At 34.9% G+C, this 576,716-nt stretch overlaps 1 protein-coding gene, 2 long non-coding RNA genes, 1 other non-coding gene and 1 pseudogene across 5 annotated transcripts; 3 read left to right on the forward strand and 2 right to left on the reverse strand.

Moving 5' to 3' along the window:
* Window positions 1–23,358: 23,358 nt before the first annotated feature.
* DNAH8 (dynein axonemal heavy chain 8) lies at window positions 23,359–431,444 on the reverse strand. Its single transcript, XM_074311023.1, has 93 exons — window positions 431,342–431,444; window positions 426,191–426,795; window positions 425,952–426,086; window positions 419,157–419,241; window positions 396,387–396,535; window positions 393,039–393,228; window positions 391,866–392,029; window positions 389,197–389,373; window positions 383,469–383,582; window positions 378,749–378,856; window positions 371,869–371,970; window positions 346,407–346,553; window positions 342,764–342,961; window positions 336,686–336,762; window positions 334,813–334,912; window positions 333,583–333,702; window positions 330,650–330,785; window positions 324,893–325,080; window positions 319,734–319,814; window positions 318,148–318,264; window positions 316,282–316,401; window positions 315,403–315,538; window positions 299,657–299,763; window positions 286,912–287,018; window positions 283,937–284,012; window positions 280,692–280,830; window positions 276,501–276,697; window positions 274,554–274,680; window positions 251,844–252,079; window positions 250,517–250,621; window positions 238,290–238,403; window positions 237,013–237,075; window positions 236,035–236,135; window positions 235,015–235,152; window positions 234,345–234,585; window positions 232,975–233,174; window positions 230,170–230,323; window positions 222,585–222,748; window positions 219,015–219,117; window positions 216,507–216,611; window positions 215,939–216,100; window positions 208,379–208,603; window positions 206,960–207,132; window positions 203,459–203,637; window positions 202,329–202,516; window positions 201,552–201,638; window positions 200,664–200,771; window positions 197,472–197,606; window positions 193,809–193,970; window positions 192,312–192,558; window positions 191,735–191,976; window positions 191,501–191,641; window positions 187,183–187,420; window positions 182,759–182,901; window positions 181,120–181,254; window positions 180,626–180,748; window positions 179,462–179,675; window positions 178,775–178,884; window positions 176,304–176,467; window positions 162,753–162,945; window positions 162,146–162,268; window positions 159,232–159,362; window positions 157,477–157,630; window positions 156,416–156,580; window positions 154,374–154,600; window positions 149,230–149,348; window positions 142,432–142,535; window positions 134,928–135,104; window positions 133,985–134,152; window positions 133,000–133,215; window positions 131,074–131,211; window positions 127,804–127,931; window positions 124,752–124,923; window positions 122,223–122,378; window positions 120,721–120,876; window positions 117,368–117,550; window positions 105,862–105,967; window positions 103,340–103,592; window positions 103,018–103,208; window positions 102,497–102,618; window positions 93,874–93,992; window positions 91,629–91,831; window positions 84,614–84,687; window positions 81,675–81,827; window positions 81,028–81,183; window positions 71,493–71,609; window positions 70,976–71,077; window positions 65,807–65,967; window positions 59,876–60,032; window positions 47,342–47,494; window positions 47,070–47,259; window positions 26,537–26,658; window positions 23,359–24,069 (listed from the first exon to the last, which is right to left on the reverse strand). Exons 2-93 carry the CDS (start codon window positions 426,746–426,748, stop codon window positions 23,782–23,784), a joined length of 14,232 nt encoding a protein of 4,743 aa, XP_074167124.1. The 5' UTR covers window positions 426,749–426,795; window positions 431,342–431,444; the 3' UTR covers window positions 23,359–23,781.
* On the reverse strand, window positions 261,833–262,891 carry LOC141566909 (pre-mRNA-processing factor 39 pseudogene; annotated as a pseudogene).
* Window positions 381,147–381,251, forward strand: LOC141541994 (U6 spliceosomal RNA). The gene has a single exon (XR_012482003.1). It is a non-coding gene; the product is annotated as a U6 spliceosomal RNA (small nuclear RNA).
* Window positions 431,445–431,604: 160 nt separating the features above from the next.
* On the forward strand, window positions 431,605–435,249 carry LOC141541272 (uncharacterized). 2 transcript variants are annotated; one of them, XR_012481720.1, is made up of 3 exons: window positions 431,605–431,683; window positions 432,820–432,896; window positions 435,038–435,249. It is a non-coding gene; the product is annotated as an uncharacterized LOC141541272 (long non-coding RNA). The 2 variants fall into 2 exon arrangements; XR_012481719.1 differs by lacking the exon at window positions 431,605–431,683 and adding an exon at window positions 431,816–432,365.
* A 76,898-nt stretch (window positions 435,250–512,147) lies between these two features.
* On the forward strand, window positions 512,148–520,626 carry LOC141541273 (uncharacterized). The gene is made up of 3 exons (XR_012481721.1): window positions 512,148–512,355; window positions 514,506–514,644; window positions 520,565–520,626. It is a non-coding gene; the product is annotated as an uncharacterized LOC141541273 (long non-coding RNA).
* The last annotated feature ends 56,090 nt before the right edge of the window (window positions 520,627–576,716 follow it).

Raw genomic sequence — 576,716 nt, forward strand, 5'->3', positions numbered from 1 at the left:
TGGTCTTTGTACCTAAATGAGCCAGATGCCTGCTCGTTTCTATGTAAATCGATTTGTGGTTGCCCAGAAGGATGCTGGAAGGTGGAAACAATCAAGATCAGGTGCTGAAAAAGCTCTATTTCTACTTCTAGAAAAGAAAACAGAGAGGATAGAAGTGAGAAACCTTGGTGGAATCAAAAATATTTTGCTTTCCTTATTTAACTTTAGTAATTCCAGAGTTATGGAAGGGACCATCATATAAAAGGCTCTGGAGGTATCACTGAACCCATATGTACAACTATACACACACACACACACACACACACACACACACACACACACACACACACGGATAGATAGATAGATAGATAGATAGATACATATCTATCTATCTATCTATCTATCTATTTATCTATCTAGCAACTCTTTTTTGTAATGAGCAGGGAACTGGAAACTAAGGGATGCCCATCAAATGGAGAATGGTTGAACAAATTCTGACTTATGAATGCAATGTAATACTATTGTAATGTAAGAAATGATTAAAGTAATAGATTCAGAGAAACTTGGGAAGATTTGTATGAACTGATGAAGTGAACAAAATCAGAACAATTTATACATAGCAATAACAATATTGTAAATGCAAACAAATTCGAAAGATTTATGAACTCTAATCAATGCAAAGACCAGTCATGATTTCAGAGGACTTGATGAAGCACACTAACCCATCTTTAGACAAAGAGTTGGTGGCTCTAGTGTACAAATTGAGACATATTTTTGGCTATGGTCAATAAAGGAATTTGTTTTGCTTGATTGTGCATATTTGTTTCAAATATTTTTTTTCTTTTTGCCCCCCTGCCTCCAATGGAAAAATAGGAGTAGAATATAGAAAATACATTTTTGGTTAATTAAAAATTAATCTATTTAAAAAAGAAATATTCCAAACAATACGCCACATTTTTTCTCCTCTTTCCCTCAAGAGCTCAGCAGCTTTTCTTTCCTCTATGAATCTGGACCTCTGGAAGAATGTGGAAACATTCCAGACAAACCTTGGGAGTATTTGAGGTTGACATGTAACTGCCCTAGAGAGAGCAGCCCTGAGTGACCACCTGTTCTCAGTTGGCTTGGCTCCCAGTATGTGAGCTGTGCCACTGGATCAGTCTCTTCTCTGGAAGAGTGAGTCCATATTCTCAGAAAATAAAGGCCAGGATCTGGGAGAGAAGAATAACTAGGATAGGTATAGAAGGCAAGAGGGAGCTTAGAAAATATCCTGGGCCTCTTTGATTCCTTTGAATCTTTTTCCCAAGGTCTATTTTATTTTATTTTTAAAATTATACCTTTTTATTTACAAGATATATGCATGGGTAATTTTTCAGCATTGACAATTGCCAAACTTTTTGTTCCAACTTTTCCCCTCCTTCCCCTTACCCCCTCCCCCAGATGTCAGGTTGACCAATATATATTAAATATGTTAAAGTATAAATTAAATTATATATATATATGTATATATATATGTGTATATATATATATATATATCTCCAAACAGTTGTTTTGCTGTACAAAAAGAATAGGACTTTGAAATAGTGTACAATTAGTCTGTGAAGGAAATAAAAAATGTAGGCAGACAAAAATAGAGGGATTGGGAATTCTATGTAGTGGTTCATACTCATCTCCCAGCGTTCTTTTGCTGGGTGTAGCTGATTCAGTTCATTACTGCTCTATTGGAACTGATTTGGTTCATCTCATTGTTGAAGAGGGCCGCATCCATCAGAATTGATCATCATATAGTACTGTTGTTGAGTATATAATGATCTTCTGGTCCTGCTCATTTCACTTTGCATCAGTTCATGTAAGTCTTTCCAAGCCTCTCTGTATTCATCCTGTTGGTCATTTCTTACAGAATAATAATATTCCATAATATTCATATACCACAATTTATTCAGCCATTCTCCAATTGATGGGCATCCACTCAGTTTCCAGTTTCCAGTTTCTGGCCACTACAAAGAGGGCTGCCACAAACATTCTTGCACATACAGGTCCCTGTCCCTTCTTTAAAATCTCTTTGGGATATAAGCCCAGTAATAATGCTACTGGATCAAAGAGTATGCACAGTTTGATAATTTTTTGAGCATAGTTCCAAACTGCTCTCCAGAATGGCTGGATGTGTTCATAATTCCACCAACAATGTATCAGTGTCCCAGTTTTCCCACATCCCCTCCAACATTACACATTATCTTTCCCTGTCATTCTAGCCAATCTGACAGGTGTGTAGTGGTATCTCAGAGTTGTCTTAATTTGTATTTCTCTCATTAATAATGACTTGGAGCATCTTTTCATATGGCTAGAAATAGTTTCAATTTCTTCATATGAAAATTATCTTTTCATATCCTTTGACCATTTATAAATTAGAGAATGGCTTGATTTCTTATAAATTAGAGTTAATTCTCTATATAATTTGGAAATGAGACCTTTAGCAGAACCTTTGACTTTAAAAATGTTTTCCCAGTTTATTGCCCAAACTCTATTTTATATATAAGCTCATTTCTATGAGGAACATTGATTCACACCTGGAAAAGTGAGGAGATAAACATTTAATAAACCCCTAATATGCCAGATGCTATGCAAAGCACTTTATAAATGTATCTCATTTGAACTCCCAACAACTCTGGGACTATTGGTACCTATTAGTATTAATTATTACTATTAATGCTGTTATCATTAATACTACTTACATAGATAAAATACCACATACATGAGATAAAGAGAAATTAAGAAAATTGCTCAGAATCACATAAATACTAAGTGTTTGAGACCAGATTTGAACTCAGAACTTCCTAATTTCAGACTTAGCACTCTATTCACTATGCCACTTCTAGGTTCCTAGTGGGAATGTTAAAGATGATTTAATCTGTTTCCCTTATTATAAGATCATAGAGCTAGAGTTAGAAGAGACCTGAACAGCCACATAATGCAACCTCATTATTTTCAGATAGGATAACTGAGTTTAAATAAAGTTCAGGGATTGCTTAAGGGCACACAACTAAGATAGCAGGATCACATTTTGAGCCTGTGCTTTCTAATAGAGAAATCCAGGCTCTTTAAAAATTTTAATTTATTTACTTAAAAAAATTTCCTTCTCATGATTTGAGAGATGCCTGGAGAGACCTACATGAACTGATGCTAAGTGAAATGAGCAGAATCAGATCATTGTACATGGCAACACCAATATTATCTGATGATCAATTCTGACAGATGTGAATCTTTTCAACAATGAAATGATCTGGGCCAGTTCCAATGATCTTGTGAAGAAGAGAGTCATCTATATCCAGAGAGAGGACTGTGGGGACTGAATGTGGATCACAACATAACAATCTCACTCTTTTTGTTGTTGTTCACTTGCATTTTGTTTTCTTACTCATTTACTTTTCTTTTTGATCTGACTTTTCTTGTGCAGCAAGAGAATTGTATAAATATGTTTACACATATTGGATTTAACATATATTTTAACATGTTTAACATATATTGGATTGCTTGCCATCTAGTGGAGGGGGTGGAGGGAAGATAGGGAAAATCTGAAAGCCTATGCAAAAGCCAATGTTGAAAAATTATCTGTGCATATGTTTTGAAAATAAAAAGCTTTAAAAAATAAAAATAAAAATTTCCTCCTCTTCCTTCTTCTCTATGTTCTTCCAACAACTCTAGGGAAGGAAACTGATAAGAACACCCCTAAGCATTTCCAAAGATTTGAGAAAGCCAAGGGCATGCATGACTGAAGCAACTCATGGCTTTTGTGTCATACATGTGAAAAACTACAGAAAAACTAAATAAGCCTATTCAGCAACAGATGGAGAGCAAATCAGTTAAGGAATGATTTGTGATTAACATTCCATAAACATCAAGAGATCTTCTTTTAAAAAAATATTTCAACTTTCCCCAGTAGAGAGGATGACACATAATAGGCAAAACCTCTGATGTATGCTGTCTAAACAGCCGAGCAAGTTCTTAGGTTTAGAAAAAAGAAAAGATGGAAATGGCAAGGCATTTTCTATTACCTATTCTATTGTCTATTTTCTACTGTCTAAGTCTGCCAACTTCTTTGGGATTCTTATCATGATGGTATCCAAGTATCCTTTAAAATGGGGACAATGTGAGAGGAACAATGGAAGGGAGAGAGGGAAGAGGCAGAAGGCAGAGTATTTTTGCCACAAGAACTAAACAAGTGGAAAATCACTGAAGACAAATGGAGGAGGGCTTGATTTTTTCATCAAATAGTGAAATCCCCTAGTATGTATTGGAAAAGAACTGTGGAATCCTTGGGCAGGAACGTCTGTATACTTGTTGGCTAGAGGCAAATTCCAGGGAGACCCAAAGTTCACAGATGCAATTTCTAAGAAATTTAGAAGGTGCCAGGAAATGAGATTCTTGACCATCTAATCTTTGTCCCAGGGCAAGTTAGATTTTTTTAAAATTGGAAATGGAAAGGGACTGTATAAGAAAACACACCCTAGATAAACTAGAGTACAATGCTTCTTAAATCTTTTCCACTTGTGACCCTTTTCTCTTGAGAAATTTTTATGAGATCTTGGGCATATAATATTTAAAATAGGTATACAAATCAAACAGTTATTGATAACCACAATTTTACAACTTCTATATTCAGTTATGAGAATCCATATGGAATTGCGAACCACAGTTTAAGAAGCTAGGAGCTAAATGAAGAGGGTGTTTCTGGAGGGCAAATCAGGGCACACATCAGCTGGCAAAGAGGACTTTCTACATTTCCCTTAGGATGTCTGTTCAATGAAAATTGTTTTTAGAATGAGTGGATACATTGTTAAACTCTCACAACACATAGTCTCATAGGAAGCTGCTAACACAAGTCCCAAAGGGACCAGAGCAATTATAATTTGCTCTCTTACTCATTTCTTGGGGAAAATGGGACAGGTTCAGATAATATTTCTGTAAAACTGATAGATTTTATGAGGAATGGCTGTTGAAATAGGTGTGCACTGAGAACATGTTCATTTCTCAGACACATCATATCAGAAGGCTGCATGTAAATGAAGAATTGAGTGTTCAAGAATAAAGCTCATCACAGAGCCAGATACTAAGATACATGACTTCTCTCCATGTGTTCAAAGTACAGATGTCCCTGCTCTAAGGCAGCATAGCAAAATCCTGAAAATGATCTGAGAGAACTGATGACTCAGAGACCAGCGCCCATAGTGAATGTTTTTGTTCTTCCGTTATGTATATGTTTTCAGGCTTCTATCCTGTCCGTCCACCTTTGGACTGGGAGCTCTCCAAGGTCAAAATGTAAGTTTCCTAGGATCTCCTGAACTGGAGGGATTTCCATTTTTTTCCCATTTCCTTTTTATATTCTCCAGGCTGATCTGATAGAGAGAATGCTGGGCTTGGACTCTGGAATACCCACATTCAAATATGTTCTGGACACTCAATAACTGCTTATCATTTAATGTCTGGTACCCCAGGAAACTTCCTAGAACTTGTCATCTACTGGCCATGGACTTTGTTAGAGAACAGAATTCCTCTCTTTGGGCATTCATTATTTTCTGATCATCATTCAGAATCCATGGTTCTGGCAAATGAGGAAAAAATAGAGGCTTTTAATCTGATCAAGTCAAAAATGATGTCACTGTACTCAGGTAAGGATAAGGAATCATTTTAATTTTCTAGATGCTAAGATGGTACAGTAATTTTAAAGAGGACTCAAATAAATTCTTTAAATACTTTTAAATGGACTTTGTGTACTTTGAGGTATAAAAGTTTTTGATAAAATTCAATACCTATTCCTATTAAAATCCCTAAAGAACATAGGAATAAAGAGAGCATTCCTTAAAATGATAAGCAATATTTATCTAAAACCACCAGCAGGTGTTATCTGTAATGGGGATAAGATAGAAGCCTTCCCAATAATCTTAGGAGTGAAATAAGAATGCCCATCACCACCAGTATTACTCAGTAAAGTACTAGAAACTTTAGCATTAACAATAAAAGAAGAAAAAAAATTGAAAAATTAGAATAGGCTATGAAGAAACAAAACTATCTCTCTTTGCAAATGATATGATGTTATACTTAGAGAACCCTAGAGCATCAACTAAAATTACTTGAAATTACTAGTCTTGGGTCATTGTGTTGCTGAGAAGAACTGAGTTATTTATATATAGTTGATCCTCACACAGTGTTGCTAGTATTGTGTACAATGTTTTTGTTCTTTTCATTTCACTTTGCATTAGTTCATGCAAATTTTTTCCACATTTTTCTGAAATCTGTCTGTTCATCAGTTCTTTTTGCACAGTAGTATTCTATTACTTCTATATACCACAGCTTGTTCAACCATTTCCAAATTGATAGGCATCCCTTCAATTTCCAATGTTTTGCCAGCATCAAAAGGGCTGCTATAAATATTTTTGAGACAGACATCCTAGTAGTATTTTTGGATCAAAATGTATATATAGTTTATCACATTTTGGGAATAGTTTCAAATTGTCTCCAAATGGATCAGTTCACAATTCCAACTCCAGTACATTGATGTGCCAGTTTTTCCACATCCTTTTTAATATTTATCAATTTCCTTTTTTTTGTCATATTAGCCAATCTTATAAATATGAGGGGGCATCTCAGGGTTGTCTTATTTTGTGTTTCTTTAATCAAAAGTGATCTAGAATACATCATCATATGCCTATTTTTAGCTTCTTTGGCTATTTATTAATTGGGTAATGGCTTATATTCTTATACATTTGACTCAGTTTTTTATATATTTGAGAAAGGAGGTCTTTATCAGAGATACTTTCTGCTTTCCTTCTAATCTTGGTTGCAAAAGCTTTTAAATTTAATTTTCATCTGTTAATCTGGGTAATTTATATTTTTGTAAATATTCACTCAGATTCTCAGATTAATTGGCATATAACTGGGCAAAATATTTCCTGATGATTGTTTTAATTTCTTCTTCATTGGTGATAGTTTCACCCTTTTTGTTTTCAGTGTTGGATATTTGGTTAATTTCTCTCTTTTTAAAAAATCAAAATAACTAATGACATCTCTTACTTTTTTTTTTCCAGAAAACCAACTCTTATATTTATTAGCTCAATAGGTTTTTTTCTTTCAATATTATCTCACCTTTGATTTTTAGGATTTTCAATTTAGTGCTCAAAGATTTTTAATTTGCTCTTTTTCTAGTTTTTTTTTCTAGTTGCATGCCCAATTCATTGTTCTATTCTTTTCTATTTTCTTGATGTAAAAATTTAGAGAGATAAAATTTCTCCTAAGTTTCCCTTCTTTGGGGAACCCAAAACTCTATGGGGCATCCCAAAACTTTTGGTATGTTGGCTCATTCTTGTTGTTCTCTTTAATGAAATTGATTGTTTCTATGAGATAATCTTTTGATGAGGTGCAAGAATTGAGGGTAAGAGATCATCTCTGGTTAATGTCGTAGATTCCTTACAAAAGAAGTCAAACCTGAAGTTTGTGGCAAAAGGGGATTTATTTGCATTAAGAAGATAGCTTTCTTAGTGGGCAAAGAATCCTGATAGGATAGTTTTGCAAAGATGTCTTCACTGAGAAGAAAATATCTTCATCAGTGGGCTAAGTCCAGAAGGGCAAATAACAATGATTTGGGGTTCAGAATCACCTTTTATTAGCCTTCTGAAATTTGAGGCTGAGGAAATTAAGCGTTAATTTTTGATTCAATAAAGGGCAGAGATTATGCCCCTGGCCAAGATCTCCAATTGAATGAGATTACTTATCTAATGATAAGTAATGAGTGTGGCCCCTTCCAGAGGGTGGGAGAGTTTTGAGACCAGGAACCAGCCTTCTCCCCACAGATTAAAGGGGACAGAGTTCACATCAGTGCCTTTCTAACCCTTCCCCCCAAAAGATCTCAGTTTATATCACTTTTACCCACTTATTTTTAAGGAATAAATTATTTAGTTTTCAATTAATTTTTAATCTATCTTTCTGCTGTTCTTTTTAAATGCCATTATTATTGCATTATCTGAAAAGAATATATTCTGTCTTTCTAAATTATATATTGGAATTTTTATGCCCTTAAACATTGGCAGTTTTTGTCCAGCGGCCATATGCTGCTATATATAAAGGTATATTCCTTTCTGTTCCATTCTCAAAGTTCTGTTGTGGCTAAGTTTTTTAATATTTTGTTTACCTCCTGAGTTTCTTTTTTGTTTATATTTTGATAGAATTTATTGAGTTCTGAGAGGGAACTTATTGTTAGATTGAAGGAGTTTATTGAGAATCATTGTCAGTTAGTGATTGTAGCTTCTTGCCTTGAGAAGATGAATAGGGTGAGTGGTAGGATGCTAGTAAAGAAAGCGAGTTTAACTGTATTTTTACATAGTGTGGGGAAGTTATTGGTTTTGTGTGGGAAAAGTAAGCTATAAAGTAGGGGGAAAGTGAGTATGGCAATGGATAATAGTAATGAAGTATTTAATAGATAATTAATTACTTTTATGTGGAATTGCACCAAAATTTTTGGTTCCTAAGACCAATGAATGACTATTATTCTTTAAAAGTACTAAAATCCCCCACTAAATCTATTTCTTTCTGTATTTCAATTAACTTCTCTTTTAAAAATCTGGATACTATACTAGTTGTTTCATATATGATTAGTATTTCTATTACTTCATTGGCTATGATACCTTTTAGCAAGTTATAGTATCTTTCCCTATGTCTTTTAATAAGGTCTATTTTTTTGTCTTTACTTTGTCTGAGATCAGAAAAACCACTCTTTTTTTTTTTTTTAACTTCAGCTAAGCATAATAGGCCAATTTACTTTTTAAACAATTGTGCATTTCCCTCCCCCCAAGCTGTTGACTATATTCTCTTGTATCACTCTTCTTCCCCTCTCTTTTTTCTTTTACCTTTTTGTATGATTTTAAGTTCCTTTTTGAACTTCCATGAGTTCTTTCTAGGCTTGAGACCATTTTCCATTTTTCTTTAGGGATTTTGCCCGTAGCTATTTTGATATTGTTGTCCCCTTAAGTTTGGGTTTTGCTTTTATGGCACCATAATAACTTTCTATTAGCAGATAATATTTTTGGTTTGTTTTTGTTGTTTTTCATTTTTTTGGCCTTTACCCTTTCTTTTAAATTTGAACTCTGCTCCTAGGATGAAAGGGAGTACTAACTCAGGCTTCTTGTGTCAGGAGCTGAAGACCTTGGCTATTTAACTGATGCTGCATTTATGTTGCCCTGATGACTACTGGGGACCTTTATGCCCTGAAGAAGTAGGGTGAAGGTGGGGTGGCTGGTGCTGCTGGAGGATGGGCTCTGATAGCTTACCTAGTGCTGAACCAGAGTCCTTATAGTAGTGTCTGTCATGTGCTGAGGCCCTTGGGGATGTTTCTGTGCTTTCCCAGGGCTACATTGAAGCATATGGAAGGCTAGCTGCTGGTGGCTGCCTATTTCTTCAGGGCTATACTGAAGGACAAAGTAGCTCTTGGAGCTGGAGTCTCTTCATTCTCTTGGCTTTGCTGAGGCATGTGGGGGTCCTAGTGTTGGCTTTTTGCTTGCTCTATTGCACTGAGATTCAGGATCTCCCACTGGTTTGCTGAGATAGGAATTACAGGTGGCTTGCTAAGACATATGCTGTCCTGGACTGTTCTTTTTTACTTGAATGAGACTTATATTTCTTACTGATCTTTTAAGTTTCTTGGGGTAAAGGAGTAATTCACCCCATCTTTTTGCTGGTTATGCTGTTCTAGGATTCAGTTTAAGTCACTATTTTATGGTCGTTAGGAGATAAATATGGGAGAGTTAAAGCAATTTGCTATTTAACCACTATCTTGGCTCCCTGTAGCCATCTTTGAATTTATTCTTTCACATTTCTTATATTGAAGATGTCTCTGACTCATTTTCTCATCCTCTGTGACCTGTCTCAACTCTCTCCAAGTTGACTGAGTTGATGACTTCTAACACTGTTCTACTCATAATTTCCTTCTTCAAGAACTCTTGGATTTTTCTGGATACAGAAAGAAACGTAAGAGGTAGCTGTTATTTTTAACCTCTAGATTTCCTCTAAAAACAAGATCTTGCTGTCAATTATTGGGAGTTTTCCAGAAGAATTAGATGAATTAGTCAATGCTGAAAGAAATTTTAAATGTGCCATTTCATTTGACTTGTTTTGAAGAAGATCATGTAGCTTAACTGGAGACATTCTAGTATCAGGAACATGGAGGGAAAATCGGTGGCACCAAGCCAAGGATATATGGGCTATTGTATGACAAATTTATTTGATATAGAATATGCTTAAAGGTATATAACTGAACATTATATTCAAGAATAAGTTCCAATGATTTTCTATAAGAAAAAAACTCAACAAATTGCTTTCCAAACCATCATGCCTATTTGTATTTGATACTGATTCCACCTTTTATGCATTTCCCCCCAGAAAATGAAATCACCAAATTAATAAATGAAAAGTCGTAGAAATATTTGTTTCTAAGCACAAATTTGAATTTGAATTAATCATTGAATTATGCCCTTTTAATAAAATATGCCATATTTATATTGTAGAAAAAATATTTTAAAAGATCATGAGCATTACACAATGATAGGCCTGCTGATGACTGGAATTCTTTCCAGAAATTTAGATAACATTTAAAAACTTCATAAGCATAGAGACAGTAATTCCAACCTTTGCTAGATGAGAATTAGTAAAAAATATGTCTTTTGAAGGACATCTTGTGAGCAAAATTATGAAGTAGACAGCTATTAAAGATTTAAGCTACTATAAAAGCTTCAAAAATCAGATTTATGCATGATGATTCCCAAATTTTTATCTACATTCCTGCCCTTTCTCCAAATTGCTATCCTACATTTTCCACTATCTGTTGGCCATCTTTTTTATCAACATATCTAAAACATATTTAGGCAACATATCTAAAACCAAAAGTATTATTTTCCCCTCCAGACCAGACTGAGAAAGTCCATTATTTCTGAGGATGATATAACCATTCTCTTAATCTTAATAATCATTCTCTTAACAACCTCACTCATTTATGGTGGAAAGGTCACAAATTGGTAGGGGGAATCTGCTGGATTGAAGACTGGATCTACTACTTACTACTACCTTTGTGACACTGGGCAAATATGTCACTTAATCTCTTGACCTTGGTTTCCTCATTTATAAAAGAAAATGCATTGGATTAAATGATCTCTAATTACCACTAACCATTATGTCAACATTTCTATACTATGCTTTCCCATATCTCTGTCTTTGCTTATACCCATCCCTGTATCTCATTCTGTCAATCAATAAACATTAAGTCCCTATTGTATCCTAAGATACTGTCACACAAGAGCTAGAAGAATGCCAAAGTCCCTCAATTTATAGGTCAGGAAAGCCAGGCTGAGACAGACTGACTTTCCTATGGCCACAAAGGAAGAAAGAAGTCAGGATACAAACTTAGGATGTCTTGACTGGGTGATAAAACATAGAAGAAGCACTGAGGTGACATCTCTCAGATGACATTGTCTCCATCTTTTTCCCACATTGCTCTTTGAAGTCCGGATGAGGGGTTAGGGCTGGGGAAGATAGAAAGGAAGCTTCAGAACCAGGTTCCTGGGACAGTGACATAGAAAGGCAGACGACTACCAATAAGTCAGCAAGCACTTATTGAGCTCCTCCAATTGTGCCAAGCTCAAAGAAAAGTAAAGAAAGGTTCTTGTTCTCAAGAGGCTTACATTTTAATGGGGGAAATAGCACATAAATATCTAGATACATATAGAAAAGATGAGAAGGAATATGAGAGTAAGGAGGTAGGGGAAAGACTAGAACAGGCCCTTTGCAGAAGGTAGGACTTAAGTGGTGTCTTGAAGGCAAAGCCTATGGACTCCTCAGAATAAGATTTTTTATTTATTTATTTATTTATTTAATAATTATAATTTTTTGACAGTACATATGCATGAGTAATTTTTTATAACATTATCCATTGTATTCATTTTAGAATAAGATTTTTAAATTCATAAATTGCATGAGATAACAAAGAGAGATGAATTTGGAGTCAGGAAGATCTGAGGTCAGATCTTGCATTTGACACTTACTAGCTGTATGACTCTGGGCAAGCCATTTAACCCTGTTAACCTGAGACTGTTGAAGACCTTAGCTTCTTAAAAAGGCCAAAGTCTCCCACTGCATCTAGGGTCATCTCCATTCACCCTGATCTATATCTTGCCACTGGACCCAAATGGCTCTGGAGGGGAACTGATGACCTTGCACAGCCTCCCTCCCTTAAATCCAATTCATTTGTATGTCATGGTATCACATGCCTGATGTCATTGTCCTCTTCTAGAATGAAGAATAAACAACTGCATCCTAACAACTGCATCACTGGGGATTAAAAAAAAAAAAGGGCAAAGGACAGTCCCCCAAGGACAATGGAGAAGACAACAAGCAAACAAGGATGTACATTCAAGCTACATACAGGATGAATAGGATACAACCGAGAAGGAATGTTTTAGAATTAAGAAGGATTAGGAAAACTTTACTCTAGAAGATGAAATGCCCTCTTTGCTAAATTTGCCTCTTGAAAGCTCACCATTCCTTTCATTACTTTTACATAAATTGCCTCACCCTTCTTGGAAAGATCTCCTAAATTCCCTATTCAGAAGTGACCTTTCTCTATTTCTGAACTCTTTTATCATTTTGGCTGGTACTTTTCGTATAAAGTGTCATATTTGAGGTTTGCATAAGCACATAACAGTTTACAAAGTGATTTCCTTCAAAAAATCCTGAGGTTAGTGGTATAATTATTTCTATTTTTTATATGTGGGAACATTGGCTTGCCTAAGTGAAATCCATTTTCCCAAGGAAACCTAATTGAGATTAGAATTAGGCTTCTAGTTTATCCCCTAATTCCTAATGTAGGATTTTCCATATTCAATCCAGGTATTTTTATGTGTGTTTTATCTTTCCTTTTAGATTATAAGCTAAGTGAAGACCATGAACCCTATTATATTTATGTATTGCTTAGATTTCCTCTTGCATTTACATTACTTTTATTCATATTGTCTATATAATTGTTAAACAGAGATATTTTGGATACCCAGAATGTGGCATAACACTTTACATAAATTAATGTTTGTTTAATTGGGAGACAATATGGCACAGGGGAAGGAACATTAGCTCTGGAACATCAAAGAACCTGGTTTCAAGTCCTGCTTATGTGATTTGAGGTAATTCACATAAATCTATGGGATCTCAGTTTCCTTATCATCAAAATGAGAGGGTTGGATTAATTTCCTTTGTTGTTTTATATATTATATAATTGAAATTCTACATATATAGAATTATGTAATTGAATAAAGAATTTAAAGAATTACAATTTAAAATTCCAAAGGAATTCCAGTTCAAAAAGCCATCTGAGAAAACTGGTCAATTTTTTTAAGGATGTGATAAAAGGGGTTTTTCTTTTGGTCACATTTTCATAACGTTCAAACTAAAGTCATATCTTAAAATTAAGGATTAGGTAAATTTTACCACACATTGAAGTAAGACTGAGATATATCTACATAAAAGGTTTCCAGAGATGAGAAAATTCCACCCATATCTTTCTATCTCATCTCCAAAAGATTTTACTAAAATGTTCCTAGTCTTCTGCTTGTTGCCTTCATTATTTTTCTTTTTTAAACATGGCTAATCATGCCATTTGTAAAACATCAACAATTTTGTGGAGAAAATGTATTTATAGAAGTTAAATGGGTCAAGATTATATAAGGCTAATTATTCAATGTCAATTAGGTGGTATATGAAGTACTGACCTTAGTCTGGAAGACCTGAATGCCAATCCTGCTTATTACTTATTGGCTGTGTGACACTGGGAAAGTGCCCTGATTTGTTTCCCTATTTGTAGGAATGACAGATAATAGCATTGCTTCAAAGGGTTGGGAGGCTTAAACAAGATAATATATGTCAAACATTTTGCAAACTTTTAGCTGTTATATAAATATGAGCATTTGCTGCTTCTGCTGGTGGTTTTTCATTTTTGAAGAGGACCAGTGATTTCATGCATAATATTTTAACATGTGAGTGAATTGGATTTAAGTGAGACAGAGTTGCATAAACTCATCAGACCCACTCTATCTTCAATAGTCATCAAAGTCCCATGACAAGACTGAAGTCAAAAGAGTGGGTAATGTCCCAAGATGCAATGGCATCTTCAACTGTGAGGTTATTCAGGCCAGTTCCAATGGTTTTGTCCCCCCAGAGAGCAGGCTGTGGGGACTGAATGTGGATCACAATGTGATATTTCACTCATTTTGTTATTTTTTGCTTCTTTGTCTTTTTTTCTAATTCTTTTTTCCTTTTTGATCTAATTTTTCTTGTGCAATGGGTTAACACTTAACATATATTGGATTATTTGACATCTAGGCACTTTAAAATTTTTTTTATTTTATTATAGCTGTTTATTTACAAAACATATGCATGGGTATTTTTCTTTTTAAAAAAATTATTATAGCTTTTTTTTTTACAAGATATATGCATGGGTAATTTTACAACACTCACAATTGCCAAGCCTTTTGTTCCAATTTTTCCCCTCTTTCCCCCCACTCTCCTCCCCCAGATGGCAGGATGACCAATACATGTTACATAGGTTAAAATATAAATTAAATACAATATATGTATACACGTCCAAACAGTTATTTTGCTGTACAAAAAGAATCAGACTTTGAAATAGTGTACAATTAGTCTATGAAGGAAATCAAAAACGCAGGCGGACAAATATAGACATATTGGGAATTCAATGTAGTGGTTCATAGTCATCTCCCAGAGTTCTTTCGCTGGGCATAACTGGTTCAGTTCATTACTGCTCTATTGGAATTGATTTGGTTCATCTCATCGTTGAAGATGGCCATGTCCATCAGAATTGATCATCATATAGTTTTGTTGTTCAAGCATATAATGATCTCCTGGTCCTGCTCATTTCACTCAGCATTAGTTCATGTAAGTCTTTCTAGGCCTCTCTGAAATCATCCTTTTGGTCATTTCTTACAGAACAATAATATTCCATAACATACCACAATTTACCCAACCATTCTCCAATGGATGGGCATCCACTCAGTTTCCAGTTTCTGGCCACTACAAAAAGGGCTGCAAACATTTTGGCACATACAGGTCCCTTTCCCTTTTTTAATATTTTTTTGGGAAATAAGCCCAGTAGTAACACTGCTGGATCAAAGGGTATGCACAGCTTAATAACTTTTTGAGCATAATTCCAAATTGCTCTCCAGAATGGCTAGATCCATTCACAACTCCACCAACAATGCATAAGTGTCCCAGTTTTCCTGCATCCCCTCCAATATTCGTCACTATCTTTTCCTGTCATCTTAGCCAATTTGACAGGTGTGTAGTGATATTTCAGAGTTGTCTTAATTTGCGTTTCTATGACCAGTAGTGATTTGGAACACCCTTTCATATGAGTAGAAATAGTTTCAATTTCATCATCTGAAAATTGTTCATATTCTTTGACCATTTATCAATTGGAGAATGGCTTGATTTCTTATAAAATTGAGTCAATTCTTTATATATTTTGGAAATAAGGCCTTTATCAGAACCTTTAACTATAAAAATGTTTTCCCAGTGTATTGCTTCCCTCCTAATCTTGTTTGCATTAGTTTTGTTTGTACAAAGCTTTTTTAATTTGATATAATCAAATTTTAATTTTGTGATCAATATTGATCTCTAGTTCTTCTTTGGTCACAAATTCCTTCCTCCTCCACAAGTCTGAGAGGTAAACTATCCTATGTTCCTCTAATTTATTTATAATCTCGTTTTTTTATGCCTAAATCATGAACCCATTTTGATCTTACCTTGGTGTACGATGTATGGTGTGGGTCTATGTTTAGTTTCTGTCATACTAATTTCCAGTTTTCCCAGCAGTTTTTGTCAAATAATGAATTCTTATCCCAAAAGTTGGGATCTTTGGGTTTGTCAAACACTAGATTGCTATAATTATTGACTATTTTGTCTTGTTAACCTAACCTATTCCACTGATAAACTAGTCTATTTCTTAGCCAATACAAAATGGTTTTAGTTACTTCTGCTTTATAATATAGTTTTAGATCATGTATAGCTAGGCCACCTTTGTTTGATTTTTTTTTATTAGTCCTGACTTTCCTTTGGTAGATGGATTCCCAAATATTTTGTTATTGACAATTATTTTGAATAGAATTTCTCTTTGTATCTGTTGCTATTGGATTTTGTTGGTATTGTATAAAAATGCTGAGGATTTATATGGATTTATTTTGTATTCTGCAACTTTGCTAAAGTTGTGAATTATTTCTAATACCTTTTTATAGAATCTCTGGGGTTGTCTAAGTATAACATCATATCATCTGCAAAGAGTGATAATTTGGTTTCCTCATTACCTACTCTAATTCCTTTAATCTCTTTCTCAATTCTTACTGCTAAAGCTAGCATTTCTAAAACAATACTGAATAGTATTCATAGTGGGCAACATTGTTTCACTCCTGATCTTACTGGGAATGATTCCATTTTATCCCTTACATAGGATGCTTATTGATGGTTTTAAATAAATACTCCTAACTATTTTAAGGAAAAGTCCATTTATTCCTATACTCTCAAGTGTTTTTATTAGAAATGGATATTGGATTTTATCAAATGCTTTTTCTGCATCTATTGAGATGATCACATAGTTTTTGTTAATTTGGTTATTGATATAGTCAATTATGCTAATAGTTTTCCTAATATTGAACCAGCCCTGCCTTCCTGGTATGAATCCTATTTGATCATGATGTATTATCCTGGAGATGATTTTCTTTAATCTTTGTGCTAATATCTTATTTAAGATTTTAGCATCAATATTCATTAGGGAGATTGATCTATAGTTTTCTTTCTCTGTTTTCAACCTATTTGGTTTAGGTATCAGTACCATGTCTGTGTCATAAAAGGAATTTGGTAGGACTCCTTCAATTCCTGTTTTTTCAAATAGTTTATATAGCATTGGAGTTAATTGTTCTTTAAATGTTTGCTAGAATTCACACGTCAATCCATCTGGGTCCTGGGGGTTTTTTCTTAGGGAGTTGGTTAATAGCTTGTTCTATTTCTTTTTCTAAAATGGGACTGTTTGATGATGAAATTGAAAGTATTTTCACTCATATGAAAGAGTGTTCCAAATCACTACTGATCAGAGAAATGCAAATTAAGACAACTCTGAGATACCACTACACACCTGTCAGATTGGCTAAGATGACAAGAAAAAATAATGATGAATGTTGAAGAGGATGTGGGACAACTGGGACACTGATACATAGTTGGTGGAATTGTGAATACATCCAGCCATTCTGGAGAGCAATTTGGAACTATGCTCAAAAAGTTATCAAACTGTGCATACCCTTTGATCCAGTAGCATTACTACTGGGCTTATAACCCAAAGAGATTTTAAAGGAGGGAAAGGGACCAGTATGTGCCAAAATGTTTGTGGCAGCCCTTTTTGTAGTGGCTAGAAACTGGACATTGAAGGGATGCCCATGAATTGGAGAATGGTTGGGTAAATTGTGGTATATGAATGTTATGGAATATTATTGTTCTGTAAGAAATGGCCAGCAGGATGAATACAGAGAGAGACTTGGAGAGATTTACATGAAGGAGATCATTATACACTTCAACAACAATACTGTATGAGGATGTATTCTGATGGAAGTGGATATCTTCGACAAAGAGAAGATCTAATTCATTTTCAATTGATCAGCTATACCCAGAAAGGAACACTGGGAAATGAATGTAAACTGTTTCCATTTTTGTTTTTCTTCCCAGGTTATTTTTACCTTCTGAATCCAATTCTCTCTGTGCAACAAGAGAACTGTTCGGTTCTGCACATATATATTGTATCTAGGATATACTATAACATATTTAACATGTATAAGATTGGTTTTCATCTAGGGGTGGGGGTGGAGGGAGGGAAGGGAAAAGTCAGAACAGAAGTGAGTGCAAAATATAATGTATAAAAAATTACCTAGGCATATGTTCTGTTAATAAAAAGTTGTAATAAAAAAAAATAAGACTCTTTAACCAATTTACTTCTTCCTCTGTTAATCTGGGCAAGCTATACTTTTGAAGGTATTCTTCCATTTCATTTAAGTTATCAAATTTATTGGCATAAAGTTGGACAAAGTAACTCCTAATTATTGCTGTAATTTCCTCTTAGTGGCAAGTTCTTTCTTTTCATTTTTAAGTCTAACAATTTGATTTTCCTCTTTTCAAAATCAGATTTATTAAGGGTTTATCTATTTTGGTTTTTTTCCCATAAAACCAATTTACTTTCAATTTTATTAATCGCTCCTTTTATTTTTAGAATTTCAAGTTTAGTGTTTGATTGGGTTTTTTTTTTAAATTTGCTCTTTTTTTCTAACTTTTTTAGTTGCAAGCCTAATTCATTTATTTTTTCTTTCTCTTTATTTTATGCAAGTAGGCCTCTACAGATATAAAATTTCCCCTTATTACTGTTTTGGCTACATCCCATACATTTTGGTATGACATCTCATTATTGTCATTTTCTTGGGTGAAGTTATTAATTATGTCTATGATTTACTGTTTCACCCAATCATTCTTTAGGATGAGATGATTTAATTTCCAATTATTTTTTGGTCTATTTTCCCCTGGCTTTTTATTAAATGTAATTTTCATTGCATTGTGATCTGGAAAGAACACATTTACTATTTCTGTCTTTCTGCACTTGAATTTGAAGTTTTTATGTCCTAATATATTGGTCAGTTTTTATATAGGTTCCATGAAATACTGAGAAGAAAGTGTACTCCTTTCTATCTCCCATTTAGTTTTCTCCAAAGATCTATCATACCTAACTTTTCTAGTATTCTATTTACTTCTTTGACTTATTTATTTTGTTGTCTGATTTATCTAATTCTGAGAGTACAAGGTTGAGATCTCCCACTATTATAATTTTGCTGTCTATTTCTTCTTGCAGCTCTCTTAATTTCTCTTTTAAGAATTTGGATGCTACACCACTTGGTGCATATGTTTAATATTGATATTGCTTCATTATCTATGCTACCCTTTAGCAAGATATAGTGTCCTTCCTTATTTCTTTTAATTAGGTCAATTTTTGCTTTTGTTTGATCTGAGATCAGGATGGCTAACCCCTGTTTTTTTTTACTTCACCTGAAGCATAGTAGATTCTACTCCAGCCTTTTATCTTTATTCTGTATGTATCACCCTTTTTATGGTTTGTTTCCTGTAAACAACATATTGTAGGATTCTGGCTTTTAATCCAGTCTGCTATCTGCTTCCACTTTATGGGGGAGTTTACCCCATTCACATTTATGGTTAAAATTACTAATTCTGTATTAATTGCCATCTTGTTAACCCCTGCTTATGCTTTTCTCCTTTCTTTCCCCCTTGCCCCTCTCCCCAGTATTAAACTTTTAAGCACCACTTGCCTAGCACAGCCCTCCCTTTTTAGGATCCCTTACCCCACCTTAAAGTTCCTCCCCTTTTCTTACCCCTTTTCCTCACAATTTCTCTATTCCCTTCCACTTAGCTTACACCTTCCCTTTTCATTTTTCCCATCCTACTTTTAAATGAGATGGGAAAAGTTTCTCTGTAAATCGAGTATGTCTAATATTTTTCTCTTTAAGCCAATTCTGATGAGAATAAGATACACACTATGTTCATCCCCCATCCCCTTTTTCCCTCAGATATAATAGGTTTCCTTTACCTCTTTGTGAGATGTAGTACCCCCACTTTACCCTTTTTTCTGGTATAATTTCCTTTCCACCTCTAGTTTCTTTTTTATATTATAACTTGTAAAACCAAATTATTCATGTGTTCTTTATATATATTTATAACATAAATATAGTTCCCAAGATTTCTTTTTACCTTTTTATGTTTCTCTTGAGTCCTATATTTTTCAATCAAACTTTTTGTTTAGTTCTGGTTTTTTCATCAGAAATAGATGAAATTCACCCATTTCATTTAATGTCCATCTTCTTCCCTGGGGAAAAAAATGCTCATTTTGGCTAGGTAAGTTATTCTTGGCTGCATACCAAGTTCCTTAGCCTTTCAGAATATCAAATTCCAGGCCCTTCGATTCTTTAATGTAAACACTGCTACATCCTGAGTAATCCTTATTGTGGCTACTCTATATTTGAATTTTTTAAAGCTGCTTGTAGTATTTTTTCCTTGTTCTGATTGTTCTGGAATTTAGCCACAATATTTCTTGGAGTTTTGATTTTGGGTCTCTTTCAGTAGTGATCGATGAATTCTTTCAATGTCTATTTTACCCTATCTTTCTATAACATCCGGGCAGTTCTCTTTGATAATTTCCTGGAAAATAGTGTTCAGGCTCTTTTATCATCATATTTTTCAGGAAGTCCAATAATTCTCAGATTGTCTCTCCTAGATCTAGTTGCCAAGTCTATTGTTTTCCCAAGAAGGTATTTGACATTTTTTTCCATTGTTTCATTTTTTTGGTTTTGCTTGACTGCTTCTTGGCATCTCCTCGAGTCATTCATTTCCATTCATTCAATTCTGATTTTTAATGAATTATTTTCTTCATTTACCTTTTAAATTTCTTTTTGAAATTGTTCAATTGAATTTTTAAATAAATTGTTTTGTTCTATGGAGTTTTTTTCCCCATTTTGTCGATTTTATTTTTTAGAGAGCTATTTTCTTTCCAGTTCACTAATTCTGTTTTTCAAGGATTTGATTTCTTTATCCATTCTATCTTTAAATGAGTGGGATGACTTATCCAGACCGTTTTGCCAAGCTTTCCTTTCCTTTTCCCATTTTTCTTCTTCCTCTCTTGTGAGAGCCTTTTAAATTTCTTCTATGAGTCTCTTTTGTGCTGAGGACCAGATGATATCCCCCTTTGGGGATTCATCTGGAGACAGTCTGTTTTTAGTCTCCTCGGGGTTTAAAGTCTGCTCTCTATCCACATAAAAGCTCTCTATTGTCAAAGCACGCTTTTTTTGCTCATTTTGTTAAGAATCAAAGAAAACAAAACAAAAAAGAAATATAGTCTGCTTTTTTGGGCTTGTGGTGTTACCAAGCTTCCTCTACAGACTGCAGAGGGTAGGAGTAAGGCACTAGGAGGATAGCAATGGCTGTGCTGTGTCTGCACTCTGAGACTCTGAGAGCTTGCTGAGACACTCCAGGTGGGTGTGTCCAGGTCCTGAGAGACCCTAGCATTTTGGGGTTATAGTCTTTATCCCCTGTGTTTATAGTTTCTCTGGTGACCTATTGGCTTCTGCCAGGATAAAGTAGTCACACTGTAGTAAAGTTCTCCCTGCAGATTTTCTGCTGGCTGAGATCACATCCCACCCCCTCCAGTCTGCTCAGTATGAACTGCCTTCCATGCTCTCACTGCCTGCCTGCAGTCTGCGCCTGGTTTAACTGTCCCCATCCACGAGCAAAAACAGACCTTTTCTGGTGAATTTCGAGGATATTTTCTGTTGGTAATGTACTCGTGGGTTTTTTAGTTAAGCACTAATTCCAAGGCTTGTCATGAAATAAAGTATTCTGAGGGCAAGAAAGAGCTTAGATAGATGTATGTGTCCTCTCTGCCATCTTGGCTGGAAGTCCCATTTGGGTACCTTTAATGTCTTACCAAACTCCAAGCAGACGACAGCCTTCATGAAGGCCATTGAAACAAATCTAAGTTATTACTTAAAAGGTGGTCACTAAATCTATGAAGAAGAAAAAGTACTTGGGGCTTTTGCCGCCATTTCAGCAGAGCAGTTATGAATGGAGCCAATCCAAGACAATTCAGAGTCGTTCCTGGAGGCACTGAGGAGCCTAAATCTGACAGACAGCTCAGTAGCACAGATTAGCCTCTCTAGCTGAGTATATACTCTCTTTATCTTTGTCTGTCTCTGTCCCTTTCTCTCCCTCCCTCTCTCCCTCTTCTCTGCTCCCTCTCCTTTTTCCACCACTCTCCCTCTTCTCCCTGTCTCTGCCTCTCTCTCTCTCTGTCTCTCTCTCCTTCCTAAAACTACAAGGTATTGAAGCTGGAAGCATCTAAGACCATATTTTCATGAACTGTATTAAGTTTTGACCAAAAAAAAAAAAAAAGCTGAAATGGAAAATTCCAGAGAAGCCAGTAAAAAAACCTTTATGAACTGTGAATTGATACAGTTTTTGGACATAGCTAATGGGGAAATTTATTTTGCCAGATCTGTACTGATCTGTACTGAAGTATAATGTGTGTGGGTGGATGGGGGGGATGGGAGCAAGGAACGATCAATAAAAATACTTGTTATTTTAAAAATAAAGATATGCAGAAAAATAAAAGTTGTTTTTAAAATGGCAGATCCATGTATTGACTGGCTTTTCTCAGTACTTATGTGATTTGTGACTCTCAGATTTGCTCTGGTGAGTAAGCACTGAAGATTGTTAATGATGTCTTAAGATTTAAAAAACAAACAAAACATGCTTAGAAGATCACGGATAACCACTCTGTTTTGTTTCAGGTCTCCTTGATTTGGAAAAGAATTGTATCACTTGGTCTGGTGACTCAAAACAACAACTCATAGAAGTAGCTGTAGTTTTTATATATCCTGTCCCAAAAGTCTTAGTGCAGATTTAAGCTTTAGCTGTAAATCTGGATAAAGCACCTATTGTTTGTATTTCTTAGACATAAGAATGTCTACTGTTTGAAAATATTTTAATACAAATTATTTTCCTAGGATTTTCACTGAATATTTTATAAGGCACCTGATATACTATTGTTTTAGTCTCTTAATTCTTTTTCATGAAGTAAGAGTCTGATGAATAGTAAAATGGGAGAGACAGTGATGGCAAACAAAGGTTTACTCCTTCCTTAGAAGGAGCAGTGAGTAAGGACTGTTAATGTTTCTGGTATTCAGAGGGATTCAAAATGGAAAGACAAGTATAGAAGCTTCATTGATGTATTTTTCTTTACAAAGTAGTAGCATGAATATGTGAAATAGGACATTATTGGTTTTGTTAAACTGTCACTTTCTGCAGTGAGAAACAAAAGATCACACATACTCCTGTGCTGCAGAACAAGCCTTTTAAGGCTTTTGCCTCTTGAGCATTCAGCATGTTCCCAAGTGCACTTGGTAGGAACTATAGCTATTATTGGGACATTGTGCCTGGTTATGACAATGAAGGAATCCTGAGACATTTTAGAGTTCTTGGGAATTGAAAAACATCATAGAAAAAAGGTATAATCTGCTTGTCCAACTACCTATTCCCTTCTCCTCTTACACCTCCTCCCCCACCACCTCATTAGCTTTTTCTTTGGAAGAGATGGAACTATTTTTGGGTTTTCAAACACAAGTTCATTTACAGAGCAGGAATACTAAACTAGAAACCTTCGGAAACATATATTAACAGAGACTCATATTCAGGTTAACAATACAATTTTTTTATTTGAAAAAAAATTTGCCTGGGAGAGTTATTTTTTGAAGTGAATAAGTCATTACTTGGTTTTTAGTCGTCATATTTTATAAAAATCCTCTTAGATAAAATCAGATTCATCTTTATAAAACTCATTACAATAGAATGAATGCATCCATTGATTTTTAGAAATAAAAAAAAATTCAAAGTTAGAATTTACATGTTGGATATTGTTGATGAAAAAAAAGTAGAGTATGGATGTCAACCAGTTACTTTGGTATTTCAAAATTGCAATGAGGAAATCATAGGAGAAAATAAGCTTATTGTCATAATTTAAAGTAAAATTCTCTAAGGAAAATCAACATAATTGGGGAGTTATATGATTTAGTACCATCAGCAGAGATGAATACTTTGCTGTGGCTGGGACAGAATTTACTTGATGTCACACAAGAGGGCCACTCCTCTCAAAATCCAGTGGTCTGGGGACACGATAGTCCTTAAATATACCACTGTGATGAAAGTTAGATCTGTCCTCCGCGGTTTCTTGTAGATAGGACACACGTAGAGTTTGGGGTCCTTGGGTGCTATGGAGTTGATCGCAAATATATGTAGCACTGGAAGCTGTGTGAAGAGGACCTTTGGGGTTGATTCAGTGAGTTTCCCATTTCTCCTGTCCCAGGCAGCTCCATCTAAATACAGTCCATATATATAGACTCCTTCCTGAGAGAACAAAATACAAGGGAATCTTTCACCTAAAAATATGTAAGCATTAGGAAATTATCACCTATGAAGAGCCTTCAAAATTGGAGAAAGGAAATAGCTAGAATATAACCACTAAATTTAGGGTATTAATTTCAGAAGTATAATGAAGTGTTCTCATGCCCAGAGTAAATTTGAATTGGGGGAATGGAAAAGTATGACTATACTAGGAGAGAGGTACCTCATCTTTTTGTGAGCAGGACTTGGGAAGAAGGTAAGAGTTGCCAAGCAATTAGAGACCTGGAAATTCTTTTAACCATAGCAGTATGGTCTGGCAGGGGATGACTGTGGTCATTATAGGGAAGAAGCCTGTCTCCTTTCCCCCACCATGACAGCAAGTTGGGGCCAAGATCTGGTCACCTCATGTTAATCACAGCTCTTATTGGACTAGATTTTTTTAATGTTCATGTTATTTTAAATCCTATGATAAAATCTATAAATAATATGCAAAACATGGGAGTATAATAAAATGCTGAGCTGAATTCTCCATAGCTTATAGAAGAGTGAGGGCACAACCTATCCTGAGGGAAAATAACCACATTATAAAAATATTTATACCCATTTTTTTTGCATTTAAGGTGGGAGACTTACTCTCTTATTCTTAGTACAAAGTCACTGAATAGCACAAACTTGAAAAAGTGGATGAGTCTATTGAGAATGAATCTCCAATTTAGCCCTTCTGCAAACCACAGTTGTGGTTCTTATGTTGGGAAATGCCGAGTCTGAAGTGGACCAAATTCTTCTGGACAATAAGGAGGAATATTGCTAATAGCTTCTGGTAGGGACAGAAGAACTTGAGTCCAGGAAATGGTGCTTAAGGTAACTAGTAAGTTATGATATATAAACAAAGGGCATGCCATTTTATTTTGAAAAATTATAAGGGATTCTACTCTGTTTTTTTTTTCTTTTTTGTGTTTAGTTCAATAAAAAGGTAATAAAAGATAAAATAACTGAAGAAAAAAATCTAGGGAGGCAGCATAGTATACTGTCACTCTTCCTGGGGCCTCAGTTTCCTCATTTGATCATTTTGAACTAATGGTTTTGAAGATTACTTGCAAACTGAAATTCCAATTCAATAGTTCTCCAGCACAAGCATCATTACCCATTTCTGAAGAACAATGAAAAAGATCTTGGTAAACTTCAGTAGAGTAGATTGAAGAGAATGTGATTAAGTTTCAAAGTGATAAATGTAAAATACTCTACTGGAATGTAAAACTACAATACATAAAGGAAGCAAGGTTGGCTTCCCTGGGAGTCAGCTGCCCAGTGTAATAAACCAAGAAGTTAGTATCATTCTATGCTACCATAATAGAGATGTAATGTCCACAGTTATGGAAGCTTTCATTTACTCCTCTCAGACCATAAATTGTTAAATGATGTAAAGAATCAATAGAAAAGTCAAAAGTGCATAATAAATTATTAAATGAATTATCTCTAGATAAGTGATTGAGGTTGGGAGAGATTACTATAGACTGTAGTAGTCTGGGAATACTTCATGAAAGAGGTAAGATGACAACTTGAGTCTTAAAGAATGAGAAGCAATTGGATGAGGAAAGCATAAGGGAGAGAGAGCTTTCTTATCAGGGAGAAAAGTGTGAAGAAAGGTACAGAGGCAGGAAATCACAAGGGGATATAGTTGGGGAACAATAAGAAGATCATTTTATCTATTTCAGAGAGTTTATATTAGTCAGTAAGGGGAGAGAAGATTCAAAAAGTTGACTGAGACTAGATCACAAAGGACTTGGAATATCAGGTTAAGAATTGCAGATTTCATTTTGTAGGCACTCAGCATCTACTGAGAATTCTTGAATAGATTTATAAGAAAAGGAAGCTAACACAATAGGGAGCAAGGGAAAGACTGCCCTTCTCAGTTCAGAAAGGGTTATTCTATGGATTATGATTCATGGAATTCCACCAAAGACTAAAAACGAGGAATGGATTTAAGTTTATATCAGGAGAGACTGAGATTAAATGAAATTAAATGCAAAGATTAGATTTCTTGATTCAGTCCCTTAGTGTTAATAATAGAGATGATATTCCCCTTTCAGACTAACCAGACAAGAAGGTTTAAATAATAGACTGTACTGGATTGAAGCACTTCTGAGCTCCTTTCAAATTCATACATCTATGATTTTGCAATTTTACCACAACGGTTGGGGTCTGCATAATTATTTTTGTCAACCCAAGGTTTGTATTTATAAGGGACTTCTCTGAAGAAGCTCCAAGTGCTAGATCTCCCTTTTCAAGAATCCTGCAGAATGAGGGGAAAGGTGGTGGCAAGCAAAAGATTTCTTGGTTATAGAAGAAGGAAAAATTCATAAGGAGATTCATGGTTCTCCAAAGTTATTCAAAACAGAACTAGAAATTAGAGCCTCGCTTTCTGTATCATATTCCTAGCAATTACCAAATGTGTCTCTATGGTACATACTATAGGTGGCACTGTGATCTCTTCTTTAGTTTGTCTCAGCACATCATTGTGGATTGTCACTGTATCCAATGCCCAGCCTTTGTGGGCTCGAGTCACTTCTTGCCTCATTGCTGTGAGGAATCCTGAAAAAGAAAGAGTCAAGTTGTTTGGGGGGGAGTTTATTTCATAAAAATAAGAAGAGTATCCCTGCTCAGTTACCCAACTATCAATCCCCAAACTGAAATCTGTATCTAAGAGGTGCCTTTCTTCTACAAGATTGACCTTCCCAAAGAGAGCACCAATATTTTCTTCTTTGAGAGGTTATTCACCAAAGTAGCACCTTTCTTGCTAATGAATTATTGATAGTGACTCCCATGTCACTGGAGATCTGTTAACAGAATTTCTGCCAGGAATAAAATTTGTCACACTGCCTAGATAAAGCAAAGTCTTGTTTGGCATCCCAAGCAGGAAAAACAATTGCTTAAAATCTATAGGCATTCCTGTAGCACACCATGGCAGAGAATTCGTTTAGCCCCAAGCAGGGTCCTGTACAATAAACTTTCCTGGGTATTTCAACTGTAAACACGCTAGAGATCACACAAGATAGTGATTTGGGACCTGAGAGATTCCCTTAGACTGTGCTTGTGAATGGCCTCCATCTGAAAAATGAAGACTTGGGAAATAAGTCAGATATATTCTAATCACAGCATTCCAATTAATGCTAGAATTAAGCTATAGACAAAGCACATTACTCCATTTGCTGTAGATCAAATTATTATTTGGGATAATGGAAAAATTTACGGAATTTGAAAGATATGCCACAAACATTTTTTATCATTACATGTAAAGAGTACAACAACCTAATACAAATATTATAATTATTTTAGGATATTTTCTAGTATGCTATATTTTGCCATACCAAGAATTTGCAAAAGTTCACTATATAATGATTCTTTTTTAAAAGAGACTACTAAGGAGACCATGTAGAAGCAATTAAAAAAAAACAACTAGAGTGGCATTTGAAAAGTTATATCCCAAACTTCAATGAATTCTCAAAAAATTTAAAGGACTTTAGAGCCTCCTTATCAAATTTCAAAATAATATTGTGAATCAGTGAATAAAGCATTGAACTGGGGATCAGGAAAACGTTAAGTTATAATCCTCCCTTAGACATTTAATTGTTTTTATTTTATTTTATTAATTTTTATTGAAGCTTTTTATTTACAAAACATATGCATAGATAATTTTTCAACACTGACCCTTGCAAAGCCTTCTGTTCCAAATTAGCCCCTGTCCTCCTCCCTCCTCCCTTAGATGGCAGATAATCCAACACATATTAAATATGTTAAAATATGTCAAATCCAATATATGTATACATAGTTATACAATTATCTTGCTGCACAAGAGAAATCAGATCAAGAAGGGAAAAAACTGGGAAAGAAAACAAAATGCAAGCAAACAACAACAAAAAGAGTGAAAATGCTATGTTGTTTTCCATAATAAGTTCCCAGAGTCCTCTCTCTGGGTGTAGATGGCTCTCTTAATCACAAGATCATTGGAACTAATCTGAATCATTTCATTGTTGAAGAGATCCATGTCCATCAGAATTGATCATCGTATAATCTTGTTGTTGCCGTGTATAATGATCTCCTGGTTCTGTTCACTTAGTATCAGTTCATGTAAGTCTCTCCAGGTCCCTCTGAAATTATCCTGCTGGTTGTTTCTTAGAGAACAATACTATTCCATAACATTCATATGACTTAATTTATTCAGGCATTCTCCAATTGATGGGCATCCACTCAGTTTGCCATTACAAAAAGGTTTGCCACAAACATTTTTGCAAATACAAGTTCCTTTCCCTCCTTTATGATTTCTTTGGGATATAAGGCCAGTAGAAACACTGCTGGGTCAAAGGGTATGCACAGTTTGATAATTTTTTGAGCACAGTTCCAAATCCTTCTCCAGAATGGCTGGATGTATTCACAAATCCACCAGTAATGTATCAGTGTTACAGTTTTCCCACATCCCCTCCAACATTTGTCATTATCTTTTCCTATCATTTTAGCCAATCTGAGGTGTGTGTAGTGGTATCTCAGAGTTGTCTTAATTTGATCAAAAGTGATTTGGAGTATCTTTTCATGTGACTACAAATAGTTCAGTTTCTTCATTTGAAAATTGCCTGTTCATATCCTTTGACTATTTATTAATTAGAGAAAGACATTTAATTGTTGTAAGACTTTTAGCCTCAATTTGCTTGCTATCTGTGAAATGAGAGATATGGGTTCTATGCTCCCTTCTAGCTCTGAAGCGACAAACCTTTCATTAAACAGATAGGATTCGTGATGACCTCAGACATTTACTAGCTGTGTGATTCCAAATCACTTAACCCTATTTGCCTTAATTTCATCATCTCTAAAATGAGCTGGAAAAGGAAATGGCAAACCACTCCAGTATCTAGTATCAAAAGTCCAAAAGGAGTATTGAAAAGTTGGATTCAACAACAACCACAATAATAACAACCACAATAATAGTGCAAAATTGGGGCTAAGAAGAATTCCCTATATACTATATCATTGTACAAAATTATTCTACCAGAATGTATTTTATTGTCAAATCTTGGAAGGTGTCTGGCAATTGACCCTTAGAGGCATGGGATGGAAAAAGAAGAAAAAGCCAGTCTCTTCCTCTTAGTACTGAAAGAGAAATAGTAAAGTCCTAAATGTCACTTCCTGCAATATTGAATCACATTTCCCAAAAGTACAAGTTCCTTTATGGTATTAAGTTAGGTTACTCAAGGGACAACATTACATTTCTTAATTTGTTGAGGTAGGATTTAGCATACTGCAAGAGAAAACCCAATTCCAGAAGACAAATATTAACTATTTAATCTGAACAAATATTTGTTGCAGGCAAAAACTTATATAAGTGAAACAAAGGTTCATGCAGCAGAGCCCATTTTAAAAAAGAAAGCATTTAAAGTCCCCAATATAAGGTCTAGCAAATGTGATAGCAGTCATTGAGCCTCAAGTGCATTTTTGGGATAAATGCAGTCCTTATGTAATCTATGACATCAATTTAGGCATAGTAGGTCCAAGTGGATTTTAAGCTACATTATATCACAGAATCCTTCATCTGTGAAGAGGGTTTGTTCCATGTGCTTGGGAGATCATATTTACTGGGCATGAAGCCTGATTCCAACCATCTATCTATTCAAGTATAATGATTGAAGTCTCCTTTGGAATTCTAAGTTTCTCCTACATTGTAAATTCCTATAAGGCAGAACTAATCACATTCACTTAATATTGCTCTTGGCCCAGAATCAGGTGCCTTCAGTAGATGATTGAGACTGGTTCTCCCCCTTATAATGCAGCTACTACATGGGAAATTTTATAGCATTAACTTAAGTCTTCTTCATAATGGTACCATTTTTTAATTTATTACCACTACTAGTAAATGCAAATGTGAATAACATGGCCAGGAATGGTCATGCCAGTACTTTAGAGATACTTGTGTGCCATATTAGACTATTCTTTTTACCTACAAATAGTAGTAGCACACACAGACACACACACACACACACACACACACACACACACACACACACCCCAGATATGTAACATATACAGAGAAGATATATAATATCTGTGTAGTATTAATCTTTCTATTGATGATTAGAAAAAATTATAAAGTACTAAAGACTGTATACATGGAAGAGGAATGGAAGGAGTAGGTCTGGTATTCTGGGCTATTCTCAAACTGAGCACATGGAGAAGAGACTTTCTGTTCTCATTACAAGCCTTGTCTGTTTTCTTTTGATTTTCTAAGAATGTGGTGATATGGGCCTCAAAAAGATTTTGTTTTTGAATTGTTTGTAATTGAATTTTTGAAATGAATATACATATTTCTGGTAGAATGAAATCACCTCTAATGGAGTCAAAAGATGTATTTTCTGTAGCCTGCATAACCTCAAAGACTATTGATATATTTTACTTTACAGAAGCCTGAAGAGCAAAATTTTTATTATGGGATCATTCATAATTCATATACCAAATAATATTACTTTAGATGTAGAAATTTGAGTCATCTGTCCATATCTATTACTTTAAGATAAGTGAGGCACAAATAAATGAAAGGAGGTTATTAAAATATTCACATTTATTCTTTGTAAAATAACCGACATACAAAAAACTGATGGTCATCAGAAGGTTCTGCCACTTGGATGTTATATGGTCTAAATAAACATTTCCCTTTTCTTTTACATTAAATGTTATTTCAGACTTACAATACATTAGAATTTTTTAAACAACTATTCAATTTAACCCAGAGAAAGCACTGCTCCCCTCTACCCCCCTCCTTCCCACTTCTCCCTACCACTGTTAGGCTAAGATTATGATGGAAAATTTTTGACAAAAGAGAACTTTGTCAATAATTAATCTCTGTTAGGTTAGTATTCTGAAATTTCAGCATCCTGATTAAAGTTGTTTGACTTATAGCATTGGTTTAACTGGTAAAAATAAACAAACAAACAAAAAACAAGCAGTATTCTTTCCTTTATGTATCATTTTATCCAACTAGGTTTTGGAGTCAAGTAAACAAATGCTTATTAAGCACGTACATTGTATTAGACACTGACTCAGTGCTGGGAATGTAAAAAAAGGCAAAGGACAATTCCTGCTCTCACAGTGTTCACAGGGAGAGATAACATACAAACAAGATATGTACAAACAGCATATATGCCGAGACAATCACCAGAGGGAAGGCATAAACATTATTGGGGAATTAGGAAAAGGAAATTCGAAAGAAGGTGGATGGTGTTATTCATGGACTAAGTTTAGGTAAAGTTTCTTTACCAAAGATCAGCACCTTCTTCATTCAAATCATTATAGAAAGAACTAATTACTGGATGGCTAGATATATTTCTCTTCAGTTTTTTACTCTTGATAACGTTTTGGGATAGACACAGGAAGCTTGTCTCCCTGATTCCCACTCCCATAGGTTTATAACAGCATATTCTCTCCCATCTTCCAATATCAGAACAAAAGAACCTCTTTTAACAGCTGAAATGACCATAAAACAAAAGTGGAGCTCAAAAAAGAAAAGAGCTGATAAAGGTAGTAAAAATTCCTTTTGAAGTAAAGTAGGTTTCTTTTTCTTTTTGTCCCCAGACAACCTAACTGATCCTTACTGATCCAGAGTCAGGGCTGTTTTGAAACTAGAAGAGTCATAAGTCATAGCAACCCAATCCAATAGTCATTTAGTAAGCATCTATTACACACATGTGTCCTATTATATGAGCTAGATACTGGGATAAAGACAGAATGAAAATTAGTTCCTGCCCACAAAAAAACTTATGTTCTAAAGAGGACAGGGGAATACGTATGTAAATAATAATTTGAAGAGGCTGAAAATATTAATTTGTAGGAGAGTCAGAACAGGCTTCCTGGAGAGGTAGTGCAAGAACTGAGTCTTAAAAGAATCAGAAATCCCAAGAGGTGGAGGTGAGGAAAGGGTATATTCCAGATCCAGATTGATTGTTGTGTTTCATTCTTGAAGAGGACCAAAATGACATCACTATGTTAAGAGTCAAGTTACAGGGTATCTGACTCTGGTTGTTCAGACCAATTTGAATCCAGAAAGCTCTGCCACAGGATGGGCACAAATAGCCCATGTGAATTCTCTAAATGAGCACATCTCATGTTTCTTTTGAGCTATTTCAATCTTGCTTTTCTCATAGGGTACAGCACCTTTTCTGATGAGGGCATACCATGACCATCCCAACAGAGCTGCCCTCTCTGCAGTAGAATCTGAATGTTTGACAGTTTCATTTGAATAGGACCTCAATCTGGTATCTTATCCTGGTATCTTCAGAATCTTCCTAAGACAATTCAGATGGAAGTGATTCAGTTTCTTGGCATGGTGTTAGCAAACTGTCCACGTTTCATAGGCACACAACAATGAGGTTGGCACAAAGGTTCTGTAGACCTCTACTTTGGCAGTCAGTCTGACACCACAATCCAGGCATATAAGACAGCCTATGTAAAGACAGACAGGAAATTGACCTCATAGTTTGAAGTCTTAAGGAAGCCAATTTGGCTGAAATCTTCAGTGTTTAAAGAGTGGTAATGTAAAATAAAACTGGCAGGGATATTAGAGTTGAATTATGAAGGACTTGAAATGTAAAGTTGAGGAGTTTGCATTTTATTCCAGAAATAAAAGGGAGTCACCTAAGCTTCATGAGAAGGGGAGTAAAAAGATAAGATCTTTGCTTTAGGAAGATAAGAATTCTACTTTGTTTATACTGAACACATGATGAGGCTTTGGGCATATTAATTAAATACCAGGTAGAGCTGTGGAGGTTGGAGCTTAGAAACATCTTCAGAGAGATGAAAATTGGATGTTTTGGAGCTGATGAGGTTACTTAGATACAGAATTTTCACAATCATTCCAAGGTTAGTCTAAGTGAATACTCTTGGTACATCATACTTATATGTTAGGGAATTATGGTTAGGACCACCATAATGCTGGGTTTCAGCTTTAATGTCTATAATCTTCTATTTTACTAATCTCACTTGATACAAAACAATTAGCTTACATGTATTCTCAAAATCCCTTACGATCCTAACTTTCCACTGGTTTTTCTGTAGCTCTACCACAGCAAGAAATTGGAAACTGAGTATTTTTAAAACAATAGATGTTAGGTTCTTACTAAGTGCTAATGAGATAATGAGATATTAGGTTTTTACTAAGTGCTAAGTCGGTACTTAACAATTTTCTAGTTCCGGGCCTTTCCTGGGAGTTTGACTTGTGAATTCCTGGGGAAGAGCTTGCATGCTTAGGAGGAGCAAGTTCATTGGTTGAAGTGGTTCTTCCCAGAAGCCCTTACATTATCCCACACCCATTCTCTGGGAGGACTAAAGAGGGCAGCTCTGGAGGAAAAAAGTAAGTCTCTGTTCTAGACCAGGCTTGACGTGGCTCTCTGCAGGAAGGGAAGTCACTTCTCTGGACAAGAGTTAATGGCAACTGTCTGGAGACAACGGTTCTCTACAGGAAGAAGAATCTGTCTGAGAGATTTGAGTGGACACAGCAGATCTCCTCCCAGAGAGTGATCAGCAGCTTCTGGAGACAACAGCACATTATAATTGGCATCCACAACGTGGGGCAAGGACTTTTGCTTATCCTGACAAGGACTTATTCTGAGCCCTTCAGAGGAGCTAGACTGGACCATTGCAATTTGGTGCCTGAACAGAGACAGACACGATCCTGATTCCAGTGGAAAAGCCTCTGATCCAGATCTCAGTCCCTCTGACCCAGAACCGTGAATAACAAGGAAACTTTGTTAAAGATTAAGTGAGCGTGCTAATAGATAAATAAGGAACATAACTTGTTAAGGGCTAAACCAGCAATCTCTTATAGTGAAATGGGGCAAATGCCTTCTGTTCAAGGAAAATGTTTGGAGAGCATTATCAAGGTTATGAAAAGCCAAGGATTGATTATAATTTTGGAGGAGATTACTGAACTTTTAAAAACTGTGAAGGTGCTCTTAGTGTATTCCCCATCACCTGACCCTTCTTCCTCAATTCTGCCTTTGTGGGCAGAGGGAGCAGGAGAAGTGGAAGGGGCACCATCAGCACTACCTATGAAGCAGCTTTGTCCACCCTATGAGAAGATTACAAAAGGCATTAGTTAAAGCTAAAGAGGAAGGACAGGGCATATCTGATTTGAGAATAGAAACATATCCTGTGATTGAAGAGTTTGACCCTTTAGATCAAGCCAGGAGAAGATACACTCCTTTTAATCTGGAAATTATCAAAGATCTGAAAAAGGCTTGCACTCTTTATGGGGCTATATCATCTTATGTTAAGATGGTATTAGAGAATTTGGCTTTTGAAAGTTAATCCCTAATGATTGAAAATCTATAGCAAAGACATATTTAGAACCTGGACAAATTTTGTTGTGCCTTTCTGAGTATAGTGAACTCTGTAGAATGCAAGCCCAAAGAAATAGGCAACCTGGAGTTAATATACTAGTCACTTTTGACCAGCTAGCAGATATAGGCCTTAAGCAGACACTTTAGCACAGATTAATTACCCTGTAGCAGTATATGAGCAAATTGCATCTGCTGCTATTAAAGCATGGGGCACCCTCTCAGGAAGGCAAGATAGAGGGAAATCCTTCACAAAAATGCAAGGTCCAAATGAACCCTTTGCTGATTTTGTGGGATGTCTGCAGACAGCTGTCATACGAACTACTGGTGAAAATATAGCAACAGAAATTATGATAACTTGCTAAGGAAAATGTTAATGAGGTTTGTAGAAGAATTATATTAGGATTACACAAGGATGCTCCTTTAGAGGAGATCATAAGATGCTGTGCCTCAGTGGGCACAAATGCCTTTTATATCCAGGCTATGATGCAGAACATGAGAAGACAGGATCCCTTTTGGCAAGGGACTCCCCGAGAGACTCATAAATGCTTTCAATGTGGCAAAGTAGGGAATCTGAAAGCTCAATGTTGGCATAAAGATAAAGTGAAAAAACATGGTGGGAGAACAAAACCCCAAACCCCATGTCCAAAATGCAATAAAGGCTTCAATTGGACATCAGAATGTAGATTGACTCAGGGAAACAGGAAGTGGAGCTTGACTCCAAAATCCCAGGCAAAAAACACTTGGGACAAGATGGCAGCCAATGTTACATCCAGAGAGTCTTTAGAAGTTCAGTATTCCAACATGATCAATCAGCTGAAAAGCAACCTGATGGGGCAAAGAAATTACACTTGGGAAAAATAGAGTTGTATGCAGCTGGGACTACTGAGATATCCCCTAGAGAGATGAAATCTGTCCCTGTCCAGCCTATAGATCCCTTGCCTCCACACACAGTACACTTGACCATTTCACCTCCTGAGAATGCTTACAAAATACTTTTCATCTATACACTAATTTGGGAAACTGGGGAATGTGTAGCTAATATCTCAGTCACTAATACAGGTAGACAATGTGTGACTTATCACCCAGGAGAAGCAGTAGTATCAGCTTTATTGATACACACTCCTGATAGGCAATCTGGTGATATTTATCCAGATTTTGATCACCAACAACAGAATCCAGGAATATTTTTGACTGTAGCTGTTACAGCTGACCATCCTATGATCACTATCTATGTAAATGGCATATCATTGAAAGGGTTAGTAGACATGGGTGCAGATCGTACAGTCATTACAGGTGCCACCTGGCCGAGTCATTGGCCAAAGATTACAGCAGACACCCACATGTCTGGCATAGGAGGATCAATAGCAGTTGAAATTAGTGCTACCCCTTTAAGATGGATATTTGAAGGTGAAACAGGAGTTTTTACTCCTTTTGTAGTAAATTAATTTCCTACCAATCTGTGGGGAAGAGATATCCTACAACAGTTAGGATTACAATTGAATACTTCTGCTTTTTAGGCAGGGCTGCTGTTAAAGACCTGCCAACACTCTCACCTGTTCCTATTAAATGGAAAATTTATATAGCAGTGTGGGTGGAACAGTGGCCCTTAACAAGTGAAAAAATTCAAGCCTTATTAGATATAGATATTAGATATAGATATAGCAACTTGACCAAGGACACTTATAGCCTTCTCTAAGGTCTTGGAATTCCCCTGTATTTGTTGCAAAAAAGAAATTTGGAAAACGGAGGATGTTGACTGATTTAAGAAAAGTAAATGAACAGATGGAAACGATGGGAACTCTTCAGCCTGAACTTCCATCTCCTACTCAATTGCCTAGAGAATGGCCTCTTTGGATTATAGACATTAAGGATTGTTTCTATTCTATCCCTCTAGGTAAGGAGGATATGAAAAGATTTGCCTTTTCAGTGCCCAGTGATAATTTAACTGAGCCTTATAAAAGATATGAATGGACAGTTTTGTCACAGGGAATGAAAAATAGCCCTACTAAATGCCAAATGTATGATGCTGCTGTTCTTACTTCAGTAAGAAAAGCATTTCCAAAAATTATGTTATAAAATTACATGTTCGATATTTTGGGGTGTGCACCTGAGGAGCAAATGTTAGAAGCATGTCTACAAAAGACCATAGAAACACTTAGGAACTACAAATTGCACATAGCTCCAGAAAAAATTCAAAGGTATGCTCCTTTTCAATATTTAGGATATAACATATATCCTTACAGTATAAAAACTTTCTTTAACAACAGAGAAGTTGAACATCTTAAATGACTTTCAGAAATTGATAGGAGATATCCAATGGATGGGTCCAGTGTTAGGCTTAACTACCTATCAATTGAAACCATTATATGACATTTTAAGGAGAGACAGTGCTTTAAACTCACCAGCTTACAAAAGAAGCTTAAGAGGCTTTGAGAGAAGTTAAACTGGCTTTATCCAATGTTGATTGAAAGAGTCAGTAAAAAGCCCTTGGAAATATCAGTTTTTGCTACAAAAGAGGCACTCACAGCAGTTCTTCATCAAGGACACAGTGTGATAGAGTGGGTGAACCTCCCAGCACAACCAGATCAAAAACTTACTTCTTACCCAGTGCTTGTGGCTAGAATTTTATTAAAGGCCATTAAGTGAGCAGTACAATTATCTGGGATAAGACCTGACAAGATATATACTTTTATACCAATGCACAAGTTAACGTATGTTGTGAAATCATCGCAGAGTAGCAAATTTTATTGGCCACAACTCCAAATTTTACACATGGGTCTCCATTAAAGATAACCCGGTTATTACATAATTGGTGATGGATTTTTGGAGAAAATGTTTTTAAGGTTCCTCTTAAAGGACCAACTAACTTTATAGATGCATCTAAACATAACATTTGTGCTGTATACTCTTATGACTTAACTATAAAGGGAGTAGTCAGAACTTTTCAGTTCACTCAGCAGAATGAATTGTATGTAATCATGCTAGCTCTTATTATCCAGGAGATGTAAATATAACATCTGATTCAGCCTATTAAGTAGGTGTGGCACACAGAATTGCAACCTACAACCCAAATAAAAATTTATTTATTTATTATTTATTTATTTTTATTAATTTTATAATTATAACATTTTTGACAGTACATATGCATAAGTAATTTTTACAACATTATCCCTTGTACTCCCTTCTGTTCCTAATTTTTCCCCTCCTTCCCTACACTCCCTCCCGTAGATGGCAGGCATTCCCATACATATTAAATATATTATAGTATATCCTAAGTACAATATATATGTGCAGAATGGAATTTTGTTGTTGTTGCAAAGGAAGAATTGGATTTGAAAGATAAAAATGACATTGGGAGAAAAACAAAAAATGCTAACAGTTTATACTCATTTCCCAGTGTTCCTTTTCTAGATGTAGCTGATTCTGTCCATCATTGATCAATTGGAATTGGATTAGCTCTTCTCTATGTTGAAGATATCCACTTCCATCAGAATACATCTTCATACAGTATCATTGTTGAAGTGTATAATGATCTCCTAGTTCTGCTCATTTCACTCAGCATCAGTTGATATAAGTCTCTCCAAGCCTCTCTGTATTCCTCCTGTTGGTCATTTCTTACAGAACAATAATATTCCCTAACATTCATATACCATAGTTTACCCAACCATTTTCTAATTGATGGGCATCCATTCATTTTCCAGTTTCTAGCCACTACAAAAAGGGCTGCCACAAACATTTTGGCACATACAGATCCCTTTTCCTTCTGTAGTATTTCCTTAAGATATAAGCCCAGTAGTAGCACTGCTGGATCAAAGGGTATGCACAGTTTGATAACTTTTTGGGCATAATTCCAAATTGCTCTCCAGAATGGCTGGATCTGTTCACAACTCCACCAACAATGCTTCAGTGTTGCAGTTTTCCCACATCCCCTCCAACATTCATCATCTTAGCCAATCTGACAGGAGTGTTGTGGTATCTCAGAGTTGTCTTAATTTGCATTTCTCTGATCAGTAGTGATTTGGAACACTCTTTCATATGAGTGGAAATAGTTTCAATTTCATCATCTGAAAATTGTCTGTTCATATCCTTTGACCATTTATCCATTAGAGAATGGGTTGATTTCTTATAAATTACAGTCAATTCTCTGTATATTTTGGAGATGAGGCTTTTATCAGAACCTTTAACTGTAAAAATGTTTTCCCAATTTGTTACTTCCCTTCTAATCTTGTTTGCATTAGTATTGTTTGTACAAAAGCCTTTTAATTTGATGTAATCAAAATCTTCTATTTTGTGATCAATAATGATCTCTAGTTCTACTTTGGTCACAAATTCCTTCTTCCTCCACAAGTCTGAGAAGTAAACTTGGACCCATTTTGATCTTATCTTAGTATGTGGTGTTAAGTAAGTGTTAAGAAACTAAGCCTAGTTTCTGCCATACTAATTTCCAGTTTTCCCAGCAGTTTTTGTCAAATAATGAATTCTTATCCCAAAAGTTGGGATTTTTTGGTTTGTCAAACACTGGATTGCTATTTTTATTCACAATCTTGCCCTGTGAACCTAACCTATTCCACTGATCAACAAGTCTATTTCTTAACCAATACCAAATGGTTTTGGTGACTGCTGCTTTATAATATAGTTCTAGATCAGGTACCTTCATTTGATTTTTTTTTTTATTACTTCCCTTGAAATTCTTGACCTTTTGTTCTTCCATATGAATTTTGTTGTTATTTTTTCTAGGTCATTAAAATAGTTTCTTGGGAGTCTGATTGGTATAGCACTAAATAAATAGATTAGTTTAGGGAGTATTGTCATGTTTATTATATTCCCTCGGCCTATCCAAGAGCCTTTCCAATTATTTAAATCTGACTTTATTTTTGTGGCAAGTGTTTTGTAATTTTGCTCATATAATTCCTGACTTTTCTTTGGTAGATATATTCCCAAATATTTTATATTATCGACCATTATTTTGAATGGAATTTCTCTTTGTATCTCTTGCTGTTGGATTGTGTTGGTAATGTATAAAAATGCTGAGGATTTATGTGGATTTATTTTGTATCCTGCAACTTTGCTAAAGTTCTGAATCATTTCTAATAGCTTTTTAGCAGAGTCTTTGGGGTTCTCTAAGTATACCATGATGTCATCTGCAAAAAGTGATCGTTTGATTTCCTCATTACTTACTCTAATTCCTTGAATCTCTTTCTCGGCTGTATTGCTAAGACTAGCGTTTCTAGTACAATATTGAATAGTAATGGTGATAGTGGGCAACGTTGTTTCACTCCTGACCTTACTGGGAAAGGCTCCAGTTTATTGCCATTACATATGATATTTACTGACGGTTTTAAATATATGTTCATTATTTTAAGGAATAGTCCATTTATTTCTATACTCTCAAGTGTTTTTAGTAGGAATTGATGTTGGATTTTATCAAATGCTTTTTCTGCATCTATTGAGATGATCATATGGTTTTTGTTAAGTTGGTTATTGATATAGTCGATTATGCTAATAGTTTTCCTAATATTGAACCAGCCCTGCATTTCTGGTATAAATCCAACTTGGTCATAGTGTATTATCCTGGGAATGATTTTCTGTAGTCTTTTTTCTAATATCTTATTTAAGATTTTAGCATCAATATTCATTAGGGAGATTAGTCTATAATTTTCTTTCTCTGTTTTCAGCCTACCTGGTTTAGGTATCAGTACCATGTCTGTGTCATAAAAGGAATTTGGTAGGACTCCTTCAATCCCTATTTTTTCAAATAGTTTATATAGCATTGGAGTTAGTTGTTCTTTAAATGTTTGGTAGAATTCACATGTAAATCCATCTGGTCCTGGGGATTTTTTCTTAGGGAGTTGGTTAATAGCTTGTTCTATTTTTTTTCTGAAATGGGACTATTTAGACTATTTACTTCTTCCTCTGTTAATCTGGGCAAGGTATATTTTTGAAGGTATTCTTCCATTTCATTTACGTTATCGAATTTATTGGCATAAAGTTGAGCAAAGTAGCTCCTAACTATTGTTCTAATTTCCTCTTCATTAGTGGTGAGTTCTCCCTTTTCATTTTAAGACTAACGATTTGATTTTCCTCTTTCGTTTTTTTAATCAGATTTACTAAGGATTTGTCTATTTTGTTGGTTTTTTCATAGAACCAACTCTTACTTTTATTAATTCAATAGTTTTTTACTTTAAATTTTATTAATCTCACATTTTATTTTTAGAATTTCAAGTTTCATGTTTGTCTGGGGGTTTTTAATTTGTTCCTTTTCTAGCATTTTTAGTTGTAAACCCAATTCGTTGACCTTCTCTTTCTCTATTTTATGCAAGTAGGCCTCTAGAGATATAAAACTTCCCCTTAATCCTGCTTCAGCTGTATCCCACATATTTTGGTATGATGCTTCATTATTGTCATTTTCTTGGGTAAAGTTATTAATTATGTCTATGATTTGCTGTTTCACCCAATCATTCTTTAGTATGAGATTATTTAGTTTCTAATTAGTTTTTGGTCTATTTTCCTCTAGTTTTTTATTGAATGTAATTTTCATTGCATTGTGATCTGAAAAGGATGCATTTACTATTTCTGCCTTACTGCATTTGACTTTGAGGTTTTTATATCCTAGTATATGATCAATTTTTGTATAGGTTCCATGAACTGCTGAGAAGAAAGTGTACGCCTCTCTGTCTCCATTTAGCTTTCGCCAAAGATCTATCATCAAACTTTTCTAGTATTCTATTTACTTCTTTGACTTCTTTCTTATTTTGTGGTTTATCTAATTCTGAAAGTGCAAGGTTGAGATCTCCCACTATTATAGTTTTGCTGTCTATTTCTTTTTGTAGCTCTCTTAATTTCTCTTTTAAGAATTTAGATGCTGCACCACTTGGTGCATATGTTTAATATTGATACTGCTTCATTATCTATGCTACCCTTTAGCAAGATATAATGCCCTTCCTTATCTCTTTTAATTAGATCAATTTTTGTTTTTGCTTGATCTGAGATGAGGATGGCTACCCCTGCTTTTTTGGCTTCACCTGAAGAATAGTAGATTCTGCTCCACCCTTTTACTTTTATTCTGAAAGTATCACCCTATTTCAAGTGTGTTTCCTGTAAACAACATATAGTGGGATTCTGGCTTTTAATCCAGTCTGCTAACAGCTTCCTCTTTATGGGGGAGTTTACCCCATTCACATTTATGGTTAGAATGACTAATTATATATTTCTTGCCATCCTGTTAATCCTTGCTTATGATTTTCTCCTTTCCTTCCCTCTTACCCCCCTCCTCCCCAGTATTAAACTTGTGAGCACTACTTGTTTTTCACAGCCCTCCCTTTTTAGTATCCCTCCCCCACCTTAAAGTTCCTCCACCTATTTTACTCCTTTTCCTCACAATTTTTGTATTCCCTTCCCCTTAGCTTACTCCTTCCCTCCCACTTTTCAATGAAGTGGAAGAAGTTTCACCATAAATCGAATATGTCAATTGATACACGCTATGTTCATCCCCCTCCTTTCTTTCTCTCAGATATTAATAGGTTATCTTTGCCTCTTCATGAGATGTAGTACCACCACTTTACTCTTTTTTATGATATAATTTCCTTTCCACCTCTAGTTTCTAGGACAAATTATACATTTGTTCTTTACATCTCTTTATGGCAGAAATATAGTTCTCAAGATTTCTTTTTTACTTTTTTAGAAATCTCTTGAATTCTGTATTTGAAGATCAAACATTTTGTGTAGATCTCTTTTTTTCATCAAGAATAGATGGAATTCATTTATTTCGTTAAATGTCCATCTTCTTCCCTGGAAAAGGATGCTCATTTTTGCTGGGTAAGTTATTCTTGGCTACATACCAAGTTCCTTAGCCTTTTCGGAGTATCATATCCCAGGCCCTTTGTTTCTTTAATGTGGATGCTGCTAGATCCTGGGTTAACCTTATTGTAGCTCCTCCATATCTGAATTGCTTTTTTCTACAGCTTCCAATATTTTTTCCTTTGTCTGATGGTTCTTGAACTTGGCCAGTATATTTCTTGGCATTTTGATTTTAGCGTCCCTTTCAGTAGGTGATTGATGAATTTTTTCAATGACTATTTTACCCTCTGTTTCCAAAATGTCTGGGCAGATCTCTTTGATAATTTCCTGGAAAATAGGGTATAGGCTCTTTTTTTCCTCACATTTTTCAGGGAGTCCGATTATTCTCAAATTGTCTCTCCTGGATCTGTTTTCCAGGTCTGTTGTCTTTCCAATAAGGTACTTGACATTCTTTTCAATTGTTTCGTTTTTCTGGTTTTGCTTGACTACTTCTTGGTTTCTCCTTGAGTCATTCAATTCTACTTGTTCGATTCTAATTTTCAATGATGTATTTTCTTCACTCACTTTTTTTATATCTTTTTGTAATTGGCCAATTGAGTTTTTATCTTCAATGGATTTTTTTCCCATTTCATCAATTTTATTTTTTAGAGAGCTGTTTTCTTTTTCCAACTAACTAATTTTATTTCTCAATAATTTGATCTCTTTATCCACTCTGGATGTCTTCTCCAGACTCTCTTGCCAAGCTTCCCTTTCCTTTTCCCATTTCTCTTCTATCTCTCTTGATTTTTTTTTTTTTTTTGATTTCCTCTATGAGAGTTTTGTGTATTGAGAAGGAGATCATATCCCCCTTAGGGGATTCCTCTGGAGACAGTCTGCTTTTAGTCTCCTCAGGGTTTGAAGTCTGCTCTCTATCCATACAGAAGCTGTCAATGGGTTAGAGACCTTTTAAATTTTTTGTTCATTTTGTCAGAGCGAGAATTGAAGAAAACAAATTGACAAGAGAAACAATTGGTCTGTTTCTGGAGGGGATGGGGCTGGATAGTGTTCCTGGACTTCCTCTACAGACTGTGGGAGACAGTAGGAGGCCCTAACAGGACAGTGATGGCTGCACTGTGTCTGCACTCTGAGGCTCTAAGAATGCGCTGAGTCACTCCAGGTGGGAGTGGGGCTGGCCAGGTCCCGAGAGACACTAGCTTTCTGGGGGTTTTATTCTTTACCTCCAGTATTTACACCTTCTCTGCTGCTCCTGGCTTGCTGCCAAGATGGAATATCCACACTAGGTTAAAGGTCGTTTCACAGAAATGGAAGAGATCGCACCCCTCCCCCCTTGGGTCTGAGCAGTGTGAGCTGCCTGGCTCACTCTCGCTCCTCTCCTCAGCCTGTGCCCAATCTGTTCATGCCCTCCCCCGAGCAAACACAGACCTTTTCTGGCGAATTTCAAGGATGTCTTTTGTTGGTAATTATTTGTGGGTTTTTTTCTGGTCAAGCATTAATTCCGAGACTTGTCATGAAGTAAATTCTGAGAGAAAACGCAGAGCTCAAGAAGCTGTATGCCTCCTCTCTGCCATCTTGGCCCAGAAATCCCCAAATAAAATTTGTAACCTCTAATACATGTCAGCTCTTTAAGGAACTTCAAGAGCAAGTGAGAAAGCATTAAGGTGAAATGGAAGGACACCCCTCTGGACCGTGAAAAACATAATCTTGAAACTTTGTAGTTAGAAGCTTGTTACTAAATCTCCACACCCTAATATAGATGGTATTTTTACACCCCAGATGTGCTGCCCTAAAACCCTAAGTTCTTGCAACTTGATAAACAAAGAAATACTGTCTTACTGCCTGTCTGGGAATGGCACCCTTAGTGTGATAATCTTTGCCTCCTGTCTAGGATGAAATTCCTTTAGTTTGACAAATGTATTAGGGAAATTTTATGTCTCTTTCTATACATATGTGTCTCTGAAATCGCTTGATACTGATTCCCTTGTTCTGGTGGGGTTCAGTCACTAGCTAGCAATAAACACTCTTAAATTTTCATTATTTTGGCTGTCCTGTATTTTCTCTCTTCTGGGCACTTCATTTGGAGGCCCCAGCAAGATAGCCTTTGGATCTGTTTGATAGCCAGTCCCTTTCCCTGGAGGGCGAAAGAGGTTACCTTCTCTAGGAGGTGGCCACTAAGATGGCCTTGGCCTTGGACTTCAGTAACCCAGCCTGTCCACTCTCAAAGTGGACTTCCAGGTCCTATTTTTTAATAGAAATTCAAAGGCAGATAGGCTTCTAACCATGTTAGCCAATACTCCTTTATTTCAGGCAGCCCAAGATCTCATTCTAAATATCATCAGATTATTTTATGTTTGCAATTTGGGATAGCAAAAGAGGAATCCAGGAGCATAGTAAAAACTTGTACAGCTTGCCTCTCTTTCTATGCTCCTACACTCCCTCCAGGGAAGAACTCTCGTAGTTTGAGACCCAATGAAATTTGGCAAATGGATGTGACTCATTATAAATCTTTTGGTCGTTTTCTTTTATCCATGTTGTAGTAGACACCTTTTCAGGATTTACTTTTGCAAGACCATCAACAAAAGAGAATGCCTGAGTGGTCACTTAATTTCTTATACAAGCATTTGCAATCAGGGGGTACCATAAGCAATATAAACAGATAATGGACCTGCATGTACTTCTAAACATTTTGCACACTTTTGTGCACAGTAAAAAATTTTACACACTACTAGCATACCTTTCAAGTACAGGCAATAGTAGAGAGAAGAAACAGAGATATTAAGATACTCCTCCAAAAACAAAAGAAAGCGGGAGCCACAGATAACCCTAGAGAACTTCTAAATTTAGTTCTTTATACTATTAATTTTTTGATTTTTGATAAAGATGCATTGGCTCCAGCAGACAGGTTTTATAATCCACTGGAAAGGCAGTGTCCAGTGAGAACAGCTCCATTATCTTTAGATAATCATCAGGTAATGTGGAGAGATCCAGAAAGTGGTGAATGGAAAGGACAGATAGGTTAACTACTTAGGGGAGAGGGTTTGCTTTTATCTCTACAAATGGAGAAGGAATCAGATGGGTGCCAAAGAGCAGTATTTACCTTGTCCATTTGAGAGAGCTGGAGAAGACCCTTGAAATGAAGGAGAAGATCCAAGAAATATCAGATGGTTCCATCTCTGACAACATATGCCATCAATTTAAGAGCTTGGCAGTTAACCCAATGTGTATGGCAATTGACTCATGAACATCAAAAATTGTCAATGAGACTGCTACAGGACTTCAAAATCTGCAGGAATCATTGGATTCCCTGAGACATGAAGTAATGGAAAATAGATTGGTTTTGGACTATCTCTTGGCTGCTGAAGGAGGTGTATGTGTGATTGTTATTTATATATTCTCCTTCTAGGACTTATGGACATGTATAATTCCTCATGTTGATTCATGTTGTTTGTTACATCACTATTAGCTTGTGTTATACTACTATGTGCTTGTGCAATACCTCCCATGTTGATGGATTTATGTATACCTGTTTCAATTAAGATCCTTCAGCCCAGAGGAAACCTACTAACGATACCTGATTTGGCTCCCCATTCCCCTTGGTGCCCATGTTTCTTCCTGAGAAGTAAGAGAGGGTGTGACTACCTGTGTTCTAAAACAAAAGAAAACGGAAGATGTAGAGGACTGCATATAGCAGGGAACTCTGGGAAAGATATACTTGAAGCAAGGATACTTACAGCGGGGTGTTTACTCAGTGTGATTGATGAGATAATAGTTTTCTAATTCACAAATACTTAGTGTAATGTAATAATGTAATCATTCTAGTTGGAATATATTTAGTATGATATGGCAATGTAATGGTTCTACAGTTAGCACATGCTCAGTGTGCTGTAGTGAAGTAATTGTACTAAGGTATTTAAGGGCTGAGAGGGCTTGAAATAAACAGACTCCATACTCCATCTTTGATCAGCCTTGTGGTGACTCTCCTGCCTTCATCACTTCTCCACCTAAGACCAAGGCTCATCTAGAGATCCTCCAGAAAGCTAGTCGGAACACTACACAAGGCTACTAGATTGGCCGAGTGTTTTTAAGCCTAGCAACGGGGCAGTTATCAGGAACAGGGAATTGTTCAAAGTTATTTAAAGTCAAAGTCAGGAGAGGGAAGAATGATGTGACTCCTTCAGTGGAAGGAATCAAGAGAAATTGATGAATCTCACACTCCTGGAATTGTACCTTGCTGCTCTGTTTTGCCAACAAATGAACTCTTTTGTTCTCTCTGTAAGTCTATATAAGCCAGTGTAAACATTCTGCAGAGGGACTTCTCTCCCTGTCAGACAACTAAGAGGAGCAATGGATGGAGTGCTGGACCTAGAATCAGGATGATCTGAATTCAATCAAGTCTCAGATGCTAGCTGTGTGAACTTTGGCAACCTCTATTTGCCTCAATTTCTTCATCTCTCTAAAAGTAAAGACAAAAATAGTGCCCACCTTCTGGTGGTGGTGTGAAAATGAAATGACAGTATTTATAAAGTGCTTTGTAAACCTTCAAGTACTGTAGAAATGTGCCTGAAGACAGCCTAAGAAAGAGAGAAGAGCTCCTTATTCACAAGACCAATGGTGGCAGATACTGCCTTCCTGTCCTTGCAGATCAAATGCCTTGGCTTTCTGAAGATAGTAACAAAATATGCATAAGTGCATACTTCTATACACTTTGATATTTTGATGAATGTTCACATATGTACATACAACTACTTTTTTTTTTATCAACAATGCTACATAAAATACTTGTTAGAAAGTTACAAATATTTTTAGATACATGTATTCCTTGTGAGCACTTACCTTGGGGATTAAAGAAGCCAGTCATCCAAAATACATTTGGCCTTCCTTCAAATATCCAAACAGAAAATTGAGAATTCCTTTCTAGAAGTTCAGTAAACCAGAACCCAAGTGTTGAAGAATCCCAAGATATTCTTTTCCATAATGCAGGGATACGGGCATCATACATGTTATCAAGAGCATCTCTCAAATTCTGTTAAGTCATGATTTAAAAAAAATTGAATTAAATGAATTAACAAAATGGCAATGACTCTTTAGGACTTTTAGGGACTTACCTCACTCATGATGATAGTCCCTTCAATGGCTAATTTTAAATCACTCAGGCTTAGTCTTAGCCTTGTGATGACTCTTTGCATCCTGTCAATTTCTTGTCTAAGGAATATGTTCATAGAATTAAGATGTCCCATCTTTATTAGGCGAGCTTTCACCTAAAATAGAGAGCATACAATTCTATGAAGTTGACTTTTAAAAAATTGCTTCATGTGCCAAAATCTTCACAATGTCTGTTATGGAACCAAATATAACAATTAATTCTCTATTCTCTTGTTAGAAGGCAGATATTTGAATTCACTTTCCTACTGATTGTACTCAACCATTCATTGGAAAGTACTTTGAGAAAATGAAAAATTGCACTTTTCCTTTCAAATGGTAACTGAATTGTTAAATATCAGTTTTTTCCATGTAATATTCCCAAGAATGCAATTCTGATTACTTATTTTCACAATCCTAATAGAGTTATAATTAGAAATTTCACAGAAAAGTGAAATATATAAAATCTTTATAGAATGAGTGACAAAGCAATTCTTAATAGAATGCAGCTTTAAAATTGACTTTGAGGGGAAAAATCAGGTACCTGTTATTTGTTCTTTTTGGTAGTTTGATTTTGAATTTTGAAGGCTTTTAATAAAAAAAACCTCTGGGCACATAAGCATTAAAATACAAATATTGAAAAGATTTAATAAATGACTGTGGTCCTGAATATATCCAACACAAAGTTTTTTTTTTAAAATAAAAATCCTGACTTGGCACCATGTCCTTACATTTAACAGATAAGTTTTCTGCTGCTTAATGACTATGGAAATAATTTTGTTATTAAAGAAATCCTGAAAAAATAGTCCAGTCCAGTGAGTCACTCAGATTTAAAGCCTCAATTCTAGTGAAAATAGTTCCTATTTCTTTGATTTGGAATGGGTTGTAGAACACAGAGGGAAGGGAAAGCCACTTTGACTCAGTGTCTTCACATATGAAATAGACAAGTTTTAATAACCCTCTTTGTGTAGCTGCTTATCTCACCTGTCTCTTCTTCTCATCTCCAACACAGAATGTTTGAATCCTGACATGATATTTTCATAGACTAATTATCTTGACACCTCAAACTGATTATGTCCAAAATAGGGCATCTTTTTATCTCAAATGTGTTCCTCATTTTGACACTCCTATTTCTGTTAGTGATTCTCCTTGTTATCTAGGGTTTGTTTCAATCTTCATCTCTTTTCTCTTCCAAACTCATTATTTGTGAAATACTGTTGATTTTATTCAGACTATAATTTTCAACGCAGTTATGAGTGCAGTGGATAGAATGCTGGGTCTGAGGTCATAAAGGCTGAGTTCAAATGTAGTTTCAAGAGATTTACTAGCTTTGGATCCTTGGAAAAGTCATCTAGCCTCTGTTTGCTTTCCTTGGAGATGTGAGGAACAAATGAACTAATATTTGTAAAAAAACACTTCACATAGTGCCTGACACACAGAAATACTCTATAAATGCTCATAATGCTTCTCTTCCTTTTTATTTCCATTGTCAGCACCCTCATATAGGTCCTTCCTTGTGTAGAATGTAAGAACCTCCTAACAAATACTCATCCCTCTACTTTTTTTGGTGTTCTGTGGTCTTTTATTTTTTTTTGGGGGGGGTGGCAAACAGTGTTAAATGGTTAACTGTCTGAAGCCATCTGGCTTCATACTCTCTCCACAGTGCCATCTAGCTGCCCCTCTACTTTTTCTCTTCCAGTTCATCCTTCTCAGGCTTCCAATGCTGCCCAGGGTAAATTGCAATACAATCTGGTACTTAAGAGATGACCCAGCACAGATGAATATAAACACCAACACCGAAGGAAAGCCATTGAGGTACTAGGTATCTAAGGCTGCATTTTCTAGGAGAGTGGGTGGAGGTTTGAACCTGTAATTTCATTGCTTTAGACCTTGGGAAAGATATTCCTTCTACCGATACAACTGTTGGAAACTTGTGGTACTAGAGAATTGCTTAGAGAGCTAAAAGGCAAATGATTTTATACAGACTCAAACAATTAGTGTGTGTCAGAGGCAAGATTTGAATCTTGGTCTTCTTGACCCTGAGGTCTTTTCTTTCTCTAGTATACTCAAGTGTCTCACATCTGAGAAGAGCTGCACTGCTCCGCCAAAAAGAAACCGACTCTTCCCCTTTTCTAACACATAGCTCTGTTCTTTTTGCTTCAATATGCTGCCTATTGGTGGCCTTGGAGCAAGGAAGATGCAAATGTCCTCTTCAAAGCAATGCTAAAAGCTCTTTCTTTCTTGTCCCATAAACCAAATGCTTCTAAATGTGATAGCATGAGATATGACATGCAACTCTATTCTGTATTTAAGGCTTACAACACGAATTATTTTGCATTTTTGTGATGTTATTGTCAATCCAAATCTTCCACCCCCCCACCTTGAAGCTGGGGTTAAGTGACTTGCCCAGGGTCACACAGCTAGGAAGTGTTAAGTGTCTGAGATCACATTTGAACTCAGGTCCTCCTGAATTCAAAGCTGGTGCTCTAGCCACTGCATGACCTAGCTGCCCCATGATATTATTGTCAACCATTTACTAGATTAGAGTCCATGAGAGCAGAGAGTCTATGTTATCTAACCTTTGTATTTCTTCTACTACTTTTCACAGTATTCTGTACAATTTAGGAGCTTAATGTTTTTAGAAAGAATTTATGAATACATAAATGAATAAATGTTCTTTTCAAGTCTAACAACCTATGGGCCCAAGCTTCCCACTCAATGCTAGACTTCTATGAGTTAACTGTAGCTAGGTTACTAAAAGTAGTAGGTGACTGAGAAGGAAGAGAAACACAAAACTCTCCCTTCAAAAAATTCAAAAAGCAACATTGATAAAATTTTAACTAGAAATCTTATTGAGACTGAATAGTCTGAACTACATATCTTGTGGAAAGCAGAACAAATCATTAAAACCAGTCAAATAAAATAGTCCTCTTAACTAGGGTTAGGAGGAAGTTAGATAAAGTAATAGACAGAATGATGGTCTTAGAATCTGGAAGATATGAATTATAATTCAACCTCAGACACATATTAGCTATGTGACTGTGGATAAGACACTTTGTCCAGCTCATCCTCAGTTTCCTCATTTTGAAAATAGGGAGTATTGCACCTACCTCCCAGTGATGTTAAAAGGAAAAAGATAGTAAGATAACATTTGTAAAGTACTTAATACATCTTACAATATATAAATGCTAAATGTTATTATTAACCATTTCACATATATGGCTCTGCTAAAATTACAGAAAACAATCTTGTCCTTAAGTTTTTAAGCCAGAATTAGGCCAGAATCTTAACTTTTATAACTTAGTATTTGAGACATTTACTCAACACCCTGGTCTCGAATTCATCTTCAACCTACTATCAGTTGCAAATCATTTAGATTTTTTCATCAATTTGTACTTCCATATAATGAGTTTAAACTCATTCTGTTTCATTTTTAGTTGTTCCAGCTGGGAAATTTAAAGATTTTTGAGTTTATTGGGTAGGAATTGGGTAATAGGATATAAAAGTTAAGAATATTTCTATTCTGATTATGAATGGGAATGGAACCAAGATGGCAGTTATGAGGCAATCCAACTGAATATTTTCTATTTTTAAAATAGATTTTTATTTTCAAAATATATGCAAAAATAATTTTCAGCATTCACTCTTTAAAAACCTGGTGTTCCAAATTTTTCTTTCTTCCTTTCCCCATCCTCCTCTCCTAGACAGCAAATAATCTACTATAGGTTAAACATGTGCAATTCTTCTGAACATATTTATTTCCACATTTATCATGCTGCATAAGAAAAATCAGATCAAAAGGAAAAAAAATGAAAAAGAAAAAAAGCAAACAACAGCAACAACAAAAATAAAAATACTATGTTGTGATCCACATTCAGTCACCATAGTTCTCTTTCTAGATGCAGATATCTCTCTCTTTCACAAGTCTATTAGAATTGGTCTGAATCACCTCATTGTTGAAAAGTCGCAAAATCTTTTTGCTATGATACAATGTTCTTTTGGTTCTACTTACTTCACTTCAGATGAATATTTTCAATATTCCCCTCTAAATAACTTTAAAATAATGCCTCAATAAAATTTTGGAGGAACAAAGCTAACAAAAGGCTTTTTTTTTTTTTTTTTGTAAATTGTATTTTTTTCCAATTACAGGTAAAGATAATTTTCAACATTCATTTTAAAAAAGATATTGAGTTGTAAATTTTTGTCCCTCTTTCCCTTCCCTCCCTCTTTCCTAAGATAGGAAGCAATCTGATGTAGTTGGCAATATGTTTAACATGGTTGCAAACAATACACCTGACAAGATACAAACAATACACCTAAAGCACATTCCCTTGGAATTAATCTGTTTACACACATACATTCCCTTGGAGTTAAACTGTTTGCAAGTCCATCCCTATCATAAATTGGCTGCTTAAGGTATTTGTGCGATTTACCCAACAAATTAGACACACTTATATTTAGCCTATTACACACCAGTTGCAAATTATTTAGAAAAAAAATTTTCATCAATTTGTATTTGATGAATCCTGAGTTTCCTGAGTTTAAACTCATTCTGTTTCATTTTTAGTTGTTTCAGCTAGGAAATTTTTGACAACATTAGGTAGTAATTGTCTATCTTGTGATTTGAGTTTTAATTATTGTGTTTTGCTTATTTATTGTATTGTATTGTATTTGCTAAAAGTACATTTAAAAAATATTTGCTACATTCCAATATTTGGAATAATAGGCAAAGAAGAAGTCCCACTAAATTTCTTTTATGCGACAAATGTGATAATGATACCTAAATCAGAAAGAGTAAAAACAAAGAAAAGAGACCAATTTCATGAATGAATATGGATGCAAAAATACTAAATAAAATACCAGCTATAAGATTACAACATGTATTATAAAGATTATACATTATAACCAAGGAGAATTCATACCAGGAATACAGGGATAGTTTAACACAAGGAAGACTATTAATATAATTGCTTATATCAATAATAAAAGTAAAAAAAATCATATTTTTTAATGGATGCAGCAAAACCAATAAAATACAACACATTTCTATTTAAAAAACTCAAAAGTACAGGCATAAATGCACTTTTCCTTAAATTGATAAGCATTTGCCTAAAACCATCAGCAAATATTATTTGTAATGGGGATAAGCTAGAAGCCTTCCTTATAAGATTAGGTGTGAAGTAAGGATGCCCTTTGAGACCTATATTATTCAATATTGTATTGAAAATTCTAACAATAACAATAAGAGAATGAAAAGGAGAAATCTGGATAGGAAATGAAAAATAAAACTATCTCTCTTTGCATATATATACTTGGAAAATCCTAAATACTCAATTAAAAACAAATAACAATTTTAGCAGAATTAAAATAAACCCAAATAAATTATCAGCATTCCTATATATCACCAATAGTACCCTTCAGGAAGAGACAGCTAGAATTACCTCATTTAAAATAATTCTACAGACAGTATAAAATACCTGGGAATATACCTACCAAACAAATCCAGGATTTATATGATTAAAATCATGAGAAATACAGTATACAAATAAAATCAGATTTAAATAAATGTATTAATACTAATTGTCCATGGGAAGGTAAAGCCAATTTAATAAAAATAATATTTTATCAAAATCAATCTAAATATCCATTGCCATCCCAATTAAATTACAAGAAAATTATTTTACTGAGCTAGAAAAAATAAAAAATTCATTTGGAAGAACAAAAGTTCAAGAATATCAAACAAATTAGTGGAAAAAATGTAAAGGCAGAAAGTTTAATAGTAACAGATCTTAAACTATATTAAACTATATTATTAAAATCATGATACTGGTTAAGAAATAGAAAGGTAGATCAGTGGAAAAGAATAGATACATAATCTATAGCAGCAAATGAATCTATCAACTTAGTGCTTGACAAATATAAAGACTTAAATTTTGGGGATAAGTATTCATTATTTGATTAAAAAAAAAACCTGGAAAACAGTCTGGCACAAATTAGGCAAAGATTTTAAAGTCAATGATTTTAAAAAAGCATGGAGAGACCACAAAATAATGAGTGAAATGAGTAGAACCAAGAGAAAATTGTATATAGTAACAGCTATATTATTTTAAGAAGAACTTTGTGCAACTAAATCATTCTATTATAAATATCCAAATTAATTGGAAAGATCCTATGAACAAAGATACTGTTGGCATCCAGAAAAAAGAATTGAAATATACATATGTATATACAAATATAATATTGTGTATATATGTATGTATATACACACACACATACACACTCAATGTCTAACAGTAGGTATTTCAAAGTTTTGGGTGGAGAGAAGGGAAAAAAAGTTACATGATAACTTTGTTGTATATTTGAAGGGAAACAGCAAGTTGTACATAATGGATCTTTAAGTTCAGGTGCAATTCTCTGTTTTTCTATTCTACTTTATTATGGAAATGCTTGTTTTATTTATTAAGTTCAGAATAAAATAAATATATTTTTTTAAAATGAACCTCCCAGGAATTTCAGGTCATTGGTCTCACTTTTTTTTTCTGAGAAACAATTTTGTAATAATAGTTAAGTTTGGCATGAGGATATCATATTTCTTCAGCTATTATCTCATCTGTAAAACAGCTTTTTATTTACAAAACATATGCATGAGTAATTTTTCATTATTGACCCTTGCAAAACTTTCTGTTCCAAATTTTTCCCCCCTTGCTCCCATTCCTTCTCCTAGATGGCAGGTAGTCCAATACATGTTAAAATATATGTTAAATCCAATATCTATATATACATATTTATACAGTTATCTTGCTGAACAAGAAAAATCAGGTAAAGAAGGAAAAAAAAACCTGAGAAAGAAAACAAAATGCAAACAAACAACAACAGAAAGAGTGAGAATTCTATGTTGTGTTCCACACAGCCCCTCTCTTTGGGTGTAGATGTTCCTTTATCATTGAACAATTGGAATTGGTTTGACTCATCTCATTGCTAAAGAAAGCCACGTCCATCAGAATTGATCATTGTATAGTCTTGTTAATTGCTGTGTATAATGATCTTCAGGTTCTGCTCATTTCACTTAGATCAGTTCATGGAAGTCTCTCCAGGCCTCTCTGAAATCATCATGTTGGACAGAACAATAATATTCCATAATATTCATATACCATAATTTATTCAGTCATTCTCCAATTGATGGGCATCCATTCAATTTCCAGTTTCTGGCCAGCATTTATAATTGTCAGATGATATACATATATATATATATATGTGATTAAACACACAAATCTGTTCCATCTTTCACTTTTTAATTATCTAGATACTTGAAGAGGCTATCTTACAATACTAGATCCTCTCTTCTCATCATCCCAATTCCTTCAAATAATCCTTGGGTGCCATGGTGTCTAGTTTCCCCACAACCCTAGATACCTTCCAAAGGATGTTTTCCAGTTTGTAAGTGATAATCTTAATGAGACACCCAGAACTCACAATGGTGTGTGGTTCCTCAGTCACTCATAAACAAAGTGAATCTGAGCATACTGTCTAAAGGCCATCCTGGTTCTCCACAGTAGCTGGAGGAAAGGAGAAAGCAAAACATTTATCAATTCTTCCCTAAATTTAATTAGGTTTAACAAACATTTATTAATTATCTTTGCAAGACACCACGATAAGTGCTGAGAATACAAAGAGAAAAGCAAAACCGTTATTGCTGTTTTTACTGCATATTATTAAAATACCTATACAGATAGATCCAGATTCCATCTTCTGGGTTGCTCAGCTACTTAATAATATATTTCATGTTTATTTAGTACTTTAAGATTTGCAAAGTATGTTATCTCATTTGATACTCAACATAATTCTGTGAGGTAGGCACTGTTATTATCCTCACTTTACAGATGACAAAACTGAGATAGAGAGAATTCAAGAAAACAGAATCAGTGCCTGAAGCAGGATGAGAAGCAAGTCTGACTTCAAGTCTAGTTCTCTATCTAATATACCATTCTGTCTTCTATTTGGTTTCCCTCCACTCAGAGTCTTTCTGGGAAATATCAGCATTTATTTCATTTTAATTCTTCCCTAGTGATAAATTCAATCTATTCCTCTAAACAAAAGGCTAACAATAAACACATAAATAGAATATTAGAAAAAGGATACAGACTCACAGCACCTCTTAATAAATGTACTAGAAAATAGTTATAGCCAAACTTCCTGCTATCATTTTTTATATCCTCAAATCCACCATCAAGACCAGTCACCATCCCCAGAAAATTCAAACCATTTGTAGAATTCCAGGGGAATCACAGAATAATAGATTTAGAGAGAATTTAGAGGCATCTATCTAAGAAGCTTCTATTTTTCTTTTTATAGATAGGGAAATCAAGACTAAGAGACTCTAAATGATCTGTCCAAGGTCAGATAGAGAGTAAATGTAAGAAATGGGATGGTGAATCCAAGTGCTCTGACTCCATAACCAATGCTCTTTCCACTGCTTCATGCTGATTTCTTTCCTAGAGGCCTGTCAGCCACCTTCAGTGGCTGCTGCATATGGTCATCACTGGAGTTATCTGATTCCAGAATATCCCTGCCTCCATAACTGGTGCCCAAATATTCCTGTTACTCCAAATACTGTTGTCTACTCCTCCTACAATACCATAGCAATGCCATTATGGAGCTCTTTTTATCTCCAAACAAAGACCACAATGTGGCAACATTTCTTTATGCCTCTATATTGCTTTTTCCTCTTCAATATATAGCTGAATTAGATATCTATAGAGTTAAATTTGTGAAAGAAACAAAACCAGTATAGACATGATGGACTGGAAGAACAAGAGGTCATGAAGGAACTAGAGTCCACAGGAAAGATGATGAAAGGATTTAGGAGGCATGAGGCAGAGGAATGGATGGAAAAACAAGAGACTATGTTCAGAGAGGAGGATTTTAGGAATAAAAATGATAGAAATATTACAAATCGTCTGATATGACTAACCCCTTGGCAGCTAAGGTTGAATAGAGATATAGATCATGGGAGTTGAGGAGTTTGATAAACTTGCAAGTCAAAGTGTACCATAGGATTTCAACATGAATTTTGATGAAGATTGAGATTAGGGTAGAAAGGCAGATGAACCGAAGTTAGAGAAAGGAAAATGACTTAAAAGACCAGCTGATAATAGCAATCAGAATCTGGACCAAGGTCCTTACTGGGGGGCACTCCTGACTCTTTATCTAGACTTTCTTTTCTCTATAATGCTCCAGAAACCACTTTCAATCTGGAAGGAAGATCACTCCACACCTGGATTTTACTAGAATTATCCTTATGGCCTCTTCCTTCCTTCCCTTTTGTTGGGAGGATTCTTTGCCAGTAATATGCTTGCATGCCTCTCTGGACTGCACTCCTAATTCTCACTTTTTCAACAATGCTCCTATACCAGGTATGTTCATTTTCCTCTTATGCCCCATTCCATTTTCTAGCTTCCTATAAAATATTGTCTTCCCCCATCAGTGTAGAGGGCTAGAACTTTGAAAAGGTATACTTAAGACTCAGTATGATTGATGAGATAATGATTTTCTAGCTCAAGTACATACTTAGTGTGATACTTAATTGATGTAATGATGCCATGCTCTACAACTGGCACATTCTCAGTATGGTGTAATGATATAATAGTACTGAAGTATTTAAGGGCTGAGGGAGGGACACAGAGGACTCTCTCAGCCACAGCTTTTAGCCACAGACACAAGAGAAGATTCCAGATTCCAGCCTCCATCTTTGACTAGCCAGGTGGTCCTCCAGCCTCCTTCACTCCTCCACTAAGATCAAGGACTCCTTCAAATGTAATGGGTACCAGAAAGATGTATATAGTGAAGGAGGCTTCTATCACCTGGAAGCATATTTCTCTCCTCTGTCACTCTCCAGAGAGGAGTTCTACTCTGAAGTAGGACAGCAGGATTTATTGTTGATGATATTAATGCCTTTTCTCTTCAATGGCAGTAGTCCCAACCCACTTGGACTGTTGATGGTGAAAAAAAGGCTAACCGTGCTGTTAGTAGCAAGTACAACTGCAACAAATAATAGGTGAAAGGACTTTATATCTCAGAAATCTCTTTTCTTATTCTCTGAAAGGGGTCAGGCTTGTAACATCTAGGCTAGCTCTCTGGAGGGCCTCGGGACCAGCTCAAGTCCTTGGTCTTTAAGTGTACAAGTGAAGGAGGCAGGAGAGTCGTCATGTGGTTGGTCCAAAATGGAGTTTGGAGCCTGGAGCCTGATGTCTTCTCTGTGGCTTAGAGGTGCTGGTGAGAGAGCTGTGGCTGAGAGCATGTGGCTGTGACTCCTTTAAATACTCCAGTCCAATTACATCACTATCTCACACAAAGCATGCCCTGACTACACTTGAGCATACTTGTCAGGAGAGCCATTATATCACTGTATTACCTTAAGTATATGTATTTGACTAGAGTGAATACATCAATAGCTAAAGAATTATTATCTCATCAACTATACTGAGTCTACCTTCAGAGTTCCAGCCCTCTACAAGGGCTCAATCCCTACCCTTCCCACTTTCAATGATGATGGAGGACATCTGTCAACAGCGGCCTGCCTCTACCTTCACAGAGAAGAGAATTAAAAATGATCATCTTTAGAATACATCCTCATACAGGATGATGAAAGTGGATATCTTCAACATAGGGAAGAGCTAATCAAATTTCAATTGATCAATGATGGACAGAATAAGCTACATCCAGAAAAGGAACACTGGGAAAAGAGTGTAAACTGTGAGCATTATTATTGTTTTTTTTCTTCCCAGATTATTTTTACCTTTCAAATACAATTCTTCCTTTGCAACAATAACAACAACAAATAATAAATGACTGTTGATTGACTGATTCTAGTTAAGCTAGGCTGAGGTAATAATAGTTTCACAGGGTATGTATGTGAGATAGAAGAGTAAAAAGTGAGGAGGGAAAGGAAGCACAAAAAGAAAATAGGAAAATATTTGAAGGAAGGTGGAAATAGGACACAGAAAGTTATTTTAAGTTCTTTTTTCCCCTCCCCACCCCAGGAATAATCTTTCTAGTAATACTGTTATAACCATACCATTCCTTTATTCCCAAACCTTCAGTGATTCTACATTGCTTATCAAATAAAATTTAAATCTCTGAACATTCAAAACCCAAACCAAAATGGTTCCAAACTACCTGTCAGTCTTATCTCCTATTTTTTTTTTTAAAGAGTGTCTCCACAGTCATAGAGCAGCTTTAAGTTTTCAAAGCTTTTTAACCTTTAACTTTTAAGACCCCCCCCCAAATAGCTGAGACTATTGGGAGTCCCATGCATAGGATTTTCGAGACCAACTGGCCCACTCTGTCCCTGCCTTTTCCCATCTCCACCTTTGTTCATATTCCTTTTGCTTGAAATTATCCTTTTCAAGTCTTATTTTTCTTTATTTTGAAGTTATCTCCCTTCCTTGAAATAACATCTCAGAAACTGTCTCTTCCATAATTTCTTCCTTGAAAATGACTTCTCTCAAGTAAAAGTCTCTTCTACATTTGCTTTTTACATTCCTTCTTCATATAGATATAGATATATGATATAAACATATGTCTATATATATATGCATGTATGTATATTAGATTTTTTTTTCTTTATATGAAAATCATTTCTGGGAATCATCCCTTCTTCAGATTGAATCTTCCTTGGTAACGCAGAAAAACAATTATATTCTATCATAGTAGGAAGGAATTACATTCCGTGATTGGAATTCTTTAGTCCCCTTATTTTCAATTATTCAGAATTAAAGATTTCTTTTGGTGATCATTATATATTCTGTTTTTCTACTTATTTTGCTTTATATCAATTTATACAGGTCTTATTTCTCTTAATTCCTCATAGTCATAATTTCTTACTGAGTGATAATATTTCAACACAATTATCTACCATAGTTTTTTTAATCTATTCCCCATTCCACAAGCACTCTCTTTTGTTTCCTTTCTTTGTTATCATAAAGTTTGCTGATGTGAATATTTTGGCATATAATGAACTTGTATTTCTGTCTTTGGCTTTCTTTGGATAAATGCCAAGTTAGTGAGATCACTGAGTCAAAAGATATGGACAGTTTAATGTTTTTTTCGTGTATAATTCCCAAATATTCAGTTATACAAATAGATATGGTTTGGTAACAATGTATTATTAGCATATCTCCCTTCCCATCTAAATTTCTTTCAATATTTTACCTTTATACTCTTTGTTCTTAATATATTCTTTTTTATCATAATTTTTAATCATACTTTTTGGTCCACCTGTTATATTTCTTCCTCACTCATTAGGGAAAAGGCTACATGATTTCATTTCTGTATTGCTAATGTCTTGCACATAATTGGTGCTTAATAAATGTTGCATTGTATTGAACTGAAACATGTTGGTGCTGGAAACAGAAGACATACAGATAAATATCTTGGGCATGAAAGTAAGAGACACACATATGCACCAGAGAAATACAGAATTAAAGAATACCACTTCTTACCTCATGGGGTATATAATCAGGAGGTAATTTGCTGAGCATATCTTCAGCTAGTCTGTAAACTATAGCTTCCCGAGTTTCACCTGCTCCTCCTCCACTTTCTTTTGGTTGAATGTTGGTAATAGTTTCCAGAACAGCAGAAGCAGTGTTGCTTTGATATCTGACAAGAATATTAAATCCTTAAGAATATGGCAAGGCAGGGGGTGGAGATAGGAAACATCTAGAAATGATTATTATTAAAGATTAAATATGTAACTGTTAGAACTACAAAGGGGGAAAAAAGCATATAAGGCTTTTTCACAGAATCACAGAGATTAGAATATCTCCATAGATCAAGTGGAGAGCCAGGGTAACATAATGGATAAAGAGGTACTAGACCTGGAATAAAATCCCATTTCTGATAGCCTTTATAACTTGGTTATAGCCTACCTCTTCAGACCACATTACTCCCTTCCACATCCATTATAGTCTTACCATATTAATCTTCTTGTTCATCACCTAGAGTGTTTCCTTTCCTATTTGCCTTACTTTGCCCTGCCTATCATTCCCCAGTGGAATTTTTCTCACTTTACCCTCATATCTTGTAATCTCCACTTTCCTTCAAGATTCAGTTCTAGCATCACTTCCTACATGATGGTACTTAATGGCCTCCCATTCTCAGTTGATCTTATCTTCAGAATCTTTATAATTAGTCCTGCAATACTCATTCCCACAAGTCACAACAGTAAACCTTTAGGCCTCTATCTCTTCTCATCTAATTGTTTTAACTGCTCCCTGTTATGGACCAGAACTCTGAACTTGAAACAAAGGATTCTTACAAGGTACTAAATCAGTGGAGTTGATAGAGACAATAATTATCTAATTTAGCATGGTTCAGTATGATTGATTTAATCCTACAAGGAGATGTTATGGGCCAGAACTTGAAACAAGGCACTAAGTGGAATTGGGGAGACAATGGTTAAATCTACTTTAGCATTGATTTAATCCTACAACAAATAATGGTTTCCTAGTGATAAAATGATTGGTTTGTACTCAGTGTGGGGCATATAAGCAAGAAGCTCTCAGGGCCAGAAGGACAAGCACACTAGAAGCTGAGACAGATTCATTCCATCTTCATCCTTTGTTGTGGCTAGAGGCTGAAACAGAAACCCTTGGAAGTCTGGGAGAAGAAGGGAAGACCAGAAAAGTGGTGGCAGGCTGTCCTCCTTCGCTTCTCCACTGAAACCAAGATCTGGAAGGCCTCCAGAAAACTAGCCGAGTCCCAAGTGAAGGAGACAAGACTTTGAAGGAGACAATAAAGGATTTGGACTTTAATCTCTGGCTGCACTGGTGATTACTGAACTGAAACAAAGGCTGACTCCAGAAGCACCCCCAAGGAACCTGCTCCCAGAGAACATTACATTTTAGAGAGAATATTACAGTTTCCTATTTGATCTTACTACTTCTAGGAATAGAAAAATTCCTTAAAGCATTATATATCATATCATAGATCTATAACTCAGTAGATTAATCCTCTGATCACATAATTTCTCTATTCAAATTTCTTCCATGATTCTCTATTTCCTTCCAAATAAAGTATCATCTCCCGATCCTAGCATTCTATTTTCACTTGGTATACTTTTCCAGCCTTAACTAGTACCACTCTCATTCACAGATACTATGTTCCAACCAAACTGGATTATTCTGCAATTTCCCTCTTTCCCTATTGCCTCTATAGCAGATTTTTTGTAAGAACAGAAATGTGATTCTTCTTTAGTGCTCTATTTCAATATTCAAAGAATGCTTTGTTTTAGAAGACTTTTGACATTACTCTTTTCAAAGGATCAGCCAACTTTTCTTTAAAAACGGAGTCATTTGGAATTTTACTCTAACCTCTGTATTCTTATTGACATCTACAAAAATACTGTTTGACATTTTAATAGCATTCACATTAGGAAGTCTTTCTGATAATACTCAATTTTCAAGTTCTTAATATCTTCCTTTAAAACATGTTTCATAACCAGAGCTAAGACAAAATGTTTGAAAATGTTCTTTTATTAATATGAAGGAAAAGTTAAATTAAAAGACAAATATAAATGGTTTAACTATAATGTTACTGATTTCCATAAACTAAAAGAATCTCTACTTTCCTGGCTATGTTTTTATTTATATCCTTTTATAACTCATTTTTCCTTTACTGTTGTTTTTGAAACTCAGACCTATGATTTCATATGTGTGTGGAGGTCCTACCTGTGCAGATTAACAACTGTTCTTCAAATTGAGGGTATTTTGTGTTTCAGTGACTTGGCCAGGCTCATGCAGCCATTTTGTCTTAGAGATTTTACTTAAATCTTATAGTTGACTCTTCTACCTACTATCCCCTAATGCCTCTTAGATTATTTGTAGAATTATAATATTGTCATATATGATCTTTAAGTTTGGAAGATAGAATTAGTTGATGATCTATCAATTGTATAGACATTTTTAGAGCTGGTAGGAACCATGGAGATTACCTAATCTGACCTCTTTTGACAAATGAAGAAACCAAGCTCCAGAGAATGACTCAATCAATATCCACAAAGTTACTACAAAGTGTATCTACAATTTAAGGGAAAAATGGTACTCAACTCAAGGTATTCTAATTCCTAGTCCTTTTCTCTTGCTGCTATTTAACAATGCCTCTTTATTTGTTCACTGAGCAAAGTAACTGTAAAAACATCTTCCTCATGAGGATGCTCAATTTACATTACTGAAAGATGATAATTTTGCTGCCTTTATATAAGCAAAATGCATTTGTTTTAATGCAAATTAAATCTATAGACAATATTAACTGCCACATGGCCTCCTTTTCCTGGATTGATTTTTTTATATGTAGTTAAACACTATTTAGCTATCCAATCTTACTTAGGAATCCTATCAATCTGGTTTATCTTCCTTGAAGATCACATTTATTTTCACTCCTAGGTTTTTGTTTATGTTGTTCTCCATTAACCTCCAATGATTTAAAACCTAAATCCTAACCAATCTTAAGTAAGCCCTTTCTACTATGAAATCTTTTCTAACTACTTCAGCCTCTAAATTTCTAATGTGTTAGAATTAACTATTTTATTTCACATATTAATTTTGTCTTCTTAGTCAAGCTTAATAGTTTTTTGGGAGTATTTTCACTGTCTAGCATCATGTTGTATATATAGTAGGCACTTAACAATCACTTAGTGTATGTTTTTTTGGTCTTTTTTCTCTCTGTTCAGCATGTAAGCCTCTGACAATAGGATCACATGCTCCCTTGGACTGTACTATGTAAGTTTTTCAAACGCAGTTGTGATGAAGTTGCAAGGCTAGGTTTCCAAGGCACCAAGACCAAACGACTGCCACACCCATTCCAGAAATGGAAGATATGGAACCATGACACTTTGAAGATACAATTTGATAAATAAAGTTTGAATAGCTTCATTAGCTGTGGCCTTCTTTGCAGAAAAGAAAGAGAGAGAGACAGACAGACCGAAAGACAGAGATAGAGAGAGACTGAGATTGAGACCGAGACTGAAACCAAGAAAGAGAGAATAAACTCATTGGTCTATGTTTGGTTATGGCTAGTGTGAAGGAACTGCAAAGACGAAGAGGACATTTGTTGTTCAGAAGACTATTTTTCTCAGCTATGCCAGGGATGTACCAACATCTTAATTTGGATATTCCCAAGTTATTACACATCCTCAGGAAAGACATACTGAGCAACTGACTAAGGGAGTTAACTACTTTGAAATATTCCACAATATTTAAAACAGCAAATGATTGGTGAATTGACCCATCTATTGTAGAATGCTGAGGTCTCATGCACCATGGTCTTCAATTACTTTTGATTTTCACTGGATTGAATATCTTATTGGTCTAAATACTCCCTCCATCACTGGAGACTTTAACTCTTGCACGTTTTCTTACCCAAAATAATTCTTGGTTATATATTCCCACAAAGTATCCATTGAGGATTCACCTAATACCTTCTTTCACAACTACAGAGATGACTTGACCAGTGGTCCTCAAACTTTTTAAATAGGGGCCAGTTCACTGTCCCTCAGACTGTGGGAGGCCGGACTATAGTAAAAACAAAAGCTCACACTCTGTCTCCGCCCCTCAGCCCATTTGCCATAACCCAGCAGGCAGCATAAGCGGCTGCATCTGGCCCGTGGGCCGTATTTTGAGAACCCCTGAATTAGACTATCAATATACAATCACAGTTATTAATAAAGGAGAAATTTCTTTTGGTGGTGCAGTAAGTAGATGAACTTTGACCTGGGAGAGTTCATATCCAGGGTACTGCAGTTTATACAGTCCCAGATTAGTAGTAAAGATACAGTAACAAACAAGAAAAATGCAAGCTGGATGAAACAGGACAATTATTTATGAAATGGATAATTAAATATCTAATAAGTTATTAGTATCAAATGAGGAAACTAAATAGAACTTTGTTTTGATATATCTTTGTCCATGAAATATCAATGAACATAAAAAAAAAAAAAATCTAATCCTAAATAGAATGTTGGTTGCCACTGAAAGTACACATTTAAATGTTTCCTGGGAGGAAATGAATATAAAAGTTATAATGAGGCAGTTGATGAATTTACAGAATGTAAAAAGATATGCATAAACACTAAATAGTGAAAATAAGTAACTGTCTTTGGCATCAAAACATTTGAATTTGCATAATACTTACCTTATAAATCTAGATAATAAAACATGAATAAAGTATACATTTTTATGGTTCCTATCTCCAAGGTACACAATTAGTTGGGAAACAATTTACTTATTTTAAAGTATTCATTTAGTTTGAATCTTCTGTTGCACCCAAAACATATATTTATAAATAAAGATAAGAGTAAAATTGCTTTTTTTCTTCTTCCTTCCTTCTCCCTACCCCTTAAGGAAAACCAGTTATAGGTATGCAGAGAACATAAAATTCTCCACTATGGTCTTAAAAAGCAGTAGAGACTCTTAGAATGTTTTGGCTCTGAGGCTAATTAATAACTTGCCTAACTAGAACCCTAAGGCTATTTCTACCTCACAGATGACTTCTAGGTTTTCTCTGATAGCCTCTTTTCATCTCCTGATCTTTAACTATGGGTATTCTCCAAGTTCTCTTGCTAGCTTTCTGTTTTTCTTCCTATGTACATTATCTGATGAATTGGTCCACTTCTCATGGCTTTGACTATCTTCTTAATGACTTTTAAATCTTATAGTGAGCTAAAAATCTCTTCTCAAGTCCTTTATTTCCAACTATTTAGAATATCTTCATTTCAGTGTCCCAGCAATTGTGGTTGTTTGTCCTTTGTTCTTGAAGAGGCCCATGACACCTGGAAGAAGATGTCAAGGCTTGAAAGTGAATTGAATTTAAGTGAGGGAGAGGTGTGGAATTTCTGAGGTGTAAGTACTCACAATGGCTGGTTAGAGATGGCTCCAGCACAATACTGTCTATATCCTCCAAGGACCAGCTCAAGTCCACCTCTTTCATAAAGTCTTCTCATACTACTCTAATCTCTCTCTGAACTCTTATTATACTCACAGTCTGCAAAGGCCAGACTCCCTAGGTATTAGGCTGCCTCTTTTCCTGTGAGTGACTTTAGCTAATAAAATAATCCTTTGATGCAATGAGTAAAATAGATACATCCTATATGGTAGAATCATGGAGTCACAGATTTAGAGCTAAGAAACCTCCAACTCTTTTATTTCACAGATGACCAGAGAGGTTAAGTAATTGTCTAAGTCATCTAGCTAGTAGGTCAAACCTACATGCTCTGAAAGGAAGCCCACTGTCTTTCCCAACATATGATACTCCTTTCTCTTTTCCTCAGACACTAGAAATCCAGTTTATGGCCCTGATAAAGAGATACAATGAAAAGCATAGGCTGCAAGGTTAGTCTTATCAATGTGGCCTATAAATCAGAAAGTCTAAGAACTTACGTGATATCAGCATTAGGATGGAGACCAAAAACTTCAGGATTGTCCATTGAAGGGAGTAACTGTATATATTCAAAGTACTGTTCTAAATTTCTGCATACTGGTATTTTATAACCCGTATAAAAACAAAATGTTGGTTCGAACATCTTTTCACTGAACCAAACCTATGTAAAACAAAATAATAAAATATAAATATTAAGCACTTAAATATAAATATGGAGAGCAGTCATATCTCTTTACATTGGTTTTGATTAATATTATTCTCACACTGAGAGAATAAGGACAAATGAATACTAATTAAACAAATTTATAAAAGTAGGTCAAAACAGAAACACAACTGGGCTTTAGCCTCTTTTTTATATTAATAATAGCATCTAAAGTACTTTCCACATAATGACTCTTCAAGGAAAGTAGTACAAGTAGTAATATTTTTATTCTACAGATGAGAAAACTGAAATCCAGATTATGGGAAATGACTTGCCCAAGGACACATTACAAGTAAATAAAGAAGTACAGCTGAGGTCCAAGACTTTTGACTTCCCAAGTATACTTTTCACTATGTGAGACTATTTCTGGTGCTTTTCCCATATAATACTTTAAGGAACAAATATTTTCCAAAGGGGAAAAAGAGGTTTTAAACTTCTTAAAATTTTCTCCTCAATTGGATTAATCAGTTTTCACCTCACTTTATATATGGAATCTAAATGTGGTCAGAACTAAAGGAAGCAGATGCAAAAAATACAGATCAACTGATGATGTACAATGTTCCATCCAATTGCCCAAATATTTAGGAGATTATGTTACTACACAACCCACAAACAGACATCTAGAAGACATTCCATTTGAAAAATCCATTTTCTAATGATGAACTTGAAAATACTACTTCATATTCATTTTAAAATGATTTTCAAATCTGGTACAGGTCCCCATTACCTTACACCTGAACTACAATAGCCTGTTGGTGGATCTGCCTTCTTCAACTCTCCCCATTGTAATCCATCCTCTAGTTAGCTACTGAAATGATTTTCCTAAAACACACATCTAATCATATTATAGCCTTCCCCTTCCCTTCCTTTATTCAATAAATTCCAATGATTCTTTATTACTTTCAAGATCAAAGACAAAATGCTCCAATATGGCATTGAAGTCCTTCTCCTAGCTCTCTTCTATTGCCAGTTATCATCAAAGTATCTGGCACATAGATGCTTAATAAATGTTTGATTAATTAAAATGGAGTAAAAGAATAGAAACAGAGTAAAAAAGCAAACACAGTTTGCATTAATGAGCTTGTTTTAAAATCACAAATAGACCTACTTTTATGAAGTCACAAAATCAGTATCACAGAATTCAAGAGTTTCTTCCTGTAAAAGGAACCTCAGAAAGAATCCAATCCCATCTGTAGATTATCCCAAATTCCCTCAATAAAACCCCTGACAGTGACCATTGAGCTTTGGTTTGACATTCTCTTAGGACTACCTCTTTCACTTGTGGCAAGCTCTTGCTGTTAAGTTTTTGCTGCTCCTAGCTCTGCTGACCTTCTCCTTTCTTCCCCAGGACAGTTTTTTTCAAACACCTAAAAATGTTGGGAGCTGGGTAATGAGAGTGTAGAACTTTTGACTCAATGGATCTTCTACCAGGCCTATGTTCTAAGGAGGTTGTTGACAGGAAATAAGAGATCAATTTGTACTAAAAAGGAAAAAAGTTGAGTCCATCAAGTGTGAAATGATTGAAATAATTATAATATGTGAATGTAATGGAGTTTCATTATGCATATGAAATGATGATTATGAAGAATGAAAAGAAAATAAAGTGATTCAGAACAAAGGCCAGCCAAGAGAACAGCTCACATTAACTGTAACTCTGTGGCTAAAGAAAACAATAACTACAACAATTTCTTATTATAAATAAAGTAGAGAGAGTCAGAAAGGATAGAGAAAAAAGGATCTCAGAACTATTAAGTCAATATACATATCTTTGCAGTGGAGTTAATACTAGTCAATCTCTATTCAGTATAGTTATAGACATATGCACAATGATTAAAAATGTCTTTTTTTTGTTGGTTGGTTTCAAGTTTTATATTTATCATGCTGATTTTTTTCTAGTGCTTTTATTAATATATTTCAATTCTTGTATTTGTCAATATACATCAAAATGAGATTTGCTAAAACTACCTGAAGGAGGTCCCATGGCATAAGTACTCAGTCCTATTTCTGACAAAAGTTTTAGAATATAACAGAAGAATTTTCCTGGGGGGAGGTAGGGAGTAGTGAAGGAAAAAGAGGAAATAAAGAAACCAAGAGAATGGATGATTCACTCTAAGTACCAAATTGAAGAAAAGCTGGAAGATAAGACAGGTGATTCCTGAGACAAGAAGGAAACAGTTATTGCCAATAGGTCTGATAAAGACACCAGCCTCTCTCCAAGTTTGCTGGTTGATTATAAGTAGCATTAGAAACTAGAAAGTCTCTGGACTTCTGGTTTGCTATTAAGACTGTAAATATAGAGCTGAATGCTTTGGAAGGAGGAAGAGCAAGAGAGACAGGCAGGGTCTCTTTGTGGCAAAGTACCATTCTGGGGAGTTTGCTTATATGCTTTCCTTGTGTGTGCACTTTTATATCGTGTATGTCCTGAAAGAAATCTGAATTGGAGTGCTTGTTATCTTAGACCAGAATACACTACAAAGATGGACACTGTGTTACAGTTACAGGTATACACCTGTAACAAGTGTCCTTTACAGCAACTTCTAATCCCTTGCCTATTCTCTTGAACATATATGTGTATAGATCATCCTGTTTGTCATGGGTTAGGGGAGAAACCTCACAGAGGTACATCAAGAGTAAGTATGATTCTTGTCAGTAATACAATCCTAAGAGATCCATTGGAAAATTATTTTCTTTCTACTCCCCATCTTTTCAGTCAGTGTTTATTCTGAAGTACTATGTATTTTGCTGTACTTTGCTCCTGTAACTCAGCATCTCATTGGGGAATTTATTCTTTTTGGAGGCAAAGGCAAATTACAAAAAAGACAAAATTATATTAAAGACAGCTAAATACCTAATAAAAACCCTAAATTGACATCTAAAACCATTTAACTTGACATACCAAGGTGATGGAATGAGGTAGGAACCCTCTGAAAATATCCCAAATTCCCCTTCAAACAACAAGAAAACTTCCTCAAAATTGATCTAGAAGCAGGGAAGCAGCTTACCAGACTAACAGGGTGAGAGAGTAGCAGCACCAACCAGCCTCACAGCAAGGGGCCTGCAGAAAGTTTCTAAGCCTAGGACCATCTACCAGGCCCATCCTTCTGCAAAAATCAGCAACCCACTAGGCAAGTGAATGGTCTTAGCACAGAAAAGGCCTCATCCCAGCAATTCCACCATCAGCACAAGCCACCAGCAAGGCCTTAATCCCATTGCTGATCAATAATGGATCCTTGCTAGATATGAGACACACACACACACACACACACACACACACACAGACACAGAAAGAAATAGAAAGAGACACACAAAGAAAGAGAAAGAGACACACAAAGAAAGTGAAGAAGAGAGAGAGAGAGAGAGAGAGAGAGAGAGAGAGAGAGAGAGAGAGAGAGAGAGAGAGAGAGAGAAAGAAAGAGAGCACAAGCATATTTCCATAGCAACCTAGCAGTAGGGCTCCATTTCTCAGGCAAATCAATAAAATCCATCCTCCAAGGCCAGCTAGCAAAGAGGTCCTGCTTCTATAGCAACCCAGTAACATGGCCCAACCCCTGGCCAAATCAGCGACAAGATCCCTTTTCTAGCCACCAGAATGACTCTGTTACCATAGCAATCCAGTAGCAAAGTAAAATCCTTAGAGCAGGGCAACAACTAAATCCCAGGGGAGGCCAACAGGGAGGCTCAGCACCCCAATCCAAGCCAAGAAATCCATCCGCTAGAGAAAGCTTCAAGAAGCTAAGTCCTGAAGCTTAATGAAAGCATTCAGTAAGCCTAGAGCCCCATAACAAAAAAACTTCAGATAGTACAGGACCAGAATCCAACTCTCACATGAAATACAAAGTGACAAAGAAAAAAGTGAGCAGGAAAAAATGAGCAAACAACAACAACAACAACAAAAAGAATTTAACTAGAGAAAGTTACTGTGGTGATAGGGAATTTCAAGTAATAAACTTAGAAGTGGACAATAGTGACCAACTGGCTACATGTGAAGCCTCAAATTAAAAATGTAATTTGGTCTCAGGCCCCAAAAGAATTCTTGGAAGAACTTAAAAAAGATCTTAAAAAGCAAATTAGAAGAAAATTTGGGAAAGGAAATGGTAATAGTGAAAAAGAATCATGGGAATCAATAACATGGGAAACATACAAAATTTTCTTTTTAAAAGATTTTTTTATTTGCATAGGAGAAAATTTATATCTTAAATGATGTACTTGCTTATAGCAATAAAACAGAGAAAAATAAAATTGAGCATACTGCTTAAAATTAGAAAAAGAACAAATTAAAAATCCCTAATTAAATACCAAATTTGAAATCCTGAAAGTCAAAGGACAAATTAATATAGTTAAAATTAAAAGGTAGGAAAACCATTGAACTAATAAATAAAACTAAAAGTTGGTTTTTATGAAAAAACTCCAATAAATAAAAAAGCATTGCTAATTTGATTTTTAAAAAAGGGAGAAAACCAAATTACTAGCATCAAAAATGAAAGGAGTGAATTCACTACCAACGAAGAGAAAATTATGACAACTGTTAAAAGTCTTTTTGCACAATTATATGTCAATTAATTTGACATTTTAAATGAAATGGATGAAAATCTACAAAAATATAAATTACCCAGATTTATAAAAGAAATAAAATAATTAAATAATCCAATTTAAAATAAATTTAACAAGCCATCAATGAGCTTCCAAAGAAAAAATTTCCAGATTAGTCTTCTTATCTATACACACATACATATCATAGGTGCTTAACAAATATTTGCTGGTTGAATGAATTTAGAAAGTTGGATTTAATTCTATAGGCAATAGAGAGCCATTGAAGTAATTTATGATGCTCAACACTATAAATTAGGAAGACTAATCTGGCAGTAGAATATAGGATGGATTTGGAACCAATTGTACTATTAAAACCTAAATAATGACAGTAATTGTAATACAATGTATTGTTATAGTTTTTCCTAAATTGACGTACTCTAGCAAAACAATTAAGTAGACGTTTATCAAAATCGTCTGTGACTCTGCCTCCATATTGTACTTCTCCAATCATGTAGCGAACTGTAGTCCATGATACTCCCTATTTAAAAAAAAAATTAGTTAAAAACATTATCAATAAAATGAACAATTATAGCATCTTGGGACTTTGATTTCAAAAAGAGAGTTGAGTAAGGGGGGGCCAGTAATAGGATATTTGCATTTCTTGAAAATACTAAAAATAATCACATGAAAAATTAAACACAGTTCACTTTTATATTGTTAAATAGTTTACAATTTGTTTATCCAAGAAAATCCATAACTAGGAAGCACCAGTGTATATGTATCCTACAGATTATCTCAAGTAGGTCTTATGGTCAGATAGATTTTGTAGTTTTTTACCTCCTTTTCCTGATATTTTTTCAGGATAATCCAACAATCCATCCCCCAACTTGGTATGAACTATCAAGATCAGAGTTTTCTTATCAACTAAAAAGAACTGAAAAGATACTACTCACTTTCTTGATATCACATTCATCAAGGTGGTTCTGTATAAACTGAACACTTGCTGAAAAATCAGCTGAATTAAACTCATAAGGAATATTCCACCCTAAGGGACCAAACTTGCGTCGTTCCTTAAAAAAATAACCACAGAAAAACAAATGTTTAGTGGAACTTCTTTTTTTTTTTTTTTAATCTGATGTTTGTTTCTTTTTAATGGAATGAAATTTAATAAACAAGAACAGTAAGAACTACCAGAGAAGCCTAAAGAAATTGACAGTCTTAATAAATCACAGTGCATACATCAGCCAATAGAAATGTTTTTTGGTCATTCTATACCCAAACAATAATGAAGAATAGATCTTGAAACCATTTGTCTTGGAGCAAAACCAGTATCTCTGAATTTAAAAGAATCTAACTCCATTGTTGATTCATAAGAATACATTTTATTGTTGGTACATTGGGTTTTGATATATTCAAATTTAAAATGTTTGTTGGGGCCCATATTTTTTATTTTTAAAAAAACACTGCTTTTGTGACTCAAGGTCATTTAAATTCCTTTCTAGTTTCACAAGGTAATTTTATAATAGAAGAGAGAGATGGGGAGAGACACACAGAAACAGAGAGAGAATATATTGATACAAATATAATAAATCTATCAAAACTTTTATGTTATCACATGAACACCACTATATTTCCCTCAATGCCTGTCCTTTCTGTTTACTAAATAAGGCTGAAATGTTGCCATTAGGATAACTCAACAGGGAGGGCAGAGAAGATTCATGAAAGTTGAACTACTGTCATAGGACAAGGATCCTTCCATTGTTCTGATTCTCTGACATCTGAATGGTGTGTTAAGTGTTGGTACAGGTATTTCTGGGTCTCATACATATATGACAGTCATACAGATGAGCCATAATGCTACCATTCATCACCTTTTCCTGTGCTAGTGTATATCTGTGCCTATAATTGACCCCCAAGTAATTATTTCTATAAATGATTATTAGCAATAGCCACTTATTAACATTGTAGCCCCAGAACTCGAGGTGGGAGACTGTATAATGCTTTTCCAACATACTAAACATGTAGAATTTGACTACTCCTGGGTGCCCCTTTGGCCTTTCCCTTCTTGTCTCTTCTCTTTGTTACTCTAATATTCCCCCTCTCTTCCACCATCTCCTACCTTCAAGCACAAAATATGGTGAAGGCCAATTGTAGAAGAACCATGCTAGCTTTTCCCTCCACTGCTACCCAAAGTCCTGATTAAATCCTTGTTTTAGTAGCATCTCTGAATTTAGCATTTCATCTCTCAACTCTTCCCCATGCCTGAAATGCAACCAATTCCTTAAATCTACCTCTTGAGATCCCTAATTTTTTCTGAGGCACAGCTCCTCCCAAGTGCCAGGCAATTGTATTAGCAGTGGGTATCTAAAGAAACAAAATGAAAACAATTCCCATCCTTCAGCAGCTTGATTTTATTGCTCATAGACTTTTTGATCCTATCAAGCCATATCTTTTTGTAACCATTGTAAGCAGTTGTGTAACATTTAGAAAACATTTTATGAGTCTGATTTGTTTACTTAATAAATAAATGCACTTTGGTCCAACATGCACATAGGAAGGCCTATTGTCCTATTATATGTAGAAAAGATAAGCTTAAAAAGGTCATGATATGAGACACTTAGTTCACTATAAGAGGTGGTTAGCTTTGACGAGTGTCATGTATAAATGATAATTTGAAGCTTTTAAAAACACATTACTCTCTTTTATAGAAATCAAATGATTAAATGTTATAGTTCAAAAAGTGTTCACAGTGGAACCATTTTAAACTATAAAGTATTTATTTTTGAGGTGTGGTGGCCTGAAACTGTGATTTCATTGTATGGGAACTCCTTGGGTGTTAGGTTCTTACTAAGTGCTAATGAGATAATGAGATATTAGGTTCTTACTAAGTGCTAAGTCGGTACTTGACAATTTTCTAGTTCCGGCCTTTCCTGGGAGTTTGACTTGTGAATTCCTGGGGAAGAGCTTGCATGCTTAGGAGGAGCAAGTTCATTGGTTGAAGTGGTTCTTCCCAGAAGCCCTTGCATTATCCCACGCCCATTCTCTGGGAGGATAAAGAGGGCAGCTCTGGAGGAAAAAAGTAAGTCTCTGCTCTAGACCAGGCTTGACGTGGCTCTCTGCAGGAAGGGAAATCACTTCTCTGGTCAAGAGTTAATGGCAACTGTCTGGAGACAACGGTTCTCTACAGGAAGAAGAATCTGTCTGAGAGATTTGAGTGGACACAGTAGAACTCCTCCCAGAGAGCAATCGGCAGCTTCTGGAGACAACAGCACGTTACAATTGGCATCCACAACGTGGGGCAAGGATTTTTGCTTATCCTGACAAGGACTTATTCTGAGCCCTTCAGAGGAGCTAGACTGGACCATTGCAATTTGGTGCCTGAACAGAGACAGACACAATCCTGATTCCAGTAGAAAAGCCTCTGATCCAGATCTCACTCTCTCTGACCCAGAATCATGAATAACAAGGAAACTTTGTTAAAGATTAAGTGAGCGTGCTAATAGATAAATAAGGAACATAACTTGTTAAGGGCTAACCCAGCAATCTCTTATTAGTGAAATGGGGCAAATGCCTTCTGTTCAAGGAAAATGTTTGGAGAGCATTATCAAGGTTATGAAAAGCCAAGGATTGATTATAATTTTGGAGGAGATTACTGAACTTTTAAAAACTGTGAAGGTCATATGTCCCTGTTTTTCTCTGGAAAAAGAATTGGATCTAGATGAATGGGAATTAGTAGGAAAGCAATTAGGTGAACACTACAATTGCCCTTATGACATTTTGCCCTTTGGTTCCAGACTAAACTCAATTTCCAAAGATACAATTCATACCTACAATTTAATCCAAATGGCTTTAAAAATGCTATTCTAAAGGAAGAGAAGGAGGAGCAAAATGGGGAAGTGTCAACTAAACTAGGTGAAAAGGATGAATCAGATAACAATGAAGTTAAGTACAATTCTGAGCAACAGGAGCATCTCCTATCTCCTCCCTCAATTAACCCTTCAGGGGTGGAGCAAGAAGGAGGAGGGGAAGAGGCAGAAACACAAACAGAATTGCCTGTGAAGCAGCCTATGCTGTGACAAGATTAGAAAAATCATTGGTTAAAGCTAAGAGAGAAGGACAGGATATAAGTGATTTTATACATGCATATCCTGTGATTGAAGATATTGACTCTGTAGGTCAAAAAAGGAGAAGATATGCACCTTTAGATTTGGATAAAATTAAGGATTTGAAAAAAGGTTGTACCCTTTATAGGGCTACATCAGCTTATGTTAAAATGTTACTAGATGGTTTGTCTTATGAAGTCCTAACCCCTAATAATTGGAAATCCATAGAAAGGACATGCCAAAACCTGGAGAAAATGTGTTATGGCTTGCGGAGTTTCATGGATTATGTAAAATCCAAGTCAGATGCAATTTGGAAATAGGAGTTAACACACAATTCACTTTTGAGCACTTGGCTAGTGAAGGTCAGTATGGAGAGAATTCAGAACAGATTAATTATACCATGACAATATATGAACAAATTGCTAATGCTGCAATAAAAGCTTGGGGTGTCCTCCCTGGACAGAAAGATCGTGGAGAGGCTTTCACTAAAATAGAGCAAGGTCCCAATGAACCTTTTGCAGATTTTGTGGGACATTTGCAAACTGCTGTCAAAAGAACTATTGGAGAAAATGCAGCTACAGAAATAATGACCAGACATCTGGCTAAGGAAAATGCCAATGAGATTTTCAAAAGAATTATATGGGGATTAGACAAAAATGCTCCTTTAGCTACAGTGGGAACAAATGCTTTTTATACCCGGACAATGATGAATGTGGAAAGACAAGGTCTTTCCTGGCAAGGGACTTCTAGAGAAACTCGGCAATGTTTTTAATGTGGAAAAACTGGACCTCTAAGAGCTCAGTGTAGATATGGAGATACAGTGAGAAGACAGGGTGAAAGAAGACCTAAAACCCCATGTCCAAAATGCAACAGAGGACTCCATTGGGCATCAGAGTGTAGACTAATTCAGGGAAACGGGATGAGGGGCCCAGGTCCAGGGCCCCACGCAAAAAAGACTTGGGGAATGATGGCAGCTGATGTTACACCCAAAGAGCCTTTAGAAGTTCAGGAGACTGATTCTATCAACCAGCAGAAAAGCAATCACATGGCAGAAAGGGATTACCTGATAAGTCAGCCAAAAGGCAATCAGATTACAAAAATGGATTACACTTGGGGAAAATACAGGCCTTTTAAACCAACAGGGCTGTGTCCAGTGCAAACAACTCCAATGTAATTGTCAGATGATGAGAAAAGATTTAAAAAGCAGTAAATAGAAGGTAATTAGATAGGGTAACTGCCTGGGAGAGAGGGTTTGCTTGCATTTCTTCAGATGGAGAAGGAATCAGATGGGTGCCAACAAGTTGTATTCTCCTTGTCCATAGGAGACAGAAAAAGAGAAAGACCTCAAAACAAAGAAGAAAATCTAAGAAACATCTGACACTGAAAGAGCATGGTTAATAAGAAGATGGCTAATAAGACTGTTAAAGAACTTTAAAACCAGCAGGAATCATTGGATTTCCTAACACAAGGTGAGACTAATAGACAATGGACATTTATAAATTCTCAATTTATGATTATTTGATCATGTTATTTGTTACATACTTCTAGCATGTATTATGTTACTATGTGTTTATGTAACCTATGTAATTATGTGTAATACCTCCCATATTGATGGATTTATGTTTCAAGGTCACGACCACCCTATGTTCTAAATCAAAAGAAAGGGGGAGATGTTAGGTTCTTACTAAGTGCTAATGAGATAATGAGATGTTAGGTTCTTACTAAGTGCTAAGTCGGTACTTGACAATTTTCTAGTTCCGGCCTTTCCTGGGAGTTTGACTTGTGAATTCCTGGGGAAGAGCTTGCATGCTTAGGAGGAGCAAGTTCATTGGTTGAAGTGGTTCTTCCCAGAAGCCCTTGCATTATCCCACACCCATTCTCTGGGAGGATAAAGAGGGCAGCTCTGGAGGAAAAAAGTAAGTCTCTGCTCTAGACCAGGCTTGACGTGGCTCTCTGCAGGAAGGGAAGTCACTTCTCTGGTCAAGAGTTAATGGCAACTGTCTGGAGACAACGGTTCTCTACAGGAAGAAGAATCTGTCTGAGAGATTTGAGTGGACACAGCAGAACTCGTCCCAGAGAGCGATCAGCAGCTTCTGGAGACAACAGCACGTTACAATTGGGCCTATACAAACTGGCTGAAATTTGTTTGTCACAAAGTCTTGGAGAGTATAGAGAACCCAGACATTAAGCAACATATTCATGGTCTCAAGGGCAGGACCTGAATATGGCTCTAAGGACAACCTTCACTAAAGGAAGTTTTTTGTAGGGAAGAATGAAGTCACTATCTGCTATGAAATTTTGGACAGGAGAACAATATTGGAAAAAGTTAAATGAATTGAAATGAATATACAGGCTTCTTTCTTTTCCCATGCAGCCCCATACCACACTACTGGGCACACAAGTCTTTCCTGACAGATACTTGCTTGATGCAAAGTAAATGAAAAGTAAGCGTCTCCTCTCAATCTTCTGCCACTGACAGAGACCACCGTTTTCATCCCAGTGGTTCAGATCCAACTTTGAGCAAGATGGAAGAGTCTGGTTTGATTCTAAGCTGGCATGGCTTTCCTTATCACACACACACGCACACACACACACACATACACGCACACACACGCACACACATATGCATGCACACACACATGCACACACACAAAGCTTTATTATTTAACTTCAAATCTGCCATTAGGATATTTCCAGAAATCTAGTGTCTAAGATAGGAACTAGGATAAGCTGGACCTCCAAAGAGCACCGATAACAGACCTTTCCCACATTGCCAGCCTCCAAGCAGAGCCAGGCTAATGCCATCACAGAAATGCCTTCTTGCTGGTTGTAGTCCTTTACTCCCTTTTTCCTCAGTCACAGACCCCGAAAAGGAAAGGAATCCTAACTATCCTATCAAAAACGCAGGGGTGTCTGCTGCCTCCTTTTGGGGAGGGAGTGGGAAGAGGAGAAAACCGGACATTACCTGTGCAGCGAACTGTTCATTTGGACGTGAAACTGAGTGAACAGGAGTTTTTCCTTTCCCAGGAGCTGCTTAACTTGACTTGATGAAAACATTACCATTTCTAAGCACTGAGCAACTGAAGCTCAGTTATCTTTTAAAATGTGATCTTTGGCAATTGCTCAAAATGCTCACATTAGTTTCATGTTTGTATTCCTTACTACCAATTTTCATTTTGAAACTTTTTATTCCAAGTTGTTTTTTATTTTCACTTGCAACAAAGAGTTGTTTTAGATCATAATGAGGAAAGAATGTTTAATTCTAGGATTTCTTTTCCAAATGACTTCATTATTATTCTTACTATTTACTTATGGGTTTCTACTGCCTTTTGTTTAGTCTTTACGCAGGACAGGCAATCGATCAATGCTTGTTCCATGGAGTAGAATAGAATTCTAGAAAGTGCCTCTATTGTTCTCTTTAAGGGTTAAGACTACACAATAAAACCAAGTAGAGGAATCAGAACTTATCAACGGAATTTAGCTAAACCCCTCCTCCTCCTCCCCCTTCTGTGAAATATCACATAGGGAAATCTATTTGGATTTCAAAATCAGGACCTTGTTCCGTTTACTTCGATAACTTGTGCCATCCTACTTCCCTAGGACTTAGGGCGCCCAGAACTGTATTCGGCAATATGGAGATACAGAACAAGTGTATTAGAAAAGGCCTCCGCTCCAAGGAGCTCACACGGAAATCTAGAACAATGCCTGACAGCGTCAAACTTAATGTGGTGGAGAATCCAAGCAGTGAGAGAGTTCCAGAATAGGAGAGATCGCTACGAGCCACTTAACCAAGGGACTTTGGGGACAAAGGACTGTCAACTAGATAGATGTTGGGTGATCTACGGAGCCAGAGAGGCTTTAGGATTCCAGCCAGGCTTCAGAGAAGCCCTGGGAGAGAGGCCAGCAGAGGGCAGCCTTTGGTTTGGTCCAAAAGAGGAGTGAGCTAGAGTGCAGAAATACCGTCCTATGGGGAAGTGCAGCTGAACTAGAAAATGAAAGGAGAAACATAGTCCTAGATTCCAGAAGAGTCGAGGGGCAAGGCTGAGAGGAGAACCAGACCACAAAGCGAATGCCAAGAAGAAGGTGGAGCTGAACAGGCTGGGTGAGCACACTGATTGGAAGTCACAGAGAAGGCGGAGCTAAACCGGCTGGGTGAGCACACTGATTGGAAGTCACAGAGAAGGCGGGGCTAAACAGGCTGGGTGAGCACACTGATTGGAGGCCAATGAGCAAGGGCAGGTAGGGTCAGAACAGAAGTTTTGAATGATGTGAATTACCCCTGGCTGCACTGAGTAGACTCCAGGGGAGACTGAGCCAGAAGTAGGCGCTGAAATGGAAAGGGCCTGGGGAATAATGACATGGGCACATGCATGGGCTTTTCAGGGGCTAATGCTGGACTTCTATTGATTTCTGTTGGCAAGCCACAAATGCTAAGTTTAGCTAAGTGATGTGGAACTGGCAAGAGCTTTGAATGCTGGTATGATAGAGTGTTGGTATGCATTGGGATTCACTGTAGCTTTTTAAGGAGTAAAGTGATAATAAGAGCTGTTTGGTTTTTTTAGGAAAAAAACAATATAGTACCCACTGAATTTATTAAATGCCTGTTATGTGCCTAAGCATATGCTAAGCTCGTTACAAATCTCTCATTTGATCTCTATAACAACCCTGAGAGTTAGGGAAATGCTATTATTATCCCCATTTTATAGAAGAGGAAACTGAGGTAACAGAAATTAAGTGACTTGCCCAGGATCACACAATTAGTAAGAATATGAGGCTGAATTGTGAATCAGAGAGAATTATTTTTTTTTACCATGATGTAAAAGTTACTGTAAGAGACAAACTTTATGGACTTTTTCTCAGAATCTCACTTATAAATGCATAAAATAAACTTTCAAAGATGAGATTGTAAAGGAAACCATAAAGACTACACCAAAGCAGTTCATGACACAAGAAAGAACGAGAATTTCTAACTTATGAGAAAAATGTAGTTGAAGTTATATTTCACAAAGGTATAAATCAGTTAAATATGGATTTATTTACTAAATCCCAGAAGAGTAGCACTAGTTGATAAGTAAACAGGCTTCAGGGATTTAAGAGAGAAAGGAGAAGGGGCCTTATTTAATTATCTAAATTCTTTATGTATTTCCTCCAGAATTCCCAGAACAATTGCTCACAGTATTATTGCATATTTATTATAGGGAAAAAGCTACATATTCCTTCAATAAGTAAGATGGAACAATTGAATTACCACTGCTTGGGATGGTAGCCCAAAATATAGTCTTTGCAGATTTGAAATCCATTAACAAGCTTAAATAATACATAATTTAGTATGGTAAGGTCTGCAAGGTCTTAAAAGAGGAAAATTAAATTTCAAAGGCCATAATAAAATTTTGAAAATGCAAAGAAATATTAGCTCTAAATACCATTCTCTTGAAGAATGGCCAGTAGATCTGAATAGCTATATATTTATCCATATATATGTATGCATGCATACATATATATATATATATTATATAAAATATACACAATGATTGTAGAGCTCTTATTTAGATGTGTATAGGCCCCATAGTAGAGCCCAACAAAGTGACTTGTCCTAGGAGAGAAATGACTGAAAAGAACATATGTCTAATAGTTTCCAGAATGGGCAACTGAATCCTCTGTAACCTCTGTGTAAGATAGGATTTATTGGTCACCTTCCTGAGCAAGGAATTGAGATGACTCTTGGGACAGTCACGTTACTCTGCCTTTTACTTGGATTTCAGTTTAGAAAAAAGGGGAGGATGCAAGAATATGTTAGAAAAGTTTCTTCTAAGAAAAAGAAGCACATATTTCCAGGTTTGGAGTGGTCAGCAGTGTAGTACTGGAGATAAAGGTGATATTGGGAATCAACTAAATCAGAAGAAGCTCCTTCCCACCCCCTAATGTAGTAATATATAAAAGACCAAAATAGTTGGCTATTATCTAGTAATTATACTTAAAATTGATTTTAAAATTAAACTTGAATACTTCATATATTCCATTAAATGGGTTTTAAAAGGCAAAATAGAGTTTTGAAGCTCCTCAAACCTGGGGCATGTAGACTCCCTTTCTGCTTTACCATTATGCTGGTCTCATCTCTGAGAAACAGTTCATTAAGGACATGAAAAAGGATTTAACTGATAGAACTGACAAAAGAGCCAAAGAGCAACTGGTCAAACAGGTTAATTACTTGGTTACTAAAGAAGTGAAGAATCTAGGGAATCTCAGTAAAATCTAAATAAGATATATATGGCAGGAAGAGATACAAATGACAATCAAGATCAAATTTACTTATCCTTGTTTAAAGGAGATACCCTATAGTCACTCAGTTTGCTATATAGTGAATACAGAAACTGGTTCTGAATACCTGTACAGTGGAATGCAAAAAAGCCACAGTATACAGCATTGGCTTCCACATGGGCAAATTGCTGACATCAAGGAGGTCTTGATTAATTCCAGCAAATGTTCTTTTCAAACCTGCACGTACCCCTTGGGGTGGTTCATTAGTGAACTTTATAGAAGTCTGTCATAAAAAGCAAATATATTAGTTTTACTATGAAAAATTCATATAAGAAAACAAAAAGCTGTAATTAAAAAGAAGTCAAACAACATATTTATGGTACATATAATTTTAGCTGAAATTCAGCCAAGTACCCATTAATTAAATTGAATACAGCCAATAAACTATAAATTAGTATCTAGTGATGTAATTCACTTGTGGAAATGTTAACTACATAATCTTGATTACAGCATATGATTTTTACAGTGCAAATTCTGTTAGTGTACTGAACAATTCTGATTTTCTCCAAATTACTCCATACTTATTTGTAGAGCTAAAGCAATTTAACAACTGATACTTCCATAATACTATGAAATTTCCAAAGGCTTTCCTCTGGTCAGTTCCTTTGGGGACAGGTAATGTATAATTATAACCATTTTACAGATGAGGAAATTGAGAAGAAATTTTCTCATATTTCCATGGTTATCAGAGACTCCAGATGTCTTGTGACTAACCTGTAGCAATGTGATTGGAAATTTATCATGTGCTTCAGTAGTTATCCAGACTCGGAAAGTCTCATTATTAGCTTCAACAGTAAGTAGTGTTTCTAATAATTCTTCCATGAACTCTAGACCAAGGTGACAATTCTGAAGTAATACCCAGCCACCCTGTATAAAAAAAAACAAAAAAAAACAATTTGTTACTCAATTTTGGCAAACATTTGGGACAAAAACTTTTGCATTGTTATAGACCAAATGTATAAATTCTTTTGCTGTATAGGTTTAAAAACTCATTTGATGTTGTTATTCCATTTGTTACATTAGTGAACTAATAATGTTTAAAACCAAACAGCTTTGAAATCATTTTCTCCATTATCTAGTCCAGTAGAGAGAGCATAAGAAAAAGTAGTACAGTGTGAGCACCATCTAGTGATGAAAATAGGCACTTTGCAGGCTAGAATGGCCATGCCCTAAACTTATATAAAACAAGCATTGAAATATATAAGAAATACAGAAGAGGAGAGGTCAGCAAACTTTTTAACAGAAACTGACCCAATTGATTCATATTCTTTTGCTTTTGTACTCTGCTGGAAAGTAGTGATTAAATACAAAACTGAAGACAAGATCCGCCATTATAGTGCTGAACCGGTTCTCTCTTCCCCAATCCATCCTTCATACATCTTAAGAACAAACCATACAGTCTAATAGTACAATTAGCATTTTTCCTATTAACCTGTGTCTTTGTTTTAGTCATCTTCACATTCTCTCCAAAAAGTCTTCTATAGGGCCTTTTGTATATAACAAATAAGTGTGAAACAAATGAATGAATACTGTGAAATAGAAATAAGAGACTGGAAAATCAGGTGAAAAAAAATGGTGCATTACAGAACTTTAAACTTTTATGATCTTTCCGAGCATAATTACCAGACAGGGAGAACTTCAAGTGTCCTTAGTCTTACCTCTGAATTTTCTTCCTATGCACCCTAGAAAACCTCTTTATTCTGGCCCTGCTAACTAAGGTCAGACTTATGAACGATTGTTCATATGTGGGCTACGTGGCATTAGCCTAGACACTTTTGTACTATAACTTATGTGAGATTTCTCATGAATATTTATGGGAAAATTCTAATCAAAGGAAGCTTTTTCAATTTTCTTTATATTTTCATTGAGAGATATGTGGATTGGCTTTATTTTTTTATTCTTTACTTTTTTTTTTTGAAAAGTAGAATCAGAGTTCAATTCTTTTTTTTTAATTATGAGTTACTTTACAAAGTTTTCCTCTTTAGCAAATAAAGATTAGAACTATTTTATTTATGAATTATTATGTGCAACTTTTATTAAGCACTAACTTATTATTGGCATTGTGCTAGCAGAGACTAACACTGCAATCAAAATGTCATTTTTGCTCCAAAATAACATTCTTTTTAATTCAAACAACATTAAGATGCATATTTAACTAGGCTAAGACTATATATTCTCAACAAATTAAGCCTGAGAATTAACTTGATAAAGCTCAATTTCATGAATATTGTCTAGGGATTGCATGAACTATGCATGACATTCAATATTTTAATGCTAAGAAATTTCTTACCATTTTCCCCATTGTGGGAAATGATAAAGAGGACCATAGGTCCGTATATTTGAGACTGGAAGGGACCATAGAGGTCCTGTAATCCAAATCCTTTCTATTATGGCTGAAGAAACTAAGGCCCAGAGGCATGAAATGACAGAGCAAAGATTTGAACTCAGGTACTCTGATTTCAAATCTATTGCTCCTTCTTCTGTATCACAACAGTGATGCTTGTAGGCACAGTTAAAATGAACCTCCTGGACATAAATATCAAGGTCACAAATTCTTCATTTATTGGAAATGTCAGCAATCAAGGTTCATAATTCAACTGGAGATTTGCTCTATAAAGTGAATATTGTAGTTCACCAAGAATAGATTGTATACATATAACTATTTCCAAATGGTATTTATTAAAATTAATTAAGCAAAAACTATTGAGGCTTTGGATTTTCTGGGAATTAATGACTAGGTAGAAGAGGTTGATGACCTAAAATAGTGTTTTAGGCCATTAAACCTTCTCTAGACATTAATTTCAAAGTATTCTTTGAATAGCACCAAAGCTATTATTGGCATCATAAGATGGAAAGTTTAAAAATAAGCCAGTGGATTTATTTTATTTTATTTTTTTATGGTGCAGTTTCTTCAATTGCTGTGATAAGTCCAGGGCATTTCTAGAAAATTAATGTTCTGTGCATTTATTAAGTTTTATGTGAGTCATAGTTCAAAATTCTATTCAGTTTGCAGATATTAATAAAAATTAATATCAATACTTGAACTTAGCTTCAAGTGCTTCTTATTTGCCTGAAACTATCCTTAATGAAAAATGCATGCCTGAAGTTATCTAAAAATTGAAGTATAATTATTCTCATCTGTCACTCATTAAGTACTATATGTCATTACTATATCATGAAATTCCAAAACTGCTAAATTTTTGTGTCTGGGAATAGAGAAAGACAATATCTATATGATAGCTTGAAAAGTTTTGATGACAAATAAGCTGAACAGCTTTCTGTAGTCAGAGAAAGCAGCACTTCAATTATCAAACCAGTTATTTCCCCATGGATATCAAAAAGAAATTGAAGTTTTACATTTTTTGTAAGAAATGTATACAAAAATAATTGAAAATTTAGTTAATACATAAATAAGAATGAAAAATGAATTATTTATCACAGATATATATTTCACCTCTTTGCACACATTTACCTGTTTTTTCAAATGTTTGTGTAGGAAAACTATTTAAGGGCAAATATTTCTAACCACTATATTTCTAACATTTCTAATATTTCTAACAACTATTAAATGAGCAGAACAGCCAAATGAATGGGCAATGGGAGAGAGAACAGATGACAGAAGAATTCCATTTAGACTCTTCCTTCCTACATACCTGTTGCATTGACATCTGTACCAGTTTGCGAGCATGAACTTCTTGTCCTTGACCCATAGAGATTGTTCTGCATTCTGTAATACATACAAAATGTCACTATTACATATCCTTATCTTGTGTAACAATGACAAAATTAGATTTGATGTTCTGTCCATGTGTCAGCTGGGGAAGCTAGGTGATAGAGAAAGTAGAGTGGCAGGCCTGGAGTCAGAAAGACCTGAGATGGCCTCAGACATGTAGTAGCTGTCTACCTCAGCTCCTCCTCTGCAAATTGAGCTGGAGAAGGAAATGGCAAATCCCTCCAGTATTTTTTTTAACTAAGAAAACTCTAAATGAGATCACATATAATCCACACAATGACTGAAGAACCACAATGTTTCAGAGTATATAGTAAGTGCTTAACAAAGAGTTGTTGGATTTGATTTGAGGCATTGCTGGAGCCTTTCAGTGGGTCAGCATTCGTTTTTCTGTCTCAAGAGAAGCTGAACACTCACACATAACTCCCTAATATAGCTTGGTAGGTATGAACACAAGGGACAACCCCACTGGAGTTCTCTAGGGGGGAGGAATCACAGTGCCAGGCCACTGGATCCATCACCTAGATGTGCTCTGCTAAGAAATGTACACAAGAGCATCTGTGCCCACAATGAGTTTTCCCTCAAGTTTTACTTCAGTATCTTGCTGTAGGGTGGAGAATGTGTTAAATCAAGCTAATTCAGGCCCTATCAAGTGAAAAAGGCTTTGAAGAGGCACACAGAGATCGACAACACATCCATGAGGGCCAGCTCACCCTATTACCAAGAGGCTGATCACTAGGAAATAAGTTTTTGTTTTGTTTTGTTTTCAGTCAAACCACTCATAAAGATTGATTTAAGGTAGAGAAAGGGGTTTAATCTGCATTGATGGGAGTGTTCATACTGACACAACCAAAGGTGCTTAAAGAATGATATGTATATTATCTAACACTTTGTAGTAGCAAGAAAAAAAAAAAGATCCATGCATATTTCTGAGGTTATGGGCTGGACTTGTTTACTTTCAAGTTATATTCATTTTTCATCTCCCTTCATATAACTGGCTATTTTTACCCAATGCTGAATAGTGCAATGCATTACCACCTAAATGAGGAGACAGTATGGAACAATAGCCCTGGATTTAGAAAATCTGACTTAAAATACTGTTTCTGACACTAAACTAAATATTGGGCATTCAGTCTCCCTGAACCTGTTTCCTTATCAATAAAATGAAAGGGTTAGATTCCATGGTCTCTATGAGATCCTTTCTTGTTCTTGGTGTTTGATCTATTCTTATTTTATGTAGAAGGTTATCAGGGAGCTTAAAAATTGGGCTCTTTACAATAGTCCAGTGGGTCCAGAGGGGACTCTTTTGGTAGTCATTTAATTATTTTTTAAAAATTTGGTAATGACAAATTGTTTATGTCACTTACATTTGGAGTTTCCTATGTAGAAAATCCTTTGCTAATAATTTAAACTACAAATGTAAGTTTGAAACTAAAGAAGGCAATACAAAGTACAAACATTCTATACTCAGAATTAGCTTTAAGCAAAATTATAAAATGGGGAATTTTGTTTTCAGTACTTCTCTAAATCTTAACTTTCCTCATTTCCTAAGTACCCACACAGTACTCCCATGTTGCCTTTTAGAAGTTCAAAGACCCTGAATTCAAAGCTCTATCAGTAGTAGATACAAAAGTCCAAGTTCAGGACCTTTCCTTTTCCAACTTCTCCATTCCTCATTAAAACTGCTGTCCCCATTCCATCAGTTCTATAGATGATAGAAATCTAATGAATAAAGTTAAATAAATCATTACGAGCTTGAATTTTCTTCATCTCAAAAGCCCTTGACTGCATTTTCTACTTTCTCCTTCCTTTTCCTCAGTCTCTAATAATGAAGTGGCTCTTCTCCTTGCCAAGACAAACACTTCTACATGTGTGCATGATTTCATCACCACCTATCTTTTCCAATGACTGCTCCCCAATCATCTGCCTTCTCTAATAGCAAACTTTTACTAGTTTCTTCCTTATTGCCTTCAAACTTAAGTCTCCCTATCCTGCAGGGCTAGCCATACCAAACTCTCAAAATATAATCTTATATCTCTTCTTTCTTTCTCATGCAAATTCAGAACAAATTATTTCATATTTCACAGATAACTAGAAAAATCTCCACAATATAATGCAAAGGGAAGTGAGCAGAATTAGAACAATTTATACAATGACAATATTATGGAGAAAAACAACTTGGAAAGACTTTAGTGCTCTGATTAATACAATCATAAACCAGAAATTGAGAACATTTTAGATGAATCATGCCACCCACCTACTGCTAGAGAAGGGGCTAAAATGAAAAATGAAATAAATATGCATATATATATATATTCATATATTCATTATGTTACATGTAAAAATAAATGCAATGTATATAATTCTTTCAAAAGAATTTCATTTCAGAAGAATGTACACATATACACACATATAGCCAAGAACTTGTATTGTTTTATTATGTGTTTTGAGGATTTTATTAAATGTTTTATTTGGGGGGATTGTGGGAGGGAAAGATAATAAATTCTTATAAAAATGAACTTTTATAAAAAAGAAAACTTTTTTACTCTCATTTCATTTTACTCCTCAATCTACTGCAATATGGCTTCCAACCTCATCACTCAACCAAAATTCCAAAGTTACCAGTGATTTTTGAATTTTCAAATATGATTTTTTTTCTTCTCAATTCTCATTATTTTCAATTTAGGTGCTGCATTTAACTCTGTAGACTACCCTCTCCTTCTACTTATATTATTTCTCTGGAATACTGAGACAGGCTTCTGGTTCTCCAACTTCTAAACTGTTTCTCAGGCCCATTTGTTGATTCACAATCTATACTTTGTCCCTTAACTTTGAGTGCTCTCCAGTGCTCTGTCTTCAGCCCTGTTTTCTTCTCTCCTTTTATTCTCCTACAGTATGTCCTGTTTGCAAGCCAGATTGCAACTCCTCCATCTTAAATTTGCTATTTCCTGCACTGTGCCAGATGTCCCAGATTCTGGAGATACTAGAAACTCCAAGCCATGAAGTTGTAAATTTCCTGCTTTGCGAGGATTAAAGGGTATAGTACAATGACAGAAAGAATACCATGCTGCAGGATAGGGAGGTGAGACTCAGACCAAATTCAGAAAAAGTTATTTAAAATTTCATAGGAAACTGGGAAGATATTTTAGTTTTAATGCAATTCACTTTGCATTAGATTGGAACACCTGGAGAATTGGAACAATTTGCACAGTGACAGTGTTATGGAGAAAAACATCTTTGTTTTTCAAACAGCAGAAATAGTGCAGAGCAGAAGAGACAATGAATGCCCAGTATTGACGAGTTCTGAGGGAAATGTGAAAAGGGATAAAAATGAACCATCAATTTATACACAAAGCTTTTCTTGATCCCCTCAACCTGATCAGTTTCTGTTAGGATTACTAAGTGAGAACTGAGGTTTTCTGGACAATTACAAGGTGAGAACTCAGGTTGACTTGATAGAGGGGGCAAGCTCATTGGCTGGGGTGGTTCTTCCCAGAAGCCCTTGCATTATCCCACGCCCATTCTCTGGGAGAATAAAAGAGAGGACTCTCAGAGAAAGAAGAAGACTCTGAATTGCATCAGGCTTGACAGGGCTCTCTGCAGGAAGGGAAGTCACTTCTTTGGACAAGAGTTAACAGCAACTGCCTGGAGACAACGGTTCATTACAGGAAGAAGAATCTGTCGGAGAGATTTGAGTAGAAGACACAGCAGATCTCTTCCCAGAGAGCGATCCAGCAGCTTCTAGAGACGACAGCTCGTTACAATTGGCGCCCAACGTGGGGCAAGGACTTTTGCTTATCCTGACAAGAGGAGCTAGACCAGACCTTCGCAATTTGGCGCCCGAACAGGGACAGACACGGTCCTGATTCCAGTGGAAAAGCTTCCGATCTAGATCTCAGTCTCTCTGACCCAGAACCGTGAGTAACGAGGAAACTTTGTTAAAGATTAAGTGAGCGTGCTAATAGATAAATAAGGAACTTAACTTGTTAAGGGCTAAACCAGGAATCTCTTATAGTGAAATGGGGCAAACACCTTCTGTTCAAGGAAAATGTTTAGAGAGCATCATCAAGATTATGAAAAGCCAAGGATTGATTATAATTTTAGAGGAGATTACTGAACTTTTAAGAACTGTGAAGGTTATATGTCCTTCTTTTTCTCTGGAAGAAGAATTGGATCCAGATGAATGGGAATTAGTAGGAAAGCAATTAGGTGAACACTATAATTCCAGGCCAAACTCAATTTCCAAAGATACAATTCATACCTACAATTTAATCCAAATGGCTTTAAAAAATGTTATTCTAAAGGAAGAGATGAAGGAGCAAAATGGGGAGGTGTCAACTAAACTAGGTGAAAAGGATGAATCAGATAACAATGAAGTTAAGTACAATTCTGAGCAACAGCAACAGGAGCACCTCCCATCTCCTCCCTCAATTAACCCTTCAGAGGTGGAGGAAGAAGGAGGAGGGGAAGAGACAGAAACTCAAACAGAATTGTCTGTGAAGCAGTCTAAGCCTATGACAAGATTAGAAAAAGCATTGGTTAAAGCTAAGAAAGAAGGACAGGATATAAGTGATTTTATACATGCATATCCTGTGATTGAAAATACTGACTCTGTAGGTAAAAAAAGGAGAAGATATGCACCTTTAGATTTGAATAAAATTAAAGATTTGAAAAAAGGTTGTACCCTTTATGGGGCTACATCAGCTTATGTTAAAATGTTACTAGATGGTTTGTCTTATGAAGTCCTAACCCCAAATGATTGGAAATCCATAGCAAGGATATGCCTGGAACCTGGAGAAAATTTATTATGGCTTTCGGAATTTCATGAATTATGTAAAATTCAAGTCAGATGCAATTTGGAAATAGGAGTTAACACACAATTCACTTTTGAGCACTTGGCTGGTGAAGGTCGGTATGGAGAGAATTCAGAACAGACTGATTATACCATGACAATATATGAACAAATTGCTAAGGCTGCAATAAAAGCTTGGGGTGTCCTTCCTGGACAGAAAGATCGTGGAGAGGCTTTCACTAAAATACAGCAAGGTCCCAATGAACCTTTTGCAGATTTTGTGGGACGTTTGCAAACTGCTGTCAAAAGAACTATTGGAGAAAATTCAGCTACAGAAATAATGACCAGACATCTGGCTAAGGAAAATGCCAACGAGATTTGCAAAAGAATTATATGGGGATTAGACAAAGATGCTCCTTTAGAGGAGATCATAAGACGCTGTGCTACAGTGGGAACAAATGCTTTTTACACCCGGACAATGATGAATGTGGAAAGACAGGGTCCCTCCTGGCAAGGGCCTTCTAGAGAAACTCGGCGATGTTTTCAATGTGGAAAAATTGGGCATCTAAGAGCTCAGTGTAGGTATGGAGATACAGTGAGAAGACAGGGTGAAAGAAGACCTAAAACCCCATGTCCAAAATGCAACAGAGGACTCCATTGGGCATCAGAGTGTAGAATAATTCAGGGAAATGGGATGAGGGGCCCAGGTCCAGGGCCCCAGGCAAAAAAGACTTGGGGCATGGTGGCAGCTGATGTTACACCCAAAGAACCTTTAGAAGGTCAGGACTCTGATTTAATCAACCAGCAGAAAAGCAATCACATGGCAGAAAGGGATTACCTGATAAGTGAGTCAACAGGCAATCAGATTGCAAAAATGGATTACACTTGGGGAGAATACAGGCCTTTTAAACCAACAGGGCTGTGTCCAGTGCAAACAACTCCAATGTAATTGTCAGATGATGAGAAGAGATTTAGAAAGTGGTAAATAGAAGGAAATTAGATAGGTTAACTGCCTGGGAGAGAGGGTTTGTTTGTATTTCTTCAGCAGGAGAAGGAATCAGATGGGTGCCAACGAGTCATATTCGCCTTGTCCATCAGAGAGAGACAGAAAAAGAGAAAGACCTCAAAATAAAGGAGAAGATCTAAGAAACATCTGACACTGAAAGAGCATGGATAATAAGAAGACTGTTAAAGAACTTAAAAACCAGCAGGAATCATTGGACTTCCTCACACAAGATGAGACTAATGGACAATGGACTTATGGACATTTATAAATTTTCAATTTATGATTATGTTATATACTTCTAGCATGTGTTATGTTACTATGTTACTATGTGCTTATGTAATTTATGTAATTATCTGTAATACTTCCCATATTGATGGATTTATGTTTCAAGGTCATTTATGTAATTATCTGTAATACTTCCCATACTGATGGATTTATGTTTCAAGGTCATGACTGTCCTATGTTCTAAATCAAAAGAAAGGGGGAGATGTTAGGATTACTAAGTGAGAACTGAGGTTTTCTGGACAATTACAAGGTGAGAACTCAGGTTGACTTGATAGAGGGGGCAAGCTCATTGGCTGGGGTGGTTCTTCCCAGAAGCCCTTGCATTATCCCACGCCCATTCTCTGGGAGAATAAAAGAGAGGACTCTCAGAGAAAGAAGAAGACTCTGAATTGCATCAGGCTTGACGGGGCTCTCTGCAGGAAGGGAAGTCACTTCTTTGGACAAGAGTTAACAGCAACTGCCTGGAGACAACGGTTCATTACAGGAAGAAGAATCTGTCGGAGAGATTTGAGTAGAAGACACAGCAGATCTCTTCCCAGAGAGCGATCCAGCAGCTTCTAGAGACGACAGCTCATTACAAGTTTCCTCTCAATAATTATTTTGTAAGGGTTTTATATTCTATAGAGATACAGTAATTCTCTTCATTTCCTCACTGTGCAGGAAAATACAAAAATGTTCAGAATATCCTTATTAACCTTATATTGGCAGGCATACCCTATATCTGTGAAAGGGATAATGATAAAAATTTATTTCATTTAACTCAGTTTTTCTAAGAATAAACATAAAGAGGGAAATTCAGGAGTTAAACAATATACCAATTATGCAGTTTTCAAATGAATGGGGTTTTGTTCATACCCAGTTTAAGTTTTTTAGCAAGTGCATCAATTTGATTAGTTGGATCAGATCCCATGGACAGGAAACATATAAGAGGTGTTCGTGTATCACTTTCTTCCCAAGTTTTCTCAAGGTTTAAGATGACTGGTTCTGTGTATTTTTCTTCTAAAGAATCTGCAATATATTTTCTTGCTTGGAAAACAGTGCGATCTGGGCACCAGGACCTAGGGAAAGTTGAAGAAAATAAATTTATTGTGTTCATTTTTATTCTAAGTTCAAACAATGTAATTTAATTAACAGGAACATGACCATCTCAATTTTTACCCTTTGCAGATGTGTGGAAAAAGCTGTGAGAATATGCCGAGACAGGGCAGGTTCTCCTAAAGGCAGGCTGAAAGAAGCTCTCCCTTGTTGTCACTAAGAATCCCTCCCTGCTTAAATATAGGACAACTGAATCTTGAAGTTAGAAGGACCTAAGATATAGGATGAAGTGCTAAAACTTCATTCTATAAGTGAGGAATTTTGTTCTAAAACTGCTTAGCAAAATGATTAACTAATGAGGCAGACACTAGCTCTAAGCTCAGTAATTCTTCACAAGTGAATATATTCCAGCAAAGATACAGAGGGAAGTTTTCCTTTTCTGATTGTGGTATCATGTGTTATATTGCTAAAAGACACAGTCAAAATGTAGAAGGAACCTTTGAAATTAAGGAGACAGTTAAGGTACAGTGACAAGAACACTGTATTTGGAATAAGAAGACCTGGGATCTTGTCGTTCTACTCCTTACTTCCATGTGACTTAGAGTAAGTCACTTCATGGCTTATAAAATGAGGGAGTTTTTAGATGACTCAAGTCCTTTCTAGCTCTAAATTCTATAGTATTAGCCCTCTAATATGTATGTGCTTTTGTAGGATTCAGTGGGAAATCTACAAAAGAAATAAAAGATGAGATAGAAAGGCAGTGTGGACAGAGTTATGAGCATTACACTTCTATGAAACCTTCAGATTGAAAGTGGAAGATGAGTACCACAGTGACCTATGTGACATATAACAAACTCTTTCCCTCCTATTCCATCACCCCCAAATGAATGTTGGACACAATTTTAAGTTTAATTTGCATTATTAGTATTCTCTCCATCACACTGTTAAGTTTAGATAATCAACAAAATCAAGACCTTATTTGTAGTATCTGGATAATTTACAAGGTGTAAATAAATGCTCATACTGAAAATTTAACAACTGGCTCTCAAAAACCAGCTGAAGCTGGCTCCAGTACATTTTTGGAGTGTATGATCCAATAGAACTATATGACTTCTAAAATCTCTTCCAGCTTTAGATCTGTGATTTCTGCTCTCAAAGAATCCAATCTGGCTGGGGAGACCAAGTACACAAATGAAACAATGCAAGGGAATATTTTAAAAGAAGCTGATATATAAGTGAAAATTAGTGTCGTACATATAAATAACATCTAATATGGGAAGCCTCTCTTACTTCTTAGTGTAACAAAAACAAGAGAGAAAAGAAACTTTGATATTTTTTTCCTAGTTTTCAAAATAGTACTTGCCATTTCAATGAAACAGGATCCTAGCCCTCTTCCTATGATGACATACTTTATAATTTCAACTTTATGAATTTCAACTTAATAATTTTTCATTGGAAAATATAATCAGCCTTCAACTTCTAATATGAAAAAACAATGCCAAAACTTAAAAATATTTAATTTTTCTTTTTTTTCTTATTAATTGTAAACAGACCGAATAGTAAGTACATGGAAATATATCCAGAGGCACATAGTGTCACTTAGTCACCTGTTGTAAAATTCTTCTCCATGATAGGTAGGACAGGACATAATATTTAAGAATCCAGCTTCAGGAGCTAACTAGTAGTGTGACTATGAGTAAATACTGGACAAGGCACACTCTCTATGCCTCAGTTTCTTCATCTATAAAATGAAGAGTTTGGATTCAATGGTCTTTAAGGTTCATTATAAACCTCGATCTTATAATTTATGATTTAATAGGGAGTACCTTGCAATATATTAAAGGTTAGGTGATTGGTCTATGGTCTTTCAACTAGTCATCATAGATGGTGATCATAGATGAACTTAGAACTTTGAGACTTAAAGCATTGCACCCTATCTATCATCCCAGCTGCCAAGAGGTATCTATGTCACTTATGTTAACCATAAGGACATGTCAAAATCTAAATGTAGAGAACTGTAATTTGCTGACATAATGAATGCTTCCAAGTCAGGTAAATAACTTACCTGATGAGTAAAAGTTTGCGACAAGTATCTAATGAATCATTATATCCATCAGGAATTATTTCCTCCTCTGGAGCATCTTTGTCAAACCAGCTTTTCCATCCCTTCTCATTGCGAGATATCTAAAAGCAACAAAAATTAGCAGTTATATATGCTGAATATTAAAATAAAAGATGACAAATCGGTAGCCATATATGTACATATAAACTTTGTACATACTCAATTAGAAGTTAATATTTGGGACAACTCTCAAGAATTTTAGAGAAGTGTATATTTTAATCCCCTCAACTAGGTTTTAAGTTTAATCTTCTTTATTGTTTTATTTTACTTTTGTATGTTTTACCTTTTTTGTACAAAACTGTACAAAATAGTAATAATAATTGTTCATTAACAAAAAACCCATACTTTGCTAATGTCAAAATACTTTTTTTATTTTTCAGTGTTTTTTTCAATTTTTCTAAGTTTTAAGTACAACTTAAAAATTAAAGAGCATCTTAAAAATAAATGAGAAGAGTGCCTAAATGGCAAATCTTCTGAGTTCAAGTCTTGCCTCTAAAGCATCCTGGCTTTATGACTCCATGTGCCCAAAGCAGCTCTCTGAGACTCAGTTACAGGCAAAAGGAATGCCCATATCAGTAGTTCTCCCACACTTATGAAACCATTGATTTGGTTAAAAAAAGAGAGACAGAGAAAGAAATGACATTGATTTAGGTTCTTTGTATTCAGTTATTTCCAAAAAGTTTGGGCTAGCAAATATCTGATTACAGAATCACAGAATTTAAAATTGGAAAGGGCATCAGTTCAACATATAACTGAAAAAAATAATTTCATCTACAATATACTTATAACAGGTAGTTCTTCAGCCTTTGCTTTAAATCTTAATTAATTCCAGAGACTGTCTGAATTGTTGAAATGTATGTCTGTGCATATAGGTTTGGGGGTAAAGTATTTTGGCATATGTGTTAGACCTTCTATCTCAGTCTGAAGAATGTGGAGATGAAACAGAACTCATCTAGATTCTCTGCAGGGAGTGAACAAGTGAAAAGAAGTCTTTTGAGCCATAAAAGACAGAATGAGGAATTATGCATATCTTTTCTGCAGAAATTTTTTCCCCTTTCTCTGGCTTTTTATCTTTTAATGTTTGGTTGTAGTAGGGAAAATGAGAATTTTTGGAATGGTTTTTGTTGGGGGAAGGGAGATGGTTGGTGTGTTTGACATAGAAGAAGTATAAGAGAAGTTGGAATTAAACTGTATTTGATTACAGGAACAAAGAGTTTAAAATATATACGAATTTGCTTAAATTCCATTATCTTGCCTCTTGGCCTTCATACAGCACAAATGGCTGTATGAAGCAATTAGAGAATATGATGATATATGGACAAGAGAAAAAAAGTTAATAGAATATGTCAAAGCATGTCAACAAATGTTACTATGGATTCCAAGAGCAAAACTGTCATAAAGGGCTCAATGAGAATATATTGGTTTTTAATACACATTTAATGTACAGAGTTTGAGATACTTTGTTTTTGTTCAAGGGGCATTTGTAGAACCCTAAGTAGGAGAATAAAATCATTATACTCCAAAATTATTCTAGAAGTATGAATTTAATAGAGATGGAACTTAAGGAAGTCATGGCTTTGGTCCTGATGATGGGACATAACTATAGCCTGTACCTAAACCTGCCAGTTTAGCAGCTCTACTAAATTTTGTCTGTGAAGAAATTTAATTACTTACCTTTTAATCTAGAATTGAAGAATACAAAAAAATTTATTATGACTTCATGACAAGATAACTACAGCTTGTAATAAATGCCAAAAAGCAACAAGTACAGTCATACAAGTACATTTCAGAGAATATCTTTGTATATGAATATTGAATCAGACATCAGATATCAATATTTAAAAGAGGAAAGGAGGAGCAAGAGGAGGCTCTGTGTACATCTACAAAGACAACTTGCCAGTTCCTAAAATATTTTATTTTTCCAATATGGACAAAGAATACATCAATGTCATATGAAATACAGATGTCTTTAATGTAAAATATTTAGAAAATATCTGGTAATGTTGGTAAACATAAAAATTTTTAAAAATTAATTAAAGAGGAAAAAAGTAATAATGATGATAAAGACAGAGAGGGAAACCAGAGCCCCACATTTGCAACAATTAAAAGATCCTTTATTCATATGATTAATTAATAAAGCAACATATTATTTGCCAATATCTGCTCCTGCAATTGAGGCTTATCAGAGGATAAACATCATAAACCATTTTAAGGTATTCCCATAATAAATAAATAGTACAAATTTTTCAAAGTAGAAAAAAGAAGGCACTGAAAAACATTGAGGAGACTTTCTTAACTCTTCTTCCCTTTAAGCCTATTACTTATAAAAGTAAGCTCCTTGAAAACAGGAAATATGATTTTTGCTTGTATTTGTATCCCTAGTAATTGACATAATCAATGCTTAATAAATTTATTCATTCATCCATCCTTCCTCCCTCCCTCCCTTCCTTCCTTTCCTTCCTTCCTTCCTTCCTTCCTTCCTTCCTTCCTTCCTTCCTTCCTTCCTTCCTTCCTTCCTTCCTTCCTTCCTTCCTTCCTTCCTTCCTTCCTTTCCTTTCCTTTCTTCCCTTCCTTCCCTTCCTTCTCTTTGTTTCCTTCCTTCCTTCCCTTCCTTTCCTTTCTTCCCTTCCTTCTCTGTTTCCTTCCTTCCTTTCCTTTACTTTTCCTTTCCTTCTTTTCTTGTCATCTTAGAAATCACCTAACTCCCTCTCCATGTCCCATTACAATTCAGAAGAGAAGCTTTAATAGGTATGGTGACTTGCCCCTGGGAATGCATCAATCAATCAATATTTATTAAACATCTACTAAGTAAGTGAGGTTAGTAGCAAAAAGACTAAGCTGATGCCCAGATCTCCTTATTCCCAGTCTATAGTAATAGGTAAATAGCAGGACCAGCAAACATAATCATGAACAGTGAAGATATTCAACTAATAGCAAGGCAGGTAAATTCAAATGCTGGCATAAAAATATCTAGATGTACAAATATGAATTAAAATGGCAAACAAGAGCTAATTAAAATGGATAGCCACACAGAGACAGCTGTTCCATTGAGAACTAAAGTCATTATGAAGCTACCAAATTTCCTTGTAGCAAAGCACAAATTAATTATAACCATGCTTACCATATACTAAAAGAAGTTCTAGAACAAGAAGACATTATAAATCTCTCCTCCCTCAAGGACTTAAAATCTAATAGCAAATGTCAGTTTAATAATATGCTGACTATATATGAAGATAACCTGCTGCCAGTAGGTTATTTTTCCAGGACCAATGTTATCCAGCCACATTTTCCTTTCCCCCCTCCTCACTCCAAGTCTCTTTCATAACCCAGAACCCTATTTGTTAGATGGGATGGGAGATGAAGACTATGGCCACAGAAGAGGAAAATTAAATAGTGCATGTAAGAACAGAACTTATGACCTTTATTAAGTGTCCCACTCCAACTAACCACAGATGGGCAGATAAGTAAGTGCATTCTTAATCAGCTTGAAATGAATGTAATTGTCATTAAAAAGAAAAAGAAGAGGCAGCTAGGTGGCGCAGTGGATAGAGCATCAGCCCTGAATTCAGGAGGACCCGAGTTCAAATTTGATCTCAGACACTTAACACTTCCTAGCTGTGTGACCCTGGGCAAGTCACTTAACCCCAGCCTCAGGGGGAAAAAAAAAAGAACATGCTAAAAAAAGAAAAATAAATTAAATTAAAATTGTTTGCTGTGGTGAGATGCAATTTTATCCTAAGATCAACGCCAACTCTGACTCTGCTTTATTGCTTTATTTGTCAGTCAGCACCAAATGCAGAAGACAGAGTTAATTATCAAACTCTGACACTTATGAAATCACACACACTCCACTACACACTGACATACCAACAGTGACAACATATCAGTTACAACCATCTTTTTTTCTGAGTTGTATAATTATCTTCCAGTGACAGTTTAATCAACTTTGCTTAATCAAAAACAACCAGATGGACATGTTAAAAGAAAGAAAGAAAATCAAGCAATAGAGGTGCCCCATTTTCACCATGAGAAGGAAAAAGATTAATGGGCAAAAAGAAAATTAGAAAAACAGGAAATTTTCTTATTTCACTTAGGTATTAAATAAGCACCTAAAAGCATTCTTATAGGACTGAAGAATCAGAGCAAACTCTCTTTGGGAGTTCCCATGGAGTTAATCATTCATCCCAGCCCCTTGCTCTTCTTTTAATTGTATTTACTTAAAAGTTAAATTCAAAATTAAAAAAAAAACAAAAGAAAAAACAGAAAAATTAAAAAATGGTATGTGCACAACAGAATATAAGAGAGGATTCAAAATAGGTAACAATAAATTTCCATATCAAGAAACTATATATAATAAATACTGTCCAGCTTTTCTTTTGGTTCCTTTTAGTTTTTCCTTTGTTCTCTACTGTGTATTTTAACTGTATTTTCCCCTGTTTTCTCCCTCCCTCTACCTTAGCCCAAGCAGACTACATAATCAAGCACAGATATATTTACACACACACACACATGCACACACACACACATATATATGCATATCCATAGACATATACATAAACAATCATATACATATAATACACATACAGATAGTCAGGCAAATATGTACACATATACATTCATATACATCTATGTAAGGTTGTACTATGTTTCTCCTGTTTCTCTGAAGGTGAATAACATCATCCAAGCCCAAGTTTTCCATATTTTTTTCTAAATCGAACAACTCATCATTTCCTATACCATAGCAATATTCTAAACTTATACTTTCTTGTTGCTTTAAATAGTCTAAAACAATTTAATATAAAGTGTAGTTAACCTTTTTTCTCTTTGGATTGAATCTATTTTAACTATTTAGACTTTGAGGTCAGTGATTACTACACCTATTTTTTCCTAATAAATTCTACTTTTGATCATTATGTTTGTGTCTCGTTTCCTATCCTTGCTTACTCCTCTACTTTACTTCTACCTCCTACATTACCTTGCTATTACTTAATTTTCTCCCTAAGGATTCCCCCTTATCTTGTCTCCTACCTTTTCCTTCCTTCTTTATCCCATTCTCATTAATTTACACACCTTTGTATGCCATTCCTTTTATCCTATTCTCTTTTTTTCTTAATAAAATTAGAAGACTTTTATATCCTTCTAGATGTATATGTATTGTTCCCTTTCTAATCCATGTGTGATGTGAATAGGATTCCAGAATTACTAGCCTTTCTTCACCTCATCTCATTCCTCTGTGTTAATTCTTGCTCTCCCACCTTATTTGTATAACCTAATTACTCTTTTCACCTTTTCATACATGATTTTGCTTTTTAGAATCACATCATACTCAGCTTTACCCCAATTTTTCTTTAGAGCTACCAACTTACTAATGACAATCTTAGACATATATAGTTTACATTTCACGAGTAAAGCATAAACAGTTTGTCCTTGAAATTAATATTTGCTGTTTACCTAATATTTCTCTTGAATCTTTTATGTCAAATTTTCTATTAGGTTCAGGTATTTTTTGGCAATAAAATTCTGAAATTCTGACTATTAAATGAATATCCTTTTTTAATTCAGAATTATGCTTAATTTTGTTGGGTATGATATTTTCAGCCATAATCCTAGTTCTTTTGCTTTTTAATATGTAGCATTCCAAGACTTTTGGTCTTTTAATGTGGCCACTGCTAGGTTTTGTGTGATTTTCACTGTGGTTTTGTTGTATTTGAATTTTTTTTCTTGTTACTCATAATATTTTCTTCTTGATCTGGGAGTTTCAGAATTTAGCTGTGATGTTCCTGTAGGATTTCCTCACATGTTCTCTTTCATGTAGAGACTGATGGATTTTTTCCCCTATTCTTACTTTCCTCTCTTATTCTAATCCTTCAAAACAATTTTCTTAATTATTTCTTGTATTATAATTTCAAGATTCGTTTTCTTTTTTTGTGTTAGTTTTCAGGTAATCCAATCATTCTTATGTTTTGTCTTCTTGATCTGTTCTCCAGATCTGTTATTTTTCTTATGAGTTGTCTCAATGCTCTTCTGTTTTTTATTCTTTATATTTTATTATTTTTTTGGTCTCTTCTAACTTTGCTGGCTTCCTCTTGCCCAATTCTAGTTTTTATGATGTCATTTCCCCCTTAAGATTCTGGATTTCCTTTTCTAGTTGGCTGACTTTCTTTTATATAATCTTGTTTTTCTAGAATTGCCAGTTTTACTTTTCTGAAGGAATGAGCACAGATAGGAGTGAGCACCTATGATAAAAATTGTTCAGTCATCTTCGGTCCCGTCTGACTCTTTGTGACTTCATTTGGGATTTTCTTGGCAAAGATAATGGAGTGGTTTGTCATTTCCTTTTTCAGCTCATTTTATAGATGATAAAACTGAGGCAAACAGGATGATATGAGTTGCCCTGTGTCACACAGCTAGGAAGTGTGTGAGGCTGAATTTGAGCTCAGGCCTTCTTGACTCTACCTCCAGACCTCTCCTACTGTGCCAGCTAGCTGCCTTGAATGACAAAAATGAGACAGATCAAAGGGGACTGACAAAGGAACAAGAACTATCCACTCCATAGGTTTAAAAGGACAATTGACTTCTGTTATTACTTTCTCTTCCTGTTGAGCACATTGGCTCTTTGAGCTTTTCCTTATAGATCTATGGTGGATCAGAGGATATCATGCTCCTCTTACTTACCCCCACAATAATTGTGACTACTATGATATTCTGTCCTAAATGAGCCTAAGATTAGATCTCAAGCTTCTGGATGTCTCTTGGTTTTCTTTCTTTTCCTGAGCAGAAAGATGTTTGAGATGGCTATTTTGGGGAAATCTTGTAAGTTTGGGAAAAGATAACTTCATTAGGAGGATATGCTGAAGCCATGCCCTGCTTTGCTGATGATAAAAACATTGAATGAATTCCTTGGACAAAACAGACACATATCATTGAAGTGCCTGTACAGCAGTACCCCAGTGTTTAATGTTTTGAGCATGAAATTTTTGAGAAAGAATAAGAGGAATTATGAGTTGTTAGTATATTCTTTAAGTATTTGTCAATTCACACTTGAGTCTTTTCTGTTTAAAGAACATATAGCAGAAAAAATAAGTTGCTATGCTATATCTGAACAATTTTGTACACTGAATATCTTTCTACTTAATATAATGCTCTTATATCCTTAAGGGATTATTGTCATGAAATAGTAACAATTAAACTGATATTCCTTCCTTGGAGTCAAGTTTTCCTACAACTGAACTGTGATGGGAAGAGGTCATTTCTTCCCTGAGCTATGAGGACTTGTCTGCGATCTGAGGGAGTGATTTCTAAAGCCTTAGTAACTTAATCCCATTTTTAGATTTTTTTTTTTTTTTTTTTGTCATGAGTTCATGGCTCAACTGAATTGGCTTCTTTTTTTTTTTTTTTTTTTTTTTTTTTTCCTCTAGCTAATTTTGCTTTTCCTATCACTGGATAAATTTGGACCTTTATTTGGGGTACTTTATGTGTTATATATAACCCTAGATTATTTTGTTTGAATTTCCATTTGAATTGTTCTATGCATTGACAGGGATTCCACTGGGAAAATGTAGGAGCTTCCACTTGTGCTGAAGGAACCTATGGGATTAACTTTCACTCCAACCACTGCAGTTTCTAGCCTAAGGGTGATAGATTCCTAATTGCTCCATGGAGAGCTCCAGTTAGCCTGGGAACTCTTTTAAGACTAGATTTTTATTTTGAGATGAGAAATTAATCTGTTCTTTCTTTTCCCTTATTTTTCTTCCAATTTTGTCACCTTGCTTTATTTTCACTTTATTTTTTTTCTTCAATTTTTTTTCCTGATTGATGGATTGCAACAGGCCTTTATAAATACCAGCAAATTATTAATTTATAAGAACTATGCCAAAAGTTGTTTATTTATTGGATTTGCATAACTTTGTATTTTAAAATGATTGTAAATACCAGGACCACCAGCTATAGAAGGCTTGGAGCCTCATAAAAGGCTGTTCATTGTACGATTGTCTAAAAATTCTGTTGAATAGACTATTCAAATTCTTTCTATGGCCTCCATAGAAAGTCAGTAAGAACTGAACTATTTGGACTTTATTGAGACTTTTTAGTGGAAGGTACTGGGAGAAAGTTCTTTAAAAAAAACCAACAATGGTTTAAAAAGGAGAAAGAAGTAAATTTGACTGAATCTTTCTAGAGCCCCAGACAACTTTCCAGAACTGGTGTTATGGACAAATACACCAACTATATTGAAGGTGGCTTGTTGACAACAGCTACCAATAATGCCAAATCTGATGGGCTACCGTGTGAAGCAGGGGACTTCCCTTTGAAAATCTTGAAGTAAAGGCTCAATAATTACTTGCTGGGAATACCGTGGAGAGAATTCTTGTTCAATTATAGGATGGCCATGAGGTTGCCAATGAGGTCCTTCCACTGTGAAGGTCTATGAAAAATTGTGCAATACACTCAGATATTCCCAACCCAGAATGAATCCACAAAAGAATGCATTTTAAAGGTTAGACTCAACTAATGAGGCCCAAATGAACTTTTCTAAACCTGCATTTTTAATCAGCAAGTAGTCCCTTACCTGATTCATAATTTCTGCAAATTGTGGTAGTTTACTCAATTCCACAAGATTTAGCCAAGTCATATCAAGGATCCATCTAAAGGGTTTTGGAGGACAGGCTTTGAGATCCAAGGCTGCTCCCCCTAAAGAAAAGTATTGTAACAGCATGACTCAAATTGTGTAGTTCTCCTTTTAAACAAAATTTAAAATAACGAATCATTGTCTATTAAAATAAGCTTTTATACCTTTAAGTTGTCACTTGATAGGTTTTGCTTTCTTTAGTTACAAAATGGAAATAATTTTAGCAGTTCTACTTATAAGGTTTTTTTGAGGCTCAAAGAGTGCATATGTGTATATACATATATGCACACACACATATAGTTGTATAAATATCAGTTATAAAATAATCAGTAGAAAATCATCTTTAGTTGCATGTGAATATGTACTCATGTCAATGTGTACTTTGAATTGTTTAGAAAATAAGGTTATACTATGCTAAAGGGAGACCAAGAACAACTTACTATAAATTTTGAAAAATTTACCTTTAATAAGTGCCTGAAATTCCTTATGTTTAACTGTTCCTCTTTGAAGATCAATCTTTAAGGTCATGAGGAGGACAAAAAGGAATTTGTGGTTTTCATATAAGCCTCTGACCGAGTACACAAAAACTTCGTAAGTCAAAAACTCAATAATATTTACAATTCTCTTCTGTGGCAAGGGAGATTTCTCAGACCTAAAAATCACATTAAAAATGAAGAAAAAAGCAATTTATAAAAGAAATTATTCTATCTATTTACCTATTCATCTATAAATCAATTTTAAGTCATTGCTTTTGAGTAGGAAAAATAATAATCAAGTTCCAACCTGAACATGGATTGATCGAATAACTTCAAGAATTGTGCCAAGGATGTCTGGTACATGATATTGACCATACTCATTTCCGTGATAAGAAAGTAGAGAATGCTTCCTCTTGTAGCAGCTGGTCGAAATTCTTCCTGAGCATTATTAATCTTGATCTCTGTTTCTGCTGCCACATGCAGCTTTTCACTTACTTCAGCAGCTGTTTGCTTGGTTGTCCGGAGTACACCAATGAGAGATTCATCGTCCACCAAGGAACCTAAGAGTCAAACAGGAAAAAAATATAACATGACATAAAGAAATGTCCTTAAAGTGAGATAGCCTGCTCCCTACCACATTTGCTCTGTAATTGTACCAATGTTTAGATAGAGTACAGCGCCACAATCCTTATTAATGTAATGTGCTCCATTGTGTCTTTTAAAATTTGGATATTTCATAAAAACCCACTGAAATTAATCCAAGAGTAAAGTGAAATGTCTTTTTTCACTAATTTTGAAATTTGATATCCATAACAAAAGTCCTGAAAAGTAAAAATCAGAATCAGTCTTTGTAGTTAAACCCAATGGGCCTGATGGGCTGCTTTATGTAAATGTTAGTGCACATTAGGCACTTGCCCTGTTCCTAAAATCATCACTGATTTATTGGAATGGGCATCCTGGTAGCTTTCTTCCAAACCTCCTTTCAACTTCTATGTCACAGCTTTTCTCTTCTTATTACTGACTAGAGGATAGCATAGGAAGAAGCATGCAATCATTTTTTCATAATTATGCAAATACTCTTCACTCATAATTTCACTAACCATACATATTCCTTTGTAAGTACTGTACATGGTTTCCTTATTTATGAATTTTCTTAAGATAATGTCCTTGTCAGCATGGTCATTGTCTGCCATTGATAATTAGAATTATCTAGATCCCAACTTTTTATACCATGGTTTGCAATTCCATAGGGGGTCTCCTAAGTGAATGTAGGTATCACAAAATTATGGTTTTTATCATTAAATGTTTTATTATATATTTATTTTATATATCTTTTTTTTACCTGGGGCTATATAAAAATTTCTCAGGCAAAAAAAGGGTCACAAGTAGAAAAAGTTTAAGAAGCCCTGATCTAGACAAGAAGCCTATGTTTGCATTAACTCACTTCAGTGACTCAAAGTCTGTTAAGGTACATTAGTGCTCAATAAAAACAGATTATGATAACAAGGGATTAAGAAGTTTTGAACTAGCTTGTATAATGTTTGGGCTAGCTTTTTGGAGGTCCTCAGGATCAGCCCAAGTCCTTGGTCTTAGTGGAGAAGTGATGAAGGCAGGACAGCCATGATGAGGCTGGCCAAGGATGGAATAGCTCATTTCTAGTACTCTCAGCCCTTAGATACCCAATTACAATTACATCATTACAGCATATTGAATATGTGTGAACTAGAGAACCATTACATCATCATGCTAAGTACTTAGTATATGTAGAACCATTACATCATCATGCTAAGTACTTAGTATATGTAAACTAGAGAACCATCATTTCATTAATCACACTGAGTTAACACCTTGTTGTAAGTATTCTTGTTCCAAGTATACTTCTCCAGAGTTTGGGCCCTCTAAAGCTTGGGACTCAATTTTTTTTAGTGGCCAAAGACAGTATACTCTCAAATATCACGTGATGGGGGATTCCTTCTATGTCTCTTCCCAAATTTATGGTAGCAAAAAATTACTCCTACCTGTAAAATGTATGCATACAAAATTCTATGCAGGAGCAAAGATAGATTTAAGAGAGTACCCAAGAAAATCTGATATAATGACAAAATAATTTTAACCTAAATACTGTTGTTGGTTTGTTTTTTGTTTTTACCAAAAACCACAGTATAATCTTTTCCCTAAGAGTTGTAGATTGAAGCTAGACAAATTAGCTTCTCTTGGGAAATCAAGTTAAATAATTATTAATTATGGGGGAAGCTAGGTGGTGAAGTGGATAGAACACCACCCCTGAAGTTAGAAGGACCTGAGTTCAAATTTGGCTTCACTTAACATTTCCTAGCTGTGTGACCCTGGGCAAGGCACTTAACCCCAAATGCCTCAGCAAAAAAAAAAAAAAAAAATTATATATATACATATAAACCTATGTGAGAGGGGTGCTATCATGGTGCATGTATGTTAGTTATATGGGAGACAGATAGGGTTTGCCTGATGAGAGATCCTAGTTGGTACCCATGTATGTTAATAGTGAGCTTAAGACTGGAATTCAAATTCCTGCTGTGACTGTCAGTCCCCCAAAACATAATTTTATAATTTAGTGGGAGTTCAAGAGTTTTGAAGTTCTTCAATTGTGCTGCTGGATATCCAGCATGAGATGATCAATGCAATTCCAGCAATTTTTGGAGGATAATTGTACCACCATTAAGAGGAGCAACAGAACGTGTATTTATTAACTCTTCTCCAGCACTTTTAGTGGATAAATGTTAATGCTGTTATTTCATGGTATAGAAAAAAATCTTTGCAAGAAATGTTTATTTTGAATCCATGAGACAATACCTTGTGTTGTACTTAGTTTATACAGGAGATTATCTTCTAGTTCTTTCATCTTCCTCTTATTAAAAGTAACATCTTCCATAAGTTTAACTCTCTCTGATTCAAGTTCCTATTTTTAAGCATCAAAAAATGGGACAACTATATAAAAAACTGCATTAATTTTATAGTAAATCCAGTTTATTAGTGTTTATCAACCACCATTTTTTTCAAAGCCCAAAATACTAAAGTGTGTTTTATAAATGCAAGAATGGTTAATGTAATCAGCAAATCCATCTAAGCAAATCTGCTTACTTTTCTAAACTTCCTATATCTGATGTCAAGCCTACATTGTGTGCCCCCTGAGATGTAGGAGTCAAGTATGACAAATGTTTTCCTGAGCATTCTTGATTTGGCTCTCTCGCTTATGGGGTCCCTTATTCAGCACTCACAGGATTTTCCTTCCTTTGGGGCGGAGCCAAGATGGCAGAAAAGATACACAAGAATTTGTAAGCTCCTTTCTTCCCTCAATATCAACTAATTAAATCAGCCTCAAAAATAACACTGGACTGATGAAAACCACAAGGATTAGAAGCACAACTTACCAGCTGAAGAGAATCTGGAATTTCAAGAGAAAAGATTGGTTCCAAGGGGAGGAAAAAAAGATCAGCACAGACAGGGTTAGGTGCTAGCACATTGTGTCGATTGGGCTGGGGAGAACTCTGGGATCAGAGAAGCCACTGAGATAGAGGAATCTGGCACAGGCTGATATCTCTTCTCTGCTTATAAAACAGCAGATCAGAATAGGAATCAAGTTACTTTAAAATATAAAGCCAGAGCCTAAATCCACCCCAATCCGGAAGTGACCTAACACCAGTCTCGGCACTGCTGTGCAGCCACCTTCTGCTGCCTGGGGCTTGTCTTTGGGGTAGTTGAGAGCCTGAACAGTGGGGGACACAACCCGAGGCAACCTCTAATGCATATAGTGGGGGGCTCAGCTTAAGGCAGTAGAATACTAGCAGTAGCAGAATTCCCAGAGAAGTGGAACTCCCAGAGAAGTGGAACCTTTGAAGTAGGGACTGTGGTTTCTGGGCAGACACTTCTGATTTGAGTGCAGGGGCTTTTTGTGTCAGCTGCTAATATCCACGGCCCACAGGAAGCTTTGGCTGGGGTTTGTGACACTTTCACCATTCAGCCTTAAACCTCAGGGCAGTCGCTAGGCCATACAGTGGGGGTCCTTCACTGGGCACTCCTCGAAGCTGCAGCAGTGCTAACCACCTCTAAGGCATTTCCTGTGAGGGGGGAGGAGAACACTCTCCCAGAGCTCTCTCTTAGCTCAAGCCAGAGGACTGCTGCATCTATCTGGACTGGGAGGAAGCTGGTAAATAAATTTCTTACCCAAAGGGCAAATCCTAACAGATATTTAACAATGAGTAAGAAGGTGAAGAGACCGACTGACACCTTCTATACAGAGAAAGAGCTGGTATTCAACCCCAAGGATCCTAACAGCAGAGAGTCTCCAGATAACACCCTAAAGGGGAATGATACCTGCCCCCCATCATATAACTCTCTCCTAGAAGAGATTATTAAGAAGTTAAGAGAGTTTAAAGAAAAATGGGGAAAGGAAAGAGAAGCTATGATAGAGAATAACAACATCCTGAAATTTGAATTGGAAAAAATAAAGAATTCACAGGAGGTACAGGGAAACAAAATTTGTGAATTAGAAAAGGTTAAAAAATCACAGGAAAGTAGGATTTCTGAATTGGAAAAAGAAAATAACTCACTAAAAAAATAGTGAAATGGAAAAAATTCAACAGAACAAAATAATTCATTTAAAAACTCAATTGGGCATATACAAGAAGAACTAAAAAATGTGAATGAAGAAAATAACTCATTAAAAATCAGGACTGAATAAATAGAAATGAATGATTCATTGAGAAACCACAAATCAGTCAAACAAAACCAAAAAAAATGAAAAACTGGAGAATAACATCAAATATTTACTGGGAAAATCTATAGACCTAGAAAATAGATCTAGGAGAGATAATCTAAGGATTATTGGACTTCCCAAAAACTATGATCAAAAAAAGAGCCTAGATACTATTTTACAGGAAATCAACAAAAAGAACTGTCCAGAGATAATAGAAACAGAAGGGAAAATAGGCATTGAAAGAATTCATTGAACACCTTCTGAAAAAGACCCTAAAAAAAGAACTCCATGGAACATAGTGGCTAAGCTGCAGAACTACCAAACTTAGGAAACAATACCGCAAGCAGCTAGGAAAAAACAATTCAAATATCAAGGTGCCGTAATAAGGGTCACTCAAGATCTGGCTGCCTCCACATTAAAGGATCGAAGGGCCTGGTACTTGATATTCCAAAAGGCAAAAGAACTAGGATTGCAACCAAGAATAAACTACCCAGCTAAGTTTAGCATTTTCTTCCATGGAAGAAGATGGTCATTTAATGAAACAGAGGAATTCCATTTGTTTCTAAGAAAAAAACCAGACTTAAACAAAAAAATTGATCTACATTCACAAGACTGAAGAGAAGTAGAAAAAGGTAAAAAGAACTCTTGAAAACTGTATCTCTGTTGTGGATATACAGAAAGTCCACATGGATAATTTGATTTTACTGATATAATATATATTAAAAAAAAAAGGGAAGTAGTAAAGGTAAGGGGGATAGTATCAGAAAAAGGGGAAGGAGAGATAAAAAGAGGGAAACTATATCCCAGGAAGAGGCATAGAAAATCTACCACATCTGAGAGAATTTAGAGAGGGGGAGAAACATTGTGTGAATCTTACTCTCATCAGAGTAGGCTCAAAGAGTAAATAATTGACATATTTGTTTTTCAGAGAATTCTTTCTCACCTCATTATAAGGGGGGAGAGGAAAAGGGAAAAGGAAAAGGGGAATAAGGGAAGGGTACAAGAAAGGGGAAGGGACTTAAAAGGAGGGGGGAGGGATACTAAAAAGGGAAGGCTGCGCGTCACAAGTGGGGTCTATAAATTAAATACTGGGGAAGAGGTTCAGGGGAGTCAAGGGGGAAAAAAGCATAATCAGGGGATAATATGATGGCAAGAAATACAGAATTAGTAATTTTAACTGTAAATGTGAATGGGAAGAACTCTCCCATTAAACGGAAGCAGACTGGATCAAAAGTCAGAACCCTACAATATGTTGTTTACAGGAAACACACTTAAAGCAGGGAGATACATACAGAGTAAAGGTAAAAGGTTGGAGCAGAGTCTATTATGCTTCAGGTAAAGCCAAAAAGCAGGAGTTGCTATCCTTATCTCAGATCAAGCAAAAGCAGAAATTGATCTAATTAAAAGAGATAAGGAAGGAAACTATATCCTGCTGAAAGGTAGCATAAATAATGAAGCCATATCGATACTAAACATATATGCACCAAGTGGCATCTAACTTCCTAAAGGAAAAGTTAAGAGAGTTGCAAGAAGAAATAGACAGCAAAACTATAATAGTAAGAGATCTCAACCTTGCACTCTCAGAATTAGATGAATCAAACCACAAAACAAATAAGAAAGAAATTAAAGAGGTAAATAAAACATTAGAAAAACTAAGTATGATAGACCTTTGGAGAAAACTGAATGGTGATAGAAAGGAGTATACTTTCTTCTCTGTAGTTCATGGAACCTATACAAAAATTGACCATATATTAGGACATAAAGATCTCAAAATTAAATGCAGGAAGGCAGAAATAGTAAATGCCTTCTTCTCAGATCACAATGCAATAAAAATTACATTCAATAAGTAGTTAGGGGTAAATAGACCAAAAAGTAATTGGAAACTGAATAATCTCATCTTAAAAAATGACTGAGTGAAACAGCAAATTATAGAAACAATTAATAATTTCACCCAAGATAATGACAACGATGAGACATCATACCAAAATTTGTGGGATGCAGCTAAAGCAGTAATAAGGGGAAAGTTTATGTCTTTAGAGGATTATTTGAGTAAAATAGAGAAAGAGAAGATTAATGAATTGGGCCTGCAACTTAAAAAACTAGAAAAAGACCAAATTAAAAACCCCCAACCAAAAATTAAACTTGAAATATTAAAATTAAAAGGAGAAATCAATAATATTGAAAGTAAAAAAAATCTATTGAATTAATAAATAAAACTAAGAGTTGGTTTTATGAAAAAGCCAATAAAATAGATAAACCTTTGGTAAATCTGATCAGAAAAAGGAAAGAGGAAAATCAAATTGTTAGTCTTAAAAATAAAAAGGGGGATCTTTCCACCAATGAAGAGGAAATTAGAGAAATAATAAGGGGTTATTTTGCCCAACTTTATGCCAATAAATTTGAAAACTTAAGTGAAATAAATGGATGACTACCTCCAAAAATATAGACTTCCTAGATTAGCAGAGGAAAAGGTAAACTGCTTAAATAGTCCTATTTCAGAATAAGAAATAGAACAAGCTATTAATCAACTCCCCAAGAAAAAATCCCCAGGACCAGATGGATTTACATGTGAATTCTACCAAACAATTAAAGAACAATTAGCCCCAATGTTATATAAACTATTTGAAAAAATAGGGGGTGAAGGAGTCCTACCAAACTCCTTTTATGACACAGACATGGTACTGATACCTAAACCAGGTAGATTGAAAACTGAGAAAGAAAACTATAGATCAATCTCCTTAATGAATATTGATGCTAAAATCTTAAATAAGATATTAGTAAAAAGACCTCAGAAAATCATCCCCAGGATAATACACTATGATCAAGAAAGATTTATACTAGGAATGCAGGGCTGGTTTAATATTAGGAAAACTATTAGTATAACTGCATCTCAATAGATGCAGAAAAAGCATTTGATAAAATCCAACATACATTCCTACTAAAAACACTTGAGAGTATAGGAATAAATGGACTATTCCTTAAAATAGTCAGAAGCATATATTTAAGACCGTCAGTAAGCATAATATGTAATGGAGATAAACTGGAACCTTTCTCAGTAAGATCAGAAGTAAAATAAGGTTGCCCACTATCACCATTACCATTCAATATTGTACTAGAAACGCTAACCTCTGCAATAAGAGTCAAGAAAGAGATTAAATGAAGAAGAGTAGGTAATGAGGAAATCAAACTGTCACTCTTTGCAGATGATATGATGGTATATTTAGAGAACCCCAGAGATTCTAATAAAAAGTTATTAGAAATAATTCACAACTTTAGCAAAGTTGCAGGATACAAAATAAATCCACATAAATCCTCAGCATTTTTATATATCACCAACAAAATGCAACAGCAAGAGATACAAAGAAATTCCATTCAAAATAACGGTTGAGAGTATAAAATATTTGGGAATCCATCTACCAAAGAAAAGTCAGGAATTATATGAGCAAAATTATAAAACACTTGCCACAAAAATAAAGTCAGATTTAAATAATTGGAAAGACATTCAGTGCTCTTGGATAGGCCGAGCGAATATAATAAAGATGACAATACTCCCCAAACTAATCTATTTATTTAGTGCTATACCAATCAGACTCCCAAGAAACTATTTTAATGACCTAGAAAAAATAACAACAAAATTCATATGGAAGAGAATTTCAAGGGCATTAATGAAAAAAAAGTCAGATGAAGGTGGTCTAATTGTACCTGATCTAAAGCTATATTATAAATCATCAGTCACCAAAACATTTGGTATTGGCTAAGAAATAGACCAGTCGATCAGTGGAAGAGATTAGGTACAAAGGACAAAAAAGGGTACATCTATAGCAATCTAGTGTTTGACAAACCCAAAGATACCAACATTTGGGATAAAAATTCATTATTTGGAAAAAACTGTTGGGAAAACTGGAAATTAGTATGGCACAAATTAGATATGGATCCACACTTAACACCATATACCAAGATAAGATCAAAATGGGTCCATGATTTAGGCATAAAGAATGAGACCATAAATAGATTAGAGGAACAGAGAATAGTTTACCTCTCAGATCTGTGGAGGAGGAAGGAATTTATGACCAGAGGAGAACTAGAGATCATTATTGATCACAAAATAGAAGATTTTGATTACATCAAACTAAAAAGTTTCTGTACAAACAATACTAATGCAAACAAGATTAGAAGGGAAGTAACAAATTGGGAAAATAGTTTTACAGTTAAAGGTTCTGATAAAGGCCTCATTTCTAAAATATATAGAGAACTGACCCTAATTTGACCCTAATCAAACCATTCTCCAATTGATCAATGGTCAAAGGATATGAACAGACAATTCTCAGATGATGAAATTGAAACTATTTCCACTCATATGAAAGTGTTCCAAATCACTACTGATCAGAGAAATGCAAATTAAGACAACTCTGAGATACCACTACACACCTATCAGATTGGCTAAGATGACAAGAACAAATAATGATGAATGTTGGAGGAGATGTGGGAAAACTGGGACACTGATACATTGTTGGTGGAGTTGTGAAAGAATCTGACCATTCTGGAGAGCAATTTGGAACTATGGCCAAAAAGTTATCAAACTGTGCATACCTGTAATGTTCTGTTGTCTCCTGAAAGCACCGATTGCTCTCTGGGAGGAGATCTAATGTCTCAACTCAATCTCTTGGCCAGAGCCGCCAACTCTAACCTAGAGTAGAGACTCCTCCCTTGCTCAATGGTGTCTTCTTTTATCCTCCCAGAGAATGGGCATGTGAGAACGCAAGAGCTTGTGGGAGAAAATACTTCAACCAATGAACTTGCTCCTCTTAGAATTCCTAAGATGTAAACTCCCTTTAAAGGCCCCAACCAAAGGTCTAAGCCAGAGAACTGTCAAGTCAACCTGAGTTCTCACCTTTTCACTGTCCAGACAACCTGAGTTCTCACCTTGCCACTGTCCAGACAACCTGAGTTCTCACCTTGTAATCCTAACACATACCCTTTGATCCAGCAGTGCTACTACTGGGCTTATATCCCAAAGAAATACTAAAGAGAGGAAAGGGACCTGTATGTTCCAAAATGTTTGTGGCAGCTCTTTTTGTAGTGGCTAGAAACTAAAAAATGAATGGATGTCCATCAATTGGAGAATGGTTGGGTAAATTATGGTATATGAAGGTTATAGAATATTATTGCTCTGTAAGAAATGACCAGCAGGATGAATACAGAGAGGTTTGGAAGGACTTACATCAACTGATGCTGAGTGAAATGAGCAGAACCAGAAGATCACTATACATTTCAACAACAATGCTGTATGAAGATATATTCTGATGGAAGTGGATATCTTCAACATAAGATCCAACTCACTTCCAGTTGATCAATGATGGACAGAAACAACTACACCCAGAGAAGGAACACTGGGAATTGAATGTAAACTGTTAGCACTACTGTCTTTCTACCCAGGTTATTTATACCTTTGGAATCTAATACTTAATGTACAACAAGAAAATTGGATTTACCCACATATATTGTGTCTAGGTTATACTGTAACATATGTAATATGTATGGGATTGCCTGTCATCTAAGGGAGGGAGGGGAAAATTTGGAAAAATGAATATAAGGGATAATGTTATAAAAATGACTCATGCAAATTTTTTATAATTATAAAATTAAAAATTAAAAAAAATTAAAAAAAAAGGATTTTCCTTCCTTGATCATGCTCACTTAGGCCTTCTTCCCATGCATACAGAACTGCTTTGTCCTATGCAAATATTAATCCTGGGCTGAAGTTTTCTGGATAGAAGCCTAAGGTGTCTAATGGGAGGCTTTTAGCCTTTGATTTAGCTTTGATCCTTTGTCTAATATAACAACAAATCATCACTCACATGTTTTGTTTTATTTTGTTTTGCCTAGACTTTATTTGTATACTTCAACAGGCTTCTTTCCATTCTCTTTTAAATGAGCACAATGAATTTTTATAAAATAACTATATACATCTACTTACACATAAGATTTAGATTCATTTAAATAATGCTATGTAACATAACCTGTCATAAAGCCTTTCTAGAGTAACCCATAATTCATCTATTCATTCAGCCAGTGAATGACTTCACTGTAGATTTTGGAACCAAATATAAAGAACTCCATGACATATATTTTGGAGTTAGCATGAAAGAAAATTGGAAGCACAGTGCCTTCCTTCTTGAAATCCACAACAGAATGAGAGAAGCAAAGCAAATATGGGCACACAAACATTATGTTTTGGGAAAATATACTTATAATAACTTATTAATAAGACTGGACAGAACTATATGCACTGAGAGGCTCATGAGGCAATCAGAGAGAATGGAACTGAAGTCAGACAAGTTTAGTCAAAATTAGTTTTCATGGGGGAGGAGACTTCTAGGCAGAATTTTCTAAGAATAAGGGGATTGTTTTGAGAAGAGAATGTTAGGGAGTGAAACAACATGCAAAGAAACAAAAGAGGAAGCATTAAGTCTTATTTAGAGGATAGAAAATAAATAAGTTTGTTCTATCGATGTGAAGCATTCAAGTTAATTATGAAAAATTAAAATGGTCACTTAAAGGAGGGCATTGAATCCCATGCTGAGAATCCCATGATTAAAAACACCACTATAGATTTCTTATTAGGACAGGGATATGATCGAATGGCACATGAAGCAAATGATATTTGCTTCTGATTTTAGAACAGATTGGATTGGGGAGAAGGGTGGGATGTAAGGAGGTCAACTCGAAGACTAGCTTAATAGTCTAGATGTGTCACAGAATCACAGGTGGTCAGAGCTGGAAGGAATCAAACCCTAGAGATGATCATTTAGTATAGCCCACTCATTTTATAAAGGACCTGAGTTACAAATGGAGGAAGTAACTTGCTCAGTCACCCAATTACCAGGTGGTAGATCTAGGGTCAGACCTAAGACCTGATTGAGAAGCAATAGAGCATAGTGAAGTCAGGATTATCTCATCTCTGATATTTACTAACTATATAACTTGGCTGAGTCCCCTAACATCAGTTTTGGTATCTGTAAGATGAAGGGAATACTGGCCTCCATAGCTTTTGAGGCCCTTTCCAACTCTAAATCTCTGGATCTAACTGCTGATCTATGCTCTTGCTATTTATGGGGTTACTTGGATCAAGATTGAGTAAAAAGGGATGAAAAAAGAAATACTATAAGGAATGAGGGCGGCTGTGGCTATAGAAATCCCTGAACCAATTCTGAATTTGAAGCTTTAGGGAATATAAAATGAACTAGTTTGCTATTTTGCTGATCTCATAAAATTTAAAGCATAGTGGGGAACTTGTAGTGTTTCTTTTTCATCTCATTCTTGTGCAGCTGAGAGAATAACTTGCCCTCTGGTGACTTGCTGTGGCCCTGGATACTCCCCCCTCTTAGAATGGAGTTTTAAAAGATTTGAAAATAAAGAACAGTTGAAGAGTTACAGTTCATTAGATAATTAGAATTTCAAAGGTCAGTGCTAACATAATGAAGCTCAAAACCCAAGAATGAAAATCAAAGTGAGAAAAAAAAAAAAAGAATCACAGTATCCAAGAATCTTAGAGCTTGAGAGAGCCTCATTAACTTTTTCATTTAACACATGAAGCCCAGAGTGGCTGTAACTTGCTCAAAGTAACAGCTATTTAGTGGCAAAGTTGAGACCAAAATCAGTCTTTTTATTCCTAGCTAAGAATTCCCCCATTACACTGTGCCATGTACAACATGTATGAAAACCACAAATAAAGCTCATACATATTTAGTGATGGAATAGTGATGAAGATCAGAAGATCAGAGATCATGCTTATATAATTTAAAATATTTAGTTTTGAGCTACTTGGTAGTTTGACTTTATTTTTCCATGACAGGGCTGACTCAGATCATAAATAATTTTTATCTTCTTGTTTCTTTCTGAAGTTAGTGTGAATAAGCTATATATTATTTTATGATGTCAGTAAAAGGGATGGGGTTTGGATTTTTAATTTCACTGATGTAGGGAATTCCCAAACCAAACACCTTCTCTTATTGTAAGCAAACACATTTATGCAATTTACACTCTTAAAACATTAGGCTCACTAGGGTGAATGAACTGGCCAGGGTCACACACAAGTCCTTCAACCCCAATATAAGCTATCTTTCCATTACTTGATGGTCCTCTCACTTAAGTGCTACTAATGATAAATTTGTTGGGATTTTAAAAAATTAGTCCAAAACTCTGAGATACAAAGCTGAGGATATAAATTGCAAGCTAGAATTATTCCCTTTATTCTTTTTTAAAAATCCTTTATTCATTCAGATTAATTCATATTGATTTTCTCTCATTTTTAGCTATCAAATATAACATGATTAGTAAACAAGATAGGTTTTTATTAACCAATACAGTTTTTATATTGTATTTTGTAAAAGTCACTGACATAAAAATCTTATAATTTTTTGCCTTGACTAAGATCTTATAGTGAGGGACAGAATGGGAATAAATATTCCAGTTTCTGGACCCTTTGCTTAGTGTTCTTTTTCCGGTAGCACTCACTTTTCAGATTTCTGTTTCTAAAAGAGTTAACTAGCCTCTACAATTAGTAAAGTTGTTCTTTTTTTTTTTTTAATTTTATAATTATAAATTTTGACAGTATATATGCATGAGTACTTTTTTAAATAACATTATCCCTTGTATTCATTTTTCCAAATTATCCCCTCCCTCCCTGTACTCCCTCCCCTAGATGACAGGCAATCCTATACATTTTACATGTGTTACAATATAACCTAGATACAATATGTGTGCAAATCCCATTTTCTTGTTCCGAAGGTGTAAGTAACCTGGGTAGATAGATAGTAGAACAACTTAGCACTACTATCTATCTACCCAGGTTAAGTTGTTCTTTTTTTTAAACTAATCTGTTGACCATTTAAAAATCTACTGTACCTCTTTTTCTGTCTTTCTGCTTGTCTCACCTCTTTCCTTCTCTGTAGTTCTCTCTTTATTTTCTTTTCCTTTATATGATTATTTTGTCTTTCTCCCTCTTTCTTTCTTCTTTCTCTTCCTATCTTCCTTCCTTTTCTTTTCCTTTTCCCACCCTCTCCTGATTCTAAAAAAAAATTAATCCTGCTTCCATGAATTTGATTTTTACTTCACAATAGTTTTTATTGATTGTTTTCCCTTATGGGTTATTGGCACTTGAGGGAAATTGAAAAAAGTTTCCAGCTCTGATCTAAATTCCATTAAAATAAGGGGATGACATACCTGTTTCATTAAATGCATCTTTGTATCCCATATGGAAAAATGGAAATGGAACCTAGACAAAAAAATTCAAAGGCAAACTTTCTTTGTAAGATCCCTGTTGGTACTAAGTGCTGAGAGGCTATTCATCTGAATAAGGATGTCCCAAGCTTTGGTGTCAATCTACAGAAACATTGGAAGGGTGATATGCAGAAGGAGGAAGGCAAGAATAACTATAAAATCTGTCTAGCTATTATAGAGATTGGAAGAGAAATATTTCTAAATGACAGTAGGTAGTAAGTTTTGACTTTTTGATTTTCTACATATTTAGTTTTTTTAGTAGTATTTTCTTCTAGATATGTTCATTATAAGCAGATGTTCTCAAATTGAGAGATTGATTACCTGTTTCTCTGTAAGAATTACCCTTCTCAGTAACTGATTCTCAAGTCCTTTCATTGTAACAGTAAAATCAATGACTGATGTTTTAGCATTAATCTCAGGTGTGAATGCAGGATTTGGTAGCTTTGTTGTAATATAAAGTTTAAATGAATCCATGATCTCACATTCTTTGTCACCAACTTTGACCTACATCAGAGAAGAAATTTGAAAAGTTTAGATTCAATTTAGGAAAGAATTTACTAATTGGAATAATACAGAATCTTTATCCTTGAAGGCTATTAATATTGGAACAGGTGTTAATTCAGGAAGATTTAGGCATGATCCTCCTTGAAGACAAAAGAAGAAACCAAAATCTTTTTTACTCTTCCCTGAAAATAAATCTGAAGTGAAATTTTTAGTGAATGAAGCAAATCAGAGGACAGATATATAATTTGGCATGACAACTATGAAAGCATCTGTGGATAGCTTTCAGAGTATAAACTTAAATAGGAAAATTTACATCTTTATTTCAATATGATTGATTTTTTTTCTATTTGTACTAGTGGCTTTGGAACATCCTTGGATCACTTGGAATGAAAGTACCTGGGAGACTTCTGGCAGAAGACACCTTGTGTTTCTCTTTCACAGAGGTGGGGAGTAGCCTCTTTCAATTGTCTGCATAGCCAGAATAGACTGTGTCTTTAAAAATTGCTATACTAAGATACTCTTCTCTCACTGATGTTCACATAGGGTGAAGGTTCACCTATATCATGAAAGACTTTACTGGAGGAAGTTCCCCCTTCCCTTTTTAGACCAGTGGCTCTGAGAAACAGGTCTAGATTTTTTATTTGTCCTGTTTAGTTTGTCCCTTTTCCTTCGAAATGTAGAAGATAGAATCTCTATTAGAGCTAGAACCAATCTATGGTGACCTTAGAACCAGGATTCAAGGCTGAAACCTTATCAGGAAAATTCCAAGAAGCCAGAGTACCTGAGATCTAAGCTCCTGGAAACTCCTGGACTTGGAACTTGGGACTCTATTATATAGAGCATAATCCAAGTTGCAAATCTAATCCTCTCCTCTCATCCAGAGTAAGAGACAATGATTATGGAAACAGGGTAGATAGAGCCCTAGAGGTAGAGAGGAGTAAGGAACAATGCTCCAAATCCTAATATGTTGGGGACTATGCTTATATATCCATTATTATAACTGTTTTGAAGTAAATATTTATAAAAGTGAATTAGTATTAATGATTATATAGAACTGGAGTATAGTGGACCCTTCTATGATGAAAGAACACCATCACTGGGGGCTTGAGTCAATGACCAAAAACCTAAATACTTCCATACTCCCTTAATGTTACAAGAGTGCTATAGAACCCTGGGATAAGGAGTAAGCTATAACACACCTGGTTTTTAGGCAGTGAGAGAGTCAAAGTTATCACTGTTACATAAGTATTTTATTTAATCCACTTAAACATATCCTGTGAAAGAATCCATGGTTTGACCAGAATCCATGGCTTGAGCCAGAATTGGCTTGACAATACCAAAAATAAATAAACAAACAAATAAATAAATAAATTCAAATACTCTTCATTTAATCTACACTTGAAACACTCATTTCACAACAATACTGTGGAGTAGATAGTATAATTATCATTATTTCCATTTTCCAGATGACAAAACTGAGTTTTTGGGAAGGTTAAATGTCTTGTGAGTGAGTGATTACACAGCCAGTAAGTATTTGAGCTGGGCTGTGAATTTATTTTCTAAGTATAGCATGTTTTCCATTCCACTATGTTGCCTCAGATGGGAATTAATGTTTCTAACAATGAGATGGGTTGGTGTCTTAGCACTGAATATCCTAATGTCACTCACTTGATTAGGATCACAGCTAATGCATCTAAAGAAACTGAGAATGGATGGGCCTATTTTTAAAAAGCTCTCCAGAGAAGATGGACAAACAACTCCTTTTGGTTTATTTTTTAAAAAGGCATGTGAAAAGCATTTCAATGTGACAGCTTTTCTTGAATAATCTACCTTTCTTTTTAATGACAAAACCTATGAACTTCTTTTAAGAAGTTCAAAATTAAGTCACTGGACATTAAAGGACTCAAACATAGATTCATATTAGAAGCTATCACCTGCACTCATTCTGCTGAAGAGAAAACTGAGATGTCTCCATTTTAACAAAAGTAACTCCAAATCATTAAGACTATAGAATAGCATGAACAGTAACAAATGTGACATGTTATTGGAGAACAATTCATATTATCACCAATGATCTGGAACAATTTTCCATAGCTCCTGGTATAGAGCCATGTTCAAATGAAAAATTAATGTAGAGGAAAAATATAATTTTCTGTAGATAAAATCTAGACTTTCTCCTCTTAAGTAAAGAAATCTAATTTTGTACTTAATTATAGCTTGTAAAGCCCACCTTTTAGCCCATACCATACCATACCCATACATTGGAAGGGTGATATGCAGAAGGAAGGAGGCAGAAAAATAACTATAAAATCTTGTCTAGCTACCTTAAGAGATTGGAACAGAAATATTTCTAAATGACAGTAGGTAGTAAGTTTTGACTTACTTTTTGCTTTTCTATATATTTAGTTTTTTTTTTAGTAGTATTCTAATTATCTAGAATCTAAAATCTAATTTAGTAGTATTCTAATTAACATTCATATTTTAATAGTGTATTTGGATTTTAATGATTCTGTATACAATCGTGAAATATATTCCTTCTACATGCAGTTATAGCCTAGCTAAAAAGGCAGCCAGCTATGAATTCTTTGGTGGGCAGTCCATGCAGCTGTTTGAGGAGAGCATTTAAAAAAAGGTAAGAAAATCACTATAAAACTTAAAAAAAAATTCATATGCCTAAGAGGAGAACATATTTATTTCCCTTACCTCTTGTCCTGCCCCAACAATATTCTCTCTAAACTGCTCTCCACTCTCCCTCCCCTCCCCCCCCCACAAAGCTCCCTGTGGGGAGTGATGAAAGGTATTCATGAAGACTATGACATAACATGTCTTCAGAAGGTCCAGTCTAAATACTTCCAACAAATGCTCACAATTTTTAAGGGAATTTCAGAATTTTTCTCCCTTTGAATCAGACTACTCAAAACAACAACCCTAAATGATAGATTTGAATTTTAATTGAATTTAACAAACATTTATTAAATTTCTTCTGTGTGAGGCCCCCATTTTACCTGTTGTATTACTATTTTAGTAATAGGAACCTCTAAACACCAATTTGAAATGTAAATATTTTAAGAGCATTCTGTACTCAAATATAAAAGGAAAAAAATTTTTTTCCTGTTGCTATACTCTGAAGGATATGTAGATGTCACCATTGTTCTTTCTTAGGAACTAACCTTGAAAGTAGTTCCTGTTTTAATGAAATTCTTTTCCAATACATTATCCAGGGCCGGATCCAGCTCTTCACGTATATCCTCTATGAGTAAAGGTCGACCCAATGAAAGGCAGTCCTCTAAGTGTGTTCGGAAATATTTATGATTCAAAGATGTCACCTTAAAATAAATTATTCATTTATATAACAACAGCATAAGAACTTACACCAAATCTTAAGTAAAAACCAAAAGATTTGTTAGGAAAATAAATATGTATTTAGAAACACATTTTTTTCTAAGAAAGTGATCTAGAGAAGTTATAGTATTTAAATAAATGTTTGTTACAGAAAGTTTATAAAAGGTAGTGAGTTGCATTTTTGCAGAAACAATGAAGGCATTGTGGCTTCCTTAAAATCCATGGAAGGCAGGATGAAGTCATTTCTTTCTATTGTAGATGGGGTGACAGGATTCATAATAACTATTTGGTTGCAGATAGAGAAGGAATCATCTCAATTCAGCTCAACTAATTTTCATACAGGCACTTGAAGGTAGTAAAGATTATTGCTAGGAAAGTCTTTATTCAAACATATAGAGAATGAAAAACATAGAAAGGACTCTAAAGATTCCATAAACACATTACATAAGGCTTTAAGTACATTAGTTCCCTCAGAAAGGAAATGAACTTGAGGTTGTTGTGGCAACTCTTTGACATCCTGCCGGAATGCTAGATCTCCTAGTCATTATATAGTCCCTCTAAGATTCATAGTGTTATCCTATGGTATGGATTCCTCCCAGAAGGGAAATGAAAGCACTATGCAAATCTTAAAGTTTTATGTTTATTATTATTATTCAGTTACCTAGAATATATTCATGAGATATCACAGTTTAATCTTTGCAAAAACACAATTAACTTTTAATATTTTTCTTAATGTGTCTTTTCTTGGTTTTTTTTTTTTTTTTTCACTTGCTCCATATTCCTCCTAATGTCAGTGTACCAGTCAGAGTCTAGGTTGGATAGTAACACTATGAAACCTGAGGTGGCTAGTGAAGAGGAGGAGATGTGACCAGAGAAATTACGAGCTTCCATTATAACTCTTGTAAGGTGAAGAGCAGGAATTTCTATTCCTTTGAGAAGAATAGCCTGCTGATTACTACTTCTCTTAGCTTTTTTTTTTTTTTTTTTTTTTTTTTTTTTTTTTTTTAATCCCTCTTAGATGCAGGTACTTGGATGGTTTTTCTCCATGGGAAGGCAGATAAAATTAGGTGTGAACCTCCAGTTGCATTACATTTTTTGAACCTCAGTGTACTTTATAGGCTCTGAAATACAAATCTGTAATTTCTCCAGAGTTATCATAAGGATCAAAAGCAATGATATGTGTGAGTACTTGGAAACCTATACATTACTACACAAATTGTCAAAAGAAGATTTCTTGAGTGCTGAAACTGCTGAAGGTGGTACTTTGGGGCAGGTGTATTCCAGGTTACATTCTTAGGGAAAATCAACATTTCATTTTCTTGAACTCTACCTGTAAATCAAATTCTTTTTCTTTTGATTTAATCCAAGTTTTGCCTTGAGTTTGTGGGTCTATCAAAAGTGGATATCGGGTTGCCTTAGTCACAATAATACCATTTTGAATTGAGAGGTCATCTCCAGGTAATCCCTGAAGTCCCCATTCACCAATCTAAATGAAAGAAAACAGAACATTAGCTTAGTATCCAGCAGTTAGTTTTAACTGGATCAAATTACTAGGGCATTTAGGTAATATTGAAAAATTATTGCTAGTAATAAAAATAGCACTATCAAATTTTAAAGACTTTTTAAAAAGCAGACTAGTCCAGTGGACTTTTCTCTCTTATAACCTATTATGTTTATTACTTTGAAAAAGATCAGTCTGTCATTTTGAACTGAAAAACATGATTTTTTTTTCAAAAATAGTAATTGCAAGACCCTTTTTCTTTTCTCATATCTCAGACTAACACTTATCTTTCCCCAGAGTATTCTCACATTTCAAGTCTGCTCTATCAATTAGGTCTTTAAAGAAGGCATTGTGGTATGATGATGACAGTATCTTTATCTTATGGAAAAATGAAGGAAATTGAATATATTTAAGCCTGATCTTCCCAGTGGAAAAGCTTTCTCCTTAAAGGAAGTTATATGTTCTGAGAGTTTAATTTATTCTTTCAAGTTACTAAGGGACTAGTTGGCACATTATGAGTTCCACTTCTAACAACAAATGCATTTCTGAAAATCTGCTGATAAAATACATCTTTATAAAGGGAAACACATTTTCCACCAGCTTCCATATTTCTCATTCCCATTTTATTAATACAAGAACTAGACAAAAGGAAGAAAGACCACAAAAATATTAAGCTCTTTCCCAATGTTGCTTCTCAGACCTAAGATGTAAAGAAGGAACAATATAGGTCAGATTAGACAAAACCAAGATGGTCTGGTATATCATGTATATACCTTGTAGTCTATTACTATCTAGCAAAGGCTAAGCATTAGAACAATGTAGTGACATCAGACTTTAATTATCAAAGTCAACAGACCAAACCAAGTTTAAATCCAGGGTGTGTTACCTCTTAAACTAAAGTGGGGCAAGAACTCAAAAGAGATGCAAGTAGTATGCAGCAATTGGCAGAAATCTAGGCAGGCAATTAATTATTATCTTAAAAGGCTAGCAAAAGAGATTTGGGATCAAAATCCTGAGTATAAGGTAGAAAATTTAGTCCATAATCAATTAAATTACAGAGATACAAGGTAGGCGCAGCAGGGGATTCCTGAATGTTAAGATCAGAACAGGATCCATAGAAAGACAGATTTAATGCTAAGCTAGTCATATACTGACCTGGGCTCCTTTGTTCATCCTGCCTAGGGACAGGATTGTTCTCAAAATCAGAATTTAAAGTAACCCAACTGGGAAAAGGTGCCATCTGTGTATATAGTATACACAGGAAACAAAGCACTTAATTACATCTTACTCAAAGACCTAGAGTAGTGAGGTATGTAGCAATGCTTTTTGCCTGATTCCCCACCAAGTGAAAGAATTGTCCGTGCAAGAGCTGTGGCAAACAGCATGAATTTTTCCAGGAAATTGCAGAGATGATGATGATGATGATTAAGTGATAATAGTTTGCTCAACTTACCATTTGCCATTTGCTTTTGATTCTCTGACAGGAGATATGAGGGATTTTTTTACCCTTTGGTTATGACCAATAGATTTTGCTCCAGGACTAAAGGGCTAGCAATATAGGAGAAGATCAATATAAAGTGAAGGAGTTGGGACTGTTCCTAGTATACAGTGCTACCTTTCTTGCTCAAGCTGAGCTGCTTCTGGTAGAAATTGCAAGAAATTTCTTAAGCTTTCTGAATTACATTGACAGGCAATGTAATTCTGGATACTAAAGATCTGTGAGTAGAAAAATCCTTTAAAAAAAAAAAAACACTAAACTAGAACTCTGGGAGATTTTATCCCTGGTATAAAAGCCACAAGGGAGTGGTGATGAGTGCCCTAAATGGGAAAAAGGGGGAAATAGGGAAAAGTGTAGAGAAGTGAAAAAATGTAAAATATTTTCTAACACAAGATTCATTAGGATTTAAAAGCCGATTTGGTAAAGGGGATGAGAAAGAAGAATTGAGGATGAATTCTAGGAATGTGAATCTAAGTACTGAAAAGATGGTGGTACCCTGATAGTGCTAAGCACAGGGGATACAAATAAAATGAATAAAACAGTCTCAGTTCTCAAAGTTTATTTTCCAACTGAGAGACAAGTGTATGCATGTACACACACACATATATATGTATGTACATCTATATCTAAATATATATTACATGTGCATATAAGTATATACAGAATAAATATGCAGAAAATAAAGACAAATAAGTACAGTAAAGTTAAATACCACCTGTCAGAGAAAGGACACTTTGAGAAGAACAGAAAAGACTTAACATAGAAGATGATATTTGAGCTCTTTCTGGAGAATACTTAAGATAAAAATCTAAAAAAATAAGTTGAAATCCAACAGAGATGATGAAGATACTAAAACTTACTGTTGGAGGATCCACCAACATGGAAATCAGGTTTAAGTTTTCAGTGAATGGAATTTTCCGAACTCTCATCTCTACTTCCCACTGTTCTTTAAGCAAAAGGGTCCTGAACATCTGATTGAAAGGGCCAAGGTAGGATAGGAAACCAGTACACAGCAGCACATCTCCTACAAGTCTATGTAAAAAAATCATGTTTATGTAAAAATACACGATGCTAAGTTGTTATTATGTAAATTAAAGGAAACACAAAGCTATACTACAATGAATGAGGGTCACCTTCTAACAAATTAAGGCATTCCAAGACAATCTGTTATATTTAGAATTCATTTTTATTTTATTTTATTTTTAATTTTAAATTTGTTTTGTGATTTTTATTTTATATATTACCTTCATTTCTGAGTAAATCCCTTCCCTGGTTACCTTTTTATGAATCTATCCCTTCTAAGAAAACATTAAAAACAGATGCAAAATAAAACACTGTTCTTAAACAACATTTATCAATACATGAACTGAATTGTGAAGGCTTCCATTATATTTAATGTTCCATAGATAGGGTTTTATAGCTCTCCAATGAAGGGAAGGGATTGCGTTCTTCCTCAGGGACAAACAATGATCATAATTTAATTATACAGGTTCGGTTTCTTTTTTAATTGCTATTCTCATTTAGATGTAATCAATGGAAATGTTTTTTTCTGGTTTTGCTTATTTTGATTAACTCACTTCACTTTGAATCAGTTTCTATATTTTCCTCTGCTTTTTGTTTTAACTTTTATGCATATTGTTTTTTATCATATAAGACTATTATTTTGTGAACACAATTTAATGAGCCATTCCTCAATTAATAAATATTTATCTTCTCAGTTCTTTACTCCCACAGAAAGTTCTACTGTATCATATGCAAAGACATGAAGATGGGGAATGATAGTATCTGCATTGTTTAGTACATAGGCCATTGTGAAGATCAAATGAGATGATATATGTAAAATACTTGGTAAATATTTTCATGTGTTTTAGGCCGTTCTTTCTATCTTTGAATCTTTTGGGATATATGTCCATCAGGAAGATCTCTGGGTTGCAAGGTATGGACATTTTATTCACTTAGCATCATTTCAAACTACTTTTCAGAACAGTTGGACCAATTCACAGCTTTGTCAACAGTGTATTAGTGGCTTATTAGTGTAATTATTATTAGTGTAATTACTGCCTTTGTGAAACTCCTTTAACATTCACTATTTCCTTATGCCATTCTTTATAAACTTCCTGGGTATAACATGAAACTTCAGAAATGTTTTAATTTATACTTCTTTATTATAAATGACTTGGAAACAATATTTCAAATGATTAATAACTTACAAATAATAGTTTATAGTTCAACTTTTGAGAAATGTTTGTTCATATCCTTTAACACACTACACTTATGTATTTGTGTTGGTATTATATAATTGTCTATATGTATACCTATTTGGATATGTATACACACATACTTATATATCAGATCCTTATCAAAGATATTTGATACAGAGTTTTCCCCAATTGACAGCTTTCTTTCGTATCCTGGTTGCATTAATTTTATTTTATCTATTTAAAAATAGATAAGAAACTTTATTTTAATTTTTGTGACTGCCTTTTTCTCTCTTGTAGTTAACCTTATCTGGGAAATATAGCTGATCTGATTATCTTCTATTTTTAATGGAGTGACCTTTAATATTAGATTACAAATCCATTTTATGCTGATTGTGGTAGATGTTCTAATATGTGTTTAAACTAAAATTTTGCCAAATTGCTTTCCAGTCTTTCCAGAAATTTCTGTCAAATGGTTCTTCCCCATCAATTTATATTTTGAGTTAAAAGTAACTCAGTATGCATTTGCTAAGTACATATTATGTCAGACATTGTTAGACTCCAGGGAAACAAAGATGAATATGAAACAATGCAAGTTTCAAATAATTTACATTTTACTTTGTCCTTTGTACTTCTTTCAGGGCAGACATTCTATCCTCATTGATGCATATTCAAGTGTATAACACATTGTTGATGATCATTGAAAAGCATTATGTAATATATTTTTACCATGTTTAACATATATTGGATTACTTGCTATCTAGGGGAGGGAGTAGGAGGAAAAGGGAGACAAATTGGAACACAATGTTTTGCAAGGGTCAATGGTGAAAAATTATCCTTGCATGTGTTTTGAAAATAAGAAAGCTTTAATAAAAAAAGAAAGAAAAGCATTGTGTAAAAGGGTGGAGAAGGACATAATAAAAGAGAAAAGAAGCATCACAGACTGTTTTCTGCTCTCAGCTATGGATAATGATCCATAATAATTAATCCATGTCCTTATCTACACAAAGCCATCTGTTTGGATAGTCTTAATCAGATAAAATGCAGATCTGGTTCAAGTAGTACATTAGATAGTCTATTGCCATTTTCCTCTTTGCCTTATTCAGCTCTTCCCAGGTTTCTGATCTAGAAAAAAAAGTTGGATTTATACCCTGAAGTCCACAAAGTCTCACTGCTTTGATTTCAGGGAAGTTCATTAATTTGGATGGGGAAAAAAAAAAATCTTCTCTCCTCCTCCCCGAATCTATAAGTGAAGTTCGGCATTTCCTTCAATTATTACTTTAAAAAATTCTTAGAAGGAGCCCATAGGCTTTTTGCCAAAGGGGTCCATGACCTAGAGAATATTAACAACCCCTAATCAACACTGAATCATTTGCCTCCTTTGCTTCCCTTTCTCTTTTTCCTCTTAATTTTCTGGAAACATCACTATCTATGAACATTAGTGTTTCTTCTCAGCACAAAGATCATCAAGAAATAATCATCAATATGAATATGTGACATGTAGAAAAGACCCAACTATGTAGATTATTTATAAATGGGAAGAAAAGTATCTTAATTATCTTAACTGTTGTGAGGCAGAAGTGAAATTAATAACAACAAAAACATAAGAGGAAAAGCACATCATGAGAAAAGATATTGTATGTCTTACAAAAAGCTGATTTTTTTTCCCTTAAAAACAAAACAAAACAAAAAAACCAGACATCAACATATCTACCTGTTAGTCTGAGCTTTGAATTCTTTGCTTTGTTGAGTCCATCTGACTTTTTCTCCACTTAGTCCGTCAATAAGGGCTGAAGCTGCCTGCATCTTTTTCCGACATGAGTCTGCATCATTCACCAAGTCCTGAATCCATAAATATATATCTATATCTAATATTTTCAAGTAGGATCGATCAAACCCTATCAGATTTATTTTTTACACAAAGGTCAGGAATACTTACTACATTAATAATCTTAAAGGTGGGCATCTCAACCAATATCTTACATACTAAATACTATTTTCTTCATCGATTAACATCACACTTTATATTTGCTTCCATGAAAATTGAAGGAAAGCAATTTAATGAAGGAGAATCAGATATTTAAATAAATAGTGACAATATTTCGGCAACTTTTTATTATTTTCAAAAGTAGGCCCAAATGAATTTTTTTTTGCAAAAATTACCTTTTGATAAAAAGGATTATTTCATTGATTCACATTTATTTTATAGTCAAGTAATTATAATTGAGAATTTGACATTTCTCTTTTTTTCTATTAATTTTATAATTATAAATTTTTTTGACAGTGCATGTACCCTTCCCTTATTCCCCTTTTCCTTTTCCCTTTTCCTCTCCCCCCTTATAATGAGGTGAGAAAGAATTCTCTGAAAAACAAATATGTCAATTATTTACTCTTTGAGTCTACTCTGATGAGAGTAAGATTCACACAATGTTTCTCCCCCTCTCTAAATTCCCTCAGATGTGGTAGATTTTCTATGCCTCTTCCTGGGATATAGTTTCCCTCTTTTTATCTCTCCTTCCCCTTTTTTTGATACTATCCCTCTTCCCTTTACTACTTCCCTTTTTTATGTTATATCAGTAAAATCAAATTATCCATGTGGACTTTCTGTATATCCACAACAGAGATACAGTTTTCAAGAGTTCTTTTTACCTTTTTCTACTTCTCTTCAGTCTTGTGAATGTAGATCAATTTTTTTGTTTAAGTCTGGTTTTTTTCTTAGAAACAAATGGAATTCCTCTGTTTCATTAAATGACCATCTTCTTCCATGGAAGAAAATGCTAAACTTAGCTGGGTAGTTTATTCTTGGTTGCAATCCTAGTTCTTTTGCCTTTTGGAATATCAAGTACCAGGCCCTTCGATCCTTTAATGTGGAGGCAGCCAGATCTTGAGTGACCCTTATTACGGCACCTTGATATTTGAATTGTTTTTTCCTAGCTGCTTGCGGTATTGTTTCCTAAGTTTGGTAGTTCTGCAGCTTAGCCACTATGTTCCATGGAGTTCTTTTTTTAGGGTCTTTTTCAGAAGGTGTTCAATGAATTCTTTCAATGCCTATTTTCCCTTCTGTTTCTATTATCTCTGGACAGTTCTTTTTGTTGATTTCCTGTAAAATAGTATCTAGGCTCTTTTTTTGATCATAGTTTTTGGGAAGTCCAATAATCCTTAGATTATCTCTCCTAGATCTATTTTCTAGGTCTATAGATTTTCCCAGTAAATATTTGATGTTATTCTCCAGTTTTTCATTTTTTTTGGTTTTGTTTGACTGATTTGTGGTTTCTCAATGAATCATTCATTTCTATTTGTTCAGTCCTGATTTTTAATGAGTTATTTTCTTCATTCACATTTTTAGTTCTTCTTGTATATGCCCAATTGAGTTTTTAAATGAATTATTTTGTTCTGTTGAATTTTTTTCCATTTCACTATTTTTTTAGTGAGTTATTTTTTTTTCCAATTCAGAAATCCTACTTTCCTGTGATTTTTTAACCTTTTCTAATTCACAAATTTTGTTTCCCTGCACCTCCTGTGAATTCTTTATTTTTTCCAATTCAAATTTCAGGATGTTGTTATTCTCTATCATAGCTTCTCTTTCCTTTCCCCATTTTTCTTTAAACTCTCTTAACTTCTTAATAGTCTCTTCTAGGAGAGAGTTATATGATGGGGGGCAGGTATCATTCCCCTTTAGGGTGTCATCTGGAGACTCTCTGCTGTTAGCCTCCTCGGGGTTGGATGCCCGATCTTTCTCTGTATAGAAGGTGTCAATCGTTCTATTCAGCTTCTTACTCATTGTTAAAATTCTGTGGGGGTCTTCCCTTGGGTAGGAAATTTACCAGCTTCCTCCCAGATAGGATGGAACGCAGCAAAATTATGACTGGGCTAAGAGAGAGCTCTGGGAGAGAGTTCCCCTCCCCCCTCTCCACAAATGCCTCAGAGGTGGTTAGCACAGCTGCGCTGTGAGGAGTGCCCAGTGAAGGACCCCCACTGTGTGGCCTAGAGACTGCCCTGAGACTAGAGGCTGAATAGTGAAAGTGTCACAAACCCCAGCCAAAGCCTCCTGGGGGCCGTAGATATTAGCAGTTGACTCGAAGCCCCTGCGTTCAAACCAGAAGTGTCTGCCCAGAAACCGTGGTCCCTGCTGTGGAGGTTCCACTGCTCTGGGAGTTCCGCTGCTGCTGGAGTTTTGCTACTGCTAGAATTCCACTGCCTCAGGCTGAGCCCTGTACTATGTTGGATTAGAGGCTGCCCGGGGCTGTGTCCCCTGCTGTTCAGGTTCTTAACTGCCCCAAGGAGAAGCCCCGGACAGCAGAAGGCGGCTGCACAGCCTTGCCGAGATTGGTGTTAGGTCACTTCCAGATTGGGGTGGTTCTAGGATCTGGCTTTATATTTTAACATGGCTTTGATTTCTCTTCTGATCTGCTGTTTTATAAGCAGAGAAGAGCTATCAGCCTGTGCCAGATTCCTCTATCTCAGTGGCTTCTCTGATCTCAGATTTCTCCCCAGCCCGTTTGGCACAATGTGTTAGCACCTAGTCCAACCCCGTCTATGCTGATCTTTTTTTCCTCCCCTCGGAACCAACCTTTTCTGTGAAATTCCAGATTCTCTTCGGCTGGTAAGTTGTGCTTCTAATCCTTGTGATTTTTATCAGTCCAGCATTATTTTTGAGGCTGATTTAACTAGTTGACATTGAGGGAAGAAGGGAGCTTACAAATTCTCGTGTATCTTCTCTGTCATCTTGGCTCCTTCCCCTGACATTTTTCTTTTAAATCAATATACTTACACTTAAAAAAAATTAGTGTTTCATGGGTAAGTCTATGTGTTAAAACCAATAGATGATTACATTTACTATTATGTATTTCCGTAAAAGACTTGTCACATTTCATAACATTTGATTTTCATTTAGGTTAAATCATAAGCATAACATGACTAACTGAACGTATTTTTGTTATGTGATCCTACTCACAATCTTATGTATAAAGTTTATTTAACTTACCATTTTTTCATTCATGGCTGCATCAAATTTTGCTTGTACTTTATCTAACTCAGCTTGCTTTTCATCTAGCAATGCCTGAGCCTTCCCTAATTCAGCATTAGCCACCACCAAGCGCCCTTCTTGCTTTGCCAAGTTAGCCTTACAATGGAAAAAATAATTAGTATTATTGAATAGCCATTAGTTTTCAATATTAACTATTAACTCTTTCAATGCATGTAATTGTTAAGCAATAGCCCACAATATTAGAATAATAGAAAAGAGATCATCTAATCCAACTCTTTTATTTACAAAAGAACAAATTGAAGTCTTTGTAGGGGAGATGTCTTTCCCAAGGTCACAAAACAGAGCAAGAACCAAGTTATTTTAATTTTGGTTCAGAACTCTTTCCATCATACTAAGCTGCCTCAGTTATTTTATTAGTAATAGAATATTTTATGATTGAATATTGATGCTAAAATCTTAAATAGAATATTTTATGATCTATAAAATACTTTAAAATTTACTGGTGAATTAATGAATAGGAAAATATTCTATATATTGAAGTATGCCTAAGTATGTTTTAAGGTTTTTAAAAATTTTTCAAATTAACAAATATATTTAAGCACTTATTATTGGTCAAGGTATTAAGAGATACAAAAAGAACATTCAGTCCCTATCATTAAGGAGTTATAATCCAAGAGAGGGGTGAGACATGTACAATATATGATTAATAAAAAAAAAATCAGAAATATAACTTTATGACTTCAGATACCTACATAGTGTTTAGGCATCTGGAGACTGAAAGGAGGAAAAATAGGAATAGGCAAATATTTTATTAATTGCCTCATGGTGGCCCCATGATGGTTTAACTTAAGCAAATCCTCTGTGGTGCATATAGAGGTCTGGTAGTAGTCTTATGCTAAGAAAATGGTAATCATCAAAAAAAAAAAACTACTGTATTTACAAATAGAGGACTTACTGACAGTGAGATATCCCATACAAACTGCGAGTTCTTGGTTTTGAAGTGGGCTTTCACTGATGAGCTCCAAGACTTTTAGGTAGAGAGTTCAGTTTCAAGTACAGAGAGCCATTAATTTACTGATATATTTTGGAAGTTGCCTTTCAAAGAAGTATACCAGTATGGCTAATTCTGATTTTGGCATGCACTATAGCCTGGGGAAGACTAATACAAATGCACCTGCTCTGTCTAGTAAGGTTATATGAGGCAAATTATATGCTAAGTTATGATGCTTATACTGTACATTTATAGATGCTTATGTATACTTTGTATAATTTTTCTTGTGATTTTTTCAATGTGCTTTTCATCCAATTGCATATTATAGTTGAAAAATTAAATATTCTTTAGCCTCTTAATAATATTTTGTTTTGGTCCAGTCCTGCAGTACTGTGGATAGGAAATGTATATGGATAGAGATGTGTGACTTAGACGCTGATCACACCCCCCCTAAAAGTGAAAAATTTACAATGTCTATAAAACACACCTTATATTAACAACAGAAGAATAAGGATACCTTACCCTTCCTCAAATATCCCTTTGCCACTGAAGGAAAATAAAACAACACTAGATCTGATAACAATAACTAATTACATGATAGCGTTCTTTGCAGATTTCTTCTAGAATGTTATTTTGTCTTTTGTTGAGAACTAAATGTTTACCTCCCTCAAATACCTAACTTGAACTCTCCCTGAAGTCAGTGACATTCTGCATAGTAGAGATAATGCAAAGAAAGTAAAAAAAGAATAATGCAAAGGAAGTTAAAAAAAAAGGATAAGAAAAGATCAAAGAGCATGATAAAAGGAAAGCAGAATTTTTAATAGAGACATCTGCACCTATTAAACTAGACTATTTCAACTCTTTTAAAATCTGAAATACAGGAGATTTATTTTACCACAATTTATTGGGGGGGAGGGGGAAGAGCCCTTTACCTTCAGAGGCAACACCTCCTTGTTAATTCCAAAAAATGTTACCATTGCAAGTGTCCAAGACAGCAAACCAGCAACATTGCCACAGACCTTTTTACCATTCTCAAAAGAATAATCTTCCATATTAAAATATGGCTGTAATAGCTCTACTGTCTCTTCATTAATAGTGTCCTTTGGGAACTGCTGGAGACTGCCTAAGAATCCAGCCCCACTCATCAACTGCAAAGAAAAAAAACAAAAACAAAAAAACAAAAAAAAAACATTTATGATTTATGGCTTTGAGAAAAATAAAACATTTCTTTCCTCTTTTTACTGTTAATTTCTACTTTGAATTAAAAAGAAAAAAAAAAGTTAAACCCTGACTCTGAATTGATGGCTCCAGGATACTGTATTAGTGAGCCAGAATTTATAACCTTTGATTCTCTCTTCAGGTTTTTATAAGGAGAGGAGAAAGAAGAAAAAAAAATGTTTTCCTATTCTATTGAATAAAGCTACTACCCAATACTACATGTTCCTAATTAGAAACAGGGTTAAGGTGAAGTCTGGGGACAGGACAAGGGCTGGGGACCTTTGGAAAGAGTGGGAGAGAGCCAATAATGCTTAGTTTTCTTATTTCTATATGAACCACTGCTTCTGGTACATGTGCCCAGCCAATAACATTCATAACCAATTTTGAAAACCATTTGTAAACATATTCTTTGGAGGCTTCTGGGAAACCACTTGATTATTCTGGGCAGAAGAAATAGAGATTCCAAAATAAGAACAAAGGGAGACTGGGTAAATCATGTAAAGAAAAGGCCAGTTTCTGCCTAAGTGTGACATTCAGATTCCATTTGCCTTCCCCATGTTGTTGAAGGTGTTCTATCCTTGTTCATTCATCCAGCACACATTGACTGAATGCTTTTAGGGTGCCACAGAAGTGAAGTGGGCTTTAAGGGTAGGTAACTCAGAACTTCTTATACCCAGGGAGTTTATGCATTTTACTCACTTTCAACGACTCTCCCCAGGATGGTTTGCAGCAAGGCTTTTCAGGATCCATTGTGACAGGGTCGATCTTCTTTTGGAATAATAACAGACAGCAATCCATGATTCTCATAATAAGATGAGGAGGTTTTGCAAGCTTCCTAACTGTAGCAATATCATTTGGTTTGATAGTCTGCGTTTGGAGTTTAAAAAGAATGAGTACATTAAAATCATTTCAAAGGCTCTCTGAAGTGATTTTTATTAACTCCTAGGATTATAAACCTTAAAAGACCCATAAAATGTGCTTTCAGGGATTCTAGATATCTATGGCATCCATTCCTCAGGTGTTTGAATTAACTATTGAATTACCATTCATTAATCAATCATCTTCAATGTACTATCAATGGGTCAGATTAGCATTTTATCAGGTTATTCATCTTGTCAAGAGAATATTATCCCTTTCTAAATGTTATATCAGAACACATTCCTAATTACTGGGGCAAAAAGTATGGAAGAAAACCTGAGCACACACATTAGGTACTCTTGAAAAATCATCTAATTGATTGCCTTCTTTTTACTTGAAGCATATTTAAGTTAGCTTAGACAACAGAAAATTTATCCAATTTTAAAAATCTATTGGAGTCTAAGAAATATTCATTGCCAAGAAATGGCTAACCTAAAATCTTCATATGATAGTTCAATTCATTACATTCTTGTCCCTCTCTTCATGGAAGTTTGATTTATGAATATGAAAATAATGAGCTACATAAAATCAAGACCTTTTTAAAGCTTAATGTGTAATTGAGAGAATTAAATCAATGGAAATGCGTTTCAAGGTAGGAAGCAAATCACACTAAGAATTCAATTTTGTTTCCTGAATGAGAAAATTTCATGGTTAACTTAATGAGAGGACTATATTGTTAATTGGAGCTTCTGTTGAAATCACATTTGCTTACACATTTGCTTACATTCAGGGCTGCTTCTGCTTCTTCTAAAGCTGGCCTGGCTGCTTCTAGCTTGGACTCAGCTTTTACTTTCTCACTATCAATTTCATCTACAATTTTTTGGGCTTTGTCTTTCACCTCTTGAACTTCATTTTTCACTTTGGCTGATGCTTGGGCACTTATAGTAACTTCTGCTAGCACCTGTAAAATTGTGAAACATAAAGAACCCCAATGGAAATCATGTGTTGCACAATAGTGAAGGACTATTTACAATTTATAGAAAATAACTAGATCTAAACAAGGATAATATTCCTGAGAGAAAAGCTAGTGAAGTGAGAGGTGGTCAAAGAGAGAAAGAAGAGGATAGATACAAAGGACAATGAAAAAACTCTGAAGGAAAAGCCAGAGAGATAAAAAGAAAACCAAGAAAGGAATAAAAAGCTCTGTCTTATTTGATATTTTCATTAGTGACTTGGATGAAGGCTTGCAAGTCAAGTTTGCAGATGACATGAAACTGGGATACATTAAATTTGCACTAGACAACAGAATCAAGATGATTAAAGATCTCAACAAGTTAGAATTATGAGCTCAAACTAATAAAATGAATTTTAAAGGGATAATATAAATTCTTGCAAGTAGAATTAAAAAACATAAACCACACACATAATATATGGAAGATCTAACTTATCCAGCCCTAAAAACTTGAGGCTTTTCTTAGGTTAAAACTTGGATATAAAGCAGCAATATGGCAGGGCTAACACAAAAGCTAATGTCATCTTAGGCTGAATAGAAATACACTTTCCAGGAGGAGGAAGATAATAGTGTTAAAATACTTTGCATTGATAAGAAAACAGATGGTACAATGTGCTTCATTTGTTTTAAGAAGAACAATGTTAAAACAGAGTGCATCCAGAAGAAAATAGCCAATATATTAGTGAGAAGATTTCAACCATGTCATAGAAGGAATAGTCAAAACTATTAGAAATGTTTAACATGGAAAAAAGAGGAAGAGATATATTATGATTGTCTTTAATTAGTTAATATTTTTAAAGTATTTTTTTAGTTGGAAATTCTTACTGCATTATGAACTGAGAATAGGATGTATTTGTTATTTTACTTTTCTACATTTGGTTGTGAGGTTTTTATGTCCCACTACATGATTATTTTTGTGTATGTGCCACACAGTACTAAGAAAAAGGTATATTTCTTCTCTTCCCGTTCAGTATTCTCTAGAAATCTATCATATCTAATTTTTCCACCATAATTTTCTTCACCGGCTTATTTTTTTTTATTAGATCTATCTAGTTCTGAAAGGGGAAAGTTGGGATTCCCTATTATTATAATTTTATTATCTATTTTATCCTGTAACTCATTAAACTTCAAAAATAGAGATGCTATGTCATTTGATGCACATAGGTTTAGTATCAATAAGACTTCATTGTCTCTGGTACTTTCAGCAAGATTTTTTTTTCGCTTTTAGTTAGATATATTTTTGCTTTTGTTTTACTTGAGATCAAGATTTCTATCCTCCTTTCTTTACGCCAGCTAAATCATTAAAGATTCTGTTTTAATCCCCTTGTTACCTTTAACCTATTTGCATCTTTCTGTTTCAAATGTGTGTTTTTTTTAAATAACATAGTATAAGTTTCTGATTTTTAGTCCATTTTGCTATCTACTCCCATTTAGGGAGTAGTTTATTAATTATGATAATTGTGTGTTTACCTTCTGTGCTTTTTTTGTTTCTTTATCATCCTCCCTTTACACCATATCTTTTCCCTCCTTCAAAGCATTTTACTTCTGATCACCGTCTTTCCCAATATATCCTTCTTTTTATCAATCCCTTCTCCCCCTCCTAATATCTCCATCTCTTTTTACTTCCTTAAGGACTAAGACAAATTTCTATATCTGCATCTGAATGTGTATATTATTCTCTCTGAACTAATTTTGATGAGTAATGCTTAAGTTTTACCAGTAATCCTTCCCCTCTGTTATAATAGCCCTTTCATGCCCCTTTTATGGGAGATAATTTACTCTACCCCGCCTTTTTAGAGGTACCATCCCAACAAAATCACCTTATATCCACACCCTCTATCTATATAAACTCTTTCTAACTACTCCTCTACTAATAAAGAATTACATATATTATCTTGCCATATAGTTTCTAACCATATCTAGCCATAAACAGTTTCACCTTAATAAATTTCTTATGTTTTCTCTTGTTTCTTTTTTCTTTTTTATGTTTCCCTTGAAACTTGTATTTGGAGGTCAAAATTTTTATTCAGCTCTGTTATTTTAATTAGAAAATGCTTGAAAGTCCTCTACTTTATTACTTCCATTTCCACACACCCCCCTTCCTTGAAAGATTAAAATCAATTTTACTGGGTAAATTATTCTTGCCCACAATCTTAATTCTTTTACTTTCTGGTGTATCTTATTTCAAACTCTCCAGAAAGCTGCCAAATCCTGTGTGAACCTGATTATAGCTCCATGGTATTTGAATGGTTTGTTTTTGATTGTAAGCAATATTTTCTCCTTGATCTGTGATATCTAGAATTTGGTTAGGCTGTTCCTGGGAGTTTTCATTTAGGGATTTTTTTTTTCAGGTGATTATGATTAGTGGATTCTCTCAATTTCACTTTTGTCTTCTGCTTCTAATTAGGGGAGGTATTTTTTTTTTTTTTGATGATTTCTTGAAAGATGTTCAGTTCAAGCTTTTTCTTTTTCTTTTTAAAAATTTTATTTTTAATAATAACTTTCTAGCAGTGAAATAATTCTTATATTAACTCTCCTAGATTTATTTTCTAGGTCAGTTGTTTTTTTCTATTGAGAAATTTCATATTTTCTTGTTTCTTTTTTACTTTTTTTGATTTTATTATTGCTTGATATCTCATAGAATCATTAGTATCAACTTGTTCATTTCCAAGTTTTAAGAAATTATTTTGTTTATGTATGTCTCCTTTTCCATCTGGCCAATTCTATTTCCAAGGGATTTTTTTTCTTAGTAAATTCTTGCAAATCTTTTCCCATGCTATTGATCCTTTTCTTCATGATTTGTTTTCTTTACTCTCATTTCTTTTCCCTTTTTTTTTTTCTACTTCTCTAATTTTCTTTTAACGATCCTTTTTAAAAATGCTCTTCCAGGAATTCTTTTTAATCTAAGACCAAATTACATTTTTCTCTTTGAGGCTTCACATGTAGCCATTTGGGCATTATTGTCCTCTACTAACCTTAATCCTCCTTATCACCATAGTAACTTCCTATAGTAAAACTTTTTTTTTTTTTTTCTGCCTCATTTTTCCTACTTTTTTTGGTCACTCAATGTTTTCATATAGTAGTTAGGCTCTAGTCTTGCCCTATACCAAGTTTTTTTGGACCTCTGGTCTTGTTGCTGGCTTTCATTGGACTTACTGGTTTAGATACTTGCTTTCCCTGGAGGAAAATGTTCCCTTCTGGCTTATACTGAAGGAGGAGCTCTTTGTTGGCCTCCCATGAATATGGGGTTTAGCAGTTAGCCTGCTCCCAAGGTGGGACTACCCTGCTGGGTTGCTAAGAAAACAGTCTCCCTGTTGGGGAAAAATTTTTGTTTTCTAGCCTTGGGGTAGGACTTCATTACTAGTCAATAATGGGATCAAGGCCTCCTTGATAGCGGGTTATAAGGTTGATGGGGTCTGGCCTAGTTGAACTGAACAGACTACAGACTTGTTTAGATTGCCGCTAGTTTGCAGAAGGGTGGAGTCCTGCTGGTGGATGGCCACCACCTTCAACCTTTGCTGTAGGATCCCTGCTGTGAAGCCAGCTGCTGCTAGACCTTATCTTCCTCCTACCCCAGTGAGCCAGACCTTTACTGCCAATCTTCTCAGCTGCTTCCCTGCTTCTAGACCAATTCTCAGTTTCCTAGCTATTTGGAGGAGAATTTGGGAGGGCTAAAGAGGGTTACTTCCTCACCCCACCATCTTGGCACTGGAAGTCTCTAATATTTAAAGGCCTTGTCATCTGGGAGGTTTATGTAGACAAAGAGTAAAAATTAAGCCTAAAGGAGCGAAATTACAAATAGTGTTTTGCTCATTGCAAGAAATTTATAACCATCAGGCCTGCCCAGAAATAGAACAGACTTTCTAGTGAAGTAATAGTACATTTCTTTTCACTGAAAATACATGAGCAGCTGCTATTGGATGATATCTGCCTGTTATCCAGGATGCTATATAAATCTTCCTGCAGAGGGTTGGAGGCTGGGCTATTTCTCTCTTTTGATTGAATGTTTTAATTTTGGCTATTAAACAAACTAATACATACAGTCTCTACGCTCTGGGCATCCTCTCTGGCTATGTCTATGCTTGGAATACTCTCTCTCCTTCACTCCTAACTGCTGACCTCCTTTTAAGTCCCAGCTAAACTTCCAAAATTAAATTATTAGTATTCCTATTTTTTCCAATAAATTCTCCTTATCATCATTATGTTTGTGTTTCTTATCCTTGCTAACTCTTCTACTTCTATGTACTACCTTGCCTTGCTATTACTTTATCTCCCCAAAGTTCCCTCCCTTATCCTTTCCCCCTTTCTACCATTCCTCTTTCCCTCTTTATCCCATTCCCATTAATCTACACACTATTCTATATCTCTCCTCTATATCCTATTCCCTTCCTCTCTTATCTCTTAATTTAGAAAACTTAAACCCTTCCAGATTTATATCTATTTCTCTCTAACTCATTCCTAGAACTATCACCCCTTTTCCCCCATCTAATTCCTCTGTGTCAGGTCTTGGTCTTACTGTACCTCGTTTATTTAAGATAATTACTATTTTTACCTTTTCCTATGTGGTTTTGTTTTTTAGAATAACATTATATTCAGTTCCACCCCAGTCTTTCTTTAGAACTACCAATTTACTAATGACAATCTTAGACACATGATTTAATTACAATGTATAAGCATAAACAACTTGTCCTCATCTTTGATATTAATCTTTGATGTTTACTTGATATTTCTCTTGGATTTTATATGTCAAATTTTCTATTAAAGTTCAGGCCTTTTTAAAACAAAGTCCTGAAAGTCTGACAATTCACTGAATACTTCTTTTATTTTCATTCAGGATTATGCTTAACTTTGCTGGGAATGATATCTTTAGCCAAAACCCTGGTTCTTTTCAATATGTAATGTTGCAAGACCTTCAGTCTTTGAATGTAGCCACTGTTAAGTCTTGTGTGATTCTAAATTTGGCTCTATTATATTTGAATTGTGTTGGGGGGGTTTTCTTGTTACTCATATTTTCTCTTTGATCTGGTGGTTTCAGAATTTAGTTATAATGTTGCTGTACTATTTCCTCATAAGATCTCTTTCAGGTGGTGCTTGATTAATTTTGCTTTTCTATTTCTACTTTCTCCTCTTCTAACACTTCAGGATAAATTTCTTTAATTATTTCTTGTATCACTATATCAAGATTTTTTGTTGATCTTAGCAGTTAGTTAGGTAGTCCAATTATTCTTATGTTTTCTCGATCTATTCTCCAGATGTGTTGTTTTTCTTATGAGCTGTCTCAGTGTTTTTCTAGTTTTTCATTCTTCATATTTTGTTTTTATTATTTCTTAGTTTCTTATAACTTTGCTGGCTTCTCGTTGTCGAATTCCAGTTTTCAAGGAGTCATTTTTTAAAATTAAACCTTTTTATTCACAAAGCATATACGTGGGTAATTTTTCCAATATTGACCCCTGCATAACCCCTGCTGCAAATTTTCCCCTTCTTTCCCACATCCCCTCCTCCACCCAGAAGGCAGTCCAATACATGCCAAATATGCCGAAATACATGCCAGATCCAATATGTGTATACATATTCACATAGTCATCTGGTTGTGAAAGAAAAACCAGATCAAGAAGGAAGAAAAAGAAAAATTGAGAAAAAAGAAACAAAATTCAAGCAAATAATAACAGAGTGAGAATGCTATGCTATATTCCACCCTCTGTTCCCATGATTCTCTCTCTAAGTGTAGATGGCTGTCTTCATCACTGCACAAGTGGAACTGGTCCAAATCATCTCAATGCTGAAGAGGGCCATGTTCATCAGAATTGATCATCATATAGTATTGTTGTTGAAGTGTATCAAGATGATCTGGTTCTGCTCACTTCACTTAGTTCATGTAAGTCTCTCCAGGCCTCTCTGAAATCATCCTGCTGATCGTTTCTTACAGAACAATAATATTCCATAGTATTCATATATCAAGAAGTCATATTTTATTCCTTAAGATTCTTGATCTCTTTTTCTAGCTGGTTGACTTTCTTTACATAATCTTTTTTTCTTGATTATTATTATTTTTAGTTTTTCCTCAGTCTCTCTTCTTTGATTTTTAAAGCCATTTTAAAATTCTTCTATGAACTCTTTTTGGATAGCTTAACCATTTCACATTGCTCTTTGGGGTAGGAGAAATATCCTCCTCTGAAGTTGACCTAGGGCTTACCTATTCTCATTATAGGCAGGTTCTTTCCCCTTTGCCTGTTCATTTTGTGGTAGATTATTGGTGCAATCACCTCCAATCCTGGGGTATGAGGGATGATGCCTCTGGCCTCAGGTTCTCCTTCAGTTCTCCCTTCCAACCTTCCTATACCTGTCTGTAGCCAACAGTGTTCCTGCCCCATTGCTTCTGCGTCTATCAAGTTGTGCTGGTTCCTTCTCATTCGGGGCTGTGTCTCAGCAGCACACCCCCAACTCTGCACACTGTCTGAGAGATGGAAGTTCTTGTGACTGAGGTTGGCTGCTTGCTGTTTCACTGGAGCTGGCCTAGAGGTGTTTATACTTCAGAAAAACAAAACTTCCATTCTGGTATTTTTCTTTGGATCTTCTCCAATTGTCTCAAGAGGACCACTGTTTTTCCTCAACTCTTATTTGTTTAAAACAAATTGTATAAAACAATTATGTTCACCCTGAGATACAATGATTTTTTGGGGGGGAGGGATAGATCTGGAGAGCTTGGAATTTTCTGGCATACTCCACTAACCCTTCAGAATTTTCTCTGGCCTTCTTTTCACTATATTTTATTGCCCCTTATTCAATTTTACAGACAAGGAAATTGAGGACCAAGATGTTAAGTGATTTAATAAGTAAATATTAGAGACAGGATTGGAACTCAATTTATCCTGGCTTTAGATCTAACACACCATCCTTACTATCTTACTTCTCTTTCAAGTTCTATGATTTTACCTCTCAAAACTCTCAAGACAGTAAAGATACAACATTTCCACTGTTCATGGAAAGGAGAGTAGTCAGATACAGCAGTGAACTCAGGGGAAAGAAAAGCTATAACAGGAGGGATCAGGAACACCATAAGCCTTAGTTTTTATTTGGGTTGTGGAGACTGTAGGCACATAAGAAAAAAAGTTCATAGATCATCTAGAAAAGAATATAATATATTTAAGATTACATATAGATATAAATAAAATCTCTTAGAGATCTTCATCACCAGGACTTTGCATATATGCATTATTTTTTTTTAACAAAAGTTTGGGCATTTTTATTTGTTAGCAACATTATAACAGTTACTCACTTCATCTGCTTTTACAGAAGCCACTGCTAATTCCTTTTCCTTTACTGCAAGATCCTGTGATAGCTGAGCAACAGATTCACTTGCCTCCATCAGTTTATTTAGCCCTTGGAAAATATGATAAATAGGCAATTTATATACATATACATAACTGCATGCCCCTCATATGTGTCCCTTTGTGTATGTATATAATTATTATATCTACGATTTATGAATGAAAACTTAAAGGTCAAAATGAACAACATTTAATAACAAGAAAAGATTATAACAAAAGATCAAAGATATATATATATATATATATGTATATATATATATGTAGTCATATGACAAATAATTGTCATAGAATGGCCCCCCATTCTACTCTATTCTCAAGTCAAACTATAGTCTCTGGTTATTCAGACAACTATGATCCAAGCCCTATCACAGAATACCAAATGAAATGTCTTTTGAAAATACTAATATAAATTCTATGACTTTAAAAAAGTCTCAAAGGTTCAAAGTGACCATTAATAATTTTCTTAATATTCATCTTGTGTAAATTATATTATCTTGCAAGGTAAAGTGTCTCTTATTCATTTCATTACTCTCAGTCTCAGTCATTCCTCACCAATATAACTTTATATTGTGGTTGGTTGATGTGTTTGCTTGGTCATATTTCTGCAGTTTTGGAGGATTTCTATAACTTACAAAATGAACTTAAGGCTTAAGAATTTTGATAAATACATTAACCAACCCTGATTCCAGAGAAGTGAACATGAATGTGGTAATTTGTTTTGCTTGATTCTGCAAAATAAAGATTTGGGGGTTTTTGGGGGAGGAGATTAAAAAATAATTTATCTTAAATTTTAAAAAGTACATTTCTATATTGTATTCATGTAAAATGGGTTAATTCACTAGGAATCTTAAAAAGGGGATTTTTTTGGTTGGTTTTATAATCAAACATGACACTAATATAGCTACCAGGGAGAGTTAACAACCTATACAGTATGTGAGTAGTCTAAAAGAACTAAGTTTCCTAAAACAGGTTCCTTCTCTTCTGTTGAGCACACTCCTTAACAGCAGAGGAGATTCTAGAGAAATGGACAAGCAGAAAAAGGAACTTTCCTATTGTTACGATATCAAGAATCAGAATGGTCACTAAAATATGTGTATTTACTAAGAAAAAAAGAAAAGACTAGTTTTTCAAAACAACTTTTATTCAATTTTTTTATCTTTTCAAGTGACTATTTCTAGATTTTTATCTTTGCACTTTAGGGTTTGACATTTAAATGGAATTGTGATTAAAATCAGAAATTTTGTAGATATTGACAGATAAGTATCAATTAAGTTATTAAAAAAAGTTCCTTTTTCTGTGTTTGAAAACAATCCTTTAAAGGCTTAATCAAATTCAAATTTCACAAAATACTACTTATCACTTATAACTAGATTTCCCAATTATTCTAAGGATTGAAAAAATCTGTAAATATTTATTATCAGAGAATTACTGAACAAAGTTGTTTTCTGTTGCAACTTTCAAGAAAATGTAAATTTTTGACATATACATAAAAGTTGTTAACTTGGCTTTTTTCTATACCAAATAAAATTTTATTTGTGGCCAACAAACAACAACAATAAGATCTTATATTCTTTAATCTTTTTAGTCAGCTGTGTGACTTATAAAAATGTGATCAGTTATAGGATGTTACTCATGAAGGCTTCCCTATTCCCTTCTGATACCATCATCAAAGATTCCTTTGCCATCAAGCTAATAATAATAATGTCAAATGTTTATATAGTGCTTACTATAAGCCACACCATTTGCCAACCACTTTATAAATATCTCATTTGATCCTTACAAAACTCTGGGAATAGAGGCTATATTATTGTCCCCCTTTTACACATCAGTAAATTGAGGCAAATGAGGTTAAGTGACTGTCAATGGCCTTTCAGTTAATAAATGTGGATCACAAAATTTGAATTAAGGCTTTTTCCTGAACCCCCCCCCCCCGCCCCATGTTCTGCCCAAGATCTAGAGATTGTAAAATAGGTATATAGGATGGTAAATAGTGATAAGTTCTTGGTCACTTTTTGTTGTCAATAGGGACCCTGTTGTTTTTTTCCAATTTTTAAAAATTCTCACAGATAGCTTGAGAAGTGATCCTTCAACATCCTCCAAATTTTAGTACTTCCAGCAGCAACCTCCTCTGTAAATATTAAACTACAATAAGTGTTCCATCTTTGGATAATATATGTTTGTGTGTATATGTGTGTGTGTGTGGGGGGGTTTAGTGCTATTCCTACCTCCTTGAGCACCCATATCAAGGACATCATGACAGAGCCCAAATGCTCTGTTGTCATTGACAAAAAATACTTTATTATAGGTATCTTTGTAGGTTTTCCTCATCTATTGTCAATTACTATCTTTTTAGATTAATTCATTAAATATCATTTGATCTGATTTTATTTATTTTTAACTTTTTTTTTTTAACCATGCTTGCTATAAAAAAAAACACAAAAAAAAACAAAAAACTTTTATGGCTTTTTGTACGGCTTTTTGCTTGAAAGGCTCCTATGAGGTGAGACCCACTCATAACTGTAAACCTTTCATTTATAGTAGTTTAAAAAAAACAAGTTCATAGCCTAAACTGGTATTGCCTTGTCTGCAAATTCTTGCTTCTGTTAATTATTCTAATAACAAATAAACATTTATTAATTTCTTCTATGTGCCAGATACTGTGATGAGGACAGAAAACAAAATTTATTCAATGAGACAGTCTGTTGACTTTTTATGGTGTCTCATAATCATTAAAATAGCAATGATATATAATGGTTAAAATTTTTTAAGAAATGTTGATAGTCTGAATCAAAGTCTATTCTTCATTTTCCAATGTCAATAGCTTATTTAAATAAAGTATATGCTATTTATTCTTCTCTACTTATTTTGTTCTTTTTTTATAATTTGTTATTATTTTTGACTGACTGGGCACAGATGACTTTACAAAAATATTTATAGCAGTTCTAAGAGGTACCCAGTAATTAGTGAATGGCTGAACCTGTGGTATATGAATGTAATAGAATACTTCTGTGCTATAAGTAATGATAAAAAGGAGTAGTTTCACAGAAACTTGAGAAGGCTTAAGAACTGATATAGAATGAAGATCAGCAGAACCAGGAGAACAATTTATTACCTGAGTCATATATTCCACTATTACTGTTAATTAAAAATAAATTGGCAAGGGACATATTGCATTTGTTTATTTGATGGATTTCCAAGGCCAGTGAATTTATGAAGTGCTTAGACCTCTATTGTTAAGCCTCCCTCTATATTTAGCTAGATTGGTCTAATTTATTACTGCGACCTTTCTAGTAGAACAAAATCTTCCAAATCTTGAACTCTACTAGCCTATTCCTCAAGAACCTAGATGTATCTTGATACCATTGTAAGTTATTGTAGAATATAGGAATATGGGCATCTAGATGGCACTGTGGATAGTCACAAAGACCCAGATTCAAATCTGATCTCAGACATTTCCTAGCTATGTGACACTGAGTAAGTCACCTCACCCTTTTGCCTCAGTTTCTCATTTATAAAATAAGTTAGAGAAGGAAAAAGCAAACCACTCCAGTATTTTTGCCAAGAAAACTACAGATGGAGTCACCAAGTCAGGCATAACTGAAATGACTGAACAACAAAAATAAAAGCATTATTCACTCTAAGTCAATTTAACTCAAAAAACATTTATTAAATGCTTACTATGTACCAGGTACTATGCTAAGTACAGGGGATACAAAAAATAGCCAAAGATAGTCCCTGTTTTTGAGGAGATTACAATTTAATGGAGACACAACATTGTGTACAAAACAAGCTATATTCCTTGTTGCTGTTGGGTTCTGTTTTGGACATAACAAGTTGAAGATGTCTCTTGTACATCCAATGTGAGATGTCTGAAAGGTGAGAAACATGAGACTGAAGGTCTATAAAAAAACTGGGGCAGCAAAGACAGATTTGAGTATCATCAGCGTGAAGATGGTAAGTAGATCTATGGCATCTGATGAGATCTCCAAGTGAAGTAGTAGAGGGAGAAGAAAAGAGAATTCATGATAGAACCAAACTCCAACTACCTAAACTTTCTGTACATTCGGAAACATATGACTGCAGAGACAAGATTCTTAAGATTTTTTTTCTGTCATATAAAACTTTCGGACTCTCACAAAAGTATTTGTAAATAAGTAAATTACACGAATTACAAAGGAAACTTTCTATTGAAACATAATTATCAAAATATTTTTTAAAAAACATAAGATGATGGGCCCAAGATGGCATCTGTGGTAATATATGCTAGTGCACTGGACTTGGTGGCAAGAAGATCTGGGTTCAAATTGAGCCCCAGTCACTTACTACTTTGGACAAGTTGCTTAACCTCATCTGCCTCAGTTTTCTTAAAACATTTGATACATAGTAGAGTCTTAATGATTTTTATGGTCACATCCCATTCCTTCTCTTTCCTTCTTTTCTCCCCTTTTCTCTCTAATCCTTTCTCTTCTCTTCTTCTTTCATTCCCTCCCCTTTCCCCTCTTCCCTTTCCTTCCCTTCTCTTTCCTCTTCCCCTTCCTTTCTATTCTCTGAGGTTTAAAAATGCCTGCTCCAAACCATAGTTACCATTCATTACTGGGTCCCTATCATTCAATATTCTTATCAATTCAGAAAGTCATGAGACTTACACATGTATGTGTCTCCAGTACTCTTTCTAGGGTATTTGTATCTGATAAGCCAGAGCCTCAAATGAATATTAAGGGATAATGCTGGTGGAAAGTCTGGGAAACAAGACAAGATAACTAGCAAGCACTTGATCAGCCAAAACTGAAGATTGAGTCCAAGAAACCCGAGGAAGGCAAAAGAAGGGAAGATATGAAAATAGGGCTGATCATATGGCTGGGAATAGGACAAACATGAGAACAGAGGCAGAAAAAACTCAGAGCAGGAAGTCTAGGACAAAAAAGTAAGAGAGATAAGGTGGGCAGAGGGTTGTGGGACAAACCAGAAGATAGACAAGGATTAAACTAAAGTCTACAGCAACACCCAAGAGTGCTCCAGAGCCCCTCTGCCACCCTATGCTGCAACAGATTCTTGTTAACAAATGCCACTTTTAAAGAGAGTGGCTTCAAATTTCATGGATGGCAAGGTCCTCATGCTTGGGAAGTGTCTCCTCAAATAAGATGGAAAAATGAGGAAACAATAAAAGATGAACCTGTGATGGCAGGGATGACCACAAGACAAACTCAGAAGGTAACAAAATTAGAACTGCTACATCCAAAGTCTCACTTTTCCAAGCATGAGGTCTTGTCTTTTTTGCAGCTCTTTTCAGAAATAGTTGTGTGTGTGTGTAAAGATCTAAAGAGGGGGTGCTCTTGCTCTCCTGGCCTGTGCTGTCTGGTCTGTGAGCAGCCACAAGGACTTTTTTCCACCCTGGAACTGGGACCAGAGTCCCCTTCTCTACTTTGCTAGCCTGGAACTAAGACCCAGATCTGAATAAACACAACACAATAGTCTTTCATCCAGTCCCAGAAAAGGGATTGCCATAATCTTGTTACACCCAGTTATCTGACCTGGGTGGGCTGAGTGCCTCTGAAGTCACCTCTGATTCAGTTACCCGCAAGGATGGCATGCAGGTGCTTGCCTGGTGCAAAGTGCACTCTCATCCTGGTGTAACAAACCTTTCCTGCCAACCTTTTAAATTATCCTCGGTCAAAAAATTGTTTTGCCTTGTCCTTTTGGGGGTTCTAGCTACAGAATTTGTTTTGAGGATTTTTTTATTAATTTTATAATTATAAAATTTTTTGACAGTATATATGCATGAGTAATTTTTTTTAATAACATTATCCCTTATATTCATTTTTCCAAATTTTCCCCTCCCTCCCCTAGATGACAGGCAATCCCATACATTTTACATGTGTTACAGTATAACCTAGATACAATATATGTGTGTAAATCCAATTTTCTTGTTGCACGTTAAGTATTGGATTCTGAAGGTATAAGTAACCTGGGTAGAGACAGTAGTGCAATATTTTACATTCAATTCCCCATGTTCCTTCTCTGGTTGTAGTTGTTTTTGTCCATCATTGATCCAACTGGAAGTGAGTTGGATCTTCTTTATGATGAAGATACCACTTCCTTGAGGAGATCTTTAAAGTTGTTTGGTGGGAATTTGGGAGAGCTCAGGAGAGTCCCTGTCTTCCCCTCTCTTTTACCCCCAGGGCATTTCAATTTCATTTTGCCTGAATTTTAGTTAGAATTGCCATGTACATATCAAATCAAAGCTACCAACAACAAGAAGAAATTATGGAAGAATCACTGTCTTGGAAGAAGACTTGGGTTCAAATCCTGTCTCTGTCATTTCTTATCTGTGTGATCTCAGGTAAGTTATATCACTTCTTTGAGCCTCACTTTTTCATCTATAAAATCAGGAATTGGACTAGTCATAAATCTTTACTTTAAGTCATAAGTTCCCACTTCAATGAAAACTTTGTGAACTGCAGAACTGGTGCATATGGACTTTTTGCCACAAAATCATAATGAACCAGACACACCGTGGCTTATATGACCTCTGAGGGTAACAGAAATAGCTTAAAAGTTGTGCTTTCTAGCTGCTCTTATTTAAATAATAGCCTAGAGTTCCCATTGATATAAAACACTTATCTAAAGAGCATCCCCTCTAATCAGTCAGTTTAGAATTGTTATGTCTTTCTGATGCACAAAGGATTTTCATCTAGAATTTCACACGAAGAGGATGGATCTTTTTGTCAACAGATCAGTCTTCTTACCTATGCTCATTCTTTCAGCTTGATCATTAATGTATTTCAACTTTTCAGCATAGATATTTTTATAGCCATTTACAAAGGAAAGATAAGATTTAGGAGTCACATGTGCTCTTCGCCTAAACCTATAAAGTAAAATAAATAAAAGTACACTTATGTTTATCACTTTATTTTCAATATGGTAAATATCTATAGCTATAAAAAAACAAGAAGAAAAACTCTCTGGGGAAAGTTCTCAATCATTGTTAAGAGTCTAAGGGAGTTGTAAATCCAAAAAGTTTGAGAACCTCTGCCTTATACTGTTAAAAAACCAATGCATCATTCTTCCTGAACTTCTTTGTCTAACTATATAGCTACTTTGAAAGCATCCATAGCAGGAAAAGGACTAAGCTTTCTGAAATCACAAGTTTCAATAGTATTGGGTTGGGACAAATATCAATGACCTAGACAGCTGGAGAGGACCCATTATTATTTCCCATGATGAAATAAATGTATTATTCTTTTCTTTAAAAGGGGGATTTCATTGATCCAATGGCAGAAGATTTATTTTTGAGTAATTTCTCCAGTAGAGGAGAATTTTGTGTTAGGTAGCCCCAAATGCATGCAGAAGTCTAGAGAGGTAAAGTTACTTCAAGCTCATGAAGTACTTAGCCATATTAAAACAGTGAGGATGAGTGGAAAAAAAAAAAAAACAGGTACCACTGTATAAGAGGAAATAATTATATAAATTTTTTAAAAAATTAATGTGTAATTTTCTAGTTTTCTTTTTCCTTTTTTTTCAATACTATTTTATTTTCCAAATGCTCATAAAAGATAGTTTTCAGCTATCTACAACTAACTACATATGATAATTTTCATTTTTATGAGATTGCGTTCTAAATTTCTCTCCCTCGTCTACCTTCTTCACTTCCCAAGACAGCAAGCAATCTGAAAAAACTTATACATATACAACACTTTTAAACATATTTCTGTATTTGTCATGTTGTGCATGGCAAAGGGAAAAAATCAAAAGAAAGCAAAAGCAAGCAAACAAAAAGGATGAAAATTGTATCCTTCAAATCATATTCAGTCTCCACATTTGTCTCTCTCTGGATATGAATGGCATTTTCTATTCCTCGTCTATTGGAATTGTCTTAGATCATTGTATTGCTGAAAAGAACTAAGTCTACCATAGTTAATCACCACATATCTTGTTATTACTGTATGAATGTTTTACTAGTTTTGTTTGCTTCACATCAGTTCATGTAAATCTCTCCAGGCCTCTCTGAAATCATTCTGCTCATCATTTCTTTTAGGGCAATAATATTCCATAACATTCATATATCATAACTTATTCATCCATTCCCCAGCTAATGAGCATCCACTGAATTTCCAGTTTCTTGCCACTACAAAAAGGGCTGCCACAAACATTTTTGTCCATGTGAGTCCTTTTCTCTCTTATATGATCTTTTTGGGATACAGACCCAGTAGAGACATATGCTGGATCAAAGAGTTTGTTTTAGAGTGCTTTGAGCATAGATCTAAATTGCTCTCCGGAATATTTGAATCATTTCACAACTCTGCATTAGTGGTATACTAGTTTTCCCAGGGTGTTTTTTTTTTCTTTAATGTACTCATTATTATTGAGGAAAAATTTATGCGTTAGAAACTATCAGAATTTCTATTAAGATGCAATATATTAAGCACTATAAAGACATTCTTGTTCTATTGTTGAAAAGGTAACATAGTTTTTGACCTCCCGATTTTGGAGCCATACTTTGAGCTTGAGGTCTAGAATAGTGGCCTTTCTAGTACTCCTTCTCTTTTGACTTTATTCGTATTTGTCCACATATTTGTAGTCAAGATTTTTCTTCTTGAAAATAAAGGGAGGGGTGGGGCCAAGATGGTGGAGAGCAGACACCACTCTGTGACTTCCTCTGACCTTCTCTCAAATCAATAGCAGATTAAGCCTCTAAACTGGTTTTTGGAGTCAAAGAACCCACAAATATTTGGAGTACAACACATCCCAGAAGAAGATACTTGGAAGAACTTCAGAATGGGTCTTTTTTAAATGGGCAGGGGGACAGTTTGCTAAGCCCAGATTCTAGCACAGGGCAAAATAGAATAAGCTATTAATCAACTCCTTAAGAAAAAATCTCCAGGGCCAGATGGATATACATGTGAATTCTACCAAATATTCAAAGAACAATTAATTCTAATACTATATAAACTATTTGAAAAAATAGGGAAAGAAGGAGTCTTACCAAATTCATTTTATGACACAGATATGATACTGATAGCTAAAACCAGGTAGGATGAAAATAGAGAAAGAAAATTATAGACCAATGAATATGACTCTTTCCAACACTGAGATGATTAATACCAGTTCCAATGATCCTGTGATGAAGAGAACCATCTATACCCAGAGAGAGGACTGTAGGAACTGAATGTGCATCACAACATACCATTCTCACTCTTTTTGTTGTTGTTTACTTGCATTTTATTTTCTATTTTATTTCATTAAGTATTTGACATGAACTAATTACTTCATTAAAGAATGAAAACCAAATTATAATTTTCTGCAGGAATCAGACAATGTAAAAAGTAACTGAATTTCTTGGAGTAAAATAGATAATAAATTAAATTAAATAAGTACATTTACTTTCTATTTTTGATGTGATTTTTTTTGTACAGCAAAAGAATTATGTAAACATGTTTATACATATTGGATTTAACATATATTTTAACATGTTTAACATATATTGGATTGCTTGCCATCAAGGGGAGGGAGTGGAAGGAAGAATGAGAAAATCTGAAACACAAGGCTATGCAAGGGTCAATGTCAAATTATCAGTGCATATGTTTTAAAAATAAAAAGCTTAATTAAAAAATAAAAAATAGAAATGTGTATAAAAATGAATGTACATGTATAACCAGAAAAAGTAAAACAATAAAAAATAAAAAAGACTAAAAAAAAATAAGTGGCACACAAGGTCACATCTGGGGCTATGTTTTGTTTTTTAAGAGATTAGTCCTTTGATCTTGGCTCATTTGCATCAACTGAACTAGCCAGCCACCTGTATCCTATAATAATTCTAAAACTAAATAGAACAAAATTTATTAACAAAATAGGGGAGGGCTTTCTGACATATAGAAGAAATTCCAGTTTAAAAAAATCACAACTCTATAAAATTTGGCCACCTTTTATAGAATGCTTTTCAGCCTTGGAGTTTTAAGAAGGTTGCATTAGAATTTTTATGAATATAAGAAGTAATCATAAAAGCTGACAGTTGCATAGTGCTTTTAAATTACAAAATACTTTATATGTGATATTTTATCTGAATTTCAGTACATCTTTGGGAGGTAAGTGGAACAAGTAATCTCATTTAATGTCACAAATAAAGGAAGCTGAGATTTACAGATTAAGTGACTTGTCCAAGATCTGAAACAAAAAGTGGAATTAGAAGTAAAAAATTTGGAACCCTAAGTCTCTTCATATATCAAAAGAAAACAATGAGTTACCCAAAAGATTGCCAAATATCTATATAGAGAGTTTTTGAAGGGCAGGATAGTATAATATTCTTCTTTAAAATGTATTATTTTCTGGGAGCAGGTATCTTCTGGGAGCAGCCTTCGTTTCAGTTCAGTGATCACCCCAAATGCAGCCAGGTGTGAAAGTCCAAATCCTTTATTGTCTCCTTCAAAGTCTTATCTCCTTCACTTGGGGCTTGGCTAATTTTTCTGGAGGCCTATCTCTCTCTTTGGTTTCAAGAGCTTTCTGCTCCCACCTACCTTCTCTGGCTTCTGAATCTCCCCAACTCCAGAAGTTTCTGCTTCAGCCTCCAGCCACATCAAAGGTAGAAGATGGAATGAATCTGTCTCAGCCTCTGAGAGCTTCTAGTGTACCTGTGCTTTCTTGTCCTGACAGCTCCTCCTTATATGTTCCACACTGAGCATACACCAATCATTATATCACTAGAAAACTATTATTTGTTGTAGGATTAAATCAGTGCTAAACTAGATTTAACCACTGTCTCCTCAATTCCACTTACTTAGCACCTTGTTTCAAGTTCTGGCCCGTAACAGGATAGAGTTTAAAAAAAAATTGTTAAAAATGGTCTGGCTATATAGCTGGCTACATTAAATGAGATTACATATAAAGTACTAAAGAAGAACCTTAAAACATTGCTTAAGTGTATATTATTAGTAATCTGGACTAGATAACTTCTAGCTGACAATTTTAACTTTTGAATTGGGCTCCATATTTGTTAGTTTTGTATATGCAATACTTATGTTCTGAATAAGTTATGTTTTTTAAAGAGCTGAGATAGACTTTTAGCATTCTTTAGCTAATTCTCACACTCAAGGAATATGACTATGTATCAAGCAACTGGTATTTTATTTCATTAAATATTTAACATGAACTAATTTCTTGATTCAAGAATGAAAACCAAATTAAAAATTTCTGCAAGAAAAAAATGTAAAAAAAAGTAACTGAATTTCTTGGAGTAGAATAGATAATAAATTTTAAAAAATGATTTAATTTGCAAATTTCTAAATAAATTTAAGTAAATAAAATTATTCATTAGGCATCTGTTATTTGGAGGTCAACATAGTTATTTTTTTTTTAGACTGGCAAAAAGAAGTTTATTATTGGCATTGGGAAGTCAGCCTTTGCTATGCATGAATAGAAAGACTGAATTCCCTTGGTGGAAAGGTGCTGACAGAGAAGTAAAGTTTCTAGTGGAGGAGGCCTGGCAGAGAGTTCTGAGCAGAGAAATCCTGTAGCACAGAAATCTGAGAAGTGAATAAGGTGTTGTAAGGGAAATAGGTGAGAAAGAAATAAAGACGGATCAATGCTGAAAGAGAATATCATTTCGGAGGGCAGAGGGTTACAGCTTATGCCAAGGGGAAAGTTCCTTGGCTTTGAATGTTAGATACTCTGCCAACATAGTTACTTTTTAAAAATCGGTTTAATTATCTTACAATGTTAATCTATTGTTACTAGAAGATCAAAGAGAAAATTTCAATACAACTAGTAATCAGTATCCAATCAATAAAAATATAATTTATAAGGAATTTATATTCTGCTATTAAATAGACTATTCCTTTTAATTGGCAATATATTTTTTCCATAATTCTGTTAACCATCATATTTGCATAAATGTTACCTTTGGAAATAATTTTCACAGCCTTCTGAAACCATATCATGAAAAAGACCCATTGTTTCCACAACTTGTTTTTTAGTTTCATGAGAGCAGACAATATTATACTCCAAAAGAAAATAGGAAGCTACAGCAATCAAAGCCTCTTTAGGCCAGCGACTAAACCAGTCCATAGTACAACCAGATATAAGGCCAGGAAATTTCAAAGAACGTGCACGAAATTTCTCACCAACCTATTAATAAAAATTGTAATAATAAAGAAGTGTTAGAGTTAGCTTAGTAAGATCATGTTACTTAACATCTATTCCTACACCAATATGATGTGGCTTCCAAAGAAGTAATTACAACCTGAGGTTGTATCAGTAGTATATTATCCAAATAAAAATGGGAATAATTCCACTGTACTTTCTTAGATCATACCTGAAATCCTGTTTCTATTCTGAGCATTGTGTTTTAAGAAGAATACTGACAAACTAGGAAAGGTGGGCAGAGTGGTGAATAGTCTAGATATCATTGTATAGTAAAGGGTTGAATGAACTGATTATATTTTTCCTGGAAAAGAAAATATTTTGGGGAAGTAAATTATAACCATTTTCAAACATGTTTAGGGCTTTCCTGTGGCAGAAATCTTTAAGATTCATGTGGTATAGTAGATAGAAAATTGGCTTTTGGATCAAGGAAACCTAAGTCTTGTCTCTATTATAGCAGCTGTGGGATTCCTAGCCTATCTATAATTTCTTAATGCAATTCTCTAAGACTCCAAGATGCATAGAAGTCACTGGTCTGAATCAGCACAGGAAATTTCTTTTTTTGGGAGGTACTGATACCAAAGAAATAACAGGTAATTTGCTCTATCCCTGTCCTGCCTAATTCTTCAGTATAGAATGCAGAATTAGTGGGTGTCACTTAACACTAACAGAAGATTTGTCTTTCAAAAATACAATTCTGTACAAAATAATGGCTTTTCCCCTAAGAAACACTTCCCAGGGGCTAGAGGGTATTTATTCTTCCCTTGGATAAAATGTTAGGACAATGCCTCCTATAAGCTGTTCTAATTCTTTGGATTCACTGATTGTAGGCATGTCAATAAATGTTCTAGGCAAATCATCTATAGCATATCTTGCTATGTTAAGACTTTTTCATTATTAATTTTTTTGAGATGGGATTTGGACTCATGAGTGCTCCCACATAGAAGCACCCTATGTGGGAGAACAGAAGGTAATGACCACAGTTACTTAGCATTTGATAATACCAAAGGTCTTAGCTACTGAAATAAGAATTCACTATTCAACAAGAACTGTTGGGAAAACTGGAAAGCAATATGCAAAAACTAGTACAGACCAGCATCTCACATTGTATACTATGATAAGCTTAAAATAAGCAGATAAGTTAGACATAAAGGGTGATTTCATCATCAGAGCTATGGATAAGGGAAGAGTTCATGAGCAAACAAGAGAACCAGTGAAATAAAATGGATAATTTTGATTAGATTAAGTTAAAAAGGCTTTGGACAAACAAAACCAATATAGACAAAATCAAAAAGAAAGCAAGAAACTTAAAAGGGGGAATTTTATAGCAAATTCTTCTGATAAAGGATTCATTTCTCAAATATAGATAGAATAAAACTACATAATTTATAAAAATAAGGCTTATTCCTAAATTTACAGTAATATATCTATACTTCATAGTCTTAAAGACTGGGGATGTTGAACATTAAGTGAACTGCCAATGTACACATAATTAAAAAGCATCTGAGTTTTCTGATTCTAAGGCTGATCAACTACCTAATAAACCACTGTTGTCTCATTACTGAATTGTAAAATATAGAAAACAAAAAAAAAATTGGTGAGATAAAAAACAAAGAATTTAGTGAAGAATTTGTTTCCTTTACCTCAAGTTTAAAAATATGAGCTTATTGAATTGTCTTGCTAGAGACAGCATTATTTTTATATCTACAAATGTGCATGGATAACTATGTATATGTTATATGAATATATATTCATATATGTTTATATAGAAACATACAGATAAAAAAAAGCAAAACTCACTGGAGAAAAGCAGAGAACAACATGCAAATTCTTCCGTGATCTTGATATGAAGTATTCATAAAGATTATCAAAGGTAGGAGGGTGACGAGGTATTTCCCTTTTCATGACTGATATTAATCCTTGAGTAATCTCATCCAATTCATCCCGAGCAAATAAATTAGAGATCTTTGAGGAAATGACAAGTGACAATATTAATTTTTTTTCCAAATCCAATATGCTGCCAAAGTCTTTCCCCTGTATATAGGATTTACTGCAGGAATCCTTACTATTTGTTTCCACAACTGAGTACCTGGCCTTTGGATCATCTTCAACCTACATTTCGTGACATTCTTCTAAGCCCTCAAAGACTATTTCTCACCAGTTAATTAAAATGGCTATGCCCAAGATACTCTTTCACCCTCCTCTTCTGAGCATCATTTTAAAACCTTAGAATCAAATATATCCCAAGAAGTAAAAGTAAATATATACTGTTTCTAATTAAGGCAGGCATTCATTCTATTCCCCAACATCAACCTTTTAAACCTTTTGACAAGGGTCTTCTATACAGTAATTTTGCTGTGGAAAACACCCAAGAAAATAAATTTTCTAACACTGCATCAAAGCTAAAAGCATCTGTTTAAAATTTAACTCTAAAAAGTTTGCCACTTAGTAAATATGGATCTCATACACTTGCATTTTTTATTCTCAAACATAGCATTTTTTAGAACATGGGATAACAGATGCTGATGATATTTTACTTCTAAGTCCACAAAAGTCAAATGATTAAAGGAATCATATTCGGAATAGGTTCAGGGGCAATCTGAGAAATAAATCCAAGAAAAATATAAGAAGCTGAGTAAGGAAATAGAACATATGGAACATTGCACTCAGGTAGCAACAAGTTCACCAAATGTGATGTTCCATAATTTTTGTAGCAAAAATTACAAATTTGTTAGATTTATCCTAGTACCACCAGAATTAAGAATTAGGACTAAGGAACCATATCTCTAAAATCCATTTTTCCCTTTCAAATACTATTTTAAATAAAAAGATATGTTTGTTTACTACATCAAAGATTCTACCTCTCCTGAAGATAGCAAGTTGTTAAGATATTCCAGAAATGCCTCATCTTTTATTTCATTGTCAGTAAAGATAAAGGTGATTCCTTTTCCTTCACCTCCAGCAACGTGATATAATGACTTCAAGTCATCTGTCAGATTGACCACATTATAGGATCTAAAAGAAAGTAATAAATTTAAAATGAACTCCAAAAAGAATCATATTATACATTTGTAATACAAATCTATTGAGTGCTATGATTCATACCAATCTTTCTCAATCAGTTGCAATAGACTACTACATGCTCCAAAATGATAGTGGCAATTAGAAAACAAAGAAAATATAGCTGAGATTACAAATTTTTTAAAACTATTTTTAGAAATAGAATACCAAAAAGAATAGATTTCTAAGAACTGGGATATGAGAAATACAACTATACTGTTTTCCTAAATGGTGGAAATCTGCTTGAATTGAGACCTTAATACTGAATATTGTGTAGAAAGAAATTTTAAGTTCTGACAGCGTTTAGGAAAGGAATTCTTAGCTTTACTCAAACAAACAAACAAACAAAACCCAGTTATATAATTAAGAAGGAGAAACAGTCATCTGGAGGGAAATCTTTATAGCAAATTTCTGTGATAAGATCTTTCCAAAAGCCATAAAAATTGATACAAAAATAAAACTATAAAAAACATTGTCCAATGGATAGATGAGCAAAAGATATTAACTGGCAATTCTCAAAAGAAGAAGGGCAAACTAACAACCATATGAAAAAATGTTCCAAATCATAAGGAATAAAAAAATAAAATAAATGTAAGGTTTTACCTTATACCTAATAGATTAAGCACTAGGACAAAAAAGTAAAGTGACAGTTGTTAGCAACTCTGGTAGGAGAAACATGCTAATAATTTGCTGTTGGTGGAGCTGTGAAGTAGTCTAAGACCTATTAAGAATTTGGAATTAGGTCCCAATAGATACTAAACTGGACATAACTTTGAGCTATATACCAAAGACATATATGCCAATTTTTTTTAAAGAAAAAGCCCTATGGATACAAATATTTTATAGCAATATTCTTTAAAAATCTTACCAAAGAACAAGAAATACAACATACAATAAGGGAGCTAAGTGGCACAGTAGATAGAATGCTGAGTCTTGGGTCAAATCCTGCCTCAACATACTTCTTACTAGCTGCATGACTTTGGGGCCAAGTTGTACTTTTTGCCTCAGTTTCCTCATCTATAAAATGGAGATAATAATAGCACCTACTTCCTAGGGTTCTTGTGAGGATTAAATGAGATAACATTTATAAAATGACTGGCTAAAAATGCTACTATTATTATGATTATTATTATAATGAATCATTAAAAATAAATAGAAGAGAACAAAAAAGTTCAGAAGGGGACATAACCTAATGGACAATGCTGGAATTATGATGTCAAATTTGAATTATCTTTTTAAAAAATAACAAGCTATAAATAAAGGAGGACAGGAAAACTATACACAGCAAAAGTTTACCTCCTTTTAAAAATATTTCCATGAAAGGATAATATTTTGTTGGTATCAATTGCACAACAAAAAAAAAAAGGAAATCCAAAAAATAAAACATTCTAAACATACTAATTTATGTTTTAAAATAATGTTTTCCCCATTCTGATGGGAAAAATTACATTGATCAAGAAATGAATTGACATAATAATGTTTCTTGAAACTGCAAAATTTAATTCCAAAAAAATTATCTGTTTATCTATCTATCGTATCATTGTGATATCTCTTACCTAGTCAAAGTTATCTGGAATATCTTATATCCAGCTATAAAGGAGGCCAGCCTTGAAAGACTCTGTTTTCCTGAACCACCAACACCTACAAGCAGGGCATTTCCACATGATGTCCGAATTATGCGTGAAATCTATGTTGAAAGAACATGTTGAAAATTCACTAAAAAGGTTTAAAATAACTTTTCATACAAATGGTCAATGGCTTATGTGTACAGTATTGTGATTTATTTGAGAATATTAAAATATCACCAAATAGCCATTTCAAACTTGTTAAAAATTCAAAAATTGTTAACCCAACACCTTTTCTACCTTCCCCTCTTCAAAAAACAAACAAACAAACAAACAAAAAAACACTTCTAATTTTCAGTTTGGCTGAGATAACCAAAAACATTAAATATAGGATTTTAGGACAGTTAATCAACTAATTCATGAATGGATCTAAGAGATAATGAAAATATAAATTAAAAACTAACATAATGCAAATTTAATAAAAGACTGAGGACTCAAACCCAAATTTTCTGAATCAAAATCCAGTGTTTTTTCTAGATAATACTGTCTAATTATATAAAATTATACCAGTTTGATACCTTAACTAAAGATCAGGCTTTTACAGAAACTTCTAGGTTTCACTTTTAGCCTGAACTTTGTAGGATAATCAATATTAAGTAGCTACCACTTACAATCAAGTTTAGTCAGATCAACTTGTAGGACCCAGTATAAATAGCAACAATGCAATCTAGTGCTTAAGAACCCTAAATGTCAGTGTGTATACCATTCATTTATATTCTTGCTTCTTCCTCTACTTAATTCTTTTGCAGTTTTTCAGACAAATTGACCATAACTTAGATCCCCTAGTCCTGCTTTTTTTTGCTTTCTATGAGAGGTAATATTCTTGAGTAAATTACTAATTGTCCATGGACAACTGGCAACCCAGATGCTGCTCTCTGGTCCCCTCAAAAGAAGTAGAAAGAGCTATAGTTCTAAAAGGACTCGACTCTTTGGTGGCATTTGGATCAAACTTCAATACAAACAACTAATTTCCAGAGTTAGGTCATATTCCTGTGCAAGGAGACCCTAGACCCACATCCAGTGATGGACAATGGAGATATGATGATACAACAGTGGAGACAATGGAAAAGACTGCTGGGTCAGAAGAACCTATGTTCAAATATCTCTATATCTTAATAGCCAAATGCCCATGGACACATTCTCTTTGAGATCGTTTACTTAACTGTAAAATTATGATAACAGTAGCAGCAGAGCCTGACTTATAGGTTTATTGAGAGGATTACATAAGATCAGATCATCACTCCTCCACACAAAATGATGTTTCAGCTTTTTCTTGAAAAACGGCCTGCTATGCAACCCTGTGTACTAGGGAGACTGAAGAATATCAAAATGAATTTGTAACATTTTCTGTGTGTCACTAAAGATAATGATAAACACTGAATCTCCAAGGAAGGCCATATGGGTTAGGGATCATAATTGATTTTCCAGTAAGCGCCTTCACTCAGACTGGCCCTAATTAGATTTCAGATTGGGCAGTTGGTTCATTCCTTTCACTAAGTGAAAGGAAAAGTAACAGTTTATTTCATGAAACCTTCAGTTTCAAAATCTATTTATCCCTATATTCTTTCTGTGGTAAGTACAATTTAGTCTTATTTATATCTATCAAATTCTTGCTCCATCCACAGTATTCACTAACAGTCAGGAACTGATTATAGTGAAGTGAATTTAGAATTATAAAGGGAATTGTTAAAGATCTGATCTCATTATTTCAAAAAATGAGAAAACTGTGGTCCATAGAAATTAAGAGATTTGCTTAAAAAAGTCATTTTGGTAGGAAATAGCAGAGCTAAAATTCACTACTATGAGTCCTTCGACAATTTTTTATGGGAACTAAAGACTAAAAATCAGGTTATTCACAATATAAGCCCTGTCAAGCTCATAAAATTTTCTTACTACATCTTGGTCTAGGGACCTGGGGAGAATCCTAGAAGGGAAAGTGGTAAAACAAACAAACAAAAACCTGGTCATTAAGAAGTGTCTTTTTATTAAAAAACAGTATGATGTCTTTACTAATTGAATGTAAAAAGCAGAAGTGGAAAATGATACAGTGTTGAGTAAGTCAATTTTCAGTTTATAGCATTCTTTTCCCCATGTATCTGAATTGTCCCTATTCCTTTTCCACTTTTGATTTCCCAGTCAACACAGTCCTGGCTTTGATCTTAGGGACTTATGCTTTTTCTTGTTCTATTACTAATTGAATGAGTCAACTCTTTCTGGTTTCATCCTCTATAAAATGAAAGGATTAGACCAGATAATCACCAAGGTTCCTTTCAACTCTGAAATTCTTTGAGAGTATGTGATCAGCTAATATATTCCTTCCTGTTTTCCTCATCAAGTCTCTTCAAAAGTGGTTCAAATGAGCATTCTTTCTGATTCTCTTTGTTTTTCTTTTTCATTCCATCTTTAACCCAACTACCAGTCTCCAACTGTTTGATATTATCATCTGTTATACATACAATTTAATATACAGAAAAAGAACTTGATATAATAGACCAATATAATGAAGGCATGCAGTATTTCTTCATAGAAAGAACATTCTACAACCCCAGTAACAGGTTAATAACCTTCTTAAAAACTGAAGTAGAGAAGGATCCAAATATAAAAACTTAATTCAATTATAACTTTTTTCTGATTATTGCTATATAGATGGAAGCAGAAAACAATTTAGCCAGAACATTTCATTCAAATTGTAATAGGTACAGTTTATATTTATATCCTTCAATACCAACCTCTCCCCTGCACCCCATTCTACCATTACAAGTTATCTAATACCAGAATAGTATGCGTTTATGAAATTCAATTTTTGATTTATTATGAACATAATAGTAAAAGATATTGATATAACCTTCATAAGATGAATCATTGCATCTTTGAAAAACACCAGATCAAGACTTGTTCCTCTAATAATTTCATTGAACTGTTTCTGATAAAAAACTAATTTTTCAGCCAGAAATTCAAAACTTGGTATCTGAAGAGGAGAATGTGGAAGGGAAAAATGGGGAAGAGAAAAGAAGTATTATTAGATTCAAAAATCTATGTATGGAATGTTCAAATCTAAATGCACCTAAATACAATTGTAAGGGAAAATCTCTTTAGACTTTTAGAGAGTTATTTTCTTTGTTTTTTTTTTTTTAACTGTTATTTTTAAAGCATGAAATAGATCACATTTCTCTGACCTTTCCTGGAAGTCCATATCCATGAACATATCCAGTTAGTTTAAAGTATAGGTACTAAAAAAACACTTGAAAACAACTACCTATCTGATCACTTAGGGTTAGTGTTATTTATTCAAGGTGAATAGTAAAATTTATATCTATTTTGATATCTATATTCGTCTCCAAGAATTAGGGGGATATCAAGTCACTAAAATATTACATTTCTTTAACTAAAAGACTTGTATTAACTTGGAAAGTATAAGTATGTAAAAACCCTTCAGAAAAATGGATAAGTACCAATTCATAGATTTTGGGTACTTCAAATACTGCATCTTCAGGTTCATCACCAGTTGGTTCAGGCATATCACGAAGAAAATCTACAAAGTATGGTTCTGGAAGAAGTAATGATACTGCATCTGGGTTAACATGTTCTTCAATAACTCGATTAATTTGTGTGTTAAACCACAATTCATCTTCACTGCAAATGAATCTAGAACAGACAATGAAATAATATGATGCACTTACCCAAAAGTTACAAAGTCTAGGAAAAAAATCACAGTAATTTATTCAAATATCTAAAATAAAACCTCAATACCTGAACCTCCTCCTAGTCCTGTATCTTCCCTTTAGAAGTTTGAACTAACATCCTTTACCATATGTAGAAGGAAGAAAGGTCATTCATCTACATATTAGTTTGCAAAACGGGATTAAATGGATATTTATTTGGTGTGACCAAGAGCAAAGTCAGTTTGGGAAAAAATTTTAAATGGAGTCTTATTTCCCTTTTTTGCATTATAGAGCCATTTTTTTCATAGATATATTATATTGACATAATGACACTAAATGCCATTACAAGTGAGGAAGCTATTGTATAAAATTATGAAATGAGAAATTTTAAAGAGCTAACTAATGAGCTTTAAATACAAGATTCAAGAGAAGCATAAAAAGGTAAAGAGGAAAGGAAAAAAATGTTAACCAATAAGTTTAAATTTGTTTATATTCCTCCCTACATGGGAAGATGATAATTGCAACTCTTGAGAATTGCAAGTTTATCAGAATAGTTAGAAGGGATATACACAGACAGAGAATATGGATATAAGTTGACTTTGATGGGATGATATAAAAATAGTGAAAAAATATTGTACTGAGAGAAGAGGAGAGGGAAGGCAAAACATTACATGAAAAGGCACAAAAGACCTATTACAGTAGAGGGAAAGGAAGATAGATATGGGAGAGTAAGCATTATTTGAACCTTATTTTCATCAGATTTGGCTTATAGGAGTGACACACACTCAGGTGAGAAGAAAAATTTATCTTGGCCTATAGGGAAGTAAGAGTAGAAAGGGGAAAGAAAGGGAAAGGGGACTGACTGAATGAAGGGCTGGTGGAGTGAGTTGATGATCAGAAGCAAAGGACTGGTAAGGAGGGACAGGTTAAAAGGAGAAACAAAAGTGTAAATGGTGGGAAAGCAATAGGATGGTGGGAAATACACAATAATTATAATGTGAATGTGAATGTAATGAATACTCCCATAAAACAGAAGCAAATAGCAGAATGAATTCAAAACAGAATCCTATCATATGCTGTTTACAAGAAATACATTTGAAGCAGAGACACACAAAGTAAAGGCTGGAGTAGATTACACTGAAATAAAACAAAGCAAAAGCAAAAAACGGATCTAATTTAAAAAGGTAAGGAAGGAAACTCTGACATTGATAAAAGACAATGAAGTAATATCAAATATGAAAGATTACAAATCAAGTGGCATAGCATTCAAATTTTTAGAGGAGAAGTTAAGTGAATTACAGGAAGAAATGAGCAATAAAACTATACTTAGCAGAGGGCCTCAACTTCCTCCTTTCAAGAGCTAGATAAATCTAACTATAAAATAAACAAAAAAATAGTTAAGGAGGTGAACAGAATTTTAAGAGAGACCTCTGGGGAAAACTGAAAAGAGACAGGGATGAATATATCTTTTTTTCAGCAGTACATGGCACCTACACAAAAACTCACCATGGCATAAAAACCTCACAATCATATGCAGAAGGGGAGAAATATTAAATGCATCCTTTCCAGATCACGATGCAATAAATTTACATGTAATAAAGGATGATGGGAAAATAAGAAAAAAAAAAAAAACTCCACAATAGAATAGATAAACTTTTGGTTAATTTGATTAAAAAAAAAAAAGAAAAAAGAAAAATTACTAGAATCAAAAATGAAAAGGATAAATTCACCACTAATGAAAAGTTAATACAAAAATTAGAAGTTCTTTCACCCAATTGTATCCCATAAGTATGACAATCTAAGTGAAATGGATAAATATTTACAAAAATGTATGCTCTCCAGATTAACAGATGAAATAAAATACTTGCCTCCCAAGAAATTGACCAAGCCATCAATGAACTATTTAAAAAAAACTTCTCCAAAAAACCCTTAAGGTTCAGATGGATTTTCAGATGAATTCTACCACACATTTAAAAGAACAATTTATTCCAATACTATGTAAACTATTCTTTAAAATAGTTGGAAACCTATCAAATAGTTTTTTAATTGAGTTTTTTTATTTTCAAAATACATGTAAAGATAGTTTTCAAAATTCACCTTTGCAAAACCTCGTGTTCCAAATTTTTCTTACTCCCTCCTTCCTACTCCCCACCCCTAGACAGCAAGTAATCCAATATAGATTAAACATGTGCGATTCTTCTAAACATATTTCCACATTTATCATGCTGCACAAGAAAAATCAGGTCAAAAAATTGAGAAACAAAAAAAGCAAGCAAACAGGTGATTAAAAACTATGTTGTGATTCACATTCAGCCTCTAGAGACCTGTTTGGATGCAGATGACTCTCTTCATCATTAAATCTTTTGTAATTGGTCTGAATCATCTCATTGTTGAAAAGAGTTATTTCCATCAGAACTTTGTTATTGTATAAAATGTTCACTTGGTTCTGCTCTCTTCACTTAGCATCAGTTCATGTAAGTCTCTCCAGACCTTTCTGAAATCATCCTGCTGATCATTTCTTATAGAACAATAATATTCCATAACATTCATATAACATAACTTATTCAGCCATTCCACAGCTGATGAGCATCCCCTCATTTTCCAGTTTCTTGCCATTACAAAAAGGGCTGCTACAAACATTTTTGCACATGTAGATCCTTTCCCCTTTTAAAATATTTCTTTGGGATATAGACTCAGTGAAGACACTGCTGGAACAAAGAATGTGCACAATGTAATAGCCCTTTGGGCATAGATCCAAATTGGTCTCCAGAATGGTTGCATCAATTCACAACCCCATCAACAATGTATGTGTCTCAGTTTTACCACATCCCTTCTAACATTCGTCTTTGTCTTTCCTTGTCATTTTAGACAATCTGAGAAGTGTGTAGTGATATCTCAGAGTTGTCTTAATTTTCATTTCTATAATCAATAGTGATTTAGAGCATTTTTCATATAACTAAAAATGCTTTTAATTTTATGTCCATATCCTTTGACCATTTATCAATTGCAAAATGATATAAATTAGAGTCAATTCTCTACATATTTTAGAAATGAGGGCTTTATCCCAAGCTCTTGGATGTAAAAATTTTTCCCCAGTTTCTGCTTCCCTTCTAATCTTGGCTGCATTGATTTTGTTTGTATAAAACCTTTTTAATTTAATATAATCAAAGTTATAAATTTTGCATTTCATAATGTTCTCTAGTCTTCCAAACTCTTTTAATGAAATAAATATGGTGCTGATACCTAAACCAGGCAGAGCCAAAACACAGAGAAAATTACAGACTGATCTCTAGTGAATTTTGAAACAAAACTTTTAAATAAAAAATTAGTAAAGAGATCACATCAATTTGTCACCAAGATAATACACTATGACTGAGTGGAATTTGTGCCAGAAATGCATGGATATTTTAATACTAAGAAAACTATCAATACAATTGATCGTATCAGTAACAAAAGCAACAGAAATTTTAAGATTATCTTAATAGATGCAGAAAAAGCGTTTGACAAAATACAGCACTCTTTCATATTAAACATATCAAGGAACACAGTGAATAACTGGGGTTTTCCTTAAAATGATAAATAGTATATCTAAATCATCAGCAAAATATTATATGCCTAGAAGCCTTCTCTGTAAGATCAGGAAAGGAAAGATGTTGATATCAACAGTATTATTCAGTATAATACTAGAAGTGTTAACTTTAGCAATAAGAGAAGAAAAAGAAACGTAAATAATTAGAATAGACTGTGAGGAAACAAAACTCATTCTTTGCATAGAATATTATGGTATATTTAGAAAATCCTAGAGAACCCAGAGTGTTGAAAAAATGAACAACTTTAGCAAAGTTTCAGAATACAAAACAAACCCATATAAATCATCAGCCTTTCTATGCATTACTAACAAAATCCAGAAGCAAGAGCTAAAGAGAAATTCCATTTAAAATAACCCAAGACAATATGAAACATTTGGGAGTCTACCTGCAAAGACAAATCCAGGAACTATATGAACACAATTACAAAACATTTCCACACAAATAAAAGTCAGATCTAAGTAACTGGAAAAGTATCAATTGATCTTGGGTAGGCCAAGATAACAATATAAAAATGGCAATTCTACCTAAATCTAGATTATTTTAGATTTAGGTTATTTATTGATATACCAATCAAACCACCAAAAACATTTTATGAATCTAGAAAAAAAATAATTACAAAATTCGTTTGGGAAAACAAAAAGATCAAGATTAACAAGGAATTAATGAAAAATGAAAAGGAAGATAGTCTAGCCATACCAAATCTAAAACTATATTATAAAGTGGCACAGTCATCAAACTATTTGGTACTAAGAAATACAATGGTGGATTGGTGAAATAGGTTATGTACGCAAGAAACAGTAGTAATGACTACAGTAATGTACTGTTTGTTAAAACTAAAGACTCCAGCTTCTGGGGCAACAACTCTTATACAAAAATTGTTGGGAAAACTGAAAAACAATATGGCAGAAACTAGGCACAGACCAACATCTCATACCATATACCAAGTTAAGGTCAAAATGGCTACAAGATTTAGGTATAAAGGGTTACACCATCAGCAAATTAAAAGAGCAAGGCATAGTTTACTTGCCAAATTTATGGGAAAGAATTTTATAACCAACAAGAAAAAAAGGACATTATGAAATGCAAAATAGTTAATATCGATTACATTAAATTAAAAAGATTTTGCACAAAGGCAGTCCAGCCAGGAAAGCAGAAAGATGGGAAACAATCTTAACAGCCAGTATTTCTAATAAAGACCTCATTTTGAAAATACAGAGAGAACTGTGTCAAATACTAAGAGAAGTGGAGCCTCTAGTAGAGTAAAGGCAGTAACTCACTGAATTTTCCTCCAAACTGCTTCAAATTCCTTTTAATAATGACTAAACAAATTTTAGAGCATCAGAACACATTTTAAAAGATTGAAGGCAACTTAGAAGGTCAACAGGAAAGATCTGGGGCACCAGGGTGGGAGCTCAGTGTATGTTACAACAGAGGCCATGCCAGTGCATCTCAAGGGTTGGGTCCAGCCCTGACACTAGCCAAGCAAGAACGGGCCTAAGGACCTTTGAATCAGTAACAGCACTGGAAGTTTTTAGACCTTTCCGCCCAAAGACACCAAAGACAACTTGGAAGGTCAGCAGGAAAGGTTTGAGTCTTGAGAAGGAAATCCTCTCCAGCAGAGGAGAGCCTTGGGAAGGAAACCAGCAAACCAGGAGTGGGTGTGGGTGGCAGTGGCAACAGCAGGGTTTGGAGACCTCAGTTCACAGGATGTTGCTTTATTACACTAGAATGTATAGTTACAGTGGAGCAGAGGCATTCCTCACAGCTCCAGGGTAGAAAAGAGTGCTTATGTTCTGGTCCTTAAAAGGATCTCTCAAAATATCTACACAAAAACCCTGTAGCTTGGGACATTATGCCCTCCATCCTAGAAAAGAGCTCTATGTTAACAAAGAATCAAAAGTTAAATAATAAGTTAGGAAAATGAGCAAACAACAGAAAAACATTCTGACTGTAGGAAATTACTATGGTGATAAAGAAGATCAAAACATATATTCAGAAGAAGATAAAGTCAAACCTCCTACAGCCTAAACCTCCACATACAAAATATAAGAATTGGTCTCAGGCCATGAAAGAGTTCAAAAGGGATTTTGAAAATCAAGTAAGAGAGAGAGGAAAAAGGAAAAATTGGGAAGAGAAATAAGAGTGATGCAAAAGGAAACACAAAAAGCTAATAAGAAGAATGTCTTAAAAAGCAAAATTGGCCAAATGGGATAGGAAGTACAAAAGCTCACTGAAAAAAAATTTTTTTCTTAAAAATTAGAATTGAGAAAATAGAAGCTCATAATGGCTTTATGAGAAATCAAGATACAATAAAACAAAATCAAAAGAATAAAAAAATAGAATACTGTCTAAAACATCTCATTGGAAAAACAACTGACTTAGAAAATAGATCCAGAAGAGATCATTTAAACATTATTGATCTTCCTCAAAACCATGATCAAAAAAAGGCTAGACATAATCTTTTCAAGAAATTATCAAGGGAAATGGTCCTAATATTCTAGAACCACAGGAAAAAATAGAAATTAAAAGAAAGAAATCCCAAATTGAAAACTCCCAGGAATATTCTGGCCAAATTCCAAAATTTCCAGGTCAAGGAGAAAATATTGCAAACATCCAGAAAAAAAAAAAAATCAAATATAGTGGAGCCAAGGTCAAAATAAAACAAAATTTAGCAGCTTCTAACTTAAAGGATTGGAAAGTTTAGAGTATGATATTCTAGAGAGCAATGGAACTAGGATTACAACTAAGAATCACCTATCAGACAAAATTTAGTATAATTCTTCAGGGGAAAAGGTAGAAATTCACTGAAATTGAGGATTTTCAAGCATTCATGATGAAAACAGTACTGAATAGAAAATCTGATTTTCAAATACAAGATTCAGGAGAAGCTTACAGAGGTCATTGCAAAAGGGAAATCAAAAGGAACTTAATAAGATTAATCTTTTTACATTCCTATATGAGAAGATGATACTTGTAATTCATAAGAACTCAGTAATTATTAGGTTAGAAGAAATATATATAGACAGAGGGCACAGGTATAAGTTGAAATGTAGGGATGATGTCTGATCTAAAACTGTAGACTCTTGAGTTAATGCACTGAAGTCAGAACAATCGAGCACTTAAGGCTAACTACCGATTGGACAATATTCTATAAGAATATGCTTGGAAAACGGCCCTTCCCACTATCCTGTGCTGGCCCAATCATGTGGTGTATTCAGAGAATTGTAGGAGGGACTAGGGGGTGGAGTAAGACTAGCCAGGGTCACTTCTGAGCAGGAGACAAAGAGATGAGGTCGCAGAGATCCTACACGGCCATTCCCTTCACTTCTATTGCTAAAGACCAAGAATAAAGACTAAGGACTTTTGCTTATCCTGACTCCGGCTGATTCTAAGGTATCCAAGGTCATCACATTTGGCACCCAACAAGAGGCCAAGGACCCTAATTTCACTGAAGAAGCCCTTCAGGGACCAGGAAATAGGGAGAGTATTTTAATAGGCAAACAGGGAACTTACTTTGTTAAGGGATAAACTAGTAACCTTTTCTAGTTGAAATGGGGCAGATATTAGGAAAAGATTCTCCCCCACCTCTACCCCCACTCCCACCTCCACCCCAAAGGAGATCTACAGGAAGCATACTAAGACTGATAAAGAGACAGGGTTTCATTTATGACTTGGGAGTAGATTGATGGATTCGTGGATACATTAGAACGTATGTCCCCTTGGTTCTTCAATGAAGAAGATATAGGGGCAGATAATTGGAAACTAGTAGGAGATCAATTATGTGAATATTATAATGATAATGGTTCTGATTCAATTTCCAAAGAAACACTCTATATATATACAACGTAATACAATTGGCCTTATAGAATCCTGCAAGTTATACAAAAAAGAAAAATTTTAACAGCAGCCAGATGAGGAAGTGTGAGGAAAAAGAGGAAGACAATGAACAGATTAATAGCAATATCACTAGAGGGCATGTGGAGTTAAGTGAGGATGAAGGGAGTGATAAAGAGTGTGGTGAGGGGTGTGGTAAAGGGCTCTGACCAGGTAGCTTCAACCCCGCCTAAACCAGAACTGGTTTTTGACACGCCCCTATCAACTTCACTTTCCAGGATGGAGGGAGGAGGAGGAGTGGGATGGGCAGTGATAGAGGCAGCACCTCTTCCCCACCCCCCCAGCAATCACCCCCTCCTATGACTAGATTGCAAATGGCTCTACTTCAAGTCACAGGAGGAGGAAAGGATTTAGCTGATTTGAAAATCAGCATATATCTGGTGATTTAGCACTTTAACCCTTTAGGTCAAGAAAGTAGAAGATACACTCCTTTTGATATAGAAATCCTCAAAGACCAGAAAAAGGCTTGCACTTTTTATGGGGTTACATCAGCTTATGTCAATATGTTATTACAGAATTTGGTTTATGAAATCTTAACCCCTGGGGATTGGAAATCTATAGCAAGGACATGCTTAGAACCTGGACAAAACTTGTTGTGAATATAGTAAGCTCTGTAGAATACAAGCCCAACAAAACAGTCATAGTGGAGTTAATCCTTCAATCACCTATGACTGACTAACAGGTGTAGGTTCTTATGCAGACATTTCAGTACAGATTAATTACCCTATAGCAGCATATGAGCAAATTGCTGTTGCTGCTATCAAAACACAGGCTTTTCTACCTGGTAAAAATGACAAGGGAGAGGCCATCACAAAAATTGAACAAGGGCCAAATGAACCCTTTGCTGATTTTATGGGACATCTGCAGACAGCTGGCATATGAACTTGTTAGGTGTATGTGACTCATTATAAATCTTTTGGTCGTCTGTCTTTTATCCACGTGGTACCTTTTCAGGATTCACTTTTGCAGTGCCAACAGCAAAAGAGACAGCCTGAGTAGTCACTGAATTCCTTATACAAGCATTTGCAATTAAGGGTGTTCCACAAGCAATAAAAACAGACAATGGACCTGCATATACTTCTAAATATTTTGCACACTTTTGTGCACAGTACAAGATTTTACACACCACTGGCACACCCTTCAATCCTCAAGGACAGGCAATAGTAGAGAGGAGAAACAAAGACATTAAGACGTTCCTCCAACAACAAAAGAAAGGGGGAGCCACAGGTAACCCTAGAGAACCTCTAAACCTAGCTCTTTATACTATTAACTTCTTGATTTTTGATAAAGATGCACAGGCTCCAGCAAACAGGTTTTATAACTCACCGGAAGGGCAGTGTTCAGTGTGAGCAACATCACTATCTTTAAATAATCGTCAGGTGATGTAGAGAGACCCAGAAAGTGATGAATGGAAGGGACCAGATAGGTTAACTGCTTGGGGGAGAGGGTTTGCTTGTATCTCCACAGATGGAGAAGGAATCAGATGGGTGCCAAGGAGCCATATTCACCTTGTCCATTGGAGAGAGACAGAGCAGACCCTTGAAACGAAGGAGAAGACCCAAGAAACATCGGGTGGTTCTGTGGCTGACTGTGCCCATCACTGAAAGAGCCTGGCAGTTATGGCATTTGACTCATGGACATCAAAAATTGTTGGACTTCAAAACCCTCAGGAATCATTGGATTGTCTGAGACATGATAAGACTGTAGTAAGACTTGAAAACCCTCAGGAATCACTGGATTTTCTGAGAAAAGATAAAAACTGTTGCAGGACTTCAAAATCTGCTGGAATCACTGGATTCCCTAACACATAAAAAGAATATTGCAGGACTTCAAAAACTTGCGGGGATCATTGGATTCCCTGGCATGTGAAGCAATGGGCAATAGATTGATTTTGGACTATCTCTTGGCTGCTGAAGAAGGCATCTGTGTGATTGGTTTTGGACTATCTCTTGGATGCTGAAGAAGGCATGTGTGTGATTGTTATTTACATACCCTCCTTCTAGGACTTCTGGAAAGAGAATAGAATATATAAGGGGAAATAGTTATCAATAGTAATTGTGGAAAAAAAATTTGAAATAAATTTGATGAAGGCCTCATTTCTCAAATGTATAGGGAACTGAGTCAAAATCATTAAAAATTATAAAAGCCATTCCCCAATTAATAAATGATCAAAAGATATGTACTATGCCCAACAGGCTATAAAATCACACATATCCTTTGACAGCACAATAGCACTATGAAGTATGATTTACCCAAAAGAGATTTAACAAAAAAAAAAAAAAAAGGAAAAGAATCCATATGTACAAAAATATTTATACAGCTTTTTTTTTTCAGAGAAAAGAATTAGAAAATGAGGGGATACCCATCAATTGGGGAATGGCTGATTAAACTATGGTATGTGATTCAGATAGAATATTATTGTTCTATGGGATATGATGAGCAAGATGTTCTCAAAAATTTCTAAGTCCTCCAGTGAGCTCAAGTAAAGTGAAATATACTCTACACAAAGTAATAGGAATGTTGTAGATTGATTGGCTGTGAATGACTCTGTTATTCTCACCAGTACAATGATCCCAGGCTACTCTGAAGGGCTTATGATGAAAAAATGTTATACATAGCCAGAGAAAAAAACTGATTGAGCATATTTTTAAGCATATTTTTTAACAAAATATTTTTCTTGAGGGTTATTTTTTGGTGGTGGTGGGGAAATCTATGTTTTCTTTCACAACATTACTTTTACAGAAATGGTTTCCATAACTTTGTATATGTGCCTTCTCAAAGGGGGGAGGATAGAAAGGGAGCGAGAATCTGGAACTCAAAAGTTTTAAAAACAAATATAAAATTTGTTTTACATATAACTGGGGAAAATAAAAAATATTAAATAAATTTTAAAAATATATTCTTTCATGTAATTGCATTAACTTTCTAGCTTTGTGTCATCTGAAAATTTTAATAGCATCCCTTCTATGCCTTCATTCAGTGGCTATTTACAATATTTTATAAACATTTTTAAAATGTTAAAATAGGACAGACTCAAGGACAGTGTCTTGTGGGGCTCTCTCAGAGACTTTTCTTAAGATTTATATTTTATGCAAATTAAAAGAACTCTGAGATATCATGTCACACCTCTTAAATTGGCTAAGATGACAGGACAACATAATAATAAATGTTGGAGGGGATGTGGGAAAACCAGAACATTAATGCATTGCTAGAGAAGTTGTGAAATGATCCAACTGATTATTCTGGAGAATGATTTGTAGCTATGCTCAAAGGGCTATAAAACTGCAAACACTTTGATCCACTAGTCTTACTTACTTACTTACTTACTTACTGGGTCTGTATTACAAAGAGATAATTAAATAAAGGAAAAAGACCCATATGGACAAAAATGTTTGTAGCAGTTCTTTTTGTAGTGGCAAGGAAATGGAAACTGAATGTATGCCCATCAATTGGGGAATAGCTGAATAAGTTATGGTATATGAAGGTAATGGAATGTTATTGTTCTATAAAAAAATGATGAGCAGAATGATTCAGAAAAGCCTGGAAAGAGTTACATAAAATGATGTTGAATGAAATGAGCAGAACCAGGAGAATATTATATGCAGTAAGAACTAGATTATGTGATTATCAATTGTGATGGACTTGGCTCTTCTCAATAACATGGTGATTCAAGGCAATTCCAATATATTTGGGATAGAGGATTTCATCTGTATCCATAGAGAGAACTATGGAGACTGAATATAGATCAAAGCATTGTATTTTCACCTTTTTGTTTGCTTTTTTTTCTTGTGTTTTTTTTTTTCTTTGGGTTTGATTTTTCTTGCACAACATGACAAATGTGGAAATATGTTTAAAATGATTGCATATATTTAATCTATATCAGATTGTTTCCTCTCTTGGGGAAGGAGAAAGTAAGGGAAAGAGGGAGGAAAATTTAGAACACAATGTCTTCAAAATGAATGTTGAAAATTATCTTTACATGTATTTGGAAAAAAGAAAATATTGACAAAAAGATTTATATTTCCTAACTTTAAGATAAAAAATAATCTAGTAACTAAAAAAACTAAAAGAAGTATTTGAGGGCAATGATAAGGTAGCTGACCCTCCGAGGTAATGTTGTTTTGCACTTTATTATGCTTGTTTCTGTTATGTGCCTTTAATATATATAAGCCTTTAATCTCAGGTAATGATAGAACATCTAGAGTCCTGGATGTAGAAATAAGTATCTGTTGTTAAGGAGCAAGGTAAAACAAGATGGGCAGATCTCAGTAATTTGTCACAATTAAATAGCCATAACAGCTAAGAGAACTATTGTTGCTATCTCTTCTCTACTCCTTGGAAAAAAAAAAAGAAAAAAAAGAAAAAAAAAAAAGGTAAAGAACAATGGGGAAGGGCAGTAGGGAGGATAAAAGGGTAATTACATTGATCTGCTCAAATTAGCATTTCTACCAATAATCAGACTATCTAGCAATAAATAAGCGCTTAATATGTTTCAGGCATTGTAGTGAAGATTTTTTTTAAAAAAAGACAATAGTTTCTTTCCCCAAGGAGCTTATATTCAAAGAAGGGAGAAAATAGGTACATAAATTGCTACTTACAAGACAGAATGCAGATTGGAAGATAGCCTTAGAGAGAGTGCGCATTGGCAGCTGGTTGTGGGGAGAGGGGACAAAGGCCTCCTGAACAAAGTGTCCACTGAACTAGTCTTGAAAGAAGCTGGGCATTCCAAGAGGAAATGAGGAAGGAGAGCATTCCAGGCACACAGGATGGTCAGAGAAAAGGCAGAAAAAGTGTTATATAGGATGATCATCAAGTTGGCTAGTATGGTTGGATTACAGAGTTTGTAAGAAGTGCAGTGTGTAAGAATGGAAACACAGAAAGAGGCCAAATTGTAAAAAGCTTTAAATGGCAAAAAGAGGTAGAAGTAAAAGGGAGTTATTTAGAAAATATTAAGTAGGAAAGTGAGGTAACATGATCAAATTTTCACTTTAGGAAAATGACAGCAACTATGTGGTCTAGAAAGGAATGAGGATACTTGAAACAATGAATCCAATGAGAATGCTATGCTGCCATAAGGCAAAGATGATGTGATGATGGCCTGAAATAGGGTGGTGCCTGTGTAAATGTAAAGAAGGGGATGTACCACTTACTCAGAGCTGAATGGAGCAGGCTTAAACTGACTCATAAAAATCAATTGTTAAATGTTCAGTATGAGCATTTACATATCAGAAATTGACATACTACTAATTAGGGTTTGATTTATTGCTTTATGGAATATCTAAATTTTATATGCAACTTAAAAGAATGATGTGCACACATTCAACATTTACCATCATACTCTTCTAGGCATCATATTAGGTGTTAGAAAGAAAGAAAGAAAAAAATATATATATAAGCTGATTTCCACCCTCTAGGAGAAAATATAAGCTCTGGAGCCTTGCATTTGTAATCTCTGGATAATCAGAAAGAATGACGGAATTCTTGCAAGGATGACTATGGAGGAAACAAGAAAGAGGATTTAAAGAGTTAGAGATCAATTCTCAAAAAGGAAGGATAAAGTATAAAAGAAAAAAATATTATTTCACATGGGAGATTTTTATCAAATCTTTTGAGGAAATCTATACATTGCACTATCCAGTAATGAACAGCTAGAAAAAAAATAATAGAAATCCAATCAAATCAGCTATTAGTAAAGTATACTTTTTTGAATAGAACTATAGATGGAGGATGATGTCAATGCTGTTAGTTACCATTTACAAATAAAAATACTTCCTCATTTTAATTTGAGTAGATTTACCAATAATGTTTTACCAGTATACAAATATCCTATGAGCTTCACAAGAAATTATTAAAGTACCTATCAGCAATTACTCTGTTGCATTCATGTTTGAAAAGTGATAGGAGAATACTGAGTGAGTCACATTCTTCTGCTTTTATAGTTAACATTCCTTGCCAAATTCTGGAGAGATCTCGAAGATTGAAGATATAATGAAATTTTGATGGAGTTGGAAGCATTTTTACCTAAAGAAAAAAAAAATATATATATATATATCCAGTGTTCAAAACATTTATATGATAAAAAATAAGAATGATCTCTAGCATACTATTCTAAAGATATGAGATTAATTTCCATCTGCTTTAAGTTTCCTCATCTATAAAATGGAGATCATAATAAAATTTACCTCTCAGGATCACTGTGAAAATAAAATGAGCTACTTGTAAAGCACATTTCAAGCTTTAAAGTGCTATGTAAATGCTAACTAATATTATTGTTGCTGTTAAAGTAGTCATGCTTTGTCCAATATTTTCAAAAAAACTGACAAAAGGATTCCAAACTAAAACTTTTAAAATATATCCCAAAGTAGAGTATTATTAAGAGTGTGAGATATCTTAAAGATACATAGCTATACACCTGTAGTTATATCTATACCATTTTTGTTCCCTCGAAAACAAATTCCAAAGTCATAGATCTTCCTATCCTGTATGTTGAAAGTGGATTAGGAGAGTATGATTCCATTTTGTGCTCTATTTAGTACTGTTTACATATATTGTTTTCTTTTTCTATATTGCACTGAATATACTGAATTCATTCAGTACTATCCTTTCCTTTATGGAAAAATTCATAGAATTTTGAGCAGTTTAAGGAATTCACTCTCTTTTCTTTATCCTATCTATGAAGGCAAGAAATAGAAGCAGCTTAACAAATTTTATTTAATGTTGACAAAGAAGAAACTGATTTCTCTGCTCGGTTATGAATCACTATGCAGGCCTTTGCAACCGTTTAAGCATTCTTTTTCTTTCACTAAAAATTTCACTTTTTTTTTTTTAACCCTCCTCATTCTTACCCAAACTCCACGAATCTTTTGGCTCAGGGGGAGAGACTAGAAATATGTCATCTGTGGAACAGACACACACATCAATCATCTACAAATAGGATGTGTTACACTCTTATGTGATAAATTGTAGTATATTTAATCTATCTGTACTGGCAATACTGGCTTATAGGGACCAGAAAAAATCCTGAAATTTATTGCAAGATATGCATGGTGTCTCTCTGTAAAGGCAGAAACATAAAAGGTGTAGATTAAGACATATGACTATATAGCAATGAACTAGATTAATTCATATTATCTGCACCTTTCTTGGAAAACACAAGTATCTAGACTGACATGTGAGTTTAATGTTTGATTTGGAGTTCATAAGAGCTGAAGAACTGAAATAGTATCTTTACTTCAGGGAATAATATATGAGCTAATAATTCTATTTGATAAAAATAGAACATAAAATATTATTAAATTTAAGTTTTAATATTATAATTGTAAGATATGGGTTTTTTGGTTAGGGAAATAAAGTTATAAACACACAATATCATAAATGAGAGATCTGAATGAGAGATAGATTGCATGTGTAATCAGTTTTATTTTATTTAATCACAGGTAGTATTTTAAGTCCTATCAATCTGAAGTCTTTACAGGTATAATTTTATTATGTACAGAATTAATGACATTAAAATTTAAGTGGTAGGAAATGGGCTTTACATAACATTGATTGGCAATATTATCTTATTTAGGAAAACATTTTTGGTAAAATTATTTGGGGATAAAGCAAGTGATCAATGAGTGTTGATAAGTGGACATGAAATTCTTATTGATAGAAAACAGGGCAATTATCTTTCAAAAATAGTAGACTATGGTATTCCATGATCATTTGAGGATATAATCACTATGAATGTAGAATTGCAGAATTAAGTTTTTAAACCATGAAATGACTATTGTGCTTTTAAACAGTACTAATAGGTTTATTAGAAATGTTTAAGGATGGATAATTTATAAATTCTTGCTATTTTGTTTAGATTTGAAAAAAAAACTTTTAGGTTTATGTCATAGAACAGCTAGAAATAAAATTTCAACAGTATTGTGAGGAATATAAATCTAGACATTATAAAGCCAGTTGCCTTTACACAATTTTAACTCAATCTATACTTTTTTGTCTTTTTATGAAATGGTTCCATTAAGTCATCCAGTTTACACTTATTTATGGTGTTTGGACAGTATTATAAGAAGAGTTGGATAACTGAGATTGTCTAATGCTCCTAACTTTAGAAAAGACAGACAATAGCTCCTATTTGTTCACTTCATCATAAAATATTTTTAAGCAATTCCTTTCATAGTAAAGAATTTCACCTGTAGATATTGAAAGGATAATTTGTCCTTAATAGCTGATTCCTGGTCAAGCAGTTTACACTCAGGGAATTTATATCTTCCTATAAGAAGAAAATTAGGCTGATTTGTTAGATAAAATATTTTGATCTATAATATTCTTTTGTACCTTAGTCCATTGCCAGAGTATTCTACCAGCTGAAACTAATTTCATTATAATTTCATTTACTTCCATCTTGAAGCGTCTACAAGTATCAAAATAGCCACACCCAATTACTCCTGAAAATAGAAAAAAAAATTAGGAACATAAATTTAATTACACAGCTTATTTTTAATCATAAAAAATAAATCATAACACATATTTACATGTTTTTCTAGCAGTAATTGAGGTAATTAATCTTTAGAAACCAAATAACAATCAAATAATATTATAACTATGAGCTATGAGCAAAGAAAGCAGATGTTGAAGAAGTTTTTTTTTTTTTTTTTTTTTTTTAATGCTCTTGCCTTGATTGCCTTCATTTAAAATCATCAGAGTGTTTTGATGAGTCTTCCTGACTTCAGGTCCAGCACTCTATCCACTATACCACCTAGTTGCCCCAGTACCAACTATACCAATATAGTAAACTACACTCTCTAAAAACTCATTAAATCCGGGGAATAATGGATATCACTGATAATCAAAGAGATAATACACGATTGGGGTCTCATGATCTGGAGCACAAGAAATCCCAATACCTCCAAATTCCAAAAGGGAAGAGAAAAGCTACTCTAAGCTTGGTAGTTCAAATGGGGTTAAGGAGAACAGATCCAGATTATGTATTACATAAATAATTTGAAAGAGAGGAAAATATACCAAATATTTTGTCTATTGATGCATTTGATGGCAATGTGCAATTAAACACAGTAAACTGCCTTTTCAAACGTTGTGGAATATCATTTCGACCCCCTCCTGGATGTATCATTGCTGCTATTATCTGCACATCAAGAATTGTAGTGAAGTCTCCAGGTTTATCCAAGCTATACATTCCTTCCATTTCCATCATCTGTCTTACAATCTCATTAGTTACCTGAAAATTTATCAAAACAAATTTTTATTATCACCTCAGGATGATGTTCAATTCAATTCCACAAGCATTAAGTGCCTACTACCCAAAAGACACCATTCTAAAAACTAAGGATTCAAAAGCAAAAGGGAAACAAAACTTGCCTTCAAGAAATTGACAAGTGTATCAGAGTGACACAATGTACATGAGTAGAATATAGGGAAAAGTGAGGAGGAAAAAAGCATTTAACCAAGGAGATTTGGGAAGGTATGACAGATAAGACAGTCTCTGAGTCTTAGAGGAAAACAAGCATGCTTGGAGACAGAGGAAAAAAGGGTACATTTCAAGCAGAAGGAAGTGGTTGTGGAGATGTGTAAAACTGGTAGGTGAAGGGCCATAATTGGCAATAACTAAGTACAATTTGGTTGAAACATGCTTTCACAAGAGAATAGCATGGAATAAGTATGGAAAAGTAAACAGGAGTCAGATTTGGCACAGCTTTAAATGCCAGTATAAGGAAGTAAATCAAACCATTAGCAAGATTATTTTGAATGGAGGATCATAGAGGAGGAAAAACTAGAAGTAGAGAGGCCAATTAGAAGGCTATTATGATAGTTCTAGTGAAAGGTGACAGTAGCCTAAGTTAATTCTAACGTTCACTGAATTGGCACAGAAAGTACACATTCTTCAAAGAACCCATGAGAAAAAAAATAAGCCAAAACATTCAGTGCATATATCTTGGTTCAAATTGGGACTTCTGATACAAAAACGATACTAGGAGGAGCATATGAACATTTTTAGGACAAGGGAGAAGGAGACAGCTCTTTTAAGATAACAACAGAACATATAATAATATAGGGTAAGTGTTAAGGTAGTATCCTAGTTTGAATATTTCTAATTTGTGGGTTATTTTGTTTGGCACAGAATTTAAAAAAAAACAGTTTGTGTGTACATACATAATATTTTACTTATACCTGGTCTCCCCATTCATTAATTATTGGCATATTAATATCATCAATAAATACAGTCATTTTTCTTCCTCCTGGTGGTCCATATGTGCTTCCCATTCGCTTATCCACATAACTTTCAATTGTTCTCTAAATAAAAGTAAATAATTTGCTTTAGGTTTTGTTATTTATTTTTTAAAAGATTAGTATTATTGTTTATATATTGTTAAGCCTAGTTAAATTTGTATATGTAGACTATTCATATATAGTAATCCAAGAAAAATGCATTAATTATTAGAATATTAACCACTGACAGGCTAAACTGGAAAGAGTTTTTCTAAGCCCCAGGTCTTAAAAACATATTTATTATTTTTGGAGGATCATGAAGTATATCTATTGGAGCTAAAATGGAAAAAGATATAAAGTCTCTTATCTGATCTAATGTAATTATTATGTTAAAATATTTTAAATATTAATAACCATACAAATCTATAACAATCTACTAACAATATGGGTTTTACCTGAAACATCATTGGTTCTGTGGCAGATGAAAAATTCAGGGACTTAGATAAATGTACTTCAGGGTCATACTTTTTCATATAAGCTTTAATCATGACAGTTTTTGCTGTTCCCTGCTCTCCTATGAGCAAAACTGCCTGTAATCACAGAGGGAGAGATGAAGAGTATTTGAAAATTTTGCATTTATTAGAATCCTTTGGTGGCTTCACTGTTTTGCCTACCAACATATTACCCTTTTCAATCACATTCCAATCTCAGTATCTTTTACTTGACTTCTATAGTCTCTCATTTTCCTTTCTATTTTCACAGCCACTGGCCCACACGATATCCCATTTTTCCCTAACACCATAAATATTTGTGTGTGTATGTACGTGTATATATATATATACATATATATATCTTTATATATACATATATATATACATATATACATACACACATTATGCACACACATATGACTAAGTGCCAATGGATTTAAGTCTAATATCTTTGCATATATTATGAGGGATTTGTGCCACTGGATACAGATTAGTTTAAGGATAGCAGTGCTTTACTTTCTTACTTTCCACCCACACCTCCAAATGTGACTGAAAGTTCTCCAACAATTTCCAAACTTGACTCACACTATTACCAATTCCCTTCCTTTTCTGACTAACATTTTCTCCTTACCTAATTATTTACAAATGGGAGTTCCTCGAGGGTAGGAATCATTTGTGCTTTTCTTTATATCCCTAGCACTTAGCACAGTGCTCAGAACATAGTACTTAATGCTTACTGACTGAGCAGTAGCTTATTGAAACAGCCTACTTGTCACTCCCCCTCCAATCCATCTTACTAATACCCAAGTAATTTTTCTTAAATATAGAGACTATCATTGACTGCCCTATATAATCAGCTCTGTGTGTTTACCTATCTATTTATTGTGTCTAGGATAAAATAGAAAATCTTCTGTCTAGTTTTTAAAGCTTTATACTACTTGGCCTCAAACTGTTTCCAGAGTCACCATAAACCAAACTCTTCTTTCCCACACATCTCTTTTTTCTATAGCCAGACATACTCCAGGATTTATTCTGTTGTTCCTTTCACTCAATAAGGAACCTCTCTTCCTTTAAAAAACAAACTCAGGCAACCCTTTCTACACTATGTTAGTTCCTAAGGCACAACTGATAGTGCCTTCTCTTCTAAATGATCTTGTTTTTAAATACATGGTATATTTGTTCACTTTGTACTGCATCTATATTGATATCTTTGTCTCCTCCATTATAACATTAGCTCCTTACAATTTATACAATTCCTGGCATATAGTTAAGTGCTTAATAAATACCTTGACTAAACAACTTTTTAAAAGGGATTGTTTCATTCTCTCTACTTACAATTCCAGAACCTGATATCAACCTCTCACTTAGTATACATTTAACAATTGACTGGTGAGTTAACATAGTAAACATATATTTGAATATGAACATGTGACATAAATGTGGGGGATCAATCTATATCTGTGTTTGAATGAGCTCATTTATGTAGGTAGATGTTTTGTGTGAGTGCCCATGTTTGTAACTGTGCATACGTTTGTACCCGAATTCTCTGGGAAGGAGTAGCTAGCTATGTGGTTCATAACTAAGAAATTACATATAGACTTACTTTGTGTTGCTTTGCTATTGTTTCTATCAAAAAATTGCTTCTAACGTTGTCAACATTTGGAACTAAAATTGATGAATATTCTGGAATACTGTCAGTTGGATAAATATATGGTTCAACCTTTTTGTTCCAATGTTCCCATTCACCTATAAAAATGTAGATAATTTTGGGTGTAAAACTATGGCAAGTAAATTAGAAGGAAAGTATCAAATTTAAAACATTTGTCAAAACATATGCAAGTATATGAAAAATCAAATGTATTACATAATCCCATGTTCCCAATAGATTATAAACTCTCTTAAAACCCTTGATCATCTTTGTACCTCATTCAGCATCTAAAATAGCACTTTGCATTTATAGGAGACACAAAATAAGTGCTTAACTGAATAGTAGTCCTTAGTAAGTGCAATTTTAAAAATAAGTTTGTAAAGATATTTTCCTTCAAAATCCTATCCTAATGTAAAAGTATGAATAGCTAAAGAATTAAAAGTAATGTTTATTCTTACAGTCTGAGAAAATGGAAATAAATCACTAATACAAATGAGAACGTGTAATGTTTTTTGAAAAAAAAAAATTTACCCATGAGGAGGATTCTGGGAAGATGATGGAGCAGGTTGGTAAATTATATAAATTGCAAATATAAATAAGAATAGGTAATTTTTTTTTAATTTTCCCATGAGCTTTCTGGGAAGATGATGGAGTAGGTTGGTATATTTCAAGCTCTCCAGATTTCCCCCACAAACAGAACAAATTTGTGCCTCAGTGTCAACAGAAACTGTGAAAAAAAAATCAAAAAGACTTGTGGCAGAACAGGGGTCTTACTGGTACAACCCAAGAAAATCTAAGACCTAAGGCCGGGATTAACCATATTTTGCAAACACCTCTGAGCTAGCTTCACAGAAAGACCAAGTGGGGGACCTTTGGGACTAGCTGGGTTTGACTGAAACCTCAGCAGAAACCACAGAAACTTTCACTTACGGAACTGCTTGTGGAGTTGGGGTCTGAATCTGGGAAGAACCTCTAGAAGGCCAGACCCACTTGTGCTGCAGAGACTTGGCCCTAAATGAGAAGGAACCAACACACAAGGAGTGCAAAAGCCCTAGAGCAGTGACCTGGCTGCAGGTATGCACATGAGTGGAGAGCTCTTGGTTTGGGGTTTCAGGTCAGAGAATAGAGCTGAAGTAAAGCTAAAGGCACCATCCCCCCATTCAATAATTAAAGGTGCTTATCCTAACGCTTCTTATTTTTAAAAAATGAACTCAAAAAGAAGAACCCAACCATAGAAACTTGCAATAGGAACAGAGAAAACCAGGATTTGAAGGATAATGAAGTAAAAAACAACTTCTGTCCCAAAGAATAATGTGAAATGGCACCCTGCCCAGAAAGAATTTATAGAAGAACTCAAAATAAAAATCAAAACATACGAGGAAAAACTAAAACATAAAAAATAAAAACCATCAAGAAAAATAAGATTATGAAAAAAAAGTTAATCAACTAGAAAAGGAAATACAGTCTCAAAGATGAAAATAATTCTAAGAAAGTTAGAATTAGGCAAGGGGACCAAGAAATAATAAAACAGAATATAAAGAATGAACAAAAATTGAACAGATTGTGAAATATTTTATAAGAAAAACAAAAGATCAAGAAGAAAAAAATATATGTATATAAGAATAATTAAATATATAAGAATAATTAAACTGCTTGGAAGTTGTAACAAAAAAAAAAAAAAAAGAACCTTGACAAGAAATATGCAAAAAATGCAAGAAATAATCCAAGAAAACTGTCTTGGAGTGATAGAACATGAGGGGAAACAGAAACAATCCACCAATCACCACCTCAAAGAGATCCTGTGGAAAACACATAGGAATATTATTGCCAAATTTTGAAATCAAACCGATATCAAAGAGAAAATTTTGCAAGAAACAAGAAAAAACAATTCAAAGATGCTAAAGCTAAAATTAGAATTGTGCAGGATTTATCAGCAAGTTCAATAAAAGACCGTAGGTCCTGAAATCATATCTACAACATTCAAATGAACTAGGTCTGTGACCAAAAATATCATATCCAGTAAAATTATTCATAATATTGTATGAGGAAAAATGGATATTAAATGAACTTGCGGATTTTCAGGATTTTTTATAAACCAAACCCAAACTTGATACAAAATTTAGCATATAAGAGCTAATATCAAAGATCAATTTCAAGGAACTTAACATAGACAAATTGTTTGGGTGTTGTTTTTTTTTTTAACATGTTAAATGTATTCCATATGTTTGAGATTGACATTAGCAATAGGACAGCTAGAAAGAAAGACTGGGGTAGAGTTAAAGTAAAAATAGTAATTATGTTGTACAAATGAGGTGCAGAGTAAGATTAGACACAGAGGCATTAGAGGGGAGATGGCGGCTTATAGTTCTGAAAACCACATGGGGAATGGGTTAAATAGCAACACTACATCATTACTCTGAAGGATATAGTACCCTACAAAATTTATAAAGAATAAAGTGTCGGGGGAGGAGTCATGAACAGGAAGTAAAGAGGCTTTGCCTGAGATCCCTGGAAGTGGTTTTCTGTGTACCAGCAAGGACCACCTTGTGAGCTGAAGTTCTGGTCGCATTGAGATCTGAATCCTCTACAGGAGGCGTCTCCTTCTCTGACTGGCTGTGTGTGTGACCTCATAGACCCTATGTAAGCTGTGGGGACTAGGAAGTAGGTCTCTTTGACAGGGAGTTCATCAGGAGTTCCCTAGGAGTCAGCAGGAAGTCAGCTAAGGGCAAGATGTGAACACATGAATAAAAGATCTTGAACCTGCACATAGCTGTTCTCTAGTGCTCTATCATAAACCATTGCTTCATGAAATGATGGCCAGAGATCTCTGAAGACCTCAGACAGAAGTAAGCTTGGTAAAATTGGTTTAAACACTGCGAAAGACAGTGACCAGAGATTTCTCTGAGAGCCTAGGAATTAGGAGAGGCTGGCAATAGTGAATGCATTAACAAGGGCATTCACAGTCAATTAAAAAAGGTACACAGTAGAGAACAAAATAATAATTTACAAGGAAGTAAAGATGAAATCCTGAATATAATTTCTTCTACACACACACACACACACACACACACACACACACACACACACACTTTTGTTGTTCTAGTATTTGAATCCTCCCTGCTGTTCTGCTGGGCACATGGCATTTTTCTCTTTTGGTTTTTTAAAAATTTTGTTTTGTATTCCTTTTCTTTTTCTTTTTTTTCTTATTTTTTTAATAAAATAAAATTTAAAAACAATTTACAAAAGGAATTTACAAAAAAAAAAAAAAAAAGAAAAATTCTATAGGTAGGCATTGAATCCACGATAGGCGTGACTTTGGCTTTCAGGCATATGCCAAATCTCAGTATTCAACTTTTGGTCCTCCTTTTATTCTTACTATCAGGATGCCAGGTCATCATACTAAGCCATCACGTATTGTAAATATATATGTTTATATATACACAGACATATTCATTGCATTCAAGGTCATCTGTTGGCATCCTGATCTATATCTGGCCACTGGACCCAAATGGCTCTGGAGGAGAAAGTGAGGCAGGCGATCTTGCCCAGCCCCCCCTTCACTTAAATCCAATTCACTTGCATGTCATGGTACCACCTTCCTGATGTCACAGTGGTCTTTGAAAATGAAAGATAAACAACAACTATATGTATATTATTATGTATTTTATACAGATGCAAATATATAAATATATTATATATATCGCTGTTTTTAATATATTATATGGTCTACTAAATTTATCAAATATGCATTAGATAAATGTATGCATTATATGTACAATACATGTATGATATATTTGATAAACGATATTAACATCATAGTGATCACTTCATTTCCAGGCATCTTGTACTGTATCCAATCCAAAATACACATACACCCCTAAGAAGATAGTTCACCTCCGTGTGGAAAGTAATTTTTATTAATATGATATTTATTCACTAAGTACAAGTTGTTGTTAATGTCAGTGGTGTAGGTAAATGCTGGAAGACCAAGTTGGAGGAGGATGCCAAGTCCTGAAAGAAAGTTGTTCATGTTGAAGTAATTGTAAATACTTTTAGACCATAACTGGTACCATGGAGGGACTAAAGCAGCAATTGGCTTCTGATGCATTAGCCTGTAAGAGTTAATAGAGCTTTCTTCACTGTTCTATGTGCACTTCCCTCTTCTAGAACATTTTATACCTGCCAAAACTAATTCAACTATGCATAATAATTATCTGTGCTTGTTATTGTGCAAGTCAAGAAACTTTGCCTTAAGATTTGTCCTTAAAGAGAAAATGTAGGGAATACTGTACATATATTATGTAATAATCTAAAAAACAATTCCCAGGGAACGTTTATGATTGCAAATGCTTAAGAAATAATTGCTATTGGTCTCTTACCAAAATCAGAGACAAAAAACTCATACATTGTTTGATGGCTTTCTTCAGAAATGTATGGCATATCTATTTTACTTTGATGATTTCTCAAAAAGAATTCAAGCTTTTCTCTGTTATCCAACTCCAGAAGGGCCCCCAAACTCCACATAAGGCCAAACACAAATAATTTCTGGATATGTTCATTTGAAATAATACCAGCTTCTTCCTTGGAAGGAATCAAACCTTCTAGGAGATTGAGGGACTGGAAATGAAAGAATATAAAAAAAGAAGAAATTAGGTATATTTATCACAGATACTACTGTGGTAGAATCTGAAGGGAGCATAATTTTAGAAAATTAAAATTATAGGCTTAATAAGTACTAATTAAAATAAACAATACCATCTAACAAAGGGAAACAAAATTTTAACAAATATGCAATTAATGATTCTGATTTATGTCCTTTTAATTTTTGTCTGAACTTCAGCTGCCTTTGGTTTTATTTTCATTCTTTATTCAAAGGAAATGTAAATTATGAAAAAAATTTATAGTTCTATAAATCATAGATCTTATTTATTTTCAATATTATATATAAAAAGTATACATATTGTGACAATAACAAATTCCTATGTACTGTGATTTTAAAAGAAAAATACATGCAAAAACTGTCTCTTTACACACTAAAATGTAGATTGACAGCTGTGTACTTTCCACGTCAACAGTAAAATTCAGTCTAAATTCAATTTAATTTTATCTTATTATCTATTTTTTTCTTCTTTCCCATATCTTTATTCCCCACCCCCCCCCTTCCTGAGGCTAGAGTTAAATGACTTGCCCAGGGTCACACAGCTAGGAAGTGCTAAGTGTCTGAGATCAGACACTCGGGTCCTCCTGAATTCAAGGCTGGTGCTCTATCCACTGCGCCACCTAGCTGCCCCTTTCCCATATCTTTAACCTCGTCCTACTATATTCAAGGAGTTGTGCAAGATATTAGGGAACAAAACCAAAAATGAAACATTTCTCACCTTCAAGGAACTTACACTCCAGTGGAAGAATACAATGTGTATTCAAATGAATGTGATTAAAGATAATTTGTTGAAGAGTTCTCTAGCAACTGGATGGATCAAGGATGAATTAATTCACTGACAAAGTAGCGATTGCAAGGTTAGCCTTGAAGGTAGTAACTAAGAATTCTGAAGAATTACATGAGAATGATTTTAATTCAAAAGCAAAAGAATTGAGATGGAAGAGATGTTGCCAATTTTGTTTAGAAGGCAGAATGCATGGAAAAATGATGGTCTCTAAAATGAGACTGATTGGGGTCAGATTTCTGAGTGCATTAAATTACAGGCTTAAGGATTTACGTTTTACTCTCTTAGGAAGCTGCTGAAAAATTTTAAGAGAGGAATGGCATGGTAAGACATGTACCTTAGAAAAATTATTTTGGCAGCTATAAAGAGGATAGAATGGAAATGGAAGAAACAGAAAGAAGCCCAGTTGAGAGGCTCTTGTTATAGATGAAGTAATAGGATATGAAGGCAGGTCCTCTTTCAAAGCCATGATTCAAACCTATGCCTTGTGACTCCAAGTCAAAAGATCTTTCACTGTAACATGAAGTTAAGGCATCATTGGCATTCCCTCCTTCCATTTCTTCCCATTGTTACCATCCTCATCCAAGATTTCATTACCCCATTTCCAAGGTTTATTCTTGGAATAAGTCTCTAAGCATACGATGTCTTAAGTTTTCCAAGTCAAATGAATTTTCCTAATGCAAGATATAGTATAATGGTTGAATCAAGAGGACTTGAAATTTAACTGGATATAGAGAAAGAGAAAGGAAGAAATTAAATATGAGCCCCAAGTTACAAGCTTGGATGACAAGCCAAATGATTGTCCTCAATAGAAATAAAGAAGTTTGGAAGAAGGCTGAGTTTAAGGAGAAAGATAATAAGTTCTGTTTTCAACATGTGTTGTGTTATATGCCAAGAGGACATTCAGATAAGAGTTGTTCAATGGCAATTAATAACATGCAACTGAAGTTCAGGAAAGAAATAAGTGCCAGATATACAGATACAGGATTTATCAGTGTAGAGAGAATAATTAATGCATAGGATATGAGGAGATCACTAAAGAAAAAATACTGAGAGAGAGAGAGAGAGAGAGAGAGAGAGAGAGAGAGAGAGAGAGAGAGAGAGAGAGAGAGAGAGAGGGAGAAGAAGAGAGAGACAGAGACAGAAACAAGAGACAGTGACAGAGACAGAGGAGAGAGGTGGACAGACAGAAAAAAAGAAGAAATAGAAGAAAAATGTAGTAGTAGTAGTAGTAGTAGTAGTAGTAGTAGTAGTAGTAGTAGTAGAGAAGAAGAAGAAGAAGAAGAAGAAGAAGAAGAAGAAGAAGAAGAAGAAGAAGAAGAAGAAGAAGAAGAAGAAGAAGAAGAAGAAGAAGAAGACGACAATGATGACAATGATGTGATAACAATAATGGTGGTCAAAGGCAAAGCAGAGGAAGCTAGGTAATTAATGGTCAGGACTTGTTTATGTATTCTTCCCATATTCTACCATAAAGACTATAAGCTGTAATTAGACAAATAGGAAGAGAATCAGAAGGGAACGGTGTTACATTTGTCAAAAGAGGAAATGCAAAGGATATCCAGTGTAATTGATAGTACCAAAAACTTCAGAAAACTTGAAGATTAAGAACTGAGAAAAAAAAGGATTTCAGATTTAAAGATGGAAGACATAGATCTTAGCTATTCCAACCCTCTTCAATTTCCAGATACAAAAACAGATATAGACTAGAAAGATTGAGTGCCTTGGCCAGAATAACAAAGGATTTAAGTGGCAAAGCCAAGAGTTAAATCTAGTCCTGTGATGTCAAGTGATCTTTTCATTGTACCATGAAGTTAAGATGTCATTGACAACCTTTGAGAAAGATATTTGAGTAGAACAATGGATTGGAAGTCTGTTTCACAGAGTTTGAGAGGCCAATGGATGGTAAAACATGGATGTAGCAAGTTTAAACTACTCTTCCTCTGGCTGCTGAGTTCTTATTCATCCATCATTCCAGATATCTAGCCAATAAGGCACCAGCCTAAGACAAATTTACCTTTTCATTAATTACTACACTCCCTCCTTACACTTCCCACATCTCCCAGATTACTATAAGAACCTTGTAATAAGTCTCTGTGCTTATAGTCTATTCAGTTCTCCAAATCCTTTGTCAGTTCAATTTTCCCAAAGCATAGGTCTATGTTACCTTACTATTCAAGAACCTGTAGGCAGGGGTACTCAAACTAAGGCCTGCGGGCCATATGGGGCCCACTGAGGACATTTATACAGCCTGTAGGGTTAAGGCAAATGGGCTGAGGAGGAGGAGACAGAGTGTGAGTTTTTGTTTTTACTATAGTCTGGCCCTCCAACAGTCTGAAGGACAGTGAACTGGCCCCCTATTTAAAAAGTTTGAGGACCACTGCGTCTAATGCTTCATGTCTGCCTGCTTGATAAAGTCTAAGTTCCTCTTTAATGACTCTAATTTAAGTTCCAGCTTTGTTTCACACTAAAATGAATTAAATTGCTATAAGCGACTTTTTTCTAGCATCTTACAAAATTTTGATTTTTAATTCCCACCTTGGACCTCTTTTCAAATAACTAAGTTTGACTAGGGTGTTTTTCTTAAATATCCTTTACTTTGTATTTATTCTCTTTATATTTATTTTTAAAATATTTTTATTTATATAAACTTGTCTTCCCCTCAGAATTTTTCCTTGAAAATAGAGCTTGTCTTCATTCATTGTTTTTGTATTCACAGCACTTATCTCAGTTCCTGTCACATAACAGATAATAAAAGAATAATTGTTGATTGACTAGTTTTCTTGTCTAGTGGAAGTTGAAAACAGGTTAACAACAAATAGAAATCAAATGATTACAAGATTTAAAGATAAAAAGATCCTTAGTTATCAACTACCAAGATTCTCATTTTATAAATGAGAAAACTGAAGTCTTTAAAAGAGAAATTTTTCCTTAAACTCATAACACAGATAGCTAATAACAGGGCTGGGATGTGAACTCAGAACTCTCTGACTTCAAATCCACTAAACTTTCAATTATAGTGCACATTTTCTTCACTATACCAAACTGTTGTTGGTGATGATGACAGAATGGAGTTTCTGACAATCCTGTCTTTTATCTTTCTAGCATATGTCTTGATAAAATTATATTAAAATAATTCTACTCTCAAACTTCATGGGCTGAAATAATGTTCAATTTGCTAATGATGTAAGTAATAAGTAATTAAATAAAAAATAATCACACAGTCTAAATAAACTAAAAATCCACAAATGTCTACCTGTGTAATATAATTACACTCCAAGAGCTGCATTTTTGGAGTAAGACTTAGATTCATATAGGTATATGCGTCTTCAAACACTTTGTCGTACATTTCAAGTAATGCAGCTGATTCCTGTGGACTGCGCTTTTTTAGCCATGCCTGTAACAGAGAAATTGAAGATTTGTTTTTTGAGGAAGCTTTCTCTTCCCTCCCCAAACCCTGAGAACACATTTATGTATCTGTTATCCACACCTGTAATATTGCCCTCCAAGAAAGAGCAGAACTACTGATGTAGACCATACCCATCCTAGAAACAGTGGCAGGAGAGGCATTCTCAATGTTGTGTACTTCAAATAACAGTTTACAGCTGGGGGCCATAGGAATTCGATCCCCATTAGCTAATGTGAGAGTTTTATTGTCATCCAACACAGAATTTAAATTCTCAATCCAAATGGCATCTACAGGCCCATCTAAAACCAGGAAGATATTTTCTCCTATAAATAAAGCAGAAAAATACTGTTTTTAAATTATATTCCTTCTAATGAAGTACCTTATGCTATTAATAAGTTAGTAGGAAAATGAACAAAAAGCATACACATCATAATGCTAAAGCTAGGTAGTGCAGCAGATAGAGTTATTTAAAGTCAACAAGATCTGAGTTTATATCTAGCCTTGAATATTTAGCTGTGTGACCTTAGACAAGTCACAACATCTATTTGCTTTAGTTCCTCAACTATAAAATGGGGACATCCTAGTATCTTTGCCAAGAAAATCCCATGGGCATGTAGAGTCAGACATTACTGAAAACTGAACAGTAAAGTAAATACACCTTTTTTAGCTTTCAAGGTTTTTCTCCATAAAGTAGAAAAAATTCCATCTGTCCAGTCATTAGTTGCCGTGTCCAGTCTGCCAAACATTTGAGGAGCTGTAATAGCTTTTGGATTCATGCGCATCTCTCTATGAGGACGTCCACACTCTGTTAATGACTTCATCAGAACTGTTATAACAGCTGTTTTTCCAGAACCACTGGGTCCAAGGGTCATCAATCCATGACGTACTAGAGATGTCTCATATAACTATTAAATTAAATAAATTGAAGGAAAAAATCCTATTAATCATCTGCCATCAAATATAGGGCTTTTTATAAACTCAAGAAAGAATAGTCACAAGGATTGTTGGGTCATGTTTAGTTTTTAAATTGAGGTCACCATATTAAAATTTAAAAAATGACAACTTGTATTTCTGTAGGTTTTTAGGCTTTACAACAACCCTCTGAAATACGTAATGCATATCTTGTCAATCTCATTTTATAGATAAAATGAGGGTTGGAGTGATTTGCCCAGGAACACCAAGACACTGAATTTCACAGCCAAGAGATTGTACATGGATTCATGATCCACACAAAGCATTCCACCAGGTCACCTTCTGTGCTTTAATTCAGTGAGGCTAACAAAATGCAAGCTAAATGTTAAAACTCACACGTGGATCTTTTTTTTTTTTTGCTTTATTTTGTTTTTCCCTTTAATGGAAAGTAGGCAAGGCAATTAGAACTGGTGTTTGGAGCCTCTGTTCATCAGAATGTGCTATTTGTCTCAACTTACTGATAGTTGTTTGTAACGTGCTCTCCTGGCAGTTACAATTACTAGTCTGTCCTAGACCCACCAGAGTACCTTTGACCACTGTGCTTTGCAGTGTGAACTCTACCCGGCTCGCCTCCTCTGAGGCCTTCAAAGGTCTCTGGCCACAATCTCTTGAATCTATAGCTTAATAACCAGTAGCGCACTCAAGAACAGCCATGTATAATCTTAAAAGCCTTTATTATACCTACTCACATAATGCCCTAACTGATGCCCTGACTTGTTGGTTCCCTAGTGAACACCTGGTCAGAAGACCCACGTGTTCACTACCAAATTCCTTACCTCTTTTGGCTATCCATCTTGGCTTGGCCACCCAGACTAGGAAGCCAGGGTGAAGAACGCCAGGTTAAAGAGAGCGATTGCTGCCTGCAGTGGGCTTACATAGGGCCTGTGAGGTCACACACACAGCCAATCAGCGAGAGAGTCACCCATTACGAAGCTATCTCAAAATGGACAGGATCCCACCCAAGGACAGTCCTAATATCCACAGAAATTACTTCCGGACCACTCAATCTCCCGATTTGCTGTGGCACCCATTTAAAGGCCCCTTACAGTTGTTTAGTTATATTAGTATTTCTAAATTGAGAACTGGGATTTATCAAATAAACAACATGAATTTCAAGTGAATCTTTACATTTTAAAATAGAAATCCAAATTTCTATACCTGCAATAGATTCAAATTTACTTACCTGTACAAGTTTAAGATTCCAAGGTGGGTGGTTAATTAATCCTTCTTCTTCAACCTGATTAGTTACTGCACGTTGCAGATCTGCATAGGTACTACTATCTAGTTGTAATCCTGGAAATAGGTCATTGATTAAACTGAGGAAAAGAGGCTCATCTTCATCAACCTGAAAAACCATGAATTAAAATCAATTCATTAAACAAGTACTTATTGAGCAACTAATAAAGCCTTATTACCAAATCCCTTCTGAGCAACTATTTTCCTAAAAGATCTTCATTTATAAATGGTGTCTCAAAAATCTTAGTGTAGTCAGCAACAATAATATTCTGATGGATGTGGCTCTCTTCAATAATGAGATGATTCAAATAAGTTCCAATTGTTCAATGAGGAAGAGAGCCATTTACACCCAGAGAGAGGACTGTGGGAACTAAGAATGGTTCACAACATAGCATTTTCACTCTTTTTGTTGTTTGCTTGCATTTTTTTTTTGCTTCTCTTTTGTTCTTGTGCAGCATGATAATTGTATAAATATGTATGCAATTATTGGATTTAATATTTCTACCATGTTTAACATATATTGGACTGCTTGCCATCTAAGGAAGGGCATGGGGGAAAGAGGGAGAAAATTGGAACACAAAATTTTGCAAAGACTAATGTTGAAAAATTGTCCACGCATGTTTCGAAAAATAAAAAGCTTTAATAAAAAAGTGTTAGTGTAGTTTTAAGCTTTAAGAGCTTAATTGTATATTTAATTTCTGTAAACAAAACTTTTGGGATATCCTGTATATAAAGCAGCAAAAAAGATCTATGTAACAGCAACAAAAGACCAGACTAGTTTCATGATTTTGGAAAATGCCAGCAATGTCGAATATGTCCTAAATATATAAACTGATTATAACAGGGGGCCAAAATTGAAAATACCCATTTGTTTCTGTCCCCATTTTTGGCGTGTTGGGCATATTCCTATTGTGCTAAATATAGGACCTTCTAAGGACTATTCTTTTATTTATTTATTTATTAATTCATTTATTTTTTTTTTTTTTATAAATGCCATCAATTATTACTATTGTTTAGGATTATTCTTCCAAAGGCAGTATATCTTATGGTTTTTTTTTATTAAAGTTTTTATTTACAAAGCAAATGCATGGGTAATTTTTCCAATATTGACTCTTGCAAAACTATTTGTTCCAAATTTTCCCCTCCTTTCCCTTGCCCCCTTCTTTAGCTGGCAGGTAGTCCAATACATGTTAAATATGTTGAATTAAATGTTAGATCCAATATATGTATGTGTATTTATACAGTTATCTTGTAGCACAAGTAAAAATCAGATCAAGAAAGAAGAAAAACTGAGAAAGACCATCCTGCTGGTCATTTCTTACAGAACAATACTATTCCATAACATTCATATACCATAATTTATTCAGCCATTCTCCAACTGATGAGCATCCATTCAGTTTCTGTAATGTTCTTCTCTAAAAAAATGTAATCTTCTTTGGGAGCAGGTTTCTGGGGGGGCTTCTGGGAGCAGCCTTCCTTTCAGTTCAAAGTAAATAATCACCTCAAATGAAATCCTTTATTGTCTCCTTCAAAGTCTTATCTTCTTCACCTGGGGGCTGGCTAGTTTTCTGGAGGCCTTCCGGATCTTGCCTCTAGTCCTTTGCCTCTGCCAGCTTCTGCCTCTAGCTCCTTCCGAATGTCTCCAAATCCAAAGGTTTGTACTTCAGCCTCCAGCCAGCACAAAAGTGAAAAATGGGATGAATCTGTTTCCGCCTCCGAGAGTAGGCTTGTCCTCTCTAACTTCTGAATGTCCTGGACTAAATCCTGGTTGAGACTCCTAGCTTATATATGCTCTCTTAAAGGTGTAAATCTTGTAGAGCTCTAATAAGTACTAAGTATATTAGTAAGCTAGAGAACTGTAGCACCTTGTAAGAATCCTAACAAGTTTCCAGTTTCTTGCCATTACAAAAAGGGTTGCCACACATATTTTTGCCTATGTGGGTGCCTTTCCCTCCTTTAAGATCTCTTTGGGACATAATCCCAGTAGAAATACTGTGGGTCAAAGGGTATGAAGAGTTGGTAACTTTCTGAGCATAGTTCCAAACTGCTCTCCAGAATGGCTGGATTCATTCACAATTCCACCAACAATGTATCAGTGTCCCAGTTTTCCCACATCCCCTCCAACATTTATCATAATCTTTACCTGTCATTTTAGCCAATCTGACAGGTGTGTAGTGGTATCTCAGAGTTGTCTTAATTTGCATTTCTCTGATCAGTAGTGATTTAGAGCACTTTTTCATATGGCTAGAAATAGTTTCAATTTCTTCATCTGAAAATTGTCTGTTCATATCCTTTGACCATTTATCAATTGGAGAATGGCTTGCAGTATTATACATTTGAGTTAATTCTTTATATATTTTAGAAATGAGGTCTTTATCAGATCCTTTGGATGTAAAAATGTTTTCCCAGTTTATTGTTCCCTTCTATTCTTGTCTGCATTAGTTTTCTTGTACAAAAACTTTTTAACTTAATATAATCAAAATTATTTTTTTATGATCAAAAATGATCTCTAGTTCCTCTATGGTCACAAATTCCTTCTTCCTCCACAAATCTGAGAGTTAAACTATCCTATATTCTTCTAATTTATTAATGTCATTCTTTTTTATGAAAAAATTGATTTCATCTTTAATAAATGTTTAAATTATATATGTATATATATATTGATTTTTATTGTAGCTTTTTATTTACAAGATATATGCATAGGTATTTTCAGCATTGACAATTGCAAAACCTTTTGTTCCAACTTTTCTCCTTCTTCCCTCCACCTCTTCCCCCATATGGCAGGCCCACCAATACATGTTAAATATGTTAAAAGTATAAGTTAATACAATATATGTATACATGATTTTTGCTGTACAAAAAAAAAAATCAGACTTTGAAATAATGTACAATTAGCCTGTGAAGGAAATCGAAAATGCAGGCGGACAAAAATAGAGGGATTGGGAATTCTATGTAGTGGTTCATATTCATTTCCCAGAGTTCAATATCAATATATTTTTGATATCATAATAATTTAATACTTCTTCACTGATATGAAAAGAAAGCTAAACAATTTTACATGGATTTTCCTGATTGAAATGGCACCATGTCCCAACCCCCATAATGTGGAAGGGATAACCATAATTCCCTTTTCAGGAAGCAGCTATGTGGAACAGTAGTTGGAGTGGCAAATCTGAAGTCAGGAAGACCCAACTTCAAATCCAGCCTCATTTACTACTCATGTCACTCTGGGCACTTAACCTATACCTATAAAATGAAACATTTATAATGTGCTTCATGCAGTGGTACATAGTAGGTGCTTAATATATGTGTCTTTTTTCTTTGCTTCTTTCCTCCTTTCCTTGTTTCCTTCCTTTTTTCCTTCCCACTTCCATTATACAGCTAGCTGTTCTAGGGGATCTTCCCTGGAGCAACAATTCTCATAATATAGATAAGCTCTGAGCAATATGCTCTTGGGCACTCAAACTGGTCGAGGTCTAATTTACCCCTGTCACTCTGTGACTGCTATTGCCTTTTCCATGATATACCAACATCCCACTGTAGGGTGGCAGCATTTAGTCTGAATATTACCTTGGAAAAAGAAAAAAAGTCAAAGAAGATATATACTTACCAATTTAGAGAGGTTCATATCTCTTAGACCTCTCATAACAGTGCTTGGCTCACTATCTTCTGGTCTGGCTCTTTTTTGAGCCCCAAGAGTCCTTAACACTGACAATATATTTCTTAGACCAAAATCATAGTGAACCTAAAAGGAAAAAGGCAGAAAAAAGATTACCTAATTGCAATTCCATAAATTCAAGTTCCCTGATTTTATGGAGTGAGTGGCTCTGGAATGACTAAGCAATGCTATCAAATTTAGGATAAATTCATTTTTCTTTCCCTTCGACCAAAAGGCTTCTCTCTAGCTAGAAGAAAGGGAAATAGGAAAGAAAAAATGAGACTTCTGAAAAATTCTACAATTCCACATGCATATCTTTAACCACATTTGGAATTTGCCATCCAGAACATCAGAGCCAATATTAATATTAATGCCAGAAACAAATGATAAGTTTAAAGAATATTTTAAATTACTTTAAAAATGGAATTTCCCTTCCAGAAGTAAAAAGTATCTGGGACTGCCTCTAAGAAATAGAGTGGTTAATCAGTAGAATACATACAAAACACATTTGCCAATGACTATAGTAACCAAGTGTTTGATACACTCAAAGACCCTAGCTTTTGGGATAAGAATTCACTATTCAACAAAAACACCTGGGAAAACTGAAAAACAATAGGATACAAACTATATATAGACCAATATCTCACATCTTATACCAACATAAGATAAAAATGGGTACATGACAAGCATTTTAAAGGGTGACATTATAAGCAAATTAGAAAAGCAAGGAATAATCTATCTGATCTATATGAGGGGAGGAAATTGATGATCAAATAAGCATTAAAAAAATCCAAACTAGATGATTATTTGTTAAATTAAAAAAAAAGCTTTTGTAGAAACAAAACCAAAGCAACCAAAATTAAAAGGAAAGCAGAAAACTGGAAAATAATCATATGCTAAGTGTATCTAGGTAGAAGCTTCACTTCTCAAATATATAGAGAACTGAGTCAAATTTATAATGATATAAGCCATTCCTCAATTGATACATGATTATAAGATATGAACAAGGAGTTTTCAGATGAAGAAATCAAAGCTATCTATAGACATATGAAAATTTTCTCTAAATAACTTTTATTTTTTTTTAATTAAAGCCTTTTATTTACAAAACATATGCATGGGTAATTTTTCAACAATGACCCCTGCAAAACTTTCTGTTCCAAATTTTTCCTTGCTTCCCCTTACCCCCTTCCCTAGATGGCAGGTAGTACAATACATGTTAAATATGTTAAAATATATATTAAATGCAATATATATACATATATATGTGTATATATATATATATGTTTCTGTATATATATATATACAGTTATCTTGCTACACAAGAAATCTCGGATCTAGAAAGAAAAAAAAAACCTGAGAAGGAAAACAAAATGTAAGCAAACATCAACAGAAAGCGTGAAAGTTCTATGTTGTGGGCCACACTCAGTTCCCATAATCCTCTCTCTAGGTATAGATGACTTTCTTCATCACTGAACAATTGGAAGTGATTTGAATCATCTCATTGTTGAAGAGAGCCACGTCCATCAGAATTGATTATAGTATAATCTTGTTGTTGTTGTGTATCTCCTGGTTCTGTTCACTTAGCATCAGTTCATGTAGGTCTCTCCAGACCTCTCTGAAATCATCCTGTTGGTCATTTCTTACAGAAGAATAGTATTCTATAGCATTAATATACCATAATTTATTTAGCTATTCTCCAATTGATGGAACTCCACTCAGTTCCCAGTTTCTTGCCACTACAAAAAGGGCTGCCACAAACATTTTTGCACATGTGAGTCCCTTTCCCTCCTTTAAGATCTCTTGGGATATAATATAAGCCCAGTAGAAACACTGCTGGGTCAAAGGATATGCACAGTTTGATAATTTTTTGAGCATAGTCCCAAATTGTTCTCCTTAATGGTTGGATCCATTCACAATTCCACCAACAATGTATCAGTGTTCCATTTTTACCACATCCCCTCTAACATTTATCATTAACTTTTCCTGTCATCTTAGCCAATCTGAGAGGTGTGTAATGATATCTCAGAGATGTCTTAATTTGCACTTCTCTGATCAATAGTGATTTGAAGCACATTTTCATGTGGCTACAAATAGTTTCAATTTCTTCATCTGAAAACTGTCTATTTATATCCTTTGACCATTTATCAATTGGAAAATGGCTTGAATTCTTATAAATTTTGAGTTATATATTTCTAAGTCACTTTTGATGAGAGAAATGCAAAACAACTTTGAGTTACCACATGACACTTACCAAATTGGCCAATACAACAACAAAAAGGCAAATTGATATATGTTGAAAAAGGTGTGGGAAAACTGGGACATTAATGTATTATTGGTATAGTTCTGAACTGATCAATTATTCTGGAAAGCAATTTGGAGTTATTCCTAAAGGGCAACTCTTCTGTATACTCTTTGATTCAATACTACTTCTACTAAGTCTGTATCCCAGAGAGATCATAAAAAAGAGAAAAGGCCCTACATGTGCAAAAACATTTCCTGAAGCCCTTTTCCAGATAGCAAATATTGAAAATTGAGAGGATGCTCCTCAACTTGGGAATGACTAAACAAGCTGTGGTATGCAAATGTAATAGAATACTATTGTGCAGTAAGAAATGATGAACAACCAAATTCCAGAAACCTGGAAGGGTTTGGTTGAACTGATCCAAAGTGAAATAAACAGAATCTGAAAAACACTGTACATAGTACAAGTGCTATGAATGACTCAGCTCTTAACAACATAAAATTCTTAACAACATAAAGGACTCATGGGACTCAATGCAGATCAAAGCATATTTCTTCCACTGACTTTAACCTCTCTCAGATTTTTTTCTCCTTTTGATCTATCTTTTCTTATACAACTGTGACTAATATGGGCATAAAAGCACATATATAAACAATTTCAAAGTGCCTATCACCTTCAGAAGAGGGAAGGGGAAGAAGAGGAGGAGGGAGGAAAATTTTTCTCACATTTTTTTAAAAAAATGATAAAAATTTTCTTGACAAGTAACTGGAGAAAAAATACTATTAAAAATGAAAGCTGAATTCCAAATTCTTCTGAGTAAAGAAAACTACTGGGGAAGAAAAGAAAAAAGGTAAATTAAAACTATCTTCATTTTTTGGGGGAAAATATGTTCACAAAATTACCTGTTTTGTAAGCTGTTCCTCACAAAGTTTGTAAAGAACATAGAATTTCTGAGCCAAGATGACATTTTCAAGAAACCCACAGCTTGCAAGTTTCACTCTCATAATTATCTGAAATTCAATATATTGAATATTAATGTTACTAAATAAAATAATTAACATTTACATAGCTCTTACTACATGGAAAATACTGTGCTAAATGCTTTTAACAAGCCTTATCTTATTTGATATTCATAACTATGAAAGGCAGAGGTTATTATTACCTTCATTTCACAGATGAGGAAACTGAAGCAGACAATGCTTAGTTAGATGACTTGGCCAGTGTCCCAAAGCTAATAGTAGATCATTGGGATTAGATTTTGAACTCATGAACTGACTCCAGGGCCTGCTTTCTGTATTGCACTATCTAGCTAACCGAAATAAATAATATAGCTAACTATAACAATATTAACCATGACGGGAATATTTTAAGATTTTTCAAAGAATGTTATTATATCTCATTCTCATGAAGATCAAAAAGGAGAAGTGACTCTGGTCATCTCTGGTCATAGAGCCAATCCTTCTCTTAGAGAGAATAATATAACCACAGGTTTTTTTTCTGACTTCTGGTCACAGAAAAGAAGTACTATCCTATTTTTTAAAATTTATTGTTGAATGTCATTTTTGTACCACAGTTATTTCCCCCCAAAATTCCTTCTCCTAATCAATTAAAAGAAAAACACTATAGAAAAGCCAATCAATACACTGACCAACTCTGATAGTGGTTTCATATCTGCAGTTCCTATCTGTTGAACAAGAAGGAGGAGATGGGACTGATTATTACTTATCTAGGATCGTGACTGTTCACTATAATTTACTGGAATCTCATGCATCTTAAATAAAAATGAATACCTGTCTATCAGGAACCATCATAGCAACTGTTCGAAACTGAATTTTTAAGTTTTCTGGTAGCTCTTGGCGTCCAGCATATCCAGGATTCTAAAAGGAAAATATTACTTTAAAACATATTACCTCATAACTTTTAATTTTTTTAAAGTTCAGTAAATTAATATTATAGTTTAAATGCTTTAATTCAGCTTTGAAATCAGTTTTTATCTTCAAATCTAGATTAGAATAATAAAAGTTGTTCTGATCTCACAATATCTGCCCTAGATCATCCATATAATTTACAAATGCCCCTTGATTCTTTCTTGCAGAATCTGACTGCAATCTGTATACCTATGTATAACAAACAATATCAAGCTGTTTCTCCACTGACAAAACAATGGAGAGCTCAGGAAAGTATTTGAATATCCTTGTCCCCCTCTCAAAAAACCCTATGGTTGAGAAAACTGTAATAGTACAATCCTGATTAAAAAGGTTTTACTGATAAGAAAGTTATATAATGAGGAAGGAGGGAAACTTAAAACATAATCGGATAAGAATGAGGAAGAAGCATAAGGGTGGTAGTGAAATGTAAAGGAAATAAGAAAAATGTAATATAATGTAAAAAGAATATAAGATATTCTGTGTCCAGACACTTTTCTTATACTTCTTAGCAAAATTAACTACCAAAAGCAGCACAAACATGTGATGAAAGTTCACAGAACTTCAAAAATGAAGATTTTCTCCACTTTCAAGAGGCAATATTTCAATGATCAAATTGTACCATCACCAAGCATTTCTTACCATTGTTAAAAAAATTCCAAATTCTGGATTTAAATCAACACAATCGCCATCAGAAAAAATAAATTGCTTTTTCCTCTCCTTTCTTCCTGTCAAAACAATATAAATCTGTTGAGCTGCCACTGATAATACAGGCAACTCAATTCTGTTAAATTCATCAAAGCAGCCCCAGGAACCAGATTGCGCTAGACCTAGAGAAGAAAACATTAATTTAAAAATTTTCACCAATATAACTTCTAACAACATAAATTATATTGTAAAATGCCTTCTAGCAACTAATAACTTCTAGTGATGTTTAGCCCACAAAAGCTATTATTTTGGAGAACAGATTTATCGTCTCTCTCAATATATAAACATACATATGTATATGTGTATATGTATGTACGAGTATATTCAGTGCCTTCTAGGTGCCAGGCACTTTTAGCACTATGGCTCAGTAGCTAGCTTAGTTAGCCTGGAGGCTGAAAAAAGTAATGGAGGCAAGGGGGCTTCAACATATCACTGGTAAAAATGTTCAAAAAAAACTGACTTTAATGTTGTCAATAGATTTAATGAGGCCAGGCAAGTTTTGTGTCTTGGGGGACTTGGATTATTTTTCAATGTCAGATCTAAGTAATATTCTAAAGTAGGATTTTTCTGAAGAGAAATTTCCTGGACATGATAATCTGTTCCTTTTCTCTGACTTGCCAATGAGTAGAGAAGTGACTTTCAAGAGTACAGATAAGCACATCCCTTTCCTTCCTTAGTTCAGTCCTGTTTTGAGCGGCACAAGCAGGTCAGTTTTCCAGTGAAGGGCCTCGTATGTGAGAAGAACTTTCAGATATCCTCAGATGTTATTTCTAATATAGTACTTTTTAAAAAACTCTGTTTTCTTGTACTGAAGGTATTTTTGAGAATCCAGACATAACAAGTAATGAATCAGCAAAGTCAATTACTTGCTTAAAACATTAATAGGTTTATAACAATAGTATAAACAGTATTAATTATGGAAGTGCAGCAGAATGGCATAAAATATCAATAAATATCTTTGGAATAAAGATTCCAAAGACTGCAAAAAAATTAACATATAATAATAACTCACCATCTAATGAAAAAGGGATAAAATCACTTTTCCCATCTTCATCATCACTTACCTTTAAAAATCCGTCCTAGGCCTCTGAAATCCATTTGATCTGAACAGTTAAACACCACCACATATTTTCCCAGGCATCGCCCCATGTCTTTTGTTGTTTCTGTTTTGCCAGTTCCTGCTGGTCCTGCTGGAGCTCCTCCCATGTTCATCCCCAAAGCCTGAGCTAATGTGATATAGCATCTGAAAATATTTAGGAAATTAAATATACTATATATATTACAACAAATCTTAAAGTAATGTTCCAGCAAAATTCTACCCTGGCTCTGATGGACACAGTAGAATATAATAAATGTGTAACATACATAAGATAGAAATACTTTTAGAATGTGCTTTTCACTAGGATTAGATTTAAATTTAAAAAGTCATCTAGTCTAATTCTCTAAATGAAGTTTTAGGTTACCTCTTGCCCATATTTTTATATTTATTTTTAAAAGTCAAGATAAGAGGTCCTACTGTTATATACAAATGGGGAAATGATAAAATAAAGAACAGTAACTATATATTAGAATAGTTGATTAAATGTCACATAATTTTTAAAAATATTTTATTTCCCTTGCAATTACACACAAAAGCAATTTTCAACATTCTTTTCTTTTAGTTTTGAGATCCTTCCCTCCTTTCCTTCCTCCTCTTTGAAACTTAAACAATTTGAGATAGATAAGCATGTGCAATTTATGTAAAACATTTCCATATTAGTCATTTTGTCTAAGAAGAAAAGAAGGAAAGAAAATAAAGGAAGGGAGAGAGGGAGAAAAAGAATAAAGGAGAGAGGCAAGGAGGGAAAGAGAGAAAGTTAAAAAAAATAGTACACTTTAGTCTTTATTCAGACAATATCAGTCCTTTCTCTGGAGATGTTTAGCATTTTTCATCATGTCTTAGATCGTTATGTTGTTGAGAATAGCCAAGCCGTTCACAATTCTTCATTCACAGTATAAAATAGTTGTTACTGTGGACAGTGCTCTCCTGGTTTTGCTCATTTCATCTTGTGTTAGTCCATGTACTTATTTCCAGGTTTTTGTGAAATCATCCTGCTTGCCATTTCTTGTAGCACAATAATATGCCATTAAAATCATGTGCCACAAATCTGGCCATTTCCCAAATGAAAGGCATTTCTTCAATTTCCAATTCTTAGCTAACACAAATAGAGCTACTATAGATGTTTTTGTACAAGTATGTCCTTTTTCCTTTTTATTGATCTCTTTGTAATACAAACCTAGCAGTGACATTGCTGAATCAAAGGGTGGGCACAGTTTTATTATATGTCATATACTAAGTCACTAAGAAAGTGACAAGACTTTGAAGCTAGTGGATCTTATTCATTAAGTGTCAAGTGGTTCAATTTAGGGGGAAAGCTGTGAGGACCACTACCTGAGCATGGCTGTTATCTTGAAGTTGGAAATATAAAATATATGTGTGTGTGTGTGTGTGTATATATATATATATATATATATATATATATATATATATATATATATATATATATATATATATATATATATATATATATATATATATATATGTATCACTGTTAACAAAAATAAGGAGAGGACACAGATATAAAAGGTAAAAGGAGAGAAAAAATGGAGACAGGGAACAGAAAAAAGCACAATTTTTAATAGAGATTACTGGACAGTTACCTTTCCCTGTTCTTTTCATATGGGGGAGATAAAGCATCTACCCTAACCAATTTGAACAGTAATACTGGGGGACAGGAAAAGGAGAAATAACATTAGGAATGATGCAAGAAGAAAAAGATGAGGGAGAGAGTGATGGTAGAGATACATATGAAGATAAAAGAGGAAAAGAAAGGTGAGAGAAATAGAGACAGAAAGAGAGGACAAAGAAAGAAGAAGAAATAAAGGAAGACATATAATTTACCTGAACCAAACCAGGTTGGGCAATCAGACTGTACTCTGAGCTTCTACCACTACCATTAACCCTCCTCTTGCTGTCTCCCATCCATCCCAAACAGCCAATCAACCAAACATGTTTTATTTCAGGTATATTGCCTTTTCTTCTTTTTCTTCCTTCCTTCCCTTTCCTTTCTATCTTTATCTTTCTCCTCTCTCTGCTTTCTTCTTTCCATTTTAACCCTTCATTTCTGTCTTTTTAATTGATCTTTACTTATAAGCCAGAATATCTTTAATATTCTCACTTTCCTGGTTGCTCTCACATGGATGAGTATTGTATCTCAAGGTCTTTCCTAAAATATGATGCCTAGATTTGAACACAATACTCCAGAAGTGGCTTGACAAGGCATAGTACAGAATAGTGTTAAGTCCTCATGATATAGACATCCTACTTTCTATTAATGCAGCTCAAAATTTCATGATTTTTTTGGTTGTAACATTTTTCAAGGTTTTATTGAGGTTGTAGTATTCTACACCCTCAGAGAGTTGTACACATGAATTGTAGTTAGTCACTCCCAATCCATTACAAGTAGAGTTTGTTTTTTAATCCAAGTTTAGAATTTTACATTTATCTATGTTAAACTTAGTATTTTTAGATTTGTCCTACTGCTCTAGTATATTAGAGTGCCCAATCTTTCATTTAACATATCAGCATCACTGCCTACCTGCTCCACATGAACTTCAACTATTATATGCATGGTATCCATGGCTTTTTCCAAGTCAGTATTAAAATGCTGAAAAGTACAGACCTAAGGATAGGTCCCCATGGCACATAAAGACCACTTTCCACATTGACAATGATTTATATTACTTATGACTCTTTCACAATCATTTTATCCTAATCAGTTTCAAATCTATCTAACTCTACCATCTGCTTCTAGCCCATTTATTCTTCTTGTCCATCGGAGAATATAAGGCACACTGGGTCAGTTTCTTTGCTACAATTGAGGTATATTCTGTCTATAACATTTTTCTACTCTATCATTCTAATAACCCTGTCAAAATTATCAGGCCAGTGTGATATGACTTAATTATTGATGAAATTATGTTTCCTTTTCTTAATGCTCCTGAACAATCCTTTAATGTGTGACAGAATTTTGCTAGGAATAGAAGTCATACTCATATGCTTCCAATTTGAAGAATCCCTTCAATTTTTAAAAGAATTCACACAACTTAAGCTTATGTCTTCTGGCATCTCTAATTCTCCACAAACTTTTATCATGGACAATAAGTCAGCCATCAAGCTCAGCAGTTTTCTTAGTACACTGGGATGTAGCTCATATAAAATTTAGGGCTTGAATTCATGAAAGAATATTTAAGTGTTTTCTTCTCACTGATTCTTTCTTTGAATTTATTCTTAATAATTGAAATTCACTAACATATTGTTCTGGTTTACAGTGACCAATTTTGTTTTGATACCTTGTATATTTTGACATTTTTCTACATCATAAAAATTAATTTTAAATAATTAGATAATTTACTATTAGGATCAGCAATGTGTCATCAATACTGAATAGGATGCCCAGTAAATTTTATAAACTGCAAAAAAATCTTTATATATAACTATGCAATTATACAAAAGTGCCTTTTACCTATCTGTTAAAGGGGTAATAACTAGACGATCAGTACATCCAAGAAATTCATTCTGATACACAAAATCAACATCTGTAATGGAAACTACAGTTTGGTCCAAATCTTCCTTAAAATAAAATCTGCTCTGCTTCAGCCATTCAAAATCTGTTACTGATTTGATATGCATTTTTACCTTTAAAACACAAAATATAGAAGTTATTATGTTACAATGTCATATAACAAATGCTTTTGCATAATCATAACAAATTTAAAAATTATGTGTTGGGTTATCTAATGTATTTTGATTTTCTGTGTTTCTTTAGTGTTAGTTGTTACACCAAAATTAGCACAAGCAGAAGAGAAGCTAAACTGCCAAACATTGCAACTCCAATGTAGAGAGAACAATTCTGTTGATCTAGTCACATTGTTTTAATATCAAATAGATTATTTTATGGAGAACTTACAGAGGGCAAGTATTCACAAGGTAGTCAGAAAAAGGACACCTTAGAATTGACTGCATAAATTGTCAATGTTGTAAAATTACCCATGCACATATCTGGTAAATAGAAACTATTAATAAATATTATTAAACTATTAATAAAAAAAGAATTGACTGCATGACATGGGAGACACTGGTATAGTGACCACCCAGCATGATATGCCTTCATAAGAGAAGGTATTGTGCTCTATGAACAAAACAGAATATCTCAGAAGAAACATGAGATATGCAAAGTTAGAGAGTCCACCCAACTGTTCATAGGAACTGTTTAATGTCTGATCTGTTGCAGAGCATTCCAAGCTTGTATTGGTCTTATCAGCCACAGTTGGACACATTGTCACTCAACTCTTAACATAGTAATGCCATTTTGCTCTTCTTTGAGAACAAGAGGCATATTATGACACCAAAAGATATCAGGCAGAAGAGTATGATTGTCTTCTTTTTGGTCACCTTTGAAAGATTATATAGATGCCTCAAATATTTCAGTAATCTGAGGTAGGAAAAGCTGGATAAGGTATTTGTCTTAACCCTGTTATTATCTATTAAAATTTATTATAACAGGAATTATTATAATTATATCTATATAGAATTATTATTGGAAGAGCCTTTGCTGATAAACTTGGTATGTGGTTCACATCTTCCCCACTTTATGAAATTTCTAAAGCAGAGGTTTAGCAATTATTTTCCATGGAACCCAGAAGCTTTACTTGTATCATTTAGAAAACTGTTAGAATTCCAAATGAAATTTTGCAAATGGAATTGGATTCTAGATATTTTTGTAAAATTAATATTTTCCATACATATACATACATGACAATTCCAAAAGAAGAAAAAAGAAAATGGGACATATGAAATAGGCACAAACCTATGTACAATTAGTTCGTTATTTGTTATGATATACACTTTTTTTAAAAAAACTTTTAAAAAACCTTTACTTTACCAAGTCATCAAAAATATCTCTCTGGTGTACATGAATAGTAATCAGGGTTTCAAATTTCACTCTATCAAACTTGGATAGATCATGAGTTGTCTGACCGATAAGAACATTTAAAATATCCAAAAACTTCTGATTAGTCACTTGCATAATTTTTCTGTCATCTTTTGCATTATTTAAGGCCTCTTCTGCATCATGTGTCCATAACATTTGAATTCCCAGCAGCCCTACCTAGAGATTCAAAATATGAAGAAAAATCACCTTTTATAAACAGCAAAGAAACAATTTTTTAAAAATAAATAATGTTTATTAGCTAATCATCTACACTAAAGATAAACATTTTTTTTCTCTCATTTAAGCTAAAACACACATGCTATCTTTGCTGCTATTTGTTTTCCTCAGGCCTTTGGTCATAAGGGACGAGGCTACATGGATAAGATGACAATTTTAAGTATGAGTGGAGATAGTTTTTGGTCATGGAGATACAAATGGGGATATGCTAAACACTTTTTGGGGAAGCATTATATAAACAATCATCAAGTTCAAACAATAGATCTTTATAATGTAACACTTTGTAATTTTAACATATTAAAATTTTAATTTAACAACTGTTTATTCCTATTCAGGCTAGAGTTATTATTGACCTGGAAGTATCCCATGGGCACAAGCCTGAGAAGTTGTATCTGTATATCTTTGGTGAATGTTTCTTATTTGTAAAGTTTTAAAATTATTTACCTCATTGATTTAGTATCTCTAGACTATGTACTTTTATTGGAGCTAGTTTTTAACTAACCTAATTCTTTCTCTTCTCCCCTCTCCCTACCCCTGCCTTTGTCTCTCTCTCTTTCCCCAATCTCTAAGGAGAAAGAGACAATACATGATACGATAACAACTATTATATACTGGATTAATTTTATTAATTTATAGTTTATTAGATAGTTAATAATGAGTACTCTCATTTAGACTTATTTAGAAGGGAAAAATCACTGAAGTCATAAAAATTTCCTATTTGGAAAAATATTAGGAACCCTTTTTTCACCAAAAGGAGAACTAGATTTTAGGCATATCCTATAACATGTGACATTTTATGTGGATGATGTGACTGTTTTGTGTATGCCAAATGACATGGGTCACTATGTAGTAGTGACACTACAGTGGAAGCAGTTCAACTCAGTTTATGTGTGGCCTTTGATTCCTTATCCTCCTCTGCACAGTAAAAGTTTTTGCACATCTTTTATGTGAGATTATTCACTCCATTCTACTTCTTTCTTTTCTTTTCCCCCAGTACATTCCTCTTTTTCACATCTTCATTTTACTTTTCATATTTATATTCAGTCAGCCCCATGATCTCTGCCTGTGTATACTAATCCCAATTTCTCTAATAATAATAAAGTTCTTAAGAATTACAAAGGTCATCTTTACAAGTAGGAATGTAAACAATTTAACTTTGGTATGTAAACAATTTAACTTTGTAACTTCTATTTCCTGTTTATTTTTTTATGCTGCATTTTTCCTGTTTGAAAGTCAGATTTTCTATTTAGCGTTGGTCTTTTCATCAGGAATACTTGAAAATCCTCTATTTTATTGAATATCTATTTTCCTCCTGAAGGCTTATACATAGTTTTTCTGGATGGGTGATTCTTAATTGGATGACCTTTACACTCACTAGACAAGGACTCTCAATAAGTCTACTCTGATTTCTACACATAGTATAAAGCAACCTGAAGAAACCTATATCAAGCCCAACTTAAAAGCAGAAGTGTCTGCTTTTCACTGACTTTAGGGTCAGGAACTATACTAGAAGGGACCAAGGAAAGAAAAGGGGAAAGAGCCATTCTCCCCTCCCTTCTGTTAGTAGATGGGGTTTCTAATAGCTGCCAGCTCAGGTCATTGCACTAAGCCCAGCCACAGGGGTCTTCAGGAACCTTATGTTTGTAAAGACATACTTTACATACTTTACAGTACTGGTTCCCCTGTGCTCTTCTTCCTCTGATCATGATCCTGGTTGGATCTGGTCTTTGGCTAAGATAGTAACAACAGTCAAGAGCTGAAAGCACCCAATAGTTTCAATCTCAAATTGTTAGACCTATGTAAGCCATCACTTCCAGTTCCTAATCCCCTGGCAGGCACCCTGGAAGACCAAATCCAAATGGCAGGAGAAATTTAGCATTTCAGGCTGTAATAGCAATGGAAAGCCATGCATGCTGCACAAAGTCAATTACATCAAGAGCAGCAGTTCCCAAGATCTTTAAGCTCCACATAGTAAATTGGAAATCCTTCAAGGGGATCATAGCAACAACAAAAGGTAATACCCATGGATGCCTGCATACAGATCTCGTCACAATTACCCTTCCTCTTGTCAAAATTCCCAGTATCCTTTATTAAGTCACCTTCTAGCTATCTGAAATAGGACCTGATTGGGGAAAAAAAGTGAATACTGAAAAAGCCATGATGGCAGAGAGGACACATGCATCTTCCTAAACTCTCCTTTTCCGTCAATTTATTTTAACGATATTCAGTCTCAGAATTAGTGCTTGACTATCAGAAATCACAAAAATTGGGAGTATAAAACATTACCAACTGAAGATAATCTCGAAATCTGCCAGAAAAGATCTGTTTTGCTCGTGCACGGGGATGGAACCGGGCTAGGCCAGGCACAGACTCAGGTAAGAGTGAGAGCACAGGAAACAGCTCACCATGAGCAGACTAGAGTGGGGTGGGGGGTAGTCTCAGCCAGCAGGGAGAACTTTACCACAGTGTGAGCTACTTTGCCCTGGAAGCAAGCCAGTAAATACAGGGGCTAAAAATTATAACCCCAAAAACTAGAGTCTCTGGGACCTGGCCACACCCACCCAGTACTGGGAAGGACTCATCAGTGATCCAAGCTCAGCTGTAGTAATTGGTCCCAGCAAGGCAGTCTGTGGCTGTCCCACTGCCCCTTCACTGGCACTTCCTGTTATCTGTAGAAGCAGCTTGGAAATAACCCACTGCCCCCGATAAGCAGACCATAGTTTTTTGTTTGTTTGTTTTTGTTTTTGCTTTTTCTAAAATGAGCAAAAGAGCAAAGTGGGCTCTAACTATAGATACCTTCTATGAGGAAAGAGAACAGACTTCAAACCCTGAGGAAACTAAAAACAGTTTGTCTCTAAATTCAAAGGTGGATATGATCTAGCCCCCATCACATAAGCTCTTATAGAAGAAATTAAAAAGGACCTTAAAAAACAGCTAGAAGAAAAATGGGGAAAGGAAAGCTTTGCAAGAGGGTCAGAATAAGTCATGTTACTCATTAAAAGATAGAGTGGATAAAGAAATCAATTCCGTGAAAAGCAGAATTTGCGTATTGGAAAAGATAAACAACTACCAGAAAAGTAGAATTTGTGAATTGGAAAAAGAAAATAATTCTTTAAAAAAATTGGCAAAATAGAAAAAATTCCATAGAACAAAACAACTCATTTAAAAACTCAATTGGACAATTATAAAAAGAAATAAAAAGTAAATGAAGAAAATAATTCATTAAAAATCAGACTTGAACAAATGGAAATAAATGACTCAAAGAGATACCAAGAATCAGTCAAGCAAAACCAAAAAAAAAAAAAAGGAAAAAATATATAGAAAAAATGTTAAATACCTACTTAGGAAAACAACAGACCTGGAAAATAGATCCAGAAGAAATAATCTAAGGATTATTGGACTCTGGGGGCAGGTAGGTGGTGCAGTAGACAGAGCACCAGCCCTGAATTCAAGAGGAGCCGAGTTCAAATTTGGTCTCATACACTTAACACTTCCTAGCTGTCACCTGGGCAAGTCACTTAACCCCAGCCTCAGAAAAAAAAAAAAAAAAAAAAAGAGATTATTGGACTCCCTAAAAATCATGATGAAAAAAAAAGAACCTAGACATTATTTTTCAGGAAATCATCAAAGAGAACAGCCCAGATGTACAGAAACAGAGGGTAAAATAGACATATAAAGAATTCATCAATCACCTACTGAAAGAGACCCCAAAATCAAAACTCCAAGAAATTTTTTGGCTAAATTCCAGAACTATCAGACCAAGATAAAAATACTATTTGCATCCAGGAAAAAAAATAATTCAAATATAGAGGAGCCACAATAAAGATTACTCAGGATCTAGCAGCATCCACATTAAAAGATCAAAGGGCCTGGAATTTGATATTCTGAAAGGCTTTTTTGCGCAACTTTATGCCAATAAATTTGATAACTTAAATGAAATGGATGAATCCCTTCAAAAATATAGGTTGCCCAGGTTAACAGAGGAAGAAGTAAAATTTAGGTTAAATAGTCCCATTTTAGAAAAAGAAATGGAACAAGCTATTAATCAACTCCCTAAAAAAAAAATACCCAGGACCAGATGGATTTACAGGCAAATACTACCAAACATTTAAACAACAATTAATTCCAATGCTCTATAAACTATTTGAAAAAATAGGGAATGAAGGAATCCTACCAAATTCCTTTTATGGTATTGATACCTAAACCAGGTAGGATGAAAACAGAGAAAGAAAATTATAGACCAATCTCCCTAATGAACATTGATGCAAAATCTTAAATAAAATACTAATAAAAAAGATTACAGAAAATCATCTCCAGGATAATACAACAAGACCAAGTAGGATTTATACCAGGAATGCAGGGCTGGTTCAATATTAGGAAAACTATTAACATAATTGACTATATCAATAACCAAATTAACAACAACCATATGATCATCTCAATAGATGCAGAAAAAGAATTTGATAAAATCCAATACCCATTGCTATTAAAAACACTAGAGTGTATAGGAATAAATGGACTTTTCCTTAAAATAGTTAGTAGCATCTATTTAAAACCATCAGTAAGCATCATATGTAATGGGGATAAACTGGAACCATTCCCAATAAAATTAGGAGTGAAACAATGTTGCCCACTTTACTATTCAATATTGTATTAGAAATGCTAGCTTTGGCAATAAAAGATGAAAAAGAAATTAAATGAATTAAGAGTAGATAATGAAGAAATCAAATTATCACTCTTTGCAGATGATATGATGGTATACTTAGAGAACCCCAGAGATTCTACTAAAAAGCTATTAGAAATAATCCACAACTTTAGCAAAGTTGCAGGATACAAAATAAATCTACACAAATCATCAGCAATTTTATACATCACTAAAAAAATTCAACAGCAAGAGATACAAAGGGAAATTCCCTTTAAAATAACTGTTGATAATATAAAATATTTGGGAATCTATCTGCCAAGGGAAAGTCAGGAACTATATGAGCAAAACTACAAACCACTTCCACACAAATAAAGTCAGATCTAAACAACTGGAAAAATATTAAGTGCTCTTGGATAGGCAGAGCGAATATAATGAAGATGACAATACTACCTAAATTAGTCTATGTATTTAGTGCCATACCAATCAGACTCCCAAGAAACTATTTTACTGACCTAGAAAAAAATAACAAAATTCATCTGGAAGAACAAAAGGCCAAGAACTCCAAGGAAGTTAATTTTTAAAAAATCAAATGAAGATAGCCTAGCTGTACCTGATCTAAAACTATATTATAAAGCAGCAGTCACCAAAAGCATTTGGTATTGGCTAAGAAATAGTTGATCAGTGGAATAGATTAGCAATCTAATGTTTGACAAACCCAAAGGCTCCAGCTTTTGGGATAATAATTCATTATTTGACAAAAATTGCTGGGAAAATTAGATTAGTATGGCAGAAAGTAGGCATTAACCCATACTTAATACTATACACCAAGATAAGAGCAAAATGGGTTCATGATCTAGGCATAAAGAATGAGATCATAAATAAATTAGAAGAACAAAGGATCATTTACTTCTCGGACATGTGGAGGAGGAAGGAATTTGTGACCAAAGAAGAACTAGAGGTCATTATTGATCACAAAATAGAAAATTTATATTATATTAAGTTTAAAAGCTTTTGTACAAATAAAACTAATGTGGACAGGATTATAAGGGAAGCAATAAACTGGGAAAACATTTTTACAGTTAAAGGTTCTGATAAAGGCCTCATCTCCAAAATATGTAGAGAATTGACTCTAATTTATAAGAAATCAAGCCATTCTCCAATTGATAAATGGTCAAAGGATATAAACAATTTTCAGAAGAAGAAATTTAAACTATTTCTAGTCATATGAAAAGGTGTTCCAAATAATTGTTGATCAGAGAAATGCAAATTAAGACAACTCTGAGATACCACTACACACCTGTCAGATCGGCTAAAATGACAGGAAAAGATAATGACAAATGTTGGAGGGGATGTGGGAAAACTGGGACACTGATACATTGTTGGTGGAACTGTGAATGAATCCAGCCATTTTGGAGAGCAGTTTGAAACTATGCTCAGAAAGTTACCAAACTCTTCATACCCTTTGACCCGCAGTGTTTCTACTGGGATTATGTCCCAAAGAGATCTTAAAGGAGGGAAAGGGACACATGTGTGCAAAAATGTTTGTGGCAGCCTTTTTCATAGTGGCTAGAAACTGGAAATTGGAGGGATATCCACCAATTGGAGAATGGCTGAATAAATTATGGTATATGAATGTTATGGAATATTATTGTTCTATAAGAAATAACTAGCAGGCTGAATATAGAGAGGCCTAGAGAGACATAAAAAAACTAATAATGAGCAGAACTAGAAGATCATTATACACTTCAACAACAATATTACATGTTGATTAGTTCTGATGGATGTGGCTCTTTTCAACAATGAGAGGATCCAAATCAGTTCCAATTGATCTATAAGGAACAGAACCAGCTACACCCAGAGAAAGAGTACTGGGAAATGAGTATGGACCACAACATAACATTTCCACTCTTTCTGTTATTATTCACTTGCATTTTTGTTTTCCTTCTTAGGTTATTTTTACCTTCTTTCTAAATACGATCTATCTTGTGCAACAAATATGTATATGTATAAATATGTACATATATATTGTATTTAACATATATTTTAACATATTTACCATGTATGGGACTACCCACCATCTAGGGAAGGGAGTGGAGCGAAGGAGGGGAAAAGTTGAAACAGAAGTTTTTGTAAGAGTCAATGTTGAAAAATTACCCATGCATATGTTTCGTATATAAAAAGCTATAATAAAAATATATCCTCCAAAAACCATTTCTAGCAAATTATGGGAGTTTTGAGATTAATCATTAAATTATTTGGCAATTTGTCTAAAAAAAGTGAATACCTCCATCCCTCCACCATGTGGCTTAGAAAAGAATAGAATTCTACAATATAAAGTGGATTACAAGAATCATATGACAGGAAAGATCAGATGGATAAGACAGCTCTCTCTTGTTCACAGGGCAGAGCTGGGTTCAAAACTTATCACTTCATAAGACAGAAACATCTCCATTGGTAGTCAGATCTAACAAGAGCTTAAAGTATGGAACAGATGATGCTTTCTTCAAGAAAACAGAACTGTAAGTGTGGGAGATTATAATGTATAACCTAATTAGACAGGTAGTACTGAGTGAAGCCTGAGGGCACAGCTGAAAGGTCACACACACCACAAAAGAGTGTTGTGTTCTCACCTGGGCTGGAAAATGGTATAGGAAAGGCAAGAGCTGGAAACCAGTATCACTAATTTGATAATATGCCAATCGAATGACATTATGCAGTGAAGACATCTGCACTCTTAACAAGTCTAGAAGCCAAATCTCTACTGGACCTTTGGCCATGACTGGGACATCCAACTGAAAAAAAAATAATGAAGGTTTATTATAAACATATTATGTCATATTAGTACTTTAAGTATTATAAATTCAACAAATTTATTTCAACAGTTCACCAGCATAATGACAACTATGTTAGGAAATTGAATCTTCATATCAAAATATGTAAAAAGCAATTTTAGAGATTCAAAATAAACAATGTTCTTCTAGTTCAACTTCATTTTATACTTGAAGATACTGAGGCACAGAAAAGTAAAGTGAGTTGCCCGATGTCACAAGCTAGTTAGTAATAGGGCTAAGATTAAACTCTGTCTTCACATTGCTCAATGCCTCTAGAACTTTTTCTATGCTTATCTGGTCTTTACACAATTGGCAACATTTAAATACATGTTTTATCAATAATAAAATGTTAAGGAAGCCAAATTACTAGAATTTTTTCTCCTTCTCTTGATATGACTGTTAACATCCGATCATAATCCTTTGCATGAAATTCCACTTCATTTATGTTATCAGATACAGCAGGTAAATGTGGCTGAAAAATAATGAAACATTATGCAGAAGAGTAAGCAAAATTATTACCAATTATATTGCAAATTATTGAGATATTGCCAAAATAGGTTTTAAGTTTGTTTCCAAAATAAGATTCAACCATAGCATTTCTATAACTTATTTCAGATAAATATGGGTCTTACTTTCTTTCCTGGACATATCTTTTCACTGTCTAATTTTCTGTTTGCCCTCTCTTTTTCTACATCCTCCATAAAATTATGTTAAGAAGAAATAGATAAGTATGAAAGCATATTTAAAGCTGTCAGGCCAGGAGTAGTCTCAGTACTGATGTGACATGGGGAAGTGTGAGGAAAATGAGTCTCTCTGACTCCAAGCCTCACATTCTATCCACTGTGTCATCTAGCTTCTCCAAGAATAGAATCCAACTTTAAAATAAGCTTCAAGTCAAGAAATGGTTAAAAATAAGCAAACAAACCAAAATAACCTAACCATAAATAGCTAATATAGTGACAGGAAAGATCCAAAGCAAAAACTCATAAGAAGATAATGATGTCATAACAGCTATAAGAAAAGCCTCAAAGAAAAAATGTGACCTAGTTAACAAGAATTTCTGCAAAAGATAAAAAGTAATTTAAAAAATCAATTAAGAGCAATAGAGGAAAAATTGGGGAAAGAAGTGGCTGTGATGTAAGAAAATTATAAAAAGACAATTAACAAGCTGGTAAAAGAGGTACAAAATCCCTTACGAAATAAAATTGATCAAGTAGAAAAAGAGGAACAGTAATTTAGTAAGATAATTCCTTAAAATCACAATTGGGTAAATGGAAACTAATGATTCCATGAGATTTCAAGTAAAAATAAAACAAAATCAAAATAATGAAAAAAAGATAATGTTTTGCTGCATAAGTTATCTTTGGTTGTAATCCTCACTCTTTTCACATCAGGAATGTCATATTCCAAGTCTTTTACTTTTTTTCACATTGGAAGCTGCTAAATCTTGTATGATTCTGACTGGCTACATGGTATCTGAATGTTTTGGAATGTTTTGTTTTGTTTCTTTTTCTGGCTACTTTAAGTATTTTCTCTTTGACTTGATAGTTAATCCTTTTGGAATCTCTTTTAGTAAGTGAATGATATATACTTTCAACTTCTGTTTTGCCCTCTAATTCTAGATTATTGAGGCAGTTTTCCTTTATAATTTCTTGAAACAGAATATGTAGGCTCCTTCCTTGATCATGGCTTTTAGCCAGTCTAAATTATCTCTCCTCAGTCTGTTTTCCAAGTTAGTTGTTTTCTGATAAAATGTTTCACATTTTCTTTTTTTTTTTTTCATTCTTTCGATTTTAAGGAATTACCTTAGTGAACTTTTGTTCCTCTTTATCTACTTAATCAATTTTACTTCTTAAGTGACCACCACAAAAAAGTCCTCATTTAGAGGAAAAAATGTTATTTAATGAACTGGTGGATTTTCAAACATTCCTAATAAAAAGACTGAAAAGAAAATTTGACAAAATACATAAAACTTATTAGTCATCAGAATTACTAGTGATAAATACTGAGGAAGATGTGGTAAAATTAGGGACACATGCACTATTGGAAAAGGCTCCAAAGGGCTATAAAACTGTAAATAAAAGGTCTATACCTCAAAGAAATTTTTTAAAAAAGAAATAAGGACCTATATGCACAAAAATATTTGTAGCAGCTTTTGTTTTGTTGTTTTGTTATTGTTTTTGTAGTGGCAAAGAACTGGAAACTGAGGGGATGCCCATCAATTGGGAAATGGCTGAGCAAAGTGTGGTGTATAGTTGTGATGAAATACTATTGTTGTATATGAAATGATGAGCAAGGACAATGATAAATATTGGAGGGGATATGGGAAAACTGGGAATCTAACACATTGCTTGTGGAGTTGTGAACTGGTTTAATCATTCTGGAGAGCGATTTGCATATCTTTGATCCAGCAGTGTCTCTATTGGGTCTATATCCCAAAGAGATCACAAAAGAGGGAAAGTGAAAGCAGCCCTTGGTGTAGTGGTAAAGAAGAAGTGGTGTAGTGGTAAAGAAGTAGAAAACGGAGTGAATGTCCATCAGTTAGAGAATAGATAAATAAGTTATAGTATATGAATATTATGGAATAGTATTGTTCTGTAAGAAACAATCACTAAGATGATTTTTGAAAGGCCTGGAGAGACTTTCATCATGCTTCTTTTTAATGTTGGTTAATATGTAAATGTTTTGGATGACTTCATATGTATAATTGATATCATATGATTGCTTTCTCAAAATTTGGATGAGGGGTAGGAAGGAGGGAGAGAATTTGTAACTCAAAACTTTTAAAGTTTATGCTAAAATATAAATAAAAAACAAAAAAAAATTCATTAAGATGTTATGAAAAGAAATTTAATAAATTATAATGAGAGTATACTTGTATAGTATGAGAATCACTTGCTTGTCCAAGAATTTCCAGGAGAACTGGATCAGATACAAAGAAGAATCTGGGAAACAGGAGTCGTTTCTTCTCCAAATATCTTAAAATATAGGGAAATTCATGTTACCAAGTGTATGGTTAAAACAACAACAACAACAACAACAACAACTCCTCCTCCTCCTCCTCCTCCTCCTCCTCATTATGCTACTGCTTCAAATAACCTTTATCTTTTAAAAGTACAATGCTCGTTTCTCAGTAAATATTCCCCCTCTTCTGAAACTTTATAATAATGAGTAGATACTCCCCCTCTCCTGAAACTTTGTAATAATGACTAAGATAGGGAAAAACGCAACTTAACAAAACTAATCAACAGATCTGCTAACTCTGATATTATACACCTAAAGTCCTCTACCTTTGCAAAGAAGGAAGAGGTATATTTTTGTTACCTCTTTTGAAGGATCATGCTTGTCATTACAGCATTCACTCTTTCTTTTTTTTTGGGTGGGTTGTTCACTTTTTTAGCAAGGCATTTAGGATTAAGTGATTTGCCCAGTTAATAAGTATTAATAATCTGAGACCAGATTTTAAATAAGGTCCTCCTGACTTCAGAGCCAGTGTTCTATCTACTATGCCATCTAACTGCCTCACGTGATTTCTTTTTTAAGACTGTTCTTTCCATTTACATATCACTATATTTTTCAGTTATCAAGAGCATTAGCATTTATTTATATGAAATATTAGATTTCCAATGGGATAAAAGCAAACATTTGTATATATAGTGCCAATTTGTCTCTGAAAAATCAAGTGTACAAAGTTTTTCCATTTCTTGCTGTCTTTCTGTTTGCCTCTCTCCTAAATTCATAGTCCCAAATCATAGTCCCCAATCAAGGGATCATGGTGATTTAAATCAGATGTTGTATACAGTTGTAGGTTATTAACAAATTTTCTCAAGGCTCTGATTCACTTATGTCTCTTAAGTGAAGGTCCAATAAGAAGTACTTAATACCTACTGACTAGACTTTAAGTAGCCTCTCCTTTTTTAAAATTTATTTTTACAAAGAAAGTGATATTTAAAGGAAAAATTAAGGTTCTATATTTCTGCAAACTAAAAATTGTCACTAATATGATCTAAGTTAGCATTTTAAAATAATCATCAAAGCAATTAAAGTTAACAGAGACTTGGGGAAGAGTGGGAGAACAAATAATGGAGGATGAATACGAAAGTAGGGCACAAGAAAGTAAATAAATTGGTGAGAAAAGTTAAGAACAAGAAAAAGCCTTTAAAAAAAGCAGTATTGTGAGAATGAGGAACATCAAAGAAGAGACAGGATTGTTTCTCCAAAATGATGGGACAATACTGATGCCAGAGAAAAAAACAGAACTGCTCAATTCTTTTTCTTTTTTTGTGTCAAGAAGAATGATCTGTAGTCTAGAAAAAAAATGAACAGTGATGGATAAAATATAATTATTTTATTTGTTTGTTTTGTGAGGCAATCTAGGTAACTAGGATCACTCTGATAGTAAGTTAATTCCCCCAAGGCAATTAACAAGGGTTAATTATTAAGAATAGTCCTACCTTTAATAAGTTCAAGTCACCAGACCCCAATGGTAAGGGAAAAAAGTGGCAGATATGACTGCTAAATTGTTAGTTTGTGATTTGAAAGTTTGTGGAAATGGAAGTAGGACCAATTCTTTTTTGATAGGATTCCTAAGCTATATTTATCAGTTAAATGTAACCCACGTCCCAAAGCTCATTGGTATAAAATTCTCTCCTCACTTGTGGAGCTCAACATCCTGAGCCTGTGTGAGGGGTACTGAGGAGTTGATTAAACCAAGAGAATTCTTCCAATTCTTTCAGGGTTCCAGGTTAAGAAAGAAGATGGATGAAGCCAACGCCACTTCAGGTTGGAGAAGGGAGAAAAAGACTCTGGGCAGAAGCCAAAATAAGAGGCAGTGACAATCTTCATCATGTCCTTTCCCCAGCTTACTATTCTAGAGACTTTTGATAATTTTATCTTTGATTTGGATTAGGGCTTCTTTGTTATTTGCTGTTATTTGTTCATTGTGGAACTGGTATTTAACAGGAAAAGGATCAAGCCTTGGATAAAAAACCTTGGGGGGTGGGGGGTGTCTTCCTTTCCCAATTAAAAAATAGCAATCAGAACCTAAAAATCCTTGGACTAATAATATTTAAGGAACCAAATAAATGTAATTGCATCCTGGGCATCTTTGTCTCCAAGGAGAGCCCTCAGAGCTAGCTTCTGGCTTTCTCTGCTGGTAGAAGAGGAGACACTGGAGATCTATTTCATTCTTCCTGTGAGCCACACTTCACAGCCTTTCCTACAAGGTATATTATAAGAGAAGGTTTACCTAGATTTTGGAAAAACTGGAGATTTGTAATACAGAGAACAGCAGTTGTGCTATTGGCCTGTGAATTTGAAAGATCATTATTTAGTCCTGTCTAATAGGTGTAAGTTGATTTCATTAAGCTTTATTTATTTGCTTACACGTTTATTTCACAGGAATCTGAAAGACAACTATTTCTATTTACCTTTGCAATAAAGTTTATTTACCAAAATTTTAAGGCTTTCAGGTTTGAATCACAGGTTTTAGAAATAACTATAGAAGATTATTGATTAACTTATCCATCAGACTAATATAGTTTATAATTAATTCTACAGTGCTATGGATAAATAAACTCAGAACTGTTTGAATGCATTCATTCAGAGAATCATCATTAATGTTGCCAACTTTGGAGGATATCTATTTGGGAGTGCCTCAGCGCCTTGTGCTTATCCTCCTAGTGCTTAATCTTCCTACCAATGATTTGAACAAAGTCATAAACAGCATATTTATTAAGTCTGAAGGTGAATGTTCCCAAGCCTGGGAACATAGTTAACAAGGACAGCTAAACACTCATGTAGAGCAAGGGCATTAAAAGCATTGGGCTGAATCCAATGAGATGAAATTTAATCAGGATAAATGCAAAGTCTTAAAATCGGGTTGAAAAAAAATCAGTTGCCCAAGTTAAAAAGTATATGACATGTAACTAGAGAACTTTTCATCTGAAAAAAGTTTAGGGATTTCATTGAGCTGCAAGCTCAATAGCAGTCAAAAAGGCGAATATAACAAGATCTTAAGAGTATCTTAAGAGAGATGTTCAGAAAATAAAAAAGTTGATAGTTCCACCAAATTCTGATTTGTTTATATCACATTTTAAGTATTTTGTTTAGTTTTGGGTGTCATATTTTACCAAGGACTATATAAACTTGAGAACTTCCAGAAGATGACTACAAAGATATTAAAAGGCTTATGTTCAGTTCATGTAATAAGCCCCAGATTTTGGAAGTAGGAGCAGCTTATAACAGATACAAAGAAATAAAAATGTTAAGGAGAGGAATGCAAAATCAGAATGTACTGCCTTGGGAGAAAGTAGATTTCTCTTCATTAAAGGTGTGAAAGCAAAAGTCAAATGGATACTTTTTACGCATGTTTTTGAGAGGATATTTTTTCCTGGAAAAATTCTGACATGGTAAAGGTATATTTGGAATGGCAACTTGTACGTACCCTGTAAGTGACTTCTGACATACTTCCAACTGCTCATGTAAATGAGGTAAAAGTTGTCCCATAGTTTCATCTCCAACACAACAACTGATTACATTAGGATTCTCATGAGCTCGCTGCATTATCTTTACCCATGACTTATCAATGTTTTGAAAACGTTTTGCTTCCTAAAAAATACAAATATCCTCTTTAAATATTGCTACTTGGATAATTTGATAATCAAGTGCTTAAGTTACAACTAAATGATTTTTATCCAAATTAGTTTCTGCACTTTCAATTTATTTAAGTGGTTAAAGAACTAATCCCGTTCTACTCTAAACCTTAGAATAGCTTTTTTGAAAACAGGTCTTCAAAACAATTTCAACTCAAGAATTCCAAAATCAAAAGCATCTCTTATTTTTAGGCAGAAAGAATATTTAAATTATGAGAGGAAAATAGGTTTCTCGCTATAATGGAAATTCTCCATATTAATTTATATATCTTTTGAAAAAATGGTAACTTTGATTTGGTTTTTAAAAAATAAAACTTAATAATTTGTATAAATTATTTTCACAACCAAAAAACCCTGGGATATTAGAGGGATTCGGATTTTTTAAAGATCTTGTTGCCTTTTGTTTTTATGTTGAATCATTTCTTGTTATACATCCTTCCTATCATCCCTTGAAGAAACAATAACACAGTAAAGCAAAATCACAGATAACAGATTTCACAATGATGTTCTATATTTGTTTCTTATCTACCAAAAAAAGTCAGTATCTTTCATTATCTATTCTTCAGGACCAAGATTAACCAATACAATTAATCTTAGTGCAGTTGACTTTAGGTATAGCTTTATATGTATGTACATTACCATACTGTGATCATTGTGTAAACTGTTCTGTGTGCAAGTCATTTGGAAAAAGTATTTATTTTTAACATTTGCAATACATAAAATAACTTGTTTACAAGCTTAGCAATTCAGGAAGGATAGGTTTAATTTTTTTTGTTGTTGATATAAGTCTTCTTTAATGAAGTACATGCCTAATGCAATCATAAAGATTGTCAATAGTGTATATAGAATCAATATAATAATTTATTTTTTTTCTTAAAATAATAAAAATCAAGTTTGACCATAACCCATCTACTATTTAATAAACAACATAGGTAGTACACTTTCCTATTTTTTAAATTTAATTTAATCATTTTTTAAACTACATATTGCTTTATAAATCAAGTTGGGAGAGAAAACTCAGAATAAGAAGGAAAAACCATGAGAAAGAAAAAAAAAATCAGAAAAAAGAAGTGAACACAGCATGTGTATACCCATTGTTCTTTTTCTGGATGTAGATGGTGTTTTCTATCCAAAGTCTATTGGAATTGCCTTGGATCACTAAAGCACTGAGAAGAACCAAGAGTTTCATAGTTGATCACTGCACATTCTTGCTAGTACTATGTACATACTGGTTCTGTTTGTTTTGCTCAACATCAGTTCAGGTAAATCTTTCCAGACCTTTCTAAAGTCAGCTTGTTCAAAATTTTTTATAGAATGATAGTATTCCATTACCTTCATATACCACAACTTATTTTGCTATTCCCCAACATTTTGCAATTCTTTGCTAATACAAAAATAGCTGCTATAAACATTTTTGCACAAATGGATCATTTTTCCTTATTTATGATCCCTTTGGGATACAGGCCCAGTTGAGTCAAAAGGTATGCAGAGTTTGATAGCTCTTTGGGCATAGTTCTCAGTTGCTTTCCAGAATCGTTGGATCATTTCAGAACTCCACAAACAATGCATTAGTGTCCCAGTTTTCCCACATTCTGTTCAACATTCATTATTGTCTTTCCCTGTCATCTTAGCCAATCTGAGAGGTGTGAGGGAGTACCTCAGAGTTGATTTAATTTGCATTTCTCTAATCAATAGTGATTTAGGGAATTTTTTCACATAACTATAGATGGCTTTAGTTTCATCATCTGAAAATGATTTGTTCACTTATCAATTGGGGAACAACTTGTATTCTTATAAATTTGACACAGTTCTTTATATCGTAGAAATGAGAGCTTAATCAGAAATACTGGCTGTGAAAAATTTTTCCCAGATTTGTATTTCCCTTTTAATCTTGTTTCTGTTAATGTTGTTTGTGCAAAAACGTTTTACTTTAATATAATCAAAGTTGTTCATATTGCATTTCATAATGTTCTCTAGTTCTTTTTTGGTCGTAAATTTCTCCCTTCTCTAAAGATATGATAGGTAAATTTATCCCTTGCTCTCCTAATATGTTTATGGTATCACACTGTATGCCCAAATCATGTATCCAATTTGACCTTATTTTTGGATATGGTATGAGATGTAGGTATATGTCAAGTTTCTGGCATATTATTTTCCTCTTTCTCCAGCAATTTTTGTGAAATAAATTATTTCTTATCCCAAAAGTTGGAGTTTGGGGGGTTATCAAACAGTAGACTACTATAGACACTGATTATTGTGATATGTGTATCTAACCTATTGCACTGATCTACTATTCTACTTCTTAGCCAATATCAAATGGTTTTTATGATTGCTGCTTTATAATAGTTTTAGGTATGGTACTGCTAAGCCAACATCCTTTGTAATTTTTTTCATTAATATCTTTGATATTCTTGACCTTTTGTTCTCCCAAATGAATTGTCACTGTTTTTTCCAGCTGTATAAAAATTTTTGGCAGTTTAATTGATATGACACTGATTAAGTAGACTAAATTGTCATTTTTATTAATATAATAATTAATATAACTCATTTATTACATAATATTATTTTATGTGAATAATTAATATAAATAATAATATTAATCAATATAGTAATAGTATTACATTAGCCCATGAGCAAGTGGTATTTTTCCAATGTTTATATCTGACTTTTTTGTATGGGAAAAGTTTTGTAATTATGTTCATATAGTTCCTGGGTTTGTCTTGGCAGGCAGATACCCAAATATTTTATTTTGTGTATTATTATTTTAAATGAAATTTCTCTTTCTATCTCTTGCTGCTGGGCTTTGTCAGTATCATATAGAAATGCTGATGATTGTGTGGGTTTATTTTATATCCTACAACTTTCTAAAGTTGTTAATTGTTTCAAATAGGTTTGGGGATGATTTTCAAGGATTCTCTAAGTACACTATCATGTCATCTGCAAAGTGTGATAGTTTTATACTCCTCATTGTCCATTCTGATTCCCTTAATTTCTTTTTTATTTTCTTATTCCAAAGCCAACATTTATAGTACAATATTGAATAATAGTGATTATAATGGGCATTGTTGCTTCACTCCTAACCTTATTGGGAATGCATCCAGCTTCTCTTCATTACAAATGAGTTGTTAATTGTAGATATACTGCTTATTATTTCAAGGAAAACTCCTTTAACCTTATGTTCTCTTAGTGTTTTCAATAGGAATAGGTGTTGTATTTTGTCAAAAGCTTTTTCTGCATCTATTGAGGTTATCATATGATTTGTATTGGTTTTGTTATTAATATGGTCAATTATGGCAATAGTTTTCCTGATATTGAACCAGCCCTGAATTCCTGGTATAAATTTAAATTCCACATGGTCATAGTGTATTATTCTGCTGATAAGTTATTGTAATCTCTTTGATAATATTTTATTTAAAATTTTTACATCAGTATTCACTGGGGAGATTGGTCTATAATTTTCTTTCTCAGTTTTAGCCTTTCTCAATTTAGATAACAATACCATATTTGTGTCATAGAAGGAATTTGACAAGACTCCTTTACCTATTTTTCCAAATAGCTTGTATATTATTGGAATTAATTATTTTTTAAATGTCTGGTAGAATTCACTTGTGAATTCATCTGGCCCTGGAGATTTTTTCTTGGGGAGTGCATTGATGGTTTCTCCAATTTGTTTTTCTAAAATGGAAATATTTAAGTAATTTATTTTTTTCTTCTGTTAATCTGGACAATTTATATTTTGTAGATATTCATTTCAGTTAGTCTGTCAGATTTGCTTCCAGTTGGACAAAATAGGTCCTAACTATTGCTTTAATTTCTTTTTCAAGGGTGGTTAATTTTTTAATTTTAATTTTTAATGCTGGCCGTTTGTTTTATTTTCCTTTCCTAATCAAATTAACCAAAGATTTATTTATTTTGTTGTTTTTTCATAAAAACAATTCTTAGTTTGTTAATTAGTTCAATAGCTTTCTTAGTTTAAATTTTATTAATCTCTCCTTTGAGTTTCAGAATTTCTAATTTAGTATTTAATTAGGGGAACTGATTTTTTCTTTATCTAGCTTTTTTAGTTGAATGCTCAATTCATTGATTTCCTCTTTCTCTATTTTATTCATGTAACTATTTATAGAGATATAACATTTCCCCTAAGAACTGCTTTGGTTGCATCCCATAGATTTTGGTATGTTGTCTCATTATTGTCATTGTCTTGAATGAAATTATAGATTTGTTCTTTGACCCATTCATTTTTTATAATTAGATTATTTAATTTCCAATTGGTTTTTAGTCCATCTTTCCCTGGGCCTTTATTGAAAATAATTTTATTGTGTCTGAAAAGGAAGCATTTACTATTTCTACCTTTCAACACTTGATTGTGAAATTTTTATGCCCTGATACATGGTCGATTTTTGTGAAGGTGCCCATGTACTGCTGAGAAAAGGGTGTTCCTTTCTGTCCCCTATTCAATTTTCTCAAAGGTTTTTCTAGGATTCTATTAATCTCCAGAGTTTCTTTCTGGCTTAATTTATGATTAGATTTGTCTGATTCTGAGGGGGAAAGGGCAATCTCTCACTAATATAGTTTTGCTGCCTATTTCTTCCTGTAACTGGCTTAATATCTTCTCTAGGAATTTGTGTGTTCTATTACTTGTTAATAGAACATTTAGTATTGTTACTACTTCATTGTTTTCAGGACCTTTTATCTAATTGTACTTTCCTTCTTTATCTCTCTTAATTAGATCTAGTTTTACTTTTGCTTTATATGAGATAAAATGGCTACCCCAGCTTTTTTGTTTGTTTGTTTGGCTTCAGCTGAAGCATAATAAATTCTGTTTCATCCTTTTACCTTTACTCCATATGTGGTTCTCTGTGTCAAATATGTTGCTTGTAAATAACATATTATAGGATTCCATTTTTTAATCAGCTATTTGCTTCTGCTTTGTGGGAGAGTTTATCCCATTCATTTTCTCAGTTCTAATTACCAGCTCTATATTCCTGTCCATCCTATTTTCTCCCCTGTATGTATTTTTCTTCTTTCCACTCTGTTCTTTAGTAGTTGTTTTTAAAACCATCCACCCACTACCTGTCCTATCTTCTATCACCTCTCCTCCCTTCTCTTACCCCTTTCTCCTACTATGTTTCTATTCTCTGTTCCAGCTTGTCCCTTCCTTTCTTCTTTTTCCACCTATTTCTTTGTAGGACACCCAACTGAATAATTAAGTTATTTCTTCCATAACTGATGACATCAAGCTTCAGACAATGTTCATTCCCCTCTCTTCTTTCCTTCTATTGTAATAGGTCTTTTGTGTCTCTTGATGTAATCTAATTTGTCCCATAATACCTCCCCTTTCCTCTTGTCCCAGTACAATCCTTTTTCCATCCCTTAATGGATAGAAGTGTTCATAAGAAACTTTAAAAGTCAAATAAGAGAGGTAGAAAAAAATGAGAAAAGAAGTGATTTCTTTGATATCATCATATCGGAGTCCATTAACAATCACACCTTTCATACATGTGATGCCCCCTTTAACTGTCCCAATAACAGATACAGTTCTTAAGAGTTAGTTATCATTTTCCTATCTAGGAGGCAAACAGTTTAACTTTTAATAATACATATTTTTACCATTTACCTTTCTATGCTTCTTTTGAGTCCTGTGTTTGAAGATTAAATTTTCTGTCTACTTCTGATTTTTTCAATAGAAATATGATATTCTAGGCTTATGATTTTTTAGTGGAGAAGCTGCCAGATCCTGGATAATCCTGACTTTGTTGCTCCTCAATAGCTGAATTGTTTTTATCTGGCAACTTGCAGTATTTTCTCCTTGAGATTTGTAGTTCTGGGATTTTGCAATAATGTTCCTTGTGGAATCTCTTTCTGAAGGTGACTGATGGATTTTTCAATGTATCTACAGTATCAGGGCAGTTTTCTTTTGATGATCACTTGAAGAATGCTACCCAGATTCTTTTTCTGGTCACGGCCTTCATGACCAGTAATTTTTAAACAGTCTCTTCTGGATCTATTTTCCTGGTCTGCTGTTTTTCCAATGAGGTATTGCACATTTTCTTCCATTTTTTTTCATTATGTCTTTGCTTCTCTGGCTGATTCTTGATATCTCATAGAGTCATTAGCTTCCATTTTGCCCCATTCTAGTTTTTAATGTGTGATATTATTCAGTTAGTTTTTGCATCTCTTTTTCCATTAAATTAATTCTACTTTTGAAGGTGTTTTTTTTTTCAGAAGATTTTTTTTTTTTGCATTTGCCCAATTGTATTTTTTTAAGGAACTACCTTCCCTTTACAGGATATTGACTGTCTATTGCATAACTCTCATTTCTTTTCTCATTTTTCTTCTACCTCTCTTATTTGACTTTCAAAGTCTTTTATGAGCACTTCCAAGATCAAGGTTCTTTTCGGTTTCTTGCTCATTTTGTTTTTGTATTTTTTCTCTCCTCTCCTCTCCTCTCCTCTCTCCCTCCCTCCCTCCCTCCCCCTTCCCCTCCTTCTCTCTCCCTCTCCCTCTCCCTCCTTCTCTCTCTCTCTCTCTCTCTCTCTCTCTCTCTCTCTCTCTCTCTCTCTCTCTCTCTCTCTCCCCCCCCCCCCCTCTCTCTCTCTCTCCCTCCTTCTATGGTTGAGCTCTTTTCAGGAAAAGCCTTGTTTCCCAGAGTTTGCCTTCTGAGATGGGACTGGAGGGTTGCCCTACTGATTTGCTACTCTATGGAACCAGGACTGAGGGTCTCAGTTGATGATCTCCTTTAATTAAGCCCCTCATATAGGCTTTCCCAGACTCTGTCTGACCTGGGCTTAATGCCCTTTTCACCCCAGTGAGACTGATCTTAAGCTGGAGTACAGTTTCATTCTGTCAGACTATTTAAAGACTTTGTTTCATGCGTGTTTCGAAGGAAAACTGGGAGAGCTCAAGCAGTTTCCTGAATTCACTCTGTCATCTTGGTTCCATCCCCAAAAGTCTTACACTCTCTTTGTAATGCAGATTTTTCAAGTTTTCCAGCCTTACAAAATAATCTTCACTAGTTGCCATAGGAGTTAGTGGTCAATCTTCTAGTGATAAATTATTTCAAACTTAGCTAGGGTAGTCCTTTAAGACAGAAACAGCCAACTGGCCTACCAATATTTAATATCTTTCCTCCTTTCTGGACCTGCCATTCTTATCTTCAAAAATTAATAGAATTTTGTCACTGTATTTAAAAAAATCATTTAATGAACCTTAGCATCTAATATAAATGATGCAAGGACTCTATACTCTTTGGCTTTAATGGTCCCACTTATTTCCACTAGTAGAAAGAGCTGAGAAATCTGCTACATGAATAAGTGAATATTTCTTTAACTTTACACTTACTCTTAGTTATTTTATAAAGTTGTAGTGTTCACTTACCTGAGGTAATTGTTTAGCAATATCTCCACCAACAAAAACGGCTTCAAGATATACCCAGAGATTTTGTACAATCAACCACTCTTCAATTATATCTGAAGAAGTTGACAGATTATATACCCAATTCTGAATATTTTTTTTAAATGGAGCATTATACCTAAAAAATTAAAATATATGTTAAAGAAAATTAAGGAATAAATATAGCCCAAGGCAAAATGCACTAAGATAAGGATAATACTACTTTGGAAATTCTAAGGTAAAGCTTTTCTAAAAGGCAATCTTAAGGCGAGGATATCATAGGTCCAAGTCCTTCTTTTAATACTGACTAGTGGTACAACTTTGGCCAAGTGACAAACTCCTAGTGACAAAAGTCCTAGAAAGTTTTCTTTTCTTTTTTTTTAATTTATTATTTTATATATATATATATATATATATATATATATATATATATATATATTTTATAATATTATCCCTTGTATTCATTTTTCCAAATTATCCCCCCCTCCCTCTACTCCCTCCCCCCCCCAATGCCTAGAAAGTTTTCTAAGTAGTTAGTGTCAGAGCAGAGGCTAATCTATATTGAGAAAGAGTTTCCTTACTGGGAGATCAGGTATAGATCTGGTCTCCCAACTCTTTCTCTTCCACTTCTCTCCTACTAAAAAAACCCGCTTCTTTATGAAAGAAGTATTTACCATGTCATATAAAAATCATTCTCTTTTTTACATCAAATAGTGCCTCTTAATTTGGAGCTATCATTACCCCAAAGCTCCCTCACAATTACAATTATCCCTTCCACATTGTGACTTTCTCTAATGCAGTTTTAATACATCATGGTTTGGCATAAAACATTAAATGGGAATTTTGGAGGAGTTTTGTGGAAGCTGCAGATGACACAGAAAAAGTTTCAAATCTCAGATATTCATGAAATATATATATATACAATATGTATATAAATATATTTTTATCTTTTAAAATCACAATAATTTAAACTTCTTCTCTGGGATTAAAGGAAGACCAACAAATTTTACACAGATTTTCCTGATTATAGGAGTGCCATGTCCCTAAATCCTGAGATGTGGAAGAGATAACTGTAAAATGAAAGTTGTCTTGATCTGTTTTCATCCCTTGCTTCTTTCTCATCACATCTCCCATAAAGTATACTAGACTTAGAATCTAAAGACCTGAACTTAGAAACTAGAGACCCTGATCCAATAATTATTAGCTGTATGACCACAGGTAAGTCAGTTGTCCTCTTTAAATCTCAACTTCTTTATCTGTTTAATGAGAATAATATTTCTATAACTGATTTCAGAGGGTTAAAACACTATATAAATTTGCTATTTTAAGAATCATTATTATTATTACTTCATCTTTCCATTTCCAACCTTTTTAATATATAATCAAATAAAAAATCTTCCATAAAACAAGACAGCATGATGCATAAAATGTTGCTCTGTTCAGAGCAATGAATGATTTGTTCATGATGTTGCAGGCCATCGTCACTCTTATTTTGCTTTATTTGGACAGGGCATTATTAATATATTCTCCATCACTTTCTTAAGTCTATACAATCAACAAAATAATAAAGCATGCTCAGAATTATAGTTTTTATTAGTTTCCAAGATGTAAATGTCCCCACTGAAAATTCAATACTCCAACTTCAGCAGCACATCTGGCTCCAGGGTCCCTCCCTCTTTTTTCTCTTCCCTTCCTCCAGGACCCCATTCATCTTAGGCCAAAAAACCAAAATCATTATGAATGATCTGCACAACTAGGTGTTTTTTTGCCTCATTTAGGATATATTGTATGGAAAGTCCAAATATATCAAAATTAAACTTGGCAATTTTTTCTGTCAATAGAGTCTGTCAAATCTGAGGAAGAACTTTCCCACATGGAGCAGAGCCTTCATCAAGCTCAGCCCTACTGTGGAGTACATCACAGAGAGAGAAAGAGAGGGAGGGAGGGAGACAGAAAGAGAGAGAGCAAAGAAGGAGGAGAGAGAGAAAAAGAGAGAGAAAGAGAGAGAAAGAGAGAGATTGTGTATGCTTGTGTGTGTGAGCCCACACCTATGTGTGTATGTCCACATCTCTGTGGGGGGGGGGGGGGGGGGGATAGGTGGTTTCTAGCATCATCACTTCCCCAGCAGCAGGATGTAATTATTGGAGTGACCCATTAATGTCATGCTTCTACTCTAAATGCCTCTTTTACTCCCACTCCTAAAAGTCATGGGAGAGGATCCAGTATCTATTGGAGGCATAATAATGTTAGCAGCAGAATTTACAACATACTTTACCTATGTTATCTCTTTGAATCCTGACAATAACCTAAGCTGGAGGAGGGGAAAAAGTGTGAATAATATCTTTCCATTCCATAGGTAAAGAAATTGAGGATGAGAAAGATTATATGTCTTTCCCAAGGTCACACAAGTAGTGTCTAAGGCAGAATTCAAACTTAGGTCTTCCAGACTCCAAGTACTGAGCCCTATTCCCTATGCTACCTCTAGATTAGAGCAATATCTCTGAAGCCTCAGAAATACTAAAGTTGTGATTGGAAGCACACGCTTTTTTGTTCTCTGTTGCTTCAGTGATGAGGTCAGAAGTAGTGTGTTGTATCTGTAAGGAGGCAGATTTTTACTATGGTGATGTGGCTTGGCTTAGAGCAAGCCAGCCCCTAACCCATGCTCATGGTGCCAGAGATTAGTGTAGGAATGAAAGCTAGTAATGTTAGATAGGTACAGAACTAAACTTCAGAAAGCAGTTTGTTCAACAAATAAGAAATTAGAAACTGAAAAGAAATATTCAAAATTACCTGTTACTTAGCAAAGAACCTAGGGCCATTAAACTGTCTTCCATCAATGTAATAATTTCTGCAGATTCTGTTCCTTTTAGCAGTAGTTCTCCTTTTCCCTTAAATGCAGCAAAACTCAGATTCTGGTTGGTCCAGTTATCAACTACTTGAGCCAATTTAGCTTCAATATCCTTTTCCTTGCTAGCTGATATGCAAATATCCTACAAAGAAAAAAGTGAGGAAAAAGCAAGATTTCTTCAGATTTTCATTGCTTTTATCTAAATTAAAGACTATTAAGTTGTGGAGAATTTCCCAACTCTAAGCAATGTAAATTCGAAATCCCTCCAGAGTAATGAGATCTAGACTCTGGATACAGAATAGGTTAAATAGGCACATTCCTCTCCTTAGTTACCTATCTTCCTATAACTCCTTTCCCTCCATGAATTTATGCCATAGCTCTTTGAAAGAAAAAAAAAAGAGGAAGAGAGAGAGAGAGAGAGAGAGAGAGAGAGAGAGAGAGAGAGAGAGAGAGAGAGAGAGAGAGAGAGAGAGAGAGAGAGAGAGAGAGAGAGAGAGAGAGAGAGAGAGAGAGAGAGAGAGAGAGATGTTAGATAGATAAATAGTGGTGAAGGAAGAAAGACACGTTTGGCTCTCCATCTTTATTTCTAGGCTTCATTTTGGAATTAGAAGGGATTGTAGAGATCATCTAATCCAATTTCTTTGCATTACATATAATTTTTAAAAAGCAAAGAACTCCCACTCTAGAGCCTTGGGGGTAAAAGTACAACTTTTATGTTAGATAAAATAATTTGATTCAAGGGTACATATCTAAAGATGACCTGAGTTGAGATCCAGCCTGAGACACATGCCAATTATGTGACCCTAGGCAAGCCACTTAATTACTAGTTGCCTTAATTTCCTTTTGTACAAAATGGGATAATAGCACTTACCTCCTAAGGCTGATTTAAAGAATATGATCATGTTTATAAAGTGCTTTGAAGACTGTAAAGCAACATATAAATGCCAACTATTATTGTCCCATTTCAGTCAGAAATCACTATGTCCCCTACATTCTCTCTCTATCTCTAGGATTTTTATTTTGGTATGAGCATCATGGGTGAAAGAACAGGGATAGAGGTGAGGGTTGGAGTGCAAAGGCTGTCTTACTTTTCCATCAAGACACTACTTCCAAAAGCTCAGATGCTTTCTCATCTTATCAGTGAGGAAACTGAGGGCCAGATAACTTTTCCAAAGTTACAAAACTGGCCATTGTTCATTCTTCAAGCTTCATTTTTCAGTCATACTTTGATCTGACTATTGCCATGAGAATAGAGATCACTTGTTTGTCTAAGACAGGATGACGTTTTTGATATACATAATTATGCTCATACCTCAATATCATCTTTGTGTTTAAGAAGTGGTGCCTCCATGATGTTTCTCAAACAAAAAGTATCAGATTCTATATCAAATGTAGTTCCTGTTAGTTCTGCAATTCGATCCCAGTGTCTTTGCTTCATTGCCTTATTAGTCATCATTTCTAGCAAAGGGCATGATTCACTGAAGTCATCAATTCTTTTTTTAAGATCCAAATAGGCTTGCCAATCCTTCAGTCCTTTGGGAAGTCTGCGGCACCTATAAGAAAAATAACAAAATGTTTATTTTACTTACAATTTTACATATAAATTTCTTCCTTTAGTCTAAATATAACAAAAAGGGAATAAATTAATGGAGACAATGTCAATATGAGAAGCATTATTTGTCTTGCCTTAATTTCCAATATTAATTTTTGACATATTGGGGGAAACTTTTCATATCCAAATTTTTTGGTTGGCTAAACAATTATTTAATTGTCATTTCTGGAGAACCATGTAGAAACAATACTGTACTGTACTCTTTGGTGGAAAATGAATGACAATCTTTACCCTTGAGGAGTTTACAATCTAACAGGGAAGACGTATCAAACTGGAAATTACAAAGCTATGTATCAGTAAGTATAATATTAAGCATAAACATAGATATTGGAGAAGATAGAAAAGTCATCTTAAATGGTTTTAAGCTCACCTATTTTGGAATTCCTGAAGTTCCATGTTAATGCTTTCAATATCTACATCTCCCCAAAGTATTTCATAATAACCACTAATGTTACCCATTACAGTATCATATAGTCCATACAGCTTTTGCAGCAAACTCAGTTCCTTCCTAAGTAGGAGAAACCAATTGTTATATTTATTCAATTACTTTCAAAAGACATATAAATTTAATAAAATACTTAAAGAAATTCAGAAATACAGATACATGTTTATATGTACACACATGTACCTATTCATGTGTGTTAATATATATATATATATATATATATATATATATATATATATATATATATATATATATATATATATATATATATATATATACACACATATACAGGGTATAAAACAAATATACATATATACAATCATACTCAGTATCAGTTTCCAGTAACTGAAAGTTGGCAAAGCTCTAGACTAGTTTTAGCTATACTTCTCTCTGTTGGCTTTAAAACCACTCTAATAATTATATATCCTAAAAATCCAGGATTCCCTTTCAAAATGAAGCACAGCATCAGAACTGTCAAGTTACATAAGCTCCTAAGTCTTGCTTTGTTTTTTTTTATCTTAATAAAGATCTGTGATTTTATTAATTCCTTCTAATAATGCAGATCAATACTTTCTCTGCAATTTACAGAATAGCCTGCAATCCTATCAAGTTAAATAACCTGTCCAAATCACATTGACTAGTATGGTAGGACAAGTAAGTGTTGTCAAAAGTCTTTTTCTGGATTAGCTGTCTCAGAGAAGCAGAGAAAAGTACCATAGGATAAAAATCAACTCTGGATATTCCAACTTCTGGATAGTCCATCCACTGTCCAAACCTCTGGATAGTCCAAATCACATTTAATCTGCTTTTCTTCAAGACTCAGATGATGAATACAGCAACGAGAACCATTTTATCAAAAAACTTGAGAGTCTCTCAAAGTAGTCAGTGCTAGCATCAAATGTGTTCAATTTGAAATCTGCCTATAACAGATATTTATAGATCTACCTGGTTTTATGTAAAACTTCATAGTCAGTGACAGGCAGTCCAAAGAGTTGTTCACCAGATGAGTATGTAACAAATTTCCTCCATAGATCATCAAAATTTGCCTAAAATAATATAAAACTTTATTAACATAGACACCACTAATTCCTAATATAATATTATTATATTTTATATTATCTATTTAAAATTTTGTTGGCATATAAAGTATATATCCTCCAAAAAAGACCTGCTTCTGGACTTCATTTGCACAAAGAGAGAAGACAGAATTCTCCAAAACTATGCCAGTAGAACCCAAAAGATACAACCACTAGGTTAAAAATAAAAAGGTTTTGAGTATAAAACTGAATGTACAGAGAATCTATATCCAATCTAATTAAGTATAGAGAAGTTGGGTACAAGGTCATGAATTTTTTAAATATAGAAATCTATGGGCATTTAGTACTAAAGTTTGTTCCAAATATCATGCTAAACACTTTTACAATTTTAATCTCTTGAAACTAACAACAACATTGAGAGGAAGGTGTCCTTATTCTCCTCACTTTACAGCTGAGGAAACTAAGGCAAATAGATATTAAGTGACTTGCCCAGGGCCTCATAGCTAGGAAGTGTTTGAGGCTGGATTTAACTGAGAACTCCAAGCCCAATGTTCGCTGTTGTCACCAGTTGCCTCCACAAATTGATAAAATCAGGGACTCATTGATATATGTAGGGAAGTAATGATAGACAAGGTTAGAAAAACATGATGCTAAGTAAACTGATATTGAGCTATATTTCTACATAATATAAAATTATGTTAAAAAGACTTAGATGCAATATAGGTATGTGAGTATAAGCTCTTCAAGTAAAAATCATTTCTTTATATACAATGTTTTTCTTTGGCAATTAAGTCTTATCTATTAGTCCCTTTAAATTATTTTAAGTTTATTTATGTAATAGGTTAACTATGAGATATAGTAACATTTGTTTCAAAACTATTTTTACCTGAAATATTTGTAGTCTATTGCTGGCTTCCTGAGGTGCTATGTTTGGTACCATGGGTCCTTCCTGTGATAAATATTACAAAGTGTACATATTTACTCTTACTCAAGATAATTTATTTGTTAACTAGCTTGTCTATTAAACCTTTGAATGGCATATGAAATGTATATATTTTCCTTGAAATTAAAGTGTCTTAATTCTTATTCCTCTCTACTCTTATATTTATGAGTTTGACATTATTTTGAGTCTGATACATGAATACAGACTATAATTTAAGATGACAATCAAAGATACAGAAATATCTCGTGCTGTGTGGTTTGTACTGCCAACTATGAAGATTTATATGCTTCTAGTGTAGTTGTCTAGGAAAGGTTAGAAGGGAAGATGACTGACTTGGTTCTCTCAACAGCTTATCTCCCATGAAATCTATTTCTAAGATGGAAATATGACTCAAGGTATAAGAAATCCTTCAAAGAAGCAGAAGACAGGCATACTGTTTTGGCATTCTTTGATTGCCATGTCACCAGGAGATTATGTGAAATATTTTGCCATGAATAAGCAATAAACTCAGTGATTTTTTAAAAAATGCTTTGCTATTCTTTTCAGTGATCTGCCTTCTAGAAAAGTGTCTACAATGGAGTGCCCAACTCTTATGGGTAATGAGATTCTAAATTGATGGGATAAGCAAGAGAAAACTCTTTTGAAGTTTTATGAAAAGGGGAATTTCTTTGTAGCATATGCTACAATATGTGAAGAAGGGAGTAGAAGCCTGTTCTATCCTCCCTTTCTTGCACTAGTGATGGGGAAAGAGGATTTCATATATATAAAAGCTTCAAGAATTTTTTTTATGAACTACTTGGAAGGGCTATTATCCCCTACTAGATATATTTTTAAGTTAGGACTCATCATAATAGGGAAGGAAATGCATTTGAACTGTGGAAGCTATATTCTTCGACAAAGTGGCAACTTTTGTGCATAATTTTTAAGGAAATGGTGCAACTCAAGCAGTGCTATTTATTATTTAACTAGCTCTTCTCATTCTGAAGCTACAAAATGAATACATACCCAAAAAAAGACACTGACATTTCTCTTCAGTTATTTCACCTTCTTTGGTGATCTTTTTTCTCATATGAGTACCCATATAATAGTATAAGTTTTTCCCAACATTACATTATTCTCTATTCAGCTTATATTATTGCTAATGATCTTCTCCAAATAAAGCTATGTTATTTCATGTAATTATGGCAACACAATTTATCATGCAATGTTAATTAAAGTACCAGTTCATATTGTTCTGAAAAGTTGGCTACATCTTCACGAAAAACTTCAACAGATTCGAGTAGATTGCTTTTAAATTTGGGCTGAACTTGAACTAGTTCATCTTGAACCAAGCACTAGAATGGAAAGAGATATTAATGGATATTAATCTTTAAAGACTGTATGAAACAATAAATCATAAATGTAGTCAAATCAATCAACATTTGACCTTTTTCCTAGTTTTTCCCTTTTGCTCTGAATCTTATTTCACAACATGACTAATGTGAAAATGTTTACTATGACTATATGCATAAATTATATCAGACTGCTGTATTGGGAAGGAGTAAGGGAAGTGAGGGAGAAAAATGTAAATGAAAATGTAATAAAAATGTTGAAAATAATGTAAAAATTTTAAAAAAAAATTTTGTATATATGGGTCTTTTTCCCCTTTCTTTGATATCTTTGGGATAAAGACTTAATAGTGGATCAAAAGTTAGACACAGTTTTATAGCCTTTTGGGTATAGTTCCAAATTGCTCTATGAAATGACTGGATCAGTTCACAACTCCACCAAGAGTATATCAGTGTTTCAATTTTCCCACATTCCTTCTAACATTTATCATTTTGTTTTTCAGTCATATTAGCCAATCCCCTGGGTAAAGTGTTATCTCAGGGGTGTTTTAATTTGCAATTCTCCAATCAATAGTGATTTAGAATATATTTTCATAAGTCTATAAGTAGCTGTCATTTATTCTGAAAACTTCCTGTTCATATCCTTTATTATTGTAGTCCAGTTGTTTCAATCATGTCTGTTCATTCTGACCCCAATTAGGATTTTCTTTTCTTTTTTTTAAATATATTTTTCCAATTATATTTTAAAACCAATTCTTATCATTGGTTTTGTTTTTAGCTCCAAATTTTTCCCTCTCTCCCTCCCTATTCCCTTTTGAGAAGACAAACAATTTGGTATATATGTAATCATGCAAAACATATTTCTATATTATTTGTTGTGAAAGAAAACGCACATACCAAAAAATATCCAAGAGTAAGAAAGTTTTAAAATTATGTTTAAATCTGCATTCAGACTCCACCAATTCTTTCTCTGGAGAAAGATAACATTTTAATCCTAAGTCCTTCAGAATATATATTCTCCTGGTTTTGCACACTTTACATTAGTTCATATAAATCTTTGTAGCTTTTTCTAAAACCTTCCTGTTCATCATTTTTAGTGTTATAATCATATACTACAATTTGTCCAGCTATCCCTTAATTTACAATGGAAGTATTCCCATAATTTCCAATTCTTTGACAACAAAAAAAGAGCTACGATAACTATTTTTATACATACAGGTCCTTTTACTATTTGGGGATATAAACTTAGTAGTACTATATTGCTGAGTAAAAGGGTATGCATGGTTTTACAGTCCTTTGGTAAAGCTCCAAATTGTCTTATACAATAATATCATTTGAGTATTTGTTAATTGGGGAATATTTTATATTCATATAGATTTGACTCAGTTCTTCATATATTGGAGAAATGAGATCTTTATAAGAGAAACTTTACAAGTTTTTTGCTTTTCTTCTAATCTTGACTATATTAGATTTGTTTGTGCAAAAACCTTTTAGTTTAATGTAATCAAAATCATCCATTTTACCTCTTGTGACATGCTCTTTCTTTTATTTTGCCATGAATTCTTCTCCTATCCCTAGTTCTGACAAGATATCAGAATCATTAGACTATCTGAAAGCCATAATAAAGGACCTGAACAGAATCTTTCAAGAAATTATTAAGAAAAAAACTGTCCTGATTGTCTTGAACCAGAAGGCAAAATGAGCACTGAAAGAATCCCACTGATCACTTAGTAAAGAGATCTCAAAATAAAAATTCCAAGCAACATGATTGACAAATTTAAGAATTATCAGGTAAAAAAAATACTACAAGTGGCCAGAAAGAAACCATTCAAATATCGGAGAATCACAATACTACATAGGACTACATAGGATCTGGAAATTACAACATTAAAGAACATGAAACAGGATATTCTGGAAGACAAAGGAGCTAGGAATACAACTAAGGATAACATAGCTGGTGAAACTAAGAATACTTCAAGGAAAAATAGTTATTTGATAAAATAGAAGGATGTTAAGGTTTCAAAAGGAGAAGAGCAGAACTTTAAAAAAAGTCTAATTGTAATATCAAGATGCAAGAGAAGCATAAACAGGTAAAAAGGAGAAAGAAAATATAAGGGCATCAATAAAGATAAATTGTTTACATCCATGCATGGGGAAATGATACTTGTAATTCTTAATAACTGAATCACTAATAGTAAAGCTAGAATGAATATATATAGAGGACATTGGTATATAGTGAATTAGCAAAAATGACATAAAAATTTAAGGGATGAGAAAAAAGAATACACTGTGAGAGAAGGAAGAGAGAGATAGAATGGGATAAATTATTTCAAATGAAGAGGCACAAAAAACCTATTTCAGGGGAGGGAAAAATGGGAGCATGAACAATGAGCATAGCTTGAAACTTAAATCTGTATTGTCTCAAAGAGGGAATAACATGCATAATCATTTGAAAATAGAAATCTATCTTACCTGGCAGGGAAGTAGGAGGAAAGGAGATTAAATAAGAGGAAGTGGAATGGGGACTGATAAGAAGGGAGGGCATATCAGTGGAGATGGTAGACAATAGCAAAACACTGTGAGGAGGAAAAAGATGAAAGGGGAAAGAAGAAAAACATGAGAAAAAACAGGATGGAGTGAAATACAAAAGTAGTAATCATAGTCATGAATGTGAATGGGATGAACTCTAACACAAAATGGAGTAAAATAGCAGAGTGACTCAATAACACAAAATGGAGTAAGATAGCAGAGTGGATCAAAAAACAAAATTATACAATATTCTGTTTACCAAAAACACACCTGAAGCAGACACACACACACACACACAGAATGAAGGTAAGAGGCTAGAGAAGAATCTATTTTGCTTCAGTTGAAGTAAAAAAAAAGCAGGGAATAAGATGAGGAAGGAAACTCTATCTTGATAACAGGTACCTTAGACAATGAAGCAATACCAATATTAATCATATTATGTATCAAGTGGTATACCATCCAAATTATTTAAGGAGAAGTTAAGGTTATAGGAAGAAATGAACAGCAAAACCATACCAATGGGGCTCTTAATTTTCCCCTCCCAGGAACCAATAAATACAACCAAAAAATAAAAAAGAAAGAAACTAAGGAGGTGCATAGAATACTATAAAAGTTAAATATGAAAAAACTTTGGAGAAAATTAAATGGAAATATAAAGAAATGTATCTTTTTCTCAGCAGCACATAGCACTTCCACAAAAACAGACCATATAAAAAGGCTAAAAGCTCAAAATCAAATATAAAAGGCCAAAATATTAAATATATTCTTTTCAGATCATATTGCAATAAAAATCATATTCAACAAAGTGAAATGGAAATATAGATTAAAATTAATTGGAAACTAAATAATTTAATCCTAAAAACAAATAGGTAAAAGAAGAAATCATAGAAATAATAATTTTTATAAAAATTATAGCAATGAAAGAATATAAACAAAATGGAAAAAGAACAGATCAATGAATTCATCATGCAATTTTTAAAAATAAAGAACAAATAACAAATTTTAAAACCCCAATTGAGCACCAAATTTGAAATCCTGAAAATCAAAGATGAGATTAATAAGATTGAAAGTAAAACAAACAGGGAGCAGTTAGGTGGTATAGTGGATACAGTACCAGCCCTGAAGTCAGGAGGACCTGAGTTCAAATCTGGCCTCAAACACTTAACACTTCTTAGCTGTGTGACCCTGGGCAAAAGTCATTTAACCCCATTTGCCTCAGAGGAAAAAAAGATGTTTGTTTTAACAAAAAATTATTGAACTTATAAATCCAAGAGCTGGTTTTATGAAAGAGGCAGTAAGACAGACAAGCTATTAGTTACTTTGATTAAAAAAAGGAAAAAAAACTACAAATATTCAGTATCAAAAATGAAAAGTATGAAATCTTCAACAAAGAAAAAATTAAAGCAATTAATTAATTAATTGCCCAATTATATGTCAATAAGAGAAAAATCTGAGTGAAATCAATGATTTAAAAAAAATAATAACATTTTATTATCAGAATACATGCAAAGTTTTCAACATTTATCCTTGAAAAACCTTCTGTTCTAAATGTTTTCCCTTCTTTCTTCCTACCCCCTCCTCTTGCCAATAAACAATCCAATATAGGTTAATCATGTACAATTCTTCTATACATATTTCCCCAATTATGCTGTACAAGAAAAATCAGATCAAAAAAGAAAAACAAAAAACAAAAACAAAAAAGTGAGAACACTATGTTATGATCCACACTTAGTCCCCACAGTCCTCTTTCTGAATGCAGATAGCTCTCTCCATCACAAGTCTATTGGAACTGGCCTGAATGATCTCATTGTTGGAAAGAGTCATGTCCATCAGAGTTGATCATCAAATAATCTTGCTGCTGCTATGTACAATGTTCTTTTCATGCTACTCATTTCACTTAGCATCAGTTTATGTAAGTCTCTCCAGGCCTTTCTGAAATCATTCTTCTGATCATTTCTTATAGAATAATATTCCATTATGTTCATATATCATAATTTATTTATACTCTAACTCATGAGCATCCACTCAGTTTCTAGTTGCTTACCACTACATCAAGGGCTGTTACATTTTTGCATATGTGGGTCCTTTTCCCAGTTTTTATGATCTCTTTGGGATACAGGCCCAATAGAGAAATACTGTTAGATAAAAAAGTGGCTGGATCAGTTCACAACTCCAACCACAATGTATCAGTGTCCCAGTTCTCCCAAATTCATTTATTCTTATTATTTTTTCCTGTCATCTTAGCCAATCTGAATGTGTGTACTGGTATCCCAGAGTTGTCTTAATTTATATTTCTTTAATCAATAGTGATTTAGAGCATTTTTTTGTGACTAGAAATAGTCTTAATTTCTTCATCTGAAAATTGTCTGTTAATATCCTTTGAGTATTTATCAATTGGACAATGGCTTATAATCTTTGAGTTTTTAAAATTCTTTCATCATATATGAAATGCTTTTTTGTTTTTTATTAAAGTTTTTTTATTTACAAAATATGCATGGGTAATGTTTTAACATTGACCCTTGCAAAACTTTCTGTTACAAATTTTCCCTCCTTCCCCCTAACCCCTTCCCTAGATGGCAGATAGTCTAATACATGTGAAATGTTAAAATATATGTTAAATCCAATATATGTATACATATGTATGTAGTTATTTTGCTGCACAAGAAAAATCAGATCTAGAAAGAAAAACAAATAAGAAGGAAAACAAAATGCAAGTAAACATCAACAGAAAGCGTGAAAATGTTATGTTGTAGTCCACATGCAGTTCCCACAGGCCTCTCTCTGGGTGTATATAACTCTATCACTGAATAATTGGAACTGTCTCATCTCATTGCTGAAGAGAACCACGCCCACCAGAATTGATCATCATTACAGTCTTGCTGCTGCTGTGTATAATGATGTCCTGGTCCTGCTCATTTCATGTAAATCTCTCCAGGTTGGTCCTGTTGGTCATTTCTTACAGAACAATAATATTCCATAATATTCATATACCACAATTTATTCAGCCATTCTCCAATTGATGGACATTGTATTATGATTTTAAAGAAAAGTTCGGATTCACTCATATAAATGACGCTCTCAAGCTCAATTAAAAAATGACAATAAAAAGTTTTAATCAAACAAGACAAGGTACAGACAATTTAGATTTACACAACAAAACAAATAGAAATAAGAACAATTAACAACATGACAATTATAGCAGATAGAGGAAGAGAATACATCACCAATTCAAGGGAACCTCAAAAACTCAAATGGCTGGGAGTCCCGTTTCAGCCTCAATCAACTTGAATTGTGTAAAGATTTTTCCGGGCGGAGCGTCCTCCCCACAGATGAGACTCAGTGGAGATGTAAGATTCTCAGTCTTATATAATACCTCTCTTAAACAAAGAGGGCTTTCAGACAAGAAGTCTGGCATGTATACATGTGTAGAAATACGTGATCTTCTAGTGTTTTGACTTACTCCATATATTATCTTGACATCTATAAAAATACATGACCATCTGGTTTTTTGACCCATTCTATATTGTCTATACCTTGACGTATTTCCTTATCAATTGTATATGCTCAGGGAGGAAACCAACTGCCCTAAGCATAGACATTCCCAGGAATGGCTAGTTCCTGGTATCTATTGTCAAGGACATATAGAGTTCATGGAATGGTCAAATTCCCATAATTTAGAAGCTCAGGCCTGTTAGATTTGAGTGAGCTTACAATTCTAATATGAAATTTTAATTTCTTATTCAGACATCTACTTAGTTTCCAGTTTCTGGCCACTACAAAGAGGGCTGCCACAAACATTTTTGCACATGTGGGTCCCTATCCCTCCTTTAAGATCTCTTTGGAATATAAGCCCAGTAGAAACACTACAGTGTGATAACTTTTTGAGCATAGTTCCAAATTGCTCTCCAAAATGGTTGGACGTATTCACAATTCCACCAACAATGTATCAGTGTCCCTGTTTTCCCACATCCCCTCCAACATTCTGCATTATCTTTCCCTGTCATTCTAGCCAATCTGACAGGTGTATATTGGTATCTCAGAGTTGTCTTAATTTGCAGTTCTTTGATCAATAGTGATTTGAAGCACCTTTTCATATGACTAGAAATAGTTTCAATTTCTTTATCTGAAAATTATCTGTTCATATCCTTTGACCATCTATCAATTGGAGAATGGCTTGAATTCTTATAAATTTGAGTTAATTCTTTATATATTTTAGAAATGAGGAATGATTTATATTCTTATAAATTTGAGTCAATTCTCTACATATTTTACAAATGAGGCCTTTATCAGAACTTTCCCCCAGCTTTCTGCTTCCCTTCTAATCCTGGTTGCATTGGTTTTGTTTGTATAAAACTTTTTTAGTTTAATATAATCAGAATTATCCATTTCACATTTCATAATGTACTCTAGTTCTTTTTTGGCCACAAATTCCTTCCTTCTCTACAGATCTGAGAGATACGGTCTTTTGTTTTTCTAATTTGCTTACAGCATATCTCTTTATGTCTAAATCATGAACCTATTTCAACCTCATCTTGACATAGGATGTTAGATATTAGTCAATGATTAGTTTCTGCCATACTGTTTTCCAATTTTTCGAACTATTTTTGTCAAATAATGAGTTTTTATCCTAGAAGCTGGGGTCTTTGGATTTATTAAATACTAGATTACTATGGTCATTGACTATTTTGTCCTATGAATCTAACCTGTTCCACTGATCAACTGTTCTATTCCTTAGCCAATACCAAATGTTTTTTATGACTGCTACTTTATAATATAGTTTTAGATCTGAAATAGTTAGGCCACCTTCATTTTCATTGTTTTATTAATTCCCTTGAAATTCTTTAACTTTTGTTCTTTCAAACGAATTTTGTTATTATTTTTCTAACTCTATAAAGTTTCTTATCAATTTGATTGGTATGGTACTGAATAAGTAGATTAATTTATGTAAAACTGTTATTTTTATTTTATAAGTTCAGTCTATCCATTAACATTTGATAGTCTTCCAATTGTTGATTTTGCATGGAAAGTGTTTTGTAATTGTGTTCATAAAGTCCCTGATTTTGTCTTGGCAGGTAGACTTCCAAATACTTTGTATTATCTACAGTTACTTTAAATAGAATTTCTCTCTGTGTCTCTTGCTGCTGGACTTTGTTGGTAACACATGGAAATGCTGATTATTTGTATAGAATTATTTTGTATACTGCAACTTTGCTAAAGTTGTTCATTGTTTTTAGTGGTTTTTAGTTGATTCTCTAGGATTCTCTAAGTATATCAATTCAGTTTTTACAAAAATGTAAATAATTGAGATTAGCAGCTAGGGGAATAGAAAGCCTAAATTACTCCATAGAAAAAGAAACCAAACAAGGTATTAATAAACTTCCTAGGAAAAAATCCCCAAGCTCAAATGAGTTTACAAGTGTAATTTTAACAAACAATTAATTTCAATACTCTCTGTAAACTATTTGGAAAAATAGGCAAAGAAGGAATCCCACCAAATTCCTTTTATGACATAAATATAAGGCTGAGACCTAAACCAGAAAGAGCTAAAACAGAGAAAGAAAATTATAGACCAATTTTCCTAATAAATATTGATGCAAAAAACAAAAATGCTATCAGGGCAATTAAAATAATATATCACAAGAATCATATAATATAGTATATATAAGACAGGATTTATATCAGGAATGCAGCATTAGTTCAATATTAGGAAAACCATTAACATAATTGACCATATCAATAAGAAAATCAAGAGACTTTATATAATTATCTCTATAGATGTTGAAAATACAGCAACTATTTGACAAAATACAACACCTATTCCTATTAATAACACTACAAAGCATAGGAATAAAGGGGATCATTCCTTAAAATGATAGATATCTAGCTAAAAGCCTCAGTAAGTATTAATGATAATGAGAATAAGAAGCCTTCCCATGAAGATCAGGAATGAAGCAAGGTTGCTCATTATCACCACTATTGTTCAATATAGTACTAGAAATACTAGTTATAATAATGTGAGGAATTAGAATAGGCAATGAAAAAACAAATTTATCATTATTTGCAGATGATATGATGGCATACTTAAGAAAATTCTGAAGTAGCAACTAAAATTATTTGAAATAATAAACAAATTTAAAAGTTGCAGGATATGGGATATACCCACACAAATCATCAGTGTTTCTTTATATGACCAACAAAGTCTAGTAGAGGAAATAGAAAGAAATTTCATTTAAAATTAGTGTAAACAATATAAAGCATTTAGGAGTCTACCTGCCAAAATAAATCCAGAAACTATTATACAATTATAAAATACTTTTCACACAAATAAAGTCAGATCCAAACAACAGGGGAAATATCAATTGTTCATAATGTAAGCCAAGTCAATTTAATAAAAATGTAATTCTGTTTAAATTAATTTACTTATATTATTTACTTATTTACTTATGCATACCAAACTACCAAAAAATTATAGCTAGAAAAAAGTGACAAAATTAATCTGAAAGTACCAAAGCTCACTACATATAAGTAATCTCTGCTTTATTATGCATCAATTAAAAAAGATTGCAAGCACATAAACATTTATTTAATACCTATTTTGGGAAGTACTATGCCATGTACTTTGTATGCAAGGCAAGGAATTAGTCCTACTAGCAAGGAGCTCAAAATTTAATGGGAAATAACATACAATTAAGTACATAAAAACAAGCTACATATAAGAAAAAATAGATAAAAAGAAGGAATGCAAAAGAATTAATGGGGGATTAGAGGAAGATGCATGGCAAAGTGAGTATTTTTAGCTATGATTTGAAAGAAGAATGGGAAGTCATATGGAAGAGATGAGAAGAGGAAACATTTCATAAAGGGAAAGGCCAGTGAAATGCCTGATGTAGGGAAATGGCATGCCTAATGGGAGGAACAGCCAGAAAGTCGGTATTACTGGATTTCAGATTACAGAGGAGGGAGGGAAAAGCTGAAGGTTTAAGAAGACTGAAAAGACAGGATATCAAGGGAACTAATAAAAAATAATACAAAGGATAGTGACCAAACAATAACAAATCTCATACTATATTAAAAAGCAGTAATCATCAAAACGCTCTAGTACTAACTAAGAGATGATAGATCAGTGGAATAGGTTAGGTACACAAGATACTGTAATAAATGACCATAACAACCTATGACCCCAGCTTTTGGGTTAAGAACTCATTATTTCACAAAAACTGCTGGGAAAACTGGAAAAAAAATAAGATACAAAATAGCTATAGAGCAACATCTCACACAATATAAGGTAAATTGGGTCCATGGTTTAGACACAAAGGATGATATCATAAGCAAATTAAAAGAGGAAGGAATAGCTAACCTGTCAGATCTACTGGAGGGGAAGAATCCATGACCAAATGAGAGAGAGAATGTTACAAAATACAAATTATATAATTTTGATAATATTAAATCCAAAAGGTTTTGTACAAACAAAAACAATATAACCAAGATTAAAAGAAAAGCACAAAGCTGGAAAACAATCTTTATAGTAAGTGTCTCTGATAAAGGTCTCATTTCTCAAACATATAGAAAACTGGGTCAAATTTATAAGCATACAAGCCATTCCCCAATTGATAAATGATAAAGGATATGAACAATTTTCAGACGATGAAACTAAAGTCATTTCTAATCATATTAAAAATATAAATCTATTTATTAAAATGCAAACTAAAGCAACTTTGAAGTACTACCTCATATCTATCAAAGTGGTCACTATGACAAAAAGAAAGTGATAAATATTAGGAGATGAGGTTAAGAACTGATCCAAGCATTCTGGAGAACAATTTGGAACAAGGAGCAATCAAACTGTGTATCTATCAAATTTGATCTATCAAATTCACTAGGTTTGTATCATAAAGAGATCATAAAAAGGGAAAAGAACATGGAAAAATATTTATACCAGTTCTTTTTGCAATGGAAAAATATTAGGAAATTGACAGAATGTCCATCAAATGAGGAATGGCCAAATAAGCTGTGGTAATTATTGTGAATGTAATCAAGTACTATTGTGCAGAAAAAAATGATGAACAGGCAAATTTCAGAAAAATACTTAGAAACACTTCTATGAACCAATGTGAAATGAAATAAGTAGAACCAGAAAATAGTGTACACAGTATCAGCAACATTGTGTGATGATCAACTATGATTGACTTAAGTCCTTGTCAACTATACAATGATCCAAGTACAAATGACTCATGAAGAAAAATATCATCCATAACCAGTTAAAGAACTGGTGAGCTCTGAATGCAGGTCAAAGCATTTTTTTTGCTTACTTTAGGTCTTTTTTTCTTTTTATTTGATTCTTCTTTCATAACTGTGACTAATATGGAAATATATTTTACTTGATAACACACATATAAACTATATTAAACTGCCTCCCATCCTTGGAAGAAGGGAAGGGAGACAGGGAGAGAGGGGGAAATCTGGAACTAAGAATCTTGTAAAAATTAATGCTAAAACTTTTCTTAACATGGAACTAGAAAAAAATTAAATACTAGTTAAAAATTAAAGGAAAGATTTATATGATTCAATTTCTCTGGCAATATGGCTACTAGTCATTAATCAAGAATTTGGAATTTAAAATACCAATTGCTAAACTGAAATTTTGGGGCAGCCTAATACCATAAAATTCTTACCACTTCTGCCCAATTCCTAAAACTATGTCACTGTTATTGTCAAAGTAGAACAGGCCACAGAGGATTGAAAACAATTTAGATTTTTTATCATTGTTTTGTGCATTGGCTTGGACAAACTTTCTTTACTAGGTAACCATCCCCTTTTTAAAATTACTGTCCATTATTAATCCTTAGAAGTCAGATTAAATCTATTTCTGAAGCTGTCTTCAAAGGTTTTTCTGCATGGCAGAAGTTTTTAGAACTTCCATTCCAGTAGGTTAGTCTTCTGATGCTAAGATGAAATATTGAAACTAGTTGTAATAGCATATGCTAGGGAGACCATTGCTGAAGGACTGTGCATGAGAATCCTGAGCTGCAATGGAATTGAATTCCATTGGGTGTCCCCAGGAGGGATCATGTTGCCTGAGGAGGGGCAAATGAGCTCAATTCAGAAAATGACACAGACAGAGACACACAGAGAGAGAAAAACAGGGATAAAGGAAAGAAGAAAGGAGGCAAAGGAGAGGAGGGAAGGAAAAAAGGAAGGGGAAGGAAAGGGGATTGGAATAGGATTTTAAGAAGATTACAGAAAAGATGTAAACAAAATAGGAGCCAAATAGTTCTGCCTTTTTTTAAAAATATAAATGCTTTTTTCTTCCTTCTTCTGAAGTTAGGAATCTTAGTAATTTTTTTTAAATTCTAAGCTTACTGAGGATTTTAACAGTCATCTAACACTGCCCTTATAAATCAATGCCACAAAATTCTAGTGCAAGAGAAAAACAACATATACACTTCTCTCAAAATTCATTTTAATGTAATTTATCTGTAAGACAGGAACTTTTACCAAGTTTTAAATATTTAATATTGAACAAAACATTGTAAAATACATGTTCATGCCCAATGATAAGCAAAAAAAGATATAATTAAATCTGTACTTACAGCTTTGCTTTGTAATTTATTAAATGAGTATCTTAGTGTATCAACTGCTTCAGATTCTTCTTTTGTTACCTCGACTTCAAATCTATTTAAAATGGTATACGCTTCCTAGAACAAGAAGGAAAGTTTTTCATTTCTAAGGTATTTACAAAAATATTTGAAAAAAGAAATATTGAAAAAGATATGAAAAACTATGGCCCTGTGCTAAAGGAAACCAAAAAGGCATTCAAAAAAATCAAGAAAATGAGCTCTTGTCATGTATGAATAGTGTTATGGGACAAATATCTCCTCTGAGTTTGTGTAGTAAATAACTACTGACAAAATAAATCTACCACAGTGCAAAAATTAGAGCTAAAAAACCCTTCTTTTATTATGCTTAAGTATAGATTCAAGAGGTAGATAAATAATCCTGAACAAAAATTAGGATTCTATTGTAGATATTTTTTTAATAGAATTATGTCAGTGACTGACATAGAATTCTTTTACATATTGCAATCTTGTATATTTCTTTTAGGCTATTAAAAAAGACAGATTTTACTATTTCCTTCAATTATCATAAAAAGTTAAACAAATATATTTAAGCAGAATCATAATTTGATACATCCTCTAAGGAAACAAACATAGTTAAATAGACTCTTTAGATAAACTGAATCAGATTACAGATTAAATTACTTTGAGAGTTCACAATAGACTGTTTAAGAGATAATATTTACATGTGAACCATAAACAGATAAATACTTACTCAAGTCAAATTATTTGGGAAGACCAGACTCTGTTATTTTAGCTTTTTATCTGAGGAATGTTTGGGGCCTTAAGAAAATTTTAATATCTATGGGACAGGTTTCAACTAGCTTAATGACCTCCTAATGGAGAGAAATGGCCCTAATTTCTCACACCCCAACTAATAAAAACTAATAAAAGGAAACAAAGATGAAAAATTACAATAGCACCTATGGACAAATATTCTCTCACCCCCCTGGGAAAACACAAGTTAGCTATTTAAGTCTATGCTTATGGTGAAGCAATGCAGAATGACTTAGGTAAGAGAAACTGACTAAACAAAAGCAAGAAGAATAGTAATCAGGTCACCATTGCTGCTGGGAACATATCACGGGCAAGGGTTACTCCTGAAGTGGAGCAGTCCCTGCCATCACCTTTAAAGGCTAAGGCAAAGCTTGCCACCTCATAGTTATTCTGAAATTGTCTACCCTAACCTTCACTGGGGAGTTGAGGTACAGTGCCCTTGTGTGAGATGATGCTAGTGTTAGTTTACAGCTTTAAAGAAAATAACTACTTTCAAAATATTATTTCAAAAATTTAAATTTCTTACTTCAATAGGTCCTAAAGTCATATCCATTTGTATTTCATTATCACGTATATTGGCCAAGGCTTCCATGGCAAATCTGACATCATCTAAGTCACGAATGGGCCTAGATAATTTTTTTAAGTATTCATTTATAAACGTTATCATGTCAGTCATTTTCTTTTTGTATTCTTCATTCAAGTATCGACAAAGTAACATCTTCCATGCCTTAGCTTCAATAGACAAAGCTAATTTCATTGGATCTAGAGAAGACAAAGAAAAAAATACTTAATAGATTAACATCAATGTTTCTAAACATCTAGAAAATGAATTGTAGGAGGACTTCCGGGGGCAGGGCCAAAATGGTGGAGAGAACACGTTTCCTTCTGACCTTCTACAATCCTCAAACTAATTAGCAAATCCAGCCTCTGAATTAGCTCCAGACCAGCAGAACCCACAAATATTGGGAATGCAACAAATTATCAGGAGAAGATAATTTCAAAGATCACCAGAAAAGATCTGTTTCAATTGGAAATGGAAGGGTAACAACTAAGTTTAAATAGCTGAGCACAAACTTCAGCACAGACAGTGCAGAGTCCCGGGGTGGTGTACACTCCACAAGGTGGTGCACACTCTGCATGACAGAGAATCTACAGGGAGGAATCTACAGGAATTGATAGCAATGTTGGCTACTCTGCCCTGTTTTCAAGCCAGTAGATTAACAAAGAAGTTATAAAACATCCAACACAAACACAAAAGATCAATAGTGAACCCTGAAACACTAGAAACTCACAGGACCTGGCATTGCCCACCCAGCACAGGTAGTGAATCAGCACTGACCCAGCATAGCTGCAGATGCTTATAGAGGAAGCTGCCACTTGTACAGGAAGCTTGGAAAACTTCCCCTGCCCTAAAAGTAGGCCTTAACTTAAAAAAAATTTAGTAAAAAAGTAAAGAAAACTCTGACAATATGTTTTTATGGTAAAAGAGAAGAACAGATATCAAATCCTGGGGAGACTAAAGGTAGATTGTCTCCAGATGAAGCCCCAAAAGGTGATAAAAACTGGTCCCCATACAAGACTCTCCTAGAAGAAATTAAAAGTATCTTCAAAGAGAGTTAGAAGGAAAATGTGGAAAGGAAATGAAAACTTTGCAAGAGGGTTTGGAAAAGGCATATAACTCATTAAAAGATAGATTTGATAAAATGGAAAAAGAAAGTAACTCCCAGAAAACAGAATTTGTGAAACAGAAAAATAAAATAACTCCTTAAAAAACAGAATTTTTGAAATGGAAAAAAATCTATAGAACAAAACAACTCATAGAAAAATTCAATTGGACAAATATAAAAAAAAAAAAAAAACCACAACAAATAAATGAAAATAATTCACGAAATTTCAGAACTGAACAAATGGAAATAAATGACGCAATGAGACAAAAAGAATCAATCAAGCAAAACCAAAAAAATGAAAAAATAGAAAAAAAATGTAAAAACACCTAATTGGGAAAAGAACTGATCTGGAACATAGATCTAGGAGAGACAATCTAAGGATTAACGGATCACCGAAGACCTCCTGAAAGAGACCCCAAAATTAAAACCCCAAGGAATATAATAGCTAAATTTGAGAACTATCTAACCAAGGGACAAATATTACAAGCATCCAGAAAGAAACAATTCATATACAGAGGACACACAATAAGGATTACTCAGAACCTAGCAGTTTCCACTTTAAAGGATCAAAGGGCCTTGCATCTGATATTCCTAAAGGCAAAGGAACTTGGAATGCTGCCAAGAATAAATTACCCTGCTAAACTGAACATTTTCTTTCAGGGAAAAAGATGGACATTCAATGAAACTCGTGAATTCCATTTATTTTTTTTTATTTTTTTAAATTATTTTTATTATATATATATATATTTTTTATAATATTATCCCTTGTATTCATTTTTCCAAATTATCTCCCCCTCCCTTTATTCCCTCCCCCCGATGACAGGCAATCCCATATATTTTACATGTGTTACAATATAACCTAGATACAATACATGTGTGTAAATACCATTTTCTTGTTGCACAATAAGCATTAGATTCCGAAGGTACATGTAACCTGGGCAGATAGACATTAGTGCTAACAATTTACATTCACTTCCCAGTGTTCCTTCTCTGGGTGTAGCTACCTCTGTCCATCATTGATCAACTGGAAGCGAGTTGGATCTTCTTTATGTTGAAGATTTCCACTTCCATCAGAATATATCCTTATACAGTATTGTTGTTGAAGTGTATAGTGATCTTCTGGTTCTGCTCATTTCATTCAGCATCAGTTGATGTAAGTCTCTCCAAGCCTCTCTGTATTCCTCCTGCTGGTCATTTCTTACAAAGCAATAATATTCTATAACCTTCATATACCATAATTTACCCAACCATTCTCCAACTGATGGACATCCATTCATCTTCCAGTTTCTAGCTACAACAAAAAGAGCTGCCACAAACATTTTGGCACATACAGGTCTCTTTCCGCTCTTTAGTATTTCTTTGGGATATAAGCTCGAATTCCATTTATTTTTGATGAAAAGACTAGAGCTAAACAAAAAAAGTTAACCTCCAAATATAGAACTCAAGAGAAGCATTACAAGGAAAAAAGAAAAAGAAAAAAAACTCTTTGAGAACTGTATTTTTGTTATGAGAGAGTACATCTGATTTTACTGTTATAACATAAAAAGAAACTAAAAGTGGAAAGGGGATTTTAACAGAAAAAAAAAAAGGGGAAAGTAGAGGTAAAATGAGGGAAATCGTATTTCAGAAAGAGGCAAAGAGAATCTATTATAATTGAGGAAAAGAAGGGAGAGTGATGATTATTGTATGAATCTTACTCTCATCAGATTCGGTTCAAAGAAAGAATATTAGATATATTTGGTTTCACCAAAAAACTTCTCTCATCCTATAGAAAAGTGGGAGAGGAAAGGGGAAAATAGATGAAGTAGTCTAATAGAAGGGAAAACAGAAATAATAGGGGAAAGGTATAAGAAAGGGAGAGGCTCTCACTGAATAAATTCTGATATATGAATATTATAGAATATTATTGTTCTGTAAGAAATGACCAATAGGATAATTTCAGAAAGACTTGGAGAGACTTACATGAACTGATGCTGAGTGAAATGAGCAGGACCAGGAGATCATTATATACTTCAACAATACTATATAATGATCAATTCTGATGGACGTGGCCATCTTCAACAATGAGATGAACCAAATCAGTTCCAATAGAACAGTAATGAATTGAACCAGCTACATCCAGCAAAAGAACTCTGGGAGACGACTATGAACCACTACATAGAATTCCCAATCCCTCTTTCTGTCCACCTGCATTTTTGATTTCCTTCACAGGCTAATTGTACACTATTTCAAAGTCTGAATTTTTTTGTACACCAAAATAACTGTTTGGACATGTATACGTATATTGTATTTAATTTATGCTTTAACATATATAACATGTATTGGTCAACCTGCCATCTTGGGGAGGGGTTGGGAGGGAAGGAGGGAAAAAATTGGAAAAGATTTTGCAATTGTCAATGCTGTAAAATTACCCATGCATAGCATGGACTCACACTTAACACCACATACTAAGATAAGATCAAAATGGGTCCATGATTTAGGCATAAAGAATGAGATCATATATAAATTAGAGGAACACAGGATAGTTTGCCTCTCAGACTTGTGGAGGAGGAAGGAATTTGTGTCCAAAGGAGAACTAGAGATCATTATTGATCACAAAATAGAAAATTTTGATTATATCAAATTAAAAAGCTTTTGTACAAACAAAACTAATGCAAACAAGATTAGAAGGGAAGTAACAAATTGGGAAAACATTTTTATAGTTAAAGGTTCTAATAAAGGCCTTATCTCCAAAATATACAGAGAATTAACTCTAATTTATAGGAAATCAAGCCATTCTCCCATTGATAAATGGTCAAAGGATATGAACAGATAATTTTCAGATGATGAAATTGAAACTATTTCCACTCATATGAAAGAGTGTTCCAAATCACTATTGATCAGAGAAATGCAAATTAAGACAACTCTGAGATACCACTATACACCTGTCAGATTGGCTAAGATGACAGGAACAAATAATGATGAATGTTGGAGGGGATGTGGGAAAACTGGGACACTGATACATTGTTGGTGGAGTTGTGAAAAAATCCAACCATTCTGGAGAGTAATCTGGAATTATGACCAAAAAGTTATCAAACTGTGCATACCCTTTGATCCAGCAGTGCTACTACTGGGCTCATATCCCAAGGAAATACTAAAGAAGGGAAAGGGACCTGTATGTGCCAAAATGTTTGTGACAGCTCTTTTTGTTATAGCTAGAAACTGGAAAATGAATAGATGCCCATCAATTGGAGAACGCAGTTGGGTAAATTATGGTATATGAATGTTATGGAATATTATTGCTCTGTAAGAAATGACCAGCAGGATGAATACAGAGAGGCTTGGAGAGATTTACATCAACTTATGCCAAGTGAAATGAGCAGAACTAGGAGATCATTATACACTTCAAAAACAATACTATAGGAGGTTGTATTCTGATGGAAGTGGATATCTTCAACATAGAGAAGAGTTAATCCAATTCCAATTGATCAATGATGGACAGAATCATCTACACCTAGAGAAGGAACACTGGGAAATGAGTGTAAACTGTTAGCAGTTTTTGTTTTTCTCCACAGGTTATTTTTACCTTCTGAATCCAATTCTTCCTTTGCAACAACAACAACAAAATTTGGTTCTGCACATATATAGTAGCTAGAATATACTATTACATTTAATATGTATGGTAATGCCTGCCATCTAGGGGAGGGGGTGGCGGGAAGGAGGGGAAAAATTCGGAACAGAAGGGAATACAAGGGATAATGTTGTAAAAATTTACCTATGCATATGTACTGTCAAAAATGTTATAATTATAAAATTAATAAAAAAATAAAATGAAATGAAAAAAAGATATATATCTTGTAAATAAAAAGCTATAATAAAAAAATGTTCATTGGTTAATTTTAAAAAAGGGAGAGGTTCTCTAAAGAGGAAGGACTGCTTGAGGTAAGTAGTGCTCGAGGTAAGTAGTGCTCACAAGTAAAATACTGGCAAGGAGGGAAAGAGGAAAAGGAAAGAGAAAAGTATGATTTGGGATTAATAAGATGGCAGGACATACAGAATTAGTAGTCTTAACTGTAAATGTGAATGGTGTAAACTCTCTCATAAAGTTTAAGCAGATAGCAGACTGGATTAAAAGCCAGAATCCTACAATGTGTTGTTTATAAGAAACACATTTAAAGCAGAGTGATAGATACAGAGTAAAGGTAAAAAGCTGGAGCAGAATCTATTATTATGCTTCAGGGGAAGTTAAAAAAGAAAAAGCTGGGACAGCCATCCTGACCTCAGATCTAGCAAAAGCAAAAATTGATCTAATTAAAAGAGAAAAGGAAAGAAAAGGTGTCTTGTTAAAGGGTACCATAGATTAAAAAAAAACAATATCAATATTAAACATATATGCACCAAGTGGTGTAGCATCTAAATTCCTAAATGAGAAACTAAGAGAATTGCAAGAAGAAATAGACAACAAAACTATAATAGTGAGAGATTTCAATCTTGTTTTCTCAGAACTAGATAAATCAAACCACAAAATAAATAAGAAAGAAGTTAAAGAAGTAAATAGAATATTAGAAAAGCTAGGTATGATAGATCTTTGGAGGTAATTGAATGGAGACAGAAAGGAGTACACTTTCTTTTTGGCAGTTCATGGAACCTATAAAAAAAACCTGACCATATATTATGACAAACACTTCAAAATCAAATGCAGAAAGGCAGAAATAGTAAATGCATTTTTTCAAATCACAATGCAATAAAAATTACATTCAATAAAAGGCCATGGGAAAATAGATTAAAAAGTAATTAAAAACCAAATAATCTCTTCCTAAAGAATCATAGACACAATCAATAATTTCATCGAAGAGAATGACATTAATGAGACAATATACCAAAATTTGTGGGATACAGCCAAAGAGGTAATAATGGTAAATTTTATATCTCTAGACACTTACTTGCATAAAATAGAGAAAGAGAAGATCAATGAATTGGGCTTGCAACTAAAAAAGCTAGAAAAAGAACAAAGTAAACCCCCCCAATCAAATACCAAACTTGAAATTCTAAAAATGAAAGGGGAGATCAATAAAATTGAAAGTAAAAAAACTATTGAATCAAAAAATAAAACTATGAGTTGGTTTTATAACAAAATAGATAAACCTTTAGTTTATTTTATTAGACAAAGGAAAAAGGAAAATTAAATTGTTATCTCACAAATGAAAAGCGAGAAGTATCCACCAATGAAGAGGAAATTAGAGCAATAATTAGGAATTACTTTACCCACCTTTGTGTCAATAAATCTGACAACCTAAGTGAAATGTAGGAATACCTATAAAAATAAATTGCCCAGATTAACAGAAGAGGAAATAAATTACTTAAATAATCCCATTTTAGAAAAAGAAATAGAACAAGCAAGTAATCAATTCCCTAAGAAAAAATCCCTAGGACCAAATGCATTTACATGTGAATTCTACCAAACATTTAAAGAACAATCAACTCCAATACTATATAAACTATTTGAAAAAATAGGGAATGAAGGACTCCTACAAAATTCCTTTTATGACACAGACATGGTACTGATACCTAAACCAGGTAGGATGAAAACAGAAAGACCAATATCCCTAATGAATATTGATGCAAAAATCTTAAATAAAATATTAGCCAAGAGACTACCAAAAAAATCATCCCCAGGATAATACATCACAACCAAGTAGGATTTATACCAGGAATGTAGGGCTGGTTGAATATTAGGAAAACTATTAGCATAGTTGACTATATCAATAACCAAATTGACAAAAACCATATGATTATCTCAATAGATGCAGAAAAAGCATTTTATAAAATCCAATACCCATTCCTATACTACACTAGAAAGTATAGGAATAAATGGACTTTTCCTTAAAAGTCAGTAGTATCAGGTGGATTCTCATATTATATTGTTTTGCTCAGCTGAATCAAGTCTCCTTTTTCAATATACTTCTCTGCTTAGGCTAAATAAAATTCTTTTTGTTAACTGTTTGAATGTATCAAACTATCAGAGAACTAGACTGAATCAGAACAGACAAGAGGCCCCAGGGATATTGTTCAGGAGCAGTAGGTACAGGCCTCAATGATCCCAAACAGTATAGACAACCATGGGCAGAGAATAAATATAGAAGGCAGGCTAGCACCAGACAGTAGTCTTGAATGCAGACTAATGACTAGGAATTGAAACTAAGTGGGATAGCTAGGTGGTGCAATGAATGGACAGAGCACTACCCCTGATGTTAGAAGAACCTGAGTTCAAATCTTAACATTCCCTAGCTATGTGACCCTGGGCAAGTCACTCAACCCCAATTGCCTCAGGGGTAAAAAGTGATAGGTTTTTGCAGATAAGTGATAAGAACTTCTTTATATGTCTATAAATATATGCTATGCACTTTGTGTTGTTATGTATATAGTTTACATGCATATATGCATACTTACATATATAAAGGAGAAGTTAGAGACAAGGCTTGGAGGTAGAAAGACTTTCTACTGTAAAGAGATGATGTTAGAATAATTCAAGTGACAGCTAATAAAGGAGTGAAATATGGGTTTGGCAGTGGTAAGAGAAAAGAAGATCTGGATGTAAGAAATGCTGAGAAGATGAAAAACTAGAAAACTGATTAGCTAAGATGATAAAGGGAAAAAGAAGACACAAAGATGACATCAAGCTTAATACTGACGGAAAATAGGGAATTTTAAAAATAATAAATTTTTGAAGAAAGAAAAGTTTAGAAGATATCTGTATAGAGGTATCTATTAGATTGTTGGAAATAAAGGAATACATAGATAAACATGTAAATTTAAATTACTTCCATAAAATTAATGATTGAAGCTATAATAATGGATATTACTAAGGTAGAAGGGGTAGAAAGAGGAAAAAATAGTTTCTGGGAATATTTATACTATATGAACCAAAACAGACACATTAGCTTTTAAGGCAAAAAGAGAAAGAAGTTGAAAGAAGTAGGAAATCATGAAAATGAGGTGTCACAGAAACAAAAACAATAAAGGTGGTTAAGAGTATCAAATTCTACAGAGTAGTCAGAAAAATTGGTGGTTATAATCTTTCACACTTGAAGAACAACAAAATGACTTCACAACATTGGAGTCTGACTATGAATGATCATACCAATATGAGTTCAGATGGCGCTACCACAAGTTATAAACATTGGAATGGATATGTATCTAAATTTGTGCATTTCCCGTTTCTTCTGAGCTAATGCAATTCTACTTGGCTCATAGATCACAGTGCCTTCTTTGATGTGGGCAAGTCATATGACATATGCAGTCGTGTATCAATGTCTCCCATATCACACAATCCATTTCAAAGTTCAGAGAGAAGCATACTATTTCCACTTTTTTCTTCTTGTAGTTTTTCCCTTTCATTTTGATTCTTCTTTCACACCATAACTAATATGAAAATTTACTTAATATGATTGTCCATATATAATTTATGTAAGACTACTTGCTATCTTGGGAAGGGGGAAGAAAGGGAGGGAAAATATGGAACTCAAAATATTATAAAAGTGAATGATAAAAACTATTTTTGCATGCAATTTGAAAAATATTATTTAAATAATAAGAAAAAAGTGGACTTCACTGTCTGATACTTTATCTTGCCAAGTAATCTTCAGAATCTTCTTTAAAAAATTACAATAGATTCAAATTCCTGGAATAAATGCTGTTTCACAGGTATATAACAATGAGGTCAGCATAATGGCTTCAGCTTGGTAGGTTGTTTAATATCTCTTCTCTTCCACTTTCCTTTCCAATCTACCAAACACTGAGAGAGCTCTAGCAATATGTGTGTCAACCCTATGATCTTTGTGTACGCTTCTAGAAAGTATACTGCCAAGGTAAGCAAACTTATCCATAGCAAGGAAAATTTCTCAATTTACTATAACTGATATAGATGATTTAGTTCTGACTGGTGGAGAATCCTTGTTTTCATGATGTTGTCTGCCCAAAACTAGCATAAGGGACAGAGAATTGATCCATATTCTGTTGTATTTCAGCCTCAGAGGCTGCACTGAATGCACAATCATTTTGCAAATAAAAATATCACATACCAATTCTCTTTTCATTTTAGTCAATTTTTTTTTTTGTGAAGCAGCATGTTTTTAATGAATTTCACTTTTAAAGGGATGCAAATATTTTGACATTTGGGGCAGCTAGGTGGTATAGTGGATAAAGCACTAGCCCTGAATTCAGGAGGACCCGAGTTCAAATCTGGTCTCAGACACTTAACACTTCCTAGCTGTGTGACCCTGGGCAAGTCACTTAACCCCAGCCTGGGGGGGCAGGGGGAATATATATATATATATATATATATATTTGACATTTTATCACTTTATGAATATCCATTTAAGGATTAGTTCTTTATATATATGTAGTTCTATATATTTCTATTAAGTAGATGCAATGTCAAAACAAGGACAATTGGAACATGACCTGGACACCCCTTTTTAGGTTCAATATTTGAAATAATTTTTGATAGATAAGGTGAAAACATGTTAAATAATCAGCCCTTATATATATTCAGAATTACTTGCTCAACTGATGTAACTGTCAGTTTTTGTTTTTCTCCTTAAGGTTACTAGACTTGGTTTCAAATATGTTTAGAGAATTCTAGACCACTTAATGCAAAAAATTTTTTTTAAATTTTCTCAAAAAGTAATAAATAGTATGTTATTTGCTATTAAGTGAAATATTATCCCAATGTTACATGTGAACAGGGAAGACAAGTTTATCAAATGTTACCAAATTATGTTTTGTTCATACCCCTCATTTAAAAAAAAGTTTTGTTCCCCCCCCCCCAGACAATAGCAATTACAAAATATTAAAATGCTTTTTTTCATCAGGTCGGAGGGGGAGGATAATACCGTCCATAATTCCAGGGATTCTGGTAATTGTATTGATACCAGGCACTATAATTATCTGCAGCTTGGTTAGCTTGGATATCTCCATCAATTATCTGAGTAGATGCTAAAGCTGCATCTTCTGTGTGTACTTTTTTTCCATCTGGTTCTTCTGCACCATTTTCAGCTTTCCTTTTTTAAAGAATCTTGTTCTTTTAAAAGTATTTGATATTCATCATAAGCGTCCAGAAGCTTGTTCACATCAGAACCAAAATCTTCTAAAAATTCCACTTTTCGTTGAGAAAATTTAATTCTCATCTTAATAGGCAATGGAACCATGTATAGCTTTGTCAAAACACGTGAGGATATTGTCTTCATTTTGTTTGAGATCTCTATTATATTCCATTTCAAGTAAATTAAGGTACAATTTTGTGTTCTTTTTGTCTCTCTCAATGGCTTCCAAGAGTACCTTTCTGGATTTTGAAAGGTTCTTCTGTATCTTGAAAAGATGTCAGGCTAATTTTATAGCATAAAATGAGGATTCATTATTTGATTTGGCATTCTTTACAGCAACCTGAAGCAAGTGCTCAGCTTTTTCCATATTTCCATGCCGTTGCTCTAAACTTACTCTTCTCAAGTGAACCATTACCAGTCCTAAAACACATTCTTCAAACGTTCTTAGAATGCTTCTTGCTTCATTAATATTACCTTGCTGTTCTTCAAAAGCAGCCCATAGCATGTGAACCATGGGTTTCTTTGGAAGATGGATCGTGCAAGCCCCGCTGTAGACATGTCTCACTCCTTTGATACTATGGTTTTTCCATGTACTTGGCATACTTAACCCAAAAGTCCTCATAGAGGACACATGATATGACACATCTTTCAAAGAGAACCACAACATGTTCATGAGTTCCATTTTCAATTTCAAATTCTAAGTATTCCTTCCAATTTTTCAGTTGTGCTTTTTCCAATGGTTTCACGTGGAAATAAGGTCTTTTAATACTTTCTTCAAAAAATTCTTTTTTACAATTACTATTGCTTACTGTATTCCCTCTCATTTATTCTATTCTCTTTTTACCCTGTCCCTTTCAAGTGTTTTGCTACTAACCACTCCTTCCTCCAATATGCCCTCTTTTTTATCACCCTCTCTCCTTTTCCATACCTCATTTCCCTCCTATTTTCATGAACAATTAGATTTTTCTTTTTTTAATAAAAGCTACTTTCAAAATATATGCATGGATAATTTTTCAACATTGACCTTTGCAAAACCTTGTGTTCAAAATCTTCCCACCCGTCCCCCTAGATGGCAAATAATCCAATATATGTTAAACATGTGTAATTCTTCTATACATATTCCCACAATTATCATGCCGCACAAGAAAAATCAGATCAAAAAGGAAAAAAATGAGAAAGCAAAATGCAAGCAAACAACACAAAGAGTGAAAATGCTATGTTGTGATCCACACTCAGTTCCCACAGTCCTCTCTTTGGGTGTAGATGGCTCTCCATCACAAGATCATTGGAAGTGGCCTCAAAGATCTTATTATTGAAAAGAGTCACATACATCAGAATTGATCATATAATGTAAGATAGATTTCTATACCCATATTTGTAATGTAATGTAACGTGACCAAAATGTGATGGTCCTGTCATCTCTAAGTTATAATCCTTTTCTGGGAGATCTCTTTTCTGTAAAATCTTTTCCTCTGTGAGCAGGTTTCTTGGGAAGCTTCTGGAGCCTCCAGCCAGACTTTCCTTCTAGACTACTGTCTAAACTCAATCTCCCAGACAGTCTCCTTCCAGACTGCCATCCCAACTCTGCCCCAGACTAGCCTCTCAGTCAGCCTACCCCTTGTCCTACTGCCCTCCTCTTTTATCCTAGCAGAGAATGGGCTAGTGAGAACTCAACCGGGCTTGTGAGAAACACTTCAACCAATGAACTTGCTTCCTCTAAAGGTCCAAACTCCTTTAAACATGTAAACTCTCTCTCAGAATTCCAAGGTGTAAACTCCCTTTAAAGGCCCGAACCAAGGTGTGAATTCTGAGCTAGAGAATTGTTTAAACAACCTGAGTTCTCACCTTGTAATCCTAACACATATTGAGTGTCTGTATTTCTTAATTGAGCCAATTCTGATGAAAATAAGGTTCACTTACTCATCCTCTATTCCCCTTTTTCCCTCCACTTTATTATAAAAGCTTTTTCTTGCCTTTTTTAATGGCAGATATTGATAACCATTCCACTTCTCCCTTTCCCTTTCTCCCAGTACATTCTTCTCTTATCCCTTAATTTCATCTTTTTTAGATATTATCCCTTTATATTCAACTCATACATGTGCTCTGTGTGTGTGTGTGTGTGTGTGTGTATTCCTTCAAACTGCCATAATAATGAGAAGGTTCTAAAGAATTACAAGTATTATGCTCACATATAGGAATGTAAACAGATAAACCTTTCCTGATTATGTCCTTATGCTTCTCCTGAAAATCAAATTTTTCATTCAGCTCTAGTCCTCTATTTCACTGAATATCCACCTTTTTCCCTTGAAGGTTTACATTGTTTTGCTGGGTAGGTTGTTAGGATTTTACTAGGTGCTACGTTGGTTGTCTGATACTAACAATTCTCTAGTTCAGAGTTTACACCTTTAAAAGGAGTTTACCTTTAGACTTCTGAAATGAGTTTATACCTTTAAAGGACTTTTAACTCATTGACCCCTTAAGAAGTTCCCACAAGCCCATGGAGTACCCACAAGCCCATTCTCAGGGAGGATAAAAGGAGCCAAGACTCAGTGGGGAGGGTCAGTCTGGAAGAAGTCAGTCTGGATTGGGTCAAGGAGAAGACTTCTTGTGGATTCGCAAGTCCAGCACATTCACAAGTCTAAAGGAAAAGCCTCCTCATGGACTTCTAGGAGATTCACAACTAGGATTGACTTCTGGGAGACCCACAATCCCAAAAACCCACAGGCAGAGTCTGATTCATTCCCACATATATCTTTGTGCTGGCTGGAGGCTTTGGATTCAGAGGGAGCTGGAGAGAAGATCTGGAAAGAGACAGTAAAGGACTTTAACTCCTGGCTGCATTTTGGGGATTACTGGTACTGGAACTAAAACTAAGGCTGCCTCCCTAGAAGCTCCCCAAGAGATCTCCTCCCAGAGAATGATTGCAATCTAGAGACAACAGAACATTACAGTAGGTGATTCTTGGTCGTAATTCTAGTTCCTTTGCTCTCTGGAATATCATTATTTCAAGCCCTCTGGTCCTTTAATATAGAAGTTGTTAAATCTTGTGTTATCCTGATTGCGGTTCCACTAGAAATATTTCTTTCTTGATACTTTCAATATTTTCTCCTTGACTTAAGGAATTCCAAAATTTGGCTATAATATAACTGGGAGTTTTCATTTGGGGATCTTTTTTAGGAGGTAATCAGCAGCTTCTTTCAATTTCTATTTTGCCTAGAATATCAGGGCAGTTTTCCTTGATAATTTCTTGAAAGATAATGCCCAGTTTCTTTTTTGATCATGCTAGACTAGCAATTTTAAAATAATCTCTCCCAAATCTATTTTTCAGATCAGTTCTTTTTCCAATGAGATATTTCAAAAAAAATTTTATTTTTAATTTGTTCTTCAGTTTTGTTTTACTGTATCTTGATTTATCATAAAGTCATTAACTTCCATTTGATCAATTATAACTTTTAAGGAATTATTTTCCTCAGTGAGTATTTGTATCACCTCTTCTAATTGGTCAATTTTGCTTTTTTTTAAGATATTCTCCTTAGCTTTTTGCATTTCTTTTTGCATCACTCTCTTTTTCTAATTTTACTTCTTTCCTTTTTAGGTCTTCCATAGGCTGAGACCAATTCTTATTTTTCTTTGAAGTTTTAGATGTAGGAGTGTTGACACTGTTATCTTCTGATTATGTGTTTTGATCTGTCATTACTATTGTTGTCTACTCATTTTCCTAGCCTATTACCTGTCTTTTAACTTGTTAAAGTAGGGCTCTATTTCCAGGGCGAAAAGTGCACTGTCCCCAAGCTTCAGGGCAGCTGTTTATGCAGCTGTTTTCAGAAATCCTTCTAGGAACCTGACCACAAGCTCTCTTCTTGGAGCTGCAGCTGGAGCTGGAGCCAGGACTGTGTTGGTACAGCCCTTCACTATAATTGACACTGGACTCCCATCCTGTTGCCAGAAACCTTTTCTGCTGATCTTCTAAGTTGCCCTTAGCTAGAAAATGATATACTCTTATCTTTTTGGGTGTTCTGATGCTCTAAAATTTGTTTAGAGTCATTATTTAAAGGAATGTGAAGCAGTTTGGGGGAGAACTTGGGCAAGTTCCTGCTCATCTGGATCTACCTCCTCCATCCATTATTCCCCGAGTAATCATGGCATCATGAAATTAATGTACAATATTGATCAACTTCTTTAGGGAACCAAATTTTGTCATAATCTTCCAAAAGCAAGTTTTTGGGCAACAAACATTAGACTGACTACTCCTTAATTCTGACATTTGAGTATATGACCATCTTCCAGGTGAAGCATAAGCCTGTTAAGTAGGACTCTGGCAAGAATTTTGCTGGCAGTGACTAAGAGAGAAATCTCCCTGTAATCATCACAAGACAACTTGTTTCCTTTTCCTTTACAGAGATATAAAAAGGAAGCATCTTGAATTTCTCTTGCCATATAATTCAAAGCTTTTGCCTAAGTAGTAGCCTCCCACCAGGCTGGTAAATTTCTGCTAGAATAAAATCAGTACTAGGCAGTTTACCACAGCAGAGGGCCTAATGGCATTCAAAACTTCTTCAGTTGGAAGCTTGGCTAGAGAGGAATAGATGTCAATCTGAGTCATAGTCAGCAGATTCTACATAGGCTGATCATGGTATATTGAGAACATTATGGAAGTGTTCAGCTTCTCTCTCCAGAATTATGTCTTCATTAATAATCAGTGTGGCTCCAACAGCACTGAGTAGTTGAGATTCACCATGGATCTCTGGCCCAATGGCCAGGCATCACACTAGGTGCTGATGATGAACAAAAATGAAACAATCTTTGCTCTCACAGAGTTTATGATCTACTAGATGGCAAAAACATCTACACAAATAAATATATACAAAGTATTTGGGATGGGGCATAAATTTTGCTAGATATTGTACAAAGTGAGTTACAAATTTAGTTCTTTTCATCTAAGTACTTATAATAAAACTGAATATACTCATGTTGACAGAGAACTAAATATTATTGCACAAATATATATGTATATATATTTTACATTTATTATATACCAATAGAAAGATAAATGCATTCTATGAGATGGCAAATTCTGAGCTTGGGGCAGGACAGCTATTGTTATTATTCTTTAAAAAAAAATAGAAAGGGAAACAGAACACTAGAAAACTTAAGACTTTTTAAATGCCACTGATTTTAAAGTTTTTTAAATGATCCTCAGGTGTTTTCTATGTAGCTAATTCCATTTTATTTAATTTATTTAGATGAGAAAAAGAGAAAAATAGCTCAAGCTCAAGCTTTCCCAATCATTTTTTAAAGGAATATACTTTAGTAAAGAAAAAAGAAAGTAACAAGAGTTGAGCTTCATTTTTATCTTATGGGAACTTGGTAAATAGTAATATTATTAATATCTCCAACTTACTCTGTCTATACCTTGCATAATACATAGCTGTTTGAATACTGTCTTTCCACATTAGAATGTTAGATCCATTAAGAATATGACAGCTTTTGTCATTCTAGTGCTTAGTATACAGCACCTGACACATAATAGGCACTTAATAAATGCTTATTGCCTGGCTAATAAAAATAGCTGAAATTCATAAAGTGCATTTCAATCTGCAAAGTATTTTATATTTATTATCTAATTTACCTATTAAATAGATTCTATTATTATATTCATTTTACAGATAAGAAAACTGAAGCTGAGAGGGTAAGAGCCTTGCCCACAGTTATATAGTTACTAAAAATAATTGAGATGGTATTCAAACTTAGATGTTCCTGACTCCAAGTCTAGCATGCTATCTGCTACTGTAATAATTTTCTATATTTTCCTGACTAAACTCCTTCTGTACTTCATCATTACCTGATTCCAAATGAAATCTAATTTGTTATAAAGAATAGTTTAACATTTATTGACCAATCTATAAGCATTGATAAATTTAAGTAATTAGCAATAGTTAGAAGAAAACTAGATGATTCTAAAAATGAACTCTTGTTCAATTAAATTGTGGCATATTAACTGATGAAATACTACATAAGTAATGAAAATGACAAGTTTGTCAATATATTAAAATATGTATAGGAAATAAGAGCATATTGATTAGAACTCTTTAAAGATATATAAACATTAATTAAGATGTAAATTTAATTTAATGTTTAAATTAATTAATTTAATGTTTAATATGTTAAACATTTGTTTAAAATGACATTCATAATTACATAAAAAGGAACTAAGGAAAATGAACTTCCAAAAAGTTTTTAAAAACATTTTAAATTATTAGTATCACATGGGATTTTGTAACATTTGAAAACTATGGTTTTAATAATTAATGTTTCAATTTATGTTTTCCCATAATAGTAAAAGTACTTGTAATTTTAGTACTTACCTTTCTAAACTACTTTGGGTTAGACATTATTCACTTAGAAATAAGTTACCAAAGAGAAGTGTTTTTGTTTCCTCCCTGAGAATTATGCTTATCAATTAGTAAAGTGGTTTTAATAGTAAATGTGTACTGTCCATAAATGTGAGTGCTATTATCAAGAATTTGTTTAATTTTGAGCTTAAATGGAGGAATTCTTTATAAGGTCATTCAACATGTGTATATCCCAGGAAAAGTCTATTTATTCCAGAAGGAAGTAAGCCTGGAATTTAGTAGCATGTTATGACAGTAACACTATCATAAATCTCCCAGGTTCTTGAGCACATCCTTTCCAACCCTATCTATAGGGGTATATTTACAAGTGAAGAAAACAAGTATATTATAAACATTTCTGTTATCACAGTTCAATCAATTAATGAACAGACATTTATGAAACATGTACTCTGTCATGAATATGATCATGGGGATACACACAGAAAAAATGAAATAATCTCAACTTTCAATGACTTTATATTCTTAAAGATATATTGGAAGTACACATTTTAAGCTGGCAGAAAGATTCTCTACAATTTCCAAAAGGAAACAGTCATTAAGAGAGTGCAGGAGACAAAAACAAAATAGACAAATATAAACTCGTCTCTTTTGTACCCGAGATGATATTCTGTAAAGGTTCACTTTAATGCAAAAAGAATTAAACTTTTTTTCTTTATTTAGAAATATTATATGATTTGGATGACCATATTTATGAGTTACTAGAACTAGAAGAATCTTATATATCAAATAATAATTAGAACAAAAACCACAGTGCACACTTATAAAGCTCTAGAAGGAGATGCTATTATTATTTCCACTTTACAGATAAAGAAACGGAGATACTACAAAACTAAGAAACTACGAGGTTCAATGCTTTGCCCATATACCTAGTGTCTAAGGTAGGGTACGCATTAAAGTGGATTCCTAGTTTCATGACAAACCCCTTTCCTGTCTAAATCCAATTGCCTCATTTTAGCAGATAAGAAAACTAGGCCCACAAGAGGCCAGGTTTGAACTCCAGCCTTCTATATTATTTTATATTTATCTATATAATGTTGATTTCCAACACCCCTTGCCCAGTCTTTCAAGTATAATATAAGCTTCTTGAGATCAGTGACTCTTTTTTATATTTTGTTTTTATTTTTCCAGTGCCTAGCACAGTATTTTCTTGTACATAATAAGATGCATAATACATGTTTATTCAATGGAATTCAGCAAGGGATAACTCCCAAAGTAGGCAGTAGACAAAGAGAAAATAGAGTGAAGGAAAAAGATCACAAGATTACACTCTAAATAAGGGAGAGAAATGAACAAGAAAACAAATATGATACTTATTCATATTTATTAATGTCTACCTTTTTCTATATTAAGACACATATTTTGAACATATCTTGGTAAATGGTGGGAGATCTTAATCTATACCTAGTTTGTGTCCTATTGTTTTCCAGTTTTTTCCAGCTGTTTTTGCCAAATAGTGAGTTTTTATCCCAAAAGCTGGGTATGATATAACTGACTTTGGTGATTTGTGTACTAAATCTATTCCATTGTTGCACCACTGAATAGAAAATTTGATCTTTAAATAAAGACTTGAGAAGCACAAAAAGGGAAACAGGGAAGAAAATAAACCTTTGTTTTTTAAAGGTTAAAATGTTTACATGCCTTCATAGGAAGATGATACTTGTAATTCTTGAGAACTGCATCTTTGTCAGGGAAGTTAGAAATGACATACATATACAGATGGTGTAGGTATAAGTTGACTATAATGTGATGATATTAAAAAGAAATTAGGGGTGGAAAAGTTTTTGTACTGAGAAAAGAAAAACAAAAGGAGGTAACGTGGGGAAGCATAAAAGATAGTACAGTACTGTAGAAGGAAAGAAGGGAGGGGGCTGAGCATGCAATCTCATAAATTTCAGTTCAAAGAGGGAATAATACACATACTTAGTTTGGTATAGAAATTTGTCTCATCCTATAAGAAATTAGGAGGGGAAAAGGGAAAGACAAGAGGGAGACTAATTGAAGGGAAGGCAGAATTAGAAGGGAAAAGGGATAAGAAAGAGGGGGATGATAAAAGAGATAAAAATAATAATAAATATTGGAGGGGGGGGTGGGAAAACTTGGACACTACTGCATTACTTAGGAGGTTGTGAAATGATCCCACATTCTGAAAAGCAATTTGGAACTATGTCCAAATGACTATAAAACTATGCCTATCCTTTGATTCAGCATTCTCACTACTGGGTCTGTACTTCAAAGAAATCATGAAAGAGGGGAAAGCACCCACCTGTGCAAAAATGTTTATAAGAACCCTTTTTGTAGTGGCAAGGAACCAGAAATTGAGTGGATGCCCATGATTTTGGGAATGGCTGAATAAATTATGGTATAGGCATGAAAAAGGAATATTATTGTTCTGTAAGAACTGATGAGCAGGGTGATTTCAGAAAAGTCTTGAAAGACCTACATGAACTGATGCTGAGTGAGGTGAGCAGAATCAAGAGAACACTATACATAGTAATGACAAGATTATGAGATGATCAACTTGGGGAAGAGGGGAAGTTAAGGAGGAGAGAAAAATTTGGAATGCAAAGTATTACAAAAATAAATATTGAAAACTATCTTTACATGTATTTGGGAAAATAAAATACTATTGAAAAATTAAAAAAAAAAGAAAGCCACATGATAATATTAAAAACAAAAACAAGAAGATTATGTAATGATCAACAATGTGGTGATTCAAAACAATTCCAACAGAATTAGGTTGGAAAATGCCAACCACATCCAGAGAGAGAATTACAAAGACTGTAGATTAAAGCATACTATTTTCACCTTTTTTGTTTGCTTCTTTCTTGTGTTTTTTCCCCTTTTGGTCTGATTTTTCTTGCACAACATGACAAATATGGAAATATGTTTAAAAGAATTGCACATAACGAATTGTTTTCTATCGTGGGGAAGGGAGAGATAAGGGAAAAAGAAAAATTTGGAACACAAAGTGTTACGAAAATGAATGCTGAAAACTTTCTTTACAAATATCTGGAAAACTAGAATACTACTGAAAACAAAAAAGCCCCATCAAATTACCAATATCAAAAATGAAAAAAAAATGAATTAAAAGCTAATGAAATTAATAGGAGCTATTTTGCCCAATAATATGCCAACAAAATTGACAATCCAAATGAAATGAATAAATCTTTACAAAAATGCCTGGTTTAACAGAAAAAAGAATACTTAAATAACATAAGTGGTTTTTTTTTTTTTTTTTGCCTTAGAAAAAATTGCCAGGACTAGATGGATTTAAAAGTAAATTCTACCAAACTTTTTTTTTTTTTTTTTTTTTTTTTTTGGCTGAGGCAGTTGGAGTTAAGTGACTTGCCCAGGGTCACAGGTAGGAAGTGTTAAATGTCTGAGATGACATTTGAATTCAGGTCCTCCTGACTTCAGAGCTGGTGAATCATCTAGATGCCATCTCTATCAAACATTTAAAGAACAATTAATTTCAATAGTATATCAATTGAAAAAAACAGGTAATAGAGTCCTACCAAAATCCTTCTATGACACAACTATGGTCTTAAAACCTAAACCTGAGAAAGTCAAAACAGAAAAAAAAATTACAGTCAGTTTCATTAATGAATATTGATACAAAAATGTAAATAATATATTAGAGAGACTTTCCAAGACATATCACAAAGGTCATACATTATTACCAGGCTAAATTTATATCAACAATGAAAGGTTGGTTCAATATTAGGAAAACTATAAGCATATCAATAAGCCAAAAATTGATTATTTCAAAAAATGCCCCCTTAAAAGCTTTTGACAAAATATATCCATTCTTATTAAAACATTCTGAATCATGGAAATAAATTTCTGAATCATGGGAATAAATGAAGCTTTCATAAAATGATAAGTAGTAATTATCCAAAGTGAAGAGGAAGCACATAATGGAAATAACCTAGAAGCCATTCTAATAAATCAAGGGTGAAGTTATCCATTGTCATCATTACCATTCAATACTGTGCTAGCTATAAACATGTTAATATAATTAGATAAGTTAATATAATAAGACAAAAAATACTGAGGAAATAAGCATAGGCAATGAGGAAGTAAAACTATCACTTTTTGCATTTTACTAGGAAAACCCAATAGTCAACTATAAAAAGCTAACTGAAAAAAAATCAATACTACTTCAGCAAAGTTGCTAAAAATTAAAAATAAAATGAACCTATAGAAATCATCACCATTTCTATAAATTATCAACAAAACCTAGCATGAAGAAATAGAAAGTCCATTTAAAGTAACTACAAACAATATAAAATACTTGAGAGTCTACCTGCCAAGACACACAAAGGGACTATGTGAATACAATTACAAAACACACTTCACACACAAAGATAGAGCTAAATAGAGAAATAATAGTTGCTTATAATAGGCTGATCCAATATAATAAAAGTAACACTGTTACTTAAATTAATATATTCAGTGCCATTCCAATCAAATTATGAAAGAATTACTTTAAAGTGCTAGAAAAAAATTAATATGAAGGAACAGCAACAAAAAATGGCAAGGAAAGAAATTTAGTAGTACCAGCTCTCAAACTGTCCTAAAAAGCCGTAATCACCAAAATTAAGTACCTCAGAAAATTTAGTAGAAACAATTTACAAACAAACAAAAATTTAACTGAGAAAAGTGTGTACAGTGGAGTGAGTTGAATGTAAGCATTTCTCAAGGGACTAGGCCTCTTCTTCTAGTGAGACATATACTATGACTCTTTCCTAAAGAAAACTTAAGTCTTCAAACTAGTAATCTTAAAACCTCCTGGTTTGAAGGCAGCTTTTAAGATTACTGTTGAAAGCCACATTTTCTTAATTGTAAAAGGCAAGAAACAATATTGTCTATTATATTTTGAGGAAGCCTCTTGGGTCAGAGTAAACACAAGCTCTTATAAAAGCAAGGGAAAAAGAAAAATTTTTTCTCAACTTAACAGCTATTAAAAACAGGGTAGTGATCAGTAAATACTTGTTTAGGTAAGTATGAGACTGAATTTCAATTTTCTATCTAATTCTTCTGTTTCTAATTTTTTCTCTGAGAATATGTATGCTGAGAAGCTGATTTTTCTAGCCTGGTAAATTCTTGAGTTCAAGAGTTTCTGGGTCTTTCAATTGGTGCTAATTGCTCTAAAGGAAGGACATGTTCTACTGTGATACTTTTTAGGAGCAACAACTAGGAACAATAAAAAGGATCCTGGCCCTGAAGAAACTAAAGGATAATACCTAGTTGGCCAGAAAATCTGTATAAATTAGTAACTCAGAAAGCTTGGTACTGAAATGAAACTGATATCAACTCAGCAGTCCTCACAAAGTTGTCTCTTTCTTTTAGGGAAAACATAATGTATGATGGTTTTGTGTGTCTGGCATTGGGGTGTGTGTGTGTGTGTTGTGTGTGTGTGTGTGTGTGTGAGTGTGGTTAGCACAAGTTTTTATTTTATGAGTTTTTTTTTTTTATGTGTTCAGTAGAGGAAATAAATACCATCTCATATCTGACCTATTTTTTATATTGTGGTCTTTTTTAGAAGGGAACCCTTTTAGATGATATCTAGATCTGAGCCATACCTAAGATTTACTTAAGGTTTTTCTAGAACTTCAGCATTAGTGGCATATATACGAATGCAAGAAAAAGCCTTTATCCCCACTTTTGGGGACCAGGCTCTCCTAGGAATTAATCTGGGTATGCATGAACCATATGAGGTGGTATCTTTGGGGCATTAAGTACTTTAGGTATCAATTTCCATTGTTATTGCTACAACTTTTTACCATTCCAAGATTGAAATAAGAGATCTGACAAGGAATTAAGTAGTTAGTTTTTCATAATAATAATAATATGCCCTCTTTATCACTAAATCATTCTTCCTCCCTACCCACTTCCCAATCATTGTATTAATACATACAGTCTTTTATTTATGGATTTTTTCCAATCTAAGTTATGTCCTATAGAGGCACTAGAATAATATTTAAGCTTTCAAAATATCTGTCATTTACACATATATTATAGTAACTGCTAATAATTAATTGATCCTATATTTTAAGTAAGAAGTAAATACCTGTATGTAATTCAAGTGCTCCCACAACAATAGTAGGCTTCAGCTCTTCAATCTCTTGTTCAAATGTAGCATAATGAAGAATTTCTGTTCTGATTTCTGTCAGAGAAGGATTGCTAGCCAAAAATTCCTGTTAGTAGTTTGAATAGTTGTTAAGTATTTTAAATTTTATCAGTTACAAATCTCAATGATTCCTTTTAACAATGATATATATATTCAAAACATTACACATATGTTTTCAGGTAATGAACTATAATCTGAACCAATGAAGGAAGTACCAACAAAAGTAAAATTATAAATGTGTCAACACATCTAATTATGTGTTATAATATGAAATGATCCTATAAAGAAGAATGGATCCTCGACAGACTTAGAGAAAAAGTTGTAATATTGAAATGATTTCTGCCTTTCTCCTGCCTAGTCTCAAGTGAGCCAACCTTCAGAACAAACTGTGACCAGAGTTACCTCCTGATGATTACTAGCAAGCCTCAAAACAGGACCCTGCTTTCTCAGATATGAAGATAAAAAGAAAAACACATATGACCCAAAGATTCCTGACTCTAGATAGCACATGGGAATACTCATAGAAGCACCTAGTAGCACAGTAGATATGAGTGCAGGTCCGAAGTCAGAAAGCCTTTAGTTCAAATACCTCTTCAGACACTTACTAGCTACATAGTCACTTTACTTCTTTTTACTGAAATTCTTTAACTATAAAGGATAATAATAGCACCTACCTCCCAGGATTGTTTTAAGGAGATTAGGAAAAATTTGTAAAGCACTTAAAATGGTACATAACATATAGTTAGTACTTAATTAATGCTTCTTCTTTTCCTCTACATTTAAAAGGAATGGGCAACATTTTTTAAATTGGCTTGTCCTGCTACATAATCACACTAAGTAGTAGTGTTTATGCTCACACACAAAACTGCTTGAGGAAGCTATTTATTTAGATATATAGAAATGATAGCTAGAAATAAGGAGCACCCATCTATTGGTATTTAGAGATAACTGCCACAGAGAAAATGGCAATTGTTTCATTATACCTTCAGAGATTAATGCTGACAAATAGTAACAATGGAGAGGATAACAATGGATATTTATATAGCAACTTTAAAATTTGTAAATGATAAGCAGCATGGAATAGTAGATAAAGATCTAGGGTTACATCTTGCCTCTGACATATACTAACTCTAGAACTCCAACCAAATCACTTAAGCTTTTCAGTGCCTTAGATAACTCCTAAGTTTCAGAGAAAGTGCTGATTTGCACTGGTAGAAAGATTTTTATTCACCAAAGAGTTCTCTAAACTAGTGAAATCACAGATCTAGTTCCTATCTTTCTTTATGCCTTAAGTCTGCAGAACACGACCTACTTTATCACTGTTGAGTCTCAAATCACTTCTGTCAGATAGGTACTACAGGTGTTATTATTATTATTTCTATTTTGTAAATGAGGAAATGCAGTATCAGACAAGCTAAGTCACTTATCTAGGGCTATAGAGCTAGTAAAGCTTCCTGAATCTAACTCTAAAACTCTGGTTATGGCCGGGCAATTTGAGGATCTGAAAATGGTCAATCTACTCAACCCTGAATAATTTCAGTGATACCATGGCAATGCTTAATGTACTGACCAAAAGAGAATAATTGGGCTGCCCACCCACAAGCAGAAGGTTGCTATGGGGAGTTCCAAAAACTTTCCAATAGTCTCTAGTTTATGATACATGAATGTTAACTGAAGAATGTTATGAAGAATGCTTGCATGATATGTACATTTCTGACTCTAGGATCATGGGTGTACAGCTTCAAACAATTCAACCCACTCTAATCATAGGAAGGGACCTTGGTTGTCATCCTTCCATGGTATCATTCCTATCAGTGGGATATAAGCAGTAAGAAAATAAGCCAAGCCCTATGAAAAAAATCTATAAACAAATTAGCTAAAATATACCTTAACTTTGGCATCTCGGTCTTCTGTCCAAAGAACTTTATATTTCTGAAATTCCATAAGTGCTTCAGAAGCTGCTTTCCTTAAAGAATTTACCGAAGAAGAAAGTAGCAAGCCCAATTTAGCAATATCTTTGTGTTCTGCAACACCTGGATAAAAATTTTTTAGCTTTCTTGCAGGAATGAGTTCATCATAGGACTCTAGGGAAAAAATATTCAAACAAGAAACAAATTATTACATTATAAAGTGTACAATCTTTAGTTTTTCTTATTAGAACATGTTAGTCTATTTCAATGCTTATATTAACATTCAAATCTTTTATTTTCCAGCTCTAGGTGGAAATTACATAATACACAGTGCTACTCTCAACATCAAACATTAACTTTTTAGATTGTGGTGTACAATTTTAGTCTCTAGATCTTAAAAAATGGAGAAATTAGAAGGTTCAAAAGATAACTGAAATAAAATTGATTAGGAGACAGAATAAGGAGAAGTTTAAGAAACTGAATTATTTATTACCCAAATGAGGATACCCAAATGAGAACTAAAGAGTAACTCAATATTTTCAAATATATATATAGATATAGATATAGATATAGAAATATATATATTTATCTTTCTTCTACTTCTTTTATAAAGCCTTCTCTACTCATCTAAGCCCATAAAGTTTGCTTCTTACTCTAAATTTGATATTATTTATTACTTAACATATATGTGGTTTTCCAGTTAGACTGTGTGCTCCTTGACCAAAGTTTTTAAACTCCTTTCCTTAAGAGCAAAAATCGATTGAATTATCAATCAAAACAAAAATCAAAAATTCTAAAGCCTAGAATGAAATGAAGCTGACAATGAATATGGAGGACAATTTCCAATATCAAATGGAAAGAATATTCTAGACCCTGTAATACTCACTGGATTATCAACACTTATTGGGACTAATTTCAGCCTTTTCTAAATTTTGTAGATGCTGCAAACAACAAGTTGGGATTAATTAAGCTCATACTTTAACCATCATTACAGAATGTACATCGTTTAAAGGATGTATGCATCTCCATTACTCCTTCAATGAAAAAGAAAAAACAGATATGACAGAGACAAATAGACACCTATTTGTATACATGCTGGCACAGGTGGGGAGAGCAGGTCATTGGCACTGGAAGTTTACAGCAGTCCTTGCTTTGACTACTTCCAAGAAAGAATTCAATCTGACCAGTTAGCATTTTCTGTATGTACACTAAGTTCTGACCCAGCAAACAACCAACAGGCTTTTTCTTCATCATATGGTAAGAAGAAAAGAAAACATTAACAAATGCCTCTCAAGTAGAAAGCCAGAATCCTCCATTCCACATCAGGATCAATTTTCCAGAAAAAAGTTCAGCAAATGTCCATGAACCCTCATATCTTGGGTCTTCATTTGACAGTTTTTCCTGACCCACTTAAAGCTTTATTTCAAGTTTAGAACTTTTATCAATCAATGACTTTGATAAAGGAAAAGGTGATATGTATGTCAAATTTTCAGATGACACAAGGCGAAGAAGAAAATGATGAATGAATAAGGCAGGCTTCAAAAGACCTTGACAGATTATCACACCAACTGTATAATAGTAGTAACTAACATTTATATAGCACTTACTATGTGAGAAGTTAAGAACTTTACAACTATTTCTTTATTTGACTTTCATAACAATTTCATCAGTTCTTAGAAGTTTCTCTGAATGTCATCATCTCTACTTTATGGCTGGGAAAACTGAGACAAACAGATTGACCTGGGTCACATAGTTATTAAAGGTCTGTGGCAATATTTGAATTTAGATCTTCTTAATTCCAGGCCCAGCAATCTAACTACTATGCTACCCTAGACTTATGAAAGATAAAATCAAATAAGGATAAATGTCTTGTATCTTGGGGTCAAAAATTTCAAAAATTAACTTCATGTATACAAGGTGGAGAAGCTATAGTAAGGTATAGTAATAATATATATTCTGAAAAAAATCTGAGGTTTTTCTTGTTTTTTAAGTAGGAATGTAAGCTCAATATGAATTAGTAAGTTGATCTTGCATAAAATGGTAATATCATCTTTAGCTGTATTAAGAAGAGTTTTAAGCAAAGGGAGTACCTATCAATTAAAAATGACAGAATAAATCAAGGTACTACATGAAAATAATCTAATACTACTGTACCATATGAAATGATGAAAAAGATAATTTCAGAAAAACTTTTATGAATTGTTGCAAAATGAAGGGAGCAGGACAAGAAGACAAATAGAATATTAAAAAGAAAAGATATTGTGAAATACTGTGATTAAATGCAACAACCAATATTGACTTTAGAAGACTAAGTATGAAGAATACAATTACCCACTTCATCACATAAGGGAGAATGGACGCTAAGAAAGAATGATACCTATATTTGGAAGTATGGTACATGTATGGATTTGTTTTGCTTGACTGTTTCTACATGCTACAAGGATTGTACTTTTTCTTTACAGGGAAACAGGATAATAAATTAGAACAAAACAAAAGATACAAATAAAATAAGATTTTTTTAAAGTAAATGAAATATTAGTGAATAATTTCTAGGAAGAAGGATGTGATGATAGTCCTTTTACAGATTGCCCTCATCAGGCTGAATATAGAATATTCTGTTTATTACTAGGTAGCACAATTTAAGAAAGATATGGATATAGTGGGGCAACCAGGATGCTGAAGGACCATGAATCCATGCCATATAAGAACCAACTGAAGAAACTAGGATATTTAACTTGGAAAAAAAAAAGGAACACTGGGAGAGAAGAGGAATAACTATGTTCAAGTATTTGAAGGTCTGTCATGTTTAAGAGAGATTAGATTTGTTCCATTTGTCTATAAAAGGCAGAATCAAGAGTAAGCATTTGTAATAACAAAAAGGCAAACAATAGCTTAATATCAGGAAAAAAAATCTTCCTAACAAACAAAGCTGTTCAAACTAGAAGACTTCAAAAAAGCAGTTTGGAAGACAACTTAGTATTATAAAAAATATTTTCAATCAGCATGGTCTTTAGCTTTTGTGGATTCTTTAATTTTTTTCTTTCCTCTATATTAGTATGCCTTAGTAAATGTTAGAACAAAACATTATATGGTACGTTAATTTGTTTATTTTGATTCTACCTTCCCAAGTGAAACTGTCTACAAATGTTTATAATTTTTTGTCTTTGTTCCATTTTAATCTATCTTTAAGATAGTTTTATTTATTATGCTTCTTTCAATTCTTTCTTCAGAAGGTTTAAATCTCATATCTCATAATGATGAAGTGCAGCTATCTCCTGCATGTTATGAAATTTCCATAGTAGTAAGTAACAAATGTTGCTTTCAAAGGGATGTAAAAAAGTGAGAGAGAGAGATTTTAATCTATAAGATAGTTTTATTATGCTTCTTTCAATTCTTTCCTCAGAAAGTTTAAATCTCATATTTCATTACTATGAAAGTTATCTCCTGAATATTAAGAAAAGAAATTATTTCCACAGTAGTAAGTAATGTTGCTCTCAAATGTGTGTAAAAAAGTGAGAGAGAGGGACAGAGCAATACAGAGACACCATTGTTCCAGCTCTAGAAAAATGCCTGGGTGAGTTTACCTAATTCTGAATTACTTTTTATATCACAAGAATAGAAAAATGAAAGGTTCCTTCACTTTTGCGTGAGGAAACCATGAATTTAGTCTTATTCCCACTATGGTCTAAACAAATGAGTTCACTAGTTGAGATATATGGTATTTAATAGCAAATTAATATAATTAATATATAATATTAATAATAATATAATTAATAATAAATGTTAAAAACAAAGAGTAGGCATAGTTCTAACCAATTTTTAACTTTTTATCTATGCTTATGAAACCCAGAGAAACCCAGGGAAAGTTCTTATCCACAAATTTATTTTTGTATTTGCAGAACATGCAATATCCATTTTACATATGTAATTTAACAAAATAATTAAATGATAGGTCATTTTAAGGCTGCATAGCATATTTTAAAGTGTTTTACTAATATCTTTCCTATAGTCAAAGTGAAAGACTATAGCTATGATCTCTTGAAGTCTTTTCCAATTTGGAGGTTCTATGAGTTTATTATACGATGACATGACCAAAATTTGTTATGGTAATTAACATTTTAAGTGCAAAGTTTATTTTTTCCCATTTTATCCACTTCTCCTGAGCTACCTTGTGTTGGAGAGGCTCCTGCCTTCACATGGCGCACTTGCTGCTGTCCCCAATAGGCCACTCCTCTACTCACTTCTAGAGTTAACTGGATCATACGATTGATGGCTTGTTGAATGTCATCCAAACTAGGAATCATTACCTATATGAAATAAAAGCAATAATTTGTAGCACTCTGCAGATTTGCCAGAATACAGGAAGAAAAATCACTGTCCTGTATTCAAAGGTCTTATCTGAAGATTAACAATAGTGCCTTGTCTATTTAAAGCAATAGGGTGGGGTGGTCATAAAGCAATTGACATGGAATCAGAGAATGTTAGGTTCAAATACTACTTCAGACACTTAACTAGTTATATGGAATTAGGAAGTCACTTAGCCTCCATCTGTAAAATGGGAATAATTATAGTACTTATTTCCCAAAGATTGTTATAAAGATAAAACTCCATTCCATTCCAGAAATGAAGAAACTAGGGCAAACAGAGGTTAAGTGGTTTACTTGCAAACTAAACTGAATAGTGCTTTCATAAAATACTAATCCACCTACCCAATTACTATATTCCAGATTCATCAATCACTTTGTGATAACCATGAAGAGGCTACTCTTTATAGGATTGAATTATCTGTTTTATAAATACCAAGATGAAGAACTGAGCTTAGTTTATGCCAATTCATTAATTGCTAAATGAACTTCTGCAATTAGTTTCCAGAATTATGTTTCCTGCTGATATTACCCATTACTTCATTCTTAAAATAGATGCATTCAAATTAAGACAAAAAATGTGATTGAAAGAGTTTTCATTTTGAATGATTTTAAAGATTTTTAAAAATTTAAAGAATTTAAAATGTTATGTTCCTCTGACTCAAATTTATAATAAAGTAATTTCCCAAATGATAAATGGTCAAAGGATATGAACAGACAATTTTCAAATGAAGAAACCAAAGTAATTTCTAGTCACATGGAAAAAATGCTCCAAATTACTACTGATTAGAGAAGTGCAAATTAAGACAACTCCGAGGTATCTCTCAGATTGAATAAGATGACAGGAAAAGATAATGAAAAATATTGGTAGGGATATGGGAAACTGGAACACAAATGCAGTGTTGGTATTGTTTTGAAATGATCCAACCATTCTGAAGAGCAGTATGGAACTATGTCTAAAGGACAACCAAATTGCATACCCTTTGATCCAGCAGTGTGTTTACTGAGCCTATATCCATGAAAGAGGAAAAAGGACCCACATGTGCAAAAATATTTGTGGCAGCCCTTTTTATAGTGATAAGAAAATGGAAATTGAGTGGATGTACATAGATAGGGGAATGGTTGAATAAGTTATGGTATATGAATATGATGGAACATTATTCTATAAGAAATGATGAATAGCTGATTTCAAAAAAGCCTAGACAGACTTATTTGAACTGATGCTGAGTGAAGTAAACAGAACAGGAAAACATTATACACAGTAATAACAAGATTATGGGATGATCAACTGTGATGGATTTTGATCTTTTTAACAATGTAGTGATTTGAGACAATTTGAGACAAATTCAAGACTCAGAGTAGAAAATGCCATCCATATCCAAAGGGAAAAACTAGGAAGACTTAATGTAGATGGAAGCATGGTATTTTCACCTTTTTTATTTTCTTTCCCGTGGTTTTTTTCCCTTTTGATCTAACTGTTCTTATACAACATGACAAATATGGAAATATTTTTAAAAGGACTGCAAATATTTAACCTATATCAGATTCCTTGCTGTCTTTGGGAGGGGAGGAGCTAAGAAAGGGAAGAAGAAAAATTTGGAACACAAAGTCTTACAGAAATGAATGTTGAAAACTATCTTTACATGTATTTGGAAAAAGGAATAATACTGAGGAAAAAATATTATATTCCTAAAGAAAGAATTTTTTAAACTATAAAATCTTTAATGCTATACTAGATTTCCTTCTCTTAATCTTAAAAGTAAAGAGGAAGTATTCAGAATTCTCTACAGGAATGAGAGAAGTAATATTCATGTCTCTTCTTCCTTTCCACTTACCCTTTTTCTGTTTTTCTGTTTTTTTTGTTTTTTTTAGATATCTTGCTCATTCATGTACTGAGAGAGATTGCTCCATCAGCACCCTTGGGATATATGCAGTGTAGTTTCCTTTAGGTAAATTTATATAAGGAAATAATAAGTATTTAGAATAAGTAAGCATGAGTGAACGATGACCTGAATCAGTAGAAGATATTACCTTCAATGTAGGTATTCCATATTGATGAAATTATAGATCAGTTGATTATTGGAAAGTGTAATGTGGGTATATACCATAAGTGCCTGAATGGTTTTTATTTAGGAGGATGTATCTTTGAACTAGGAAGTAGAAAGGGTCATGATAGTAGGACAAAAGCTGCTATCTCATATTCCTTTTATGTACTTCCAGTATCTGCATATGCCCCAGGCTTAACAAAATTCATGACATTCAGTAGATTCTTAATGCTTGTTGAATAGAAGAAAAAATCATTTAATTAAAATTTTAAATTATCAAGTGATCCTTATAGGGCTTAAATGAAGGCTCCTTGTGCTACTGTATAGATCTTATTATAACCAGAGAAATTGAGAATCACTTATATTCATCAACACAGGGAAATTATTTTGCTATATTGAATGCTTTTTTATGATGATATTTATATGAAGGGGATGTAATCTACCACAAACACCAAAATTAATGCAAGAGCTATTGGTGTTCTTCAGTTCAAAGAATGAAAATGCATAAATTAAATAATTGGGAAGGAGATAATAATCACCTTCAGTGACTTCATGTAATGCTAGTGTTCTTTAAAAGAAGCAAATGTTAAAATATGTGAAAATTAGCTAAAATATAAATGATAAAACATCTTTACTCTTAACTGTTAAAGGTTATTTAATATGACAAGAAAGGTACATGTAAGTTATAAAATCACTATCCTTTAAATCAATAGTTCTTAAAGAATGGTTCAGGTTCTTGTGGAAATCTATATGACCCTTTGCAAGTATTCAATGAAGTAAAACATTATTTTCATAATAATGCTTAGATTTTTAATTTGTAATACTGTAAATATTGATAGATACAGCCCATATAAATAAAAGCCCTCTGGAGAGTTTTAAATAATTCTTAAGAGTGTTAATCAAGGATTCCTGAGACCAAAAGTTTGAAAAGCAATCTACTCATTTTACTTCTTAAATGTTACATAAGCATTATCTTATCATTTTAAATATCAAATACAACTCACCACATTAGGAATAGCAAGATGTACTTCGGCTTTTATAAAAGGAATAACCTCTTCAGATATTTTTCGCCCATAAGTGCTGTAATTAAGATGAAAATATAAGAATCCATCCTAAGCCAATTTATATAGTTTTGGATATTAGCATTTCTTTCTTTCTTTTTTTTTTTCCTGAGGCTGTTAAGTGACTTGCCCAGGGTCACACAGCTAAGAAGTGTTAAGTGTCTGAGACCAGATTTGAACTCGGGTCCTCCTGAATTCAAGGCTGGTGCTCTATCCACTGTGCCACCTAGCTGCCCTGGATATTAGCATTTCAATTCTAAGAATAAGATATTTTAAAATAACAAACTACTTTTTTTTTTTCCTTTTTTTTTTTGCTTAAGGCCATTGGGGTAAAATGATTTGCCCAAAGTCACACAGCTAGGATGTGTTAAGTATCTGAGGACAGATTTGAACTAAGGTCCTCCTGACTCCAGAGTTTATACCTTATCCACTGCAGTACCTAGCTGCCCCAAAATACCAAATTTCTTTGAACAGAAAATATACAATCATAAGAACATAAATTTGATACCCAAATTTCATCTTTGTAAAAGTGAAGTGTTACTCTGAAACGTGTTTTCATTTTTCTTACAAAGAACAGTCAACAAAATTACAAACAAATGTTTATGTAGTAAAAATCATTAAAACTGAAAATAACTTCATTCCATATATATATATATATATATATATATGTATATATATATATATATATATATATATATATATATATATATATATACATATATACACATACACATACACATACATGTGATAACCATGAAGAGGCTACTCTTTATAGGATTGAATTATCTGTTTTATAAATACCAAGATGAAGAACTGAGCTTAGTTTATGCCAATTCATTAATTGCTAAATGAACTTCTGCAATTAAAGTAGTTTCCAGAATTATGTTTCCTGCTGATATTACCCATTACTTCATTCTTAAAATAGATTCATTCAAATTAAGACAAAAAATGTGATTGAAAGAGTTTTCATTTTGAATGATTTTAAAGATGCAAACATGTTATATGTGTAAACTGATTGGTATTGATTTGTTATTGTTATTGTTGGAGAAACAGCTAGAGGTCTAGAGACTATAATTTTCTGCAAAATGAGATGAGAAGAAATCAAGAATTGTTGAAACCCACCTTCCCACCAGTTATGAGTGGGTAATAAGAAAGGGTTTGTTTCAAAGTATCAGTGTTTGTTCAAATCCATCCTTCTTCTTCAATGTCCAATTCTTTTCTAATTATAATGGCTCATACAGCATTTTATAAACCATGACACTAATTTTATAAACCATTACACTAATCCTCCTGATTTTGTATTTTATATTTTGATATTTTCACCAAGCTGAATAATCACTTAAATTTCTTTTGAATAAATTAGTGGAGTAACAGTGAGTAAGATGTTCTATCAATGTTGGTATGTTTTACATTAAAATAAGATATATATTTTTTGAAATGTGAAAGATATAATTATTATTATACTTTCCTGTTAGGATTATTACTAGGTGCTAACTAGGTTGTCTAATTTAGCATGGTACTAACAATTCTCTAGTTCAGAGTTCACACCTTTAAAGGTTTTCAAACCTTTAAAGGAGTTTACATTGGTTCTTTGGAGCTCCCACAAGCCTAGGGAGTACCCACAAGCCCATTCTCTGGGAGGATATAAGGAGCCAGGATTCAGGAAGGAGGGGTCATTCAAGATTCTACTGTGGTGCTGGCTGGGGACTCTTGGACAAGAGCAGATTCACAAGTCTAAAAGAAAAGCCTGCTCATGGATTTTTGGGAGATTTATAATTGGGATTGAATTCTGGGAAATCCACAATCCCACACTCTTGGAGGCAGAGTCTGATTCATTCCCACGTCTACCTTTGTGCTGGCTGGAGGCTTTGGATTCAGAGGGAGCTAGAGACTGAAGCAGACTGGAGACATTCTGACAGGAAAAGATTCAAGACTTTGAAGGACACAATATAGGATCTGGACTTTTAACTCCTGGATGCATTTTGGGATTATTGAACTGGAACTAAAGCCAAGGCTGCCTTTCCAGAAACTGCCCAAGAGATCTGCCCCCAGAGAATGATTGCATTCTGTCAAGTCAAGGCTAGCTCCTCTGAAGGGCTCAGAATAAGTCCTTGCCCCACGTTGGGCGCCAAAATGTAATGTTCTGTCATCTCTCAATTATAATCCTCCTTCTGGGAGGAGGTTTCTTTTCTGTAAATCCTTTTCTCTGGGAGCAGGTTTCTTGGGAGGCTTCTGGAGCCTCTAACCAGAGTGAAGGTAGACGTGAGAATGAAATCTTGACTCTGAATCTCCTAGAGTGTGGGAAGTCTTCTCCTTGACCTTCACCAGACTGACTCTTTCCAGACTGACTGCTCCTTTTATCCTCCCAGAGAATGGGCTTGTGGGTACTCCAGGAGCGTGTGGGAACTACTTACAACCAATGAACTTGCTCCTTTTATAGGTGTAAACTCCTTTAACAGTTCAAACTTCAGAAGTCTAAAGGTGTAAACTTCTTTTAAAGGTGTGAACTAAAGGTGTAAACCCTGAGCTAGAGAATTGTTAAGTATCAACTTATCACCTAGTAATAACCTAACAGCAATCTAGAGACAACAGAACTTCACACTTTCCATTATCTAAAACTTCTAACATGAATATGCATAGTGGTCTGAATATCACAAAACTATTACTAGATTCTATGATTTATACAGTTTTGGATTGTCTATTTTCAAGGCATTAATTTAAACAAAATTTTATGTAATTTTTGTCTAAAGTGCTAAAAATCACTCAAGAATTTAAAGATATAAATATATCTAATTGATTTTGGCTCCATGTGATGAAAAGAGATTTAGAAAGTGGTAAATAGAAGTTTTTTTAGTGTTAACTATTAATAAGTATCTATGGTGTTCGCTATTAATAAACTGTAAATTTTGTCACCTTACCTTGTAACAAGTATTCTTTTTTTCAAAGTATCCAAAGATAACCTTGTAGCTTTCTGAAGACTGTCTAATAATTGGTGACTAAAAAATGCAGAGATCTCTTTACATTCCTGAAATAAGCAATACATTACATAATATATCCAGACGACTCAAAATCAACTTTCTCAAAATAAAAACCCTAATACAGTAATAAAAATGATGTATAGATTCTAACATAATGAAAATAAATTAATTACAATCACTTTATATAAAATAAAATTTAACTCAAACTCATTTTCTATTTTTCATTATTGCATACTCATTTATAATTGGGATAAATCATCAAAACTATTTACAAAACTTTAATGAGTAGGAACTATTTTAATCCAATGCTGTCATTTTCAGAAGAAGAAAATGATGCTTCAATGATTCAAATAATATACCTAACTTCCCATACCCAAAGTAGAATCCAAGACCCATAACTTCTGGTTCAGTAGCCTTTTCAGTGAACTACAATTCTTTACTCCTGAAATTCTGAAGTACAGATCCCCGAATAACTTACTGTCATAATGTTTGTGCTTTCACCCTTACTTTTTGGATTCCCTACACTTTTCCAGGATTTCCACTAAGGAAGCACAACAAGTTGAACAATCCAATTTTTTTCTTTCTAGCCCACAAGGGACTACATAAGTAAGAGGAGGAGAAGGAAGAGGAAAAAGGAAAAGGAAAAGGAGGAGGAATGGGACTAGTAGTAGTGATGATGCTGGTGATAATAATAATAATGAACATTTATATTATATTTTAAGGTATTAAAAGGTATGAAAAAATCTCTCATTTGATCCTCAAAGGTGAGCAAACAGAAGTGAGTTGCCCAAAGCTACAAAGTTAATGTCTGAAGCTGGATTTAAACTCGGGTCTTCTTGCCAGCATGACCACTGCTTAATTCACTGTGCTACCTTAGATGTCCCTATTAATCCACATTTTCTGCCCCTTTGTTGAATTACATAATAGCTTTCATTTAACTGTAATTGTCAAAAACAGAATATTCCTTTGAAGAAATATCAAAGTAGCATCTACCTAAAACCATCAGCAAGCATAATATTTAATGAGGATAAACTAGAAGAATTCCCAATAAGATTAGGGGTGAAACAAGTTTACCCACTATCTCCATTACTATTCAATACTGTATGTAGCTTCAGCAGTAACAGAAGAAAAATAAATTCAAGGAATTAGACAAGGTAATGAGGAAACAAAATTATTACTGTGCATATGATATGATGGTATATTTTAAAAATCCTAGAGAATCAACTAAAAAACTACTAGTAACAACAACTTTAGCAAAGTTTCAGGATATAAAATAAACTCACATAAATCACTGACATTTCTATATGCTACCAACAAAGTCCAATAACAAGGGATAGAAAGAGAAATCCAATTTGAAATAATTGCAGATAATAAAATATTTGGAAGTCTACCTGCCAAGACAAAGCCAGGATTATATGAACACAATCACAAAACACTTTTCACACAAATAAAGTTAGATCTAAACAATTGGAAGAACATCAAGTGACCATGCATAGGCCAAACTACTATTTTTTATTAAAATTACAATTCTACCTAAATTAATCTACTTCCTCAGTGCCAAACAAATAAAACTGCCAAGAAACTATTTTTATAGAGTTAGAAAAACTAATAGTAAAATTCATCTAGAACAAGGGAAAATCAAGGAGATAATTAATGAAAAAAAATGCAAAGGAAGGTTGCCTAGCTGCACCAGATTTAAAATTATATTATAAAATAACCATCATCAAAACTATTTGATAGGACTTCCAGGGGCTGAGCCAAGATGGCAGAGACTACACACATTTCTCTCTGACCTCTTTACAACCCTCACGACAATTACAAAATGCAACCTCTGAATTAGCTCTGGATGCGCAGAACCCACAAATACTGGGAGTGCAGCAAATTATCAGCAGAAGATCATTTCAAAGATCGCCAGAAAAGGTCTGTTTCAATCAGAAACGAGAGGCAGGCAGCCTAACACAAACACCAGTGCAGACAGAACAGAGTCAGGGGGCAGTGCAGACACCATGTAGCTGAGAATCTCCACAGGGAGGAATCTATAGGAATCTATAGCAATGTTGGCCACTCTGCCTGGTTGGAAGCCAATAGATCAGCAGATAAGTTAGAAAACATCCAAAACAAACACAAAAGACCAATAGTGAACCTGAAAATGCCAGAATCTCAGGGGACTTGGCCACGCCCACTCAGTATAAGGAATGAATCAGCACTGACCCCAGCACAGCTGCAGTCCCTTGGAAAACCTCCCCAGCCCTAAAGGCAGACCTTAACTTAACTTAAAAAAAAAAAAAAGAGAGTAAAAAAGTAAAGAACTCTAACAATTGACAGCTTTTATGGTGAAAGAGAAGAATAGATTTCAAACCCTGAAACTAAAGGCAGATTGTCTTCAGATGAAGCCCCCAAAGGTGAAATAAACTGGTCCCTATCACACAAGGCTCTTCTAGAAGAGCTTTAAAAGGATCTTAAAAGAGAGGTAGAAGAAAAATGGGGAAGGAAATGAAAGCTTTGAAAGAGCCTTAGGAAAAGACAACACAAAATAGACTTAGTGAAATGGAAAAAGCACATAACTCATTAAAAGATTTAATAAAATGGAAAAAGAAAGCAACTCCTAGAAAAACAGAATTTGTGAAACAGAAAAAGAAAATAAGAGCTTAAGAAACAGAATTTGTGAAATGGAAAAAATTCCATAGTACAAAACAACTCATTGAAAAATTCAATTGGAAAAATACAAAAAGAAGTAAAAAAGTAAATGAAGAAAATAACACACTAAAATTCAGAATCGAACAAATGGAAATGAATGACTCTATAAGACAACAAGAATCAGTCAAGCAAAACCAAAAAACTGAAATAGAAAAAAATGTAAAATACCTAATTGGGAAAACAACCAATCTAGAAAATAGATCTAGGAGAGACAATCTAAGGATTATTGTTTCATGTTCTGGCCCATAACAGATTCTAGCTTTTAATCCATTCTGTTATCCATTTACATTTTATGGGAGAGTTTACCCCATTGACATTTACAGTTAAAACTATTAATTCTGTATTTCCTGCTATCTTAACTCCAAATTATACTTTTCTTTTTCCTTTTTTCCTTTTCCTCCTCCCTAGTATTTTACTTATGAGCACTACTTATCCCAAGCAGTCCTCCCCCTTTAGAGACCTTCCTGCTTTCTTATGCCTTTCCCCCACTATTTCTCTTTTCCCTTCTATTTCTCTTTTCCCTTCTGTTTAGCATATGCCTTCCCTTTCCCTTTTTCCCTCCCACTTTTCTGTAAGATGAGAAAAGTTTCTCAGTGAAACCAAATATATGTAATATTCTTTCTTTGGGCCAAATCTGATGAGAGTTAAGATTCACACAATATTTATCACCCTCCTTTCTTTCCCTCAATTATAATATTTTTTGTTTGCCTCTTCCTGAGATGTAATTTCCCTCATTTTCCCTCGACTTTCCTCTTCTTTTTTTCTGTTACAATCCTCTTTCCATCTCTAGTTTCTTTTTTATATTATAACAGTAAAATAGATTGTACATGTATTCTCAATGCATACCCATATGTATGAAATACAGTTCTCAAGAGTTTTTTATGCTGATCTCAGGTCAAATAAAAGCAAAAATTGATCTGATTAAGAGAGATAAGGAAGAAATTATATCTTGCTAAAGGGTACCATAGATAATGAAGCAATATCAATATTAAACATATATGCACCAAGTGATGTAGCATCTAAATTCCTAAAGGAGAAGTTAAGAGTGTTGCAAAAAGAAATAGACATCAAAACTGTATTAGTGGGAGATCTCAACCTTGTTCTCTCAGAACTAGATAAATCAAACCACAAAATAAATAACAAAGAAGTTAAAGAGGTAAATAGAATATTAGAAAAGCTAGATATGATAGATCTTTGGAGAAAACTGAATGGAGACAGAAAGGAGTACACTTTGTTCTCTGCAGTTTATGGAACATATATAAAATTGGCCATATATTAGGACATAAAGACTCTCAAAATCAAATGCAGAAAGGGAGAAATAGTAAATGCATTTTTTTTCAGATCACAATGGAATAAAAATTATATTCAATAAAGGGTCAGGGGAAAATAGGCCAAAAAGAAATTGGAAACTAAATAATCTCATCTTAAAGAATGAATGGGTAAAACAGTAAGTTATAGGCACAATCAATAATTTCATCCAAGAGAATGACAATAATGAGACAACATACCAAAATTTGTGGGATACAGCCAAAGTGGTAATAAGGGGAATTTTATATCTCTAGATGCTTACTTGCATAAAATGAGAAAGAGAAGATCAGTGAATTGGGCTTGCAACTAAAAAAGCTAGAAAAAAACAAATTAACCCCCCCCAATCAAATACCAAACTTGAAATTCTAAAAGGAGAGATTAATAAAACTGAAAGGAAAAAAAAATTATTGAATTAATAAATAAAACTAAGAGTTGGTTTTATGAAAAAAAAAAAAACTCTAAGATATCACTACACACCTGTAAGATTGTCTAAGATGATAGGAAATACTAATGAGCAATGTTGGAGGGGATGTGGGAAAACTGGAACACTGATACATTGTTGGTGGAACTGTGAACAGTGGAATTGTGTTTGGAATTATGCTCAAAAAGTTTCTGATAAAGATCTCATTTCTAAAATATGTACAAAACGGACTCAAATTTTTAAACATATAAGGCATTTTCCAATCAATAAATGTTGAAAGGATATGAACAAACAATTTTCAGGTAAAGAAATTAAAGCCATTTCTAGTCATATTAAAAAAAATGTTACTAACCACTATTGATTAGAGGAATGCTGAGTCAGAAAGTGAGCAAGAAGGAAATAAAGAAAAGACTAAAATAATCAAGATTTCAAAAGGAGTATAACTCAAATTAAAAATCATGAGAATAAGTAGATAAACCACAAAGAAAGACATTAGTAACAGAAGAAAATATGGTTTGCAAATGAAGTAAAAAGAATATAGTCATCTATGAGTAAATATTGCAAAACAAAGGAAAATTAACCTTCACCATAAGAGGTAGAGGACCCTGTAGGTTCCCATTAAATCCTAAAACTATAACAAGATATTACTGCATAGATTAAATTAGAGTGAGGAATGTATTAAATAGGGAATAATACCAATTTGTCATTTGTCTGGAATACATAATGGAAAGGGAAAAGAGCTTGAGGCAAGGAGATAATTATGCAATATTCCAAGCCTGGAGTAAGAAGCTATTAATCAATTTTAGAAGAGAAAAAAGGACAAATAAGATAGAAGCTGTAGAAGATATAAAGGACAGGATTTGAAATTGATTGGATATGGGATGATTATATAAAATAGAGGAGTGAAAGATCACATTTAGGTTGCCAGCCTGAATGACTAGAAGGGTGGTGGTACCCTTATTACTATTAGGGAAACAGGGAAATGAAGGAGAGGAAGGATTTCAGTTTTGGATATGCTGACATTAACATATCCCCAGGATATCCAGTTTGATATATTCAACAGGTAGTTGCATCAATAGATGTAAGACTGAGGGCTGAGAAAAAGATTAGGTTGCATAATTATATCTGGGAATCAGCACAGTGATGATCATTGAAATCATGGGAGCTGATTTTATCAGCAAGTTAAATATTATAGAGGGAAAAGAGAAGAGGGGCTCAAGCAAGAGTTTTGAAGGGAATTCAAGGTTAGGATTTGTATTCAACAAGAGAAATTGAGAATGAGGAATCAAATTGGTAGAATTTAAATAAGGAATCAAAATAAAGCAGTGTCATGGAAAGTTGAATAAAAGTATCAAGAGGGAAAGGATGATTAATAATGCAGAGAGATCAAGGAGAATGGAGACTGAAAATTGTCCATTACATGTGGAACTAAGACATCATCAATAATGTTTGAGAGAATAGCTTCAGTTGAATGAAACTGGAAGCCAGATTACAGAGTTAAAAAAAAAAAAAAAAAAAAAGAGAGAGAGTGAAAGAAAGTGGCACCTAATATAGTAGACTTCTCAAGGAGTTTAGTCACAAAAGTTACAAAGATACATTTGATAGCAGCAATGGATGGATCAAGTTAGGGTTTTCAAAAATGGGAGACATTTTATATGTTTGTAGATAGGAGGGAAAGCAGATAACATAGTAAACAACATGATTAGTGAAGGAAAAGGGATGATGATAAAAGGGGCAATTTTCTGGAGCAGATGAGATGGAAAAGGATCATGTGTACATGTATAGATGGTTGTCTTGTCAAGAATAAAGACCTTTTTATATGAAACAGGCAAAGGTGGAGACATGTGAATGATATAAAAGAAGGCATATTTCAGTAGCTATTATTTTCCTAATTTCTCCTCTTTTGATAATGTTTGAGTTTTTCTCCAAGACTTTGGTATCTCCTTGCTTTCAAATATATTGAGAAAGAATAACTTAACATTCTCAAAATTGTGTTGTCTCCAGCACTGGGTTTTTTTTTTTGAATACTTGGTCTGGTCCAGTTGCTCTTCTCAAGACCACCACTGATATTAGACATCAGCAGAGAGAGTCCTGAGCCCAATAGTTTAAGAAGAGTAACTGCCTCTGCTTCCAGTCTAGGCCCCAATGCCTAGAGACATGAGTCACAGCAATACCAAATTGACTACACTATCCCTTCAAATCCATTATTCTGAGACCAAGAGTTCTAGAAATAGCACCACACATTGCTTCCTCTTTTTGTCCCCCATCACTTACACACATTCTATAGACAGGAAGACTCTTAAGAAGAAAGAACCTGGCAACTGCACCTGCAAGTGGTGTAACCCCTGATTTGTTAGCAACCCCAGATACTGACAATCTGTAAAAGAAAAATTTTGCTGTCAAAGTTCTTGATATTATCAAATGGCTCAACATTTTAAAAATGGTTATGATTTTATTAACAAAAATAGTATTACAGAAAATTCATTTCTGTCTGGCCTTTCCAACTGACTTAAACGAAAACTTCCTCATTGTGTTTTTTCTTCCTATTAGAACATAAGTTCTTTGAGAAAGTACCATCTGTCTTGCTTTTCTAGTTGTATCCAGTTCACTGTTTAGGACTTTAGACAAAATAAGCATTTCTGTTTTTTTATTCATTAATTCTTATTTTTGTTTTCTCTCATTTTTATTCTTTCATGCAGTTTGCTGGAACCCATTTTCATTGATCAAGAAAAGAGCTGGTCAGTTGTAACTAATTTTTTTGACTCCTTTGTACTCTATGGCAATTAATTTGCATCAGCTAAATAACTTTAGGAAGTGGTGATGTCAATGTTGATTTCTGTTGATGCCTGTTCCTTTTTACATTTCTTATTTTTTCAGCATCAAAAACTGAAGAGTTCAAACTGCCATAAAAATATGAAGGTTTTTAAGATTTAATGAATTCACATATTAAGCCAGGTCCTGAAAGAAATAGCCAGCACAACTATATTAATGACAGAGTTACAAAGAGAAATTCCATTTAAAGTAACTACTGATAGTATAAAATATTAAGGAATCTACCTGCGAAGGGAAAATCAGAAACTATATGAGCTACAACAAAACACACAGCCACTACAAAACACTTTCCACACAAATTAAGTCTGATCTAACCAATTGGAAAAACATTAAATGCTCTTGGATAGGGCGATCAAATATAATAAAGATGACAATACTACCTAAACTAATCTATTTATTTAGCACTATACCAATCAGACTCCCCCAAAAAATATTTTAATGACCTAGAAAAAAGTAACAACAAAGTTCATATGGAAAAACAAAAGGTCAAGAATTTCAAGGGAATTAATGAAAAAAAAAAAAAAATCAAATGAAGGTGGCCTAGCTGTACCAGATCTAAAATTATATTATAAAAACCATTTGGTATTGGTTAAGAAATAGACTAGTTGATCAGTGGAATAGGTTAGGTCCAAAGGACAAAATAATCAATAACTTTCATAATCTAGTATTTGACAAACCCAAGGACCCCACCTTTTGGGATAAGAACTCAATGTTTGACAAAAATTGATGGGAAAATTGGAAATTAATTTAACAGAAACTAGGCATTGACCGTACACCAAAATCAAGTCAAAATTGGTTCATGACTTAGGCATAAAGAATGAGATTATAAATAAATTAGAGGAACATAGGATAGGTTACTTCTCAGACCTGTGGAAGAGGAATGAATTTATGTCCAAAGAAGAACTAGAGATCATTATTGATCACAAAGTAGAAAAATTTGATTATATCAAATTGAAAAGTTTTTGTATAAACAAAACTAATGCAGATAAGATTAGAGGGGAAACAATAAACTGGGAAAACATTTTTACAGTTAAAGGTTCTGATAAAGGCCTTATTTCCAATATGTAGAGAATTGACTCTAATTTATAAGAAATCAAGTCATTCTCCAATTGATAAATGGTCAAGGGGTATGAACAGACAATTCTCAGATGAAGAAATTAAAACTATTTCTAGCCATATGAAAAGATGTTCCAAGACATTATTAATCAGAGAAATGCAAATTAAGACAACCACTACACACCTGTCAGATTGGCTAGAATGACAGGGAAAGATAATATGCAATGTTGGAGAGGATGTGGGAAAGCAGGGACACTGATACATTATTGGTGGAATTGTGAATACATCCAGCCATTCTGGAGAGTAATTTGGAACTATGCTCAAAAAGTTATCCAACTGTGCATACCCTTTGACCTAGAAGTGTTACTACTGGGCTTATATCCCAAAGAGATCTTAAAGAAGGGAAAGGAACTTGTATGTGCAAGAATGTTTGTGGCAGCCCTCTTTGTAGTGGCCAGAAACTGGAAACTAAGTGGATGCCCATCAATTGGAGAATGGCTGAATAAATTGTGGTATATGAATGTTATGGAATATTATTGTTCTGTAAGAAATGACCAATAGGATGATTTCAGAAAGGCCTGGAGAGACTTACATGAACTGATGCTGAGTGAAATGAGCAGGACCAGGAGATCATTGTATACTTCAACAACAATAGTATATGATGATCAATTCTGATAGATGTGGCCATCTTCAACAATGAGATGAACCAAATCAGTCCCAATTGAGCACTAATGAACCGAACTAACTACACCCAGAGAAAGAACTCTGGGAGATGACTATGAACCACTACATAGAATTCCCAATCCCTCTATTTTTGTCTGCGTGCATTTTTGATTTCCTTCACAGGCTAATTGTACACTGTTTCAAAGTCTGATTCTTTTTGTACAGTAAAACAACTGTTTGGACATGTATACATATATTGTATTTAATTTATACTTTAATATATTTAACATGTATTGGTCAACCTGCCATCTGGGGGAGAGGATAAAGGGAAGGAGGGGAAAAGTTGGACAAAAGTTTTGGCAACTGTCAATGTTGTAAAATTTACCCATGCTAATATCTGGTAAATAAAAACTATTAATAAAAAAACTATATTAATGGTGGGCCTCAACTTCTCTCAGCATCAGACAAATCTAAACACAAAATAAACAATAAAGAAACTAGGAATGTTAATAGAATCCTAGAAAACCTAGATAAGATAAAGATCTCTGGAGAAAACTGAATAGGGACAAAAAGGAATATACTTCTTCTCAGCAGTACTTGGCACCTACATAAAAAGTTACCATGTATTAGGGCATAAGTTAGGGAATCACAATCAAATGCAAACAGCAGAAATAGTAAATGCTTTCTTTTTAAACAATAAAAGTTTTTTTCAACAAAGGGTCAGGCAGAACTAGAGTAAAAACCAATTGGAAATTAAATAATCTAATTCTAAAAAATGAATAGGTCATATGGTAGCCAAGAATTGTGGTAGCAAAGATTTGAAAAATGAGTAGGTGTCCATCAATTGGGAAATGGCCTAACAAGCTGTGGTATATGAAGGTAATAGAACATTATTATTCTATAAAAATTTATTTCCAAGCTAATTTTAGAAAGGCCTTGAAAGATTTATATGAACTGATGCTGAAAGAAACAAACCAAGAATACATTGTACACAGTAACAGCAAGATTGTGCGATGATAAACTATGATAAACTTGGTTTTTCTCATTACTTCAGTGATCCAAGGCAATCCCAATAAACTCTGGATAGAAAAAATGTCATTGGCATCCAGAAAAACAACTATGGAGATTGAATGTAAATCAATACACATTATGTTCACTTCTTTTTTCCATTTTTAATTTTCTCTTGTGGTTTTCCCCTTTTGTTCTGATTTTTCTCATCCAACATGTTTCATAAAGAAATGCGTATTTCAAAAGTTAATGTATAACAAGAAAAAAATAATAAAACAGCTTTTTAAAAAAGAAGAGAAACCAGGGTGTTGCCTAAGAGCTGATTAGGATAAATGGTCCCTTTCATCAAGAGAACTTTTTTGAAGGAAAAAAGTCCTCCATGTCTTGCTTGGCATAATAGCTTCTCTTCTAAAATCTTCCCTGCCTTCTTTAAATCCAATTAACTTTAAACTTCCTGATCATAAATTGTGCCAAGCCTCCAACAGAATGCTCAAACTGATTGTCAGGAACAACAAAAACTTTTGATTGCTAGACCTTGAATTCTGCCCTTCCCTGTTCTACCAGTGCTGGATTTGAGTTTTATTCTTGTCTCAGATTCTTATTAGTTGTATGATTCTTAAAGTCAACTTATCTTCTTGGACTTTCAGTACTAAAAAATGAGCATAGTAATAGCATTTATCTTACAGGATGGCTGTGAAAAAATTGCTTGGCAAATCTTAAAACACTATCTAAAAACTATTATCATTACTATCATCATAATTATTATTACTATTGAGACATATTACTACCATTATTATTATAGGATAAAGTTCATCAAGGCTGCCAAAAAGTAACACTGCTAAAACTGTGCCTGTACTCTCATATAGTTATGGGTCAATGAAGCAATCTATTACTAAGGAGGAATCAACAGGAAAGGGAAATCAGCTGAGAGTGTATAAGGAAGTAGAGTCAAAGAAAAGTCCTGAAATTTCAAGCCTGAATGATGAGGAAGATATGTAGAAATTAAAGGAGAAGAACAGGTTTTTGTTGTCTCCCCCCCGCCCCCGAGAGTTTGTTTGTTTTGTTTTGTGAGAGGTAGAGAAGAGGAATTCAGTTTCAGACATTGAGTTTGAGATACCAATAGGTCACTCAAATTTAGATGTCTTGAAAATATATAGTAGTTGAAAATATATGAATGGAACTCAGAATAAAGCAGGGATAAGAATATAGATATAGAGTAGATTGCAAAGAGAGAAAAAATGAAGGCAAGGTTGTTTCAGGGAAAAGAATGCAGAGGTGACCTCATGACAGAACCCTGATGAGACCCATATTTTAGTGGAGAAAAGAAGAGAAAACTAGCAAGTGAAAATAGTGATGGAGGGTTTTAGTGAAAAGAAAATTATGTACAGCATCATAAAAACAAAGAGAGGATATAATATAAGGAAGGGAATATTCACATAAACACAGGATCACAGAGACTCAGAAGGAACTTTAGAGGCCATGTAGTCCAACACTTGTCTTTTAAAATATTATTGTTAAATAATACTCAAGTCTTTTGAGATTTACAATAAGAGAGAACCAATTGCCTTCTGCAATAGTACATTCTTCACTGTATTAGCTTTAGTTGAAAAAAAATTCATTCTATGAACCCTGAACTTTCCTCTCTAACTTCTACCCAATTATTCTAGTTCTGGGTCAAGAAAAACTTATTTAAATTATAGGCCTTCAAAAAGTAAATGCTTTAAGTCCATATCTACCTTAATTTTGTATCCAGGACTAAATATAATACTCTAGCTGTGTATTTAACAAATCACAGCATAGAAAAACTATTATTTCCCTTGTTTTGGACACTATGCTTCAATTGATGCAGCATAAGTTCATGTTACTGGGGGGGGGGGGGCGGGCAGTGGTTCTCTCATGTTCACACTATTGACTCATGTGGAACTTGCCACACATTAAAGGATGGGACAGGGTAAGGATGATTCATGGGACTATTGTATGAAATTCAACCTTTCCTCTCTTCATTTGGAACTGTTATTCTCACTTAAGATTTTATAATTTAGTTTATGAACTATTACCCAAAACATATTTATTAGGATTGACAAAAGACAAAACTAAGTCTATTTTTATAGATTATTTCTTTTCTTTTCTTTTTTAAATGAAACAATTTGACTTAAGTGACTTGCTCAAGATTACATAGCTAAAGCCAAATTTGAACTCACATCCTCCTGAAGCCAAGGCTGGTACATACTCTATCTACTGCACTACCTCACTACCCCTTTTATAGCTTATTCTAAAAAAAGATTTTATGTAGCAAAACTCTAGTGCAATAAAATTATCTGAGTAATTCCATAGAGCTTTTTATAACATATTTTCACCTTTCCATACCAATCTCCATGACTCCTTTACCAAGACATTATATATTCTCTATCCTCACATCCACATTGCACAGTAGTGTATTCTATAGGTCTTTTTTTTATCCCTTTCAGAGCCTGTTATTATATAAGAGATAACTTTTCCTTACACTGTTGGGGGATGTTTATATTAACAAATGTATCATACATTGTGAACCTGTGCAGACTTTGGTGTTTTTTTTTTCCCCCCTGGGAAAATATAGAAGCCCCATTCACCTGCTCTGTTTCTATTCTGTTCAAATAAAGATCTTCCAGTCCAAGAATTTTAAAATTCTATAAAACTATGAATTTACTTATCAATGAATACCTTTTTAAATTCATCTTCCTTTTCATTTTCTTCAGTTTCCTTAGTTTCAGGCTCAACAATTTCAGTATCTTCTCCAGGAGTTCCAAAAGCCACATGTTTACGTGGTTCTAAAAGTAAAAATATTTAACAAAAATTACACAGAACGTTACTATATATTATAAAACCAAGTTCCTATGTTAAAATTAATACTTACATAATTTTCCCATATGAGATGTCCAAATTATGATGGATGATGGAAAGAAAGCTTAGTCTCTATTTCTTACCACATACCTGAGTCTATCATAAATTATTAGCATCATGTTCCCTCAGCCCTCACAACAACCCTGGGGCCACAGTTGCTGAGTCAAAATAAATTTAAAATATACCACCCATATGCAGTGTATTTGAACCAGCTGCTTTCAGTTTTTGAATAGCTTGTTAAACCAACCAAACCTTTAGTCAAGTTACAGTACCATGTATAAAAGGAAATGATGACAACTGTTAAGACTTTGAGATAATTGCAATTGATGGTCTGGGGGTGTTTTTCTTTGTCTTCTCTGGTGTTAAATTTGATTATCACTAAAATACCTTTTGGAAGAGCAATTCAGTCTTCACAGGGGAGTATTATACTGTTTGGGAGATGTGACATATACTACAAGAGTATTTAGGGTGTTTCCAGAGTCTCAAAACTTGAACCTATTTTCCTGAAAGGTATGTAAATTAGAGTCATAGGGTTTTTCAAGCTCTAATAATTTGAAATTGCACTAAGACTTGGACACCCTGTATCCAAATGAGGGACCTGAGGCAAAAATCAATCTCAGAATATTATATAACTCTATTATTCCAGCACTGAAATAAATTCTTTATCATTGTGTAATTGCCTAATGGTGGCCATGGAACAGTATATTTTATACCTTTCAATACACTCTAATTTTCATATTCTTTCTAATAAATTTATCCTGTTAAAGTATTACTTATTATTTAATCTTTGAAAAGTTCCCCAAGGGGATCTTTAGAATTGTAGGGATTTTTGTGGTGGTTTTCTGAAGTTAACAGAGTTAAGAGTCCTATGATTTTGCTATTTTTGTTGGAAAGCTGGCTAAATTAAGTAAATAATTCTTAAAAGACAAACCAAATAGTAATATATACTAAATATCAAAATTGAGCTAATTCATATATGACATTTTTTAAAAGTTCAAAATCTTGAGGAAAAATTTTTAAAAAGGAAAAAATTTTAAAACAATAATATATTTTTAAAAAAGAACATTAAGTTATGTCTACAATATAAATATTAGAGCAAATTGTTTTACCTTTGAAAAATTTTGCAAAGCTTTTAATGGCCCTAAGACCACTTAGACTATTATGACCATATTCAAAGCTTTTGTAGCTTGACAAAATTTGTCAGAGGCTTACTAACTTCTATTTTCTACTAGAATAAGAATATTCTTAAAGAACTTGGTATCATTTTCATACTACAAAAAAGATTTTTTAGCAGGACTTTTGTAGAAGGTGAGGAAAAATATATACATAAAGCTAGAAAGCTTGGATGGTGTCTTATTGTGAAAGGCACTGAATGCTGAACAAAGACATTTGATCTTTACTAAGTAAACCCGGAGAAATCACATTCTCCTCTGGAGCCTATATTTTACCTCCTGTAGATTCAGGTAAAAACTCTAGATCAATCTATTTGACCTATTTGATTGAGAGTAAAAGCTATTCCTCATTTCTCTGGTCAATTTATGGAAATGAGGGAACCTGTGCCAATCATCTTGGACTCTGGCTTATACTAAAAGTGTTCAAAAGCCAGACTATAAGATCACAAGATAAGGACAAATTTAGGCTAATTTTTTTTCTTTTTAAAATTCACATTGTAGTCTGAATCTTTCTAATGGAAAGTAAACTTTCTAATACATGATTCCTTAAATTCTACTGTTTAGCTACATCCTCTGAATCTAGTGAAATGTTTAGGAATACACTATTTAGAGGAAAATTTTCTCAAAACATTGTCTTTATGAACAAAATTAAATTCATCAACGTTAAGAATAAGTGAGGATTCATGCCTTAAAACATGCCTCATGCATTAATCTTATAGTCCCAATAACTGCACACACAAAAAATTAGTCATTAAATATAGCCATTAAATAAGAAACATTAGAGCAACAAACATACAGAAATAAAAAATATGCAAAAGTTGTACAGTTTTAGTCAAAACTATAAAACAGTAATGAGCTTTCTTAAATGGAAAGCTGCAGGGAACTCAATTTTTCTTCAAATGTTTTCTTAGGGTTTTCCATATGCAAGGTATATTTATGTCAGAGATCCTGCTCTTAAAAGAGTTTATAAACTAATGACAGAAATCCTAGGAACAATGGAATAAATCAAAAGAAGAGGTCCAGATAAAGTAATTGAAAAAATTTGGGACTCATAACATAACACTCATCCTCTGAGATGGGGATTGGTGGTGGTGATGGAAGGCAGGGAAGGAAGTGGAAGAAAGATAGGGTAGTCATGGAAAGCTTTCACATTTTAACTCATATATGACTCAAATTGGGTCTCAAAGGAAAGGAAGAACAACAAATATGAGGGTGGCATCTGTATCAAACATGAAGCAAAATCACAAATTTGGGAAAGGGAATAATTAGCTGGAGAACAGAAAATGTTCTAGTTTGATTAAAAAATGAATCACATAAGGGAGGTAACTCAGAAGCCAGATCATGGAAGATTCTGTTAACCAAGACCAAAAGTTTCTATTTTACTGAGCAGACAATGGGAAAACAACTCCAGGATTTTTTTCAATAGCAGCCTTTAATTTTCAAAATTTATGCAAAGATAGTTTTCAACATTCACCCTTCAAAAATCTTGTGTTCTAAATTTTTCTCCCTCCCTTCCCCCAAGCCTCTTTCCTGGACAGCAAATAATGCAATATATGTTAAATATGAGCAATTCTTCTATATATACTTCCACATTTATCAAATTGCACAAGAAAAATCAGATCAAAAAAGGAAAAATCAGAAAAAAGCAAGCAAACAACAAAAAATGAAAATACTAGGTTGTGATCTACATTCAGTCCCAATAGTCCTCTCTCTATATACAGATGGCTGTCTCCATAAGTCTATTGGAATTGGCCTAAATCACCTCACTATTGAAGAGAGACAAGTCCATCATAGTTGATCACATAATCCAGTTGTTGTATCTGATGATCTCCTGGTTCTGCTCATTTCACTTAGCATTAGTACATGTAAGTCTCTTCAGGCTTCTCTGAAATTCTCCTGCTGATCATTTCTTACAGAATAAAAATATTGTAAACATTCATATAACTTATCAGCCATCCCCCAACTGATGGGCATCCACTCAGTTTCCAGTTTCTTGCCACTACAAAAAGAGCTGCTACAAATATTTTTGCACATGTGTGTCCTTTTCCTTCTTTTATAATCTCTTTGTGATAGAGGCCCAATAGAGACATTGCTGGATTAAAGGGTATGCACAATTTGAAAGCCCTTTGGGCATAGTTCCAAATTGCTCTCCAGAAAGGTTGGATCAGTTCACAACTCTATCAACAATGTATTAGTGCCCTGTGACTTCAGCTTTTGAATAGGGCAGAACATGACAATAGTGGTGCATTAAGGAAGATTTCACAAGCAAATGATGTAGAATGACTAACTAAGGGTGATACTGGAAGTAGAAGACTAATTAAAATTATTAAAACAGCTTAAGGGAAAGAAAATGAAAAGCTAAACTTGCATGACTGTGATGTGACTGAAATCAAAATGCCAGGTGTGATAAATATCTTGGGAACTAATTGCATCTGTGTTATTAGGGAGAGAAAAGAGTAAAGGACTCCTGGATGATTAGTAAGATGGAGGTGTCATTAACAAAAATGGGAAAAATTGATGAAAGAACATATTTAGGGGAAAAGATGACAAATTTCATTTCAGACATGCTGAGTTTAATGGGCTGGCAGAAGATTCAACATAAAATAGAGAATATGTAAGTGGAGCTGTAGAAGACAGATATTCAGGGCTTATCTCATAGTGATCAGTGAAGCTAGATAGGATGACCAAATGAGAGTATACATTAAAAATGGCCATTAGATGGCATATATATATATGTATACATATATGTGTATAAATATATACATATATATATATGTCAGGAGAGCTCTTCTGTGTTTGGAGGAAGAACAATTATGAGAATTCAACTTTTTTAGAAATTTGTCTTGAGGAAATCATTAAGGCAAAAATATTTACTAGGCATTTATTTGTGCAGAAATAAGAGACTTAAAAATGGGACTATCAGAGATGAAGCCAAGATGGTAGAATCAAGAAATAATCAGTTGAGCTATTCCAAATTACCTTCCAAACAATTAAAATAATGCCTCAAATCAAATATAAAAATTTTAAATAATGTTTTCCAGTTCAAGACAACTTGGGAGGTGTCAACTGGAAAGATGTTTCACTAGATGTTTCTAGTGAAGGGTCAGACTTCAAGCACAGCAAAGACTTCAAGTGCAGACTAAGCCAAGGCATAGGCCTAGGAGGCAGGTGCATTGGTAGCAGCTTTAGGCATTTTCAGTCCACAGATAGTGAGGGAGGGGATGATTGGACAATAGATCAGAAGGAGATTACAAGGGACCTTTTTTTTGGCACCAGGTTCAAAATCTGTTCCAAATTACAGTTCCAGGTCACAGTCCCAGGGCCAAAAGGAGAGAGAGCATTTGCAGATGTAGGGGAGCAGTAAACCTGGTTGTGGTTCCAGGACAAAGAAGAATATATAGTTGCTCATGGGCAAATAAAATGGGGAACACTAGAAGCCATGACAGCAGAAGAGCAGGGACCTGGTCATAGTCATAGGTCCTGCAGGAGTAAAGACCAGAGTACAAGCCAAAATGATCACATTTAGGGGCAGCTAGGTGGCACAGTGGATAGAGCACCAACCTTGAATTCAGGAGGACCCGAGTTCAAATCTGATCTCAGACACTTAACACTTCCTAGCTGTGTGACCCTGGGCAAGTCACTTAACCCCAGCCTCAGAAAAATAAAAAAATAAAAAAACAAGAATGCAAAAATGAACACATTTATCCTTAGATCAAATTACCTTGGAAGCATCAACAATCTACAGACCCAGGGGCAGCTAGGTGGCGCAGTGGATAGAGCACCAGCCTTGAATTCTGGAGGACCCGAGTTCAAATCTGATCTCAGACTCTTAACACTTCCTAGCTGTGTGACCCTGGGCAAGTCACTTAACCCCAGCCTTTAAAAAAAAAAAAAAAACAAAAAAAAACAATCTACAGACCCCTAGAGCTAACTCTGAAGAGAACAGTAAAAAAGTCCTAAAGCTTGGGACAGTAACCTGTGTACCCTGGGAGCATAACACAACTTTAATATAAAAGTTAAAAGTCATGAAATAGACTAGAAAAAAATCAGAAAAAAACAACTAACAAGAACCTGATCACAGTAATACATTATCGTGACAGGGAAGATTAAGACAAGACATAAATGCTTCGTCATTCTTCTGTCCTTCATTCTCAAAGACTACAGTGAAAAAGAATATGTATATTCCTATATACCAGAAGGCACTGGTATAAGGTGAAGTAGAAAGAATGACATAAAATAGAATTTAGAGATGAGAAAGATGAGTACACTGGATGCAGAAGTAAGGGAGCAGTAGAATGGTGTAAATTTTTACATGAAGAAATGCAAAAGGCCTATTATAGTGGAGAAAAAGAAGGGCAGGTGATGAGCATCACTGGAACCTTACTCTCATATGTATTTACTCAAAGAAGGAATAATATACACAATTAGTTAAATATAGAGATCAATATTATCTGACAGGAAAGTAGAATGAAAGGAGATTAAGTGGGGTGAGAGAGGTACGTGGGACTTACAGAAGTGAGAGCAGCTTAGGAAAAGTGGTAGACAGAAGCAAAACACTGGTGAGGAAGGAAAGAGAGAAAGAGGAAAAACAGGAGGAAGATTATGGAGAGAAATACACAGGCAGTAATTATAACCATGAATGTTAATGGAATGAACTCTCCTGTAAAATGGAAACAGATAACAGAGTAGAGCAACAAACAGAAAACTACAATATACTGTTTACAAGGGGCAGAGAGACACACACAGAGCAAAGGTAAGGGGCTAGAGCAGAATCTCTTATGCTTTCCTGGAGTTAAAAAGAAAAAAAAAAAAAAAAAGAATGAGGGCTGGCAATCCTATTCTCAGATGGAGTAAAAGCAAAAATCAACCGAATTAAATGAGATAAGAAAGGAAACCTCATCTTGCTAAAAGGTACAATAGACAATGAAGCAATATCAATACTAAACAGCATTTGAATTCATAAAGAAATAAATTAAAGAAGAAATAAACAGCAAAACTATACTAGTGAGGAACCTCAACTCCTCTCAAAATTCAGTAAGCCTAATCAAAAAATAAGCAAGGAAAAAACTAAGAAGGTAAATAGCTTATCAGAAAACTTATACATGACAGACCTGTGGAGAAAACCGAAGGGAACGAACAGTAATGTACCTTTTTTTCTCAGCATCACATGACACAAAAATACACCATGCTATAAGGCATAAAAACCTCTAAATCGAATGCAGAAGAGCAGAAATACTAAATGTATTCTTTTCAAATCACAATGTAATAAAAATTACATTCAACAAAGGACAATAAAAAGATAAAATTAAAAATCAACTGGAAACTAAATAATCTAATCCTAAAGAATCAAGAAAAAACAAACAAACAAAAAAACATAGAAACAATTCCAATATAGAGAATGACAACAATGACATTACATACCAAACCCAAAGCAGTATCTAGGGGAAAATGTATTTCTCTAAATTCTTATATCAATAAAATGGGGGAAAAAAACATCAAAAATTTGAGTGTGCACCTAAGAAAACTTGAAGAATAACAAATTTAAAATCTCCAATTGAGCATCAAATTAGAAATCCTGAAAATAAAAGATGAGGTTAATAAAACTAAAAGTTTAGAAATCCAGGAACAAGTTTTATGAAAAAAAAACCAACAAAACAGATTAATTTTTAAATTGGTTAATTTTTTAAAAAGAGAGAAGAAAACCAAATATCCAGTAACAAAAATTTTAAAAGGGTGAAATCACTACCAATGAATAAATTAAAGCAATTATATAGGAACTATTTTATCAAATTACATGTCAACAAATCTGATGATCTCAGTAAAATTAATAAATATTTATGAAAATGTAAATTACACAGATGAACACATCAGAAAGTAGAAAGCGTAAGCAACCCTAATTTAGAAAAAGAAAGGGAACAGGCCATTAATGAACTCCCTAGGAAAAAATTCCCAGGTATAGATGGATTCAAGTGTGAATTCTACCAAACATTTAAAGAGCATTTAATTACAATACTATGTAAACTATTTGGAAATATAGGTGAAGGAGTCTTACCAAATTCCTTTTGTGACCCAATTATGATACTAATACCTAAACCAGGAAGAGCTAAAACAGAGAAAAAAAAAAAATTACAGACCAATTTCCCTAATGAATATTTACGCAAAAATTTTGAACAAATACTAGCAAGGCAATTACAGTAATATATCACAAGGATCATATTCTATGACAAGGTGGGATTTATACCAGCAATATAGGATTGGTTCAATATTAGAACAAAATTAACATAATTTATCATATCAATAAGAAAACCACAGAATTTAGATGATTATCTCAATAGATGTTGAAAAATTGACAAAATTTTGTTTGTTTGTTTGACAAAATACAGCACCCATTCCTATTTAAACACTAGAGAGACTAAAAATAAAGGGAGAATCCCTTAAAATGTCAAGCAGTATCTATCTAAAAGCATTAACAAACATTATCTATAATGGAGATAATCTAGAAGCTGTCCCAATAAAATCAGGGGGTAATTCAAGGATGTTCACCATTACTCAATACAATACTGGATATATTAGCTAAAAGAGAAGAAAAAGAAATGGAAATATTTAGAATAGGCCAGTTTTCTCAAATATATAAAGAGGATTACTGTTATGGGCTAGAACTCTGAACTTGAAACAAAGGATTCTTACAAGGTACTAAGTCAATGGTATTGATAAAGACAATAGTTATCTAATTTAGCATAGTTCAGTATGATTGATTTAATCCTATAAGGAGATGTTATGGGCCAGAACTTGAAACAAGGTACTAAGTGGAACTGAAGAGACATTGGTTAAATTTAGTTTAGCATTGATTTAATCCTACAACAAATAATGGTTTCCTAGTGATATAATATACTCAGCGCATAGCATATAAACTAGAACACTAGAGACTGAGATAGATTCATTCCATTTTCCACCTTTGATGTGGCTGGAGGCTGAAGCACAAGTACTTGGAAGTTGGGGAGATTCAGAAGCCAGAGAAGGCAGGCGGGAGCTCAAGCTCTCAGAACCAAGGAGATAGATAGGCCTCCAGAAAAACTAGCCATGCCCTAAGTGAAGGAGACAAGACTTTGAAGGAGACAATGACAGATTTGGACTTTAACCCCTGGCTACTTATGTGGTGATTACTGAATTGAAAGGAAGGCTGCTCCCAGAGACCCCAAGAAAACCTCAAAAGAGAACATTACATTTTAGAGAGAATATTAGTCATGCTCCAATTGATAAATGTTCAATGGATATGAACAGGCAGTTTTCAGAAGAAGAAATTAGTCATAAGTCATTAGTCATAAGTCAATAGTCATAAGAAAAAGATGCTCTAAATCACTTTTGATCAGAGAAATCCAACTAAAAACAACTCTGAGATACTATCTAACATCTATCAACATTAGACAAGATGACAAAATAGGAAAGTGATAAATTTTGGAGATGTGGGAAAATTGACACTAATGAACTGTTAACATAGTTGTTAACTGATCCAACCATTCTGGAAAGAAATTTGATACTATGTCCAAAGGGCAATCCTACCTTTGATCCACCAATACCACTACTAGGTCTGGATCCCCAAGAGATCATAGAAAGAGGAAAAGATATATGTGTGCAAAAATATTCATAGTAGCTTTTTTTGTGGAAACTGAGGGAATGCCCGTTAATTGGGGAATAACTAGACAAGCTATGGTGTATGAATGTGTAGAATACTATTGTGCAGTTAGAAATGATTAACAGATTTTAGAAAAAATTTTAAATGAATGTATGTAAACATAAATAAGCAGAACCAGGAAAACATTGTACACAGTATCATCAGAATGGTGTAATGAACTATTATGACTGACTCAGCTCTTCCCAGCAAATCTGATCCAAGACAAGTACAAAACACTCACAAAGGAAAATGTTATCTATAACCAAGTAAAGAACTGATAGTCTCAGAACAATAAAAGTATATTTTTCCATTTAGTCTTTCTTGTGAATTTTTTATTTTAATATGTTTCTTCTGCACAAACTTTGACTAAAATGGAAATATGTTGATAGCATGATTATACACATATCCACACACACACACACATAATACACACAAACTGTATCCAACTACTTACCACCTTCAAGAAAAAGAGAGGATGGAAGGTGTTAGAATCCTTACCAGGTACAAAATCAGTACTTAACAATTCTCTAGCTCAGAGTTCACACCTTCAAACCTTTAAAGGTATTTACACCTTTAAAAGGAGTTTGCTCACTGGTTGTAAGGAGTTCCCACAAGCCCATGGAGTATCCACAAGCCCATTCTCTGGGAGGATATAAGGAGCCAGGATTTAGGAAGGAGGAGTCATTCAAGATTCTACTGTGGTGCTGGCTGGGGACTCTTGGACAAGAGCAGATTCACAAGTCTAAAAGAAAAGCCTGCTCATGGACTTTTGGGAGATTTATAATTGGGATTGAATTCTGGGAAACCCACAATCCCACACTCTTGGAGGCAGAGTCTGATTCATTCCCACGTCTACCTTTGTGCTGGCTGGAGGCTTTGGATTCAGAGGGAGCTAGAGACTGAAGCTGGCTGGAGACATTCTGACAGGAAAAGATTCAAGACTTTGAAGGACACAATATAGGATCCTGACTTTTAACTCCTGGCTGCATTTTGGGATTATTGAACTGGAACTAAAGCCAAGGCTGCCTCTTCAGAAACTCCCAAGAGATCTGCCCCCAAAGAACGATCTAAAATCTAGAGATAACAGAACTTTACAATAGGGGAGGGGGTAAAATTTGGTATTCAAAATCTTGTAAAAATGAATATTCAAAATCTTCTTAGCATATTACTCGGGAAAAATAGGATACTATTAACAAACTGAATAAGGGAGACAGAGGAAAAATTGGGAAAATAAATAAGAGTGATGCAAGAAATTTATGAAAATAGTCATCAGTTGGTAAAAAAAAATAGGGGCACAAAAATACTGAAGAAAGTAATATTAAAAAAAAAAAAGAATTGGCTAAATATTTTTTTAAAAGTACAAAATTCCAATGATGAGAAGAATGTCTTAAAATTACCTTTGGCCAAATGGTAAATTTTACTGAAAAAAAGAACTCAGCAAGTTGACTAGAAGAAAAAAAGGGGTTCAAAAATTCTTTGAAGAAAAGAATTCATTAAAAATTTAAACCGTGCAAGCAGAGGATATTGATTCCTTGAAACACCAAGAAACAATTTTTTAAAAATCCAAAAGAATAAAAAACTTTAAGAAAATGTAAAATATTTCATTAGAAAATATCTAAAAATAATGACCATAAAAAGAACCTAGGCATTATCTTTCAAGCAATTTTATTATTTAGTTGTAAGTGTAAAATATAAATTGTATAAAATGTAAGTATAAAATATAAATTGAAAGCATTTACTGATCACTTCCTAAAAGGGATCCCAAAATGAAAATCCCCAGAAATATTGTAGCTAAATTCTAGAGCTCCTCAGTCAAGGAGAAAATATCACAAGCACCCAGAAAGAAACAAATCTAATATTTTGGAACCACAGTGAGAATAGCATGTTGAGGATTAGTAGCTTCCATATTAAAAGATCAGAAGGTATATTCTAGAAGGCAAAGGAGCTAAGATTACAACCAATGTAAACAGACATTCAATAGAGAACTTTCAGGCATTCCTGATTAAAAAACAAACAAACAATAGAGCTAGATCTAACCTTCAAAAAACTCACAAGAGAATAATAAAAAGGTAAGCATGAAAGAGAAATCATAAGGGAATTAATAAGGTCAAACTTTAATATTCCTATATGGGAAGATGATAGATATGACTATTAAGAAATCTATCAATATTAGGGCAGTTAGGAGTATATTTAGATAATAGGACATGGATATGAGTCAATTATGTTGAAATGATCTCCAAAAAAATAAAATGAAAGGGTGAGAAAGGAAAAAAGAAGAGGAAAATCGGGGGAAATGATTTCACATAAAAGAAGCATGAAAAGAAATGTTTAGAATGGAAGAGGAAATGATGGGTAAGATGGAGAACAAATCTTAAACCTTACATTCATCAAAATTGGCTCAAATGGGAAATAATGATATAGAAACCCTATAGGAAAATAGTAACAGGATAAAAAGAGAAGGAAGCTAACAGAAGAGAGGAAGATTAAAGGAGACAGTAATCCAAAGCCCCCCAAAAAAATTTTTTTTTGAGGAAAGGGTAAAAAGAGAGAGAAGATAACAGGAAATGAAGAAAATTACATAATTAATAATCACAATTGTGAAAGTAAAAGGATTTAATCCACCCTTAAAATGAAACCAGAAAGGAGAATGAATTAAAACTCAGAATCTATTATGTTGTTTCCAAGAAACACATTTGAAATACAAAATCATGCAGAGTGAAAATAAGGGGACAGAACAGACAGACTCTATTATGCTTCATCGTGAACTCAGACAAAGAAAAAGTAAAAACAAACCCAATTTAATAAGATAAGCAGGGAAATTACATTTTGTTCAAAGGTACTATAAGAAATGCAGTAATATCAGTAAAAAATATATATGCATGAAATGGATAAACGTCCAATTTTTATAGGAAAAGTTAATTATAGGAAGAAACAGACTGTAAAACTAATAATTTATTTAAAGAGAATGACAACAATGAGACAACATATCAAAATTTATAAGATCTAGGTAAAACAATGCCTAAAGGAAAATGTATATATCTAAATGCTTACATCAATACAATACAGAAAAATAGATAAATGAATTGGGCATGCAATTAAAAAAGAAAAACTAGAAAAAGAATACATTAAAAATCCCCAATAAAATACAAAATTGGAAATCCTAAAAATCAAAGGAGAGATTAATTTTTAAAACTAATGAAAACACTAAATAAATAAAAGTAGGAGTTAGTTTATATAACATACTTAATATGTATAGGAATGCCTGCCATCTAGGGGAGGAGGTAGAGGGAAGGAGGAGAAAATTCAGAATAGAAGGGAGTACAAGGGATAATGTTGTAAAAAATTACCTATGCATATGTACTGTCAAAAAATGTTATAATTATAAAATTAATAAAAAAATTTTTTAAAAAGCAGTTTTATAAAAAATTCCAATAAACCATTGGTTAATTTGATTTTTAAAAAGCCAAATTAACAATATCAAAAATGAAATTAACAAAAAAGAAATTAAAGCAATTTATCAGAAGTCATATTACTCAAGTATATGTCAATAAATCTTAAAACCTCAGTGAAATACATAAATATTTACAAAATATAAATGGCCCAAATTATCAAAAGAGAAAATAGAATATTATCTTAGAAAAAGAAATTGAAAAGTCATAAATAAACTCCTTAAGAAAAAATCCCTATGACAAGATAGATTTACAAATGGATTCTACTAAACCTTTAAAGAACAATTCATTCCAATACCATTTAAACTATGTAGAAAAGTGGGCAAAGAAGTTTTACCAAATTTCTTTGACACTTCAAATATAGCACTGATACCTAAACTAGATAGAGTAAAAACAGAGAAAGAAAATTATAGGCCAATCTCCCTAATGAATATTGACGCAAAAATTTAAATAAAACACTAGCAAAGAGATTGCAGAATTATATCATAAAAATCAGATACATAAAGTCAGATCTAAACAAGGGGAAAAATATTAATTAATTGTTCATAGGTAGGTAGGCCAAGTCAAAATAATAAAAATGCCAATTCTATATAAATTAATTTACTTATTCAGTGCTATACCAATCACACTACCAAAAAATCATTTTGTGGAGCTAGAAAAAACAGAAACAAAATTCATCTGGAATAACGAAAAGACAAGAACATAAAGAAAATCAATGAAAAAAATGTGAAAAAGATGGTTCAGCCTCACCAGACCTCAAATTGTATTACCAAGCAGTACTCATCAAAACAATTTGGTACTGGCTAACAGAGTGGTGGATCAGTGGAACAGATTAAGTACATAATATGTAGGAATAAATGACCAAAGAACCAAACATCCAACCTTTAAGACAAGAACTCACTATTTGACAAAAAATTGCTGGGAAAACTAAAGAGTTATTTGGCAATACTAGATATAGCCCAAAATCTCACACCGTATACTGAGACAAAGTTGAAATGAGTACATGGTTTGGATATAAAATTAGATATGCAAATTAGAGGAACAAAGAATATTTTACCTGTCAGATTTATTAATAAGAGAAGAATTTTTTTTTATATTTTTTATTATAGCTTTTTATTTACAAGATATATGCATGGGTAATTTTTTAGCATTGACAATTGCAAAACCTTTTGGAAGTTCCAACTTTTCCCCTCCTTCTCCCTATCCCCTCCCCCAGATGGCAGGTTGCCAATACATGTTAAATATGTTAAAGTATAAGTTAAATACAATATATGTATACATGTCCATATAGTTATTTTGGTGTACAAAAAGAATCGGACCTTGAAATAATATACAATTAGCCTATGAAGGAAATCAAAAATGCAAGCAGACAAAAATAGAGGGACTGGGAATTCTATGTAGGGAATTCTATGTAGTGGTTCATAGTCATCTCCCAGAGTTCTTTCGCTGGGTGTAGCTGGTTCAACTTATTACTGCTCTATTGGAGCCGATTTGGTTCTTCTCATTGTTTAAGAGAGCCACCTCCATCAGAATTGATCATCATATAGTATTGTTGTTCAAGTATATAATGATCTCCTGGTCCTGCTCATTTCACTCAGCATCAGTTCATGTAAGTCTCTCCATAGGTCTTTCTGAAATCATCCTGATGGTCATTTCTTACAGAACAATAATATTTCATAATATTAATATACCACAATTTATACAGCCATTTTCTAGTTGATAGGCATCCACTCAAGTTTCCAGTTTCTGGCCACTACAAAGAGGGCTGCCACAAACATTCTTGCACATACAGGTCCCTTTCCCTTCTTTAAGATCTCATTGGGATATAAGCCCAGTAGTAACACTGCTGGATCAGTTTGATAACTTTTTGAGCACAGTTCCAAATCGCTCTCCAGAATGGCTGGATGTGTACACAATTCCACCAACAATGTATCAGTGTCCCAGTTTTCCCACATTCCGCATTATCTTTCCCTATCATTTTAGCCAATCTGACAGGTATATAGTAGTATGTCAGAGTTGTTTTAATTTGCATTTCTCTGATTAATAATGACTTGGAGCATAAGAGAAGAATTATGACCAATCAAGAAACAGAGAACATTATAGGATATAAGATGGTTAATTCTGTTTACATCAAATTAAAAGACTGTACAAAGAAAATCAATACAGCCAAGATTAGAAACAAAGCAGAAAACTGGAGAGAAAATTTCATTTTAGTGTTTGATAAAGACTTAATTTCCCAAATACATATAGAACTGAGTTAAATCTATTAGAAAAGAAAATATTTCCTAATTGATAAATGGTCAAAGGATATTAACAAGCAGTTTGCAAAAGAATCAAAACTCTGGATAGTCATATGAAAAAAATGCTCTAAATCACTCATGATTAGAGAAATGAAAATTGAAACAACTTTAAAATATCCATCTATCAGATTAGCTTATATGACAGAAAAGGAAAATGACAAATATTGGGAGGGCTCATGAAAAAATTGGGCCACTAATGCACTGTTAGAGAACAATTTGGGACTATATCCCCAAACTATTAAACAGTGTATAGTCTTTGATCCAATACAAGGCCTATATCCCAAAGAAATCGAAGAAAAGTAAACTAATCTATAGGTACAAAAAACATTTAATAGCACATTTGAAAATTGAGAAGATGCTAATCAATTAGGGAATGGCTGAACAAGTTGTGGTGGATGATTGTGATGAATACTATTATGCTATATAAGAAATGAATGATAAGTAGGATGTTTTCACAAAAACCTGGAAAGACTGACATGAAATGATGCAAAGTGAAATGAGCAGAACTAGAAAAACATTGTGCACAGTCTCATCAAAATTGTATTATGATCAACTGTGAATGACTTAGTTATTCTCAGTAATACAATGATCCAAGAGAATTTCAAAGAACTATGAGGGAAAAAATGCTATACACCTCCAGATAAAAGAATAGAAGCAGATTGAAGCTTACTTTTTAAAGTTTATTTTTCTTAGGTTTATTTGTTGTTTTTTTGTTGTTTTGGTTGTTTTTTTTTTTTTTTTTTTTTTTTTTGGTCTACATTTTCTTTTGCGAAATGGCTATTGTGGAAATATTTTGCATAATTACACAAAAAAGTATCAAAAATGGTACTTATCCTTAGAGAGTTTACAATTTTATGAGATTTATAGCTTTCAAACTAAAATAGGATTAGCAAATTGTTAAATCGTAAAGGAAAAATGATACAAAAATCTCAATTCCCAGAATTTCTCTTTCTTACCATTAGAGATTAATTACCTGTTACTGGCTTTGAAATTTTCTTAGTATCTGTAACTTCATAAATTGACTCAAATATTGACAGAAGTTCAAGGACAGCTTTTTCCACATGTCCACTCTTATGGTTCAATATGTCAGCCCATTCCTTCGTATAATGCTATTAAATAATGAAATATATTTTTATTTATTCATATGTGTGAATGTGATATACTTGCTACAAAATCATAATTTATACTTCTTTTTAAATACTACTAATAATTAACATTTATGTAGCTCTTTTTATTTTAATAACTAACTTCTAATTTACTTAATTGCAATTATTTCTATTGGAGAGAAAAGTAGTGGAACTTTTTCATATTGTCAGACCATTAAAAAATTTCCAATCAAAGTCATAACTGTCAACTCTTCTAGCAGTTCTCTAGCCCTCAGAGGAACAAAAGGGAAGTGTTTTGTCTTCTTTATTCAGAATCACATCAACACACATTAGAAGAAAAAATGTTGCAAAGAAAACAAAGAGGAAATTAAAAATACAATAAGATATTAAGATAATTTTGTTTTTTCTAACAAAAAGATAAAAATTTTGGAAATAAATTGAAATGGCTGGTCAAAAGAGGTGAAAAAGGAAGTAAATGAAATGTGAGAAACACTGGATAATTTAATGAAGTGCAAAGGGAAGTACAAGAGAATGAGACATATTCTTGTTACCTTCCCATCCAATTTCACAAACATTTGTGAAGAGGCTGTTGTATACTAAGTATTTTGCCAGGCATTGAAGATATAAAGAAAGCAGTTTCAGCCAATTTCACACTCAAAATTTGGATTGCAAGTTTATATTTTTGCCTTCTAAAGTTACATTCATTTAATATGATTTACAATGTGTTGTGTAAGAAAGATACCTACCTCATTGAGGGTTAACATATCTTCTACTTTGGTTGCACCACCTTCTGGCAGAGAAATTAATACTGTTTTTGCTATATCCTTTAGAACTGCATCAATATGCATTTCACACAAGTCATTGACCTATTAAAAAGGGAGGGATCTCATTAATAAAACACTTTTGGCTTCTTTAGTACTATTTTTTAATGTTCAGATTATAACTTAATGTAGAAATTCACGGGAAATACATTATAGTAGTATATCACCAAAGAAGCTACAAAGTAGAGTAAAAAGCAGAAACACATTTAACCCCACTTTATTACTATCATGGTAGAAATGAATGTGTGACCCATATATGACCCATTATCATATGGGTCATCCTATTTTTTAAACCTTGTCTCCTGCTATTTTTCATTTCTAACAAAAGTTCCACCTGTTCTCTTTAGATATTTATTGCTTACATATTCATACACCAAAATTATAGCATGGGATAAGGCTATAATGAGATTTTACTAGTATTATTTTGGTAACACAGAATTGCTATTTCATAGGACTTAGAGCAATGAGGAATCTTTAGAAATAATGGTCAATCAACCTCATTTTACATGTAAGAAAACAGGACAAAAGGACTGAAATAATTTAACTCCAACCTACACAAGTTAACCGTGGAAAATGTGGCCTAGGGAATAGAGGACTGACCTTGAAATCAAGAAGCCTAAGGCCTCTGATACATACATACTGTGATATATACTGGCTGTGAAGCCATGAGCAAGTTTTGTAAGTGCCCCTGGATAGCACTTGGGAGACCATAATGCATGTGAAGGGAAAGGGAAAGGTGTTATGCTAAGCACTTAACAATATTATCTGACTTGATTCTCACAATCTTGAGAGGCAAATACTATCCCTATCCCCATTTTACCACTGAGGCAAACAAAAGCTGAGTGATTTGTCCAGAGTAACACAGTTATTAAATGTCTAAGCCAAATATGAAATAAAATCTTCAGTCTCAGTCCTTCAGAGCTAAGTTTCTGTTTCAGACGAAATATAGGAGTTTCTATTCTAGGAGTTCCCACACTGACTGAAATCATAGCTAGGATTTTAAATATAATGTACATCTGGTGTTTTTTTCCATTATATTCAATATTAATTTAAAAGCACTATCATAATCCCTTTACATTTTTAATGATTTGTTTCTAGTTCCTCTAAGACAAAAAAATTGAGGTAGATTTCATGAAAGAGATGGAATTTTGCAAGGTACATGAAAGAGCACAGTAGATAAGAGTAATAGGCCTGGACTGAGTCTTCCTGAGTTCAAATCGAGCCTTAAATATTTACTAGCTGTGTGATCTTCAGCAATTCCCTTATTTCTATTTGCTTCAATTTCTTCATCTATAAAATGAGCTAGAGAAGGAAATGACAAATCACTCCAGTATCTTTGCCAAGAAAACCTCAAATGGTGTCATGAAGAGTGGGACACAACTGAAAACACTAAATAACAAAAAGTAAAAGTAGGGGGGAAAGATTTGTAAGTTGGGCATTATTTCAGACAACAATTTGAGATAATGTTTGGTGATGGCAGTTAGAAATAAGAAAAAATATGTAACCAATAAAAGAAATTAAAATTGCTAATGAAATTATTTTTATGTGAATCTTATTTTATACATTAAATACCTCTAAATTTGAGGAAATGATCAACAAAAAAATCTAAATCTTATAAATATCCAGCACAACAAAAGATGAAATATATGAAAAATATTTAAAATTTAGTGAGATTCACTTTCAGATGAAAATCTTATCCTTTAAGCAGATTTGATAAATTTATAAAACATAATATTCTAAATCAAGTATACAATATTAGAAATATTTATTTATCTATCATCAGGAACCTACCTTTTTTAAAAGTTGATTAAACATATTCATAACTGAATCCACTTCTTGAAAGAAACTGTCTAATGTTAGAGATGACCATGTCAATATTGTTAATCCCTGTCTCAATACAGATTCTACCTATAAATATTAAAAATAAAACATTCCATTATTCATACATCTGTATTTATGCAAAATACATTGTCTTTCTTTGTAAAACTAAATATATTCTGGAAATGACCCATTTTACAATTCCATAGTGAGAGAAGAAGTTACTTAAAAAGTCTCAGAGGGAAGATCATGTTAGATCAAATAAGATACTTTCTGGAGAAGGCAAGTTTCAAATTTGGTTTTAAGGAGATTCTGCTAGGGAAAAAAGGACAGAAGACATTTTCAGGAATAGGAAACCCTTAATAAATAGAGCAAGGGATGGACTTGACTAAAGCAGAAATCATAGAGCGTGAGACATGGCTTTAAAAGTAGGGTAGCATCAAACAATGGAGAGCCTTGAAAGCTAGGGAAGACAGTTTGAATTTTATGGAATTGAGAGAGTTGGTGCCATTTAACTCTTGGCAGAACCCCGTGCCAAATCAATCATGGCGCAGACAGTGATTCTAATTTAGGCAGTTAACTAATCATCATAAGGAAGTAGGAGAGAATTCAGTTGCAGGCACATGAGGAAAGAATAATTCCTTTCCTTTCCTTCTCTTAAAATACCATTCACCTCATATCTCACAGGCTGAACCTAAGGCTAAAGAATGATAACTTTTGTTATTTGCTTCCCTCATGCCCAACTCTTCCAGAAGCTTTCCAAAATGTACTATCTTGACCCTGCTTCAACCAACTGGTCTTCTTCCTGGTACCCTACCTCACCCACTTTATATCACTTCCTTACTTAAGAGACTCGGGTGTCCAGTTCTTACCATTCATAACCTAGGTCTCTTAAGAAGCTAAACTTCTAAGAAGTTACATAAAATAAAGAAGGCAGTTGTAAAAGAACAATATACACAATGGTTACTAGAATATAAATAAAGGATAACAATAAGGCAACACAATTCAGGTTGGATACAATAGACAAAGTTGGGATCCAGCTATTGAAGCACATTTCCTTTCTGTAAATAATGGATAAATAATGATACACTGAAAAATAATAAAATGAAAAATAATGGATAAACTATAAATAATGGATAAACTGTCAGTCATAATTGCTATTAAGTGATATTGTGTAAACCCTGTGGAGAGGGGTGATATCTTTGCATATTTTTCTGGAAATATTTGTGGTGTCAAAAACTATCAATATTAATAAATATGCACAAAAATCTTCCATTTTACTGATGATCACTTTTTTGGTATTTCCTGGTTATCTCTCACTACTTTCTTTAACTGATCATTGGTACATATATAAGTATATATGTTTATATCTAAATATATACTATATTGGATTTTTAATGTTCCATGATATTTAGGATTGTAATGTCTTCCAATATAGTATGCATATAGTTATTTTATACATTGTAGGGCACTACAAATAGGCTATAAAGAACACTGAACTATTGTCAACAATATAAGGATGTTTATATGTGTTTTAGTATACTTTCAAGATAACCAACCTTTTTCATTTTGGGTGCCATCAAATTAACAAATACAGTAGGTACTTCCTGGCATAGCTCATCATAATAATGCAGAAGACCCTATTAAGAGTTAAAATGACAAATTTTATATCAATTTATTAATTGTATTTTGATTTTCTTTACAAATATTTATTTTATGTATAACTTTCTTATAAAAATATAATAAGAATATAAAACTTCTTACAAACCAGTTCTTACTAATGAGCATAGATTAAGTTTCTATGAAGAGTAACTAATTTCATGCTAGTTCAGCAATAAGAGATGAAAAAGAGATTAAAGGAATTAGAGTAGGTAATGAGGAAACCAAATTATCACTCTTTGCAGATGATATGATGGTATACTTAGAGAATCCTAAAGAATCAAGTAAAAAACTATTAGAAGTAATCCACAACTTAACAAAGTTGCAGAATACAAAATAAATCCACATAAATCATCAGCATTTTTATACACCACTAACAAAATCCAACAGCCAAGAGATACAAAGAGAAATTCCATTTAAAATAACTGTCGATGGAAATCTATCTGCCAAAGGAAAATCAAGAACTATATAAGCAAAACTACAAAACACTTTCTACACAAAGTCAGATATAAACAATTGGAAAAATATTAAATGCTCTTGGATATGCCGAGCAAATATAATAAAGAAGACAATATTACCTAAACTGACCTATTTATTTAGTGCTATAACAATCAGACTCCCAAGAAACTGTTTTAATGAACTAGGAAAAATAACAACAAAAAAAAAAATGGAAGAACAAAAGGTCAAGAATTTCAATGAAAAAATGAAAAAAAAAAAAAATCAAATGAAGGTGGTCCAGTTGTACCTGATCTAAAACTATATTATAAAGCAGTGGTCACCAAAACCATTTGGTATTGGCTAAGAAATAGATTAGTTGATCAGTAGAATAGGTTAGGTTTACAGGACAAAATAGACAATAACTATAGCAATCTAGTGTTTGACAAACCTAAAGACTCCAACTTTTGGAATAAAAATTCACTATTTGAAGAATAACTAATTTCAGCTAGCTTGCTTATCTAATCATTTGAAGGGTTGTTTGATTTTTACATAAGTTATAGGGATTATTACAATTAAGACAGTATATGACAGTGAAATCAATCACAATAAAGTACCAGATTCAATATAACTTGAAAAGAGTCCCTGATGGTATAGCAACTGATGACTGAGATTCAACCTGAATGACGATATGGCTTCTAGAAGACTTACACAAATATCATAAGAATAATAACTATTATCTGCAAGAGAAAAAGCCATGGGAAGTATTGGTAAGTCTGTTATTTGATGGATTATTTGGAGGCAATGTTTTGGAAAATGCACTGGATTCAGAAGACCTGGATTCAGGCCCTTCCTCCTCCATGTGACCATATAATCTTTCTGGGTCTCAGTCTTTTCATTTCTAATGTGAATGGCAATGACTCTGTTCCCCACAGTTTTATGACAAAAGCATCTTACAGACTATAACTGCTCAATTTTTGGAAAACCTTCTACCTGCAAAGCTAATTCATGCTATGTATGGAGCCTATGCAGGGAAATAAAGCAGGGACATAATGAGGAAGAAGAGAAGATGATGAGTATTTACTAATGTTATTTTAGGTTATATCCAGGAACTGTGCTAAGGGATTTTAAAAATATTACCTCATCTGATGTTCACAACTATCCCAGGAAATAAGTATTACTTGCTTTATTTATTTATTTATTTGTTTATTTATTTATTCATTTGTTTATTTGTTTTTATTTATTTATCTATCCATTTGTTTATTTATTTGTTTATTTATTTAATTATTTATTTATGTGCCCTGCCCAGAAAGATACAGCTAGTATCTTTCAACCTGATTTAAAATTTTCCCGACTACAAGAAACTCTGAATTTAGGTATGTGCCAATATCTTAATCAAGTATAACATTTAAACTGAAGAATATTTTAGATGTCATCTGGTTTCACTATTTTATTTTATAGATGAGCAAACTGAGGACCAGATTAATTGGCTCAATCTCACTCAGTAAATAAACAAAAGAGCCAGAATTTGAACCCATGTGAGGCAATCTGTATTCCTATCATGAAATTCTCCTAATTGGTGGCATCATGTCAGAATAAATTCTACACTATTTACACATCACTCCTCTAAATTCTGATTCTTATTAAAGTACAGATCTTGGGGAGCCAGGTAGTACAGTGAACAGAGCACCAGTCCTGGAGTTCAAATTCATCACACATCATTACCAACTCTGTGACCCAAGTAAGTTATTTAATCCTATTTTCCTTTGTTCTTTATTTATAGAAAGAGCTGGAAAAGATAATGGAAAACCACTCCATACCTTTGCCAAGAAAATCCCAAATGGGATTACAAAATGTTGCACATGGTTAAAACAACTCAACAACAACAAACATACAGATATAAGGATTACATATACATCTTTTACAACTGTTGTATCAGGGTATGCATACACATACACACAAATCTATTATGATTTGTGAAGTTTCATCTATATGATTAGATATTTGATTTTTCCCAGTGTTTCACTATGTAAATAGTATTGTTTGGAATATAGTTGTACAAGTTTCCCCCCCCCCATTTGCATTTATTTCTCTGGGATTGTAGTCTCAAAGCTGAAAATAATGGACTCAATGATTTAATTATAATTGTTATGCATTATTTTCTCTCTGGCTGTTTATCTATCTCTTTTTCTGCCCTCTATCTCCTGTATCCAAAGCCTTTTAGGGTCATCCCTCACACATGGGATACACTTCCTCCCCACTTCCTCCACAACCTTTTTTCCTTCAAAACATAGTTGAAGCACCAAGTATTCTGTAACTGGGCCTTTTCTGATAATCCCAATTATTAGTCTTTCTTCCAAACCCATCTTTGTATATAACTATTTTAAATTTATCTGAATTTTCCTCTTTGTGTTTATTCTGTATATATTTATATATGTTTGTTTTCTCCAAACAAAAATTAAGCTTCTTGAAATTCTTTTCAAAATAGGCTCAATAATTCTTAATCAAGAGCTGGAAAGGGCATTTGGCCAATTTGTTTTCATTACAATTTCATTTATTTTTAGTACTGATAATAAATATTAAAATTGTCAGGGAGTGGAAAATGAATTTAAGCTTAAAAAACACCCTCTACTGTTACCCTCTAGCATCTTTCTCAGAAGTACTGGTGAACTACTCTAAGAAAAACAGAAAATATTCAGTCAAAATTACCAGGTCTTAAATATCCTGTGAGTTTTTAGAAATTTCCATGAGCACTGCTGAGCACTCAACAATGATTTCTCCCAGATACATTCTATTCATAGCTTTGTCCTCTCCCCATCCTCACCCTTAGCCCAAGTAGTTCCTGGTCCAAGAGATCTCATAGTAAATGATAAATGGTTCTAGCTCATTCTTAATATGTCCCAAGGAGTTTTAGAATTAGAATTTAACAGCATCTACTCCAGAAATACCAAGTATAGAATAGAACTTCAGAAAGAAAGAAAATATAATAGAAAAAAAGTTAATGAACCCAAAGTCCTGGCAAAAGACCTTTCTGACGCCAAATAAAAATTCTTAAAATTCTTCACATTAAAAATGGCTGTTGGTACAATTTTATCAAATGTTAAAGAGTTGTGCCATAGCAATCATATTTAGTCAAATCGAATTTTTCCGTAACAAAATATTTATGGTGCATAATATTTTGTTTTTATTATAGCAACCCTCAAAGGTAGCCTACAAATCATGATTTCCTGAATTATTGTTTTTAATGTGATTCCCAAATTGTATTTTTCCTTTTTAAAGTTAACTTGTATTCTGTTCTTCTTTTTTTCTTTGGCAATGGACACATGAATCTGCCCTTGTGACAGAATTTCCAACATTCACTTCCAGTTTTGTTCCTTCCCTCCTCCAATGTTTCTAGTGATTTCTTTGAGGGCTTCTCAGAATTAATTTGTGTTGTTTACCCTGGTCACTTGGACATGAGGGTCACAAAGAGGAACTTTCCCTACTACTTTGTTAAAAGCTCCATATATTAGTCTTCCTTCCATTCCATACTGCCTTGAATAAACCTTGTCTCATCTATGGTTAACAGCTTTGTTAATCCACTGGCTTGCAGAAAAGCCAAAAGTTCCCTGTTGGGAAGCAAAGTAAATCAGACTCCGGTCAGGGAGATCATCATTGGGAGGCCTTCTAGATTGAATATGGATGCCCTTTATTTCAAAGTCATGGCTTGGCAGCATTTTGGCCTGTGTATAGAAAAACGAGTGATTTTTTTATATTTGTTCTGCTAATCAAAGAATCAGGAGAACCTTTTGAATTTTTGTGAATAGAGGCTACTGTTTGAATCTTTTTTTTCTGACATTTGTTTTTATAATTTTTAACTTTATAATTTATAACTTTATATAATTATATAATTTATAATTTTAACTCTCACTTTCCAAGTTTTTAATCATTTTTCCTCCCAAATAAGTAATCCACATAGCAATCTAGAATTGTACCCATGTATAATTTTCAAAAGAAGAACAGACTACATAATAATTAAAATTTTGATATGGTTGATTCCATCTCATTTAAATTTATTTTGGGGAAGTTGTGCCATAAGGTTTGAAAATCTTAATTATGTCTTTTTATTTTTTACCATGCATGAATTTAGCTTTACTTTTGATTTTTACTATTTTCACTGCTTATTCTCCTTATGTCTGCTTCCCTCTTTCTGGCTACCATCTTAGTTTTGCTCTGTGGTTCTGGATTTCATTACTTTCTCTTTATTCCACAACACAATATATAAAAGCCATTTTCCTATGAATTGAACATTTATATTTTGAAAATCTTTCCATTATTTATTTCACTGGCAACTTCCATTTCCAAAACTCTCTGTTCATCCCACTTTCCCCCTCTTTCTTCTTCCCTAAATTCAATCCCAATTTTATTCTTTCCCGTTTGTTGTTTTTACAAACCTATCAAGTTTTACCAATTTGCCCATACCCAATTTTGCCATAAAAAGAAAACAGACAACATAATTTCTCTTTGTAAATAAGCAGATAAAAGATAGAAACATATAATACTCTTATTTAGCTAAACCCAATACATGCTTTAAGAGAAAAATAATCTCTTTAAAAACTGTAAATAAAGATAATTTCTACATTACCTGAAGGTATAATTTATTTGCTTTCAAATTAGCTTCCAGTTTTAGCAGTTTTTTTGCTGCATCTGGTACTTCCAATTTCATCTTTATCATGCATTTAGTTTCTCGAATAACTTCCAAAATTTTGGGATCAAAATTAACCAACAATTTCCCAGTTTCTGGATGCCGTACAAAGAGTGTAGCTTGTAAAGCTGCAAATAAATTAAGATGTGTTAATTATGCTACATATTCTTCATTTTATCCTCACATGCTCTCCACTAAGCCATGTATAGGAGAAAACAGGCTCAGGTAGGCCTGGAAGCCTATTTAATCTCAGCACTTTCTTGTTTTTCTTTTTTGCAGCAGGGCAGGGAAGACTTTTATAAGATATACAATCAGTGTCAAAATGGATTATTTATGGTGTCAACTCCCTGGGGAAAAAACCAACAACAACAACAACAACAACAACAACAACAACAACAAAAAACAAGATGTTTCCTGGACCAATGTAATATGGAGAACTATTATACTCCTACAAAAAGATTTGGCATATTTTCCCAATTCAGTATAATTATGGAGAATGTTTCTCTAAAGAGGTTTATGTAAACAGTATGTCCAACTGTAGGTCACAGAATAAGCTTCAAATTCATTAAGAAATAATTAGTGAATAACAAACATCCTATGCAATGTAAACTTCTACAACATATGAACTGCATTCAGCAATCTATGTATAAGGATAATTTTAATAACTAATATGAAAAAACAGGGAAAAATATGATGCTTACTAAGATGACAAAGTAATGGCTATTCTAATAATGATCAATGAAAATGTTGGAGTTCTACAAGTGTTTAAAATGTTGTTTGAATGAATTCAGTATGTAAACCATCTCCAAAATAAGAAAAGTCACTAATTGAAATTTGCAAGCTCTCTTCAAGGGAGGAAAGCAGCATTGCAAAGCAAGACAAGAATATTTGTAAATGGTATTATTTGACATTATAAGATATGTAGATTTTGAGGTTATAGGAGGAGTCATGGGGAGCTCAGGAGATAGAAAGGATACTAGGGGATTAGGGAAATGGGAATTTGGAACTGGTAGCACTGAAAAGTTCTAGAAAATCTGTACAAAATATTGTCGTGGGTAGAAAAGATGATAACAAATGCTGGGAGGAAAGAGGCTTTATATGCTGAATTTCACTTTAATTACTGTTAAGACAAGAGTTTATTTCGTGGTGGTATGGTCCATTAACTTATGGATTCCCTGGGTATAGTATTTGCTTTTTATCGGATACCTTCATCACCCTAGTATGGATCGTCATCACCTCATGTCTGGTCTACTGCAGTAGCCTGCTGGTAAGTCTGGTGCCAATAAATTCAGCTTAAAGTACAGGGCTAATCATGTCAATCCCTATTCAAAGCCAGAAGAAACATGAGATATGCAAAATTAGAGATGTTACTTCAAATGTTTACATGAATTACTTGTGTCCAACCTGTGATAGAGCATTCCAAGTTCATATCGATGTGATTAGTCACACTCGGACACACGGTAATTCGACTCTAACAGAGTGATGTCATTTTCATCCTCTCTGAAAATGAAAGACAGTAACCAACCAACCATCTTCAGGATAAAACAAATGCTTTATCTGACATTCAATATTCTCCTGCTGCCTTTCCAGTCCAATTCCCAGCTACCTACTCTTAGAGGCAACAACCCCAGTGTCCTGATCTTCCAGCACCCTGCATCTGAAACACTGTCCTTCGCTCCCACTAACTCTGATCTGCCTAGTTTCCTTCATCATAACTCCCACTTCCTGTGAGAACCATCTCTAGATCCTACCTTATTGCTAGCCCTTCCCTTGGTGATTGCCCCTGGAGGGCAAGAGGTGCTGCATGCATCAGGCCACAAAACAGTAGACTCAGGAAACACAGCATTAGCCACATCTCTCCTTGCTCTATTACTACCTGCTCTGCTGAGAGGGAACTTGGCGTGGAAGGACAAGATTTGAGGGAAGGAAAAACATCTGAGAAGCCAAATGGGGACCAAAGACATCACTATCACCACCATGGGCTGGTGGGGGAGGGCCCAAAGCTCACTGGGCTGCTAGGGACAGACTATGGGAGAATGATGACATTCTATGACGTTTGGTTTCTTCATTGGTAACACAGAAACCTTTTGATTCTTTGAAGTTTGTGAATCAAGCAAGGCACTGGCAAGCAGCATGGACTGGAGCAGGAAGCACTTACTGCTTTTCAGTCATTTCAAGCACATCTCATTTGTCATGTCCAGCTGGGCTTTTCTTGGCAGGTACTGGGAGGGGTTTGCCATTTCTTCCTTTAACTCATTTTACAAATGATAAAATGAAGCAAAGAGAGTTAAGTGACCTGTGCAGGGTATCACAGCTAGTAAGTGTTTGAAGTCACTTTTTAACTCAGTTCTTCCTGAGTCTAGGGCCAATACCCTGTCTACAGCACCAATTCTGCCTCAAACACTCACAAGCTATGTTACCTGGAGCGGGTAAAAATCTTTCTTGGCCTTAGCTTCCTCATATGTAAAAAGAGGAAAATAATGATATCCACCTTACAAGGTGCTGTGAGGATCAAATGAGATAATGCTTATAAAGTACTGTGCCTCATAAATGCTAGGCCCGGGTGTGCAAGGGGAGTCTGTCAACAATACACTGGAAAGTGTTATCATGTTAGGGAGGAGAGATAGAAGAGTGAGCTACCCCAGTGTGCATGAGTCCTTTGGTTTATGACAGTCATCAACACTAGCACAATGGGAGCTAACAGGCTCCCCATCATCTGACCTTGGAAAAGTTATCCTCCACTTTGGGACCGAAGTTTTCTCATCCATAAAACAAGAGAGCTAGACCAAATGAATGGGTTGTTCACCACTCTAATACTCTATTTTCTTTTATGATATCTATCTTCCATTTCTTTGATACACTCAAATGTATTTTCCCTTCTATAAATGGCCAAATATGTTATTCCATTTTCTTCTGTTGTTTTAATAGATTTGAAAAAGCTGCTTAACTTTTTGACATATCTAGAATTTATCGCAGCATATATTAAGAATTCAATTGTCCCCAAAACATTTATCAAATGGTGACTCTTTTGCCTACTGTTTGTTGGTTTGGTATATATTAAGTTATTAATATAGTTTAAATCTATTGATGGAATCGCTATTCTATTGATTTTTTTTGTTTTTAACCCAGAATATATATTTGTGATAATTTTCATTTTGTAATGTTTCAAAACCCAGTAATTACTAGGCAATCAGTTTATCAATTTCTATAAAATATCACATAGGGAATTTATTTGATATTATATCTATAAATTTTGGGAATATTGTCATATTTATGATATTAATGTTCCTAGCCAGCATCTTGTTATAACTCTCTCTATAGTCATGTTTTCCTTTATTTCTCCTAGTAAGACTTAACAGTTTTCTTGGAATGTGTCTCTTGTGTCCTAAGCTAAACTAATACCCAAATATTTAATGGTTTTTGTTACTATTACTGTTTAAAGAATTTATTTTTTTATTGGATTTTCTAAATCTGTCACTAATTTATAGGAATGCAATTATTTGTGGATTTATCTTATATTCTTTGATAGATTAACAAATTTGTTATGACTATTAAATTTTGACTTATTTATTTTGATTTTCTAGGTATGCAATCATGTCATCTGAAAAACTGACATTTATGACATTTATATTTCTTTATTTATGTCTTTTATTTCTTTTTCCCTTAAGAATAATCACTAACAATTTTATTACTATAGTGTCTCAAATGTCTAAAGATACTTTTAAACTTTTAAATCTTAATGCAGTTTAAATATACAATAAGACTTTTGGAGCACCCTGTGTGCAATCATGGGTATAATGGGGGGTAATCTTTGTCTATGTTCTTTTTAAAAGGCTATGTGCCTCATCTGAGTAAAATGTTGCTTCTTGGTCTTAAATACAGTATGATTTTTATAGATTAAGAAAAAATCCTCCAAAATTAATTCTTTTAAATCTTTTTCTAGATTTTTAAAGGCTATGCTAGGAAATTGAAGAGGAAGGGTTCAACTATGAGTTCTGCAATGAACTTTATGTCCATTTTGTATGGATCAATGGAACTAAACAGGAAGAGGTTCATCACCAGAATTAGCCATAAGGCTAACTTTTTAATATTTTCTTTTGTTTTGTTTTCTGTCATGAAGACTATCCAAAGTAAGGTATAGAGAGGCTGTAATCTGGCCAGCTGGGTGGCTCAGTGTATAAGAATAGTGGGCCTGGAGTTGGGAAGACCCGAGTTTAAATTTGCCTCAGATACATAAGTTCTATGACCTGGTTAAGTCACTTAACTGTTTGCCTCAGTTTATCTGTAAAACAAACTGAAGGAGGAAATGGCAAACCACTACAGTGTCTTTTCCAAGAAAAGTCCAAATAGGGTTACAAAGAGTGGGACACAACTGAAATGACTGAATAACAACTATCTAGTCAGTGAAAAGACTAATTACTCAAACCAATGAAGGCTAAAGTAAATTTCATCCAGAATTACCTAATAAATGTTATCAAATATCTTCTTAGCATCTACCGAAATTATCTAGAACTTATTTTTTTATTCCTAATTTTTTTATCATAGAGATAGATATGATGGAAATATGACAAAAATGACTAAGAAGAGACCAAGATGAATAAAATCAGAGGAGGAGAGGACTTAGCCAACTTTGATTAATTTATGTCATCTGACTCAGATGAACTATACCTATAGGTCCTGAAAAAGTGGCAGGTATAATTTCTGAGTCACTTTTGGTGATATATGAAACATCATAAAAAACAGAAGTACAGTGGAGAAATGAAATGTTGTACCAACTAAAATAAAAGAAGCAAATCTATAAATCATAAATAATTAACTTTGATTCCTGAGAAAAATTACAGAATGAATCATTAAAAAGAGAGCTGATGACTATCTAGATAGGAAAGTATTTCAAAAAGCCAGCATACCTCTAGTAAAGTTCATCCCATAATAATCTCATTTTCTTTTTTTGATGCGTTATTACTTAGCAGATGAGGGGGATTCTGTGGATGTTAGCAAAGCCTTCAACATAGTATCTCATATTATTCTTGTGAAGTCATAATGGTATGGATTAATTGAAATACAATTTATATGAACTCAGCCCTTGTGGAATTCAAAGAATTGCTTAAGACCTAAAAGGATCTTGATAAGCAAAAACACTGGGATGCATCTAATAAGATGGAAGATTTTCATATGATATGGGACCAAAGGCCTTTTAATATGCTAGTTGCTCTCCTCTGGACACTTTAGTATACAAATGCTCTTTTTGGTACTCACAACTGAACACAGTTTACATATGAAGTATAATATGTATGGCATAGAGAAAGTATTGCCTCCTTTATCCCTGGAAGCTGTGTATGCCTTCTCTCAATATAGACCAAAATTGCTTTAGCTTTCTTGGCTGCTTCACATCACTGCTTATACATGACATTTCAGTGCACTAAAACTCCCACATATTTTTCAGAATAACATGCTTCCCCTATCTTACATAAGTGAAGTTGATTTTTTTGTATTCAAGTATAAGATTTGAAATTTAATTAATTTAAAATTTATTATTATTATTAGTTAATTTTAATTAATTTAATAAATATTTTTCATAATTGCAAACATTAGATTTAATTTGTGCAGTTCAAATATAAGTATGAAACCATTCAAAATCATTTTACATAAATCCAAACAAAAGCATATACTTTTTTTCTTACATAATTACATACATACCATATTGTAATTGTGAGATCTCTTTGACCCAGGCTGTGTGATAGAGTACTTCATATTCCACTAAAATATAGGAAATTTTGTTGTATTGTCGAATAACTGCTTTACCCTCTGGACTTGTCAAGATGTCTGAATTTTTCTAGTTTTTGTTTTTTGTTTTTTTTTGGTGGGGAAATGAAAAATAACGGTTAATTACTAATTGTTTTTAGAACCTATTTTTTTTTAATTTGTACCTTGTTTAGTTTATTTTAATACATATTGTTTTATGAATTATGTTGGGAGAGGAAAAATCAAAGCAAAAGGGAAAAACCATGGGAGAGATTAAAAAACAAAAAAAGAAGTGAACATAGCATGTGTTGATTTACATTCAGTCTCCTTAGATCGTTTTCTGGATGCAGATGGCATTTTCTTTCCAAAATCTATTGGGATTGTTTTGAATCACTGAACTATTGAGAAGAACCAAACCTTTCATAGTTGATCATCATACATTTCTTGCTATTATTGTGCACTATGTATTCCTAGTTCTGCTTGTTCCACTCAGCATCAGTTCATGTAAATTTTTCCAGGTCTTTCTAAAATTAAGCTTGTTCAACCTTTTTTTCATAGAACAATAATATTCCATTTGCTTCATATACCACAACTTGGTCAACCATTCCCCAACTTATGGGCTCCTTTTCCAATTCTTTACTACCATAAAAAAGTTGCTACAAACATTTATATACATGTGGGTCCTTTTCCCTCCTTTATGATTTCCTTGGGGTACAGACCCAGTAATAGCACTGCTGGGTCTAAGGGTATGCACAGTTTGATAGCCCTTTGGGCGTGGTTCCAAATTGCTCTCCAAAATGGTTGGATCAGTTCACAACTCCACCAACAATGCCTTAGTGTTTTTCTTTTCTTTCTTTTTTTTTTATTAATTTTTATAATTATAACATTTTTTTGACAGTACATATGCATAGGTAATTTTTTTTTTACAACATTATCCCTTTTACTCCCTTCTGTTCCGAATTTTCCCCCTCCTTCCCTCCACCCCCTCCCCTACATGGCAGGCATTCCCATGCCTTAGTGTTTTTCATTTTTAAATATTGGTTCAATTCAGTAGATATTTATTAATTGCTTACCATGTGCCAGGTACTGTGCTAAGCTCTGAAGATAGAAAAAGAAGCAAACACAGCTCCTGCTCTCAAGGAACTTATAATAAGGGAAGGACTTTAATATATAAACAAATATATACAAAGCAAACTCTATATAGGATAAAGATTAAAATAATTAGTAGAGGGAAAGCGCTGGAATTAAGAGAGGTTAGAGAGGAGTTCTTGTAGAAGGTAGGATTTTAATTGGAACTTAAAGGAAACCAGGGAAGTCAGCAGTCAGAGCTGAAAAGGAAGATCATTCCAGACATAGGGGACAGCCAGAGAGAATGTCCACAGCTCAGAGATGTGTCTTGTCAGTGGAACAGTCAGGAGGCTAGGGTTACTGGATCAAAGAATACATGTCAGGGGTTAAGGTATTAAGAAAACTAAAAAGATAGGAAAGGGATAGACTATGAAGGACTTTGAATGAGAAACAAATGTATTATATTTTATCCTGTAGGCAAACAATAAGACACTGGAATTTGTTGAGTATGTGTTTGAAAGACAGAAAGAGAGGGAGGGGAGAGAGAGGAAATGAGAGACAGAGACAGAGACAGAAAAGGCCAATCCATGCAAGTTTTTGCAGTAACTAAGATGTGAGGTGATAAAGGCCTGAATTAGAGCAGTGGTGTCAGAGGAAAGATCTTTACAATTGACTCAATTTAAAAATATGACATTTTATAAGGATAAATATATAGTTCTGTATTTATGCTTTAAAAAACCCAACTTCACAAATGCCAAATAGGTGAAACAATGCACAGAGCACTGAGTCTGGAGTTAGGAAGACTTGAGCAAGTAGGAACATGGGCAAATCATTTAATTTCTATTTGTCTCAGTTTCCTCAATTGCAAAATGGGGATAACACTAGTACCTACCTCCAGGATTGTTGTGATGATTAAATGAGATAATAATTGTAACGTGCCTGACACATAGAAAGCACAACATCAAGTTAGTCTTTTGTTATTGTCATTATTAAAAACACCAAAAAGCAGGGACAAGGAGGTGGGAAGGATAGTGAGTTATCTAAAAAAAGATCTAATGGCTGTAGTAGACTACAATCTCACTATAAATAAACAGTATGATATTGTGGCTAAAAATGCTCCATTACAAGAGATACAGGGTCATGGATGGAGGAAATTATTAATGCTGTGGGCTGCTCTTTTCAGATCATATCTAGAGTACCATGTTCAAGTTAGGATGCTATTTTAAGAAGGACATTTGGATAGCAAGCTGTGATTGAAGTAAGCAATATATTATTTTCATACCATCACAAAAACAAGAATAATGTAAAGATCTATTGTGAGAACTGATGTAAAACAAGACCAAAATAGCAACAACAAAACTTTTAAAAATACACTGAAGATAAAAAAAAATTTCAAAAAAATACAGAATTATACCTCATTTGAGTACAAACTGAAGCATGCCATAGTTTTACTTTCTTTCATTTGAATCATCTTGTATAGAATGACTAATATAAAAATGTGTTACATGATTGCACATGTATAGCCTACATCTGATTGTTTATCATCTTAAGGAGGGAGGGAAGGATAGAATTTAGAATTCTGAACTTTAATAAAAAAAAGTTAAAAAAATTTTATATATAATTAAAAAATTACATGTATATGCATATATACACACATACATATATGATGCATCAAATATACAATTGTGGCCACTGTATCTATATGACATGATATAAGATTTTAACAAGAGGTAGAACAGCTTTAATACAAGAAGTTTAACTAAATGGAACAACAGATAGACCAAAACAACATCATTTGTATAATAACATTATCAGCTTACAAAAAAATAGTTGATTGGCTCACTAATCCGCCGATAGAGCTGTCTCACCCACAGTATCTTTCCTGCTACAGGAGGCATGTTTCTGGCAAGGGGAGGATCTTCTTTTTGAACAAGATAAAGCTATAATTTAAAAACATGTAAAACATATGGTGGTAAATATAATGGTATACTTTTATTTTCCCATTGTCGAACCAATATATTATCTATGATAGCTACTTCTAAAGAATATAACATGATGGCCAATAACCTGCTGCTTACTTATAAATATTATTTTTACTGTACATACCCATTGACTCAACAGTGTCTCTACTGGGTCTATGTATCAAAGAGATAATAAAAAGACCAAAGGACCCACATGTGCAAAAATGTTTGTAGCAGCCCTTTTTTGTAGTGGCAAGGAACTAAAAACTGAATGGATCCCCATCATGGAGAATGGCTGAATAAGTTATGGTATATGAATGTAATGGAATACTGTTGTTCTATAAGAAATGACAAGAAGGATGATTTTAGAAAAGACTGGAAAGACTTACATGAACTGATGCTAAGTGAAGGGAACCAAGAAAACACAGTACACACAGCAACAAGATTATGTGATGATCAACTGTGATGGACTTGGCTCTTTTCAACAATGAATTGATTCAAAGAAATTCCAATGGACTTGTGATAGAAAGATCTGCCCTCATTCAGAGAAAGAACCATGGAGACTGAATGTGGATCAAAGCATTGCATTTTCACCTTTTGTTTTTTCTTCTTGTTGTTTGATATTTTTTTCTACATTGTGTTTTTTTTTCCTTTTTTATCAGATTTTTTTTTTTGTGTGTGTGTGTGTGTGTGTGTGTGTGCAGGGAGGGAGGGAGGAAGAAAGGGAAGGAAGGAAGGAGGGAGGAAAGAATGGAGGGAGGAAGGAATTGAAAGAGAAAGGGAGAAAAAAAGAGGGAAAAGGAAGGAAGAGAAGGAGAGAAGAAAGCAGGAAGGGGAGAGAAAGATGAAGGAAGGGAAGGAGAGAGCGATAAAGGAAGAGGAGGAAGAGGAAAGAAAGGAAGAAGGGAAGGAAGAAGAGAGGAAAGGGGAAAAGAAAGGAGTCTTTTAATTGACCAATTCCAATTTGGGGCCAAGTTTTACTCACAGAGGTTGTTTGTCCTTCATTCTTGAAAAAGACCGTGATATTAAGGAGGTGATGCCATAATGAACACATTATTCCAAGTATCCAGTCATGAACAAAATGTTTACCTTTTTTGTAGCTTCAAGTTCAGCAACATAAAACTGAAGAATGAGTTGAATAGTATGTGCAATTTCTAATTGAAGGCATGGAAGGTTCAGCTTTTGAAATCTAAAAGTAATTGAAATTGAATTATTTTGTGAATTATTTGATTACCACTTAACTACTGATAAAATATATTTTGTTGTTAGAATTGAACTGACCTGAATTTATTAATGCATTTCAAACATGTTCATAATATAAATGTACATATCAATCCTACATTTAAAAATAGTATTCAGGGAGCATTAGAAACATAGGATTTGTGGCAAAATAAGGTGTCACCAGATAACCACAGCAACAAAGAAATCAATCAACAACAAAAAGTATGTTTGGCAGTGAGGTGGTATAGTAGATAGAGTACTAAATCTGAAGTCAAGAACTCTTAGGTTCAAGCACAGCCTCAGCTACTTCTACCTCTGTGACCCTATCTGCCTCAATTTCCTCATCTGCAAAAGGAGGGTAAGAATAGCACTTACCTTCCCAGCCTTTTGAAAGAATAAAATGACATAATGTTTGAAAAACCCTCTACAAATCTTAGAGCGCTGCGTAAAGTTATAGACAGGCTTTCATAACAATTTTACTTTTTAAAAGCACCTTTAAGTATTATTTTATCTGAATATCAACCCTTTCAGTGGTATACTCATTTAAAAAAAAAAAAAAAGTTCAGTCAAGTAGTTCATCTAGGGAAAATTCAGGGCAAAAAAACAAAATCAAACCCAGATCAGTCAAGTCTAAGCAACTGTTTTCAAAGCAATTGTCAAGACCACTGGGGACAATTTTAACAAATTCAAATATTCAAACTCCTCTCTTCAGATCTTATTCCTGCCTCTGTTTGCCTCTCACCCTGCTACCCATGACTGTAGCCTGGTTATAGTTAGCGCTGTGGGAAAGGGAAGGGAGTTGCAGGAACTATCAGCAATAAAGTAGAAAAAATATGAAACTATTTGCTCTGATTTGACTATTAGAAATTGTAGACCTTTGCTCTACTATTATCAGACACTCTTAACTGTCACCTCCAGAGAATAAAGATCCCAATTCATGCACAGTCAAGATACCATGAAATGAACTTCCCCCACCCCCTCTCTTTTCCTTTGGGATATTGGTCTCTGTTGTATGATGTTTATTCTCATTTTCAGATGCTGGAAGTGATCCCTATGGACTGAGGAATGAAAGTCATAGCAACTCTGGAGCCAGAATTGCAGACAGGGTTTTTTTGGCCTGGAAACTAGAACTGTGCACTGTAGAAATTGAGCTCCTTCCCTTACCCAGAGACAGATGTGGGGAGAAGGAGAGGACAGATAATGTGGCATATATGTTGCTTAATTAAGTTTGTATGTCTGTGGTTATATCTTGAAGTAAATATTTCCATGTGAAAGAAAAGAAGGGGGAGAGAGAGAAAAAAAGAGAAAAAGAAATAAATTGTATCAACTATAAAGCCAATCAAGGATTATTAAATAATTAAATTAAATAATAATCTAATAATGATTAAAATATAAATATATAAAAATTATAAAAAATAAAATATAATAAATAATTAAATGATCAAAGATTATTATGCTGTAGTATATGAGGAATTTGCTTTAAACTGTTTACAGTATGGTATAAAAATAATATTCAGAATAAAACGTGTCTTCTTTTTATGTTAAGAAATCCCCTTCTAAAACTGTCAAAGAAGAAGATAGAATGTTATTTTTTTTTTTCTGGCTAATTCTTAACCATAACTTTCTGAGATTATAATTATAGAAAATGTCATTACTAAGTTACTTTAGTTTCTACTTCCAAATTTTAATGTTTCATTTACAAATATGTTTCAAAGTATGCTATATTTAAATTAACAAATACCGCTGAAGTTGGTGAAGAGCATGTTGAGAAGACAAGATTTTTCCAAAAGCACTGCTCATGAAGGCTTGTATTTGTACCTAAGATAAGATATTAAGATTTTAACTATGAACTATTATATATTACATCAGATATCTATTTTGTGATAAACAATTACAGCAATATAGTATTTCTAACAGACTCCAAGTTACTTTAAATGTAACTACTACCAGAAGTCATTAAAAAAAACTCTTTAAGACACAAGAGAGGGGCAGCTAGGTGGCGCAGTGGATAGAGCACCAGCCTTGAATTCAGGAGGACTGGAGTTCAAATCTGGTCTCAGACACTTAACACTTCCTAGCTGTGTGACCCTGGGCAAGTCACTTAAAACCCCAGCCTCAAAAAAAAAAAAAAAAAAAAAAAAAGACACAAGAGAATCCTGAAAATTAAAGTTTAAGTTTTAAACACCTTTCTAACTTTCTAACCTATTCTAACTTTGTGGCTCTTTGTCTAAGATTTTGCTTCATGGACTTTAAGCTGCTAGAAATAGCATTTTGACAATGTCATTACATAATTATATATAAAATTACAAAAAATTCAAGTAAAACTAATTGTCAACAAGCACATATTAATATATCAAAGACATCTTATTTCACTGGTCTGGGAATTCCCAATTGAACTAGGACTTAAATATGAGAAAGGTTCTAGAGTCAGGAAGACTCATAATTCTTGCCTTCAAATATGGGTTCTTACTGGCTCTGTGTTGCTAGGCAAGTCATTTAACTCCGTTTGCCCCTGCAGAAGGAAATGGCAAACCACTTCAATATCTTTGCCAAGAAAATCCTAAATGAGGTCTCAAAGAATCAGACACAAGTAAAAACAAAGCAACAACAAAGTGTTCAGCAAACCTGATCTTCTTAACTCTGATCACAATCATGTTGTTTCTTTTTTGCTTTTCAAAAAATTATTTCATTTTATTTTCAGTTTGAATTATTCTCCCTAAAAATGATATTTTTAGTACACTCAACTTCATGGAATGATAGCTAATAGATTTTGGTAAGTTAATGTAAACAAAATCATTTACTTTGCAATACTTAGCATTTCTTGAGAATACAAACTAATTCAATAGTAAACAGATTTTTCAGAAGATGCTACAGCACAAGATAGCTATAGCTAACAAACTCTACTGGCAGCAATTATTAGTCTACAAATTTCAGAGAGCCTGTAAGGGAAGACCACGTTGGTTTTTTTTTAAAGTTATTTATTCATTTATTTACTACTTTAAAAGTTGCTATAATCTTGTTTTTATAATATATAAATTATATTCACAAAATATGAAGTTATATTTGTATATATGTGTATATCTATCTATCTATCTATCTATCTATCTATCTATCTATCTATCTATGTAATGGCCATTTCCCCTTAAATCTAAGCTCCCCCCCCCAAAAAAAAAAAAAAAAAAACTAAAATCTTCTCTGTAAAGTGAAAAAAAAATTTAATTAAAAAATTGGAAAAAAAAATCACTCATGACAGTATATATTGTGTTCCATATCCATAAGCTCACTTTCCTCTATGGCCCATTTCCTGATCAGTTCTCCAAGACAGAGATTGTTTATTATAATTAATTGAAATTCAAGTACTTTTGATATCATTTAAACAATTAAAGTCACCAGATATAGTTTTCCTTGCTTCTTTTTTTCACTGTCACTTTATACAAATCCTCCCATGTTTCATTGAATTCCTCATGCTCAAGTAAGACCATGTTTTGCTCATTGTTGTCAACTTTTGTTAAAATTTGCAGACTTCAAATCTATTATTAATGGAGCAATCAAAGAGCACTTTTAATAATTCCCTAGGAGAGCTATCCAAAAGAGTCACTAGCAAGAATCTCAAAAGGCTGAGGAAATAATTGAGAATGTTGTAGTAACAAATGAGAGTAAAGGATATTTGTCTTTTGTCCTTGCATAAATAACTTCTGTGTCAAAAGGAGAAGATGATCTCTTGTTCCTTAAAAAGAGAAAATAACAAGACTTGAGGAATAACTCTCTATGACAGGTAATTTTAAAAATTAGAAGGCAGCTGGCTCATTCTCAGAATTTAGCTCAGAATCTGGACATAGAGACTAGGATGTTTTCTTTTCTCTATGATCCAGGAGGATATATTCTAAAAGGTTTTTAAATATGAAGCAGGAGGATGCATTTTCCTAATTATTACCATGGACTACCATTTCAGGACATTAAAGAAATTAGATCGACACCTTAATAAGTGAATAAGTGCTTAAAATAGAAATTTAAAATTTAAAAAATACTTTAAAAATTATCTTATTATTATTATTTCTTCAGGATGCCAGCAGTACTGATGTACTATAGTTCTGTCATTTGTAAATGTATAAAAGAGTGGCTGAAATTCTCCAATTGATAAATGGTCAAAGGATATGAACAATTTTCAGATGAGGAAATTGAAACTATTTCCACTCATATGAAAGAGTGTTCCAAATCACTATTGATCAGAGAAATGCAAATTAAGACAACTCTGAGATACCACTACACACCTGTCAGATTGGCTAAGATGACAGGAACAAATAATGATGAATGTTGGAGGGGATGTGGGAAAACTGGGACACTGATGCATTGTTGGTGGAGTTGTGAAAGAATCCAACCATTCTTTAGAGCAATCTGGAATTATGCCCAAAAAGTTATCAAACTGTACAGACCCTTTGATCCAGCAGTGCTGGGAAATACTAAATAAGGGAAAGGGACCTGCATGTGCCAAAATGTTTGTGGCAGCCCTTTTTGTAGTGGCTAGAAACTGGAAAATGAATGGATGTCCATCAATTGGAGAATGGTTGGGTAAATTATGGTATATGAATGTTATGGAATATTATTGTTCTGTAAGAAATGACCAGCAGGATGAATACAGAGAGGCTTGGAGAGACTTACATCAACTGATGCTGAGTGAAATGAGCAGAACTAGGAGATCATTATACATTTCAAAAACAATATTATATGAGGATGTATTCTGATGGAAGTGGGTATCTTCAACATAGAGAAGAGCTAATCCAATTCCAATTGATCAATAATGGACAGAATCAGCTACACCCAGAGAAGGAACACTGGGAAATGAGTGTAAACTGTTAGCATTTTGTGTTTTTCTCCCCAGGTTATTTTTACCTTCGGAATCCAATTCTTCATTTACAACAACAACAAAAAAAATCGGTTCTGCACACATATATTGTACCTAGGATATACATATTAAATATGTATGGGAATGCCTGCCATCTAGGGGAGGGGGAAGGAAGGAGGGGAAAATTTGGAACAGAAGGGAGTACAAGGGATAATGTTGTAAAAAATTACCTATGCATATATTCTGTCAAAAAATGTTATAATTATAAAATTAATTTTTTAAAAAAGAGTGGCTGAAATTTTTAAGGATTTAATCAAAAAAAAATGCATCCTGATGTGTCTGAAGGTTGGTTAAAAGAATGTCACAAGAAGAGCTATGAAAGAAGGAATGACAAATATTTTAATATAAATAATAGATATGAGAAGCTTTTAGGACCATCTTCCCCAAAGACAGAGGCAGAGGACCTTCTAAAGAGAAAATACCTGTTCTTCAGGAAATATTATCATGGAAACACAACTAAACAAAAGCATTCATGATATATGAAGTCTGTACCAGGCACTGTGCAAAATGCTGGGGATATAAATAAAAGCAAAACAGGGCTCTCTGACCTCAAGAATAAAGCAATCAACCTAATGGGAGGAAATGCTAGCTAGTTCTAGTGATTCGTGTGAGCGCAAATGGCATAGGCAGAAGGAACAAGGAAATCATTACCAAAAATTGTGAAGTTTTGACAAAGAAACTAAAAACCTTAGGGGAACAAATAGTGTTTTAATTAATGTTGATGGTCAAAGACAGTGCTTTGGAAGAGAGAGAAAGATTTGAAAAATGAAGCTTTAAAATTTCTGGGCAACTGCTTAAGAAATATAAGAATGGCAGATTCTTGGTCAAGGATGTGATGCAACAACAAGGATTAACAAATATATTTGCCAGAGTCTTGAGAATCTAAACAAAAGAATTTTCAATTAAAAAAGGAAGGGGGAGAATAAAAAAAAAAAAAAAAAAAAAAAAAAAAAAAACTAGATAATCATAAGTGAGCGCAATACTACCCATGAATGATCCTAAGCATAAGCAGCTTAAATTTTCCTTGCTCACTAACCAATTTATAGTATGATTTCTGAAGATCTTGCCTACCTGTGCTTTCCCTCAAAGCTGCTGGGACCTGAGTAATTTATTCACTTTTCATTCCCCAAACCCTTATCTCTTCCTAGTGAACTTGCATCATTTCCTTTCTTTTGGTTATTTCCTCTTTTTCAAGTCTTAATTGTTTATACTTGTGTGATAGATTTTGTCACTAGATTAACTGTTACTACAATCTGAGTAGTTGCTATAAAACCTATGGACAAGGGGGGAAATTCAATTACTAAGACTTATAAAGTGAATTAGAGGACATAAGAGGCCATTCTCTGCCCAATCATTAGGACAAGAAAATATTTCTTCCCTAATCTTAGGGTTCTGAGATTCTTTTATTAATAATCAGCATTAAAAACTCACATTAAAAGCCCTGTGGGACCACTCCTTTGGATGTTAAAACAGAATACTGAGCTTCTATTGAGATCTCCAGTGATTCCTAAGGGCTTCAGATGAATTATAGATAAAGATTTATCAGTACTTCTATAAAAATTTCTTTTATCTCTCAGTGAAAGTGAAATCACCACATTTGAATTCTCACATCACTGTCCTTACATTATTGCATGAAAAAGCAGAAGTGATACCTAAGAAAATAAATTTGGGAAGAACAGCTAAACTAGATCAACCAAGTAGACACAGAAGTCATCTATGGTTAAAGTGATAATTAAGATGACAATTTTGAGAGTTGACAAAATATCTTAAAGTGTACCAGACCTGAATAAATATCACTCTTAAAAATAACCATACTTATGACCCAGAGACTATTATACAGCCAACTTATATGCCTATTTTTCCCATTCTATAACATTGTTATGAGAATGTACACACATAAATGGAAGGCATCCTAAATAAAGCTATAAGGAGGAAAATTTGCAGGCCTTGTCAAATAATATTCTATAGCAGACCACATTGATACAAAATAAATGACCTGATAATCCCAATAATGTAAAGTAAAACAGCAATAAAAAGCTGTAGAACTCTGATCAGTGCAAAGTGATCAATGGTGAGCTGATGTGGAAGCCCAAATCCAGCCTTCTGACAGAGAAGTAATGGTATAGGTACCCAATGAGGCATATATTTTCAAGATATGTCCAATGTGTTGATTTATTCTACTTAACTCTGTTTATGAGAAAGAATAGTTCAGTTCTTTTGAAGGGATTATCTATTTTCAATAGGAAAATAAAACCATTAAAAAAAATTTAAAAATGTTGTTATCCCTTTCTGCCCTTCTGGGAAGAGCATTCCATCCATACCCAAAAATACAAGCTGCCTTACAGACTCATCCAGTTATTTTTAGGATACTTTTGATATTTTCTCTTCATCCACAGCTCTCTACTGAAACAATACTGTAGCAGTTTCAAGAAGACAGCTGGCTCATTCTCAGAATTTAGCTCAGAATCAGGACATAAAGACTAGGATGCTTTTTTTCCCCCTATGATCCAGGAGGATATATTCTAAAAGGTTTTTAAACATGAATCAGGAGGATGCATTTTCCTAATTATTACCATGGACTACCATTCTAGGACATTAAAGAAATTAGTTTGACACCTTAAGTGAATAAGTGCTTAAAACAGAAATTTAAAATTTTAAAAAACTTTTAAAATTATCTTATTACTATTATTTCTTCAGGATGCCAACAGTACTGATGTACATATAGTTCTGTCATTTTCAAATGTATAAAAGGGTGCCTGAAATTTTTAACTACAGTAAGCAATGGTCTGGATAACATATTTATTACATATTTTAAATGTTATGTTTGTTCTAACTTCACAGCTTATGAAAAAATATACATATATCATTCCAGTATTATATTTATCTTCACCAAATTAAAAGCAAATTATTACTTACCTCTAAGCCATTTATTTTTGTTGTAAAATCTAAGAAATCTGCTTCAAATTCTGTCCTCCGTGGATCCAGAGTATCATACTGCTTTTTCTTAATACCTTGATATATATTTTTGAATTTTATTGCCATGATATCTATTCCTTCTATGGTAGAATTATTCAAAGCTGAATAAGTTTGCACAATTGTAATCATTTCTGTAATCTTTAAAAGAAAAGTGGTCGTTTCATTATTTAAAAAAAAAAAACAATACAAGCACTAATAATCCCTTTAGTCTAACTGTCTTATGTTGAATCATTCACTGAGTATATTAAATAATAAATAGTCATAGAATAATGTAGGAAGTATAGACAAGACAAGATTAATCTAAACTTTTTCTTAAAATAAATCATTATATTTACGTTATCGAGGATGTCTGACTTTCTTTTATATTTATACAAAGACAGAAAAACCATAACTATGAGGTCTGTTTCATAGTTCACTTTGACTTTACTTAGATTCTCATCAAAAAATATATTTTAGGAGCATTATTCCTCTTTCTTAAATTTCCAGACAATATTAGAGTCAACGTAATACAATGAGAAGTGTATTGGATCTGATAGTAGGATCATAAATTAAGAATTGGAAAAGGGTTAGCAGTCATTGAATACAATTGCCTTCTTTTTGCAGAAGAAGAAACTAAAGATGTAGAAGAGTTAAGTAACTTGCCTAGTACGACTCAGCTTATAAGCATATGAGGCAGGATTAAGTCAGTTCTTTCTGAGTCTACTTCCAGCTCTACCCACTATGTCACTCACTGGAGCTAGAACACTTTGATTCCCTGTTTTACCACTTATTACCTTGACCTCTCTAATTAAATGAAATGAGATCCAGTTATAAATGAACTGTATCACTCATTTCGAGAACTTTATCATTCTTCAAGCTTCTTACTATGGTTATAGAAATATAAACTGGACTTGTGAGAATTTCATTATATGGAAATACATATATTGCAACTCTTCCAAATCTGCACATTCTCTACAACTTCTATTCTTAGGTCATTGGCTAGCACATGGAAAGGCAAAGGATTCTACCCAAGGTCACCCTGCCAGGATGTTCCAGAAATGGACCTAGAATTTCAAGTCTTCCCAGCTCCAAGGCCAGTTCTCCAGCCACTATAATTCTGAGAAGTCTGCCATATCTACCATATCTACCATAGAAAGAGGTTCTTGACTTCTCATGACCCTTAGAAGAACCAATGAAAAGTTAATTTACATGTTGTTGAGAGAGTCTAAGTTTTCCTTCAGGACAGTTCTTAGGTTGTAAAATGAATGCTAAGCAATGATTATATGAAATTACCATAATCTAGACAATTGTAACTTGGAATATCACAATGTCTAGAGAATTAGAGAAGAAAACCTTTATAAAATGCCAGGTAAAAAGATAGATCTATATCTCTATCTATTGGCATATAGATGTGTGTAGCACATACACACACATAATCCATATATGTATATGTGTGTATTTATGTACATGTGGTACCTCAGTATGCATTGTTCATTGTTTCCAAAAGGCAGGATAAGTGGTGAAAATGACAAGTACAAACTGAATTTTTCCTAAGAAGTACATCTCCAGTCTACACTCTAACCATCCCTCCCCACCCAATTTCCCAAAGAAGCAAACTGAATTTCCAGATGCAAAGAAATAAGCCAATCCAGCCCAGCCTAGCCCAGACTTCTTACTTCTTGATCCAACTCACTTTCTGAGAGAACAGTGACCTTGATTTTTCCCCACATCCTATGCCTTCCAAGCTTCCTTGAGAACAGGAGGCAGGGCCTAGGTGTGGAGACAGAAGCTATGGTCCCATGCTCAGATCAGGACTTGGGACTGCCAGAAGTCCTAGATCCTCTGGCGGCTGCTGCTGCACTACCCTCTCCTGGACTCCTGCTGCTGCTGTTCCTGCCATGTTCCACTCCTTCTCCCATTAAGCACCCCTTCCAGTGCCACTGCTTTGGGAGCAAGAGACCTCACACTGCAGCCACATCAGGAGCTGCCCATATACTACTTCTGCATCATGATTAGCAAGAGCTAACTGTGGCTGAAATTGGGCAGTCCGCTCAGCCAGCCTCACTTCCCTACGGCTCAACCAAGACAACAATCAAATGTGAAGAGAGCTAAACAAATATCAACTTCTGAGATTTTTTTTTTCTCGTCAAATTCAACTGATATGTAGTACAAGGGAGAATGAGGAACTGACTACGAATCTGGAAGACTCAAAGAATGGCAGTGTCTTTGACAGAAAAAAAAATATCTGAAACAAGGTATGTTTGGGTAAAAATATGATTTCTGTTTTTGAATGAGTAGTTTAGTGTATCTCTGAATAACTAGTTTGAAATGTCCAATAGGCAATGAGTAATATGGGACCAGAATTCAGGAGAAAGACTAGAAAGTAGATATATAGATCTATAAGTTTATCTGAATAAAGTTGATAATTAAATTTATGAAAGGTGGTGAAATCATCAAGAGAGAGAATTTTTAAAAAGAGGAGGTCCCACACTAGAAGTCTGAGGGTATAGAAAAGATGGATGAACCTAAATATTATGAATTTGTGGGAGAGCAAGTTTTCCCCAGATAAATTAACCTCAGAAGACAAAGAAACAGAGCTACAAGGTTATATAAATGCCATAGACTGTATTTTATTCTCTTCCTTAAAGGCAACAATAGGAAGAGACTGACTAATTTCATTTTCAAGGAGATAACCCAGGATATTCTAATAAGATTAACCACTAAAAATGTGTTTTCCCATAGGAACAAACCAATTCTTCAGCAATTTTTAGGACCTCAAAGTTTGCAAACTTCCCTCATTTTCTTTCTTTGGTAAACTGCTGCTAACTGGCTATGTATTGTAAGCTGGCCTAAAAATTTACAAAACCCGGGTTGTACTCTAGAAGCTAAAGTTACTATCAGGGAGTAGTCTGCCTTAGTGCACTAATAAATATTCTTTTAGTTTGACTATTTGCTTTTGATCCCCAGTAATCCAGACATGATCCTGAACAAGATTCTCTCTAGGCTCTCATGGACCCTAAACTAGGCACCAGGAATAAGTAACATTCATGTTTATTCATTATTTATTAAGGATTAAATATAAAAGATAATCCAGAGCAAAGGATGTTGAGCAGTGGATAAACAAGTAAAAAAGGAACTAGGAGAGAGTAGTGTTATACAAACCCAGATATCTCAAAAGTCGGCCCCCCACATATAAACATGAAGTTAACAGTGTTTTTATGTGGACAATATAGGGAAAAATATTGGTTGTGCATCATACAAATATTTAAGTACTTCCTCATTTTTCTAACTCATAATAGCCAATTCATCACAATTATCCCCCAATCTGTATCACACTCCCAATCAGCCTGGTCTCTCCCATTCAAGGATAGTCCCTGTAGTCCACCTACCTGAATGCTACCAACAGCAGCTGAAAAGGTACCTTTACCACAAAGACATCTATGATAGCAATAAAGTTAACAAACAAGTCAAAGGGAAGAACAAGAAGAGAAAAAAATATATAAAAAGAGGAGAACAAGGTAAAATAACAAGAAACAAGATACTTATTGTATGAGTAAGAATCAACAACCTTCCCCCCCAAAAAAGGTAATTACCAGCTTCTTACCTTCTCTAGTCTTTTACAGAAGGCTTCAAATTTACCAAATATATACATTTCTGAAACCTCAAATGTTTTTTCCCCCAAGGCTTCCAAAATCTGTTTCCTTGTTTTATGAAAAGATTTCTGATATTCCTTGAAAAGGAAAATGCAATCCTATAAAAAGAAAAGTACATAAGTAAAAATTGGTGAGCTTTTTATGTAAATGTTTCCTTACAGATTTTCTCGTTATACAAAAAAAAAAAAAAGAAAAGAAAAGAAAAGAAAAAATGTCACAGATCAACTCATACCCTCCAAAGTCCCCTCTGCTATAATGTATTCTTTTTAAACTCAGTCCATATGAGGAAAAAATATTCTGTTTTAACAATTTGATCATTTTCTCTTTATTTCTATTTTCCATTATCGTTCTATAAAACTATGACAATTAAATGAATCCATATATCATGTCCTCTCTAAGCTGATCAAAATCTCCAAAAATCCCAGGACTTAAGAACACAGTACCAATCTGATACCCATCCAGTGGTCCTTCCTCCACATCTCTAAATCTTAATAGTATCTGGGTACTGACACTATGAAGTTGTCAAAAACTTCTTAGATAGATTCCAATCTTAAGCTGAACTACCCAGATGCAATCTCAGGTGAAAAAATGAACAATTTGGGGAAATTTGCTATGATTTCCTAGAGTTTTCATAATTCTTTCTCTGGATGAGGATGGTGTTTTCCATCCAAAGTTTACTGAAATTGACTTGTATCACTGAATTGCTGAGAACAGCTAAGTCTACCATAATTGATCAACACATAATCTTATTGTTGTTGTATACAATGTTTTACCTGGTTCTGCTTGCTTCACCCAACATCAGTTCATGTAAATCTTTACAGGCCTTTCTAAAATCAGTTTGTTCATCATTTTTTACAGAACAATAATATTCTATTACTTTCATATGCTATAATTTATTGCCATTCCTCAATTTCCAATTCTTTGCCATGACAAAAACATTTTTTGTACATTTTTGTACACATGGGTCCTTTTCTTAATTTTATGATTTCTTTGGAATACAGTCCTAATAGTGGGACTGCTAGAAAAAAAAGAGTATATACAATATAATTCCAAATTGTTCGCCAGAATGGCTGAATCAGTTTACAACACAACCAAAAATGCATCAGTGTCCCAGTTTTCCCACATTCCCTCAAACATTTATCATTATTTTTCCTTTCATTTTAGCCAATCTGATTAAGTGTGAGGTAGTACCTCGGAGTTGTTTTAATTTGCACTTCTTTACTCAATGAATGGTTTTAATTTTTTTCATTTGCAAATTGTCTTTTCATATCCTTTGACAATCCTCAATTGAGGATTGGCTTATATTTTTCTAAATGTGAATTAGTAGCACATGTGCAAAAATATTTATAGCAGTCCTTTTTGTAGTGGCAAGGAATTAGAAATTGAGTGGATGTCCATCAATTGGGGAATGGTTGAATGAGTTATGATATACGAATGTAATGGACAATTATTATTTTATAAGAAACAATAGGTAGGTCAATTTCAGAAAAGTCTGGAAAAAAACTTACATGAATGGATGCTAAGTGAAGTGAACCAAGAGAAGATCATACAACAAGTAACAAGATTATGTAATGATTAACTGTGATGAATTTAGATCTTTTCAATAATGAAGTGATTCAAGGCAATTAATAGACTTGTGATAGAAAGTGCTAGCTGCATCCAAAGAGATAACTACAGAGAATGAACGTGGTTATTGTTTGTTTTTTCACTTGGTGTTTTCCCCTTTTGATCTGATTATTCTTGTGCAAATGATGAATGTGTAAATAAATATGTTTAGAAGAACTGCCCATGTTTAATATATATCAAAAGACTTGCTGACTTGGGAAGGAAGGAAGAATAGGAAGAGAGAAATTTTTGGAACACAAGGTTTTGCAAAGATGAATATTGAAAAATATATTTGCATGTATTTGGAAAATTAAGTACTATAAAATAAATTTGAATAAGTTATCTATATTTTAGAAATGAGGTCTTTATCAGAAACACTGGCTATAAAAATTGTTTCCCAGCTTTCTGCTTCCCTTCTAATCTTGGTTGTATTTGGTATGTTTGTGAAAAAAAAATTAATGTAATCAAAATTATCCATTTTGTATTTCATAATATTCTTTATTTCTTGCTTGGTCATAAATTCTTCCCTTCTCCAAAGACCTGACAGGTAAACTATCTTGCTCTCCTCATTTGTTTATAGCGTCATCCTTTATGTCTAAATCATGTATTCATTTTGGCCTTATCCTGGAACAGGATGTGAGATGAAAGTCTATGCTGAGTTTCTAACATTCTTATTCCAGAAGCTGGGTTTTTTAGGTTTTATCAAACAGTAATTAAATTACTAAAGTCATTGGTAATGCGTCTTGTGTAGCTAAGCTATTCCATTGCTCCACCCCTCTATTTCTTAGCTACTACTAAATAGTTTTGATGACTGCTATTTTATTAATTTAGCTTTAAATCTGATACAAGTAGAACATCTTTCTTTGCATTTTTCCATTACTTCCCTTGATATTATTGACCTTTTGATATTCTAGATTAATTTTGCTATTTTTTCTAGCACTATAAAATAATTTTGGCAGTTTGTGTAAAACTGTGAATAATTAATTTAGACAGAATTGCAATATTTATTATATTAGCTTGGTCTACCCATAAGCAATTGATATTTTCCTAATTATTCAAATATGACTTTGTATGAAAAGTGCTTTGTAATTGTGTTTACATAGTTCCAAGGTTTGTCTCTTGACAGATGGACTCTCAAATATTTTATAAAGGATACAGATATTTTAAATGGAATTTCTCTGGACTTTGTTAGTAATATATATAAACATCAGTTTTGTGGGGTTATTTTATATCCCTTAACTTTGCTAAAGTTGTTAATTATTTCACATAGTATGTTTAGAGAATCCAACAATCAAGCCAAAAACTATATCATCTGCATCATTTGCTATTCTAATAAATTGCAATTTCTTTTTCTTCTCATTGCTAAAGCTAACCTTTCTACTACTATATTTAATAATACTGGTGATGACAGGCATTTTTTTGTACCACTAATTTTACTGGGAATATTTCTAGCCTCTTTCTTTTACATATAATGCTTGCTGATGGTTTTAGGTACTGCTTTTCATTTTAAAGCACACTTCCTTTATTCTTATGCTTTCTAATGTGTTTAATAGGAATAAATGCTGTATTTTGTCAAAAGATTTTCTGATGCAAAATATCTAATTCAGATTATGTTAAATTAAAAAGGTTTTGTGCAAACAAAACCAATGCAGCCAAAATTAGAAGAGAAACAGAAAATTGGGGGGGAAATTTAAATCCAAGGGCCTCATTTCAATTGAGTTTTCCAGCGATCAAACCAGCCCTGCATTCCTGCTACAAATCTCATCTGCTCATAGTATATTATCTTAGTTATGAATTGTTGTAATCTCTTTGCTAATATTTTATTTAAACTTTTGCATTAATTTTCATTAGGGAAGATTACTCTTTAATTTTCTTTGTTTTGGCTCTTCCTATTTGTGTCATAAAAAGAATTTTTTTAGATTCCACCTAATTTTTTCAAATAATTTATTTATATAGTTATTGGAATGGTTCTTTAAATGCTTGGAAGAATTCATTTGAAAATCCATCTATTCCTGGAGATTTTTTTAAATTTTTTTTAAGGGAGCCCATTGATTGGCTTATTCAATTTTTCTAAAATTGTCTAAGTTTTTTATTTCCTCTTCTGTTATCTGGACAATCTATATTTTTGGAAATAGTTACCCATTTTACTTAGATTGTCAGATTTTATTGGCATATTTAACTAGGCAAACTACCCTCCTACTTTTTGTTTACATTTCCTCTTCATTGATAGTGAATTCATCCTTTTCATTTTTTGATACTAGCAATTTGGTTCTCTTCTTTTTAAAACATCAAATTAACCAAAAGTTCATCTATTTTATTGGGCATTTTCCCCAATAAAACCAGGTATTTGTTTTTTTTTTTCATTTTTTTTTATATCTTTTTATTTACAAGATATATGAATAGGTAATTTTTCAGCATTGACAATTGCAAAACCTTTTGTTCCAACTTTTCCCCCTCCTTCCTCCCACCCCTTCTCCCAGATGGCAGATTGACTAATATGTTAAATATGTTAAAGTATAAGTTAAATACTATATATATGTATATATATATATATATATATATGTATAAGTTAAATACTATATATATGTATATATGTGTGTATATATATATATATGTATATGCATGTATATATATATATACATGTCCATGTCCATACAGTTATTTTTGCTATACAAGAAGAATTGGACTTTGAAATAATTACCAATAGATGACATCCTTGAAATTCGCCAGATGTAATGGAGAATGATTGCAACCATTCCCATTAAGATCAGGAGTGAAACAAGGTTGTCCACTATCACCATTACTATTCAATATTGTTTTAGAAATGCTAGCTTTGGCAATAAGAGTGGAGAAAGAGATTAAAGGAATTAGAGTAGGTAATGAGGAAACCAAATTATCATTCTTTGTGGATGATATGATGATATACATAGGAGAACCCCAAAGATTCAACTAAAAAGCTATTAGAAATAATCCACACCTTTAGCAAAGTTGCAGGATACAAAATAAATCCACATAAATCATCAGCATTCTTATATGTCACTAACAAAGATCAACAATTAGAGTTACAGAGAGAAATTCCATTTAAAGTAACTACTGATAGTATAAAATATTTAGGAATCTATCTGCCAAGGGAAAATCAGAAACTATATGAGCAAAAATGCAAAACACTTTCCACACAAATTAAGTCTGATCTAACCAATTGGAAAAATATTAAATGCTCTTGGATAGGGCAAGCAAATATAATAAAGATGACAAGACTACTTAAACTAATCTATTTATTTAGCGCTATACCAATCAGAATCTCAAAAAACTATTTTAATGACCTAGAAAAAATAACAACAAAGTTCATATGGGAAAAAAAAGGTCAAGAATTTCAAGGGAATTACTGAAAAAAAAAATCAAATGAAGGCGGCCTAGCTGTACCAGATCTAAAATTATATTATAAAGCAGCGGTTGCCAAAACCATTTGGTATTGGCTAAGAAATAGACTAGTTGATCAGTGGAATAGGTTAGGTCCAAAGGACAAAATAATTAATAACTCTAACAACCTAGTGTTTGACAAACCCAAGGACCCCAGCCTTTGGGATAAGAACTCAATGTTTCACAAAAATTGCAGGGAAAATTGGAAATTAATATGGCAGAAACTAGGCATTGATCCACACTCAGCACAGTATAACAAAGTCAGGTCAAAATGGGTTCATGACCTAGGAATAAAGACTGAGATTATAAATAAATTAGAGGAACATAGGATAATTTACCTGTCAAACCTGTGGAAGAGGAATGAATTCATGAAGAATTAGAGATCATTATTGATCACAAAATAGAAAGCTTTGATTATAGCAAATTGAAAAGTTTTTGTACAAACAAAATAAATGCAGATAAGATTAGAAGGGAAACAATAAATTGGGAAAACATTTTTACAGTCAAAGGTTCAGATAAAGGCCTCATTTCCAAAATATAGAGAGAATTGACTCTAATATATAAGAAATTAAGCCAAACTCCAATTGATAAATGGTCAAAGGATATGAACAGACAATTCTCGGATAAAGAAATTGAAACTATTTCTAGTCATATGAAAACATGCTCCAAATCATTAATAATCAGAGAAATGCAAATCAAGACAACTCTGAGATACCACTATACACCTGTCAGATTGGCTAGAATGACAGGAAAAGGTAATGCAGAATGTTGGAGGGGATGTGGGAAAACAGGGACACTGATACATTGCTGGTGGAACTGCGAATACATCCAGCCATTCTGGAGAGCTATTTGGAACTATACTCAAAAAGTTATCCAACTGTGCATACCCTTTGATCCAGCAGCGTTGCTACTGGTTTTATATCCCAAAGAAATCTTAAAGAAGGGAAAGGGACCTATATGTGCAAGAATGTTTGTGGCAGCCCTCTTTGTGGTGGCCAGAAACTGGAAACCACGTGGATACCCACCAATTGGAGATTGGCTAAATAAATTGTGGTATATGAATATTATGGAATATTATTGTGCTGTAAGAAATGACCAACAGGATGATTTCAGAAAGGCATGGAGAGACTTACATGAACTGATGCTGAGTGAAATGAGCAGAACCAGGAGATCATTGCACATAGCATCATGATTATATGATGATCAATTCTGATGGACAAATTGGAACAAATGATTTGGCAATTGTCAATGTTGTAAAATTATCCATGCAAATATCTGGTAAATAAAAACTATTAAAAAAAAATAAAAAAGAAAGACAGAGAGAAAGAGAGAAAGAAAGAGAGAAAGAGAGAAAGAAAGAGAGAAAGAAAGAGAGAAAGAAAGAAAGAAAGAAAGAAAGAGAGAAAGAAAGAAAGAAAGAGAGAGAGAGAGAAGAAAGAAAGAAAGAAAGAAAGAAAGAAAGAAAGAAAGAAAGAAAGAAAGAAAGAAAGAAAGAAAGAAAGAAAGAAAGAAAGAAAGAAAGAAAGAAAGAAAGAAAGAAAGAAAGAAAGAAAGAAAAGAAATTCACTAGAAAAGGTCTGTGTTTCCTCAGGGGAGGGGACAAACAGACTGAGCGCAGGGCAAGCAGCAAGAGCGAGGTAGGCAGCTCACACTGCTCAGACTGGAGGGGGAGGGGTGTGAGCTCTGCCATTTCTGCAGAGCGGACCTTTACCCCAGTGTGGATATTCTGTCTTGGCAGCAAGATCAGCAGAGAAAGTGTAAACACTGGAGGTAAAGAATAAAATCCCAGAAAGCTAGCGTGTCTCGGGGCCCAGCCACCCCAACCACCACCTGGAGTGACTCAGTGCATTCTTAGAGCCTCAGAGTGCAGACTCAGCACAGCCATCGCTGTCCTGTTAGTGCTGCGCTACCGAGTCCTGCAGTCTATAGAGGAAGCCTGGTGACACCATCCAGCCCCCCCCCCCCCCAAAAGCAGACCAATTGTTTCTCTCGTCAATTTCTTCGTTTCCGCTCTGACAAAATGAACAAAAACTTTAAAAGGGCTCTAACCATTGACAGCTTCTGTATGGATAGAGAGCAAACTTCACACCCTAAGGAGACTAAAAGCAGAATGTCTCCAGAGGAATCCCCTAAGGGGGATATGATCTGCTCCTCAATACACAAGACTCTCATATAGGAAATCAAAAAGGCTCTCACAAGAGAGCTAGAAGAGAAATGGAAAAAGGAAAGGGAAGCTTGGCAAGAGAGTCTGGAGAAATCATCCAGAGTGGATAAAGAGATCAAATCATTGAGAAATAAAATTAATGAGTTGGAAAAAGAAAACAGCTCTCTAAAAAATAAAATTGATGAAATGGAAAAAAATTCCATAGAAGAAAAAACTTACTTAAAAACTCAATTGAATAATTACAAAAAGATATAAAAAAAGTGAGTGAAGAAAATACATCATGAAAATTAGAATCAAACAAGCAGAATTGGATGACTCAAGGAGAAACGAAGAAGTACTCAAGCAAAACCAGAAAAATGAAACAATGGAAAAGAATGTCAAGTACCTTATTGGGAAGCCAACAGACATGGAAAACAGATTCAGTAAAGACAAATTAAGAATAATCAGACTCCCTGAAAAATATGAGGAAAAAACAAGCCTGGACACTATTTTCCAGGAAATTATCAAAGAGAACTGCCCAGACATTTTAGAAACAGAGGGTAAAATAGACATTGAAAAAATTCATTGATCACCTACTGAAAGGGACCTTAATATCAAAATGCCAAGAAATATTGTGGTCAAGTTCAAGAAGATGAAAGAAAAAATATTGGAAACTGCTAGAAAAAAGCAATTCAGATTTGGAGGAGACACAATAAGGATAGCCCAGGATCTAGCAGCGTCCACATTAAAGGAACAAAGGGCCTGGAATATCATAGGCTAAGGAACTTGTTATGCAGCCAAGAATAACTTACCCAGCAAAAATGAGAATCTTATTCCAGGGAAGAAGATAGACGTTTAACAAAATAAATGAATTCCATCTATTCTTGATGAAAAAACCAGATCTACATAAAAAATTTGATCTTCAAATATAGAACTCAAGAGAGTTCTAAAAAGGTAAAAAGAAATCTTGAGAACTATATTTCTGCCATAAAGATATGTAAAGAACACATGTATAATTTGTCCTAGAAACTAGAGGTGGAAAGGAAATTATATCATAAAAAAGGGTAAAGTGGTGGTTCTACATCTCATGAAGAGGCAAAGGTAACCTATTATATCTGAGAGAAAGAAGGGAGGGGGATGAACATAATGTGTATTAATAGACATATTCGATTTATGGTGAAACTTCTTCCACTTCATTGAAAAGTGGGAGAGAAAGAGTAAGCTAAGGAGAAAGGAATACAGAAATTGTGAGGAAAAGGGGTAAAATAGGGGGAGGAAGTTTAAGGTGAGGGAGGGATACTAAAAAGGGAGGGCTGTGAAAAGCAAGTGGTGCTCACAAGTTTAATACTGGGGAAAGGGGTAAGAGATAAGGAAAGGAGAAAAGCAATGGTAAGCAATATAGAATTAGTCATTCTAACCATAAATGTGAATGGGGTAAACTCCCCCATAAAGAGGAAGCAGTTAGTGGATTGGATTAAAAGCCAGAATCTTACAATATGTTGTTTACACGAAACACACCTGAAACAGGGTGATACATTCAAACTAAAAGTAAAAGGGTGAAGCAGAATCTACTATGCTTCAAGTAAAGCCAAAAAAGCAGGGGTAGCCATCTTCATCTCAGATCAAGCAAAAACAAAAATTGATCTAATTAAAAGAGATAAGGAAGGGCATTATATCTTGCTAAAGGGTAGCATAGATAATGAAGCAGTATCAATATTAAACATATACACACCAAGTGGTGCAGCATCTAAATTCTTAACAGAGAAACTAAGAGAGCTGCAAAAAGAAATAGACAGCAAAACTATAATAGTGGGAGATCTCAACCTTGCAGTCTCAGAATTAGATAAATCAAACCACAAAATAAATAAGAAAGAAGTTAAAGAGGTAAATAGAATACTAGAAAAGTTTGATATGATAGATTTTTGGCGAAAGCTAAATGGAGACAGAAAGGAGTACACTTTCTTCTCAGCAGTTCACGGAACCTATACAAAAATTGATCATGTACTAGGACATAAAAACCTCTAAATCAAATGCAGGAAGGCAGAAATAGTAAATGCATCCTTTTCAGACCACAATGCAAAGAAAATTACATTCAATAAAAAGCCAGGGGAAAATGGACCAAAAAATAATTGGAAACTAAATAATCTCATACTAAAGAATGATTGGGCAGAACAGCAAATCACAGATACAATAACTTCACCCAAGAAAATGACAATAATGAGACATCATACCAAAATGTGTGGGATACAGCCAAAGCAGTAATAAGGGGAAGTTTTATATCTCTAGAGGCCTACTTGCATAAAATAGAGAAAGAGAAGGTCAACGAATTGGGCTTACAACTAAAAAATTTAGGAAAGGAACAAATTTAAAAACCCCAGGCAAACACGCAACTTGAAATTCTAAAAATAAAAGATGAGATTAATAAAATTGAAACAAAAAAAAACTATTGAATTAATTAATAAAACTATGAGTTGGTTCTATGAAAAAACCAACAAAATAGACAAACCCTTAGTAAATCTTATTTAAAAAAGGAAAGAGGAAAAACAAATTGTTAGTCTTAAAAATGAAAAGGGAGAACTCACCACTAATGAAGAGGAAATCAGAACAATAGTTAGGAGCTACTTTGCCCAACTTCATGCCAATAAATTTGATAACTTAAATGAAATGGAAGAATACCTTCAAAAATATAGCTTGCCCCAATTAACAGAGGAAGAAGTAAATAGTCTAAATACTCCCATTTCAGAAAAAGAAATAGAACAAGCTATTAACCAACTCCCTAAGAAAAAATCCCCAGGGCCAGATGGATTTACATGTGAATTCTACCAAACATTTAAAGAACAACTAACTCCAATGCTATATAAACTATTTGAAAAAATAGGGATTGAAGGAGTCCTACCAAATTCCTTTTATGACACAGACATAGTACTGATATCTAAACCAGGTAGGCTGAAAACAGAGAAAGAAAATTACAGACCCATCTCCCTAATGAATATTGATGCTAAAATCTTAAATAAAATATTAGCAAAAAGACTACAGAAAATCATCCCCAGGATAATACACTATGACCATGTGGAATTTAAATTTATACCAGGAATTCAGGGCTGGTTCAATATTAGGAAAACTATTAGCATAATCAATTATATCAATAACCAAATTAACAAAAACTATATGATCATCTCAATAGATGCAGAAAAAGCATTTGATAAAATCCAACATCCATTCCTACTAAAAACGCTGGAGTGTATAGGAATAAATGGACTATTCCTTAAAATATTAACAAGCATATATGTAAAACCATCAATAAACATCATATGTAATGGCAATAAACTGGAACCTTTCCCAGTAAGATCAGGAGTGAAACAAGATTGCCCACTATCACCATTACTATTCAATATTGTACTAGAAACACTAGCCTTGGAAATAAGAGCCGAGAAAGAAATTCAAGGAACTAGAGTAGGTAATAAGGAAGCACACTATCACTCTTTGCAGATGATATGAAGGTATACTTAAGAGAACCCCAAAGACTCTGCTAAAAAGCTATTAGAAATAATTCAGAACTTTAGCAAAGTTGCAAGATACAAAATAAATCCACATAAATCCTCAGCATTTTTATATATTACCAACACAATCCAATAGCAAGAGATACAAAGAGAAATTCCATTCAAAATAACTGTCAATAGTATAAAATATTTGGGAATATATCTACCAAAGGAAAGTCAGGAATTATATGAGCAAAATTACAAAACACTTGCCATAAAAATAAAGTCAGATTTAAATAATTGGAAAAATATTAAGTGCTCTTGGATAGGCCGAGCGAATATAAGATGACAATACTCCCTAAACTAATCTATTTATTTAGTGCTATACCGATCAGACTCCCAAGAAACTATTTTAATGACCTAGAAAAAAATAACAACAAAATTCATATGGAAGAACAAAAGGTAGAGAATTTCAAGGGAAGTAATGAAAAAAAAAAATCAAATGAAGGTGGCCTAGCTATACCTGATCTAGAACTATATTATAAAGCAGCAGTCACCAAAACCATTTGGTATTGGCTAAGAAATAGACTAGCTGATCAGTGGAATAGGTTAGGTTCACAGGACAAGATATTGAATAAAAATAGCAATCTAGTATTTGACAAACCCAAAGATCCCAACTTTTGGGATAAGAATTCATTATTTGACAAAAACTGCTCGGAAAACTGGAAATTAGTATGGCAGAAACTAGGCATGGACCCACACTTAACACCACATACTAAGATAAGATCAAAATGGGTCCATGATTTAGGCATAAAGAATGAGATCATAAATAAATTAGAGGAGCATAGTATAGTTTACCTCTCAGACTTGTGGAGGAGGAAGGAATTTGTGACCAAAGGAGAACTAGAGACCATTATTGATCATAAAATAGAAAATTTTGATTTCATCAAATTAAAAAGCTTTTGTACAAACAAAACTAATGCAAACAAGATTAGAAGGGAAGTAACAAATTGGGAACACATTTTTACAGTTAAAGGTTCTGATAAAGGCCTCATCTCCAAAACATACAGAGAACTGACCCTAATTTATAAGAAATCAAGCCATTCTCTAATTGATAAATGGTCAAAGTGTATGAACAGACAATTTTCAGATGATGAAATTGAAACTATTTCCACTCATATGAAAGAGTGTTCCAAATCACTATTGATCAGAGAAATGCAAATTAAGACAACTCTGAGATACCAGTAGACACCTGTCAGATTGGCTAAGATGACAGGAAAAAATGATGAATGTTGGAGGGGATGTGGGAAAACTGGGACACTGATGCATTGTTGGTGGAGTTGTGAAAGAATCCAATCATTCTGGAGAGCAATCTGGAATTATGCCCAAAAAGTTATCAAACTCTGCATATCCTTTGATCCAGCAGTGCTACTACTGGGCTTATATCCCAAGGAAATACTAAAGAAGGGAAAAGGATCTGTATGTGGCAGCCCTTTTTGTAGTGGCTAGAAAATGGAAAATGAATGGATGCCCATCAATCGGAGAATGGTTGGGTAAATTATGGTATATGAATATTATGGAATATTATTGTTCTGTAAGAAATGACCAGCAGGATGAATACAGAGAGGCTTGGAGAGACTTATATCAACTGATGCTGAGTGAAATGAGTAGAACTAGGAGATCATTATATACTTCAATAACAATACTATATGAGGATGTATTCTGATGGAAGTGGATATCTTCAACATAGAGAAGAGCTAATCCAATTCCAATTGATCAATGATGGACAGAATCAGCTACACTCAGAGAAGGAACACTGGGCAATGAGTGTAAACTGTTAGCATTTTTTGTTTTTCTCCACAGGTTATTTTTACCTTCGGAATCCAATGCTTCCTTTGTAACAACAACAACAAAATTCGGTTCTGCACATATATATTGTACCTAGGATATACTATAACATATTTAATATGTATGAGAATGCCTGCCATCTAGGGGAAGGGGTAGAGGGAAGGAGGGAAAAATTCAGAACAGAAGGGAGTACAAGGGATAATGTTGTAAAAAAAATTACCTATGCATATGTACTGTCAAAAATGTTATTATAAAATTAAAATTTTTTAAAAAATTAAAAATAATTAGTGTACAATTAGCCTGTGAAGGAAATAAAAAATGCAAGCAGACAAAAATAGAGGGATTGGGAACTCTATGTAGTGGTTCATAGTCATCTTCCAGAGTTCTTTCGCTGGGTGTAGCTGGTTCAACTTATTACTGCTCTATTGGAGCCCATTTGGTTCATCTCATTATTGAAGAGGGCCACCTCCATCAGAATTGATCATCATATAGTATTGTTGTTCAAATATATAATGATCTCCTGGTCCTGCTCATTTCACTCAGCATCAGTTCATGTAAGTCTCTCCATAGGCCTTTCTGAAATCATCCTGCTGGTCATTTCTTACAGAACAATAATATTTCATAATATTAATATACCACAATTTATACAGCCATTTTCTAGTTGATAGGCATCCACTCAAGTTTCCAGTTTCTGGCCACTACAAAGAGGGCTGCCACAAACATTCTTGCACATACAGGTCCCTTTCCCTTCTTTAAGATCTCATTGGGATATAAGCCCAGTAGTAACACTGCTGGATCAGTTTGATAACTTTTTGAGCACAGTTCCAAATCGCTCTCCAGAATGGCTGGATGTGTACACAATTCCACCAACAATGTATCAGTGTCCCAGTTTTCCCACATTCCGCATTATCTTTCCCTATCATTTTAGCCAATCTGACAGGTATATAGTAGTATGTCAGAGTTGTTTTAATTTGCATTTCTCTGATTAATAATGACTTGGAGCATCTTTTCATATGGCTAGAAATAATTTCAATGTCTTCATCTGAGAATAGGTCTTATTTATTCAATAATTTTCTTACTTTCAATTGTATTAATCTTTCCTTTGATTTGCAGAATTTCTTAACTAGTATTTAGTTGGGAATTTTTAATTTATTATTTTTCTAGCTTTTTTTAGTTGAATTCCCAGTTCACTGATCTCTTTATTTTATTCAACAATTGAGAGACAAAATTTCCCACTAAGAACTCCTTTTGCTGCATCCCTCACGTTCTGATATAGTCTCTTTGTTGTTGTTTTTAATGAAATTGTTTCTATAATTTGTTTGGCCTAATTCATTCTTTAGGGTTTTATTCCATTTCTAATTCATTTTTAGTCTATTTTTATGACCTTTTATTATGCATACTTTTAATTGCACACGATCTGAAGATAATGCATTTAATATTTCTGCCTTTCTGCATATAAGTTTGAGGTTTTTATGCTCAGTGTCATTTTTTGCATAGGTACTATGTACCACTGAGTGAAAAAGGTATGACTTCTTTCTATTCCCATTCAATTTTCTCCAAAGGTTTCCAGAGGTCCAAAGATTGAGGGGTACCCCACTAGTATACTTTTACTCTACGTTTCTTCTTGTAACTCAAGATCCTCCTCTAAGAATTTGGATGCTGTACTACTTGGTGCATATATGTTTAATATTGATAGTACTTTATTTTGATGGTCCCTTTAAGAGGAGGTAGCTTCCAACTACATCTATTTTTGCTATTGCTTTGTCTGGGATCAGGATTACTATCACTGCTTTTTTACTTCAGCTGAAACTATTTCTCTCCACCCTTTTACCTTAATCTGTGTGCATCTCTCTGCTTCAAACATGTTTACTGTAAAAACCTACTGTAGGATTTTGGTTTTTAATGGTATTCTACTTTTTTACATGCTTCTGTATTACAGGAAGAGTTCATCCCATTCACATTCAGAGTTATCATTACCAATTGATTATTTCCCTCCACATTTTATTCTCCTTTTTCTTCTCTTTTTTTCTTTTTTCACTCTTTTCCTCCTCACCAATGTTCTGCTTTTGACCACCTCCTCCCTCAGTCTGACCTTCATTTTTTTTCCTTTCCTCTCCTACTTCTGCTTTCCCTTTTATTTACACTCTTTTCTTTCCCCTTTTTTCCAACTTCCCTAAAGTGTAAAACCCAACTGAGGTTGTATATTATTTCCTCTTTGAGCCAATCTGATGAGATTAAGGTTCAAATAATGCTCTTCCCCACTTCCCTTCTTTCCCTGTATCTTCTCACATGAAGGAATTTATCACATTTTGCTTCCCTTTTCTCTTCTCCCAATATAATCCTTTTCCCATGCCTTAATCTTTTATATTTTCATATCAGTCAAGTATTTATACTCACACCCTCTGTCTATATATATCTCTTCTAACTCTCCAATATAGTTCTCAAAAGTTTCTTCTTAGTTTTTAATCTTATCAGAAATGACTGGAAGCCCTTATTCCACTGAATGTCCGTTTTTTCCCCTGAAAGACTATGGCCAAATTTGATGAATAATGGTTGATTCTTAGTTGTAATCCAAGCTCTTCAAACTTCCAGCCTTATCATATTCCAAGCCCTTCAAACCTTTAGTGTAGAAGAAGTTTAAGTCCTGTGTTAATTCTTACTGTGGCTTCTTGATATTCTGTAATATTCTTCTCTAAAATATAATCTTCTCTGGGAGCAAGTTTCTTGGGGGGCTTCTAGAAGGGAGCAGCCTTCATTTCAGTTCAGTAATCACAAGTACAGCCAGGGATTAAAGTTTACACCCATTATTGTCTCCTTCAAAGTCTTTTCTCTTTTCTTGGGGTCCAGTTACCTTTAATAGAGGACTCTCTCCCTCCTTGCTTCTGAAAGCTCCTGCTGCTAATCCTTGGCCTCTGCCAGCTTCTGCCTCTAGCTCCTTCCAAATGTCTCCAAATCCAAAGGTTTGTATTTCAGCCTCCAGCCACAACAAAGGTGAAAGATGGAATGAATCTGTCTCAACCTCCAAGAGTTGTCCTATCTGGCCCTGACAGCTCCTCCTTATATGTTCCACACTGAGTATACACCAATCATTATATCACTAGGAAACCATTATTTGTTGCAGGATTAAATCAGCACTAAATTAGATTTAACCACTGTCTCCTCAATTCCACTTAGCACCTAGTAAGAATCCTAACAAAATTCAAATTGTTTATTTCTAGATGCTTGTAATATTTTCTCCTTGCTAATTCTGAAATTTAGCTAAAATATTCCTTGGCGTTTTCATTTTGGCTCTCTTTCAGGTGGTGATCAATGGATTTTTTTCAATGAATTACCCTCTGATTCTAGCATATCTAGCAATTTTCTTTGATAATTTCTTGAAAGATGTTCTCCAGTATCATTTTATGATCTTGGCTTTCAAATAGTCTAATCTTTTCTAATTTAATATTTTATTTCCCCCCATTATATATAAAACAATTTTTACATTTGTTTTTAAAACTTTAGAGTTCTAGATTTTTCTCCCATCCTTCTCATCTTCTCCCCATTGAGAAGTTATGCAAAACATTTCTATGAAAGTCAAGTTGCAAAAGAAAACATATATGTTTTCTTTTGAGAGCATGCAAGCTCTTCCCCAGGAATTCACAAGTAAAAACTCCCAGTAAAGGCCGGAACTAGAGAATTGTCAAGTACCAACTTAGCACTTAGTAAGAACCTAATATCTCATTATCTCATTAACACTTAGTAAGAACCTAACACTCTCCCTCCCCCAAAAAAAGCCCTCATGAAAAATTAGAGTTTTAAAAACGCTTCATTCTGTATTCAGACACAATCAAAGTTCTTTCTCAGGATATGGATAACGTTTTTCATCATAATCCTTTTATAGTAGTCTTGGATCACTGTATTGTTGAAAACAGCAAAATCTTTCACAGCTGATCATCCCACAACATTACTGTTACTTTGTACACAGTACATTTCACTTTGCTTGAGTTCATGGAGGATTTTCCAGATTTATCTGAGGGCATCCTGATCATCATTTCCCATAGAACATTAATATTCCATCATAATGACACCACAATTTGCTCAGCCATTCTCCAATTGATGAGAATCCTCTCAATTTCAATTCTTTTCCCTGAGAAAATAGCTGCTATAAATATTCTTTGGACATGTATGTAATTCCTCTTCTTTTTTTAAAAATTCTTTTGGGAGTCATGCCCAGTAAAACTATTGTTAGGTCAAGGGGCAGACATGATTTTATACTCCTTTGGACATAATTCATATCTTTTGATCATTTATCAATAGGGATTTGACTTTGTTCCCTATACATTTGAAAAACGAGGTCTTTGTCAGACAAACTTCAAAATAGTTTTCACAATATTACTAACTGTATTTCACCATGTATTCTATTCTTTCTTTTCTTTCATCCTCTCTTCAAAAGTGTTTTGCTTCTGACCACCCCCACCCCAATATGTTTGCTCTTCTACCAGCTTCATCTCTTCCCCTCTTACTTCCTGCAGGGTAAAATATATCCATGTTGGTTATGTATGTTATTTCCTCTTTGAGCTAATTCTGATGAGAGTAAGGTTCACTCACTCTCCTTCCACTTTTTCCCCTTCCACTTCACTCTAAAATTTTTTCTTGCCTCTTCATACAGTTTGCACCATTCCCACCTTTCCCTTCCCCTCTTTTTCTAGTACATTCCTCTCTCACCCTTTTATTTTAATTTTCTAGATATTGCCTTTTCATAATCAACTCTTACTTGTGCCCTCTATTTCTGCTTCCTCTACCTGCCATAATAATGAGAACGTTCTAATGAGTTACAAATATCAAGTTCCCATGTAATAATATAAACAAACCTTATTAAATCCCTTATGATTTTTCTTTCCTGATTACCTCTTTACTTCTGACTCCTGTATCCGAAGATCAAATTTTCTATTCACGTCTGGTCTTTTCACCATGAATCCTTGAACGTCCTCTATTTAATTGAATGTTCACCTTTTCCTCTGAGGGATTAAACTTAGTTTTGTTGGGTAGATGATTCTTGGTTGTAATCCTAGCTCCTCTGCTCTCCAAAATGTCAAATGCCAGACCCTCACATTCATGAAAAGAATAAGATTCTTTCATGTACAAGATAAATGTGTTATCCTGATTGTGGCTCCACTATTCTTGTGTATCTTTTAGATGCTTACAATATTTTCTCAACCTGGGAATTTTGAAATTTGGCTATAATATTCCTGGGAATTTTCATCTTAGGATCGCTTTCAGGAAGTGATTGGTGGATTCTTTCAATTTTTATCTTATCCTCTGGTTCTAGATTATTAGGGAATAATTTCTTTAAAGATAAAGCCTAAGCTCTTTTTTATCTTTCATTTTGACCTTTTAGGCTCCAGATAGACCAATAATTTATAAATTATCTCTCCTGGATCTATTTTCCAGGCTAATTGTTTTTCCAGTGAGTATTTTACATTGGTTTCCTTTTTCCCCATTCTTTTGATTTTGTTTCATTGTATCTTGATTTCTCTATAAAATTATTAGCTTTCATTTGCTCAATTCAAATTTTTAATGAATTCTTTTTTTCATTGAGCTTTTGTATCTTTCTCATTTGGTCAATTTTGCTTTTTAAATCATTCCTCTCATCAGCTTTTTAGATTTCCTTTTGCAGTATTCTCATTACTCTTTCCAATTTTTCCTCTAATGTTTTTTAAAAATTCATTTTGAGGTCTTTAATAGCCTGAGAACAACTCTTATTTTTCTTTGTTATCTTCTGAGTCTGTGTTTTGATATTCTTTGTCACCACAGTAACTTTCTATGGTCAGAATCTTTTGGGGTTTTTTTTTTGTGTGTGTGTTTGTTTTGGTTTTTGGTTTTTTTTGCTGTTATGTTCCCAGTCTCTTCTTCAGCTTTTAACTCTTTGTTAAAATATGGCTCTGTTTTCAGGGTGGAGGATGCTCTGTCCCAAGCTTCAGTGATTTTGTGGAGCTCTTTTCAGAGATCCCTCTAGGGACCTAAAAGTTTTCAATTTTTCCAAGAAGTAGTGTTTTTGAGTGATCACAAGTACTCTTTCTGCCCTGGAATTGTGAAGAGGCTATGAACTGGCTATAAATTATACTGTTTTAAAGCAACAGCATTCTTTTTCAATGTTAATAAGCCATCCTTTTGATCAGCTGTTTGACATCCTTAGTCTTTGGGCAGAGACCTCTCAAAGCTACTGTTGTTGCTGCCACTACCAGCACAACTGCCACTCCTACTATAGCTTCTGTTATCACTGCCAATGGTTCCCAAGGCTCTCTTTCTTGCTGACAAGCCTTTCTTTATAATCTTTCAAGTTGTCTTTGGTGATTGGACTGAAAGATTTAGAAACCACCAGTGCTGCCATTGATTCAGAAACTGCAAGGTCCAATACTGCTTTGCTGGCACCTGGGTTGGAGCTGGGGTTGCGCTGGCCGAGCCTGGCTGGGACTGTATACTGGTCTCTCAAACTGATGCAACATAGCTTTGCTGCGGACCTTCTAAGTTGCTTTTGGCTGCAAAATCGTTCTATTCCATCTTTTTATGTATTCTAACACTCTAAAATTTATTAACATCCTTATTTAAAGATATGTAGAGGAGTTTGAGGGAAAGCTCAGATAAGTGTCTGCCTTTATGCCACCATCTTGGCTCCACATACATAAATTATTTTCCTAAATCTATTTTCCAAGTCAGTTATTTTTTCTGAAGAGGTATTTTACAATTTCATTTTTATTTATTTTTTTTTTTTTTGGCTGAGGCAATTGGGATTAAGTGACTTGCCCAGAATTACACAGCTAGGAAGTGTAAAGTGTGTGAGACCAAATTCAGCTCCTCATGAATTCAGCTCTAACCACGGTGCAAACTAGCTATCCCCATTTTTCTTTCTTTCTTTCTTTTTTTTTTTTTTTTTTGATCTTGTTGGACTGATTCTTGGCTCATGGTATCATTGGCTTCCATTTACCCAATTCCAATTTTTAAAGAATATTTTTTTTTCAATTAGCTTTTGTACCTCCTTTCTCCATTTGGATAATTCTATTTTTAAGAAGTTGTTTTCATCAATAGATTTTTCCCCTATTAAGCCAATTTTATCTTTTAAGGAACTGTTTTCTTCAATCAACTGTTGTCTTTCCTTTTATAAGTTTGTGACACTTTCTTGCATACCTCTCATTTCTTTTCCCAATTTTTCTTCTACTTCTCTTGGCTAACTTTTTAAAGCTCTTCCAAGAAGGCTTTTTGGGCTTGAGACCAATTAATATCCTCCTTTGGGGTTTTCCATGTAAGTATCTTATCCTTTTCTGGGTTGATTGCTCATCTTCATCACTATAGTAGTTTCTATGGTGAAGTTTTTTTTTTTTTCTTGCTTATTTTTTTGCCTATTTCATGACATTTTTAGTTGAATCCTGTTCCTTAGACACAGAAGTCACTGTCCCCAAGCTTCTTGCACTGGGGAAGATAGGCAGGATCACTGGTTTGGAATGATAGGATCTCCGATACTGGTGGCTTACTCACTGCAGTGAGATAGCTCATCTTCACCATACCTGTTGCCTGGTTTCTGAGGCTAGCCATTTGTCTTCTGCATTGGAGCAGGAGCCTCTACACTGACCTGTTGTGCCACTGGCCTGTTGAATTATGACTGAGGCATCTGTTACTGATCTGTGCTGTGGTTAAGAGTTTTCCCCTGGCTTGCTTAGATATCATCTGTGAGACAGACTTTTCCTAAAGTCCTTCTAAAAGGACTATAAGATTTCCTTTTTAAGCTAAAAAATTATTTCACTCTATTTTTCTACAGGTTCTATAACAATCTATTTACAGTCGATGTCAAATTGTTTCTGAGGGAAAATAGGAAGAGCTCGAGCGATTTCCTGGCTTCTCTCTGTCATTTTGGCTCTGCGCCTACCAAACATCCTCCCTCCTCCCCCGCCTCCAAACTATTCATAGTGAATAACGACTTTTTCATATGTTTTTGTAACCTCTACATTAAAATTTTTACAATGATTTTGCATAAATGTTCAACAGGAATATTGGTTTTCATTTTTCTCTTTCTTCTTACTTTTCCTTTGTGTTTATGATTTTGCTCCTAGCAATTGCTCAAATGTATTTAAGTTTCAAGTTTTTGTTTGGTTCTGGAATTTTCATCAGGAATAAGGTAAAAGGTAAGTTCTCTATTGCCCTGTAGGATTACATTTTGAAATGAACCAGTTACACCCAGTGAAAGAACTCTGGGAGATGACTATGAACCACTACATAGAATTCCCAATATCCCTATTTTTGTCCGCCTGCATTTTTTATTTCCTTCACAGGCTAATTGTACATTATTTCAAAGTTTGATTCTTTTTGTACAGCAAAATAAATGTTTGGACATGTATACATATATTGTATTTAATTTATACTTTAACACATGTAACATGTATTGCTCAACCTACCATCTGGGGGAAGGGAGAAAGGGAAAAGAGGGAAAATTGTAACAAAAGGCTTGGCAATTGTCAGTGCTGTAAAATTACCCATGCATATATCTTGTAAATAAAAAGCTATGATTTAAAAAAAAAAGAAAAGAAAAGAAAGGGAAAAAATTATACTACATTTTGTAGAATAAAGCATTCTATAAAATCCTATTCCAAAATTTTGTCTCCTTTATTATACTTGGCATTGCAATCTTGTGTGGCCCTGTTTTTCCTCATTATTTTAATTCTTTTATTTTTCATTTAAGCCTCAAATAATTATTAGAAGACAACTCTAGAAATCAGAGAAGAATTTCCTACGGCCTCTTAGTACATGCCTTAGCAAGAGACTAAGGAACATGTTTAACTCCTTGGAGGTTTGGTGGTGGTAGGTGTTCCAACAAAGGTCCATGACTTACATTACTATATGAAGTTGATTAGACAAGTCACCATACTAATCAGAGAATATCCTAATTGCTACCATTGCAATTATAATTCCAGTTTACTGAGGACAACTAACAAAATGTAATCTTCAAATTCAAGAAAAAAAGGATTTGATACTTTGAATTTTTTTTTCTTTTTTACTGATACTTGAATAAGAAAATGGCCAGTCATCCCCACAGAGATGGGGGGGATGACTCTGTCTGCCTGCCTGTCCACCTGACTATCTATCCCTTTTAACCTTGGAGTCATCCTTGATTCTACTGCTCTTCCATGTCCTATACCCAATCATCTGACAATTCTTTTCTATTCTACTTCTACAATATCTCTCAGATAACATCCTCTTGTCTTTACCTACAAAGTAAAAACTTGATTTAGATCCTTATCATCTCTGGGATGAACTTCAACAGCTTCCCAATTGGGGTATTAGTTTATTACTCTTTATAAAACACCACATACAGCTGACAAAATAATCTAGTTAAAGAATAAGAATGATTATGTCATTCTCCTACTGAAGTATTTTCAGTATATCCCTATCTCCTCTAGAATAAGATATAAACCCTGCAGATTGGCATTTAAAGCTCCTCATAATCTGGCTTTATTTTACCATTTCCAGGTTACATGTTATTCATTTTCATTCATTTCTCTACAATCCTTCTGAGTTTTCCCACTTATTGCTGACCAATTCAGTACTTCATCTCCAGCCTCCATTCCTCTGAACTGCCCATTCATACTTCCTCCCTAGAATGCATTTCTTCCTCCATTACTTGAAATCTTTCAAGGCTCACTTCATGTGCCACCTTTCATGAGAAATCATTATTGAGGATCCCTAGTTATTAAAATTCTTACTCCTTACTTTTTAGATTTTCATATGCATAAGTGTGTATATGTGTATGTACACATATATACATGGATATATACTTACATTTTTGTATATATCTGTGTGTATACATGTGTGCATATATAGGTATATATATGTGTGTGTGTGTTTCTATATATGTGTAAATTTGAATGAGAAGATTTGTAATTAATAAAATTCACTTTTAAATTTTAGATACAATTTTAGATAATTATATGATCAAATCAAGATATATGTGTTATATATATGCACATACATACATACATACATATAACAAAGGCTAATGTTCCTAAAACAGAATGACTTAAGAACTGTAAAAAATACTTACAAAAAACAATTAGTTCATATTTTTTAGTTTTTCCTTGGTAGTCATGGTGATGAGTAAGTGAGAAATAAAGTTAGGCTACAATAATTGAGGTCAAAACACAATCTCTTGTATTTTTATGGGAGAAAAGGATTCCCATATTAGGGAGAACAAGATATACATATATTGCAAACTCTCATGAAATATCCTTTATAAATAGCACTTCAAATTCAAACTATGAAAATAAGTATTCCACAACAATACTATATGAGGATGTATTCTGATGGAAGTGGATATCTTCAACATAGAGAAGAGCTAATCCAATTCCAATTGATCAATGATGGACAGAATCAGCTACACTCAGAGAAGGAACACTGGGCAATGAGTGTAAACTGTTAGCATTTTTTGTTTTTCTCCACAGGTTATTTTTACCTTCGGAATCCAATGCTTCCTTTGTAACAACAACAACAAAATTCGGTTCTGCACATATATATTGTACCTAGGATATACTATAACATATTTAATATGTATGGGAATGCCTGCCATCTAGGGGAAGGGGTAGAGGGAAGGAGGGAAAAACTCAGAAGGGAGTACAAGGGATAATGTTGTAAAAAATTACCTATGCATATGTACTGTCAAAAAGTTACAATTATAAAATTAATAAAAAGAAAAAAAGAAAAAAAAAAGAAAATAAGTGTTCCAGAATATAATCAGAACATTATGCAGATCGTCTATGGAGCAACTGAACATGCAACATGAGAGAAAAATGTCAGCTATCATGATACCTCAAACTTTTGAAAATATTCGCAAAATCCAAACTACTTTGAGTGATATTGGAATTAGTTATCCTGGTTTAGGGGAAACAGAGAGAGTCAATAATTTTTATAGTCAGGTATCTAGGTGATACAGCAGATAACACTGGACTTGCAGTCAGGAGGAATTAACCATTAACATCAATCATTAACTTTGTCACTTTATCCTCAGTTTCCTCATCTATAAAATGGACTAGAAAAGGAAATGGAAAACCATTCCTGTCTCTCTGCCAAGAAAACTCCAATTGAGTAATGACTGAAGCAACATAATTAACAGTAACAGCAATAACAATGCCACTCAATGTCTCTTGTGACCTGGAGTTTTTCAAGAATGGCAAACCCAGCTGTTGCGAAGGTCAACTCTTTAAGGCCTTAAGTTTCAGGGAAGGTAACAAAACTAATTTTAAAAAAAATTTATAGATAAGATAATGATTATATGGCTGGCTTATGTCCCCGTCATGAACTTTGGGTTTCTAACCGTTGTATAATTCTAAATTGTAACAACTCCAATCAATCAATGAACAACAATTTATTTAATGCCTACTATGTGCCGGGTGTTGTGCTAAGCACTGAGGATAGAAGTACAAAAAATGACAGAACCCCTATTCAGTCAGTTTATATTCTAATGAGAAAGATAAAAAATACATGCAAAAATACATATAGTACAAATATAAATTAACAAAAACAATTATGTTCCTTTAACAAAAAATAAGGAAGTTTGGAAAAGGAAAGGGAGAAAGATATTGAGTTAGTATAATTCTAGTCATATTGAATTTAAGATGTCTCTGGAATAATCAATCAGTTTGAAATTAGAGCCTTAACAGTGTGAGAATAATAAGTTCTATATAATTCTCTTGTCCAAACACTAAATTAGCTATTACCATCCAGATACCAGTCTTCCAATAATGGTGAATTAGTTACACTTCAATTTTCACCAGTTTTATGAAGCCACTAGTCATATTTCGAGGGATATAACTAGCAATTTTTGTGTTTAATATAAAATACCAAACTTCAAAAGTTGGGGAATAGGGTAAAGATGTAAAAGAATTTTACTCCCAGAATCCAAGTTAGCATAGGAATAAAAAATATCTTAATTCTAAATCATCAAATTGGCTTATGACACTAAAAAGCTAGAAGATATGCCAATGCAGAAGTTTCACCTAGGATTTTCAGATTAAGGCTGAATTTCTGTGACACCAGTCAAGAGATATAGAATTAGATGAGAGTCTCTCCCCTAATCTTTGAACATTTTGGCACTATAAGTACCACTCTATGTCACTGCCACCATTCCTTCTTCATTTCCAAAACTAGTTTCCTAATGTGTGGAATAGAGAGATAAGGTAAAAAAATTACAGGAAGATGTGAATTCTTTTTCTGTATTTGATATTCATTATTTCTGTGTTTCCCCTATGACTTGTATAATATGTGCAGGCCCATATGTACTTGAGCCTTGGACTGCTATATCTGAAGTCTGAAGGCCTGATTTTCTGTTTCCTAGAAATCAGGTGATTTTGGGGAAACAGAAACTTTCCATTCCAATCTCTCCGGATAGCAACAACCAATTAGATGCCTCCCCTTCCCCTTCTCAATGCTCTCTTACTTGTGATGTAATCTCTTGTATAAAGGCTGTGTATCTTTACTACTTCTTTAGCCCTCCTACCATGAGCTTTCTCTTATCTTGTGATAGAAAGACTCATCGTCAGGAGGTTATAAACGACCTTTCTGCTTTCTATTTTGAGTGATCTCTGAGTAGTCATTTTGGGTAGAGGTCTTCTACATCCCACACACTGAGGATCATGTCCACTTTATAAATCACTGTTATTTTTACTTCACAGGGGTCCAAAAATTTCCAAAAAATTTTTACACTCAAAAAATAAAAGCAAAGGTAGGGACTGTATTACATCCTGAAATAATTTAAAGGCAAATTACCTTAAGTAGAGTGCTTAGAAAACATAACTTAATTTTCATATCAGTCAGTTAAGTATTTACTTCAAAGATAATGGAAAAAATAGATAGGTAATAAAATTTAGCTTACAAAAATGAAAATATATTCATACTAGCCTGAATCTTTTTTAATACAGCCGGTGTTTCTTGGTCCCATACATGACTTGTCCCTCCATCAGTAATATATGCTTTACATGCTGTCACCATTTGATTTGTGACCTAAAAATAAAAGGTAGCTACAGATTAAAAATGAATAGAATTCATAGATATTTATAAGAATCATAAAAAGTATGTACAGAGTATTCAAATATCTAAATATTCTAGTACATGGAGTATCCGTAAAATGAGTTGTTTGTTCAAAAAAAAATACTACATCATTCAAGAAATAATAAATATATAGAAGCCATTCATTAACTCCAAGAGTTAATACATTCAAAATATAGAAATTCCAGATGGGCATAAATGAATGAATGAATAACAAAATCACAAGGAGTGAGAGGTGGTTTTTAAGGGAATACCCATAAGTTATAAGATTTACACTATAAATAATCATGTTCTTCCACAAAATATTTTTTATTAGAAACAGCACTAAGTTAGATGAAGCATAGATCTGATCCAATAAAGCATATCTGATTCTTTGGAATTTTACAAATAAGAAATTTCTAAACTTTATCAGTTTTATCACTGTAATTACAATTCCAGGCAAATTTTATCCTGCTTCTTAGTAAAGGTAATGTTGACAGTACAATAAAACATTTTAGATTCTTAAAAAGTCATTTGCAAAAGCAATATCCATATAAAAGTCCTAGCTAGTGGGATTTAAAAATAGGCATTTTCTAATGTGGAAAAGTTTTCTTCCAATAGGAGTACAAGAAACAACTCAGAAAACCTTATTTAACCATTTGAAATCTGCAATTTTAGAAATTTGAAGGCTACACTTTTGAAATAGAAATGTGGAAAGACATACAATTGTTGTATGATCTACTTTGGAGAACACTTTGGAGAGATTGGCAAGAAACTGGAAGAAACCAAAGGTCATGTACCAAACTATTACAAAGGAATTCATCACATTATACAAAATTTTCATTGTTAAGTCCTGAGGTGAAAGCAGTTACTGAGATTTACTTGAGTAGGGCACTGTCTGATTATGTAATCATCATCAAAGTAGAGAACTAAAATAGCCAAAAAGCACATAAAGAAAATGCAATAAATATATATTAAGTCCTTGCAACATTCAGAACACCATTAGGAGTTATTTATGTAAAGAAAAAAATAGGTAGTTCTTATCCTTGATGAGTTTATAATCTACAAATCTTTGAGAGGCTTTCAGTGATATTGAACAAGTTACTCAACTCTTCTTGGTCTCAACTTAGTCATTTGTAAAATAAAGGGAGGGGCTTGAACCTCTAAGACCACTGATTGGACATAATATGACCTTTGGAAATAATTTATCATAGAATTATCATGCCATTTGGAAATGAGCAAAAAAGCATTAAGTCAATTCTATTTTAATACCATTAAAAGCCACTATACATGATACAGAAAATGACAGACTCTCACACAGTGAAAAATCATGCCCATGTCTAAAAAGATTGCAATGGACAAAGTATTAGACTAAATCTTGGATAATATCATTGTTTGATTCAAACAACAGAGTCCACATGAAAGGCAAAAAGAACTCCAATGGGTACCCATACCAAAAGGCCAAAACTTACCAATCTATACCAGAGGCGAACATTCCAATATACTTGCTATCACCCCAATTTTTATCTAACAGGTATGATTCTTGAACTCTAATAGGCTCTCCATGCTAGAAGTTGGCCATGTCCTATTATTTTTTATTTCTACTTCCACACATTCATTTCTTCAATACCATGATCACCTATTTAGTTATTGCCTCTTGCCTGGACTCAGTTTCTTATCTAGTCTTCATGTCTCTAGTTTCTTCCTTTTCTAAACCATCCTTCATCTAGCTACACAAATAATCTTCCTGTAATACAGTCCTATGTGTCCCTCCTAAACCCTTTGTAACCCAGATTTCATATTCATCTGAAACTATTCTCTCCAGTTCCTAATGACTTTTTAATTGCTAAATCTTTTTATCATTCCTCCTTGACCTCTCTGCAGCCTTTAACATTTCTGATAACCCTCTTCTTTTGGATCCACATCCTGAGTTCCAGATTTTTATGACTCTGCTTGCTCTTGGATCTACTCCTATTTGCCCACTCATTTTCACTTGTTTTTACAAGATCTTCATCCAGATTGTGCATGCTAAGTATGTATTCCCCAAACATCAGGATAGTGAGAAGTGACTATATATTGAGACATATCAAAAATAATTTGCCATCTTTATTCCAATCATTCACTAAAGGAGTCTATTGATCAGGAACAAAAATTTTTTAAAAAATTGTTAAATTAACCAAGTTTTAAAGTCAATGTGAGATCACAATGTAGGTACTAAATGAGAAGTAAACTATCATCCTGGAATATATATCCTATCTCACTTCACTAACACATTAAGATTTATTATTCTGGACTTCCGACCAAGATAGCAGAGAGGAGGCACACAGCTGCTTGAGCTCCACGTTTTCTCTCAGAATTTACTTCATGACAAGCCTCAGAATTAATGCTTGATTGGAAAAAAAACCCACAAATGATCACCAACAGAAGACATCCTTGAAATTCACCAGAAAAGGTCTGTTTTTGCTTGGGGTAGGGGACGAACAGACTGGGTGCAGGCTGAGGGCAAGCAGCTAGAGCAAGGCAGGCAGCTCACACTGCTCAGACCCAAGCGGGGAGGGGTACGATCTGTGCCATTTCTGGAGAACGACCTTTACCCCACTGTGGATATTCTATTTTGGCAACAAGCCAGGATCAGCAGAGAAGCTGTAAACACTTGAGGTAAAGAATAAAACTCCTAAAAGCTAGCGTCTCTCCAGACCCGACCACCCCCATCCCCGGCCACCACCACCACCACCCAGAGTGATTCAGCCCATTCTTAGAGCCTCAGAGGACAGACGCAGTGCAGCCATCGCTGTCCTGTTAGTGCCTCGCTGCTGTCTCCTGCAGTCTGTAGAGGAAGCCTGGTAACACCATCCAGCCCCATCCCCCCCCAAAGCAGACCAGTTGTTTCTCTTGTCAATTTGTTTTCTTCGATTCCGCTCTGACAAAATGAACAAAAAATTTAAAAGGGCTCTAACCACTGATAGCTTTTATGTGGATAGAGAGCAGACTTCAAACTCTGAGGAGACTAAAAACAGACTGTCTCCAGAGGAACCCCCGAAGGGGGATATGATCTGCTCCTCAATACACAAATCTCTTAGAGGAAATCAAAAAGGCTCTCACAAGAGAGATAGAAGAGAAATGGGAAAAGGAAAGGGAAGCTTGGCAAGAGAGTCTGGAGAAGTAATCCCACGCATTTAAAGACAGAGTGGATAAAGAAATCAAATCATTAAGAAATAAAATTAGTGAGTTGGAAAAAGAAAATAACTCTCTAAAAAATAAAATAGATGAAATGGAAAAAAATTCCATAGAAGAAAAAAATTCACTTAAAAACTCAATTGGACCATTAAAAAAGATATAAAAAAGTGAGTGAAGAAAATACATCATTGAAAATCAGAATCAAACAAGTAGAATTGAATGACTCAAAGAGAAACCAAGAAGTAGTCAAGCAAAACCAGAAAAATGAAACAATGGAAAAGAATATCAAGTACCTTATTGGAAAGCCAACAGACCTGGAAAATATATTCAGGAAAGACAAATTAAGAATAATCGGACTCCCTGAAAAATATGAGGGAAAAATGAGCCTGGACACTATTTTCCAGGAAATCATCAAAGAGAACTGCCCAGACATTTTAGAAACAGAGGGTAAAATAGACATTGAAAAAATTCATTGATCACCTACTGAAAGGGACCCTAAAATCAAAATGCCAAGAAATATACTGGCCAAGTTCAAGAACCATCAGACAAAGGAAAAAATATTGGAAGCTGCTAGAAAAAATTAATTCAGATATGGAGGAGCTACAATAAGGTTAACGCAGGATCTAGCAGCGTCCACATTAAAGGAATGAAGGGCCTGGAATATGATATTCCAAAAGGCTAAGGAACTTGGTATGCAGCCAAGAATAATTTACTCAGCAAAAATGAGCATCTTTTTCCAGGGAAAAAAATGGACATTTAACGAAATAAATGAATTCCATCTATTCTTAATGAAAAAACTGGATCCTCACAAAAAGTTTGTGATCTCCAAATACAAAACTCAAGAGATTCTAAAAAGGTAAAAAGAAATCTTGAGAACAATATTTCTGCCATAAAGATATATAAAGAGCACATGTATAATTTGTTCTAGAAACTACAGGTGGAAAGGAAATTATGTCATAAAAAAAGGTAAAGTGGTGGTACTACATCTCATGAAGAGGCAAAGGTAACCTATTATATCTGAGAGAAAGAAAGGAGGGGGATGAGCATAGTGTGTATAAATGAACTATTCCTTAAAATAATCAGGAGCACATATTTAAAACTGTCAATAAATATCATATGTAATGGTGATAAATTGAAAGCTTTCCCAGTAAGATCAGTAGTGAAACAAGATTGCCCACTATCACCATTACTATTCAATATCATACTAGAAACGCTAGCCTCAGCAATAAGAGCCAAGAAAGAGATTCAAGGAATTAAAGTAGGTAATGAGGAAATCAAACTATCACTCTTTGCAGATGATATGGTGGTATACTTAAGAGAACCCCAAAGACTCTGCTAAAAAGCTATTAGAAATAATTCAGAACTTTAGCAAAGTTGCAAGATACAAAATAAATCCACATAAATCCTCAGCATTTTTATACATTACCAACACAATCCAATAGCAAGAGATACAAAGAGAAATTCCATTCAAAATAGCTGTCGATAATATAAAATATTTGGGAATATATCTACCAAAGGAAAGTCAGGAATTATATGAGCAAAATTACAAAACACTTGCCATAAAAATAAAGTCAGATTTAAATAATTGGAAAAATATTAAGTGCTCTTGGATAGGCCGAGCGAATATAAGATGACAATACTCCCTAAACTAATCTATTTATTTAGTGCTATACCAATCAGACTCTCAAGAAACTATTTTAATGACCTAGAAAAAAATAACAAAATTCATATGGAAGAACAAAAGGTAGAGAATTTCAAGGGAAGTAATGAAAAAAAAAAATCAAATGAAGGTGGCCTAGCTATACCTGATCTAGAACTATATTATAAAGCAGCAGTCACCAAAACCATTTGGTATTGGCTAAGAAATAGACTAGCTGATCAGTGGAATAGGTTAGGTTCACAGGACAAGATATTGAATAAAAATAGCAATTTAGTGTTTGACAAACCCAAAGATCCCAACTTTTGGGATAAGAATTCATTATTTGACAAAAACTGCTCGGAAAACTGGAAATTAGTATGGCAGAAACTAGGCATGGACCCACACTTAACACCACATACTAAGATAAGATCAAAATGGGTCCATGATTTAGGCATAAAGAATGAGATCATAAATAAATTAGAGGAGCATAGTATAGTTTACCTCTCAGACTTGTGGAGGAGGAAGGAATTTGTGACCAAAGGAGAACTAGAGATCATTATTGATCAAAAAATAGAAAATTTTGATTTCATCAAATTAAAAAGCTTTTGTACAAACAAAACTAATGCAAACAAGATTAGAAGGGAAGTAACAAATGGGGAAAACATTTTTATGTTAAAGGTTCTGATAAAGGCCTCATCTCCAAAACATACAGAGAACTGACCCTAATTTATAAGAAATCAAGCCATTCTCCAATTGATAAATGGTCAAAGTGTATGAACAGACAATTTTCAGATGATGAAATTGAAACTATTTCCATTCATATGAAAGAGTGTTCCAAATCACTACTGATCAGAGAAATGCAAATTAAGACAACTCTGAGATACCAGTAGACACCTGTCAGATTGGCTAAGATGACAGGAAAAAATAATGATGAATGTTGGAGGGGATGTGAGAAAACTGGGACACTGATACATTGTTGGTGGAGTTGTGAAAGAATCCAACCATTCTGGAGAGCAATCTGGAATTATGCCCAAAAAGTTATCAAACTCTGCATATCCTTTGATCCAGCAGTGCTACTACTGAGCTTATATCCCAAGGAAATACTAAAGAAAGGAAAGGGATCTGTATGTGGCAGCCCTTTTTGTAGTGGCTAGAAAATGGAAAATGAATGGATGCCCATCAATTGGAGAATGGTTGGGTAAATTATGGTATATGAAAGTTATTGAATATTATTGTTCTGTAAGAAATGACCAGCAGGATGAATACAGAGAGGCTTGGAGAGACTTACATCAACTGATGCTGAGTGAAATGAGTAGAACTAGGAGATCATTATACACTTCAATAACAATACTATATGAGGATGTATTCTGATGGAAGTGGATATCTTCAACATAGAGCAGAGCTAATGCAATTCCAATTGATCAATGATGGACAGAATCAGCTACACCCAGAGAAGGAACACTGGGAAATGAGTGTAAACTGTTAGCATTTTTTGTTTTTCTCCACAGGTTATTTTTACCTTCCGAATCCAATTCTTCCTTTGCAACAACAACAACAACAACAAAATTTGGTTCTGAACACATATATTATATCTAGGATATACTATAACATATTTAATATGTATGGGAAAGCCTGCCATCTAGGGGAGGGGGTGGAGGGAAAGAGGGGAAAATTCGGAACAGAAGGGAGTACAAGGGATAATGTTGTAAAAAAAAATTACCTATGCATATGTACTGTCAAAAAATGTTATAATTATAAAATTAATTTTAAAAAAATAATAAAATAATTAATTTAAAACAAAAAAAGATTTGTTATTCTGAAGAAACAACTAATAAAAATGGATGGAAGCTGTTAATTTCCTTCTTAAGTCACACACACATATATATACATACATATATATATATATTTTCTTTTTTTAATTGTTTTTCACAAACTTACCTTTATAAAGAGTGAGGTCATTCTTTCTGAGGTATTATAATACCTTGAAACACTATGAATCATTCTGATGGCATTAATCAAATTTTGTATTCCATGGGCCATGGAAACCTAAAATTTAAATTTTGAATAAAATTACATATTTCTAGCATTTTAGTCACAGAATAACTGCTACAGACATGATAAATTTTTATAAATAAATCCTTAGATTTATGCGAGAGTTTGTCAGGGGAAAAAAAGCTTCCTTAATTCACTCAGCTAAGTAAAAAGATAAACAGATTCATGGAATTACTATAGAAATAATATTCCATTTATGTGCATTAATTATGTGCATAATATGCATAATATTCAAATTATGTGCATAATTTAGTCATTCTGGTGACATTAGAGAAATATATAATGCATGTTTTCTTAAGTAAAAAGGGATTAATTTTTCTTATGTGAATGTTCATGCTCCTAGACTCAGAGATAGAATGGAGATGAGGAAATTGAGAATTTAAATAATTTGACCAAAATTATACAAATAATATGTGATTAAGATAGTATTTGAACCCAGACTCTCAACATCTTTCAACTCTCACTTTTTACTGACCCACTATATATTTTCTGGTTCTCAGATTTATCAACTTATATCTTCTAATTACTATTACTACGTCAGTTTGACTTTTCATTATTTAAGTGATTAAACAAATACATATGCTATATTTTACTATCATGTTCTTCATCATAGTAGTATGGCCCACAACATTCCAGGATGTGACCTAAATTGAATTAAAATGTAACTGGAAAATAGTAATATAATGAATAAAATTACAATAATATAGGTAATATTACATTTTAAAATTAAATCAGTATGCAGATTTACACAACAAATTAGTGATTATTATTTGTATTTGGAATTTGATCCCACTATTCTTCAACATTCAGATACAGGCAATTATTCAGAATAAACAATTCCTGACTAGCTTAAGTTCTTTTTTAAAAATGTGTTTTAAAATATTGAAAGCAGCACATTTAAATTTTAACATAAAACTGAATCAGAGAATTTGAAAGAGAAAAAACTTTGGTGATTATCTAGCCCCATTCACTCATTTTTCAGATCACAAAATTGGGGCTCAGGGGGCTTAAATGATTTATGTATGCAGCTATATCCAGCAAGAAGCAAAACTAGACTCTGTACACACCTTCCTTAATGCCACTTTTCCTGTTTCATATAAAGAATTATGGCGTATTAGACTAAGATTTTATGACTCCTGATAATAGTTCTCCTAAAAAGTAACATGATTTGGTAGAAATAGAGAGTTCATTCTTACTGAGGTCTTTAAACAGAGGATGGATGACAACTTGTTTGCTTCGAGCTGGACTAGATGGTTTATATGTTATCTTAAAGCTCTTAGATTCTGGGTGATGTCCCAATCATTAATATCACATTCTCTCACAGATAGGAAGCAGAATGTTATTGAAGCTCCTTTTAGACTAGGAAATCTAGAAATTTCTCTACCATACCTTCAGCCCACTAAGTACAAGAACCTAAGAATAGAAATGCAGTGGAAGAGTAGGTTCAATAGGTAAGAATTACTAGGATTCTGGACTGATTTCTTAAAAGAAAAGCCTTTACTGTTGTATAAAGTATCTTGATACCAAGTAGCATTAGGAGAATGATTGATTAGTCTAAGGGTGTTAGGGGAGCTCCTTCTTAGTGGCAGTTGGGAATCTAATTCTGACCAGCAAAATAGATCTCTTCATGTGAGAGGATGATAATACAAGGAGATTGAGAGGCTGTTGCATTCTCTGATCTATCTTTCTACTCTTCCCTCTTGCCTCAGATTTATTTCATTTCTAATTCACAAGCAACATCTGTGTCATTTCTTCAAGAGTGTTATTAATTCACAGTTGTGGCGGCTTTCCAAAGAACTGACCTGCCCCCTTCACACTTAGGTATGGTCCTTAACATAAGGGCGTACTCAAGATGGGTATTTTATAGGGAAAGGTAGGAGTGGAGGTGGAAGATGTTAAGACTCTTTCAAGGGAGATATTTACTTCTTAACCACTGGCCAAATCTTGAGAAAAACAAGGAATGGAAACATAGCGGACCCAAGCTTCCTGTCATCCTATCTACTGGATCTCAAGCTCCTTGCACTTGGGTGTATGGTTAACCATGTCTTGTTTATCACAACTCATGTCCCCTACATCTGTCCTGGTGGGCAACAACTTGTTTTTCTTTTCTTGTCCCTAATACAGAAGCCCTACTGGGCCCATTCCCCTAATACATAGTTTCTACTCCCAAGGATATAATCAATTTGTAAAGAAATTCATGAGTATTTGAATGTTTGTTTAATTTTTAAAAGGATATTTCAGCTCCCAACTGAAAAACAAATTACCTTTAAAAAAAGTATTTGTGGTGCTTGCTTCAGCAGCACAAATACTAAGATTGTACTGATACAAAGAAGATTAGCATGGCCCTTGTGTAAAGACATGCAAATTCTTAAAAGGTAAAAATATATATTTGTGAGTAGTTTGAAAACACATTTTCCTAATGAACCAATGTTAGATATGTGGTAAGCTCTCAAGCCAGCTTCCAAAAACCTGTATGAGCCATAATGTGCCTAACATATAATAGAGTGTACTATATAAATAGTACTATGGAATTTGACTGATATTGCTATATTGACTACTAATAATTCTTCTGCCTCTTAATGTGGGGACACAAATCTCCTGGCAAAGATAAGATAAAAACTCCTCAATTCCATGCTATTGGTTCCTGTGACCTGAAGGAGTGGTTAAAGGGATAGGGATGATAATTAGAAGGACTATAAAATAAATCTAAAGAAGAAAAGAATTGTAGGGAGCTGGGGATTCCTGAAAATATAAATTCCCAGGAACCCTTATTGGTCCCTAATTTAATTATTCCTTCTTGTTTCCTCTCAATCTTTCAGAAATGTGTCCATATGCTTTCCTTTCCACTGCTGCCATCTGTTGTTTCTGATTTAGGATTTCTTTCTTTCATAACTGAGGAAGTCTCATAAATTCTGAAGTAAAAAGCTAAATAGGTCAGTTCTCTGTGTGTACATAGAAGGCAAGAGGTAAGAGAGGAGTTAGGAAAGCCATCACCTAGCTAATATTTATATGGCATTTTTAAACTTTGCAAAGCACTCTACATATGCCATCTCATTTGATTCTCACAACAACCCTGTAAAACAGAGATGGTGCTATTATTGCATCAGTTTCACAGAGAAAGAAAATTAATTTGGCAGAGGTTAAGTGACTTAAGTTAGCAATGATCTGCAGTTTGAACTGTAGTTTTCCTGAATTTTTAAAGCACCACCTACCTTACCTGTACCTGTAGAACCAGGAAGACAAGGTAAATCTTCCTACAATGACAGCACCAGTCCTCTATTACTTAACTTAAAATCTTAAGAGTTAAAATGAGACTTGGGGATCAAAAAACCCTCAAGAAAAGAAATGAAAGACAGACAAGAAAGAGAGAGAGGAGAGAGACAGAGCAAAGAATTAGAGACACAGATAAGAGAGAATGCTTCAAACTGTATTCAGACCCAATCAATTCCTTCTCTAGGTATGGAAAGGACTTTTCATTCTAAGTCATAATCAGAATTTATCATAAGAAAAGTCATGAACCATTGTACAGCTGAGAATACTAAAGTCATTTACAACTGATCTTTACTTCAATTCATGGAGGATTTTTCCAGGTTTTTTTCTGAGAACATTCTGCTCATTTCCCATAGAATAATAAAATTCCATCATAATCAAATGCTACAATTTATTCAGCCATTCCCCAACTTATGGGCATGCCCACATTTTCCAATCTTTTGCCCTGAGAAGAGAGCTGCTATAACTATATTTGTACATATAGGTTCTTTTACTTTTTTTTTTTTTTTTTTTTTTTTTTTTTGAGGCTGGGGTTAAACTTGCCCAGGGTCACACAGCTAGGAAGTGTTAAGTGTCTGAGACCAGATTTGAACTCGGGTCCTCCTGAATTCAAGGCTGATGCTCTATCCACTGGGCCACCTAGCTGCCCCGGTTCTTTTGCTTTTTAAAAAGTCTCTTTTGGAATTCATGCCTAGTAGTGCTATTGTTAGGTCAAAAGAAAATGCATGAATTTATAAACCTTTTGATTATTTATCAATTGGCACATGGCTCTTATTTTTTTAAAAATGTGACTCAGTTCCCCCTGCTTTTGAAAAATGAAGCCTTATCAGAAAAAACTTGCTTCAAATTTTTAATTGTGAAAAGAATTACTATTGCTGCAATAGTATTCCCCTCAATTTATTCTATTCTCTCTCTTTTCACCCTCTTCTTCCTTAAGTGTTTTGCTTCTGAACATTCCCTCCTCCTTTCCTGTATCCCATTCCCCACTATTTACCAGAAGTTAAGATAGATTTCTAAACCCATTTTGAATGTGTACGTTCACTCACTCTCTCCTCCTCTCCATTGTAAAAGGTTGTTTGTTTGGGGGTTTTTTGTCTCTTTATGGCAGATAATTTAACACCATTCCACTTCTCCCTTTCCCTTTCTCCCAGTACATTTTTTTTTTTTTTTTAGATATCAGTTCTTCACATTTAACTCACAACTGTGCCCTCTGTTTACATATACTTCTTCTAACTGCCATAATACATATATTTTCAAATTATGGAAAATGTAAAAATATTTATTGTAGTTTTTATAAGATTAAAACCACATACTGCATTTTTAAAAGTATACTTACTAAGTCATAGTTGTAGAGGGGTTGACAAACTTTCTCCAGTGTATACAAATATCTAACATTATCTTTTGATTCATTTGCTGTATCTGTAATTCTTGCATCCAAATCACGCCACTTCTAAAGAAAAAAAATTATTTTGAAAAAGAATATCTAGTAATATCAAAATGGATTATATTGCTAATGCATTGCTTTGTAATTTATAAATAATTTTCCTTACAATAATCTTATAACAAAGATACTGAAAACATTTCCATTTTATAGATAAAGAATGTGAGGTTCTGGGGGATCAGATGACTTTGACATAGCTATTATATGTACATGGCAGAATCCAAACTCAGATTTCCTGACTACAGATACGCTTCTCTTTACTAAGTCTCATGGCCTTTCGGTCAACAAAAGAACTTTAGTTTATTCAAAATATTTAGGATGTTCTCTTTGGCCACATTTCTATACATAAAACAATACAAGTAGTTTTTTGTTTGCTTCTGAAAATGGAAAACAGTATGCAGGGAAGAAATCTTGTCCTATTTAATTTATTTCCCCAATATCTAACAGAGTGATCTGAACATAAAAAGCATTTGACAAATGTTTTCTAAAGTTGACTGATGACATTCAATGATGAATATTCAATGAAAAACTATAAAATATTCTTTACCAAAATAAAAGCTGACAAATAACTAGGGAGATTATTCATTTTTCATGGCTTGTAATACCAATTAAATTTATTGTTTCAAATGTTATACTAATCATACTATCAAAGTAGATTAAGAATCTATGAAATAAGATAATAAATTTATGAAAAATGTATTTAGAGAGACAAAAAATCAAGAATTCTAGGGAAAAAAATGAAAAAATTGAAAATGAAGAACATTGTATTATCAGTTATTAAATAAGTAGCTGGATAATGTATTTGGTACTTCTTAAAATTTTAGAAAAAGAGGATCATTGAAATTAAACAAACAAGAATGACACAGAAAACAAATTAACACTATAGCTGAATATGTCAAAAAAAATTATAACAATCCAGGGAGTGATTCCCTATTTTTGAAATTAAATGCTGGGAAAACTGAAAAGCAATTCAGTAGAAAATAGTTTTAGACTACCATCTTTCAGAATTCCCTAGACTACTATAAAGTTCAAAGAGATAAGTGATCTAAATATTTTTTTAAAAATCACATCTTTAAAAAATAACCATTATTTTAAAAAGAACTATTAGGTGTTATGAACACAGTCAGGTTCAAGACTCTCCAAAATGACAAAAAAAATCTGCAGTTAAGGAGTATTTATTACATTCCTGCAGGAACTAAGTCCTGTCCTTATGGTGGAGGAATATGTTGGTATAAAAGTGAGGGTATGTGTACCACCCAGTTATTCTCAATTGGTTAATTTTCTGTTAACTAATAACACCTCTTTTTCTGCTTTTTTCATGCACTTCTAGATATGTTCCCCCTCCCTTGTCATACATCTTATATTCAAAGATGGCAGAAAATTCCTCCTATGGGGTGTGTTGGTTAACATGCAATTAGTCTATTAAGCATGCTCATTCCCTCATTTTCCTTTGCCAGGTCACTGACCCTGACCAGTTTGAGCCAGTTTGTGATAAGACTGGTTGAAAAGGATACATACTCTGTAATGGGCCTGGAACTGATCCCCCTGTGTGGAAGAGAGCCACCCTAATGTCAGTCATCTCCAGGATGTGGTTCCGGGTTGACTAATAGAGCTACGTGTCAGTAGATGCGTGGAACTATGAGTTGCCTGGCCATATAAGGAAAAAAACGGCTAGGCATTGCTAAAGGAGCTGGCCCCGCCCACAAAGGGAGGAATCGGGGAGGGTCCAAGAAGATTCTGTATAAAGTAGGGAACAGCAACGGCTGGGGAGACATTTTGGGGAGCAGACAATAAAGAACAGCTCTGCTACATGTTGGCTCTCTGTTTGCTTATTCCCCGCTCCTGTCTCTGGAGCGGGGCCGGAGACGTCCGAAGGCTGGTGGAAGCTAGAAGCGCGGTAAGAAAATTTCGGTTTCCAGTGAGACTGCAACAAGTGGTGTGGAAAAACCCCCAACAATACTCATTTCTAATTGGTTGAATATACCTGTTAAGCAATTTTGTTAATTATTTTCAGAATTTTAGTTCTCTGTGGAAAACAAACTATCTTGTTGCCCCATTCTGGGGTCCAGCTATCACAAAAAGAAACATATACACACACAGATATATGCATGCATATACACATACACAATTATTAGATGGAAAAGTAGATGGACAGACAGACAGATGGTTAGAGGGAAAATTTATAAACCAAACATGGGGCAGAGATCACAAAATGCAAAACAGAATGTATAAAATAAATAAAAGTCTTTGCATTGAGTCAATCTCATTAAAATAAGAAGATAAACTTTGATAAGGGAATTCAATCTTTGCATAAGGGCAAAAATGTGTTAAAGACTAGAAATAAAAAGACAGACAAAAAATCTCTGTTCTTAATTTGCTCACGGGCTTACAGGAGAAATAACAAAAACAACTGCTTACCAACTAGATGCACAGAATATAAATTGGAGATATCAAAAGAATGAAGTCATTCGCATAAAGGATTAGAAAAGATTTCCAGGAGAAGGTGGGATTTCATCTGAGACTTGAAGCCAGGAAGCAGAGGGGAAAAGGTCTCCCTTTCATTCAAGGCATTTTGGCTAGTCAGGAAAATGGAATGTCTTGTTTTAAGGAAAAGAAGGAACTTAAGTCAGTGTGACTGGTATGTGGAGGAGAATGAAGCACATGAAGAATAGAAAGGTAGGAAAGGATTAGAATACGAAATATTTTCCAGAGAGAGGATTTTTATTTGACCCTTTTGGAAAATCAAATTAATTCTATTCTACATCACTACTAACATTTTCTACAGCTGCCTAAATCACCTTTCTTTGTCTCTGAATTCAGAAGTTCAAATAGGTTCATAATCTCTGAATAAAATTTAAAATTCAGTTTTCCTATAAATCATTTTAATTAAAAGAAAATTCATTATATCTATAACACTAACTACCCTTATATAATTAGAAGAAATCTGTTATCTCTATATCATTATTTATTCTTGTATATAGACAATGACAATTTTCTAAATGGAAGGAGGAGTTGTTGTTAGCCTGCATTCCCAATTTCTAGTAAATCATAATGTTCCCCATATTTGTGATGCTTCAGAATTTGCAATCAATCATATTTTCCCTGGCGATGGTAATACAAGTTTTGTAGCAATTATATTGTTTTCTTCATTGCCTTCTACTTTTTGGATACTTCTTTCTTCTGTAAAAACACCTCTCATTTGGAATCTTTTGGCTTCCTGAGTAATTAAAGCCATACCAGATCAAAAGTGTAGACACTAAAGTGGCAGTCATCAAAACCATTTGGTACTGCCTATGAAATACAGTGATTGATCAGTAGAACAAGTTAGGTATGTAAGGCACAATAATCGGTGACTATAGTAATCTAGTTAGTGTTTGATAAATCCAAAGACTACAGATTCTGTAATAAAAAACTCACTATTTTACAAGAATTGCTAAGAAAACTAGAAAAGAGTATAGCAAAAATTAAGCCCACATCTCACACACTATACCAAGATAAGGTTAAAATGGGTTCATGATTTAAGACAAGTAAACAAGGAGAGCAAGGGATAGTGTTATCTGTTTGAAGAAGGAAAAAATTTATGATCAAAGAATAAATAGAGAACAGTATGAAATGTGAAATGAATAGTTTTGATTGTTAAATTAAAAAGGTTTTGCACAAACAAAACCAATGCAGTCAAGATTACAAAGGAAGCAGAAAGCTGGGAAACACTTTTTACATTCATTATTTCTGATAAAGAACAAACTCAAATTTATAAGAATACAAGTTATTCCCCCAATGGTCAAAGGATATGAACAGGCAGTTTTCAGATGAAGAAATTAAAACTATCTATAGTTATAAGAAAAAATACTCTAAATCACTACTGATTAGAGAAATGCAAATTAAAACAACTCTGAATACTATCTCACACCTCTCAGTTTGACTAAGATGACAGGAAAAGATAATGATCAAAGAGTATGCAGAGTTTTAAACTGGGTATATTTTTAACTTGCTCTCCAGGATGGTTGGATCAGTTCATAATTCCACCAACAATGCATATCAGTGTTCCAATTTCCCCATATCTTCTCCACTATCATTTTCCTTTTCTGTCCTATTAGCCAATATGATATTGAGGTGGTATCTCAAAGCTGTTTTAATTTGCATCTTTTTTTAAATTTTTAAAATTCTTTTTACATAATAATATTTTATTTTTCCAATTACAAGATAGTTTTCAATTTTATTTTCGTAAATTTTGTTTCAAATTTTAAATAATATTTCCATATTAGTCATGTTGTTAAGAAAAATTATTAAAAAAAGGAAAAACCAAAAGGAAGAATGAAAAAGGTGAAAATATATGTTTCAATCTGTATTAAAACTCCATAATTCTATCTCTGGTTGTGGTTGGCATTTTTCATTCCCAAATTCATTAGAATTGTCTTGGATCACTGTATTACAGAAAAAAGTTACATCTACCACAAGTGATCATCACACAATCTTGTTTTACCATGTCCTTCTGTTCTGGTTACTTCACTTAGCATTAATTCATGAAAGTCTATTTAGGATTCTTACAAGGTGCTAAGTCACTGGAATGGATATAATTATCTAATTTAGCATGGTACTTAACAATTCTCTAGTTCAGAGTTCACACCTTTCATACCTTTAAAAGAGCATACTTTTAAGGAGTTCCCACGAGCCCAGAGAGTACCCACAAGCCCATTCTCTGGGAGGATATAAGGAGCCAGAATTCAGGGAGGAGGAGTCAAAATTTCATTCCCACTTCAATGTTCATGCTGGCTGGAGACATCCTGACAAGCACTCTCGGGGAACCAAAGAGAGAAAGAGGCCTCTAAGAAAGCTAGTAGAGGCCAAGTGAAGGAGACAAGATTTGAAGGACAAAATTAAGGATCTGGAGATAAGATTTGGGAAGAGACAGTAAAGGACTTTAACTCCTGGCTGCATTTTGGGATTATTGAACTGAACTGAAATTAAGGCTGCTTCCAGAAGCTCCCCAAGAGAACGATTACAACTTATAATAACAGAACATTACAAAAGTAACATTACAAAAGTCTTTCCTCTTTTTTTCTTTCTTTTATGATCTCTTTGGATGTACCTTATAAAACATTTATAGCAGCCACAAGAATAGTTACATCTTCCTAGAGTAAGGAGGCCCTAATTGCTATGGGAAATTCTAGGATGTGAAGGGCTTAGAGGGAATGAAGGCTAGCTGGGTCCCTCCACAAAATGGAGGCTTCAAAAATGAAAACGAAAACAAATGAAAAAGATGGCAAGCTTTACAGGATAAGGTTTCAAGGTAAAAAGCTCTAAAGGCTGAGAAGTTCTAAGGTAAGACAGCATGGTATGGAATTCTAGAAGCCCAGAACAGTAGTATCTGTGAGTGAGGTAAGAAAGCCAAACTGGTTGGACTGTATAGTATGTGAGGGTGAATAATGTATTACAAGTTTGGAGACAGCTGGAAGTCAACTTAGCTATGTAACAAGGAATCCTGATACCACATGTAAATTTAAACATCAAAATTTAACTGTAAACCACAATACTTGCCAAGAAGTTCTGTGAGAATAATTTGTGAAAGGAAATTATTACCTTGTTTTAGTCTTGAAAAAACCAAAAGTAAAAACAGACTTACCTTTAATATTTTTGAACGTGCAATATTTAACACATTTATAACAGCTTTACAATCTGGCCCTTTAATCTGCTCAATAATAAAATTAAATTTAGCAGACATGCGCTTCCAGTGTTCCAATTCAGTAAGTGGACCTGAATCATCAGCTTCTTTTCTCATCTGTTCACTCTCAATTAGAACCTACAATTATTAAAATGATGAGTATACATATTCAATTGAGAAATTTGCACTATATCTCCAAAAGTTGCTATAGATATAAAATCTCTACAGAAAAATATAAAAATGCTCCATTTATTTGGCAGCTATTCACAGTATTTTTGAGAAATTGATATTTCTAAATCATATCTGACAATGTCACTCTTCTGCTCAAGAAGCTTCATTTATACCTAATACATCTTGATTGGATCAGATATAAATTTCTGTTTGATATTTAAAGTCTTCACAAACTGGCTCCAACCCATATTTCCTTCCAGTTGACTTCCCATGACTCTCAACGTCATGTACTTTCTACATTACAACCAGAGTGGACGACAAAATATTCTCTCATTCATGATATTCTATCTCCAACTCTGTATTTCTGAATAGGCTGATCCCCATAAGTAAAATGCACTTCTGCTTCCACCCCTTAAAATTGCCAGCTCCACTCAAGGTTCAGTTCAAGTGCCACTTCCAAATCAAGGCACTTCCAGATCCCCAATATAGTATTTTATATTTATGAGTATTTTTCACCGACTTTCACTGATTGTGTAACAACTATGCCCCTCCTACATCCATTAGCATAAGGACAGAGCTTGTTTCACTTTTACCTTTGAATTTTCAGTACCTGGTCTATACATTTCAAGGAAACCAGAAAATAAGCTGAATAAATATGAAACTTTACCCTATAAAGTTGTTTCCTGAATCTTATGCTTTTGTAGTACAAATTAATTAGTTTTGGTGGGAAATGCTTGTGTGTGTATCTATCATCTCTCTATCTACATAGATATATCTCTCTATATATAGTTATAGATATGGGTGTTTCTAGCTTTATCATTAGGATCCCTGCTTAAAAATAAGATTGATTACTTTGGCATAACTTGCTCTTACTGATTCTTTGCTATATCTGCCACTTTCTTCATTAAATGAGCATAAGACATCTGTTTAATAAATCGATGAATATGGTTTCAGATTGACAGTTCAGCTAGTTTGTCATTTCTGGAATCCACCAATAAATGCTAAAATCCTGTTCTAATGCTGGTGGTTAAAGAGAAGAGTTTGGCAATAGGAAAATTATCTTAGACCTTATGCAAGTAATTTCATCTACTTAATTAGTTGTCAAAAAGACTCAGTCTTTTTTTACCTATGTAATGGTCCCAAGAGCATCAATGTCAATGACAGCAACACTGTTAGTATTTTTTTTAACTAACCATTATAAAATTGTTTAATGTAGGTACAGCAAGCACTTTAATCAGGTTTTTTTTTGGGGGGGGGAGGGGGTTGTGTTTTTTTTCCTTGAAATCCAAACATGTCTTGTCTACTGATTTGATATTAATATATCTGGTATTCAATTTAAATACTCTATAGAGATTGAAGGAAGGAATAAAAAAAGGCATATGGAAATAAATGTTAAGTGCAATGGGTGAATCTAGAAATAACAAACCTAGTTAAGGAGTCAGAAAGATAAGAACTACATACACAATTAAGAGAAAATAATTCCAGAAACAACTTTCCCCAAGTTTCAGGTGTCTCTTTTCAGGCTCAGTCCTTTCAGTTAACCAAATAGTCTGACTGTTCCCATTCCTTAAATTCTCCCTACTATTTTAACTCTTCTTCTGGTCCACCAGAAAACACTGTTTGGTTATAGTTTAGTGATAAAACTCATTAGGCTTAAATTTTATATTCATAAACAAGTCTGAGTGAGTCTGATCATAAAAAGAAATGCATCAATCAATAAGTATTAGGATTCTATTTGGCCTCTTCATCTGTTTTATGGACTATATACAACATGTAGGAATTGGGATAAAGTTCAAAATATTCTTCAAAATATTCCTGGATTGTTACAGTCTTATTCTTAATTCATTATGCAATTTTCTACAGATAAAAAAATTTTCTCTAGATTCTTAATATCAGCTTCAATTGATCTATAATTAGTTTGTTGATCAAAGACCAGGCTATAGTAAATAACATTTGTAGGGGAGGGTAATGTGAAATGTGAGTCAGTCTTCCCGGAAAAAGAATAGCTTAATTAGAGGGTTTCTTCCAGTTAACTCCACCCACAAATTCCAAAGGAGCTATCCATGCCCCCTCCCTCTCTGGTATACAGCACACTAGACCGTTATTCCTTACATATCACTATCTTGTGCACCATTTAGACAAGTACATAAGTGTCAGATATAGAAATAGACCTCACAAATAGTGAATCTGCACTAAAGCTACACATGGGTTGATTGCTAAGAACGAAAGAATCATAAATTGAGCTAAAAAAAGACCTCAGAAGTCATCTAGTCCAACTGTCTCATTTTACAGATGAGGAAACTGAGGCTCAGGAAAAGAACGTGATCTGCCTAAAGTCACATACACAGTAAATGAATCACATGAGGTCCACCAGGGAATCCCCTTCATATACAAGAATTAGCAACCATTTGGGAGAAGTGTTATTTAAAGCTAATAAGAAGTATGATGGCTCAGTCTACCTGTTCAATCTGTTTATGCCATATCATGAGCACTTCTTCTAGTTGATGAACCATTTCTACATTAGCAGCTGCTACTGATACTTCATCAAAGGAATACAATTTGGTCAAGTCAATAGTATCAATCTTCTTTAATTCTACAGTTCCCTCAATACTTATTCTGGCACCTAAAAGCAAACAAACATTGGAAATCATATAAACTTTCCAAAAGAATGATAATACATTCTTCTTTGTAAATACCCATATGTTGCCTGACACGTATAAGCACTTACCAAAAATTTGTTTAATTCAAATTAATTGAATAATAAATGCCAATATGCAATTTTATCAATATCTATTTCCCAAGAATATTAAATTTTAAAAGATAGTCATTCATTTAACAGAAATACAACTTAAATAATAACTATGTCAGTGATTTGGTAAATACCTTTTCTTCAAATTTAATGACGCTAAAATTGGACATTTTCAAATGTACTTTAAAAAACAGGACCAGCCTTTACTAGCAAAGGAGAAAATGCTTCCCTCTCTCATAGAAGAAACCAGTTGCCCCATTTCTAATATAAATCTTTAGAGAAGGGAAAGAGCTTGTTGGAAATGCTCTCTGATCCTAAATCTGATTGCAAGGTTGACCATACTTTCTGTAGAACAAAACATTTTTTTCCTTTAATTCTGCTTTGAATGAAGTTCTTAATAGTCATAGGTTCTAACTTTTTTGGCATGAAGATATATTTTCATTTTTTTCATATATAAAAGATCCCTTTTAATACATAAGAAATTCCTTTCTTAATAAAACCTGTACTAGTAATATATTGAGAAACTAAACAACAAAAACTTATGAATTCAGTAATTCTGTCCAATAATTGTATATTGTATTAATTTTATCTATATTCTTTGAAAAGGTATCTTACATGGGCCTTACTTATCAAGTTATAGAAATAACGTCTGATTATTTAACTGAATTACTTAATGAGATGGCTTTTATAGCACAATGGGTAGAAAAAAAGTTATGCTGCATATTTATTATAAGAAGGATTTCTTATAAAAATGCACTAATTTCCCACTAGTCAATAGATTGGAAACAAGTGGTTTATAACAAATTTAATTTAGCAAGTTAACTTAACAAGTACACTTTTTATTTTGTAATCCATTTTATTCCAAACTATAGCTAATTCTTACCATCTAAAAAGGCAAGGAATCTGTTGATTGTTTCTATGAAGACAATTTTTTCAGTTTCTCCTTGTGTGGTCTGGTTTAAAGCACCCCAATTACTTGTTGCATGAATAGCAGGTAGAAAAATCTGTGACAGCATATTCTTAATTCCTACTAAGAGTCCTTCAGATGCATCCATAAAGTTAAACAGAGTTTCCTACAAAATGTAGCAGTCAAATATTTATGACAGATTAAATATGTCACAGAATTAGTGAAAAATTATAATCATCAGACTGGCATTATAGTTGTCGTAAACAATTTAACTTTATAAGAAATTTGAGTAGTATCAAAAAGAATGGCATTATCAACAACATAATAGATTCTAGCTCAAGCTCAACTATTCAATGTCTTACTACAAGACCAAATTTTTCTTCTGTTTCAGTTTACAAATTCATAAATTTTAAATTTTAGTCCTTGGCGGGGCAGCTAAGTGGCGCAGTGGATAGAGCACCAGCCCTGAATTTAGGAGGACCTGAGTTCAAATATGGTCTCAGACACTTAACACTTCCTAGCTGTGTGACCCTGGGCAAGTCACTTAACCCCAGCCTCAGGGAAAAAAATTTTTTTATAGTCTATGCTACCTTTTTATGTCATAAAAGTACTGAAAAAATAAAAGAATTTTATGTCATAAAGGAACTGAAAAAGTGATGATGAAGGTAACAATGATGATGATGATGGTAAAGTATAGGGAAATTCTTATATCAACTATATTATATAACTATACATGAAATGTAAGCATGGCTTAGAAGATAAGAGAGCTGACCAAATCAGAAAGATCTTGGGTTTCAGTCCTCCTTCTGATACATACTATAACCATGGGAATGTTATTTGCAAATCCCCATGGCTACAAGTTAAAGTTGATTATGTGTACCAATGAAGAGAGTCCTCAACAGGAATTAGAAACCCTGAAAATTCATAGATCCATACTAAATAAATTCTGAAATTGGCTTGGATGTATGTTGGAGAAGGGGGGTGGCATAGACATGAGATCTCACTGGTTTGGAAAATTCCCAATGTAGAAACTTCCTCCTAATATAAGCAAAACTGGAAATCATAGTTTTACAAAGTTTTACAAATCAGATTACCATGGTCAGACAGCCAATGTATATTCAAGCTTCTTAACCATGTTCTTCCTAATACATACACCCCCTCCTCCTATTTCTTAATTGTATTCAGTACTTTCTCTTGGATCCTCTAGACTTCTATAAAGCTACTTAAAACTCTTTCCTTCCATACTCTGCTACCTTGTGGTATTCCACTGCTAACTTTAATTCTGATAATGTTGATTATTACCATCACCATAAGCCCATCTCTACATTATATTATGCTAGACACTGCCCAGAAAATGCTAAAAAAATAATGTCACTGCTCTCAAAAAGTTTTATCTAAGAAAAATAATAATTATCTGAAATATATATAAAGGGTCACTTAAAAAGAGATGGTCCATTGATGTCCAAAAAATATAGAATGAAGGTCACATAAAATTTAAGAAAAAAAAAACTTTACTTTTAAAGAGATGAGTTTCACAAATTCTATTTTTAAAACTAAGAATGTATAGAATATTAATAAAATACTTATAAGAAGTAGTATAGTATACTAGGAAAAGTCCTAGACTAGAAAGCAGAGGAGGCTTTCTCCAGCTCTGCTAATGTGTGACCTTGGGTTGAACCAATTGAGCCCTAAGTTTTCTTCCAATTAGAGTCTATTTTGATGTACCTGCGGTTTATATTTCAGCAACTTTAAGTTAGCAGATGAAATGGACAAGTAAATTACTACTGATTTTTAATGCTTCCTTATAATTTGACACTGTTGTTCAAGTCTTCTGAGGAACTTTCTCATCTTTCTAAATAATTCGTCTATGCTTTGACTACTTCTTTTTAGTTTCTTGATGCAACTGTTCACCCAAGGTTCAATCTTCCAACTTTGTTCTACTTTCTTTAAACTGTCTTCCTTAAAAATTTCATCAATTGATTTAAGCCTTTCCTAGCTGTGTGACCCTGGACAAGTCACTTAACCCCAGCCTCAGGGGGGAAAAAATTTGATTTAAGCCTTAAACATCTCCTCTATACAGATGGCTCCAAGCTCTACATCTTAAGGCATTACTTCTCTGGTTACAGTTACATGCCCAAACTTCTGTCTTGTATCTCCAAATAACTACTGGACATTTTCATTCAAATAACAAACCTGTCCTCTCACAACAGGTCAAAAACCAAAAATTATTTTCCCTTAATTTCCAATGACTGGAATATAGATGTCAACTAAGAAGTAAACAAAGGGTAAGCTGCTTATTTTTCACTTGAGGAAAGTAGTAAATTCTCAATCTTTACACCTATCCAGATGCCATTAATTTCATCCTTAAGAAACCAACTGTCTTCTTCCTATAAGCTAAGGATTTGATGAGTTCGGTGCAATCAGCCCTCTAATATGCTTCCAATTGAAGAGAAAAGCAACACTAAAACAAGAGAAGCAGACAGATTGATTGCTGAAACAAAGATTTGTAAACCCCAAACTTAAACCCTAAAAATAAACAAAATATTAACCACAAGCACCACTTCTCTTTTTCATTGTTATTCAATCATGTCATCTTGTCTAACTCTTCACCACGCCATTTTGGGATTTTCTTGGCAGAGAAACTGGAGTCATTTGCCATTTCCTTCTCCAGATCAGTTTACAGATGAGGAAACTGAAGCAGAGTTAAATGACTTGGCCAGGGTCACACAGCTAGTGTGTCTGACTCAGGATTTGAATTATGAAGAAATGATTTTAAATCCAGTATTCTACCCACTGCAACCACCTAGCACTTTTTAAATCACCTGCAAATCATCTGTTTTCATTTATCTCTCTGCCTCATAGTAACAGCCATGGACTTCCTTAAAAAAAATTCATTTATTTTAAACCTTAAAGAACTATCCAAAGTAGAACTACTAAATCAAATTTCCCATTACTTGATCAGAGAAGCTCTAAGATTAATGAAGTCTGCTAAGAGGGGAAGTGGATCAATTTTAGAATGAAAATATGAGGGGAGGTGAGAGGAGAGAACTTTAGAGAGCAAAAACCCTTAAAACCTATATAGTACTTTATAACTAGGTGCTCATCAATTTGAATTCCTCCACAGATGCATATTCCAAAGGGACAAATTAAAAAGAAATTATACTTTTGGAAAAGACAGACAAGAAAACCTAAAGCTGGTATCTCTCGTCTGTTTCAACTCCTTCATTTTACAGATGGGAAGGTGGGATCAAAGTCACTTAACTTTGGTAAGGGGACTGAGCTATTTTAAAGTCAGAGATACAAAAACTATTTTTTAAAACATACCTCAGCTATATTTTTTGCATTTATAGTAAAATCATTCTTATATCGAACAAAAAATAAACATAATCCTTTGAATTTCTCAGGTGCAGAATCTACATATAATCTCATTATTTTTGCTCCTTTTGCAACTCCAGTCAATACTCGACCACATTCTGAAAAAGAAAATTGCCTTTTTAAGAGTTTTTAAATGATCAGATGGATCATTTGAATTGTATGCAATTTTGTCTATTTTATTTTATTATACATTTCCAATATGCTGAATGAATCTTTCAGTATGTCTACATTAGAAAATATAAATAATGGCTAATCTTAAGAAAAATGTCCATTTCTTATTTCTCTAGCTAAAAATCCCCACAAAATGTATCTACATTTGTTTTTTTTTTATAAATAGCATCTATTTCTTGATTAGACAACTACACAAAGACAAATTAGGTGAATGATCAAATGATCTTAGTAGGTATAGCCTAGATAAAAGGTCATTTTTTGTACAGAGGTCTCCTAAGAAGCTGTTTCAGAAATGGAAGTTGAGCTATCTGACAAATACTCTCCTTTAAAATGAATGTGAATAGACAATGACCACAGTGTGATTAGAAAGTATTGCAAATGAAATGTGATTTTAAATATGCTGCTTATATAGTTTGTTAGAAAAGACAATGAAATCTAGAAATGTAAGCAGTGTGCTACCTAAGTAGGATGTTAATATTTCTCAGGGGAATCCTGGAGATTTGTGAAGAAGATGGAATTTTGGAAAAATGAGTGTTAAAAGCATGAAGCAGCTCTTTTAGAAAGAAGAGAGACTTTAGATTGAGACTATAATAATAAAAGGAAAGCTACTTTAAAGAAGTCTCTCTTTGGCATATATAGGCTGGGTTCTAGAAAAGGAAATGTTTATGGAAATTCTGAATAGGTCCTTGGCAAACTACTAAAATTTTCATCCAAAATATACTTTATTCTCAGAGATCTTGACACTAAATGTACTCAAAATGACTGACACTGTATATACAACATATACTGCAGAAGACACCATTGGGGATAGAATATAACACTACCAGTAAAGGTGAAAGGCATAATTGCCAAGAGCAGGTCTTTAAAAATGAAATCCTGACACAAATGTTAAAGACCAAGAAACATTTACCCAGCATCTGGATAAGCAGTCAGAGGTTATTTAAGAACAGCTCTGAAAAGAATTTCAAATCATCAAACATTGTATTAAGGATTGCACCATACCAGTGACAATAAGAGAAATGTGAATTAAAGCAACTCTGAGGAAGTGAAGCCAAAAAAGCAGGAAAAAGGCAGCAACTAGCTAGAGCTTGCCCGAAAACTACTCTGTCACACTAAAGTGAGAGTGGAGCACAGTGCAGCCAAGTTAGCATAGTCCTGGCTCCAGCAAATCAGGAGCAAGCTTTGGGAACCACTGAATCAATAGCAACAGAGGCTGCTTCCAGATCTCTGAGTCTACAAATGGTAAAGGAGTTGAAGAACTGATTAAAAGGAGATTATAAGAGGTCTCTCTGTTGGCACTGGGAATAGGACTCTATTGCTTTACCCATACTCAGATCCAGGACATAGTCCCAAATTGCTGTCCCAGGGCAAGAAGAATTAGCACACCAGAACTTGCAGCCATAGTGGAGAGAGGAGCCTTGTTACAGTTCCTGGGCAGAAGAGTGCTTGTGGTCAATAACAGACCAGAGCATAGACCAAAAAAGTTGTAAACATACTTCTTCTCAGTTCATATCACACTGAAAAAACTGAAATTTTACAGGTCCCTAGAAGTATCTCTGAAAACCACTACACTTATAGCATGGGGCAGTGTATCCTCCACCCTGGTGTATCCTCCACCTACTTTAACAAAGAAGTAAAAGTCAAGAAGTAAACTAAGAAAAGCAGCAAACAGCAGAAAAATAATTCTTACCATAGAAAGTTACTGTGATGACAAGGAAGATCAAAACAAACACTCAGAAAATAAAATCAAAGCTCCAACATGCAAAGTCACCATGAAAAATATTAAATGATTTCAGGCCATGAAAGAGTTCAAAAAGAATTCTGAAAATCAAGTAAGAAAGGTAAAAGAAAAATTGGAAAAAGAAATTAGAATACAGGAAAGACAAAAAATGAGTCAATAGCTTAGAAAAACATACTTTTAAAATGCTGCTGAAAATAACACCTTTAACAACAGAACAAGCCAACCAGTAAAAGAGGTACAAAAAGCCAATGAGAAGAACATCTTGAAAAGCAGAATTTGTCCAAATGGACAGAAACACAAAAATTCACTGAAGAATAAAACTAAAAAGTAAAATTAAACAAATGCAAAAGAAGATTCAAAAGTTCACTGAAGAAAATAACTCCTTAAAATTAGAATTAATGTTTACTTATAGGTAAATGTGTGTATTTGTGTGTGTGTAAGAGTAAGTATTTTTAGATATGTATGCATATTGCTCTATGCATGTGTGTATATCGCCATATGTGTATGTTATGGGACTGTGGATAGGTGTGAATGTATATATAGAAAAAAAAAAAAAAAGATTAAAGGAAAAAAATATGCAGGAGAAAAAAGAACAACCTACAAGGAAGCAAAGGAAAGACAGACACCCCTGAATATAATTTCTTATATATTCTATATTCTATTCTTTCTTGAACTGATAATTTATTGTTATATATTTTGAAACCTCCTTGATATTCTGCTGGGCACATGCCAATGTTCTGCTTTTTGTTTTGTTTTGTTTTACTTTTCTGTTTTTTTCCTATTTTGTCTTTTTTAAATAAACAGAATAAACTTTAAAAATTAGAATTGAGCAAGTAGAAGCTAATGACTTTATGAAACATCAAGGAACAATAAAACCAAAAGAATGAAAAAATAGAAATGTGAAATATATAAATGGGGGAAAAACAAATGATCTGGAAAACAGATCCAGGAGAGAGAATTTTAAAATTCTGAAAACCATTTTTTAAAAAAGGATCCCAGGTATCATCTTTCCAGAAATTATCAAGAAAAACAGCCCTGATCTTCCAGAAATAGAGGGTAAAACAAAAATTGATATAATCTACCAATCACTGCTGAAAGAGATCCCAAAATGAAAACTCCCAGGAATATTGCAGTCAAATCTTAGGGCTCCCAGATCAAAAAGAAAACATTGCAAGCAGCCAGAAAGAAACAATTCAAGTATCATGAATCCACAGTTAGGATATCACACAATTTAGAAATCTTGAAGGGTACAGAATATGATATTCTTGAGGGCAAAGGAGCCAGGATTACTACCAGGAATCACCTACCCAGCAAAACTATAATCCTTCGAGGGAAAAAATGGATTTTCAAGGACTTTCAAGCATTCTTGATGAAAAAAAAGCAAGAGGTGAATAGAAAACCTAATTTTCGAATATGAGATTCAAAAGAAGAACTAAAAGGTAAATGAGAAGGAAATCAAAAGAGACTTAATAAGGTTGCACTGTTTACAATCCTGCATGAAAAGATAATATTTGTAACTCAAAAACTTTTTCATTATTTGGGCAGGTAGTAGTATATAGATACAGAGGGCACAGATGTGAGTTGAATATGAAGAAATGATATTAAAAAATAAAATTGAGGGGTGAAAAATAAGAATACAATGGGAGAAAGGTAAATGGAAGGGTAGGATAGGGTAAGTTATTTCACATAAAAGAAGAAAAAGCTTTTACACTCCTCATTCAGTTGTCAGACTTGTCTCTAACACAATTACATTTATTTGTATCTCCCAACACCCTAACAGTTCACTTTAGGTAAGGAGTGAATCTTACTCTCCTCACAACTGCCTTATAAAGGAAATAAAATATACATTCAAATGGGAATAGAAATCTATCTTATTCTACAGGAAAGTAGGAGGAAAGGGATAAGAGAAGAGGGGAGTGATAGAAGGGAGGGAAGATCAATAAAGGTGGTGAACAGGGAAAGGAGAGAAAGAAAATAGAAAAAATAGGGATGGGGTGGGGATAGATTAGGATGGAGGGAAATACATCTAACAATCATAACTGTGAAAAATTCTGAAGCAAGTTTCTCTGATAAATTCCTCATTTCTCAAATATATAGAGAACTGAGTCTGATTTATACAAATAGAAACCATTTCCCAATACCAACATTTTTCTTATGATGTAATCAAAGTTATCTATAGTCAATGAGAAGGTACTCTATGTTGTTATTAAAGGAATGCAAACTAAAACAATTCTACAATACTACCTTTTTCCGACTAGATTAGCTAAGAAGACATAAAAAGTGAATGACAAATATTGGAGGGGATGTTGAAAAAACTAGACATTAATGCACTATGGGTAGAGTTGTAAACTGATTCAATCATTCCTTAGAGCAATTTGGAATTATGCCCAAACATATCCTTTGACAACATTGTCACTACTAGGTCTGTATTCAAAAAGAGATTTTTTAAAAAGGGAAAAGAACTAATATGTTCAGAAATATTTATAACAGCTCTTTTCTGATGGCAGAAAATTAGAAATTGGGAGGATGTCCATCAACTAGAGAATGGCTGAATTGTGCTATGTGATTGTGATGGAATACTATTGTGCTATAAAAAATTATGAAAGGGAGGCTCTCAGAAAACTGTTCTTACATGAGCTGATACAAAATGAACTTTATTGTGTACAAAATAACAGCAATATTGTAAGATCATCAGCTGTGAATGACTTAGCTATTCTCTGCAAAATAATGATCGCAAAACAATTCTTAAGGACTTATGATGAAAAATGCTATTCATCCCCCAAAGAAAAAAAATTGATGTTTTTTGTTTGTTTTTTTTAATTAATTTTATAACTTTTTTTTTTAATTTTTGGTATGGTTTTGAATTTAATTTTACATTACATTATTTGCTCATACATTATTTTTTATTAATTTTATAATTATAAATTTTTTGACAGTATATATGCATGAGTAATTTTTTATAACATTATCCCTTGTATTCATTTTTCCAAATTTTCCCCTCCCTCCCTCTACTCCCTCCCCTAGATGACAGGCAATCCCATACATTTTACATGTGTTACAGTATAACTTAGATACAATATATCTAATTTTCTTGTTGCACGTTAAGTATTGGATTCAGAAGGTATAAGTAACCTGGGTAGATAGGCAGTAGTGCTAACAATTTGCATTCACTTCCCAGTGTTCCTTCTCTGGGTGTAGTTGTTTCTGTCCATCATTGATCAGCTGGAAGTGAGTTGGCTCTTCTTTATGTTGAAGATATCCACTTCCATCAGAATATATCTTCATACAGCATTGAAGTGTACAGAGATCTTCTGGTTCTGTTCATTTCACTCAGCATCAGTTCATATAAGTCTCTCCAAGCCTTTCTGAATTCATCCTGCTGGTCATTTCTTACAGAGCAATAATATTCCATAACCTTCATATACCATAATTTACCCAACCAATTGATGGACATCCATTCATCTTCCAGTTTCTAGCCACTATGAAAAGAGCTGCTACAAATATTTTGGCACAAACAGGTCTCTTTCCCCTCTTTAGTATTTCTTTGGGATATAAGCCCAGCAGTAGCACTGCTGGATCAAAGGGTATGCACAGAATTATAACATTTTTTTTGACAGTACATATGCATAGGTAATTTTTTTGCAACATTATCCCTTGTACTCCCTTCTGTCCCTAATTTTTCCCCTCCTTCCCTCCACCCCCTCCCCTAGATGGCAGGCATTCCCATACATATTAAATATGTTAATAGTATATCTTAGGTGTTAGGTTCTTACTAAATGCTAAGTGCATACTTAAACAATTCTCTAGTTCCTGCCTTTAAAGGGAGTTTTACCCCTTTGAACTTCTGGGGAGGTGCTTAATGTTTAAAAAGAGCAAGTTCATTGGTAGAAGTAATCTTCTCACAAGCCCTTGCATCATCCCACGCCCATACTCTGGGAGGATAAAAGAGGGCGCACTCTGGAGAAGGAGTCTCTACTCTAGGTCAGAGTTGGCGGCTCTATACAAGAAGAATTTGGTCGAGAGATTGAGTTGAGACAGCAGATCTCCACCCAGAGAGTGATCCGCAGTTTCTGGAGACAACAGAATTTTACATTTTGGCGTCCACAACATGGGGCAAGGACTTTTGCTTATCCTGACAAGGACTTATTCTGAGCCCTTCAGAGAAGCTAGACCAGACCTTCACAATTTGGTGCCTGAACAAGGACTGACAAGATCCTGCTTCCAGTGGAAAAACCTCAGATTCAGATTCCAGTGGAAAAGACTTTCTGACGCAGAAATAACCATGAGTAACAAGGAAATTTTGTTAAAGATTAAGTGAGTGTTCTAATAAACAAATAAGAAACTTAACCTTGTTAAGGGCTAAACCAGCAATCTCGTATAGATGAAATGGGGCAGATGTTAGCTAAAGACATTCCCTCCACCTCAGCTGACTCAGCCCCAGCTTCAGCGGCAGCCTCAGCTCCAGCCCCACTCAGGAGTGGTAATATAGAGAGTATAATTAAGATAATTGAGGAGCAGAGTTTATTGTAACCTGGGTACAGGTACAGATTGCTAAACTCTTGGCTGCATTAAGACGAACGTCCCCTTGGTTCTTAGAGGAAGAAAAAATAAATGTAGATAACTGGAAGCTAGTGGGACTTGAAATGAAAGAATTTCACACAAAAAATGGGCCTCATTATTTCTGCAGAGGTATTTTATATCTACAACGTAGTTCAATTAGCCTTAAACTATCCAGCAAGTTGTAGGAGAAGGAAAAGTTTTAAAAATGAACAGAGGAGGAAGTGTGAGGAAAAAAAGAAAGATCAAGATCTTGCCCAAGGGCAAGGGGATTTAAATGAGGAATTAGGGTGTGATGACTCTGATTCTCTTGAAGCTTCAACCATGCCTAGAGAGCAGATTATTGACAGGCCCACATCAACTCCACTTTCAGGGGTGGAGGAAGAAGGAGGAGGGGAAGAGGCAGAAACACAAACAGAATCGTCTGTGAAGCAGCCTATGACAAGATTAGAAAAAGCATTGGTTAAAGCTAAGAGAGGAGGATAGGATATAAGTGATTTTATATATGCATATCCTGTGATTGAAGAGATTGACTCTGTAGGTCAAAAAAGGAGAAGATACGCACCTTTAGATTTGAATAAAATTAAAGATTTGAAAAAAGGTTTTACCCTTTATGGGGCTACATCAACTTATGTAAAAATGTTACTAGATGGTTTGTCTTATGAAGTCCTAACCCCTAATGATTGGAAATCCATAGCAAGGACATGTCTAGAACCTGGACAAAACTTATTGTGGCTTGTGGAGTTTCATGAATTATGTAAAATCCAAGTCAGATGCAATTTGGAAATACAAGTTAACACACAATTCATTTTGAGCAATTAGCTGGTGAAGGTCACTATGGAGAGAATTCAGAACAGGTTAAATATCCCATGACAGTGTATGAGCAAATTGCTAAGGCTGCAATAAAAGCTTGGGGTTCCCTCCCCGGACAGAAAGATTGGGGAGAGGCTTTCACTAAAATAGAGCAAGGTCCCAATAAACCTTTTGTGGATTTTGTGGGACGTCTGCAAACTGCTGTCAAAAGAACTATTGGAGAAAATGCAGCTACAGAAATAATGACCAGACATCTGGCTAAGGAAAATGCCAATGAGATTTGCAAAAGAATTATATGGGGATTAGACAAAGATGCTCCTTTAGAGGAGATCATAAGATCATACGATCCCACAGTGGGAAAAAATACTTTTTACACCCGGACTATTATGAACATGGAAAGACAGGGTCCCTCCTGGCAAGGGATTTCTAGAGAAACTTGGCAATGTTTTCAGTGTGGAAATATTGGACATATAAGAGCTCAGTGTACATATGGAGATAGAGTAAGACGACATGGTGGGAGAACAAGACCCAATACCCCATGTCCAAAATGCAGCAGAGGACTCCATTGGGCATCAGAGTGTAGACTAAATTCAGGGAAACAGGATGAGGGGCCCAGATCCAGGGCCCCAGGCAAAAAAGACTTGGGGCACGATGGCAGCTGATGTTACACTAAAAGAGCCTTTAGAAGGTCAGGACTCTGATTTGATCAACCAGCAGAAAAGCAATCACATGGCAGAAAGGGATTACCTGATAAGTCAGCCAAAAGGCAATCAGATTGCAAAAATGGATTATACTTGGGGAGAATATAGGCCTTTTAAACCAACAGGGATGTTTCCAGTGCAAACAACTCCAATGTAATTGCCAGATGATGAGAAGAGATTTAGAAAGAGGTAAATAGAAGGAAATTAGATAGGTTAACTGCCTGGGAGAGAGGATTTGCTTGTATTTTAACAGAAGGAAACAGCTGGGTAGCAACAAGCACCTGGAGACAGAAAAAGAAAAAGACCTCAAAACAAAGGAGAAAATCTAAGAAACATCTGACACTGAAAGAGCATGGCTAATAAGAAGACTGTTAAAGAACTTTAAAAGCAGCAGGAATCATTGGATTTCCTAACACAAGATGAGACTAATGGACAATGGACTTATGGACATTTATAAATTCTCAATTTATGATTATTTGATCATGTTATTTGTTACATACTTCTAGTATGTATTATGTTGTTATGTTACTATGTGTCTATGTAATCTATGTAATTATGTGTAATATATTGATGGATTTATGTTTCAAGGTCATGACCACCCTATGTTCTAAATCAAAAGAAAGGGGGAGATGTTAGGTTCTTACTAAGTGCTAATGAGATAATGAGATATTAGGTTCTTACTAGGTGCTAAGTTGGTACTTAACAATTCTTTAGTTCTGGCCTTTGGGGGGAGTTTTACCCCTTTGAACTTCTGGGGAGGAGCTTGCATGCTTAGGAGGAGCAAGTTCATTGGTTGAAATATTTTTTCCCAGAAGCCCCTGAGTTATTCCACGCCCATTCTCTGGGAGTATAAAGGAGGCAACATTGAGCAAGGGAGAGGAGAATCTACTCTAGGTCAGAGTCTAGCCGGGAGATTGAGTTCAGACAGCAGATCTCCTCCCAGAGAGTGATCGAAGTTTCTGGAGACAACAGAACATTACACTAGGTACAATATATATGTGCAGAACCAAATTTTGTTGTTGTTGTTGCCAAAGAAAAATTGTATTCGGAAGGTAAAAGTAATCTGGGGAGAAAAACAAAAAATGCTAACAGTTTACACTCATTTCCCAGTGTTCCTTTTCTGGGTGTAGCTGATTCTGTCCATCATTGATCAATTGGAATTGGAGTAGCTCTTCTCTATGTTGAAGATATCTACTTCCATCAGAATACATCCTCATACAGTATCATTGTTGAAGTGAATAATGATTTCCTAGTTCTGCCTCGTTTCACTCAGCATCAGTTGATGTCTCTCCAAGCCTCTCTGTATTCACTGATGATGTTTGAATACATATTGAAGCATGCTTTTTTAAAATTTATTTCTCTCTTTTTAAATTTTGGGCTACATTTTCTTTCACATTATGACTATAAGTGAAATAGATTTTGCCTGACTATACTTGTATAAACTATATTGAAATGCTTGAGGAAAGTGGGGGAGGAAAGAAGAAAGAGAATTTGGAACTCAAAATTTTTTTTAAAAAATTAATGTTTTTACATATAATTGGGAAAAATAAAATACCAAACATTTTTTTTAAAAAAATCTGTAATGGGTTTAAAAAAATTCAGATTTCACTTCATGCTCAAAAAACTGACATAAGTTAAAGGGGTTGACGAAACAGAAAAACAATGCTACACTGCGAATAGGTTTAACAATCCTGGAAAATGAGTGGGAATTATGTGAAGAAAGTGACTAACACATCCATGAACTTTGACTCAAAAATCCCACTATCGAGAATACCTCCCCCCAAGTAGGCCAAAAATATAAAGAAGGCTCCTTATTTTAAAGCAAAAGAGTAGTAGTTATGTGGTTACAAAGAATTGGAAACAAAGCAGATGTCCACTGACTGGGAAATGACTAAATCAACCATATTTGAATGTAATAGAATAATGCTGCAAAAATTTTTTTTTAAAAATCAAGAAATATAAGGGACTCAAAGAAACACAGGAAGAGTGAAGTGATAGTCAAATAAATTACTAAAAGAATGTAGTAATAGCAATGTAAACAATAATAATAAAAGTGAAATGCTAACCAGTTTGAACCCTGAAAATGGAGCAATGCGTAGCTCTTTTTTTAGTTGAAAAGGTAAGGTTCTACTGGCAAAAGTTCACAAGCTGAGACGCTGCCACATGTAATCATGTGCTTATTGGTTTTGCTCTTTGTTATTACAAAGAAAGCTCATTCATTTGAAAAGGGGGTGAAATCAGTGTATCCACAGTAATAATGATGTAAAAATGAAGGGTATCAATGCAATTAAAAAAACAAGTAATTATTAAGAAAGTTTCTCTTCTATTTTCCTTCCATTCTTCTGAAGCATAGATAGTAACAATGAAAATTACCAAATGAAATTCCAAAACCAAAGAAAAACATCACTAAGGTCTTCTATCCTATCCATAGTTTTGTGGCCACCAGTGGGGACGGATGGTGGAGACAGAATTTTTTTGATAGTAGTCGGACAGAAGCATTTGTAGGACACTTGATTTAGATTATAAAAGCTTTGAGGGGCTCACACTTAGCTAAGAGGGGGAGATAGTTTGTTTCACAGAGGAATAAAGTGAACTGATGCAGGGTTAGGAGATATAGATTGTGTTGGACACAAGCCGGACAACTGAATACTGGATGGATATCATAGCAACGGTAGGATGTGACCTGTCTTTCCATCTACTGATTGGCTGATCACACAGACCTTGAAGTCTGGTTACAGATTCCCATGGAGTCAGACTCTCACTCTGAAGACTACAGCCACAGAAACTAGATCATGAAGTTGAGATTTCAGGTAGGGACTACTCCAAGGGTCAAAATGAGTGAAAGCCAGCATATCTAGGGGGCCAGAGACCATCCCAGGAGATAAGCCTAGGAATAGGACCCCCTTTCCTAGAGTTACTACTAGAGAAGTCAGACTTAATAGGTTTCTGGATTGAAGTATTCTTTTTTAAGCTTTATTATTCTTATTGTTTGGGTCTGCACTCTTAGTCCAAATAGACCTGTTGGAGATTTTAGCTTGAAAAGACCAAGGTCTCCAATTCATCCTGGGGTCATTTCCAGTTATCCCCATCTATATGTGGCCAGAGGGCCCAGATGGCTTTGGAGGCAGGTAACCTTCCCAGTCTTAATCCACTTAATCCAATTCACTTGGTATCATAGCATCACCTCCCTAATGTTGTGGTCCTTTTTGAAAACAAAGGACAAACAGCAATCTTACAGCATAAGACAGATTTCTATTCTGCTTAGAGCAAAGGTCCAATTTGCCAGCCACTCTTCCCCTCCATTCTAAAAACTCGTGCCTTTCATGCTTCTTTTATTCAAGTTAATTTTCCCCATTTTACCCTTCCTTTCCTTCTCCCAGGACATCCCCATCCTCTTTTTTAAAATCACTTTATCATAGTCAACTCTCATCCAGTTTTATCCTCTGTGCGTCTATGTCTACTTATGTATCCTCCTCCTAACTGCCATTTAGGATAAACTTCTTAGGAGTTACAAGTATCATCTCTCCATATAGAAATATAAACAGCTTAATCTTATTGAATCATTATTTTTCTTTCATAATTATATCTTTTTATGATACTCTAACATTTAATCTCACAAATGTTTTATTCACATCTGGCCTTCTCATAATGTTTAAAAACTTCTTTTTCATTAATATTCATTTTCTCCTGTTAGGATTTTTATAAGGTGCTAAGTCACTGGAATGGATAAGAGACAATAATTATCTAATTTAGCATGATTGATCTGATCCTACAAGGAGATGTTATGGGCCAGAACTTGAGACAAGGTAATGCACTTGGTTCACACCTTTAAAGGAGTTCAAACCTTTAAAGGAGTTTACACCTTTAAACGAGTTTGTTTTTTGGTCCACACATTAGACTCACACCTTTAGAGAGCATATAAAAGCCCACGTCTGGGAGAAGGAGTCAAGATTTCACTCCAATTTCAACATTCTTGCTGGCTAGATACTTTGGATTCAGAGTGAGCTAGAGGCTGAAGCTGGAAGAGACAAAGGACTAGCAGCAAGAGCTCTCGGGAACCAAGGAGAGGGGAAGGCCTCCAGAAAAATAGCTGAGCCCCGAGTGTAATCCCTTTCTGCTATGTGATTGTTTTTCTGCTGCTTGATCGCATGAGTCCTGACCTTCTAAAGGCTCTTTGGGTGTAATCTCAGCTGCCATCATGCCCCACCTATCCTTTGATTGAGGTCTTGGAGCTAGGCCCACCTTTCATTTCCCTGGGTCAATCTGCATTCTGAGATCCATTCTGTTGCATTTTGGACATGGAGTTTTAGGTCTTCTCTCAGCTTGTCTTCTCACTCTGTCTCCAAATCTATACTGAGCTCTAAGATTCTCCCTTAAGAATTATACTTAATTTGCCTGGTAACTGATTCTGCCTTGTAGTTCCGTAGCTCCATTGCCTTCTGGAATATTATGTTCCAAGTTTGCTGATCCTTTAAATAGAAGTTGCTAAATGTTGACTGTGGCTCTGATGCTGTTGGAGTGGTCTAGATTAATGGCTATAAGAGAGTTGTTAAGAATCCCCTTTAAATCGGCTGCAGGTCTTAGAAGTGAAACAATTCATTCATTCCCAAATTATTAGTTGCAAAATGAAAGTTTATTGTTAGATAGAAATCAGTTTATTAAGAGACTGACTTCTATAGTGGCAGATCTATTGAAAAATGGGAGTTTTGCACTGAGAATGCAGTTCTCAGTGGACAAAAGGTCCTGGCAGCAAAGAGAGCTACCAAGGTCCAACTGCAAAAGATCTTCGTTGAAGCAAGCTATTATATCCGGTCTTAGTGGGGGCTGGGACAGCCCAAGTAGGTTCTTCTACAAGCTAGGTTTCAGCTTGTGCTAGAATTTGAATAGAATTGAATGAGTTTCTTTAATTGAATAGAATTGGAATTCTTTTGCTCAGGACTGAATCAACCCCACTAGATAACAGAATGAAACTTTTGTTTCCCTCTGGCAGGGTCCCTCATTGAGGCAGAGTTAAAGGAGATATTTCTCCTTCAAGAAGTTTTGGCGTTCCTTCTTCAACTCCACAATAGTCAAATTCAATATTCTGCAATATTTTCTCCTTGAATTGGGAGCTCTTAAATTTGGCTCATTTTAGGATCTCTTTTATGAGGTGATCAGTGAGTTCTTTCAATTTCTATTTTCTCCAGTGAGTCAAGGATATTTCAGGAAAATTTTACATGATAATTTCTTTAAACATAATCTCTAAGCTTCTTTTTTAATCATAATTTTTCAGTTGTACAATAGTGCTTAAATTATCTCTCCTGGATCTCTTTTGCAAGTTAGTTTGTAATACTGAGATGGTTCAGATTTTCTTCTCTTGTTTCATTCTTTTTTTTAAAACTTTTTTTAGTGTTTCCTGATATCTTATGAAGTCTGGCTTCTTCTAGCCCAAATTCTAATTTTTAAGGAATTATTATCTTCAGTGAGTTTTTGTCAGCCCCTAACCTAACCATTTAGCTAATCCTACTTTTTTTTCTTTAGTGAATTTTTGTACTTCCCCCCCCAATTTGTTCATATTAGAAAATTTAAGATGGAATACTTAATCACAGAAGAATTTCTTGATAAAAATTAAAAATAAAAATGAATTTGCAACCAAAATAAGTTTCCAAATGACTTGTTAACCAAGAAAGATATACTATTTATGAATTGTGAGTTATCAAATAATGTTTACAGCAACTAAAGATTTGTGTCCAAAGAAAATACACTTAAGATGATTAAGCATTTTGGTTCAATTAAAAATTGTATGGACTTATGGACTGATATTAATATTTGACAACTTCAGTGTGAAAAGACATTTTCAAAGATGAAATAAGTAAAATGTCATCACAAAGCATCATTAACAGATGAAAATGTGCAATTGATTTTGATAAAGAATCCTAACTTTGAAAATATAATTAAGTCAAATATTATCCTTCACATAAAAAAATCCATTTTTCTCATTAGTAGAGTTTTACCACCAAAAAAAATTACTCAAACTATAATTTTGCATTCCATCCAATAAAAATTTTGTGGAAATTTGTATTATCTCTTGTTACATAAGTACCTTCATAAAATTATGAATTTCACCTCTTAGTTCACAAAGTTCAGCATATTTGCAATCTGTCCCTTTACAAAAAAAAAGTTTTCTTTCCTCTGGAATAGACTTTCAAACATTACTGACAAAGAGGTGAGAACTAAATAGGAACTTTGAAATACAAACTTTTATTTGACTAATTAAAAATGATTCTATGATGATGTAATGCAAACATTCTAAAGGGAGTAAAAACATATCTCTTGAGAATTTTAAAGTCTTCAAAGAGTATTGAGAGAGTTAAGAAAAATATGTTTTTCCAATTAATAAATGGCAAAAGAATAACAACAGGCAGTTTTCAGATCAAGAAATCAAAACTATCTCTAGGCATATAAATAAGTGCTCCAAATCACTTTTGATTAAAGAAGTTGTAAAAATATCTTGCCAATAACTCCACTGCTTCACTATTCTTACAAGAATGGGTGCCTAGATGAATAGACACACCTTTGAAATTCCTAAGGCAGCATTTTATTTCCTACCTGGAATTGAAGCGCAGGTCCCTCCCCAGATTCCTCATTAATTGAATGTTACAGACATGAATCTCTACTTATTATATAGCCAGTTCCTGCCCCAAAGGAGCTTACATTTTACAAGGGGATGTTGTGCTACAGTCTCTTTTATTGTCCTGACTCAGTTTCCCTAATTGGTCCTGCCTCAGTTTCCTTAAATTGTTCTGCTTCAGTTTCCCTAATTGGTCCTGCCTCAGTTTCCTTAATTGCTCTGCCTCAATCTCCTTAGTTGCAACCCCCCCTTCCATTCATGAAGACTGATATAACTCAGGGCTATTTACTCTAAAATTATAAATTGTCAATGTGTAAACCCAAAAAGTGGGACATCTCTAGCCAGACACTTTCTCAACTCCCAGTTTGTTAGAATATATGGTCCTACCCCCCAACCTGTCAGAATCAGATTAATGGTTCCTGCTTAGAGATTCCCACTCCCCAGAGTTTGGACTCCACCTCCCTGCCTTTGTTTAGCTACTATGTATAAATATGTCATGGAGAACTCACATTGGCTGCTGGATGCTGGATTCTTGGAGATGAGAGTCTCATTCAGCCATGGGACCAAATCATGCATCCATTTGGTCCCAGTAAAATCTCTCTTTTTCAAATAAAATATTAAAAAACTCTCTAATCTCTATCTTGCCTCAGTTTCTCCGGCATTACAGGAGGAAACTAACCAAGGAGAGCTAAAGGCCAAGAACAAAAGATTTATTTTCAAATCTCAGGTCACCACCCTGATTATAAAATTCAGTCCTTGCCACCAAGAAATTTACATATTTGGGGAGAAAATAGACTCCAATCTTGATTATTCCTTGATGTGCCCTTGTGAGTTTCAGTCTTCTAATTTAAATTTCATTTCTCCAATTTAATTTTCCTAATTGTGGAAACTAAATAAATTCCCATCTATTTTTCACAATTTCCCCCCTTTTTTCTTTTTTAATAATTTGTTTTCCACATCCTTTTCTAACCTCTCAAAATTGGCTAATTTTTTTACATCCCACGTCATAAAAGTCTATTAAACTCTGCACACATCTACTAACACAGAATGGATAATTAATCCCTGAATTCTCTGCTAATTCTTCTGACAGGGCTGTACCAGGAGTAAAACTACCTCCAAATATAATGTTTCCTCCTTTTAGCTAATAACCTGTTTAGAGTCATTCTATTTTCCCATACCATTTGACTACTGGCATCTAACTATTCTGCTATTCCCTTCACTACATCTCTGGTATAATTTATCTAAGAATGTTTACTCATTAGAATAGGAATGATCCAAATCCAGAACTAGATTTCTTAGTCTTGAATTCATCAGTTACTATCCTTGAATTAATTCTTCCTGATTCAGTCTTACTTTCTTCTTAGCCAATTGGTACTTAGCCAAGTGCACAGGCAAAGCAGATTTGAGAGTGCCATCTCTACAATATCACCCAAGGTTTGCTTGAGTAGGCTCATCCCTGAGAAATTTCCAGAGCTATCAACTCAGTTATATTCCAGACTTGGGTACTTGTCACTACAGTCCCTAGATTTTGGAATTTTTCGCCCTGCCATGAAAAGCATGCTAATTGATCTCCAGAGCTCAGGAGCTAGCATGAGGGTTTATTCCCTTACCTAAAGGATTTAATGTAAACTGTGTCCCCTTTAATCTTTGGAGGGAGAAGGACTGGAAAGGAACTTTTGGGGGGGAACATGCTCCAGACTCTCCAACTCTCCTAGCCTCTGGGAGGAGCCATACCCATTCAAGATAAGTAATCTCATTCAATTTTGAATTGAATTAAATTGAAAATCAGTCTTTCAGATTCATCCAGAGATTGCCAAGAAGCCCCAGATCTCAGAAGGCTAATAAAAGGTGACTTTAAGACCCCAATCTTTGCTATAAATCCTTTCTGGACTTAGCCCACTGATGAGGACATTTTTTTCTCAGTTCAACTCTTCTTTGCTAAATTCCTAATCAGGAGTTTGCCCGCTAAGAAAGCTTAGTGTAAATAAATCTCTTTTTGCCACAAACTTCAGGTTTGCAAATTCTTTCACAAGGAATCTGTGACATCAACCACAAGGGATACCTTATCTTCAATTCTCGCACCTCATCAGAAGGGTAGAACAAAACATTGCAATTCTCCCTAGGAATGTTATTTTGGAGGAATTCACTCAAGTTTTTCCATACTCAAAGGGTATGTCTGGGGCATGGGGCAACCTATAGCACAAACATAGAAATTGCTTTTTGTTCAGACTCTCTACAGAGTACTTTACCAATTCTATTCAGGACTTGGTGTCTATTGCTTGCCTTAAGTCCTTGACTTGATTCCAAATCTTCCTTAGACATCTATGCGTATTACATCTATTTCCAACTTGCTCTTTGATCTGCATTTTCTAAATGTTCAAGCCTTATAGCAAACCAAACATTATTCCAAATTGGGCAGACAGTTCCATAAAATTATCTTTCTTTATCAGGACACAAAAACTTCTTGTAACCACCTGTCTATATAGCTAGTCAAGCTTCTTTATGTAATTTGAAAAGCATCAAACTGAATTGTTTGTAGGGAATCTTTCTCAGTAATATTAACCCAAATCTTACCCTCATGTCCTCTATTTTATTAGCAATACTGATGTAATAGGAACTGTGTTCCCCTTATCTTTAGGGACACAGGGTTAGAAAAACTCTAAATTTCAATCCCTCCTGACCTTTGGGAGCAACCTCCTATTCATAGGGGAAACTCCCATAACATCTCTACCTACAATTAAATTGCAGATCTTGGCCTGGGCATAATTACCACCCATTATTGATTAATCCCTCAAATTCATCTGGAGATAGCTCCCTAGCACTAGGCCATAGAAACCTAAATAAAATCAAAGGCTGTGTATCCAAATCTTTGCTAATTCCTATCGGGTTTGGGAATTTTTTCACATAGGATTTGCACCTCAGATCAGAGGGGATTTCCCACCCCAATTCTTGCTTCTCTCCTTACTACTACCACTAACCTTATATATTCAGAGTTGAGTGTAGAAATACAGCAAACAACAGAGAAAAAAGGGGGAGCTAGGGAGAATTGGGTTGAGAGAATGGTAATACTAAAAAGGTAATCGCTGCAAGCGTAACTAATTTCCTGATCCTGAAGGGGAAAGTAAAAGGGAGGAAATAAAAGAAGGGTAGGAAAGGAATATAAGAGGAAATGGGGAAGGAATAGTAAAGAAATTTAAGGAATATAAGTGTTTTGTTCAGCCATTCCCCAATTGTCTTTAAGAGTTGATCTAAATTGCATTATACAAATATTATAGAATATTACTGTATCATAAGAAATGACAAAAGAGGATATTTCAGAGAATCATGGCTAACCAGAGAAAAGTGAACAGAACCAAGATATAGGATAACATTTTAAGAAAAAAAAAAGTTTTGAAATAATTAAGAGCTCTGATCAAGGGCAATGACCAGGTATCAAGAAACTAAAAATAAAGTGCCACCCAAGTCATCACAGAGAAGTGATGAATACAAAGAACATGGCTACTATATTTGTCAGTTGTTACCAGTAGTTTTTTCTCTCTTTTCCCAGTAGCAATAGGAATGAGTGGAAAAAAGAAATGTCAAGTGTGACTTTAAAAAAATACAGAATAAAACTAAAAATTCAGAAGGAAGAAGATAGGACAGTTCTGAAAACAATATGTAGAATTTATTATAATCACTTTGCCTGAACCAGCCAAGTAAGTTACAGAAGGGTAACTTCCTGGTCTGCGCCAATCTGCTCCTGGTAATCCTTACCCCCTCCTCACTGCCTCATACCACAAGAGGAATCCACCTTGGGACCAAACTCTTGAGGAAGATAATTTAGTCAATCCTATTTCTCCATGAATAACAAACTCCCCCTCTGTCATATACTGCTTACCCCGGGAATTCTGTACCCCTACCTATCATTATTCAATCATGTTCTCTGTACATCCCGACTACATATAAAAAATGGGCACACCATTTATCTTTTCATCATCCACAAGTGTTTCACTTCAGTTTATAAATTTTGAAATTCCCCCTATTTGATTATAATCCATTATCATTCCAATGCTCTCTTTGCCTTGTAACTCTTAATCCTATTCTTTATCCTCACCATCACCTTAAATTTTCTCTACTCTTCAGTTCTTCACCCTGATACTGCCTATACTCCATATTTTCCCCAACATAACTCCTTGTTGAACCAATTCAACAATCTCAAATCCTTTGTCTCCTTATCCTGTTCACTTTGCTTTGCTAAGCTTTAGTCCCAAATTTCCTACCATCTACTGTCTCAGGTCTTATTCACATGCTATTGAAAGAGAGACAAAATTCATAAACCATGATGGCTGTAGTGTTACATTACAAATTTATATAATATAATTTCATTCCCAGTCATTAACAAAATAGTATCACCTTTCTTTTCTTATAGTTACCCCTCTCTTTAAAGAAAGGAGGAAAATTCATTTTGCCATTTTTTCTTTAGGATCAAAATTGGTCATAATTATTACAATGTCAATTTTGGTTTTATTAAACTGTGTGTGTGTGTCCTCTGACTTAGCAATACCACTATTAGATCTATACCCCAAAGATATCAAAAGAAAAGGAAAAGAATCTATATGTAAATACACAGAAGCTCTTTTTGTGGTGGCAAAGAATTGGAAATTGGAGGGATGGCAATGTTGATGGAGAACACAAGTTATAATCTAAAATTGTGATGGTATACTATTGTGCTATAAGAAATGATGAGAAAATGGTTTCAGAAAAACCTGGGAAGACTTATATGAATTGATACAAAATAATGTGAGCAGAACCAGAACACTGTATGGAGTAAGAGCAATAATGGAGTTCAACTGAGAAAGACTTGGCTACTAGTGAACAATGCAACGATCCAACACAAATCCAAAGAATTCATGATGAAAAATGCTATCCATCTGACAAGTTTTGAATATTAATTGAAGCATACTTTTTTTCATTTTTTCTTGTTTCTTTTTTTCTTTGCAACATGACTATGTTTTGCATGCCTTTATGTGTATAATTGAAACTATGTTGTTTCTCAATGAACAAGGTAAGGGCTAGAGGGAAAAAGAACTTAGAAATCAACATTTTAAAATTATTTTTAAAATCAATTTTTTAAAAAGGATTTGTTTCACTGTTTTAAAAGTTTGATAGTAAAAGAGACAAGAAATATTGATGATAACTGGAGGAAATGGCAAGGTTAAATGAAAGTTTTTAATGATGGGAGAAAGCTGGGCATTTTTGTGGACAGTAGAGAATATGACAATGGATAATAATATAATTAGAATACAGAATTGCTTGCATTCTCAATGAGGGGGGTGGGGAGAGATGAAGGGAAAGAATCTAGAACTTAAAAGTTTTAAAAATGAATGCTAATATACTGGACTACTTGACATTTAGGGGAGGGCATAGGGGAAGTGAGAGGGGAAACTGGAATACAAGGTTTTGCAAGGGCTAATGTTAAAGGACTGTCCATGCATATGTTTTGAAAAATAAAAACCTTTAATAAAAAAATGAATGTTAAAATTTGTTTTACATATAATTGAGGGGGAAACAAAACACTAAATAAAGAATATTAGAAATAGAAGGAACGATCATCAGAGCAAGTTCATAGAGGAGGTATGAGTTGATAAGATCAAGGACACAAGCAGAGAGGTTATCCTTAAAGAAAAGGAAAATTTCTTTCTCAAAAACTGAAACAAAGAAGGAAAAATAATGAAGAATGTTATCAAAGGTTTTGAGATATAGAACTTTTGAGAAGGTAGAATACATAATAAATGGTTTCTATGTTCTTAGTAGCCCTCTTCTGAAAGAGAATAGGTGATACATAATGACTTGAGGAGAGAAGTGAACATCCAGAAAAACCCCTTGGACAGGAAGTCCATTGTGGAAGAATAATAGGAGTTCCATGAAGCAGTGAAGTCCCAGTTGAGATTAAAAAACTAAATTTATTAGCTCTAGTTGGCACAATTTGGTGATCATTTCCAGCAGTATTTTGCTAAATGTAGGAGTAAGAAAGGATAAAGTAGATGCTGGTGGTAAGCTATCTTTGCCATCTGATAAAGTATAAAAAACAAGGGGACAAAGAGTCAAGGACCTAAAATTGAAGTGCTTTTTTAACTGAAGGGTTAAGATTGCATAGGGAAGAAAATTAAGACAAAGAATGGATAATGGCTTGGGAAAACAAAAAGAACAAAGTGACTATAGATCATAAGAACAGAAAATAGGTTTATGAAAAAAAGTTAGCTAATTATGGTCAGAGAGAAGAATTTCTGAATCATAGAGATCAAAACTCAAATGAGTGACTAGACCAAATTGGTTGACTTGAAAGTAAAGAGATGGGGGGAAGGATGACTTGGGAGGCTAGGGCATTTGAGAATATATTAACATATATATTGAGTTCCTCAACTAAGAAGTACAGGTTTTGATGTGGGAAGCCTATGAGCCAGTTTTAAAGAACTTGAGGGAAAAAAATCATTAGAGACCAGTAGATAACAGCAACCAACAGGTGGGTATGATAATATATCTAATATTTATATTACACTTCAAATTTTATGAAACATTTTACAGGTATTACTTATTTGAGGTAAGTATTATTATCTCCATTTTATAGATGAGGAAACTGAAATTTGACAGAAGTGGTGATTTATTTACGGTCACACAGCTAATTAAGTGTCACAACTCAAACTCAAGTATTATGTATTCCAAGTCTAGCACTGGACCAGTATGCTATCCAGCCAGCTCAAAAGAGAAGCTATTATATAATAGTGGCAGAGAGGAGAAGAGCAAAGAACCTATCTATTTCTCCTCCTGACATAGTGAAAGAGAGAAAGGAACCTGAGAGAGGGTATACTCACTACTGGAAAGGATGGCTAAGGATAAAATGCCTTTTGGAAGATGGAAGAGAGTATGAGAAGCAGAAGAAAGTTTATCAATAAAGGAAAGGTTACCACAAGACAATGAGGTACAAGAAGTTAGAAGATAGAGATGTCAGAAATGTACAGCTAAAGTATATAGGGATGAGCGAGTAATGAATGGGCATCAAAGGAAGAAGGTATTTGTCTCTGTGACCTGCAATTCCAAACTTTTTTTCACCTTCTTCTGTAATCAATTACAATTCTATTCTCCCTTTCCTCTCTGAGTCTCCGGCTAGGTTGTAATAGAGAATTCTGACAATATTTATTTCTCTCCTGATCAATAAAGTAAGTACTCATTAGAATTGGTCTCAGTGGCAAGAAACCTGTAATCTAAGGATACCATGATTATGATAGAAATGTTACAGATTTTTCTCATCCTTCCAAATAAACAACGGTGATAAAACGAAATGTCTTAAGGTTTATTTTGCATCATTGTGCAGCATGTATTATAGAAAAGAAAGGCAATGTTTGCTGACAGACATGACATGAACTAGAATGGGAGAAGTGAGAATGAGGAAAACACCAATTTACCATTTAGAAGGAAAAATCCACAGGATTCAGGGACTGTTTAGAATCTATAGAGACTGAGATGAATTTTATGATCATTATGATATTAAGAACAGTGGAATTGGGGCAGCTAGTGGATGACTTCACCAGCCCTGAAATTGGGAGGACCTGAGTTCAAATCTGATCTCAGACACTTAACATTTCCTAGCTGTGACACCCTGGGCAAGTCACTTAACCCCAATTGCCTCAGGGAGGGGAGGGGGACTGTGGGATTATGTAGGAATTACAAGCATAGAAAGAAGAGTTGGGAGACTCAAACTGGAGTTACAGCCAGAATGGCGATGGGAATGGATATCACAAAAGTTCCATTCAAAAGAATGCTTAAGTAATATAATTCTTGGAACACCTACCTCCCTTAACATTATAGCATTTTTGTCAAAACCTGTATCCTATTTTTTCCATCTAAAGCCATTATATCAATAACTAATTTTTGGCTCTGCTTTCAAGCAAATAATAATAATAATAATAAAAGTATTGAAAATCAATTCTTTTCACTACAATAATACTTTTTCCAATTAGAAGTTTTATAAAAAATTCCTCCAGGAATTTGGGCTTTCATTAGAGAAAAATTATGATTTAGAAATCCAGTTTGTCTGTGGTTTGACTTATTACTTGTATACTCATAATAAACTTTAAAAATATACTTACCCATTCCAGGTGCTTCTCCTTCCTGATATATAAATTTCAATGTTTTACAACCGTCTTTTGCAAAAAATGATAAAAAAGGATCTAGCTGTAAAGTTGAAGAGCAAATCAGTTATTAAACTAAATTATAAGAATTAAATTCACAGATTAGGCTAACAAAAATTCATGAATTCAAATTTTAGCTTAAGAGATTTTAAGACAAAATATAAACAGTTTCTTGGTTTTAGATACATTGCTACTAAATACGGATGTGACTTGTACTAAGCACTTAATCTTTCTTTGGGTCCTCACTAATAATATAGATAATTCTCTTACCTCACAGACTCTTCTGGGAACATGTAGAATGAGTAATGAACATGGATTCTTTTAAGCATTATGAAAGGCAAAATGCATGATATTACTAAATGACCAACTAGGATTCCATACTGATTATAAAGCATGATCTCTTGCTCTTGACAGAATGCAGATGGATTCAGGGTACAAAATGAATATATATTTTGAAACATGGCTAATGTAGAAATTTGTTTTGTTTGGCTATGCATATTTGCTATTAAGGTTTTCTTTTTTCCTTTTTTCAATAGGAGAATATAGAGAAAGAAAAAGAAAATAAATGCTTGTTAACTGAAAAAAACTAAAATCATTTAAAATCATTTCATAGTGCTAATGTTGGAGATAACAATTTTCCCTATACACTCCAAGTAGTAATTTTCTTCAGATTTCAGAATACATGATTTAAACACTGGACCAACAATGAGATGACTGATGCTAGTTCCAATGATCTTGTGATAAAGACAACCATCTACACCCAAAGAGGGGACTATGGGGACTGAATGTGGATCACAACATAACATTCTCACTCCTTTTGTTGTTCACTTGCATTCTGTTTTCTTACTTGCTTTTTTTGTTCTGATTTTTCTTATGCAGCAAGAGAACTATATAAATATGTTTATACATTCATACATTTGAACATGTTTAACATATATTGGATTGCTTGCCATCCAGGGGAGGGGGTGGGAGGAAAGAGAAAATATGAAACACAAGGATATGCAAGAGTCAATGTTGCAAATTATTCGTGCATATGTTTTAAAAATAAAAAGCTTTAAAAATAAAAAAGAAAAGAAAAGAAAGAAATGACTGGACCCGTTTTGTTTTGTTTTTGTTTTTTTTTGGGGGGGGGGTGTTGGGGGGTTTTTTGGTATTAGGAGTGCCCAAGTGAGAAAATTCTGTCAATGAAGATCAACACCCTTCCTGTAACTTACACTCTTAAGAGAGGTGGCTAGGGATTAAAGAGGTTAGGTAACTTGACAAAATCAAACTGCCAGTATTTGTCAAAGCTGGAACTTAAATTCAGATCTTCCTGGCTTTAAAGGAGGCTTACATCCCCTGTTGCATGCTGTCTTTCACTTGAACAATAATAAAGTCAAACTCATTGACTTGCCATTCTTGTCTAAGCCATTCTTAAGATTGTACTTGAAGCTGGAAAGAAGCTTAGGAAATTCCCAATACATTAAAAAAAAAAAAAAAAAAAAACTAATAAGGAAAGTGAGGTTCAGAAAAATTAGACCATTTTACTAAATCACAAAGACTTGAATTCAAATCCCTTTCCTTCTAGACTATCACTAATAATAGTCACTTTGCCATGATTATTTATAAATTTATTGAATAATGTGATAGGCTATGTTAAATAGCCATAATAATACCTCAAATTCATGAAATAGGAAATACTCTTTATGACTTTTCCCAAATGCATTAGTTCCAAATATCTCTTCCTACCCTATATTGAATACCTATTTCTATCCGCTGACTACTTTAAGTGACCCAAGGCCAACAAAGCCACTTTTCTTTGAAGTTTGGAATCCATTTCTTATGTTTGCATATATATTTTATTTTTCTAGTTTTATATATATATATGTATATATATATATATATAAATATATATACACACACATACACACACACACACACACACACACACATATATTTTACCAGTTTTAAAATTTTGAGTTCCAGATTCTCTCCCTATCCCTCCAGCTTTCCAACTGAGAAGTTACATAAGAAATTATGCAAAACACTTTCATAAAAATCACACTGTGAAAGATAACATAGATCTATCCCCCCACAAGAAAAAAACTAAAGAAAAATAAAAGTTAAAAAAAAAAGTATGCTTCAATCTGTATTCAGAAATAATCAGTTTCTCCAAATATGGATATCATTTTTCATCATAAATTCTTCAGAGTAACTTTTGATCATTGTATTGCTGAAAACAGCAAAGTCTTTCACAATTGATCATCTCACAACATTGCTATTATTTTGTACACAGCAAGTTTCCTTTTTTATCAGCTCATAGAAGGCTTTCCAGGTTTTTCTGAGATCCTTCTCACCATTTCTTACAGAACAATAGTATTTTAATATAATCACATACCACTTAATCCTAACCAACTGATGGGCATTCCCTCAATTTCTAATTCTTTGTCCTGAGAAAATAGTTGCTATAAATATTTTTGTACATAGGTCCTTTTCCTTTTTTTTTAATCTCTAGCCAAGGAAATTTTCAAAATTAAATTAGACTTCTGGTGCCAAAATGGTAGTGTGTGGAAGTAACTCCCTTAAGCTCTCCCAATTCCTTTCCAATCAATTTGAAAACTACCCCAGAACTGATTTAGGAGCAGGAAAGCAGCTTAACAACACATCAAGATCCATCTATCTCACTGGGCTGGGAAGGGCTTGAAGTCCTGGAACTACATGGCAAAGGATCTGCACAAGCACTACTTCAAGTGCCAAGACATTTCATCAGCAAGGCCCTACTCCTGTGTATCCCAGGTCCTGGTCCTGGTGAGCAGGAAAGTTCAAGAGGCAACATCTCAGCTGGTTCAGCCCCACAGGGCTGGCAGTAGGCTGATCATTGCCTAGATCCCACCTCTGAGTTCAGCCAACAGCAAGACCCTGTGCTCAAGGCTCAGCCAGCAGAGATCCTGCCTCCACAGCTGTTCAAAGCTGGGGGGGTGGGGGGGGCAGGGAGGGGAAGGGGGAGCTCTGGCCAGTATAGGCCTGCAGATGAAAAGCCCCAGTACAAGAAGCTTAGGACACTGAAGGAGCAGAGCCCCATTCTAACAAAAATGGTAAATCACAAAATAGGCAAAAAAAGTAAAACCAAACAAACAAATAAACTTGACAAAAGTTACTGAGATGACAGGAAGGATTAAGACACAAACTTAGAAGAGAACAAGAGTCAAAATGGATACATGTGAAGCCTCAAAAAAAAAATTTAATTTGGTTCAGGCACCAAAAGAACCCCTCAAAGAGCTTAAAAAAATTTTTAAAGACAAATTAGAGAAGCTGAAGAAAAATTGGGAAGAGAAATGAGGGTATTAAAGAAGAATAAAGGAAAAAAAGGATCAACAACTTGGTAAAACACAGAAAAATGGAAAACAAAGATATACAAAAATTCACTGAAGAAAAAAAAAGCCTTAAAAAATAGAATTGCAATAATACAATGATTCAAGGCCATTCCAACTGACATGATGGAAAATGGCATCCTCATACAGAGAGAGAACTAGGGAGACTGAATGTGGATCAAAGCATAGTGTTTTCACCTTTTTGTTATTCTTTGTTTGCTTGATTTTTTCTTCATTCTTATGTTTCTTTTTCCTTTTAATCTTTTCTTCCCTTTTCACAGCATGACAACCATGGAAATAAGTTTAGAAAAACTGTACATGTTTAACTTATACTAGATTGCTTGTTGTCTTGGGGAGATAGGGGAGGGAAAAAAAAGTTGCAATACAAGGTGTTGCAAAGGTGAATATTGAAAACTATTTTTGCATATATTTGAAAAAATACAATACTATTGAAATAAAGAAAATAAAATTGGCTAAATGGAAAAAGAGGCACAAAAGCTCATTGAAGAAAATAATTCCTTAAAAATTAAATTCATTCAAGTGGAAGCTAATGACTCAATGCGACATTAAGAAAAACAAAATCAAAAGAAAAAGTAGAAAAAAAATATGAAATATCTTAATGAGAAAATTAATGACCTGAAAAATAGATTTAGGAGAGACCATTTAAGTATTATTGGACTACCTTAAAGTCATAATTAAAAAAAAAAAAAAAAAAAAAAAAAAGCCCAGTCAACATTTCCCAAGAAATTACCAAGAAAAACTGCCCTCATATCCTAGAAGCAGAAGGGGGGGAAAAAGAAATTTTAAAAATCCACTTGAAAGAAGTCCTAAAATGAAAACTCCCAGAAATATAGCCCACATATAATATATGTAAATCTTTTTCATCTTCTGTTCATTGTCTTATCTTTTTTTTAATCAAATGCCCTGGAAGATTTTCTAGAAGGGTCACTACTTTTATAAACAATTTAGGATTAAATTACTTCAACTACATATCACATCTTTTTTTTTTAGAACTCAAAAATTTTATTTTATATTCTTTTAATTTTTTATTATATCTTTTTATTTACAAAACATGCATGGGTAATTTTTTCAACACTGACTCTTACAAAACCTTCTGTTCCAAATTCTCCCCTCTTTCCTGCCATCCCCTCCCCTAAATGGCAGGTAGTCCAATACATGTTAAATATGTTAAATTATATGTTAAATCCAATATATGTATACATATTTATACAGTTATCTTGCTGCACAAGAAAAATCAGATCTAGAAAGGAAAAAAACCTGAGATGGAAAAAAAATTCAAGTAAACAACAAAAAGAGTAAAAATGCTATGTTGTGGTCCACACAGTTCCCATAGTCTTCTCTCTGGATGTAGATGGCTTCTTTTTATTACTGGACAATTGGAATTGGTTTGAATCAACTCATTGTTGAAAATAGCCATGTCCATCAGAATATATCTTCATACAGTATTGTTGTTGCCGTGTATAATGATCTCCTGGTTCTGCTCATTTCACTCAGTATCAGTTCATTTATGTCTCTCCAGGCCTTTCTGAAATCCTCCTGCTGGTCATTTCTTACAGAACAATAATATTCCATAACCTTCATATACCATAATTGACCCAACCATTCTCTAGTTGATGGGCATCCACTCAGTTTCCAGTTTCTAGCCACTATGAAAAGAGCTGCCACAAACATTCTTGCACATACAGGTCCCTTTCCCTCCTTTAAGATTTCTCTGGAATATAAGCCTAGTAGTAACACTGCTGAACCAAAGGGTATGCACAGTCTGATAACTTTTTGGGCAAAGTTCCAAATTGCTCTCCAGAATGGTTGGTTTCGTTCACAGTTCCACCAACAATCATGCATCTTTTTCTCAAAATTCTTTGGGTTTTTTTATTAATTCTAATTTTACCTATCATAAAGTGATGTTCTAAATTTAAAGCTGATTCAAAGATAACCCACATAAATATCTATTTTTCTATCTGCCAAAATAGAATCTTTCATTTTTATGGACATTACTTGAGATTCTCCATATTGAGTGCTTATTCCTTTTCTTGAAGATAGTATTTATTCGTGATATAAAAGCTGAATAAATAGGTAAAGTAGTAAGTTGGTGACTCCCAAACAGTGGAAACTCTAAGCCATTAGCTTTCAGGAAAATTCTTAATCTTTTGGAGATCTCATGTTTCCCTTAAGCAGTTTGATAAAACCTGTGAACAAATTCTCAAAATAATATCTTTAAATGTATAAAATACATTAGCATCACAAAGGAAATAGATCATATTCAAATAGTTATCAAAATATTGAAGAAAAAAGTTAATAGATCTCTTGCTCTAGATCCCAGCTTCAAAAACTGTGCATCATGAGCCCACATGGGATCTTCTAAATGAATTGGGGACAGGTGTTAAAATTATGATTTACTATCAGTAAATGTTTGATTTATATACCTATTTTACATACAAACATATCTGGGTCACATAAAAACTTCTCAGGTGAAAAAGGAAAGGAGTGGAAAAAGTCCTGCTCTAGATAATGCTAGCTTTGGGTGACAAAACTAAAGTCCAACTCTTAAGTCAACTAATTTATGTCTAAATTTCATGTATTGATGTTTTGGATCATATCCAAATCTGTAAGAGAACACATCCTATCAGGATAGGGTATTAGAAGATATAACACATATGCTTAATTATTTGTCTAATATGGCATATAAGAAAGAAAAAAAGGGTCAGTCTTCACCATCTTTGGAATTTGGGCAAATTAGGTCCCTTTGTTTTGTTGACTAGTAGTGAACATGTGGGGCTTTTTTAACCTGACATAGTTCATATCAACGGCCCTCTGTTGTTTCTGGTGATGGGTCCTGTGCCTGCTCCGGTCATAAACAAGGGATTTAAAACCAGACTTCTACGCTCTGGGCTTATTGGGTGTCTCCCCCCACTGGAAAAGGCTTCTTTATTCCTCTGGAAGTCTAGAAAATAGCCATAGGAACTCTATGGTCATAATAGTTCATAGATGGTTTATAGTTTATAGTCACAATAAGAACGAACTGTCCCCTTCATCTGTGTGCTGGTTTTTTTCCATACAGTTGTTTCTGTATCTAACATGAATATGCCTAAACTTCTCCCTTAGGAATATAAGTTCTTTATTGTTCACAACTTTCCTACTTATAAAGTAGCTTTATATTCAATTCTATCCTGACATCATTTGGAAGTAGCCGCTTTCCCCTTTCCCTGTGTTCACGGTATTCCGCAGTAGTAAACAGAAGCCATCTTTACTGCACACTCCATAGAGAGGCCCTCGGTGATCAGGGAAAGGCGACAGCCCTCGTGGCTCGCACTTTCCTGGCATGCGGCCCTCGAGCTCCCGCCAAAGGGCGCCGGCTGGGTAGGAGCGGCTCGCACTTACTTACCGAGGGGCAGTCCAGGATCATCTCCTCGATGGTGACTATGTCGATGGCGAGCTTCTCCGAGAGCACTTCGAATATGTGTTTGAAGGTGGAGTTGATCTGCACCCTGCGGCTCTCCCTCGCGTCCTTGAACCTGGCCTAGAGAAGGGCGCGCAAAGGCAGAGCGGCATGAGCGCGCGGCCGCGGTCTGGGACCAGCGGCCCCTCCCCCCTCCCCCCACGGGGCTCAGGGGCTCTCCGCACCTGCCTCTCTTTCATGGTCTCCTGGAAGGCCTGGATGCCGCTCACGGTGCGGTGGAACTTGGACAGCCGGCGGCTCTGTGAAGCCATGGTGTCTGAAGAAGGCACTTTCCGGCTGCCAAGCAGCTTCCTGGAGCGCTTCGGGATAGGGATGTCATCCTCGGGAAGCGCCAAGAGCTCTTCTATCACAGAGGGCGCTGCTTCCGGGGCGCGCGCCTCTTCCTGGACACGCGCCTCTTCCTGGACAGGGATTGCTTCCCCCTCAGCGGGGGCGCCGCTCCCTGCAGGAGCCCCTGGCGGGGGAGGGGACGCTCCGGCTGGAGGGGCTGCGGGAGGGGGAGAAGAGGTCCCCGCGGCAGCAGCAGGGGAAGCAGGAGAGGCACCCGCCTCCGGAGGAGGGGGAGAAGGACGAGGAGAGGGGCCCCCTGCTGGGACAGCAGCGGCGGCGCCCTCTTCTGGCGGAGGAGGGGCAGCGGCGGCGCCCTCTTCTGAAGGAGGAGGAGGGGCGGCGGCGCCCTCTTCTGATGGAGGAGGGGCAGCGGCGTCCTCTTCTACACCCATGTTTCCTCTTCCTTTTTTCCCCTAAAGGGCACTTTCAGCGTCAAAACCTGCATTTAAAAATTAGTTAATTTTCTAAAAAGTTTCAACAGGTTTAATAATGTAACTTCCAGCTCCTCTAGTTGCAAAATTCCCCCATTTGCCTTTTCCTCTTTCCAGATCACATTAGCAACCCAGATTTGTTACTGGCATCCTCCAAGATGCTTAGGGCAACGCAGGCCAAACAGCGTCATTTCTACACGTATTCCAGCCCGGTGTCAGCTGTTAGACACCCACAGTGCACCGCAGTGCCTTCCTCCCGCAGACTCTGGCACTCACTGACAGGGCCTCTGCATAACGAAGCACTCAGTAGTCAGCGCAGTATTTTTCTTAAGCTAGCATCAGCAACAGCAGCCAGCATCGCACATAGATGGCTGGGGAGTTAGAAACCATTCTTATCCCTATTGCGGGGATGAGAAAACTAAGGCAAGCGGAGGCTGTCAAGAGACAATCATTCACAGCTTTAAGTGACCTGCCCAAAAGGAGTCAGCCAAGCGTCCAAGGCCAAATTTGAAGTCAGGTCTTCCCGACTCCAGAACTAGTATCCAAATCTTCTTTTATTCTCATTGCATTTTCTTCAACTAACAAAACTGTATTTTCTCTCCTCCAATCCTCTATTGGAGAAAAGAAAAAGAATTTTCTTAAAATAACTATGCATAATAAGCATATTAAGCAAAAAAAAATCCCCTATTGGTCATATTCAAAAACATCTCATTCTGCACCTAGAGTTTGTGACTTAACTGCCAGAAGGTAAGTAGTACTCTTCATCATTGGTCCAAAAGAACTGTGATTGGTCATTGCACTGATCAGTATTCTTAAGTCTTTCAAAGTAACTTTTCTTTATACTATTAATATGTAAATCTTATTCTGCTCACTTCACTCTACCAGTTTATACAACTCTTCCCGTTTCCATAAAACCATCTCATCATTTCTAATCACATAACATTACATTCAAATACCATCATAGGTTCAGCCATTCCTCCATTTGGTGGGCACCCCCTTAAATTTCTAGTTCTTTGCCACTCAAAAAGGAGACGCTATTCAAGTCTCAGATATATTTATGGATTTTTTTCCTCCATTTTCAGTCTCTTTGAGCCCAGCAGTGGTATGTGAGTATGAATAAAGGATAAGCTGAGTAACCTTAGGGGCATAACTCCAAATTGTTTTCCTGAACAGCTGGATCATATCACCAACAGTTCATTAATATCTGTTTTCTAACAGTTATCCTTTTTTTTTTTTTTTATCAATTTAGCCTTTCTGATAGATGCACATTTGAAATTCAAAGCTGTTTCCATTTGTGTTTATCTAATTAATAATGCTTTGGAGCATTTTTTCATATGTCTGTTGATAACTCTGAATCCTTCCTTTCAAAACTGCTCATATCCTTTGTTTATCAGTTGGGAAATGGCTCTAATGGATTAATCACACACACACACACACACACATATATATATATATATATATATATATATATATATATATATATCGATATATAGATAGATAGATAGATATATATATATATATATCTTGAGAATGACATTTATAATAATATTGTTACAAATATTTTCCCCAGTCAATCACTAGAGCCGTAATTTCAGCTATATTGGCTTTGTTTACACAAAAAGCTTTTATCTTTTTACCTTCTCTATTTCTCTCTTGGCCTTTTTGGGTCATAAACTCTTATCCACAGATCCAAAAGTTATTTCTTCACTACTACTCCTATTAACACTATGACTGCAAAACAAATGGGAAGGGAATGAGTTGTTAAAGAAGTAGATGTCTTATGTTTTTCTTGAAAGTATAATGAAAGGGAGAAGAGGGGGATTATAAATGGGATGATAGTTTTGAGGGAAATGGTAGAGACATAACAAAGATTTTTAGCAAGAGGAGAAATGAGTGAGAAAATCCAATCAATCAGCCATAAAACATTTAACACCTACTGGGGTTGGGCTAGATGCTAGGAATATAAAGACAAACTTAGAAATATTTATAGGATTTTTTAAACCATATCAGGACAGAGGAAGATATTGAAGAGTTCTGTTTTTAAAGAGGGTGTCAGATATACTGCAGTGGCTTCAAACTCAAAAGGAAATCAGTCTTTCACAACTCATATTGACTCAGAAAACTACAAGTTAACATTATGTTATTGTTTTAAAATTTATTTTATTAAACTTTCTGAATTGCACTTTAATGTAGCTATGCTTGGGGAAAGTCTAATACTTCTCAACCAAGATCTGAAGTCTGAGGAGAGAAGAGATTTACAATAGAGAGTCAAACAAAAAAGAAAAAAAAATGTTATACACATTAGTGATAACCAAGATATAGAAGGAATCACATAGATTTTTATGTATTAATATAACATAACAAACATATGTGATTTGATGCATACATATATATTTATATGTAACCAAGAGCCATTCCTTAATAATTAAGTGATGAAAGGATAAGAACAGTTTTTATAAAAAAATTCAAAATATCAACAATAAAAGTTCTAAAAAAATCCTATTATTTTGGCAAAAATATGTTAAAGATAAAAAGCTGATGTGGGAGAATCTATTGGCAGACAGCAACACTAATGAATGATTGGTGGAACTATAAATTGATTCAACTGATCTAGAAAACAATTTCTAAAGATATTTTGTGAAATGACTAAACAAAGATGGTGAAGTGAAAGGAAACTGTATAATCAAGTTTTCTTCCAAAAAGTTCTCCAGACATATCTAGAAAATGCTCCAGACTGAATCCTAATAGAGAAGTTCAGAAAAGGTCACCATGAGTCATTTTTCTATCTCAGCTCAAAATAGAAAGAGATAGGGATCCTGAAGAAAGATCTTCCAAACTGTACCCTGAAATCATTCTAGTGCCCAAGAACTGCTCACCAGGAGAAGAGGAGGTCTAAGCTCATTTTTATAAATGTAATGAGAGTGTTTGAGGAAAAAATCATGATGGAGGAGGAGGAAAGAGAGCTATGAAAAAAAAAAAAAGAATTGGAAAGGGAATAAAGTTAGATATAAGAAGTACAAAATTTTGCCCAAGCAGCAAACTCTCTAAAAATGAGAATGGGCCAAATTAACAAGAAATATTGAAAGTCAAAAGTATTTTTAAAAAGATGAAAATTTAAGAATTTCAAAGCAAAAAATAACTGATCTAGAAACATATTAAGGAAAAGATCACTTCAATACCTGAAGGCAATGATAAAAAAAAAAAAAAGACTCTAGACATCCTATTCCAAAAAATTTTAAAAGAAAAGTCTTCTAGAACCATTAAAAATCCACAGGTTACTTCACTGACTGAAACCCCAGAATTAAAACTCCCAGAAACAACATAGCCAAAATCCAGTTTCCAGGTCAAATAAAAAACATTGCAAGCTACCAGAAAGAATTCAAATACCAAAGACCCAATCAGTATCATACATGATTTAGCAACTACCACCATAAAAAGTAGAGTTTGGAAGAAGATATGCCAGAAAGCAAAGAACAGATTTGCAACCAAGAATATCTTAGCCAGAAAAAAAATATATATATATATCTCTGCAAAAGGAAAACAAAAAAAAAAAAAATCATCTTTTAAAGGATCTCTCAGCGTCTCTTAGGAAAAGATTAGAGCTGCACAGAAACTTTGTAATTCAAACACAAGGAAAATAAAAAGAATCACAAGGGATTATACCATCATTATCAGGGGTCATAGAAGAAGTCTAATTAGACAGACTTGTGCTTTAGGAAGATCAATTTTTCAGCTAACTGGAGAGTGAACTCTAGTAGGGAAAGGCAGAATAAGCAGTCTGACCCAGAGATCAGGTGTCTCAGTGAGTAGTCACAGCCTGGAGTCAGGAAGAGTTTCAATTCAACCTCTGAGACTTACTGATTGTGTGAGCCTCTGCAAGTCACTTAATCTCTGTTTGCCTCAGTTTCCTCATCTGTAAAATGCACCTACCTCTCATGATTGAGGATCAAATGAGATCATTTCAAAGGGCCTAGCACATGGTAAGCACTATAGAAATATTAGTTATTATTCATGGTGATAATTCTCTCTCCAAGGCACCCCCGTGAGGAAATTTCCCCATTCAATTTATCAATAACTCTGTAAATGCTATATATATTTTTACAACTTATAATTGTAGAAATTTTTCTACACCATTACAACGTTCTATAATTTGGGTTTGTTTTTTTTGTTTTGTTTTTTTTTCCTACAATCTACAATTTCTAGTTTCAGAATACTGCCATTGACCCTGGCTCACAGAGCCAGAATGAGTCAGGGGCAAGACTTAAACCCAGGACTTCCCAACTACTTGTGGATCAAGGGACACTAAACTACTGGATGAAACCCCTTCCCTCTTCGAAGTCCTCTCCAAGACATCTGTTCTTTTTCACTCCCTCACCTCAATACTTTCTTCTTTCTCCCATCTCTTAACATCCCCTCTTTCCCCTTCCTTCTTCCTTTTCTAGAATCTCTTCCCAATTCGGCACTTTCATGTCCACTTCTTTACTTGCTTTCAACCTTAACAGGACTATACTGAGGGAAGGGGAGGAAGCATGGGGAAGGGGGCGGGGCTATTACCCAGAAGCCTCAAAGATTCTCAAGTCAATAATGTCCGCCAGACTTCGGCTCTGTGGCCTCTTTTCTCTCCCCAGGGGCAGGCTCTATCGTGGACTCAAAGACCCTAAGTCCAGCTCTTACCCGGGTTCAATAATAATGAGGTTGGCATGGGAGAGAGGGCTGTTAACATTCGAAATTCCACCACACAGCCTCGTGCAACAATCGCCCTTCCCCCAACTTCTAACCCTACTGGGCAGCCCACGGCAGTTAGGTGCTCTGGAACCCGCATGCGCCGTCTGTCTTCTCTATCTCCATTTCCATCCCATGATGGCCCACATTTGCATCAGCTCACCTGAGTCTTAGGTCTGTAGCTGGAAAGTGACCTCCTGAGCCAAGTCAGATTTACTTCTTTTTTCAGATGAGGAAATTGAAATCAAGAGAAATTGATTTCATTAGCTTTTGAGCTCCTTGCGAACAGAAACCACATCCCTGAATTCCTGGCACACAGTAACCCATTACATGATATGCTTCAAGCCTTGACCTCAATGCCCAAGATCTCTCAGAATAATAGAGGAGTGAAACCCCTGAAACTGACACCTTAGCCACTGTATCACTATAAATGACTGACAGAATCACAGGATGAATCTCAGTGTGACCTCAGAATCTTTCTAGTCCAACTCTGAACAAAAATCCCCTTATCACAACCACAAATCATTCTCATCTCACTGAACATCTCCAGTTAGAGGCCGCTGCTTTCCAAGTAGTCTAATTCCTCTTTAGAACAACGCTTAAATGTGTCCTAGTGCCAAGCCTACGCTTGGCTTTTTTGAAACTGACCTCTTGCCTCGTTCTGCCCTGGTTGGCTAAGCAGAGAGAACCAGACAGAAATAAGTTACTTTTCTAAATCTCACTCTTCAGATATTGCAAGTAACCTACCATGACCCTTTACACTTCCAGACACTATCATGTAACCCAAATTTCCCCAGAGAAATGCAGCCTCCATGGGTGGGCTGGAATTATGTCATCTGATCACTTACTTTTAACTGTAAGTAAAATAGATGTGGATGAATGATTGGGAGTGGAAATGTGGGGAAAAGCTTGATAAAGCTGGGTAAAAATTGAGGAACAAAGCATTTCTCCCTCCATAATACTTTCCAGTTTTTCATTCTGCCTCATCACAGTAATTATATGAGCACTATGCATATATGTAAATTTTAAAATTCCTATCAAAGGAAGGGATTTAATTGTTTAAAATATTTTAAATATTTAATTAAAAGGTTTAATATGTTTAATACATTAAATATTTCATAAGTTCAAATCTTATGGGTATGACATAACATCTGGAGTAACATCAAGTTTGAAAAAGTACATGAATCACCAAATGTGAGGCATGACATGAGTACATACTGTTGGGAAAAAAATTATGCCAATAGATTTTCTTGACACAAGTTTGCTACAAACATTCCATTTGTTTTTGTTTTTGTTTTTGTTTTAAACAGGTGATATTTGTAAAAAGCCATAAAGTAAAGCACCTCAAAATATGCCTAAGTGTGGATGGAAAAGAAGAAACCCTCTGGTAAAGGTCTGATTTCCAAAATACAAAGGGAATTGATATAAATGTTTAAGGACAGAAGTCATTCGAATAGATAAATGGATAAAGTATATAAAATGGCCATTTATCAAAAGAAAAGATGCAAACGTATCAATATATATAAAAGGTGCAAATTATCAATATGTATGTGGAAAAATACTTCTAGTAACAAATTAGAGATTGGCAAATTCAAACTATCTTACTATACCCATCAGATTGACAAAGATGATAGATAACAAAAGAAAAATGGCAATTGTTGGAAGAGATGTAGGGAAAAGGGCTCACTAATTCACTGTTAGTAGAATTGTAAATTGTTTCAAACATTCTGGAAAACAATTTCTAACTATGCTCTCCAATTTGCTAAATTGCATATAACTTTTGGCCCAGCAATACTACTACTATTAGGCATATATCCAAAAGAGACAATGAGAGAGGGAAAGGATCTATATTTCCGCCCCACACAAAAAAGTTTATGTCAACAATTTTTTTTGTAATTTGAATGTAATAGAATATTATTGTGCTACAAGATAGGACTTCTTAAACTTTTTTCACTCATGATTTCTTCTGACCAACCAATTTTTATGCAATCCTGGGTATAAAAGTATATAAAAGACATACAAATCAAACATTTATTGATAATAAATCATAATTTTGTGACCCCCATATTCAATTATGCAACCCCATGTGGGATTATGACCCACAGTTTAAGAAGCTAGTATATGAAATGGATTCAGAAAAAAAAAAAAAAAAAAAAAAAAAAAAAACTAGTTTGAAATGATGCAGAGTAAAGTTAACAGAACCAGGAGAACTATTTGTATAATTTATAAATAAGAACAATTGTGAAAGATTTAAGAATTCTGACTAAATTCTGACTAAAACCATAATTATAAATCCAGAAGACTTTAATTCTTCCTACCTTTTGGCAAAGAAGCAGAGATCAGCAAACTACCAAAGCAAGACTAAAATCAACTTGCTCCCCCTTTTTGTACCACCTGCAACTGAGAACGCTTTTAATATTTTTTAAATAATTTTTTAAGTATTTAAAAATATAAAATCCATTCTTAGCACACTGGCCAAACTAAAAACAAAAAATGTGGCCTATGGCTATAGTTCGCCAACTTGGACTTTTTGTTGTTTAATCTTTTCAATCATGTCTGACCCTTTGCCACCCATTTGGGATTTTCTTAGCAAAGATACTAGAATAGTTGCTATCTCCTTCTCCAATTCATTTTACAATTGAGGCAAACAAAGTTAAGAGATTTGCAAAGGATGTCATAGCTAATAAGTGTCTGTGATCGGATTTGCACTCAGGTCATTCAGTTGCTCATCAACCTGAACTAGAAAAGCAAAATGGGACACACATTTTCAAACATAATCAGTATATGAAATTGTTTTCATTTACTATTTATCAGAAGTAGAGACTTTGAGGGAAGATCTTAAGAAAAGAATGGGAAAAGTATAGTGGAGGGATGGGAAGAGAAATTGAAAATATCAATAAAACAGTTTAAAATACACCAAAGAGAGCAGAAAAAGGTTCAGAAGGCCACACAAACAGGGCAGTGTTGACACTACTATGCTAAATTTGTAATAGAGATAAGGACTGGACCTGCAATTTTATTGGTGTTTGGAATTCATCTCAAGATATACTCAAACATATAAAACAAGACTCTATGTATATGTGTATATATAAAAATGTTAAATTTTTTATGTTTGCCAAGATAACTTTTAAATTATTTATGATTTTTAAAGAAGAGGTGAATGATAGGTTTTCTCCTACCCCATTTGCCCAAGTGTCCTCATCCATTTCACTTAGTTGTTACTTAAAATAATCTTTGAGTATTGTAGAGTTCAACCAAAAAATGAGAAATGGGAAAGCCACCAACTTATTCAGCTTCTAGCATCATAGATTTAAGTCTGGAAGGGATCAATTCAGTCTCATTGTTTTGCAAACGAAGAAATTAAGAACCTAAGAAACTAAATTATACAGGAAAGAAATGCAAGACTTGGGATCACTGACCAACCTCATAAGTAAACTCCCCCAATTAACCAAAAAGAACCCCTTATAGATGCAAACCTTTATACCATGCTTACATGATCTGCTTCTTTATACTGTTTTTCTATTATAGTGGAACTGTTCCTTTGGATGACTTGTATCCTTACAATTGCCCTAGTTAGCAGGATACCAAAGAAATGGAATTGAGGAGATTCTCTACCAGGGGCAATCCCAGGGTAGGTCAACCATATCCCAAGAGAGAGGAATAGCCCACGGGCAAAATCCTGCCAGAACTTGGGAAGAAAGCCTGCAACTGGCATCCCAGATGCAGAGGTAGCCCATCAGCCAAAGGTAATTACAAATATGGCTGGCTCTGCCAGTTCAAGAACTGAGAAAAAATACTAACAAAAATGGCCACTGGCTGACCACTATTGTGGTCTGTGTGTTGGGCTGCTGGAATCTGGTTAGAAGTTGTAAAGGTGGTGAAGCAATTTGGGGAGGAACTCTAATAAGAATGAAAAGTTAAAAACCTCTGACTGTTTATCTGGAAGGATTTATCTCATAGATCCCACTGTTGTAAACAACTAGGAATGAAATCCTAAGACAGGAGACCTTTGGAAAGACAATAATACAGAGGAAGAGTTGGAGGATGGTGTAGAAAAAAAAGAAAGGGGGAGATTCTCTTCATTTCTCTGTTTCTCTCCGCCTATCTCTCTGTGTGTGTATGTCTGTCTCTGTTTTTCTCCCTCTTTTCTCTCTGTTTTGGTCTCTTTGTCTCTTGTCTCTGTCTCTCTGTCTTTGTCTCTTTTTCTTTCTCTGTCTGTTTCTCCCCCAGGCCTCTTTCTTTTTCTCTCCCCTCCTAAATGATTTCAAAGGGAAGGACAGGAAAGAGAAAAAAATATATGTAGTAAAGGTTATTTAGGATATGATTGGTAAGAGCAAGTAGAAGAAAGTAAGTGATCTTGAATCAGAATATAAAAGAAACAAGACATATAGAGTTTTTTCTCTCATTTTTAAAATTTTATTTAGTACTTTTTATTTACCAGATATATGCATGGGTAATTTTACAACATTGACAATTGCCAAACCTTTCATTCTAATTTTTCCCTCCTTCCCGCCCTCCCCCGCCCAGATGGCAGGTTGACCAATACATGTTCAATATGTTAAAGTATAAATTAAATACAATATAAAGACATATAGTTTTAAAGGGCTTTAATCAAAGTCTAATATATATATATATATATATATATATATATATATATATATATATATATATATATATATATATATATATATGAGTAGGTTCTCATCTTTCGTTCTTGAAGAGGACCAAAATGACACTACTATGTTAGAGTCAAGTTAGTGTGTATGTCTACGGATAATCAGACCAATACGAGCTTGGAATGCTCTGCCATGGGCTGACACAAATAGTCTCTATGAATATTTGGGGTGGGTTGTCTAATTTTGTGTATCTCATGTTCTGAGTTAATTCAATTCTACTTTTGTTCATAGAGCATGACATTTTCTCTGCTGGGGGCACACTATGCTGGGTGATCCTATGCCAGTGCCTTAAATAAATTCTAAAGTTTTTAGGAGAGGCCTTGAGAGTTTCCTTGTATCACTTTTTCTGACCAGTTTGTGAGTGCTTGCCCTGTATGAGTTCTCCATAAAATAATCCTTTTGGGAAACATATATTTGGCATTCGAACAAAATGGCCAGCCCAATGGAGTTGTGGTCTCTGCAATAGAATTTGAAACCTTGGTGGTTTAGTTTAAGAAAAACTTTAGATTTCTAGTATCTGGTATCTGGTATTTGGTGTTAGTATCTGATATCAGGGTATCAGGTGATCTTCAGAATCTTCCTAAGATAATTCAGATGGAAGCAATTCAGTTTCCTGGTACAGCATTGGTATACTGTCCAGGTTTCACAGATAACCAATAAAGGATGTCAGCACAATGACTCTATAAACTTTCAGTTTGGTAGTCAGTCTAATAGTTAGTCTCCTCTCCCATATTTACTTTTGGAGCCTTTCAAACTCTGAGCTATCTCTGGCAATGCATGCATCAACCTCATTGTCAACATGTACATCCCTGGAAAGTATACTGCCAAAATAAGTGAACTTTCCATGGCATTCAAAACTTCTCCATTTGATGGGTCCACATACAGATAATGTGATGCAGATTGATGGAGGACTTGAATTTTCTTGATGTTAACTGTTAGCCCAAAATTAGCACAAGCAGTAGAAAATTGATCCACATTTTGTTGCATCTCAGCTTTGAAGCCTACAATGAGTACACCATCATTTGTAAACAAACAAATAAGCAAACAAAAACATGTACCAACATTCCCTCCACTTTAGTTTTGGTTTGTAGCTTTTCAAGTTGAAAATTTTACTGTCACTGCATGGTAGCTGACTTTGATTCCATGTCCTCATGGATGTTTGTCCTCATTTGACATCATGGCAAAAATATCATGCTTAAAAAGCATGGAAGCAAGCACAAACTTTGTTTCATTCCATTGATGACTGGGAAAGCTAGAGAGAATTGTCCATTGTCCAAAATCTGAGCAAGCATGCCATCATGAAATTAATGTACAATACTGATAAACTTCTCTGGACAATAAAATTTTGACAATAAACCCTAAGTCCTCATGACTGACAATATCAAAGACCTTGGTCAGATCCATGAATGTTATATACAGATCTCTATTCTGCTTCTACCATTTCTTCTGAAGTCGTCAGGCAGTAAATACCATATCAACTATTTCTTGACCCCTTCTGAAACCATACTGACAGTGAAGTAGATAACCTTCTTCCAGATGTAGGTTCACAGCTTATTAAGGAGGACTCTGGCAAGAATCTTGTCAGTAATAGGACTAAGAGAAAGACTCTCCTATAATTGTCACAGTACAGTCTATTCTTTTTACCATTGTAGAGATGGACAATGGAGGCATCCTTGAACTTCTGGGGCATAACTTCCTCTTGCCACATAACCTGAAAAATTTAGTCAACTTTTGTATGAGCAATGGAATCCCTCCCTCCTTTGTAAATCTCAGCTAGAACAGTATCAGCATCAGTGTGCTTTGCCACATGAAAGGAACCTAATGGCATCCAAAGCCTCTTCTTCACTTGAAACCACAGCTAGAGGATGATTGATTTCAACCTGAGATAAATGGTCAATGGCTTCAGCATTGATTGATGATGGTCTATTGATACACTATGGAAAGTGTTTAGCCCATCTCTCTAGGATCATGTCCTTATCACTAATCAATATGGCTTCACCAGCATTGAGTAATTGCTATCTAGCTTATAGTCTTCAGTGCATCATAAAAACACTTTGGATTGTTATTATCAACATAAAACTGAATTTCATCTGTTTCCTTACAGAGCCAAGAATCCTGCATCTCTCAATGTTTCAACTGTACTTTACTTTTGATGGAATTGAATGCTGTCTTCTTAGAAATGGATAAACTAGCTTGCTGGCACATCCTGTGGAGTTCTTGCTTTTCATTTAGCAGCTTCTGATTTTCCCCATCATTTTTGTCAAACCAGTCTTGATATTTGGTGTGTTCTGACCCAAATGAGCAAATGCAGTGTGACCCTGGGCAAGTCACTTAATGTTGTCTCAGTTTCCTCATCTGTAAAATAAGCTGAAGAAGGGAAATGACAAGCCACTCTACAATATGTTTGTCAAGAAAAGTGGAGTCACTAAGAATTGGACACAACTCAAATGATTGAATAACAACAATGGAATATTTAATTAGATATTTAGATAATCTTACAAACACAAGCTAAATCCTGATAAATTTTAAAATTGTTGTATATCTTGAAATTAGAAATTTTGATGTGAAGTATGAAACTCCTTCTGATTTTTGTAACAGATTATATTTATATGAATTTTAAGAACTGCCTTGCTTCATCCTTATATAAATAGAAGCTTATTTAAGGAAGCAGGAAGAGTGAGCAGGAAGAAGTTCTAGAAAGATGAGCTGCAATACCCTGAGGAAAATCCTTCCAGATAGATCCATTACTGAGTAATGAGACTCAGTAAGAACTAGAAAAGGGGAAAAAATAATTACTATTTGGGGAAAATTACAAGACCTTGTAGATTTTCCTAATTTGTAAACCTGAGAGGTTTCTTTTTTTAAATTTTATATTTTTCAGTCATATGTAAAGACAATTTTTAGCATTAATTTTTACAAAATTTTAAGTTCCAAATTTTTTTCCTTCCTTCCTCTCCCCTCTTTCTAAAATGGTAGCAATTTCATATAGGTTATACACACACACACACACACACACACACACACACACACACACACATACACATATATTTATAGATGGGTAGATATAAAATACAGACTAGTTCCCTGGAGGGTCTCAGGGTCAGCCAGAGTGGATAAATTAAAGTCTTTGGTCTTTAGGAAGAGAAATGAAGGAGGCAGACAAGCAAAATCCTGAATTCTGAGGTCCAGAGTCACTAGCCTCTCTCCTGTTCTTCCTGCCACCAAGTACCTCTGGCCTCTCTCCCTCTGCCCTCCAATCCTATGATTATTTTAACACCAAACATTCAACAAGCACCAATGGTGAGAAGAGCCATTTATCCAAACATATGCTAATAGAGTCATTCTCACTTCAAATAAGTAATTAGCCTTAAAAGCTCGGTTGCCTGATTCAAACAACTTTTTGGAGTTTCAGCCCTCTAAAGGTAGATACACATTTTGACAGTGTATCTACTAGGGAAAGTGGAGGTAAAATGAGAGAAATCACATCTCAGGAAGAGGCAAAGAAAACCTATTATAATTGAGGGAAAGAAATAAGGGTGATGAATATTGTGTGAATCTTAACTCTCATCAGATTTGGCTCAGAGAAAGAATATTAGATATATTTAGTGTCACTGAGAAACTTCTCTCACCTTATAGAAAAGTGGAAAAGGAAAAGCAAAAAGGGAAGGGGTAAGCTAAATGAAAGGGAAAACAAATAGTAGGGGAAAGGTATAAGAAAAGGAGAGGATCTCTAAAGGGGGGAGGACTTCTTGGGGCAAGTAGTGCTCATAAGTAAAATACTGGGGAGGAGGGAAAGAGGAAAAGGAAAGAGAAAAGTATAATTTGGAGTTAATAACATGGCAGGCAAAATGTTTGTGGCAGCCCTTTTTGTAGTGGCTAGAAACTGGAAAATGAATCAAAGCCCACCAATTGGAGAATGGTTGGATAAATTGTGGTATATGAATGTTATGGAATATTTATTGTTCTGTTAGAAATGACCAGCAGGCTGAATACAGAGAGGCTTGGAGAGACTTACATCAAACTATTTGTTTGCTGAGTGAAAAGAGCAGAACCAGGAGATCATTATATGAGGATGTGTTCTGATGGAAATGGATATCTTTGACAAAGAGAAGATCTAATTCAGTTCCAGTTGATCAATGATGGACAGAATCAGCTACACCCAGAAAAGGAACACTGGGAAATGAGTGTAAACTGTTTGCATTTTTGTTTTTCTTCCCAAGCTATTTTTACCTTCTGAATCCAATTCTCCCTGTGCAACAAGAGAACTGTTCAGTTCTGCACACATATATTGTATCTAGGATATAATATAACATATCTAACATGTATAAGACAGCCTGCCATCTAGGGGCGGGGGTGGAGGGAGGGAAGGGAAAATTCGGAACAGAAGTGAGTGCAAGGGATAATGTTGTAAAAAATTACCCAGACTTGTTGTAAAAAATTACCCTATGTTCTGTCAATAAAAAGTTATAATTAAAAAAAAAAAAAAAAAAGATGTCAGGAAATACAGAATTAGTAGTTTTAACTGTAAATGTGAATGGGTGAACTCTCTTATAAAACGTAAGCAGATAGCAGACTGGATTAAAAGCCAGAATCCTACAGTATTCTGTTTACAAAAAAAAAAAAAAAATACATTTAAAGCAGAATGATACATACAGAATAAAGGTAAAAGGCTGGAGGAGAATCTATTATGCTTCAGGTGAAGTTAAAAAACAAAACAAAACAGGAATAGCCATCTTTTTTTTTTCTTTTTTTTTTTGAGGCTAGAGTTAAGTGACTTGCCCAGGGTCACACAGCTAGGAAGTGTTAAGTGTCTGTGATCATATTTGAACTCAGGTCCTCCTGAATTCAAGGCTGGTGCTCTATCCACTGCGCCACCTAGCTGCCCCCAGGAGCAGATCTCAGATCAAGCAAAAGCAAAAATTGCTCAAATTAAGAGATAAGGAAGGAAACTATATCTTGCTAAAGGATGTCATAGAAATGAAGCAATATCAATATTAAACATATATGCACTAAGTGGTGTAGCATCTAAATTCCTAAAGGAGAAATTAAGAGAGTTGTGAGAAGAAATAGACAGCAAAACTATAATAGTGGGAGATCTCTCAGAACTAGATAAATCAAATTACAAAATAAATTAAAAAGTTAGGTAAATAGAATATTAGGAAAGATAGATATGATAGATCTTTGGAGAAAATTGAATGGAGACAGAAAGGAATACACTTTCTTCTCGGCAGTTCTTGGAACCTATACAAAAACTGATCCTGTATTAGGACATAAAGACCTCAAAATCTGCAGAAAGGCAGAAATAGCAAATACATTTTTTTCAGACCACGATGCAATAAAAATTACATTCAATAAAAGGCCAGGGGAAAATAGACCAAAAAGTAATTGGAAACTAAATAATCTCATCTTAAAGAATGGGTGAAACAGCAAATTATAGAAACAATAATTTCATCCAAGAGAATGATAATGAAACAACATACCAAAATTTGTGGGATGCAGCCAAAGAGGTAATAAGGGGAAATTTTCTTTCCCAGCTTTTTGTTTTCCTGCTAATCTTGATTACATTTGTAGAGGGCCAGAACTTTGGAGAAGTATACTTGAAACAAGGTGTTAACTCTTTGGAATTGATGAGATAATGGTTCTCTATTCACATATATCTAATATAATATAATGATATAATCACTCTAGTTTGATATAATGATATAATCACTCTAGCTTGGCTTTACTCAATATATTGTAATGATGTAATTGTAATAGGGTATTTAAACTGGGGGCAAGGGCAGACTCAGAGGGAGACTGGCAGACTATCAGACTGCTGGAGGATATGGGTCAGACTGAGATTGGTCAGACTATGACACACACAGATTGTGAAGGTGGCAATAAAGACTATGGACTCTCTTTTTGTCCATCCTTGTGATGACTATCCTGCTGAGACCAAGGCCCGTCTGGAGGACCTCCAGAAAGCTAGCCTGAACATTACATACATTAGTTTTGTTTGTATAAAAACTTTTTTTAATTTAACATAATATAAATTGTCCACATTTCATACATATTTCTTGTTTTGTCATAAATTTTTCCCTTCTCTATTAGTCTAACTTGTAGACTCTCCTAATTTGCTTATGGTATTACACTTTATGTCTAAATCATGTACATATTTTGATATCATCTTGGTGTGCGATGTGAGATGTTGGTCAATGTCAAATTTCTACCATACTATTTTCAAGTTTTCCTAGCAATTTTTTTGTCATATAGTGAATTCTTATCCCAGAGGCTGAAGTATTTGAGTAACTAGTTTACTATGATAATTTACTACTATGTCTTGTGTACCTAATCTATTCCACTGATTCATTACCTTCTTTTGTAGCCAGTACCAAATGGTTTTGATAATTACCACTTTGCAATATAGTTTGAAATTTATTATCATTAGACCATCTTTCTTTAAATTTTTTCATTATCCTCTTTGATGTTCTTGACCTTTTATTCTTCCAGATGAATTTTTTTCCCTAGTTCTTTGAAATATGTTTTGGTAAGATAATGATGAATGTTGGAGGAGATATGGAAACATTGGGACACTGATGCATTGTTGGTGGAGTTGTGAATGAATCCAACCATTCTGGAGAACAATTTGGAACTATACTCAAAAAGTTATCAAACTGTGAATACGCTTTGATCCAGCAGTGTTACTACTAAGCTTATATCCCAAAGCTATATTAAAGAAGGGAAAGGGACCATATGTGCAAAAAATGTTTGTGGGAGCTCTTTTTGTAGTGGCTAGAAATGGGAAATTGAAGGGGCGCCCATCAAAATCGGAGAATGACTGAATAAGTTATGGTATATGAATGTTATGGAATATTATTGTTCTATAAGAAATGACTAGCAGGATGAACCCAGAGAGGCTTGAAGAGACATACATGAACTGATGCTAAGTGAAATGAGCAGAACCAGGAGATCATTATACATGGCAACAACAAAATTATATGATGATCAATTCTGATGTATGTGACTCTCTTCAATAATGAGAGGATCCAAATCAGTTCTGATTGATCGGTAATGAACAGAACCAGCTATATCCAGAGAAAGAACACTGGGAAAGAGTATAAACCACAACATAACATTTCCACTCTTTCTGTTAATGTTTGCTTGCGTTTTTGTTTTTTTTCTTCTCAGGTTATTTTTACCTTCTTTCTAAATCCAATCTTTCCTGTGCAACAAGATAACTGTATAAATATGTATACATATATTGTATTTAACAAATACTTTAACATATTTAACATGTATGGGACTACCTGCTATCTAAGGGAGGGGGTGATGGGAAGGAATGGAAAAGTTGCAACAGAAGGTTTTGCAAAGGTCAATGTTGAAAAATTACCCATGCATGTATCTTGTAAATAAAAAACTATAATAAAAAATAAAATTTAATTTAAAAAAAGGAATATTTGTAGTGGTTTGATTAGTATGGCATTGAATAAGTCAATTAGTTTAAGCGGAGTTGTCTTTATTATACTGGCTCAACCTATCCATGAACATATATTTTCCCAAATGTTTAGATCTGACTTTATTTGTATGAAAAATGTTTTGAAACGATGTTCATATTGTTCCTAGGTTTAACTTAACAAGTATACTTCCAAATATTTTATATTGTTTACAGTTATTTTAAATTAATTTTTTCCTATCTTTTGCTGCTGGACTTTGTTAGCAATACATAGAAATAGTGTTTATTGTCCTGCAACTTTGCTGAAGTTGTTTATTATTTCAAATAATTTTTTAGTTGCTGCTCTGGAGTTCTCTAAGTATATCATCGTATCATCTGCAAATAGTAATAATTTTGTTTCCTCATTATCTATTCTAATTATTTCAATTTCTTTTTCTTCCCTTACTGTTGTAATATTTTTAGTATAATATTGAATAATAATGGTGATTGATAATGGGCAGCTTTGCTTTACCCTAGTCTTATCGAGAAGGTTTCTAGCTTATCCCTATGCTTGCTGATTTTTTATTATCAGGGCAGTTTTCTTTGATAATTTTTTGAAAGATGTTGTCCATGCTCTTTTTTTGAACATGGCTTTCAAGTAGTCCAAGTGATTCTAAAACTATCTCCCTACATCTATTTCCAGGTTAATTGTTTTTCCAATGAGGTATTTTACATTTTTTTCCTCTATTTTTTCATTCCTTTGATTTTGATTGGTTCTTAATATCTCATAAAGTTATTAGCTTCCATTTGCCCGATTCTAATTTTTAAGGAATTATTCTCTTCAATTAGCTTTTATATCTCTTTTTCTGTTTGGTCAATTCTACTTTTTAAGTGATTGTTATTTCTTTTTTTCAAGCTGTAGACTATTTTTCTCATTTCTTTACCCAATTTTTCTTCTGGCTCTTTTATTTGACTTTTAAACTGCTTTTTAAAGTTCTTTAATCATGTTGGGGGAGGGGGGAGAGAAATCCCTATTCTGATATCTATCCTTTCCTGCACTTGGTCCAGGCTCTGTTGTATGTCCATGTGCCGAAGCATATGTGTATAGAGAGGGAGAAGAGAGGAAGAGAGTGGGAGTAAGGCCCTATCTCTGAGTATTCATTTGGAGCTGACCTTCAGCAAGTGGAGGGTGTTGGCATTTGCCTGCTCAAGCCACCCTAGGTCTGAAAACCTCCCACTGGCTTGCTAAGTGGACAGCAATCCCTTTTTACTGTGGACTTTTCAAGTTTCTTAGGTCACAATATTGTTTCACCACATCTTTTTTCTAGTTCTGCCATTTCACAATTTGTTTTTGGGTACAAATTAATAATTGTTTAGAGGTGAATATGGGAGAGTTCAAGAAATTTACTCTTTACTCCACCATTTTGGCTCACTTATTGAGATCCACTTGCCAAGTTTCTTAAAACCATCCATTTGAGCAAAGTCATCAGCCTGAGAACTTAAAGGTTTATTCATAATCGAGAAATGATTTCTAGTCATTGATTTTTACACCACTATGAGTTTAAACATGATGAGAAAAAAGAAAAACAAATGAAAGCTGTTGAAATGAAAAACAAAATCTTGTGTGTATGTGTGTGTGTGTGTGTGTGTGTGTGTGTGTGTGTGTGTGTTAAAGTTTTGAATTCAGGTACAGTTGTCTGATTGATCATTAAGTAAGTAATCTGTCATTTAGAGAGAGATGCCATAAAATAGTCATAGAGAATGTGATCCTGAACTGTGACAGGTGAATGTTTGTATATGAGGTAAAAAGATTCTACATTCGGCATGGCTGAATGTAGAATCCTTTTAATTCAGTTTCCCCATTGTCTTTCTTTTGAACCGGAATGTTTTCCACTTGATTAAAGTGGAATTATTGCTGTTGTTTGTCTTTTGTTTTTGAAGACCAGTGACATCAGAGTGATATCTTGACATGCATATATTAACTGGATTTAAATGAGGTAGAGCTGCACAAGTTGTCAGCTCCCTCTTCTTGAGTCACTGAAGTTTAGTAGCAAATCAAAAATGCAGATAACCAGTGATGGTTCAGCATGCGGTGGATGGAGTATGATTAAGTTCTAAGTTTTCCATAGCACTTCCTTCATCTGCCTTCATGGCCATTGGAACAGATTGTTCTCATTTACCCATTCTACTGAAAGAAGTCTTCATATACTTGGGGTAGACATACCACTAGCATACCAAAGAGTTTGAGACCTCAGTTACCCCCAATGGTTGAACCCATCTTCTGAGGTTTTGTCAGGATGTAGCCATGGGACATGCTATAACTTCTTAAGTCATAAATGAGAGTTGGGTGATAATCAGTGGACATTAAAAATGGATAAGCAGACCTGAAAGGAGTTCACCAAGCCCTAGTCTTCCCTGAATATCAGAAATGTTACTAGTTGTCAACTGTGACTCTCATTTGAAATCAGAGTTAAGGCTACTTTTCCCTGGCATACACATGTTGAATTATTCTGCATCCTTAGCCTTAGACCTGGTAGACTAATTTTGATGCTGTAAGAATTGTGTCCCTGTTTTTTTTTCTTCTATAGAAAATTTCTATAATCAGGATATGTGGTCAATAAAAAAACAAACTCATGGGCTAATATGTCAGATATTGCTGTTTTCAATTTGAATGTGTAATCATACCATATCTCAAACAACTAAGGAAATTATTGCTTTGTCCAATTGGTCTCTTCTAGGTCTCACATTACTCCATTTCATCCTCCAGCCAAGCAATTTCCCTACACCACAATCATGTTATTCTCCCCCATACCCTATCCCCTCATTTCCCAATGGACTCCATCAGCTCACTATTAGTTCAAAGGCCAAATATAAATTCTTTGTTTGGTTTTTAAAGCTCTTCATTACCCGGCCAGTCCTTTCTTTCTAGTCTTCTTACATTTTACTCCTCTTCACTCACTTTAGTACCCAGTGACACTGACATTCTTGCTAATTCACAAAGGAGACTCTATATTTTGTTTCCAGACTGGACAGCTTTTCTACCCTTATCTTTGCTCTAGCTTCCTTTCAGGATTCAGTTCAAATACCACCTATAGACCTTTCACTGGCCTCTGCCCCTAACTCTCCCTCAATTTTCTCCTCTCAATTCCATCTACTTTGTATACAAAGGCAGCTAGGTGGCACAAGAGATGGAACATCAGGTCCAGAGTCAGGAAGATTTATCTTTCTGAGTTCAAATCAGAATTTACTAGCTGGGCAAGTCACTTATCCTTTTTTTGCCTCAGATTCCTTACCTATCAAATGAGCTGGAAAGGGAAATGGCAAACAAGCCCAGTATCTTTGCCCAGAAAACCCCAGTCATTGGGGTCATGAAGAGGCAGACACAAGTACGCCACAACTCTGCATTTTCTATGTACCTAGTTTATATGCTGTCTTCATTATTAGATTGTGAGATGGGCATTGGTTTTTTGTATCCTCAGCATTCAGCATATAGTACAAGTGTTGGTTGGATGATGGACAAACTGAGTGAACACACCATCTTCACTGTCTAACATCTCCTGCTGGACTATTCCTAAAAGCTAATGAAATCGGTGTATACTTGCTGCTCATGGTCTGAGAGGCAGGTATAATTCTGGTTAAGAATATAGTTTCCTTGACCAGCAAGATGAATACAGAGAGGCTGGGAGAGACTTACATGAACTGATGCTGAGTGAAATTAGCAGATCCAGGAGATCATTGTACACGGCAACAATAAGATTATACAATGATCAATTCTGATGGACATGGCTCTTTTCAACTATGAGATGATTCAGACCAATTCCAATGATCTTGAAATAAAGAGAGCTGTGTACATCCAGAGAGAGAACTGTGGGAACTGAGTGTTGGAATACATGGAAGCCACCTGACAGTGGCTGCTGGAGATCCAACCCTGAATGGATCTCCTCTTGTGAGAGGATGATACAAGGAGACCTGAGAGGCAGTTGATGTTCTCTGACTTCTCTCCTCTTCCCTCTGTCTCCAATTTATCTCATTCCAGTCTGCAACACCTATGTCGGCAAAGGCCGCCCGGCAACTCCTTCAGATGCTATGATCCACAGCTGTGGAGGCTCTCGGAGAATTGACCTGTCCCTTAACAACTGAGTGTGGATCACAACATAGCATTCTCACTCTTTTTGTTGTTGTTTGCTTGCATTTTGTTTTGTTTCTCATTTTGTTTTCCTTTTGATAAGGGTGAACCCTGAAACTGTGTCTTCTTTAATCTGTAAAAGAAGGGTGATTGGGGTTTCATTCTCTTCTCCTGGGAAAAGCATACCTCTCCCAGACAACGTTCTCTTAAATGGTCTCATTCACTTGGAGATCTCCTGATATTCCTATTGGGTGGCTGGAAACTCCAAGATAAGTACTCTCTTTTCAACTGGAAATCTAGGCCTGGAGGCATTGACAACATTGAGGGATTCTCATTCAATTTTGAATGGAAACCTGAGCCTCAGACTCCAATAAAAGATAATTCTGAACTCCAAATCTCTACAGAAGTCCAAAATAGGAATTGCTTTGCCAATGAAGTTCTCTTCTTGTCAAAGCTGCCTGCCAGGACACCTGCCCACTGTGAAGACATCCTCTTCTCAGTGTTAACTTTTGTTATTACTTTGACAGGACACTGCCACTAAGAAGTCTGTCTTCCTAGCAAAGCTGGCTTCTCAGTGCCAACAGTAAAAATCCCTTTTTACCATTCAGATTTTGGGTTTGTGAATTTTTTTGCATTGGATCTGTGTCTCTGACCAGAGGGGATTCCCCACCTCAATTCTCTATCACTAGCACCGCATCATTTTTTGATCTGATTTTTCTTATGCAGCTAGATAATTATGTAAATATGTATACACATATTGGATTTAACATATTTAACATAGATTGGATTACCTGCCATCTACAGAAAGGGGTGGAAGAAAGGAGGGGAAAATTTGGAACACTACGTTTTGCAAGGGTCAATGTTGAAAAATAATCCATGCACATGTTTTGAAAATAAAAGAAGTTTTAAAAAAAAGAACATAGTTTTTTGTGCCTGCCTTTGACAAGGAGCTTACAATCTCAGTCAGTGGTCCTCAGACTTTTTAAATGGGGGCCAGTTCACTGTCTCTCAGACTGTTGGAGGGCCGGACTAGAGTAAAAACAAAAGTTCACACTCTGTCTCCGCCCCTCAGCCCATTTGCCGTAACCTGGAGCACTGCATTTGGCCCAAGGGCTGTAGTTTGAGAATTCCTCAATGAACAAAAGCTCTCCCTACCTTCCCAAACCAATTTCTTCCTTTGAGTAATGAGTGCTGTTCCCACAAACCCACTCATGTCCAAGGCTCTTCTGTCAGTCTGTGTCTTGTCTTCTTCTCACTCTTAGAGGATGAGTGGACTCTCTTCTGCTTTCTCTGATTCACAGACCTGACAACATGAATTAAAGTAAGGTGGTCATACAATGCGTACATTTTCCTTACATTTAGACACTCCTGACATGACTAAGACTTCTGAATATCTTATAAAGAAAAACTGCCTGCAGATTTAGTCAGGCCATCAGAAATTGAATAGTTGTGGTACCAAGGATAGTGCTGGGCCTAGAGAAGGCCCAGTCTACAGGGCACCTGGGCAGCAACACAGGTGGCTGAATCTGTAAAAACTCATTTTCTTAGGGTTAAAAGTTACTTTATTTTAAAAAATTTTAATAGTATTTTATTTTTTGAAATATATGCAAAGTATGAGAAATGAAAGTGATTATGAACATCACATTGAAAAAGTGGAACTTAAAATTAGAAAATTAAAACTCACAAGGACATGTGAATTTTGCCTCCATAAGAATATAAGCTCCTGAGGAGGGGGGAAGGCAGGGACTGGCTTTTATAATTAGGTAGTAACCTGACATTTAAAAAGAATCCTTTGTTCTCAGTCCCTATCCCTCCCCAGGTTATCTTGTAAATGTCCTCGGAGCAGGGACTGGCTCCATAATGAGGCTATGTAAACTTCTATAGTATCTAATTAATGGGGAATCAGGGAAGGGACTTGTGCTTCAGGATAGGAAATAAAATGCTGTCTTTAGAATTTCAAAGGTGTGTCCACTAATCTAAGGCCCTATTCTTACAAGAATGTGAAAATCTTTCCTGCATTCATCTGTGAGCCTGGGTTAGATGTTTTGTTTCCTACACAAAGATAGTTTTCAGCATTCATCTGATCCCTATTCCCAGAGGCCTGCAGAGCCAGATCAGGCTTTAGGCCCCAGGTTGCAAGAAGTCACATGATTTCTAGGCCTAACAGACCCTAAGTCGGCTATAGGAAGTGATGTGATAAGGAAGCAGACAACATTGGTGACCATTAGTTATTTCCTTTTAGTCTAGCCACTGAACAGGCTGGGTCTTTTGCTATTTAATCAGCTTTCCTGTTTCTGGCTTGTTCAGGTCGGGCACATGGTGGGAGCTGAGATGCTTCGTAGGTGTGCTGGCCCTCTCCCTGCAGGGACTAAATAAAGGCTTTCTCTTTGTACCTGAAGATGTCTCCGATTAATTAATTTGGGAAAGGAATCTAGCACCCATCCCCCACACCTAGATTTGAAACCAGTCAGAAGAACAGGTGTGTCCCCGGTCTCTAGCGAGGGTCTGTTCTTGGGAACTATATGAGGGAGTATGGGAGTCATCGAATTGGGGAATCAAAGGTGCCATGGGCAGGGGCACTGGCAGCAGCCCGGGAGCTGAATCTGCCAGCCTGTTTCCCTTGGCCTGGAGTGAATCCCCTTTCTGGTGTCCATTACAAAACATAACAGAAACTTCTCTAGGCCCATGGACATGTGCCCGACCTGAACAAGCCAGAAACAATGGGGGGAGTGTCTGGTTGGAGGGATTGTGGGAAAACTGGGACACCGATGCATTGTTGGTTTCTTTCTTTTTTTTAAATTTAAAAAAATTTTTTTATAATTATAAAAAATTTTTGACAGTATATATGCATGAGTAATTTTTGTTTTATAACATTATCTCTTGCATTCATTTTTCCAAATTATCCCCCCCCTCCCTCTACTCCCTCCCCTAGATGACAGGCAATCCCATACATTTTACATGTGTTACAGTATAACCTAGATACACTATATGTGTGTAAATACCATTTTCTTGTTGCACATTAATTATTAGCTTCCGAAGGTATAAGTAACCTGGGTAGATAGACAGTAGTGCTAACAATTTACATTCACTTCCCAGTGTTCCTTCTCTGAGTGTAGTTATTTCTGTCCATCATTGATCAACTGGAAGTGAGTTGGATCTTCTTTATGTTGAAGATTTCCACTTCCATCAGAATACATCTTCATACAGCATTGAAGTGTACAGCGATCTTCTGGTTCTGTTCTTTTCACTCAGCATCAGTTGATGTAAGTCTCTCTAAGCCTCTCTGTATTCCTCCTGCTGGTCATTTCTTACAGAGCAATAATATTCCATAACCTTCTTATACCATAATTTACCCAACCATTCTCCAATTGATGGACATCCATTCATCTTCCAGTTTCTGGCCACTACAAAAAGAGCTGCCACAAACATTTTGGCACATATAGGTCCCTTTCCCCTCCTCAGTATTTCTTTGGGATATAAGCCCAATAGCAGCAATGCTGGATCAAAGGGCATGCACAGTTTGATAACTTTTTGGGCATAATTCCAGATTGCTCTCCAGAGTGGCCGGATTCTTTCACAACTCCACCAACAATGCATCGGTGTCCCAGTTTTCCCACAATCCCTCCAACATTTGTCATTATTTGTTCCTGTCATCTTAGCCAATCTGACAGGTGTGTAGTGGTATCTCAGAGTTGTCTTAATTTGCATTTCTCTGTTCAATAGTGATTTGGAACACTCTTTCATATGAGTGGATATAATTTCAATTTCATCATCTGAGAATTGTCTGTTCATATCCTTTGACCATTTATCAATTGGAGAATGGTTTGATTTCTTATAAATTAGGGTCAGTTCTCTATATATTTTGGAAATGAGACCTTTATCAGAACCTTTAACTGTAAAAATATTTTCCCAATTTGTTACTTCCCTTCTAATCTTGTTTGCATTAGTTTTGTTTGTACAGAAACTTTTTAGTTTGATGTAATCAAAATCTTCTATTTTGTGATCAATAATTATCTCCAGGTCTCCTCTGGTCATAAATTCCTTCCTCCTCCACAGGTCTGAGAGGTAGACTATTCTCTGTTCCTCTAATCTATTTATTTTTTTTTTACTTTCTTTTTATTATTATTATTATTATTATTTAGATTTTTTTCACAGTATATATGCATGAGTAATTTTTTTATAACATTATCCCTTGTATTCATTTTTCCAAATTATCCTCTCCCTCCCTCCACTCCCTCCCCCCGATGACAGGCAATCCCATACATTTTACATGTGTTACAATAAAACCTAGATACAATATATGTGTGTAAATACCATTTTCTTGTTGCACATTAAGTATTAGATTCCGAAGGTATAAGTAACCTGGGTAGATAGACAGTAGTGCTAACAATTTACATTCACTTCCCAGTGTTCCTTCTCTGGGTGTAGTTGTTTCTGTCCATCATTGATCAACTGGAAGTGAGTTGGATCTTCTTTATGTTGAAGATATCCACTTCCATCAGAATACATCTTCATACAGCATTGAAGTGTATAGCAATCTTCTGGTTCCATTCATTTCACTCAGCACCTCTAATCTATTTATGATCTCATTCTTTATGCCTAAATCATGGACCCATTTTGATCTTATCTTGGTATATGGTGTTAAGTGTGGATGCCATCAAAATCCCCTTTTTTCCAAATAGCCCCATGAGCACGCGAGTCATGAAGGACACACTTGGGTCAGTACCGATGTTCGCTCTCCTTCCTTTCCCCAGTTCTAAAGCTGCTGAGGACGAAGCGTTCGGCCTCCGGAGCAGAGGCCGGGGAGGGGCTTGGCCTCCGAGGTTTTGAGGCTCACACAGAATAACCCGCAGTACTTTCCCAGTTTAAATCAGGCAGGGCTAACGGGGCTTCCTCTCCTGGGAGGGAATGAGGTGGGAGTAATTCAGGGCCCAAATACTTAGCAGACTGATAGGCCATGGGGCCGCAGACAAAGAAACTTGACAGCCCGGGGAGCCCTGACAGGTTTTTATGGCAGCAGCAGAGAAGCCTCTCAGGTTGGGCTACAAATAAGGGACTGCTGTTAAGCGGCTCCAGGTTTCTTAAATCTTTATTTAAATTATTAAAATATGCTCCAAGGAAGGGACGGGACAGGAGGAAAGGACAAGAAGAGTGTTTGAATAACAAGTCACCAAACTGACAAGGCAGAGGGAAGATCTCAAAGCTACTCCCTTCCATTCCCATCCCTTTAAGAGGGTGGGATGGAGCTGGAGTACCAGGACAGGACAGGAATGGAGGCTCCCATAAAGTCCAAGAGAAATCAGTGGACTTTCCTGCCACATCCAAGTTACCCTGGGTCATGGAGCAAGGCTGGCCAAACCCCAGGCACCGCTCCCCGTCCTGAGGAGACCCAACCCCATTGTGGGCAGTCTCTCTTCCTGTGCCCTTCTGTTTGCACAGATTCAAGCCGGCAGATTCTTTTGGGACACCTTGTGACACAGTCTGTGACCCCAGTCTCAACATTTGGTGACCCCACATAGGCAGAGTCTGGCCTCCCCGGCTTGATTCCCTCCTTGTTAAGGTAAGCCCTTCATTTTTTTCCTCCCTCAGTCCAATAACTGTGGCACCCCAAGCCACTGGGAGAAAGCTTGTCTGAGTCATTGTGAGCTCCACGCTCAGCAAGTTTTCCTTGACTGAGGATGCCCAGACTTGGAAATCCTTACAATTTTTGCCAAAGTTCCCAGGGGAAAAAAAAAGATAGTCCTCTTTCATGTCATTTTTGTCTACATCTGTCTCTGTGCAGAATGTATCATGTTCTGTGAGCTAGATTTTGTTACCCGGAAAGATTTAAAATGCAACCAGAAAAAAAACAAAAAACAAAAAAGCAACCTTTTACACTATAGTTAGAATGCTGGGAAATTTTCTTTAAAATCCTAACTTTTTCCTGTGAACTTCATCTCTGGTCAAGCTGGGGGCTATACAAAAAAGTCAGCTAATTAAAATTATAATGACATTTTAGCAGATTCTCAAAGTTTTGAGAGCAATGATTAAGAAGTTTGGCAATTAGTCATTTTAATATAGCAAGAAAATTCCTGAAACATTGGGTTAATTCCAGGAATTGACCCCATTCTGAAAGAAAAGAAAAAGAAAAAACAAACTAAGTAAGTAGCAACTTGTTGCTAAGCCTTCCTTGACTCCTATGTTGACCAGAGTCGCCTTCTGCTCCTTTGGGAAAGCATTCCAGAAGGTAATAAGGGACCCTGTCCACTCCACTCCTTGGAGTCCTGAGTGTATCTCAGTTATGGGGATTACTAACAACATCAATAGAGCCCAACTCCCTCTGGTAGCTTCTCTATCTCAGATCAGATTAAGAAAAGAAAATGCTAAAGTACTGTAGGGAAACCTACTTTTTGCCTCACCTGTAGAAATAGGGGAAGCAGCCATACAACCTTGCCCAAACACCTCTCCAACCCAGTTTTGGGGGAGTAGGGGTAAGGCTCCACTCAGGCATTCCCTGAGCCCTGGCACCTGAAAGTATCATAAAAGGGAGATGCTGGCGCCAGTCACCCCAGCTTTCAGCAGGTTCTGTCCAGGAACTGCCTGGGAAGAATCTGAGTGCCCCTGGCAGAACCCAGCGTGACAGTGTGAGGTGAGAAAGCCAGTCAGCCTCTGGAATTAGTGAGCCCACCATTCTGTTTCAATTGTGGATATGTATTAGCTATGTAATTTATGGCAAATTATTTTATCTCATCAGTTTCTGATTTGTAAAGAGAAATAATAACTGTTATTGTAAAGGCCACATGATTACAAAAGTGCTTAACATAAACATGCTATATGAACATTAACTGTCTTATTGGATATAATTGCTTCATATTTGATAACTTTATGGATTTTTTTTAGATGTGATCAACAGATAAATGATTTCTCTGTGTGTGTAAAGTAATTTGGAAATTTGTATGAGATATGATAGTAAAAGCAATTTTAAAGGAGCTCTAATTAAAAGTCCGCTAAAGGGATATGTAAAGTGTGATCTACTTGCACTGATAGTGTTAACAGAAGATTTTGGAAAGTTTAGGAAGACAGAAAAGCAGTTTGCTATTACTTGAGTTACCTAGAGTCAGACTTCTGAGGGCCCTGTCAGTAAAAACTGGCACCTTAACCCTTTTCCTAAATTACAAAAGAGTTGCATGAATTGGAAAATAACCAAATGGCAATTCAGTTTGTCTAGAACATGTAACCAGAATCTAGGAAATCTTATTAACTAAAACTGTCAATTTTAAAATCTGTTCTATCTCAATTTTAAGAATTGTCTTGTTTTCTTCCTAAAACAAAAGGGAAACTTATTTAATGGAACAGAAATTACAGCTAATTACAGCTATTTAGGAAAATTTTGAAATTGTTAACTAAGTTATTTGGAGTTATTGCCAATGTGTTAAATCTAGAATTAGTAATTACTGTGTGTGGAACAAGAGGGATGAGGTGAAAGCCTTATCAGTTTATTTCCAAGTATGAGGTGTGCAGCACCTTTTCTCCCTCTATAGACTGGGGAGAAGTATCAAACAGCACAGCCCATGAAAACACTAAGAATAGTTGGGGTAGGCAATAGCAAGCTCAGTCCCTTCCCTGAAGTTCATGTAAATTCCCCTTAATTTACAAGTCTGCCAGTTTTCTTCACCATCCAGGTAAGCAAGGTCATCAGCCCCAAGAAATGAGCCTTAGAATGTGTAGTTCCTAGAAAAAAAATTGGAATGTATTTACTAAGAATCTATAAGCTTGTTTAATGATTGATACTTTACACCAGGATAAGTTTAAACATATAAAACATGTTAAACAAAAATCTCATGCATATAAGTCCTGGTAAACTTTTAGAATAATTTATTTAGCCCTAAGCTGTGATTGGTAGAATTTGCTGTTACAGTCAGGGGCAAATCTCAAGGGCAGAGTATAAGAGGCACTTGGAGGCTTATTCTGCCTGAGGCTGATGACAGGGCATTCAAGGTATTGAGTAAACCTCATTAATGAGGAAAAACCTCCTCGCTCTTGCTGATCATGCTCAAACTCGTGTACTCTCAGTCATGTGACCTGGGGACTATAAAAAGGGGGTTGCAGAAGGCAGGGGAGGGAACTCGAGGGAACTCCGAGGAAGAAAGATGGGAACTCCAGAAGGAAGACTAGAGGGAACATTAGGGAACACTATGTAAAAAGTTAGAATAAAGACCTGTTGTTGCATACTTGAGTGACTCGGGTGTTCTGTGGGGAACCTCTAAAGAGCTAGCTCTCTGATTGAGATAATCAGAGCCGGAGATGGCCAAAGACCTGGGGAAGGTAAGAAACCAACTGACCCCCGCTGAGATAAGCGGCTGGGAGTTAACGATGCTATTAGAGATTAAATCTCTTGGGAGTGTAACTGATGATATTTTGAGTTTTGAATTTGATTGCCTGATCATTAAGTCTGTAACCCACCATTCAAGAGAAATGCCATAAATTACTCAGAGGAATGAATTCCCGAACTGTCACAGGTGAATGTCTTATCTGGGCAAGAGTTGGGAGGACAACCTTAGTCTCTGCTCAGAGTGGGATCCTTCTGACTCAGTTTCCCAGTTCTGTTTCTTTGTTTCCTACCTGATTATTCCTGAGTCTGGTTATGAAATGGAATCCTTACTGCATGATTGGTTGTCAAACCGATCTAAGGATGCTTTATCTTGTCATGTATGTGCTGTCAGGCTGAAGCTTGAAGGACCCGTTTTGATACTATTATAATCATGTCCCTGCTTTTCCTCTTACAGCTAATTTCTATAATCGGAGCAAATGGTGAGTAGGAACTATGAGCCCAATACCAAGTATCCTAGGGACAAAATGGTTTTCTACTTTAGATCTTAAAGATGCTTTCTTTTGCATACCACTGTAATAAAGATTCACAATACCTTTTTGCCCTTGAAGGGGCCACTGCCCCCTGGGACCTCTGCCCAGAAAGCTGAACTCACTGCCCTACCCAGAGCTTTGGAACTGGGAAAGGGAATGAGAGTGAACATCTATACTGACTCCAAATATGCTTTTCATATTTTGCCTGCTCATGGGGCTATTTGGAAAGAAAGGGGACTTTTAACAGCTAAGCATTCCACTATTAAATATGCAGGAGAAATCTACAGCTATTGAAAGCTCTCCACAAACTCAGAGAGGTTTCAGTCATATTTCATAAAGGACACTAGAAGGGAGATGCCCTTCCAGCCAAGGGGAACAGGCTTGCATATTCAGCTGCCATTGCTGCTCCCTTTTCACCCCTCTCTATGGCACCTTTAATCCCCCAGCTCCCTGATTTTTATACCCCTTTCCTGTAGCTCACAGCAACAAACCCTTGCAGAAGGAAGGGGATACACCCTTTTCCTCTCTGGCTGGTTTCAAACACCCCCAGGATAGCTTCTAATCCCAGAGACAAGTCAGTGGAAACTTACTTTTGGCCTACACCAAGCTACTCACTTGGGAAAAAATGCTCTTCAATCCCTCGTGAATCCTAAGGTCGTTGTTCCCAAGCTGGGAGAAACAACTAAGCAGATCTGTCAGGGCTGCTTCGCTTGTGCCCAAGTGGACTAGACTGTCTGAGCACACTATTCTAGACTGCAGGGCCACATACCAGTGTTCAGGATATTCCCGGATACATACAAAGACAAACCAATCTTGAGGTGGAAAACAGCCTTTCTTTATTGGCAATCTCAGCAGGGGTTGGCAGGAAGCAAGAGCAAGTGTGCGTATATGTGCCTGCATCTCTCTGAGTTTGACTCAAGGGAGAGACCTGGAGTTAGTGCTGGGTCCCAGGTGGAGATCTAGCAAGAGGACAAGCCCTGCCATCCCAAGAAGCTTATTAGCAGTTCTTTAACTCCTGCCAGACACACCCTCCTGCCTCAGAGGGACGCCTTTTTAATCTCCTGGGCCATGCTGGCTACATGGCAACTCTGGGAGAGAAACATCCCTAGCACCCAAGTAAACCCCGCCACTCCTGACACCTATCTGGAGGAAGGTGCATATTTGGGGAGGACCGGCAAATAGATTTTACGCATGCCCCCTCTCAGGGGACTTCAAACTGCTTTTGGTTTTTGTTGAAACCTTTATTAATTAGATAAAAGCCTTCTTTGCAAGACTGAAAAGGCTCAGAGGTTTTTGCTAAAGGAAATTAAGCCCACTTAAGATTACTTATCATCTCCACTCTGCCTGGCAGCCTCAGTTTTCTGGGAAGGTAGAGAAAATGAATCCTCAAGGAAATCCTTACTAACCTGTCTGGAGACTCCAGAGAACTGAGTGAAGAATCTCCTATTGGAAGGACCATCTCAGGTCATTCTGACTACTCCAACCTCAAACTCAAAGGTTTCCCTCGAGCTGGACTAGCATTAAAAGTGCTACTTCTGTTATTTCTCCCTCAAACATCCCTGGCTATTCCTCCTTGGAGGACTTGAAACTACTCTTCTTCAGGGCTCCTGGAAACACCGGAAACACATTGGATAGGGAAGGGTGGAATTGCCTGTGATCTTCTCTCCCTCACTTTATCTTTCTTTCTTTCTTCTTATTTTCCACTTTTTCCAGATATACCTTTAACAGCACTCTGAGGATGAGAGCTTTGCCCCTAGTATTTTCTCTCCAGTTCTTCTTGTGTCACTCTGTGGTCCCTCACCAATGGGAGATAACTCCTTAGTCTTTAGTCAGACTAGGGAGCTCCATGGGCAGTGGGGACGTTCAGGATTGTTGGGTGAGCCCTCAGCATCCTCAGGGCAGCCTTCAGATGAGACCTGATGCATTGTTTGCAAAGGCCCCATTCCCAAATATCATCATTCCCACCCTGGATGCTGCCCCAGTTGTACTAGCCACCCCCCCAGGGAATAACTTTAAGCTGACTATCCCCTGTCTTCTTGCCAGAAAAGATCCCTTAGCCACATAATTATTACAGAATATCCAGTCAAAATTATTCTGGCAAACTCACTCATAATGCCTCTACACCAGTTTCTTTGAAGCTTCTTTATAACCTCCTGAGAACTAACATTCCTATTGGTAGATTTGTTAATTCCAGATTCCAACCTATGAACTCCCAACTATTCACTCTGAATACCATCAGCTGATTCTGACACCCAGCAGCCCTCTGAATGCTGTTGCCACCATCTTCACATCATGTGCCTCCCCTCTTCAGTCTGGACCACACTAGTCAGGGACAGCTCTACACCCCTTATCAGCATGGAGCAGCTCCAGAAGATGAGATCTCCGGCCCTTTGTCCCAAATGAATTTGGGCTGCAAACTGCTTTGGAAATGATATAATATATCCTCTAGGGGAGACAGCAATAATTTTAAGGCCCCTTGACTTTAGGGAGCTTTTATTCTATTCTAATAATTTGTCAATGATTCTAAATCTTCTGACTTTGAAATCTGATTCTGAGGCCCTCTGATCTAAGAATGCTATTGTTCTGTCAATGAGCATCAAAATCCTCTGGCCTAAGAATATAATATTTCTTCTATTAGACTTTAGGGAAGATAGATTAGTGATTCTAAGACTATTGTTCTAATAATGTCTGTAAATGATTTCAGGTCTTTAGACCTTAGAATAGTATTACAAACATTACTATCTGTTGATCAGTGATAACCAAATTCTTGAGAAGACTCCTTGGTTCTACCCCTGAGCCATAAAATTAGCATATCGGTGAACATGAGGAACTAGATAAATGTGTCTCCTTGCTTCTGTTTCTTTGCTAAATTCTCTTGGAATTTAGACCACTTCAATTGGCATTACAATTACAATGAACTTTGCCCCTTGACTTGGAGATGGGTTCAAGCCTGCAAATTCTTTTGAGACACCTCCTGACACTGCTCTGTGACCTCAACATAACAAAGAGGGCATAAAATTTTGGGGGCAGAATCCCTCACATTGGGTGCTAAAAACATTGAGGAGAAAGATACTCCAAGAAGATAAGGGTTTCTCTGATCAGTGTTGTGGATCTGGTGAAAGAATTCACACGCTGAATCTGTCTCCAAGTAAAGGGGCAAAGATTAATTATGCTGCTTGACAGGACACTAATTTCAGGGGAATCTAGCAAAGAAACAGAATCAGAGAGATAATCTTGTAAGAAAGAGAAACAAAGATTAATAGTGTGGTTTAGAGGTACAATTGAGGAGTGGTAGATAGGGTGGTTCCCACCATTGAGTTCTACAGCTTACTGACCAACAGAATCATTATCGAATTATTGCTACTGGCCAGCATTGTTTGTGCCTCTCCCAAGGATGACTAGATTTAAGGTTTCTCAAGCCTGGCCACGTTCTCACACCTCTTCATACTCACTTCACTCAGCATCAGGTATGTCTCTCCAGGCCTTTCTGAAATCATCTTGTTGATGTTTCTTACAGAACAATAATATTCCATAACATTCATATTCTACAATTTATTCAGCCATTCTCCAACTGATGGGCATCCACTCAGTTTCCAGTTCCTTACCACTACAAAAAAGGGCTGCCACAAATGTTTTTGCACATGTGGGTCCTTTTCCCTTTTTTGTGATTTCTTTGAGATACAGGCCCAATAGAGATACTGCTGGGTCAAAGGATATGCACAATTTGATAGCCCTTTTTGCCAGGAGATTTAAAAAAATCTTTGCCTTTTGGCTTAATCATACTCATCTTCCCTAATAGCCTTCCCTTTCTACTTTGTGCTCCCTCCTTCCTCCTCCTTTGGTCTTGCTTATAGGCTTTATAGTAAGGAGGAGAGAGATGGGGAAAGTTCCTGGCAGGAGGAAAAGTGTTTGCTTTAGGTGATTTGGAAGCCATTTATTAAAATACAATTTAATTCAAGAAGGAAGTGACTTATGGCTCCTTCTTTCTGCACAGAAATGGCAAAAAGACCCTGGGGATCCCTAATACCTAGGTGAATCATAGGGAGGGGTATTGACAGGAGAAGGCCTGAGTTTATATATACAAGTGGAAACCAAGCTACTCCCTCATATAGGTCTTTTGTTGTTCTAAAGTGAGCTTTTATTGAGGTGGACTGGCATTCCTAGTTTGACAAAAATGATCATGTCCCTACTGTTACTATATCCAATCAGAAGGGCAACCTCTGAGGTTATTTTTCTCCTATACAAAGACATACTTGTACCCCTCTTCTTCCTTTAACTACCTTTTGGAATTTAGGGTATTGCCAATAGTGTAATAAAATCTTTGCCTCTTAATTTGGAGATGATCTAAGCTTACAAATTATTTTGAGACACCTTGTGGCACTAGCCCCAAATCCTAATCTATTTTGTGAGTCCAAACCTGTTTGTCTCAGTTTCTCACCTATAAAATGATCTGTAAAAGGAAATGGCAAATCACCTTTTTGAGAGTTTTTTTGTGCCAAGTATCTTTGCCAAGAAAATTCCAAGTAGAGTCACAAAGAGTCAGGCACAACTGATAAGTGGCAGAAATTAATTTTAGGAGCACATGGAGACAGATAAACTAAGCCACAAGAGAAACTATTAAATTTTTTCCTGAACAAACTTTTTGGAGGAGTTTGTAGTTGGAGACTCAGTTTCAGCTCTGCCAGAAGATTTAAAAAATGCATATCTTTGCCTTTTGGATTAATAATACCTGTCTTCTCCAACTGCCTTCCCCTCCTTTTCCTTCCTTCCCACCTTACGGTTGTTTATAGGCTTTATAATGAGAAGACAGAAGGATGGGAAAAGATTTCTGGGTATAGGGCAGGGAGAAAATGTGACTTTAGGTGATTGAGAGGTCAGTTATTAAAATGGAATTTCTTTTTTTTTTCAGTTATTTTTTCATTCATTTTTTCAAGGTAGTTTTTTATATTATTTTCCTGATTTTTCATGTACATTAATTTTTTTTTTTTGGAGGCTGGGGTTAAGTGACTTGCCCAGGGTCACACAGCTAGGAAGTATTAAGTGTCTGAGACCAGATTTGAACTCGGGTCCTCCTGAATTCAAGGCTGGTGCTCTATCCACTGCGCCACCTAGATGCCCCCATGTACATTAATTTTTTTTTAAAAATACACATTTCTTTATGAATGTTGAGAGAGAAAAATCAGAACCAAAGGGAAAAAACCATGAGAGGGGAAAAAAAAATTAGAAGAAAAATTTATAAATTAGTGAACCTAGCATGTGCTGATTTATATTCAGTCTCCATAGCTCTCTCTGATGCAGATAGCATTTTCTATCTAAAGTTTATTGGTACTGCCTTGGATCACTAAACCACTGAGAAGAGCCAAGTCTTTCATCATTTTTCATCGCACAATCTTGCTATTACTGTGTACAATGTATTCCTGGTTCTGCTTGTTTTGCTTAGCATCAATTCATGGAAATGTTTTCAGACATTCCTAAAATCAGTTTGTTCATAAATTTTTACAGAACAATAATATTACACTATTTTCATATACCATAACTTATTCAACCATTCTCCAATTGATGGTCATCTACTCATTACACAAAAAGAGCTGCTACAAACATTTTTGCATGTGTGGGTTCTTTTCCCTCCTTTATGATTTCCTTGGAATATGCACCCAGTAGCACTGCTGGATCAAAAGGTATGTATAGTTTTATATCCCTTTGGAAATAGTTCCAAACTGCCCTCTAGAATCATTTCACAACTTCATCAACAATGCATTAGTGTCCCAGTATTCCCACATTCTCTCCAACATTTATCATCTTTTCCTGTCATCTTATCCAATTCGAGAGGTGTGAAGTGTACTTTAGAGTTGTTTTAATTGCATTTTCCTAATCAATAATGATTGACCATTTTTTCTTTTTCTTTTTCTTTTTTTTTCTTTTTTGGTGTGTGTTCTTATTCTCTTTTGTTATTTAATTTTTTTTAATTTTATAATTATAAATTTTTTGACAGTATATATGCATAAGTAATTTTTTATAACATTATCCCTTGTATTCATTTTTCCAAATTTTCCCCTCCCTCCCCCTACTCCCTCCCCTAGATGACAGGCAATCCCATACATTTTACATGTGTTACAGTATAACCTAGGTACAATATATGTGTGTAAATACAATTTTCTTGTTGCACATTAAGTATTAGATTCCGAAGGTATAAGTAACCTGGGTAGACAGACAGTAGTGCTAACAATTTACATTCACTTTCCAGTGTTCCTTCTCTGGGTGTAGTTGTTTCTGTCCATCATTGATCAGCTGGAAGTGAGTTGGATCTTCTTTATGTTGAAGATATCCACTTCCATCAGAATACATCTTCATACAGCATTGAAGTGTACAGCGATCTTCTGGTTCTGCTCATTTCACTCAGCATCAGTTGATGTAAGTCTCTCCAAGCCTCTCTGTATTCCTCCTGCTGGTCATTTCTTACAGAGCAATAATATTCCATAACCTTCATATACCATAATTTACCCAACCATTCTCCAATTGATGGACATCCATTCATCTTCCAGTTTCTAGCCACTACAAAAAGAGCTGCCACAAACATTTTGGCACATATAGGTCCCTTTCTCCTCTTTAAAATCTCTTTGGGATATAAGCCATATATATAATAATATATATTATAATATAATATATATATATGTATGTATATATATATATATATATATATATATATATATATATATATATATATATATATATATATATATAAGCCATAAAATAATATAAGTAATGCTACTGGATCAAAGGGTATGCACAGTTTGATAACTTTTTGGGCATAGTTCCAGATTGCTCTCCAGAATGGCTGGATTCTTTCACAACTCCACCAACAATGCATAGGTGTCCCAGTTTTCCCACATCCCCTCCAACATTCATCGTTATTTGTTCCTGTCATCTTAGCCAATCTGACAGGTGTGTAGTGGTATCTCAGAGTGGTCTTAATTTGCATTTCTCTGATCAATAGTGATTTGAACACTCTTTCATGTGAGTGGATATAGTTTCAATTTCATCATCTGAGAATTGTCTGTTCATATCCTTTGACCATTTATCAATTGGAGAATGGCTTGATTTCTTATAAATTAGGGGATTGACCATTTTTCACATGATTATAGATAGCTTTAATTTCACCGTCTGAAAATTGTCTGTTCATATTCTTTAACCATCTATTAACTGGGGAATGACTTATATTCTTATATATTTGACACAGAACTTTATATATTTTAGAAATTAGGCCTTTATCAGAAACACTGGCTTTAAAAGTTTTTTCTCAGCTATGCACTTCCCTGTTAATCTTGCTTGTGTTGGTTTTGTTTGTGCAAACCTTTTTAATTTAACGTAAGCAAAGTTGTCCATTTTTGCATTCCATAATGTTCTATAGTTCTTTTTTGTTCCTAAATTCCTTCATTCTCCAAAGATCTGATAAGTAAACCATCCCTTGCTATCCCAATCTGCCCATTTCATCACCACCTATGCCCAAATCATGTACCCATTTTGACCTTATTTTGGTACGGAGTGTGAGATGCAAGTCTATGCTGAGGCTCTGACACATTACCTTCCAGCCTTCCCAGCAATCTTTGTGAAACAGCGAATCTTTCTTATTCCAGAAGCTGGAGTTTATCAAACACTAGGCCACTATAGTCATTGATTATTGTGTCATGTGTCCACTATTTTATCCCCCAGCCACCCACTTTTTCTAATCATATTAACCAAAGGTTTTATCAATTTTGTTGGCTTTTTTTATAAAACCAATTCTTAGTCTTATTAACTCAATAGCTTTCTTAGTTTAAATTTTATTAATCTCTTCTTTGAGTTTCATAATTTCAAATTTGAATTTTAATTGGGAATTTTTAATTTGTTCTAACTTTTTAATTGCATGTCCAATTCATTGATCTCTTTCTCTATTGTATTCATATAACCATTCAGAAATATAAAATTTCCCCTAAGAAATGCTTTGTACATTTAGATGCCCCTTGTTTCATTTTTTTGTATTCCCAATAATTAACACACAATAAATGTTTAATTTGTTGGCTGACTGAGTGCACCTGTCCCCAACAACACAAATATTGTCCCCCCTTTTATTGGTGGGAAAACCGAGAGATGATGCAACTTGTCTGTGCTGACTTGGCTAGTAAGCATTATAAATCAAGTTTCCACTCCAGTCTGCTAACTTCCATCTGGTGCTCTTTCCACAGTGTTCAGACTTATTTCAGGAAACAGTGTAATTTTGTCATTATTCCCTTCCACGTTCCCTCTTTTTGCCTTCTGAGACCTGCGCTCTCTTTCTCTGGCTGGGACTTAGTGCTCCAGCCCAGTGAAGAAGACCTGGGGTCTGTGATTTAGCCCAGCCACCTGCTCGAGTGGAGATGAATGCTTCCCTCGTCAGGATAACACTTTCTTGCTGCAGAGATGTCTTCCAAATTCCAGCTCAGTAACAAACTGCTTATACTAACTTCATTATAATTGATATTGGGACCCACCTGATCTGGGAAATGACCGGGTCTCCTCTCCTTACCACAAGAGGCACAAGTCTCATTTTTCTAATACTGAGATTATAATTGAGGTGATTTCACAACACTTCAAAGAGATTGAAACTTCAGATCTGTGAGACTGGTGGAAATGAGGTTTTCCAAGCCTCTGAAAATCAAGACTGATCTCAAGCTCAGAGAGAGATCACAGGACTCAGAGCTTCAAAGGACACTTCTTCACTTTCCAGAGAAGGGCATAAGGAGATTGACAAGTTAAGTGATTGGCTGTGATAGAAAATAACCCATTCAAGGGCTGCTCATCATAGATTAGAACTGGTTGGGACCTTGAAGGACATCTATCCAACCCTTTCATTTTAGAGGCGGGGAAGCCCAGAGTGAAGTGTCTTGCTTTGCATACACCCTGGCAATAAGTGGGAGGGCTGGGATTCGACTTCCTGGAGCAAGGGAAAGATCCCTGGGTTGGGAGACAAAAGACTTCTGATGCCAGCCCGATTTCTTGCTAGAGTGAGCCTGAACAAAGCACTTTATCCTGTGTAAGCCTCGGTTGGACTAGATTATTGCAGAGGTCCCATAAATCTATTATCCTATGGTGCTCAGGTTCCACTGTACCAGGCTGCCTGAGAAACCACAAAGATTCACATTAGCCAGTTTCAATAAAATCAAACATGTCAATTTAAAATCACTTAAAATAAAAACAGAAAAATATCATTCTAAAACTCTACAGATCTATGATTCGCGGCTTCAGCAGGCAACCTCCTGACCTGCAGATCTGGGATGCATACAGCATCTGGCCTTGATTAGAAGGCTGGTCCCTGGGAGTTACTTCTGCCAATGTCAAACTCCCTCACTATAACATGGAGTAGGTTCCTATACCCTCCTCTGTCTTTCACCTGTCTTCTCTCTCCTCTCCTTTTCTGTTCATTTCCTAGGTCTCCTGTCGATAGCAGATAGATAAGATACTTAATCATTAAGTACTTTCTGTGTGTTCGACTTTGTGCTAATTTCTAGGGTTACGTATACAAATACAAAGAAAGACAACCTCAAGAGCTGTGGAAGAATCCCTGAGATTAATGCCCTGAACACAGAATAAGCCTGTTTATTGCAAGAAGCCAAAGTGGACCAAAGTCTTGCTCACTCCCAGAGGCCTTTGCTGGTGTTCACTGGCTGACCTTGCTGAGCCAAGCTCCTCCCCCCAAACTGGCCCCATTTCTGCAAAACATCCAGCTTCTATGTCCACCTGTCCCAGGGGGAGCTCGTCCACTCTTTCCCCAACTCCTTTGTGGCTTTCAAGCACAAATCTCCCCTGCCTCCGCTCAGCTGTGGCCTCCTTTGTACCTTGTACTAGAGGCCTCAGCATCAGGGTCTGATTTTCTCCCTTATAAAACTTCTTTGGGTTAAAACTTAGCTTGGGTTCCTCTACTTTTTAAGGGGTGGGCCTTGCCTGGTCGATAGAGCTTACATTCTTTTTTTTTTTTTTTAATTTTTTTTTTATTATATATATATATATATTTTAAAATATTATCCCTTGTATTCATTTTTCCAAATTACCCCCCCTCCCTTATTCCCTCCCCCCGACGACAGGCAATACCATACACTTCACATGTGTTACAATATAGTCTAAGTACAATACATGTGTGTGAATATCATTTTCTTGTTGCACAATAAACATTAGAATCCGAAGGTACATGCAACCTGGGCAGACAGATATTAGTGCTAACAATTTACATTCCCCTCCCAGTGTTTCTTCTCTGGGTGTATCTACCTCTGTCCATCATTGATCAACTGGAAGTGAGTTGGATCTTCTTTATGTTGAAGATTTCCACTTCCATCAGAATACATCCTCATACAGTATCGTTGTTGAAGTATACAGTGATCTTCTGGTTCTGCTCATTTCACTCAGCATCAGTTGATTTAAGTCTCTCCAGGCCTCTCTATATTCCTCCTGCTGGTCATTTCTTACTGAGCAATAATATTCCATAACTTTCATATACCACAATTTACCCAACCATTCTCCAACTGATGGACATCCATTCATCTTCCAGTTTCTAGCTACAACAAAAAGAGCTGCCACAAACATTTTGGCACATACAGGTCCCTTTCTGCTCTTTAGTATTTCTTTGGGATATAAGCCCAATAGCAGCAATGCTGGGTCAAAGGGTATGCACAGTTTGATAACTTTTTGGGCATAATTCCAGATTGCTCTCCAGAATGGCTGGATTCTTTCACAACTCCACCAGCAATGTATTAGTGTAGAGCTTACATTCTAATGGGGAAAGGCAGGACATAAGAAGGAACTGAAAAGTGGGAGAGAATGGCCTTGTGCCAGGGTCTCCCACGTCTCACAGTCCAAACTACAGTTCTTCACAGAGACATTGAGAGTATTCTTGCAGCTCTTCTTTGGGCTTTGCCCGAGTTATAAGAACAGGAACTGGCATTCCTCCCATACGCCCACTTCATGTTCCCCCCAAAAAATGTCCTCCCTGCCTTATCATAGATCATATGCTCAAAAATGGTGGAAAACTCCTCCTTCAGGGGGTGTTGTTTAATATTCACTTACTCTGTTAAACAGGCAGAATAGCAATTTGGTCTAGTCTGGTCATTGAGTCCAACCAGTTTGATCTGGATTGGCTATTATCTTAAACTTATAGTTTTCTCAAAACCACAAGACTCTTTCTGATTGGCTAAGCCCATTTGTACCTTCCTAGCTTCCCAGTTTCTTGTTTGCCCAAGGATCCTGACAGATTAAAAATTAATCCTTCCACAGAAATTTAACCTTCATGAATTTCTCAAATTTTGAAAACTCATTGGTCAGTGGTACTTATTACGTTACTTTGAAGCTTGCAACATTCCGTAGAAGCCTAACTTTTCAGTATTTCTCATAGAATCTACACAAAATATCTAAAGACTCTGTCCACATAGAATATCACACCTTTATCTACAGATGCTCTTAAAAGCATTTTCCCCCTCTTTTGCACCTTTGAATCCTACCAAGACCAGGCCTTAAACGAAAACCAATCTGATTCTCATTGGTCATCAATAGGTCCTAGGCCAAGGCCCATTTGGTCATTGTTTGAAACCTGATTGATGCAGATATATAACATATATATATATATATATATATAAAATACATTTATATATAATATATACACACAATATATATTACATAAATATATGTAATGTTGACAGAGGAAGGGAAGAGGAGAAAAGGAGAGAGGGAGGGAGGAAGGGAAGAGGGAGGAAAAATGGAAGGAAAGGAGAGAAGAGGGAGGGAGGGAAGAAAAGAGGAAAGAGGGAGAAAGAGAGAGGGAGAGAGGATGACAACTGTCAAGACCAGCATCAATCATAGGCAGACACAGAGGAGGAGCAAGTGCTCACTGAATCTAGTCATGCTCATTGATGTAAGGCCAATTTAGAGGTAATAATAACAGTGAAACATAAATGAATGTGAAATTAGAGGCTACTGTACTAAAACAACCCATGCTACTCTTCCATTGGCAAGAGTCAAAGATTGACCACCTGGTGTCCCCCTCCCTTTTTTTCTGATTTTTCCCTGCCTTAAATGCATTCTCACAGATCTGAACCAGGATTCCTTTACCATAGCAACTTGGCCAATGCTTATAACTCCCATATTCAAGTGACACTGAGGCATGAGGAAGAAATTTTTTTCATTTATTTAGGGCATTTCACATCTTTGCTCCCTGCTTCTTGAGCTTCCACCTCTTCCCTATTTCTGGGTAGCTAGAATAAGTGATGTGCAGCTGGGGAGGCCTACAAAGAATGAAGACTTTGGGTGAGAAAGAAATGTATGGGATCATAGAATTAGAGCTAGAAAACACTGTGGGGGTGAACAATTCCAATCAATTTATTTTACAAAATACTTAGGTAATTGAGTTACCTTAAACCCATGATAATAAGCTAATAAGTGTTTGAGGTCAGACTTTAACTCATGATTTCCTGTCTCCAAGTCTAACATTCTGCCTACTTCACACTAGTCTCTCTCATGACAGCTACCTATCCTTGGCTCTTTGACTACTGTCCTCTGGGGCGCTGCAAATTGTCCTCTACATTTCTCTTCTTGCTTTATTACTCAACTAGACTCCACAGCTTTTTTTTTTCTTTTTTGCTTGTCAGTTTTATAGTGGACTTTTCCTTCTGTTTGGGCCTAAGAAAACCATTAAAAAGATCTTCCATAATCCCCCCTACTCTTTCTAATCACTGAAAATAATGAAAATTAATTTACAACACACACACAGAGACCCCTTCTCTTCTTCCTTTTCGATGGCTTCGTTTTAGTTTCTGTTTGAGAAAGAAAAGGGTTTAGATCTGTTATCTCAGCAGTGTAAGGAACTCCACATGTGGAAATTCCCTCTATTAATGTGCTTGAACAACTTAGAGAGCTGCCTGAAGGCACTGAGAGGGTAAGTGATTTGCCCACGATCAGGTAGTCAATATGTGTTTGGTGGGAAAGCCAGGTAGAACATAAACTCTATTTAGAGAACCTGAGTTCAAATACAGTCTCAGACACTTACTTGCTGTGTGATCCTGATCGGGTTACTTATTTGTCTCAGATTCCTCATCTGTAAGGTGAGTGGGAGAAGAAAATGGCACACTGCTTTAATATTCAGTATTGTGGAAAAAGAATCATATAAGACTGAAAAATGACTCAACAAATGTATTAGAGGGAGAACAACTTGAATCCAGGATTTATTAGCTTTAAGGCCAGTCCTCCAGCCACTACATCATGTTGTCTCTCTCCTTTTCCATTCCCAACACTTTTTTTCCTTTGATGACATCCCATGCCTAGTTCCTCTGCAAACTGTTAATTGTTTTAACTAATATACTTTGTTTTTTTGTGTAAAAGTACAAAAACTTTTGTGTAATACTTGAGAATTAGAAATTGAGGGGATGCCATCAATTGGAGAATGATTGAATAAATTGTGATGCATGACTGTCATGGAATATTGTTGTTTTATGGGAAGAGATGAGCAGAATGCTCATAATGTATATGCCTTGATTCTTGGTATTTCTAGTCTTTCCCCTTTCCTTCTTAGCTCGGGAGACAGAAAAAATACCTCCTGTGGTAGGATTTGGATAAAAATTTTAAATTTCAGTCTCCCATTCTCATTTTCATCATAAAATGGCTTGCTTCCAAGCAAAATTCTCTGTTATTTCCTTGAACAAGCAAAACTTTCTATCATTTGATTTCCTTAGCAATCTTTAAGAATTAAAGTGATATTGGTCACTACTCAGAAAATATAATGTTAACAAATTGTGAAATGTTTAATAGGGCATGACTACAATGACATTGGTCTGCTAAACTGACATTCAGGCAATATACAAACACTTCAATGGTCTGTTCAGACAAACAGAATATTGGTGGCATTTTTACCTGATGGGTTTAATAATGTCACTTAAGTTTTTTTTTTTTTTTTCATTCAAAAGCAGTTAAACATTCAGTTAGTGTCTTTGATCAGTGTCAAATTTCTATTAAGAGGAAAAAGGCATGTAAGTCTAAAAGTGTACAAGCTATCAATGGTATAACATCTCCTAACTTATCAGAAACACACAAATATTCAGCATTTAGAAACATTTAAATCTTTAGCAAATTGACATCATAGCAAGAATACCTTCTTATTGTCACAAGATATTTCAAATTACTCATAGTTTGATAGTTCCTTGTTAATATCTGATTACACTGAGTAGTACAGCATAATCCACCGATGAATAAGATAACCAGCATGTATGTTTTGGGAGTCAAGAATTGGGTGTAAAATTTATCCCTTGTTAGGAGTTCATAGCAGGAGTATTCTGGCAAATCTTTTTCATTATTAGGATATTAGCTCATGAATGCACTCAAATTTCCCTGCGAGTTGAGCGTAAGCTTGCCACTAGTTGACTAGACTTCTATTAAAACAGGTACTAGTTGTCCCAAATTTTGTAGAATTAAACTTGCAATGTGTGGCTTCATTCCAAGTTGGGAGGCAAACTTGATGTAGGCCTTTCCAATAAGCCCCGGGGAGAATTTCCATTGACGAGCCTTCACCTGGACCTAGTAACCAAGTTGTAGTGCCAGGGCTCCTTTTACCTGGGCAAGATAGCTTGTATTTATGTGTAAAAATCTTTTGTATGTTCAATTAATGCCTTATAACAGTTCAAAACAATATCCTCAAGCAAAAATACATTTCAAGTCAGAAAATCAAGATTGATAAAGGGGGGTGACATAGAAAGCTACAAGGATCTACTCACCAGTATCTGATATAGGGGTTCAATTCAAGCTTTCTGTGGGTCATAAATCTAATTCAAATATCTGGCTACTAAAGTTTAGTCTCAGAACAAATCTTAGCTATTTTTTTCTTTAAAATTCTGCTGTTCAGCTAATGCTGAATGAAATGAGCAGGACCAGGAGATTATACAATTCAACAACAATACTATATGATGACCAATTCTGATGGACGTGGCCCTCTCCAACAATGAGATGAGCCAAATCAGTTCCGATAGAGCAGTAAAGAACTGAACCAGCTACACCCAGCGAAAGAACTCTGGGAGATGACTATGAACCACTACATAGAATTCCCAATACCCCTATTTTTGTCCGCCTGCATTTTGCATTTCCTTCACAGGCTAATTGTACACTATTTCAAAGTCCAATTCTTTTTGTACAGCAAAACAACTGTTTGGACATGTATACATATGTTGTATTTAATTTATTCTTTAACATATTTAACATGTATTGGTCAACCTGCCTTCTGGGGGGGGAGGGGAAAATTGGAACAAAAGGTTTGGCAATTGTCAATGCTGAAAAATTACCCATGCAGATATCTGGTAAATAAAAAGCTATAATAAAAAAATTATTAAAAAAAATTCTGCTGTTCAGGGCAGTTAGGTGGTGCGCAGTGGATAGAGCACCAGCCCTGAAGTCAGGAGGACCCGAGTTCAAATCTGATGTCAGACACTTAACACGTCCTAGCTGTGAGACTCTGGGCAAGTCACTTAACACCAGCCTCAGGGGGAAAAAAAAAAAATCTGCTGCCCCTTCAAATTCGGAGTTGCATAAGGAATTTTGTTAGATCTGAAAAGAACTACATATTTTCTTTATATTCTTTCACAACTTTTACAAGTTGTTTCCTTCTCTTCCTCTGCTGATAGTACTCTGCAGTTATTTTTGTTTGATCTGTTATTGCTGGTCAGTTGTTCAGTCATGTTCAACATGCCAGGCTAACTCTCAGAGTCGAGGTTTATGTTCATTGCCTCTATGATACTATCCATCTCATCTCTGCCACCCTTTTCTCCTTTTAGCTTCAATCTTTCCCAACACCAGGATCTTTTCTAATGAGTCCTGTCATCTCTTTATGTTGACAAATTATTTAAGCTTCAGCTTTAGAATTTGATCTTCCAGTGAATAGTCTGAATTAATTTCAGTATTGACTGTTTTGATCTTGCTGTTCAAGGCACTCTCAAAAGTTTTCTTCCACACTACAATTCAAAAGCATCAAATCTGCAATGTTCAGCCTCCCGTGTAATCCAACTCCCATAATCATACGTTGCCACAGCTTTGACCAAACAGACCCTTTGTCAGCAAGGTGATGTTTCTGCTTTTTAGTATGCTGTCCAGATTTGCCGTAGCTCTCCTTCCAAGGAGCAAATATCTTTTAATTTCATGGTTTAATAAAACGAAATTTCATTTCATGCAGTTGCAGCATGAAGTGATCTTCAAGCCCAAGATTATAAAATCTGACACTGCTTCAACTTCCTCCCCTTCTGTTTGCCAAGAAGTGATGGGGCCAGTTGCCAATATCTTAGGTGGGTTATTTTTATGTTAAGCTTCAAGCCAGATTTTCATTCACTCTCCTCTTTTACCCTCATCAAGAGACTTCTTAACCCATCATTTTCTGCCATCAGAGCAGTATTGTCTATATGTCTTTGATTCTTCCAACTTGGAATTTCACACAATGTGCTCTTCTTAAGTCAAATACATGAAGTGACAATATATAACTATGGTACACTCCCTTTCCGATCTTAAACCAATTGGTTGTTTCATGTTCAGTTTTGATCTGAATACGGATCTTCAGAAGAAGACCTGCCATATTTTATTATGATCCACACAGTCAAATACTTGAGTGTAGTCAATGAAACCAAACTAAATGTTTTGTTTTGTTTTGTTTTCCTGGAACTTCTCTGCTTCCTCCATAATCCAGCAAATGTTGATACTTTGACTACTACTTCCTTTCTTCTGGTAATTCTCACTTCACATATTGCTAAAGCTTAAGTATAACTTTACTGGTGTGTAAAATAAGTGCAATTGCTTGATAATTTGAACATTATTTAGCATCTCCCTTCCTTAAGATTGGAATGTAAACTGATTTTTCTAATCTAATGGCCACCGTTGAGTTTCCCAAATTTGCAGGCAAATTGAATGCCACACTTTAATAGTATCCTCTTTTTTAGGGGTTTAAATAGTGCAATCTGCTTTAAGGCAAATCTATTCCCATTGGCTCTCTTTCCCTCAATTATAAATCCTTTCTTCATTCCCTATGTTACCCTTTCCCTTAGTTTTAAGTTTTTTTTTTTCTTTCTTCCTTTTAACTAAATTATTTCTTTCCTTGTCCACTCTCTTCTCCAATTAAGAAGTCATCAAGTTAAATCTGCCTTCTTTTCCCTTTCAAACTTGTTTTATTAGGTTTAAATTTTTTGTACAAATTTTTTTCCCTTTTATTATTTCTCTTCCCTTTCTTAAACTTTTATTCTTTGATCCTGGACCTTGTGTTTATTCACACTTTCTTTAGACATTATATTTTCTGTGGAATTAAAGCTTCTTGGATACACTCTTCTAAACAGTTTCTATATTATTGCCTAGTTGATCTTACTCTTGACGCCACGCTTTTGTTGCTTGTCTTAATCTTACCAATTCTTTGGTTGAACAATTTGGATCATACGAATGTAATGGAATACTATTACTATAAGAGGTGATGAGCAGGCAAATTTCAAAAACATCTGGAAAGATTTACAAGAATTGAGTGAAATGAGCAGAACCAGGAGAATTGTGTTCACAGTAATAGCAACAGGGTGCAATGATCAACTATAATAGCTTTTCCCAGATCAACTTAGCTCTTCTCAGCAAGATAATGATCCAACACAATTCCAAAAGACTCATGATAGTAAATCCTATTCATATTCAAGGAAAAAACTGTGGTGTCTGAATTGGGTGTGCGTATGTGTGTGGGGGGGTTCCCTTTGATCTGTTTCTTCTTTTACAAAATGACTAATGTGGAAATAAATTTATGATTGCATATATATAACCTATAATAAATTCCTTTCTTGGTGGAGATAAAGGGACCGGGGGTGGGGGGAAGAGAAAGAAAAATTTGAAACTCAAAATCTTATAGAAATGAATTTGAAAACTATCTTTACATGTAATTAGAAAAAAAATAAAAGTACTATTAAGGGACTTTCCCAAGATTCACACAGCTGCCTGTAAATGTATGAGGAAAGGACTTGAAATAAAACCTTTGAGCTCCCAAAATCAAATCCTTAGTCACTAACACTTCTTTCCCCCAGTAACATTAAGAACAACATTTCAGTATTTGAATAAAATCAGGCTGAATAGTTAAAGGAATTTCCACAGTAGAGGCTGGTGGAGATGGGGGTAAGCTGGTGCTTTCACTTCAGTGATTGCCTGAGCTATTTCATGATGCGCATGTTCTAAGAAAATGATAGCAGTATTACTACTGGGCTTATATCCCAAAGAGATCTTAAAGAAGGGAAGGGGACCTGTATGTGCCAAAATGTTTGTGGCAGCCCTCTTTGTGGTGGCCAGAAACTGGAAAATGAATGGATGCCTATCAATTGGGGAATGGCTGAATAAATTGTGGTATATGAATATTATGGAATATTATTGTTCTGTAAGAAATGACCAGCAGGAGGATTTCAGAGAGGCCTGGAGAGACTTATATCAACTGATGCTGAGTGAAAAGAATAGAACCAGAAGATCACTGTGCACTTCAATGCTGCATGAAGATGTATTCTGATGGAAGTGGATATCTTCAACATAAAGAAGATCCAACTCACTTCCAGCTGATCAATGATGGACAGAAACAACTACACCCAGAGAAGGAACACTGGGAAGTGAATGTAAATTGTTAGCACTACTGTCTATCTACCCAGGTTACTTATACCTTCGGAATCTTATACTTAATGTGCAACAAGAAAATGGTATTTACACACATATATTGTATCTAGGTTATATTGTAACACATGTAAAATGTATGGGACTGCCTGTCATCGGGGGGAGGGAGTAGAGGGAGGGAGGGGAAAATTTGGAAAAATGAATACAAGGGATAATATTATAAAAAGAAATTACTCATGCATATATACTGTGGGAAAAAAATTCTAAAAAAAAAATGAGGTGAACCAAATCAGTCCCATTTGTTCAATAATGAACAAAACCAACTACACCTAGCAAAAGAACTCTGGGAAATGAGTGTGAACCACTACATAGCATTTCCAATCCCTCTGGTTTTGTCTGCTTGCATTTTTGATTTCCTTCTCAAGTTAATTTTACATTATTTCAAAGTTTGATTCTTCTTATGCAGCAAAATAACTGTATGGATATGTATACATATATTATATTTAACATACACTTTTAACATATTTAACATGTATTGGTCTATCTGTCATCTGGGGAAGAGGATGGGGGGAAGCAGGGGAAAAATTGGAACAAAAGGTTTTGCAAGGGTCAGTGCCGAACAATTACCCATGCATATATCTTATAAATAAAAAGCTATAATAAAAAAAAAAATTTACAATGTATTATGTAATATATAAAAAATTGTTCATGACTAAAATGACTGAAAAACAAATGTCTAATTATAGACACAGAACCTTGATGGAAGGTTTAGAAGCTTTCTAGGTCTTTGTTCATTTATAACATTGCTTAATCCAGAAAAGAAATAGTTTAAATAAAACAGTATTCTTTAACCTGAAGTCTACTCAGTTTCAAGTTATTCCACTGTGAGAAATGATGGCCAGGCAGATTGGCTGAATCTCAACCCTTAGTCATCAAGAAAAGAGAGAAGTGAAGTTGGGAAATAAAGGGGATATTAGCATTTTGATTGGTGTTCAAGTCACCACATTCCTGGCCAAATCTCCCTGGCTTCTATAATTCCCAGAAAGGACTAAGAGACAGAAAACCAGGAGACATCCTACCAATATGGCTTAAATCTCTGAGACAGCTGTAAGTTGTGACTATGAGCTCTCTCAATATCAAGGGAAACTCTGGTAAAGTAAATGGTAAAAAAATTCAGAGAAGTTCTGAAGATTATACCATTTTCAATGGACTGATTAGAGACATTCATGCTTTTTTTCAACCACAGATGGGGGAGGCTAATTCCTATAGACCAGATATTGGGTCAAGCACAAAGGTTACAACTACAATAAAATAAGCTGGTCCATACTGTGAAGGAGCTTATATTTTCATAGGAAAAGACAACACATAAAAGGAAGTGGAAAACATGAGTGTTACTCCTGTGGGAGCCAACGCAGCTCTGAGTCAGGAGGAGCACAGAGAACATATTGAGCTGAGAGTGAGACCAGTAGCATGGCTGGGGCTCTTCCAGAAATGGGGATCCCCCTCAATTAATGAGCTATTATACAGGCTGAATCTAAGGTGAAATGCAGGCACAGTTCAACATGGAGATCCCACTCCAACAATTATCTCCCCGCTGGTCTCTTCTCTGACACTTAAAGGCTGCTGGCTCAACTACTCTTTTGTGTTCCAGAGCTTACCCAGTTTTAGACAGCAATCCCGTTTAGATAGATGTCCCAGTTACCCTCATGCAAACATGACTTTTGCTCTCTATAATCTCTTTCAACCTTTGAGAAACTTAATTCCTCAGGACCACATTCATGTACTTTCCTTTAGCTATATATTTTTTAAATTTTAGTTCTTTCAGTTTTAAGAATGATTACACAGTCATGGTTATTTCATATTTTATAATTAATCCCTACTCTCTCTTTCTCATATATATATATATATATATATATATATATATATATATAACTGGTCTCTTTGATCATTACCCTTGTCTCTAATTTAAAATGAGTGGAATATCCATTTGGATATCCAATGGAATATCCATGAATGACCACAAATGTATACAGTTCTCTACAGTGGCCATGCTCTGGGAGCCGTCTTCTCAAAATATAGTTCCCAGTGACATTATTTATATTCATAATCGTCTCATATATGTGCCTCCATTTACCCTCACATAATAGGAGTACTCTCTAGACTTGTGTCTCCTGTGCGAAGGTGAGACAGGAGAATCAAGATTGTGGGAAGAACAGCAAAACTCAAGGTCAACTGGACCTTAAAGAGAGTGAAAAGGAGCAAGGCTAAAAAGATTTTCTAGGAGCTACGATTATTTTTAAATGTTTATGAATATATTTTAATTTATGAAAACAAGCACTTCCCAAAAGCATTCCAATGAAAATCACCCATTATTGATTGGGGCTGACGGCCATCATTGTTCCTTTTCACTTTCATATCTGAAGGTTAGTAACAAAAAGAATGTGGCTTTTTATTTGAACAATTTAGTATCAAGGTTGCCTTTTGTACTTAAGCTGAATTTTGTTCACTTTTGTACTATTTTCATTTGAGTTGTTGTACACATTCTGCATATTCTTTTTAACTCTGCATTTCTTCATTCTTCATTTTCTAGGGGTCTTATAATTCTTCATTTTTAACATTCTGATGTTATAATATTCTACTGCATTCACATTCCTTAACTTGTTCAGACTTCCCCAATTACTAGACACAGATTTTATTTCCATATTTTTATCATAAATAACATTGCTATGAATATTTTGTAGCAGTGAGACTTTTCTTGTTAAAATTAATCTCTTTGGGACATAAAACTAGCAAGAGGATCACTCAATCAAAAATATTAACAATGAAATAACTTGTATTCTTTTCAAAATCATTTCCCCTAATAGTTGTAAAACAACTCAGTGAGTTTCTCAACAATCAATGAGAGCCTCTGTTTTCTCACAGTCGCTACAATACTCAATATTTCCAAGGTTTATCATCTTTGCTAGGATTCTTTTAATTTTCCCTTTTGTGAGAATTGGTGGTTTTCAACAATTATTCAGATGGTTGTTAAGAGTTTGCATTATCTACTTTCCAATTAGGGAAGGGTATGAGGGAAGTGGAGGGCGGGTTGGACCACAAGGTTTTGCAAGGGCTAATGTTGAAGAATTGTCCACATATATGTTTTGAAAAATAAAAGGCATAAATAAATAAATAAATAAATAAAAGTTTGCATTACGGGCTGCTTATCCACTGGGCAATTTCTTTTCTGTCATGTTTGGAATATTAAGGCTGTATTTGAGATGTTTAAGGCAGAGATTTTTCTGGACAAGAGTGGAAAGACAATTAGTCAGAAAATCAGTCAATAGACATTCATTGAGCACCTCTATGTCAGCTGTTTTTACTAAGTGCTTATAAAGAGAAATGTGGAGAAACATATGTGGAAATTGGAGTTCAAATTGAGTTTCTCATTCAATCAATAAACATTAAGCACCTGTTATTTGCCATACCCTGTGCTGAGTGCTAGAATTATAAAGGAAAAAAATAGTCCTCACCTTCAAGGAGCTCCCACCCAAGTGGGGAAGACAACATGCAAATAAGCTATCCATAGAATAAATTGGAAATAATCCATTGAAGGCAGGTATCACCATTAAGGGAGACCAGGGAGATTTTAGCTGGGATTTATAGGAAACCAGAAGGCAAAGATAAGGCAGGACAGCATTACAGGCATGGGGGGGGGGAGCAGTAAAAGAAAATGTTCAGAGTTGGAAGATGGAGGTTCTTGTTCAAGGAACAGGAAAGCTGGTGCCACAAGAGAAAATAGTAGGGAGGGAGTATAAAGACTAAGAGCACTGGAAAGGTGAGGGATGGAGGAGGGTGCAGGCTACAAAGAGCTTTAAACATCAAAGGGTTTTTAAAATTTTTATCTTAGGGATGTTTAGGGTATTACTGAAGTTTATTGAGGGGGAATAAGGGTGACATGACCACACCTACAACTTAGGTAGATTGCATGGTCAGTTGATTGGAAAATGGACCGGAGTATAGAAATCATTTGGGATATGCAGACAGGTTATTAAAATAGTCCAGGTGGGAGGTGATGAGAGTCTATACCCAAGTAGTGTTAGTAAAGTCCCTATACAGAACTTATTTCAATACTAATAGGTACAGAAACTTTAGTCTGCTACATTTTTCCAATCCAGACTGATTTGCTCCTCCTTAGGCAAACTGCTAATTCTCCACTCCTTTGGGCTCATTATATTTATACCCAACTTAGTTTGAACAGCTGATCAGCTTTAGCTCTACTGCAGCTCAGAACTGCAAATGATCTATTAGCCTCAACCTTCCCCAAAAGCAGGGATTAGAAGCCTGGAGGACCACATCTAATGGATCTATTAATTCAAAATATCCAACAATAAATTTATGAGACACTAAAATTAGATATATAGATCTGGGAATTATCTGTAGAGAGATGATAATTAAACTCTTGGGAGAGACTACAAAGAAAATAAAGGTAGTAGTGGCAACTCAGACACCCCCCTGGTGAAGAACACAGGGGGTCTCGGTGTGGTCCATTTGATTCTGATACCTGAAAGAAAAGTAATTGAAGACTCAGTCCCCAGACAAAGAACAAGGCTTTAGAATGGTTACATTGATCTCAATCCTGGGAGAAGAAGGATTTGAGACACAGGCAAAAAAAGAGTAGGGGAGGGGGCTCAAAATGTTCCAATCCAATTCCCCAAAGTGAGGGAATCTGAGACTCAAATCCCTGGTACAGGGACTATGGTGCTGTTGTTCCACCCAAGGGAAAAAATCTTGGTGCAAAAAAAGGTGATGGGTGTGTCCCTCTAGCTTAGGAGGGGGGGATCTCAGAGCCAAACTTTTCTTTTGGCAAGAAAATAACCCCAACAGCAGAATAACACTTAAAATTGATCAGGGCTATAGAAGAATATGACAATCCAGCTAAATGTACAAATTACTTAAGACTTAATGTGAAGTCCAAAGCTAAGAGATAAGATAGAAAAAAGTGATTAAAAAAACTTATATGGTCAGTCAGTTATGTAAAACATAAACCCAAAAGAAGAGAATAACTAGGTCTGTAAGAAATTACCAGCAGGATAATTTCAGAAAGGCCTGGAGGGACTTACATGAACTGATGCTGAGTGAAATGAGCAGGACCAAGAGATCATTATACACGGTAACAACAAGATTATATGAAGATAAACTCTAATGGACGTGGCTCTCTCTCTCTCTCTGGTTAATTCAAACCAGATCCAATTGTTCAGTGATGAGGACAACCATCTATGCCCAGAGAAAGGGCTGTGGGAACTGAGTGTGGACCACAACATAGCATTTTTATGCTTTTGGTTGATGTTTTCTTGCATTTTGTTTTCCTTCTCAGGTTTTTTCTCTTTCTAGATCCAATTGTTCTTGTGCAGCAAGATAACTGTAGAAATATGTATACATATATTGGATTTAACATATATTTTAACATATTTAACATATACTAGAGTACCTACCATCTAGGGGAGGTGGTGAGGGGAAGGAGGGGAAAATTTGAAACAAAGAGTTTTGCAAGGATCAGTGTAGAAAAATTATCCATGTTTTGTAAATAAAAAGCTTTAATTTAAAAAAAAAAAAGAATTAGAGAATAACTCTCTATAAGCAAAGCCTCTAAGAATAACCACAGCTTCATTTAGAATTCTTAGGAAACATGACACAAGAGGGTTTTTAAGAGTCAAAATTATATTATAAATAAAATAAAAGTGAAAGAATTGGAAGAGAAATAAAAATTATAGGAGCAGGACTGGGAAAGAAAATAGCTTAGTGTTGTGTCCTGATTTCTAGAGCCCCCAAGTTGGGGTGACAAAACATGCTTTCTGTTATTTTCTAGAGCCCCCACACCGGGTGATTAAAATATATCTTCCTAGTGGAGAAGTGATGAGGTGGGACTCATAAGGATGATGAGAAAATGGAATCCCTTTATTTTAAGTGCTTTCCCCTTTTTATAATATAACAAAAACAACATTGTGCACTTGGGACCACATAAACAACTTGCTATTGTATGCAGTTTGCCACCTGGTATCACTCTGCTTCAATCTCAACACAGGTTGTCATCACTCCCTGACTTCTCAGGAAGATGAGAGCCCTTAGGGAAGATGGGGAACCAACCAGACATTGTTAGCAAGTTCCCTCACCCAGAGTTTCCCCACTGACTGTGGCCCTCTACATCTTGCCCTTTCTTTTGTTTTAATTGAAGCAGGTATGTACCAGTGTTTTAATCCATCACCATGAGAGGAATCACACAGGCAAGTTGTAATATCATTCAAGCAAGTAGTAACATAACAAACAATATGAATAAACAAAATACTATAAAGATTTCCATGAGTCCCAGAAGGAAGGTGTAAAAAATAACTATCAATTCACAACCACACATACACCTTTTTCAGCAACCAAGAAATAGCCCAAAAGCAATCTACTGTCTATCATTTCATGTGTCAAGGAATCCAATGATTTCTGCAGGTTTTAAAGTCCTGCATCAATCTTATTGATAATTATTTCTGATATTCATGAGTACACAAAGGGTTAACTGCCAAGCTCTTTCAGTGGTGAGCGCAATCAGCAATGGAAGCAATGGATGCCTTCCGGGTCCTCTCCTTCACCCTGAGGCTCCTCTCCCTTTCTGTCTCTATCTTTCTGATGGACAATGCAGATACAGCTCATTGGCACCCATCAGGTCCCTTCTCCATCTGTTGAAATACAAGAAAACCCTGTCCCCCAAGCAGTTAACCTGTCTGGTTCCTTCCATTCACAACTCTCTGGATCTCTCCACATCACCTGCCGATTATCTAAAGATAATGGAGCTGCTGGCATTGAACACTTTCCCTCCAGTGGGTTATAAAAGCTGCCTGCCGGAGCCAGTGCACCTCCATCAAAAATCAAAATTTTAATACAAAAAGTTAAATTTATAAGTTCTCTAGGGTTATCTGTGGCTCCCTCTCTCTCTTATTTTTGGAGGAGCATCTTGATACTGGATTCTGTTGTTGGCAGTCAAAATCTGGATAGATATCACCAAGTTGAAATTTGAGGGGTGTATCAGTAGGCCTGATTTTTTTCACTGATTAAACAACACTGTTCCACCCACTGGTGTATTAATTTTCCATTGAATGGAAACAGGTGAGAGAGTTAGAAGGCCTTCTACAGCAGCCCTGTCTAAAAACCCAAAGTACTTAATTGCTTCCTGTTATAAGATATCTCTTCCCATAGATTGATGAGGAATTTTTTTTAATATACACTAAAAAAAGGAGCAAAATCCCCTGGTCCATCCCCAAACCCCAAAGGGGCAGCACCAAGTTCAGCTGCTGGTGCTGATGGTGTCACAGCCCCTCCCACTCCTCCTCCCTCCCATGAAGTGGAGTTGAGGGAGAAGGGGCATGCTCAAGCATTGGCAGAATTGAAAATGAGCTTTGAAGATGAAAAGCAAACTCCTCAGCAAGGTACTTAAGGTACTTTAATTCCCTTTCTACCCAACAGGTAATAATACTTAAGATATTTAACTCTTTTTTTGCCCAAATGGCCAAACCTGCCCTGCAGATCTCCTAGAGCAGCAACAAGCAATATGAATCAGTAAAATGATTTAAAAAAAAAAAAAAAAAAAAAAAAAGACTTCCTTACCTCTGTCCCACGAGCTGTACCCTCCACGGCTACAGGTACCAATCCTCTGCTTGTTTTTCTTCTTCCGCTTCCTGGTTTGACCACTTAAGTTAAAACCTTTCCTCTTTTTAAAACTTGTAGGATTCATTAAAACCAATTTTACTCAATTATATTCAGTTAATTGTTCTCCCACTAACTTCTTTGTCTCTGGCTCCTTCTTAGAAAGACACAGAGATGCACTCCAGAGCATCTGAGAACTCAGTGATCTGCTTATGAGTTACCAACAAACCTTGCTTCTAACCTAAGCCTGCTTACTTCCCTAGGTAGGGAGGCTCATTTCTTAGTATTTGCCTCATTTTGGTTGAAAAATGAAAGTGACTACATTAGCCCTTACCAATTCTTCCGTTTGCCTATTTCTATACTTACCTTTCCCAGTCATGAGTCACCGGGACTTCTCCACTGAACTTGGCCCGATTGTGTCAGTAGAGCTGCCTTATATAGGACCTCACCTAGAGCCCCAAGTTTGGGTGCTAAACGTTGTTTCCTGTTTTCTAGAGCCCCAAGTTCGGTGATAAAAATATTGAGTCCTGCTTTCTAGAGCCCCCAAGCTGGGATGACAAAATGTACCATTGCTTTCTAGAGCCCCAACACGGGGGTGATTAAAATATACCTTCCTAGTGGAGAAGTGATGAGGTGGGACTCATGAGGATGGTGGGAAAATAGAGTCCATTTATTTCCAGGGCTTTCCCCTTTTTTATAATGTAACAAAAACAACACCGAGCACGTGGGACCACATAAACAACTTATATTGTATGTAGTTTACCACCTCGTATCCCTCTGCTTCAATCACAACACAGGTTGTCACCACCCCCTGACTTCTCAGGAAGGCTGAGAGCCCTTAGGGGAGATGGGGAGCCGAACCAGACATTGTCAGCAGGTTCCCTCTGAGCTGAAGGGTCTTACACCTCACCCAGAGTTTCTCCACTGGCTGTGACCCTTTAAAACTCAGGTATAAAATTTTACCCAAGTAACAGACTCTATGAAAATTAAAATGGACAAAACAGAAGTTAATGACTTCATGAGACAGAAAAATATTAAAATAAAGTCAAAAGATTGAAAAAAAATAGAAGAAAATGTAACATATCTCATTTCAAAGACATGTGACATGGAAACCAGATCAAGGAGAGATCAATTAAGAAACACTGAACAAACTGGACCAATTGAGGCTGTCACCAAAAAAAACCCAAAAAATATTGTTACCATGTTTCAAGAAATCGGGAAGGAAAACTGCCCAGTTATATTAGAATAATAAACCAAGGTGAAAATAGAATCAAAAATAAAAATAAAAATAAAAAAAGAAAATAGAATCCACAAAGTCACCTCTTGAAAGAAGCCACTAAATGAAGATTACTAGAAACATCATAGCCAAAATCCAGAGTTTTCAGGTCAAAGAAAAAAATGCTACAAATAGCCAAAAAGAAAGAATTCAAATACTGAGAAACCAGTCAGGATCACATAAGCTATAGTAGCTTCTAGGAAGAAGTGGAAAGCAAAGAATTAACTATCCCAAGGGCAAAAAATAAGAGACCTATAACCAATAATAATTTACCTAGAAAAGCTAGGTATAATTCTATGGGGGGAAATGGAGCCCTTTTAAATACAAGCAAAAGATCAAATTGAACTTTATAGAGATGAACTGTTTACATTTTAATGGGAGGGTATCTCTTCAGAACTCTTAATTCATCAGGAATCATAGAGGAAGTCAAAGAAGACCTATCCTGGTGGTAGTTTTGTTATGCTTTGATGATCCTTGATAGAAGGAAATAAAAGAGGAAAATATACAGTATGAAAAAAGGGGAAGGAAGGGCATCAGAACCTGTCTCACATAACTGAAGTGGACAAGTAGAAGTATGAACAAATGTGGAAAGTGTAATGGAAACCAAGCATCACTTGAATCTCACTTTCATCTGAATTGGCAAATCCATAGAAAAGCATCCACACATGCATAAAGAAATAGGTATAGAAACTTACTAAATCTTAAGAGGGAAATGAGAGGAAACAAGGAGAGGGGGGAAAGAAGGTTGAGAGGAAGATTAGAATGAGGGAGGGAGGTAGAAGCTGAAGCCCTGAATTTGGAGGGGGGGGTTGCAAAAAAAAAAAAAAAGAATTCATTATCTTTCCCCTATATTATCTTTCCTTCCTCCAAATTTTTTATTATTTCTACTGAATATTACCATTTTTCTAGTCATCCTCAACCCTTCACTCTCCATCCCCCAAGTCTTCTCAATTATATTTCAACAAAGGTTCCCAAATCCATTCTCTCTCACCATGGATACATGAGTTCAATGGCCTCCATTTTAATTCCAGTCTTCATGTGTCTCACCTGAACTGATGCAATAGTTTCCTAATTTATTTCCTTGTTTTCCAGTCTTTCCTCTCTTTAATCCATCCTGGTTTTTACATGGTTACCAAAATAATCATCCTACATCATGGATCAGAACCATGTCACCCATCCTGCTTATGAATCTTAAATGGTTGCTTATTGCTTCTGGATTAAAAAACAAACACCAACTCATCAGAAAGATATATAAAGTCCTTCATATTATGGCTCCAGCCTGCCTTTCCACACATGTTCCATGTTATTCCCCTTTATACAACTTGTATTCCATTTGCCAAAAGACAAAAATAAAAGAAATCCTTAAAGAATGATAGTAGACTAATCACTAAATCTTCTAGAAAATCCTGTCCTCTTTTTTTCTTTTTCTTTTTTTATTATATTATTTATTTTATTATTATAGCTTTTTATTGACAAAACATATGCATGGGTAATTTTTCAACATTGACCCTTGCAAAATCTTCTGTTCCAACTTTTCCCTTCCGTCCCTCCACTAGATGATAAGCAGTCCCATACATGTTAACATGTGAAAGTATATGATAAATGCAATATATTATACATATTTATACAGTTCTCTTTTGCACAGGAAAAATAGGATTTGGAAAGAAGGTAAAAATAACCTGAAAAGAAAAACAAAAATCCTGCCTTCTTTTCTATCCACTCCATTTTTTTGGTGGATTTTCTCCTCAAATTATCATGGACTTATCTGTGTAGGAAATAAACTCTTTATGATCTAGGCTGCTTTCCTTTTTCTAATTGTCTTCTCTAGGACCTAACATAATAACTTATACATAGTAGATACTTAGTAAATTTTTTTAATTGAATTTATTTGAAAAACCATAAATATTATTTCATTAATAAATTTTGGTTTTAATGGATAATTTTTTTAAAGTATATGAATGACCTGTGTTTTTTTCAGTACAGGGAATTCCACCCACAAACATAAGTCACAACTAGATTTACCTGACATATAGAGAGGCTATGGGATTTGCTCAGAGTTATACAACTCAGTAAGTGTCAGAAGGGAGTTTTGAACACTCTAAACTATATCTAGTGTACTACACTGCTTCTCAATTTTAACTACTTTATATACTTCTATGTACTTCTTTTCAAATTTAATTTTCTTCTATGCATTTTAGTGAAAATGGTGACACTATTTTTAGCATTATTATTATTTTCTATAGATATGACCACTGTAAATATATTATTTTTGTATTTCTTTTTTTTCTCTGCATCATTTCATTTAAATCTTTCCTTGTATTGTTAGTATTTGTCATTTTTATGGCTCATTAAGTTTCCATTATGTTGTTACATATATATTTTTCCTAGTTATTTCCTAGTCATTGAACATTTGGACTATTTCCAGCTTTGCTTATTACAATAAAAGACACTGTGAATGCTTTTGTACCGACCAGTTCTGTTTCCCTTTTTAAAATTAACACCCTTTGTGTATAGTTCTGATTATGGAACTACAGGATTAAAGGATATGACCCCTTCTTGTAATACTACTTATATATACTGCCACTTCCTTCCCCCAAAACAAAAAACAAGCAAACAACCCCCCCACCAAAATACAGTTCCATCTACAGCATAAAGGAGTTCCTGTTTCTACACAGCCCTGCCATCGTTAAATCTTATCATGTTTAAATATGTTTTCCAATTCATTGGGTATCACAGAAGTAACCCCAAATCATCTGAATTAACATTCTACGGATTTATTAAAGTCTAAACAGCTTTCCTGAAGATTACGGCCATTTGTGTTTGTCCTTTCTATAATTGTCTCTAGATATTTTCTGAATATTACTCTATGTAAACATTTACAAACTAACACCGATTCCTTTTATGTTTTATGTCAGATTTTTGTCAGATATGTTTACTGCAGTTTTCTGATCTCTTTTCTTTTTAAAGAAATGTTTTTTTTTCTGTTTCACAAATAATCATTATATTAAAATAATGTTTTTATTTCCTGTTCTTTCTTCTATCTAAATAACTAGTTTTCACAAGTTGAGATGAACATGTCACTTGTTAACATGATTAATCCACATTTTAAAATAAATAATAGTTTGCAATTTACATATGCTTCATTTTTAAAATTTTAGTTCATCTCAATGTTTGATTTCTAAAATGGCTTAATACTTTAATTTTATAAATATAATTTAAAGGAACTAACAGAACTTCATAACTTTACAAGTACAAGATAGGGGAAGCCATGACCAGTCAGTGGTTCATATGGATTTGGGATTTTTGCAAAGATTTAATCAAAATTAGACAAAACAAAATTTGACAGCCAAAAGAAATAAATACTTTCCTAGACTGCTTTAAGAGAGGCCTGTAGGGAATATGTGAGCAGTGATGTGTTGATGAAATAGTAAACTGGACAAAGTATACCGAAGACACTTTTAATATTATTCTTCATTATTAACAGTTTTTTAGTCGCTCACAAGTCTAGATAATCTATAAAACCAGAAATTAAGCCCTAATTTGTAGCATTTGCTGATTTCTGTAGTGTAAATGCTCACATAAAACTAGACATTTGGAGTTCAAGCTGATTCCAGCATACCACTATGTATGTCAGTTGTACTATATCTTCCCTGGTTGGTCCACAGAGAGTTCAATGATTTAGTTCAAAAGTGCCATATCTTTGGAAGGACATTAAAAACTTGAGTTTTTTCCACAGAAGGCACAATCTGCTGGTTAAATGAAAAGTTAAAGAAACTGAGAATTACTGACCTGAAGAACATCCACTCCCCCAATTATGGGACACAATGGCAATGACTGATCATTAAAACCCAAGGATTCTTTATACTATATATAAATTTAAGCTATAGTTTCTTTTCATAATGAAACTGAATTTGTTTTTTTCTGAACTTCAGCCCTTGCTTAGATGTGCTTTATTAAAATGATTCAAGGAGTGGAAGAGAAACAGAGAAAACAATGCAGATTTATGCCTATTTGAGTGAACCCAGAGCAACAAAAACCATTCTCCAAGGAAAATAACCTTAACAATAATACATTAGACTGATTCAAGCTCAGACAATGAATGAGTACCTATATTCCTAATAATTATGTCTTCCACTGACTTAAAGTGATCTGGTTTATCACAATTGAGAAAACAGAAAGTGAGTGTCATGTTTTAAAACAAAAATCTAGATTTATTACAAAAATTTAGGAGTCAGTTTAGGCATCTGCACTATTTAGTGTGGACTCCATTGTATAGGGCAGAGGCATGTGACACAGATGACAGTTTGGAGTTAGAATCAGTTAGGGAGAACTGATCCCTTAGGCACTGGACCAGGTTCAGTAAGAAAGGGCACCTCATATATAATTAGTATCAGTGAGGCCTTTAAGCTTAAGTAAATAACTGGGCTGGTGTGAATAATCAATCAAATACTAGTGGGGAAATACAACTAGGAATTTGGTGGGGAACAAAATGTCTGAATGAGCAGAGATGGATCTAGAGGAGGTTTTTAGTCCTGTCAGAAAATTAGAATCAAGGAGATAGAGGAAATGAATATATAAGTCAGTAGCTATATATGCTCCCATTCAACAATATAATTTAATTTTGTTTGAAAACTACCTATTTTTCTTTTGGTTATAAAATAGAAGTCTGACTTGGGATTCATAATTCAGTCTGTCCATTGCTAAAGTTTGCTAGGCTTACAGGTAATCTTGAGTAACTGGTACCATCTCATCCCTCATGACAGCAAAATGAGGCATGAAGTGCAAATTCTAGCTAGGATCATAAGATTATAAGTTTAGAGGTAGAAAGGGCCTTCAAGGCCATCTACTCACAGATCCTCATCTTAGAGATGGAGAAACTGAGGCCTAGATGGGTAAGGTTGAGATCCAGGGTAGAAAGGGACAAGAGGTGGCTCTATTTTACTCAAAATTCAGTATTCTGGATGCCAAAACCTCACTTGGTTTTGCTCACAAATCTGTTGCGCGCACACACACACACACACACACACACACACACACACACACACAAATCCCTCAGAAACAAGAAGAATCTCAAAATACTAAGAAAGATTTGAGAAATTTATCTGGTCCAACCAGGATCTAAATGGAAGTTCCATCTGATCCCAATATAACCAAATCCCAATGTCAAGCTATGAAACCTGTTGTGATATTGTTCAGTTCACCAACACATATAACGTGAGACATTAGAGTTAGGATTTGGTTTGGAGACCTGGCTCTTTGAATGATATGAACTGTTTAGTCTGAACTCCCGTTATATAAAGGATGTGACAGAGTTTCTAGAAAGAATGACAGTTGGAATTTGAATATGGTGGGCAGAGCCCATCATTCCTTGATAATAGGTCCAATTATAATCTGAGATGGTATGTCCTAATTGATAGCAGTGATTTTGTTTTTATGTGGATATAAACAAGTAGTCTTAGCTTTCTTTCATAAATTTGAAACAATCTGAGTCAGGATTTGTCATATCTGTTTGTCCATCCATAGGTTTGCTATAATGACAGACTACTTTTCAGCATCTTGTCCTTAATGATGACAATATGAAGCTTTCTTAGTCAACAACTCTTAGCCAAGATGATAAAGTCCATCCAAACCCTGGAAAAAGAGCAGAACTAGGAGTGGGAATTTCGATTCAATTTATCAAGTACTTTCCGTTGATATATCAGATATTTGGCATTACATCCTCACCAAATCACAATCTGTAGATACCCATTTTACTTACAGCTTTTGCTGGTAAAGCACAATTTTTGAGGTGGCTTCAATCACCTTAAAATTGGGTTTTTTAAAAATTGCTTATTTATTGAATTTTATTTAGGCTGCACAAGCTTAGCCAATGAATGAATATCTATTTCTCAGGAGATTGATTTTTTTTATGTTAAGATAACTGAATGCCTTTTCAGGGCAGAGCTTAAACATAGGCAGGAATTGGTGCTTAAAGAATCCCAGCATGACAATTCTAGTCACGAAAAAGTTAAGACTTGGTCTCACAAAAGACCTTCCCCAAATTCCTGCGTCTACACTGAGTCTGATGTCCCTCCCTTTAGCTTCAGAATGATATCCTTTTAATTGGCAAGGTATCTCATTAATACATGGCTTCATAACATATGTATATATCATTAATAAATTGGGCTGGACCCATGATTATTTCATGGGGATGGGGGAATCTCTAGTAAAGAAATTGCTTTCAATGTTGAATATCTGTACATAATCTACAAATCATATAATCTTTGAGCATTGCTTGGGATACTGAGAAGCTGTGACTCAACCTTGCATAACCAGTATATGTCAGGGACATAATCTGAACTCATATCTTTCTTACTCTGAAGTCATCTCAGTCTTTTTCCTCTACATCATGTTTATTCTCAGCATTGAAATTAAGAGCTAGACTCTCACATCCTATTCAAAACAACAGCTTAGTTGTATTGTAAGGTATGGGTGAGGGATAGATTTTCCTTTATGGGAATAGGACCAAACCCCTTAAATACATGGCTATTATATACCAAAGATGAATTTCATAAATAAAATGATAAAATCTTATTGACCAAAAAAGGGGCTGAACAAAGGAATATTTCATGTTTGTGGCTAAAAAGGAGGATTGGACAAAAATATAAATATTCTTCAAATTAATTTAGTGCATTGTCAATTGACATTTAAATGGATTACCTCAAAGAAATACATAAAATAACAGTTAAATTTCTATGGGAAAATAAACAAGGAAGGGATAAATTGCAACTATGGGAGGTGGCAATGAAGTATGGAAATTGTCCTATCTGACATAAAACATATACAAATAAATTTAAAATATATGTAAAATATATTTCAGTGCTGCATTATTATCTGATAATTAGGCATCTCTATATCAACATCCTAAGCTTAATATGTTCAAAATATAACTGATCCTCTTTCCCTCTAATGTATCCTCAAAAACCCTTTTTTCTGGAGAAGACATTACTGTCCTTACAGTCAATCACTTTAGATGGATAACACACTATATTTGACTCTGTTCTCCCTCATCCCTCATTACCAACTAATTGCAGAGATGAGTTTAACTTCCAGCATGTGTTAGGTATCTGTACCTATCTCTCTACTCACAACCACTAGCATAACCCTCTCTTCACTTCACATGCAGATTAATTTAATTCTCTAATCAGTATCTCTACTTCTAGAGGTTTTTTTCTCCCTCTAATTCATTCTTCACACAGTTGCCAAAATAATCTTATAAGACACAGGTCTGGTTAAGGTACTATCTACTCAGAACCCTTATTGACTCCCTATTGACTCTTGAAAAAAAAAATCTCAATCTGACTTTTAAGGCCCTTGCCTTTGCAGCAGATTTAGAAGCTTTTCCCCCCCTATAGGGTATTATTTTTCTCTATTTACTCAGATGGAACTATGTTTTGTTGTTGTTGTTTGGTTTTGAGGGGGAGGTTGAGGGAGGAAGGGGAGGCAGTTGAGATTAAGTGTCTTGCTCAAGGTCACACAGCTAGTAAGTATTAAAAGTCTGAGTTCAAATTTGAACTCAGGTCCTCCTGACTCCAGGGCAGGTACTCTATCCACTGTACCATCTGGATGCCCCAGATGGAACTATCTTTGAAGCACAAATAAATGTTTTTCCTCAGTGAGGTCATTATCTCTTCTCTGAAAATTAGAAGAGTTTCAGTGGAGGAATTAGAAATTTCAGTATAGGGCAGGCATAGTGATATCTTCCTTTAGCTTTTTTGAGCTATTACAGAAGAGTTTTGTTATACTTGTAGTCAGACTTGACCATAAACTAAAATAGTTTCCTTCTTACCTGAGGGCTTGACCCATGATCAACAGTCATAATAGTTAAAAATAAAAGATAAGCCTGAGATCACCGTCACCATATTTGAGCAAAATCATCCCTGGCACCTTGAATGAGTTCTTGCATATACACAATACTCACCACACTCTTGTTGGAGAGATGAGATGCGCATGAAAAAGTAAATATTTAACAATGTTAGAAAAGTACACATGAGTTCAGAGGAGATGCTGACCTCAAGGGCTGGGGCAGTCTGAGAAGACTTCAAGGAGACTTTAACTGAGTCTTGAAGGAAGGATAACATTCAGAGGAATAAAAAAGAAAGCCAAGGAACATTACAGTTAGGGGTTATAGTGGGGACAGAGACATGGATTCAGAAATATGTATGTTCTGTTCCTGCAATAATGTCTAATCCAAATTAACTGGGACAAAGACTATGTGCACTTAGAAACCTTGTGTGGTTATGATCCTTTTCATGAATGATTTTTACACCCAAATCTTAATCAGATAGCTTTGCACTGCTATGCTTTTTTATTCTGTCCCAAGAAGAAGAAATGCCAAGTGCCCCCTAAAATGGGCACTATAACAAGTAGCATGGGCAATTATTTACAGGATGTAATTTCATGGATAATGGGAAGGCCTTCTCTGCTCTTTCTAATCTTCACTCTATATTCTGGGAATTTCTTCAACAGTCATCAGTTTTTCTTTCCCCTTGAACACCTTCCCTATCCCCCTCCAATGAGAAAGAAGGCTCAAAAGTTGAAATAGTTCTGGGGAATTCTTATTATAAATTTATATACTTTGATATCAAATTCTTTCTCCCAAAAGCAAGTTTTGATAGAAGAATTATGGAGGGAATAGGAGGGGGGAAAGTATCTCTCATAATCAGGAACTAATATAAAGAAATTAAGTCACACAGAAAATCCCTATGGAGACCTCTGCCCCGTGAGACTGATCTGAAACCTACTGCCTTTGGCCTCAGCTCCCTACTCAACTATTCAGAAGAGGTGGCCACGTTCACCGCCTCTGTTAATAAACAATATCATCCCCACCCCAGGAACTTTGAGGCAGTAGATTAACACAAAGGGAGGGACATCTCTACACAGACCAGTGATTTCCAGCACCTGCTAAAAAAGTCAAATCAAAGTTTAGTTTACTTTAATCCTGCTAACAAATCAGCTAAAACTCCCCTATATTCCATTTTGTTTCAGTAAAACTTAGCTCTTTTAGCTTGTTCAGTTCAAGCTCTGTGGGTCACTGGGACCACATCTTGTTGCTCCTAGTAAGGGAACACTATGAAGGAACTTAAGAATAACAGCTAAGAAATGGATTAAGAATGATAAGCTGTTTTCCATTTTCAACCTACATTTAATTGGGGGAAGGAAGATGCTTTATGGGATTGCTAAAATATATATGGGGTGGGGGGAATTGTTGAGTTTCCTAAAGTAGAAAGATTGGGCCTCGCCTTTAAGGACTCCTAATAAGGTTGACAACAGGTCTGAATTCTTGGCTTCCCAAATTTCTCTGAACAAATTGTCTCTAGAAATATTAGTCACCTTTATAGGATCACATTGTACTCAGCAATCTCCTTGCTAACCCTCCAAGTCCCACAGAAGAGTCTTTTCTTTCATATATACATTCTCTTAAGAAATTAGATCAGTGCTGCCATGGACTCAACACTATCATAAGATCTAATTTATAATCAATAGGAACATATGTAGTAGTCCATAGAGGATTTTTTTTTTGAGACTTAAGGCACTTCCTCCCATACACACACCTTTTCTATTTTCTCTATTCTTTTTCTTCTTTTCTTTCAAAGGCAAGAAGGAGCCTCTATTTCCTTATTCAAACATGAAATTATAAGGAAATTGGGAACAATTTCAATATACTTCAGCAGACAGACACATTCTGTTCTATGGGACTGGGAATATTACAATGTTTGAAGTCTTTGTATAACCCCACTATGACCAGCATTATAATATTTTGATGTCACATAACTCAAGGAGATGTGTTCTAATATAAGTGGTAGCAAGCCTGATTCATTATCCAATACCCAAAGCGTGATTTCTCTCAAGTCAAAGGACCCCTTGTCTTTTAGACATAATGCCAGATAGATAGGGCTGCAAAGCAAAAAACCTCCTTTACTCATCAGCCACAATCTATTCATGTCCTCTGGATGACTCTTTTTCAACATTCCTCCAAAACTTCAAATCTTGAAATAGTTTTTTTTCTTCTAAGTCTTTTATTCTCTCTATCATCTCTTCTTCTCCCCTACCTCTTCTCCTTTTCAAGTAGTCTTCCTCAGATTAGTAACTGTAAACAAAGACCAAAATCATAAATGCCCTCCCTAAGAGTCTTGTGGATCTTGCCCCCTTCCCTTCCTTAAGCTCTGCCCCTTAATTTCTGTAACTTGGGTGCAAAGAGACCAATTTTCTTGGGGGAGAGGTAGTATTTTCCCCTTGGAACAATAGCAGCCTTCTTTTATCTCATAGTGAGGTTTATTGCAAACCCCATTAGCTTAATTTAATATATAGTTTCTGTACTATTGAAGAAAGCTCTACCCACAACAATGCTTTGAGTTTGGTTCAGATATAATCCCCATGATGAAGTAAAGAAGTGGAGAGGAAGTTGAGGAAGCCCAAAAGGGTGAAGTTATTTTAAGTGCATTTATTTTTTAAAAGTTATTTTAAAATTCGGAACAGAAGGGAGTACAAGGGATAATGTTGTAAAAAAAATTACCTATGCATATGTACTGTCAAAAAAAAGTTATAATTATAAAATTAATAATTAAAAAAAAAAAAGAATTTATGGTCCTACCCCCTAAAAAAAAAAAAGTTATTTTAAGCTCATGGGAATGTGGATAGAAAGCCACTGAGCTGGGACTTGAATCCAAATCTTTTAATTCATCGCTCAGTGCTCCTTCTATCAAACCAAGCAAAATAATAACATGCACTCATATAGTATTTTAAGGTTTACAAATAACTTTCCTAACATGATCCTGGGAGGCAAGTAATTATGAGCTTTATTCATCTTATTTTACAGTGAGGAAACAGAGTGAGAAGTTGAATGATTTGCTCATAATCACACTAGAAAGAAGGACCTCAAGTTCATACCAAAGATGAAAGAAATGTTTGAAAGAAATGAAGATACCTGTTCTGGAGAATAATAGAATTGGGGTGAGAATTGCGGAGGATAGCATAATAGCCATCTTGAAGTCTTTGAAGGACCATGTTATGGAAGAGGGATTAATCTTATCTCTGTCTGGCTTCAGAGGGCAGAATTAAAATAATGTACAAAAGAGGCAAGGAAATAAATTTAGGATTGATGTAAGGAAAACATTCCTAGTTATTTAGGCCATCCAATGGAGAACAGGTCACCCCAGAGATATGGAATTTCTTTCACCTGAAGTCTTTGAACAAAAGTAAATGGTCACTTGTGGAATAAGGGAATTCTTGTTCAAGTATGGGCTGAATTTTTATTCCTCTGAGGTCCCTTCCAATACTGACAATGAATGATTCTGTGATTCCTTGAGAATTTTTGGTAAAGTCACTAACTAAGGTAAAATTGGAACATGGACACAATCCAGCTAATTTGTGAAATAACTGAATTTCTTCAAGTGTAGAGGGTTCAGTAATATCAGTCCAAATTCCTAATTTTTTTTTTGAGGCTTAGAATGAGTGATTAGTAGAATTGTGAAGGGGATCTTGAAATCATTTTTCACTGTGGAACATTGCATGAGTCCCATACTGTTCCTACCACATTCTTATCTCAGTTGATGACAGAAAATTTATTTCCTTGCCTCTCATAAATAACTGCTCATTGACTTTGTGAAGAACATTTCCAACTTCTCAGGAAAAAGACTAAAGGAATGCTAGGAAACGACATTAGTCCATTGCCTGAGGACAGGCAAACCTGGAAAAAAGAGCAAAGATGTGATTTACTCTCCTCACTATCAAAGAGATTATAAACCTGGAGGATAGTGTTTTTGTTGGTAATTAGAGGGAATTTCAGTATCCTTAACCGAATACTGAACTCCCAATGAACCCTGAGTATGTAAGCAGCATCTGGTAGTCTGACCACCTATCAAAGATGCTATTAAAGGAATTTAGCAAATTTGAGTTTATTATCTATCACATAGATTTCTATGAGCTAAGCTCCGTGGAAGATCCAAGTGAGGATGAACACTTCCCCTCATATGTGTGCTTTCCTCACATCCACTAATAGGGATCTTTCCATGAGAAAGGAACACAGTCTCACTGTAGACCTAGAACCTCCCTGTGAAAGCTGGAGATATTGGCAGATTGTTATATTCATGGAGACAGAAGAACGCATTGTGTCACCCCTCATTATTTCTCCTATTCTAGGCTCTCCTCTATGCTTTTATCCCTCAGAGAACAAAAACAAGCCAATCAATCCCAATTTTCTCCCAGAGAGGATGGATTTTTAGCTTTGACACAAGAGACTTGCTGACAAGTAGTATGAGGTATCTATTCTATTGGAAGTCACAGTTTTCCTTAAATTGTTCTAAAGATCTCAAGAACATAGCAGAGCCTTCAATCCTTACAATCCTTTAGCTTCACATATTTCCTATCCCTAGATAACTCAGACCCCTGTGGAAAGTGGACTTCATCTCATAAAATGGGATGTCATAAAGACAGCAATAAAAAATGAGAAACAATTTATACGGACAAAGGACAGATTCTTCAGAAACAAATGATTTCCTATAGGACCTAGAAAGTTGTCAAGACATTTCACCTCCAGGAGAAGTCAAACCCAACACAGACCTATTACTTAAACAGATTTCCTGTGCAGGGTAGCTCTCCCCAGTTCTGTTAAAACCGGTACCAATTTTCCCTCATTTCAGTGAGATCTTTATTTATTGCTTTTTTCTCGGTTCAGCTCAACCCTGAGTTTTGCAGAATCTTTGAGCATTGGTAGGAATTTACAAGTTATCTAGTCCAATCTCTTCACTTTACAGATGAGGAAACTGAGGCCCAATGAAATTATATAATCATGTGAGGTCACAAAATAGTGAATGATAGAAAAAGGATTTGAATCCAAGTCTTCTGGCTCCAAAATCTAGCCCTTACCCTACACTGCTCCCCACTGGTTACTGACAGCAAACCTGGGGGCTCCTGGTGCTGGGCCACAACGAAAGAGTAAAACGTAAGAAAAGAGAACTGTTTTGATTATCCAACCCAGGGTTGGTCACCAGGCTTTACAATGATTAGATGCTGGTGGTAAGACTATCCATAAAAACAGCAGCTCACAGTTGCATGAAATTTAGTTAGGTCACTGATGACTAATCATTTCAAAGACTCCTTTCATTGACACTAGCCCCAAAGGAGAAACTCTGTTCTCTCTCACTCTGACGACAAAGGTTTGAGGAAAGAATCACCTCATAACCAAGACCCTCATCATCATGATGTTCCAGGAGAACTGGGTCACATCTTCCCTGATCTGCTGAAGGTGCAAACCTAACATTCCCAAGACGACTTTTTTGCTCTAGAATTATTGATTTTTGTCCTGTCCTCCCCACTCCCCCATCCTTCCTTGTTCTCTGCTTCTCTACAATACTTTCTTGTTATCAAATTAGTGTTTTTATGTTGACAAAAAAAACCCTAAACATTTGGCATTCTACAAATACACTTTTTCTGGGCAAAATAAAACTGGAGTCTGACTCCTTTGTAAAGGAGGGGCTTTCTTTCAAAAGGCTGAGGCAAATTAGCATGGTCTTAAAAGGAGTGGCCTGAGACCTGATTTCTAGATCTGTCTTTGCTAGATCTGTAATCGAGAATCATTTAATTTACTTTAATGAGCCTCTGTTCCTCCTCTATTTATTTAATCTGGGGGCTCTTTAAAGTTAAAAACTTAAGAATTTTTTAAGGCTTGAATTCAGATACTCCTTCTTCCACCTTCTCCCCCACAGAGTTGCAACAGAAATCCCAGACCTCCATAAATGGGAACTCTTGAGAATCTAATTGAAACTTCTAATTCACACTGACTACAAAATAATGAATTCCTTTCCTATGACACTTGGGTGAATATGATTCCATCTCCAGCAAGGGCTCATAAAATTCACCTTTTACCTTCTGTTGAGATCATCTTAGACTGTGATTGGCAATCTTATACAACAGAGCCAAGATTACAAAACATGCCAAACATGGAACATGGAACAAACCTGCAAATTAAACATGTTTTAGAATGGGTTAGGGAGACTATGGAACACTAGGCTCTATGTGAGGAAAGACCTTGAGAAACTGCCTCTTAGAGAAGAGACAGAGACTGTGGAACAAAAGCTTCTGTGATTAGACATCCTGGGACACTGAAAATCCATTGAGGGGAAACTTGATGTGTGGTATAGGAAAACCAGGCCAGGCCAGAAGCATTTCATTTAGGGTACATTCCCCAGGGGTAAAGAATTGTATTTTTTTTTTTTTTAATTTTAAGTAATTATACTCACTAACTAGATAATAAGCTCAGTTGTTCCTATGCTGATATAGTCCAAGTGCTTTCTAAATTCTCATGCCCTAGGCAAGAGCATGGGCTGCCCCACCCTAGTTCCAGCTCTGGATATCAGAACCCAATTTGGAAAAGTGTAGGAAATTCTGATGCTACTAATAACATTCACGATTTTCTCCTTATGAAGATTCTGTTTCTTCTCTTCTCTTTAGATTATATCCCAGAAAGATTGTTGTTCCCATTGTTCTGATCTGTAGGGTTTTTTACCTTCTTCTGGTGGGAGCAAGAGACACTATGGATGGAGGATTTTAGGTCATAGCAGTATTGATGTATTCGTTGTTGGTAAAATGAGCCAAAGAGCTTATGATGGGCAAACCACAGCCCCCAGAAGAAAGCTATAATTAATGGCTCACTTTTTATTTTTATTTTTTGGCTTTGAAATGCTAAATGGTAACTCCAAGTATGTTGACCTTTCTAGGATTTGCCTCAGTTCCGCTTTCTTCTTGAATGAGGATCAGCCTCTTGACCTTGACTCTGGACTGGTGCTCAGGCTCATCTTCCTGGCCTAGGCTCTCACTTTCTTTGTTTTGACCTCATTTGTGCTGGCCGTTTCTCCTTCCTTGCTTCTATTTGGTAAAACATGTGGCAGCTGAAGCCCTCCTGCGCCCTTCTGCGAGTCCGCACCTGGAGGGCTTCCAGAGTGGGGAACCCGCCCCACAAGGAGGAGCAGGGGCAGTCACCATCTGCAGCCACCGTCCAGTGAGAGGGAGGGTCTCTCTTCTCAGTGTCACTTTAGGGTCCTGGTGTTTGCTCCCCCTTTACTTTCCTCCCTGTGTTCTTTCAGGGTGGTCTCTGAGTCAGTTCGTGATTCACTGCTGTGATAAACTTTGGGGAGGAGAACCTACTGTCCTTCCTTCCCCCACCTTCCCTTCATACCTCTACGCTATTTCTGAACTCATCCCAAACCAGCCTGGGCGTCTGCATTCAGGAGCTGCTCCTGCTTCATGAATAGGAGGCACAGCAGTAGGAAGAAGAGGAGGAGGAACAGAGAGGTCCCCAGAAACCAAGCTGGACTCTCGCCAGGAGACAACACCCTTCTTGGCCAGCCACTTCGTGCCTTTAGGTGTCAGAAGTTCTTGAGGAGGACTGCCTCACATTCTCCTTCCATTCTGAGCCCACATTTCCATTTGGGGAGTTAATCTTCAAACAGGAAAACTCCACAAGCCAGGCTACTTTGCCCACCACCCTTTCTCCTCCATAACAAACCTACTCAATCCTGTTAAGAAATATCTCTTTGATCTCTGGGAGTTACGCTTGACCTGGAACTCCTTAGTCACTCTGTTACCCCTTCCCATTTCCAACAGCCTCCCTCTAGCCTCCCCAAGTGTCTTGTTTACTAGTTATCCCTGAGCCTTTGTGTCTTGACCTCATCCACAGTTCCCAGAAACGCAGTTGCTCAATTTAGAGATAAGGTTTGGTTTGTCCCAGTCTAGTCCCCCTGCCAACAAAGTCAGAGAGAAATCACTTCTCTGCCACATGCTGCTCTATGAAACACTGCTTAATTTTTCTGGGACTCAATTTCCTCAAGGAAATTGGAGCTAGATGATCTTTCCAGTGAGACTCATTATTCTTTTGCTGATTGCAGCCACGAAAAGCCAAGACAGGTAACTACAGCCTCAACTCTGTTACTGTTACATATGCAGTCTTCCTGCAATTGAATATGGACACATAGAGGGCAAGCAGGAATTGGAACATCTGTGGCTTCTCTGCAGTGATGGGTGACTGGCAGGAGACCCTCAGCAAACCTCTTGCTATCGACAATCTTGAACGCTCAGCAAGTCCCTGCAAATCTCCTAAGAGTTTCCCTCTCCCTCTTCCTAGGGCATGACTAGCCCAGTTCAGCTCCTCGCCTTCCCAAAGAAAATGCCCAGTTCTCACCTTCGGTGACTCAGGCGGCCTGGCTGATGGTTTCCACATCTGGCAGTGCCTCCTTTTCATTTCTGTGCTTCATAGTGAGGGACTGAGGTTAGTCCAGGCACGGGAAAAGTCCTTCAGAATCTCCAACCTTCGTTTCCATCTCCTCCGTTCTTCTTTTCTGTAGGAAATTGATTGGTGATGTTCCTTTAACTGTCCAGATGGGGCTGCAGCTCACTCCGGTGAGCTCAGAGTGACTCCTCTGATTATCAGTCTCTGTAGGATGCTGTGACCTTGTCAATGACATTGGACACGTCTGCACCCTTCAATGTAGAACAGACATGGCATTTTCTGACCCTTCCATTCCAACTGTTAATGAAACGATGCTTTCCCAAAAGGCACTTGTCTGCAATATTTTTGGAACACTAGGGCCGGGCCGTTTTTGGAGCAATCTAAACTTCTTCTTCCACATAACACAAATGCCCCGCTTCTCTTTCCAGCCACGAATATGCTTGTGGATATTCTTTATACTATCTATCACAACCAGGCCATCCTCAGCTTACACTGAAGACTGCTTATAGCCCTCCTGCTCCACCATGCTCCTCTCTCTTGTCCTTTGGAGCACTTATAGTCTTGATTCTTCTACAATAATGATATCTTCTGACTTAATGTGAGAATCATCAGAAAAATAATGATGGTTTTAAAGTTGATATTGAGCAACAAAAAGTAGTTGCAGAGAAGTAGAAATTGTTGAGTCGCTTCTCAAATGGGATCCAGTCTCATCTCCTGCTCCTCTACTGGCCATTATGGAGTCAAATCTCCTTTAGGAAAGTTAGTCTGATAGGAAAGGTATCCTACACAATGCACTTCTTCTACCCATCAATGATTTGTAGTGGTGGGCAATTCTGATACCTCCAATTTGGGTCAGAGATGAGCTTGTCATACTCACAAGGTGGTACTTGGGAGTCTGTCATGGACAACTCGATCCTCAGGTATAGGTGTAACACTTAAAGGGAGGATTGACAATAAGACCCATGTAGGAACGTCCTGAATGGGGCACAGCAGCTGTGAAGTTTGTGGTTTATAGAAGGTATGTTTTTGTTATTGCTACATTTAATGTCCAAATGTCACAGCAACCCACCCACAGATTCTAACAACTAGAAATGGCATTATGAAGCTATAGAGAAACAAAGCACGGTGCATCTTGGATCTAAACATTTGCTGAGGGGACAGATGGTCTGAAGGTGCTCCAGATTCTTATTGTATATTAATGATAAAAGGGTATCATGGAACCTTTAGAAAGTGCTCTCACAGCTCAAGTTTGGCTTTAACGTTAAAAAGACATCTATTTTAGATGATCCAGTGAAGCATTCTTGCTACAAATGGTCAATCTGAGAAAGAAATATGGAAAGGGCCAGGACTGGAGGAAAAACAGTGTGGGCTTAAAAAGATGGCTCCCATGGCAAAGGCAGCTGCATCAGTTTTCACAATGAATTTGTCAATATATCGGTAGGTATCAGGATAGGGACTTACATGAACTAGGTCTACAAATCATTAGATGCAGCTTCAATGTAGGTGCTTCGGCAGATCATAGAAGTGTGATTGATCATTAAAGGAAATGTAGACATGGTTGTTAATGCTCTGTGAATCTGAGGCTTCCATGGAAGCCCTTGTCCCCTCTACCTCATTGTAATATGACTATGTTTTGGTTATTAGATCCCTTTCACAAACTGGCATATCTCTAATTTGCTAAATTAATAGCAGATCTGACAAAGGTTTTGGGAGCCAGGATTGGTTCAGACTAATCCAGTGTGGTACAAAGGATCCTAGGAATATTTCACCAAAATAAAGCACTATTCTCCTGAATAGTCTTGATCTTGAATCACCAAATTTGTGAACCTTTGAAAAATTACTGCTCTATCCAAATGGTGTAATCCAGTATGCATACATGTCACACTGGAATGCCATCTGTCTTTTAATGTCCTTTCTTATCTGGATCAGCTTATGTGTCCCCAGAAGTTCAATTCGTTGACTTGGTCCGTCAGATCAATTCAAAGGAAAAAAAGGTAATACTGGTTCTGGAGAATAATGGAATTTGGGACTCTCCTGTCATGGCACAAAACCCCTGTTCTCTTTTTAACAATGCTTGAGTCTCTAGATGGGAGTTAGGGACCAAATTAACAGTTATCTCAGATCCACTGTCTCTAGCTTGACAAAGGATGTAATGACCACTGACCAAAATCAGAGAATCCAGAACCAGATTTTCACCTCAGATATCACTTTTTGCATAATGCTGATCCCTCTCCAGCTTGCTAGTGTCCCTATCTCTCCTGTCCCCACAAATTACACTGTATTTATTTTGCATGCACTTGATTTATATGTGCTATGTGTATGTACATATATGGAGAGGGAGGGAAGGAGGAAGAAAGAGAGAGATTTACATATAAGAGATTGTGTTCTGTCATCGACAACATGGATTATGTTTGTCTTTGTATTCCCAGTGCTTAGTACAGTGCTTGGCACATGGTAGTTACTTAATAAGTACTGATTGATTGGTTGACCAAGTTAATAGTGAAAACAAAACAACCTTCATGAGGCCACAGAATCTAACTGGACAGTACAAAACATACCTTGATCCTCCTCATATTAGGGAGGGAACTCTGGGGCAGGATCCAGATGGGAATATGGTTGGGAAATATGGGCAAAAGCATGTGTCCAGCACTATAGAGTCAGTCTTACCTGATTCACATGCAAAGATGAAGTTGGGCAGACAAGCAGTGTCTAGAACTTCCGTGTTTATTAAGGGGACAGATGCTCTGAAGATGCCGCAGATTCATAAGATCAGTCTAGTCCCTTCAGATGGTGCTCTCACAGTTCATGTGATTTCAATTTTAAAGTGACACCCACTTTAGATGATCGAGGGAAATATTTCCCCAGCACTGGGTAATTTGAGGAAGAAGTATCATGAGGACATGCATCATATTTAGGATTAGCCAGCTTGGATCCTCAAGGGCCTGTTCTTTGGGCTCACTGGCATGGACCTGAAGGGGATAGATACCTATCAAGTGGTTTGACTAATCCCAGTGTGGCATGAAATCATCAGGAAACACTCTGTCTCTGGGCAAGCGCTGACTCAAAAAAAGTTTTGAGTCAAACATCAGTGGGACTTGTGGTGTCTTGGACTTGACAGTGTATTATCTAAGTTGGAAAGACATTGAGGCTGATGGGCATGGTGCCGAGGTCACTTTAAAGATGGACGGTGACTCCCTTTATCCATAATTCTGCTAAGGTGGCACCCTGACTGGGTGGAAATCTGTGACTGAGAGAAAAGTGTGCACAGGGCCACAGAGAAGCACACAAAATTAACTCCCTAAGCCAAGAGAGCACTGTATAGTGTACTTTAAGGCTGAACTGTAACTACACATGGATTTTGTATGTATGAATTGTCAGACAGGTGCACCAGGTCAACAAGTATAGTGACCCAATTTTATTCATACAGAATGAGAAAAAGTCCTCTAAGAACCTACCTACCAGGGCAGCTGTATTCCAAGTCACATTTGGACTTCAGTTATAAGAGGAAGGAGAGAGTATTTGCTGCCAGAACCCCAAATCTATCAGAACTAGCAGACCTGTGAGTTGGTTTTGCTTTCATGAACTATCTAGTCTCTTGGACATCTCTGAGAGGCCTCTCCACATATTGACCTGGTTTGGGGATGGAGGCAGCTGTCTGTGAGCTAGAGAATGGACTAGTAGGAACTCCACTCTGCTCTCTCAATTGCCATGAGAACAACTGTGTGCATGGGACATCCCCAGGAATGGATTATCTATAAATACAGAGATGATGGGAGAGCCACCCCTCACCTTGTCCTCTCTCTGGGGTTCCAACTGTGGCCAGAAAGTATTGTGCAATTTAGGCTGTTGAATCTTTTAAGGTTCAAATGCTGCTTTGTAGCACAAGATGTTTAGAAGGTTTTTTTTAAGGAGCAGGGGGTTAGAAAGGGCAAGGAGAGCTGGCAGAGGTCCTACATGGCTGCTGTCAGTTTAGTCATCTCTGGCTCTCCCTGCCAAGATAATGGTTTGCTACCATGCTGTTCTACCCACATGGCAGAATTTGTGCAATAGTTTTTTGCTCCAAAGTGGGGAATGAGAAGGTACACATTAAATGCCTACTATGTACCAGGGACTGTACTAAGCTCTGTACAGATATCATCTCAGTTGGTCAGCTCTCCTCTTTCCCTATCTGCTCTTCCTCCTGCCGCACAGAACAACACATTTTAATTGTCTGTTTAGGAGAAGCCAAGTTGAGGGAGTAGCAAGTGGAAATAATAATATGCAGCAGTAGGTTCAGAAATACAAAATTATTGGTCTTAGATGGGACATTTCTTATTTCCCGGTTACCAAAACTGTTGAACAGAAAGACACTGGGGTAAAATTTGCAATGGCTCTCCTTGCCAGGTCTAAAGGCCAGAGTTTCACTGTTCCATGAGAAATGAAGGCCTAGTTAGAGGTCCCACCAGACTCCCAGTCATAGCTAATGAAATGAAGGGGAGGATCTGATTACAAAGTCTGGAGCTCTGAGACTATAGCATTAGAAGCACTGATAGAAAGGGGAGCTCACTCAAGAGAAACAGACATTATAAATCTCTCAGCACACTTAGGGCTGTGAATGGGCTGGGCCTTTCTGGTGGTGGAAGAAAATCTTAGTTACAAAATGAAGGCATTGAAAAGGTGTATGTTGTACCAAGTTCAGAATGCTTTTAGAAACAGAAACTTCAGAGTTTTCTGAATATTATTTATTTTCAAGGGAAGATGAATCTGTAATTTGTACAACACTTGGATTTGGTGCCTTAGGGACTGTTTAGATCATCAGATCTAATCCTTTCCTTCTGTAGACAAGGAAACCAAAGCCTAGATGACTTTAGCAGCCTTGTCTAAGGTCACATAGCTATTAAGGGCCAGAGCTTTTATCCTAAGAGCTATATTTGGGTCAGGAGACTTCATGCAGATCCCCTGAGTCCCTGTTACAGATGGGAGGAGAATTTTAATTGCTAAGAGAAAACCACTCAGTAGTAGAGAGATGTAGGGGCATTTGCAACTACAAGAAGGGAGGTCTGTGTCACCAGCATCAAGGTGTCCTGCCTCCAACAGCATCTGACTGTATACTGGTACCTCCCAAAGTCCTAGTAAGTAGGGAGGGCCCTTCATTATCTTCCCAATATCTTTCAATCATACTTCCCACTGGTGCACTCAGTGGGGTTATGTAAATTAACTGAAGTTGCCTCTTACTCATGTATTCCTATAGTATTAACCTAAAATAAAGCAGAAGTTACACTGTCAATAAGTGGTATTGTGCTTAATGTTTGCATGTACTGAGCAGCCATGAGCCAGAGAAGACATTGAGAAATTCTCTAAGCTGTTTTTCCAATATTCCTGTTCTACAAAAGTTGACATAAGGGTTAGAGGAGTATCTCATACAAATTGAAAAAAAGATTAGATTTATTCTCAAGGTATCAGACTCCCAAATTAATTGTGTCTAGTGATTTGAATTCTCTTCTGGATCTCTGATGAACATTTCTAAAGTTCCTAGAAGCCAGGATAGAAGTGAAAGAAAATTTTGGCCAACTAGAGGTATAGGAAAAAGGTAAGTTTAAAAAAAACCCAGAAATTGGAGAATATATACTATGTTGGATAGTTATTAAACTTGGGGTATGGTGTGGTTCTAATGTGATCTTAATATGTGTAACCTAGCTTTCCAAAGCCTTTTCTTCCTTTTCCAAAGTCAGACAGAGCAGGTTGAAAAGCTGTGAGATATATTACCATACAACTCCCAGAGTCCTTGGATTTTCTTTTTTCTTTTTTTTTTTTTTTTTTTTTTTTTTTTGCTCTTGGAGAGGATTTTGACCAGAGCTTTTGAAGGTCTAGTTGTAAGAGTGAAAAGCCTGAAAATTCTGAGAACATGATATCAAGGATTCCAAAGTGTCTTCTTTCAATGTTCAACTTGGATAAAGAAAATTCAAACAATGGGAAGATGTCAGTTTGTTTTTATGTATAGATTCCATTCCCCTCTGTATAGGTCGCATTCCCCTCCCTCTTTCCCATTACTTATTTCCATCTTCCTCACTCCCTCACACTCTAAAGACCCAACCAAATGCTACCCCTTCTCTAGGATCTTCTGAAAGGTCTTTCCATAGGCAACAAATTTATCTTTATCTTAAAATATTTTTCTCTCCCATTCTTTCCATCTTCTGGCAATCCCTGAGACCTGGTCATCAGACCAGATGATAATAGTTTCCCATGCTTTCCAGGTCTGGTTGCACTTTTCACACATTTCTCCTAAGGTCAAGGTGCAGGAGTTGGAATTACTCCTTGATGTCCATTGTCATCTCCAAGTTCTCCCCTAACTCCACATTCAGTAATTTCTCCTCCTTTGAGGTCCCAACTCAATCAAAATCCTGGCAGCTGCTGTCTCTGACCTCCAGAATACGTCCCTTCAAGCTTTGTACCTGACTCATAATCTTTCTTTCTTCCCCAATGGCTGCTCTCATATAGGAAAATTGGATGTCTGTATTGACCCTTCAACAAGTCAGGTTGTCAACCTAATACATGCTATTACCATGATCTACTGCTCCACCTCTCCTCAGCCATAGACACAAATAGTCCGGACCTTACCATCATCCACAAATATGCCAGCTCCACGTTAAAGAACTCTGAAATTCTTTTATCTGACCATAATCTATTGGCTTTCCAACTCTACCTCTGCCTCCCCATTCCAAATTCTGTTCTTTGGCACACCTTCACCTCCAATCCCTTGATCTCTGCCATTCCTCTCACACTAGTCATTCTCTTTTTACCTCTTGGCTATCGAGCAAAGTAGGTCAACTCTACGCTGTACTCTCCTTATATCAATTGTGCCTTTTTTACAAGCTTTAGCTTTGAATCAATCCTACCACCTGCCATTAGTGCCCTACTTAAGTGTTATAAAATGAAAACAGACAAAATCATGCAACTGTTTTGATTGGGGTCAACTACAAATTTGTTATGCAAGTTCAATTGTTCCTTCTCTGATGATAAGCAATCCTTTTACACCTCCATCAACTGGTCCCACTCTTTCAAGTCTTTTCATCCCTCTTCAAATTTCCCACAGCTCTCTTTCCCCATCCTCTCAATTAAGAACTTTGTCTCATATTTTACAAAAAAAAATTGAGGTCATTTCTCCTGAGTTCCTTTTTTCCCCCTCTTATATAATTCAGATACTTTCTGACATTATTTCCTCCTTTAACTTTGTCTCCAATAAAGAAGTGACTCTAACCTAGGATGAGAATGCTATCTACCTCCAGAAAAAGAATTGACTACTCCCCAATCTCCTTTGCTGGACTCATCTAAATCATACTCACCAAAATGCATATCCTCTAGGGGTCTGTTTTAGGTCCTCTTCTGTTCTTTCTCCAAACAACTTTATTTACTGATTGAACCATTGCAATTTGGAATTAAGCCCAAATATTAATAGCAGCTCTTTTCTAGTGGTATTTGTAGTATATGATTATGATGAAATACTATTGCAATATGAGAAACTAGGAGCTAGATGCTCCCAGAAAAACCTAGAAATACTTGCATGAACTGATGTCAAGAGAAATGAGGAGAACCAGGAAAATGTTGAATATAGAAACAGCAATATTGTAAGAGTAACAACTATAATGCAAGATGAATAACTGTGGATGACTTTGCTATTCTCAGCAATACAATGATCCAAGGTAACTCTTGACTTGATGGAAAATGCTTACCATGTCCCAGAGAAAGAACTGATGGAGTCTGAATACAGATTGAAGCACACTTTTAAAAAATGTTTTATTTGTTGGATTTTTATTTCAGCTTATGTTTTCTTTTACAACATGACTAACATGGAAACCACATATTGAATGACCACATAAATGCATCCTCTATCAAATTGCTTGCCTTCTCAGTGAAGGGGGGGGAGGAGAGAGAAAGAGAAAGAACTTGGAACTCAACTTTAAAAACATATTGAAAATTGTTTTTACATGTAAGTTGGAAAAAATATTAAATAAAAAATAAATTGCCTGATGATCTCATTAACTTCCATAGAATAAATTATCTTTCAACCTATCCAGCCCTAACCTCTCTCTGGATCTGCAGTCTCTTATGACTCCACAACTGCATCAGATATCTCGACCTGGATTCCAGAAAACACATTAAACTCAACAAGTTAAAAACCAAACTCATTATTTCCCTAGTGGGTACCACCATACAGCCACCCAAGCTCACAGTGTAGGGGTTATTCTCAGCTCTTCACTGTCTCTTACTTTATCTAATCTGGTAGCAAAGGCTGTCAACATTTTTTTAGTATGTCTCAAATACATCTCCATCTCTCTTCTGATACTGCTGGTGAGGGTCTCTATCTCCTCAAAGTTAGACTATTAAAATACCCTGCCACAGATATTCTCCTCTCTATGGCCTTGCTCTATTCAACCAACTACATGATTTTCCTAAAGTGAGGGTCTGAAAGTCCCCTTCCTAACTAAACTCAATAAACGTCACCAGTTCCTTATCTCCAGGATCAAATATAAAATCCTCTGTCTGGCTCTGAAATCTTTTGTAGCCTAGTCTTACATACCTTACACACACACACACACACACACACACACACCCTTTCTATTCTTAAACCTTATACTCCCCGGGGCAGCTAGGTGGCTAAGTGGATAGAGCACCAGCCCTAAAGTCAGGAGGACCTGAGTTCAAATTTGATCTCAGACACTTAACCCTTCCTAGCTGTGTGACCCTGGGCAAGTCACTTAACCCCAGCCTCAGAAAACAAAACAAAACAAAAAACCTTATACTCCCATCCATTCACCATTCTTTCCTCTAGCAGTACTGACCCTTCTCACTGTTCCTTGAACAAGACACTTGATCTCCTAATTCTGGACATTTTCCATATATGAAGTCCTCTGCTTCATCTCTACCTCCTGGCTTCCTTCAAATCTCAACTAAAACCCCACCTTCCAAAGGAAGTCTTTCACTACTCCACTTAATTCTCCTGCCTTCCTTCGGTGGATTATTTCCTATTTATTTTGCATACAGCTTATTAGTAAATAATGATTTGCTTATGCCATTAGGTTGTGAGTTCCTTTGAAGGTAAGGACTATCCTTTACAAAAGCTCTTTGTATCCCCAAAGCTCATCACAGTGGTTGGAATATAGTAAGTGTCTAATAAATGCTTTTTGACTAAGTAGACATGCAAAAGAGCATAAGGAGAATCTGGAAATTCCTACCCACTTTGTAATTTCCTAAGAAACTCTTAAGACTATTGACAAAAGTAAAAATGCTAGAGTGATGAAATGGCAAGGTTCAATATCATGTCAAATAAACTAGTAAAAGGCTGGAAACTTTCTTCTTTAATCATTTTGGTCAATCTGATAGGTGTAAAATGATATCTCAAGTTTGTTTTAATTTGCATTTCTCTAGTAAATAATTTAGAGCACTTTGATTATAAATCATTTTAATTTCTTCATCTAAAACTGCCTGTATCCTCTGTTCATTTAGCAGTTGAATGACTCATTTCTTATAGATTTTATAAAGTTCTTTAAGATATGAGATTTTAGCTAAGAAACTATATATAATTTCCCTCAGTTTTTTACTTTCCTTCTGATCTGAGCTATATTCATTTTATATGATTTAAAAAATTTAATATAATTGAAATTATCCATTTTGCACCTCATTCTCTTTTCTATCTCTTGTTCATTCATAAATGTTTACCTATTCATAAGTCTGTTGAGTAGCATGCTCTATGTTCTTCAAATGTTTTTATATCTCTTTTTATACTGTCATATCTTAGCTTAGAAAATACTCTGAAGATATTCTTCTATGCCCAATTCTCATCATATTCATTTAAGATTTTCCCAACAATTTTCATAGTTATCAATTCATCTTACCAATGAATTCTTATTCTCAAAGCTTGTCTCTACACTTGTCAATTATAAGGTTACTGTATTTATTTGCTTCTGTAAAATTGTTTACTTTATTTCATTGATTTACCTTTCTATATCTTCATTAGTATCAGATAATTTTTTTTAATAATTACTGCTTTATGAACAGAATTTAAGATCAGGTACTGCTAATAATTCTTCCTTTACATTTTTTTCATTATTTCCTTTGATGTTCTTGACTTTTTATTCTTTCAAATGAATTTTATTACGTTTTCTAATTCAGTAATATACTTTGGGGGGAGGCATATAATTGGGATGGCATTGGCTATGAGATTGGCTAAAATATCTGAAGGAGAAAAGTGACAAATATTGGAGGGGATGAGGAAAAATGGGGGGGATCCACTATTAATGGAATTGCGAACTGATCATTTTGGGGACATATCTGGAATTATGCCCAATGAGTTATTAAACTGCCCATGACCCTTGCAAGACTAGTAAGTCTTATTTCCAGAATTGATTAGGGAAAAAAGAACTTATATATTCTAAAATAATCTATAGCAACTGTTTTTGAGGTAGTGGCAAAAAACTAGAAATTGAGGACTTGCCTGTCAATTGGGGAATGACAGAATAAATTGTGGTCTGTGACCATGATGGATTGCAACACATCATAAGAAATGATGAACTTGTTGATTTTGGAAAATCACAAAAAAACTTGCATGAAATAAAGGAGTGAAATGAGACAGAACCGAGAGAATATTATATACAGTGACAACAATAGTGTTTTAAAAACAACTTTGAAGCATAGTATTTTGACCTTATTTTCTTTTTACTGTTTTTTCCCTTTTGATCTGATTTTTCTTGTATAGCATGATGAATATGGAAATATGTTTAGAAGAATTGCACATATTTAACTTAAATTGGATTGATTGCTATCTTTGGGAGGGGGTGGTGAAAAAAATTGGAACACAAGGTTTTGCAGAGGTGAATACTGAAGACTATCTTTGCATGTAATAGAAAAATAAAATACCATTTTAAAAAACAACTTTGAGAAACTAAGTCATTTGACTATTATATAAGTGCCCAAATTAAACGATAAATGACCTCTGAAAGAATATGCTATTTGTATCTAAAGAAAGAACTGAGAGAATGATTTTATATATACATATTTGTATCTAATGGAAGCTATTTCTAGAGTGGAAGAAAAGGAAGAAAAAAAATTTACATGATAGCTCTATATTTAAAAATAGCAGATTATGCATAATAGTTTGCTACTTCATTTGCAATCTCTTTTTAATTCTATTATGGTTATGAAAATGTTAATTTCATAAATTAAAACTAAATTTTAAAAAATATGGATGAAATGGAGTCCTAAGTGTCCCCAAATGGCCACTGTTTGGCTCCTTCCTAAATTTTTTTTTGGGGGGGGAGATTCTATTCCATGACAAACTGTAGCCAATTTCCCCTCAATCAATTTAGATTGCAGAGCTTGAACTTTTGTTAGAAGGGGACACATATAAACCTTTTAATGAGACATATACCTTAGCCCCTTTCTGAGAGGATATAGCAAACTTCTCTAACTGGTCACAAGTAAGTAAGTTGGGGCAATTGAACAAAGTTCAAAACTATGAACATTTATTGGCAGGGATGTTGTGTAGTCTACAAGATCAGGGAAAAAATATTTTATCCTATAGGAGCATTATTTTTCAAAGGCTCTCTTTGAGCTTCTAGACCAGAGTATAAAAAGAGATAAAAGATCAGGAGCTTATCAGAATGAGTAGGGATTCTCTTGATTAATCCCCCTTACTACCAAAACCATTGCATAATTATTTTTCTCTCATTAATTTAGATATTCCCTCCAAAGTGAAGATTGCAACTTGTATCCAGCTTAGGGCTTATTCTGGCATAAGAGAAGTCTTGACAATTATAGTTTTCATTAATAGTGATTACATCCTTTATTTATTACAGCTCCCTAGGAAAATTGGAAGAGAAGTCTGAGAGCAGGTATAGTGAGCAGAAGGTTTATCCATCGGAAGCACAGATGAGGAAGAGGAGAGAGGAGGATTTTTCTGGAAAACTTAGGTTAGTAGCTTTGAAAACAGCAGAGAAATTGAGAAATACCCTGAAAGATTTATTTTTATTATATTAGGCAGATGAGTGGAGTTTACAGACTTGGACGAAGACCTGTGGAAGGAACTAAGGAAACCCACAAATTGTTTTTTACTCAGATTTTTTGCTTGAAGGTACCTGAGGGACAAGGTAGAATAATGTGAGGAAGGAGTTCTAGGATCACGAGGGGTAATTCTATCTTTGCCTGCCTGTCCTATATGATTCTTGTCCACACCCTTCCATAAATTTTTTACAGTGGAGAGAGAGGAAAGGGAATGAAAGGGGAAAGACCTAATTATACACACACACACACACACACACACACACACACACACACACACACAAATATAGCTGAAGGCTTATTTGACCTAAGTAAGGAATCTTTTACTAAAAATCTTACTGTTCCTTGAAAACAGAAGAAAGGAGTGAGCTATGTTCTTGTTGTACTTTGGAGTGGAGGGAAGGTAGGTCCTATAATATTTAGAACTGATAGGTAGAATCTGAGGAGAAACACTGTTTTCCAGTGGGTTTTGCTTACAGTGAAATCAGGCCAGCAACCAGAAAAGGTGGTGACCAAGGAGGTAGAAGTTTACCTTCAGCAATGATTGAAAATTGCTTGTCTTTTTTTTTATCCTTGATCTTTTTTTTCCCCCTTGCTTAACTCTTATTTATATTCTATCCTTAGAAATGCAACAAACATCCAACAATAGTTTCTTCCTTTTTTTTAGAAGTGGGAATAAGTGACTGGTCCAGGGTCACACAGAGAGTAAGCATTAAGTATCTGAAGCTGGATTTGAATTCTGGTCCTTCTGACTCTAGGCCAGTGCTGTGTCATCCTATTGCTCCAACCCAATAATATCGTTGATGTTCTGTGTGCTTCTTCCTTGGACCTGCATTTGTGAGGCTTAAATGAGATGACTGTGAATATCATATATCAGTATTATAATTTTATGATCCTTACAAAGCATAATATTGGATATTTCCTTCATTCTAGTCACCCTTTTTTGATTGCTCCCCAGCCAGATCCCAGAAAATTAAGTACAATACTCTAGGTACGTTCTTATCAGTGCCGAGTATAGAGGTATTTCTTCTCTCCCAATTCCTGGCCATTACACCTCTACATGTTGGCTAAGATTGGCTTTTTGCCAATGAATGAATGACTGAATCAAAATTACAGAAGTGGTAAATAACCAATTCAAAGTAAGACTAAGGTCTTTTCTGAGATCCTTTCAGTACCTGATGTTGTTTCAAAAGAGACGAGCAGGTGATAATTATGACTGGAAATGAAATATATGAAATCATTTCTGTATATAAAATATCAAGACTCAGTTTATACACTAGAATGGAACTTGGGGTCCCAAAACAATCTGTCCTGAGGAGATAAGCCTGTTCCTTACCTGAAACTCTACCATCTCGAAGGTGAGGGGGTGTCCTAAAGATCTAAGGGCTTGGGGATTGAGGGAAGAAGAGGTTCCTATGAGCCATCAAGTGGACAGCACATCAGAAAGGAGCCTCCTCTCTTGTCAGAGATAAAGAATCTCCCAACTTGGATTGAATTAAGGAGACTTAAGCATGTTTCCCCTCCATCTGATGGAACTGCTGCGTATGATGTTAAGTGATGTCATAATATGATTTTTCTGGCTGCTGGAATAATTTTCTGTGATAAGATATGTAATAAATGAAATTTTGCAATCTTAGTTGTTTTGCTTCCAGGTGTCCTTGAGGAAAGTGATAAGGAAATGTGATAAGGTTGGGGCGGGGAGGGGAAGTTGCCTTTTGGACAGGGAAAGTTTGGGAAATTGGAATCCTGACCAATAGCATGAGCTCAAAGAAGCAAAGGAAAAACTTCTCTGATCACATTTTGCTTAAAATTAGGCATATTACATACTTTATAAGGGAGAATGGTAACCTGGAAAGGATCCCAACCAATCAGGATCCTGAAACGAGAAATATGGTTAATTAAATAAACATAAAAAGGACCATAAAAAGGACCTGGCCTTTATAGGTATGTTCCCATTTTTTAGAATGGAATGAATCCATTTTTGTAAGAATGTAAAATAAACATTTTTCCAGCATACATCAGTATCAGTGGAGTTCTTGGTAAGATATTTTGTTTCTTCCAGACTGGGGACTCTGTCCAGGACCCAGAAATCCCGATTGTGGAATAGCCGCTATTAAAGAAGGGGAAGATGCATACTGTGTCTTGTGGATCAGCTATGGGCATCCCATTCATGGACTGTTCAAGATTCTAGAACCACATTGGTGAGTCAGACAACTGATGAATCCAGGAAAGCAGGAAGGGAAAAGAAAGTAGGCAACAATCCGGCAACTGTGCATAAGCTAAGGGCAAGAAGATAGATTATCAAATATTATCTTTGGTAGTTGGAGCATCTTATGGGGAAAGGGGTCTGAAGTCTCAGATAAATAAGATGGGAAAAAATTGGAATTTAAAGGCACCAGGGACATTTCTCCAAATAATCTTAAAAAGAGAGGATGTCATGAAGCAGTTTTAAATGTAGAGTTGAGTAAATATTAGGGTGACCTGGGACACAGAGGTGTGGAAAATTTCTGCACAGGAGGGCAAAAAGGATATGCACAGGGAAACTTGTCGGGAAGAGAAATGTCTTAAATAGAATATTTACAAGAAATTAGGGGAGAAGGAGTAGAACAGGGAATTAAAGAGGTGGGGGCCTGTGCGTCTTCTCCATGAAAAGCAGGTGTGTGTGTGTGTGTGTGTGTGTGTGTGTGTGTGTGTGTGTGTGTGTGTGGTCTTCTAAGCTCTTCTCTTAGTCATATGTTACAAATGAAAAGATCTGGCCATCTAAGATTTTTAAAAGGCGTTTTCTATTTTGTGTCTCTGTTTATCTGTCAGGCCTCTTGATTCAAATTAACATGAATCTTCTTAAAAGTTAAGCTTTCAAAAGATAAAAGCAGCCTCTAGTCTCCACTTGTAAGACAGTATGTCCAACCTTTCTGATGAAAAGTGGGCTCCCCAACAACTCCTCCCTTGCCCTAGAGTCAGCCTCAATTTCTCTTTGGATGGAGACCCTCTGTGTCCCCAACCCTCAAAGTCCTAAAATCCTCCTTTCAAGACTCTGTGGAGTTCTCCTTAGTTAGGAACTTCTCTTCTTTTTCTCTAGACAGAGCCTGTATTCATGTGGCTTGAGGAAATGAATAGAGAACCCTAAAATTCTGGAATATAAGCCATCCTGGACCCCCTGGGAAATATCTTCTCTTCATCCCTGCTGCAGAAGGGTTGAATGGATGAGTCAAATATAGGGAAAAAAATTATTGTAAGGGAGTGAGGAGGCAGTTTTCTGCCATCTTTTTTAATTTGGGGGCTCAGAAAACAAATTTGAATGTTGGGAAGTTTCAAGGGGAAGGCTTCACTTTGAAAAAAACTGGCATTCAAAAAGTTTCTCCCCAAAGATATAATTTTGAATTTGTGTCAATATAGGTTGGAAATCCAATTCTAAAACTGTTTAAGAGAATGTTGGAAATAATCATAATTAACTGGTATATGCTAAAATTATGAATTTATCTGGGTATAAGATCTTAGAAATATATGTATGCTACTAAAAATTTAAATCTGTGTTTAATTTAATTCTCAACTAAAAATTGGGTATTAAAATAAAGTTCTCTGGTAACTTAAATAGACCACATGTTTGTATCTCCTTTAATTAGATGAAATTTATTTAAGGTACTATGTTGCTTCTAATTTATATATTGTGCAATTTGTAAAAATTGCATGAGCTGTATTTTAAGATTCTGCTACCCCTGATGAATATGTGCTATAAATTTTCTTTTGTGAGTTTTCATCCAAAATTATTTAGCTATGTTCTGAATTTTAAGTTTGTCTTTAAGATATATCATTTCCTTTCTTAAACAGAGATTTACTTAGAGACATAAGTATAAAATACGCTTACACAGGTGAAATAGTTCTGAAATCTCTTCACCTTTAAGCTTCTGAAAATTCCTGATTAGGATTTTTGGAAGTTAATATGAAATTGAGGGATTGAAAAGTGTGTATTAGTTATTTGCATTAATTTCATATTTTTATCTTATCTTTGGAATGTGAGGGCAAAATCCATCCTTCCCCCTCCCTGGGTGTGGTGGGAAAGTGACTACTCCTTAGCCCCGCCCTGACAATCCCCACACTTCACTAACTGAAAGAGGCGAAAAGAATCCCAGTCACTGGGAACCTTTACCTCTGGGTCCTTTGATGGGTCAAATGAAATTTCTCACCTCTTCAACTGCTTCCATTATTTAAAAAGATAAGAACTATCTCAAGTCTGGTCATTTATCTGAGAGAAAATAATTTCTGTAATGCTGAACTTCTACTTAGATAAGGTGCTGTATTAATAGTTCTATTGCTTAGTAATGCAAGGAACTTCTAAGAGAAATTTGTTAGTGTTTTTATTTCTGGTTAACTGCAAATTCTATGAAAATGGTTATTTTAAAACTCAATCTTCTACCATAGGCTCTATTTGTCTTCAGCAAATTAATATTTATTTAAGTGCCTCATAGTCTCGTTGTTTAATATCATAACAAATATGATCTGTAGCTTTCTTAAAATGCCTATAGCAGGATTTTAACCTGACAATACTTGTGCAAGCAAAACCTCTAATTTTCCTGCACCTAGTTTTGACTATGCCCTACAGGTATATGTGAAAAGTAAGCTGGGCATGAGAATGCCTGCCACCATATCAGCCCTGGGATAGTTTAGTTTATGCATAATGGTTTATAAACTTTTTTTAAAAATCTGAAGCCTCAGATGTGGGCTAGGCTAAATTGAGAGAAAATTTCTAGGGGCATCATAACTATTATTGTTTTTCCAGTTTGAATCCACGTATGGATGAGGACAAATAAATCAGAAAATCCACCATCCCAGAGAAATGCCACAAGAATGTGGAGGTTGGTTTGCATCTGGGTAAAAAGGAGCTTGAAAGATGGCATTTTGAGCTCTACTTGAGGTCAGACCCTTCTAACTTGATTCCTTAATTGTGTTCTTTTCTATAGGAATAATTCCCATTTATTACTGAGTTTGGCTATGACTTAGAATTGCAATTGCACATGTGTTCCTCATTTATGAATCATATCTGAAATCAAACAGAACTAAGGATGCTTTGTCCTGGACCATGGCCTTGCTTATGTGGCAAATTTCTATATTTGGAACAAATAATCAGCTGGAAAATCAATGTCAAAGTGCAAAAATGTAAGGTCTTGGTGTTTTCTAAATTAGAGTTTTCCATCATTGGGGTAGATAAATATTTGGCCTAGTCATCTGCCTGTTATGAGAAATATGTTTTATTAGAAATGTTTGTATAAGATCTTTAAATCTTTCAAAATAGAAGAACATTTATCCATTTGATGCAACTGTTTATGGGACCCAGCTATTATTTTATTGATTATTGAAACAAAAGCTGAAATATCTTCAGAGTAGTTTGGAGAAGAGAATTTTACAATAATCAAAGTTTTCTTAATGAGATGTTACATCAACGGGAAATTCAATTTTATTTAAGTTTATTCATAATGTAGGAATAGCATGTTTATCCTGTGGCACAAACATGTTTTCTTAAAAATAACTTATTTGATATACACAGACCAAGCCATAGGAAACTGGCTTGCTGGTCAATCTATATTGGCTCTCCAGTCCTTTGTGGACTGATCTTTGAATCTCAAACTACCTTAACCCCTGCTTGTTAGGTTTGTTTTCTTCTAGGTTGTGGTCAATTGCAGGTGTATCCCCCAGCTTCAGAGACCCACTGGATGCCTCAATCAGCTCCTGACTTCCCCCCCCCAAGCAAACCCCTCAAATTGAGGTCCTGTACATTGACTCAGCTCTACACTCATTCTCAGCAGGAAGTAGTTTCAATGGCTGAATAAATTGTGGTATATGAATATTATGGAATATTGTTGTTCTGTAAGAAATGATCAACAGGAGGAATACAGAGAGGCCTGGAGAGACTTACATCAACTGATGCTGAGTGAAATGAGCAGAACCAGGAGATCATTATATGCTTCAACAACAATATTACTGTATGATGATCAATTCTGATGGACGTGGACATCTTCAACAATGAGATGAACAAAATCAGTTTCAATAGAGCAGTAATGAACTGAACCAGCTACACCCAGTGAAAGAACTCCGGGAGATGACTAGGAACCACTACATAGAATTCCCAATCCCTCTATTTTTGTCCACCTGCATTTTTTATTTCCTTCACAGGTTAATTGTACACTATTTCAAAGTCTGATTCTTTTTGTACTGCAAAACAACTGTTTGGACATGTAAACATATACTGTATTTAATTTATACTTTAACATATTTAACATGTATTAGTCAACCTGCCATCTGGGGGGGGAGGAAGGAGGGGAAAAGTTGGAACAAAAGGTTTTGCAATTGTCAGTGCTGTAAAATTACCCATTTATATATCTTGTAAATAAAAAGCTATAATAAAAAGAAGTAGTTTCAGAAGATGAGACATCAACCCACACATACCCGAAAGGATTTGGGGTCCTATTTGATTGGGGTACTCAGTGTCTGAGTGGGCTCCCAGTAAGGAATTTATTGATCCCATGTTGGGGTGGGTGGGTGATACAGTATTAATGCTCCCCCCTGTTACAATAGTATTTGGGACTTAGGATGGGGGTCATTAGGTTAAAACTTGGATAAATATTACTAAAAAAATAAAATAAAAAAAAATACTCCACAATCAATTTAGTCTGATGCCGGTCAAATTGTAGAATGTAGAAGCTTGACTAGTCACAGACCATTAAGTAGTTATTGTAAGTATTTGTGCCCTGATTGAGAAAGAGGATTTTATGGAACTGCTCATTTTGGAATAATTTTGGTTTGCTACAAGGACCAGACATTTAGATAAGGCAGATCAAATACTGAAGTCAAACATATAATTTGAGAATAGATGATATAATAGATATAGATCTCTTAGAAAGGTTTGGAATCGTGGTTCTTAAAATGAAGATGGAAGTCAAGGACTTAGGCAAGTGATAAACACCAATGCCTGCGTAGAACTGGTAAAGTACTTTGTAAAAAGGCTGAATAAAAGCAGTGCCTGTGCACCAGTTGCCTCATTGTCCAGACAGTACCAGAAAAACATGAGGGTAATTTCAAGTGCATGGTTCTCCTGTTCCCAAAATAATAGCCCTAGGGAAAATTGCGTGCTTTGTTATTTATTCCCTTCTGTGAGGGAATAAACCAGGCTATACCATCCTCTCATCCCCACTCTGGAAATCACTCAGCTTGCCTCTCATGGCAAGTTGAAAAATTCCAAAGCCAACGGATTGTAGGCACATGGACCAAAGACTGGAAAGTAGCTAAGGATAGCTCTGACAGTTTCTCAGGGATGAGCAAGCAAAGTTTGGGTGATACTGTGGAGGTAGGACTCTCAGACCTACTTCGCCTGAGAACTGAGTGGGCACCTGTGCACTGATCCCATTTGGCTATTCATTTTAGCCTGGCATTCAAAGAAGAAAGCAAGACTGAATAAGGAAGAATTAAGTTGAGGGCAGTACATAGTGAATACAAGGCTAGAAATCAAGCCATTTCTGTATGGGGTCATTCTTATTCTGGTGAGTATTATTGGATAAATTACACCAGAGAGGCAATGAAAGAAATAGAAGAATTAGTTCAATGCTGCTATCAGAATGGTAGGGAAAATAGAATGTCTCTGGATGAGTTGTTAGCAAGAAGAGAAAGAATATGTAGAAAACTGAACCTGTCAAATAGTTGTATTAAACTGTAAAAGAGATTACTGAAGAGATTAGGAAATTAGCCCATGTTCCATTGCAAACTTGGACAAATTCTTTTAATACCTTTTAATTAATCTGCTTCAGTGGCTCTTAGAAAAAAAGAAAATAATTATTGGAATTAGGTTGCTTTACTTGGCCCATATTCCAATATTTATGTATACAATAATGGATTCAATTGATTATGAGAGTAGTTCAAAGCACTGTCCAGAGTATGGGGAATATTCATATATTTGGGCACAATGATGTTAAAATGATTACCAGGTATAATAGTGTGATTTGTGATAATTAATGTGAATTGATGTTAAGAAAATTTAAAGTATTAAACATGACAAAATATAGAAGCAAAATCCTTATTTAAAGGGAAGAATTGTAAAAAATGGGATTTTGTAATCTTGTTTTGCTTCCACAGGTGCCCTTGAGATCTAAGAGTAAATACTTCAGGTAACGTGATAAAGATTGCTGTTAAGGGGGGGAGAAGAAGAGAGATTGCTTCATGGACAAAGATTTGGCAAAGTGGAGAGATATGACCAACAGCACAAGCTTAAAGAACCAAAAGAAGAACTTCTCTGGTCATATTTGCTTAAAATTGGGCATATTCCATACCTGATAAGGGAGAAGAGAAAACTGAAAAGAATTCTGAGCAATGGGACCCTGAAGGGAGAAATAGTACTAAGTCCCATAGAAAGTCTTGATCTGGCTTCTGTAGGTGTATACACCCATTTTTGCAAGAATGCAAAATAAAATCTTTCCGACATTAATCAGTGATTCAATGGAGTTCTTGACAAGATTTTCTTATAGGTCTGATCATCAAGACAGTGATATGGATGAGGAGAATTAGAAATATCTTATCGTGCTATTTGTAGACTGCTATTCATTAAAAAAGTATTAATAATGGACATTAAACACACTCTCACAATTACAGAAAATCTTTTTTTCCTTTGGTTCTATATTAAATATTCCAGAAGAGAGTTTGACAGATGGGACTGGGGAGTCCTTTGGTCATAAAGCTTCATTTTAAAAGGCTTCTCTTGCTGGGATGAAGGGGACAGCCTGGACCAAGATGTAAACAACTTGGATTTTACTAAGCCCTAATAAATTGTCTTAATTGTCTAACATCAAAATCCTGAAATCAAAAGACATCACATTTCTTGAAAGCCAATAAGCTGCTCTAAGAGCTCACAGTCTCATCAGTTTTTCCTAATAGATTTCTATGAATGAGAAGCACTATCCCATAAAAGTTCCTCCAGACCAAGAGCTTCTTTACCAATTTCCCACCCTCCCCTCACTCTTAAGTGGAAGATACTCGACTCCTGCCACACTCCCTCAGTTCATGGTGAACTAGCCTATCCATTTTTGATTATAGGGTTTTTATTTTTAGTTTGGACACAGAATGGTTTCTGACAGTAATGTTAACATATTGATATTGATGGAAGTCAAAATATTATTAAAAGCTATTAGTGTTTCTTGGCTATTCCTTACATCTCTGATTTCCCATTCCAAAGTGCTGTGAAAAATTATTTCTCCAATATTTAATAACTAATTGGTACATCAGGACCAAGGTTTTTTCCCTTTGCTATTTATTTGGAAACCAACCAGTATAGGAAATCTCAGAGATTTACACAGGCCAAGATATAATCAGACATTAAAAGAAATTCTAATCTTAGGCTAACAGGTACATTCTTATTGTGTTTCTTCAGACAAGTCTAGGAAAATTGCACCCTCTTTTTTGTTAGGTGATAAAGATGTCTCCCTGACCAAGGTTTGGGTGATACAGGTCATGTACTTGATTAGTATAGGCATTGATTTTAATATAGTCCACATTTCCCATTGTGTTAATCCATATGAGTTCATTATCCTTCAGGAACACCTACTCTTCGAAGGGCATATAAACTGTGACTCCACTGCCATCCTTTTATTAATAGCGTGCTGCTTGTATTAATTAAATTTCTTTATATAGAACCAGAAAGGACTTTGGAAGCCATTGAGTTCAATCCCCTCATATTAATAGATGAAAAACTGAAGATTTACTCAATATGCTGCCTTCTTTGAGTAGGTGATAATTATTGAGACCTGAGAAAGTTGCAGATCATCCCTACAGCTGAAGTAGAAGGTCATATGGCAGCCTTGAGTTTCCTTACCCTGAGGGCCAGAAGTCACATCAGGGAATCCCTAGAGCCTGTCCTAGGAGAAGCAAAACTAACAGCATTGCCTGGTCTTTGATTCCTATTGCCATTAATGAGTCAGCAGATAGAACACCCATCTGGTTAATATATACTCACCTCATGAAGGGGGTGACAGCCCCACTGCTCTCCCGTCTGCATACAGCTGACCTCTACATCTCAGTCACTGCCAGAGATCCATAATAAAAGCAATTTTTAAAGTATTATTGCTCCTGTCAAATTACAGATTCTAGACACATCCAGATGTTTTCTTCCCAGAACTAGAAAAATCATGATAAGTTCTACAAGGAATCATTGGGCCCACGTCAGATCTATTAAGCAAAATTTGATGCAAGTAGGAAAGAGCTTTGTTCTCCTACCCCCAATTCCCACCTCCTTCTAAAAGCAGGCGATCTTGTCTCCTTTAACTGTTCTAGGTTCAGTTGTTTTGTTTTTTTTTTTTGTTTTTTTGTTTTTTTTTTTTGTCCCTCACAGGAAACTGTTGGATTTCATAGGGATATGATAAAATAATAATATGAATAGGAAAATGCTTCCATTAGACTTCCTTACATTTATGTATTTAATAATAGATAGTATTGTTCTTTTTGGCTTTTACAGAACAGTTATTTCCAGATATATTCATCAACCCTCCCAATGGGCTCATTCTTCTAACAAACAGTTAAGCAAAACTAATTAACACACTATTTCTGAAGCTGATAAAGTATTCTGTGCCTAGATCACCTCACCACCTCTGTCTGAAAGGATAGGAAGCTGTCTCTTCATCTTCTCTTTGGGGCCAAGATTAGTCATTACAATTACTCTGAGTCTAGCTTAATTTTGATTTTCTTTTCATTTAAATCATTGCCACCAAGTATATTAATCTCTTGGATCTCTACTTCACTCTTCATTGGTTTATACAAGCTTTCCCTTATCTCTTATTATGCAGTATTCCAGTATGAGCATCTATCACAATTTATTCTGACACTTCCAAATCAATGTGCATCCTTTTTGCTTCCTTTCTTTTTTTGGCCACCACAAAATGTGCTATGAATATTTTGACGTACCCTTTTTATACATTTAAACAAGAGTAGGGATTCTTAGTTTAAAAGGTATAGCTTTGCAACTTTTCTTGATTTTGCATTATTTTCTAAAACTGTTGAACCAATTTATACCTCCACCAGTAATATTTTTGTATGTCTGTCTTACTGTAGATCTGCCAACATTGATAGCCATCTTTTATCATTTTTGCCAGTTTTCTAGGTATTAGGTGTCAGAGTCAATTTACATTTATTATGAATGTTTTAAAGAAATCGTTCGTATGGTTGTTGTTCATTTTTAAATTTTTAAATAAACTGCTGGTTTATATTTTTCATGCATTTATTTAACCAGTGCTTATTATATGCCATGGACTATGCTAAATTCTAAGGACATAAAGAAAAGGATGAAACAGTTCTTATCCTTAAAGAGCTTACAGTGACCACTTATCCTTAAAGTGATGCTTCTTGTTCAACTACATCTCCCTACATGATCTTGGACTCTTGCTTCCATTTAGACATAACTGACATTTTTATACATAATCTCATCTTCATCATCAATCATAAGGGCAATAGTAAGAACAATATATAACATTTATGCGTATTTAAAATGTGCCAGGCTCTATGCTAAATTATCTCTTTTGATCCTCACAACTACTCTAGGAATTATATGCTATTATTATCATCCATATTTTAGAAATGAGAAAATGATTTACCCAAAATCACACAGCTAGAAAGGGTCTGAGGCTGGATTTGAACTCAGTTCTTCCTAACTCCAGCACTATCCATTGTACCACCTACCTAGAATTTTCAACTGTCCACAGGTGTAACAATCTACACTAAATGTGTGAAATTCTGAAACTCAGTGATAATCACCTGTTTAGAAATCAAGATTTTCTTATTAGTATTAGTCTTATTAGTCTTATCATGGGATAAAATGTGACCATATCTTCTACTCTAATAACAACAATAATGTTTTATTTATTTATATTTATAATATTTATATAATAATATTTATATTTATATAATGACTTAAGACTTAATTTTTTTTTCTCAGCATACTAGCACTTCAAGGTACATGGTACAAGGTTTTATTATTCTCATATTATAGACGATGAAACTCACCTGAGAGATTGTGACTATTAATAGTTAAGTCTTCTTTTTACTACTCTATGCCTGTTTAATGTCCAAGGTAGGCAGCTGTCAGTCCACACTGGGTCTTAAAAGGAGTATAATCACAGAATTAAGTAAGGCAATCAATTTTGTAAGCGAAAAGCCATTTTATTCAGTATGTTTAAGTTTATGCTCAAAAGGAAAAAGTACATGGCTTAACTGGAGACATGTAAGGGAGTAGGAGATAGAAATAAAAAAAGACTACTTTTGAACTCAAATGAGCCCCTTTTACTGAAACCTGAATTAAAACACACATAGGGAATGGGAAGAGAGAAAGGAAGGTTTAAAATCAGGTAGCCTTATGCAGGACAGTCTTTATGTCAAAGCAGAACTAAATTCATAGTGGCTTAGGACTTCTGGGTTCATCCTTCAGGGCTAATGCTGAATAAGTCTTGGCATTATGAACAATTTCAGAAATCAAAGAGTTCAAAGATTTACAGACGGAGCAGGGACCAATTGTTTTCTCATCCCCTTCAAGATATCAGTAAAGAGCTGTTATCAGTCAGGGAAACATTTTTAACCTATTATGTTCCAAGTATAAAAGTTTCCACAGAGGGGGAAGAAGGGATGTGAATTACGGCAGGAAGTTTTGGGTATCCTGATAAAGGACAAAAGGAAGGAGGGGAGGAATAACTACAGAACAGAGAGTCTGTTGGAAAGAAAAAGACTAGACCAAAAGCAAAAGAACTTTGTTAGTATTAAATACTAGTAGATAAAAACAAATACATAACTCATCAATAAAAAAGATGTACAAGTAAATGTAAATTTTAACAAAATACAAAAATGGCTTGACCTTTGTAATCCTTTCTTAGATTCTTAAATCTTTCATTTTTATTTTTATTATGATTTTATATATCTATTGTTAGTCTTATTGTTCTGTTAATTTTCCCTTGACAAGCATTTCATTTGTCTTTCCATACTTCTTTGTTTTCTTCATATTTGCAAGTTTTCTTGGTTTCATTAAGATTCTATTATGTTGCTGTGCCACAGTTTATTTAATCATACAACATCTGAGCTAGTTCCACGTTTTCTAACTACAAATGAGGTCACTATGAATTTATTTTTTTCCTCTTTTTTAATAATATCCCGTGGCCACTGTTCTCATCCTAGGATCAGGAGGTAAAAGGGTATAGTGAGTTTTGTATTTTTTCATTTCAAAAGAAATACATGAATTCACATCTCCAACAATAGTGAAATAATGTGGTTGTTTCTACCTAGCTTCACCAACACTTACAACATTTAATTGCATTTTTCCATTTAATGAATGTACTGGATCACCTTAGAATTGTTTACAAAATACAATTCTCTATACATTTCTCTACATTTCTATAATTTTATCCATTGTGAATGATGCTTAGAAATCTGTGTCAATTCCTCCGATAATGGATGTCAGATTTTGAGTAGATACATTTACTACAAAGATTATATGTCTCAGTTGTCCTGAAGTTAAAATCTTTTAGTGGCTAGTAAGCAAACAGCAAATGCAACTAGAGCTCCTTGTAAGAACTCTTTGCACCACATACCAAATCTCTAAGGCATTTTGAATTGAGAAGCACCCTTTCCTAAAGGAGACAAGATTTGTCCCCTTTTTCCCATAGCTTTTGCTTAGATGTGCTTTTCTGAAGCAACTTGCAAAGCGGAAGAGAGAGACAAAGAAAGGTATTAGTCACATTATGCAGGCCCAAAGCAAATGGAACTATATCCCAAGAAGAAATGAAGATACCAAGTTATATTACTAATATTAATTAACAATTAACATCTACTCATCTTAATACCTCCTGAAGTTGTTTAGTCTTATGCAAGCTCAGCAACTGGATCCTTATATTCCCATTGTCTTCCATGACTGGTGAAACAAGTTGGTCACACTACCAGTATGAAAGAAAAGTAAAGGTTGGTGCCTTTTTTTTTTTTCATTTTTAATTGTTTGTTGAGGCAGCAAGTCTATTTTGTAAGAAGGTTGGGGTCAGTTTAAGGACCTGCTCCTTTAAGTATATGGCTCCATTGTGTGCAGGCAAGGCCATGTGAGAAGGTCTGTGACAAGAATGACAGTTAGTATTAGAATCTGGTGGGCAGAACCTATCCATAGAGATGGGGTCAGTTTTACTCAGGGAACATTCACAAACCAAACTCTCATAGTGAGACACTACTGGATACACAGTAGAGACTATCCGGCCAAGGTGAGCCAAATCCAAAACTAAATTACAAATCCTGTCAAAGTCAGGACTGAAGATATCTAAGAACATGAATATATAATTTAATAGTTATTTATGTCTCCCACTGGCTGTAACTGTTTTAGATAGGAATTCTTATGGATTTGTGACAATAGTTTAATTTTGTTTGTAAATCAGTAGTTTTTTCTTTGGGAATAAATGAGAAGTCTGAGTAAGGATTTGTGATAACTTCCGTGTTTGATCCATCCATCACCTAAATTGGCAGACCTCAGGCTTAGATTCCAGTATCTCACCATCTTAATCCTCGCCAGCAGCAATCTGAGGGCCAAGATACAACCTCCATCTGCCAGGGTAACAGCCAACCTCAGCTTTAAAGTCAAACTCCTAAAAAATCCAGAAACCAACAGAATTTCATTGTTGAAGGGGTTATACGAAAATTGAAGTTGTCAGAAACCTTCTAGCCCAACTTCTACTTGAACAGGAATCTCTTCATAATCCTTATAGATAAACCCAAATGTTAAATGGCAAAATGTGGTATTATAGCAGCAGTCAGTCAATTATCCACATAGAGCATTGGAAGGATTTAAGGTTAGGATTAGGATTTATTTTGAAAACCCAGTCCCTTGAAAGACATGGACTAATCAGTCTGGTTTTCCATTATATGTAAATTAGAAGCATGGGATAGGGTCTGGGGTGGGGGTGGGGGGTAGGAGAAGGAATGACAGTTGGGAGTTAGAATCTCATGAGCAAAGCCAAGTCTCCTAAGGTTGGGAAGAGTTTCAGTATCACCCATCTAAAAGGGATGGCAACAATTTATATGTTTTTAAAAACAGTTTATATATTAGGAATATGATTCAAAATTTGTACAGACAATATATCCCTTGGCAATTACCAAATTGGTATCCTTTCCTATCTGATAACAATCTAAGCAAAGAGGAATAACTTCTAGCTGAAATTTTCAACCTAACCAGGGGATTCAGAAACGATCAATTGGATAGTTTCAACCTATCTGATAACAATCTAAGCAAAGAGGAATAACTTCTAGCTGAAATTTTCAACCTAACCAGGGCCTTCAGAAACCATCAATTGGATAGTTTCAACTAGTCTCTGAATTAATTCTATTTAAAATGTAAAAAATAAAATAAAATGCCTGATTAGTGATCTACTAAGGAGCACAGAAGAACATCCTAAGGAAAACTACAATACACTGTTGACAGAAGATTTTCCTAAAGAAATGAAGGAATATTTCATTTTTACACAAACCATGGAATACAGTGATCATGAAGACCAGAAGTTTTAATCCTGTTTCTCACATTTACTGGGAATGTGATCTGAACTCTTTTCTTCATCTATAAAATAATATAATGCCTGTAGCATCTGCTTCCTTAGGAGGTTTTTAAGATTAAATGAAATAATGTGTGAAAAGTGTTTTAAAATCATAAAACATTATAAAAATGTCAGTTATGTTTATGGCTAGGGCTAGGAAGGAGAGGAAAATATCAATATTATCCAATGAAGATTATTGATTTAATAGAATGTCAGATAAAATCTCAATGGGTTACTTTATAGATCTGATATTCAAATGTGCACAGGGAAATAACTATGAAGGGAAACATTGAAACAAAGGCAGAAAAAGTAATTGTCTTGCCAAATTAATGAATTTTATAAATATTTATTTAAAACATTTTCATCTCTCATCACTATATTCTTTCTGGACAATATTTGGAAATTAGCTTTGCAAATTCAACATGTTAGAGGTGGTCTTAAACCCAATGAAGAGACCTAAATTCTTCTGTTTTAGTAAAAGATACAATCAAGTTTCATAGTCATCACTGAATCTGCCTATTCCCTCATCTGTAATATTCAAATCAGTTACCAAGTATTGTTGAAGATTCTGCCTCCAGAATATCTCTTGCCTCTTTTCTCCTTTAGTCCACTCAAGTTCAGACTTTTCACTATGCTGCACTTCACTAATTGTCTACAAATTGGTCTTAACTGAATCCAGTTTTTCCCTCTCTTCCATCCTGCACAGGCCTGACCAACTTTTCTCAAAAGTTTAGTAGATCTGTATTATCTTATACTCCTACATTTGTCAATTTACAGCCCTCTACAATTTAGCTCCACCTTTTTTCACATCACACTTTCACACATTTTAAGTTCCAGACAAAATGGACCAGTAATTGACAATCCAAATCCCAATGTGTATTTGTATTGGCCATCCCTATGAAGGAAATAGCACTGTTTCCTTCAGAAGCTTTATTTTCCTTGGAACTGATTCTATGAAATCTTCCCTGATCCCCACCAACACCCAATTAGTCAAAGACTCTCCTCTCAAATTGCCTTCTGTTAACATTTTTTATCCCTTACCCTTCAATGAGAATACAAATTCCCCGAAGATAGGCATTGTTTCTTATCTTTGTTTCTCCACCAGAGCACATTTGTTTTCATCAAGGAATTTATAATTCTGTAATGTCTGATGTGTAATTCAACAATTATTAGCTTCCTACCATATGCAACAGTTAGTTAAAAAGAATTTTATCCCCAAAATAAAAGAGAAATTTAAGTTATTTTCTATCAAAGAAAAAAATTGGGAACAAGGTAGATAGATTTGATTATATAAAGATCAAAAGTCTGAGTAAATGAAAATTACATAATCCAGAAGAAAATATGATAAATGAGTAAGAGTGGGATGTCCAAGTGATCATAATAAAGATTAAAGCCACAGGTTCAGAATTTAAAGCAAATAGATACAAATCTACAAAGGCTAAACTGTGTTTTCATTGGCACATAAGCAGACAGCTCACAGAAAATAAAACTTGTTATTGGACATAATAGCAAATATCCATTGTCTCTTAATAATTGACTATATATCACACAATAATGAGGAATTTCATCCAGCTAGCAAAAATGTGATAGTTGGGATATTAAAAAAAAAAAAAAAAAAAAAAGGTATGCTTCAGAATTGCTTAAGTTCTGGTGGTGAAAAATAACAATCTTTGTAGAGAACAAGCTAGCATTACATAACAAGAGTAATAAAAGTGATTGTGTCCTTTGATTTTGTCAATGAAATATGACCCAGGAAATCAAGAAGAATTATATGTTTCTTTAATGACGAAAAGACTTTGTGTGTCTATTTATTACAAAGATGAAATCAACACAAAAGTACAAGGTCAGGAGGATAATTGACAAAACAATGCAATGTAGACAAAAAGATAATTCAACTTGATGTTAGGAGTGAACTGAGTTGTAGTTATACCTCTGATGCCTTTTGATAGCTTTTTGACCATAAATAAATCATTTGTCTTCTCTAACCCTTGGTTTCCTCATAATTAACGTCTGCTTCAACACTGTGTTTATATGAAGTTCTTTGAAAACTTTAAAATGTTCTGCAAATGTTGGCTGTCTCAAGGTGATAGAATACCATAGCACCAATAAGACTAAAAAATATGAAAAATGCAAAATAAAATATGAAACTATGTGAAAAATAATATGAAGTGAAAGCTGAAACAAAATATGCATTTTGACTATACTTATAATCTCAGTAACTGTTCTATTACCCACATTTTTAAAAATGAGACAAATAGAATTTATTTTCTCAATGAAATGAGAAAAAAGGAGGGAATGTAATACCTCCAAAACTAGCTATGTCATAATTATGTTTTTTCTTTGGTTTGTAAGTAATAGTCAAAGGATTTTGTATTTTATTGAGTTGACAATATGAATACTTTAAAAGCCCTAGCAGTTCTTTTCAAAGATCCCTTCTTTTCTGTACTTACTCAGAGAAAACTTTCCCTGAAGTTGAACTTTTTTTCTCAGTGCATTTAAAGTAGCAGGTCCCAAGAGAATCACTTATTTGAAATTTGGAAAGGTCATTTTAAATCTTTAGTAATACAGCTCCATCTGCCTGTTATTTGTCTATGTATTGCAAAAGGTTCTGTTGTTCTTTCTAGCAGAATGGATAGTTCCCTTTATCAAAGACCCAAATCTACAAACAAATATATGTACAGGTGCTACAAGTATAAGTAAAACACTGAACTATCAGTATCAATCATTAAATATCATATTGAGTGCTTACTGGGCACTGTTTGGCCCCTAACACTGGACCTAAAGAGAATTGTAAGATACAGATCCTGCCCTCAAGGAGTTTACCCCTTCAGTGAGGGAAATGGAGATAATTAACAACGCAGGGGAAATTAAGGTGATGAGTGGTATGGATAAGTCCAGATATAGGAGTTCAAAAAAGAAACTGATCCCAAGGACTGGGTAGTCTGGGAAAACTTCATGGAGAAGAGGGAGCTTGAGCTAGGCCTTGAAGGAATGATAGGATGAAGAACAAGTTGAGTAGGGGATTCATTTCAAATAGGGGAAATGACATGAGCAATGGCACAGGGACAGAAATAATATACATTTTATTCCCAGAAAAAAAAAAAAATGACTACACAGAGCAAAAAAAAAAAAAAAAAAAAAAAAAAAAAGTGAAGTTGTAGGAATATGAGTGTATATACAGACTATATGGTAAAGAGTAAGAATTTCTAGCCCTCCCTTTGATTCCAATTATCATCAAGCTTATTGAAAGCCAAAAAACATCTTACCAATATGGAGGCAAATCTATGCTCAGTGGTCATAGGAAAAAAATTAACTCTTTCATAGGATATTTTCTATTTTCTCAGCTGCCTTTGACCTTGGCTGCTATTATTCTAGCCTAATGAATTCTCTATAATTATCTGATAATCTCACAGTACTGGCAGAGTAAGCAACTGCTTACATAGGATAATTCCAAGGGTGATGAGACATAGCCAAGCCCAAAGCCTTCTCGAAATTCTGTAAGCAACAGTTTTTTTTCCTAAGCAATGAGAGAAAAGACTTCAAATGGAAATACCTCTAGAAAGGGCATAAGATTTAAGTTCACAGTAAGATATAAGTGACTTAATATGAGTTTTATCCCAAAAGGCAGGATTTGAGAGAGAACAGGATGAAACGTGAGTCCCTTCACCATCAAGAACCAAGTAGAGCTTGGGTCACGCCAAAATCCCTATAGGAATTGCTATTACTATAATACCCTCTCTTCTGCTGATTCTGGTTTTGGTCTTTTAACTTCTATATCTATAAGGTAGGAGAGCATGCCAGTGGGGTAAATACCTGGGCTACCCTTGAAGGGGGAAAGCCACCGTCTCTTCCTTTGGACTTCAGAATCCTTAGGGAGATGGATAGCACAAAAAGATAAATATCTATGTAGACTAGAAATGAATTCTCCAGACAACCTCAGACCTAAGCCATACCTGGATTTCAGTCAGAATCTAGTGAAAGGGAAGGACAAAACCCAAGAAACTGTTCTCTACTACATCTGCCAGAAACTTAACCAAACTTTATTTTACAATACATAGGCTTTCATCTCTTGAGTTTGGCTCAATCATTATTATCAACCACTAGGATCATAGCTTGGAGCATTACAAACTATAACTTTTCTGGAGGGCAACTCAGAAAATAACTGTTCCACAGGAAAAGTGCTGAGTTTCCTTAAGCAAAAGGGTTCCCCACTCTGAACATTCCTGATGTGGTTGACAATTCTAGAGAACAAGCCAAAATTCTGACCTCCTCAAATCTTCCCCAACCAATTGTCCCAAGAAATATTAGTCTTTTCTCATTAAATATAATTTATGGGGCCTGTAGTAATGACATACTCAAGGGTCGTTTCCTCAATGATCAGAGAAATTACATAGGGGAGCCCATATCCATGTACAGTATCCTGAAAATGGGACAAACTTGCTCCCAATCCACCCACATCAGATCCAGTAGGACAACTTCAAACTAAAGTCAATACCGGGAACAGTCAATCAGGAATTTTTTCTGGGTCCTTCTCGCTTTACTTTTGGCCTTCTCTTTGAATCAAACCTTTTTTGTTGTTGTTGTTGTTGTTTTTGGTGGGGGGAAGAGTGAGGGGAAACAATATGAGTTAATCAAAGAATGAATGAGTGGATTCCATTCAACACTTTAAAAGTAGCTATTCCATGAAAAGAGCCATACCAGGCGCTGGGCAGACATCGGACTATTGGTAAGAGCACTGGATTTGGAATCAGAGGATGTGGGTTTGAAGCCTGAGTCTACATCATAAAATTTGTGAGATCCTGAGCAGGCCGCTTACTTCTCTGGCCTTCACTTTATTTGTAAGGCAATGAAATTAAACGAGATGACCTCTAGGGTCCCTTCCAAGTTTAAATCCTATGAATAAATTACTCTGGAGTAAGACTTGAAGTATAACCCCTTCCTAAGTGAGGGAATTACAAATGAGTTCAAAAGTGTCATGTAGAGGAGAGAGAACTGTGCCAGAATGAGACCTGGACCCGCCTTTAGCTAACTGCATAACATTATCTGAATAATGAGGGAATTGGACTAAGTGAACTCAGAGGGCCCTTTGAGCTTTAATAATCTATGAATTTATAACTTCAATAGGAAGAAACTGCAGATTTCATTTTCTCTGTTCTGGAAATGACCTTGGCAAACTAGCTTTTCTACATCTCTTCTACTGCCAAGCACATTGATTGGGAACTCTGTGATTCTCAATTCTGACTCCTTGACAGGATTCTGCCATCCCTCCGGTCTGGTCTAATGTAGGCCAAAAGTAATGGTGGGCTCATCTCCGTCCAGTAGAAGTGCCCTTCTACTTGTGGATTTACTCTTCCACCTTTTTTCATAAATGATGGACCAATCTCTGTTCTTTTCCCTCTTCATCCTCCCCACTGCAAACACCACCTCCCACATGAGTTAGAGGACCATTTAAAATATATATATAAAACTGTTTGAAAAGAAAATATATCCTATTTTTGCATTTATTATCATTTATATTCCTTAGCCAATTACCACATTCTGTCATTAGACAAAGGAAAGATGGTACTATCTTGGAAATGTGGCTTAACATTTCCAAAAATCTGTAAGATACACATATGTCCAGGAGACGGTTCCAAGAACTTAGAAAGTTCTTTTTGGAATTAAATGTGACTTCACCCTGATTTGGGCCAGAATTGGACAGAGATCAGTTCACCATCTTCAGCAAAAGGACTCTGGACTTAACAGATCTCAGTAACTGCTGTGAGGACACTGATCACAACTGTGTAGGAAATCCCTAGATAGGAATCAGTGGTGGCTTAAATGCTTTTGAGTTGGAAGAGATAGTATCAGATTCTCCCCAAAAAACTTACAGCAGAATCTGAAAAGATGAGGAAGCCCTGTATATATCATCTACTGTTCTTGATTGACTGCACGAGGATATGGAGACCTCTTCTTTCTTTCTCAACTCTCTCCATTATTATTTTCTGGACTCTCCATTATTTCTTTCTATCTCATCTTAGGCTTGATTTAAAAAGCCCAGAACTAGAGCAAGAGTGAGGAGGAGATAATTATTTTCTAGTAGTGTTCAGGTCAGAGTAGCCTCCCCTGTGCTCTCAATAAAAACTGAATGAAGAGCAGGTGTCTTGTCTTAAACCTAATTCTATGATGAATAGTATTTAAATAAGTACTAAATACAATTGGAATTCACAATGGGACTATCCTAAGGGAAATATCATGTAATAGGAAAACACTTTGAATTTGGAGGCAGAAGTCTCAGGTTAGGCCATTCACTGCCTTTGTGGCCCCATCACTTATTCTCCCCAAGCCTTAGTTTTCTCAGTTGAAGAGAGTGGATAAAACGATCTTTTGAATTCCTTTCTAATGTAAAATCTATGCTCCCATACTAATTTTATAACGGATTATTCTCTCCTCTCCACTCTCCCTATGCCTCTTTTGTATTATTTAATTGCAGAGCTCTTTCTAAGTTGTCTGTAAACAAAGACCAATTTCACATATATCTTTACTACTGGTTTCTCTTTTCTCCATTACTTTCATCATTTCACAGGGCAAGAACTTCTATTTATTTGGGTGCCATCAAAGTAAAGAAATTTGGATATAATTTCAGAACTTCATCAAATACATAAATTCTCTTCTATAGGACTGAGTCTGATACTTTCAAATGGCTATTATGACCTACATTTAATCATCCTGACCTCACATAATTTAGAGAGATAAACTTGAGAATCTTCCAAAACCTGGGAAAATGGATTTCAATATTGGGAGTTCTTAAACATTTATCACTATCCAATAGATAATTAAGAATAATCCCCTTAAAACATCCTCTAAACCCAAAATTTGTTCCATATGAAAATGTCCCTTAGTCGATAAATTGCTATTAATGGCATGTAGCTAGGGAGATGAACAAAGAACCTCATCCACAATTCAGTCAACTGCAGTACCCCTTTTTCTAATTCCCCAAATATTTCAAATCTTTACTTTCCTATCTTGCTTCCCTTTCCCTCTCTTCTCTCTGATGATCTCTTCCTCTCTCTTCTCTCTTCAAAAGGCATTATAGACATACTCAATTCATTCACTATAAACAGAGATTGGTAATAACTGTGTACTTAAAACCAGTTTCTCATAATCCTAGCCCTTCTCTCATCTGCAGCCTGTCATTTCTCATTTTATTTAGTTTGGGTCTACCAAAACTTAGTTTGGATGATTTTAGCTTGGGTGAGCAAAGATCCCAGTCTCTTTAAGGGAGGAGGCAAGGATGAAAAAAGGGACAAAGTAATATTAGAGTGGGACTCGGAGACTAAGAATGTTGTTGGTCATATCCTGGAAATGCCTTAATAGTCTCACCCCCAATATGGGTTGCTCCCGAGGACAGCAGTATTCTTCCCTGGGATCCAGAGTCCATCTCTTTAAGCCAGTAAAATCTCCTCTCATCTCTTAAAAAAAGTTTTATCCATGAATCCTATTAACTGGCACTTAATTATCCCTGCTCCTATGATTTCTAAGGGATCTTGTCTCACAGTCCCCATGAGAATAATACAATGTAAGCAGAAAAGAGAGCCAGGTTGAAGCTCAGGCCTATCTTCTGACTCAGTGGCCATTCAGTAGCTCTTTTCAGATAAACCAAAATGCTCCTTCCCTTTTTACAAAATAAGCATTCACATTTCTATCACTTTAAGGTTTTAAGAAGTCCTTTCTTCTTAGCAATCCCATAAGGCAGGTGATAAAAGTATTATTTTTTAAAATGCTTTATTAAAACATGAATATTTAACATCAATTCAAATAACTAAGTTTTCTTAGCAACTACATTTAAAATGTTGTTCACCCGATTTTATGCCATGAGAAAACTGAGGTTGTGAGGGCGATGAATTTTGCTCATGATCACCTAGCCAGTAAGTATAAGGAATTAAGACTCAAATCCCAAGTTTGACTTTGGTCCTGATTCCCCATGTAACACTCCCATCACACCTGCTACCTTAGAAAGATGCCTCTGGAACCTCAAACGGTTAGCTTGTTGTCACTTCCATTAGACTGTGAGCTTCTTGAGGAAAGGAACAATCTTTTTCCTTTCTTTGTAACCCAAGTGCTTAGCATAGTACCTGACACATAGTAAGGGCTTAATAAATGCGTCCTGGCTTGAATGTAGAGAGACGAGCTTACCTAATTATTAGAACTATCCTAAAATGGAATGTGAACTCTTTGGAAGTAATGGATTCCCCATCACTGGAAGTTCTCAAGTGGAGTCTGGATGTCCACTTTTCAGGGATGTTGTTAGGAGGAAAGACTACTAACATATATGTCAGGGAAAAATATTTTTCAAATGAATTCTATAGATAAAAAGTTCTATTTGAGGAGGATGAAGAGATTACTACAGACCAAGGTTATTAGGGTGGGAAATTGGGAGGGGGAAAGGGAAGGTTTGAACTATAAGACTAAAGTAACCATGTCTTATTTATCTTGACACCTCCTAAAAAAAACCTTAGCAAAAAGTATTTTAAATAGTCATTAAATTTTTTTGAAAGAATGAGTTTGTTTAAAGGATCAGTTTTAAATTTATTTTGAATAGTAGAGACAGGGAGAGTGGGCATTCCTGGGAGGATTTACCATACCAGGGAGAAAAGAAAGCCCAAATAGTCTTCAAGTAACAGTAAGTAGACCAATTTGGCTAAAGTAGAGCATTCCTGAGGGGAGAGGAAAGATAGGATACAAAACTAGATTTTTAGAGGACATTATTCCCCAAATTAAATTTGCACCTTTTATATTATCAGTGATAAGGAACCATTATAACAAGGAAATGTTACTTGGATGTTCTTTGGGAGTAATGGATGATGCTGTCTCTTCTCCTTACTTCCTAATTACCATAATATTCTTTGCCCAACTCTTGACATTAGTTCATATCTGCAACTAGCAATTCCAAACATCTGAGACAAACATCCCAAAATGAATCCTGCCATAAACAGCATCAAAAGTGCCCTCATATTAAAATTTAAAGACAAATGCAATTGCAAATGATGAGAAAGATACTGGGTAACATTTAGACTTTTACCTACAAGGGGAAGAATGGGGAGAAACCTTGGGATCAGAAAAACTCAGACTTTCAGCTGTAAATGACTTTGCCTTTATGACCACTTCAGGAGAGGGAGGAACTCAACATGGAATGTGGTCATCTTAGGGAAGAAGCTTGAACTATGCAGCAGCTCCCCATTTTAATAAATTATTCTTGCTAACTCGGTTCTAAGTTCAATTATTCCTACCTGTTGGAATGTGGGTGCTGCAATGACAACATTCTAAATTTTGAGGTAAAACTCCAATTATCTTTAGTCTTATTTCCTTAAATAATTGCAAGATACCCAAAGTCATCGGACCATAAACTCCCTCCACTGATCTAAAGCCACCCATTCATTATACCTGTTATTAAGTAGACTTCTGTTGTGAGGGCATATTTCATCACTCCATTATCACCCTAGTAGTGAATCTCTCTGAATTTAACTAGACTGTTCCTTGGAAGACCATCTGTCACTCGGTTCATTCTCCTGCTAATATGAATGAGGAAAATGAGACATTTCCAAGTCACAATTATCATCCATATATTCATCAATATAATCATCTAAGGAACTTATTTCTTATAAGAATGACCTCATATTGCCTAGGAGATAGGTGATGGAGATGATGCCCTGTCTAGCCCATCTGAATAACTATAGATAAATCCCATCTACTTCCTAAACCTTCATTTGGCCAAGATTGTTGAGGATCCAGTCAATCTCAAGGAGAGAACACACTGGCTTAACTCAGAATATCTAGGGCCAGCTATCTGTGGCTACCTAGAAGCTATCTGTGTCTTATCAAATCACAGCAAGGGAACTGTTCCCTTCCTATTGACGATGCCAATTCAGTGAGAAAGAAGGTCTATGTGACATTTCCAAATGTCACATATTATGTACTTTTGCCCCTGGAAAGATGCTTCTATGGCAGACAGGGAACACATCATGTTTGGAAGATTCCTAGATGGCAAAGATGGCTTGGGAAAAAAAAGTCATTGTGTTATAAATCTTATTTTATATAGATTTGTTCCTTAAATGCTTTTTTAAAAATCTGCTTTTGAATTTCAGGTTTAATTTTAGTCTTTCTCTGGGACCATTAGGTTTATTGAGTCATTAATAAAAGACTAAATATGCTTAGATACAGCCTGATATGATGTACCTCTAATTAGAATGATAGAATTTCAGAAGACATTTGTTGATGAAGTCATTAAAAGATAAAGAAATAATGATCAACATATTTGCTGGGTAGTTTGGATTTTAATCAAAAGAAAATGGGGTCACCCTTTTAAAGAGACACAGTAATGTAGAAAGATTGGGAAAAAAAGCCTTGGACAGTTAGGAAACTTACTAGATTCAGCTCTGCCATTAACTATCATTGTGTTATCTTAGTCCAATCTACATCACTTCTCATGGCTCCTGCTTCCTTTTCTGAAAATGAGGGTAGTCCAACTAGATGTTGCCTGAGGTCCCTTAACCTTCTGTAGATGGAATAACTTGACAGGATTATAGTGCTTTAACTTCTACAAAACATTTACATCTGTTACCTCATTTATGTGTTACAACAACCTAGTGAGATTGGTTCTGTAAGTATTATTATTCCCATTTTACAGATGAGGAAACTGAGGCTCAGAAAAGTTAAGTGACTTGCTCATAATAGAACTCATAAGTGTTCAGGGGTAGAATTTAAATTCTTTTTTTTTTTTTTTTTTAGCTCCAGGTCCACTAGTGTATCCACTTCTCCATGCTGCTGTTTCTCCTCCTTACTATCACTGCACTCTACCAAAATAAAAGGGAAAATCAGACATTGAGCAGCTTAAAACTTTGAATCAGTCAAGGCACTTACCCAATGTGTTTTAATTCTTTAAGGCACTATTAGACTTCTAGTATATTTATCATAATTCCTAGTATGGTACAAGACTCGTAAAGGGGATGCACAAATACCCACTGATTGATTGACCCCAAGCTTCCATGAAAGAACACAAGAGAATCAAACCAAGGAGGGCTGGGAAGTGGTGTCAGCCCTTTGTCTGAAAAAGTAACCTAGACAATAGAATAGATGCATCCACCTGGAGAGCATGGAGGGCAGGAGAGTATCTTCCTGGTAGGTGACACTTCTGAAAAGTTCCAATTGCAAGAGTTGTCCAGCAGCTCCTTTGCTGAATAGTGAGTGTCAAGCAAACCCCTGAGTACATTCAAACAGAGGCCAACTAGTTACTTATGAGAGATATTATTATGCAAATTCAGAAACTGGGAAGGATGTTGGCCTTGGGTGACTTGTCAAATACTTCTGTCTTTAAGATTTTATCATTTTCTGAGTAGGGAATGTGAAGGAGGAGATATAAAAGAAACTTAAGAGTAATGAATGAACTATTTTCTAATATCACTGTTAGGCTCTGGGGGGGGGGGGGAAGTGGTAGGACACTTTCTATTGTAAAGAAAATTAAAAGTCCAAGGAGGAAAATCTCTCCTTACCATCACTAAGATTTTCTTTCATGAGTTATGTCTCCAAAAGACCCCTGTCATGTATGCTGTCCTTTTATTTGTTGGAGTCATGAGGGGTCAGATGGATACTTTTAATTATTCCTATTGAGAATGAAGATAAAACATCATTATAAAGGGGAAAGAATCCCATTCTAACTTTTAGAATAGAATAGCTGTCATGTGATAGGAGTCATCTGCCCAAGGGAAGCTGGAACTTTTCTTTGGGTTGTCCCCAAAAACTCAGAAACTTAGTGACGGCATGAGACATGTGGGTATGTGTCCAGATTAGCCTTGGAGAAAAGAGGAAAAGTCTTCGCAGGGCATCTGTGGCCTGATATTCCTACTCTCTCATCTGAACATCTTTTTGTCCTGATGATGTTCATGGGCTCAGGTCAGATCACAGCCTAACTTGGTGTTGTCCATGATTTCCCAAACACGTGGTACTGGAGAGCACTTGGACACCCCTGGAACCCTCAACATATTCATTGGATCTTATTTCCTCTTCTCCTTTGTAGTGCAATAATATCTAGGACTTGGGGAACACAACATAGGAACATCCCTCAGGACTTCACAGGCACTAGCCCTAAATGACTCAGTCCCTTGTGGGAACCTGAGCTTCCCCACAATTATTAACCAATGTTGAGATGAAATCAAACGAAGGATCCCCAAAATCTGTCTTGTGGGAATCTGACCTAAGTTGCTACTAGCCTTTGATTTGTATACCCACTAATGGAACCCTCAGGCGCCAAGCTTGGTACCTTTTGCTTCCGCTTGCAAACAAGGTTAAGATCTGGAAGTGACCTTAGAGATCATCTAGTCCAATCCCCTCATTTTGCAGATGAGGAAACTGCAGCAAAGAGAGCGCTTAAGGGGCTCCTTCTGATATACCCAGTTAGGGAATAATAGAGCCAGGATTTGTACCCTGATCTTCTGGTTCCCAATCCAATGCTCTTTCCACCACACCATCTTGGGGTAGGACAAAGGGTGGGGAAAAGCTATATACTCTCCCATTTCCTTCTCTGGACACAGGGGACCTCTAGAGCTTGGTTTCGATTAGGGATCCATAGAGAAAAGAATAAACAAAATGGGAGGACTCACTCTGTGTACAACTCACAAATTCTTCAGAAATGCCCAAGCAGGTTCCTACAGGAAGTAGGATGCTCACCCTGGCTTTCACCCTGAGGAAAACTGAACGTGAAGCCCAAGGCAGATAGGTTATTTAAGCATTCTCCTAGTCAAGAAGGAAAAACCCTTATTCTCTCCTCGACTAGAAAATCGGCTCAAACTCTTGTTCCAGAAAAATTACCATTTATTGCCAATTCTGGATTCAGCCCCTCTTCACAGATCACTGACAACAAAGCTGACCTTTCCTAGTGTGAAGGCACAATGAAGGAACAAAATGGATTGTAAAACTTTTTCTATTCCAACCCTGATTTTTAACCATGGGGATCTATTGCAACCTAGCCCCATTTTTTTTAGAGGCTCTGGGCATGACTGACACTTCTGGACAATAGGATACCTGCTCCCAAGATTTTTCTAAATATGTAGAAACAGGAGCCTTCCCTAGGACTAAAATGTTAGAGGCCATTGCATTCAGGAGTCCTCTTATAGTCAAGAGAAACTGATAAGGTTTGGGAAAAGAACTCATCATATCTGAGATCCTTATCATGATATTCCAGGGGCATTTGATCATTCTTATTTCCCCCTACTCCCTTCCTCCCTTATCGCATCCCCTCCTCCCCACCCTCTCATCAAATCTGGAGTGGAGACACACCAAGGAAATGTCTTCTAGGTGATATTTTGGTCTAGACTTTACCAATTCTTCAAGAATGCTATTCCTTTCTCCTCCCCCACAATCCCAAAATGTGATTTTCTCCTTTACTTCTCTCCCTTATTCTCTACCCATCAGATCAATGCTTCCACACTGAACAAATTTCCATTTATTTATTAGTGAACACTTGATTTTCTATGACTAGATCTGGCTCAATGTACTTTATAAGTGGAGGGCCTAACACATGGGTGAGACTCCCACAAGTCTAGCTATAAAAATAGCAAAATGGTCACCTAGAGACCTTGCTTCCAGTCCTATATCTCCAAGCTTACCGTCAGGGTTGTTGCTTCACTCTTCTGGGTCTCCGTTTCTCATCTGTTCAATTTTTGTGATTATTTAAAATTAATTGTTCTTTATGAGCAAAATTTAAGAATGCTTTATCAATTAGAACAGAAGTGCATTTGCTACCCATAGCCACAGTAGGTGTTTCGGGCTTACCCAAACCTTAGATACTGAATGAGAGATGGGGCTCACCTCTATATCACAAATATGATACCAGGTGATTAGCTGCAGGCCCCTTTGAAACCTGGCATTTAGTGGCATCTCCAGTGGAGACTTGTATTGCTTACTGCCTATTCCCTGCCAATACCACAGTAAAAGATCATAGCTCATAGTGTTTTTACAGATTTTAGAAGCAAGTGTGGAAGTGTGGGGGGACATGCCCTGATATCAACAATTACTCACCAGTTCCTCTTCTCCTCTCTTCTCTTGTCTGTTGGTCTTCTCCTGGGCTTGTTGCTCTTCAAAAGGTTTTGGTCAATAAAGTTTTTGACAGTCCAATGAGAACACCAGAAACTATGGATGGAGAATTTGGGGTCCTAGTGGTGCTGATATGTCACAGAGCTCTTTGCATGTAAATTAAACTGAGGAGGGCAGTCTGGAGATGATGCTGACATGGACAAACCTTTCTCCTGAAGTGTGTCCACTCTAGCTTGCTTCTTGCTTTTTTTTACTTTGAAGAACCAATGAGGTACTCCCAGCAGGTGGACATCCCTGGATTGGGCCAGGATTTCAGCTCAGCCTCTTGTTCTTAACTGACAGCCTTTCACACAATTCATCTTGACAACAAATTTTGCTAGGTTTTTCTTCTTTCTTGGATTTGTTTATTTAAAAAACAGTTTTGGATTTTTCTGAAGCTCTGGGACATCAAGCCTACCAGGGGAGGAAATATCCCACAATAGGAGAAGCAGTGGCAGCCAGTGCCTGATGTGATCATGTGATCAGGGGTCTTAAGTTGGTCTCACCTCAGTTTCACCTTAGGGTCCTGGCATTTCCCCTTCTTTACTTTCTTACCTATGTTCTTTTAGAATCTCTGGGATAGTGCATATATATTTTAGGAAGAAGAGTCTAGGGTCCCCTCCTTACTTCTCTCCACTTCATACATTCAAGGCCACTTCTGGACTTTGGATAATTCTGCTTTAGCACCTGCATCCAGAGAGATGCTCCTCCTTTGTTGATTTTTGCTAGCAGATGAAAACGCCCAGACTGAATTATTTACTGAGAGTCTCATTTAGCTCTTCATTTTCAGATCCTGATAACTGAACTCATTCTTGTAGAAAACACCCTAGTTTTGTTGTCCAACTCCTGTTTTCAGGTTTCAGAAATTTTTGGTAGGAAGGCCTGTTTCACCCTCTTTCAGCCCAGGCTTTTATTGAGGGAGTTTGTCTTCAAACCAAAAAGTTCCTCAGGTCAGACAACTCCACCCACTCTGCCCTATCTTCCCTATATAAAATATTTTCTTTGCTTACTCCTACAACTCCAGGGTCCACTTCTTTTTACCCCCTCCCTCAGCTCCAACACTCCCTACAACATCTGTCCAGCCTCTCAAAATCCTTTTTTACTTTCTTCCACTGAGTGATCACTGAGTCCTTGCTTCCTGATTAAACTTGAAAACCTGATGGAAACTCAACCTGATCTCACCCAAAATCCCCAGTTACTCAGGTTGGAGATATGAAAAACCTAGGAGAAAAACTAAATTTAATTAAATTACTTATTTAATTAAATAACGATAAAACACCTGCATCCTGAAAGGAAGAAAACAGACTGTTCTTTCAGAAATCCACCACTTCTAAAGGGTCAATGAAAGGAACAAAGAAAGATGAAAAACTCAGTGCCTGTATTTGTCCTTTTTTTGAGAGAAAAAAAAATCTTAGAAATGGAAAGAGGGGAATTTTTTCATGATTGGGACACCACAAGAAAAGATTACTTCTAAAAGAAATTAAGGTTCTGAAGAAATATTGAATTTTTTTTGAAATAAGGAAATATCTTTGAAAGTTGTTGCATGGAATTTGTAATGACTTTACATACTTTGCAGCTTTGTCAAATATATTTGCAAAAATCAACCATGTGCTAGAGTATATAGGGCTGGCCTGCAAAAAGGAAAAAAGGTTAAACACATTCTTTATATATTAAAATAGTAAAAGTAGTCATGAGTAAAAAATTTAAAGACTAAAAACCAGACAAATGGAGAGTAATACAATACTAAAGAAAAATTGAATTTTAAAACCTTTATTATAGTGTTTACTAATTGCAAAAGAATTTTGCTAACTACTGAGAATAAGAAATATAAAATATATTTATAATGCAATATAGAAATAAGAAATAAAAAAGCCAAACAGTCTCTAAATGAGCTCTCAGATTTTAGTTGCAAGGCACATGGAAAGCCTTTAGTGATCTTTATGCTTGAAACAAAGAAGATTGTAATGCATATTTTTAGTATTGTTCCCATTGAACCACAGCCATTTGGAGTCATTTAAAGAATAAATTAGACCTAGAAAAAATCATATCAAGGAAAATATTAGATGAGGAAACATGCCAAAGGTTGTAGAGTGCAAGCAATATGCTTGAGGAAAATTGTCTATCTCCAAATATATCTACAGAAAGAGGGAGAGAAGGTGGGGGGAAGGGAGGAAGTGGAGAGAGAAATAAGGAGAGAGACACAGAGTAACAGAGAAAAGAGACAGGGATACAGAGAGACATGAATGGAGTATATAATTTAAAAAGCAGCAAATTAATAGCCCCCAATAAATACAAAAGTAGAAATTTGGAAAATCGAAGTAAGGGGCAGCAAAGTAGAAAGCAAACTTCCCTCAAAAAAATAAAAAATGACAATGAGATGATCAATTTAACCCAACAAGCATTAAAGTACCTGTTACATGCTAGATGCTGAGGATACAAATGCAAAAAGTAGTTTACCTGAGGAAGTTTCTATCTTAGGGTGAAGATAAGTAAAAATATGTACAAAATGAGTTCAAAGCAATTTTTTTGGAGGTGAGATCATTAGCACCCCAGGGACTTTTCATATAGGTGACATTTAATTTGAGCCTTGGAAGAGAAACTATAAATTGCAAGAAATATAGATGAGAAAGAAAGGCATCTTAGGCATGAAGAATAAATAGTCTGTACTACTAAAAACAGATTTTGGTTTGTTTGGGTTTTATTTCAGGAAAATAATTAACCAAAACCAATTAAGCATTTGATAATTTGATCTTTAAAGGATAGAAGAAAGCCAAATTACAAAGGTCAAAAATTAAAAGGGGAATTCACAACAAATGAGAAAAATATAAAACAAAATTATCAGAAACTGATAACAAAGTTAAATAGATGAATATTTACAAAAAATATCAAAATGTTAAAAAAAAACCCAGCAAGAATCAAAATAACCTGATCTTTGAAAGAGAAATTGAAAACCCATAAAAATTCCTAAAAGAAAAAAAAATATGAATCTATATGATTTGACAAGTGAATTCTAACAAGCATTTGATGAACAATTAGATCCTATATCATATAAAATATTTGCAAAAATAACTCCTTACTGAACACTATGAAACAAATATGGTCCTGGGACCCATATAAAAACATAAATCTAATAAGGAAATCTATAGATCAGAACTCAGGTGAAAAGAAATTCCATTAAAAATAACACAAAATATGAAAAGTATCTAGAAGATTAGCTTTCAAAACTCAAAGAATTTACATGAATCCAACTACAAAACACTCTACAGAAATAAAGATAAATAATTGAAAAATATATTGTTCATTGCTAAGTTGGGCTGACATAATAAAAAAATGATGCTTTATTTACAGATTTATCCCCTTCACAACTAAATTACCAAGAATATATGTTATAAAACTAGGAAAATAACAAAATAATTAGGAGAACAAAAGGTCAATAATCTTAAGGGAAATTATACAAAAAAGTAGGAATTAAGGGTACTTTTAAAGATTTCCAATCTTTATATTATAAGGCACTAATCATCAAAATTGTTTTATGTTGGTTAAGAAATAAAGAGAATCTTAAGTAAGCAAGATGCATAAGTAATTATATATAGTAATCTAGTGCTTAATAAATCTAGCAACAAGTACTGGTATAAGATTTCTTTTTTAAAATAAGAATTGTGGGGGAAATGCAAAAAGTTTTGCAAAAATCTAGTTTTCCATCAACATACTACAGCAAATACCACAATAAACTCCCAATTACTATATGATTTACATAAGTCATATATTTTTAAAAAATAAACAACAGAAAGATGAAATTTTTACTTGCTAAGGGGGGAACAATTCTCATATATGTGAAAATATAGCAGCATTTTTTGGGATAGCAAAAAGAACCAGGGAGGGAAGTAGTCAATGGTGAATAACTAAAAAATGGGATTTATGGGGGCAGCTAATTGGTGTAATAGAGGATCTGACCTCAGTCATTTAACATGTCTTGGCTATGTGACTCTGGCCAAGTCACTTAATCCCAATTGCTTCAGCAACAACAAACAACAACAACAACAACAACAACAACAAAAAAAAAAAATGGATGCAATAGAACATTTTTACTGTATAAGAATTTAATAAAAAAAAAAATTGAGTAAATTTGGGGACACTTGTTTGAATTAATGTAGAATAACCACATTATGGTATAAAAGAAAATACAATGCCTGGCATATAGTGGGAGCTTAATAATTTTTTGTCAATTAATTGAAAAATGACCCTGAAAGTTGTCAGAATATCGACCAATATTGTGATCAAACAGAGGAAAATTACCTTCCTCCTCTCAGAAGAAAAGATTGTCGACTAGGTGTAGACATACCAAGGTGTATACCAAGGTGATGGCTTGTTTTGTTTAATTATATTTCCTTATTGCAAGAAAACTTCTGTTGGGGCAGAGGGAAGGAGAGAATCACTAAGAAATAATAAAAAATACTCTTTAAAGCATAGATAACATATTTATTTTAAAATGAGAGCCAGTTGGACTATAGGTTTCTTGTCAATCAGAGCCATTCATCCCTCATTCCATCAACATTTAGATCACTGTAACTGGGAGCAGTTTTCATAATGGTGGGATTTCTATCAAGTCATTTCTTTCCACTATTTGGAGTTACATTTTGTAGATAATACACCCTGGCAGAATTTCTCAAAAACCAGTCATTCCACAAAGGACTATATACAAGGCAAAAAAATAAAATAAATCCCAGCAAAGTGATCACAAGCAATAATAATAGAAAGAGCAGGAGTAATGTTTTTTTTTTTTATTTTAGCACAGGGGTCCTGTATCCCAAGTTAGTCTAGAATGACGGCCACTCCTCTGTGTCTACAATGGCATTTGTCTATCCACTGGCAAGTCTGATTCAACTTTCCTGGTCTGGAAACACATGACTGCCTCTTCTCTAGCTTACCAAGTGAAAGGTTGTTTAAAAAAGAAAAAAGTAGCTAAGAGGGCACAGATAAAACTATTTACAGTGCTAAAATCAACTCATTGCAGCACATGTAAGTAATTGTGAAGTGTGGTGGAAAAGAACATAATGAGAAATGGGTTTCAATTCTAGCTCCACCACTTCCCAATTTGTGACCTTGGGCATGTAACTTTACCCTTTAAGTCCAAGCTTCATTGCCTATAAAGTGGGAATTATACTCAACATTAATTCTTCATAAGATTGTTATGAATACCAAATGATTGGATATGGAAGTGCTTTATAAATTAATGAGGTTGAGGTCTATCACTAAATGTTTTGACACCAAATATTGGGGTTTGGTTGCAATTTGCATGTGGAGAATTCACAGTGCTTATTATGAGAAGAGGATATGGACAAAATGAAGAAGTAAAATAAACAGGACTGGTAAATATATAGTATCAGGAGAACATATAGTTAGCAAGGAAAGGAGTTTTAACAAGAGAAAAGACAAGTTTCCCAATGAAATTCATATTAAACCAGGAGAAAAGGAATAAAGCATGAGATGGGAGTATGCACTTACCTGGCAGGCTAAATCCAGAGAGGAGTGGACATCCTCAAAGGCTTGCGTCCAGTACAAGAAGATTCAAAAAGTTGTCATGAGGTGTGGGGAGTTGACTCTATCTATGGCAGGCTAACCCAAAAGGGATTCAGAAAACATGACATAGGCCATGAGCAGAGTTATAGGGGAAATTTAACTTTGGGGGTTTGACATCAATACTTGGGTTTCTGACTGGATTCAGTAAAATGATGTAACCCAAGATGGGGTTACCCAAGACCTCCCCAGGGGTGGGACTGATCAGCTGATCTCTATCAGTGCCCTTGCTTGCTTGCCTCAGGGAGTATTATAATCTTATAATTCAGGCTTTCTCTGGGAACTCCACCTAATTGTCCAGAGCCTTTTCATTTCCTCACTCTTTTAATTTGTTAAAGAAATCTTTAAAAAACTGGGTTGGGGATTCCTAAAAGATGAAGGGAATTTAGGAGACTAATGCTGAAATTTTAGAGGCCAAATCCAGAGACACTTGCTTAGTAGTGTCCAAAAACTGGGAGTGAAATTACAGTGGCTTGTGGGGAGGGAGTGTTAGACACCAAAATTTGACACCATAAGAGTGCAAAGTTGGCTTACCAGGACATAATAGTGATTAGGACAGGGCCAGTTTACTCATGACTGGATCCACTCAAATATTGGGTAGTATTTTGGTGGGGCCCATTCACCCCACCAATTAGTTTGTCTCCAAACAAATGAGGCCCAAAGTCTTTGGGGGTGTGGGGCGATGTCTCATCTTCTGAAACTACTTCCTGCTGGGAATGGGCATAGAGCTGAGTCATCCTACATGGTCCCAATTTGGAGGGGTGCTGAGTTTGAGGCGTGGGCCAAGATCTGATTGAAGAATCATCCAATAGGGTTGAGTCGGATCCTTGAAGCTGGTTGATACAGCTGTTCAGTGCTGATCATTTGAAGGTGAATTGACCAAAGCCTAGAAGAAAATCTAACAAGCAAAGGTTTAGGAACAATAGCATTGGAAAGTGTTAGGAATTTGGTAGAGAAAAAAAAAAAAAAATGACAGGGTGTTCAGCCTGTAGGTAGTTTGGCCAAAAATTTATTTCCCACTTGTGGGAGCTCATGAGATTGGGGAGAGCGAGTGAGCACTTAGCAGCAGAGCCCTCATTCTTGACAGGTGTTAGAATATGATCAATGTTCTCTACCTTTCCTGAAGATAGAGCACGCCAGGCAAAAAAGACTTCTGTAAAGAGCTAATTAGGCATTTCTTTTAATAGAGACTACATTATTGGCAAGGAGAGACCTTGCACTCAATTGATAAAGAAAACCAACCAGTAACAATAAAAGGGAGAGGGGATGGGGCAGACTCTCCAGAAATCTTGGTTCCATAGATCTCCATCTGGGGTAGGACTTTAATTAAAAGTCTATTGAAGACTGACTTAAGGCTGGGATGATAATTAGAAGTGGAATGCCAAGCAAAGAGAATAGCCAAGATCCCCAAAGAAGGAAAGATTGCATAGGGAAGCTAAAGTTATTTTTAACTCAAAAACAAGTTGTCAGAAAGGGCGATCCCACCATCTAACAGACAAAAACCCTTATTTAACATGTCTTATAATTACCTGTCAAAAGCAAGCGGTTTGAGACAGAAAGGCCGGTCCACAAAGGACTGTTATAGGATGGACTGGGAGAGGCCACTATAGATTGACCAGCAAACCTCTTTTATGGCTGCATGAGTTTGGTCTTTGCATAGACATAGTGTCAAGCAGATGTTATTCCACATCAGCTTAAGTAGAATTTATTTTTTGCATGGATGTAACACAGAATAGAATACTTCCTAAGTTTACATCTTTTAAGAAGACAGTTTGCTCTAAAATTCTCTTTTAACTTGCACTGCATTAAAGTAACATACGGGTCTCACAAACTGTTCTATCAATGGCTAAATGTTCTACATCTAGTTTCAGACAGATGACTAGGTCAAATATTTTTACCCAATGATTTACACATTTTAGCTTACATAGTTGCACTTGTTCTGAATATATGCTTGTAGAAGAGAAAATGGAAGCAGGGACATGATTATAACAGGAAGTAGCATCCTTAGCTTTGATTGATTTCAGGTATCATGATTTCAGGTGTGAATCACAAATGAAGAACCACACATATAATAACAATTTTACCCCATCACCAGATTTAGGAACAGATGTAAATAATTCCTATAGAAAGGAACACAAATAGGAAATCAAGTTAGAAGGATCTGACCTTAAGGAGTGCTTAAAAGTCATCCTTCAGATGGGGATCAGAAAGGTTCTGGCCATGCAAAGATCTGGGCTCTGTTGCCCAAGAGCATGAAGGGCAAAGGGCAGAGAATTGGTGGACATAGATCGGGGTCAGTTTCAGGTTGTTTAGATGCTCTCTATCCTAAGAGAAAGAGCTGATAGTGTCTGATAAGAAACTGAAACATACTTTTTAAACTTTTAAAAAATTGAGTTTTTTGTCTTTTTCTTTTTCTTTTTTTTTCTTCTTTTTCTTTTTCTTTCTTTTTTTTGTGTGTGGGAATAGAGGGAGAGGAACTGAGGATTTAGAATTGAAAATAGAGAGGTAAAGAAAAAAACGGTCATCCTTCAAACTCCTTTTTTACCCAAATGCAAGCAAATCTCACCTTCTGAGTACCTTATGAGAAGTTCTGTGGCATTTTTCTGATGGGTTGAAAATTCTTCATCCACACTTGAATTCAAACTCAAATAATATTAGTTATGGTCCCAAGAAATTTTCTCTGAAATAGCCACGTCCCACACTAGAGGCATCAAATCTAAAAAACAAAAAAACAAAAACAAAGACTCACAAATCATTATGCATAATGTAAACTATCTCATGGCTGACAAGGGGGGCATTCTCATGCCATGCTTTCCCTTCATATTTATGGCAGAAAGGAAATGAATTTGCAGGGAAGGGATCTTAATTCCCCCAGAACAAGGTGAAAGGACTGGCCCCCTGCAGGGGCACAACCAAAACTAGGTGTAAGAAAATTACAAATTTTGCTAGATGGATGTAGAACCAATACTGTCAAGTTAAAAATCTTGCTTTGGGTATTTAAGAAAGCTGCAGATCATTTTCATATACACTAAATAAATGGGCAAACCATGGATTTTCAAATAACCATTTTCAGAGAACTTAGTTTTAACTGTAAATAAAAAAATATCTAACAAACTTCTCTTAGAAGTTCCTTGCATTACTAAGCTGTAGAACCCTTGATACCGTGCAAATTATTTTGCTCTAAGATAAACCACAAGATTTGAGATGTGTGGCTACATCTTTAAATAATGGAAGCAATTTAAAAGTGAAGAAATATCTCACTTAAGAAGCAGGGGACCCAGAGGGGCTCTGAGCAGAAGTGAGTGGGATTCTTCCCACCTCCTCCAACTAGTGAAGTAGGGGAAGAACTCAGCAGCAGTAACCTCTCCTTACTCCCAGAGAGGGGAGAATCATGGATGATACTCTCATATTCCAAGGCAGACTTATCCAAAATAAAACCAAGAAATATGCAAATAACTAGTACACAGTTTTCAATCCCCAATTTTAGATCAATTTTTAGAAGTGATAAGCACAGTATAATTTTCAGGAGGGTTCGTTTTTCTTTCCAAATAATGAAAATTCTTTTCCTAGTGCTGATGACCTTGCTAGTGGTTTTATTTGGGGGTTTTTTCACATTGCTAGCAAGAAGGGGAAGGACTAAGCCTGGGACTAAGAGCCTAGTGAGGGAGAGTCAGGGAAGGTTTGGGGTATGTGGAAAAAAAAAAACTCTTTCCTTCTCTGCAAAACTTGTAATCTTATCAATTGATATTAAAACCTTTTCAAACTTTTCCCTACTGTCCCTTTTAGTAAATCTCTTTCTAAGGTTTAAGGGAGAGAACTAGGCGATCTAAAAGATGATCTTAACATTTAGATCATAGACAATAGCTAAACTTTAGGTGAAACATTTCACAAAGTAAAAGGGCTGATAGAATCTTAAAATATAGGTCATGCAATCTTTACAAATTGCTTAACAAGTTGCACAATATACAATTTTAGAGCAACATAACAACTTAAATATATTTCATTTAATTAAAGTGAAATTAAAGTTAAAAAAAAAAAAAAAAAAAGAAGTGACCTCTTTAGGTTGTGCAAGTTACCAGAGAAACACAGGCTCATGGGTTTTTCAAGTCATGCCCTGGGGGACAAAATGGCATGGCTCCAATCCCCCACCAAACCATATGGATAGCTTATATTCCAGAATTTTGGGGTTCTCTTTTCTCTTATATTCTCCACTCTGGTAGTTAGGGATATAGAGGGAAGGGGGAAAGAACTTTAAAATGGGATCTCCCCAAGCCATGTGGAGGCAGTCTCCTATCTAGAGAGGGTTATGGGGAAGAATGCTTGAAATTTGAATCTAAGGAGAACTGAAAGACACATTCTTCTGAGTCCCATGGGAGTCAGGGACACAGAGAGTCCACATCTAGAGAGAAACCGAGGCTGACAGCAGGGCATCAGGGCAGGGATTGGGGAGTTTACCTTTCAATGAGAGGCAGACTAGGGATTCTGTCTTATAAGCGGCAGCATAATTATCAAGCCAGGATCCATTCCACAAGTCTCTTTAAGGGAGAGAAGCTCAAGCAGAAGGGCATGTTAACCTTTTCAAGCTGTTAGTCTGGAGGCTAAGTTTTTATCTCTTGAAAGCTTAATTTGAGGAAATGCAGGATAGTAGAATGCAGATTGTCACAGAGAGGCTCAGAGAAGCCCACCAGACAAGACATGGAGACATAACCTAAAAAGCATGCATTTTAAATCCTAGATGACCAGATGTTATATTAAGTTTCCCTTTATGGTTCTGGGGAACATAAAACACTTGTAAAAAAACAAAATCCTATACACTTGCCATTCACTCATGTTCCTGGAGAGTAGTGGGGATGAGTTTTATAAGCAATAAGCCTTATGTGTGTATGCCTATTTCTAGGCATCCCCTTACTTTAAGTCCATCACTTAACTACTCAGTGAGCAAAGTGATAATGACTGTACCCCGGGATATTACTGGGCTCTCGGTTACATCCCATCTTAGTTGAGTAGTATGACAAAAAGGACAAATATTGGGGTGCACATCTCCTTTGTATCTGTGTTAGATGCCATGCAGGTTTCTACTGAGGAACCTCTTATCTTTGGCAAGAAGGTCCCAGATTTCAACATCAAATGATGAGGTTGAGGTGGCACCAAATATTGGGGTTTGGTAGCAATTTATATGTGAAGAATTTACATTGGCTTTCTCTGTGCCAAAAGGTACATTTATAAGAAGAGGTTATAGACAAAATGAAAAAGTAAAATAGACAGGAGTAGTAAATATAAAGTAGCATCAGGAGAGCATATAATTAGCAAGGAAAGGGGTTCTTAACAATTAACAAGTGAAAAGATAAGTCCCCAGTGGAGCTCACAATCAGGAGAAAGGGAATACACCATGAGGTGAGAGTATGTGTTTAACTAGAAGGCTAAATCTGGAGAGGAGTGTACATCCTAAAAGAGTCAGGTATAGCTGTAACAAGGTTCAGAAAGACACCACAAGGCATATGGGGTGGGAGGAGGATGGAATAAGAAACCATGAGGCAAGGGGGGGAGCTAATGAGAAGACACCAGGAGGCAGAACTCTATGGCAGGATTTAGGGATTCAGCAAACCCAATTTAGTCCATGGGCAGATTTATAAGGGAGATTTAACCTCAGAGGTTTGACATCATAGCTTAGCTTTCTGATTGGATACAGGGTTTCCCAAGACCTTCACAGGGGTGGGATTGTAAAACTGATTCCCAGTTTGCCTCAGGGAATATTATAATCTTATCAATACTTCAGGCTTTCTTTCTCTGGAAACTCATAAACTATAAGTGCTATATCTATATATATATACATACATATACATATATACATATACATGTATATATTTAAATGGAAGAACAAATTAGATCTCTACAAACTAAGAAAATAGAATTTAGGATGAAAGATAACTTTAGTCATTTTTCAGCATCTCTTTTGTCACATGCAAATTTGCTTGTATTTTTTTGATTTCGAGTTCAAAAGTTTAAATGGAATTTATCACTCACAATTCCATTTAAATAATGTGATACATGAGTTTTGATTTAAGTTGTGATAAAAGTGTAATTTGGTTAAGAAGAGCAAGCCTATGGCAGGGATAAGATGATCACTAGTTTCTTCATTGCTTCATGTTCTATAAAGGGTCTGCTTGTGTGTTGTGTAGGAAAACAGGTTGGGATAAAACATAATTTAGTTTCGCAAAACAATCATGTTTTGTTGTCTATCATATTTGTTATGTATTATGTATGTTGTAAAAACTTGAATCTGTTATGTACCTGGCAACATTTGGTAAAGATTACTGTTTGTTGTTTCTGATCCTTTTACTTAAGTGTTGTTTTTTTAAAATTTTATAGTACCTAGCTGATATGTTCAATGCATGCTTAACTTGTTTTTTGTTTAGTCTTAAGGTCCCAACTTTTCCTGATCCCATTTGGGTTTTTTTTTGGCTAAGATACTAGAGTGGTTTGTTTTATGTTTACTCATAGGGATTAATTAAAGGAATCTTGAACAATTTCCCAAGAGCCAATTGTTAAATTTTCAATGTGAGCTTTTATGCTTTGGAAATCTGTAAACCCTACAAATCAGGACTTGATTCATTATTTTATTAACTATCTAGACTTTTTTAAATGATGAAGAAAATATTAATGAACTTTAAAAATGTAGTGTGAATAATTTTTTCTGTGATCTTGTTGTTAAACATTTATCAGGACATTCCTGATTATTAACATCTCAGTATGCCTTAAGTCATTTATTTGAATAGTTTGTGTTAATTTGCAGGAAGCATAGACATTTAGGCACAGGCTGATGCTGGGTAGGGAGTACAGTAATTAGTTGGGCCTGGAGTCAGGAGACCCGAGTTCAAGTCAGACCTTAGACACTCACTAGCAATGTGACCTTGGGCAAGACACAACCGCTATTTTATCTGTTTCCTCAGCTGTAAAATGGGAGTGATGATAACACTCTCCTCACTGGGTAGTTGAGACAATTAAATGAGATATTTGTAAAAGCATTTAGCATATCACTACATACTAGTGATATTATTATCTAATTTTTCTAAATTTCAGAAACTATACTTTGCTCCTCTTAAGAAAGCACATAACTTCTATTTTGGTTATAAAATTGGTGATCACTCTTAAGATTTGGTCCCTTCCTTTGTGTTCCCTTGCAACCAACTGAATAAATGATCTCATCACATGTTCACTGTTTCTTATTGTCAAAATAAAGAGAAAGTGCTATTCTACAGATAAACTATTATGTGAATAGAAGATCAAGCTCAGAAGAATATTCCTTTAACTTTGATGACAATTCAAGCCCAGGCTCAAAGCCTCTTTGAAGATTTAAATGAATCTGAATGAATACAGGTTCTTACAGAAGTATTTACCATTGTTGGTTTTCACAATTTAAAAATGGTGCAGGATTACATAATGTGCAAGTCTCCAAAGAAACTTTAGTGCAGCTACTGAAGTAGCAAAGAAATTTCCTAGCATCTGCAAAAAATAGATGAAAGTCCCTACATGCTGGAACATATCTTGATGTAGACAAAACGGGCTTATTTTATCACAAAATGCTATCTAGAATCTATATCTTAGTAGAGGAAAAAACTATGTATGGGCATAAAGCTTTGAAAAATAGAATTATTCTTCTGCTTGTAAGGAAATGCAAATTAAAACTGCTCTTGTGCACTCCTTAGAAAATCCCAGAGCACTGAAAGGAATCTGCTAGACATTACATTATTTCATTATCCCTAAGGCATGGATAACCCTTATCACCCTGTACTGCTTCATTCCTAAGGAGAAGTTTTGTAAGGACCATGGTATTCCTGGCAAGATTCTACTTTATTTTGGATAACCAGGTTATCTTCTCCATTTTAATGAAAATGTAAAAATGGTCTACCTTACTCCCAACACTAACTCCTTATTACAACCTATTGGATGAGGAAGTATTTGTGAATTTCAGGGCTTACTATTCCCTCCTTCCCCACCTTCCCCCCACCACTATATTTACCCAGCCAATTTGCTGCTTTGGATACAGCTATAAGGACTTGAAATTGAGAGATTTATGGAAGCCCTATATACTACTATGAATAATATAATCCATAATATACTCAGGTATGGAAAGATGTAATAGAAACATGTAAAAAAAAAGTTTGGAAAAAAGTGTGTCTGCATTTCATTCCCAATGGATTTGACAAAGACAAAACATTTGAAGTAACAAGATTGTAAAATTAGCAAGAATTTGAGATAGAAGTAGATGAGAAAGATTTGAAGGAGTTGAGTCTATGGAGTAGAACTATTGAAAGAGGGTTGGGTCCGATGGAGTTTCCAAAGATTGTAGAAGAGAAACTTCAAACCAGAGGACAAACCAAAAAGGTTCACAATGAAGCTTTTGGCAGAAGCATTTTTCATCGTGTGGGCGAATTTCTTTGTTATATTGAAAAGATGGATCCAAATACTCTTTTAAGATTTTAAAAAATTTGAAGACTATTTGAGGATAATATTGCTTGCTGTTGTCAGACAGCAAAAAATATCATTTGATAGCTTCAAAAAAAGTTTCACAATGATGTTAACTTTATTGTAGTGGGCAAACTTTATCATTAACTTTAACTTTCATTTCATAATTGTGTTTATTATGGTACAATATTTAATATGTCCTGCATTTTAGTACCATTATGACTTGCATAAAGATTTCTTCAGCATGCTTTGTTAATATAGATTAAGCGGAGTAGGTAAAATCACTTTCTGTTAAGCAAGAACTGTCTATTTGGAGAAAACAAAAAAAAAAAAACACTCAATAGATGGGTATTTTTATTTGAAAAATATATTAGGGAATGACCTCCAAGTTTAAGCACCACCAACTATAAGATCTGTTTTAAATAGGAAAGTGCTTCCTGTACAAGCCCTAAGAAACTAAGAATTTGGATGAAAATGAACATGAGGATTCAGATTATACAAATGAGGCTCAGCATTACAATGAGTTGATGACCTTCCCTTTTAAAGCAACCTTTAGATAATGTTGCCTTTTAATTAACTGAAGGATTAATTCATGATGACTGTTGATCATTTTAATTTGACCAGAAGTCAAAGTAAAATTTTATCTTCCTAAATCCAAAAAAGAATGAATGACCTAGAAGAGGATACCAAAGTTCCTTTCAGACAATGCTTAAATTTAACAAAATATAGCTTGGCAGAATGGGACAAGCACTAACTATGGAGAGAGAGGACTAGAGGTTAAATCCTCACTCTGCCTTATCTCACTTACACTTTTCCTTACTCACACTTATATCTTGGTTACCTGAAGCGAGCAAGTCACTTTCCTTTAAGGAAATCAATTTTCTCATCTATAAAATGAGGGCCAAGGGGCCAGACTAGTTGGCTTTGAGGTCTCTTATCAAGCTCTCTATGAATGATGAACAGTTAAGTGAGGTTGAAGTAACCACATGGAAATCATATTTAAAAGTTATCCCTAAGCAGCTTTTGGAAAGTTTTATGATGGTAAAATGATACGTCCTGCATGTTGTCAATGATCCTCTCCAGCCTTATAAAAAATATGAAACATAGGATGCAACACAGAGCTCAAAAAACATCTCTTAATTCACATTTGAATAATGAGCATAAGAAATCTCAGCAACCATGAAAAAAAGCTGTTATCAGGGAAAATGGAGTCTACCCAAACAGCCTGATGATTTTTGAATGTTGACAAGACTAGCTGTGTGACCCTGGGCAAGTCACTTAACCCCAATTGCCTCAGGGGGGAAAAAATACTAACAAGAGAGACTGCATGGGCAAAATCCAATCAGAAACCAGTAGCTACATTTAAAGAAAGTTAAATGGTTAAAATTTATTATGTAGAAAATAATTTTAACATAAAACAATTCCAATGAGATGGTTCAACAACTGGCCCAAATTTGAAACAAGTATACAAAAAACCTTGTAAGTTTCAACTACTTTATGGATGGGGGGCATAGGGTATTCAGAGAAGACTAGTATTTCTGGTGTGAGGGCTACTGAACTCTTTTCAGAGCTGCCTTCTACTTTTGATGTCCACCTGATTCCTCCCAAGTCTTGCCAGTGGCTCCAAAAAGCTGTAGCATGTACAGTAGTGAAACTCTGGTACACCATTTCAGCAGACAAACTAAACCAATGATTTTGCACAACTCTGCCTCACTTAAATCCCATTTATGTGCAAGTCAAAAGACATCACCTATAACATTTTACCATTTTATACCTCAGTGTCCTAAGGCAACATGCAAGTGTTGAAGCAGCAGGTACTAAAACACTGGAAGCTGTAGTCATAAGACTGTGTCCCAGGTTATGGTGTTATCTTCTCACTGGACTAAAGCAGCAGTGGGATTCAGCAGCCCCCGAGTATTTGAGCAACCTTTTTAAAAAACCACATCGCTTACCTCTTCGTGTAAGGAAGGGACTAAAATAACGTGCCCTAAAAATTGACTACCTTGCCTATCCCTGTCTTGTTGTGGCAAGTGGGACAGGTACAAAAACTTTTGCAAAGATGATGCTACACTATCACTTTAAGAAGAAATGTGTATGCACTTATAAACAACAAGAAAACCTGAAAGATAAACACCTTTTGTTGCAAGAGAAATCGATAGGTATGACATCCAAATAGCCCTCCTGAAACAAGAGTAGCAAAAGACCAGCTTACTGATGTCAGAGCTGGATACACATTTTTCTGGAGTGGTCACTGTGATAGGGAGTGCCATGAAGCCGGTGTAGTTTTCATGATAAAATCTAATCGAGTGAACAAATTTATATAATCTCCCAAAAGGAGTGAATAACAGGCTCATGACAATGCACTTTCCACTTGCAGGAAAGCACCATACTACAATTTAAAGAGTGTATGTTCCCACCATAACAAATCCTGATGAGGTCAAAAGTTTTATGAAGAGCTCATCACTAATGTGCTGAGAGGACACATTTGTAATTCTGGGTGACTTTTAACAGCAGAATAGGCATAGACTGTCAAACACAGCAGGGATTCTTAGGAGAAATGAAGTCAGAAAGCAATAACAATGGTCACTGACTATTGAAAATTTGTGCATCTCACGACCTTATCACTCGTCTTTTCCATTTACCTAACTAAATACAATCAATTTATGTATGTACTCTCAGAGAAAACTTTTGACATTTAATAGACTATGCCATTACAAAGAGACAGACAGGATGTGAAGGTGATGGTGACATATGTAGCACAGAATGCTGATCAAAAGACTCATCCTCTCCAAGTTAATGTTTACATTAACCTATAGCAGAGGCCCCAGATAAGAAAACTACCAGAAGAATTAATGTCAGCAGACAAGAGCACTTCTCTAAGTGTGAATGGTTAATTGTTAACTTGAAGGGAAAGCTAGACCAACATATGTTTGGCAACAGTGAATCAGAAAAGGACAGTTTTCAAAGATTTGGTGTACACTACATTTACTCATCTGGGCTAGTATACAAGCAAAAATTAAAATGTGGTTGATGAAAATGAAGAAATTCAGAAACTGCTAAATGAAAAACAAGAACTTCACAGGGCTTACCAGCAAGATAGTTCATACACCTCTGAGGTGACCACTCCATCAGAAGTAAAGTGCAAGTGAAGCTTAGAGAGATGCAGGGTTCTTGATTCAGTAAGAAGGCAGATGAAATTCAATTTTACACAATAACAATCAAAAGCACTTTTATAATGCTCTGAAGGCTATCTATAGGCCAGAAATGTATGATGAATCTCAACTACTCAGTGCTGATGGATTCATATTGATTATTGATAAGGACATGATCCTGGAGACATAGTGGACATTTCCATAGTTTTTTTTAACAGACCACCACTAATCAAATGCTGAAGTTATTAACAACATACTTCACGTTGATGTCAATCTATCTCTAACTGAACTAAAGAAAAGGAAAAAGGATTTGTATGCCATTAGACTCTTCTCATATTGGAAAATGCCTGGTGCTGATTTCTATTGCAGTTGAGATTTACAAGATTGGGATCATACAAAAGCTGACTGTCATTTTCTGGGTTATATGGCAACATTATCCCCCAGGAGTCCAATGATGCCTCCATTGTCCATCTCTATAAAGAAAAGGGAAATAGGTTATCCTGTAACAGTCACAGGGGAGTTTCTCTTTTAATTAATGATGGCAAGATTCTTTCCAGAGTTCTCCTTAATGGCTGATCCATCACCTAAAAGATGATCATCTACCCAAGAGCCAATGTGGCTTCAGAAAGGGCCAAGGAAAGGTTGATACGATATTTGTTGCTTGACAATTCCAGGAGAAATGCCAAGAGCAAAATGGAGGTCTGTACACAATGTTTCATTGATCAAATGAAAGCTTTTTGGTACTTATAAGAGCTAGTGGAAAATTAAAGCAAAATTTGGTTTCATGATGGCATACTTGGTACAGATTCTGGATAATAGATGATTTTCTCACACTTTTCCCAGTCCCCAGTGGAGTAAAGCTAGACAGTGGGCTTGCTTCCATGGTTTTAGCATTGTGTTTTCAGTGATGTTAGATGCCTTCAAGAAGAATGAAAAAAGCATCAAGGTGTGGTAAAATTATTTAATCTGAAAAGGCTGAAAAGGCTTTTGAGTCAAGACTAGATTGAGGGAAAGTTAACACATGATTTTTTTGTTTGCACTCAATGTTTTATAAAAGCCCACAATGCAGCCTTTGGGGCTAGGATGCAACTGAGTATGGATCAAATTTCTGCCACTTGTGCTAATTTTGGCCTAACAATTAGCATACATGTGCATTTACACAGACACAGACAGACACACACACACACACACACACACACACACACACACACACACACACACACAGGTTTTCCATCATACAGTATCACACTATACATGGGATCATTGGTTACAGCAAATGGAGAAATTTGGATAAGTTTAATTTCTAGGGATGCACACATACATGATGAAATTGATAAAATTTTTCCAGAGCTAGCTCAAGTGTTTGGGAGACTTTAAAGGAAAGTGTTGGAGAAAAGAGATATTGAGCTACCTACCAAGGTCTACAGAGCTGTTATGCTGAACTCATTGTATGTCTATGAAATCTGGACAATATGACAAAAACATTCCAGGAAACAATCATTTCTATTTAAATTGTCTTAGGAAGATTCTGAAGATCACCTGGAAAGATAAGGTATTGAATAGTGAGGTCCTTTCTCAAGTTAAAACTATCAAGCATTCAAAGTCTAATGCAGAAAACAATTCTGATGGGGTGTCCATGATGTTCTAATACTTAAACTACTACTTCTCAAGAGAGTCCACACAGGGCAAGCACTCACATGTAAATCAGAAAAAGTGATACAAGAACACTCTCAAGGTCTCTCTGAAGAACTTTGGAATTGATTGTGAAACATAGGGGACACTGGCACAGGACCACCCAGCATGAAGTGTCCACACATCATTACATCATGTGGCACTATTCCCTCTGTGCAAAGCAGAATAGCAGTGGCTCAAAAAACATGAGATATCTGGTTTATTTATATATATATATATTTTTTGTTGTTGTTGTTGTTGTTGTTCAGCATGACAAATATGGGAACACATTTAGAAGAATTGCACATTTTAACCTAAAAAAAACCCAGAACATCAGATATACAAATTTAGAGATATCTCAATTGCAAATATTCATGTGGACTTCATAATATAACTTGTAGATTCATAATCCAACTTGTATTGGTCTGATGAGCCATAGTCAGACACATTGTACCTTGACTCCCAACATGGTGATGTCATTTTGGTCCTTTTTGAGAATAAAGGACATTTTATGAATGGGACAAAAAAAAAAAAATCCTTCCATTGTTATTGTTCAGTGAAAACTAAAAATGACAAGAGGCTTCCAGAAAAGCATGAAGGAAAAAAAAAGGGGGAAAAAAAATCCCTACATATACCATTCTTAAGGATATCACAAAGGAAAATTACTGAGAAGTATTTATTAGAGAGGGCAAAGTTTAGATAAGAATTCATAGAGCACAGCAACTCTAGAAAGCAACTCTTATTAACACGTCAAGAATGGCAGTCAAACTAGAAAATTTCAACATCAAATATTTCAAGTAGACGGGAGAAAGAACTATCACCTTTAAGCCTACTCAAGAATCAAGTCATTGAAATGTTATATTCAAAAAAAGAAAAGAATAATTTTGCATCAAAAATATGCTACAAAACCTCAGCTTAATAATCAGAAAATTATGGACCTTCAATAAAAAGGAGGACTTTTCAGATTCAGATATTCAAGTGGTTCAATGGAAAAAAGGGTGAATTCAACACGTCAAGAATGGCAGTCAAACTAGAAAATTTCAACATCAAATATTTCAAGTAGACGGGAGAAAGAACTATCACCTTTAAGCCTACTCAAGAATCAAGTCATTGAAATGTTATATTCAAAAAAAGAAAAGAATAATTTTGCATCAAAAATATGCTACAAAACCTCAGCTTAATAATCAGAAAATTATGGACCTTCAATAAAAAGGAGGACTTTTCAGATTCAGATATTCAAGTGGTTCAATGGAAAAAAGGGTGAATTCAAAGTCACAGGATATGAGTTCCAAGCTCAGCTCAAGAGAAATCCTACTTGTTTAACTTTGAGCGAATTACTTATATTCTCTAGACTTACGTTTGTGCATATGTAAAATAAGGTGCTATAAGAGATGAACACTATTTTAATAGCCTGCTGGTTGGTACTCCCACCACAAGGCTTTACACACTCCAATCTATCTTCCATTTAGCTGCCAGGTATCTTCTTAATGTGCAGCTCTGATCTTGTCACCCTTTTAGTTAGGAAACTTCAGTGGCTCCCTATCTGTTGATTTTCAATTTATGTTGATTTTCAATTTATGTTGTAAAATGAGCTGGAGAGGGAAATGGAAAACCACTTCAGTATCTCTGCCAAGAAAATCCCAAATGGGGGTCCCAAAGAATAGTTTGAGTTTTGTCTCCCCCCTGGAAGCTCCTTGAGAGTTTTCACTGTCTTTTTGCTTCTCTCCCCACGCCCACCACCCACACTTTTTTTTTGTATCGTTAGTGCTTAGTACAATGCCTGGAAAATAAGATACTTAATAAATGTTTGTCTAAACTTTATGAAACAAAATCACGGAAGTTAAATATATTCAGTTAGCAAGAAAAGATGTGAAATCACTTCCATACTTCTAAAGTAAAACAAGACTCTTGGTTTGGGGGCAGAGGTGGTAAATTTTCATATTCTTTGAAGTCCATTGAATCAATGAAGAAAATGTCTATGAACAAATTTCAAACAAGATAAACATAAGGAGAGAATGGAATAGAAGTGAATATATCACAAATTAGAATCATGATTCCCTTACTATCAAATCAATAGAACTCAGGGGATAGAAGCGGGCAGAAAAGAGACAAAGCAGCATTTAGAAGTATCACTTTTGCCTGCCCTGTTCTGAAGAGAGGCAATGCTTTTACTAGTTGCTTACCCTGGTTCATGGCTTTGGAAGAAAAAGGGAGAAAGCATTATAGAGAAAACTCTCACCTATGTGCTTTCTCCCTTTTTCCTCCCCTTCTCTAAACAGAGATTTGAGATTAGAGCCCTGACTGACTATTGGTTTTCCTGGCACAAGAGAAGGACAGTAGCCTGAACACTTGAGTACCAAGAATTCTCAGAAAAGTGGTGGGTGAGGAATATATGACCTTAACCAGATATAACTGTAAATATGCTCAATAGTGGTATCACTGATTTAAAGGATGTGTGTGTGTGTGTGTGTGTGTGTGTGTGTGTGTGTGCAACTTTCCTAGTATAATTCCAAATTGTTTTCAAATTACAGCTTCATAGTGATATTTCCTGAGTAGCATCATCTTTGAATTCAAATATCTATTGAGATAAGGGTGATCTCCTGAGGAAAAAATCATGTGATTTCTGGTACTTGTAGGAAGATCAAGAAGGGATTAGAGTCACAATATGAAAGTAGCATGTGATCTGGATCTTACTCTCTGATGTTTGTGTGTTATGAATGACATGATTTTGATAGAAAAGGGTCTACTGGTATGGGGGGCCAAATATTCCCTCTGGGGGAAGTCTAAGCTAAATGGCTTATGGGTCTCTGTGGGGCCAAAGAAGGACACATTAGAATGTCAGAGCATCATCTTTCTCAGAAACCCCAAAAGTGTATTACCCTCTCAAGGAAAATCACTGGGAGTTCTAGTATTCTGTGAGGGACTGGTGTATATCATCATAGAAAAGTGGCATTCATTGAAATGTAGATGGGCAATCCCACTGGCAACCCCAATGTGTTTTCCTTCCAAGAAGAATACAAGCCATAGGAAGGTATTGATTTTGAAGGACTGTAGGCCTCTGGTTAAAAAAAACAACTCCTCAGAGGAAGAGGAAGACTATTTTGATTGTTTATGGACTATTGAGAATCCTTTGTGTTTGTCTATATTAATTTATGGACATCTATGAATAGACATTTTTTGTATGCATGTGGGACAGAATAAAAAAACTGTACTAAACCTAGTGAATGCAGTATTAACCTTGAGAGTTTATATGAATTTTTCGGAGCCTGTAAAATCACATCTGTAATGAACTAAGCCCCAGCTATATTTAGTGATCTCCCCAGCAAATTCTGAAAAGGGAAACTAGTAGTTGGAGTAGCTAAAGATTTGTGGGCCAGCCCCCCAAATTGACATCCGTTCTCCAGGAGGTACTGAGGGGCATTCCCTTACTTCAAAGGAAGATATGAAGTCTCACAAAAAAAAAGTTCATTCCATTATAAGCTTATTAAACTAATCAGAGAATACCTTAGAACAAATTTAGAGCTGAATAGGATCTTTTGAGATCATCACTTCTTATTTTATAGATGAGGAAATTATGGTCCACAGAGTTTTAAATAAGTAATTTGCCTAAGATATCTAATAAGCATGTGACACAGAATTTAAATACGGGTGTTTAATCCAGTATACCATCCTGGATGTCCCTATAGGAGTCTTTAAATATCTGAAGTGGTGTGATATGAAAGAGGTTCTTGGAATTTGAATAGAGAAGGCCACCTGCACAGATGATTGTACAGCCACAGCTTTGGGAGAATTTGAACAAAGAAGCCTTACAATCTAGGAATACAAGGCTAGCAACAACATGATGCTGTTAAACCATTAACCAAAAAAATTTTATTACAAGATATAATATATGTGCTAATAAGGCACTACTTCTATTTAGAAACATCTCATGCAAAGAGTACAAGAAGAACTTGTTTGCACAATAATTTTTTGGGGAGGGAATTCCTTTAGCCAATAGAAGTGGTTTCTGAAAGAAATAGTCTCAGGCACATGGCTGAGGAGGCAAGGAGCTGCCTGGAGACCTGTTCCATCAATAACTCTTGTCACTCCAGTATCTCCAGGGGAATATTTCTTAGAAGAAGCAGAGCTTCTCAGTTTGAGCAAAACTCAAGGCAACTTTCCTTGCAGTGTTTTTGGATCAGAAATTTCATTTATAACCCATCACCATTTCTGAGGATTTTTTTATTTTCCCATGGATTATATTGATGTCTGAAGGATTATTTCCATTGGTTTAAGAAGGGATAAATAAGAATGATTTTGTTTCATGTGTTTTCCTGTTGTAGCTTGTTAGTATGACTCAATAAAATGTTTCATTTCTAGTGATTTGTGACTGGTGAATAGAGTTTACACTGGATAAGGGTTTAAGCCAAGAATATACTTCACCTTGGTGTACAATGGATGGGAACTCTTACTACATACTAAAGAGTCGAAATAATTTTACATCAATCCCCTCTCCTGTATGTGACTTCTCCACATTTCCACTTTCCCATCTCTCTTTTTCACATTCTGCTCTACACCCCCAAAGGATGATTCCTTTCATTCATTTCCTGATGCTAACAGATTATATCTTCATCAAAGTGTTATGATAGGGAAGGTGTGGGAGCATACTGACTCTCACTGGTTTAGAAGGCTCTGACCTATTTGTAGACCCAAGATCTAATGTTCCTTCCTCTAGTTTCCATAGCTAGATTTTAGCAAGAAGGGTTCTTCTAGCCCCAAACCCCAGGATTAAGGCATACAGTAGCAAATAGAAATTCCTTCCCCCAAACATTTAATGACTTCCCACATCTTTTCTTTAATAGCATTTTTCCCCAAATACATGTAAAGATAGTTTTCAACATTCAACTTTGCAAAACCTTGTATTCCAAATTTTTTTTCTCTTCCCTCCTCCCCAAGATAGCAAGCAATCTAAGTTAAATATGGCACATATTTCATGTATTAAGAGAAAAAAATATTCACTGGCCTAGATGAGAAATCTGGTAACACTGGGATCATTAGAAAAAGTTAGATTGTTAACAACATTAGAACATAAGATAGAAATTTTGCTTTCCTTAGCCCCTTGAAATGTGAAATAACAAATTAAATTGGGAAAATTACTTGCATGCCCAGAACAGAAAGAGATCATTGTAAATGTTCTAAGTGGCAGAATTCCTGTGGAATCTTCCTTTTATTTCTATTTTATGAAAACTTCCATTTCTCCAACCACAAAAAGCTTACATTGTTGTATCATCGTGGCATAGAAGTGACCCTACGTTCTCAAAGGCTATGCCAGTAGAACACCAGCTCTGATAGGGAGTAGTTTTGCAATGACATTTCATCTGGTGAAGGCCAGGATGAAGGTGGACTGAAGTGAAGTGGGAAGAGTTCCAAAAAATATATGAGGCTCTAAATCATCAATAGTCTTCATAAAACTTGTCACATTACTTCATCAAATAATAAGGGAGTTAATCAAGTAGTAATGTATAGACTATATAGACTATAGTCCATTAGGTGTTGATCCATGCCAGTTATTATTAGCCTTGGAGAGTAAAAAAGGTCAAAGATGGCTCTATCATTCAAACAAGCAATCTCTTCTTCCAATATATGAAGTGCCTATATAACCAATCAATTTGAAAAATCAATTTGTGTTAAGTGATGAAGATAATTTTTTTAAAATGGACCACCTGCAAAACCCCTCTATTTCATATAAAAAACACTTCTCTGGACTAGGGACAGTGAAACCTCTAAATCAAACTCATGATGCTCTAAGGGATTTCACCATCCTACACCACAATGATTTTATTGACCTCCTCTGCTATCTAAGCCCCACCCAATTCCATCATCTTATATCTATTTTCCATCATTTTAATAGTTATTTTTGCTATCATGTTATAGGTCTTACAACTTGCCGCATTGCGCAGACTTAGACTCTCTATGATGCCAGAAATAGGATTATTGCGACTCCCCAAAGAGAAGATACACCTTGGTTTGGAACAAAAAGAAAGAAAGTGAGAGGGAGGACTCATATTTTCCAATGGCCAGTTAAATGGGCACATCCCACTTGAGAAAGCAGTAAAGTTAAATAAGCCCCAACTGGAAAAAGTTACCCCATAGATGATACCAAAGTTAGTATAGAATTTGGGGTTGGTGTACATACCCTTTAATAATAGGTCTATGTCTCTAAAAGGGAAAAGGACTCACATATATACAAATATATTTGTAGCAGCTTTTTTGTGGAGTCTTAAAAATGGGAAATTGAGAGGATGCCCATCAATTGGGGAATATTCTTTAAGAAATGATGAGCAGGCTGATTTCAGGAAAAGCCGGAAAGATTTGCATGAACTGATGCTGAATGAAGTGATCAGAACCAGGAGAACATTGTACACAGTAACAGCAATATTGTGTGATGGTCAACCAAAATAGACTTAGCTCTTTTCAGCAATACAGTGATCCAAAACAATTTCAAAAGACTTGTGGCAGAAAATGCCATTCACATCCAGAGAAAAAACTATGGAAACTGAATGCAGATCAAAGCATACTTGTTCTTTTTTTCTTTCTCATGATTTTCCTCTTTTTTTCTGATTCTTCTTTGATAACTTGACTAATGTGGAAGTATATTTTAACATGATTGTACATATATAACACATCAAACTACTTGCTGGAGATAAAGAGGAAGAAAAATTTGGAACTCAAAATCTTACAAAAATGAATGTTGAAAACTCACTTTACATGTAATTGACAAAATAAGTGAAAAAAATCAGAAAGGAAAGGGGGGAAGAAGTTAGGGTTAGAACATATAGATATGAAAGAACAGGAGGTAATTGGAGATTGGAAATGGATTCCAAATGCTGCATTCCACTACTTGAATGTTTGATTATGAAGAGTAAACACTGGGAGCTTAAAAAAAAATTATGTTCTATCAACAGTAAAAACAATAGAAAATGCCACTCTTAAGAGCCATGCTTGGTACAGTTGGAAGTGGATAAAACAAGTTTTTGAAGCTAATTAACTCTTCTCTTCCTAGTTGTATAGAAAGAACCCCAATACTCTTTTTAAAAGTGTTCTTTCATTTTTACCTGAGTTTTTTTCTTAGCACATGAAAGGATCAAGACCTGCTTAGTAAAGGAATAAATAACTCTCATTTAATGTAGAATTATTTTGAGAGAGGAATTTTTTCAGCAAGGAAATTTCTTTGAATGTATCTCATGCTATTTTTTTTTTCCCCTGAGGCTGGGGTTAAGTGACTTGCCAGGGTCACACAGCTAGGAAGTGTTAAGTGTCTTAGGTCACATTTGAACTCAGGTCCTCCTGACTTCAGGGTTGACTACACGACCTAACTGCTCCATTTGAATGTATCTGATCAGAGAATTTGGGCAGAGCTAATTGTTCTTCTCTTTGGTCTAACTAAGCAAGAAAGAAGTAAAGAAAAAAAAGATAAACTATTTCTCTCAAATTCCTAAGATTTGTCCCATTGGAAACTTGAAAGAAGACTAAATTTATGTCTCAAAAGAATATTTTTTTGAATGTGGATTTCCTAATCATGATAAGAATATTATTCAACATTTTTATATTTTGAATTTCTTAGTGGAGTTTCTTAGGAGACATGCCCCTGAAGATTGGTAAAATGCATCCAAATTTCATGGAATTTGCATATATTATTAAGACTGCAGAGTATCTATCCTCTCCCTTTCCCCTTTTATCTTCTTTTCTGTTCCTACTTTTTCTCCCTTATTTCTTTTCTTCATGCATATCTATATGAAAGAGATGGAGCTTATTTGGCACCAGTGCCATTAAGACTTTTATTAACTTTACCTATGTTCTATGAAATAGAATATCATTGGCATCTTTAGATCTTCCTCTTCTGTAAGCCAAACTCCACAAAAAGAAAAATCACACACACACCAAATTAGGGTGTGATTTATGATCAGGAACTTTGTATTTAATCCCAGGGCATCCCTTTGATTCTGGGGTTCCCATTCACCTAGACCCAGACCACTAACAACAATTTGTGAAGTCTTCTAATTATTTGTATACTTAATGTCATAGATATTATAATTTAAACCCAATGTAACAAAAACTTAGTTGTGAATAAAAGTAAGATCATTAGAAGTCTGAGTGTCTGTGAGGAAAAAGATTTTTCAGACTTTTACTCTTAGATAAAATAATACAACCTTAATAATTTCTTAATTTGTCTGCAAAAGAAAAAATATCTTTCAGGGACCCATAAAACTGAGAGAGGAAAAAAAATAAGCTTCTGTAGGAATGTGTGTAGAACACAAAAATCTTTTAATAATTTTTAATCTGCAAAATCTAAATCATAGTAATTTGACTTTTGGACTTTAAAACTTCAGATTAATATGGTATATATGATTGATATATGAATTTTGTAAATTTATATAGTAAAAGACAAGCTGTATGAACAATTTCCACCCATGAAAAATACTTAAGTATATATACCTATACATATTTCATAGGCTTCCTACTTCATCCTTTCAAATGGGAGGGTTGCAATTATATAGCCAATTTATTAATACATGGTTCAATACTAAATTCATTTAGATATTCTAATAGTTTTCTAAAAATAAATAACAGTCCCCATCTTATAGAATATCTAAAGAAGTATAAAAACACATACAAAAAATGTAGCCTTAAAGAACTGTGAATATTTAGTATGCAACTAAATTGTGAGAAAGTTGCTTATACAGTATATAAATGATTTATTTGATAAATCACCTATCCCTGTTTAATATTGGTTACTGGCTGTCCAGTTAATTGTTGGTTGTCAACATGATTATGAATTATTTGACAGTGATTGTTATGGTTTTGACTATTATAGAATTGTTAGGTAATAACTGACTTATAATTTTGATTTACAATTATTTTCTTTAAACCAAGGCACCAATTGTAATTGACTGAGGTGTGCTAAAAGTCTCTTCTTTGCCCCATCTCACTATCAAAATAATATTGAAAAATAGGGCAAAATAATGAAAGTATATTATTTTTATACCTTTGGGTATGGCATATTTTTTTAGTTCCTGCAAAACATTGTTTTGTAAAGACTCATTCCCAGGTATATGATCTCCAGGGCAGCTAAGTGGTTCAATGGATAGAGTATTGGGCTTGAAGAGAGGAAGACTTATCTTAGTGACATCAAATCTGGCCACTTACCTTTACTATTTGACAACTGTACAACTCACTTAGCCCTATTTGCCTTGGTCTCCTCATTTGTAAAAATGAACTGGAAAAAGAAATAGCAACCCGTTACAAAAAAAAAAAAAAAAAAGTCACAAAGAGTCAGACATGACTGAAAAATGGCAAATTATCTCTACTTCAGACCACTGAAGAGTGAGACCATCCTGATGTTTGCTGAAAAAAGATCTCAACAGGTATTCCTTACTCTGTTGCTATCAAGATCTCCAAATTTGGATCCCCAGTTTCTAGATTCTTCCATTTTAGAGGTTAAGATGTAATCATTATAACCTGAGAGACATTGTCATTTTGGCAAACTTGTGTTCTAATTTTTTTCCTTCTCTTCCCTTCATCCCTTCCCCTAAACAGCAAGTGATCCAATATATGCTAAACATGTGAATTTCTTTCATACATATTTGCACAAATATCATATCACACAAGAAAAAAATCAGAAAGAAAAAAAGAAAACAAAATGCAAGCAAAGAACAAAAAAGGTGAAAATGCTAAATTGCGATCCTCAGTCAGTACCCACATTCCTCTTTCAGGGTGTAGATGTCTTTGTTCATCAAAAGACCATTGGAACTAGCCTGAATCATCTCATTGTATAATCTTGCTGTTGCCATGTGTAATGATCTCCTGGTTCTGCTCATTTCACTAAGCATCAGTTCATGTAAGTCTCTCCAGCTCTCTCTGAAATCATCTTATCATTTCTTTTTCTATTTTTTTTTAAATTAAAGCTTGCAAAAACCTTTTGTTCCAAATTTTTCCCTCCTTCTCCCCACCCCTTCCCCTAGCTGGCAGGTAGTCCAATATATGTTAAATATGTTAAAATACATGTTAAATCCAATATATGTATACATATTTATACAATTATCTTTCAGCACAAGAAAAATCAGATCAAGAAGGAAGAAAAAGAAAAACTGAGAAAAATGCAAGCAAATAACAGAGAAAGTGAGAATGCTATATTGTGTCCCACACTCTGTTCCCATGGTTGGTTATCTGGATGTAGATGATTTTCTTCATCACTGCATAAGTAGAACTGGTTTGAATCATCTCAATGTTGAAGAGACCCATGTCCATCAGAATTGGTTGTCGTATAGTTTTCTTGTTGCCATATATAATGATTTCCTGGTTCTGCTCATTTCACTTAGCATCAGTTCATGTAAGTCTCTCCAATAGAACAATAGTATTCGATAGCATTCATCTGCCATAATTTATTTAGCCATTTTTCACTTTCTTGCTACTACAAAGAGGACTGCCACAAACATTTTTGCACATGTGGTCCCTTTCCCTCCTTTAAGATCTCTTTGGGCTATAATCCCAGTAGAAACATTGCTTGATCAAAATGTATGCAGAGTTTGATAACTTTTTGAGAATAATTCCAAACTGCTCTCCAGAATGGTTGGATCCGTTCACAGTTCCACCAACAATGCATCAGTGTTCCAGTTTTCCCACATCCCCTCCAAATTGGTCATTATTTTATCCTGTCATCTTAGCCAATCTGAAAGGTTTGTAGTGGTATCTCAGAGTTGTCTTAATTTGCATTTGTATGATCAATAGTGATTTGGAACACTCTTTCATATGAGTGGAAATAGTTTTAATTTCATCATCTGAAAATTGTCTGTTCATATCCTTTGAACATTGATCAATTGGAGAATGGCTTGGATTATTATAAATCTTAATCAGCTGTCTATATATTTTAGAAATGAGGCCTTTATCAGATTCTTTGGATGTAAAAATATTTTCCCAGTGTTTTTGCTTCCCTTCTAATCCTGTCTGCATTATTTTTGCTTGTACAAAAGCTTTTTAACTTAATATAATCAAAATTACCTATTTTGTGCTCAATAATTAATCTCTGGTTCTTCTTTGGTCACAAATTCCTTCCTTCTCCACAAATCTGAGAGGTAAACTAGCTTATGTTCTTCTAGTTTGTTTATAATATCTGTCTCTGGCTAGATCATGAACTCATTTTAACCTGATCTTGGTATATCGTATTGGGTGTGGGTCTATGCCTACTTTCTGCCATACTAGTTTCTAATTTTCCTAGCAGTTTTTATCAAATAGTGAATTCTTATCTCAAAAGCTGGAGTCTTTGGGTTTGTCAAATACTAGATTGTTATAATCATTATTTTGTTCTGTGAACCTAACCTATTCCTCTGATTAACTTCTCTATTCTTAGCCAGGATCAAATGGTTTAACTTCTCTATTCTTAGCCAGGATCAAATGGTTTTGATGACCGCTGCTTTATAATGTAGTTTTAGATCTGGTATAGCTAGGCAACCTTCACCTGCTTTTCTATTCATTAATTCCTTTGAAATTCTTGACATTTTGTTCTTCCATAAGAATTTTGTTAGTATTTTTCCTAGGTCAGTAAAATAGTTTCTTGGGAGTTTAAAAAATAAATAGATGAGTTTAGGGAGTGTTGTCATCTTTATTATATTCGCTTGTCCTAATCAAGAGCACTTGATATTTTTCCAATTGCTTAGATCTCACTTTATTTGTGTGGAAAGTGTTTTGTAGTTTTGCTCATATAATTCCTGACTTTCCCTTGGTAGATAGATTCCCAAATATTTTATACTATTGACAGTTATTTTAAATGGAATTTCTCTTTGTATCTCTTGCTGTTGGATTTTGTAAGTGATATATAAAAATGCTAATGATTTATGTGGATTTATTTTGTATCCTGCAACTAACTCTAAATTTCCTATTTTTTTTTTCAAATAGTTTATATAGTATTGGAGTTAATTAAGTTCTTTAACTGTTTGGTAGAATTCACATGTAAATCCATCTGGTCCTGGGGATTTTTTCTTAGGGAGTTGATTAATAGGTTGTTCTATTTCTTTTTCTAAAATGGGACTATTTAAGCAATTTATTTCCTCTTCTGTTAATCTGGACAATCTATATTTTTGTAGGTATTCCTCCATTTCACTTAGGTTGTCAAATTTATTGACATAAAATTGGGTAAAATAACTCCTAATTATTGTTCTTAATTTCCTCTTCATTGGTGGGTAGTTCTCCCTTTTCATTTATGAGACTGGCAATTTGATTTTATTCTTAACTTTTTCTAATCAAATTAACTAAAGGATTATCTATTTTGTTTTTTTCATAAAACCAACTCTTAGTTTTATTTATTTATATGATAGATTTTTACTTTCAATTTTATTGATCTTTCCTTTCATTTTTAGAATTTCAAGTTTGGTATTTGATTGGGGGGTTATAATTTGTTCCTTTTCTAGCTTTTTTAATTGCAATCCCAATTCATTGATCTTTCCTATTTTATGCAAGTAAACATCTAGACATAAATTTCCCCTTATTACAGCATTGGCTACATCCCACAAATTTTGGTATGTTGTCTCATTGCTGTCATTCTCTTTGATGAAATTAACTGATTATGTCTATGATTTGCTATTTCACCCATACATTGTTTAGGATGTAAATCATACTTAGTTTCCTAATACTTTTTGGTCTATTTTCCCCTGGCCTTTTATTGAATGTATTTTTATGAATGTATTTTATTGAATGCAATTTTTTTGCATCATGATCAGAAAAAAAAATGCATTTACTATTTCTGCCTTTCATTATTTTTACCTTCTGAATACAATTCTTCCTTTGCAACAACAACAATAACAAAATTTGGTTCTGCACATATATATTGTACCTAGGATATACTATAAGATATTTAATATGTATGGGAATGCCTGCCATCTAGGGGAGGGGGTGGAGGGAAGGAGGGGAAAAATTTGGAACAGAAGGGAGTACAAGGGATAATGTTGTAAAAAAAAAAATTACCTATGCTTATGTATTGTCAAAAAAAAATGTTGTAATTATAAAAATTAATAAAAAATTAAAAAGTTAAAAAGTTAAAAAAAGAAACTAAAAGTTGGTATTAAAAAAAACTATTTCTGCCTTTCTGTATTTGATTTTGAGGTCTTTATTTCCTAATATATGGTCAATTTTTATATAGGTTCCATGAACTGCTGAGAAGAAAGTGTACTCCTTTATGTTTCCATTTATTTTTCTCCAAAGATCTATCATATCTAGATTTTCTAGTTCTATTTACCTCTTTAACTTCTTTCTTATTTATTTTGTGGTTTGATTTATCTAGTTCTGAGAGAGCAAGGTTGAGATCTCCCACTATTATAGTTTTGCTGCCTATTTCTTCTTGCAACTCTCTTAACTTCTCCTTTAGGAATTTAGATGCTACACTATTTTGGTACATATAGGTTTAATATTGATAATGCTTCAGTATCTATAGTATCCTTTAGCAAGATAAAGTTTTTTTCCTTATCTCTTTTAATTAGATCAATATTTGTCTTTGTTTGATCTGAGATCAGGATGGCTACCCCTGTTTTTTTTTAAACTCACCTGAAGCACAATACATTCTGCTCCAGCCTTTTACCTTTACTCTGTGTGTATTGGTCTGCTTTAAATGTGTTTTTTGTAGACAACATATTATAGGATTCTGGCTTTTAATCCAGTCCGCTATCTGCTTACATTTTATGGGAGAGTTCACCCATTGACATTTACAGTTAAAACTATTAATTCTGTATTTCCTGCCATCTTATCAATCCCAAATTATACTTTTCTCTTTCCTTTTCCCCTTTCCCTCCTCCCCAATATTTTACTTATGAGCATTACTTGCCTCAAGCAGTCCTCCCCCCTTTAAAGACCCTCTTATTTTCTTAATCTCTTTTTCCTACTATTTCTGCTTTTCCTTCTATTTAGCCTACCCCATCTCTTTTCCCTTTTCCCCTCCCACTTTTCTATAAGGTGAGAGAAGTTTCTGGGTGAGACCAAATATATTTATCTAATATTCTTTCTTTGAGCCAAATCTGATGAGATTCACACAATATTCATCAACTTCCCTTCTTTCTCTAAAGTATAATAGATTTTCTTTGCTTATTCCTGAAATGTAATTTCCTTCATTTTACCTCCATTCTCTTCCCCCCTTTTTTTCCTGATACAATTCCCTTTCCACCTCTAGTTTCTTTTTTTATATTATAATGGTAAATTCAGATTATACTGTACTCTCTATGTATACCCATAACAGAATTATAGTTCTCAGGAGTTTTTTTTCCTTTTACCTGTTAATGCTTCTCTTGAATTCTATATTTGGAGGTCAATGTTTTGTTTAGCTTCTGGCCTTTTCATCAGAAATAAATGGAATTCATCAATTTCATTAAATGTCCATCTTCTTTCCTAAAAGAAAATGCTCAGTTTAGTTTAGTTTATTAGTAACTATTAGTAACTAAATGCTTAGTTTATTCTTGGCTGCATTCTAAGTTCCTTCGCCTTTTTGGAATATTAGATTCCAGGCCCTTTGATCCTTTAAAGTGGAAGCTGCTAGATCCTGAGTAATCTTTATTTGTGGCTTCTCGGTATTTGAATTGTTTCTTTCTAGCTACTTGTAATATTTTTTCCTTGGTCTGATAGTTCTGAAATTTAGCCACAATATTCCTTGGGGCTTTAATTTTGGGGCCTTTTTCAGGAAGTGTTTGGTGAATTCTTTCAATGGTCATTTTACCTTCTGATTCTGTGATATTTGGGCAGTTCTCTTTGATGATTTTCTAAAAAAAAAAAAAACAGTCTATAGGCTCTTTTTTTCATCATGTATTTCAGGGAGTTCAATTATCCTTAGATCATCTCTCCTAGATCTATTTTCCAGGTCAGCTGTTTTCCCAATTAGGTATTTTACATTTTTTCTATTTTTTCATTTTTTTGGTTTTGTTTGACTGAGTCTTATTGTCTCATTGAGTCGTTCATTTCCATTTGTTCATCTCTGAATTTTAGTGAATTTTTTTCATATACTTTTTTTCTAACTTCTTTTTCCATTTGTCCAATTGAGTTGTTTCGTTCTATGGAATTTTTTCCCATATCTCAAATTCTGTTTTTTAAGGAGTTATTTTTTTTTTTCCATTTCACAAATTCTGTTTTTCTGGGAGTTGCTTGCTTTTTCCATTTTATCAAATCTATCTTTTAATGAGTTATATGTCTTTTCCAAACCCTCTTGCAAAGTTTTCATTTCCTTTTCCCATTTTTCTTCTAGCTCTCTTTTAAGATCCATTTTAATTTCTTCTAGGAGAGCCTTGTGTGATGGGGCCCAAGTTATATTACCTTTTGGGGCTTTATCTGGAGACAATCTGGCTTTAGTCTCCTCAGGGTCTGAAATCTGTTCTTCTCTTTCACCATAAAAGCTGTCTATTGTCAGAGTTCTCTTTACTTTTTTGTTTATTTTTTTTTTTTAAGTTAAGGTCTGCTTTTATGGCAGGGAAGGTTTTCCAAGCTTCCTCAACAAGCAACAGTTTTCTCTATAAGAGGCTGCAGCTGTACTGGGTCGGTGTTGACTCGCTCCTAGTACTGGGTAGGCATGGCCAGATCCTGTGAGATTCTTGTATTTCAGGATTCTATTGTCAGAGTTCTCTTTACTTTTTTTATTTTGTTTTTTAAAGTTAAGGTCTGCTTTTATGGCAGGGAAGGTTTTCCAAGCTTCCTCAACAAGCAGCAGTTTTCTCTATAAGA

This window comes from Sminthopsis crassicaudata, chromosome 4 (genome assembly GCF_048593235.1).
Source record: "Sminthopsis crassicaudata isolate SCR6 chromosome 4, ASM4859323v1, whole genome shotgun sequence".
In the NCBI taxonomy this organism is placed as follows: domain Eukaryota; kingdom Metazoa; phylum Chordata; class Mammalia; order Dasyuromorphia; family Dasyuridae; genus Sminthopsis; species Sminthopsis crassicaudata.

Coding starts and splice junctions, on each gene's coding strand:
- DNAH8 (XM_074311023.1), bottom strand. CDS start 426,748: ATGGGTGTAGAAGAGGACGCCGCTGCCCCTCCTCCATCAGAAGAGGGC. Junction 276,698..280,691: donor AGGAGCCTCTCCAACACAAG/GTAGCTCAGGAG, acceptor TTTTTTCCCTAG/AGTCCTATGATGAACTCATT. Junction 135,105..142,431: donor CTTCTGTAAAAGCAGATGAA/GTGAGTAACTGT, acceptor ACAATTTTACAG/GTGCTAGCAGAAGTTACTAT.